This window comes from Pleurodeles waltl, chromosome 3_1 (assembly GCF_031143425.1).
Source record: "Pleurodeles waltl isolate 20211129_DDA chromosome 3_1, aPleWal1.hap1.20221129, whole genome shotgun sequence".
Taxonomy (NCBI): Eukaryota; Metazoa; Chordata; class Amphibia; order Caudata; family Salamandridae; genus Pleurodeles; species Pleurodeles waltl.
The window spans coordinates 931,420,164-931,996,879 of record NC_090440.1 but is presented as its reverse complement, the minus strand read 5'-3'; the positions used below and the strand labels follow the sequence as shown (position 1 = coordinate 931,996,879).

The 576,716-nt window shown below is 45.8% G+C and overlaps 1 protein-coding gene across 1 annotated transcript; it reads left to right on the top strand.

Moving 5' to 3' along the window:
- The first annotated feature begins 152,584 nt into the window (after positions 1-152,584).
- Positions 152,585-464,666, top strand: CLIC4 (chloride intracellular channel 4). Its single transcript, XM_069223930.1, has 6 exons — positions 152,585-152,902; positions 246,864-246,973; positions 294,647-294,772; positions 325,136-325,242; positions 428,937-429,118; positions 457,262-464,666. Exons 1-6 carry the CDS (start codon positions 152,825-152,827, stop codon positions 457,424-457,426), a joined length of 768 nt encoding a protein of 255 aa, XP_069080031.1. The 5' UTR covers positions 152,585-152,824; the 3' UTR covers positions 457,427-464,666.
- Positions 464,667-576,716: the final 112,050 nt, after the last annotated feature.

Here is a 576,716-nt window from a genome sequence, read left to right as displayed (position 1 = left end):
GTGCAGTGTTGCAGAGTAGAATGGTATAGAGTGCATTGGTTTAGACTGCAGTGGTGTAGAGTAGTGCAGAGTAAAATGACATAAAGTGAAATGGTGTAGAGTGGTGTAGAGTGCAATGGCATAGAGTAGAAAGTTGCAGACTAGAGTATAGTGACGTACAGGGCAGTGATACAGAATAGATCGGTGCAGAGTGCAGTGGCGTAGAGTGTACTGGTTTTGAGTAAAGTGATGTAGAGTGCATTGGCATTGAGTGCAGTGGTGTACAATAAGTGGTGTAGAGTGGAGTACTCAGGATAGGTTGCAGTGGCGGACAGTGGAGTGGAATGGCACAGAGTGGAAGAAAGTGGTGTATAGTACTTATTGTTTCAGAGTAGAGGGGAGTGGCATAGAGTGGAGTGGAGTGTTATGGAGTGGAATGTAGTGCGTAGAGTGGTGTAGAGTAGAATTGAGTAGCATGGAGGGGAGAGGAGTGAAGTGGAGTGTCATGGAGTGTCATGGAGTGGCGTGGAGTGTTGTGGAGGGAGCATAGTACCATAGAGTGGAAGTGCGTACAATGGAGTAGAATTGAGTGGTGTAGAGTGGTGTAGAGTGTCAGAGTGGAGTAGAGTGTCGTAGAGTTGAGTGACATAGGGTGTTGTGGAGTGGTGTAGAGTAGATTGGAGGGGTGTAGAGGGAGTTGCGTTGAGTGGAGCACAGTGGAGTAGATGATCGTAAAGTGGAGTGGCATAGAGTAGGCTAGGAGAGTGGAATGGCATAGTAGAGTAGAGTGTTGTAAAGTCGAGTGGTATAATAGTAAAGTGGAGTGGCATAGAGTGTTGTGGATTGAAGTAGTGGGGTAGAGTAGTGTGTCATAGAATAGAGTGGAGTTAAGTGCCATGGAGTGGCATAGTGGTGTACACTGTGGTGGCATAGAGTGCAGTGATGCAGAGTAGAGCAGCACAGAATTGAGTGGCATAGAATTCAGTGGTGGAGAGTGCAGTGTTGCAGACAAGAGTTCTTTAGAGTGCAGTGTTGTAGAATGGCATAGAGTGCATTGGTGAAGAGTTCAGTGGCATACAGTGGTGCAGAGTACAATGACGTAAAATGAAATGATGTAGAGCAGTTTGCAGGGGGATAGAGTAGAGTGTTGCAGAGTAGACTGTAGTGGCATACAGTGCAGTGGTGTAGAGTAGATTGGCATAGAGTGCAGTGGCATAGAGTGCATTTGTTGTGAGTAGAGTGGTGTAGAGTGCATTGGCATTAAGTTCAGTGGCATAGAGTGCTGGAGCATAGACTAGAGTGGCATGAAGTGGAGTGCGCAGGGTAGATTGCAGTGGCAAACACTTGAGTGGGATGGCATAGAATGGAATGGTGCAGAGTGGAAGAGAGTGGTGTATAGTGCATATTGTTTCAGAGTAAAGTGCAGTGGTGCAGAGTAGATTAGAGTGGCTTAGAGTGGATTGGCCTAGAGTGCAGTGGTGCAGAGTGGAGCAAGTGGCATACAGTGTATTTGCTTAAGTGCAGGAGAATGGCTTAGAGTAGAGTTGTGCAGAGTAGATTGCAGTGGCATAGAGTGCAGTGGAGCAGAGAAGAGAAGCGTAGAGTTCAGTGGCAGAGAGTGTAGTGTTGCAGAGTAGAGTGGCATAGAGTGTAGTGGTGCAGACTATAGTGGAGTGGTGCAGGGTAGAGTGAAGTGGCATAGAGTGAGTGATGCAGAGTGTAGTGGCATAGAGTGTAGTGGCATAGAGTGCATTGGTGTGGCGGATAGTAGAGATGAGCAGAGTAGAATGCAGCAGTGTAGAATGCAGTGACACATAGTTCAGGGTTGAAGTGTAGAGTATTGTAGAATCCAGTTGTGTATAGTAGAGTACTGTAGAGTGCACTGGCAGGGAGTGCAGTGAGTCAGAGTGGTGCAGAGCAGAGTGATGTAGAGTACAGTATAGTGGCATAGAGTGCAGTAATGTAGAGTACAATGACAGAGTGCAGTGGCGTAAGGTGTTGAAGATTAGAATATAGTGGCGTACAGTGATGCAGAGTACACTGGCGTAGAGTACAGCAGTGCCAAGTGCATTTGTTTTGAGTAAAGTGATTTAGAGTGAATTGGCATAGAGTGCAGTGACGCAGAGTAGAGAGGCATGGCACAGAGCAGAGTGAAGTGGCGCAGAGTAGCGTGGCACCAAGTGCAGTGGGGCTGAGTGCAGTGACATACTGTAGATTGTTTCAGAGTAGAGTGGAGTGGTGTACAGTAGAGTAGAGTGGCGTAGAGTAGAGTGGCGTAGAGTGCAGAGTAAATGTGAGTGGTGTAGAGTGGATTGGCATAAAGTGCACTGGCATCAACTGATGGCACAGAGTAGAATCCAATGGTGTAGAGTGCAGTGGCGTGAAGTGCAGTGTTGCAGAGTACAGAATGGCAAAGAGTGGAGTCACGCAGAGTGGAGTGGTATAGAGTGCAGTGGTGCAGAGTAGTGTGGGGTAGAGTGCATTGGCATAGAGAAGAGTAGTGTACAGTAGAGAGGCAAAGAATGAAGTGGTGTACAGTAGAGTGGTGCAGAGTACAGTGCAGTGATACAGTGTGGAGTGGTGCAGAGTAGTGTAGAGTGGGTTTAAGTGGAGTATGCATGGTGTTGAGGACACAGCCATTACAGACAACACATCTTCAATTGAAATGGCCCTTATGTTTGCTCAGACATACAGTTTTACTGATAGATGTATGCAGCTCACAAACAATAATATCATCACCTTGTACATTGATTTGTTTTGATCGCATTAAAATATTTGTTTCCACCATACTTCAGAATTACTAAAAAATGTGCTTCATTTGTGATTTTCTTATTCTGATATAATTTAAAATATCCGCAATGAAATATCTGCATGGTTCATTTACAGACATTTAAATTACGTTGTGTGCTAGAAAAAAAAACGTTGTATAGCCTTCCTCAAGCATAACCTCCATAGCCAGTACGATTGTCACATGAATCCTCTCACTTTGAAGTCGGAGTAAGAAAAGTAAACACCAAGCTCCATGAAAAATAGAGCCGGACATTTGACCTATGTCTTTGAATGCACAGCAAATGTGACAATGTAAGAACAAGATTTAAAGGTCTGTTTACAGAAATCCAGTACTGATTGGACAATACAGTAAATAGGGTTTAGGCAAGGGACGGGACAAACTCAAGATGGACAGCCTAAAACAAATAGAAACAGCAAATAGAAAGAAAGCAAATGTGAGTTACCAACCACAATGCCAATGGTTAGCAATCGGTGGAATGCATTCCCAGGGAAGCTTTCCGATTGTCCCCAAATGTCGCAAGCAAACCAGCTGAGCTGTCTGGCAGGCTTCGACCTTAAAACAGGGCTGCATTATTGCAAAAGAGGTTTAAGCCTGGTGTAGCGTCCTCCCCAGCCCAGGAGCATGTGAATGAATACTCCACACATGGAGCTCTGCAACAAAAGTTTTTATTCCTCAAAATACTATTGCGCTCTGCTCGCACTACGTCACTATTTTTATAACCACACCTCAACACCACCCATCTGATTACACAATTCCTGTCTAGAGTCTACCCAGGATCTCGAGGGCCCTAGCATGCATAATATCAAAAACACTACATCTCGAGCTTTGTTAAATAAAAAGTGCAAACAACATTAACGTCACATTTCCTCAATGAGCCGTCGAGGCGTTCGCACTGGTCTACCAGACCGGGTGGTATGAGAGAGTTGAGATACACCATAATCATGCAGGTATGACATAGGCTCAGATGTCCGATCTGGACATTCAGGCGGGGTTGTCTCACGTTTGAGATCTCAGGAGCTGAAGGACATTGAGGTAAGTGTTTAAAGTGTGACGAGTCCCATGTGATTGATTTTTTTGGGACGATTTGCTGCCACGCTGTGTCCTTTGAACATCACAACCCTCAAACGGTCGACAGTAAATGGAGTGTCTGTTTGTTGCTTCCGTTTCTGCTTGACCAGTACCAAGTCCCCTTTCTCAATGACTTTTTCCTGGGTACATCGGCACTGATCAGCATTTGTTTTCATTTTGTGCTTTTGAAAAATATCTGTGACATGAACCTTATTGGCATTCATCGATCGGTCCGATGTCCATTGGGGTAGCTTGGTTCCGATGGCTCTCCCAAATAGCAGGGTGGCAGGAATCTCACCAGTTTTGGAGTGAAGAGTTGATTGATCAGTATGAAGGGCTGGGCACATGGCTTCATTTAGATTGATTCCCTTCATTGACGCACGCTGAATTACCCTCTTGAGGGTGCCCATAAATTGTTCGACCACACCATTTGCTTGGGGCCAGAGAGGTGTTTTCTTTTGGTGCTTAACATTGGTTCAATCAAGAAACTCCTTGAATTCTTTGCTATTGAAAGGTGGGCCATTGTCAGATTTGAGAATAGCAGGGATGCCCCAAACCACAAAGATGCCATCAAGCCACTCAATTACTTTGTCATAGGTTGTTGATGATAAATCTTCCACCAAACAAAAATGTGAGCATTCCTCTGTGACTGATAAGATAATGTCCATTTTCTTGAGGCCCAAAGAAGTCAACTGCTCCCTCCCAGGCATGTGCAAGAATGTGAGACATGTTCAATGTATGCTGTGTCACCTTGGGAGATAAACAGTTACAAAGATGGCATGCTTTTAGTTCTCTCTCAACTTGTTCGTCTAGGTGAGGGAACCACGCTCAGTCTCTTAAGGCTATTTTGGTGGCTACAATGCCATGATGTCCTTCAAGGGCTAGCTCAATGACCTGCTATCTCAGGCTCTCAGGTATGACAATTCTCATGCCTCTCAATATGATACCCTCTTTGGTGACGCATAGCTCATCCTGTACATTTTTGAATTTTTGGAATTCAGCATCATCAGCAAAAGGTCAAGCACTTGTTTTCCAAGATTGCGTTGTAATGAGGACTTTGTGGATGAGAATTTCTGTATCTGTTTTGGTAGCAGCAATAATCTGTTCAATGGACTGAGTTGCTGGTGTGCTGGACCACACAATGAAATTGAGATACTCTTCCGCCACTCTACTCTTCAGCCACTTTGGATGTTGAACTGTGGCAATGCAGCAGCACTCATAAAAAGTAATCTGTAGAGTTTTTATCTTTCCCCAGGTTGTGTACAATCATGTAGTCATACTCTTGCAGTTGCAACCTCCACCTCTCGATATGAAGGGGCATCTTAGCTTTCGGTTTTTCAAAGATAGTGAGCAATGCCTAGTGATCTGTAATAATAGTGAAACATTTCCAAAATAAAAACATATGAAAATGTTTGCAGGCCCACTCTGCAGCCAGACTCTCCTTCAGCTGGGAGTAGGCAGGTTCTGTTTCAAACAGGCTTCCACTGGCATAGGCCCCAATACCACAATGCATTTCTGGGCATTCTGATGGCCATTGTGTTGAGCAAGTATTACCCCCAGCCCACCAGGCTCACATCTACAGTGATCTAAGTGTATAACTTGTGGTCAAAATAGGCCATTTCAGTTGCATTCTCAATCACATGTTTTATTTCTTTGAAACTGTGATCACATTCAGAAGACTTCTGAATTGGGACATTCTGTTTTGTTACGTCTCACAATGGGGTACTCACTGTAACAAAGTCATGAATGTACCTTCAGCAATAACTTGCCATACCTAAGAAGGATCGTAGCATAGTTATGTCTTGTGAGAGGCAGGTAGATGACAGTCCTTGCACCTTATCTGGGTCAGGAGTCATTCCCCCATCAGAGAATATGTGAAAAAGTAGTAATGTACCTACTGTTCTCCTTCAGCTCGAGTTGATGATATGCTTTGTACAGGTCAAGGCGGGAGAAGATTTTAGCTTCATTCAGCTGCATGATCATGTCTGCTATGTGAGGTCCAGAATGTCTATTTCTCACGATTGCTTTGTTGGCCTGGCACATATCAACACAAATACACACTGCCTCTCCACTGTCCTTTTTTGGCACCACAACTATGGGCGAAACCCATGGCATAATACTGGTGGAGTGTTCAATGATGTCATGTTTCAACAATGTTTCTAGTTCTTCCTCAAGGGCTGTTTGCAAGTGAAAAGTGACTATCTGGTGCAGTTGGGCAACAGGGCAAATGTCCTCATTAATATGAAGTTACACTTTCATCTTTTTGAGTCTTCCTAGGCCATGAAACAACGACAGGAAGAGACCCACAATTTCAGCCTGAGCATAGATGTAGTTGAGAGATATCAGTCCCATGTCAGCAGCAACAGTGAAGTTAAGTAAACAGGCACTAGATGTCAGGTTCTTCAGTGAACTGGCTATTTCTTGCGGTCTTGGTGCAAAAAGAAGATACATGGTTCAGGATCATGAAGGTTCTTGTCTGTCCTAAGTAGGAGTGACCCTTTCTGTAGCCACTGTGCTGCTGACAATGAAAAGCTTAAGCAGACGGTGTCTTCCAGAAGGAGTCCCAAAGAGGAAAAACTCCTAAGGGAAAAAAACTCTAAAAGTTGCTGGAGCTTCCAGGAGGCAGTAGATGGCTGGAACAGAAGAAAATTCCTTGGCAAGATCAGTACTTAAAAAATAGCAACACTGAAAACCCAAAAGGAACCAGGACAGGACACAGGACTCAGAACCACCAATGGAAAGCAACAACGAACGAAGAGTCAACGAAGAAACCAGTAAGGAGTGAAAACACCCCAGCAGAGAGTGTTGAAATGCGAGGAGAAAGGACAGCTCTGACCCTTATATAACCAAAAACAGGAAGTGATGACAGAGGAAATAAAGCCACCATTCTGGATAGGGAAAGGTAACAGAGAAAGCATGGTTGCACCTCCATGATGGATAGGTGTAACAAAAACCCTTCCTGAGAGAATCTGAGAGGAAGAACTACAAGGAAGAAGAATAGGTCCTTAAAGGAGAAGAATTCCCCCATGCTAATCGCCCGGCAAAACCCAAAAAAGTCTTCCATGGCCTTCCACATGGCCCCCCAGGTTGCAGGTGAGGTAAGGAAGCAGTCTGCGGCATAAAACGGGATGCTATGAAACATTAGTGAATCGCTGCGTGGCCCGCAGGACCGCACGGGAACTAGAGGGGTGAGCCGCAGCCCGGTTCATTGCACTCAGCATAACAGTAGCCCACCCTTCCCCCCAGTGGCTTGAATTTGTTAAGAGACAGGCGAACTGGCAGGTATTTTGAAGAGAGCCACACTTTATCATTCACTTGATAGGAACGACACTGTTGTCGAAGGGCATTAACAGACACTTTCATTTTCTGTTTGGCCTCATGTAAATTGGAGGCACTTTTTTGTCATACAACTCGTAGATGATCAGTAAAAGAGGTGAATGCTGGAACAGAAGTAGAACCTTGCAGGACAGAAGAATAGGCTCTGGGGTGGTAACCACAGAGACAAAAGAAAAGTGTAGTCTTTGCGGAACTATGGGCTGCATTTTTATAGGAAAACTCAGCCAGAGATAGATATGTGGTCCAATCACTTTGGGTAGAATTACAAATGCAACATAAATATTGCTCAAGACTCTGGTTTAATCATTCAGTCTTTCCCTTGGTTTGTGGATTGAATCCACAAGACAGGGCTATCTCAACATGCATGGACTTGCAGAAATATTTCCAGAGCTTAGACATATACTGAGGACCCATGTCTGAAATAATAGTTTGTGGCAATCCATGAAGACGAAATATTTCAGGCATGTAGATCTTTTCTAACTCTTTAGCAGTCAGTAATTTCACTAAGGGTGTAAAATGTACCATTTTGGAGAATTAGTCCACTGACACCATTATAACTTGGTTGGCTGCCTATGGAGGCAAAGCAGAAATTAAATCAGTAGATATTGTATGCCAAGGTGCAGAAGGAATAGGCAGAGGCTGTAAGGGTCCCACATGTCGAGTATGAGGCATCTTGGCTTGAGCATAGATGGGACAAGAAGTCACATATACTTCAATATCCTCACATACTGATGGCAACCAAAAGGAACAAAGGACTAATTCTAGTGTGGATTTAACAACTCAATGACTGGCAATTGTTGAGTCATGGCACATCTGAAGAGCTTAAAATTGTACCTCTTTGTTGGGAAGAAATAGAGCCTTTTCCTTAAAATACTGTTTGTCTTGTTTATAGATCGTTTTGTCCAAGATGTTTTAGTCTTCCCTTGTTAAGGATGCATATCCAGATTGAACTCTGTCCAGAAAAGACTGAGTGGTTCCTACTAGGCGTTGGGGTTCTAAAATGGTCTGCTGTAGAGGATTTAGATGTTCATAATATCGCTGGTAAAGAGTATCAGCTAGAATGTTCTGGGAACCTGATATGTAGGTTATGATGAAATCAAAATTGATTAAAAAAGTAGGCCCACCTAACCTGACGACTATTCCGGCACTGCATGTTTCTCTAGCTTTGTTTTGTAGATTCCGATGGTCAGTACGGATTTCAAATGGTTCCTTGGTTCCCATTAGAAACTGTCTCCATTCACTACAAGCTAATTTCATAGCCAACAGTTCTCATTCAAGAAGTATTTCCTTTCAGAATGGGATACGACGTGCGATAGATAAAAAAACAGGATGTTCCAATCCATCACCCTCTTGTTGTTGAAGCAAAACGTCTCCCACTGCCCTATCAGAGACATCAGTTTCAACTATGAATTTTCTTGAGGTGTCTGGTGTCGTAAAATGGGAGCCTGAGTAAAGGCTGTCTTTAGATCCTGGAAAGCCTTTTCAGCAGCTTCTGTCCATTGGAACCCATGTAGAAGATTCTCTTTCTTGAGAGTCTGGGAGATGAAACTAGCTTGGTAGGCAATGTTTTTAATAAACTGGTGATACAAATTTGCAAAGCCAATCAAACATTGGGTTTCCTTAATTGAAGAAGGGGAAGACCACTCAAGGATGCTTGATGCATTCTGTGGATCCATGGTGAATCCTGTCTTGTTTAGCTGGTATCCCAAAAATTCCACTTCATGCTGATCAAACTCACATTTTTGGGGCTTACAAAACAGACTATGTAGATGTAGTCTATTGAGAACTTGACTAAAGTGGATGTAAACAAAAGCAGGATCTGAAGAATAAACAAGTATGTTGTCCAAATATCCCATCACAGTTTGATTTAGTGGGTCTTAGGTCTGCAAATACATTATCCATGAACCTCTGAAGAATGGATGGAGCATCGCTCAAACCAAAGGATATAACATGATATTCAAAGTTCCTAAGGGGGGTTCTGAAGGCAGTCTTCCACTCATCTCCTTCTTTGATATGAAGGAGATGGTAGGCACCCCAAATATCTAGTTTGATAAACATTTGTGCCCCTCTGAGTGACTTTAAAATGCCCTTGATAAGAGGAAGGGGATATCGGTCTTTTATAGTCACCTGATTCAATCCTCTAAAGTATATACATGGCCGTAGACCCTTAGTCTTCTTAGGTACGAAAAGGAGAGAGTCCCTAGCAGGATATGAGGATTGTGTGATTAGACCATTCTGTAGAATCTCTTTGAGATACTGACGTAGGCCCTCATTACAACCCTGGCGGTCAAATTATGCCCATGGCGGTGAGAACTCAGATAGACAGCCACTTTACCACACCGACCGCCAGGGCAGAAACAACAGCCACCATGGCAATAGCGGCCATCAACCAGGCGGACATCAATGTTCCGCCCACCTTTTATGAGACAGGAAACCGCCGCCTTTTCTAGGGCGGTACCAACAACATCAAAAGCCTGGCAGAAACACTGCACAAAAGGGAAAGGGCTTACCTTTGGAAAAACAGGGAAGAACCACGCCACCATGGAGCCCGAACTGCAAATATTTCCAATGATTTTCTATGTCCTGCTCCACCACGAACACCAACGATGATGGTGAGTACAGCTGCCTAGCACACAGGGGAGGGGGAAGGAAAAAGAGAGTGACACACACAAGCAACACACACCCCCAACACCATACACACAATCAGCTGCAGTACTAAAATATATTTACCCCGTACCCCTGAGGAATAATGCAAGGACAACAGGAAATGTGCTAAAGTGAGTGTAATATTAACAACACAGTAGAAATACAAAATGCAATGTAATGGTATATACATATGTACAGTTCAAGGGACACTGCCCAGTCCTCATTGTGCATGGACAACAGGGCCACAGGGCCACAGGTCAAAGTCCAAGGCCCAACTTGTCACCTGCACCAACACAGAGAGAACACTGCAGGGGCATCAGTTGGAAAATAGGCCGGCACCTCAGGGGGATGGGGAACGGGGGCACCTCAGCCGGCAGATGGAACAAGTCTACTGGTTCTGGAGGGGGCAACATGCCCTGTGCTCTGTCCTGGGGAGTGCAAGGCCACAGTCTCTCAAGTGGGTGACTTGCCCACATCCTCTGGAGGGGGCAACATGCCCTGTGCTTGGTCCTGGGGAGTGCAAGGCCACAGACTCTCAGGTGGGTATCTTACCCACTAGTTCTGGAGGGGGCATCGTGCCCTGTGCTCTTGGTCTTGGGGAGGCTGGGGTTGGTGGATGTCTTACCCACTAGTTCTGGAGGGGGCATCATGCCCTGTGCTCTTGATCCTGGGGAGGCTGGGGTTGGTGGATGTCTTACCCACTGGATTTGTATGGGGCAGGTCGCACAGCAGCCCATGGAGGCAGGACAACATACCGTCCACCAGCGGTGACGGCTGCTCAGTGGTGGTAGTGGTGCTGCTGCAGCCGCTGGTGGGGGGAGGCTCCAGCCGATCCCCTGCAGCCTTGGACTGCTGCCCGCTGGTGGTGGTGCTGCTGCTGCTGCTCGTGGTGGTGGGGGGAAAGCTCCAGCCCATCCCCTGCAGCCTTGGACAACTGCCCACTGGTGGTGGTGGTGCTGCTGCTGCTGGTGTTGGGGGTTTCTGCTTTCCCTCTTATCTCATAACCGAGCTTACAGAACCTCTCTGGAATGCACTTCTGAGTTTAAAGAAGACATTTATTGTTATTAATTCCCCACCCACAAGTTCCTGAGAGACGAAATTAATAGATTGGAAGCACACGTTCAAAAGTATTTGCAGCAATGAAAGCAAAATATATCAAAGTACTTCTCAGTTGCAATGTACACAGCAAATAGATGTGATTATATTATAGCATAACTTCAAAGCAAAGCATAAAAGTAAAAAATCATCACCGTATGGGCAAGGCGGTAGGGCCTATATTCAGCTTCATCTTTCTGGGGTCTGCAAGTTGATGACTCCGGTCAACTGCGAGAAAGAGATTCTCTACCCAAACGGGAGACAGGCAACTGACGTCTAGTTCCTGTCTGAAGTCAAAGCAGATTCAATCTACCTCTCTGTAGCCCAGAGTCATCCTTAAAAGCAAACTCAGTGTGAGAGCCGAAGAACCTTGGAGAGAGGCCAATTCTCCTGAGCTCACTCGCTCTCAGACTGGATTGCGAGGTAAGCACAAAATCTACGTGCTCTTATCAGCTAAGGTCTGGTGTGAAGAATACAGCTTGGTCCATCTTGTGAAAAAACACAGCTTGGAAAAACACAGCTCATCTGCAATGTCTCAACTGCAATGTCTAACCCCACATTAAAGCCAATAGGCAGCTAACCTAAATATCAAATGTAATGTCTAATGTCATGTCAAAGCCAATAGGCAGCTAAACTGAACAAAACATGTAATGTGCTACTGGTGAACATTGAACAACTAATATGCGCAGTGGTGAAACACAAAGTCATTGGTCAAACACAATTAATAGCATCACATTCCACCCTATGACCAATGAATTTTTGTTTCATACAACTTATTTCAAACATAAACAAAAACATCAACACAAAAAACATTATAAGCAAATCAGATTTGAATGATCAAAGCAATCACTGTAAAGCAATGGAAGTGGATTAACATATTGATCTCATAACCTTTCACATCAGATACAACTACACAGAAAAGACTGAAACTTACATACTCTGGTTGGGATAATAGTGTCTCTAAAATAGCAATTTGATGTAGCATGAGTTCTACTCATGTAAATGTGCACGGTCCACCTGAAAGGTTTGCTGGTGAAAGTCAGAGTTCCACACGAAAAAACACAGACAGTTAACTGTTAAGGTTGCTTAGTTCCAGTGGAAGAACGTAATCAAACAAGTTGAACTTGAACTGAAGGCGCCATTTGCGCAAAATGGATCCATGGGGTTGGTACTTTACTCAATCAGGTTCAGGTTGGGGGTTCGGTCCCTCCCCCGACCCCACACGCACACACCCGAAGGGAGACCACACAGCACACTCATGGTCAGTGGCGAAACGTGGTAGGATCTGCAAAAGAAAAAAGTATGACTTTTCTTGCAAATAACATTTGTCATCTGAAACATGCCCTTCCTCTTCCTTTCCCTGTTTTATAATCAGCAGGACGTTTTGGGGCCCTTTGTTATGATTTCTGCAGGTTCTGGAGGGTCATTTGGGGCTTCAACCCAAACCTTAGCACTGAGGTTTTTATCTGCTGCACCACACCTTCCATTTCCTTGCACTGTCAGAAGGGCTGGGGCAGACTCCTTCTTTACCAAACCTCCATTCACTGCAGTTTTGACAAGTTGGGCCATTCTGTCTCCAAATTGTATGAATGAATCAGATTATTTTCTAGTTATCAGCATCATTTTGATTTCTCCTTGGTAATCTGCAGCAATCACTCCCCCTAAAACCTGATCAATTTGCCATATCTGTCCTGGTAACTTTCCTCTCTCCAACTGATCTGTGACTGTTTGTGGGACACAGCTATTTGGCTCACAGGTACAGCACACATCAATAGCCAGGAAGATGGAGTTATGGCGCAGAATAGTGGACAGGGTGAACGCTGTGGGAGAGCACCCAAGAAATAGGGAGGACATCAGGAAGAGGTGGAACGACCTACGGGGGAAGGTGCGTTCAACGGTCTCCAGGCACAACATCGCGGTACAGCGGACTGGCGGCGGACCCCCACCGCCTCCCCCACAACTAACAACATGGGAGGAGCAAGTCTTGACCATCTTGCATCCTGAGGGCCTCGCAGGAGTCGGTGGAGGATGGGACACTGGTAAGTCAATTCTTAACTATCATATCCCCCACCCTACCTGCATGCTGTCACACACACCCTCCCTCACCCCCTCCCCTATCACTACAACTCCTCACTAATGTACCCATGACACAAACCACCCATCCCAACACCAAGCCCTGCATGACACAACTAAGCATGGATACCCCTCACTAAAGCATGCCCACTGCACATACCCAGTACACCCCCCCAACCATCACCACACAAACTCACACACAGGAATGCATGCACTGGGGTACACCATCACCACACCACAGGGTCCAGACAACACCACTCCACCCCCAGAAGAGGCCCAAAGTGACGAGAGCAGCTCTGCCCTACTGGATCCTGATGACCATGGGAGCATACCACCAATCCCAGGAGACAATGGCGACGGTTCTGGACAAGTTGCAGGAGACCCTGCGCCTGCAGGACGAACTGTATTTGGGGTTCAGGGAGGAGCTCAGGACCATCAGCTCCGCCCTGGGCACCATCGTAGGGGTGCTGAAGGACATACAGCAGACCTTGAGGGACAGAGTGGCACTCCAAGAGGCCCCTGACACTAGCCAGGACAATGAAATGCCCACCACCTCCGCCAGCGCTAGTGGACAGGACGCCCTGCCACAGGACCACCACACCAGCACCCCACCCCCTGCAGACGGACAACCACCACGCAAGCGGTCCCTGAGATCCAGGAACAGAACAGAGCAAGATGGCAAGACACCCGCCAGGAAATGACACCACCCTGATTGTCCTCCCACTGTCCCACTTTGTTACCCTGTCCATACTTTAACTGCCCCAGCTCCTCTTCCTATGCCCAGATGGGCAGTGCACCTGTGAGACTAATAGACTGGACTCTGCCATGGACATTCCTCCACCATCATCCATCCTCATTTTACAACCCCCTCCCATTTCTGAGCACTTCAATAAACACCCTTGAAACACAAAACAATCTGGAGTCAGTCTGTGATTTAGTAAAAATGTATTATCAATGACAGTGTCATAATGGGTGTACCATTCTAAAGCTAACATACCTATGTCACACATCACAAGCCCTTGAAGGATGCAAGCAGTTGACACGTAGGTAACCACACCTGTGAACCCGTAATGGAAGGGTACAACTCAGTTACCAAATGTTGACTTAAATCGAAAAACAGGATAGAGGTAGACGTGTGAAAGTTAATGTAATGCTAAAAATGAAAATGTTCTCACCTGTGTCTCACTGGAAATATTGCTGTATGACTGACTCCCTGTTGTCGTTGTCTTCTTCATCAGCTTCATCCTCATCACTGTCCACAGGCTCCACAGGCTCCACAGCTGCTACAACACCGTCATCTGGATCATCCTCCTGCAGAAAAGGCACCTGGCGTCGCAAAGCCAAATTATGGAGCATGGAGCAGGTGATGATGATGTCGCACACCTTCTTCAGTGAGTAGAATAGGGATCCACCTGTCATATGGAGGCACCTGAACCTGGCCTTCAGGAGGCCGAAGGTGCGTTCGATCACCCTCCTAGTCCGCCCATGGGCCTCATTGTAGCGTTCCTCTGCCCTGGTCCTGGGATTCCTCACTGGGGTCAATAGCCACGAAAGGTTGGGGTAACCAGAGTCCCCCAAAAGCCGTATACGGTGCCTCTGGAGTTGACCCATCATATCAGGGATGCTGCTATTCCGCAGGATGTAGGCGTCATGCACTGAGCCAGGGAACATAGCATTTACCTGCGAGATGTACTGGTCTGCCAAACATACCATCTGTACATTTATGGAATGATAACTCTTCCTGTTCCTGTACACCTGTTCACTCCTGTGGGGGGGGACCAGAGCTACATGGGTACCATCAATAGCACCTATGACGTTGGGGATATGTCCAAGGGCATAGAAGTCACCTTTGACTGTAGGCAAATCCTCCACCTCAGGGAAAATGATGTATCTCCTTACGTGTTTCAGCAGGGCAGACAACACCCTGGACAACACGTTGGAAAACATAGGCTGGGACATCCCTGATGCCCTGGCCACTGTTGTCTGAAAAGACCCACTTGCAAGGAAATGGAGCACTGACAGCACCTGCACGTCAGGGGGGATTCCAGTCGGATGGCAGATTGGTGACATCAGGTCTGGCTCCAACTGGGTACATAGTTCCTGGATTGTGGCACGGTCAAACCGGTAGGTTACGATGACATGTCGCTCTTCCATTGTCAACAGGTTCACCAGCGGTCGGTACACCAGAGGATTCCGCCATCTTCTCATATGTCCCAGCAGACGGTGCCTACGAAGGACAACAGCGAAGAACCAGTCATTATTCCTCCAGGTATGTACCCACAGTCACACACAAGACTACACCACTCACATAACCCTTCCTGAATGTGTGTTGAGTGTAGGTCTAGCTATGTGTGACGCAGTATGAAATGAAGCCATGTGGGCCCCTGAAATGGCGGATGCCTGACCTCTAAACTGGGACAATGGGATTGTGGGGTAACAGCGCTGGCGTTACACACCGTCGCAGTAGGCGGTCATAGCCCGCGGCGCAATGCTGCATTGGTTAACATTGGACCCTATGGGTCCCAGGAGCCAATGAACAGGTGCGCTGGCGTTGATGATGCGCACCGCCGCGGACGTCACCGCCATTTTCTATCTGTTCAATCACTAGATACCTGACCTTCGACAGGAGAGGACCTACACTGCAAGTGCTGCTGTGACCTCGGTCTGGAAGCGACGATGGCTGCTGCGTCTGGGAAAAGGGCCCCTGCCTTCACTGCACAGGAGTTGGAGAAACTGGTAGACGGGGTCCTCCCCCAGTACACGCTACTCTACGGTCCTCCAGACCAACAGGTTAGTACACAGGGAGCACGTTGTATGGGCTAGGCCTGGGTGGAAAGGGCTGGTTGGAAGAGGGAAGGGGGCAGAGTCCATAGAACATTAATGCCTGGGAATGAATGAGCCACATGGCCAGAGTAGGGAGGGGGCCACTCACAACGACGGTGCAGTTGGTAATGACTGTTCCTCTTTCCTTGTGCATGTCATGTAGGTCAGCGCCCACCAGAAGAGGGACATTTGGCGTGCCATCGCCAAGGAGGTCCGGACCCTGGGGGCCCACCAGAGACGGGGCACCCACTGCAGTAAGAGATGGGAGGACATTCGCCGCTGCAGCAAGAAGACGGCGGAGGCTCAGCTGAGGATGGCCTCCCAAGGTGGGATGGGTGCCCGTCGCACCATGACCCCCCTGATGTTCCGGATCCTGGCGGTGGCCTACCTGGAGTTGGATGGGCGCTTGAGGGCATCACAGCAGACACAAGGGGGTGAGTACAACCTCATTCTGCTGACTTTGCGTGCAGTGGAGGTGACTGGGTGGTGGAGGTGGGCTGTGGGTGTCCCTAGGCCAGGGCGAGTTCGGTAGGCAAGGCCCCTCCGTAATGTTGCCCATGTGGCACTCTACCCCACCTCAGCAGAGTGCCAAGTCGAAGTATAGTTGCCCCTGTGGCATCCATGTGCGCCGATGTCCACCATTGCCATATGGCCCATATCCCAGAAATTACATGTGCAGAGGGCAGGAGCACGGCGTAATGCAGGGGGCATCTGCGTTTGTCTTGTCCGCCAACTGTAGCGGTATGCCATGCACTAAAACCCTCTTTCTTCTGTCTCCCCCCCTTTGTCTGCTCTCCCTGTCCTTTTGTACATCAGCATCAACAGGCGGAGGTACAGTGGCACCGGAGCACGAGGGAGCTGAATCCCACATGGCCATGGAGGGCCACACCACAGACTCTAAATGCACCAGTGGGACGGAGGGCGAGGGGAGCTTCACGTCGGCCACCGGATCACCAAGCAGCGACACGGACTCGTTCGACGAAGGGAGCTCCCTTGTGGTGGCGGCACCATCTGTGCCCCCCACCTCTACAGGTACAGTCGCCACCTCCCCTACCAGCACCGCCCTCCCAGCAGCCCCTCAGCGTTCGCCCCGTGCCCGCTCACCCAGGAGGGTGGGCATCACCTTCGCCCCAGGCACCTCAGGCCCTGCCCCAGTCACCCCTGCTGCCCTCAGTGAGGAGGCCATTGACCTCCTCAGGTCACTCACTGTTGGGCAGTCTACCATTGTGAATGCCGTCCAGGGTGTAGAACGAGAGTTGCAACACGGTAATGCATTCCTGGAGGGCATTCATTCTGGTCAGGCTGTCCTTCAGCGAACCCTGCAATCTTTGGCCTCAGCACTGATGGCAGCAATTGTCCCTGTGTCTAGCCTCCCCCCTCCAACTTCCTCCACCCAGACCCAATCTCCTGTGCCCCAGCCCATCCCAAGCACACCTACAGACCAGCATGCACACAAGTCAACACACCCAAGTAGCTCAAGCAAGCATAGGCACCACACACACCACAAGCACTCACGCAAGCCTCACCCACATACAGACACAACAACATCCATTGCCTCCACTGTGTCCCCCTCCTCCTCTTCTCCCTCCTCCCTCCCAGTGTCATCTACACTCTCACCTGCATGCACTACATCTACAGCCACTAGGACTCGCACCAGAACACCCAGCACCACACCCCGCTCACCTGCACTCACCACCTCCACTGCCATTTACACGTCCCCTGTGTCCTCTCCCAGTGTGTCTGTGACGCCCCCTCCCAAAGTACACAAACGCCGGCAATCACTTACCCAACATCCATCCACCTCACGACAGCCTCCAGTACCTGCACCTGCACCCAAAACACCTAAAGTGACACCTCCGACAACCACCTCCTCTTCCTCCACTCCCAGATCCCCTCCAGCTACCCATCCCAGTGTAGGTCAGAAACTGTCCCTCTGTAAAGTTGACCTTTTTGCCCCCGCCCCACCCCCTCCAATTCATCAGTCCCGTCGTAGCGCCTCAGCCAAAAAGCCTCCAATACCAGTGGTGCCTGTTCAAGGTTTTTGGAGTGCACCGGCCACCAGGGCAGGCAGTAGGACCCGGAGCCAAGGCACTGGCAGCCCACCCCCTGTAAAGGCAATAAAATTGGAGAGTGGACAACGGGACCGTGTTAAGACTCCAGGTGGGAAAACATCTGACATGGGTTCCAAGGGGATTGGAGAGTCAGCTGTGACTCCACCAAAGGTGGGGAAGGGACAGAAGAAGTCTGCCCAGCCTGCTGTGAGTGTCACGGCGGAGAAGTGCGCCATCATTTCCGGCGGTCGAGACACAACCGCCAGCACCGTCGTTAATGGTCCAGAGACCACCGCCATAGTCACAGCCCAGGAGGGCCCCACTATCATCACTGGTCCGGAGACCACCGCCAGAGTCACAGCCCAGGAGGGCCCCACTATTGACCCTGGTCAGAAGACCACCGCCAGAGTCACAGCCCAGGAGGGCCCCACTATCGTCACTGGTCAGGAGACCACCGCCAGAGTCACAGCCCAGGAGGGCCCAAGTATCGTCACTGGTCAGGAGACCACCGCCGGAGTCAGTGCCCAGGAGGGCCCCACTATCGTCACTGGTCCAGAGACCACCGCCAGAGTCACAGCCCAGGAGGGCCCCACTATCGTCACTGGTCAGGAGATCACCGCCAGAGTCACAGCCCAGGAGGGCCCCACTTTCGTCACTGGTCAGGAGACCACCGCCAGAGTCACAGCCCAGGAGGGCCCCACTATCGTCACTGGTCAGGAGACCACCGCCAGAGTCACAGCCCAGGAGGGCCCAAGTATCGTCACTGGTCAGGAGACCACTGCCACCGCCAGAGTCAGTGCCCAAGAGGGCCCCACTATCGTCAATGGTCCAGAGACCACCGCCACCGCCGGAGTCAGTGCCCAGGAGGGCCCCACTATCGTCACTGGTCCAGAGACCACCGCCAGAGTCACAGCCCAGGAGGGCCCCACTATCGTCACTGGTCCTGGTCCAGAGACCACCGCCAGAGTCACAGCCCAGGAGGGCCCCACTATCGTCACTGGTCCAGAGACCACCGCCACCGCCGGAGTCAGTGCCCAGGAGGGCCCCACTATCGTCACTGGTTCAGAGACCACCGCCAGAGTCACAGCCCAGGAGGGCTCCACTATCGTCACTGGTCAGGAGACCACCGCCACCGCCGGAGTCAGTGCCCTGGTGGGCCCCGGCTGCCACAGCCCCGCTGGGCAATGATGAAACGTCATGCCACACACCAATGTCCAGTGTATAGAACGTCATGCCACACACCAATGTCCTTATCAGAACCGCCATGGCAAAGCACCGCTGAACTGTCCTGAACCGCCATGTCAAAGCACCGCTGAACAGGGCAAAGACCGCCATGTCAATGCACCGCTGAACAGGGCACAGACCGCCATGACAAAGCACCGCTGAACTGTCCTGAACCGCCATGGCAAAGCACCGCTGAACTGTCCTGAACCGCCATGGCAAAGCACCGCTGAACAGTCCTGAACTGCCATGTCAAAGCACCGCTGAACAGGGCAAAGACCGCCATGTCAAAGCACAGCTGAACAGGGCAAAGACCGCCATGGCTAAGCACCGCTGAACAGGGCAAAGACCGCCATGTCAAAGCACCGCTGAACAGGGCAAAGACCGCCATGTCAATGCACCGCTGAACAGGGCAAAGACCTCCATGGCAAAGCACCGCTGAACAGGGCAATCGACCGGGTAGGAATGAATGGCCCGCCACATCAGGCATCCTTATCCCATGTGCAGCTGGGACAGTGACAGGACACGACCTTTCACGGGGAGACTCATCCAGTCTGGGCACCAGTCCCCCCCAGTACCAGTAGAGACCTGCATCAACTTGAGAGACTGTGGCTTTGCACTCCCCAGGATGGCACAGTGGGCAAACCACCCACTGTAGAGACTTGAGAGACTGTGGCTTTGCACTCCCCAGGATGGCACAGTGGGCAACCCACCCACTGTAGAGACTTGAGAGACTGTGGCTTTGCACTCCCCAGGATGGCACAGTGGGCAAACCACCCACTGTATAGACTTGAGAGACTGTGGCTTTGCACTCCCCAGGATGGCACAGTGGGCAAACCACCCACTGTAGAGACTTGAGAGACTGTTGGTTTGCACTCCCCAGGAGGGCATAAATGGGCATGGAGCCCCGTCATGGATCTGGCTTTGCAGTCATCCGGTTGAGGTGCCCCCCCTTCCCTTCCCCCTGAGGTGCCTGTAGTATTTCTATCTGAGGCCCCGGCAGTGTTCTCTCTGATTGTGGTCAGGTATCGTTTGTGGGCCTCGCCCATGTATTTTTGGACTGATGGTGCACGGACATTGTTATGTACATATCTGCACTACTTCTCGTATTGTATATAATTATGACTGATTTTCAAATATATATCTGTATATTTTTGTATGACATGTATATTGGCACATTACATTGTTTGACCGTTTTTCGCTTTGTGTATTCATTCTTCCGGGGGGATTGTGGGTTGTTACTGTGATTTTTGTGAATGCATTGGTGTGTATGTTGTAATATGCGAGGGTGGGGGTGGGGGTGTTTGGTGTGTGTCCCCCTAACTTTTGCCTCCCCCCCCCATGTCGTAGGTGCAGTACTCACCGTTGTCTGCGGCGCCTACGTAGCTGTTGGTCGTAGAAGAGCAGAAACACAAGGGCAGGGAGTATTTGGAGTTCCGGCTCCATGGATTCCTCGTTTCTCGTGGGATATGTTAAGGTGAGCGTTTTCCCATAGCAAAAGCTGGTTCCGCCGTGTTTTTATCACGGTGAATCCGCCCCGGAAAAGGTGGCGGATTGGCAGGTTGTAATACTACGGACGGTACATTGTCTTCCGCCTGTCTGTTGGCGGTGACCGCCGCGCTGCTTGTCTGTACCGCCGTGGCGGGCGAAGTGTTAAAGTGGCTGTCTTTGTTGGCGGTTTCCGCCAGGGTCATAATTCCCTTTTTTTGTCCGCCGGCCTGTTTGCGGTATTTCCGCTGCTTTAACACCGTCCGCCAGGGTTGTAATGACCACCATAATGTGTTACTGGTGAACATTGAGCAACTAATATGCGCAGTGGTGAAACACAAAGTCATTGGTCAAACACAATTAATAGCATCACATGGGGGAAGCTCCAGCCCATCCCCTGCAGCCTCGGACAGCTGCACAACTATGGTTGGTGGTGGGGGCTCCTTCTGTGTCCCTCCACCAGGCCCCTTGTCCTTCCTTCCTGGTGGTGCAGGCTCTGGGGCAGGTTCCTCGTCCTTCCTGACAGTAGCTGGTGCAGACTCCTTGCCCTTCCTGGCAGCAGCTGGGGCAGGCTACTTGCCTTTCCTGGCAGCAGCTGGGGCAGACTCATTGGTCTTCCGGCCTGCAGCTGGGGCAGGCTCCTTGGTCTTCCGGCCCGCAGCTGGGGCAGGCACCCTTTCCTTGAGGCTGCCTGGTGCGCTGGATCCTTTCCCACCACGAGTAGGTGTGGAGACTACTGGGCCCGTGGACTGGGTGGCTGAGGTGCTTGCCTGGGTTTTTGCCACCCTGGCCAGACGTGAAGGACAGGGGGGGAGGGAAGAGGCCAATGGTGGAGAGGAATAACTTCTTAGGGACATTGGGTCGGGGAGAGGGAGAAGATTTGTGAGTGGAGGAAGAGGGAGTGGTTGTTGGAGGTGTCTGTCTGCTGTGTTTGGGTGCAGTTGCATGGGCTGGATGCTGTTGTGAGGTGGATGACTGTTGGGTGTCTGAGTGCTTGCATTTGTGTACCTTGGGAGAGGGGTGACAGACACAGTGGAAGAGGACACAGGGGACGTGTGCATGGTTGTTTTGGAGGTGTCTGCCAGTGAGGTGTGTGTTCTGCTAGGTGTGGTGGTGATGCTGGTAGTAGATGAGGATGTAGTGCATGCAGGTGTGAGTGTAGACGCAACTGTGAGGGAGGTGCAGGAGGAGGGGGAGAGAGTGGAAACTTTGGATGTTGGTATGTCTGCATCTGGATGGTGTTTGTGTGAGTGCCGGTGGGATGATGTGTGGTGCTTGTGTTTGCCTGTGCCACTCTTGTGTGTTGTCTTGTGTGCATGCTCATCTGCCTGTGTGCTTGGGATAGGTTGGGATTGAGGAGAATGGGATCGGGAAGACAAAGTTGGAGGGGGGAGGGTGGAAAAAGGGATAATGGCTGCCATCAGAGAGGAGGCCAGAGCCTGGATTGATCTCTGTTGGGCTGCCAAGCCAGTGTGAATGCCCTCCAGGAATGCATTAGTCTGTTGCATCTGGGCTGCCAGCCCCTGGATGGCATTCAAAATGGTTGACTGCCCAACAGAGATGGATCTCAGGAGGTCAAAAGCCTCCTCACTCAGGGCAGCAGGGCTAACTAGGGCAGGGCCTGAGGTGCCTGGGGCGAAGGAGATGCCCACCCTCCTGGGAGAGTAGGCACGGGCAACTCGCTGAGGGGCTGCTGGGAGGGCGATGCTGGTACGGGGGTGGCGGCTTTACCTGTAGCTGGGGTGGGCCGAAAGGTGTCCGCCACCACCAGGGAGCTTCCATGGGAGGAGGTATCTGTGTCCGAACTGTCCCCTCCAGTCTCCGCCGTGGTGCTCCCCTTGCCCTCTGTCCCACTGGTGCCTTCACTGTCAGTGGACTGTGCCTCCTGGGTCCTGTTAGATTCAGCTCCCTCCGTCGCCAGTGCGTCTGCTCCTCCGCCAGATGATGCTAATGCACATAAGAACAGGGTGACAAAACAATAAGCGGGGGAGACAAAAAAAACACTGGGTCAATGGCTGCACCAACATCACTGTTGGCGTACACCACACTCACACACAGGGAACAGCCCTACGCACTATGCATTGTACTACCAATTATAATGCTAGCCACCAAGGCATGGGGAGGGGCACACACCGCCAAATGCAGCACACCTGGGACCCACACAGCCCTGACCAGTTGTGGATGCCTACGAGCTAGGTAGCAGGATTATCACTTCAGAACCCTGGCCAACAAGGGACCTACTCTGCAATGTCAGGCCTGGCCTAGGGGCACCCACTGACACACATCCCCCACTTGGATACCCCCCTACCATGCATAAGTTGTAATGATGGGCACTGTACTCACCCCCTTGTGGCTACTGTGATGCCCTCAAGCGCCCATCCAGCTCCAGATAGGTCACTGCCAGTATAGTGGCCATCAGGGGGGTCAGGGTTCAACGTGCACCCCTTCCTCGTTGGAAGGCCATCCCCAGCTGGGCCTCCGCCGTCTTCCGTGGCCAGCGTCTCAGGTCCTCCCATCGTTTCCGACAGTGGGTGCTCTGCATGCCGTAGACTCCCAGGGTCCGCACGTCCTTGGCGATGGCACGCCATATACCCTTCTTTTGATGGGCGCTGACCTGCAGAGAAATAAACACAGGAAATGGTATCAGTCAGACCGTCCTGCCTGTTACACTTATGGCCCACCATACCATACCCCTTCACACCACCATTTACACACACATGGCCCAGCACACAAGCCTTACGCTGCCCAGGGGACATCCACCCACCCCCCCTACACAAGGCCTTCACACACACCACCCCATGCATTCATTCCACATGCATCGTGCCTACAGTGTACTCACCTCTTGGTCTGTAGGCCTATACAGCAGTCCGTACTGGGGTAGGACCCCATCCACCAGTCTCTCCAACTCCGCTGATGTGAAGGGAGGGGCCTTTTCCACAGTCACACGGGCCATGGTAGGTTCCAGACACAGGTTACAGCAGCACATGCAGTGTAGGTCCTCTCCTACTGAAGGTCAGGTAGCAAGTGAGTTATCAGATTGAAAATGGTGGTCACGTCCGTGGCGGTGCATACCGTCACCGCCAGCGTACATCACCATTGGCCATTGTACCCCATAGGGCCCAATGTTAACCAATGAGGAGTTGCACAGCGCTTACTGACCACCTACTGCAACAGCACAGAACGTCAGCGGAATTACCTCACTTCCACCTGTCCCTCCACACAGCACAGGCGAACGCCATTTCAGGGGTGGAGGGGCAGGCCCTGGATAATAACTGCGTCACAGTTAAAAATAGGACCTACAGGACAAATCCCAACTTAACTATTACAAATCAACATCATGCATTGTACTGTTGTAGCTCCGATGTTCAGTTTGTGACCGGCTCCCCACTCTTTTGTCCCTTAGACTGCAACCGCTACGGATGAATAGGAGATCGAGACATACCCCCGTGTACAGACCCCTGGTGGACTTGGCAACAATGGAGGACAGGCACATTATCCTCACCTATAGACTTGACAGGGCCACAATCACAGAGCTGTGTGCCCAACTGGAGCCTGACCTGATATCTGCTATCCGTCACCCCACTGGGATTCACCCTCTTGTGCAGGTCCTATCTGTGCTCCATTTCTTGGCAACTGGTTCTTTCTGAGTGACAGTGGGCTTGGCAGCAGGAATGTCACAGCCAATGTTCTCAATAGTTGTCAAGGTCGCGCTTTCCTCGGAATCTGTGCGTCGCTGAACAAGGGGGCCCACCTCCTGGCAACACCAATTCAGAATGCTTTAATAGCGCTGAGTGTTGGAGGCGCCAGGCGAGGGGAAGGGGAATCAGGAAGGGGAACAGCAGGGGGGAGATCTGAAAGACAAAAGGTTAATGCAAACACAACTATAATGGCATAACGATTATCACTCATTTAAAATAATGACTTTATCATTTATCATTGATAAATCGTATAGCTCAGGAAATGTTAGAAAACTTAAAACACAATTAACTATAATCATGCGATATCGTTGGAAAGGTTATAGCGTTTTCCTCACAGAGAGTATAATAACAACCAAAGCCTATAATCAAATATGCCACAATATCCAATTTCGTAAAAACATCTGAGCTAGACCAAAGCGACCTCTGTTCTAATCAGTAGAATCTTGTAGCCAGGGAAAACGCCAAAAAACAGGCTCCCGATAACAACACTGAAACAAAGTTAAAGTCTTTCACACAAGAAGGGAAATAAACTTGGATACAATGATCAAGATCTGTCTCTTGGGAATCAGTAACAAAATGAGCCGTAACTGCAATGAAAGAGGCTTTGAAACTACAACCTCTCACCTTTGTCTCTTAGAGCAAGTGCAACAGTATCTTACGACACCGCCGAGGAATTCCGGATGTAGGAGACCAACGGATACAAAGCATCCAAGAGCGAGCGACAAGCTCCTAGAATGGACTCACCTGCATGAGTACGACCTACTCGTTAAACTCAGACAGGACAGCTGGTAACAAAGATACAAACCCGTTCTTGGTCCAAAGAAGACAGCAGAATAGTGAGAAAGCCCAGTAGGGTGTAGCTGGTATTTATAGAGCAGCCACACCCCAAGATGGCTGCCGCAATGAGATACTGGGAATTGTAGTTTTCTCATAAGCCCCCACCTTCTGCTAGGAACATGACAATGAAAGTTGCAACGCAACCACCATCGACCAACACCCACAGCCCAATGCGCTCTGCCACACGGGGTGTGGGGAGCGTGATTTAGCACAGGAAAGGATTACTGCTGGAGGCTCCATATGGGAACTGCGGATGGTCGCAGTGGAAACACTGGCGGGGGCGGGCCCTAGACCACGCGATTCCTGGCCCCTGACAATAGTGCTGACAAGAGTGTTGTCTGCCCTGATTAAACACATGTGCAGCTACATTGTTTTCCCCCAGGTGGAGGATTTGGCCACAGTGAAGGCTGACTTCTATGCAATGGGACATATCCCCAACATAATTGGGGCGATTGATGGAACTCATATTGCATTTGTCCCCCCCCCGACAAAATGAACAGGTGTTCAGAAATCGTAAGAGTTTCCACTCCATGAATGTACAGATGGTGTGCTTGGCGGACCAGTACAGCTCCCATATCAATGCTAAATATCCAGGGTCGGTGCATGATGCCTTTGTCCTGAGGAATAGCAGCATCCCAAATGTGATGGTCCAACTACAGAGGCATCAGGTGTGGCTAATAGGTGAGCCCTGGTTCCCACCCAGTAGATGTTGGTGTATGGGAATGGTGTGGGCCATATAGGATAGTGTGTGCCTAAATGTTGTCCCTCGATATTTACAGGTGACTCTGGTTACCCCAACCTATCATGGCTACTGACCCCTGAGAGGAATGCCAGGACAAGGGCAGAAGAACGTTACAATGAGGCACATGGGTGAACAAGAAGGATAATCGAACGGACCTTTGGCCTCCTGAAGGCCAGGTTCAGGTGCCTCCATCTAACTCGGGGATCCCTATGCTACTCACCCAAGAAGGGCTGCCTGATAATAGTGGCATGCTGCATGTTGCACAACCCTGCCTTGAGACGCCATGTGCCTTTTCTGCAGAAGGAGGAGGCTGGAGATGCCCGTGTGGCAGCAGTGGACCCTGTGGCCAGTGAGGATAAGGAGGCAGAGGATGAGGACAACAGAACAGCAGTGATACAACAATACTTCCAATGACACACAGGTAAGACAGTGTTACTTCACATTTCATTGTCATTATTTAGATTGTCTTTGGCACTGGCATGCTGTTATTTCCCACTTCTATGCCCACTCACTGTACCCTTTGGCAATTCCTTATGCAGATGTTGGTGCCCCACTATCGCTCCTGGTGTGATCACTGCAGCCAACTACAGGTCTTTCCTATGTGAACATCACTGTACAGTTGAATTGCAATGTTTGAACCTGGTTAAATTAATACATACTAAAAAAAAAATTGACATACTCCATACTTGTATTTTTTTTAAGGGTGTTTACTGAAGTGCTAAGAAGAAGAGGGGCAAGTGCATTGGGATGGTGTGATGATAGAGGAAAGATCAGGGTATTGTTCCAGTCTATTTGGTGCACAGGTGCATTGTCCAAGGGGACATAGTAAGGGGACCAATGGCAGTTCAAGGTGGACAGGGTGACAAAGTGGGACACAAGGATGGCAATCAGGAGAGTCCCATTTCTGGCGGGGTCTTGGCAATAGTCTCTGGCTTCTTCCTGGATCGCAGGGAACATTTGCAGGGTGGTTCACCTTCTGCAACGGGAGGGGTGCTGGTGGCCTGTTGGTCCTGTGGCGGGGACTCCTGTCCACTAGCGGCAGCAGAGGTGGAAGGCAGTTTAGATGTCTGGCTAGTGACAGGGGCCCGCTGTTGTGAGACTGCCTCCCTCATAATGTTGGCAATGTCTGCCAGCACCCCTGCTATGGAGACCAGTGTGGTGTTGATGGCCTGAAAGTCCTCCCTGATCCCCTGGTACTGTCCCTCCTGCAGCCGCCTGTTCTCCTGCACGTTGTCCAAGATCTGGCACAGCGTATTCTGGGAATGTTGGTAGGCTCCCAGGATCTCTGCTAGTGCCTCCTGGAGAGTCGGTTCCCTGGGCCTGTTCTCCCCCTGGGGCGCAGCAGTCGTCCTGCTTTCCCTGCTGTCCTGTGCCTCTGTCCCCTGAACCATGTGCCCACTGCCACTGACCCAGGTCCCTGATTGTCTTGGGTATGAGTTGTGCCTGGGGTACCTGAAGTGGAGGACACACTGCTGATTGACATGTCCTGGGGACAGAGGTATGGGTACCCTGGGTGGGTGCTGTGGTGGTGTTTTCAGATGGGGGAGGCTCTGTGGTGGTATGTGACTGGACCTGGGTAACCGACTGTCCAGAGGTCCCTGATGGGCCAGGTTGGTCATCCAGATCCAGGTGACTAGAGTTGCTGTCATCACTGTGGGCCTCTTCAGTTGGGGGACTGGATAGTGCTGGCACCTCTTCTCCGCTGACATTGGCTGGGATACCTGTGGGGATGTAAATGCTGTGTTATTGTTTCTGTGTGTGACATATTGTGCATTGGTGGGTTGCCCTCTTTGTTTGTATTTGCCCTGGCTTTCACTTTCACTTGTGTACGTTGGTGTATGGTGGGATGATTAGTTCTCTCTAGTGTGCATGCTTTATTGATAGATGTCCATGCAGGTCTGTGAGTGGTGTCCATGCATGGGTATGGCATGTAGGGCTTGGCATTGGGATGAGTGAGATGTGATGGTGGGGTGTGTGGGACATGGTGATGTGATGGGAGTGAGGGTGAGGGTGGGGTATGTGATGGCATGCAGGTAGGGGGGTGATAGTAGTAGAGAGTTTACTTACCAGAGTCCAGTCCTCCTGCTACTCTGGCCAGGCCCTCAGGATGCATGATTGCCAAGACTTGCTCCTCCCATGTTGTTAGTTGTGGGGGAGGAGGTGGGGGTCCACCGCCAGTCATCTGTACGGCGAGTTGGTGTCTTGCTGCAATGGAACGCATCTTCCCCCGTAGGTCGTTCCACCTCTTCCTGATGTCGTCCCTTGTTCTGGGGTGCTGTCCCACGGTGTTGACCCTGTCCACGATCCTCTGCCATGGCTCCATCTTCCTAGCAATGGATATCTGCTGTACCTGTGCTCCAAACAGCTGTGGCTCTACCCTGATGATTTCCTCCACCATGGCCCTTGGCTCCTCCTCTGAGAATCTGGGGAGTCTATGTGGTGCCATGGGTGTTGTGTGAGTTGTGTGTGTGACGGTGTGTAGGATGATGTGTTGGGGTGTGTGATGTGGGGTGTGTGGGTGGTGTATAGGTGTAGGTGGTGTGTGGCTCTGGTTTTGTCTGTAGTCATGGTGTCTCTGTGGTGGCAATGCTTTGTATTCGTAAAGGGTTGTGGGTAATGTGGGTGTGTGTTTTATAGTGGTGTGTGGGTGTGGCGTGTGTATGGGTGTCAGGTGTGTATTGTTTGAATTGACCAATGTAATGTTGTTTTGTCTGTGGGTGTCCATTGTGAGCGCAGCGGTATGTACCGCCAATGGTTTACTGCCCTTGAATGTCCGCTGTGGTGATTCGTGGGTCATAATGTGATGGGCATAGTTCTGTTAGCGTAACGGCGTGGGTTTTGATACTGCCAGTTTATCACTGACCTTTGGTGTGGCGGACTTGTGTGTGTGGCTGAATAGTGACGGATTGGTGTGTGTGTAATTATATGGTGAACGGATATCTGCCGCTGTATGTTGGCGGCAGTCTGCATGACGATAAGTGGGATTTACCGCCAATGTCATAATGAGGGCCTTAGTGTTTCCTTTTCGGTTTCAGAGAGATGATTTACTAGGCAAAAGGAGCTGTGGCACCAGGTTCAAAAGGTATAGAACAATCAAATTCACAGTGAGAAGATATGGTCACTTCTTTAGGCTTTTGGAATATGTCTGCATACCTCTGGTGGTGACCTGGAATCCCCTGTATAACATTTATTGTACCATACTCAGTGCCCTTGGCTATAGATATTTCCTTAGGTGTCCAAAATTCTTCTGTAGCATAACAAAATTGCTGAAAGAAGGGCGAGGACAAAGATATTGTTCTTGTCTCCCAATTGATGTACGGATTATGTCTAACCAGCCAAAGAATTCCTAGTATTAGAACATGATTTGGAGAGGCATTGGGATCAAATGAAAAGAAATCTTGATTTCGTCCACATGTTAACCGTAAGGAGGTGGTCTTCTCTTTCACGGTCTCGGTCCGGAAACCAGTGGGGTTCAGTCTACAGTGTGAACCAGTTCAGGGGAAGCCTTTTGTACTCTGAGTAATCCTTCATCCAGGTAAGTTCCGCTTGCTCCACAATCCAATGAGGCTAACACTTTCTCTTCTTTTCCAATGGACAACTCCAGATGCATTGGCAAAAAAAATAGTGAAGTCGACATTTCATTTGCTGAAAAAATAGAAGAACTTCCAGACCATCCCATCCTCTCCTTTCTCACAAAGGACGGGATATGGCATTTCCCTGAAGTTTCTGTGGTTGAGTATGACAATTACGAATCAGATGCCCAGAGGAACCACAGTATAGACAATGCTTTCTTCTGTGTTCTTGTTCGGCCTCTGACAGTGCTTCTTGGGCTAGCCTGATTTGCATAGGGTCTTCTCCTAAAGAAGAACTCTCAGGAAGTGATTTCTTAGACTTATGGGTATTAAGACAAGCCATTCCTGGGTGTTGTTGAGCTTGAGATTTACGTCTTTCAAATCTGCGTTCATTGAGATGGTGTTCAACAGACAGGACAAGATCCATTAATGCTGCCATGGTATCTACAAGGGATGAGTGTTCCAACTCATCCTTAATTTCCTCATGAAGGCCCCAGCGGAAGAGGGTGACTAATGTACGTTCCGCCCACGTAGTCTCAGCTACTAACTGGAGGAAGTGAGTTATATATTGCAGAATATCCTGATTACCCTGCTGAATGTCGCACAGTGCTTCTTCCGCAGAGGCTTCCAGACCTGGTCGTTCGAACATATGTTTGAAGACAGTAAGAAAGGTGGTATGGGTATTAAGACAGTGATTCTCCATGGCTACCAAAGACATTGCCCATGCTAGTGCTGGGCCAGACAGGGCACAGACCAGATACCCTACTTTAATTTTTTCCAAAGTAAACTGAGAAGGATGAAAGGTGAAGAACACCATCAAGACGTCCAAAAATTCTTTTAATTTATTTGGATCCCCAGAGAAATGAGGAGCTGTTTAAGTTATATACAGAACGTCAGACACTCTGGCTATAGGTTTTTGACAAAATACCACATTTTAATTCCCAATTGTTGTAGGTCTTGGGCTTATTGTTGCATTGTGCGGACTAAAGCTTGTGCTGGATTCAGCTGGCCTCCCTGTGATACTGCTTGAGGGACTTCCATGTCTCCATGACCTAGACCAGGATTTGGACGTTGTAATCTGTCACGTTCTTCAGTAAACTGACTTTCTTGTTGTCTTGGTGCAAAAAGAAGATTCACAGTTAAGGATCTTGAAGGTTCTTGTCTGTCCTAAGTAGGGTGACCTTTTCTGGTAGCCAAGGTGCTGCTGACAATCAAACGCCTAAGCAGGCGGTGCCTTCCAGAAGGAGGCCAGAAGAGGAAAAACCCACATGGAAAATACCTATAAAGATTGCTGGAAACTTCAAGAGGCAGTAGATGGCTGGAAGATAAGAAAATTCCTTGGAAAGATCAGGACTTAAAAAATAGCAACACTGAAAACCCCAAAGGAATCAGGATAGGACACAGGAATCAGAGCAACCAATGGACAGCAGCAAGGAACAAAGAGTCAGCGAAGAAACCAGCTAGGAGCGAAGACACACCAGCAGGAGCAGAGAGTGTTGAAACACAAGGAGAAGGACAGCTCTGATCCTTATATACCCAAGAACAGAGAACAATGACAGAGGAAGTAAAGCAACCATTTTGGATAGGAAACGGTAACAGAGAAGCATGGTTGCACCACCATGATGGATAGGTGTAACAAAAACCCTTCCTGAGGGATTCTGGGAGGAAGAACTACAAGGAAGAAGAATACGTCCCTCAAGGAGAAGAATGCCCCATGCTAATCACCCAGCAAAACCAAAAATAGTCTTCCTTGGCCTTCCACATGGTCCCCAGGGTGCAGGTGAGGAAAGGAAGCAGTACGCGGTATAACATTAGCGGATCGCCACGTGGCCTGCAGGACCATATAGGAACAAGAGGGGTGAGCCGTGGACCGATTCATGGGCCACAGCGTAACACTAGATGAAGTTCCCTGAAGGACACAAATTGGCACTTACACTGATGCCATTTTATGTCGCAAGGAAGCAGCCCATGTGTATACTTTTGTGTTTGACTCAGTGAGGCATGGCACACGAGACGGGCTGATGTTAATGGATGCACCACAGTCTACAATGAAAGTTATGGGGCAACTGTTTACCTTTAATGTGATTTTAGGTCAACGTCCAAATTAATTTTGTCACTTCGTTTGGTGATTCTCTTTAGACTTTAGACCTTCATTGCAGGCAGCTAACCCAACATGTGCATGTCACTCTTTAGTCGATACCATTAATGCACATCCATCTTCTTCACTACTGCTTGATAATGAAGTTGTATGATGAACTTGATGATGATTGATTGTGCTTAGTTTTTACTTGTAACTGATGCTCCCTTTTCAATCAATCAGTGACTTCTAAAGTGTGGCTAATCATCTGTATAGTCTCAAAGCGCTGTTTGTGGGCATGCTGCTCAATCGAAGAGCCAGGTCTTGAGGTCCTTCCTGAACTGCTTCAGTGATGTGGGCTGCCTGAGTTTGAGAGAGAGAGTGTTCCATGTCCGGGCTGCAAGGTAGAAGAAGGATCTTCCTCCTGCTGTGCTTTTTCAGATCTTGGGAACGGCTTCGAGGGCGAGCTTGAAAGAACTGAGATTTCTGTTGGGTACGTTGAAGGCGAGTTGTTGGTTGAGGTATGCTGGTCCTATGTTGTGTAGTGCCTTGTAGGTGTGGATCAGGAGTTTGTATGTGATGTGCTTGTTGACTGGGAGCCAGTGTAGGTCTCCGACGTGGAACAAGATATGGCTGTGTCAGGAGATGTCCAGGATGAGTCAGGCTGCTGCAATCTGGATTCTTTGTAGTCTTGATTGTAGTTTCTTGGTGATGCCGGCATAGAGTGTGTTGCCGTAGTCCAGTTTGCTAGTGACGAGTGCGTGGGTGACTTTTGGCATTGTGGGCATGGCAAGAATCCTTCTGGAACCTTCTGGCAGCCATTTCTTCTTGTTGTTGTGCAGAATTTGGTGTCTTTTCCGCTTTGCAGACCATTGTGAAGTGATTTTCTTTCATGCAGCCTTTGCACGTTTGCCTATATCTGGACACTTGCCTTCATTGGGAGATGAAAACCCACTTCGGAAGTATAGCTTTTTCTTCTTCTGGGACGTTGACTTGTGTACACCTATTTTGTGCATTTGTTTGCTTTTCATGATCAACGCTGATTCATTCCATGGTGTTCCTGCTTCCATAGCAGCAGCTTGTTGATCTGCTTGTTCTTCTGTCCTTTCAACCATTAGCATTTTCTCTAATCTGAGTGGCTCTCTCAACATGTGTCTTCTAAAAGAACCTGGAAGTCAGCCATCTAATGACTCTGAGGTGCATGGCTTCCTCATCATTAAAGTCACAGAACTTACAGTGTTAAGTGCATCAAATCTCTCAACAAGTTCATCCAGCGTTTTACCACCTTGTTGTCGTGCTTGGTTGAAGATGTACCTCTCATAGTCAACATTCGGCATCGGACTGAACTTGGAATCTAACACTTCTTTTATCTTTTGGTATGATGTTGCATCAGCTTCTGATACCTTCTTTAGCACTTATTTCAGTCCATCACCGGCAAGACTTTTCAAGTGTTGATTGATTTTCTTAACATCATCTTCTCCTAGTGCATCTATAAAGTCATTGAACGTTTTAATCCAGGCAGTCCATATGGCATCAATGTTCTGTTTCTTCGCTGTATCAAACAAAGATGGAGGCCTCAGGAATGTAGCTGCATCATACTTTGTGCTTCCTTATGTTGCCATTGAGAGCATGTGCTCTGCACGCAGCATTCATCTTGTCCAGTAGGACCGGCAAACTTTCCACGCAACACCCCATTGCTTGGGCCTAGTCGTCACTCCCGATTTTCAAGGTCATGTTGCACTTCACTTGCTTGTGTTGGTAAGTATTTTTCTGTTTTTGTACCTGGTTGTCACTTTCTTTAGCGTTAGCTTGAAGATGGCTCTGTGTTATTGCGCAGTCAGTATCTATTCATTCAGCCTTACCAATGGGTTTTGGCAGGTTTTTCTAATATGCTCCTCTGCAGGACCTTCATCTTCTTTGATGGCTGTGTACAGGCTGGAGTAGGGTTTTGACTTCACATACGCAAATCACAGACTACTTTGCATTGATTTGGGGTGCATGTGGCATGCACAAGAAGTTTGCTGCACTTTGCAAACTCTCAGGGAGAGCAACTTCGAGGCAGTATCCCACCCTCGTTGCTAGCTGTAGCATTCTTCCTAGCCCGGGAGCATGCAAATGGATACGCCATACAATAGTCTTTATTTATCAACATACTATCTCACTCCGCTCGCATTGTGTCACAATTTTTAGAACGACAACCCAACACCTCCTATCCGATTATGCATTTCTTGTCTAGAGTCCACCCAGGACTGTGAGGAACCTAGCACATATGATACCAAAGACACAACACCCTGTTTGAAGAGTGTGGAGAGAGGCGAGGCGCGCTGACGTCACAGTTTTTCCCCACCGGAGAAGGAGAGAAGCAGGTAAGCGTTCTCTCTTTCTCCGGTGGGGAAAAAAAGGCCAAAACGGCCTCCCCAGATGCCAGGGAGGCATCGATGGAAAGGGGAGCTCTCCCCTTTCCATCGATGCCTCCCTGGCACTGTTTCCTGGCCGTGGATCGCAGCGCGGCTGCGATCCACGGGCAGGAAACGCCCCTAGGCACCAGGGATCTTCTTTGGGGGGGTCGGCCCCCTCGTAAACACCCCCCCCCCCCGGGGGGAATATTTATTAATTTACACAGTTTTGGGGGGCGATCGCGCCCCCCACAATATAAAAAAAAAGAAAGCAAAAAAAAGAAAGAAAACAAAATGGCGGGGTCGGCCCTTGGAACACGGGCCGACCCAAGGGGGGAAAAAAAACCATGTAGTTTTGCCTGGGGGGGGGGCGATCGCCCCCCCAGGGTAAAAAAGAAAGGGCAAGCACACATGTATAAAAAAAAAAAGGTTTGTGACATGAGTGTCTTGTTTTCTTTCTCTCTCTCTCTCTCTCATATATATGTGTATATGTGTATATATGTATACACATATATATATATATATGTATATATATATATATATATATATATATATATATATATATATATTTTTTTTTTTTTTTTTTTTTCAGGACAAGCATTGCAAGCGTCCATGTGCTGCTTTTCTGACTTGTTGGTGTGTATCTGGGCTTTTAACAACGCCCACCTCACGCCCATCACTACCACTCGTTCGTGGGCTTGCCCTTCAAAAATCCTTTGATGACATTGGAAAATGATTTACCTTTGTCCCTCCTTGGGGAGGTTTTGTTACCGCCTTGGCCATCGCCCCTGGTACATGGCTAATTGCACTTTTGCTGTTACGTTTAACTGCGAGCGAACTTGTTTTCCTTTTGTGTAACTCTTCACATGATGCTCATGGTGGCCGTGGCGATGTGAATCGGCTCTCTTATGTGAAAGAGTTTAACTTTCAATTATCAATTTATGTGGCAAGAAAAGTTGGGTTAGGAGTTTATAACGCTAATAGCTCTAACTCGAGCAGATGCGAGACCCATTGCATTGTAAATGCTTGTTGTTCTTGTGTGTGTTGTTTTATAATGGTGAACAATTTCACCGCACTCCACGAAGACCGTGATCAAGACTCCTTGGTGAGTTGAAACACGTTGGTGGTTATTGACTGCAATAAAATACACTTGTATTTGTACTTTGTGGAGTGCGGTGAAATTTTTCGGCATTAGATAATTTCTAGATTGGTCTTCTCTGTCACTGGGCACCGGCAGTGGAGTGTGCCGCCCAGCAACCCTTCAACCACTTTGTTTCTAAACATATATATATATATATATATATATTATTATACAGTATATATATATATATATATGCAACACAAATTGGTTATAAAGATTGTTGGGCAGTGCACTCCACTGCCGGTGCTCAGTGTTGGAGGAGAGCAACCTCGAAAATATTTTGTGAACAAGAATCTCACCGCATTCCACGAGGTTCAAATTGACATGTTTTATTGCAAGTATAAACAATGAAAGAAAAGAGGGACTCATTTACTGTGATCAAGAATCCTTGAGAGTCGAAACGCGTACGTGGCTGTTGCTTGCAATAAAAGATGTCAATTTGAACCTCGTGGAGTGGGGTGAGAATCTTGTTCACACAATATATATATAAATATATATATATATATATATATATATATATATGCATGCATGCATGTCTTTTCTGTAGTGGCAGTTGCCATAAAGTAGCTGAGTGGATTAGTAAAGGCAAGCGTTACCTGCGCTTTAAAACAAATGTAATGCCAGGGGGACTATGGAGATATGAGTGGCACTTTTGCTGGGTAGTACTGAGGGAATTAGAAGAGGAGGTAATGGGAGGCAGAGCACCAAAAATTACTGTTGCACAGGGTGTGTGGTAAGGTGAAGTAATACATTCTTTTTTTGTTTTTTTCAGTGTTTTCAGAGAATCTGCAGAATTGGAGAAGAAGCGAAGGTAAGGTGACGACATTTCCTGTTGTACACAACAAACATACCCACAAGCAATTTTGTGACTATCTGCCTTCTACGTAGGCTAGTAATTTAGAGGGACAGTTTAGCCAGTTGCAGAGATGGCGTCTCGTTGGATGACTGCTGATCAAGCCCTAGCTCGGGTCATGGAGGACAGTTCTGATGTAGGCTCAGAGACTGAGACACTGAGACAGCATCTGAGGGAGAGGACAATGGGGCAGATTCTGGGAGTGATTTTTCAGTCGGCGGAGTCCCATCTGACGACACCTCTTCTAGTGAGTCTGAAGGAGACAATGACGACATCCGTGCTGTCCCTTCGCAAGCACATTCTGGGCAGCGGGACCACATTGGGTTAGCCGAACCCAGAGAGCACGTGCTTGCTGCCGCAAGCACAGAGAGAGTGCTCTCTTGGCAGCCCCCCTGTTTGGTTCAGCCCCAAATTCCACCTTTTACTGGTGATGCTGGATGTAAAGTCGATACAGCTAACTTTTTGCCAGTCGACTACATCTATCTGTTTTTGGATGTTGACTTTCTTCAGAAAGTTGTGCAGCAAACAAATTTGCGTGCAGACCAATTTCTGAGGGAGCGCGGAGGCACTCTAGGGCCCGGTTCTAGGGCACGCCAGTGGACTCCCACTTCGCTGGCGGAGTTGAAGATATTTTTGGGCCTTACGCTCAAAATGGGGTTAGTACAGAAACCCACCTTGCAGTCCTACTGGACGACTCGCACGGTTTGGGTAACTCCCATCTTCGCACCATACATGAGCAGAGATTGTTTTTTGCTACTGCAGCGCATGCTGCATTTCAATGACAATTCTGCTGCATTGCCCCGGGACCATCCAGATCATGACAGGTTGTTCAAAATTCGGCCTGTCGTGGAATATTTGTCTGCCAGGTTTCCAGAGATATATACTCCTGGAAAGAATATAGCAGTCGATGAGTCCTTGATCCTGTACAAAGGACGGCTGCTTTTCAGACAGTACATTGCGAGCAAAAGAGCTCGCTATGGCATAAAGCTGTACATGCTGTGTGAGAGCTCTACTGGCTATGTGTACAGCCTGAGAGTGTATACAGGGAAGGATTCTACCCTAAACCCTGTAGGTTGCCCTCCCGCGTTAGGGGTCACAGGTAAGATTGTATGGGAACTTGTCCAGCCACTTCTTCACAAAGGTTATAACCTTTATGTGGACAATTTCTATACAGGAGTAGAGCTGTTCAGTGAGCTCTACAAAGCTGGCACTGTGGCCTGCGGTACAGTTTGTTGTAACCGCAAAGGATTCCCGCGGGAGCTTGTTTGCAAGAAGCTCCAGAAATCACAGAGTACTGCATTGCGTTCTAACGAACTGCTCGCAGTCAAGTTCCTAGATAGACGTGATGTATACGTGCTCACTACAATTCATGATGAGAGCACTTCTCCCATCACGGTTTGGGGTCAGATGGCCAAAGTCCACAAGCCCATCTGTATACTCGTTTACAATAAGTACATGGGTGGAGTGGACAAGAACGACCAGGTTCTTCAACCATACAATGCGTGTCGTAAAACTCGCACTTGGTACAAGAAACTGTTTACCCACCTGATTCAGATGGCAACATATAATACGTATGTTGTTTACCGTCAGACAACAACAGGAAGACTCATGACTTTCCTTGACTTCCAGTTGTCTGTAATTGAAAGCCTCACTGCTGTTACAGAAGAAGCAGCAGCCTCCACCTCATATGTTCTGGAGGATGTGGCAAGGCTGCAGGAGCGACACTTTGCTGATCCCATACCTAAAACACCCAAAAAGGATCGTCCATGTCGTCGCTGTAAAGTGTGCTCAAAGCATGGAAAGCGGCAGGAGAGTCGGTATTACTGTCCCCAGTGTCCATCACAACCAGGCCTCTGTATCCCTACTTGCTTTACGTTGTATCATACTAAAGCAAAGTTCTGGGAAATCGACTGAGGTTGAGCTGCTGTTGGGTAATCCTTTCAGTGGCAGTGCATGGATACCGAACGTCCATGGGCCACTGCTTCGTTAGGCAAGGAGATACAGAATTTTACTTCATCATGGACTTCCTTTTGGCGTGGTCGGTGTTCTGTTCAATTAACATGCATTTTCTTCCCCCTACTGCATATACTAGTGGACAGAACATATGCCACGTTGCCACGGAGTACCCTTTCTTCACCTGCATGTCTACCTTACTTTCAACAGTAGATATGCTCTCTCAGTTCGAGGAATCACTTTGTAGGGCATACTTGGAAGCCCCCAACTTGCTTCCACAAACTAGTATAGGTTCACTTGGCTATTATACAGGATTAGCCAGGACTCTGATGAGAACAGAGACATGGATGGGTAAGGAAAGCTTATGGTAGGAGTACCTTCACAGGGTTATTGCACAGGTAGAAGGCAGATAGTAAAGGTAGTACAGATGTACATCATCTACACCTATGGATTCAAACCCATTGGTGCCATCCCAGCACTGAAGGAGAATGACTTGTATAGGTCAGTGTTTGACCTGCTTTTCATGTTCATCCTCCATCAGAACTTAGTAGATGTTCAGTTTGCTGTATAAGTGCATTATAGTCACATCACTGCACATAATGTTGGCTGGGACGTATGCTACGTTCTCATGGACTCCCCTATGTACCAAACACTACCCTTTTCCATAGGCTATGACCTTCTCTTTAGGGAACATCATGAGAAATCCCCAGCATGTCTCCCTTAGTTTCAAAGGTTGATATGCTCACTCAGTTCGAGGAATCGCTTTGTACGGCATACTCGGACACCCCCAACTTGCATCCACAAACTGGAAGGAGTTGGATTTAGCACAGAGAGTGCGTTAAAGGCGCATGAAAAACATGTCTTCCTGAGCCTCAGGTGGCTGTCACAGGAGTCATTAGTAAAGGTTTGTTACGCATGCATTTGGTAATGTTAAGGAAGAAGGAGGCAGGTAGCCTATGACCTTCTCTTTAGGTAACAGCATGAGAAATCCCCTGCATGTCTCCCTTAGTTTCAAAGGTAGATATGCTCACTCAGTTCGAGGAATCGCTTTGTACGGCATACTCGGACACCCCCAACTTGCATCCACAAACTGGAAGGAGTTGGATTTAGCACAGAGAGTGCGTTAAAGGCGCATGAAAAACATGTCTTCCTGAGCCTCAGGTGGCTGTCACAGGAGACATTAGTAAAGGTTTGTTACGCATGCATTTGGTAATGTTAAGGAAGAAGGAGGCAGTTACTTGACAGATGGTAAAATGTAGTCAAACTTATTCCGTTCTGTGGCGTGTGAATGTGATGGGCCCTTGTCTGGCAGCGGTAAGTTAATGTGAGTGGAGTGATTGATTGGATTGGGCCCGTGGCTGGCGATATGAAAGGGTTGTTTGTTGTGCGTGAATGGCATGTGAATGGACCATAAAGAGGTTGGTGCCTGGACGCGGCTTTATGGCCCACCTTCAGAAGGCTTGGTTTCAATATTCAGATACTTTAAAAAGTAATCATGCTTTGAAACCATAATTTCTGGAGGTGCTAAAACCAACCAGTGTGAGTGGTGGGTTAACTTTAACAAACTAGTACCAGGGGAGTCCAAGGGTGCAGGACTTGCATGGCTCTCACCAGTTTTCCTTCACCCAGAATCCCCTTGAAATTACATTATGTGCTTAAAAAACACATTTTCCTTGCATTTCAATGAGCAGAAGTCCTACCACCCAGTGTTTCCCCACTTCTCCTGATAAAAACACAACCCCGCTTGTGTGCCTGCGCCTAGTGCATGCTTCAGAAATGAATCACTCCAGGGTTAACAGTAGACCTCAAGCAATGACTACCATTGACCCTTGTGTGATCCATTCCTGTCGCGGGCGCTAGGCCTACCCACACAAGTGAGGTATCATTTTTATCGGGAGACTTGGGGGAACGCTGGGTGGAAAGAAATTTGTGGCTCCTCTCAGATTCCAGAACTTTCTGTCACCGAAATGTGAGGAAAACTTGGTTTTTTAGCCACTTTTTGAGGTTTGCGAAGGATTCTGGGTAACAGAACCTGGTCCGAGCCCCGCAAGTCACCCCTCCTTGGATTCCCCTAGGTCTCTAGTTTTCAGAAATGCACAGGTTTGGTAGGTTTCCCTATGTGCCGGCTGAGCTAGAGGCCAAAATCTACAGGTAGGCACTTCGAAAAAAACACCTCTGTTTTCTTCAAAAAATTTGGATGTGTCCACGTTGCGCTTTGGGGCGGTTCCTGTCGCGGGCGCTAGGCCTACCCACACAAGTGAGGTATCATTTTTATCGGGAGACTTGGGGGAACGCTGGGTGGAAGGAAATTTGTGGCTCCTCTCAGATTCCAGAACTTTCTGTCACCGAAATGTGAGGAAAACTTGTTTTTTTAGCCACTTTTTGAGGTTTGCAAAGAATTCTGGGTAACAGAACCTGGTCCGAGCCCCGCAAGTCACCCCTCCTTGGATTCCCCTAGGTCTCTAGTTTTCAGAAATGCACAGGTTTGGTAGGTTTCCCTAGGTGCCGGCTGAGATAGAGGCCAAAATCTACAGGTAGGCACTTCGCAAAAAACACCTCTGTTTTCTTCCAAAAATTTGTATGTGTCCACGTTGCGCTTTGGGGCGTTTCCTGTCGCAGTCGCTAGGCCTACCCACACAAGTGAGGTATCATTTTTATCGGGAGACTTGGGGGAACGCTGGGTGGAAGGAAATTTGTGGCTCCTCTCAGATTCCAGAACTTTCTGTCACCGAAATGTGAGGAAAACTTGTTTTTTTAGCCACTTTTTGAGGTTTGCAAAGGATTCTGGGTAACAGAACCTGGTCCGAGCCCCGCAAGTCACCCCTCCTTGGATTCCCCTAGGTCTCTAGTTTTCAGAAATGCACAGGTTTGGTAGGTTTCCCTAGGTGCCGGCTGAGCTAGAGGCCAAAATATACAGGTAGGCACTTCGCAAAAAACACCTATGTTTTCTTCCAAAAATGTGTATGTGTCCACGTTGCGGTTTGGGGCATTTCCTGTTGCGGGCACTAGGCCTACCCACACAAGTGAAGTATCATTTCTATCGGGAGACTTGGGGGAACGCTGGGTGGAAGGAAATTTGTGGCTCCTCTCAGATTCCAGAACTTTCTGTCACCGAAATGTGAGGAAAACTTGTTTTTTTAGCCACTTTTTGAGGTTTGCAAAGGATTCTGGGTAACAGAACCTGGTCCGAGCCCCGCAAGTCACCCCTCCTTGGATTCCCCTAGGTCTCTAGTTTTCAGAAATGCACAGGTTTGGTAGGTTTCCCTATGTGCCGGCTGAGCTAGAGGCCAAAATCTACAGGTAGGCACTTCGCAAAAAACACCTCTGTTTTCTTCCAAAAATTTGTATGTGTCCACGTTGCGCTTTGGGGTGTTTCCTGTCGCAGGCGCTAGGCCTACCCACACAAGTGAGGTATCATTTTTATCGGGAGACTTGTGGGAACGCTGGGTGGAAGGAAATTTGTGGCTCCTCTCAGATTCCAGAACTTTCTGTCACCGAAATGTGAGGAAAACTTGTTTTTTTTAGCCACTTTTTGAGGTTTGCAAAGGATTCTGGGTAACAGAACCTGGTCCGAGCCCCGCAAGTCACCCCTCCTTGGATTCCCCTAGGTCTCTAGTTTTCAGAAATGCACAGGTTTGGTAGGTTTCCCTAGTTGCTGGCTGAGCTAGAGGCCAAAATATACAGGTAGGCACTTCGCAAAAAACACCTCTGTTTTCTTCCAAAAATTTGTATGTGTCCACGTTGCGCTTTGGGGCGTTTCCTGTCGCAGTCGCTAGGCCTACCCACACAAGTGAGGTATCATTTTTATCGGGAGACTTGGGGGAACGCTGGGTGGAAGGAAATTTGTGGCTCCTCTCAGATTCCAGAACTTTCTGTCACCGAAATGTGAGGAAAACTTGTTTTTTTGAGCCACTTTTTGAGGTTTGCAAAGGATTCTGGGTAACAGAACCTGGTCCGAGCCCCGCAAGTCACCCCTCCTTGGATTCCCCTAGGTCTCTAGTTTTCAGAAATGCACAGGTTTGGTAGGTTTCCCTAGTTGCTGGCTGAGCTAGAGGCCAAAATATACAGGTAGGCACTTCGCAAAAAACACCTCTGTTTTCTTCCAAAAATTTGTATGTGTCCACGTTGCGCTTTGGGGCGTTTCCTGTCGCAGTCGCTAGGCCTACCCACACAAGTGAGGTATCATTTTTATCGGGAGACTTGGGGGAACGCTGGGTGGAAGGAAATTTGTGGCTCCTCTCAGATTCCAGAACTTTCTGTCACCGAAATGTGAGGAAAACTTGTTTTTTTGAGCCACTTTTTGAGGTTTGCAAAGGATTCTGGGTAGCAGAACCTGGTCCGAGCCCCGCAAGTCACCCCTCCTTGGATTCCCCTAGGTCTCTAGTTTTCAGAAATGCACAGGTTTGGTAGGTTTCCCTAGTTGCTGGCTGAGCTAGAGGCCAAAATATACAGGTAGGCACTTCGCAAAAAACACCTCTGTTTTCTTCCAAAAATTTGTATGTGTCCACGTTGCGCTTTGGGGCGTTTCCTGTCGCAGTCGCTAGGCCTACCCACACAAGTGAGGTATCATTTTTATCGGGAGACTTGGGGGAACGCTGGGTGGAAGGAAATTTGTGGCTCCTCTCAGATTCCAGTACTTTCTGTCACCGAAATGTGAGGAAAACTTGTTTTTTAAGCCACTTTTTGAGGTTTGCAAAAGATTCTGGGTAACAGAACCTGGTCCGAGCCCCGCAAGTCACCCCTCCTTGGATTCCCCTAGGTCTCTAGTTTTCAGAAATGCACAGGTTTGGTAGGTTTCCCTAGGTGCCGGCTGAGCTAGAGGCCAAAATATACAGGTAGGCACTTCGCAAAAAACACCTATGTTTTCTTCCAAAAATTTGTATGTGTCCACGTTGCGCTTTGGGGCATTTCCTGTTGCGGGCACTACGCCTACCCACACAAGTGAAGTATCATTTCTATCGGGAGACTTGGGGGAACGCTGGGTGGAAGGAAATTTGTGGCTCCTCTCAGATTCCAGAACTTTCTGTCACCGAAATGTGAGGAAAACTTGTTTTTTTAGCCACTTTTTGAGGTTTGCAAAGAATTCTGGGTAACAGAACCTGGTCCGAGCCCCGCAAGTCACCCCTCCTTGGATTCCCCTAGGTCTCTAGTTTTCAGAAATGCACAGGTTTGGTAGGTTTCCCTATGTGCCGGCTGAGCTAGAGACCAAAATCTACAGGTAGGCACTTCGCAAAAAACACCTCTGTTTTCTTCAAAAAATTTGGATGTGTCCACGTTGCGCTTTGGGGCGTTTCCTGTCGCGGGCGCTAGGCCTACCCACACAAGTGAGGTATCATTTTTATCGGGAGACTTGGGGGAACGCTGGGTGGAAGGAAATTTGTGGCTCTTCTCAGATTCCAGAACTTTCTGTCACCGAAATGTGAGGAAAACTTGTTTTTTTGAGCCACTTTTTGAGGTTTGCAAAGGATTCTGGGTAGCAGAACCTGGTCCGAGCCCCGCAAGTCACCCCTCCTTGGATTCCCCTAGGTCTCTAGTTTTCAGAAATGCACAGGTTTGGTAGGTTTCCCTAGTTGCTGGCTGAGCTAGAGGCCAAAATATACAGGTAGGCACTTTGCAAAAAACACCTCTGTTTTCTTCCAAAAATTTGTATGTGTCCACGTTGCGCTTTGGGGCGTTTCCTGTCGCAGTCGCTAGGCCTACCCACACAAGTGAGGTATCATTTTTATCGGGAGACTTGGGGGAACGCTGGGTGGAAGGAAATTTGCGGCTCCTCTCAGATTCCAGAACTTTCTGTCACCGAAATGTGAGGAAAACTTGTTTTTTTAGCCACTTTTTGAGGTTTGCAAAGGATTCTGGGTAACAGAACCTGGTCCGAGCCCCGCAAGTCACCCCTTCTTGGATTCCCCTAGGTCTCTAGTTTTCAGAAATGCACAGGTTTGGTAGGTTTCCCTAGGTGCCGGCTGAGCTAGAGGCCAAAATATACAGGTAGGCACTTCGCAAAAAACACCTATGTTTTCTTCCAAAAATGTGTATGTGTCCACGTTGCGCTTTGGGGCGTTTCCTGTCGCAGGCGCTAGGCCTACCCACACAAGTGAGGTATCATTTTTATCGGGAGATTTGGGGGAACGCTGGGTGGAAGGAAATTTGTGGCTCCTCTCAGATTCCAGAACTTTCTGTCACCGAATTGTGAGGAAAACTTGTTTTTTTAGCCACTTTTTGAGGTTTGCAAAGGATTCTGGGTAACAGAACGTGATCCGAGCCCCGTAAGTCACCCCTCTTTGGATTCCCCTAGGTCTCTAGTTTTCAGAAATGCACAGGTTTGGTAGGTTTCCCTAGGTGCCGGCTGAGCTAGAGGCCAAAATCTACAGGTAGGCACTTCGCAAAAAACACCTCTGTTTTCTTCCAAAAATGTGGATGTGTCCACGTTGCGCTTTGGGGCGTTTCCTGTCGCGGGCGCTAGGCCTACCCACACAAGTGAGGTATAATTTTTATCGGGAGACTTGGGGGAACGCTGGGTGGAAGGAAATTTGTGGCTCCTCTCAGATTCCAGAACTTTCTGTCACCGAAATGTGAGGAAAACTTTTTTTTTTTTGCCACTTTTTGAGGTTTGCAAAGGATTCTGGGTAACAGAACCTGGTCCGAGCCCCGCAAGTCACCCCTCCTTGGATTCCCCTAGGTCTCTAGTTTTCAGAAATGCACAGGTTTGGTAGGTTTCCCTAGTTGCCGGCTGAGCTAGAGGCCAAAATCTACAGGTAGGCCCTTCACAAAAAACACCTCTGTTTTCTTCCAAAAATGTGGAAGTGTCCACGTTGCGCTTTGGGGCGTTTCCTGTTGCGGGCGCTAGGCCTACCCACACAAGTGAGGTATCATTTTTATCAGGAGACTTGGGGGAACGCTGGGTGGAAGGAAATTTGAGGGTCCTCTCAGATTCCAGAACTTTCTGTCACCGAAATGTGAGGAAAACTTGTTTTTTTAGCCACTTTTTGAGGTTTGCAAAGGATTCTGGGTAACAGAACCTGGTCCGAGCCCCGCAACTCACCCCTCCTTGGATTCCCCTAGGTCTCTAGTTTTCAGAAATGCACAGGTTTGGTAGGTTTCCCTAGGTGCCGGCTGAGCTAGAGGCCAAAATCTACAGACAGGCACTCCGCAAAAAACACCTCTGTTTTCTTCCAAAAATTTGGATGTGTCCACGTTGCGCTTTGGGGCGTTTCGTGTCGCGGGCGCTAGGCCTACCCACACAAGTGAGGTATAATTTTTATCAGGAGACTTGGGGGAACGCTGGGTGGAAGGAAATTTGAGGCTCCTCTCAGATTCCAGAACTTTCTGTCACCGAAATGTGAGGAAAACTTGTTTTTTTAGCCACTTTTTGAGGTTTGCAAAGGATTCTGGGTAACAGAACCTGGTCCGAGCCCCGCAAGTCACCCCTCCTTGGATTCCCCTAGGTCTCTAGTTTTCAGCAATGCACAGGTTTGGTAGGTTTCCCTAGGTGCCGGCTGAGCTAGAGGCCAAAATCTACAGGTAGGCACTTCGCAAAAAACACCTCTGTTTTCTTCCAAAAATTTGTATGTGTCCACGTTGCGCTTTGGGGCGTTTCCTGTCGCGGGCGCTAGGCCTACCCACACAAGTGAGGTATCATTTTTATCGGGAGACTTGGGGGAACGCTGGGTGGAAGGAAATTTGTGGCTCCTGTCAGATTCCAGAACTTTCTGTCACCGAAATGTGAGGAAAACTTGTTTTTTTAGCCACTTTTTGAGGTTTGCAAAGGATTCTGGGTAACAGAACCTGGTCCGAGTCCCGCAAGTCACCCCTCCTTGGATTCCCCTAGGTCTCTAGTTTTCAGAAATGCACAGGTTTGGTAGGTTTCCCTAGGTGCCGGCTGAGCTAGAGGCCAAAATCTACAGGTAGGCACTTCGCAAAAAACACCTCTGTTTTCTTCCAAAAATTTGTATGTGTCCACGTTGCGCTTTGGGGCGTTTCCTGTCGCAGGCGCTAGGCCTACCCACACAAGTGAGGTATCATTTTTATCGGGAGACTTGGGGGAACGCTGGGTGGAAGGAAATTTGTGGCTCCTCTCAGATTCCAGAACTTTCTGTCACCGAAATGTGAGGAAAACTTGTTTTTTTGAGCCACTTTTTGAGGTTTGCAAAGGATTCTGGGTAGCAGAACCTGGTCCGAGCCCCGCAAGTCACCCCTCCTTGGATTCCCCTAGGTCTCTAGTTTTCAGAAATGCACAGGTTTGGTAGGTTTCCCTAGTTGCTGGCTGAGCTAGAGGCCAAAATATACAGGTAGGCACTTCGCAAAAAACACCTCTGTTTTCTTCCAAAAATTTGTATGTGTCCACGTTGCGCTTTGGGGCGTTTCCTGTCGCAGTCGCTAGGCCTACCCACACAAGTGAGGTATCATTTTTATCGGGAGACTTGGGGGAACGCTGGGTGGAAGGAAATTTGTGGCTCCTCTCAGATTCCAGAACTTTCTGTCACCGAAATGTGAGGAAAACTTGTTTTTTTAGCCACTTTTTGAGGTTTGCAAAGGATTCTGGGTAACAGAACCTGGTCCGAGCCCCGCAAGTCACCCCTCCTTGGATTCCCCTAGGTCTCTAGTTTTCAGAAATGCACAGGTTTGGTAGGTTTCCCTAGGTGCCGGCTGAGCTAGAGGCCAAAATATACAGGTAGGCACTTCGCCAAAAACACCTATGTTTTCTTCCAAAAATTTGTATGTGTCCACGTTGCGCTTTGGGGCATTTCCTGTTGCGGGCACTAGGCCTACCCACACAAGTGAAGTATCATTTCTATCGGGAGACTTGGGGGAACGCTGGGTGGAAGGAAATTTGTGGCTCCTCTCAGATTCCAGAACTTTCTGTCACCGAAATGTGAGGAAAACTTGTTTTTTTAGCCACTTTTTGAGGTTTGCAAAGGATTCTGGGTAACAGAACCTGGTCCGAGCCCCGCAAGTCACCCCTCCTTGGATTCCCCTAGGTCTCTAGTTTTCAGAAATGCACAGGTTTGGTAGGTTTCCCTATGTGCCGGCTGAGCTAGAGGCCAAAATCTACAGGTAGGCACTTCGCAAAAAACACCTCTGTTTTCTTCAAAAAATTTGGATGTGTCCACGTTGCGCTTTGGGGCGTTTCCTGTCGCGGGCGCTAGGCCTACCCACACAAGTGAGGTATCATTTTTATCGGGAGACTTGGGGGAACGCTGGGTGGAAGGAAATTCGTGGCTCCTCTCAGATTCCAGAACTTTCTGTCACCGAAATGTGAGGAAAACTTGTTTTTTTGAGCCACTTTTTGAGGTTTGCAAAGGATTCTGGGTAGCAGAACCTGGTCCGAGCCCCGCAAGTCACCCCTCCTTGGATTCCCCTAGGTCTCTAGTTTTCAGAAATGCACAGGTTTGGTAGGTTTCCCTAGTTGCTGGCTGAGCTAGAGGCCAAAATATACAGGTAGGCACTTCGCAAAAAACACCTCTGTTTTCTTCCAAAAATTTGTATGTGTCCACGTTGCGCTTTGGGGCGTTTCCTGTCGCAGTCGCTAGGCCTACCCACACAAGTGAGGTATCATTTTTATCGGGAGACTTGGGGGAACGCTGGGTGGAAGGAAATTTGTGGCTCCTCTCAGATTCCAGAACTTTCTGTCACCGAAATGTGAGGAAAACTTGTTTTTTTGAGCCACTTTTTGAGGTTTGCAAAGGATTCTGGGTAGCAGAACCTGGTCCGAGCCCCGCAAGTCACCCCTCCTTGGATTCCCCTAGGTCTCTAGTTTTCAGAAATGCACAGGTTTGGTAGGTTTCCCTAGTTGCTGGCTGAGCTAGAGGCCAAAATATACAGGTAGGCACTTCGCAAAAAACACCTCTGTTTTCTTCCAAAAATTTGTATGTGTCCACGTTGCGCTTTGGGGCGTTTCCTGTCGCAGTCGCTAGGCCTACCCACACAAGTGAGGTATCATTTTCATCGGGAGACTTGGGGGAACGCTGGGTGGAAGGAAATTTGTGGCTCCTCTCAGATTCCAGAACTTTCTGTCACCGAAATGTGAGGAAAACTTGTTTTTTTAGCCACTTTTTGAGGTTTGCAAAGGATTCTGGGTAACAGAACCTGGTCCGAGCCCCGCAAGTCACCCCTTCTTGGATTCCCCTAGGTCTCTAGTTTTCAGAAATGCACAGGTTTGGTAGGTTTCCCTAGGTGCCGGCTGAGCTAGAGGCCAAAATATACAGGTAGGCACTTCGCAAAAAACACCTATGTTTTCTTCCAAAAATGTGTATGTGTCCACGTTGCGCTTTGGGGCGTTTCCTGTCGCAGGCGCTAGGCCTACCCACACAAGTGAGGTATCATTTTTATCGGGAGATTTGGGGGAACGCTGGGTGGAAGGAAATTTGTGGCTCCTCTCAGATTCCAGAACTTTCTGTCACCAAATTGTGAGGAAAACTTGTTTTTTTAGCCACTTTTTGAGGTTTGCAAAGGATTCTGGGTAACAGAACGTGATCCGAGCCCCGTAAGTCACCCCTCTTTGGATTCCCCTAGGTCTCTAGTTTTCAGAAATGCACAGGTTTGGTAGGTTTCCCTAGGTGCCGGCTGAGCTAGAGGCCAAAATCTACAGGTAGGCACTTCGCAAAAAACACCTCTGTTTTCTTCCAAAAATGTGGATGTGTCCACGTTGCGCTTTGGGGCGTTTCCTGTCGCGGGCGCTAGGCCTACCCACACAAGTGAGGTATAATTTTTATCGGGAGACTTGGGGGAACGCTGGGTGGAAGGAAATTTGTGGCTCCTCTCAGATTCCAGAACTTTCTGTCACCGAAATGTGAGGAAAACTTGTTTTTTTTAGCCACTTTTTGAGGTTTGCAAAGGATTCTGGGTAACAGAACCTGGTCCGAGCCCCGCAAGTTACCCCTCCTTGGATTCCCCTAGGTCTCTAGTTTTCAGAAATGCACAGGTTTGGTAGGTTTCCCTAGTTGCCGGCTGAGCTAGAGGCCAAAATCTACAGGTAGGCCCTTCACAAAAAACACCTCTGTTTTCTTCCAAAAATGTGGAAGTGTCCACGTTGCGCTTTGGGGCGTTTCCTGTTGCGGGCGCTAGGCCTACCCACACAAGTGAGGTATCATTTTTATCGGGAGACTTGGGGGAACGCTGGGTGGAAGGAAATTTGAGGCTCCTCTCAGATTCCAGAACTTTCTGTCACCGAAATGTGAGGAAAACTTGTTTTTTTAGCCACTTTTTGAGGTTTGCAAAGGATTCTGGATAACAGAACCTGGTCCGAGCCCCGCAAGTCACCCCTCTTTGGATTCCCCTAGGTCTCTAGTTTTCAGAAATGCACAGGTTTGGTAGGTTTCCCTAGGTGCCGGCTGAGCTAGAGGCCAAAATCTACAGGCAGGCACTCCGCAAAAAACACCTCTGTTTTCTTCCAAAAATTTGGATGTGTCCACGTTGCGCTTTGGGGCGTTTCGTGTCGCGGGCGCTAGGCCTACCCACACAAGTGAGGTATCATTTTTATCAGGAGACTTGGGGGAACGCTGGGTGGAAGGAAATTTGAGGCTCCTCTCAGATTCCAGAACTTTCTGTCACCGAAATGTGAGGAAAACTTGTTTTTTTAGCCACTTTTTGAGGTTTGCAAAGGATTCTGGGTAACAGAACCTGGTCCGAGCCCCGCAAGTCACCCCTTCTTGGATTCCCCTAGGTCTCTAGTTTTCAGCAATGCACAGGTTTGGTAGGTTTCCCTAGGTGCCGGCTGAGCTAGAGGCCAAAATATACCGGTAGGCACTTCGCAAAAAACACCTATGTTTTCTTCCAAAAATGTGTATGTGTCCACGTTGCGCTTTGGGGCGTTTCCTGTCGCAGGCGCTAGGCCTACCCACACAAGTGAGGTATCATTTTTATCGGGAGATTTGGGGGAACGCTGGGTGGAAGGAAATTTGTGGCTCCTCTCAGATTCCAGAACTTTCTGTCACCGAATTGTGAGGAAAACTTGTTTTTTTAGCCACTTTTTGAGGTTTGCAAAGGATTCTGGGTAACAGAACGTGATCCGAGCCCCGTAAGTCACCCCTCTTTGGATTCCCCTAGGTCTCTAGTTTTCAGAAATGCACAGGTTTGGTAGGTTTCCCTAGGTGCCGGCTGAGCTAGAGGCCAAAATCTACAGGCAGGCACTCCGCAAAAAACACCTCTGTTTTCTTCCAAAAATTTGGATGTGTCCACGTTGCGCTTTGGGGCGTTTCGTGTTGCGGGCGCTAGGCCTACCCACACAAGTAAGGTATCATTTTTATCAGGAGACTTGGGGGAACGCTGGGTGGAAGGAAATTTGAGGCTCCTCTCAGATTCCAGAACTTTCTGTCACCGAAATGTGAGGAAAACTTGTTTTTTTAGCCACTTTTTGAGGTTTGCAAAGGATTCTGGGTAACAGAACCTGGTCCGAGCCCCGCAAGTCACCCCTCCTTGGATTCCCCTAGGTCTCTAGTTTTCAGCAATGCACAGGTTTGGTAGGATTCCCTAGGTGCCGGCTGAGCTAGAGGCCAAAATCTACAGGTAGGCACTTCGCAAAAAACACCTCTGTTTTCTTCCAAAAATTTGTATGTGTCCACGTTGCGCTTTGGGGCGTTTCCTGTCGCGGGCGCTAGGCCTACCCACACAAGTGAGGTATCATTTTTATCGGGAGACTTGGGGGAACGCTGGGTGGAAGGAAATTTGTGGCTCCTCTCAGATTCCAGAACTTTCTGTCACCGAAATGTGAGGAAAACTTGTTTTTTTAGCCACTTTTTGAGGTTTGCAAAGGATTCTGGGTAACAGAACCTGGTCCGAGCCCCGCAAGTCACCCCTCCTTGGATTCCCCTAGGTCTCTAGTTTTCAGAAATGCACAGGTTTGGTAGGTTTCCCTAGGTGCCGGCTGAGCTAGAGGCCAAAATCTACAGGTAGACACTTCGCAAAAAACACCTCTGTTTTCTTCCAAAAATTTGGATGTGTCCACGTTGCGCTTTGGGGCGTTTCCTGTCGCGGGCGCTAGGCCTACCCACACAAGTGAGGTATAATTTTTATCGGGAGACTTGGGGGAACGCTGGGTGGAAGGAAATTTGTGGCTCCTCTCAGATTCCAGAACTTTCTGTCACTGAAATGTGAGGAAAATTTTTTTTTTTAGCCACTTTTTGAGGTTTGCAAAGGATTCTGGGTAACAGAACCTGGTCCGAGTCCCGCAAGTCACCCCTCCTTGGATTCCCCTAGGTCTCTAGTTTTCAGAAATGCACAGGTTTGGTAGGTTTCCTTATGTGCCGGCTGAGCTAGAGGCCACAATCTACAGGTAGGCACTTTGGAAAAAACAGCTGTGTTTTCTATAAAAAAATAGGATGTGTCCATGTTGTGTTTTGGGGCATTTCCTGTCGCGGGCACTAGGCCTACCCACACAAGTGAGGTATCATTTTTATCGGGAGACTTGGGGGAACATAGAATAGCAAAACAAGTGTTATTGCCCCTTATCTTTCTCTACATGTTTTCCTTCCAAATATAAGAGAGTGTGTAAAAAAGACATCTATTTGAGAAATGCCATGCAATTCACATGCTAGTATGGGCACCTCGGAATTCAGCGATGTGCAAATAACCACTGCTCCTCAAAACCTTATCTTGATCCCATTTTGGAAATGTAAAGGTTTTCTTGATACCTCTTTTTCACTCTTCATATTTCAGCAAATGAATTGCTGTATACCCAGTATAGAATGAAAACCAACTGCAGGGTGCAGCTCATTTATTGGCTCTGGGTACCTAGGGTTCTTGATGAACCTACAAGCCCTTTATATCCCTGCAACCAGAAGAGTCCAGCAGACAAAACGGTATATTGCTTTCAGAAATCTGACATCGCAGGAAAAAGTTACAGAGTAAAACATAAAGAAAAATGGCTGTTGTTTTCAGCTCAATTTCAATATTTTTTTATTTCAGCTGTTATTTTCTGTAGGAAAACCTTGAAGGATCTACACAAATGACCCCTTGCTGAATTCAGAATTGTGTCTAGTTTTCAGAAATGTTTAGCATTCCGGGATCCAGCATTGGTTTCACACCCATTCCTGTCACTAACTGGAAGGAGGCTGAAAGCACCAAATATAGTAAAAATGGGGTATGTCCCAGTAAAATGCCAAATTTGTGTTGAAAAATGTGGTTTTCTGATTCAAGTCTGCCCGTTCCTGAAAGGTGGGAAGATAGTGATTTCAGCACCAGAAACCCTTTGTTGATGGCATTTTCAGGGAAACAACCACAAGCCTTCTTCGGCAGCCCTTTTTTCCCATTCTTTTGGAAAAAACAAAATGTTCACTGTATTTTGGCTATTTTCTTGGTCTCCTCCAGGGGAAACCACAAACTCTGGGTACCATTAGAATCCCTAGGATGTTGGAAAAAAAGGACGCAAATTTGGCGTGGTTAGCTTATGTGGACAAAAAGTTATGAAGCCCTAAGCGCGAACTACCCCAAATAGCCAAAAAAGGGCTCAGCACTGGTGGGGAAAAGGCCCAGCAGCTAAGGGGTTAAGGAAGGTTGTCGATGACTCTGGGAGAGATTGGGACCAGAAATTACCCTTAGTTCTCTATGCTATTAGAACCCACAAACAGGCCTCAACGGGACATAGCCCGTTCGAACTGGTTTTCGGAAGGCAACCCCGTTGTCTTTTGGATATGGCCGTAGAAACATGGGAGGAAGAAGAAGAGGAAGGAAGGCCATTATTAGAGTATGTCCAAAAACGTAAAACACACCTACGAGACCTATGGGAAGATGTACGGCAACATCTGGAAAGGGCCCAAGAGACCCAAAAACAATATTATGATAAGGGAAGTAAATTACATACATTTCTTCCGAATGATCAAGTCTTGATAATGCGACCCACGTCTGAACAAAAATTATTGGCTAGATGACAGGGACCCTATAGGGTTATTAGAGCAGTCTTCCCCGTCACCTATCTCATAGAACTAAGTGTCAGCCCCAAAAAAAAAACAAATTTACCATGTGAATCTCCTCAAGAAATGGGAAGCAGTAGAAGAGGTTGGCGGCCCAGTAGAGATGGGCCGTTTTGTATCTCCCAGTAAGGAGTTAGACATAGAACTGTTCCCCTTTGTAAATCAAAAAAAGGAAAATATACCCTCTGTCAACCCCTCTCTGACAATGTCCGAGAGGGGGCAGCTGTTCTCCTTGTTAAACCAGTACCCACATTTCTTTTCGGAAATACCCGGGAGAACTTCCCTGATCTGTCACAAAATAAAAACACCCCCAGGACAAACTATCCGGCTACGACCTTATCGCATTCCCGAGGCTAGGAAACATGTCATAGAAGAGGAAATAGAGAAAATGATAACCTTAGGAGTAATTGAACCCTCTAGTAGCCCTTGGAGCTCTCCAGTAGTCCTGGTTCCAAAACCGGACGCATCAGTCCGATTTTGTATTGATTTTCGCAAACTCAATGCAATATCCCTGTTCGACACATATCCTATTCCCCGAGTGGATGATGTCCTCGAGAAGCTAGGGAGAGCTAAATATTTGTCTACGTTGGACCTCACTAAAGGTTATTGGCAGATTCCCCTTTCCCCAGAAGATAAAGAAAAAACAGCCTTCTCTACACAATCCGGTCTTTATCAATTCACAGTGCTACCCTTTGGTCTCCATGGAGCCCCGGCTACCTTTCAGAGATTAATGGATAGATTACTAAAACCCTTTCACACATTCTCTGCAGCCTATCTAGATGATGTCGTCATTTTTAGCGACACCTGGGCGGACCATCTGCACCATCTCAACCAAATCTTTAACACACTGGCAGGAGCCGGATTGACGGCTAACCCCAAGAAGTGCATATTAGGGAATACTGACATATCGTATCTGGGCTATAGGATAGGCAATGGAACCCTACAACCACAAGTAACGAAAGTTGAAGCCATTAACCAAGCCCCAACCCCAAAAACACAAAAAGACCTGCGTTCTTTCCTAGGTTTAGTAGGTTATTACCGTAGATTTATTCCAGGATATTCCACTATTGCAGCTCCCCTTACTGATCTGTTATCCAAATATCACCCTAACAAGTTAGTACCCTTTACGGAAGGTCAAAAGGCTAGTTTTGAGCGTTTAAAATCCTCTCTTACATCGGATCCTGTCTTACAATGTCCTGATTTCTCTAGACCTTTTCATCTGTACACAGATGCTTCTAACGTGGGACTTGGGGCGGTACTCACTCAGCCTGATAAGGAGGGTAGGGATCACCCGATTGTGTTTATCAGCAGGAAACTTCTTACCCGAGAATGTCATTACCCTATCATTGAAAAGGAGTGCTTGGCCATTAAATGGGCGGTGGAGAACTTGCAATATTATCTTCTGGGCAGACCTTTTATACTGTATACCGATCACGCTCCTCTTACCTGGCTTGCCTCCCACAAGGATTCCAACTCTAGAATCCTACGATGGTTCCTTGAGCTACAGCCTTTTACCTTCCAGGTTTGCCATGTCCCTGGGTCGCAACAGGGTCCTGCGGATTACTTGTCCCGGTTCCCCTGCTCTTCTCCGGTCCTCAATCAGGACCGATCTTGGGATGGGGTGTGTGACCGGGCCGGCCCGAAAACGTCTTTAACAGCGTCATCCGACTCCGTGTCGGGCAAGACCGACACGTCAGTTCTGCGTTCCCATGTTGCCATGGGACCGCTCTCGGCGTCGATGACGCGTTTCCCTGTTTCCAGGGAAACGCTTGAGGACTTCCGGGCCATCGGGAGAGAAAAGGGGAAGGTACGCGAACAGCGAGGAGAGGGAGTTGAAGGAGCGAACGAGTCCGAGCCGAATTCAGGAGCAGAGGAGCTGAGCGACGAGACAGGCGAGGAAGCAGCCGAAGCAGGAGAAGAGGAAAAGCGGACCACACACGGAGAAAGACCGGAGCAAGAAAACCGAGGAGCCAGCCACGACCCCGGAGTGTCGTGGCTTGCAAAGGTACGGTCCCTCCTGGGGACAAGAGAATTTAAACCTAAAAAGACACTGGGGAAGGGAATTGGGGAGTTGGGAGAGGTAAAAAGGGAAGGGACACAGGTTGAGCAATAAAAGGGGAGACTGGCTATCTTGCGCAATCCGGGAGCACGGTGTGTTCACTAAACCCCGTCACCACTATCTTTTATCCCGTGCACTGGTACCTCGGTACACTATCCCTATTCCCCTACATCCCTTTCCCCTTTTTTATAGGAAGAGTAACCCCAGAAACACCCCGTCACTTACCTTGGCATTCTTCTGTTTTCTTGCCGGTAACCCACTGGAGCCACCCGAGTTCCCCAGAATTCACCGACCTAGGAAAGAAGAAAAACAGAGTTACAAGAAGAGAAGAACCACAGCCCAAAGACCCCTAGTGTAGACTGTAATCTTTTTGAACCAAAGAAAAGTAAAAGGAGAAAACAAATAAAAACCCTTTACTTACCGTACTTTCCGATCTCAGTCTGGTTTATACCGTTCAGCCTGCCACACACCCCTAAGATAGGCCCAAGATAGCCTTATGGTCGGGGTGTTGTGTATGTAAAGGGTAGGACATATACCTTTATGTTTTTGCATGTTCTAGTAGTGACCAACAGCCTGTTCCGTTTTTCACTACGAGTGTTGCTCCTCTTATAGGTTTGCATTAGGAATTCCCTCTTATATGTCTAAGTGGTAATTTCTGATCCATGAACAGTAGTGTGGGGATGTTTAGTATGTTTAGAATGGTAGTGAGAAATCCTGACTACTGGTGTAGGTGGATTTTACATTACTAGTATAGAAATGACACTGTTAGAAAGTGGGCATTTCTCTGTGCTGATAACTCTAGTGCTTTGCAGCCTGACTCCAATCTACGTCTAGGGTAGAGTGACAGCTACACTTGGTGCATACTTTCCAGACAGCCATCACACAGGAGGGGCTTGGCATGACAGAAGAGACATCTGTATACTGACAGTCACCCTGAGCTGGGAAGAGAGATGGTTGTTCACACCTTCCATGTCAATAGGCTGTGTCCTGCCCACACACAATGGACTGATTTCCCCCTACTGATGTCTGGAGACAGGGCAAGGTTGAAAGGGGCTTGTGCTTCCCTTGAAAGGGTTCCTTTGAAGTTACCCCCTGAACACAGGCATTTTAAGTATATGTACAGGGGCTCTGACCCATTTGGTACTGGGACTGAACTCTGTCAGAAGGACTGCTTGACTGCACAAAGGACTCATCTGGACTGATCTTCTGTTGTTGCCCTGTTGCATGCTGGGTGGCATAAAGGACTCACTGGGTTGTTTTTCTGCTTGTTGCCCTGCTGCTAGCTGCTCCCTGACTCTGTTCTGTAAGGTACTGTTGGACTGCCAGGAGGGATCACCATTGACACTTCCGATTTTGCTGTGCTGGTCTGCTTACCCACTGCTAGTTGCCTGCCACCCCCAAGTGCTTTGCTAAAAGTTCAGCACATGAGGAGCGCTGGTTTTGCTCCTGGCTTCTCTGACCCATGCATGAAGAGCGCTTCCTTGGTCAGCTCATAACATAACAGAACGGGGAGCACTACCTTCAACCCCTGGGGTGCTTCTGTAAACTGCGTGTGCTGAGCGCTTTACTGTTCTCCAATACGTATATGTTGAGGGTCTTGCCTGAATCTTAAGAGCGCAGGTCAAGAGCTGGCACTTGCCTACCCATGGGTAATCTAGAAGTGCCATAGCGGTGAGGTGCGGACCTCAAGGACTGTGCGCTCTCCCCAGGGCTGCACACAATTGTTAGCAAGGAGCTGCGGATTTGGAAGTCCACCGTAGTCTGCAGGGGCCAGCTGTGGCTAGCAGCACTGCCAAGGATCGCTGGGTGTGGTCTAGCACCAGCTGGGAGGTTCTGGGAGGTTCTGCACATGTCCACGCTGCTGCACCACACACAGCAACCCCTGTAAGAGCCTGCAGGTGGGCATCCTGTACTTCATCCAGTTGCACCACTTGGTCACCAGCAACCACCTTCACTTGTCGGCATGAGAGGAGGGGACCCAGTGAGGTCTCCCACCTAAATCCTGGAGTCCAGGCTCCCTGACCTGCAAGAATGAGACTGTGATACAGCAGCTGCACCCCACGACCATGGGCAGCTGTATTGCTAATTCTGCGCAAGAGGGACTCATTGAGGCCACCTGCTGACTCCCCCAGTTTATGCCTCCCCCTCCTCCACCTTGGGAGGGACATCTGTGGGGAGACTGAGGAGTGTTGGAGCGGCCCATGGAAGAGGCGTGGGCCCGCCTTCAGACACAGTCTGACCATTACTGCACCACACCAAATAAAATCGCAAGTGCTTCGGCATCCCATGGTTTTTCGTAGGAGACCATCGCCACCAGTGCTGCACAGCGCTTAGGACTACCTTGTGATCTGCTGCATCCACCCTAATTGCCTAAGTACACGGTTGCCAGCGAGTTGCTCCAAGGAATTGTGAGTGTGCAGAATTCTCTGTGCACCATGTTTAGAAGATACTTGCAATCCTCCCAGGGAAAAATCTGATTACTGTATATCCTCTAATATTATAGCAGATCGGCTGCACCATATGTGTCAACAAGGAATATTTCATGATTCATGCCTGGGTTGCCAACTGTGATAATTCATGAATGTTACTGCTGCATGTAATCAGGCATATTGTTCCTGCTGCTGTATTTTCAGGAGAAGCGAGTGACCCCTCAGTAGTTTCTGCACAGTTGTTATGTTTAGGTTATTTGCACCTCTTACATAATTAGAATAATAAGTACTATTCAGTGTTTTCGGGCATAAGTACCTACTGATCTAATGGCACCTATTGTATTTGTTCTTTCATAACCTGGACTCTGATTACGGTCCTATCAGTATACTATGCACAGTATATATGACCGATGTCAATGCTGGTGTAGTAATATATCTGTATAATATAGAAGCATATTTTTATACAATCCTGTATGGAGTCTCTTTTGTGGTTTATTTATTGTGTTACTGGTGTGAGTGTGTTGTGCAAATGCTTTACACATGACCTCTGGGGATAAGCCTGACTGCTCTGTGCTAAGCTACCAGGGGGTGAGCAAAGGTTATTTTTGGTGTGTAACTTACTTGCCCTGACTAGAGTGGTGTGTTCTGCCTGGTTTAGGTGCATGGCCTAGCCTACCATAAACCACATTTTTAACAAATAGGATTTATAATGTTCCTCGGGAGGACCTAGAAAAATTATATATTCTTGGTTCTGACTCCCTGAGCAGCCATCATCATGGTGCCTGTGCTACTCACAACTAATGACATTTAAAACTTCAGAACTAGCATGTTTGCCTTTGTAATGTGTACATCAATCAGAGCTCTGGTGATGACATTACCAACTACACCCCCATCCACATGCAAGACAGGTAGCTGGGGCATTTTATCCCCACCAGCACACACAAGCTGGCAAGCAGTGTGTCTGTGCTGAGTGACGGGTCTCCAGGGTGGCATAAGACATGCTGCAGCCCTTAGAGACCTTCCCTGGCATCAGGGCCCTTGGTACCAGGGGTACCAGTTACAAGGGACTTACCTGGATGCCAGGGTGTACCAATTGTGGAAACAAAGGTACAGGTTAGGGGAAAGAACACTGGTGCTGGGGCCTGGTTAGCAGGCCTCAGCACACTTTCAAATCATAACTTGGCATCAGCAAAGGCAAAATGTCAGGGGGTAACCATGCCAAGGAGGCATTTCCTTACACAACCCCCCCCCCAAACGAAAGATGATGAGACTAACCTTTCCCAAGAGAGTCTTCATTTTCTAAGTGGAAGAACCTGGAAAGGCCATCTGCATTGGCATGGGCAGTCCCAGGTCTGTGTTCCACTAGAAAGTCCATTCCCTGTAGGGAGATGGACCACCTCAATAGTTTTGGATTTTCACCTTTCATTTGCATTAGCCATCTGAGAGGTCTGTGGTCAGTCTGAAATACAAAGTGAGTACCAAAGAGGTATGGTCTCAGCTTCTTCAGGGACCAAACCACAGCAAAGGCCTACCTCTCAATGGCACTCCAACGCTGCTCCCTGGGGAGTAACCTCCTGCTAATGAAAGCAACAGGTTGGTCAAGGCCATCATCATTTGTTTGGGACACAACTGCCCCTATCCCATGTTCAGAGGCATCAGTCTGCACAATGAACTGCTTGGAGTAATCCGGAGCTTTGAGAACTGGTGCTGTGCACATTGCTTGTTTCAGGGTATCAAAGGCCTGTTGGCATTCTACAGTCCAGTTTACCTTCTTGGGCATTTTCTTGGAGGTAAGTTCTGTGAGGGGTGTCACTATGGATCCATATCCCTTCACAAACCTCCTGTAGTACCCAGTCAAGCCAAGGAATGCCCTGACTTGAGTCTGGGTTTTTGGAGCTGCCCAGTCCAGAATAGTCTGGATCTTGGGCTGGAGTGGCTAAACTTGGCCTCCACCTACAAGGTGTCCCAAGTAAACCACAGTTCCCTGCCCTATCTGGAATTTGGATGCCTTGATAGAGAGGCCTGCTGCTTGCAGGGCCTTCAAAACCTTCTTCAGGTGGACCAGGTGATCCTGCCAGCTGGAGCTAAAGACAGCAATATCATCAAGATAAGCTGCACTAAAGGACTCCAAGCCAGCAAGGACTTGATTCACCAACCTTTGGAAGGTGGCAGGGGCATTCTTTAAACCAAAGGGAATAACAGTGAACTGGTAATGCCCATCAGGTGTGGAGAATGCTGTCTTTTCTTTTGCTCCTGGTGCCATTTTGATTTGCCAGTACCCTGCTGTCAAGTCAAAGGTACTTAAGTATCTGGCAGCACCTAGCTTATCAATCAATTAATCTGCCCTTGGAATGGGATGGGCATCTGTCTTGGTGACAGAATTAAGTCCTCTGTAGTCCACACAGAACCTCATCTCTCTCTTTCCATCTTTGGTGCGAGGTTTGGGGACTAAGACCACTGGGCTAGCCCAGGGGCTGTCAGAGTGCTCAATGACTCCCAATTCCAGCATCTTGTGGACTTCCACCTTAATGCTTTCCTTAACTTGGTCAGACTGTCTGAACATTTTGTTTTTGACAGGCATGCTGTCTCCTGTGTCCACATCATGGATACACAGGTGTGTCTGACCAGGGGTTAGGGAAAAGAGCTCAGCAAACTGTTGCAGGACCTTCCTACAGTCAGATTGTTGTTGGCCAGAGAGGGTGTCTGAATAGATCACTCCATCAACTGAGCCATCTTTTGGGTCTGTGGAGAGGAGATCAGGGAGAGGTTCACTCTCAGCTTACTGGTCCTCATCTGTTACCATCAACAGATTCACATCTGCCCTGTCATGGAAGAGTTTGAGGCGGTTCACATGGATCAACCTTTTGGGGGTCCTGCTAGTGCCTAGGTCTACCAGGTAGGTGACCTGACTCTTCCTCTCTAGCACTGGGTAAGGGCCACTCCATCTGTCCTGAAGTGCCCTGGGAGCCACAGGCTCCAGAACCCAGACTTTCTGCCCTGGCTGAAACTCAACCATAGCAGCCTTTTGGTCATACCACATCTTCTGGAGTTGTTGGCTGGCCTCAAGGTTTTTACTTGCCTTTTCCATGTACTCTGCCATCCTTGAACATAGGCCTAGTACATAGTCCACTATATCTTGTTTAGGCTCATGAAGAGGTCTCTCCCAGCCTTCTTTTACAAGAGCTAGTGGTCCCCTTACAGGATGGCCAAACAGAAGTTCAAAGGGGGAAAACCCTACTCCCTTCTGAGGCACCTCTCTGTAGGCGAAAAGCAGACATGGCAAGAGGACATCCCATCTCCTTTTGAGTTTTTCAGGGAGCCCCATGATCATGCCTTTCAATGTCTTGTTAAGTCTTTCTACAAGACCATTGGTTTGTGGATGGTATGGTGTGGTGAATTTGTAAGTCACCCCACACTCATTCCACTTATGCTTCAGGTATGCTGACATGAATTTGGTACCTCTGTCAGACACCACCTCCTTAGGAAATCCCACTCTGGTAAAGATACCAATGAGTGCTTTGGCTACTGCAGGGGCAGTAGTCGACCTAAGGGGAATTGCTTCAGCGTATCTAGTGGCATGATCCACTACTACTAGTATGTATTGGTTCCCTGAGGCTGTGGGAGGTTCAAGTGGACCCACTATGTCCACACCCACTCTTTCAAAGGGGACCCCCACCACTGGAAGTGGAATGAGGGGGGCCTTTGGGTGCCCACCTGTCTTACCACTGGCTTGACAGGTGGCACTGGAGACACAAAACTCCTTGACCTTCTGGGACATGTTGGGCCAATAGAAATGGTTGACTAATCTCTCCCAAGTCTTGGTATGTCCCAAATGCCCAGCAAGAGGAATATCATGAGCTAAGGTCAGAATGAACTCCCTAAACTCATGAGGCACTACCACTCTCCTAGTGGCACCAGGTTTGGGATCTCTTGCCTCAGTGTAAAGGAGCCCATCTTCCCAATAGACTCTATGTGTTCCTGTTATTTTTCCTTTGGGCTCTTCAGCAGCTTGCTGCCTAAGGCCTTCAAGAGCGGGACATGTTTCTTGCCCCTTACACAACTGTTCCCTTGAGGGTCCCCCTGGGCCTAGGAGCTCAACCTGATAAGGTTCTAACTCCATGGGCTCAGTTCCCTCAGAGGGCAGAACTTCTTCCTGGGAAGAGAGGTTCTCTTTCTCTTGTTGTGTTGAAGCTGGTTCCCCAGTCTTCTTTCCTTTTCTCTTGGAGAGTTGGGCCCTTTTTCCAGGCTCCAACACCACATTTTCACCCTGAGCCTTGCACTGTGCCCTTGTCTTGACACACACCAGTTCAGGGATACCCAGCATGGCTGCATGGGTTTTCAGTTCTACCTCAGCCCATGCTGAGGACTCCAGTTCATTTCCAAGCAAACAGTCTACAGGGATATTTGAGGAGACCACCACCTGTTTCAGGCCATTGACCCCTCCCCACTCTAAAGTTACCATAGCCATGGGATGTACTTTAGTCTGATTGTCAGCGTTGGTGACTGGATAAGTTTGTCCAGCCAGGTATTGACCAGGGGAAACCAGTTTCTCTGTCACCATGGTGACACTGGCACCTGCATCCCTCAGGCCTTCTACACTTGTCCCATTAATTAAGAGTTGCTGTCTGTACTTTTGCATGTTAGGGGGCCAGGCAGCCAGTGTGGCTAAATCCACCCCACCCTCAGAGACTAATGTAGCTTCAATGTAAACCCTGATTTGGTCTGGGCACACTGTTGATCCCACTTGGAGACTGGCCATTCCAGTGTTAGCTGGAGTAGAGTTAGAAGTGGAACCTTTCTTGGGACAGGCCTTGTCTCCAGTTTGGTGTCCTTGCTGATTACAGCTACGACACCAGGCCTTTTTGGGATCAAAGTTTTTACCCTTGTACCCAAAATTGGATTGTGAAGAGGCTCTGGACCCTCCCTCCTGAGCAGGTTTTTGAGGCCCTATAGAAGTCTTTAATTTTTCCCTTGGATGTCTCAACATTCTTCCCCTGGGGAGTCTTTGTGACCCCTTTCTTTTGGTCACCCCCTGTGGAAGTCTTGGTCACCCTAGTCTTGACCCAATGGTCCGCCTTCTTTCCCAATTCTTGGGGAGAAATTGGTCCTAGGTCTACCAGATGCTGATGCAGTTTATCATTGAAACAATTACTTAACAGGTGTTCTTTTGTACAGCCCATCATAATCATTTACACCACTGCCATGAATCCAACCATCCAGTGTTTTTACTGAGTAGTCTACAAAATCAACCCAGGTCTGGCTCGAGGATTTTTGAGCCCCCCTGAACCTAATTCTATACTCCTCAGTGGAGAATCCAAAGCCCTCAATCAGGGTAGCCTTCATGAGGTCATAGGATTTTGCATCTTTTCCAGCGAGTGTGAGGAGTTTATCCCTACACTTTCCAGTGAACATTTCCCAAAGGAGAGCACCCCAGTGAGAACTGTTTACTTTTCTGGTTGCACAAGCCCTCTCAAAAGCTGTGAACCATTTGGTGATGTCATCACCCTCTTCATATTTAGTTACAATCCCTTTTGGGATTTTCAACATGTCAGGAGAATCTCTGACCCTATTTATGTTGCTGCCACCATTGATGGGACCAAAACCCATCTCTTGTCTTTCACTTTCTATGGCTAGGAGCTGTCTCTCCAAAGCCAATCTTTTGGCCATCCTGGTTAGCAGGAGGTCCTCTTCATTGAGGCTGCCCTCAATGCTTCCAGAGTTGCTGGACTCTCCTGTAAGAGAAGCAGCATCTCTGACTATCACTTGTGGAGACAGGGTTGGAGAAACCCTGCTCTCCCTAACTAGGACTGGCGGTGGGAATTCCTCCACATCACTAGCTTCCCCCTCTGGGAAGGTATCATCAGAGGGGTTGTTTTTAGCAAACTCTGCCAAAAATTCTTGAACCAGTTTTAATCTTTTTGATTTTGCAGAGAGACCTTAACTCGGTCATCCTAAGATGCAGGTAAGGGGTGAGGTTGAGTTTCATCACTATCTCTTCTGCATTAGACATTATGGTGGTCATTCCAACCTCGGCGGTAAAAGGCGCTTACCGCCGTTCAGAAGACCGCCATAACACCGCCGCGGCCGCGGTAAACCGCCACGGTCATTCTGACCCACAACAGTCAAACCGCCAAAATACAGACATCCACAAAAGTCCGCCACACCAAAGGGCAGCGAGAAACTGACGATGACCAAACCTCCACCGTCACGCCAACAGAAATACGCCCGCACTATCACGACACACGAATCCACGCGGCGGTCTTTCAACCGCGGTATTCCATTGGCGGTACACACCGCCGCGCTCAAAATACATACACACTTACAAAATACAACCACATTGGACAATTCAAAATACACACACCTGATACACATACACACACCACTCCCACACACCCATTACAATATAAAATACACACCCACATCACCCACAAACCTCCACTCCTAGAGATTCGTGAACACGCACCGAGAAAAGACATCCAAGCACCCAGACGCCGAATTCACTGTCACCCAGCAATATTTGCACGCACTTCACACAACACAACAATACACATCACCACACTTAGCACCACACAATCCACCCCACACATCACCCACACTACCCCATGGCACCGCAAAGACACCCCAGGTTCTCTGATGATGAACTCAGGGTCATGGTGGAGGAAATTGTACGAGCAGAGCCACAGTTGTTCGGGGCACAGGTGCAGCACACCACCATTGCCAGGAAGATGGAGCTATGGAGCAGAATAGTGGACAGGGTCAACGCTGTGGGACAGCACCCAAGAAATCGGGACGACATCAGGAAGAGGTGAAACGACCTACGGGGGAAGGTGCGTTCAATGGTATCCAGGCACAACATTGCGGTGCAGCGGACTGGCAGCGGACCCCCACCTCCTCCCCCAGAATTTACAACATGGGAGGAGCAGGTCTTGAACATCCTGCATCCTGAGGGCCTCGCTGGAGTAGCTGGAGGTATGGACTCTGGTAAGTCTCATCTTCACTACTTCTTCCCCCCCACCCCACCTGCATGCCAACTCATACCCCCACCCTCACCCCCACCCCCACCCCCATCACACCTACTCCTTGCAAATGTCTCACCATCATAACCCACCCATCCCAACACCTAGCCCTGCATGCGTCCACAAAGCATGGACACCCATCACCTAAGCATGCCCACTGCACATACACATACAACCCCCCCCAACCACCGTCACAACAGCCCCCACAAAGGAATGCCAGCACTGGGGTACACGGGCACCCACCCATTGCACGCTATGGCACACACAGAAGCAATAACCATACTTTTATACCCCTGCAGGACCCGAACGCCAGGTCACCGCGCAGGAGGGTCCACAAATGTCTACTCCACCCCCAGAAGGCCCACAGTGAGGACAGCAGCTCTGTCTCCCTGGATCTAGATGACCAGCCCGGTCCATCGGGGACCTCGGGACAGTCGGTTCCCCTCACACAGCCACAGGCCACAGCAGACCTTCCCCCCTCTGGAAACACCAGCACAGCACCCACCCAGCGGGCCCATACCTCTGTCCCCAGGACACGTCAATCAGTGGTGTGTCCACCACTACAGGGAACCCAGGCTAACCCAACACCCCAACAACAACAGGGACCTGGGGGCAGTGGTAGTGGGCACACGGTCCAGGGGACAGAGGCCCATGGAAACAGGAGAACTGGGAGGGCTGCTGTGCGACAGGGGGGGGACAGGCCCAGGGAACCCACTCCCCACGAGGCCCTCTCCTCCATCATGGGAGCATACCACCACTCCCAGGAGACGATGGCGACGGTCCTGGCCAGGTTTCAGGAGATCCAGCTTCTGCAGGAGCAACAGTATATGGGGTTCAGCGAGGAACTAAGAAACATAAGTTCTGCCATGGGTACCATCGTAGTGGCCCTGAATGAGGTAGTCACCACATTGCGGGACACTGTGGCACCTCAAAGGGCCCCTGACACTAGCATGCACCAAGAACTGCCTACCACCTCTGCCGGCACTAGTGGACAGGAGGCCCCGACACAAGACCAACAGGCCACCAGAACCCCACCCCCTGCAGAAGGAGAACCACCCCGCAAGCGGGCCCTGAGATCCAGGAAGAAGACAGAGTAAGATGTCAAGACCCCCGCCAGCAAAGGATACCGCCCTGATTGTCATCCCACTGTCCCACATTGTCACCCTGTCCAACCTTAAACTGCCCCTGCTCCACTTCCCACAGGCATTTGGACAATGCACCTGTGATACTGATAGTCTGGACTCTGCCATGGACAATCCTCCACCATCACCCCTCACCGATTTGCAACCACCCATCCAATTTAGAGCACTTGAATAAAAACACTTATTGCACAAAACAATCTGGAGTCTGGCTGTGATTTAGAACAAATGTATTATACATGACCGTGCCAAAATGTTCATTCACATTGTGATGCCAACAAACCGCTGTCACACAGCTGTAGTCCATGGGGAAACAAAGCAGATGTCACGCAGTGGGGCCCACATCTCTGAAAACGGAAGGGAAAGTCACAACACAGTTACCATACACTGGGGGGAAAAGTCAAACAGTAGAGAGGTAGGAGTCTTTAAGTAAATGTAATATGCCGGTGTGTACTCTTACCTGTGTGTCATTGAAAATACTGCTGTATTACTGTGTTCCTGTTCTCTATGTCGTCCTCTTCGGCTTCCTCTTCTTCACTCTCCACAGGCTCCACAGCTGCTACAACACCACCATCTGGACCATCCTCCTGCAGAAAAGGCACCTGGCGGCGCAAAGCCAGGTTGTGAAGCATACAGCAGGCCACGATGATCTGGCACACCTTCTTTGGTGAGTACATTAGGGATCCACCTGTCATATGGAGGCACCTGAACCTGGCCTTCAGGAGGCCAAAGGTTCGCTCGATCACCCTCCTAGTCCGCCCATGGGCCTCATTGTACCGTTCCTCTGCCCTTGTCCTGGGATTCCTCACTGGGGTCAGTAGCCATGACAGGTTGGGGTAACCAGAGTCCCCTAATAGCCACACCCGGTGCCTCTGGAGTTGCCCCATTACATACGGGATGCTGCTATTCCGCAGGATGTACGCGTCATGCACTGAGCCAGGGAACTTGGCATTAACATGGGAGATGTACTGGTCAGCCAAACACACCATCTGTACATTCATGGAATGATAACTCTTCCGGTTCCTGTACACCTGTTCACTCCTGCTGGGAGGGACCAAAGCAACATGTGTCCCATCAATGGCACCAATGATGTTGGGAATATGTCCAAGGGCATAGAAGTCTCCTTTCACTGTAACCAAATCCCCCACCTCAGGGAAAATGATGTAGCTCTGCATGTGTTTCAGCAGGGCAGACAACACTCTGGACAACACTTTGGAAAACATGGGCTGGGACATCCCTGATGATATGGCCACTGTTGTTTGAAATGACCCACTTGCTAAGAAATGGAGTACTGACAGCACCTGCACTAGAGGGGGATCCCTGTGGGTTGGTGGATGGGTGACATCAGGTCTGGCTCCAGCTGGGCACACAGATCCTGTATAGTGGCTCGGTCAAGCCTGTATGTCAGTATGACATGTCGTTCCTCCATTGTCGACAGGTCCACCAGCGGTCTGTACACGGGAAGATTCCTCCATCTCCTCGCATGTCCCAGCGGACGGTGCCTATGAAGGACAACAGCGAGCACAGAGTCAATCAACCCACAGGTACGTAACCACAGCTTGCACATAACACGATTCCCAATGCATTGAAAGGTTTGTACGAGTGTTGGTGCAAGGCCTAGGTATGTGTGACGCAGTAGAAATTAAGCCATGTGGGCCCTTGAAATGGCGGCTGCCTGACCCGTGAAGTGCGACAGTGGGATGTGAGGTCAATGCGCTGGCGTGGCACACCGCGGTGGTAGGCGGTTGAAGACCGCGGCGCAAAGCCGCATTGGTTAACATTGAACCCTATGGGTTTCAGGAGCCAATGACGATGTGCGCCGGCGGTCGCGGTACACACCGCCGCGGTACGCACCGAAGCGGGACGCACCGCTGTGGGCGTGACCGCCATTTTCTATCTGCTTAATCACTCGATACCTGATCTTCCACAGGAGAGGACCTACACTGCAAGTGCTGCTGTGACCTCGGTCTGGAAGAGACAATAGCTCGTGCGACTGGGGAAAGGGCCCCTGCCTTCACTGCGGAGGAGTTGGAGAAACTTGTGGATGGGGTCCTCCCCCAGTATGCGCTACTCTACGGACCTCCAGACCAACAGGTAAGTACACAGGGACCATGCTTAGTGGGCAATGCCTGGGTTGAGTGGGGTGGATGAAAGATGGTGGGGAGGGGAGCGATTGAGGCATGCATCAAACGACAGATGAAAGCATGTGCCAAATGCAAGGGTGGGGATGGGGGGCCACTCACATCAAGCATGCAGAAGGTGATGACAAATATTCTCTCCCTGTACATGTCACATAGGTCAGCGCCCACCAGAAAGTCGCGATTTGGCGTGCCATCGCCAAGGACGTCCGGACCCTGGGGGTCCACAACAGACGGGGCACCCACTGTCGGAAGAGGTGGGAGGACATCCGACGCTGGAGCAGGAAGACGGCGGAGGCTCAGCTGGGGATGGCCTTCCAACGTAGGAGGGGTGCCAGTCGTCATTTGACCCCCCTGATGTCCCGGATCCTGGCGGTGGCCTACCCCGATTTGGATGGGCTCGTGAGGACATCACAGCAGACACAAGGGGGTGAGTACAAATACATTCTGCTGACATTGCGCGCAGTGGAGTTGTCTGGGTGGGGGAGGAGGGCTGTGGGTATCCCTAGGCTAGGGCGATTTCTGTAGGCTAGGCCCCTCCGTAAGGCATGGCCCTGTGCCCCCGCCCCCCACCTCTGTAGGGTGCCAAGTACAGGTATCCATGGCCCTGTGTCATCTATGTGTGCAGTTGTCGTCCATAGGCTTGTAGGCCATGTCCCACGGATTGCGTAGTGGACCCCAAGTGCGCGGCGTAGTGCAGGGGGCTTCTGTGTCTGTCCTCTCCGCCAACGGTGTCGCCAATGCATGCACTCAACATGTCTTTATTTCTCCCCCCCCTTTTTTGTGGTCTTCCTGTTCATGTGTGCATTAGCATCATCAGGCGGAGGAGAAGTGGCATCGAAGCACGAGGGAGCTGCATCCCACATGGCCCTGGAGGGCCATGCAACGGAGTCTGAATACACCAGTGGGACGGAGGGCGAGGAGAGCTCCACTGTGGGGACTCGTGCTGATGTCAGTGACAGCGACTCGTCCTCTGAAGGGAGCTCCCTTGTGGTGGTGGCAACATCCATGCCCCCTGCAACAACAGGTACAGCCGCCACCCAGCGCACCAGCACCGCCCTCCCAGCAGCCCCTCAGCGTTTGCCCCGTGCCCGCTCACCCAGGAAGGTGGGCATCTCCTTCGCCCCAGGCACCTCAGGCCCTGTCCCTGTCGCACCTGCTGCCCTCAGTGAGGAGGTCATTGACCTCCTGAGGACCATCATTGTTGGGCAGTCTACTCTTTTGAATGCCATCCAGGGTGTAGAAAGGGAGGTGCACCAGAGTAATGCATACCTGGAGGGCATTCATTCGGGTCAGGCTGCCCATCAGCGATCGTTCAATGCTCTGGCCTCAGCACTGACAGCAGCAATTGTCCCAGTCTCTAGCCTCCCCCCTCCAACTTCCTCCACCCAGACCCAATCCCCTGTACCTCTGCCTATCCCAGACACACCATCAGACCAGCCTGCACACACATCAACACCCAAGGGAAGCTCATTCAGACATAAGCACCACACATCACACAAGCATTCACACAAGCAACATCCACATGCAGACATACCAACACCCACTGCCTCCACTGTGTCCCCCTCCTCCTCGTCTCCCTCCTCCCTCCCTGTGACGTCTCCACTCACACTTGCATGCACAACATCTTCAGCCACTACGTCTATCACAAGCACACCCACCAGAACACTCCGCACACGTGCAGTCACCACCCCCACTACCATTTACACGTCCCCTGTGTCCTCTCCCAGTGTGTCTGTCACCCCCTCTTTCAAACTACACAAACGCAGGCAGCCACCCACCCAACAGCCATCCACCTCACAACAGCCTCCAGCCCAAGCACCTGCACCCAAAGACACCAGACTTCACACTCCTACAACCACATCCTCTTCCTCCACTCCCATACCCACTACACCTACCCGTCCCTCTCTTTCCAAATTGCTTTTCTTTTCCAAACTTGACCTCTTTCCAACAACTCCCCCACCCCGTCCATCTCATAAGACTCCAATCAGCACCTCAGCCACCACAAAACCGGGACCTGTAAAGACTGTTTGCCATGGACTGTGGAGTCCCCCACCCTCAAGGGCATCCAGTTCAGCTAGGAGCCAAGGCACGGCCAGCCCACCCCCGGAAAAGCATCCGAAGATTGCCAGTGCCCGGCGCGAGAGACCAAAGACACCAGGGACCAAAATCCCTACATTGGCTCCGGCAGGAAGTCGGGTGCCACCTGGCACACCGCCAAAGGTGGGAAAGGGCCACAGGCGTACAGGGAAGGGTGGGAAGGGCAGCACGTCCGACAAGTCCGGCAGCAGGCCAGCTGGCCAAGAGGGCCCCACCAGCCCCATCCCAGGTGTGCAGGAGGACACCCACAGGCTCGGTACTGCAGCCCAGGAGGGCCCCGCAAGCCACGTCCCAGGTGGGCAGGAGGACACCCACAGGCCGGGTACTGCAGCCCAGGAGGGCCCCGCAAGCCACCAGACAGATGGGCAGAAAGGCCCCACCAGCCACATGTCAGGTGGCGAGTGACATCCATGCCTGGGCCGGATCCACTGACCAGGACACTCATCTCAAGCACCGCTCCGCTGGGCACCGCCGTCTCAAGCACCGCTGAACTGGGCTCTTCATCTCAAGCACCGCTGAACAGGGCACCGCCGTCTCAAGCACTGCTGAACAGGGCACCGCCGTCTCCAGCACCGCTGAACAGGGCACCGCCGTCTCAAGCACCGCTGAACAGGGCACCGCCGTCTCAAGAACCGCTGAACTGGGCACCGCCGTCTCAAGAACCGCTGAACTGGGCCCTTCATCTCAAGCACCGCTGAACAGGGCACCGCCGTATCAAGAACCACTGAACAGGGCACCGCCGTCTCAAGCACCACAGAACAGGGCACCGCCGTCTCAAGCAGCGCTGAACAGGGCACCGCCGTCTCAAGCACCGCTGAACAGGGCACCGCTGTTTCAAGAACCGCTGAACAGGGCACCGCCGTCTCAAGCACCGCTGAACAGAGCACCGCCGTCTCAAGCACCGCTGAACAGGGCACCGCCGTCTCAAGAACCGCTGAACTGGGCCCTTCATCTCAAGCACTGCTCCGCTGGGCCCTTCATCTCAAGCACTGCTGAACAGGGCACCGCCGTCTCAAGCACCGCTGAACAGGGCACCGCTGTCTCAAGAACCGCTGAACTGGGCACCGCCGTCTCAAGAACCGCTGAACTGGGCTCTTCATCTCAAGCACTGCTGAACAGGGCACCGCCGTCTCAAGAACCGCTGAACAGGGCACTGCCGTCTCAAGCACCGCTGAACAGGGCACCGCTGTCTCAAGAACCGCTGAACTGGGCCCTTCATCTCAAGCACTGCTCCGCTGGGCCCTTCATCTCAAGCACCGCTGAACTGGGCCCTTCATCTCAAGCACTGCTCCGCTGGGCCCTTCATCTCAAGCACTGCTGAATTGGGCCCTTCATCTCAAGCACTGCTGCGCTGGGCCCTTCATCTCAAGCACTGCTCCGCTGGGCCCTTCATCTCAAGCACTGCTCCGCTGGGCCCTTCATCTCAAGCACCGCTGAACTGGGCCCTTCATCTCAAGCACTGCTCCGCTGGGCCCTTCATCTCAAGCACTGCTCCGCTGGGCCCTTCATCTCAAGCACTGCTCCGCTGGGCCCTTCATCTCTCAAGCACTGCTCCGCTGGGCCCTTCATCTCAAGCACCGCTGAACTGGGCCCTTCATCTCAAGCACTGCTCCGCTGGGCCCTTCATCTCAAGCACTGCTCCGCTGGGCACCGCCGTCTCAAGCACCGCTCCGCTGGGCACCGCCGTCTCAAGCACCGCTGAACTGGGCCCTTCATCTCAAGCACTGCTCCGCTGGTCCCTTCATCTCAAGCACTGCTCCGCTGGGCCCTTCATCTCAAGCACCGCTGAACTGGGCCCTTCATCTCAAGCACTGCTCCGCTGGGCCCTTCATCTCAAGCACTGCTCCGCTGGGCACCGCCGTCTCAAGCACCGCTCCGCTGGGCACCGCCGTCTCAAGCACCGCTGAACTGGGCCCTTCATCTCAAACACTGCTCCGCTGGGCCCTTCATCTCAAGCCCCGCTGAACTGGGCCCTTCATCTCAAGCACTGCTCCGCTGGGCCCTTCATCTCAAGCACTGCTCCGCTGGGCCCTTCATCTCAAGCACTGCTCTGCTGGGCACTGCCGTCTCAAGCACCGCTCCGCTGGGCACCGCCGTCTCAAGCACCGCTGAAATGGGCCCTTCATCTCAAGCACTGCTCCGCTGGGCCCTTCATCTCAAGCACCGCTGAACTGGGCCCTTCATCTCAAGCACTGCTCCGCTGGACCCTTCATCTCAAGCACTGCTCCGCTGGTCCCTTCATCTCAAGCACTGCTCCGCTGGGCCCTTCATCTCAAGCACCGATGAACTGGGCCCTTCATCTCAAGCACTGCTCCGCTGGGCCCTTCATCTCAAGCACTGCTCCGCTGGGCACCGCCGTCTCAAGCACCGCTCCGCTGGGCACCGCCGTCTCAAGCACCGCTGAACTGGGCCCTTCATCTCAAACACTGCTCCGCTGGGCCCTTCATCTCAAGCCCCGCTGAACTGGGCCCTTCATCTCAAGCACTGCTCCGCTGGGCCCTTCATCTCAAGCACTGCTCCGCTGGGCCCTTCATCTCAAGCACTGCTCTGCTGGGCACTGCCGTCTCAAGCACCGCTCCGCTGGGCACCGCCGTCTCAAGCACCGCTGAAATGGGCCCTTCATCTCAAGCACTGCTCCGCTGGGCCCTTCATCTCAAGCACCGCTGAACTGGGCCCTTCATCTCAAGCACTGCTCCGCTGGACCCTTCATCTCAAGCACTGCTCCGCTGGGCACCGCCGTCTCAAGCACCGCTCCGCTGGGCACCGCCGTCTCAAGCACCGCTGAACTGGGCCCTTCATCTCAAGAACCGCTGGCCCATTGGCGGAAGGGGCAGGCCCGCATTTGTGTCGGGCAGGGCTGCACAAAGCACTCTGGGCACTAGTCCCCCTCCAGTACCAGTGGAGACTGTTATCCACTTGAGAGACTGTGGCTTTGCACTCCCCAGGATGGCACAGTGGGCAACCCACCCACTGTAGAGACTTGTGAGACTGTGGCTTTGCACTCCCCAGGATGGCACAGTGGGCAACCCACCCACTGTAGAGACTTGAGAGACTGTGGCTTTGCACTCCCCAGGATGGCACAGTGGGCAACCCACCCACTGTAGAGACTTGTGAGACTGTGGCTTTGCACTCCCCAGGATGGCACAGTGGGCAACCCACCCACTCTAGAAACTAGAGAGACTGTGGCTTTGCACTCCCCAGGATGGCACAGTGACCATGGAGGCCCCTCGTGGATCTGGCGTTGTGGACTCATCTGGCTGAGGTGCCCCCCCTTCCCTTCCCCCTGAGGTGCCTGTAGTTTTCCTATCTGATGCCCCTGCAGTGTTCTCTCCGTTGGAGGCAGGTATCCTGTGTGGGCTTTGCCCATGTGTTTTGGCCCAGTGGCCCATGAACAATGGCTGATAGACATATCGGACTGGACAATTTATGTATATAAAGTTATTGATGTGTGATATATTTTATACTCAGTCTTACAATATAATTCTAAATTTATAATCATTTCCTTTTGCCTTTGCATTCTTCCAGGGGGTTTGGGGGGGTAACTGTGATGTGTTGCTATGCATTGATGTGTGTGTTGTAGTGGGTGAGGGTGGGGGTGGGTGTGTCGCGTATGTGTGTCCCTGTAATATTTTCTCCTCCCCCCTCCCCTGTGTCGTAGGTGCAGTACTCACCGTTGTCTTCTGCGCCGGCGTTCGTGCTCCTGGTAGAGGAGCAGGAAGACAATGGCTGGTAGGATGTGGAGTTCGGGTTCCATGCTGTCCAGATTCCTCGTGGGGTGTATGGAGGTGAGCGTTTTCCGTTTGAAATGTCTCTTTCCGCCGTGTTTTTATCGGCGGGGCTACCGCCCCGGAAAAGGTGGCGGATTGGTGGGTTGTGATAGGGTGGGCGGTACATTGTCTCCCGCCTGTCTGTTGGCGGTGACCGCCACACTGTTTGTTTGTCCCGCCGCGGCGGGCGGTGTGTTAAAGTGGCGGTCTCTGGTGGCGGTTTCCGCCAGGGTCGGAATTGCATTTTTTTTTACCGCCAGCCTGTTGGCGGTTTTGCCGCCGCTTTAACACCGACCGCAAGGGTTGGAATGATCCCCTATGTTTCTAAAAGTTGGAATACTTTTTAAGAATCTAAAACTATCTCTAGAACTTAATTCAAACTTTTACAAAACTTTTAAACTCTAAAAGAAATGCTAACAGGGACTAACACAAGGCCCTAGCAGGATAATTAAAAATTTAGAAAAATAGCTCAAATTTCAAAAATCAGTTTCTAATGACAATTTTTAGAATTTAGTTGTGTGATCAGGTATTGGCTGAGTAGTCCAGCAAATGCAAAGTCTTGTACCCCACCGCTGATCCACCAATGTACGAAGTTGGCTCTGTATGTACTATTTCAAAGTAAGAAATAGCATGCACAGAGTCCAAGGGTTCCCCTTAGAGGTAAGATAGTGGCAAAAAGAGATAATTCTAATGCTCTATTTTGTGTTAGTGTGGTCGAGCAGTAGGCTTATCAGAGGGTAGTGTTAAGCATTTGTTGTACACACACAGGCAATAAATGGGGAAAACACACTCAAAGACAATTCCAGGCCAATAGGTTTTTATATAGAAAATATATATTTTCTTAGTTTATTTTAAGAACCACAGGTTCAAGATTTACAAACAATACTTTAAATGAAAGGTATCTCACTTAGGAACTTTAGGAACTTTGAATTAGTAAAATAGCATATACAGTTTTCACACAAATGGCAATAAGCTATTTTAAAACTGGACACTGCAATTTTCAACAGTTCCTGGGGGAGGTAAGTGTTTGTTAATTTTGCAGGTAAGTAAACCATCTACAGAGTTCAAAGTTGGGTCCAAGGTAGCCCACCCTTGGGGGTTCAGAGCAACCCCAAAGTTACCACACCAGCAGCTCAGGGCCGGTCAGGTGCAGAGGTCAAAGTGGTGCCCAAAACACATAGGCTTCAATAGAGAAGGGGGTGCCCCGGTTCCAGTCTGCCAGCAGGTAAGTACCCGCGTCTTCGGAGGGCAGACCAGGGGGGTTTTGTAGGACACCGGGGGGGACACAAGTCAGCACAAAAAGTACACCCTCAGCGGCACGGGGCGGCCGGGTGCAGAGTGCAAACAGGCGTCGGGTTTGCAATAGGATTCAATGGGAGACCCAGGGGTCTCTTCAGCGAAGCAGGCAGGCAAGTGGGGGGGCTTCTCAGGGAAGCCACCACCTGGGCAAGGGAGAGGGCCACCTGGGGGTCGCTTCTGCACTGAAGGTCGGAACCTTCAGGTCCTGGGGGCTGCGGGTGCAGTGTCTTTACCAGGCGTCGGGTTCTTTGAAGCAGGCAGTTGCGGTCAGGGGGAGCCTCTGGATTCCCTCTGCAGGCGTCGCTGTGGGGGCACAGGGGGGTAAACTCTGGCTACTCATGGGCTTGCAGTCGCCGGGGAGTCCTCCCTGAAGTGTTTGTTCTCCACAAGTCGAGCCGGGGGCATCGGGTGCAGAGTGCCAAGTCTCACGCTTCCGGCAGGAAACATGAGTTGTTTCAAAGTTGCTTCTTTGTTGCAAAGTTGCAGTCTTTGGTGAACAGAGCTGCTGTCCTCTGGAGTTCTTGGTCCTTCTAGATGCAGGGCAGTCCTCTGAGGATTCAGAGATCGCTGGTCCCTGTGGAAAGCGTCGCTGGAGCAGTGTCTTTAGAAGTGGGGAGAAAGCAGTTGGTGTCTCCGTCTTCTCTGCAGGGTTTTTCAGCTTAGCAGTCCTCTTCTTCTTAGGTTGCAGGAATCTGAGTTCCTAGGTTCTGGGGAGCCCCTAAATACTGAATTTAGGGGTGTGTTTAGGTCTGGGGGGTTAGTAGCCAATGGCTACTAGCCCTGAGGGTGGCTACACCCTCTTTGTGCCTCCTCCCTGAGGGGAGGGGGGCACATCCCTAATCCTATTGGGGGAATCCTCCATCTGCAAGATGGAGGATTTCTAAAAGTTAGAGTCACCTCAGCTCAGGACACCTTAGGGGCTCCTCCTTGTTTTTCTCATTATTTCCTCCGGCCTTGCTGCCAAGAGTGGGGCCGTGGCCGGAGGGTCGGGCAACTCCACTAGCTGGAGTGCCCTGGGGTGCTGTAACAAAGGGGGTGAGCCTTTGAGGCTCACCGACAGGTGTTACAGTTCCTGCAGGGGGAGGTGTGAAGCACCTCCACCCAGTACAGGCTTTGTTACTAGCCACAGAGTGACAAAGGCACTCTCCCCATGTGGCCAGCAACATGTCTGGGTAGTCAGTTAAGGTTTCAGGGGGCACCTCTAAGGTGCCCTCTGGGGTGTATGTTACAATAAAATGTACACTGGCATCAGTGTGCATTTATTGTGCTGAGAAGTTTGATACCAAACTTCAGAGTTTTCAGTGTAGCCATTATGGTGCTGTGGAGTTTGTGCATGACAGACTCCCAGCCCATATACTCTTATGGCTACCGTGCACTTACAATGTCTAAGGTTTTGCTTAGACACTGTAGGGGCATAGTGCTCATGCACCTATGCCCTCACCTATGGTATGGTACACCCTGCCTTAGGGCTGTAAGGCCTGCTAGAGGGGTGACTTATCTATGCCTATAGGCAGTGTGAGGTTAGCATGGCACCCTGAGGGGAGTGCCATGTCGACTTAGTCATTTTATCCCCACCAGCACACACAAGCTGGCAAGCAGTGTGTCTGTGCTGAGAGAGGGGTCTCCAGGGTGGCATAAGATATGCTGCAGCCCTTAGAGACCTTCCCTGGCATCAGGGCCCTTGGTACCAGGGGTACCAGTTACAAGGGACTTACCTGGATGCCAGGGTGTGCCAATTGTGGAAACAAAGGAACAGGTTAGGGAAAGAACACTGGTGCTGGGGCCTGGTTAGCAGGCCTCAGCACACTTTCAAATCATAACTTGGCATCAGCAAAGGCAAAAATTCAGGGGGTAACCCTGCCAAGGAGGCATTTCCTTACACCCACTATCCAGATGTTCATCACCTTGTTCTTTGGTCCTGGAATTGAGCCTATGAAAAATATCACTCATTTAGACATCAGAAAACATTATACAAACCCTCCCCTTTTTGTACATATCTCCAATTGCAATCTGAGGACCACCTTCCCAAGCCCATAATCCTGTCCCTGCCCCAGCCCCTTCTGTCTGCTTCTGTTGCTGCCCCAAACCTAAATGAGTCTGTCTGTAATCCCCCACTGGCAGTCCCAACCACAGTAGAGCCCTGCGCAACACCACCAAGGTTTGAAAAGCAGTCATCGGGACCCAGCCTGATGTTGAAAAACCAAACCCCTCTTCCTGTATACAAGATCGCCTGTACTAGTACACTTGGGAAGAAACGCCTCTCCAGATAGGCCTACACCTGCACTCTTGTCCTTTTTGTTCTCTGGTCCGTCTTTGACTTGTTCATGCCGATTTCCCCACTATCTTCCCTTTTTATCTTCACCTTGGACAAATGTAGCCTCTTCTCCCCTAGTGTCGTGCAGCAGTGCTCACAGCCTGAAAGCCCCAAAGAACATCCAACTCAACAAACATTAAAATAAATCTCTCTCACTGTCATTGTAACAAAGTTCTGCCAACCCCTACATTACCTTGCCTAAAACAGACCATTCTAAAAGCTTTAGTAAAGGTCCACCATTCCCCATTCTCCCTCGCTCAGCCTTCCAACACTTGAGCTACCAGCTCCCCGCCTAAATGTCCATATCCCTCCATCAACTTACCTATGAATGCAATCCCAAACTGCTTCCCCGCTATTGCTACCTTCAATAACCTTCTCTTAATCATGGCTATAATGACATGTATTACATCCACCTGCCTCTTCCAGGCCTCCTCCAAACCTCGTTTCTTTGTGCCTGGGTCCAGGAAGTCCTTCCACACCTGCTCATAAGCCTTCCTCATAAACTATGGCAAAGAACCCATTACCAACTGCAACATCCACTTTCGCCTATTTGCCACCTCAGCTTTTTGACCTTGTCTACTCCTGAAGCAAAACCACAGATTCTCTTCCACTGCAAGTGACAAAGCATCTGTAATGTAATTCTCAGGACCAGGAAAATGACCCGCTCTGAAAACTATATTTTTCTTCAAGCAAGCCAGCACAAAAACTCTCAGCAGCTTCAGCACCTGTGTGTCTCTTGAAGCCCATGTGAACTACTACCATGTTACCTGCATTAAACAGTACCTTCTTATTGGCAAACTCCTCACACCACAGAAACGATGCGGCCATCAAGGGAAACAACTCCAAAAAAACAATACTCCTCACTGCCAGCTTTCTGGCCATTGCCCTGCACACCAGTGCCCTTGCCAATACAAACCGAAACCCAGGCATCCTGCTGCACCAGAAAATATCTGAATCCTCCATTCTGCCTCCTCTCACCCATCTCAAAGACCCTCCAAGGAAATACCATTGATCTGCTCCAGCAAAGACCTCCACATTCTCAAGCCCTCTTTGAATCCCACTTTTAACCTCAACCTTTGGTGTAGCAGTGTCAGACCGGATAAAGCCAAACCTAATCTCCTACAAAATGTCCTGCCTGCCTGCACCACCCAGCATGCAAAGTTCAATTGTTCCAGAAGTACCTCTACCTCCCTCGCACTTCCCTCTTGCTGAGTAACATGTTGGTCAATTGTACCATAGCTCTCTCCTTGTCCTCTGGCAGTGTTGCCTCACACTTCAATGTGTCAATCCTAATTCCCAGGAAGTCAGGACTGTCCTCGGACCCACTGCCTTTTCCTCTTCCAATGACACCACCACAGCCTCTATTTGCTCCTTAAAATTTAACAACATCTGTTGGTAGTCCGTGGGGTCCCATAAAGAAAAAGTAACCCAAGTATTTTGTCACTGTCATGTACCTGGTCACAAACGTAAAGAGCCATTGCAGAAATGAACTGAACATCTTGAAAAATACACACAATATTGAGCAGCCCATTGGCAAAGCTTTATGTGCACTCCATTGACCATCAAACAGTATACCTAGGAGCTCCAAATCCTTTGCTTGCACTGGCAACAACCAAATTCCCGACTTAATGTCACCGTTTGTCATTAGTGCCTCATGACCCACCTTGTTGACCAGATCTATGGCTATGTCTACAGAAGAATATGAAACTGAGGACAGGTCGTCGGATGTAATCATTCACACATTGCCTTTCCATCTATGACAAGTGCCAAATTAGTCTGAACTGACCCTTACATTTATTCAGGACTAGGCCAATAAGTAACACAATCTGCCTTTCCAGAGGCTAGTCCTCAAATAGGCCCAACTGTTTGATTTCCCTTACTTCCTTCTCAATCTTGTCCCTGGCTACCTGAGGGTGCCCGTTCACTATTTCCAGGTTCTCCGCCCTTCTACTGTACTTTGGACCCATATATCATAGATGAAATATTTGTTGAAACCCCCACCAAAGTAACATACTGTCTTCCATCTCATAACAGTGTTGTAGCCAGTGAGCAAGTCTGTCTAACATAATTGGTATAAGAGCCTTTTCCCACATTGCCTTGTGTTCCTCTACCACCCCCTACCCCTGCCCAATGTCTGTCGTTGCCAGTTATCCAGCTGGCCACCCAGTGCTCCTCCCAAATGTCCCCCACAATTGATGAGAGGGTGCCTGCCTGCACTTTTTAAGCACCTGTGATGCACTTTGCGGTATTCCATAATGTGTGATCCTTTATTTAATGTCCAACAGGCCACGCCTTGTTCTACTTGTCCTCTGCCTGCTGTTTCTAGCATTCTCTTGGTGGGATGCTTCTGAAAAGGCTGGTACATGACCGCAGGGAATGGGCGTGCAGGCCCTATTGTGTGTTACCATAGGTTATCTAGCTCTTCCCACATGCCTTCTGTATGATCCACTAAACGTGCCCTAAATTCCTCATCATATTGCACCCAGAGAGAACAGCCAAGTGTTATGTGCACTTTTTATACAACATTCATATACGGAAATAATACTACACAGCATTGTAGAAACTTCTCACAATACACACTAGCCTATGCCAAAAATACCACTATCCAGTTCTCAATAGTGGCTGGTACTCTAGATCTATTTACTAACTCATATCCTTCTTCCTTTGACCCTTCTTGTGCTCTTTCTCCCTATACAGAAGCTTAAACACTTCCATGAACTCTCCCTTGCAGATGAGTTATTTTGTTGACACTATTAAGTGAGCACCCAGGTGCTTTGTTAAGCCCATAGATGGCACTTTTTTTAACTTGCATTGCTTGCACTCTTCCTTGTCCGCTTCTTTCTCCCCACTGTGTGTCACTACCATTGTCTGTCGATATCACTATGTCTTTGTGTCCTACAGTGGCTTGCCTTCCCCATTCCCTGTGCCCTCCACCGTTCCCTGTGCCGTCCTCTCCTTTCTGCCCCTCAGCATCACTCTCCGTTTTTGTTCCCGCCTCCCCATACCTTTATCCGTTACATACTTGGCCTTCTGCAACCTCAAACCCATTTTTTGCTGGATCTCCCAATTGTGAACTCCCACCCCTTTCAGAACCATCTGTGGCCTTGCCCGCTCCAACAATTGCTTACCTGGCTTAAGGATCGGTTCCCGCAACAAAGCCTTCCGGCCCACCTGCTGGCCCACCTGCCCCCTGCTGTGTACCATCTCAGGGTGGGTCACCATCGCTGCTGTCCCATTTTGTCCATTCTGCAATACAGTACGAAACACTTGGTTATACCGACCACCCATCCCTTCCCCAATCCTCATCAATCAGCGTGCCTCACTAAGGGCCTCATTCTGAGGCCGGCGGGTGGCGGTCGCCGCCCGCCTGGCGGGAACCGCCATATGGCCGCTCCACGGTCGAAAGACCGCGGAGGCCATTCTGGCTTTCCCGCTGGGCTGGCGGGCGACCGCCAGAAGGCCGCCCGCCAGCCCAGCGGGAAACCCCTTCCCACGAGGAAGCCGGCTCCGAATGGAGCCGGCGGAGTGGGAAGGGTGCGACGGGTGCAGTAGCACCCGTCGCAAATTTCAGTGTCTGCTAAGCAGACACTGAAATTCAAAGTGGGGCCCTCTTTCGGGGGCCCCACGACACCCCTCACCGCCATCCTGTTCCTGGCGGTCGGAACCGCCAGGAACAGGATGGCGGTGAGGGGGTCGGAATCCCCCATGGCGGCGCAGCAAGCTGCGCCGCCATGGGGGATTCCTCAGGGCAGCGGAAAACCGGCGGGACACCGCTGGTTTTCCTGTTCTGACCGCGACCATACCGCCGCGGTCAGAATGCCCTGCGGAGCACCGCCAGCCTGTTGGCGGTGCTCCCGCCGACCCCGGCGGTCGGAATGACCCCCTAAGTCACTCTCTTCCTCTACGTCCACCAGCTCTTCTTCCTCCGGCTCATCTTCATCTTAATCCAGCACTAACTCCTCCACCTCTGGCCACTTCCCCTGGGGCAAACCATTGGTCCTGGCCTTGTCTTCACCCAGAGTATCATACCACCAAACTTGTATTGTTTGCTGCTCCTGAAGCCTCCAGGAGGCCCCATCAGACCGTCCCGATTATGATCCTGCAGAGGCCCCACCAGACCATCCCTAGGTTGATGCTGAGCTGTCCAACATCGCAGTCTGAGACTATACCCTCTCTTTTTCTCTGGATGGATGAACCAAACAAAACTCTCCTGAGTCTTGATCTGTGTCCACGCCTAGAAGGGAAGCACTATTGAGAAACTCTGATGTTCCGGGCAAAACTCCATCTCAACTTCCAATGTCTCCCTCTCTCTATTTTCAGCCCATTTCACCCAAACCTCCACATACATCCACACCCCCACCTTACTCCTTGCCCCACCCCATTCCACACCCACAAAACTGCCCTTCTGCTGGACATCTGTCACGATTATGCTGCCTGCAAGCCTCCTCTCTGGCGCTCTTGTCATGTCCTTGGCCTTCGACTTTTTCCCATACACCTTAATAGGCTTCTTAGGATCCAAGCAGGATGCAAAAAAAAAAAAACATCCCCCTTGTGCCTTATTCCCTGTCAGCCGATGCCGCCACAGATCTCAAGAGGAGGGGCGAGTGGGGGGAGGGACAAGGACGGGGGGAAATAAAAAATTTTTTTTACAAAACGTACCTGTTCCCGTCGTCTGCCGCATTGCACCTCTGCTCTTCTTCTGGTGTCCCAGCATTTACTGGAATACCAGCACAGGCCCAGCAATTCTGGTATTGCTCCCATGCTAAAACTAGCATAAGAGCAGCATCAGGATTGGTCTGAGTGGCTTGGACTGCCGCTCAGACACTGCCCTGGGGGTCTGTGCAGTATCTCCGGCCCGGCTGTGTAGCACAGCCGGATTGGAGAAACCTAAGTGTGCATGTGTGTTTGGCCAGCCTGAGACAGCCAGCCAAACACACATGCGCACTTAGGGCACAGACTCCACTCCCCTCTCCCCCCTCCCGTGGCCCAGCCCCAACCGTTCCTGAACCTGCTGATGGCTTAGCCAGCAGCTGAAAAATAAAATGATAATGAAATATTATTTTATCTTTCAGCTCCTGGCTCAGCCGGGGGGACGATGCTTCTTCGCCATTGCAAAAAAGCCACCCCTGTTCCTCATCCTCTCCATCGCTTCATTCAAGCACAACTCTCACCACTGCTGACGCTGGGCCCTTCATCTGCTCTGTGAGACTACTCCACTGACTCCCTAGTGCAAAACTGCCCCTGCATGTTTTGTGCATCCCAGCTGGGCTCTCAGATTGAGCTCAACACATTCATCTCCTCCCCCACTCTACCTCCCTTTTCCCTGGCTTGCTCTATTCTACACTTCCTTGCCATAACTTACCCTCCCCATCATTTTCCTCCACCAAAGCCACTGTAGGGACCCGACATGTGCCCCCCCAAAATGCGCTATAGCATTCTCCCCTGCTGCCTCCCCAACCTGTGTCCCTACAGGAGGCAACAAACACGCTCAGCCCTGCTCCTTCCTCCCAGGCTGCATACCCGCCGCAGAGGCTTCTGCCAAAAAAACATTCCACACTTGATCCTGCAGACTCTCTTAGCCTCCTCACTCCCTGGCGGCCTTCCCGCTATCCTACTTAGCTGCTCCCCCTTGCTCACTTTGACCGTGCTGCATAATCTTTTCTTGCAGCGGCAAGCATGCTCAAACTATTGCTGGTCACACCTTCTGTTGCCCTCTGTGCTGGCCTCACCGAGCCCTCGCACACAGTGCCTTTCTCAGCTCTACTCAATAACAGGTCCTTCCAGCTTGCTGCACATAGCAAGAGGAGTGGCTTTACCACTCCTGGGTACTCTATCTTTTTCATATGCTCGCCCCTAGTAAAACTATTTCACTCTAAGATCAATCAAAAACTGACTGTGCCTAAGCTACAAGCTACTGTGTCCACTTCACAAACAAGCATTTTCAATGCAATGGGTTTCACGCTTGCTCGAGTCACAGCTATTGGCGTTGTAATTTCCTAACTGGACTTTTCTTGCCACATAAATTGAAAATTAAAAGTAAAACAGTTGACAGAAGCAAGCCGATTCAAAGCGCCACACCCGCCATGAGCGCAAGAGTTATTGGCTCCTTGCGTGAATGTCTAGAAAGGATCGCGGCTGGGACGAACGGCAAACCGAAACCAGAGGAGAGGCCATCACACGCTGTGACAGGAGGAAGCATGACGTAGTGTGATGGCCCCAAAAAAATTTTCACTTTGTGAAATTGCCTGGAAGGAACTCAGCACACAAAGGAGGAACATTTCACAAAAATGCATCAATAAAAATAAAGCATTTAAGACAAGCACAACAAAGAAAGTGCAAGCAAGAGTGGGCTTGGTTAAAAGCCCACAGAGTGATTACAACAGACCAAAGCATTTGCGCGCTCGACCCTAAAAAGGGCAAAAAATTAATTAATACTCTCACAAAATGGGCATCATAATTTTGACTACATTTTCCTTTTCTTGCCGCATAATTTACGTAACCTGGCCGCATAATTTGGCCCTTACCTGTCACATAATTCCAGTGGCCCTGACCGAGACTCACATGTTCCAGATGCACTTTCACCTCTTTAATGAAACAATGCATTTCAACTAGACCAATCTATTTAAGTGGGACAGTGCATGCCTTTATAGGATATTCCATAATACATTTAATGGGGCAGAGTATCCTTTTATTAGTTAAAGCGCTATAATTTAGTCGGACAGTTTGTGGCTTTTTTAACCGGACAGTATGTACCTTCCAATAAGGAGAGCCTGCCTTTAACTGCTTGCCTGAAAAACTTTAGTTTGACAATGCTTTCCTTTATAAAGCACCAATAATACTTTCAATGGGACAGAACCTTTCGTTCAGTGGGCAAAGCATGTCTTTACCAGTAGGCTGTTATGCTTTCAATCAATCAATCAGTCAGTGCTTGTATAGCTCAACTACTCACCCGTTAGGGTCTCAAGGCCCTGGGGGGTGGGGAGGAAAGTGTAGCGTTTACCAGTGAGGTGGTTCTTAAAAAATGCCATGTCTTCAGTTCCACCGTGAATCTGAGGAGGGAGATGGTTTGTCTGATGTGGAAAGGGAGGGTGTTCCAGGTGGTGGCTGCGAAGTAGGAAAAGGAGTGTCCTCCTGTTCTGGTTTTCCTGATGCAGGGTACTTCTGGTAGAAAGAGCTGGGCTGAGTGTAGGGTCCTGTGGGGTACGTGGAGGTTGAGTCGCTGGTTCAGGTAGGCTGGTCTGGTGTTGTGGAGGGCTTTATGTACGTGGGTAAGGATCTTGAAGGTGATTCTTTTCTCTATGGGAAGCCAGTGCAGTGTATGCAGGTGTTGCGAGATGTGGCAGTGTCGAGGTAGGTCGAGGACCAGTCTGGCGCAGCGTTCTGGATGTTTTGAAGTTTGCGGATGAGTTTCTTGTTGATTCCAGCGTACAGTGCGTTGCCATAGTCCAGTCTGCTGGTGATGAGGGCGTGTGTAACGGTCTTTCTATGTTCGAGGGGGATCCCCTTGAAGGACTTGCATAGGAGGCGGAGGGTGCAGAAGCAGGTGGAGGTGACTGAGTTGATTTGATAGTTCATGCTGAGGTCAGGGTCCAGGATGATTCCGAGGTTGTAGGCTTGGCTGGTGGGGGTGGGTGGGTTTCCGAGGGTGGGTGGCCATCAGGAGTCCTTCCACGCGTTGGGTTGAGGGCCCATGATGAGTACTTCTGTTTTCTTTGCGTTGAGTTGAAGGCAGCTGTTTCTCATCCAGTTGGCGACTGCTTCCATGCCTTTGTGGAAGTTGTGTCTGGCTTTGTTGGGTTTGTTGGAGAGGGAGAAGATGAGTTGGGTGTCGTCCGCCTAGAAGATGATGTTGATTCATTAGCTTCTGACAAAGGTGGCTAGCAGGGCCATGTAGACGTTAAACAACATTGGGCTGAGGAAGGATCCCTGGGGCACACCGCAGGAGGTGGGTGTGGGGTCAGTGAGGAAGGGGGCGAGTCTCACTCGTTGAGTTCTGCTGGAGAGGAAGGATTGGATCCAGTTGAGGACCTTGTCTCTGATGCCGGCTTTGTGGAGTCTTCTTATCAGGATGTGATGGGAGACTGTGTTGAAGGCCGCCTAGAAGTCTAGTAGGATGAGTGCCGTCGTCTCTCCCTTGTCCAGCAGGGAGTGGATGTCATCTGTTGCGGCCAGGAGGGCTGTTTCGGTGCTATGGTTTTTCCTGAATCTGGATTGGGAGATGTTGAGGATGTTGTGGTCTTCTATGAACGTTGCGAGTTGGCTGTTGACTGCTTTTTCGATGACTTTCACAGGAAATGAGAGTAGGGAGATGGGCCTGACATTGGTTAGGTCAGTGGAGTCTGCCGAGGGTTTCTTGAGGAGGGGGTTGATCTCGGCGTGTTTCCAGTCGTCAGGGAAGGTGGTGGCAGCTAGTGAGCGGTTGATGGTGAGGCGGAGCTTGGGGGCGATGGTGTCTGTGGCTCTGTTGAAAGTGTGGTGGGAGCATTGGTCCGTGGGGGCCCCATAGTGTATGGACCTCATTGTTCTCAGCGTATCTTCGGTTGTGAGGGGGGTCCAGGTGGTGATTGTTGGTTTGTTGGTGCCAGGTCTAGGTGGGGGGGTTCTGCACGGAGGTTGTCCTTGCTGAAACTGTTGTAGATGGTCTTGATTTTGTGGTGGAAGTAGGTGTTGAGTCTGTCTCAGAGGTCCTGTGAGGGTGGGATGTCCGTTGTTTCACTGTTGGGTTGGGCGAACTCCTTGATGATGCTGAAGAGTTCCTTGCTGTTGTGTGCATGTGAAGAGATTCTGTCTTGTATATCTTTCTTTCTGGTGTTTCTGATGAGTTGGTGGTGTGCAGTGGCGGCGGCTCTGAAGTTGCTATGGGCTTCTGTGGATTTGGTCTTTCGACAGATTTTCTCGAGGTGGCGACAAGTGCACCTAGATTCTCAGAGTTCTGGGGTGAACCAGCTGGCTTTCTTTGCGTGGGTGCTGTTGTTCTATTTGAGGGGGGTTATGGTGTAGGCACAGTCGGCGATCCATTTGTGGAAGGTGCGTTCTGGGGTGTTTGGGTCGTCATTCTGTGCTATGGCGGGGAGGGCAATGGCGAGGGCGGCGGTGAGCTGATCCTCGGTTATTCTTGTCCAGTTTCTATGTGATGGTTGGTGTTGGGGTCTGATGACGGTGGGTGTGTTAAAGGTGAAATGGATGCATCGGAGGTCTGTTCATGGGAGTTCTGTGGAGTGACTGAAGGTGGCGGAGGTTCCTGTTGTGAAGATGGGATTGAGGGTGTGTCCTGCTGAGTGTGTTGTCTCCGTCACGATCTGTTGGAGTCCTATGTTTTGGAGGTTGTCTAGGAGGGATGCGGTTTTGGGGTCTTGTAGGTTTTCGAGGTGGAAGTTGAGGTCTCCCAGCAGTGTGTAGTTGGTGGCTGCGATGGCTTGTGCAGAGATGCAGTCCGTGATGGAGTCGGCAAAGGGAGTACGTGGTCCAGGAGGGCGGTAGATGAGAGTTTCCCTGATGGTGGATGTTGGGCTGGTATGTAGCTTGAAGTGGAGGTGTTCCATCAGGCTTGTGGATTCTTAGGAGTCTTCGGAATGTGTGTTCAGGCGGAGGTTGGACCTGTGGACGATGGTGATTCCCCGCCCCCCCCAGGGCGGCTTGGGTGGTCTTTCCAGGTGATCTTGTATCCCTGGGGGATGGCGATGGCGATGTCCGGACCTGAGGTGGTGTTGGTCCAGGTCTATGTGAGGAACGCGACATCCGGAGTGGTGCTGTCAAGGAGGTCCCAGATTTCGGTAGCGTGTTTATGAAAGGAGCGGACATTGAGGAGAATGCACTTCAGAGTTTTCGGGGTCGGAGTGTTGTTGTGGGTGGGTTGTGCTGGTTCTAAGCTGAAGGGACCGTGGGTGTTAGCTGGTGATGCTTGCTTGCAGTTGTTGTTCCGTCCTGCATTGAATGCAACGAATGCTGCTGATGTGTAGAGGCGGCTGGTGGCAGGACCAGGGGTCCTGGCACTGGTCGCAGTTGGGTTGCGGAATGGTGCTGATGGGCTTGCCTTTGGCGTGCCTGTGGCGTGCCCGCTGCACGTGCCCACCATTAAGTAGGTGGGGGAGGAGAGGACAGCTGGGAGGCGGGAGTGGGAAACGGCAAAAAAAAGGAGGGCAGGCCGCAGGGGCAGCAGCGGCGGTGAGAGAGAATAAGAGAGAGGAGGGGGCGCAGGGGCAGCAGCGGCATGGAGAGTGAGGGGGGAGTGAGAGAGAGAGAGATGCGAGAAAGAGAGGAGTGAGGAGAAAACCAGAAAAAGATAGAGGAAAGCGCAGAAAGCGAAAGGCCCAAAAAAATAGCCCACAAAAAAAAAAACGAGGAGAAAAGAGGCAGAGGGCAGCCCAGCAGAACTTTCCCTCTAGGCACCAGGGATGAGGCGCAGGCAGAAGCCTGCGGGAGGAGGAGGGCCTCGAACTACTGACAGAGGTCAGAGTTCCAGGACGGAAGGGCTTCACTTGCCGGTGGATCTATGCGGTGGCAGAGCAGTTCACTGACCAGGTCAGTGAGGTTGATCCTTTAGTTGGACAGTGCATTCCTTTATAAATTGGCCCGCAGTGCATACTTCCTAATAGGCAGGGCACTACTTTACCGGCTAGACTGCTATACTTTAGTGTGACATAATGGGGCAGAACGTTCCTTCTTAAGTGCAGAACATGTCTTCGTCCGCCAAATTACTACATGTTAGTGACAGCAGTGGTGTAACGTAAAATGATGAGGTCCCCTAGCAGAATGTGTTGAGGGACCCCTGAGTCTCCCATATTTCACAGATATGCATTGGGCTTGGGATGAATGGGAGTCCCTGGTAGTTTTGGGGTCCTCTTAAAGAGTCAGGGTCCCCTCTGCACCACAGGATTACACGGGCCTGCGTTATGCCCCTGGTGAAGAGTGCACGCATTTATGAAGTGGCCCACAGTGCATAGATTCCTAAGGGTAGAAAGTGCTTTTATCAGTTAGACTGCTATACTTAGTGGAACAGGGCCTGCCTTGATAATGAATTCCACAATACATACATTTGAATGGACAGGACATGTCTTTATCGCCTGTACCACTATATTTTAGTGTGGTAAACAAAATAGTGCATGCATGTCTTTATAAGGCACCCATAGTACTTATATATCAATATCAAACAGACTTTATTCGACTTTCAACAAGCCATAAAAGTATCAAATAATAGCGCATTTAGTAATAAATATGTATAAGAAAAATTATAGATAAATAGGGAAGGTAATAAAACACATCCTTAATTCATTCAAGGACAGGTATATAAAACTTGGTAAATTTACATCAGTGCAAAATCGAGTTCCATTACAGTATTTTCTAGAGAGTGAGGAGTTTACCGGAGATTCCAGATATTCAAGTAAAATTAGTTCAGTACACCCATAGAGTACTGTACATAAAAAGTTTGCTAAAATTCCACACATTTCAATAGAGGATAAAATCTGTAAGCTGAAATACGCGTCACGGCACTGACGCAAATTAGTCGATCTTAAAAAAGGCAATAAGAAACGTTTTCTTGGTATATCATAAAATTTACAAAAGAGGACCACATGCATTGTAGATTGGGGAGCTTTCGCATCACATGGACATGCTCTTAAAACTGTACTCCAGTCACTCATAATCGGAAAGGTTACTAGCCGATGGAAGATATTTAAGCGGAATCTTGTAAGAACAAATCGATGTCGGGGATTTACCACGCTTACTAGGTAAGGCTGGACTGCATCCGTCGACAGAATTAGTTGGTTAGACATTACTGTAGATTTTTTTGATTCCACTTCCCATCTCTGTTCATCCAAGTGCTTCAATGTCAAAGCCTTCAATTCTCTCCTGGTTATTTTTTCCAGTGATTGTGGGTTTTGGTAATAGGCTTCGCAGCCCATATTTTAAAAAAAGGTCATAATATATCTCAGCCAGGGAACTCTAAACGAGTTTGTTAGGTTCATGCAGTCGGATAGTATGGCCTTGTTTAATCCGGTATGCTCAGAGGTCCTCACTTTATGCCATAATAATAGAGGCTGTATCTTAATTAAATCAATTACAAAGTGGACCCCTAGTTCCGAATGGCTAATATATGATGACGTGCTATTTGGTGCCATTAGCAGGTATCTGAGGAAGTCATTTTCCACCAACTGAATCACATGGCAGTTGGTATACCCCCAGATACATGCTCCATAAGTGGCCGCCGGGATACATTTGGCTTTGTAGATTTTTACCATGTTTGACGGGGAGATCCCCCCTAGTTTTTTGGAAAAGATCTTCAAGGCCGCCGTTGTTTTAATGATCTGATCTTTTTTTGTTTTCACGCAGTGTGCCCAAGTGGCCTGTTTATCGAACATTATGCCCAAATATGAGAAGGTAGGAGCTATCTTCACCTTGTCCTTGTGAATAGTGATTTTATAGGACTTGCTCAGTTTCCTGCCACAGTTCATTATGAACGTTTTCGAGCGGTTGACTGTGAGGCCCAGGACTGTCATGTAATTTATACAAGTGGTTAGGAGTTTCTGGAGGGCTAGCGGTGTCCTGGCCATGAGTACTGCATCGTCTGCGTAAAGGAGTGCAGGAACGGGGCGATTGCCTATTTGTGGAAGGTCTTTACATTTGCTTATCAATTCACTTTCTAGGTTGTTTATGTATAATGAAAATAGAAGTGGTGCGAGAACACAGCCTTGACGCACCCCTCTGTATATGCCAAAAGACTTAGTGCATTCCCCTCTCATCCCGTACCTTACTCTTGCTCTGCACCCAGTATACAAATCCCTTATAAAATGGACTATTGTTGGTTCGACCCCCATACTTATTAGAATATCCAATAACTTTTCATGCAAAACACAGTCAAATGCTGAGGATAAATCTATAAAGGCCAGGTGAAAATTACCCTCTCTGGTCTTCGTATACTTCCCCACTAGGATAGTTAAATTCAGAGCCTGTTCCACTGTACCTAGTCCTGTGCGGAAGCCATACTGCACTGGGGATAGGATGTTATTTTCTTCCGCCCATGTTTGGAGTCTATTTAGAATTATTCTCCCCGCTAATTTGGCTGATGTATCGAGGAGAGAAATTGGCCTATAACAGGCTGGGTTAAGGCGACCCCCCTTTTTGTATATGGGTATAATGATAGAATGACGCCATGTTGATGGTGGGCCTTGTGTGCAAATGGCCCTCAGTACCTGCGTCAATAAAGGGCCCCATAAGTCAGTGTTAGGTTTATATAGGTCGATTGGAACACCATCGGGCCCTGGCGCTTTCCCGGCTTTGCTTGTGTTTATAGCTTCTACTACCTCCTCTAAAGTAAACTGAGGTGATACTGCTAGGTGTCGATCTTCCTCAAGGTCTGGGACTTTTAAAAGGTCCAGAGGAACTCTGTCATTAGGTTGACAGTATATCTTAGAAAAGTACATGATCCAGTCCTCTTCCGAAATTGCAATTTCCATTCTAGGGGTATTATTGTCACCTAGAACTGGAGTATTTATTATTTTCCAGAAGAGGGAATTGTCTTTCATCAGACTAGCTCTGTGTAAGTTGTCCCATGACTTCCCTCTCAAAGCGAGTTTCCTCTTTTTTATGGCTGTCTTGTATGCCAGTCTACAGATACGTATTTCAGTCTGACATCTTATGGGGGCACTTAGGGCTTTTTTTAATCTTGTGTGCGCTTTCGTACAATTGTGGTCAAACCAGCCGGTTTCCCTTTTCTTACCCCCTGCCCCTCCTGTCCTAGTCATGAGGGCTTCTTTTACGGCATAGGTTATCTGTTGGAAAGCACTTAAACATTCTCATGGGGCCGTATCATCACTAAGGCAATCAAGGAACACTTGGGTATGTTCACGTAATATATCTTTTAATAATACCTGTGGGTCAGTCTGAGTCCATCTCAGTATATAACCATTACCCGGGGCTAGTGCAATATCGTTTGCCATCATTACCTCTCCGGCTTTAGCCTGTGTGGCAGGAGTTAGTGAAAGTTCCAGGCTTTGAGGGAAATGGTCGCTTATTGCGATGTCGTGGATTATGTAATTAGTAAAATAGTGTACAAAATGTGTTGACATTAAAATATAATCGATAACTGTATTTGCACCCCTTCCATTAAAGGTTGGTTTAAACTGTAGTTCTTTGGAAAATAATTCATTTACAAGAGACAGATTATGTTTTTGGGCCACTGAATTCATTGCCTCTCCTTGAATGGTATGTGAAAAGTGCGGTCCTATGCCGATGTCTTCGGTATCCCAACCACACACCTTTCCTGTGGGTTCCTTGCAAAGATGTACATTAAAGTCGCCCCCCCATATAATAAAAGTCTCGCGTCTATTGCTCGCACATATTTCCTCTAGGTCCTCACCCAATTTTGGCGACTTCTCTATGCGTTGCATTATTATAGAAGTTGATGAGTACTAGGTGCGTGTTCTGATCCAAATTGCACTCAATCATTTGATAATAGGTTTTTGTGATTTGCATTTTTGGGTTGTGTAGCCATGCCTTGTTTGAGATATATGTGCATAGGCCTCCGTTTGGCCTGCCGTGATTAGCCTGTACAGCTGGTGTATGAAATGTCTTGTACCCATTTATGTGGACTGGATTTAATGTCCAAGTCTCCTGAAGACAGATACAAGGAAAATCCCCAATGAAATTCACCCAAAGCTCGTTATTGATCTTATTAGTTAGGCCTGCCACATTCCAGTAAAGTATGGTTGTTTCCATATATTGATAGGGTTGGGGGTGCACCTCCTCTATAGATGGTAAGGGTGGTACATCATCTTGAGTATAAATTATTGGAGGGGGTTGGTTTCCCTGATTCAAATGGATGTCTATGATGTTCCTATCAGGTACCATCTCGCGGAATACATCTCCCCTGTTTTCGGTAGGCCTTTCTTTATTTACATCCAGGGCAAATTCATATGGAAAATCTATCTTGTTCCTGGTTAGTCAATCCAAATCTTCTAGCTTTGTAAGAGGTTGAAATCTATTACTAAGAGGATTGGAGTCCGGGGTATTTAGTACTTGTTCATTTACGGATTGTAGATTCCTAACGTTACGCCCCGAAGATCTTGGATAAAAGAAACCCAAGGGTAGCAGTGAAATTCCTTGACAAGTGGCATGTCTAGCACCTAATTTGTGGATGATACTATGCACCAAATCTGGGGTCTTGAATGAAAGAACCACACAGTCTCCTTCCACTACTTTTTCCCTGTTTCCTATCCACTTGACTCTTCTTGCCATTTTTATATCATTGAAGAGGACCCCCACCCCCCTCCCAGGACCCAAACGTGTTCCTATCCAATTCAGGGCCTTATTCCTCAATGCCGGCCACGTTTCCCGGTGTTGATCACCTATAGGGGGAACATTTGTCAGGACCACAACGTATGGAGTTGCCTCCGGAGGAAGATGTAAAAGGTCACTTGGTATGTATGTAGACTTCGGGGGTCTTGTTTCAATATATTGAGACCTTCCTTTGTCTGTTCGGGGAATATTTGTCCTAATTAGTGAGGGAGTGTTGGGCAATGTGGTAACTTGTTTATGATTAGTAGTTGGTACTGGTGGAAATGATTGTGTACTGGTTAGAGGCTTGTGAATAGAGTGCATATGGCTAGTACTTGCTGATATGAATGGTACCTGTGGTTTAATCAAGAGCTTTGGGAACGAGTGTGGGTCATTAACCTTATCTAGAGGTATGGATTGGAAATTTCGCTCGAAATTAGAATTTGGCAATATTAAGCTTGGGTTTTGTTTTAGGTCGTGTGAGGCCTCTGGGTGTAAAGACTTTATAAATCCCATGCCTGCCTCGACCTTGCACTCCACCACTTTTAAGCGTTCCAACAGGGAATCCAGTTTGGCCTTGAATGATGATTTCATGCTATTTATTAGGTCACAGAGGTTGGCTAGGAGAGATCGAGTCGTATCTACTGGTTTAATTGGAAGTTTCTTCCGAGATGACTTCTTTAAGGGCTTTCTATCGAGTGTAGGTACCGAATCATTCTTAAGAAATTTTTTAGGGGTGTTGTCTGCCTTCTCTGGCGCCGGCTTCCTTTGGCGTTTAGCTACAGGTGAAAGGTCATCTAATGAGAGAATTGAATCTGAGATATTTTGAATGCATCCATTTTTATCTGTTGCATCTCTGTTCAGTGCTTCATTATTACACTGTGTAGAATCATCAGTTATCACCACGTCCGTTGGAGATTGGGTGTTGTGTTCTTTGGATGTCAGGATTTTCCCCTCTACGTTGGCGATTTGTTTATCTATCATACCCATAGCCCCTGAGATGTATTTTAATATGGAAGTACTGTCTTTTAAGCTTGGGGGGTGACTCAATGTTGAGTGCTTCCTTTTCCCCATATTTTATGTGATGTCACTCTAAATCCGGTGTGGGAAAATTGGGATATTTATATATAAGGTAAGTTACGCTTAGTTAATTGTGTGCACCAAAATAGCACCACCCCAACTAAGATAATTAAACGAATTGGCAGAAAGTAAAATATAAGAAAAACACTTTGCCGACAGGTAGCAATCTGTTTGAATATAAAATTAGAATTTAAAAAAAGAAAATAAAAGAAGGAAAAGATAAAAAGGATAAATTGTCACTTGTTTGTCCCGCGTATGGTAGCTCCTAGGATGTTCCTGCACTTGGTGTCCCACCAGAGGCTGAAGGCGAATCCCAAGGTTTCCCAAACAAAGCCACTGTCCGGGTCAGGATGGACAATAGTTCCTTTGTCTTCTCGATTCCGATTAGTATTTCTCTTTCCTTTATAACCAGGGGCCCTCAGAAAGCAGTTGAAAGAGGGGGGGCCCAGCCCAGCCTCTTCCTGGCAATGACGGGCGAAGGATGGGCCCGCCCTTGGCCCGGGCTTTGCCCGGGCGCCGCCCGCGCGCGTCCTGCGCGGCGGGAGCGCAAAAAGGATTTAAAGGGCTCCTGCCCTTCAGACAAGTATCCCGGCTGCAACGCGCTTCCCGCAACGGCAGGAGCGCGAAAAGGATTTAAAGGGCTCCTGCCCTTCAGACAAGTGTCCCGGCTGCAACGCGATTCCCGCGATGGCGAGAGCGCGAAAAGGATTTAAAGGGCTCCTGCCCTTCAGACAAGTGTCCCGGCTGCAACGCGCTTCCCGCGACGGCGGGAGCGCGAAAAGGATTTAAAGGGCTCCTGCCCTTCAGACAAGTGTCCCGGCTGCAACGCGCTTCCCCATAGTACTTTGAATGGGGCAGTAGGTCGCCTCTAACGGGCAGATCATGTCTGGATCAGCTGTACTGCTACACTTTGATAGAACAGTCCATGCTTTTATGTGGAACCAAAGTATTTTTAACAGCTCACTGCATACACTTACAACTAGAACAGTCATTCTATCTGCGGTACTTTACGTACTTTTGATAAGCTAGGCACATACACTCTAAATGGCAAAGTGCAGTTTATTTGCTGGACTGTAAGACTTTCAACGTGGGACTCGGGAGTCGTAAAGAAAAAAAATAAATCCTCCCCACATCCACGCAGCCTTCTCTTCATTTACATTCCCTGGCAAGAGTCAGTCAAGCAGAAACGACATACCTAATGCAGCACCATTCTCCTCCACCAAGCCCTGGCTGCTAGTAACATCAATAGGACGCATGTGGCATGACAACCGGAATGACAGACTGAAAGTGGGTGTGATGTGCACCAAATTTAGAGGTTACATTCTCCTCACGAGGACCTCTGAATTTGTATTTTTTTTTTAAAAAGGTTCTTGTGGGAATGCATATCTGTGGTGGGACTGGAATGTTTCTTTTTCCACTAGACCTCCCCTTTCAATTAGACATCGCTCTTGACTTTAATAACTGTATCATGGCTCTTGGCTGTTTACTAGCAGCACTGCAGTAAATAACTGTTTGCTGTAGGCTGAACTAACATAAAACAAATGCATAGGTGCCAAGAGCACCAACTTTCATCACAACGCACGTCGCTTTAATTATGTGTTTTCAGTTATGGTTGAGGGGTGCACTTATTTACCCCATCTAAGGAGTGTCACTAATAGGCCAGTGGCAGAGCCTCCATGCATGCATTTTGAGGTGCTGAGTGTCTGGATTTTATTTTTCAGCACAGTGACATTTGACTGTATTTCTCATCAGCCGTAGTCAACTCACGTGTGGGACGAACATCTTTGCTTTGTTCCCTCCAAGGCATGGGACAAGAAGAGGCTACATCACTCGGGTGTATTGATAACCGTATTTAAATGATAAGTGCATGGATGCTTCAGTCACATCTGGAGATGCATATTTATGATCTGCAAAGTCGATCCTTTTCATCGAGGGCCTTAGCTCATTTTATTTTCCGTACTCTGATCAGTCAGCAGAGTAGATCTAACAAGGAGAGGAGGAAGAGACGGAGAGGACAGGCATGTGGAGAATGAGAGAAACAGGTGGATATCGAGTGAGGCAGAGAGCGGGACAGGCAGGTGTAGAGACAGGAGCAGAGAAACATTACAAATGGTGCTACTGTCATAACAATAAAATACACACACACTCTTTTTAAACCTGTCTGACTAAGTATTTTTTACCCATGATTCTAATTATGTATTGTATGTGCATATGTGTGTGTATTCATGTGTGTGTGTATAAATATATATGTATATATATGTGTATATGTTGTTTCTGTGCTTATCATGTTTGTGGATCATTGCATGTGTAAGGAAATGCCTCCTTGGCATGGTTGCCCCCTGACTTTTTGCCTTTGCTGATGCTATGTTTACAATTGAAAGTGTGCTGAGGCCTGCTAACCAGGCCCCAGCACCAGTGTTCTTTCCCTAACCTGTACTTTTGTATCCACAATTGGCAGACCCTGGCATCCAGATAAGTCCCTTGTAACTGGTACTTCTAGTACCAAGGGCCCTGATGCCAAGGAAGGTCTCTAAGGGCTGCAGCATGTCTTATGCCACCCTGGAGACCCCTCACTCAGCACAGACACCCTGCTTGCCAGCTTGTGTGTGCTAGTGAGGACAAAACGAGTAAGTCGACATGGCACTCCCCTCAGGGTGCCATGCCAGCCTCTCACTGCCTATGCAGTATAGGTAAGACACCCCTCTAGCAGGCCTTACAGCCCTAAGGCAGGGTGCACTATACCATAGGTGAGGGTACCAGTGCATGAGCATGGTACCCCTACAGTGTCTAAACAAAACCTTAGACATTGTAAGTGCAGGGTAGCCATAAGAGTATATGGTCTGGGAGTCTGTCAAACACGAACTCCACAGCACCATAATGGCTACACTGAAAACTGGGAAGTTTGGTATCAAACTTCTCAGCACAATAAATGCACACTGATGCCAGTGTACATTTTATTGTAAAATACACCACAGAGGGCACCTTAGAGGTGCCCCCTGAAACTTAACCGACTGTCTGTGTAGGCTGACTAGTTCCAGCAGCCTGCCACACCAGAGACATGTTGCTGGCCCCATGGGGAGAGTGCCTTTGTCACTCTGAGGCCAGTAACAAAGCCTGCACTGGGTGGAGATGCTAACACCTCCCCCAGGCAGGAGCTGTGACACCTGGCGGTGAGCCTCAAAGGCTCACCCCTTTGTCACAGCCCAGCAGGGCACTCTAGCTTAGTGGAGTTGCCCGCCCCCTCCGGCCACGGCCCCCACTTTTGGCGGCAAGGCTGGAGGGAACAAAGAAAGAAACAAGGAGGAGTCACTGGCCAGTCAGGACAGCCCCTAAGGTGTCCTGAGCTGAGGTGACTCTAACTTTTAGAAATCCTCCATCTTGCAGATGGAGAATTCCCCCAATAGGGTTAGGATTGTGACCCCCTCCCCTTGGGAGGAGGCACAAAGAGGGTGTACCCACCCTCAGGGCTAGTAGCCATTGGCTACTAACCCCCCAGACCTAAACACGCCCTTAAATTTAGTATTTAAGGGCTACCCTGAACCCTAGAAAATTAGATTCCTGCAACTACAAGAAGAAGGACTGCCTAGCTGAAAACCCCTGCAGAGGAAGACCAGAAGACGACAACTGCCTTGGCTCCAGAAACTCACCGGCCTGTCTCCTGCCTTCCAAAGATCCTGCTCCAGCGACGCCTTCCAAAGGGACCAGCGACCTCGACATCCTCTGAGGACTGCCCCTGCTTCGAAAAGACAAGAAACTCCCGAGGACAGCGGACCTGCTCCAAGAAAGGCTGCAACTTTGTTTCCAGCAGCCTTGAAAGAACCCTGCAAGCTCCCCGCAAGAAGCGTGAGACTTGCAACACTGCACCCGGCGACCCCGACTCGGCTGGGGGAGATCCAACACCTCAGGAGGGACCCCAGGACTACTCTGATACTGTGAGTACCAAAACCTGTCCCCCCTGAGCCCCCACAGCGCCGCCTGCAGAGGGAATCCCGAGGCTTCCCCTGACCGCGACTCTTTGAATCCAAAGTCCCGACGCCTGGGAGAGACCCTGCACCCGCAGCCCCCAGGATCTGAAGGACCAGACTTTCACTGGAGAAGTGACCCCCAGGAGTCCCTCTCCCTTACCCAAGTGGAGGTTTCCCCGAGGAATCCCCCCCTTGCCTGCCTGCAGCGCTGAAGAGATCCCGAGATCTCTCATAGACTAACATTGCGAACCCGACGCCTGTTCCTACACTGCACCCGGCCGCCCCCGCGCTGCTGAGGGTGAAATTTCTGTGTGGACTTGTGTCCCCCCCGGTGCCCTACAAAACCCCCCTGGTCTGCCCTCCGAAGACGCGGGTACCTACCTGCAAGCAGACCGGAACCGGGGCACCCCCTTCTCTCCATTCTAGCCTATGTGTTTTGGGCACCACTTTGAACTCTGCACCTGACCGGCCCTGAGCTGCTGGTGTGGTGACTTTGGGGTTGCTCTGAACCCCCAACGGTGGGCTACCTTGGACCAAGAACTGAACCCTGTAAGTGTCTTACTTACCTGGTAAAACTAACCAAAACTTACCTCCCCTAGGAACTGTGAAAATTGCACTGTGTCCACTTTTAAAACAGCTATTTGTCAATAACTTGAAAAGTATACATGCAATTTTTATGATTTAAAGTTCCTAAAGTACTTACCTGCAATACCTTTCGAATGAGATATTACATGTAGAATTTGAACCTGTGGTTCTTAAAATAAACTAAGAAAAGATATTTTTCTATACAAAAACCTATTGGCTGGATTTGTCTCTGAGTGTGTGTACCTCATTTATTGTCTATGTGTATGTACAACAAATGCTTAACACTACTCCTTGGATAAGCCTACTGCTCGACCACACTACCACAAAATAGAGCATTAGTATTATCTATTTTTACCACTATTTTACCTCTAAGGGGAACCCTTGGACTCTGTGCATGCTATTCCTTACTTTGAAATAGCACATACAGAGCCAACTTCCTACATTGGTGGATCAGCGGTGGGGTACAAGACTTTGCATTTGCTGGACTACTCAGCCAATACCTGATCACACGACAAATTCCAAAATTGTCATTAGAAATTGATTTTTGCAATTTGAAAAGTTTTCTAAATTCTTAAAAGACCTGCTAGGGCCTTGTGTTAGATCCTGTTTAGCATTTCTTTTAGAGTTTAAAAGTTTGTAAAAGTTTGAATTAGATTCTAGAACCAGTTGTAGATTCTTAAAAAGTATTCCAACTTTTAGAAGCAAAATGTCTAGCACAGATGTGACTGTGGTGGAACTCGACACCACACCTTACCTCCATCTTAAGATGAGGGAGCTAAGGTCACTCTGTAAACTAAAGAAAATAACAATGGGCCCCAAACCTACCAAAATACAGCTCCAGGAGCTTTTGGCAGAGTTTGAAAAGGCCAACCCCTCTGAGGGTGGCAACTCAGAGGAAGAGGATAGTGACTTGGAGGACAATTCCCCCCTACCAATCCTATCTAGGGAGAACAGGGTCCCTCAAACCCTGACTCCAAAAATAATAGTCAGAGATGCTGGTTCCCTCACAGGAGAGACCAACACCTCTGAAATCACTGAGGATAGCCCCAGTGAAGAGGACATCCAGTTAGCCAGGATGGCCAAAAGATTGGCTTTGGAAAGACAGATCCTAGCCATAGAGAGGGAAAGACAAGAGATGGGCCTAGGACCCATCAATGGTGGCAGCAACATAAATAGGGTCAGAGATTCTCCTGACATGTTGAAAATCCCTAAAGGGATTGTAACTAAATATGAAGATGGTGATGACATCACCAAATGGTTCACAGCTTTTGAGAGGGCTTGTGTAACCAGAAAAGTGAACAGATCTCACTGGGGTGCTCTCCTTTGGGAAATGTTCACAGGAAAGTGTAGGGATAGACTCCTCACACTCTCTGGACAAGATGCAGAATCTTATGACCTCATGAAGGGTACCCTGATTGAGGGCTTTGGATTCTCCACTGAGGAGTATAGGATTAGATTCAGGGGGGCTCAAAAATCCTCGAGCCAGACCTGGGTTGACTTTGTAGACTACTCAGTGAAAACACTAGATGGTTGGATTCAAGGCAGTGGTGTAAGTAATTATGATGGGCTGTACAATTTATTTGTGAAAGAACACCTGTTAAGTAATTGTTTCAATGATAAACTGCATCAGCATCTGGTAGACCTAGGACCAATTTCTCCCCAAGAATTGGGAAAGAAGGCGGACCATTGGGTCAAGACAAGGGTGTCCAAGACTTCAACAGGGGGTGACCAAAAGAAAGGGGTCACAAAGACTCCCCAGGGGAAGGGTGATGAGACAACCAAAACTAAAAATAGTAAAGAGTCTTCTACAGGCCCCCAAAAACCTGCACAGGAGGGTGGGCCCAGAGCCTCTTCACAAAACAATGGGTACAAGGGTAAAAACTTTGATCCCAAAAAGGCCTGGTGTCATAGCTGTAAACAGCATGGACACCAAACTGGAGACAATGCCTGTCCCAAGAAAGGTTCCACTCCAAACTCCCATCCAGGTAACACTGGTATGGCTAGTCTCCAAGTGGGATCAACAGTGTGCCCAGAGCAAATCAGGGTCCACACTGAAGCTACTCTAGTTTCTGAGGGTGGGGTGGATTTAGCCACACTAGCTGTCTGGCCGCCTAACATGCAAAAATACAGACAGCAACTCTTAATTAATGGGACTAGAATAGAGGGCCTGAGGGATACAGGTGCCAGTGTCACCATGGTGACAGAGAAACTGGTTTCCCCTGGCCAATACCTGACTGGAAAAACTTACACAGTCACCAACGCTGACAATCAGAGAAAAGTACATCCCATGGCAATGGTTACTTTAGAATGGGGAGGGGTCAATGGCCTGAAACAGGTGGTGGTCTCCTCAAATATCCCAGTGGACTGTCTGCTTGGAAATGACCTGGAGTCCTCAGCATGGGCTGAGGTAGAACTAAAAACCCATGCAGCAATGCTGGGTATCCCTGAACTGGTGTGTGTGAAAACAAGAGCACAATGCAAGGCACAGGGTGAAAAAGTAGAGCTGGAGTCTGGAAAAATGGCCCAGCCTACCAAGAGAACAGGAAAGTCAGTTGGGAAACCAACTGCAACACAGCAAAAGAAAGGGAACCTCTCTTCTCAGGAAGAAGTTCTGCCCTCTGAGGGAACTGAGCCTTTGGAGCTTGAACCTTATCAGGTTGAGCTCTTAGGCCCAGGGGGACCCTCAAGGGAGGAGCTGTGTAAGGGACAAGAAACCTGTCCCTCTCTTGAAGGCCTTAGGCAGCAAGCTGCTGACGAGTCCAAGGGCAAGAAAAATGGAACACATAGGGTCTATTGGGAAGATGGACTCCTGTACACTGAGGCCAGAGACCCCAAACCTGGTGCCACTAGGAGAGTGGTAGTGCCTCAGCTGTTCAGAGAGTTCATCCTAACATTGGCCCATGACATTCCCCTTGCTGGACATTTGGGACAAACCAAGACGTGGGAGAGGTTAGTCAACCACTTCTACTGGCCCAATATGTCCAACATGGTTAAGGAGTTTTGCCTCTCCTGCCCCACCTGTCAAGCCAGTGGTAAGACAGGTGGGCATCCAAAGGCCCCCCTCATTCCACTTCCAGTGGTGGGGGTTCCCTTTGAAAGAGTGGGTGTGGACATAGTTGGTCCACTAGAACCTCCCACAGCCTCAGGAAATATGTATATCCTGGTAGTAGTGGATCATGCTACCAGGTATCCTGAAGCTATTCCCCTTAGGTCGACTACTGCCCCTGCAGTAGCCAAGGCCCTCATTGGTATCTTTACCAGAGTGGGTTTCCCTAAGGAGGTGGTGTCTGACAGAGGTACCAACTTCATGTCAGCATACCTAAAACACATGTGGAATGAGTGTGGAGTGACTTATAAATTCACTACACCATACCATCCACAAACTAATGGCTTGGTTGAGAGATTCAACAAGACATTAAAAGGCATGATCATGGGGCTCCCAGAAAAACTCAAAAGGAGATGGGATGTCCTCTTGCCATGTCTGCTTTTCGCTTACAGAGAGGTGCCACAGAAGGGAGTAGGATTCTCACCCTTTGAACTTCTGTTTGGTCATCCTGTAAGGGGACCACTTGCCCTTGTTAAAGAAGGCTGGGAGAGACCTCTCCATGAGCCTAAACAGGACATAGTGGACTATGTACTTGGCCTTCGCTCTAGAATGGCAGAGTACATGGAAAAGGCAACCAAAAACCTTGAGGCCAGCCAACAGCTCCAGAAGTTTTGGTATGACCAAAAGGCTGCGCTGGTTGAGTTCCAACCAGGGCAGAAAGTCTGGGTTCTGGAGCCTGTGGCTCCCAGGGCACTCCAGGACAAATGGAGTGGCCCTTACCCAGTGCTAGAAAGGAAGAGTCAGGTCACCTACCTGGTGGACCTGGGCACACGCAGGAGCCCCAAGAGGGTGATCCATGTGAACCGCCTTAAGCTCTTCCATGACAGGGCTGATGTGAATCTGTTGATGGTAACAGATGAGGATCAGGAGGCAGAGAGTGAACCTCTCCCTGATCTTCTGTCATCAGACCCAAAAGATGGCACAGTAGATGGAGTGATCTACTCAGACACCCTCTCTGGCCAACAGCAAGCTGATTGTAGGAGAGTCCTACAACAGTTTCCTGAACTCTTCTCCTTAACCCCTGGTCAGACACACCTGTGTACCCATGATGTGGACACAGGAGACAGCATGCCTGTCAAAAACAAAATCTTTAGACAGTCTGACCATGTTAAGGAAAGCATCAAGGTGGAAGTCCACAAGATGCTGGAATTGGGAGTAATTGAGCGCTCTGACAGCCCCTGGGCTAGCCCAGTGGTCTTAGTCCCCAAACCTCACACCAAAGATGGAAAGAAAGAGATGAGGTTTTGTGTGGACTACAGAGGGCTCAACTCTGTCACCAAGACAGATGCTCATCCAATTCCAAGAGCTGATGAGCTCATAGATAAATTAGGTGCTGCCAAATTCTTAAGTACCTTTGACTTGACAGCAGGGTACTGGCAAATAAAAATGGCACCTGGAGCAAAAGAGAAAACAGCATTCTCCACACCTGATGGGCATTATCAGTTTACTGTTATGCCCTTTGGTTTAAAGAATGCCCCTGCCACCTTCCAAAGGTTGGTGAATCAAGTCCTTGCTGGCTTGGAGTCCTTTAGCACAGCTTATCTTGATGATATTGCTGTCTTTAGCTCCACCTGGCAGGATCACCTGGTCCACCTGAAGAAGGTTTTGAAGGCTCTGCAATCTGCAGGCCTCTCTATCAAGGCATCCAAATGCCAGATAGGGCAGGGAACTGTGGTTTACTTGGGACACCTTGTAGGTGGAGGCCAAGTTCAGCCACTCCAACCCAAGATCCAGACTATTCTGGACTGGGTAGCTCCAAAAACCCAGACTCAAGTCAGGGCATTCCTTGGCTTGACTGGGTATTACAGGAGGTTTGTGAAGGGATATGGATCCATTGTGACCGCCCTCACTGAACTCACCTCCAAGAAAATGCCCAAGAAAGTGAACTGGACTGTGGAATGCCAACAGGCCTTTGACACCCTGAAACAAGCAATGTGCTCAGCACCAGTTCTAAAAGCTCCAGATTATTCTAAGCAGTTCATTGTGCAGACTGATGCCTCTGAACATGGGATAGGGGCAGTTTTGTCCCAAACAAATGATGATGGCCTTGACCAGCCTGTTGCTTTCATTAGCAGGAGGTTACTCCCCAGGGAGCAGCGTTGGAGTGTCATTGAGAGGGAGGCCTTTGCTGTGGTTTGGTCCCTGAAGAAGCTGAGACCATACCTCTTTGGGACTCACTTCCTAGTTCAAACTGACCACAGACCTCTCAAATGGCTGATGCAAATGAAAGGTGAAAATCCTAAACTGTTGAGGTGGTCCATCTCCCTACAGGGAATGGACTTTATAGTGGAACACAGACCTGGGACTGCCCATGCCAATGCAGATGGCCTTTCCAGGTTCTTCCACTTAGAAAATGAAGACTCTCTTGGGAAAGGTTAGTCTCATCCTCTTTCGTTTGGGGGGGGGTTGTGTAAGGAAATGCCTCCTTGGCATGGTTGCCCCCTGACTTTTTGCCTTTGCTGATGCTATGTTTACAATTGAAAGTGTGCTGAGGCCTGCTAACCAGGCCCCAGCACCAGTGTTCTTTCCCTAACCTGTACTTTTGTATCCACAATTGGCAGACCCTGGCATCCAGATAAGTCCCTTGTAACTGGTACTTCTAGTACCAAGGGCCCTGATGCCAAGGAAGGTCTCTAAGGGCTGCAGCATGTCTTATGCCACCCTGGAGACCCCTCACTCAGCACAGACACCCTGGTTGCCAGCTTGTGTGTGCTAGTGAGGACAAAACGAGTAAGTCGACATGGCACTCCCCTCAGGGTGCCATGCCAGCCTCTCACTGCCTATGCAGTATAGGTAAGACACCCCTCTAGCAGGCCTTACAGCCCTAAGGCAGGGTGCACTATACCATAGGTGAGGGTACCAGTGCATGAGCATGGTACCCCTACAGTGTCTAAACAAAACCTTAGACATTGTAAGTGCAGGGTAGCCATAAGAGTATATGGTCTGGGAGTCTGTCAAACACGAACTCCACAGCACCATAATGGCTACACTGAAAACTGGGAAGTTTGGTATCAAACTTCTCAGCACAATAAATGCACACTGATGCCAGTGTACATTTTATTGTAAAATACACCACAGAGGGCACCTTAGAGGTGCCCCCTGAAACTTAACCGACTGTCTGTGTAGGCTGACTAGTTCCAGCAGCCTGCCACACCAGAGACATGTTGCTGGCCCCATGGGGAGAGTGCCTTTGTCACTCTGAGGCCAGTAACAAAGCCTGCACTGGGTGGAGATGCTAACACCTCCCCCAGGCAGGAGCTGTGACACCTGGCGGTGAGCCTCAAAGGCTCACCCCTTTGTCACAGCCCAGCAGGGCACTCCAGCTTAGTGGAGTTGCCCGCCCCCTCCGGCCACGGCCCCCACTTTTGGCGGCAAGGCTGGAGGGAACAAAGAAAGAAACAAGGAGGAGTCACTGGCCAGTCAGGACAGCCCCTAAGGTGTCCTGAGCTGAGGTGACTCTAACTTTTAGAAATCCTCCATCTTGCAGATGGAGAATTCCCCCAATAGGGTTAGGATTGTGACCCCCTCCCCTTGGGAGGAGGCACAAAGAGGGTGTACCCACCCTCAGGGCTAGTAGCCATTGGCTACTAACCCCCCAGACCTAAACACGCCCTTAAATTTAGTATTTAAGGGCTACCCTGAACCCTAGAAAATTAGATTCCTGCAACTACAAGAAGAAGGACTGCCTAGCTGAAAACCCCTGCAGAGGAAGACCAGAAGACGACAACTGCCTTGGCTCCAGAAACTCACCGGCCTGTCTCCTGCCTTCCAAAGATCCTGCTCCAGCGACGCCTTCCAAAGGGACCAGCGACCTCGACATCCTCTGAGGACTGCCCCTGCTTCGAAAAGACAAGAAACTCCAGAGGACAGCGGACCTGCTCCAAGAAAGGCTGTAACTTTGTTTCCAGCAGCCTTGAAAGAACCCTGCAAGCTCCCCGCAAGAAGCGTGAGACTTGCAACACTGCACCCGGCGACCCCGACTCGGCTGGGGGAGATCCAACACCTCAGGAGGGACCCCAGGACTACTCTGATACTGTGAGTACCAAAATCTGTCCCCCCTGAGCCCCCACAGCGCCGCCTGCAGAGGGAATCCCGAGGCTTCCCCTGACCGCGACTCTTTGAATCCAAAGTCCCGACGCCTGGGAGAGACCCTGCACCCGCAGCCCCCAGGATCTGAAGGACCGGACTTTCACTGGAGAAGTGACCCCCAGGAGTCCCTCTCCCTTACCCAAGTGGAGGTTTCCCCGAGGAATCCCCCCCTTGCCTGCCTGCAGCGCTGAAGAGATCCCGAGATCTCTCATAGACTAACATTGCGAACCCGACGCCTGTTCCTACACTGCACCCGGCCGCCCCGCGCTGCTGAGGGTGAAATTTCTGTGTGGACTTGTGTCCCCCCCGGTGCCCTACAAAACCCCCCTGGTCTGCCCTCCGAAGACGCGGGTACCTACCTGCAAGCAGACCGGAACCGGGGCACCCCCTTCTCTCCATTCTAGCCTATGTGTTTTGGGCACCACTTTGAACTCTGCACCTGACCGGCCCTGAGCTGCTGGTGTGGTGACTTTGGGGTTGCTCTGAACCCCCAACGGTGGGCTACCTTGGACCAAGAACTGAACCCTGTAAGTGTCTTACTTACCTGGTAAAACTAACCAAAACTTACCTCCCCTAGGAACTGTGAAAATTGCACTGTGTCCACTTTTAAAACAGCTATTTGTCAATAACTTGAAAAGTATACATGCAATTTTTATGATTTAAAGTTCCTAAAGTACTTACCTGCAATACCTTTCGAATGAGATATTACATGTAGAATTTGAACCTGTGGTTCTTAAAATAAACTAAGAAAATATATTTTTCTATACAAAAACCTATTGGCTGGATTTGTCTCTGAGTGTGTGTACCTCATTTATTGTCTATGTGTATGTACAACAAATGCTTAACACTACTCCTTGGATAAGCCTACTGCTCGACCACACTACCACAAAATAGAGCATTAGTATTATCTATTTTTACCACTATTTTACCTCTAAGGGGAACCCTTGGACTCTGTGCATGCTATTCCTTACTTTGAAATAGCACATACAGAGCCAACTTCCTACAGCATGGCTCCTGGTTTTTGGGTTGTTATACTAGATATCTATGAATTTCTGCTCTCATTTTTCATCACTCTTATGTCATGTCTCTATCAAACTATCCTCCATTCTCACTCTGACTCATCCCAAATCCCTTCGACCACTTTCATATCCTAAATATCTCTGCCTAAGCTCTTCCCTCCACCTCCACATCTAACTCACCAAACCTCACTCTACCTCTGTGACCTCCCACACAACCCTACTAAATTCTCCTGCATTCATCTCACCCTGCTACTATGCTCTCCCTAACCCTTCCACATACTCTTCCCGCCTCCGCCCCCCTTTATTTCATCCCAAGCCTTTGGATTGAGTAAATTAAGGATATACTCCCAATAAACACTTCTGGATTTCTTTCCTCCTCCACCCCTCCATTACTCCAGTCAATCTAACTAACAAACTCTCATATCCGCGGCTCAAATTAACTCATAATAATACTAAAACTGTACTCATTATTAAATGATACTAATCCATCACTAATTCTTGTTGGGTTCCGGAGTAGCGTGCTACTCATCGAAAAGCGCTTCGACGCCTCGTCAGGGGTAGTAAGCGCTATATAAATACGATTACAATACAATACAATACAATATGCAAGTCAAGGGCTCAGACGCAAAGAGCAAACATTGAACAGCGGACCGGTGCTGATGATCTGTTTACCGTATGATGTCCCGAATCTCCCCTCCCAGCCTTGAGCAATGGGTAGCAGCCAGAGGTAGGAGTAATGACCCCCCCATTTAGCAGAGTCAACCCTAAGAAGGGGGCTCCGAGCTTACGCCTTACAAGACAAACACTGCTTCTGGACCCGCTGTGAAGTGCCCAAACCTCTCTGCTGCTGGCCTCCAAAGAAAATATAAAAAATGCAGTGTAGATAAAAGGAAGGTGCAAGGCTAAAACATGAAGCGCGGCGGCCGTGAAGTGGGCACTGTGCTGAAAAAAAATGAAAGCCTCCAAAATCATAGATGCTACCTCAATGATTACAGCCGTTTAGCGAAAGTCGTGTGCCGAAGCTGATCAAGCATGCAGTAGCAGTTACGAGCAGGAAACGCAGGGATGGGCAGGAGGTAGTGGGACCACAGCACCGTGAGTTGATGCAAAAGAAACGAGCCGGCAGCCGCCATGAGCATTAGCGTGGAGGGGAGACACAAAAGGGAAGAGACGTTTGCTCTCAGTCAAGCTATCGGCAAAAGTGCCATAGCACTTGCCATGCCATGTTAGCCATGTAACAGGGATGATGCCCAAGGCGGTAACCAAACCGCCCTAAGGAGGGACAAATGTAAAGCATGTGCCAGTGATAACAAAGGATTTTTGAAGGGCAAGCCCACGAACGAGTGAACGTGATGGGCGTGTGGTGGGCGTGGGTAAAAGCCCAAATAGATAACTACGCGTTGGGAGAAGCAGCGTTTGTGCACTGCTATGCTCGACCTAAAAATGGTGGCTGTAGCCCAAATGCCCCCTAATATGTCACCCTGCCCCTCCAAGAAAGGGGCTCATTTTCCAACTAGAAGTCTTCTGGACTTCACCATTGCCCATAAAGCCCGTTCGACAGACGTCCGCTGTCTACTGCTACCTAAGCACCTATTGGGCAGGATTTTGATATCATTGGAATAAGAAATAAACCACCATTAGAATGTAGCACTACAAAACAAGCAGTAGGTGTCATTGCTGCCAAAGTGTAAGTAAAATCACTAAAAGATTAAAAGAGAAATTGCGAAGAAACAGAGTCGTTTCATCAGTGTCTTTTAAGGTTATGGATTGACACCACATCTAATGACACTTTTTCTTGGAAGTTGTTTACTCCACCGTCTCGTTTTGGAACCTGCTGTTAGTCAAAATGGTATCCTAAACTAGCCTCCACCAGCAGTGTGTCCATGCCTTTAAAAGGCTGAATGCTGATTACCACAGCAACCCCAGCATTTATATGAGTTTCTGGGAATGTGCTCACACTCTCCACCTTTAAGGCACTTTCTAGGTCTATCTTCAACCTATCACAAGTACTCACCGTAACTGTCCTGTCGAAGTTAACCAGATACCCGTTATTTTGTCTATTGGTTATAAACAGTGCATTTAGATTAGGGGTCTACAACCTTTTATACAATGAGCGCTACTTCTGCTCAAGGAATTTCCTACCGAGCTTATAGTAAACTATGCTACTGTAAAACAGTGACCACAGCTTTGAAGGTTATACTAGTTATGAACTTAAGCAGGATTATCACTAGTGAAGACCCAAGCCAGTGGTCTCCTACCTCTTATACAGTGAGAGCTACTATTGTTCAAGGAAAATCCTCTTGGGCTAAAAGCATATTTTATCACTGTGAAACAGTGACCACAACTGTTAACGCTATACCAGTTACCAATCTAACTATGATTATCAGTAGTGTCCATCCAAGCATTTCAGGTGACCAACAGCTTTAAATGTATTTTGGAAGTGCAACCTTTTGTCATCATAAACAATTAGTTTGTGAAAATACAATTTCTCTATCAAATACCACTTTCTAGATTTTTCTGAATAAATATAACTTTTTCTATAAAAATATCACTTTTAGTGTTTCAGACATACACAATACCCAAATATCGGCTTGTCGTCATCATCATCTTCAAGTACTGACATTTACAAATGCCTCACATGAACATATTCTGCTTCAAAAACCCAGGCATTACAATCATAGGCCATGGATGCTCACCACAACACAATGGATGCCTAGAGTATGCCAATAATGCACACAAACGGTGATGGGAAAATACTTGCAGTAAGTCGAACCACTAGCAATAGCTCATGACAGCATCCCAACCCATTGTTCTTTTGCCCAACCTGCCACCTCAGATTATAGCCAGTCACATGCAAATCAGTCTTGGTCCTGCTCCAATGGGAACAGTCCAACTTGAACTGCCAAGCCAGGTCCTTTCCGAACCGAAACACAAGCAACCCAAGACCAGTTTTACCCTGAGTATGGTTCTATATCAGATTAAGGTGATGCTTTTTGGGTTGAAGAATGATCCTGCTACTTTTCAGCACCTGGTGAACTATATTCTTGCAGGGCCAGAGGAGTTCTGTGTTGCTTAACTGGATGATATTGCAGTGTTAAACAGTTCATGGTAGGGACACCTGAGACCCCTAGTATGGGGATTGGCTAGGATACAAGAGGCAAAATTGACCATCAAGGCAACCAAGTATCACGTAGGCTAGTCCTCTGTAGTTTTCCTTTGACATGAGGTGGGTAACAGGAAGATCTGCCTGAAAGATGCCAAGATTGTGTCTGTGATGGGTGGGAAGTGCTTACTACCCAAACTGAAGTGAGGGTCTTACTAGGATTTACCAAGTATTAAAACAACCATGTGGTGGACTGTGGAAGTATTGTTGCCCCATTGGCTGCTTTGACATCCAAGAAACAGCCCAGATAGGGGCGCTGGACTGAGGAGTGTCAAAAGGCATTTATGGAACTGAAGAAGGCACTATGGAATGTACCTGTACTGAAAGTAGCCAACTACAGCCAGCCTTTCCTTATAAAGAGGGATGTCACTGAGATGGAAGTCGGAGCTGTGCCAGCTCAACTGAATGACAAGGGTGTAGAGCATGTTAGCCTTTATTAGAAGGAGGTTACCACCCATGGAACAGAACTAGGCAGCTAATGCAAAGGAGTGTTCTGCCAAGGTGTGGGCTTTGTGCAAGTACCACTTTTGCTTGTTTGGTGCAAGGTTTGTAGTGCAAATGGACCATAAGCCACTGAAGTATTTAATGGATAGGAATGGAGAGGACCCCAAGTTGTTGAGATGGCCCAAGATGGTCTATTTCTCTCAGGATTTTGTAGTGGATCATAGAGCTAGACGGAGCCATGGTAATGCAGATAGACTTTCCAGCTGGTTCTGCAGATCCGACGACCTAACCTCTCCATGTTAGGAGTTGGTTCATGGTAGTCTGATTTGGGAGATGCATCAGTTGGGACAAAATGGTGATAGATGCGCACCCCTGCCCTGTGTGCCCAGCTGCAGCAATATCTGGATCCTTGGTAGTGATTTTTCATTATCGGCCAACATGGAACTCTTGTGTATGCCCTGACCTAGGCCTGTCTCACCAACTGGAGTGATGTTAAACCCGAAAAGATGCAAAAAGTATTACGCTGGTAGTGGTAAAAGGCTACTGCGCTCACTAACAATACAAGTGCAGTGGTGGCAACATAGCGTTTTTCTAAGTAGAAGTGAACAGGCCTTTTTACCTGTATCACTGAAGTAAGGCCTACCAGTCCACTCATGTAAAGTTCTGCTGCTGTGTGCCTAAGTCACCCTTAGCCTACATCATGTTGAAATGGAGCACTGTGCAGCATGCTTGTGAATGCTGTAATGTATGTGTGCCTGTGTGTGGTACAGTACATGAAGGGCTATGAGTTCTATACTGGAAGACCAGGGCATTGGAAAGACATGTGGCGGAGCCATCTTAGGCACATTTGTGGATTGTCTGCATTTCTGAGAGCGGGTAGGATACACAATGGCAGAAGGGAGAGTAAGGCTCTCTTGTACGCTTCTTTGGTTCTTTAGGTTCTTTGATTCTGAAAAGGTCACTGGTCAGTGGGGCCTGGGCACATCTCAGAAAAGAGATGGGGTAGATGATAGAATCATAAAGAGTAGGGCTGGGGCCTATGTAACCTTTTGATAGGCATTTATCAGTGAGACTGACATCCATGTGTGATCCTCTAGTCACTCCCATGGCCTGTGTTGTGGGGCTATCAAGTATGGAGCCGCTCCTGTCTTCAAAGACTGCTTCCTGGAGAGAGGGCAGGACAGAGGAGTGGGAACTTTAAAGGGTACAAACACCACCTGGATGAACATGAATCTGTTTCCAGACATGGACGATTTAGGGCCTGATTTAAATGTTGGCAGTAAGCATACTCCATTATGATGGAGTGTACTTACCGTCAGCATGATGGTCCTCCCACTGAATTTAAAAGTGGGCTAACCATAGTTTGACCATGTTGGAGGCTACTCTGTTGTTGCCAAACTTCTCTGATGGGCTGACGGATTAAGGGCCGTCGGAGAACTGGCTACATGTCCGTCTGCCCATCTAGGATGGGCGAATATATAGCTGTTTTTTACTGCCCATCACCGTCAGGCAAATCATGGCAGTTAAGGGGCAAAAAATAAATTAAAAATGCCCTCTTCCCCATGGGAGATGGCTTCCATCACGAGGGAGGCATCATTCTTTTTTATTTACGAATACAAAGTCCAAATTTAGAGTTTTTGTATTTGAAAAAATAAAAAACTTTTGAAACCCATGTTTGATGGAGCCGTGGGACAGAGTTTTAATGCATTCACAGGAACCTTCATGACGGTGTTTCATGTGTATGCTAGAACTGTCCGTCAGCGAGACAGCTACTTCTAAATATGACAGTTGGGACCTCCACCAGGGCAACAGGAGTATTGCCTTGGTGGAAAACAGTCCGACCACCAAGAATTAATTCAGACCCTTAAAGTCTTTGTATAAGGGAATAAATCACATCTCTGTCTGAAAACAGATTATAAAAAGGGGAGCGTGAGCCTTCCAAAATTGTCAAACTGTTGCTGTACATCAGCATGGAGAACCTCAGCAAGACTTCTGTCTGTTGGGACCAGGACTGGGGTCCAAGGTCTGCTAGTCTCCTTGCTGGGAGAGGGACATCACCCTGGAGAATCAAGACCACTTGCCTTGGAGCACCAGCATCTGCCTGCGGAGACCAGAGAACCCTGTGAAGTGGAGGAGAGTGTCTGGATAGAGTGAGGTTCAGTGGGTATCCTGTTGAGTAGATTCCTGAAGCATAGTGTGAAATTTTGGTCCTCATTGGGGACCTCCGTAAAAATCGGGCCGTCTGTCTGTGTGCTGTTGTTCATGATTCCCTTATGCCAGATGTGTCCCACGGTGAAGAGTAAGGGCCGTTGCCCTGGTGCATCACTGTGGCTGAAGAAGGCCACTGCCCTAGGCTGTGTTGTGAACCTAAGGAGCCATTGATCTGTGTGCCATTGTTCCTGATCCCTGTATGCTAGGAAAGAGCAGTGTGGAGTAGTAAGGGCCATCACCTTGCTTTACTGCTGTGGCAGAAGAGGGTCTTCTTTCTGTGCAGCATTGTAACCCAGAGTGGCTTTTGCCCTTTGTGTTGCTGTTCATTACCCCCTCCGTATGCCATGTATAGGTGCAGTGAAGACAGAGGGCTGTCACCCTGGAGCAGTGTGCAACTGTGAGGTGTAGTGGATTGCAACCTGTGGAAGCAGAACATCTGAGACTGGCTGCTGAACATAGGAAGACTTAACACATGACAGAAGGAGCACAGTGGACTCCTCTTGCCTCATCTGCAGCATCCAGACTTGTGCTCACTAGCAAGCTGCTGATACATGCCCAGGCCTTCCATATCACAACTCCAGCGAGAGTGTGACCACTGAGTCACTAGGGAACTTGCTCTAACTGAAGCATTACAGTGCTAATAGACTTTTAGTTTTAAGAAGCTACTGTGGAATCTATAAAAACCAAACTCATTGGGATTAGCTGGGATGGTGCCCCTCATAAATGGGGAATAACCATTTTCCTCAGTCAGGGAAGTGGGGCTCAGGACCTTATCCAGACAAGCTATGGTGCCAGCTTTAGAAAGGCTGTGTATATTATTATATTATTAATACTACCTTTTCCATAAAAGCAATAATCTGGTGTGACATTCATTTATTGGCATGGCTGAGGGTGTTTTGATTCTTGTACCTGTGTAAACCTTGCACTTTTCTCCACTCCACCCCTCCCCAACCAAGAAGCCCAGGACTGCTCAGCCCGCGATATCACAGAGAGTCAAGTGCTGAAGGGGTAGTACTTGGCCCAGTTGCTCAGACCCCATAGTAGGTTGGGCTGGGACATCAAGAGTAAAAGGCCTCAACCTCCATGGTTGGTCTCAGTAGCTCCTGCTTGTCCCTTGACCCTCTGAAAGAGGTTCTGACATAAGGTATCTGTCTGTGCCTCAGAGAAACTGGCTGTAATAAGTCACTTTTTGCAAAGCCATTCTTCATTATTTCAGACACAGTTCACACATGATCAGAACTACAAGTCCCTTTAACCATCAAATTAGCACAGCCTCACATTAAATGCAGAATGAATAAGGTGCGGCCTTTTTGCAGTACAGCTGCTGCACAATATGCCTATGTGAAGACAGTCACAAATACTTTGACTAGTACATCATTATACTATGTTGAACTTTGGGATCCTGTGTGCCTTGGGGAAATGGCTTTGGGGGTTCCCTTTTCAGACTCAACCCTTCTTGTGTGTTTCTAGGTGGCTATCATCGTGACACTTAGGACCTGATTTAGATTTCGTTGGTAACGGTCCCACTGTTGATTTTCCCTCGGATTTCCCATCACCACCATGAGTCAGCACCCGCAATGACGGCGGCATAGGCAAAACCGGCAGATGGCGGAACTGCAGCCAGTTTTACCACTGAGCCAATCACGGTGCGCCTTTCCAGGCGATGCAATAGTCGCGGCTAAAGCTCCACAACTGAGTTGGCAGATTCGGAGGGATTAAAAGATGAAACTCGCTTTTTTCTGAGTTTTCTCATTTTCTGCCGCCATGAACCCAGTCATACAAAGGTAAGTCACTGTATTACCTGTCATCTTCGGAATTGTCAGTGTACATTAGCACAGTACTTGTCAGGAACTGCCTGAAATCGTACCTGCACTGGGATGTTCCACGGGAGCAGAAAAGTATTTCCAATTCCCAGCCAGCTCTGCCAGTGACCACTAAAAGTATGTCACTATGCACCAGAGGGGGGAAAGGGAATCACATAACAGTACATTCACGTAAATTCTCAATTACTAATTACAAACCACTTCTCTAATTCTCTATGTTAACTCACTAATACCTTGGTGTGCGAGTGGTCAAGCTACTCTCAATCTACTCTCTCATTGCATTAAAATGGAATGTGTATTATGTAGTATATAATCTATTTCTTCAATTTCTTTTTCTTTTGTATTCATGTAACTTTTAGAATCAAGTATTAAGCTTGTCTTCTTTCGTTAACTACTTTCTTTTCCTAAACAATGCTTATAAGTTAATTTTCAGTCTTGCGTGTTCCTTTTATTTGATGCAATGTTCAAGTAGCCTTTTTACATTTTAGGCAATATTCAGTTCTTTTGCATGCACTTCTTCTCTCTTCTGAAACTACTCCTCTAGAAATAGATAATACAGTGTTGTTTTAGTAGAATGAGATTATTCAGTTATTATTGGAAAATGAATCACTGTTTCTTAGAAGATTTTGACGTTCTGATGGATTACTGCACTACAAGGTGCCTTTCTAATTTTTAACAGATTATTCTCTAACCTTGGTAGTCTGTGAGAGATATTTCTCTATCTTGCTAATTAGGTTCAATCTTCAGTGCTCTCCATTTGAAGCCCTCCATGGATATAAAAAAATAATGAGACACTTCCCTGATGTTAGTTGTAAGGAAATGCCTCCTTGGCATGGTTGCCCCCTGACTTTTTGCCTTTGCTGATGCTATGTTTACAATTGAAAGTGTGCTGAGGCCTGCTAACCAGGCCCCAGCACCAGTGTTCTTTCCCTAACCTGTACTTTTGTATCCACAATTGGCAGACCCTGGCATCCAGATAAGTCCCTTGTAACTGGTACTTCTAGTACCAAGGGCCCTGATGCCAAGGAAGGTCTCTAAGGGCTGCAGCATGTCTTATGCCACCCTGGAGACCTCTCACTCAGCACAGACACACTGCTTGCCAGCTTGTGTGTGCTAGTGAGGACAAAACGAGTAAGTCGACATGGCACTCCCCTCAGGGTGCCATGCCAGCCTCTCACTGCCTATGCAGTATAGGTAAGACACCCCTCTAGCAGGCCTTACAGCCCTAAGGCAGGGTGCACTATACCATAGGTGAGGGTACCAGTGCATGAGCATGGTACCCCTACAGTGTCTAAACAAAACCTTAGACATTGTAAGTGCAGGGTAGCCATAAGAGTATATGGTCTGGGAGTCTGTCAAACACGAACTCCACAGCACCATAATGGCTACACTGAAAACTGGGAAGTTTGGTATCAAACTTCTCAGCACAATAAATGCACACTGATGCCAGTGTACATTTTATTGCAAAATACACCCCAGAGGGCACCTTAGAGGTGCCCCCTGAAACTTAACCGACTGTCTGTGTAGGCTGACTAGTTCCAGCAGCCTGCCACACCAGAGACATGTTGCTGGCCCCATGGGGAGAGTGCCTTTGTCACTCTGAGGCCAGTAACAAAGCCTGCACTGGGTGGAGATGCTAACACCTCCCCCAGGCAGGAGCTGTGACACCTGGCGGTGAGCCTCAAAGGCTCACCCCTTTGTCACAGCCCAGCAGGGCACTCCAGCTTAGTGGAGTTGCCCGCCCCCTCCGGCCACGGCCCCCACTTTTGGCGGCAAGGCTGGAGGGAACAAAGAAAGCAACAAGGAGGAGTCACTGGCCAGTCAGGACAGCCCCTAAGGTGTCCTGAGCTGAAGTGACTCTAACTTTTAGAAATCCTCCATCTTGCAGATGGAGGATTCCCCCAATAGGGTTAGGATTGTGACCCCCTCCCCTTGGGAGGAGGCACAAAGAGGGTGTACCCACCCTCAGGGCTAGTAGCCATTGGCTACTAACCCCCCAGACCTAAACACGCCCTTAAATTTAGTATTTAAGGGCTACCCTGAACCCTAGAAAATTAGATTCCTGCAACTACAAGAAGAAGGACTGCCTAGCTGAAAACCCCTGCAGAGGAAGACCAGAAGACGACAACTGCCTTGGCTCCAGAAACTCACCGGCCTGTCTCCTGCCTTCCAAAGATCCTGCTCCAGCGATGCCTTCCAAAGGGACCAGCGACCTCGACATCCTCTGAGGACTGCCCCTGCTTCGAAAAGACAAGAAACTCCCGAGGACAGCGGACCTGCTCCAAGAAAGGCTGCAACTTTGTTTCCAGCAGCTTTGAAAGAACCCTGCAAGCTCCCCGCAAGAAGCGTGAGACTTGCAACACTGCACCCGGCGACCCCGACTCGGCTGGTGGAGATCCAACACCACAGGAGGGACCCCAGGACTACTCTGATACTGTGAGTACAAAAACCTGTCCCCCCTGAGCACCCACAGCGCCGCCTGCAGAGGGAATCCCGAGGCTTCCCCTGACCGCGACTCTTTGAATCCTAAGTCCCGACGCCTAGGAGAGACCCTGCACCCGCAGCCCCCAGGACCTGAAGGACCGGACTTTCACTGGAGAAGTGACCCCCAGGAGTCCCTCTCCCTTGCCCAAGTGGAGGTTTCCCCGAGGAACCCCCCCCTTGCCTGCCTGCAGCGCTGAAGAGATCCCGAGATCTCCCATAGACTAACACTACAAACCCGACGCTTGTTTCTACACTGCACCCGGCCGCCCCCGCGCTGCTGAGGGTGAAATTTCTGTGTGGGCTTGTGTCCCCCCCGGTGCCCTACAAAACCCCCCTGGTCTGCCCTCCGAAGACGCGGGTACTTACCTGCTGGCAGACTGGAACCGGGGCACCCCCTTCTCCATTGAAGCCTATGTGTTTTGGGCACCACTTTGAACTCTGCACCTGACCGGCCCTGAGCTGCTGGTGTGGTAACTTTGGGGTTGCTCTGAACCCCCAACGGTGGGCTACTTTGGACCAAGAACTAAGCCCTGTAAGTGTCCTACTTACCTGGTTAACCTAACAAATACTTACCTCCCCTAGGAACTGTGAAAAATTGCACTAAGTGTCCACTTTTAAAACAGCTATTTGTCAATAACTTGAAAAGTATACATGCAATTTTTATGATTTAAAGTTCCTAAAGTACTTACCTGCAATACCTTTCGAATGAGATATTACATGTAGAATTTGAACCTGTGGTTCTTAAAATAAACTAAGAAAAGATATTTTTCTATACAAAAACCTATTGGCTGGATTTGTCTCTGAGTGTGTGTACCTCATTTATTGTCTATGTGTATGTACAACAAATGCTTAACACTACTCCTTGGATAAGCCTACTGCTCGACCACACTACCACAAAATAGAGCATTAGTATTATCTATTTTTACCACTATTTTACCTCTAAGGGGAACCCTTGGACTCTGTGCATGCTATTCCTTACTTTGAAATAGCACATACAGAGCCAACTTCCTACAGCATGGCTCCTGGTTTTTGGGTTGTTATACTAGATATCTATGAATTTCTGCTCTCATTTTTCATCACTCTTATGTCATGTCTCTATCAAACTATCCTCCATTCTCACTCTGACTCATCCCAAATCCCTTCGACCACTTTCATATCCTAAATATCTCTGCCTAAGCTCTTCCCTCCACCTCCACATCTAACTCACCAAACCTCACTCTACCTCTGTGACCTCCCACACAACCCTACTAAATTCTCCTGCATTCATCTCACCCTGCTACTATGCTCTCCCTAACCCTTCCACATACTCTTCCCGCCTCCGCCCCCCTTTATTTCATCCCAAGCCTTTGGATTGAGTAAATTAAGGATATACTCCCAATAAACACTTCTGGATTTCTTTCCTCCTCCACCCCTCCATTACTCCAGTCAATCTAACTAACAAACTCTCATATCCGCGGCTCAAATTAACTCATAATAATACTAAAACTGTACTCATTATTAAATGATACTAATCCATCACTAATTCTTGTTGGGTTCCGGAGTAGCGTGCTACTCATCGAAAAGCGCTTCGACGCCTCGTCAGGGGTAGTAAGCGCTATATAAATACGATTACAATACAATACAATACAATATGCAAGTCAAGGGCTCAGACGCAAAGAGCAAACATTGAACAGCGGACCGGTGCTGATGATCTGTTTACCGTATGATGTCCCGAATCTCCCCTCCCAGCCTTGAGCAATGGGTAGCAGCCAGAGGTAGGAGTAATGACCCCCCCATTTAGCAGAGTCAACCCTAAGAAGGGGGCTCCGAGCTTACGCCTTACAAGACAAACACTGCTTCTGGACCCGCTGTGAAGTGCCCAAACCTCTCTGCTGCTGGCCTCCAAAGAAAATATAAAAAATGCAGTGTAGATAAAAGGAAGGTGCAAGGCTAAAACATGAAGCGCGGCGGCCGTGAAGTGGGCACTGTGCTGAAAAAAAATGAAAGCCTCCAAAATCATAGATGCTACCTCAATGATTACAGCCGTTTAGCGAAAGTCGTGTGCCGAAGCTGATCAAGCATGCAGTAGCAGTTACGAGCAGGAAACGCAGGGATGGGCAGGAGGTAGTGGGACCACAGCACCGTGAGTTGATGCAAAAGAAACGAGCCGGCAGCCGCCATGAGCATTAGCGTGGAGGGGAGACACAAAAGGGAAGAGACGTTTGCTCTCAGTCAAGCTATCGGCAAAAGTGCCATAGCACTTGCCATGCCATGTTAGCCATGTAACAGGGATGATGCCCAAGGCGGTAACCAAACCGCCCTAAGGAGGGACAAATGTAAAGCATGTGTCAGTGATAACAAAGGATTTTTGAAGGGCAAGCCCACGAACGAGTGAACGTGATGGGCGTGTGGTGGGCGTGGGTAAAAGCCCAAATAGATAACTACGCGTTGGGAGAAGCAGCGTTTGTGCACTGCTATGCTCGACCTAAAAATGGTGGCTGTAGCCCAAATGCCCCCTAATATGTCACCCTGCCCCTCCAAGAAAGGGGCTCATTTTCCAACTAGAAGTCTTCTGGACTTCACCATTGCCCATAAAGCCCGTTCGACAGACGTCCGCTGTCTACTGCTACCTAAGCACCTATTGGGCAGGATTTTGATATCATTGGAATAAGAAATAAACCACCATTAGAATGTAGCACTACAAAACAAGCAGTAGGTGTCATTGCTGCCAAAGTGTAAGTAAAATCACTAAAAGATTAAAAGAGAAATTGCGAAGAAACAGAGTCGTTTCATCAGTGTCTTTTAAGGTTATGGATTGACACCACATCTAATGACACTTTTTCTTGGAAGTTGTTTACTCCACCGTCTCGTTTTGGAACCTGCTGTTAGTCAAAATGGTATCCTAAACTAGCCTCCACCAGCAGTGTGTCCATGCCTTTAAAAGGCTGAATGCTGATTACCACAGCAACCCCAGCATTTATATGAGTTTCTGGGAATGTGCTCACACTCTCCACCTTTAAGGCACTTTCTAGGTCTATCTTCAACCTATCACAAGTACTCACCGTAACTGTCCTGTCGAAGTTAACCAGATACCCGTTATTTTGTCTATTGGTTATAAACAGTGCATTTAGATTAGGGGTCTACAACCTTTTATACAATGAGCGCTACTTCTGCTCAAGGAATTTCCTACCGAGCTTATAGTAAACTATGCTACTGTAAAACAGTGACCACAGCTTTGAAGGTTATACTAGTTATGAACTTAAGCAGGATTATCACTAGTGAAGACCCAAGCCAGTGGTCTCCTACCTCTTATACAGTGAGAGCTACTATTGTTCAAGGAAAATCCTCTTGGGCTAAAAGCATATTTTATCACTGTGAAACAGTGACCACAACTGTTAACGCTATACCAGTTACCAATCTAACTATGATTATCAGTAGTGTCCATCCAAGCATTTCAGGTGACCAACAGCTTTAAATGTATTTTGGAAGTGCAACCTTTTGTCATCATAAACAATTAGTTTGTGAAAATACAATTTCTCTATCAAATACCACTTTCTAGATTTTTCTGAATAAATATAACTTTTTCTATAAAAATATCACTTTTAGTGTTTCAGACATACACAATACCCAAATATCGGCTTGTCGTCATCATCATCTTCAAGTACTGACATTTACAAATGCCTCACATGAACATATTCTGCTTCAAAAACCCAGGCATTACAATCATAGGCCATGGATGCTCACCACAACACAATGGATGCCTAGAGTATGCCAATAATGCACACAAACGGTGATGGGAAAATACTTGCAGTAAGTCGAACCACTAGCAATAGCTCATGACAGCATCCCAACCCATTGTTCTTTTGCCCAACCTGCCACCTCAGATTATAGCCAGTCACATGCAAATCAGTCTTGGTCCTGCTCCAATGGGAACAGTCCAACTTGAACTGCCAAGCCAGGTCCTTTCCGAACCGAAACACAAGCAACCCAAGACCAGTTTTACCCTGAGTATGGTTCTATATCAGATTAAGGTGATGCTTTTTGGGTTGAAGAATGATCCTGCTACTTTTCAGCACCTGGTGAACTATATTCTTGCAGGGCCAGAGGAGTTCTGTGTTGCTTAACTGGATGATATTGCAGTGTTAAACAGTTCATGGCAGGGACACCTGAGACCCCTAGTATGGGGATTGGCTAGGATACAAGAGGCAAAATTGACCATCAAGGCAACCAAGTATCACGTAGGCTAGTCCTCTGTAGTTTTCCTTTGACATGAGGTGGGTAACAGGAAGATCTGCCTGAAAGATGCCAAGATTGTGTCTGTGATGGGTGGGAAGTGCTTACTACCCAAACTGAAGTGAGGGTCTTACTAGGATTTACCAAGTATTAAAACAACCATGTGGTGGACTGTGGAAGTATTGTTGCCCCATTGGCTGCTTTGACATCCAAGAAACAGCCCAGATAGGGGCGCTGGACTGAGGAGTGTCAAAAGGCATTTATGGAACTGAAGAAGGCACTATGGAATGTACCTGTACTGAAAGTAGCCAACTACAGCCAGCCTTTCCTTATAAAGAGGGATGTCACTGAGATGGAAGTCGGAGCTGTGCCAGCTCAACTGAATGACAAGGGTGTAGAGCATGTTAGCCTTTATTAGAAGGAGGTTACCACCCATGGAACAGAACTAGGCAGCTAATGCAAAGGAGTGTTCTGCCAAGGTGTGGGCTTTGTGCAAGTACCACTTTTGCTTGTTTGGTGCAAGGTTTGTAGTGCAAATGGACCATAAGCCACTGAAGTATTTAATGGATAGGAATGGAGAGGACCCCAAGTTGTTGAGATGGCCCAAGATGGTCTATTTCTCTCAGGATTTTGTAGTGGATCATAGAGCTAGACGGAGCCATGGTAATGCAGATAGACTTTCCAGCTGGTTCTGCAGATCCGACGACCTAACCTCTCCATGTTAGGAGTTGGTTCATGGTAGTCTGATTTGGGAGATGCATCAGTTGGGACAAAATGGTGATAGATGCGCACCCCTGCCCTGTGTGCCCAGCTGCAGCAATATCTGGATCCTTGGTAGTGATTTTTCATTATCGGCCAACATGGAACTCTTGTGTATGCCCTGACCTAGGCCTGTCTCACCAACTGGAGTGATGTTAAACCCGAAAAGATGCAAAAAGTATTACGCTGGTAGTGGTAAAAGGCTACTGCGCTCACTAACAATACAAGTGCAGTGGTGGCAACATAGCGTTTTTCTAAGTAGAAGTGAACAGGCCTTTTTACCTGTATCACTGAAGTAAGGCCTACCAGTCCACTCATGTAAAGTTCTGCTGCTGTGTGCCTAAGTCACCCTTAGCCTACATCATGTTGAAATGGAGCACTGTGCAGCATGCTTGTGAATGCTGTAATGTATGTGTGCCTGTGTGTGGTACAGTACATGAAGGGCTATGAGTTCTATACTGGAAGACCAGGGCATTGGAAAGACATGTGGCGGAGCCATCTTAGGCACATTTGTGGATTGTCTGCATTTCTGAGAGCGGGTAGGATACACAATGGCAGAAGGGAGAGTAAGGCTCTCTTGTACGCTTCTTTGGTTCTTTAGGTTCTTTGATTCTGAAAAGGTCACTGGTCAGTGGGGCCTGGGCACATCTCAGAAAAGAGATGGGGTAGATGATAGAATCATAAAGAGTAGGGCTGGGGCCTATGTAACCTTTTGATAGGCATTTATCAGTGAGACTGACATCCATGTGTGATCCTCTAGTCACTCCCATGGCCTGTGTTGTGGGGCTATCAAGTATGTAGCCGCTCCTGTCTTCAAAGACTGCTTCCTGGAGAGAGGGCAGGACAGAGGAGTGGGAACTTTAAAGGGTACAAACACCACCTGGATGAACATGAATCTGTTTCCAGACATGGACGATTTAGGGCCTGATTTAAATGTTGGCAGTAAGCATACTCCATTATGATGGAGTGTACTTACCGTCAGCATGATGGTCCTCCCACTGAATTTAAAAGTGGGCTAACCATAGTTTGACCATGTTGGAGGCTACTCTGTTGTTGCCAAACTTCTCTGATGGGCTGACGGATTAAGGGCCGTCGGAGAACTGGCTACATGTCCGTCTGCCCATCTAGGATGGGCGAATATATAGCTGTTTTTTACTGCCCATCACCGTCAGGCAAATCATGGCAGTTAAGGGGCAAAAAATAAATTAAAAATGCCCTCTTCCCCATGGGAGATGGCTTTCATCACGAGGGAGGCATCATTCTTTTTTATTTACGAATACAAAGTCCAAATTTAGAGTTTTTGTATTTGAAAAAATAAAAAACTTTTGAAACCCATGTTTGATGGAGCCGTGGGACAGAGTTTTAATGCATTCACAGGAACCTTCATGACGGTGTTTCATGTGTATGCTAGAACTGTCCGTCAGCGAGACAGCTACTTCTAAATATGACAGTTGGGACCTCCACCAGGGCAACAGGAGTATTGCCTTGGTGGAAAACAGTCCGACCACCAAGAATTAATTCAGACCCTTAAAGTCTTTGTATAAGGGAATAAATCACATCTCTGTCTGAAAACAGATTATAAAAAGGGGAGCGTGAGCCTTCCAAAATTGTCAAACTGTTGCTGTACATCAGCATGGAGAACCTCAGCAAGACTTCTGTCTGTTGGGACCAGGACTGGGGTCCAAGGTCTGCTAGTCTCCTTGCTGGGAGAGGGACATCACCCTGGAGAATCAAGACCACTTGCCTTGGAGCACCAGCATCTGCCTGCGGAGACCAGAGAACCCTGTGAAGTGGAGGAGAGTGTCTGGATAGAGTGAGGTTCAGTGGGTATCCTGTTGAGTAGATTCCTGAAGCATAGTGTGAAATTTTGGTCCTCATTGGGGACCTCCGTAAAAATCGGGCCGTCTGTCTGTGTGCTGTTGTTCATGATTCCCTTATGCCAGATGTGTCCCACGGTGAAGAGTAAGGGCCGTTGCCCTGGTGCATCACTGTGGCTGAAGAAGGCCACTGCCCTAGGCTGTGTTGTGAACCTAAGGAGCCATTGATCTGTGTGCCATTGTTCCTGATCCCTGTATGCTAGGAAAGAGCAGTGTGGAGTAGTAAGGGCCATCACCTTGCTTTACTGCTGTGGCAGAAGAGGGTCTTCTTTCTGTGCAGCATTGTAACCCAGAGTGGCTTTTGCCCTTTGTGTTGCTGTTCATTACCCCCTCCGTATGCCATGTATAGGTGCAGTGAAGACAGAGGGCTGTCACCCTGGAGCAGTGTGCAACTGTGAGGTGTAGTGGATTGCAACCTGTGGAAGCAGAACATCTGAGACTGGCTGCTGAACATAGGAAGACTTAACACATGACAGAAGGAGCACAGTGGACTCCTCTTGCCTCATCTGCAGCATCCAGACTTGTGCTCACTAGCAAGCTGCTGATACATGCCCAGGCCTTCCATATCACAACTCCAGCGAGAGTGTGACCACTGAGTCACTAGGGAACTTGCTCTAACTGAAGCATTACAGTGCTAATAGACTTTTAGTTTTAAGAAGCTACTGTGGAATCTATAAAAACCAAACTCATTGGGATTAGCTGGGATGGTGCCCCTCATAAATGGGGAATAACCATTTTCCTCAGTCAGGGAAGTGGGGCTCAGGACCTTATCCAGACAAGCTATGGTGCCAGCTTTAGAAAGGCTGTGTATATTATTATATTATTAATACTACCTTTTCCATAAAAGCAATAATCTGGTGTGACATTCATTTATTGGCATGGCTGAGGGTGTTTTGATTCTTGTACCTGTGTAAACCTTGCACTTTTCTCCACTCCACCCCTCCCCAACCAAGAAGCCCAGGACTGCTCAGCCCGCGCTATCACAGAGAGTCAAGTGCTGAAGGGGTAGTACTTGGCCCAGTTGCTCAGACCCCATAGTAGGTTGGGCTGGGACATCAAGAGTAAAAGGCCTCAACCTCCATGGTTGGTCTCAGTAGCTCCTGCTTGTCCCTTGACCCTCTGAAAGAGGTTCTGACATAAGGTATCTGTCTGTGCCTCAGAGAAACTGGCTGTAATAAGTCACTTTTTGCAAAGCCATTCTTCATTATTTCAGACACAGTTCACACATGATCAGAACTACAAGTCCCTTTAACCATCAAATTAGCACAGCCTCACATTAAATGCAGAATGAATAAGGTGCAGCATTTTTGCAGTACAGCTGCTGCACAATATGCCTATGTGAAGACAGTCACAAATACTTTGACTAGTACATCATTATACTATGTTGAACTTTGGGATCCTGTGTGCCTTGGGGAAATGGCTTTGGGGGTTCCCTTTTCAGACTCAACCCTTCTTGTGTGTTTCTAGGTGGCTATCATCGTGACACTTAGGACCTGATTTAGATTTCGTTGGTAACGGTCCCACTGTTGATTTTCCCTCGGATTTCCCATCACCACCATGAGTCAGCACCCGCAATGACGGCGGCATAGGCAAAACCGGCAGATGGCGGAACTGCAGCCAGTTTTACCACTGAGCCAATCACGGTGCGCCTTTCCAGGCGATGCAATAGTCGCGGCTAAAGCTCCACAACTGAGTTGGCAGATTCGGAGGGATTAAAAGATGAAACTCGCTTTTTTCTGAGTTTTCTCATTTTCTGCCGCCATGAACCCAGTCATACAAAGGTAAGTCACTGTATTACCTGTCATCTTCGGAATTGTCAGTGTACATTAGCACAGTACTTGTCAGGAACTGCCTGAAATCGTACCTGCACTGGGATGTTCCACGGGAGCAGAAAAGTATTTCCAATTCCCAGCCAGCTCTGCCAGTGACCACTAAAAGTATGTCACTATGCACCAGAGGGGGGAAAGGGAATCACATAACAGTACATTCACGTAAATTCTCAATTACTAATTACAAACCACTTCTCTAATTCTCTATGTTAACTCACTAATACCTTGGTGTGCGAGTGGTCAAGCTACTCTCAATCTACTCTCTCATTGCATTAAAATGGAATGTGTATTATGTAGTATATAATCTATTTCTTCAATTTCTTTTTCTTTTGTATTCATGTAACTTTTAGAATCAAGTATTAAGCTTGTCTTCTTTCGTTAACTACTTTCTTTTCCTAAACAATGCTTATAAGTTAATTTTCAGTCTTGCGTGTTCCTTTTATTTGATGCAATGTTCAAGTAGCCTTTTTACATTTTAGGCAATATTCAGTTCTTTTGCATGCACTTCTTCTCTCTTCTGAAACTACTCCTCTAGAAATAGATAATACAGTGTTGTTTTAGTAGAATGAGATTATTCAGTTATTATTGGAAAATGAATCACTGTTTCTTAGAAGATTTTGACGTTCTGATGGATTACTGCACTACAAGGTGCCTTTCTAATTTTTAACAGATTATTCTCTAACCTTGGTAGTCTGTGAGAGATATTTCTCTATCTTGCTAATTAGGTTCAATCTTCAGTGCTCTCCATTTGAAGCCCTCCATGGATATAAAAAAATAATGAGACACTTCCCTGATGTTAGTTGTAAGGAAATGCCTCCTTGGCATGGTTGCCCCCTGACTTTTTGCCTTTGCTGATGCTATGTTTACAATTGAAAGTGTGCTGAGGCCTGCTAACCAGGCCCCAGCACCAGTGTTCTTTCCCTAACCTGTACTTTTGTATCCACAATTGGCAGACCCTGGCATCCAGATAAGTCCCTTGTAACTGGTACTTCTAGTACCAAGGGCCCTGATGCCAAGGAAGGTCTCTAAGGGCTGCAGCATGTCTTATGCCACCCTGGAGACCTCTCACTCAGCACAGACACACTGCTTGCCAGCTTGTGTGTGCTAGTGAGGACAAAACGAGTAAGTCGACATGGCACTCCCCTCAGGGTGCCATGCCAGCCTCTCACTGCCTATGCAGTATAGGTAAGACACCCCTCTAGCAGGCCTTACAGCCCTAAGGCAGGGTGCACTATACCATAGGTGAGGGTACCAGTGCATGAGCATGGTACCCCTACAGTGTCTAAACAAAACCTTAGACATTGTAAGTGCAGGGTAGCCATAAGAGTATATGGTCTGGGAGTCTGTCAAACACGAACTCCACAGCACCATAATGGCTACACTGAAAACTGGGAAGTTTGGTATCAAACTTCTCAGCACAATAAATGCACACTGATGCCAGTGTACATTTTATTGCAAAATACACCCCAGAGGGCACCTTAGAGGTGCCCCCTGAAACTTAACCGACTGTCTGTGTAGGCTGACTAGTTCCAGCAGCCTGCCACACCAGAGACATGTTGCTGGCCCCATGGGGAGAGTGCCTTTGTCACTCTGAGGCCAGTAACAAAGCCTGCACTGGGTGGAGATGCTAACACCTCCCCCAGGCAGGAGCTGTGACACCTGGCGGTGAGCCTCAAAGGCTCACCCCTTTGTCACAGCCCAGCAGGGCACTCCAGCTTAGTGGAGTTGCCCGCCCCCTCCGGCCACGGCCCCCACTTTTGGCGGCAAGGCTGGAGGGAACAAAGAAAGCAACAAGGAGGAGTCACTGGCCAGTCAGGACAGCCCCTAAGGTGTCCTGAGCTGAAGTGACTCTAACTTTTAGAAATCCTCCATCTTGCAGATGGAGGATTCCCCCAATAGGGTTAGGATTGTGACCCCCTCCCCTTGGGAGGAGGCACAAAGAGGGTGTACCCACCCTCAGGGCTAGTAGCCATTGGCTACTAACCCCCCAGACCTAAACACGCCCTTAAATTTAGTATTTAAGGGCTACCCTGAACCCTAGAAAATTAGATTCCTGCAACTACAAGAAGAAGGACTGCCTAGCTGAAAACCCCTGCAGAGGAAGACCAGAAGACGACAACTGCCTTGGCTCCAGAAACTCACCGGCCTGTCTCCTGCCTTCCAAAGATCCTGCTCCAGCGATGCCTTCCAAAGGGACCAGCGACCTCGACATCCTCTGAGGACTGCCCCTGCTTCGAAAAGACAAGAAACTCCCGAGGACAGCGGACCTGCTCCAAGAAAGGCTGCAACTTTGTTTCCAGCAGCTTTGAAAGAACCCTGCAAGCTCCCCGCAAGAAGCGTGAGACTTGCAACACTGCACCCGGCGACCCCGACTCGGCTGGTGGAGATCCAACACCACAGGAGGGACCCCAGGACTACTCTGATACTGTGAGTACAAAAACCTGTCCCCCCTGAGCACCCACAGCGCCGCCTGCAGAGGGAATCCCGAGGCTTCCCCTGACCGCGACTCTTTGAATCCTAAGTCCCGACGCCTGGGAGAGACCCTGCACCCGCAGCCCCCAGGACCTGAAGGACCGGACTTTCACTGGAGAAGTGACCCCCAGGAGTCCCTCTCCCTTGCCCAAGTGGAGGTTTCCCCGAGGAACCCCCCCCTTGCCTGCCTGCAGCGCTGAAGAGATCCCGAGATCTCCCATAGACTAACACTACAAACCCGACGCTTGTTTCTACACTGCACCCGGCCGCCCCCGCGCTGCTGAGGGTGAAATTTCTGTGTGGGCTTGTGTCCCCCCCGGTGCCCTACAAAACCCCCCTGGTCTGCCCTCCGAAGACGCGGGTACTTACCTGCTGGCAGACTGGAACCGGGGCACCCCCTTCTCCATTGAAGCCTATGTGTTTTGGGCACCACTTTGAACTCTGCACCTGACCGGCCCTGAGCTGCTGGTGTGGTAACTTTGGGGTTGCTCTGAACCCCCAACGGTGGGCTACTTTGGACCAAGAACTAAGCCCTGTAAGTGTCCTACTTACCTGGTTAACCTAACAAATACTTACCTCCCCTAGGAACTGTGAAAAATTGCACTAAGTGTCCACTTTTAAAACAGCTATTTGTCAATAACTTGAAAAGTATACATGCAATTTTTATGATTTAAAGTTCCTAAAGTACTTACCTGCAATACCTTTCGAATGAGATATTACATGTAGAATTTGAACCTGTGGTTCTTAAAATAAACTAAGAAAAGATATTTTTCTATACAAAAACCTATTGGCTGGATTTGTCTCTGAGTGTGTGTACCTCATTTATTGTCTATGTGTATGTACAACAAATGCTTAACACTACTCCTTGGATAAGCCTATTGCTCGACCACACTACCACAAAATAGAGCATTAGTATTATCTCTTTTTACCACTATTTTACCTCTAAGGGGAACCCTTGGACTCTGTGCATGCTATTCCTTACTTTGAAATAGCACATACAGAGCCAACTTCCTACATTAGTCCACTCTAATTCACCTTCCTCTGAGACACTATCTCTAGCTTCTTTCTCGTTTCTCTAACGCTTTGGGAGACACTTGTTTACTTCCGATATGACATGAGCAAGACACTATTTCCTAGTATTTTCTCAACGTGCAGGCAAACACTATTCTCTGCAGAAATTTGCAATGCGAGTGATGCTACCAAACGCCACAGAATTTCAGCTGAAGTGCGCGTCACTTCTCTGGTGGCCATGCCTGGAAGCGGTACACTGATCTTGTGCCTCCACATCTAGACCGGCAACTTGAATAGCCTGTTTCTCGGTCAGTCACAATCTTGAATGTTTTCTAGTTGATCTCTGCAGCATTCCAAATAGGGCACAGCCAAGTAATCTTAAATGACTGCGACAACTCCTCCAATGTGGGTATCTTAAATACTCTTCAAATTTGGCTTTTGGAATTCTTCTCCACCGAGGAGCTTACGTACAAGAGGACACAACTCTGACAGCACTCGTGCATGTATAACAAATACTTGCAAGCAAGAGTACAATGATGTGCAATGCATATATTTGTAATGTCATAGTTTGAAAAATGTTTAAAAATACACCTCGATATATCAGAAACACTCACCAATTTGTTACTAACTGCCTTCATGGCAATGGACATCTACACAAAATGTCATATTAATCCCAACTCGAAACGTGTCCATACAGATGTGTGCAATTATTTTCCCTAAACTATTGTATCATACGCATAAACAATATTACCAATAGCAATTACATAAATCCATGATAATGTGGCAATCGCACTACAAAATTATGCAAACGGGTGTACACAGAATGTATAACCAATGTTAACTTTAAACTGCAAAAATGTTGGAGATGTATGAAGGTCACATGTCCCCTTGGTTTGTGCCATTTATGACAAACATTAGGGGGGTCATTACAAAATTGGCGGGCGGCTAACGCCGCCCGCCAAGCTGTAACCGCCGTGTGGCCGCCAATGCGGCCGCACTCCCGCGGTCCCCATTACAACATCCCTGCTGGGCCGGCGGACGCAAACCTAGTTTACGCCCGCCGGCCCAGCGGGGATGCAGCCGCAACATAGGAGCCGGCTCCTAATGGAGCCGGCGGTGTTGCGGCCGTGCGACGGGTGCAGTTGCACCCGTCGCGCTTTTCACTGTCTGCTATGCAGACAGTGAAAAGTTGCACGGGGCCCTGTTAGGGGGCCCCTGCACTGCCCATGCCAGTGGCATGGGCAGTGCAGGGGCCCCCAGGGTCCCCAGGACTCCCCTTACCGCCAGCCTCTTCCTGGCGGTGCAAACCGCCAGAAACAGGCTGGCGGTAGGGAAGTCATAATCCCCAGGGTAGCGCTGCTTGCAGCGCTGCCCTGGCGGATTATCACCGCCGGGGCTAAAACGGCGGGAAACCGCCGGCCCCGGCGGTGCAACCGCGGCGCTACCGCCGCGGTCAAAATACGCCGGGAGGCACCGCCAGCCTGTTGGCAGTGCCCCCGTCATTTTGGCCCTGCGGTTGTAATACTGCCAGGGTCATAATGACCACCTAGATGTCATTTAACTTTAAAGTGTCAGGTTCCCTATGTAATGTATATGTGTTTATTATAAATACATCATGTTGAAATAAACACACGCACATTCTCCAGTTATAAAAACAGAAACACATATAATTTTGGTGTAAGTGTCCGGTAACATGATGAATGCTTGCACCAAAATTAACATGCCTATCACAAATGTAGAACACTAAAGTATGCATTCCAAATATATCTAAAAACTAAAACCTGTGCTTGTGACTGTTACAAATGGGAGTAAGTGCATGGCACACACATTAGCAGAAATAATATCACCAGCAAACAATTATAAATAATCCAAAAATAAGAACAAGACAAAGATATTGTTGAACAAAAATATTTATAATGAAAATGAGATAATTTTGTCAAAATTAAATTCTAAAATAAATTGCCCAAGAAAGGGTTAAAGTCCTAATGTCCAAAGCCTGGGTTGTATACCTAGTACTTGCCTCCTAATCACACTGCCAGAATCAACCTCCTCTGGAATGGGCACCTATTAGGCAGAGAGCAGGCACCTCAATAATCTTACTTTGGGGGGGCTTGGGTTTGGGAAGGGTGGGTTTGGGTTTAGGTGGGGTGGGTTTAGATTTGGGAGAGATGGGGTTTGAAGAGGTGGGTTGGGATGTGAAAGTGGTGGTTTGGGTTGTGGAAGGGGTAGAAAGACTTTTCAGAGGGCTGTCTTTACATTTGGGAGGGGAGGTTGGGATGAGGAAGAATGAAAAGACATTTGGAAGGGGAGGTTTGGGATGTGGAAGGGGTCAGGGCAAAAAGAAGGTCTTCCTTAGGAAAATGGGTAAGGTGGTTGGCAGGGAGTTTGGGTTGGGGGTTAGAGGGAGCAGTAGTGTCTGATGTGCTTGTGTCTGTTGATAGTGCCTGTGGGGCTGGTGTATGTGGTGTACATGTTGGTTTGTGTCTCTCACTGGGTGTCTGTTGTATGGGTTAGTGTGGGCATCTGTGTACAGCATGTGTAACATGCACTGTATGGGTGTGTGTGTGGATGGATGTGCTGTGGAGGAGCTGGGTGTGGTTGTGGTGCATGTGGATGTGAGGGTCCATGTGTGGTGGTGGTAGGTGTGGATGTTTGTATTGTGGTGGGTGTCGTGCTTACAGATATGGTGGTAGTGGTTGTGGATGTTTCTGTCAGCATGTGTGTTGGTGGTGGGTTTGGATAATTGTGTCGTGGTGGGTGTTGTGTCTGTGGGTATATTTGTGGTGGTGGTGGGTGGGTGATGTCTATATGTTTGTGTGTGTGTCTGTGTTTCTTGCTGTGTTTGTGTGTGGATGGGCAGCTTGTGTGAGTTTGAGTGGGTGCATGCAAATGTGTGAGTGTGCTTTGGATAGGGCTGGAAAGAGGGATTTGGGTTGGGGAAGGGATGGGAGCTGGGGCAGGAGGTTGGGATGGGTGAGAGGCTGCAGTCAATGATGAGGAGGCCAGAGCCTGGAATGACCTCTGTAGGCCAGACATGGCACTGTGAATACCATCCAGGTAAGCTAGCATCTGTGTCATCTGCCCACCAAGCCCCTGGATAGCATTCAGTAGTGCAGTCTGGCCTACAGAGATTGTCCGCAACAGGGCAATATCCTCCTCACTGAGTGCAGCCTGGAAGACAGTGGTGGTGGTGGGGTACCTGCAGCAAAGGTAACACCACCCCTTTTAGGGGGGTGGCTATGGCCAACTGGTGGGGAGTCAATAAGGGTGGTGGAGATGGAAGTGTCAATGGTGGACAACGATGCAGATGGAATTGTCATACTTGGGTTTGCCACCACTAGAGACTGATCTTCTCTGGAGGCCTCCAAAGATAATTTTGAGTTGCTGGTGGCCTCCTTGCCAGTTCGCTCACCCTCCAGGACACTGGATCCCTCAGTGTTGTGGTGACTGCACCGGTACCACAGCGCCCAACTTCTTCCCCATTGAAATGGCCGCTTTTACCTTCGCCTTGCCCAGACTATGCTGAAAACACAGACACAACAGTTTGAGTGTATCTGTGTAAATAGAATAGAACATGAACTTTGCTCACAAAACATTTGCCAAGTCTACTATTAAACCAGCTTGAAGGCTCTCAAACCTGGCTTCTTTTTTTATCAGTATCTCATGCATGTAGGGAAGAATTCCACAAACTATTTGCTCTCAGTCCAGAACTTCACCATGCTATCTGCCATATCATGTAAGCCTTTTGTCTCCCATCCACTTTTATTTCTCTGCATGACAAATGGCTTCAACAACATGAGTAAATGCATAGGTCTGGATGCATTCCTAAAACACTTGAGTACAGGGCAAAACATATTCACATATCCAAAAGAGTCATTTTTGGGGCCTGATATTGACTTATCAAGATGGGATACTTCAACATCTACGTGAGGTAACCTTCCATCTGCAAATGTCATTTTAAGTATCACTTTTCTCACCATCATTGATTCCTCATCTGAACATAACTTTGGACACTTAAATGTCATTTGTAGTATGTGTAACTCTGTCACCAACGTGGACACATTCCTGTCTGTTTCAATTAATACAGTTTGGCATGAGAAATCATGTTGGATGACACAGACTGGCTTATATTCACATTTGTGAAGGACTACGGCTTCATGACATTCAGCTACCCTCTACATGAACTGACTTGAAGTTTGCTGTTGAAACATATTTCTAACATATTTCAGATAAGGAATAATGACACTGTACACGTTTCCAGTACTTTTGGAGCAGATGCTAATGATCATATTAAACTTATCAATGTAAAGACTGAAACATCAATTGTATCATAAGTGAAAACTATGCCATGTCAGCAATAATAGGGCCAATTTTACCTACTCACATTTGTGATGGAGCATCACACCTGACCCAATCCTCAAATGGAGAATGTTTGGTACAAATGACCCTCATAACATGGAGAAAATGCAGGTACCCCTTTTATGCATGCAGATATGTGTCTGCTCAAAACAGTATTTGGCTTCTGATGAGGACACTAGTGCAAACTTTTAGCACAGAACGATAAACCAAACATGGCATCAGACACCTTTTGAAAAAAATTACACCTCCAGAAATCCTAGTTTGCGTTGGATGTGTGTCAACCGTCATGTTGATGCCAAACAACGTTGCTGTAATCTAAAAAGGTTAAACAACAAGGATAGCTACATACAATAATTCACCACCCTGATGCTGCTGTTGGGCCCTCAACTGCCCAACAGGCTCCTGGCAGGCCACTGGAAGGATGCAAGCTATTGGGGGGGGTCAGGGTGCAGCACATGCACTTGCCTCCTTGCGAGGCCTAGCTGAGCTGGACTTGGTCCTTCCACCTCTTCCTGAAATGCAGGCTACACTGTTTATGGATCCCCAGGGTCGGCACCTACTTTGCAATGGCCTTCCATATGTCCCACTTTTGATGGGTGTTGAACTGTATGGGTGAGTAAAAAACAACAAAAGAGGTTTTGAGTGATTGTGTTTGTCTGTAGTGGTGTGATGCAATTTTTTTGCGTCTCTCATGTGCATTCTCATAACAGTCAGTACAGATTTTTTTCAAACATTTAAAATTTCCTGGGAAATACTAATAGGCAGTAATCTGTTGAGTACCCTCAACACTTTTGATCTCCTCATGTTACCAATCCAGGCCACAAACATCATCTAGGCCAGGGCTGGAAAACTTTTCCTGAAGTGAGAGCCAATTTTGATTAGTCCAAATCGTTGTGACACACTAAAGGCCAAACAACCTGTACATTATTTGAACATAACCCTATGTACAGCTATATTGGCTTCATGCCTAATCTTCAAAGAGCCAGATACTATGGTTTGCACCACATACAGTGACTAAGGGCAGTATGGAAGGGCTACCATGTGTCAGTGAGAGCATGGTCTTGGGTGATGTATGAACAAGTGCATCTAGTGATAAGACATACTTGTATAGATGAATCAGAGCCTGTGCCATTTAGACTTGCAGCACAGGAAATACATTTCCTCATATGTGGTACCATGCCATGTTTGAAACATGCAGATACTCTTATTTCTAATTATGAGATGTAATTTCATTTGACAGAACAGCATCAGACAACTCCACAACATTCAAGATTCTTCTTGCACTTTACATTTCACTCATTTCGACATGAGCTGTATCTTTTCGCTTATACTAGTGGTACACTGTCTACTGTCCACTGGACGTAATTGACATGCAGTTTGTCTAATGAAATCTGGAAAGGTGAGTGACATGAACTGAAAATTGAGCTGATCCTAGCAGGTGACTTTTCATTTCACTGTACAGACATTTCTAACATTGTCAAACAACTTTTGGTGCCCAGCCAAATCATTCAGTACACTACAATACAATAATAACACTTCACTCATGAACAAAAGAGGACAAATTAGCCTGTGTACAAAAGAGGAACACGTTAATCTGTGAAACATTTCCCACTTAAACATGTGCCTGTTCCTCTGGGCTCCCATACAGCTGGCTATACAGGGACAGGACCTCCCTGGTGAGGAGTTCCAACTCCTCAGGAGAGAAGGCAGGGGCCCTGTCATCGGCTTTGCCCGGCACCCTGGCTCTCTGAGGTTGGTAACAGCAGCAAAAGTCAAGGAGGTGGTGTTGTCTGCACTGTTAGGAGGCAAGTGAGGTGTTTTCCAGATGCTGCATACATGGTGTACGAGCTCTGTGGCGGAGACGGACACAGTCATTGGCTTTCATGCATAGACGTTACACTCATTAGCTTATTTCAGTGTCTGTCATGGAGTGTTTCACCTACTATACGGTAAACTTCTGCAGACGGCCATCGGATAGGTAATGTCCTGGCGGCAGTTCAGGCAGCCACCATTTTAGGACGTGAAGCTGTGTATTTTTAAATGTTTGCGCATCAACTGCACTCAAAATGGTAAGTACTTTGTATAGAAATCTCTGATACGTACAATACTGTTTTTGCCAAATTATGACACATAAAAAAGTGAACCAAGCGAATAAAAAATAAATAATGTGCGAATAATACATTTAAAATGTATTATTCACACACTATTTGTAAAAATATAGATGTACAATTTAGATTTGAAGTAGCAAAAATCTTGAAATGGGAACCTACATGACACAATAAGATCATTAATCTAACCAAGACATAACATGTGTGCTGACTGTGAAAGTCTTGTGTGACAATGTTAATTGAAAGCTAGATTCCCTTACATCCAGACATATGAATCCAGGGATGGGTACAGACCGTTTCCAGACCTTGTCACCATAGAGGAAAGGGATATAATAAAAAAGTTCAAATTAAGTAAGCAAACTATACTGGGTTTGTGTCAGCAGCTGGAGTCTCATCTCCTGCTTCACAATAGGAATACAACAGCAATAACACCAATAGTGAAACTCGTGGCAGTACTTCATTTTGTGGCCAATGGCAGTATCTGAAGGCATGTCATAGCCAACTTTCAGTGGTGTGCTACAGGAGGTCCTTGCTTCAATGATGAAACACATCAACAGCTTCATCCAGTTTCCAAGAGCTCAGGATGTGGTCAATGTGAAGGGAGAATTTTATGATTTGGGTGGCTTACCACATGTGGTTGCAGCAATTGATGGCACACATATTTCCTTGGTGCCACCACACGTCAGGGAACAGGTCTACCGCAATCAGAAGTACTTCCATTCCATCAATGTGCAAGTTGTTTGCTTACCTGATTTATATATCTCAAGTGTGTGTGCCCACATTCCTGGGTAAACACATGATTTCTTTGTACTACGGAACAGCACCATATCCCTGCAAATGTCACAACCTGGACCTGATAGGGCCTGGCTTGTTGGTAAGTACAATATGACTTGAGAATCATTTGCTTTAATCCTAGTTTAAGAATGGATAATGGCTTTATACGATTTTAATCTATCAATTTTATGCTTCCATGTAGGAGACTCATTGTATCCTAACCGACCATGTTTGTTGGCACCACTGAGGAATCTAACATCACCAGGGGTAGTCTGCTTCAGTGAGGCCCATGGAAGAACACAGAGGCAAGTGGCGCTGGCTTTTGGGCTTCCAAAGGCCTGATTTTGGTGTCTAGACAAGACTGATGGAGCCCTCCTCTACTCATCCAAAAAGGTGTGCCAAATCACAATTGCCTGCTGCATGCTGCACAACATCGCCCTGCGACGTAACATCCCAATCATCCCAGAGGATGGAGACTGTGAGGATGTTGAAATGCACAATGAAGATGACAGTGGTGAAGAGGAAGGAATTGATCTACGTCAAGATGTCATTGACCACTTCTTCACCTGAGTGTAAGTGTACCCTTTACATATTGTGACATCCAATGTCAGAACAATTGTGACATAAGGAACTTATCAGTCTGTGTTGGGAATTAGGTAGGAATGGTCAGTTCAGGGAAGTCCACGGCAAAGATGTTTGTGAATCAAAGTTTCCCTACATTGACTACTGTTTTTCTTGACATACATTAACATTGCTTGTGCTAAGTATATGTGTCCTCTTAATTTATTATTTGAGTCAAATTAATTATGTGAAATTGTTAATGTTCCCTTGTTATTCCGTTTTAGCGTCTTTACCATGCCATCTTCATTTGGACATTTCAAAGGTGTGACATTTGCAGTGAAATATTGCTATTGGTAAGTACAAAAGGAACATTGGGTGATCCTGAGACAGACATCCACTTTGGATGGATAGATCTTGTACAGAGACAAATTACACTGTGATTGAATGGAAGTTCTTGAGATTGTATCAGACCTGTTTTCTGTTGGATGTTGCCACCAAGGCAACATGGACTGCTTAACTTGCTCTCACCATATGTATATGTCAAGCCATAGCATACTGCTCTCCCTTCACATTGGCTAAATCTTCAATTGGTGTTCAAGTGTAGGAAGCTGTTGATGTGTCTCCTCATAGTTGAAAGAACTTTTTAGCACACCACTGAATGGTGCTTGTGACATTGCACCGGATACTGCCACAGTGTCCTGAAATGGTCATGTGGCCTCGATTCTTAGGTCAAGCATGCAAGCGCTTTGGCCTGTTGTAATCTGTCAGTGGGCTTTTAACCATGCCCACCGCATGCCCATCACTATCACTCATTCATGGGCTTGTCTTTCAAAAATCCTTTATCATTGGTAAATGCTTTACATTGATCCCTCCTTGGGGCAGTTTTGTTACCGCCTTATCCATCGACCCTGTTACATGGATAATTGAACGTTTGCCAAGACGTTGGACTGCAAATGAACTTCTTTTTCCTTTTGTGTCTCTCCTCACTCATGCTCATGCCAGCCATGGCACCTTGAATCAGCTTGCTTATGTCAGCTGTTATGCTTTTCATTTCAATTTATGTGGCAAGAAAAGTCCAGTTAGGAATTTACAACGCTAATAGCTCTAACTCGAGCAAACGTGAGACCCATTGCGTTGCAACTGCTTGTTGTTACTGCCATTATGTAGATTATTGGTGTTATAGATACCTACTGTGAGGGCAGAATGTCTGGCTCTAGCTGAAATCATGAATCAATCATAGTTTACCTATTTAATTTAGTTTTAGGAAATATTCCCATTCTTCCATGGCGTCAAGGATCTGGAGTGTCACCTTCCAGGCCTGGAAAAATATACTTGGATGAGCTACCTTTAGGACCTACTCGCCCCTTCTGATGAGTTGACAAATAACAGGTGTTCTATTCAGTCAGAAAGTGAAGGAGCAATAAAAACACCTTTAAATTTTGTTCTTATCTTGTCACATTTGCTCTGTGTTTGGAGACAGACGTCAAATGTCAGGTTGTTTTCTTACAATTAATTTTCATTTCTGACTGCAGAGTTCCAGGATTTTGTAAGATGAACTGTCTGACCTGCTGAACAAAGAGTCTGAAATGAAAAGCTGTAGGGTGTTAGGTTTTTCCTAACACACACCATTCAACTATGTCAAATGTACAAACATTCCAAAATGTGTTTCAGTAATTGTAAAAGCCCATATTTTGTACTTATCATTAGATTTGGATTTGTTATGTTTCAATTAAATGGGTAACACATTACTTATTTGTCATATCTAATTCTTGTTTGGGACTAATTGTTTAATAGATTTAACTACGTCATGGTGGATCGAAGACAGGACAATGAAAATACCGCAATAAATACAACAGACTTTGATTACGTGTCATTAGCATGTATTTTCATGACACAAATGAACTAAAAAGTTCTCAAAATAAAACCAATGTCCAAGGTAAAAAATACAACTGTCTTCAAGCAGGTAAATGTGTCCCTGAAATAGTCCACAGACTCAATGTTAGACACACATTGGAAAAAATTAGGATCTGTGAGACTTGGACGTAGCGGTGGAGGTCTTGACAGCCTCTCCTGGTAGTCCAGATGACTGGCCCCTCCGGTGGGGGCGCACAGGTGCAGAGAATGGGGGCGTGAAGCAGTCTGCTGTTGCGGCAGGGCAACCCTGTCTGTGGCTGATGTAGGTGTATTTTGTCCAGAAGCAGAAGGTCCGCAGACAGCGGTTGATGCTACCGGAAAAGCTCTCCACATGTGATGGTAGATGTCAAAAAGCACCCTAGTCGGGGAACTCATTTTGTAGTTCTGATTACATATTTCTAATATGAGCACCCTCTGCACCTGCTCAGTGTCCTGGGTCTCTGTTACGACCTGTCCATCACCTCTTGGGACTGTTGTAGTACTCCCAAGGCTTTTTCAATGGGGGTCTGGGTAACAATGATGCCAGTGGCCTCACTTTGCTGGCCCACAGATTCCCTCCCATGACCCCTGTCCCCAATACCCTGTGCCCCATCCCACTGGGTTCGGGCACAACTGAAGGTGGTGTTGGTGTTGTCTCAAAAGCAGCCAGGACTGGGGAGCACAAGATTGCTGTAAAGGTCCTCTGTACACAGGAAGTGGAAGTATCCTGAGGCTGATGTGTGGTTGCTGCTGGGGTGGGAGGTGTAGGTGTGGCCAAGTGCGACTCACTGAAGCTGTCTGCCTAGACAGACCCAATGGACCAGGCAGCTCCCTATCATCTGGACTTGCTGGAGTGGAGTCTTCACTGAAGGCTTTATCCTGGAGTGGACGGTGGTCCACTGGCCCTGAGTGTTGGACCTGAAAAGAATACAGACAATATGAAATTTAAATTTGGATTGTACCTCAGCTACAAAAGAGGCAACCTAAAATTGTAAATTCAGAGCCATAGAATGATTAGACCTTTGTGTGATTTTCATTATTTTACACATGCAGGCTGATTTACACAGATGCAAACTCCAGTAATGATGTTGAAGAGATATCCTGAAATGCAAAATGTTATTTATGGAGTGTACATTATATGCACTAGACAGTTAACCCAACATAGTAGTGAAGAGATTTGAGTACTGAACCATTCCAAGGCCTAGCAGGCTTAAACAATTAGACAAATGGTAGTACAACTTAATGGGAATAATGATATTAGTCATCATACGGACACTGCAAAGTAAATTGTGTGTTGATACTACTTCTATTCAGCATGCCACATAACATGGTAGCACATCTTAGATTACATGTATTATGTAAGCAATTACATCAATTCAATATAATAAAAAGAAGGTGTCAACATGCTTGATCAACACACAACTGACATTTTCATAAATAGCATGACATGGTGACCGACAAATACACACTTTTTTGACATGCGTGCATATTTGGAAATACATGGGGATAGAGCAACATTACATTAAACTACTGTGTTGCAGAAACACAAAAAGACATCATGGTAGTTGTACATCTGTTAACACCATTGACAATACTTGTTAAAAATAGAGTTACACATATCTATTTCAATTACTATAATGGAGATGAACACACATTTACAACATGTACACACATATAGGTATAATGTGAATAGGTGAACATACCACATACAAGCACTGTACCTTCATATGCAAATTGATGGAGTTTTGACCTGTTTTTTGAGGCAGACATTGACGGAAAACAAGGTACTAGGCTAATGCAAGGGATGATCCATGGAGAGCAACACACAACCTGACAAAACACAATTGCTCATTGTCAATAAGAGAGATACAACCATGATGCTAGTAATTGGGATGAAACAAGATAATTTGTGGACTCACGTTTAGATATATATGTTTTGATAAGGGTGTTGAAACATTCTAAAGAGCTAACTTAAGGACAAGAAATCTGTAGTGATTTTCGAGACATTACTAAGTGCAATTTACCTGTCTCCACCAGGGATTCCAGTCAAGCCTTCAGCATGTAGGATCTGCAAGACCTTCTCCTCCCAGGGAAAGCATTGTAAGGGGAGCTGGGAGAACCACCACCAGTCCGCTGGGCATCCAGGAGACACTTAGAGGCCAGAGAACACACTCTCTCCGCAGGTCGTTCCACCTCTTCCTAATTTCCTTCTGTGTGAACAATTGTTATCTACAGCATTCACTCTGTTGACTATTCTGATCCACATTTATCTTTTCTGCGATATGGTTGTAATTTGTACTTGTGCTCCAAACAATTGTGGCTCTACTCTAATAATTTCATCCACCATGGCAGAAAACTCTCCCTCTGTGAAACGTGGATTCCTCCTCCCTGCCATAGTAAATATGTGAGAAAAAAATCTAGTGCCCCAAAAGTTAAAGAAATATCAAAGAAATTAATAGTAACAAAATGCACAGAGGAAGATAAACACAGAGTAAAAAAACTGGCTCCTGAGTGCTAATTTCTGCATCAAAATGCTCTGCTCTGGTGGAATGGCAAAGTATCATGGTCTACAAAGGGGTGTGTTTTATAGTGTGTTTTACAGGTGTTCACGATTGTCCAATATACATCAGGTGTGAGCTGCTAACCTCCAACCATTAACCACCGCCATAGTACAACACTGAACGGGTTTTGCAACGGTCTCCCGCTGTCATGAGACCGCCGCTGATACACCGTCAGCATGACTGTCTTATCTAAATATGGTTGGTGTGATCCCACCATCAGGACGGCGATGGAGTGATGATCGCCACCATTTGAGCCTGCAGCGTCGGCTGTGGGATACAGCTGGCGCGATGGAGTACACTCCATCAATGCTCACAGCGGCTGACCCGCCATAGATCTAAATATGGCGGGCAGCCCACCATCAGCTTGACAGAGTATTTGGGTCTGCCACTGCGGCAGTCTGGTGGTAATACCGTTAGATCTAAATCAGGTCCTAAGTTGCATAATGGCTACTGTGCCAAGTGCCATCTCCTTAGAGCAGCCTGTTTATTGGCCTGTTTTGTGGCCTTCCCAGATGGGTTATGCTATTCAGAAATGGTTGTATATTTTAAATTATTAAGTCTACTGGAGCTATATTTTTATAAATTATATTTAGGACAAGGACACATTTTTGTCATGGTATATTTGTGCCATTATATTCTGGTACCATACCTTCGAAAATATGCCAGTTTACTAAGGTACTTTCCAGTACAGTGCGACGGACCTGCAACCTTGGACTACTTCTTTCCCCAACCTCATCTGAAACTGATAATTATCTGTATGTCAAATAAAGAAACCGGGTGAATTAAATGAACTTTTTAAATCTCGAAGGAGGAGGAGAAGCGGAAGCAAGTAGAAAATGATCTCTAAAAGTTAAGTCTCTGACTGACCAGAAGGTGTGACAAATATTTAAGTATACAATGTTACAGCACCACTAAACCTTCCGTACTGTCAGTGTTGTGGCAGTCTATCACTCATGTCTGTTCTTGTTCATCATCACAGGTTGGGATGCAATAGTCTTGTCAGTTTACAGACTGTTGGTTTTATTAAACACAGGTTGTAAGAAGTTGGGTTGATTGTTGAGGGGGTGACTATCTACAATCTTTCTTAGGGTGAATCCTCAAAGTCACTATATTAAGCTGAGCAGAACCCCCTGGTAGCGTGGCACAGCGCAGACTAGCTTAACTTAGGACATTGTATCTTGAAGTTAAAAAAGTTTCTAAGTCCCTGGTTTCAGGAGTGGTAAGAGAAGTCCAGACAGATACAGCCAAGGGTTCCAGGACCTCAGGAACAGCACTTAGAATTCAGGACTCACTCTAGCAGAGGCCAACAGCAGGGCCAGGACAGGTCAAGTTGGAACTTGTTTGCTAGGGAGTTGCCCTACTTTTAAGCACCATGTACCCTGCCTTGTGGGCCACAAGGCCTATTTAGGGGTGACAATATTTAAATTGAAGACTTAGACTGGTCAAGGGTTTATTTTGATAGATTGAATTGTAGGTTTCATATTTCTACAGGTAAGCTACAATTGTAGACCTGGAACCATGTTTGCATGACACTGTAGTGGATTGCATAATATGTGTTGCAGTTTACTGGTGACATGTAACTTAAAGGTTCTAGGTACATCTTGTGTCATATACTAGGGACATATAAGTAAGTTAAATATATCAATTAGGAGTATACCAATTCCACTGTGTTAAAGGGGGGAGGCACATGCACTTTATTTCTGGTTAGCACGAGTAAAGAACTCAGAGGTCCACAGAAGCAAAAAAAAAGCAGCAAAAAATAGGGTTCAGCAAAAAGGCAAAAAAAAAACAGGTGACCATGCAGAAAATGCAGATTTCCTACAAACGTGTTTTTCTAAACATGTTATAAACTGTTATCTCCTATTATTTACAATACAGGCTAGAAAGTTTTTTGCCCGCAGTCCAGTCTTAGTAGCATGCTGACACAGTCTCTCCATGTTAAACATGGACTAGCCATCTGGTCCTGTAACAGACGTTCAGAGTCGTTGCTCTGTTATTAACAGGACATTGGTTAAGGTGGCACAGTGTGCTCCTCTAGCAGACTTGCGACGTCCGGCTCCGTAAATCACAGATTAGAATAACCCATTTATGTTAATTACAGATTTACACAGACAAGGTCTGTTTGTCACCGGCTAGATAATCTTGGCATGTTACTCAGGAGCGGGCACATATTGATCATATTAAAATGGGTGTAACACACCGTGAGCATTGTAAGTTACTGGCATTTGTTTAGCCCAAGATAATGTCCGTGTAGTACTCTCAGATGCGTGCCCTCTACCATTCAAAAGTTGCCAAGGTTCACAAGAGACTGGTATTTCTTGTGCCGATATGTTTATGTTTAGGGTGTTTTGGTCCACTTGAGAAGGCGTGTGTGTCATACTTGGTATGAAATCGGTCAACACAATGTACAAATAATCGTCTCTGGTCATATAAAATAATTTAGACTCGAGTTGAAATCATTAGTCTGTGGGTGCATATGGACATGTAAGCTACAGAATGGCATACTTTAGATCCATTGGGCACAGGCTTGGAAAGAATTGTCCTGTAAGAAGCTGGTACAGAATTCCCTGCTACTCATAGTCTCGTTCACTTCTGTTAGTTCAGACTTGCCGAAAAAGGTCCATATACACAACAGGTGGCACAGCCAGGCCCTGGTAGTCTAAGGCTGGTACAATCTGGTCTCTTTATTTACTTGTTGGATCTGTTACACACAAGGACTTGTGCTGTTGGTCACAAAATGGGACATTCTGTAAATTAGTGAGGGACTACAACATGATGTTATGTGCGTTTATTTACTGATAGTTAAATGAATTCAACCATTACATCCTTAAATATTCAAGGTCATGCAATAAAATCGTACATTACAAAATCCATTTCATTCTGTGGCATATAGTTGGTTCGTGCGTTTTGAAACCGCACTCACATATTTTACATATACCTTTTAAAATCCAGTCAGTGCTGCTGAACAGCTTCTTGAGACCAATTCCGGGATTTCGGAATATAAAAGTAGTTTTCTTTCCATTACGAAGTGCGGGCAAGCGCCCAGAATATATGAAAAAGACCTTTTGTAGGACCATAACTGATAGAATGTATATACTCGTATATTTTTACGTTTGTGCTATGTCTCCGACATCAAATAGCCCAAAGCACAGTGTTAAAGATATGAAGTTATGTAATTTAGAGACTGGTTTTGCCTGCTAGTTACAGGCAGAGATCGAAGTGGACGTGGGAAAGGGGAATGCCGATCATAAGCTTTATTGGGTTAATAAAAATAGTTCATATGTTTTTTTGATTTAAAAAAACAACTGTTCCTGTGTAGTTGACAGGTTGAAAGTGGAGAAGGGACTCCTTTGCAATGAAGCGAGAGACACCTAAAGAAGCAAGCCTTCTCTCCCTGGTGCCTGCTACCTCAAAGAAATTTAAATATATGCAACTGACTAATGGGTAAAACTGAAGACTGCTTGGAAGCTAGCATAGGCTTTGATGGAATTTTCTCTTTTAATGGAAACCAATAAAAAGGGTTTGCACTAGGTACAGTCAGCATATTACTAAGAACATAACTTCTGAAAGCACTGTAAACGTTTAAACAACACATTTTTGCAGTGCTGCCACAGCATATTTAGTGTGCAACCTATGGTATATTGTATATAATACATTTTTAATCTAATTACTTGCAGTGCTTTCTGTCACTAACTTGGACCACTAAGAATTATAAATACACGCCACTATTTCCCCAGTCCACCGACAAGGATTCAAATTATTGACCATCCTGCTGCACCCACTGGCATCTGAAGCGATTGCAATTACCAATGAGCTGTTCTACTAGAAAAAAAAAAGCATTTCTACAGATAAAATTAAGTTGCAATTTATTTTTAATTTAAGATGCATGCATTACATTTTATATGCATTTTTATATGTAGGTGAAAGGCCACCAAAAATGTTATTGAATATTGTTTGACATTTCGTACTCCCCTGCCTCCCCCCACACACACAAACACTCGCTGACAATGCCCCATTGTACCTAGAAGCACAGTTCCCATACTTTTGTGTACTTCAACCTCTGGTTACAGGCCAAGAAAATAGGGTCCCTATAGCCACATGTTGGCACAAATCTGTCAGTCAGTGAGGTGGTGGTGCAGTCAGGGGCGTAGGAGACACTACATTTCTGGGGGGGACAGGGACAACCTTGAGGTGGGCCCCCTGCAGAATGTTTGCACCCAGAAGGGTTGCCCGGGGGGGGGGAATAGGGGGCAGGGGTTGCTTTCAGTCGAGTCTTGTGTGGCCTGCGATTCCCTGTCTGCTGGGCCCTTTCCTGCCTGTTATACAGCGACAGCCTCTGTGCTGCTGTTCGCCTCTGTGAAGTCCTAAGAGGCCTGTGCTGCCTTCTTGGCGCAGTGCTTCCTATTGATTCCTGTGCTGCCTGCCATGCACGGTGCTGCCTGTTGGGAGCTTTCTTTCTTGTCAGTCAGTGTCAGTCTCTGGGCCCCCACCTGCCTATGAAGGCCAGTAAGGCCTATGATTGCTGCTAGGTCCTTGTCTGACTGTCAAGTGGCAGTCTCTGTGCTGCCACCTTCCTGTGAACTGCTGTGCTGTCTGACAGGGCCGGCCTTAGTGCTGGTGGCGCCCTGTGCGACATTGTTTGTTGGCACCCCCCAGTGACCACCTCCGCCATGGATTCCCTCACTACTATCCATCACCACTCTCTCTCAGATGCATTTCATTAGTTTTATATCAATCAATCAATCAAAAAATTTATTAAGCGCACTACTCACCCGTTAGGGTCTCAGGGTGCTGTGAGGGTAGTGGGGGGTGAAGGGTTGCTGAATACTGCTCAAAAGGCCATGTCTTGTGGTGCTTTCTGAAGGTTAGGAGGTCCTGGGTCTTGCGTAGGTTAGTGGGGAGGGAGTTCCAGGTCTTGGAGGCGAGGTGGGAGAAGGATCTGCCGCCGGAGGTGGTGCGTTGGATGCGGGGGACTGTGGCGAGGGCGAGGTGCGCGGAGCAGAGAGGTCGAGTAGGTGCGTGGAAGTTTACTCGTTCGTTGAGGTAGGCTGGTCCAGTGTTGTGGAGGGATTTGTGAGCATGGGTAAGGACTTTGAAGATGATCCTTTTGCTGATGGGCAGCCAGTGAAGGGATCTGAGGTGAGTGAAGATGTGCTCGTGGCGGGGGAGGTTGAGGATGAGACGTGCGGCTGCGTTCTGGATTCGCTGGAGTTTTTGCAGAAGTTTGGCTGTGGTACCGGCGTAGAGGGTGTTGCCGTAGTCCAGTCTGCTGCTGATGAGTGCATGGGTGACTGTTTTTCTGGTTTCTAAGCAAATCCATTTGAAGGTCTTCCATAACATGCGAAGGGTGTTGAAACAGGAGGAAGAGATGCTGTTGATTTGCTGGGCCAAGGTGAGAGATGAGTCTAAGATGATGCCGAGGTTGCATGCGTGGGTGGAGGGTGTTGGGGGAGGTCCTAGGGCGGTGGGCCACCAGGAGTCATCCCATACTGTCTTGTTGGGGCCGAAGATGATGATTTCTGTTTTGTTGGAGTTGAGTTTGAGGTGGCTTGCTGTCATCCATTTGGCGATGTCGAGGAGTCCGGCGTGGAGGTTTGTCTTGGCGGTGGAAGGGTTCCTGGTGAGGGAGATGATGAGCTGCGTGTCGTCAGCGTACGAGATGATGGTGATTCCATGGGGACGGAGGATGTTGGCGAGCGGGCCATGTATATGTTGAAGAAGGTAGGGCTGAGGGAGGATCCTTGGGTGACCCCACATATTATCATGGTTCCTGAGGACTAGAAGGGAGGGAGGCGAACTCTTTGGGTTCTTTCGGCGAGGAAGGAGGTGAGCCAGTCTAGGACCTTGTGTCGGATTCCTGCGTCAAAAAGGCGTGCGCAGAGGATTTGGTGGCATACAGTGTCGAAAGCTGCGGAGAGGTCCAGTAGGATGAGGGCGACGGTCTCGCCCTTGTCCACTCTGGTTCTGAGGTCGTCTGTGCAGGCGATGAGGGCGGTCTCAGTGCTGTGGTTCTTGCAGAATCCAGACTGGGAGGCGTTGAGGCCCATATTTATACTTTTTTAGCGCGCATTTGCGCCGTTTTTTGACGCAAAATCGGCACAAACTTACAAAATACAATTGTATTTTGTTAGTTTGTGCCGTTTTTGCATCAAAAAGCGGCACAAATGCGGCGCTAAAAAAGTATAATTATGGGCATGAATGCGTTGTTTTCCTCTAGGAAGTGAGACAGTTGGGGGTTCACAATCTTCTCAGCGACCTTGGCGCAATACAATTGTATTTAGTTAGTTTGCGGTACAAAAAGCGGCGCAAAAGTGGCGCTAAAAAAGTATAATTATGGGCCTGAGTGAGTTGTTTTCCTCTAGAAAGTGAGACAGTTGGGCGTTCACAATCTTCTCAGCGACCTTGGCGCAATACAATTGTATTTTGTTAGTTTGCGCGTCAAAAAGCGGCGCAAATGTGGGGCTAAAAAAGTATAATTATGGGCCTGAGTGCGTTGTTTTCCTCTAGGAAGTGAGACAGTTGGGCGTTCACAATCTTCTCAGCGACCTTGGCGGGGAAGGGGAGAAGAGAGATGGGGCGGGAGGTCTTCCGGGTCTGCTTTGGGTTTTTTTGAGGAGCGCGTTGACTTCGGCGTGCTTCCAAGTGTCTAGGAAGATTGCGGCGTCGAAGGAGCTGTTAATAACGGGGAGGAGCTGGGGGGGGCGATGATTTGGCTGCCCTTGTTGACTATGTGGTGGGGGCAGGGGTCTGTGGGGGAGCCTGAGTGGATGGAATTCATGTTTTTTTCGGTTTCTTTGTCGTTGGTAGGGGTCCAGGTGTGTAGTTGGTTGGTATGGGTGGGCGTTGTGCTGTTGGTCATGCCGGTGGTGTCAGTGGTGGTGGTGGCGGTGGGTGTGGATGTTCTGAAACTGTTGTGTATATCTGAGATTTTGAGGTGAAAGTAGTTGGAGAGGGAGTTGCAAAGGTTTTGGGTGTGAGGGGGGTCGATGGTGCTGGATTTGGGTTTGGTGAGCTCTTTGACGATGGTAAAATGTTCCTTGCTGTTGTGTGAGTTATTATCTATGCGTTCTTTGTAGAATGACCGTTTGGTGGTCCTGATGATTTGGTGGTGGTTGCGTATGGATGTTTTGAGTGCAGAGAAATTGTCCTTGAGGGCTCCTGGCGCCATGCCTTCTCAATTTTGCGGCATTCACGTTTGGAGGCTTGGAGTTCTGTGGTGAACCAGCGGGCAGTCTTGATGGTGCGGGTGTTTTTGCTTTTCAGTGGGGCGAGGGAGTCTGCTCAAGTTGTTAACCATTGTGTGAGGTTATGGGCATCAGTGTTGGGGTCGTTGGTGATGGGCGGTGGAGCTTGTGTGAGTTTGGCGTTCACTACAGCACCACTCGTACCGGAAAATATCCCTTACAATGCAATGCAATGCATTGACCACGCTGCCCTTACCACACATATGGGTCTAGCACGCATGCCTTTACCACACGTCTTTACCACGCATATGCGTGGTTACAGCATAGAGAGCGGTCTAGCTGTCCAGGTGGAACAGGAAGAAGCAGAGGAGAGAGAAGTAAGTAGGGCTGTGGCTGGGTTTAGGGTGGCAGGTTGGGGTCGTTTTTAGGACAGGGTAGGGTCAGGGTAGTTTTTAGGACAGGGTGGGGTAGGTTTTAGGGTTAAGGACGAAGGCATGGGGGACAAGTAGCTTTTAGGACAGTATGGGGTAGGTTTTAGGGTACAGGGTACAAGTGAAATGCGAAAGTCGGGTCCCCACCCAAGGAAGTGCAATCGGTAGAGGGGAGCTGGAGGAACTAGGAAACCCCAAAGATAAGCACCAGAGTGCCCCCCCAGCGACCAGGAGAAAAGAGGTAAGTTACTGTTTTTTCCCCAACCCACCTAAAGGACTTCAGAGAAGGATATTGCAAAACACAGACAAGACTGCAAGAAACCAGAGGTGGATCCTGGAAGAGGAAGACCTGGAAAGGAAGGGGGCCAAGTCCAGTTTACGTTGGAGTGTCTGGTTGTGGCAGGAGCCACTACCGACCTGTCTGTGGATGCAGGAGTTGGTCGACGGGGAGATGAAGACGGTCAGCAGTGCAGCACTAGAGCAGATGAAGCATTCCTAGGTGATGCAGTCGACGTCCCATACCGGATGAAGAATTGCAGTCAGTCTGTGGTGTGGAAAACCCACCAACAAGCCTTGCCAAAGGCAAATGTTGCAGTAGGAGAAAAGTGGAGTTGCCGGGGACCAGCAAGGTCCAAGGGGACTGAACCCAAGGAGGGTAGTCCCAGGTGACTCTCAGCAAGGCATACAGTCTGGAGAAGGAGAGGCAGCCCCCACAGAAGACCCACAAGCAAGGAGCCCAAGAGCTGCAGAGAGGCTCACGCAGCACACCTGATGAGAGGTCCCATGTCGCAGGCGAAGCACGTAGAGGGCTGTGCTTCACAGAGAAGAGTGCTGGGGGCTACACGGAGCCTGAAGATCCCTTGGAGGAGAGGCCAACAAGCCTTGGTAGCTGCAAGAGACGCGGTGCATGGGGGTACTGTCCTGCATGGGAAGGCAAGGACCTACCTACTCCAAAGTTGGACAGCTGGTAGAGCGGACCAAGGAGACCACTCCAGACTACTACCCCTGATACAGGATCCACGCAGCTCAGGAGGAGAGGAGATCCTAGCAGCTGGTCGCTGTTGCAGTTTGTGCCTGCGGATGCAGGTAAGTGACTCCTTCACTCCAAGGAATTTTCCTTCTTTCTTCTCATGCAGACTGAAGACTTGTTGCCCTCAGAGGAAGCACAGCCGGGTAAATGTTGCAGTTGCTGGAAGGAGCCAGAGAAACAATGTTGCAGGGCGAAGGCGTCGCTGGAGCTGCAGATTGTAGTTGTCTTCCTGTGAAGTCCAGTTGCTGTTCCAGTGGCCAGAAGTCAAAGTAAACGTTGCAGAGGAGTCCTGCTGGAATCTTGCACGCCGAATCTGAGGACCCACCCAAGAGGGAAACCCTAAATAGCCCAGAAAGGGGGATTGGTCACTGAGCAGAGTGACCACCTAGGAGGGGGCTGTGACGTCACCTGCCTGATCTGACCACTCAGATGCTCACAGAGGCCTCTGCCCACCTTGGTTTCAAGATGGCAGAATCAAGTGGCCACCTGAAGCAGCTCCGGGCACCAGCCCTGGGGTGGTGATGGACAGGGGAGTGGTTATGCCCATTTCCATTGTCCAGTTTCGTGCCAGAGTAGGGGCTGAGTTCCCTGAACTGGTACAGACTGGTTTATGCAAGGAGGGCACCAAATGTGCCCTTCGAAACATACCAGTAGCTTGGGGAGGCTACCCCTCCCAAGCCTTGTAACACCTATTTCGAAAGGGAGAGGGTGTTGCCTTCCCATTCCAAAGGAAATCCTTTGTTCTGCCTCCCTGGGCATGAGCTGCTCAAGCAGCAGAAGGAGGGCAGAAATCTGTCTGAGGGCTGGCAGCAGCGTGGGCTGCCTAGAAAACCCCAGAAAGCTGATAAGAGCAATGCTGGGGATCCTCTAAGGAGCCCCCAAAGTGCATGGAATCATACAATCAATACTGACAATAGTATTGGGGTATGATTCTGACATGTTTGATCGCAAACATGCCCAGGTTCGGAGTTACCATTATGTAGCTGGACATAGGTATTGACCTATGTCCAGTACACGTGTAAAATAGTGTCCCTGCACTCACCAGGTCCAGGAAAATGGAGCTGGAGTTCGTGGGGGCACCTCTACTCCTGCAGAGGTACCCTCACACACCAGGTACTTGCACACTGCCCTCTGGGATAGGAGGGCCTACCATTGGGGTGACTTACAGTGACCTGGTGCGAAAGGGTGTATACACCTTTTCCCGCAGGCTGCAATGGCAGGCCTGTAGACACATTTTACATGGGCTCCTATGGGTGGCATAATACATAATACATGCTGCAGCCCATGGGGAACCCCTGATCCCCCAATGCCCTGGGTACCTGGGTATCATATACTAGGGACTTATAAGGGGCACCAGTGTGCCAAATGTGGGGTGTGTGTGTGTGTGTGGTCCAAGCAACCAAATTTAATGGGAGAGAGCACTGGGATCCTGATTAGCAGGATCCCAGTGAACACAGTCAAAACTGACTGACAACAGGCAAAAAGTGGGGGGAACCATGCCAAAAAGAGGGTGCTTTCCTACATCTGACAAAAGCAGTAACCCACTGACATATTCACATTATATGCACTTTGTGATCTGCATGTAGACGTTCTTGCAGCAGGCATAGTAACGTAATATGTTATGATGAATCAAAACCTCTGCTGGACAAAACTTCAATCTCTCTCCAGGACCAGACCATTAATCGCTGGAATTATCTTGAGATTTTTATTGTTGCCTGAAAACTGTTGGTGGCAAGGAAAGCCCAGCAGGTGCTTTTAAAGCCACAATATACTTGCAAACACTGCGCCCCCCATCCTAAGTAAGCACCCGGTGCGGTGGTACTGGTTGCATGGACCTAGAACTGGCACTGCTGACTTACCTGGCCCTGTCCATCTCTCAGGCCATCTGGGTCTTTCTGGGACCCATGCTGTGTGCTGGTCTCTCCGCTGTCTATCCAGCAGTGTCAGGCTCTGTTCCACCACAGCATGTGAAGTCCTGTAAAGCCTGTGAGTTGCCACAGTGCTGGCTTCGCATCTACAGGCCATTGGCAGGAAATTAGATTTACAGACAGCCCTTGGCCTTCAGAGTGCGCTGTCACAAATGCCAGGATGGCAGAGGGAGAGACAGGAGACCGGAATGTTAGGGGTCAGGATGTCAACTTAGGGGACAATAATTAGCATTGGGGCAGGTAAACTGGAGACAGAGGAGAAAAGAGAGTGAGAGAGGCAACAGAAACGGGGGCCCTAACAAACATTGTCGCATCAGCGAGCTAAAGCCTGCCCTGCTCATATCTCACAGTAATTCAACAATAATGTATTTAAAAAGGGAGATACTCGACAACACAACACTGGAATTAAAAAGAGGGGGAGAGATACTTGGAAATACTTTATTTATTTACCCAAACCACCTAACCTTCTCAAATCTTGCTGCTGTCTTCAGGGTTCAATTTTCAAGGGACAGGAAGGGTCGGGCTCAGGAGGGGCGGGATGCAGACAGCAATCAACAAAGAGCCTCTATCATCTCCCTTTGTTTTCAGAAGTGCAGACTGCAGGCAGTTGATTGTGGCAAGGTGAGAAGGAATGCCTTGTGTGCTTCAGCACAACAAAAGGGCAGAGGGCGAGTGTCTTGGAGGCAGGTCACAGGTCATGTGCAGGGCCAGTATATGTTGCGCTTTCACGTGCTAATGGCCCTGCGAATTACAGAAGAGACAGGGAAAATTATTTTGCCCCCCCCCCCAACTCCAAAATCTGTGGGGGACATATCCCCTGCGTCCCCCACACTTCCTACGCCCATGGGTGCAGTCTAGTCGGTCGCCTGTTAGCATAGCCTGGGTCTGTTAGTAATAACTTGCCAAAGTCCAATTGTGTCTGTCCTGTCCACTGCAATCACAGGCTGGCCCAGTTGGGCTTTATAACAGACCACCAGTCTTTAATTATATCACAAGGCGGTTTAGAAGAACCCTGTTATTAGACGGACGGTAACGGTGTACTCCTCACAGACCCGCACGATCCACAGATCGGTGCATCCACGGACAGATGCGTTCACAATACAACACAGCCTTGTTGTTTCCACACAGACTGGCACAGCGCAGGAGCAAGACCAATAATAGTCACAAAATAGGCACAGTCTAGAATATTAGTCCCGGGCTGGCACCGACGGATTAGATTTGTCATAGGCTGGCACTCTGTTAACACGCGCAGCCGGTCTCGTTAGTCACTGGCTAGTGTGCAGCGTAGGCCCGTTATTCACCGCTGGTTTCTTCTGTGGGAGGAGAAAGAGGCGGGTCCCGCCTGAGAGCAGGCGGGGCTCGGGCTGCTGCTAACGGGAGCATCCAGGGCAGCTGAGGAGGGGGATAACGGGAGGGGTTCGAGGACGACAGAAGGACTGTGCGAGGCGGGGTCCGCAGTGACGCTTGAGGCCGAGAAGGGCAAGCACTGAAGGGGCAGTTAGAGGAGAGCGAGCCCTGAAGAGCTGTAGGAGCAGCACGAGCCCCGTGGGACGGTTGGAGCGGCGCGAGCCCTGAGCAGCGCGCGCAAAGAGATGGCTCTTTCGGTGCCTCAGAACCACAACGGGCTGCGCGAGGAGGACAAAGACGTACACATCGAGCTCTTCGTGAAGGTGGGTCTACTGGCCGCCTCCGGCCATATGCGCGGGCTGACTCCTGCAGCGCGCCCCCAAAAGACTCTGCTCCTCCCGCCAGGGCAGGCTATTATGCCGTGGAAAGGCCCCACCACTCCCACCCCCCAGAGCACAAGCGGACATTTCCTAGAGCAGGCAAGGCCAGTGCACCGCACTCTTGGCTCGTGCCTTCAGTATTGCAGGCAAGGCACTTAAAAAACACGCAATATGAAGCTGTGCCAGATGACACAAAGAGTGCTCCCGGACATCATACCCACTAAGGGACCTCTCCAGACACATCAATATCAGCATGCCGCCACCCTGCAGACCACACCCAGAATGGGGAACTTCCAAGAACTCCCTAATAGGGTCCCTTACCCCCAGACTGCAAACCTAGCGTGGTGTAATCGCAGACCACACCCTTAAATGGTAACCTCTGTGGGCCTGCACTTAGAGAGCCCCAGACTACACCCATTATATAGCACCACCGCAGACCACGCCAGGCAGTTACAGCTCTATTCAGTTCACACACCCTTCGACCCCTACACATCGCATATGACACCCGTTACCCTCTTCACGGAACATCCTTCTGTATGTGACACCACACACAACATCCACTTTTAGTGCACTTAGTATGACGCCCTCACAGATCACCATCAGTTTTGCAGGCGGGATGCCCCCAGTATTTGCCAACTCTACCCGACACTCATTGCGGAGCACAGTAGATGAACTATCTTGTCCTCGTAATGCGTCTGCCTTAAGAAAATGTCTTGTGCACACTAATAGGGACCCCACTCCTAGAATAGTCATGTAGGTTATTGCGACCCATGAAAGAATCAATATGGGACAGTTTTTCCCACAAAGAATAAGAACTTTAATTTCAATAAAGCCCACTTATAGAAAAGAAACCAACTCATAGCGGAACCACCCACTGTGGTGCATCCTCCCCTCCCCACCCAGTAGGCAGAACCATAATTCGTGCACATACACTCAGTTTTATTTAGAACTGCTCCCCATGCCACACATAATGATGATGATGATGGACGTTTCACTCCTCCCTTCCGACCAAGTACTTATCATCACTATTCCCAACAACTCGCACAGCATGTAAGTCACCCCATGTGCCAAAAATGTGCCACCATATCCTACAAGAGACAAGCGGTACTGGACGATATTGACCTTCAGATCACAGCAGAGTGCACCCCTCAATTCAAGCCACATCCATGATATGCAAAAACAGGAGCCAACATTTCTTAACCACTACAGATCCCTGTGGGTGGCATTCTGTTGTTTCATAATTTTAGATTATCTAAGTAATTGTGCTACCTATGTACCGTATGCTATAGGGACATTGGTCTTCGATGAGTTAGGCGCTTTTTGCCTCTGTGGGCATTAAGGGAAGTGGACACACGTCTGGACAGTATACCGCCAACTGAGGCCTAGCTGTTTAGGCCGGAGTGCTTTGTTTATGTTGTCCAAAGACTGCTGTGTGTAATTGGTCCCTGTCTTTCATGGCACAGGCAACCTAAAATGTATGCAAGTGAATATTGGCCAGAGAATTGCCAGTGCTAAAAAAGTGGTAACTTAAGCATTTCTACCCAGTGCTCTTGCTCTTACACTCATTACAAGTAACCAGTCCCAGACACGGGACCAAACCTAACCAGTCTTAGCATAGGACAACTCAACGTAGTGAAAGGTCTTCTTAGCTTCACAACAGCAGGGTGTTCTGCCATCTCAGAGGGCATCTGATTGGGACCCACCTAACCATATTCAGATATTAGACATCACCCAAAGAGTCCACAACCTCAAAATTACACCCCGCTTGTTGCCCAGGCTCATTGCACCTGAACGTAAGAAATCCCACAGATTAAACCCAGCCCTGGTCCATACCCAAATTACCCTCCAAAAATGCTTCTGCAGATTATACTTTTAGCATCAAATTCCTAATTACGATCATACGCTCTTCAGCATTGGACATCTGCTCCCTCATATCACACCTAGCATGAGGCAGCCCCAGCTTCCTCTGGACTACAACATATACTTTGGTTTGTGCATGAGTGTGTGAGTATCAACTTATTGATTAACGTTTCAAAGGACCCTTTCATGCAAAACAATTGTTGGTTACTCTGCCTTTTGGGACTGTTTCTTGTAGGAAGGAATAAGAGGCTCAGAAAACATCCATCGAACACTTTAAACTAGTAAAGGAGCATTTAAAAGGAAATGTGCTTTTTTTACAAACTGCAATAGCAGCGCAATGATTTTGTTTTGATGAAGTCTCTTTAATTTATTGCCCCACCTGAATATTTACTACTTATAGAGCCCACAGCTCCAACTAAAATCTCTATTGATTTTCGAATTCACCTTGCAGAGGAAAGGCTGTGAACCTGCCAGTGATGGTTAGGTTTGGATGGTGATTGGCCAGTCAACTAGTTTGCTTACTTTCTGCACAATGTGGTGGATGTGATGCTGCACAGCATCAATGTAATGGCTGATTTTGATGTGAGATGAACCAGCCTTTTATTCCTCGTCTGAAGTATATTCCGTAGTTATAATGATGATTCTTTTTTATTGTCATCTATATTCATGGGTTCATTAATTTTGTTTGGTGAAACTGGGTTGTATAATTAGGCTGTCCTGTTTTACTGTTTATTTGTAATGGATTTTAGTTGTTTCCTCAGTGTTTTATTAACCCTTTGGAATCCGTGCTTATCAGTGTTTATTCATGAGCCTAATCCCCAAAATAGACAAAACTGTGTTTTTCTAGTGTATACAAAACATTTTTTTTTTTTACAGTGATTGTTATAAAACACATATTTAATTTAAACAAGAAGTAGTGCAAGTATATAGTATCTTCCCATTGGCAGCACGTCCAGTAGACTTATGTTAAACTGCTTTAATATTGGAATGCAACCACTGTCAATCTCTCCGAGCCTCATCCCAGTCCATTGTTTTTCACCCACAGTGCCACCTCAATTTGGAGCCAGCCATTTGCAAATCAGTCTTGGCCCTGCTCCTGTTTGGGCTGCACTGTTCCCAAGAGGAGCAGGGGTCAAGGCTGATTTGCATATGGCTGGGTCCAATCTGTGGTGGCATGGTGAGTGAAAAACAGTGGATTGGGATGTGACCTGAGCGATTGCCGGTGGCTGAGATTAATTCAGCATTCCATCCACCACCTTGTTGTTGTTGCAGTTGACGCCCTTAGTGTGACTTTTGTCTTCAGACGTGCATCCTGTGCTCACTGTACCACTGCAATCAAGCTATACGTGGCTGATGAGCTGTTACCAGGGTGGAACGGGTCCTAGTTTGCATGTATTCCGGTTCAGGGAGGACCTGCCTTGGCAGTTCGAGCTGGACTGTTCCCATGAGGAGCAGGGTCAAGGCTGTATTTCATATGGCTAGGTCCAAACTAAGGTGGCACAAGCAAAAAACAATGGATTGGGATCTGGATCCCAGTGATTACCAGTGGCTGAGATTAATTCAAGCATTCCATCCATCACTTTATTTTTAAAAAAGGAAGCTGATGTATCTGAGGAGTTTAACTATTCTGTGGGAAAATGTGATAGTACAGATTGTCAGCCAAGAATCATATGAGCCAACCCTTTCTCCAGTCAGTGAAATAATTAAACACTACCAAAATGTGACATATGATTTAATTATTCCCAGAGTTTCTACAGAGTAAAAAACAATTACATTGGATACAAAACATGCTTCTAGACCTTAGAGCTTTAATTGAATCTCACAAAACTGGAAGAAATAAAAGGAAGATGATGCAAAATTTTAGTGGCATCCCAGAACAACAAAACTCAAGTAGAATAATCTTAGGCATGTCTTTCTTATTGCCTTACAATACAAAGTTACAATGTGTTAGCCTCTTCAGAAGAAAAGAAAAATGACCAAATTCTGTCTCTGTTTCCTTTCTTTGAATGGCATTTTAGTTTGTGGTTGTGAAGGTGTTTATTTGTGTTTATAGGCCTATGCTGATAAGGGTTCTTTCCTTTTAGGTAGGGTTTTTAACATTTATTATAGGCTTAAACCAAAAATAGGATAGCCTAGATATAATCTTACCCTCAATATGGACTTGCTGTGGAAAAGAGCTGAAGGAGGTCATGTGCACTTATACAGTGGTATGTAGGGTATAGTGGTTCGTTTAGTAGTCACCTAAAGCTTGTTTTTTAATATAATGTTTAATTTTGTTACCATTACTAAATAAAAAAACTGACACATGAATAATGCTGAAGAGCAATTGCAATCTTGCCATATTCTTCTGTTTGTCTTTGAGAAAATAACCATCTTTTTTGTGGTGCTGCGAATGCTGGGTATGTGTTGTAAGGTAAATCATTTCTTGTAAATTGTGTTTTTACGTACCTTACCATCTTGCCACACCCCTTTATCATTTTTCAACAGATGGCCATTATGTACACACCCAGTCACCTTAAACTAATGCCGGACTTTATCAGTTCAAGAACTTAATTACACCATCATAAAATATTGTACACATTTATAAACATAATGAGTCTGTCAAACAAATCTCGGTTTAAGCTTTCTTAAGCAATAATGTAATATTGGGTTTGGGATGAAGACTAATAAAGAACTGTATATTGGGAATTCATTTTTGTTACTAGTATAACAATACAGCGTGTTGGTTTATTGGAAAAAAAATCAGAAACCTCTCAGTGTGCGGAGTGGTGAAGGATGCTTAAAGATAATTTTGAGAAAGAAGGGCATGTATGTTCTATTCAAAAGCATTGGTTTTGATACAAACTCATTTGGACATGTTTTTGAAGAATATTTGTGCCATAATAATCTAAAACAATGACAGTAATGTTTTAAGCTAATTCATCCACTGTGCATCACATATCAGTATTTTATCATGGATGAAGGTATTACCTATAATATATTGTATCTTGTGTATTATGTATTTGCAGTAAATCGTTTCCAATTGAGAACAGAGTTTGCATTTCACATGAGCACATACCTTCGGAGTGAAACATTATCTCCTAAACAACCAGCAGGCAGTTAGATGTGTCTGACATGGAAATTACATTGTCCACCTACACCTGACACATTAAAAAGCATACTTAATTTAAAAACATTTTTTTCATATGAGCAATTATGCAGTATGATGAAAGAAATACTGACCTACATCTTTAGTCGGTATATTCAAATATGCCACAAATATCTGTTTAAGCAAATTATTTTTTCATATGATGTTCCTTTCTCTATGGTTTGGAAACCATTGTCACCTAGGTGCACAATTTTTAAATGTAAACAGTATATAAATTGTTTGTTTCTGCCTTGAGCGACTTCAACATACTACTCTCTATAACCCTCCTCCGTATAGGTGTGGGAAAGTGTAAAACAGGAAACAAAGACTGAACTACAACTTTTACCCCGTGTGTCAACCCCAACTGCTAGCTTGTGCCATGCTAAATGTGACATCACCCACTTCAAAACTCTTTCTGGACCTGTGGGAGATTAGAAGAGGACTGACCTGCTGTGTGTGACCTCAGAGGAATCCTGAAGGACTGGACCTGCTCTCTCTTGAACCTAGGACAAATAAGTTTACTCCAAGGGGCAGATGCCTGACCTGTGTGTCTATAGGTAGTAAACAAACTGCAAGGGGCCTTTTCCTGGAAGTACCTTGCCAATCAGTGGCAACTGGACCGGGACTGGACCCTGCTTTTGGCCTCTGCCTGACATCCTGTGAGTCTCTAAGCACTTCCCCTGATGTTATGGGGGGCTTTATGAGTATACTCCTTTTTGGATTGTGACTTAAAAGAGTAAGGGCCTCATTATGGGACTGACGGGCCGGCTCTCGGCCCGCCAGACCCTTGGGGAGGAGGCCAGTGCCGTCGCACAGAGGGTTCCCCCAGCTCCCTCGGAATGCGCACTCTCTGCTGTAGGAGACAACGTGCATTGCGAGGGTGCTGGGCAGGGAGGCCACTGCACTGCCCACCACATGACGGTGGCAGCGGTCCGACCGCCAGGGTTGTAATCTGGTCCTCGGACCACCAAACTCGTAATAGGGCCCCAAGTCAAAAGGTAAAATCTTTACCCAGGACGAACCTGATTGCTGTATCTGACATGTGCTCCATTGCGGTTACCCTTAAAGTGTGCTTAGGTCCTGGTCTCCTGAAACAGTTAACGATCATTGACGCTTTTTGGCACTATTTTTGCTTAAAACTTTAAAAAATCAGCTCTCTGGTTGTCCGCTTTATCATTTTGGTGTGATTTTGTTCATTACATTTTTCTCTATTTTTCTAATCCATTTTGGTATTTTTATTGTCTTCCATTCTGTCTTTATTAAGGGTTGGTACTTCATAAATACTTTACACACTGCCCTAAGCTAAGCCTGCCTGCTCTCTGCTATAGTTATCAGGGGTTCAGCTCAGGTTAGTTTAGTGACCTTAAAGGATCACCCAGACAAGAGTTGTGATTATTCCTTGAGATGAGTAGACACGTACTTCAATTAATAATCCAATTTCTTACAATGTTCGTATATTGGATTGACATTTCTTGGGTGACATTTGAGTAAGGGTTTGCACAGCACCCAACCCACAGGCTACGCTTGTGTTTTATTTAAATACAGACATTAGCTAATTCAGTACATATGTGCACTGACATGTTATTGAAATGCCTACTTCAGAAAACTAGACATTTGTTGTATGTTACTGGTTCCCATTTAACTGATTGCGGACCGCGGTCCCATCCCTTACTCATGCAGAAAGAAAGGGCAGAAGGACTTCCTACGGAAAAGGGGGCTTCATCTATTAAAAAAAGATAACCTGGGCCATAACAATTTTTCACAACACAGGCCAAGTATTTTTTTCTGATCCAGTCCTCAACATTACTAGAGAAAAAGCTGTTTGAGAGACAAGAAAAGTGGGATAATAGTTTTGAATGTGAGTGCATTTTAAGTCATGTCCTCAGCACGAGGAAGTGTGTCGGTATCTCCCACCCCCAATATTAAATATATTTTTTAATGCTTGCCTTGGAGGTGTAAATGGAGTGATCTTTGAAGTCGTGAATTGCTAAAGAAAAGGGTGTAAGAAGCACATCCTATGGGCTAACTTTTTTTTTTTTTTAACATGTGAATTATTTTTTTCATTAAATTACATTGATTTTAAATGTTATATAATTCATAATAAGCCAAGAGAGAAAAGTTGTAGATAAATACAACACATTTGATGGAACTGTCCTAAAATATTTAAGTATCCGAGAAATGTGTGCATCTCTCCTGTGTTTACTGAAGCAACGATAATAAAGGCGACAGCTTCCATGTCTGCATTGTTCCTCTTTTCCGTACATATGGTAGAAGTTATTGCAGCAGAAAAACATGTTTTTCACTCCAACAGGAATTCAACAAATTCTTTCACTTTCACTATCCTTGCCAAAATCAAATTATTATCATGGGAACACCAGCTGCTTCTGACTTTTTCTCTAAGTAAGAAAAGTGTTTATAGCTACTTTAATGTATTTGATATCTTTTGTTTTGCAATTTCACCAGCTATCACCAATTGTTTGACTGAAGCAAAGGTGGTGATGGGGATAAATTGTTAGTTTCAATACTTTATTACTTTTCTTTCTTATGATATATGTATGCCTAATTATATATAATGCTCTCCTTAAGTGAAAACCGTAAGACTTTTACGTTATTTTGGAAATTTATGTAACGCTGTTCGACTCAAATGTAGTGAGCCTTAATATGATCCGGTGATCTACACTGATCGTTTTACCTTTTTGAGAAATGAAACTTTCCCAACCGGATGCGTGGATTATGCTTTAAACGTTCTCCATTTATTAGCTCAGCAGCATACAGAGATTCAGAACCAGCATTAAAGCGAAGGAATTTAAATCCCAGGACTCAAAGCAAAAAAGTAAGAGTTCAACCAGTAGCTAGGTCAGGCTCCACATAAGAACATCCCCAAGGAACAGCACTTTTTTTTTTTTTTCACTGCTCAGCAGCCAGATTCATGCGTGAATTGAGTTTGTTTTTATGTGTTTATATTGCCTTTATGGGTGCCTGTTTCCTTTATTTGTACTACCGCAGTTTATTTTTAAGGTTTTTTTTTCTTCTCCCTAGCGCTCTTTACTCTCATTGTTTTTTGTTAGGTGCATTGGCGTTGCTTGTTCTGGAAAGGAGTGGTCGCCAAGTGGGTATTGGTCCCTTTTTCTTATTTTATGTATGCTTACTAAGCGCTGGCAAAGCCTTTACGGGAGCTTCACTCACAGAAAACACTTTTCCAGGTTTACACGTTGTGGAAACTGAGAGGTGTAGATATGGTTTGGCGGCACTAGATGTGCTGTAGGCCGGGGATGGCCGTGGCTCTCCTGTTTCTGTTACAGCGGTGATTGCACCAAGACCCTTTGTGTTCTTTTACGTTTTTTCAGGTTTTCAGCTAGTTTTCTACATCTGGACTGGGCTCTGTATCCCTTGATAAGCCTATGTGTATTTAGAAACATATATTAAAATCCCTTGGCAAAGATTACTGTGTAGGCTCAAGTATACCTCTACTCAGCTCATTAAATTTATCAGGGTGCATATAGAGACAGAGGCATCGAATGCATCTAGTATTATTCAACCCACCTTTGCCACTATAAATCGTTAATTTACTCCTGGCTGGAGCCATGAGTGAGGGGAATCTTGATGAGGGTATGGAGGGACCGTTCCCCATAACTCTAGATGAGGAATTTGTTGATGTGGTGGAAGCCACTCTTCAATGGGTTATGCCTCACACAAAAGGATGATAGACGGTGTGCTGAAACATTTCACTCACTCACCCCCAGTCACAGACCTGGATTAAATCCATCATTCTTTTGCTCACCGTGCCACCCCAGTTTGTACATAGCCATATGCAAATCAGTCTTGATCCTGCTTCCCTTGGGAGCAGTCCAGTCTGAACTACAAGGCAGGTCCTCCCTGGACTGGAAACAAACATCCTAGGACTGGTTTGGGGGTATCACCTCTCATCAGCCAGGCTATCTTAAATCCAGTGTCACAGTGAGCAAGGACCCACGTCTGGGCATACCCGGTCCATTTAGGGTGACTTTAGCAACACAAAATGATGATGCACGGAGTGCTGAAACTTTTCAACCTCCCTAATTACTGACTTTTCAAAGATTGTGATGCCTGGAAACTGGATTTGGTCCTTTTTCGCTTGATCATGAACACATGGGGTCCTTGCCAGGTGGATTTGCTTGTGTCTTGTCTTGACCACCAGCTTCCACAATACTTCAGTTGGAGACTAGATTCCTCCTGCAATAGCATCAGATGCATTCATGCAAGTCTGGGGTTAGTTTCTGGACTATGCATTCCCTCCTTTTTCACTGATCACCAGGTTGGCAAGTAGACGTCCTTAATCCTGGTAACTCCAGTCTCAAGCGTGCTTTCCAATTCTTTTGTAACTTTCTATGGATTCTGTGACCCTACTTCTCCAGAGGCCAAACATCCTGACAGATCCTGGGAGCAACTCACACAAGCTGATGATGGACTTGTTGCTGTGGCTTATAGCATGGAGTCCCTGAGGGGACCTGGGGAGTGCTGGGCCGTTTGAAGCAGATTTCAGACCTCATCAGAAGGGTGTGGGTGGACTGCACCTCTGAACAGTATTACTCTGCTTGATGCAGATGGTAGTGCTGGTGTATGGTGCGGAATTTGGATCCAGTGGGATCAGATATAGAGCACATTTTGGGCTTTTTAGCCTGGTTCTCTCAGAAGGATCTGGCATACCATACGAACAATACAGTCAGGTCAGCAATTTCGACTGGCCATGAAGCATGACCTGGGGTCCCAGTAGGGGAACATCCTTTGGTTTGCAGGTTCTGAAGAGACGACAGGCTTCCTAATTCCCTGAAATGCAAATACTTCCGACTATGGAATGTCAATTTGGTGTGGCGACTTTTTGATTATATATTTCTATCTACGAAAGAACTTACAGGTAATCTAGCAGTGGTTTTATGCTTGGTTTTGTGTAGAAAGGTTTCAGATGTGAGCGCACTTGATTTGCGCTCTAGAATCTTTACATCTGATGGTATTACATTTGCTGTGTCATGTAACACCAAGACAAGTACGGCCCATTACCTGGCTTTCCCAGACCACCCAAAGCTTTGTGTGGTCATGTGTGTCACGTTCGATGAGGCAATAATGGAGGATATCAGACCAGCAGCTGCCAAACAACTGCTGATCTCATTATAGAAGCCATTTAAGCCTGTCTCTTCCTTCACAATAGCTAGGTTGAGTCCGTTGGGTAATGAACGACGGTTGGAGGACATTCGGAAAGCAGATTCAACTTTTAAGGAGTTTTACTTTAAACCGGTTATGGGTATGGCATCCTTAGTGGTAAGTAAGCTTTAAAGCAGCTTAATCTGAGCCTCTGTACCTGACATAGAATTAAAATGTTCCTGACTATTGTGAAGGAAAGTTTCAATTCTATTAAGGACATGAAAGTGTGGATTAAACCACCTGAGGAAGCTCTAAACCTTCCTTCCTACCTTTATACTTGGAGACATTAGACTTTGGAAATACACATTTTTTGTATTATGGTTTCAGAGTTAAGGTTGTCTCTCATCAGGTTAACAAACACAGTGATTTGCATAACTGTGTCTTAATCTAAATTTATGCTGTCTTGGAATGTCTTGGACTTTTTGTGGAGTGAACTTTCACTGAGCTATTTTGGTAGGTGCCAACAGAAACACTACTAGCGGTGAAGCAAATACCACAATTGGACCTCATGCATGAACAAAGCGAATATGCGGTTCCTTTGGCTGTTCTAATTTGGTGCCTGACCTATCTGATTGATCGATCTCTGACATTTTGCTTAGACTCATGGGATTTCAAGTCCCTCATTTTAGTTTTGGTTTTGAATCTCTGTTGGTTACTGAGATCATAAATGGAGAAAGTTTAAAACAGGATACAAGTCTCTGTGTCCTTACTAGAGTTGAACCATTCTTTCACAATACCTAGGACATTTTTAATTGTAGAGAATTTTAATTGTTTATTTATGCATACAAGAACACATATAACTATATCCTACATATGTACTACATTATAGCATATTACTTTAGGGGAAAATATCAGTTCAGCCGCACAGTCAATGTCAGTAACAGTTTAGAGGCTCCAGGTCCGAGTCTATACATTTTGCTCTAACTTAGCATGCATGAAGAGATAAGACAATTAATGTATTAGGCTAGGTCTACCCAACCACTCCAACTTCCTCAAGCACACTGATAGAGCAGTGCCCACCCCTACAGAGTCAGTGTAGTACATTTCAATACATTAACCAACAAACAGAACACTGTAATTATTGTAAGCATCGACAGACCAGAAGATAGCGCTACGAATGACCGTCATTCATCCAGTGCATCAAGCATATGCAGCTGAGGGGACGCCCGGGGAGGTATTGCAGCAGCATCCCAGAAACAAAACAGGAACCGAAGGGAGGGGGGCTCACTCATGACGACTCCGTTCCCGAAGCAAAGATTGGAAGCACACCCTCCCATGAACACCAAAACTCACATCCATACCTCTGTAACCCCCAAACCCAGTCCTTCAAGGGCCTAACCATGACCAGGGCTCAACTAGCAGATGCATCAGTTAAAGGACCCTCTTTTTCACTCTCCTGCGCTCCAGCTAACTCATTAATCATGGTACGCCAGATCTCCAAATCATGGTCAGCATGCTCATCTAATCGAACCTTTTGTAAGCGGCATTCCCCATTCAGCTAAATCACTCAGCCAGATAACGTGCAGCGGGGGGTGCGGGCTGGCCCATCGGATCGCATTGCGCCCTTTTGCCAATATAAGCCCCAGCTGTGCGAATCTATATGCCATTTTACGACCCTTTTAGGGACTGGGATCAGGCCCAGCAGGCAGTGTTTCATCGTCTCCTGCACTCTCACAGCCATCACCTCCTTCAGCGCCATCACCACTCGATGCCAATAGGGTTGGACAGAGCCACAGACCCACGCCATGTGATCAAATGAAGCCGACATTACTCCACAACGGCCACAGCTATCTGGCTTGAGGGAAATTTTCTATTTAAGCTTTGAGGTGTCAGGTATGCTCTATCCAAGTAATAGAAGTGTGTCAACTTAAATCTAGCATTGCTAGTCGCATCTATGGTAGAGAATTAACTTAACACAATTCTTTTTAGAAGAAGTACTGCTGATAGGTTCCTCTCACCATCTAGCATCGCATATCCCTCTGCACTGAAATAGAAAATCTCTTGTAGCACTGCAGTGTTATTCCTTGTGATTGCTCAATATACCAATTTTGTCACAGAAGAAGATATGTTAATGTAAAGCTGATTCTACGGCTCTTTTTAGCTTTAAGGAGCACCTGACCATCTCAAAGGTGAGACTGCATTTTCTCCCTACTTGCCCAGGGTAATGGATACTGGTTTTTAAAGGCTAGTAAAGAGTCTTGATTTTCCTGGTTATCCAGTGGTAAATGTGGTTACTCAGTGAAGGCTTACTCATTTTGGGTGCTTTGAACATTGTCTCATATGATTTAAAGAAAAGTAAAGATCAATGACCAGTTGGGCATTTCTTTGAAAAGGATTAGCTTGATTTGTGTACCACACAACACAAGCATAATGGCTGCTAATGCTTATATTTTGGATGTGATTTTGTTAGGCTTTGAACAAATTTCATTCTAATTTGAAGTATTCATATTACAATCTCAATGAAGCAGTGGTGAACACTTTTAGTATATTCACAAATATACAGTCAGTAATTGGGCAAGATGTAAAATAAGGGAAACAAAGCATATTCATTTTTTTTAGACTTCAAGGTTACTTGAACGTCTACCCGTGGCTTCTATGGTATGTTCGGCTACTCCTGCAGAATTGCAGGTTCAAATAACAAAAATGGAGATTCTTTTAGTCTTTACATTTGCGTGCCCTTGAGGATTCTTGTTTCTGTTGTGGTGAATACAGTGTTCAAATAGGCTGGTATATCCCAGATTAACAGCCTTGTGTAGCTTCCACTAGTAGTTGGTATGTTATGGTACCACTGGGCCCCCTTGCTTGCCTATTAAACATTTATAGTCTTTGGTAAAAATTAAATGCTGATATCTCTGGATCTGCTTTTCATAGTTGTTTTTCTTTCACACAAATGGAATGTTTCTTACTGAAACAAGTCTCCGTCTGGATAGAGTTGGGTCACTCCAGGAACAATTGGGACGTTGAGCCTCCACCCCTAAAACCTCCCCTCCACCAGTGGGCAAAATAAAGTGGTGATTGGCGTACGTATAAATTGTCTAGTGATTGCCAGATTGCATAGCCACATCTTTTATAGAGTAACAGAAGTCTTTGTCTTTCAAGATAATATCTTGCTCCCTATGATTGGTGGTCACAGGCTCCATATCGTATGAGTAAAAAGTGAGTAGTACCTAGTAGGGGGAACGTTATGTATTATGGTGAGTATGTTTCATGATTTTCTGTTCAGATGTCATGTATTTTTCCTGGTGTTGGATTTCTTCTTCTTTGTTTTATTTTGTTGTTGATTGCTTGTCAAGTATGGGGGTGGCGGTGTTTTTCTGACTGAATGTTGTTGAAGAAAACGTCATTACTCTGCATTTGGAAATGGTCTGCAAATACCCATTTATTAAAAGCAGTGGTGATCACAGAAAAATGGAGTGAAAACACAGCACACATTTAGAACCGATTCAGGAATGTTCTTTAATAGGGTCAGGTGAACTTAAATTACGATTTTCTAACAGTCAAGTGCAAATATGACATTGTGTGAAACAGAAACTCGCATTAAGTGGCCTTCAAAAGTTTCTCCAGAGGAGAGAGCTTTTGCAAACAACAGTTTCCAAAATGTACGTTTTAGGTGTCAAACTCCAAACCCTGTTTAGTTGTGAAGCAAGAGCGTCCTGTTAAAGTTCTAATAAAGTGTACTCTGTCATGTTTACATTAGGTTAGCACAACTCTAGTCCTGCTGTTCCCTCATATGTGTGTCACAGAACCCCTTTTAGTGTTTTAAGTACTGAATAATATTAATCATATAAATTGTTCCTTGCTCTTCAGTCTTGTTTCTTTTCGTTCTCCTCATTCTGTTTAATGTATACATTTATGCCTTAATTCTTAGTAAAATGCGATCAGTTATAGAAGAAGCAGAAAAGTAACCCTTGATATAAAAATCAACGACAATGGAAATAGCAAGGATTGTGAGACCATGTTTCAATTACTTAGTTTCCCAGCTGCCAGTCAAACTTGTTAACCCTGATCACAATACCCCACCATTCATGATTGCCATCAATAGTTTATAGTTCCTTTACTTGGCTAAGCAGGTTTTTAACTTGCTGATGAATTACTTGTGAATTGTTTGGAGTAGCAGGCAGCATGCAGTTCTGAACAAATGACACATCACCTTTAGTGGCAAGTACAAAGTTTAGAGTCATGCTGTTCTTTAAAGTGACAATTCTGTGGGTGTTTACTCCTTGTTAATACTTACAAGAGCATCTGGTTTATATTTGCTCCCTCCTTTAAAATAATAGTAACCCGCTGGAACTCTTTTATTGCGAGGCCAATCTCATAGTTCAGAAATATATTTGTAAAAAACAAACTACCTCTGAAACTCCATTTTAATTTTGACTCTATTGGGATTTAATGGAAGGACGTGGAGACTGCTCAATGGAGGGAACCACATAAGAGGATAGCAACAGCCAAACCAATTTGGGCAGCCAAGTGTATGCCTTATTTCCATGTATGTAGTAAGTACCATTTCAGGCTTATATGCATTTTCGGATGAACAGGACTCCCAAAAGAACAAGCATTTTCAATGCAATGGGTCTTGCGTTTGTTAGAGTTAGAGCTATTAGCGTTGTAAAGCAAAAACAAACGCAGAACGATCGCGCTATGTAAAATGCAGCGCGATCGCGCTGCGTGTAAAATAAACAGGTAAAGTAGTCCGGACTCCAGGCTGAAAACATCGAGCCTTGAATGTTTTTGGTACTTTACCGGTGCTGTGTAGGTGGGCTAAACACCGGAAAAGGCATGACGTATGCATGCCTTTCACAAATGAAAGCAAGCGGATTTTATAAGGCAAGCCCACGAACCAGTGTAAGTGACTGACGTGGCATTGGCGTGGTTTGGAGCCCAAAGAGAGATTACCGAATGGACGGTGCTCTTCGTGTCCACCCATAAAAATGGATTCGTGCATATTTATTTTGGAATAAATTAGGAAGAGAATGTAGTAATTTTGTTTGCTAGTGTTGTGGTTGCTGTTGCTAGTTCCTAGATAGATACTAACATTTCTCTCTTTACAAACCAGTCCGTTGGCAGTAACTGCTGGATGAATATTATGACTTAATTGCAGCTTTCTGCTCACTCTGCTGGGTACGTACTGATGATTTTGAGGGATTACGTTCAAGAGAACTCCGGGCTATAGTGCCATCCCAAGTATTCTCCATGCAGAACTCTTTCCAGCAAGGTTCATCGAAATACATGGATGATTAAATAAAGTCTACTCTGAAATAAGACTAGATTAATAGACTTATTCAGAAGTGATGTATACAGTTCATAAAATAGATTTAGCATATTTACAGGCATTGATTCTCCCTACTAAGGATTTGTCCTGCAATACTGACAAGCAAAGAACAGGAAGTTCACACATAATTAGGGAAATCTATTTGGGGCTTTTCAGTTTCAGAATTGATAAATTAATAACAGCCTAATGTTAAATGATGAATCCAAGGAAAACAGTGCAAGTTGCAGGTCAATATCCAGATTTTTTTATTCATTCCACGCTTAATCTTTAGAGACTTTTGCTTGCGTGTTTATCATTGATTTGATTTAATCCCTTTTAATCTAAGGCCGGAAGTTGCATCACCTTCCTATCCAACCCAAATTATTTCTCGAATAATTTTCTAATTAAAAAAATATTCTTTGAGAGCAACTCGTTTATATTTGTTCATACACTCAAGCCAATAAAGGGCAATTGTGGGCCCTTTCTGTATTTACTTTGAGGTGCAGCCTCAATCAATACGGATTTATAAAGTGCAGCTTATCACCAGATAGGGTATCCAGGCACTTGCAGGTCCCGGGGGCTCATTCGAACTGCCGGGATTTGTGGGCCATTTGGAATTCCGGAAGTGAGGTGATGGTCCGGAGGTGCGTGGGGACGCTGTTCCAGGTTTTTTTGCAATGCGAGGGAAGGAGCATCCTCCACTTCTGCTTCGGTAGATGTGGGAAGTATGGGCAAGTGAAAGGGAGGTAGAACGTAGTCTTCTCAATGGTTGGTGAAAGTTCAGTTGGTGGCTAATGTACGCTGGTCCTTAGTTGTGAAGAGTCTTGTGTGAGCGGGTCAGCAGCTTGAATTGGCATCGCTTCTGTACGGGGCGCCAGTGGAGTTGCCTGAGGTGGGTTGTGATGTGGGTTCGTCGGGGAAGGCCAAGGATGAGTCTGGCTGCGGCACTCTGTATGGTCTGAATTCTCCATAGGAGGTGTGCAGCGATTCCTACGTAGAGGGCGTTGCCATAGTCCAGTCAGCTTGTGATGAGGACCTGTGGTACGTTGTGTCTTGTGTGCAGGTGTAGCCACGTGAAGATCTTATGTAGCATGCTGAAAGCGAGGAAGCAGGTGGAGGAGACGGCGTTGATCTGGGATTTAATGGTGAGCTTGTTGTCCATGATGATTCCAAGGTTTCTGCTGTGGTTGGAGGAAGTTGGTGCAGGTCCTAGGTCTGATGACCACCAGGAGTCATTCCATGTGTTGCTGCAATTGCCAAAGATCAGTACTTCCGTCTTGTCTGTGTTCAGCTGCAGGCAGATGCTCTTCATCCAATCATCGATGCTTGTCATGCATCTGTGGAGAAGTCATTGATGAGAGAGAGGATGAGTTTGGTGTTGTTTTTGTAGGAAATTATGTTGAGAACTTGTGATTTGACAATGTTAGCCAACGGGGTCATATATGTGTTGAAGAGCATGGGGCTGAGGGATGAGCCTTGGGGGACACCGCAGGTGATCTCCTTGGGCCCAGAGGTGAAAGGTGTGAGGTGGATACTCTGTGCTCTCTTCGGTGAGGAAGGTGGTGATCAGTCTGAAAGCGTCCCTTTGGATGCTGACGTGGTGGAGTCTTTCAATAAGCATGTGGTGGGATACGGTGTCAAAGGCTCCCGAGAGGTGGAAGAGGATCAAAGCTGCTGTTTCTCCTTGGTGGCTGCGATCAGGGCAGTTTTGGTGCTGTAATTGCTGCGGAAGCTGGATTGGGAGGCGTTGAGTAGCTGGTTCTGCTCCAGGTATGTCATGATCTTTTCGATTACCTTCGTTGGGAATGGAAGCAGGGAGATTGGCCCATAGTTTTTGGGTTTGTTGGGGTCGGCGGAGATTATTATTATTATTATTTTTTTTTGGAGCAGTGGTCTGACTTGAGTGTGTTTCCAGGTGTCAGGAAATGTAGCAGTGGTGATAGAGGTGTTGAGCAGGGTGGTGAGGTCCTGGATGATCCTTTTGTTTCTAAGGTTGAAGATGTGGTGTGGGCATGGGTCTGTGGGAGCTCCAGATTTGATGAATTTCATGGTTGTGGTGATGTCCTGCATGGAGAGGATGTTCCAAGTGGTCAGTGTGTGGTTCATGTCAGTTTCAGTGATGGCGTATTTGACAAGGAAGTTTCTGTATATGGTTGCGATCTTGTTGTGGAAGAAGTGGGTGAGGTTGTTGCGCTGCTCTTGTGAGGATGTGTAGTTGTTTTCGCTGGCAGCCAGTTTAGAGAATGTAGAAAAGTTTCTTGGTGGTGGTGACTCTAGTTTCGAAGCGTGCAGCAAGGGCTGTCTTTTTTGTTGCTCTTTGAGCCTACTTGCACATTTTCTTCCTGAATTTTGCTGCAGAAATTTTTCTTGTGTTCTTTTTATTCTGTTTACATAGGATTCCTTTTCCGAGTTCCTTGCACTATCCTTGCGTTTCCATGTAGGAACCAGAAACTTGTATCTTACTCTGATGATTATATCACAAAAATTGATAGTGGTGGCTCACTTCTTGGTACCAAGGAATCATCTAATATTGCAAAAAAGTGTCTAGTATAATATCACTAATCTAGTAACAAAAACCTGACAAGGCCAGAGCTGCACACTAAATTTCATACTGATTGTTTGAACACCAATGTTGTCCCTTTTGGCCTTCAGGTTAAAAATATTCCTATCTTTGTAGGTGACTTTGAATAAAAATATTTCTAGACAGGGGTGTGGAATTTATTAAAATATCTACTTGTCCAGGGGACAGGTTGCTTCTCAAATCCACTTGTCCTGTAAAAAGATCTACTTGTCCCTTTGGTGCCATGTAGTGTGGCGCCAAATTATGGCAGCAATCTCATTATGTAAGAGCTCTGATATTAGCCTTTCTGATTGTCAGGGCTACTCCCACAGTAGGGCTTGAATAATTGCAGTTTCAATCCCTACTGTAGCAATTTCCTTATTTTGCCACCTTTCTGCAGATCTGCATACTGGGGCTGGAGGAAGCAGTAAGCAATAGTTCCAGGGCTGGAATGGCTTTGAGTCTGCAAACCTACTAACCTGCATGTTTTAAAGATTTTCACCAACTTCTCTCTAATATTTTCCCATAATAAGAAAGGTTGGACATTTACTCCTGACAATGGCAGAATTAGAACTTCTTCCAGGGTTGGGAAGAAAGTGGCAGGAGGGAAAATAAACTTGCAACTGCTCAATAGATTTTCACATGAGCAAATCTACACATGTGTATTTACACATGCTAAAATACAGTTCACAAATATTTTATAGGGGTACGACATATACCATGGGTGCACTTTTGTGACTTTCTTTAAGAATTTGGGGCCACTTGTAGGTAGGTTCAGATTTGCGACTCGCAATTTGCGAGTCGCAAATCCGAGTGTAGGAAAGCAGGTTTTTTTTTTGTAATGCAGCCCGTTTTCCTTAAAGGAAAACGAGATGCATTACAAAAACGAAAAATTAAACGTTTTCATTTCATTTTTTCAGAGCAGGCAGTGGTCCGCAGTGGCATTCACAATGGGGGAGGGGTCCCATGGGGACCCCTTCCCTTTTGCGAAAGTGTTAGCACCCATTTGAAATGGGTGCAAACTGCGATTGGTTTGCGCCCGCGTTCGCAAAACAATCCTACATTGCACTGCGAGTCACAATTAGGAAGGGAACACCCCTTCCTAATTGCGAGTCGCAAACCCGTTTTGCGATTCGGTAACCAGGCCTTTGTTATGCCACTGGTGGCAACGTGTGCTTTTCGAGTTCAAAAACGTTTTTTTTTTTTTTTTGCCAGTGTTTGTTACAATGTTGAGGGCCTGGTAGCTCCCACAACAATAAAGTGTTACAAAAGCCATATATAAACAAGACACGCATTGATGAAACTAAAAGACTTATAAAAAATATGTCAGATCAGTTGGCTTTGTCAGTGTTTGTTTATTTTCATGCTTCCCATAATCGTGTTGAAAATGGTTACACTGATTTTCCACTACAAAATATTTTTGGGAAATACTAGCATGCATCAAAACATTTTACTAAATGACACTTCATTTGCATCTAATCAGAGAGCATTCTGGGAGCATTATACTTAGCCTCATAGCCTAAACTTTTCAAACCTGTGTATACACATTTTTTTTTTGTACTGGAACCAACGTCAGTAGTGAAGTGTGACCTTAAAACATTTATTTACAGCACTCACCCTAATAATGAAGGCTTTCAAATAATGAACCATAAATACAAGTTTGAACAGCATTATCTTTTGGAAACACATTACCTCAACTGCAGACAGTTCCACTTTCTGTAAACAGGCAGCCAAAAGGTTTGTGCTGCAGAGGGTTGGGCCTACTTGTCCCAAGGACAAAGTAAACATAAAAACTTGTTGCCCTTGACCCCAAACAAGATGTCCCGGGCGTCGGGCGATAGGAATTCCACATCCCTGCTAGATTTGTGCCAAGATTTTTCGATTCTATTAAGGACGCAGAGGTGAGAATTAATGCTTTCTCATTCTTTACTACTCAACAACAGCAGCCAATGAAAACATCAGTAAAGTATTAACAAACACTACATATCCCATGAATCATGAAAGCACTCACCACAGTCCACCCACCAATCATCTCCTCACAGAGCCCCTAAAACAGTGATACACCATCTTGACTTTCTTTTTCTTTGCTAATCCAAAGTCCAACTAAGCATAACACGAAAAACACTGTAACCATCATAAGTGGACAACACCGGAAATCTTCCAGAAGGACTTCGAAACTCTGACCGAAATGGTGGAAACGCCAAAAACTCTCAGGGTGAACTTGAGCAAACTTGACTCACTCCTGTTTCTGATCGGATCCTGAAATAACAAAAAAAAAATGCTTGTAACAATTCTACCATTCAAGGGGTGGGCAAAACATTAAAAAAAATAGCATAAGAAGCACCTCAGTGCCATGTCATAAATAAAATGGACAAGATGTCTTAAGAGAACATGCTTACATGACCCAAACGGGTGGGGTAATTCTCACCTGTGTCCTTAATAGAATCGAAAATTCTTGTTGCAAAGCTAGAATTTTGTTTGTTCTGTGGCAGAACTGGAGGCTCGGATTATGCAGGCCATGAGTGTTAGTTGGTTCTGAAGTAGAAGGGGTGAAGCATCCCTGCCGAATCTGACAGAAGCTCCGGAAACACTGGGAGAGGACATTGACATCTCCAGATGAACCAGAATCCAAGACTGTGTCTTCTATATGTGGGTCACTGGGACCAGCGTGGCTTGTTGTCTCCAGACATGGTCTGCCACTCTGGAGGTCATAGTGAAAGGAAATGCATAATTCACCTGTGTCTTCCAATCTTGCAGGAACGCATCCATTGCTGAAGCCACTAGATCCAGTCTCCAGCTGTAGACGTACTTCAATTGATGATTCAACCTGGAGGCAAACAGGTCTACTTGGCAGGGCCCTAGGATCTGTTGAATAAGTTGGAAAGCGTGAGAATGAAGTTTCGCTCTGATCCACTAAGAACCTGGAGTTCTAGTTACCAAGGCGGTTCTCCTTGCCCGGAGGATATTCTGCAACCACAATGATCCATTGTTGAAGGTAAAATGCCAAAAGTCCTTGGCTATCTCTGCTATAAGGCACAACTTGGTGCCCCCGCACAGTTTTTTATATAATACAAAAGGATGATGGACAGAGTGTTGAACAATGCAAACACTCACCCCCAGTCACAGATCTGGGTTTAATCCATTGTTCTTTTGCTCACTATGCCACCCCAGTTTGGACAGAGCCATATGCAAATCAGTCTTGACCCTGTTCCTCATGGGCATAGCCCAGCCTGAACTGCCAAGCCAGGTCCTCCCTGGACTGGAAACAAACATCCTGGGACCGGTTTCAGGGTATCATCCTTCATCAACCAGGCTAGCTTGAATCCAGTGGCACAGTGAGCAAGGGTCCCACGTTTGGACATACCCTTCCCACTTAGGGCATCTTTAGCAACATGAAAAGATGATGGACGGAGTGTTGAACAATGCAGACACTCACCCCCAGTCACAGATCTGGGTTTAATCCGTTGTTCTTTTGCTCACCATGCCACCCCAGTTTGGAGACAGCCATATGCAAATCAGTCTTGACCCTGATCCTCATGGGAACAGTCCAGCCCGAACTGCCAAGCCAGGTCCAGTCCTGTCCAGGGAGGACCTGGTCTAGCAGTTCGGGCTGGACTGCTCCCATGGGGAACAGGGTCAAGACTGATTTGTATATGGCTGGGTCCAAACTGGGGTGATGTGGCGAGCAAAATAACGCCTGCATGTCTCCTTTTAGGGTCACAGGCATACTTTTTTTTAGGAAAGCGTTCATAGCAGGGTCAATGTCGGGGGTATCCGCCGTTTTGTGAGGGAGATCAGGTCGGGACATTCTGCCCGAAGGCAATTACAAATCTTTGCCAAAACATTTGCTTGGGTGCACCTGCATGTATTCGGCCTCCGCCGGGGAGGAGGTCCAGTTAGAGGAACTAGGATGGTCAATATCATCTGGTTCGAAATCAAAGGTGGTGTGGAAAAGAGAGGAAAAGGGACTGCCAGGGAGAGGGCTAGAGGATATCTTTCATTTGACCCGGGAGGGTCTGCTGAGATCTGAAGTAGGAGAAGAAGCAGTGTCGGAGTCTGAGTCCGGTGAAACAGCATGAATACCTGATGAGGGAGGAGACACTGAGCTGTAGGTGTGCTCTCGTAGGACGCTCTGGGACGGTTTGGTAATCGGTTCAGAGTGGGGCCGATGGGAAGTCTGAGTCATAGCAGGATAGGGTGTGGAGGACCCTAAGGGCAGGGAAGAGGGAGTGGAATCGGAATGAGGGTCAGCAAATTTGTCCAGATATTTAGTAATGGGTTGAAGTGCCTTAGGAAATACTTTGCCCAGAGAGCTTTGCACACAATGGTAAGTAGCCTCTACAGGGCCATCATCAAGGCAATATCCATCTTTGTCATCCCCAGGCCCAGTAGGCCTTATACTCTGGGTCTAATTGCTCACAGTCTGAAGTACTGAATGCACCATTGGTAATAAAGTAAAAGTCTTACTGGCCAATCCCCAGAGAGAAGTAAAGAATGAATTCCAACTGAGGTGAAAATCACAGAAGTCAATTATTGCAGTCCTGCTGACTCCACTAACCCGTCAGGGAATGATGTGGGAGCCAAGGAAGAAGAAGATCAGATATATTATTTCAAATATTTAATTTCAAGTATTTAATTTCCAGGAACATGACAATTCAAATTATGCCCCAATTTTTACAGTCCGGGGAAGCGCCGAGTCCTTCTTCGCTCCGACAATTCAAGCGTATAGCCACTGAGCGGAGAGAGCGCTTATATGGAGAGAGGACTATGTGTGAATAGCTCATATGAGCTATTCTGTACGTTCCTCGCTCCCAAGCTGAGCCGCAGAGTGCGGTCCACTTTGAACAGGGGAAAATATTGGGCGCAATGCATGCTGAATTCCCAAACAGGATTGAAAGGAAAAATATATGAGGAAACATAAGGATATCACAAGAATCTTGTTGTGCAAAGAAAGCACAGGCAAACCAAGTGAGCAGTCAAACTATTTATTGGAAGTATCACAGATAATAAAATTACATGAGTACGAGAAAAAGTGCATCAAACAGTATATATTCCCAATAATAACAGTGAGTCACTTATCTTGACTGTGGAGTAGCAAAGTAAGAGGCAGTCAGGATGGTGTATCACTGTTTTAGGGGCTCTATAAGGAAATGTTGGTGGACGGGTGGGGGAGTGGGTTCATGATTCATGAGATATGTAGTTTGTATTACTTTTTTTCATGTTTTCATTGGCTGCTGTTGTTGAGTAGGAAAGAAGGAGAAAGCATAATCTGACCCTCCAGTCCTGATATAGAATTTAAAACTAGCTTCAGTTTTATTTCCAACAAATGCTAACGCAGTTGGATGGTCTTTATTTATTTAAACAGTCCTAAGACACATTGACAAACTAAAGAACGAAACTGATGAACTAGAAAAACTGATTCTTGGAGATAAATTAATGAACAATGCAAAAGCATCTCTAGAAAGACTACAAGCAACCATTAAAGAATTTGAAAAATATCAATATAAAAAACTGAGAAAGTACAAAAAGACATTACAAGACACATCAAAGAAAGAACACAGCCTTATTCGCATAAAGATGTTTATTAATGTTCTCATGACGGGGTAACTTTCCAACCACTGAAGGTGTCTCTTGCAGACACCAGCTCTGATTCTGAGAGTGACAATAGCTATAGAATTAAAACTGCTTGTGGTTCAGTGGCCAACCTTCCTCATCTCATCAATCTTTTTTACACAAATATTTGAGAGGTATTCAGTAACAGAGACAGGGCAGGAGATGAGGATGGTGCCTCAAGCCCTACACATCTTGACAGAGACAAAACCGAAACCATTACTACAAATGTTAAATACACTTACTATACCCATTCAACTTATCATCTCACCAGCTTGGTGATGTTGAAGTAACTGTATTAAGCGAGGGTCTTTCATTTGTTCTCACACATAGAAACAATCCGTTTTTACTAAACTAGAATTTGGTTGCCTTAGAACAATTTGCTTGAAATACTACTTTAGCACACATGCCATTCCTGATAGTACTGACACTGATGGACTTCACTGCCCCTCTACTTTATGCGCACCTCATACTGACAGCAGGACATTTTTTACTTTTAGATTGTGGTTCTATCTGAAGTTGACCATCATTTTAACCAAAAAAGATTAATTAAATTGACCATGTCCCAAGAACAGCAGAAGGCATTGAAAACATTCGACATTCCCCATTTTAGTTATCAAATTGTCTGGTAATGGCTGTGGAACTGTTCTGCAGAGCAAAGATGACTATAACCGTGAAATATGTTAGCAACTCAATAACACAGAACATTACACAGAGTTATGCTGTAATCCTACAGCCTCAATCAGAGCATCCATATTAGATACTATTAAAGTTGGCTTTGATGAGACTTGGCTTAGTGAAAAAGATTTTGCCTATTTGAACAGACACACGCAACTACACCTTACCTAAAATCCATAAAAATGTCATTTAATCACCATGTCGTCCCATTTTAGTTGATTGTGAATCTGTTTTTTTTTTTATTTTATTTTTTACTTATGCCCCTTACTAAATCATTTGCTTGAAAACGATGCATATAGAAAGTTCCTGATCTAACATTCTGTAATACGAAGCCCAGACAGTTTTTGAAGGCATATTTGATAACCTCTTTTAGGCCCAAACAAAAGATGTAGCCATAGGAACAATGTTTGCCCCAATATAGGAATCCTGTATATGGCAGATTTTGAAGAGGAACATATCTATTGTGGTAGTAACCCATTTAGTTCTAACATCCACAAATTGATAAGATGTATAGACAAATATTCTTAATCTGGAGATATAGTGACGCAGAAGTCCATGCATTGCATAACTGGATGGATTAATCCCAGAAATATTAATTTATTAATTTACACTTGAGAATACGAATAAACGTGTACATTTGTTTTTAGATCTGATCATTTGAGGTAGTTTTCACTTAGAGCCCACATAAGGTATCCATGCAAAATATGCACACTTTTTCCCAACATCCTGGGGAGTCTAAAGGTACCCCAGCTTTGTGGATTCCCCTTGAGGGGACCTAGAAAATAGGCAAAACATGGCAAAAGTTTTTTTTTTTTTTTAGAACAATAGGGAAAAAGTGCTCCAGATAAGTCCCCGCCCCCTTAAAAGTGGCATCCACAAAGAGTTTGCTGTACTAAAGTCACAATCCTCCCAGCTTTCGGGAACATGCAGAGCTGAATCAAAAAACAAACCTAATTTTGTACCACAGTTTTGGCATTGACCCATGGGTAATCCAGAAAAGCTATAGATTTCTGGAAAGTTGACAAAATTCATAATTTAGCAAGTGGTCATATGTTCAGATCCCTTAAGGTTTTCCCTAGGAAAAGAACTGTTGAAGTAAAGAAATAATGAGAATGAATAGGAAGAAACGGGCATTTGTGACACCATTTTCATCTGTAAAGTTTTGTCATGATGGCCAATTTACAAAAGCAATATACCATTAAGTCTTCCAGACCCTTCTGGTTGCAGGGATATATAGGGTTTGTAGGTTCTCCAAGAACCCAAGGTACCTAGCGTCAACAACTGAGCTGCACCGTACAATGGTTTTTCATTGAGTACCGAGTATAGAGCAATTCATATATAGCAAAACAGGCAGAGTGAAAAATGGAGAGCAGGGAAACCTATATATTTCTGAAATGGGCATAAGATAAGATCTGGAGTATAGGACCAGTGGTTATTTGTACATCTCTTCATTTGTGGGTATTCATACAAGTATATGATTTAGAGTGCATTTTTCAAAATGTCATCTTTCTTATGCACTGGCTCACATTTGAAAGGCACAAGTGCAGCAAAATCCGATTGCTAATAACAAATGTTCTACTATTCTGTGCTCCCACAAGTCTTCCATTAAAACTGGTATGTCACTGGTACTTTAGAATCGTGTGTTAGAATCATGCTCACCCTAGTTTTTAAGGTAAATGAAGTAATTGAGGGTGAACCTGAGACATGAGATGCAAGACGTGCACGCTAGAGGCGACCGCTGCACAGCTATAGCCGTGAGGCTGCAAACTGCAAGGTCCGAACTCTGACAGGGGAGCTTGAACTAGAGTGGCCGCTTCCTGTGGGGGCTGTGTAAGCAGCAGATTTGGCATCCAACGTGACCCACTACTGCGAGGCGTGTGAGCGACAAATCTGGCATCCGTCACAGGGCGCGCCGCATCCTGCGTGTCGTAGTGCAGCCCGCGCCTGGAGGAGTTACCACTGCAACAGGGTGTGTACTGGGAAGCCAGAGGAGTGCTGGAAGTGCTGGGTGGCACCTGGAGCATTACCCGGAGCAACTCTTAGGAGGCAGAGAGAGCTGGGAGTGCCGTGAGGCACTTGGAGCATCACCCAGAGCTACTCACGCAGCAGGCGTGAGCAGGAGACACAGAGAAAGAGGAGCCGCCTGCCTGCTCACCCGGATGTCTCGGAGAGGCCTTTGAAGGAGGAGGAGGAGTGTTAAGTATAGAGTGAGAACTCCTGAGAGTCGCCGCTCCCCCCCCCCCCCCACTCCCCATAAAATATGTCTCGTCTGCTCCAGATGAGTGCCGACTCTCCTTGAACCTAGCCGTTGCCCGTACCCAGCTACAGTCTGTTGACTATAACAACGTAGAAGGTCTCCTGAGAAGATGCACTACTGAATTATCGAGCCGTGGTTGACTCTTGCAGTGTGCCATCGAGGAGCATATCCTTGGTTAATCAACGAAAAAGAGAGTGGAGGCAGGGACTGTCTGGTTGGAGTGAGAGATCTGTTTAGGTAGGAGAGCTGTATTTTTGGCAATGGAGGCGGCCATGGGTAGTTTGTGGTGCGGCTTGTTGCCTTTACCTCTTCCTTATCTTACCCACCCTACCTCCCTCGCTCAGAAGTTTGGACATTAAGACACCTTTCTCTTCTTCCTAAAGAAGGAATTGTTGTCTTTGATGTAAAGCTATTTTTCTTAAGAGGCTTCGAAGTGGGGAGCTTCTTATCCTTTAGTTTGGACTGACATTCACGCCCGCACTTTGTCTGGCATAGAAGCTTACAAGTAGAAGGATTTGACCATTGGAATAATATAGTGGCACCTTTGGGAAGTGGGAAGTATTACTAGCGTTTTGATTATTAAAGGCATCTTAAGGGTGCAAGGACCGCCAAGAAATTGAGATCGGGTCATTTGGTTCCAAGGAGATCTTGTTTGGAAACTAAGGGGGTCATTACAACCCTGGCGGTTAAAGACCGCCAGGGTTGTTGTGGCGGTTTTCACCACCAGCAAGCTGGTGGTGAAATCCCTGGTATTACGACCGTGGCGCTTCGCACCGCCGGGACCGGCGATTTCCCGCCACTTTAGTCCCGGGGGGAGTAATCCTCCAGGGCAGCACTGCTTGCAGCGCTGCCTAGGGGATTACGAGTCCCCCTCCCGCCAGCCTTTTTTATGGCGGTTTGCACCGCCTTGAAAAGGCTGGCAGAAAGGGGAGTCGCGGGGCCCCTGGGGGCCCCTGCACTGCCCATGCCACTGACATCGGCAGTGCAGGGGCCCCCTCCAGCAGCCCGTGCAGCTTTTCACTGTCTGCTATGCAGACAGTGAAAAGCGCGATGGGTGCAACTGCAACCGTTGCACGCCCGCAACACCGCCGGCTCCCTTTGGAGCCGGCTCCTGTGTTGCGGCCGAGATCCCCGCTGGGCTGGCAGGCGGAAACCAGGTTTCTGCCCGCCGGCCCAGCGGGGATCTCTTTGTGGCCGCGGCGGGAGTGCGGCCGCATTGGCAGTCAGACCTTGGCGGGCAGCTTCAGCCGCCCGCCAAGGTCGTAATGACCCCTAAGTCTAGTTGCTCTGCAACAGGGATGTTGTAGTCCTGGGGCTGAAGTGCAGAAATCACATTTTTACCTTTTGGGAAAAGGAGAAGGCTCCATCCAAAGCACCTGAAATTAGTTTATTTGGCAGCAGGGACAGGCACAAAGTAACACAGCTTGGAGATCCACAGCATTCAAGCCTCAAGGGGTCAGCTCTTCTTGATACCCCCGATGAAGCATTTCAGGAATCTCCTACATACCAGATAGCCCTTTTCCACATGGAGGATCATGACTTAAGAAAATCATCTTCCCCATCCCATTGTATTATTCTATCCTCAGCTTGTAACTCTGAGGGCCTAGCCTTAGAAAGGGTGGACAGAAGCTCTCCCACAAAGATTGGATTTGGGGCGCCGGACGGAAGACTTTACACTTCCGGACCTAGACATAGATTTATCTAAAAAAATATGGGCCGCAACAGTGGGTGGATACAGTTCAGTCTTCTCCCCAGCCATGGTCTACGGGTCTGCAGCTCTTTAGTAGTACTACTTCAAACCATCCATCCTTGTATTCACATCTTTCTGCAACTCCTGATTTGAGCATAAATGATAACCTTCCAAGTAATCCCCTGGATCAAAATATGCAGGTCTCTGCCTCTCTTCTCAGTTTAGAGAGACTTCTCTCTTCTATTTTAAATTTATTGAAAACATTTGTTGGGGGAGTCTGATTGTATTTTAGACAGTCACAGCTATTCTGAAAGAACTGACCAGTAAAGGAGACAACCATTATTTTCATCCCGTCACACCCAGAAGGAGTTTTTAGCACTGTCTTGTGTAGCAGAGAACAAGGTTGCCCAGTCTAGGATTGACTTCTGCTTCTGTTGTGAACCCTAAAGTCTGGAACAGGAAGTGTTTCCGATCTTTAAGGCTCGCCCAAGGGTGGATATAGTGATCGGATAATCCTGTTCATTGGTGCAAAAGCCTACGAACAAAAAGAAAAATCGTATGGGGGTAAGGAAACAGAATTGCAGAATTACTAAAAAAGGTTGGAGAAAAGTGTGATTTACAGTGGTGTCCCCTTTGCCACAAGAATTTCAAACATTGGAGGATCCTGTCAGAAACCACCATCCTGCAAGTTTAGAGTCTAGAGTTCCTTTATGTACCTCATGTGGTTCAGGCTAAAATGGTCTAATTATGAATCGTAACATGTCACCACCACATTCAAGTATGCTGCTCTTGAATCCCCTGGTGCAACCATTTGTGGATCCAACATTGCTCAAGCCACGGTTGAATCAGTTGCCCTCCAAGGGAAGGAAGCTGAAGTATGTGAACACTTTAACTTTAGATTTTATTCTTCTTTTTGATACATCTTTAATTGTGAATAGACCTCTTCTTATAAAAATGTTTTTGTGAGGTAGAGGCACTTGGGTTAATTGAAAGTAATGATATACACTTGGTATCCGTGGAGGACTCAGGGTATGGTCCCAAAACAAGGGTGTCCTTTTATTTGAAACTTATAGTTAACAAAAGTAAATGTATCGATGTTGTTCCAAACCCAGGAAAGGTAGGGAGTAAGTTTGCTGGTAGGGATGTGCAGCAACACCAGGAAGCAGTTGGTGGGCAGGTTTCTACTTCCCAACCCCTTCAAGTCACCGGTGCATAAAAGTCTGTCTAGGGAATCACGGTAGGCAGGTGTCGCTTAAGGAACCCCCGAAGTGTCTACCCCAAGAATCAAGTACCATGGAATCTGGAATCGGAACCTGGAATCGGCTACCAGGTGCTTTAAGCAATTCTTCTTTAAAGTCTCACCCATCAGTATTATTAAATTAGCAATGAGCTTACCGTCGTTTCCAGGAATGTTGCTTGCATTCGTAATAATGGGGAAAAACTGGAGTTTCTGAATTCAGTAAATGCAGATCTTATCTACCTGCAAGAGACATGGTGTGATGGGGAGTTCTTGTGCGATAACTTTTATTCGTTTTATTTTAATGCCACCCCTTCTAAGAGAGGTCATGCAAAGGGTGGGGTAGCTTTCCTGCTGACAAATAGGCTTAAATGGCAGTATGAATGCTTTAGAGACTCCAGCAATCTGTTTATGGCTATAATCTTGTATAGTGTAGGAGAGGGGTCTGCTGGAGTTCCCCTGGCGTTGGTAAATTCGTTATATTTATTAATGAATTCTGTGATAGGGAGCCTGCATCTCTACTCATTCTGGTTGGGGACCTAAACTGTAACATTTTGAATCTTGACCTGCTCCAATTCTGAGATGAGGAAGCTTATGGAATCCCCACATGTCTTTTTCCCCCCTTAAAAGAAGAACAGATAACCTAGGGAAGTTCCTCCTTGAGCACTTGAAGTTGAGTGACTGCATCATCGTGAATGGTAGACTTCCCTCTGATTCACCAGCACAATATTCACACAGATCACTAGGGGGAGCGGCAATCTTATATTATGTGGTGACCGGTTATTAGGTGTACTGTTTGTTACATGATATAAAAGTGATAGGGATCATTATACTCTAGTTGTGTCTTTAAACCTGAAAGTGCTTCCCACTGATACTTGGGGTTTTGATGGGTCAAAATCTAAATTTGACATTAAAACTGGAAGAACACATTGGACCCATGTTTGGATTAAGGGGCTGGAAAGTAAATTAGAGACCATCTCAGGCAATCTTGAAAGCTGGGCAGGAAATGTTCTGGAGAAGTTCTCAAAGTTTATGCAGCAGCTGCCTGAGACATCCCACCAGAAGGACACAGGCAAGCTTATGGCAAACCCCCGCCCCTTACTTTTATTGAATAGAGAGATCAATGCCTTTATCCTTAAACAACATAGGGAATACTCTCTGGAAATAAATATTCAGTTGTCTTTATTAAAAAGAAGAAGGACGCGTTTAAGAGCGTGCATAAAAAGAGATGCAAATGACAGATTTTGGACATATATAAGGGAAGCAGCAGTTAATGGCCAGCCTAGACATTTTTGGTCTGAAGGATGTGGCTCAAGAACTAGATCACTTCCAATGGTCATCAAGAAAGCAAGCTGGTCCACTTTTATTTCAGGGCTTTACGCAATGAGTGGGACTATAGAGGAGCAACCTTTAGCTGGTGACGATTCTTCTTCATATTCTTCCCCCTCTTTGAAAGAAATTGAGGAGGACATTAGAGGCATGCGTAATTCGGCAGCAATGGGACCAGATTAAATTCCTATACTGGTTATAAAACACAATGTCCTTAATTGGAGTAAAATCTTTATTCAGGTCTTTCAGTGCTGTCATGAAACTAGGAAAATTCCCCTGTCTTGGAAAAGCAGTATTATTGTCCCATTATTTAAGAAAGGGGATTGTAGTTGCCCTGGGAACTATCGCCAGATCGCTCTGCTCAATGCAGTTGGCAGAGTATTTGCTAAATGTTTGCTGTCTCAGATTAGTTACTGGGCAGAAAGAAACAAAATTATCCCTCTGGAGAAATCTGGGTTCAGAAAGAAGCATGGAACAATTGATAACTTCACAGCCCTCTAGGTAATAAATGAGAAATACGTCTCCATGAGAAAGGGGGGGCTGAATTGTGCAGCTTTTATTGATTTCTCCACTGCATTTGACAAAGTAGGCTACACTAAGGAGAAAGCTTGCAAGATTGGGTGATCGCCCCCCATTTCTCCACCTGGTGTAGGGTGCTGTTAGGTGGTGATAGAGGCTCGCCTCACTATATTCCAAACCTGAATGGTTTAAAACAAGGGTGTATGTTGGCCCCGCTGCTGTTTTCCCTGTACATTTCAGATTTACCCAGCTATTTGTCCTGAAGTGAGGGCTTTGCCCACAAGCTAGGGAGGAGGCAGATAATCTGTTTACTTTATGCTGATGATATAATCATCTTGGATCTCACCCCAAAAGGGTTAAGAAATCGCCTGCAGGCCTTACAGCAGTTTACAGAGGCCCACTTTCTATAGATTAACTGCTCCAAAAGTAAAATGTTGTGCTTCCATGGTAAGACGAAATTTAAGTATGATAAGTTCTGGTGGTCATTGGGAACACAGAAGTTAGAAAGAGTAAACTTGTTCCTTTTTTATGAAAAATAGTTTGTGGAAACCTCAGTGATAGAGTGCACACAGAATATTATTTAAGCAAAGCACAATCTCAAGCTAATGGTCTGGACGCCCTCTATAGGGTGACAGGCAGGAGACATTTTAGACACTTCTTAGAGGTATTCTGGACTTTCGTGTCTCTCGCCACTTTTTTTTATTTTATTTTTTTAACAGAATCACTTTCAAACCTTAAACTTTGTCTGAAAAAAAAACAACCACATTTTACTCACATTTTTGTGATAGAAAGTTCTGGAGGCTGCGGGGATCCACAAACTTATGCCCACCCAGCATTCCCCCAAATCTTCTGATAAAAATAGTATTGCACTTGTCTGGGTAGGCCTAGTGCTTGTGACAGAAACAGATCAAACCAAGTTCAGTGGAAGTTCCTTGGTGAGGGCTCCCATTGACCTTGGTTTGAGACGTTCCTGTAGCGGGCACTAGGTTCCGGCCACACAGGCAGCATTTTTGTCAGCACAAGTGGGGTAATGCAGAGGGAATTTTGTAGATTCCTGTGGATTCTGGAACTTTCCATCACAGAAATTAAAGGTAAATGTGTGTTTTCAGTGAGAGTTTGAGGTTTGTAGAGCATTATGGGAAGAAAATCTCATGGGATCCACACAAAGCATACCACCCCAGACTCCCTTCATTGTCTAGTTTTCAAAAATGTCTGTGGTTCATAGGTTTAATAGGTGGCACAACAGCATAGCCCCAAACACCACACCTACCCCTGTTGCTTATCTCTCAACATAATGATTTAGGACCTTTTCTCTTGGACCATCCACACAAGTGGGGTACAGTTATTTTCCAGATATGTGCGAGAACTAAGGGCGGTAATAAACTTGTGACTTCTTGCAGATTCCATATTGTAAGGAAATGCCTCCTTGGCATGGTTGCCCCCTGACTTTTTGCCTTTGCTGATGCTATGTTTACAATTGAAAGTGTGCTGAGGCCTGCTAACCAGGCCCCAGCACCAGTGTTCTTTCCCTAACCTGTACTTTTGTATCCACAATTGGCAGACCCTGGCATCCAGATAAGTCCCTTGTAACTGGTACTTATAGTACCAAGGGCCCTGATGCCAAGGAAGGTCTCTAAGGGCTGCAGCATGTCTTATGCCACCCTGGAGACCTCTCACTCAGCACAGACACACTGCTTGCCAGCTTGTGTGTGCTAGTGAGGACAAAACGAGTAAGTCGACATGGCACTCCCCTCAGGGTGCCATGCCAGCCTCTCACTGCCTATGCAGTATAGGTAAGACACCCCTCTAGCAGGCCTTACAGCCCTAAGGCAGGGTGCACTATACCATAGGTGAGGGTACCAGTGCATGAGCATGGTACCCCTACAGTGTCTAAACAAAACCTTAGACATTGTAAGTGCAGGGTAGCCATAAGAGTATATGGTCTGGGAGTCTGTCAAACACGAACTCCACAGCACCATAATGGCTACACTGAAAACTGGGAAGTTTGGTATCAAACTTCTCAGCACAATAAATGCACACTGATGCCAGTGTACATTTTATTGCAAAATACACCCCAGAGGGCACCTTAGAGGTGCCCCCTGAAACTTAACCGACTGTCTGTGTAGGCTGACTAGTTCCAGCAGCCTGCCACACCAGAGACATGTTGCTGGCCCCATGGGGAGAGTGCCTTTGTCACTCTGAGGCCAGTAACAAAGCCTGCACTGGGTGGAGATGCTAACACCTCCCCCAGGCAGGAGCTGTGACACCTGGCGGTGAGCCTCAAAGACTCACCCCTTTGTCACAGCCCAGCAGGGCACTCCAGCTTAGTGGAGTTGCCCGCCCCCTCCGGCCACGGCCCCCACTTTTGGCGGCAAAGCTGGAGGGAACAAAGAAAGCAACAAGGAGGAGTCACTGGCCAGTCAGGACAGCCCCTAAGGTGTCCTGAGCTGAAGTGACTCTAACTTTTAGAAATCCTCCATCTTGCAGATGGAGGATTCCCCCAATAGGGTTAGGATTGTGACCCCCTCCCCTTGGGAGGAGGCACAAAGAGGGTGTACCCACCCTCAGGGCTAGTAGCCATTGGCTACTAACCCCCCAGACCTAAACACGCCCTTAAATTTAGTATTTAAGGGCTACCCTGAACCCTAGAAAATTAGATTCCTGCAACTACAAGAAGAAGGACTGCCTAGCTGAAAAACCCCTGCAGAGGAAGACCAGAAGACGACAACTGCCTTGGCTCCAGAAACTCACCGGCCTGTCTCCTGCCTTCCAAAGATCCTGCTCCAGCGACGCCTTCCAAAGGGACCAGCGACCTCGACATCCTCTGAGGACTGCCCCTGCTTCGAAAAGACAAGAAACTCCCGAGGACAGCGGACCTGCTCCAAGAAAGGCTGCAACTTTGTTTCCAGCAGCCTTGAAAGAACCCTGCAAGCTCCCCGCAAGAAGCGTGAGACTTGCAACACTGCACCCGGCGACCCCGACTCGGCTGGTGGAGATCCAACACCTCAGGAGGGACCCCAGGACTACTCTGATACTGTGAGTACAAAAACCTGTCCCCCCTGAGCACCCACAGCGCCGCCTGCAGAGGGAATCCCGAGGCTTCCCCTGACCGCGACTCCTTGAATCCAAAACCCGACGCCTGGGAGAGACCCTGCACCCGCAGCCCCCAGGACCTGAAGGACCAGACTTTCACTGGAGAAGTGACCCCCAGGAGTCCCTCTCCCTTGCCCAAGTGGAGGTTTCCCCGAGGAACCCCCCCCTTGCCTGCCTGCAGCGCTGAAGAGATCCGTTGATCTCTCATAGACTAACATTGCGAACCCGACGCTTGTTTCTACACTGCACCCGGCCGCCCCCGCGCTGCTGAGGGTGAAATTTCTGTGTGGGCTTGTGTCCCCCCCGGTGCCCTACAAAACCCCCCCTGGTCTGCCCTCCCAAGACGCGGGTACTTACCTGCTGGCAGACTGGAACCGGGGCACCCCCTTCTCCATTGAAGCCTATGTGTTTTGGGCACCACTTTGAACTCTGCACCTGACCGGCCCTGAGCTGCTGGTGTGGTGACTTTGGGGTTGCTCTGAACCCCCAACGGTGGGCTACTTTGGACCAAGAACTAAGCCCTGTAAGTGTCCTACTTACCTGGTTAACCTAACAAATACTTACCTCCCCTAGGAACTGTGAAAATTGCACTAAGTGTCCACTTTTAAAACAGCTATTTGTCAATAACTTGAAAAGTATACATGCTATTTTTATGATTTAAAGTTCCTAAAGTACTTACCTGCAATACCTTTCGAATGAGATATTACATGTAGAATTTGAACCTGTGGTTCTTAAAATAAACTAAGAAAATATATTTTTCTATACAAAAACCTATTGGCTGGATTTGTCTCTGAGTGTGTGTACCTCATTTATTGTCTATGTGTATGTACAACAAATGCTTAACACTACTCCTTGGATAAGCCTACTGCTCGACCACACTACCACAAAATAGAGCATTAGTATTATCTATTTTTACCACTATTTTACCTCTAAGGGGAACCCTTGGACTCTGTGCATGCTATTCCTTACTTTGAAATAGCACATACAGAGCCAACTTCCTACACATATCTTTCCATCACAGAAGTTGATGAATATATATATATATGTAATATTGCTTGGTGATAACCGTCGCTCTGCTACCAGAACTGTTAACGCGTCCCTTTATGATAATTTGTTACACATCAGGACTCGTTTTAGGCCAATGAATCATTTGACCTAGTTGAGAGACACCTTAGGACGAGATAGCTAATCAATATGTCAATCAGTACGTCTATGATGTCATCAATATTTATCACAACAATACATTTCACTTTAGTCAAAGTCATTAATAAATTCAAAACACTACCATGGCTTTTCAGTCATGAATAACCACACAAGTTTAGTAGAATTTTATGAGTTTTATTCCCTATTGGTTACAAATCTAATAGCAGGTGCATCAATCTCAAAACCAAGAAACATAAAAGCATAGTCATGATATGGCAACTTTGGTAAGATTTCTTTAAAGCGAGAATCATAAACATCAGAACATAGATCAATTTAGCAGAGTGTCAATAATGTGTCAGTTCAACAAAGCATAGATTCGGTCGTTTGTCTATTTGCATCAGTTTGGTGAACACCTGTCCTAACCACTGATTAGCATCCGCATGTTGGGCTTCATGCAAAACAATTTAGAACACCAGTTTGGAAAACATCTAGCTAAGGTCTCTGTCAAAAGTAAGCAGTTGGTACCTAGAAAGGAAAAGCAAACAGACAAATTACAAATGCATTGTCATAATTACCCTCCAAGGATTAGGTCAGCACACTGGTTCAGTCTTCGTCTTCAGGACATCAGTCAATCGCCATCTGTCCGAACTCAGCTCTGGGGCAAAAAGGGCACTTCCCTCATAAGGAGGTAAAGTGTAAATGGGCAATCTAAGGACAAGGATGGTTTAAGTAAAACCAAGTAAGTCACCAAACAGAGTGACAATGTTTCTGGATAAAATCAATAGCATTCCCTACCTAATTCCAAATGACTCCCCTTGACATGGGTTTTTATCCCTTATTCGTTGTACATTCCCCCAAAATTCTATTGGACATTTGTTATAACCCCACTATCTTTAACCTATCAGAAAACACATTATGTCACCTAACTCGTCACCCCATATTATATTACAAGTCTTTGATTGGTCTCCATAATTGACGTCTTCAGAGGTGGCACGTCCGGTATGATTTCATCGCTCTGTAATTCTTTGCACATCTTTTGGTCAGTAACTTCATTGTCTTCACCGGTTTGAATGAGCTTGTACATTACATTAGTCTACACTGTTTCATTTTAATTTTAACATTTATTCTGCAAGCAAGGAAAAGCTATGGGAACAGATCTAGCATGGTTACATTAGCCTTCTAGTTTGAAGAGAAAAAAACAACATATGGGGTCGTGTCCTTTTGTGAGTCCGCACACTGCAGGATCGAAAAATACATTTAATATGAGAGCCATGCATCTAAGCTCTGGCTCATGCTAACTTCAGGCCTATAAGGATTTTAGCACGAATTCAATAACGCAATCATTAGTACAAACTTATTTGAACATAATATAAACATTTTAGTCATCCTTATTAGTCTACGTATACTTTGGCGGCCACGCCCCGTAATCACATTTCAGGTACATGTTTAAGCAAAATTACTAATACAAATTCTATGCAGCAGTATCACACCTTAATTCATAAACATTTTATGTTAATATGGATTATATAAGCTACGCTCTCTCATGATCATGCCCACAGCTGTCAAAAACACAACAGAGCTGTCTCTGGAGGGTTTCCCCCGCTGCATATTATTGAGGGGAGGTTAAGCGAGTGGCAGTCATGAAGGATGGAGCCTGTTTGTCCAACTAAGCCCAGGTGGCACAAGACCAGGTAGGCCCACAGCCAGTTGCACAAGTTGTCCTGTGGTAGCTAGGAGGGCCTAGAGGCAGAACAATGCAAATTCTGCTTCCATTGTCGGGGTCGGGTGCTGGGGCGAACTGGCAGCCCATGGGGGAGATAAGTCAGAAGACATCACCAACAAAGTCCAGCAGTGTCACCTCCACTTGGTAATTAGGTGTGAAAATCAGGACAATAAGCGGAATATGAGGTAATCCAGTATTGGATCTTTCATAAATTCACATGCTTGAATCATCCCCGTCGTCGAAGTGGGAGTCCCACAGTACATAAAATAGCAATAATTAACAAATAAAAGTTTTTTGCTAAAGGCTACAATGGAAACCGTAATTGCTCATATAGCCTATCCATGTCTTTTTGTGAAAAGGACCCAAACCTGCCTGCTGACCAATCAGGCACCAGCACCCTCTAGAACACTCTCCAGAGAAGCTCCTTCCCTCAGATTTTCTACCGCACGTCGTGTGAAGGGAGTCTCCCTGAGCTCTGCTCAGTTTTCTACTACTTCAGAACCTTTGTTTCTCTCAAAAGAATTGAAAATATGTCGGATTCCTCTAGAAAAGGCCTTTTCCGCCCTTGCAAGACCTGTGGAAAGAAAAGGCTCCATGTGGATGATCCACACAAAGACTGCTTGTATTGTCTCTACCCACAACATCAAGTGAAAGACTGCAAGATATGTTGCACTTTCTCCACAAAAACCCTCCGGGACCGTGAGGGTAGACTCCTGACATGGTTACAGGCTAAATCCTGTACTTCAGGTGAGGAGAGTGGGTCAGAGAGGCCACACAAAAAGTCAAAATCTGAGGACCTGGGCCAGGCAGAAAAATCTAGAAAGAGGCAGAAATTACATCATGGAAAGGGCTTACAGACTTCAATCTCCTCTGAGCCTTCCTCTCCTCTTCAAAAGAAGTAGTCCTACCGTCTTTCTCCTTCTTCAGAGCCTTCTACCTCTAGAAAGCTGACTCTAAAAATAAAATCGACGACACCACCGTCGACGACCGTGACGACGGTACTGACAACTACCGTCTCCACTACATCGTCGACGAGACCGTCGTCAGCGTTGACTACTCTGACATCAACGGTAAGGGCTCCTATCCCCTCAATCAAACCTCCGTCGACGAGAACTCCAGAACGGAGTGAGTCGTTGACATCATCGACGACCACAACATCGTCGCTTATAACACCGTTGACGACAGCCCCGTCGACTATATTATCAACGACGACAATGTCATCGGCTGTTTCACCGTCGACGAGGACATCGTCAAAGAGGCCGTCGTCGACTAAATCACCGTTGACGACACCACCGTCGACGAGACCATCGTTGATGGAAAAATCAGTACCGTCCACGGCATCTTCAACTTTGACACCATCGACGACCACACTGGTGCCTGTCAGGCAGCTAGAAGCTACTCCTACTTCTTCCAGGTCTCCGGATCTCCGAGCCATGGTCAGGATCACATCTCTGCCCACACCAGACATTTATCTCTTAGACACGTCTCCAAGCAAAGTGTCAACTTTAGTACCCAGTCATCTTCTTGACTGGGAGGAATCTGATGAAGGTCCATTCGGAGATGCACACAGCCCATCACAGCTCCACGTCAAGAATCAAGAAGAGGACGATGATGAGTATGACCAATAACAACCACACTACTCACATCAGGAACACTATTACCAACCAAGAGAGCCTCAGCCTAGAGACTCTATACAGATGCCTTCCTCCTTAATCCAGGATTTACAATCTATGCTACAGGATTATAGGAGAAGGTTCCCAGTGGCAGCAGAAGATCAGCCACCACCGCCAGTCTCTCCGGTTACAACAATCAATGTCCCTCCTCCTCCAGCTACTCCAAGAATGACACCCCACTCGGTGTTAGCTGCACCCCCTAGAGATGAAGGTTCCACTTCAGGGGAAGAAGAAGAAGAGGAAGGAGAAATTTCTACCCCGCAACATCCTACTGAGGAATGGGATGACTACTTGGCCCCCACTCCTTCTCCACCACCTCCTCGCCCCTCTCCACCCGAGGACATAGGTGGTTTCCACAATCTTATGGACAGAGCTGCTGCACGCTTCCACCTTCCAACATCTGTCTCCCAGTCGGAATGTTTCCTGCATGATTTTAAGGAGCAGTCAAGGAAGTCTGTACGGTCCATTCCCATTATCGATTTTATATGGAGCGAGGGTACAAAGATTATGCGCAACCCGGCAACAGTCCCACCAGTCCCGCAAAAACTGGACAAGAAATACAAGGCAACCCAAGACTCTCCGGCATGTCTTACTTGCCACCCAAAGCCTGACTCAGTTATTTCACAAGCTGCTCAAAGGCGTTCTAAAAACCCATTGATGCCTATCTCTACTCCTCCAGACAAAGAAGGACGTAGATTGGATAATATAGGCAAAAGATTCTCATCCATTTCGGCAATCACTGTCAGAGCAGCAAATTCATTGGCAATCCTGGATCGTTATGACCGGCAAATGTGGTCGGACATGCAACCTTTCTTAGACCTCATCCCTGAAAGCAAGCAAGCAGAGGCACGGAAGATCCTCCAAGAGGGTGAGCGTACGTCGGAAGAAATAATCGACTGCACTCTTGATATAGCCTCTACTGGTTTTCGTCAGCTAGCAGGTGCCGCTGTCTTACGCCGCCAAGGTTGGCTTAAAGCCACATCTTTCAGGCCGGAAGTGCAGTCCTGTATCCTCGACATGCCCTACGATGGCGAATCTCTCTTTGGCAAGCACATAGATGACGCGCTCCAAGCCATCAAGACCGACACGGACACTGCCAAGTCCCCAGGTACCCTGCAGTACCGGAAACAGCCCTTTCGGGGTGCTAGAGGAAGAGGTTTCACCTAATTTTGAGGTTTCTTCCACAGGCAGTACCAGCAATCCCAGTATAGGCCTTCCTACCACCAACAGTACAGGCAACCTTCTACGGCTTCCTACACCAGACAGGGAGAAAAGAGAAGACAGGGTTCACAAACTAGAGATCAACCCAGAAAGCAATGATCTTCTCCAGGCACCGGGTATGCTTCACCAATGGTCACACCATCAGCAAATTGGAGCAAATATTTCCAACTACATCCAGGAGTGGAAGAAAATAACATCAGACAAATGGGTGCTGGATATAGTGACAAGAGGTCATACTCTGGAATTCATACAAAAACCACTGCATCATCCACCAAGATCAGGCAGACCTCTCCATCTTCATCTGCTTCTACGGGAGGTACTCATTATGCTTCCCAAGGGAGCTATAGAGGCAGTTCCAGTTCAACAACGAGGTCTCGGATTCTACTCCTGTTTCTTCCTAATAAGGAAGAAGTCAGGGGAATGGCGTCCTATCCTAGATCTCCGGAAACTCAACAAGTTCCTTCGGAAGCAATCCTTCCGGATGATCACACTGTCAGATATCCTGCACCTCCTCAATCCTGGAGATTTTATGACAACTCTGGATCTCCAGGACGCCTATTTCCACATACCAATACACCAGAAACTTCGCAAATATCTCCGCTTTACGGTAGCCGGTGCCCATTATCAGTTCAAAGTCCTACCATTCGGGCTGAGATCAGCTCCGAGAATCTTGACGAAATGCCTTGCCCCAGTCGCAGGTTTCCTCCGAAGCAAGGGTTTCCAGGTGTTTCCATACCTGGACGACTGGCTCATAAAAGCTCCGTCAACGCTACTAGCCTCCAAAGCGACAAACGCTTGCTTAAGATTATTCCACAGTTTGGGTCTAACAGTGAATCTACAGAAGTCAGTCATACTTCCCTCATGCAGAAGAGTTTTGCTGGGAGCAGAATTAGACACTATCCAGAACAAGGCATATCTCACTCCAGCAAGGCAGCAGAAGCTAACCCACTTGGCTGTCAGAATCTCCACAAAAGAGTTCATTTCAGTACGACTGTTCAAGTCGCTTCTGGGCATGATTTCCTCGGCCATCGTCCTAGTTCGACTAGCAAGACTCAGAATGAGACCGCTGCAAGAAGAATTGCAACTCCAATGGACCCAGTCGCAAGAGTCCTTCGACGACTTAATAACGATCACACCAAAAATTCAGTAGGCCTTGAAGTGGTGGTCTCACACCAACCACCTCTCCCAAGGTCTTACTTTTCCACCACCAATAACAGACTTTGTCATCACCACAGACGCCTCCTTGGAAGGCAGGGGAGGCCATTTGCAAGACATGCCCATTCAGGGCAGATGGTCCGATCTCCAGAAAAAAATGCACATAAACCTGCTAGAACTGAAGGCGATCCATCTCACGCTCAAAGCTTTTCTTCCACGCATCGCAGGGTCCTCAGTGTTAGTCAGAACGGACAACACAACAAGTATGTTTTACATCAACAAGCAGGGAGGAACAAGATCCCTCTCCCTCTCAAGGGAAGCTCAGTCTCTTTGGAACTGGCTCACACTGCACAATATTCGCCTCAGGGTGGAGCACCTGCCAGGGGTCAACAACGCCCTAGCAGACTCTCTCAGCAGGACGGACAAATGCCACGAGTGGGAACTCAACCAGAACATACTCGACGGCATCTTCCAACTATGGGGTCAGCCGATCCTAGACTTGTTTGCCACCAACCTGAACGCCAAATGCCAGTTCTACGCCAGTCGATACCCACTCCCGGGGTCGTGGGGAAATGCTCTTTTGATGAGATGGTCCGGGATCTTTGCCTACGCTTTTCCCCCCATCCCTCTGATTCCCAGGCTCCTCAGGAAAATGAAGTCCGAATGCTGCAGGATCATTCTTATAGCTCCGAGATGGCCCAGACAGTACTGGTACATGGAGCTCCTACTCCGGTCCGTGGCCAATCCAGTCCGCCTTCCTTGCAACCACAATCTTCTAACGAAGAATCAGGGTCTCATCCTTCATCCCGACCCAGCTTCCCTACAATTGCATGCTTGGCTCCTGAGTACAGAGAGTTTCACGATATGAACATCGATCAGGAATGTAGACTAATATTATCTAGGGCACCACCAGAGAGCACAAATATGACGTACAAACTCAAGTGGAAGAGATTTTGTGTTTGGTGCTCTCAGAACAACTTTCACCCGTTTCAAATTAACCCGGACCAAATTCTTTCTTACTTGCTCTCACTCTCCAAGGCTGGTCTTTGCCATGCATCAGTCAAGATTCACCTAGCAGCTATAGCCTCATATAGGCGATCGGCTGAGATACCCTCTATCGGCTCATCCAGAATCATTAAGCAGTTTATGAAAGGACTTTTCCGCACTTTCCCCCCGGTGAGGTTACCTTCGCCAGAGTGGCACCTCAATATAGTCCTGTCTCAGCTCATGAAAGCTCCTTTCGAGCCCATTCACAGGGCGGAACTCAAGTACATCACATGGAAAGTGGCAACCCTGCTCGCCCTCACTTCTACCAGGAGAGTCTGTGATATACAGGCGTTCACTACTAAAGAACCCTTCTGAGGACTTAGTTATGCTCAGAACCAACCCCAAATACATTCCCAAGGTGCCATCTTCATTCCATCTCAATGAGCCCGTGATACTACGAACCTTTTTTCCAAACCCCACTACAATCACAGAGAAAACTCTACACTCTTTGGACATCAAACGATGCCTCAAATTTTATCTTCCACGTACCAAACAAATCAGAAAATCAGATCAACTCCTGGTATCTTATTCTCTTGGACGACAGGGAGCAGGAGTCACCAAGGCCACTATAGCCCGGTGGATTTCCTCGACAATCCAATTCTGTCACACCAAGGCAGGAAGACCGCTGACTAGGTGCCCGAGAGCCCACTCCACGAGAGCAGTCTCAACATCGGCTGCTTTGTTTCAGGGTATTCCCCTTGATAAGATATGTCAAGCTGCGACATGGAAGACTACGCACTCCTTTACGCAGCACTATTGTTTGGAGTCATCACAGAGAACCGACTCTCTAGTAGGACAAGCTGTTCTACGCCATCTCTTTAATTAAGGTGAGACCTTTCATTAGTTATATAGAAATGGTTTGATATGCAAATAGCCGTGATTTCCATTATATGCATTTTAATATGCTTCTATATAAGTATATGTATGTATGTATATCTTTATATGTATATAGATATCTGCATTTATAACACGAATGTTCAGTATATGGGTACATGTACTCAAAAGTATCTATATTCCTCTGAAGCTCATAATGGAAGATTTATGAGTTAACTATAGTTAACTATTTTATATTGGAAATAAAGGATTTTCTGATGGATACAACTACCTGTGGATTCCTCACCTCATGAATACTCCCATGGCGCCAGCATTCGACGGAAATCTTCTTACTAGTCTCTGCACGTCGACGAGGACGTCACTGTCTCGCACGCGACGCCGTCTGACGTCATACAGGCAATAAGAGGTCCTCGACGACGTGCAGACGTCAGTTCCCTTTTTTCCGTGCATTCGAAACGGTTATCTTCGAGGGAGCAACTGTTACTCTTGCGGTTACAGTGTATATCTTGCTGCGTACTCTTTCTCTGTGGAAATAATGTCGCAGAGAAAGTCTGGATTTAAGCCTTGTCGTGAGTGTGGAGGCAAGATGTCGGTGACGGATCCTCATTCCGATTGCCTTTGGTGTTTGAGCTCCGACCACGACGTCTCGACTTGTGATTCGTGTCAGCACATGAATCCGAAGGCCCTTAAAGAACGCGAGGCGAAGCTGTTTATGGCCAAGTCAAAGGAGAAGCATCACAAGAAAAAGTCTTCTCCAAGACATCGGCGTCATCGAGACTCCCGGCGCCGTAGAGAATCTCGGCGTCATTCAAGGGAGGCTCGTTCCAGGTCTCCGGATCGGCGCCGGAGGACATGGGAGGTCAGCCCCACGGTGACGCCGCATCCTTCGACGCCGTTGCTCTCTCCGGCGTCTCCAACTTCGCCTGGACAGGCGTCGGTGATTGAGGTATTGGAGCCTCAAGTGTTTTCTCCGGCGCAGACGCCGAGGCCGGCGTCGGGGTCGCCTCCGAGTCAGGCACCCCAGTATCCGGCTTTTCCCACCCCTGGAGCCGATAGTTCCGCATTCTTGAATGCGATGTATGCCATCTTCCAACAGATGGCTCCAGGGGGTGCTCCGGCTGGGCCTTTGGCCTTTTCTTTGGGTGATCCTGCGCCTCTTCGGCCGGCACCCTTTATGCCCTTTCTCCCGTTTGGGAACGTGGGCTCGGCGCCAGTGTCGGCGCCGGTGGCCGCTCCGATGGCTTCGGAGGGATTGGCCCCAGGGATTTCCATCCCGTCGACGTCGAGATTTCGGCCTGTGACTCCGGTGGGTCCATCCGTTTCATCTGCTCTTCAGTCGGCGCCGAAGTTACCTGTGGCGCCGGATGCGGCGTCGGTGGCTTCGGAAGATCGGCGCCGATCTCCGACTTCGGCGGAGGTATTGTCGACTCCGCGGATTGAGCAACGACTGCATTCAAGGAGGCGTGCTCTCCGGGTGCTAGAGGAGCAGGAGTACCAACGAGCCCTAGAGGAAGGAGAGCTAGAGGACTCGGGTGATGGGCTGCGTGGACTGGAGTCGGCCAGTGGGCTGGACACTTCCCCTGAGTGGGACCTTTCGTCCCCGGGGGAATATACCGAGGAAGCTGCTTCCTTTCATACAGTGGTACGGAAGGCAGCTAGTTTTTTGGACCTGCCTTTGCCGGTGGTGGAGGCGAAACAAAACCTTTTGACAGAGGTGTTGCATCCGGCCTCAGCCGCGGCGGAGCCTCTATTACCTTTTAATGACGCTCTGCTGGATCCGGTTTTAGAGGTGTGGAAGAAGCCGGCATCTTCCCCAGCAGTTCACAGAGCCGTGGCCAGGAGGTATCGGACGGCTCCAACTGATCCTGGTTTCCTATCTAGGCACCCTACGCCGGAGAGCTTGGTTGTGCAGGCCTCCTGTTCGTCCAAGTCAGCGCCTGGTTCTTTTCCGACGGTGCCGGTGGACAGAGATTCAAAAAAGCTGGAGGCGCAGTCGAAGAAGATTTTTTCGTCCTGCAGTCTGGCTTTAAAAGCCACCAATGCAACCTGTATCCTGGGGAGGTATATTCATGCTCTGATGGATGACATCTCCTCTTCGTTTACAGAGCTTCCCCAGGGTCTTTTGGATCTTGTCTCTGATGCTCAGGCTGCTGCGACCCAAATTATCCAGACGGGACTGGATACCACCGTCTCGGTAGCCAGAGCAATGGGCACAACTGTGGTGGAAAGGAGACAGGCCTGGCTCCGTAACTCTGGCTTTTCGGCAGATGTACAGTCCACATTGTTGGATCTCCCGTTTGATGGGGACAAACTGTTTGGGGCTAAGGCTGATTCGGCCTTGGAACGGTTTAAGGAGAGCAGGGCCACGGCTAAGTCGCTGGGACTCCAAGCTCCTTCTTCCACGGCCTCTTCCAGATTCTTCAGGAGGTTTCGTGGATTTGGGCGTGGCTCTTCCTCCTCTTCCTTTCGGGGAAGATATCAGCAACCTGCCTCTTCCCATCCCTATAGATCTTTTAGGGGGAGGGGTAGGGTCCGCACCAGGGGAGCTTCTCAGCAGCACTCTGCCTCTTCCTCATCCTCTGGCGGGGTGCAGCAGGGGAAGCAGCCTTAGGCTTCCACCATTTCCCACTCACTCCTCTCCTGTAGGGGGAAGATTACAGCATTTTCTCACCAAATGGGAGACTGTTACGTCGGACACTTGGGTTCTCAGTGTTGTGGGAAAAGGCTACACCCTTCCCTTTCGGGAGTTTCAGCCCCTCATCCCGCCCCGCCCTTCGTATTGTTCACAAGAACACCTCCTGTTGCTAGAACAGGAGGTAGAAGTCCTCCTTTTAAAGGGCGCGGTGGAGTTGGTCCCGGAGCAGGAAAGGGGTCAAGGAGTTTACTCAAGGTATTTCCTGATTCCCAAGAAGGATGGTCGTTTGAGACCAATTCTGGACCTGAGGATCTTGAATTGGTTCCTCAAGCAGGAAAAGTTCAAGATGCTGACCCTAGCACAGGTGCTTTTGGCGTTGAACATGGAAGACTGGATGGTGTCTGTCGACTTGCAGGATGCTTACTTTCATATCCCGATACTCAAGTCACACAGGAAGTATCTCCGGTTTGTGGTGGGATCGCAACACTACCAGTTTGCGGTCCTTCCGTTTGGTCTTACTTCAGCACCTCGAGTCTTCACGAAGGTGATGTCGGTGGTTGCGGCAGAGCTCAGAAGGAAGGGGATAGCAGTATTCCCTTACTTGGACGATTGGTTAATCAAAGCCAAGTCCCCGGAGCTTGTGTTGCGTCATCTGCAGTCAACAACCCAGTTGTTGTTCGACCTGGGCTTTTCGGTGAACGAGCCCAAATCTCACCTAGAGCCCTCTCAGCGCCTCCTGTTCATAGGGGCAGTACTGGATACAACATTGGGTCGGGCCTTTCCTCCGCCTCAGCGGATTCAAGATATTCAGGATTTGGTTCCAATGTTTCGAAATGGAGCGGTAGTTCCAGTCCTCAAGGTCCTTCGTCTGCTCGGTCTTTTTGCCTCCTGCATTCTGTTGGTCACGCATGCTCGCTGGCACATGAGGGCTCTTCAGTGGTGCCTCCGAAGGCAGTGGTCTCAACACAGAGGGGATCTAGAGGGTACTGTCAAGATCTCCAGAGATGCTGCTGTGGATTTGAAGTGGTGGATTGCAAGCAACAATCTTTCACAAGGAAAGCCGTTCCAGCAGTCGCCACCAGTGACAACAGTCATAACGGATGCTTCCACTCTAGGGTGGGGAGCTCATCTGGGGGATCTGGAGATCAAAGGTCTTTGGTCTCCAGAGGAACAGATTTTTCACATCAATCTGTTAGAGTTACGGGCTGTACGTCTGGCTCTCAAGGCCTTCCTCCCTTCCCTTCGTGGTCAGTCGGTACAGGTCCTAACGGACAATACTACCACGATGTGGTACATAAACAAGCAGGGAGGAGTGGGGTCGTACCTTCTCTGCAGAGAAGCTCTTCGACTATGGTCCTGGGCAAAGGACCATCGGATTTGCTTGATAGCAAACCATCTGGCCGGAGTTTTGAACGTGCGTGCGGACAGTCTCAGTCGCCACTTCTCGGCAGACCACGAGTGGCGTCTCCATCCAGATCAAGTCCGTTTAATCTTCCAGAAGTGGGGGTTTCCTCGGGTAGATCTGTTCGCCACTCGAGAGAACGCGCATTGTCCGTTGTTCTGCAGCCTTCAGTATCCGATGCAGGAAGCGTTGGGGGACGCGTTTCAAATGACCTGGTGCGGCCAGTTGCTTTACGCGTTTCCTCCCATACCCTTGATTCCTCGAGTATTGAGGAAGATTCGCCAAGACCGGGCTCTAGTAATCTTAATAGCTCCGGATTGGCCAAGGAGGGTGTGGTACTCCGACCTTCTCCAACTCTCAACGTGCCCGCCGCTCCGTCTCCCTTTCAGGGCAGACCTCCTCTCACAGTCGCAGGGGCAGGTTCTACACCCCAACCTCCAGAGTCTGCACCTACATGCCTGGAGATTGAACGGGGCAACCTGAGTTCCTTCTCTCTCCCGCCTGAGGTAGTGGATGTTATATTAGCGGCCAGGCGACACTCCACTAAATCTATCTACGCTAATAGGTGGTCTAAATTTGTTGCGTGGTGTGGAGAGAGGCAGATTGATCCATTACATGCTCATCTATCGGACATTTTGTCTTTTGCTCTATCTCTGGCGCAAAAAGGTTGTGCAGTGGCTACCATTAAAGGTTATTTATCGGCCTTGTCAGCCTTCATATGTCTTCCAGACCAACCATATTTATTTAAATCCCCTATTGTTATCAGATTCTTGAAAGGTCTTCTAAATCAATATCCTCCAAAGCCATTCGTTATGCCGCAATGGGATTTGTCCTTAGTCCTGACTTTCCTTATGGGGTCCCCTTTTGAACCTATGCATTCTTGCCCCTTGAGGTATTTGGTTTTAAAAACAGTCTTCCTGATAGCTATAACATCAGCAAGGAGAGTGAGTGAGTTGCAGGCCTTATCAGTAAAACCCCCTTATACAACTTTTTATGGGGATAAGGTGGTGTTGAGGACCAAGGCTGCTTTCCTCCCGAAGGTTGTTTCACCCTTCCATTTGGCTCAGGCAATTACTTTGTCCACGTTCTATCCTCCGCCTCATCCTTCCAAAGAGGAAGAAAGACTGCACCGTCTGGACCCAAAGAGAGCGTTGAGCTTCTTTATCGATAGAACAAGGGATTTCAGGCTGGAGGATCAGCTGTTTATTGGATACGTGGGCAAGAGGAGAGGAAAGGCAGTCCACAAGAGAACACTATCCAGGTGGGTTGTTCTTTGCATTAAAATATGTTACTCTTTGGCAAAGAAGGATCCTCCTGAGGGCATTAGAGCTCATTCCACCAGAGCTAAGTCGGCCACTTCGGCCTTAGCCAGAGGTGTTCCTGTGGTCGACATCTGCAAGGCCGCAACTTGGTCGTCCCTTCACACTTTTGCAAAACATTACTGTTTAGATTCTGAGGTTAGAAGGGACGGCCATTTTGCACGGTCAGTGCTGCAGGATTTCTTGGTTTGACCATTTAGGCACCCACCGCCGGGCGTGGTACTGCTTTGGGACTCTATTCATGAGGTGAGGAATCCACAGGTAGTTGTATCCATCAGAAGAACGAGTTACTTACCTTCGGTAACGACTTTTCTGGTGGATACATTAGCTACCTGTGGATTCCTCACGGTCCCACCCGCCTCCCCGTTGCCTTTATGGTCTTGCCAAGTAATCCTTGAGTGCGCTCCTCTTGGTCCTTGAGGGTGCAATAGATGTATATATATAATATATTTATATATATATATGTGTATATGTGTATATATCTTTATGTATATACTTGGTGTGTGTATATATTTTAAAAGAGAGAGTTTTTTATATATATATATATATATATATGTACATAAAAAGATTTACAGTTATTCATACAATGTGGTGTATTTTACAATATAATGGATGTTGCCTTGTTCTTTCATTGCATTGCCTGGTTGTTCTCATGCACGTAAAAAATGATTGGTACTGACGTCTGCACGTCGTCGAGGACCTCTTATTGCCTGTATGACGTCAGACGGCGTCGCGTGCGAGACAGTGACGTCCTCGTCGACGTGCAGAGACTAGTAAGAAGATTTCCGTCGAATGCTGGCGCCATGGGAGTATTCATGAGGTGAGGAATCCACAGGTAGCTAATGTATCCACCAGAAAAGTCGTTACCGAAGGTAAGTAACTCGTTCTTCAGGCTCGCACCCTCCATCCACGGTGTATATAATGTTTATCAACAGTACTGCTGACTATTCAGATTCAAGCATGTGAATTTATGAAAGATCCAATACTGGATAAGAAAACAAGTTACTTACCTGTAACTACAGTTATCCCGTATTGGTATTTTTTATAAATTCACATGCGACCCACCCTCCTCCCCTTTGACGCTCGCATTTCCTCTCAGGTTATAATCTTTCACTCTCGTGCTGGAAAATCTTAGGGAAGGAGCTTCTCTTATAGGGTGCTGGTGCCTGATTGGTCAGCAGGCAGGTTTGGGTCCTTTTCACAAAAAGACATGAATAGGCTATATGAGCAATTACTGTTTCCATTGTAGCCTATAGCAAAAAACTTTTATTTGTTAATTATTGCTATTTTATGTACCGTGGGACTCCCACTTCGAAGACGGGGGTGATTCAAGCATGTGACTTTATGAAAGATACCAATACTGGATAACTGTAGTTACAGGTAAGTAGCTTGTTTTCTTCTGTATAGTGCCCAGTTGCTTCCAGCGGGGCCTCCGCCACTGTTGGTTTTTGTAGTCTCCTCCCCAGACGGTTACACATAAAAGAAGAGCGCCCTGAGTCTTGCTGGAGTCCAGGGAAAGTACTATCCCCAGAGCTGTCAGGGACTTCGGAGGATGTTTCAGTCCCCTTGTGCCTTAGCGTACCTTGTGCATCGTTCAGCAGCTCTCGCTGGGCATAGGCTTCCTCACAGTTTATGCAGCGTCAGGAGCGCCGCACGTTGCACGGCTGCTTCATTGGACCTCCAACCCTGCTTGGACCAGGAACACCAGTAGAAGGGGCCTCAGCAAGGGGCTCCTCAGTTCTGTAGAAAGTGGCAGGGTAGCATGCGCTAGCACGCCCAGGCGTCTCTCATGGTGAAGATCCCAGCCGCACGGAGCGGACCAGTCAGAAAACGGCGGCCCGTGGCGCTCTGAGTCCACAAAAGGGAGACGCAGCCGGAGATCTGCAGTTTCTTGCCACCTTCGGCCGCAGAAGCTGAGGTCCGCCAAGGCACTCTTCCCTCAGCTCCGCACCGGATTCAGTGTGCTAGCAGCCAGTGCGGCGATGTACCGCCTCCTCCTCCCTTGCAGCCAGCTGAGAAGGGCAGTCGGTGTCAGACCCCTAGAGCAAATTAGGCCGTTTTGCCCACAGAAAATGGGGTCTCCTGGTGCTGAAACAGAATCCCTCAGACGCCAGGCACCTCAGTGCAGTCGTTGCTTGTAAAGGGAGCCAAGTTGGGAAAAGCGGGACAAGCGGAAAGTGGCTTCTAACCCCGCCCTCGCTCGGAGCGAGGACAAGCTGCGTCCTGCTCCATACCCATCCAGGCCACCCCAGGGCCCCCACACGCTCAAGGTAATTTTGCATTGGGCACAATACACATGACCTGAATTCACACGTGACATAAGTTCTAGCTAAGCTGTCTTGTTATGATGCTGTGTTACCCTTTTAGGTTTCGGCTAGTGTTGTATATATACTTTGTGTGCTTACAGTCCACCTATTGCTTTTTATTTGTTTCTTCGAGTGTCCTTTAAACAGCCTGGTTTGCAAGTGGTTATTCTTCCCTTTATGTCACTCCTTTTCGTGGGTTGTTCCCCCCCACAGAGCAGAGTCCAATTACTTGTAACCTTACACTTTTGTGCTTGTATGTTGGTTTTTTGAGACGTTTTTGTATTCTTTTTGTTGAGCCACTCTACAGAGAGCATGTTTTGTAGCTGGCTCTGTGGTTTGCTTCCTCAGACCCTCTGTTTGCTTCTTTCCTCTATGTTGCCCCGCCCTCTTTTGGCCTCTTACCCGGCATAAATAATCTAGAGGCCAGATGCCTTTTTTCCAAGACCTTGTGCATGCCTTTGTGAACTGGTTAACGAGCCTTTGTTTGTTTTCTTCACTGGTTTATTTTTCTTCAGTCCTGCGAGTGCACATTTTTCTTTAACCGTCGGTGCTTAAACTGATATGGAATCGGAACACTTGAGATCTCTACTAAAAAGGCCTAGTCTGGACTCTGAGCATTCAATTGAGCAATCTCTGATCACTGCTGCTGTTTTTATTGCAGCTGTTTCTCTCGCTCTCTTCGCTCCTCTCCCCTGCTCGTTGCGGCTTGGAGAAAGGAGAAAACAAAATCTTCCAGCCCGACTAGAAAATCTGCCTCATTTCCGCGTTGTAACTGTGTTAGTATCATGTCCTCACTGTGGTTTTGCTTGTTTTTGTGGTCGCTGTAATATGTCCCCCTATTTACATTTTCTGTTTCTTTCAAATTTGTCCTTGATACCCAGGATGTTGCTGTCCACAGGTGTGTTGGTATGCAGCTGTGCTGTCGATGTGCAGGGCTTCTGTATTATCCTTGTTCTTCTGTATCTCTCACGTATTTACGTCACGTTGACTGCAAAACGATCATATGATTTTCGCAAGGTTATTACATTGTAAAAGTTAATACAGACATTTGAAAACAAAAAACAAGAACATTTAATGAGCAATAAAGTAATTTATGCAACACCTGATTTTGTGTGTTTCTAATTTTCATATGCGCATGAGAGCCACAAAATGTTTGATCTGCATTTTTTTCGTTCACGTGTATTAAATAGTATATTTTCTAATATGCTGATCCTAGGAAACAAAACGCCAGCGCATCATGTTCCTGTTTTTTAATTAACTTTCGCTTAACTGAATTTTTGTGCAGGTCATCGCATTTAACAAACAAAAATGTTTCCTTGACTTTTAAATGCTTTCTATTTACTTTTACACACGTTCAGACCCCGATAAATTGTATTCTGCCATTTCTCTGTATCTGTCTTAATTGCGTTCTGATGTGACGCTGTAGACACAAACCAGATGTACATTAGGCTCTTATCTGTTCCAGAATGATAAAACTCATTGTTAGCCAATATTTACACATACCCTGCGTTCCTCGTCTGTGAAACACAGCGCGCAAAGAGTCGTGCCCCCTGGAGGTGGCTGCATCAGGTCACTCTGGCATCATCAGTACATTATTAGAAAGTTTTTGGGCTGGAGATGAATGTCTCAAGGTCAGCCAAACCTTGTCCGAAGCCGAAGTTCACTTCTACCCTATTGAGTATCATTAAACTGGTTAATGGTAACATCTGGCATTTAAAGTGCTTAAAATGACATATATGCAGTGTGAGTCACTGAATAAAATATGCTGTTACTATTGGTAATAATAATGCCAATAATAATCATAATCACAGTATATTGTGGTCATTATTATTTCAAACGCATGCAAGATGGTAAATGGCCTTTCTGTGGCCATATCACGAACAAGTTCTGTCCTTGCAGTAGATATATGCGCCTGTTTTTAACGAAATCCTGCTGTTTTGATGGCAGGTTCTAAATCGGTAACCTGACCTGTAGGCAGCATAGTTCACATACACCGATGTATTCAGTGCTCTAGTTGCTGAGCTGTGCTTGTTCATAGTACAGCTCTTGATTTTAAAGCACAAATTTTACCAAATTGCATGCGTTTTCAAAATAATGCTTATTCTCTTACTGCCCACACAAATATTCACAAAAACACACAAAAATACAGATCCACTTTTACATCTCTGCGTGAACAAACTTTATTTTATTTTTTTTAATTCACAAACATCCCTAGAAGTTTGCCTGGAAGGCTGCGCAGACCGATGTATTCAGGCATAGTTCTGGGAATGTCACAAGACTCAAACAACGTACTCCTATTCTCACCGTGGATTATTCTACATAGTATTGAATTATTCAGAGTGGAAATTGAGTCATCTGTACATATACACACTTTTCTCCCCAGCAGTGCAAACATTTCTCCCCTGGAGAAAGCCAGTGTTTAATTTGAGCCAGTAGTTGCTGGTGGGGTCACCGGTACTCATTTTTGGGGACTGTCAATTATTTTTTCTCATCGGACTTGGACCGAGAGCAAGAGAGCGAAAAACAAACAAAGGGGGAATAAAAAGGAAAAGAAAGACTGAAAAATCGTCATAAAAAGAGAATGCATTGACTGGCAAAAGTGAGATAATGGGGCAGGCAGTGTCTGGTAGTGGATTAAAGAGGACCGAGATGGATTCACTGCTATGCAGCATTGGCATTCGGTGTACCGACATATAAGAGCACCTGCCATAGGCTTCAGATTTAAGCTTTGGGCACCAGCTCTCATTTTACAAATTAAGCACTGGATAAAGTCCTTTCCCAACAACTCTGGCAAATCTGGCATCTACCTCTTTCACTTCCTGTCTGGGAAGGAGCTTGATTCCAGACTTTCATTGAAGTAATCTTCAAACTTTTCTAGCAGAAGAAGTGGTCAGATCGGAGTTTGAGAATTCCTACAGATAAACGTGTGTGGGTATTCCCAAACCTACAAGGTTAACTGCGCTTTCCAAGATTGTATGTGATCTTAATGAAAATCTAACATGTAGACAATGGTACTGACAAATCTATTTCAACAAACCATTGTTGACAGAATTTTCTTTTGGTTGACAAATCCGACACGCAGAAAGCCATTCTTGAAGAAAGTTTTATTTTCTTCACGTTTGATTTTCACTTTGTGGCATTTGAGGGGCTGGGTTCTTCCAGTAACTCCCTGACTCGCTTTTTTTTTTTTATTTGTTTTTTTTAAAAAGTCCCCCTTCCCTGCTTTCCATGCCCCTTGCAATATTCCCAATCCCTCTTTACTCTAGTATTTCAAAAACTCTTCAATTCCTCTCACTTTACTCCATTTTTTTTTGTTGTTTTACAAACCCCTTACTACTTCTTCCACTATATCTACTTTTTAGATCTTGCCTCAGACAATGCAGGTGCTGTTTTATTGAGAGACATGTTGTTAGTTTACAATGGACTTAGACCCTGCCCATTGCCGACCATTTGTTGGCTTCAGTGTGTCTCTCCTTTGCTTACTTCTCATTTGTTAACTGCCATAGGCTCTCCTTCTTCATGTGTTTGTTCCTCCTCTGGAGAATGGATGCATTACTTGCTCATTTTTCAGGTGCTACTTTTTTTTTTCTTTTTGTTTCTGCACTTTACAAGATTGTGTGTGTTTTCCAGCTGTCTCTTTTGTGTACTTTCCCCACCGGTGTTCTTCCTTCTCGCCCTCCGTCAGTTGCCGTTCTTACTTTTTCCATGCCCACCTTCCCTTGCTGTTCTTACTTTCCCACCACCCTTTGCTTTCCAACCCCCTCCTGTCTACCCTCTATGCCCATGAGGTTTCTCCATCGTCCCTCCCACCGTCTGTTGTATGTGTGCTTTCTCATCCCTGCCCACTTCCTCTGTTTTTCGTGTGCTGCCCCAGCATAAATTGTTGGCTTGCTTCCCAATCCCTTCCCACCCACCTTCCATTGTCTGCTTGCTTCCCCGTTCCCTCCTCCCAACCCTCCATAGGCAGCTTGATTTCACACCCCCAATGGGTGCCATATCACCTCCCTAGCCTTGGCCTCAGTTCCAAACTTAGTGATTATAGATACATTTCTTAATATCCCCTTTTCTAAACACAACAGTCTTTGGCAAAGTCAGTAGGTTTCACCTGTGCGTGCAAAATCCATTGTTAGGTCTTGGCTAGACAACGCATGTGCTGTCTTGAAGAGACATATTTTGTTCTATCTGTGGGTTTACAGGCCTCCACCTCCTACCATTGGTATACGTTTCTTTGATGCCATTTGTCATGGCATGCAGGTGTCCTGCTCTCTTCTTGTGTTTGACCCTCCCATAGCGCATTAACCAAGTACATGTCTCCTTACATGCTCCTGGTTTGCCGAGCTATTTTTTTCTCTGTTCTTAAGCATTCCAGAGAAGTACTTGTGTTTTCAAGCCGTCTCCCTTGTACACATAGACCACATACTCACATACCACTAAAGGACACGCATAAATGCACATCTTTAAAAAGTTGTTAAAACATGAACATCACTTGTTAGTTTGTTTTTTTTCCATGATCAGATGGTATTGGAGCGCTCGCTTCATCCTCCATCTTGCCAAAGCGCAAACACAAGCCAATGCTATTGAAGCGCTTTAAGTGCTCACCACTGGCATTCCACAGAGACACATTAATTTTTGTTGCGATTCTGCTTCAGTTAAGGCATCCCCCTCCCCCCCCCCCCTTCATTGTTGCTTCCCCCATCCTCTCTGGTCGTTGCTTGTTCATCTCCCAGTCCCCTTCTGTTTCCCTGCTTGACCCATGTCACCACTACCTCCCTCGTCACTGCTGTCTTTTTTTTTTTTTGTACAATCCGATGGTATTAGCATTCTCATTCCGTCCTCTGTTTTGCCATAGTCTCCCTTGTACACACATACACACATACCACTAAAATGCATGCAAGTGTACATAAATCAATGCATTTCTTAAATAGTTGTTAAATTATGAACAGCACTTTTTTTTGTGTGCATGCTCCGATTGTATTGGAGCGATTGTTCCGTCCTCCTTCTTGCCATAGTACTAGTACCATCCGATAGTATTGGAGTGCTTAAGTGCTCACCAGTTGCATTACACAATGACACACTGATTGACGCACACAGGAGGACGCGTAAGTGATTTACCCAGTATCACAAACTGTTCAGTTGACCACGAGATTCAAACATGGTTCCCCAGTTTCCACATCCGCAGTTCTAGCCATAATGCCACATCCTCGCTTCACTTCAAAGCTCTCAACTGTTTCTCACTATCACTTCCAAATTTGTTCAGCAAGACCGTCAACACCGAACAAGAATTGGCAAAGCCAAAAGATTGCGTCAATGCCCGAGCTGTTGCCCTTCTTGCTGTGAATGTCCTTTAGCCATGATGTCTAGCAGTACTTCGGCTGTTCAGAATAGCGGATGGTTACTGAAAAAAGTGCTATGATACAACCAGCACAGGCCACGTCATAGCGCTTTTTGCTAGGAGGGCAGGACAATAAACTCAACATTGGTGGGGGGAGGAGGGGCTGAAGAGACTCGACGTCTGCTCAACATCCTGTGATTCTGGGCTTTCAGTGACTATTGGCTTTGATAGTGCTTGTTGATACTATGGTGCAGAGCAGGTGAGAGTTCCTTAGAGACTGATGGTAGCCTTGCAAAGTGCAAGCTTGAGCCATGTGCATCAGTTTAGCCAGCCATTTCAGTACGCAAATAAATGCAAGTGAGTAATGCAGGTCAGGTTAGCAGTGCTTAATGAGACACTTCTGGGTGTCTGTGTCCTCGGTTATACATCCATAGTCCAGGGCATGATTGAGAAGATTCATGAGAGCTATGTGAATGACTTGCTTCTGGTATATTAGAGCTTTATACAAGTGAAGATAAAGGTATATGATAAAAGTGGGAGTTCCTCAGTGTTGCAATATCAAAGCTATTTCGGTGTATTAGTATTATATCATTAGTGAATGGTGAAGGTAAGGACAATAGTGCATTGCAAGCATGGGAACCATGTTGACAAAATTATTGGTGAGATCCCGGTAATACGTGTAGCTTCATCAATTTCTGATACCCCCGCACAGCCCACAAGGATACCGGGCTCATGCACTTAGTGCTTCTGTTTCAACCTGCTGCTTTTATTTCATTGAAAATGATTCAGAGGTTTTCTCATCCTTCTTTTTGTCTTAGAACAGCATTTCTTAATCTGTGGTCCATTGACTCCTGGGGATACACGATGCCTACTCAATGGGTCCATGACTACTTAGGAAATCAAAAAAATAGACAATTGGGAATTTTGAAATGTTCCATAAATGTGAAGGAGGTTGGAATTAAAAACATTTTGGTGTCTCACATTGATTTGTAGGAGCAGTGCAAATGCATCAAACAGATATACAGTTTGGACAACAGGTGGCTCCAGTTGAATTTAGAAAAGCCCCAACCTTCCCATTAAAATTACATTTTTGATTGTTTTGTATTTGTTTGTGAATTCATGAAAATCTTAATTTATTCATGTATTTATTTAATGAAAGCTTGTTTCTGTATTTTTTATGTATTGTTTTGGGGTTCAAATCATCAGTCATCGAAAGTGGTTATGCCTGGTTCTGATAATGACTCAGTGATGGTCCTTGGATTACAGTAATGATTAGTTGGGGGTCCAGAGAAGTCAAAGGGTTAAAAACCACTTTCCTAGACCTTTCTTCAGTCCATCTCCAGATCACACCATCTGGTGCAGTAGATTTTCCTCTTCCACCCTCTCGATATACGTTCCTAATTTCCACTTTTCACCTTCTATTCCTTACTCTCTTCTCCATTTTAACTTCAATGCATAGAGCTGACCCTTCTGCCCAGGTCCTCTTAGACTGCCCCCTCTTCTATAACCAACATTAATTACCCTTGCTCTCTCTGCTCCCCTCACTATGCTCGCTTAGTCCGCTGCCTCTTTTCCTAAAAATGATTATCTTTCCCCCTTTCTCATACTTTTACTTTATCAATCATTTACCTCGTTTTATCTTCCTCTCTTTCTAACTCTTGTTACCTTCTTTCACCTACTGTTTTTCCCCATCCTTTCTTACTGGTCGCTCTGTGCTTTTCTTGATCCCTCCTACTGTTCCATTCCACTCGCACCTGTTGAACTTAGTTATCGAAATAAAGAAACATTGGTTTTGTTTTAAACCATGTGCAGATGTTAAGTGGTTTGTCCATAGGCACACGTCTTAACGAGATGGGATTCAGACCCATATCTTTAAGGTACGAGGTCTGCAACTTAATCACTGTATCACATTTATTGCTCAGTATTCACCTTTGCCGCATAACGTTTTACTAATGCTAGCTAAGAGCCTTTGCATTCAGTCCGCAAGCAGGGAACCCTTTGGTAATTGTTAGAATGATGGCTACAAATTATGAATCTTTTTTTCTGAGAGCCAAGTTCTGTAAAGCTCTGTAATTTTACAACTAGGAATACAATAGTTCAATCAGGGCCGCATTGCCAATTCAAGGGCTATTTATTTACCATTATTTGATAGCAAATACCCACATACACTGTGAACAAATTATATGTCCATGTCTACTACATGATGGGACTTTTTATAAGAGGTTTTCAAGCTAAAAATATCTTTAACAATTAACCTGGCCCTAGGTTAACTATTAGCTGTTACAAACAAATTATTAAGGACCATCACAGCTTGGATGAAATCAGTCTGTATTTAATACAGACAAAACCTTAGGATACATTAATTAAAATGGTTCAGTATAGAATGAAAACCTGGATTTACATAGAGGGTTATGTTCTATCACTACATAATTTTATTTTTGCCTTCACCGTCTTTTTGGCCCAAGTAAAATAAGTCTTATTTTGTTTTTCGTAGAATAGCTATTATAGAACTAGACTTTCCTTATTTAATAGAGGAACAATCTATTTTTGGCCACTAGATGGCATCAGAGGCTAACCTCATGCACCTTACGGAAAGCTGGCAACCTCATCTATAAATAGAACGAGGTAGGCAGCAGGCTCTAATGGATTCACTGTGCTGCTTTACTACCAGCCAAGTAAGTAGATCCAATCAACAGGTTTGCTGCAATTTTTAGCTGTCAGAGACTCAATTATCTGACTTCACTATATTTTGTTTACTTTCTTCCCAAACGAAAGCGTTTATCCTGATTAAATCAGGACTGCAGATCCTTAACTTTAACATAGGACCACGCCAACATGTTTTAAAAAGGACTTTAAACAATTGGCTCGTTTTCATGGAACAATCTAAGACCTGTGAAGCCATTAGGTAATTAGAGAGCAATTGTCAGGTTTATTTTCAACCCCTATACAGTAGCCCTGACCTTGGAAATAACCATAAGACAATTATATATATATATATATATATATATATATATATATATATATATATCTATATAATTTTTCTCTAGATGGTAAAGTAAAAAAGTGGTATTATTAACAACACACCAGGGCTACATGAAATGAAAGACAAATTGGCAAAGTTTTATTGTTAACACAACTAGGATGTGTCTGAGTGCTATCAAATAGGGGTGAGTAAGTCTTCAAACTGGTTTATTTTCTAAATTAATCAGGTAAATTTTGTTTCTGTCTCTTAGGAGGTTGACTAACTATCACATAAAGAAGTAGGACCTCATTTTAAATATGGATTTGATAATAGAACCACATAGTATGTTGTACTCTTGAATTAATAGATGCTGACCAGATGGAGGGCAAAATACCGATACATGCTTTCTGTATTGTATTCTAGGTGCTTCCTGTTTCAATATTCTGCCCTGATGATGACCCGCCTGAATTAATTTATTTTTTTGGGGTCGAAATGTTGACATTGTATTTGAAAATGTTGATTGGCTTTTGAAAAATTGAGCAGGCTCACAGTACCTATTGTTATAGGTGCTTATCTGAGCGAGACCTCATGCTTTTAAGCACAGTTTGGTTTTAGTTTTGATGTAAATAGCACTGCAACACTTATACTAACACATAATTCACTCACACTGCGCCGTTATACAGGAGCATCTTGTTTACTTTACTTTAAATTGTGGAATTTAAGTTTCTAATAAATGTGATAGATTTCTTACAAACTTCATCACTACAGAAAGTTCTTTATGGTACAACCACTGTCGTGGAGGTTAATTCATATCCTTCCCCCGTAGGGACCAAAACATTTTTTCTGTTACTGTAATTTTACAACGGCAATGAAAATTATTTCACTGGAGAAACCTGTAAGTCTTTTATTACAACCTTTTAAATGTGTAGTTTTAAGGTGTATTATGTCTAAATAATGTCAGCGAGATAAGAGGAAACATGACTGGACATATGTGAAGTCTGCACTCACACACATCCACAGTTGTTCAGCAAATTAAGCGCAAAGCAATATTGCTTTACCAAGCAGCAGTATGCCTCCCCATAGCAACGAGCATTTAATGCTGACCAAGCCCTTCTTTGCGTGACATTTATAGGTTTTTGTCATACATTGCTCAAGAAAAGAGTATTTGTGACAGAAACCGAAATTTAAATTAACAGTAATTTACACATGTTTTCTCATGAAAAGAATAAACAAACAGTGGCAGTTTAATCACAGCGCGCATATGCTTGCAATAACAAAACAACATATCAGTGGGTGTCTGTCTTGCACAGGTATTGTAAGTAGCTTTTTGTTAATTTAAAGTTCCAACATGGCTGCCACATTTGAGAAACAATGTGGTGGCCGTCTTGGAACTGTAAAACAATGATACACAACTGTAACAGCATTTCATAGTGGTCTCCTGGTTTAAAGGAAGTGGCCACTTGGGTTGCGGTGCACTGCAGATGAAATGAGTGGCAAGCTTGTGACCCACTAGCATTACCTGGAGAGCTGTAGTATCCTCTTAAGAAACATTAAAACAAAAAGAGGAGAAACAAAGGAATTAAAAAGCAACTATAAAAGGTGGAGAGCAGCTCCAGTATACAGCTCTACCCAGAGTTCCCTCTCTTTTTATATGTATCTATCCATATCCTACTGACCAGTAGGTAGTTATAGTTAGGACTTAGTTTCCATAGGAAAAGCTTTTTTTGTTTTGCCAAAAACTTTGTGTCACTTGACGAATCTTCATGAAACTTTCAGAACTAGTACAATGGTCAGTTCAGCTGCAGTGTTGAAAGTTTGGGGGTGCTTCGGCAAGTAGCGGCCGAAAAAAAGGAGAGATTCCAAAAAGCTTTTTCCACATGCAATTTCCATAGGGATTTTTAGGGGATCTTTAGACTTGACTACAGCCCGAACTGCTGGACGGAATTTCACCAAATTTGTCAGAAAAGTAGCTTTTGGGTCAAGAAGCATACGTTTTGTAAATCCGTTCAGTCTTTTTGAGATATTAAAGGAAAAATAAATAGAGATATCTGGGTGGTGCCTAAGCACAGTTCTCATGGTGAGATCTGTTTGATTACCAGCACTTCAACCAGGAAGAGTTGGAAGCCATGTTGGGATCAATGTACATGAAAGCACCTTCTAATTGATCAAAAGAGCTGAAAACGCTGAAAACGAGAACTAAAGCTTAAGTGTGTGTGTGTGTGTGCGTGTGTGTGTGTGCGTGTGTGTGTGTGTATATATATATATATATATATATATATATATATATATATATGTTCGATGGCATGTGTAGCTGCAGATACACATGCTGTGCACATCCCGCCATCTGGTGTTGGGCTCGGAGTGTTACAAGTTGTTTTTCTTCGAAGAAGTCTTTTCGAGTCACGAGACCGAGGGACTCCTCCCATTTCGACTCCATTGCGCATGGGCGTTGACTCCATGTTAGATTGTTTTTTTGCCGCCATCGGGAAAGTTAGTTAGAATCTCGGAAAAATTGTCGGTATTGTTTGCGTTCGGTATCGGGTTAGTTACAACAGATCGACACTGAATTAAGAAGAGCTCCGGTGGCCCTTCGGGGTTTTTTCGATCCCCGTCGGTGCCTGGTCGGCCCGGCCACGTGTCTCTTCAAGGCTGATGGAACGGACCCCATTCCGCTTCTGTCCAAAATGCCATAACAAGTATCCATATACAGATCAACACCTGGTCTGTAACTTGTGTTTGTCACCAGAACACAAGGAGGATACTTGTGAGGCCTGTCGAGCGTTTCGGTCCAGGAAGACACTCTGGGACGAAGAGCAAGAAGACTGCAAATGGCGTCGGCGCCGACAGGACAAGGGCGTTTCGAGGAGGAGGAAGAAACATTCTCCATCCAGGATTCGGACTCGGAGGAGATCGATCCTGAAGAAACGCCGAAAACCGCGAGTAAGACGTCGAAACAAAGAACTCACGAAAAGACCGCTTAAGCCCAGGGGACGCCACCGCCAACAGGCCATGGCTTAACCTGAAAAATAGGTGACCGTCCATCGGCACCGAAAAAGGGCGAGCTGGTGTCGAAGTCATCCGACTCCGGTCGAGATACCGGCACACAGCAATCTCGGGCCCGAGAGAGTAGCTCCGAGAAGATTCGGCATCGAAACAGCGGCACCGAAATGGGTCGGCACCGCGAGAGGGCACGACGCCGAAAGTAAAAAAGATTTTGTCGGAGCCGAAAAAAGCAGCCGAAAAGGTTTCGGTACCGAAACATCCGGCCTCGGAACCGAAAATAAGTTCCTATTCAGAGGAACAAGGACTGTCCTCACAAATGAAGACACACAGATTTGAACAAGAATTAGAGACAATAGAGCCAGATCACACGCAAAGGCGGCTCTTTATTCAAAAAGATACAGGGAAGATCAGCACTCTTCCTCCAATCAAAATGAAACGTAAACTTGCCTTCCAAGACAAGGACAAACAACCACACGCAAAGGAGGCTAAACAAGTAACACCACCACCATCCCCACATCACTCTCCACAACCATCACCAGTAGCCACTCCACCAATGATGCAATCCCCAACTCATACGGGGATGAGTCAAGATGACCCTGACGCATGGGACCTTTACGACGCACCAGTGTCAGATAATAGTCCTCAATGCTATCCAGCGAGACCGTCGCCACCAGAGGATAGTACAGGCTACGCTCAAGTGGTATCAAGAGCAGCAGCATTTCACAATGTCAGCCTTCACTCAGAACCCATTGAAGACGACTTTCTTTTTAATACACTGTTGTCTACGCACAGTCAATATCTAAGTCTTCCGATGTTGCCCGGAATGCTGAAACACTCCAAACAAGTGTTTGAGGAGCCTGTCAAAGGGAGAGCCATTACTCTAAGAGTAGATAAAAAATATAAACCGCCACCAACAGACCCAGTGTACATCACACAACAGCTATCACCAGACTCTGTTGTAGTTGGAGCAGCGCGCAAAAGAGCCAACTGTTTGTTGTTATTTCCTCCCAATGACTCTCATACTTCAGGAGATGCACCACCTCCAGATAAAGACAGTAGAAAATTCGACGCTGCAGGCAAAAGTGTAGCGGCACAGGCAGCAAACCAGTGGCGTATTGCAAATTCGCAAGCTTTGTTAGCCAGATATGATAGGGCCCATTGGGATGAGATGCAACACCTTATTGAACATTTACCAAAAGAGTTCCAAAAAAGAGCACAGCAAGTGGTAGAAGAGGGACAGAGTATCTCCAATAATCAAATTCGATCAGCAATGGATGCTGCAGACACAGCTGCTAGAACTGTCAACACAGCAGTAACAATAAGGAGACATGCACGGCTGCGTACATCAGGATTTAAACCAGAGATACAGCAAGCTGTGCTGAATATGCCATCCAACGGACAGCAGTTGTTTGGGCCGGAGGTGGACACTGCAATAGAAAAACTTAAAGACACTGACACGGCCAAAGCCATGGGCGCACTCTACTCCCCGCAGAGCAGAGGCACATTTCGAAAGACACAATTTCGAGGGGGGTTTCGAGGGCAGACCACAGAAGCCACAACCTCACAAACAAAGCCCACTTACCAGAGCCAGTATCAGCGGGGAGGTTTTCGGGGACAATATAGAGGAGGACAGTTTCAAAGAAACAGAGGAAAGTTCCAAAGTCCCAAAACTCCTCCAAACAAACAGTGACTTCAAGGTCACAAATCCCCAACACATAACACCTGTGGGGGGGAGACTAACCAAGTTTTACACACATTGGGAGGAAATAACAACAGATACTTGGGTCTTAGCAATTATCCAGCATGGTTATTGCATAGAATTTCTCAAATTCCCTCCAAACGTCCCACCGAAAACACACAGTATGTCAAAACAACATATAGATCTTCTAGGACTAGAAGTTCAGGCATTGCTACAGAAAGAAGCAATAGAATTAGTACCAACAGAACAATTAAACACAGGAGTTTACTCACTGTACTTTCTGATACCCAAAAAAGACAAGAGTCTGAGACCTATACTAGATCTCAGAACATTAAATACCTACATCAAATCAGACCACTTTCACATGGTTACTCTACAAGACGTAATCCCACTGCTCAAACAACAAAACTACATGACAACACTAGACCTAAAGGATGCATATTTCCATATACCAATACATCCTTCACACAGAAAGTACCTAAGGTTTGTATTCCAAGGGATACATTACCAGTTCAAAGTGTTGCCATTCGGAATAAGAACTGCGCCAAGAGTTTTTACAAAATGCCTAGCAGTAGTAGCTGCACATATCAGAAGGCAGCAAATACATGTGTTCCCATACCTAGACGATTGGTTAATCAAAACCAACACGCTAGAACGGTGTTCACAACACACAAAATATGTCATAGAAATCCTACACAAACTAGGTTTCTCAATCAACTACGCAAAGTCACACCTTCTGCCGTGTCAAACACAGCAATACTTAGGAGCAACAATCAACACAGCAAAAGGGATTGCCACTCCAAGTCCACAAAGAGTTCAAACATTTCACAATGTAATACAGGCCATGTATCCAAAACAAAGGATACAAGTCAAAATGATAATGAAACTACTAGGCATGATGTCCTCATGCATAGCCATTGTCCCAAATGCAAGGTTACACATGCGGCCCTTACAACAGTGCCTAGCATCACAATGGTCACAAGCACAGGGTCAGCTTCTAGATCTGGTGTTGATAGACCGCCAAACATACATCTCGCTTCAATGGTGGAACAGTATAAATTTAAACCAAGGGCGGCCTTTCCAAGACCCAGTGCCACAATATGTGATAACGACAGATGCTTCCATGACAGGGTGGGGAGGACACCTCAATCAACACAGCATCCAAGGACAATGGGACATACAGCAAAGACAGTTTCACATAAATCACCTAGAACTGTTAGCGGTATTTCTAGCGCTGAAAGCATTTCAACCCATGATAACCCACAAATACATTCTTGTCAAAACAGACAACATGACAACAATGTATTACCTAAACAAACAAGGAGGGACACACTCAACACAGTTGTGTCTCCTAACACAGAAAATATGGCATTGGGCGATTCACAACCACATTAGCCTAATAGCACAATTTATTCCAGGAATTCAGAATCAGTTAGCAGACAATCTCTCTCGGGATCACCAACAGATCCACGAATGGGAGATTCACCCCCAAATACTGAACACTTACTTCCAAATTTGGGGAACACCACAAATAGATCTATTTGCAACAAAGGAAAACTCATAATGCCAAAACTTCGCATCCAGGTACCCACAACATCAGTCTCAGGGCAATGCGCTATGGATGAACTGGTCAGGGATATTTGCGTACGCTTTTCCCCCTCTCCCACTCCTTCCATATCTAGTAAACAAGTTGAGTCAAAACAAACTCAAACTCATACTAATAGCACCAACATGGGCAAGGCAACCTTGGTACACAACACTACTAGACCTTTCAGTAGTACCTCATGTCAAACTACCAAACAGACCAGACCTGTTAACACAACACAAACAACAGATCAGACATCCAAATCCAGCATCGCTGAATCTAGCAATTTGGCTCCTGAAATCCTAGAATTCGGACACTTCGACCTCACACAAGAATGTATGGAGGTCATAAGACAAGCTAGGAAGCCTACCACTAGACACTGCTATGCAAATAAGTGGAAATGATTTGTTTATTACTGCCATAATAATCAAATTCAACCCTTACATGCATCTGCAAAAGATATAGTAGGATACTTACTACATTTGCAAAAATCAAAACTAGCTTTCTCTTCCATAAAGATACATCTTACTGCAATTTCAGCTTACCTGCAAATTACGCACTCAACTTCATTATTTAGGATACCAGTCATAAAAGCATTTATAGAAGGCCTAAAGAGAATTATACCACCAAGAACACCACCAGTTCCTTCATGGAACCTCAACATTGTCTTAACACGACTCATGGGTCCGCCTTTTGAGCCCATGCACTCTTGTGAAATGCAATACTTAACGTGGAAAGTTGCATTTTTAATTGCCATCACATCTCTGAGAAGGGTGAGTGAAATTCAAGCATTTACCATACAAGAACCATTTATTCAAATACACAAGAATAAAGTAGTTCTACGTACAAATCCAAAATCTTTACCAAAAGTTATCTCAACGTTCCACTTGAATCAAACAGTAGAATTACCAGTGTTCTTCCCACAGCCAGATTCAGTAGCTGAAAGAGCACTACATACATTAGACATCAAAAGAGCGCTAATGTACTACATTGACAGAACAAAACTAATTTGAAAAACAAAACAACTATTTATTGCCTTTCAAAAACCTCATACAGGAAATCCAATTTCAAAACAAGGCATTGCTAGATGGATAGTTAAGTGTATTCAAACCTGCTATCTTAAAGCAAAGAGCTGCCTATTACACCAAAGGCGCACTCAACCAGAAAGAAAGGTGCTACCATGGCCTTTCTAGGAAATATTCCAATGAACGAAATATGTAAGGCAGCAACATGGTCTACGCCTCATACATTTACCAAACACTACTGTGTAGATGTGTTAACTTCACAACAAGCCACAGTAGGTCAAGCTGTACTACGAACATTGTTTCAAACAACTTCAACTCTTACAGGCTAAACCACTGCTTTTGGGGAGATAACTGCTTACTAGTCTATGCACAGCATGTGTATCTGCAGCTACACATGCCATTGAACGGAAAATGTCACTTACCCAGTGTACATGTGTTCGTGGCATGAGTCGCTGCAGATTCACATGCGCCCACCCGCCTCCCCGGGAGCCTGTAGCCATTTAGAAGTTGATCTTGAACATTTGTAAATTTGTAAATATATTACTTTAAACTTCATTATGTACATATGTATTCACTCCATTGCATGGGCACTATTACTAGCATACACAACTCCTACCTCACCCTCTGCGGGGAAAACAATCTAACATGGAGTCAACGCCCATGCACAATGGAGTCGAAATGGGAGGAGTCCCTCGGTCTCGTGACTCGAAAAGACTTCTTCGAAGAAAAACAACTTGTAACACTCCGAGCCCAACACCAGATGGCGGGATGTGCACAGCATGTGAATCTGCAGCGACTCATGCCACGAACAAATATATATATATATATATATACATGTGTGTGTGTCAGCCGTTACAGGACTCTGGGACATGAACCCCATACTGAAATACATTGTAGTGAATGGCAGGTTTTGACGATCACAAAAAGGAGGATGTATAAAGGGTGATAACAGATTTTAGCTACAATATGAATCATTTGTTGATGGTACCACACTAACTTTAGGAATTGTGGAGTGTTTTAAGGGGATTTTGCCCCTGTGAAAAAGCCTTCTGCTGATATTTCATGATTCATGTTTGAAAGAAAACTGTTTTCTCATGATTTTACCATAGAGGTTATGGAAGGTGCTCCAGAAACTAAAATGAGACCATAATTTCTGTAAATTCATACTATCTTTCTCAGCCATATGAGAATGAAGTCTGACATTCGCAGTAAAACATAGATATCTAGCAGTGCAGGGCTCCCACAGTACTGGCCGGTCAAAAGGGAAATGGTTGACTGCCGTGAACATCTACAGATGTTCTGCCGCCATTTTAGAATTTGGAAACTCAACCCGCCACCTAACCACTGGTGCGTCAGGACACCGCCGGCCCTATTACGACTTGACCACTGGGCCGACAGGCGGAAACAGTGTTTCCGCCTGCGGGCCCTGCGGTGAAGAGGGCCTTAACATTGACACCAGCTCGGAATCGAGCCAGCGCCAATGTGGCGGTGCAGTGGGTGCAGCAGCACTTGTCGCGCATTTCACTCCCCGTAATTTGGGCAGTTAAATGCGCAACAGTGCTGTGCATGGAGGCCCCTGCACTGCCCATGCCAAGTGCATGGGCAGTGCAGAGGCCCCAAGAGGGCCCCAGGCACCCTCATTTCTGCCAGCTTTTCCATGTTGGAGTAAACCGCCATGGAACGGCTGGGGGAATGGGAGTCGTAATCCGGAGGGCAGCGCTGCTTGCAGCACTGCCATGGCGGATTACAACTGCTGGGACCGCCAGGCTGGAGGCTGACTGCACCCTGGCGGTGTCGGCTGTTTGACCTAAGTGGTTCAACTGAGGTTGGAATGTGGCAGATCGGAGCGCCACTACCATGGCAGTCCGATGGCCACCCTGAGTCTGGCAGTCTCATGACTGCCAGACTCTGAATGACCCCCAAAGTCTCTGTGTCGCTGGGAAAAAAAAAACTATGAAGAAACTAATTGGACATCAAGTTGATGCTTCGCTGATAGAGTGGCAAGTGCTGTCCTTTTGGCCCTGCATAGGGTAATGGCTTCTGGGAGCACTGGAAATGCAGTCATGCAGCATACGCTTCAAGGTCAGAAGAGACTGATTGGAGAGTCTTTTCTTTGGGTGGGGGGGGGGGAGGAGAGAGAGAGAGAGAGAGATATATATATATATATATATCTCTCGATCGGGCCCAACCTGATATTGTCATGCTACGGGACGTTGTAAGAGAAAACCAGAGTTTGAAAAAGAGAATTATCAGTTTTAAAGGTTTAGGCAACAGACATGAACAATATCAATTTAGAAAGGAACAAAATGAGAGCATTCATTTTGTCATAGAAATTATGGTTACTGCTGTAGAAAGAAAACTCAGGACATGTTTCAACTGAGTTCTCAGATATCTCCCTCTTCTATTTCACTAAAACATTCTGACATGCAGACTGAAACATGCTCCTTCAACACCAGCAGCAGACTGCCTGTTAACTCCCTGGTGATCAGCTGCTTTACTGCATGTTCTAATGAGCAACTGGAGTGCTAACCTTCTGAATTTGACAGAAGCATGGCACATCCGAATGCCATCTTTATGGAATAGAAGTGGAAATCTGAAAGCATTTTCTACTGAGGATACTGCAGTAAATGAGGAAATTAGGGAGCTTCATAACAAATAAGTCTCCCAAGATAGCCACTAGAGAATAAAGAGCCTGAATGTAGCACAAAATATCACTCAAAAGTATAATAAGTATAGCTCGGTGACAGAAGTGTGCAAAACACTTAATTGTTTTGTTTTTTTGTAGTTTTATATAGCGCAGACTTGACCTGAATGTATTGGAGTGCTCTACATAAGCGTCTGTTACATTACACAAGGACATATTCATATTGCTTTAAGGCACGAGGAGGTTAAGTGATTTGCCCAGAATCGCAGGCTGTCGAGCTGACACCAAAACTCAAACGTGGTCCCTCAGTTCCAAAGTCTGCAGCTCTGGTCGTAACGCCACATCCTCTCCCCTAAATGTAACAAATAATCAAGTGATCAACTGGATGAAAAAACATAAAGATTGCAAATAACGTAAAAGTGCTTTATCGCTATTTGAGAACTCAGAAAATATGTCCTCATTTTAGTTTTTTCGAGAATAAACCATAATATGTATGGGAATAAGACCCCCTTGTTTTTGTAATTTCTAAAGGAAATGTGTTACATCTTGATGTAGGTATAATGTTTACTCTCTCCCAAGTTTCCATGATATCTGCTTCTCAGTCATTGTGTGTGTGATGTCATATAACGTTTGTGTATACCTGGAGAGATCAGTTGTAGAGACTGGGCTGAGCAGCAGGATGCTGTGCTGCTCCTGGCAGGGCATTACTATGGCACTGATATGGCTTTGAGATGATACCTGTAACTAATACTTTATTTTTCAAATAAACTTCATCATAAAACCTATGTTACTTGCCTACAGAGGATCTGTCCTTTATTGTACCAAAATGCGTTAGGTATTGCAGTTTTCATCGCATCAAGATGACGTCAGGCTTGCCATACTATTGTAATAAATACAGAATGTTAGCAATCTAGTTGTTCATTAGAATAGTGTGGGGAGGCAGAGGTCAGGGGCATGCACTCTTGAGGGCAGGGAGCTGTGTGAAGAGGCAACAAGTTGACCACGCTTGGGTTGGGGAGGTGGGGGGGTACAGTGACAGCACTTCAGACTGTGGAGGGCAGGAGGGAGGAGGGCAGGGTAACAAACCAACCATGGAGGACAGACAAGAGAGGCTGTGGCAATGAAACAGACCATTGAGGGCAGAAGGAAGTGGCAGTGGCAGTACAACCATACATGTCAACAGACACGATTCGGGCATGAGATGCCCAATGTTTTTTTCAAACTCTTCTTCTTAACAAGTTTTAAATTATGGCAAGTATAGTACATTGGATCACAGAGGGCTGAAGGAATGGGATAGGGATGTGGGATCGGATATCAGATGGCAGGAGGGAGTTGGGCAGGGGCCTCAAACTGACCTTACAGGGCAGGCATCAGGGGTTGCCGCAGCACAATACACCACACTGGGCAAACAAGACTGCAGTGAAGCACAACGGACCATGGAAAGCAGTAGTGAGGGGACATGGCCGTGCACATGGACAGCAGAGAGAATAGGGGAGGAGGCAAGGGTAGCAGGTGGACCATACCAGACCTATAACATCATATATATTTTTTTTTTACAGTGAACCAATCAGGCTTTTAACTGTTCTCCTTGGCTTGTCGCTATAACCAACTGAGGCCTCCTGTACTGAGCATAAGCTTTTCCTCAAGGGAATCATCAGCCATACAGTCATAAAATCGCTTAGTATACAAACTTAGAGTTGACAAAGGAAAATATTGCCTGTCCTATCAGGGCTTAACAAGGATTCTCACGGATCAAACCTTGTATTTCCACAGTTTGGCACATGGGAACCAAGAGCAAGGTCATTGCCTACTTCGGTAATCTGTGAGATCCCATGTAGCAAAATACCGATCAGTATGCTTTAATAGTGAGCAATAAAAATCCAGGCTTACATACCTAGTTACTTAAACATATGTGATTAACATCAGATACATCAAGTCTGGTGCCTTCATAACAGACAGATCAGGCCTGTAGTCATGATCACTGGCTTACCAGTACACCCAACTCAGTATTGCTGTATTGAGAATAAGCTTTTCTCCAAGAAAACAAGTGAAATACCATCAGTTCTCTAGTGGAATAACACAAATCTGGCCCAATCAAATCCTGTATCCAGTGATTCCAATGTGTGAGTGGAGTCTAAGTCCCTTTCTCAGTAGTATTCTGAAAGCTCTGTTTTGTTGATTACGAAAGGTTAGCAATAATTGCATGGGCAAGCTAGACTTAATGATCAATGCAGATTATAGTAGCCTTGGACATCCTGTACTGCTCTAACTGTACTTGAAGCCTAAAGTGAATAATGGAAGGGGAGGGTACCGAGACTGCAATTCATTCCTCAATCTGTGCTCCTGCACTGCCAGTTAAACCAAGCATTGGAAATTATCTAGGTGCGGGAAAATGTGGCCAAATGGCTTCAACTGCTGTCTTTTAACTGGTTAACCAATTTAGTGTCCTCGCGTCGGCTCAACAGTCTGTGATTTTAGGCAGACCATTTAATCTCATCAAGCCTAAAAAAAATTGCTTTTGTGTAATGTAATCTGGTGCTTCCGCTGATCACTGTGATCCAACACTCATAAAGCACAGCTATTTTTATGACAATACAATGTAAAAGGGTTAGCATAGTAGTCTTATGGCAAGATCAGAAGCAAACAGCTGATTCATCTGCACAAACACTTGCTCTGCCTCTTTGGTCCATCAAAATGGTTTGAGGGTGCCATTCCTGTTTTAATCCTGGAGGGTCCTAACCAGAGTTTCAAAATCAAAAATCAATTGTCTTACAATATTCTGCCATCTCCAAAAAGGTGCATACCTGTGAGATGGTGACCAGCCATGGTGAGTTATGTATGTCTTTGATCCGATCTGCAGAAAGGCGACTCCCTCCTACGGTGATGGTTTGACCTAAGTGGCAAAGACAGGGTAGATAAAAATGTAATTTTCCTTTGAAGTCTTATGTCCTTTCTCAGCCAATTCAGTGAGCAGATAAAGCAATCCATTGTGTTGGTCATGTGAGTCAGAAGTGAGTAATAAATAACATACTTGAACATGTGTTGAGGACCTTTTTGAGGGTTTGGGAAAAGATGGTAGGTGATTCTGTCAACACCTGTGGCAGCCTCTGCCACAGCAGCTATCGTCCACCAAATTGGAAAGAGAAGACGCACTAGAGTTCTTCATGAATTGGAATTGGAAAGAAAGCAATGCTTTAGTCTATGACCATGAACCATTTTGAGGAGGTGGGAATGCATGAAAGAAAGTTACTTGGATTTGGCACCAAAAGGACACTAGGTATTACAATATTGTTGTGCGCAAATTTTAGACAAACCTGTACCAAGTTTTCTTACCTGTACCTGATCGCAAACCTGCAACTTTGCTGGAAAGCACACATTTTTGTGATGGAACCTTTCGGAATCTGCAGTAATCCACAAAATTCCTACCACCCAGCATTGTCTCATCAATACCGATAAAATTTCTGCTGCACTTGTCAGCCTAAAAATGTTTTTTTACAAACTGCCTTTTGGACCCACTTTGGTTCCCCCTCAATTTCGACCTGTTTTTGGCTCTTCTCTGTGTCAAACACTTGGCCCACCTACACAAGTGAGATATTTTTACCGGAAGACAGGGGAACGTTGGGTGGTAGGAAATGTGTCCCGTGCAGTAATCCCACACAGAAATGTGGGAAAAATGTGATTTTTGTTTTTAGCGAGATTTGCGGTTTGCTGAGGATTCTGGGTAAGAAAATATTGGGGGATCCACGCAAGTCACACCTTCCTTGACTCTCTCGGGTGTCTAGTTTTCAGAAATGTCTGGGTTTGGTAGGTTTCCCTAGATGGCTGCTGAGCCCAGGACCAAAAACGCAGGTGCCCCCCACCCCGCAAAAACAGGTAGTTTTCTATTTGCTAATTTCAATGTGTCCACGTTGTGTTTTGGGGCATTTCCTGTTGCGGGCACTAGGACTACCCACACAAGTGAGGTACCATTTATTTCGGGAGACTTGGGGGAACGCTGGGTGGAAGGAAATTTGTGGCTCCTCTCAGATTCCAGAACTCTGTCACCGAGATGTGAGGAAAAGGTGTTTTTTTAGCCAAATTTTGAGGTTTGCACAGGATTCTGGGTAACAGAACCTGGTGAGAGCCCCACAAGTCACCCCGTCTTGGATTCCCCTAGGTCTCTAGTTTTCAAAAATGCGCAGGTCTGGTAGGTTTCCCTAGGTGCCGGCTGAGCTAGAGGCCAAAATCCACAGGTAGGCACTTAGCAAAAAACACCTATGTTTTCTTTGAGAAAATGTGATGTGTCCACTTTGTATTTGGGGACATTTCCTGTTGTGGGCACTAGGCCTACCCACACAAGTGAGGTACCATTTTTATCGGGAGACTTGGGGGAACGCTGGGTGGAAGGACATTTGTGGCTCCTCTCAGATTCCAGAACTTTCTGTCAACGAAATGTGAGGGAAAAAGTGTTTTTTTTAGCCACATTTTGAGGTCTGCAAAGGATTCTGAGTAACAGAACCTGGTGAGAGCCCGAAAAGTCACCCTGTCTTGGATTCCTCTAGGTCTCTGGTTTTCAAAAATGCACAGGTTTGGTAGGTTTCCCCAGGTGGCGGCTGAGCTAGAGGCCAAAATCCACAGGTAGGCACTTTGCAAAAAACACCTCAGTTTTCTGTAGAAAAATGGGATGTGTCCACATTGTGTTTTGGAGCATTTCCTGTTATGGGCACTATGCCTACCCACACAAGTGAGGCACCATTTTTATCGGGAGACTTGGGGGAACATAGAATAGCAAAACAAGTGTTATTGCCCCTTGTCTTTCTCTACATTTTTTCCTTCCAAATATAAGACAGTGTGTAAAAAAAAAGATGTCTATTTGAGAAATGCCCTGTAATTCACATGCTAGTATGGGCACCCCAGAATTCAGAGATGTGCAAATAACCACTGCTCCTCAACACCTTATCTTGTGCCCATTTTGGAAATACAAAGGTTTTCTTGATACCTATTTTTGACTCTTTATATTTCAGCAAATGAATTGCTGTATACCCGGTATAGAATGAAAACCCACTGCAAGGTGCAGCTCATTTATTGGCTCTGGGTGCCTAGGGTTCTTGATGAACCTACAAGCCCTATATATCCCCGCAAAGGACGTAACAGTATATTGCTTTCAAAAATATGACATTGCAGGAAAAAGTTAGAGTAAAACGTAGAGAAAAAAAGGCTGTTTTTTCACCTCAATTTCAATATTTGTTTATTTCAGTTGTTATTTTCTGCAGGAAACCCTTGTAGGATCTACACAAATTACCCATTGCTGAATTCAGAATTTTGTCTACTTATCAGAAACGTTTAGGTTTCTGGGATCCAGCATTGGTTTCACACCCATTTCTGTCACTGACTGAAAGGAGGCTGAAAGCACAAAAAATCGTAAAAATGGGGTATGTCCCAGTAAAATGCCAAAATTGTGTTGAAAAATTGGGTGTTCTGATTCAAGTCTGCCTGTTCCTGAAAGCTGGGAAGCCGGTGATTTTAGCACTGCAAATCCTTTGTTGATGCAATTTTCAGGGAAAAAAACACAAGCCTTTTTCTGCAGCCCTTTTTTCCAAATGTTTTTGTTTAAAAACAACATTTTCACTATATTTTGGCTAATTTCTTGGTCTCCTTCAGGGGAACCCACAAAGTCTGGGTACCTCTAGAATCCCTAGGAATTTGGAAAAAAAGGACGCAAATTTGGCGTGGGTAGCTTATGTGGACAAAAAGTTATGAGGGCCTAAACGAGAACTATTCCAAATAGGCAAAAAAAGGTCTGGCACAGGAGGGGGAAAAGGCCTAGCAGCGAAGGGGTTAAAGCTGCGATGACAGATCAAATTCTAGGTTTGAAATTCTGATGCCAAGGATACTGTGTAATGCAGAGTCATTTCTTCCTAGGGTCAGCAGAGAGTAAATGCCCAATATCATTTTCAAGTTCGAACCATAAAGGTAAAGGTACTAGTTTGAAACTGTACATTGCACATTTCCGTTTTCTCCTCTAACTCCCCTCCCGTACCTCACACCCCCCCTCCCTCCAACCCCCCCCCCCACAAATTCACACAACACCACCAACACTTAATTTTTATTTGTCTTGGGTATGTTGAAACACTCCATCAGAGTTACAGTAGACTGTGCAATTCAGTTTAGATAGCATAACAAGTCTTGATCTAATAAAGTTGCAGGGAGAGGAATGGGAGGGCCAGGATAGAGAAGTATTGTAATGATAGAGGGGCATGACAACACAAAAGTGATGACAAGGAAAGGTGATTACGTGAGGATAATGGCAGAGGAGGGTACTATCACATGAGGAGATTGGCTGGTGGGATACGCAGAGAGGACAATGATAGCAGGGAGGGTGACGGGGTTGGCAGAGAGGATTATGGCAGGATAGGATTAAGACCGTATTGGTTAACTGGAGGAGACAGAGAAAGTTTGGGGCTTTATTTTACTGACATTCAATGGTTTATCAGAAGTTAAAGTGCAACACAAATGCAACTGTGCACTGCAAAATTTCAGTTTTAGTGCTGTAAAATTTGATAATTCATACCACAATATCTTGAAAGGCTGTATTTGAACCTGCCCACAAACATTCTAATACATTCTTTCGGGTAGTTTTCACTCCAGTGATCACAAAGCATCTGTTCACAAGTGTTTAAAATCACAGGGCACTACCAACGCCCTTCCTTTAGAAACATATTGACCAACTGCTTCACCTTTTTTGATTCTTTGAATAAAACTTGTAGCTGGGTTAACTTTCTTGAAACAGCAGCGATTTTTGAGACAATAGACTGCCAGAATTATGTTGCTTTTGCAGAAATGTGCTTTCAGTTTAAACAGTTATCTGCAAAAGAGCAATGTACACCCAAGCAGTCTGCCAGAAGTATCAAGGCTCCGTGTCTCCTCCCAACATCTTAAGAGGTACTATGCAAACTTACTAGATGGTGCACACTTAGGTGAATATGTACAGAATAACAGAACCCCTCGTTCTGTGCCTTCCTGTACCTGAGAGACTGATTTTGTTCCGCATCTCCCAGCACTCATGCATGAGGTGCGGCTCACTTGCACAGCACACGTTGAGATGTAATGGGACACCTGAGGCACACCTACTTGTCTTGCACCCCTCTCCCACCCCCACAGCAATACCATCTATACTGCAGACAGAAAAACGCAGCACAAGCACTTCAGGCCACTTGTGTCCTCTGCAGGCAGGCTCAATGGGGGGGGCATAACAACCGTACTGCGCTTACTAGCTGTCTACTGACACATAGGTGCGTACAAAAGGCCTTCGTGAGATAGGTGCACGCAAAAGGCCATGCTGATCGTCGCACTGCTGTGAAACCAACCCTATTTCTAACCTTAACTACAGGGGAAAACCTGCCAGCAGCTGCTCATCAGCGATGAACATTAACCCATCCTTGCATAATTCCACTGAACCAAAACGCACCTGTTCCCTCGGAGATGCCCCTCCCCACTCATCATTTTTGTCCCAGAAAGACCCACCTCTAACTCTCAATAAAGGGGTTGGGCTGCACTCACCACTCGGCACTCTACCTGCTTCATCTGGCCAGATAATACTTACCAGAAAAGGAAACCTCCCTTAGCTGCCTGCCTCAGCTTTTTAAGCCCTTAGGCCCTGTCCTCTTTGCCTTTCGACCAACCCCTGCCCTGCATGCCCTTTGGCCAGCGCCCCTCGGCATAATACCCCAGACATGGGGGAGGTGGGTCAAGGCTCCCAGCCTCTCCCCACCACCCGTATATCACCAATGGGTGCGACGGTACATACCATCTGACTGCAGACACATAACTGCATGTAAGAGGCCGCTATAATGCGATAGGTGCGCATCACATATAGCACTTTAACAATAACCATACACAGTATACTTAGCCTCGCTAAAGCATTGCATTCCTGCTGAACCCCCGCCCTTCTATTCCCTTCTTCCTTACCCTAACAGTCCCCCACAGTAGAACCTTTTTATGACAAATGTGACCTCTTTCCTTGTAAATTACTGTAAACTCGATGACCCCTCCTTTGCCCCAAGCTACTCTGTCCAGACCGCAGCGAAACCAACCCCGTTTTGAACTTTATCCACGGTGTAAAACCTGCCACTCAGAAAAATAATAGTTTAGGAATCTTTTTGCCCTACCCAACCTAATCCCCCCAATCCCGCACCAGTGCACCTCAAACTTCAGCCCGTACTCATGAGAGATCCCAGTATCTAAAATGTAACCCTCAGTAACCCTGCCAAACTTTCCCTTAATTATAACTAGCATAATGCCATTTCCATCTCCGACAAATGCATCCATCATCCAAAAAATGCTGTTGTATTTGAAACTTAATGTCATTATGAGCGATTCGCTCTGTTCTTTCTCCCCGGGCAAAAATTGTGCAATTCTCTGTTTATTTTCCTACGTGCCTTGCCAGTGACACTCTGTTTCTGTTTAAGTGCCTCATGCCAGTTCCGTCTAAACTTCAACTCTGTCATCATACCTGTTGCATCTAATTCTAAACCGTCCAACCTACCCCCTAAGAATCCTGAAATGCTAAAAGCCCCAAAACCAACCTAAGCATGATACTCTTGAATACCTTTGCTTCGTCAGCTGTCCTACACACTGTTCTCAGCAATATGATCATCTTCTATCACAACTCAAGCGTAATTGGTCTCCTAGGCCTTTGGCTTACCCAACGCTCCCTGGTCCATCTTTCTAACGCCCTTCTACCCAACTCACCAGCTGAAGGTTCATAACCCCAGAACATTTTCCCATAAAAAAGCCACTTCGGGCTGTTTCACACCTCTAGGCACCACAGCTGTCAATGAGCCCTAGAATGAAGTTAACTACATAATCTATGAATTCCACGTACTCTGACACTCTTACCATCCTGTCTCTATGCTCCTGACTTAATACATTTCCTCCAAGCCTTGCCAATAAGTGGTCTTTCTAGACGTGGACAGTGACCCTTCCACCAGTCTCATCAATCTGCTCCTCCTATTTTCCAGAGTTCTGCTGGCATGTGCATTTTCTCACTGTCTGCTTCCGGTGCAAGTCCACAGAATCTCCTCCACTGTGAACAAGATAATGCATCTGCAATGTCCTTGTCAACTCGATTCCGGGAACATTCCTTACCTATAATGAAACATTATGCATCAAGCATAGCATCACAACACAAAAGCTTGCAATAGTTGGAAGACCTTAACATCCCTGACAGACTGCCTTCTCATCATGCTAACCACTGCTTTGTTGTCCACAATAAGAGACACCTTGTTACAAAAATGTCCACCGCACAGTGTAACTGCTACCGCCAGCATAAAAAATTCCTGAAAAGTAATGTATCTCCACCCATGCTTACAGCAGTCCAGCCACTCCTCTGCACACTATCACACTTGCCAGTGAAGACCAAAACCTCTGCTTCCAGCTGCGTCAGAAAATATATGAATGGACCACTCCTTTTCTTTCCATGCTCCCCACAGACACACGATGTAAGCTCTTTAGGAATACTTTCAATACCCTAGGGTCCGCTTTCACTCCAGCCAAGAGACTTATTCTGTGGTGCTGTAACTGTTTGCCCACTAAGGTCAGTCATAGTCTCATTTGGTCTACCCTGCCTTTGCTTCTTTCCAAGCAAAATTTAAGTGCCTATTAACACATGAATCCCTCTCATTGGTGCCGTTTTCGGGACAACATGTTATGTATAAGCTGTACCAATGTCCCTTTCTTTCCAACTGGTAGGCTGGTCTCCATCCTCTCGTGTCAGTTTTAATACCTTGGGTTGACAAAACCTTTTGTGGGCCTACCACCTATTCTGGAGTCAATGGAACACCTATATCATACCTAACTGGCAGAAAGTCCGCCAACATCGTAGCACAGATTGACTTAGTGTTGCTGTACTTGCTGCCACACCATCGTGGGTGACCATGTGCTTTCCATTGTAGCGTGAACAGTCATGTCTGAAACAGCAGTATCCCCTAATTCAGGACTCTTTGTTAAAGTTCCAACACACTGCCTTGGGGACCTAGAGTGCCTTGCGTCCTATTTGTGTAACCCACCGCTGCCTGGGTAGGATGTCCTTGAAAAGGATAGTAGATTGGTTGTAAACCACTTGCTGTGTAGGTTCTTGATGCAGGTCTTCTGGGCGCCAAAGTGTAGAGCTACAAATAGTTATCAAACTCTCCCCATTTTCATTTTGCATCTGCTGACATTTGGGCCAAAATGCCTACCAAGATCTTCACCTGAGCTGTATGTGCTCTTCTTGCCCGAGTCATTCTTGTCTCTTGTGTGCCTAGCCCGTACCCGCCAAGTCCTGCTTGGTAAATAAGGGCTTTGTGCCCAGCTCAGGTGTCTCCCTGCTCCATCAAGTGCCCCCTACCCTAACCACCATCTTCTTGCCTTCTTCACCCCGTGAAGCCCAATCAGTGCTAGATGCCGATTGAGCCCTCCCTTCTTGATTATAATGGTAGCCATGCAACAGTCTGCTTTCTCAGTTGATTGAGCGGGAGTGTCAGACGCCTCGACCCCCATGCGCCACCGTAACAACTTATACTGCTCTGCTGAGGTCACCGCGGCCCAGGACCATCGTTCTGGACGATTGGCCAGCCTTGCACAACTCTTGGTTGCTTTCACAACTACTGGGAAGGCAACAGATTCCTTTTTGCGATACTGCTGCAGCCCTGGAGGTCCTTTCAGCCAGCGTCAGTTGGCCTGACTTAAAAGAACCTGGCACTGCCTGCTTCACATGAACCAGGCCCTGACTCTTAAGAGACATAACTTTTTGGGTTTTAGATTTTGGAGGGGAGCATGCCAACACTGCAACTGCTGCCCCTCCTGCTGCACATTTTGCCTGTCATATGATTCTGGGCACCCCTGCTTGCTCAAGGACATGTGTCTTTAACAGGTCCGTCCGCCACTCCTCGTGCAAAGCCGTTTACCGTCCCATACAGGTCACATCAGAGTTGTTCACAATGATACACAATGAATGCAACTGCATTCAAGGTGGTCTCATTTGTCTAGTTCTTCAAGGTGCCATACTCCCTCTAATCGTCAGTATTGTAGAAGGATAGTTGGAATGATCACAACACCAATGTCTAATGAGTAACATTTGTATTTTAGTACTAATAAGTAGATACATTCATACAGCAAGCTACCTTCCTGGTATGTGCAGTACTGCAGTCACACCTGGCGGGGCTTAGGCCTGCCAATCCCTTATGGTGTTGGGCCCGCACGCTGGACTTGAATTTCTTGTCGTATTGTAAGTCAGTGTAACTTATGTCCCTATGATTTAGAGCACGTGCATGGCACTTCAGTCCCTTATAGTATTCAGCACGTATTGGGCATTTCCAGGGGCTCAATGTTCATTGGGCTAAAAGGGCTTTTGCCTCCCCTCCTGCTGTGTGTTCAGCCAGAAGTGCTGCAGCTTCTAGGCCTGGCACAATTCTTCAGCTGATGCATGCTTGGCAGCACTGGAGATGAGGTCTCAATGACAGCCTTGTATAAAGTATTTCACAGCTCATTCAGGGGCTAACATGCTTAAAACAAGTATGGTAACAGTGATCCTGAGTGCAAAGAGGATGGGTAAGAGCTGTGACTATAAGAGAAAAAAATATTCTATAACTTTTATATTGGCCTTTCACCTTCATGTTAATAAATGTAATGCACACACACCTTAAATCAAAACTAAATGCAAGCTAAAGTAACTAGTGCAAAATGCATTGTTTTATGTTATGACAGCTCAGTTGGTTAATGTGACCACTTTGTGTGTGTGTGTGTGTAACTAGGTACTCGCACATCTGAATCCTGATTGATGCACCTGGGAATAGTGACATATATTTATAGTACTACGAGGTCCCAGTCTGCAACTGAAAGCACTGTAAATGTGCAAATCATTATTTTAAAATTGTACTACTTACAGTAAAAGATAGGCTGCAGCAAAATGTGTATTGAACTGTTGGGCCCGATGTAGAAAGCCATTTAGCGATAATAAAGCCTGCTATTTGCAAAATCACAAGCTGTGCGACCACTTAAAGCCTTTTTAAAAAATGTACTATACCTGTTTTGCGAATCAGTAACAGGTTAACAAATCACAGGAGAAAGGCATAATTAATAACTATTTGCAAGATATTTGTTTCAGGCGTGCCTTCTAAATAGAGATTTGTTATGGTGTGTATCAGTGTTTTGTTACCGAAATCCGGTCGTAAAACATGTAAAGGTTACTGATTACTGAGTGTTGGTGATAACAGTTTTGTAAATGTAAATAACAGTTTGTTGGGCAGTAGGTAGTGGTCCTAGGAACCACTGTAGGTATTGGTTCCAGGGCCCACTGCTAACTCTTAAACAAAGTTAATTTGTTCCTCCGTTTTTTTAATTCAGCCAGTTTTCTCTAGGAAAAACAGACCACATAAAAAAGGAAGTTTACTATATTTTAATGATATTACAGACATGGTGATCTGCTGACCCTAGCAGTCCACCATCCATTCCTGTGATGGCATCCGATCATGGTGACTTGCAATTTGTGCCCTACCTCATGAATACTGATAAGTAAGGTCTAATTGTGACCATTATAGTTTGCAAGTTTGTGAATAGACCTTTCTCTTCCAGGGGATCCTCATCAATAGTCATAAACATTGAATATTCCCACCCTTGTGCGGGGACCCCGGAGCATATATATAAAATACATACATATTATCATGTGTAAAACAGCAATGCAGGCTATAATCATAAATAGGCTAAAATGCTTTATTTCTATGCAAGTTTTTTTTTTTTTTTTTTTTTTTTTTTTATATTATAAAATCACAATAGATCATAAATATCTACCTAAGCCCCCAAAAACTGGACTTAGGGAAGTAAACAGCAGTAAATAGCAGAGAAAAATAGAAAAAACTACATTGAAAAACAATGAAGCATTCTTAGCCAATAGGCTGCATGCAGGTTAACACAGGAGAATCATAAAAACTTTGGCACCGTGCCTTTAAGACCCTGAGCACCTCCAGTATCCCACCATGCCTCAGGGGTGAAGGGAAGGTGACAGTTGGTTCACAGTTAGGTCAGTTCTTTTTTCCGGCTTCTTCTGAGAGGATCCTGGAGCATTGAGCTCTCAGTTTTTCTGAGTTTTTCTTCAGAAAAATCCTTAAAAATAGTGTTTTTCCTGTTTACTCGACAGATAACATCTTTTGTCTGAGTTTGGAAGTCTTTTTTGACAGAAAATGCCATCTCTTTTTGTAAAATGTCCTTCTTGTGGGAAGAAGAAAGCCCAGTCAGACCCACACTCTCTGTGTATTGTCTGCCTGCCACAGAGTCACTGTCATGACATCTGCAATTATTGTAAGAACATGTCAAGGAGGACTCTCAAAGACAGAGAGAAGATCAGGCTACATGGGCTTCAGGAGAGGAAAAAGTCAACATCCTCTTCACTTCCCAGACCTACAACAGAAGGAATGGCCCGATCGACGTCGACAGGTAGGATTGTGCCTGTTTGTTCTCCATCGACGTCATCGGCACCACCGTCTCACCGGCATAGATCGCCGTCGACGGCGACCAGACCGACGTCGAGGGACAAAACGTCGAAGCATGGACACAGGGGTACATCTCCGTCGACGGCAGGCCGCCGTTCGGCGTCGAGCCATCTCCGGCGCTCCCGTTCGCCGTCGAGAACGTCTCACCCCTTGGCGTCGAAGGACACGACACCAAAAACACCTCGACGGCATGAACATCCGCCGTCGACCACTCGCCACTCAACGTCGAGACACACGACGGCGAGTAGGTCCAGGTCCCGCGATCGGCGTCAAGACACTCGACGGCAAGACCTCCGACGTCAAGACCTTCGACGTCGAGAACAGATCAGCCATCGCAACCTTCGACGTTGAGGATGCAATCGACGTCGACACAACCTTCAGCTGTGTCACAGGCAGTAGAGCCAGCGGACAAAGCTCCCTCACCGGTGGTCTCTATAAGGAGTGCATCATCCCATTCCAGAGCATCGGGGCATGTTTCTCCCATCACTCTATCACCCAGATGGTTAGAGAGCCTGAATAGACCGGCAGCATCCCCGGATTCACAATACTCTAGGATGTATTCTCCTACTGCCTCATTACCGAGAACGCCATCGCCTACAGCTAGAGCAGGACGGGCTCGTTCTGCTTCTCGTCAGCCGACCACAAGACCTGCACACTCTGCTACAGCCTCTCGGAGCAGGTCCCGTTCCCGAAGGAGAACCAGGTCACGAACACCACGCAGAAGATCACCTTCTTGGTCTTCTTCAGGATCGTCTGTTGGGCGCTACTCCCCCACACTCACAGATTCTCCACCTGCTAGGATTTCCCCGGTGGATGATATCACCACTTTTAATGAGGTTCTTCTAAGGGGAGCGCAGAAGCTAAATATTGAGGTACCGGAGCCGGCCACCTCATCCTCAGTTATCTTTGAGACCCTACAACACAGATCAGTCTCGAGAAAACTGCTGCCACTAGTACCGGGTTTGCTGCAACCGACTATGGACACTTTTCTGTCTCCAGCCACTCTCAAGTCTGCCCCGGCTAGGATTCAAAAGAAATACAAAGCTCCGGAACAAGATCCTTTATTCCTGCGGAAGGATCCGCCACAGGACTCTGTGATCTTAGCCGCAGCCAGAAAAACACACTCTGTGGCATCATCTTCCACAGTCCCCCCAGATAAGGAGAGCAGACACCTAGACTCTCTGGGGAGAAAGATGTGCGGTACGGCGGCATCTACTATGAAGGTCTCCAGCGCCTCAGCACTTCTGGGCAGATATGACCGCTCTCTGTGGGACTCACTCCACAGATTTACAGAAAAGTTGCCCAGGGAAGATAGACAGGACTTCCAGGAAATCTTGCAGGAAGGGGGCCTAGTATCTAACCAGGTCATCAGCGCGGCGGCGGACGGGGCGGATTTGGCTGCGCATGGGTATGCGCACGGAATCTGCGCTAGGAGGTTTTCCTGGCTACGGCTCACGGGTCTGAAACAGGAAGCACAGCAGCGCATTTTGAACCTCCCATTCAGCGGGAGTTCGTTGTTCGGTACCCACGCGGATGAAGAGATGGCCCGAATGAAAACGGAAGTCGACACGATGAGGGCAGTGGGCCTGGAACGTAAAAAAGACTTCAGGCGGAGGTACAGGCCGTATGACAGACGACCATTCCAGCAGAGGGTTCAAACCCCTCACTGGTCTCAGAGGCCACAACAACGACAGGGACGTCCCCTGTTTCAGGCACGTAGACCCACAAGAGACCGAGGGGCAAGTAGACCTCAACAGTCTACAGCAAAGACACCATCAAAGCAATGAGGCATTGCTTCCCTCAGCACTGTGCACCACTCCGGTGGGGGGAAGTGTTACGCATCATCTTCGCGAGTGGCACTCCATCACAAAAGACAAATGGGTGCTCAATATTGTCGAACATGGCTATTCTCTCCTTTTCAAAAAACCTCCTCCACACTTGCCGCCAGCAAGGTGTTTTCCTTCTCATCTCAGCCTGCTACGCAAGGAAGTTCTCGCACTCCTACAAAAGAAAGCTGTAGAAAAGGTTCCTCCGGCACAAAAAGGAAAAGGGGTGTACTCCCGTTACTTTCTGGTGGCGAAAAAAGGTCAACAGGGCCTCTTCAGGCCAATTCTGGACTTACGGCTCCTGAACAAGTACATAAGAAAACAAAAGTTCAGGATGCTAGCCCTTCACCAGATTGTCCCGCAACTGCATCAGGGAGACTGGATGTGCTCCATCGACCTACAGGATGCATATTTTCACATCCCAATAGCAAGCAAACATCGGAAATTTTTACGTTTCCAGATAGCGTCACAGCACTACCAATTCAGAGTCCTTCCATTCGGCCTGAAGTCTGCACCCCGAGTCTTTTCAAAATGTGTAGCAGTGGTAGCGGCACACCTTCGAAGACAAAAAATATTCGTCTACCCCTACCTGGACGACTGGCTAGTGAAGGCCTCATCTCCGGATCAGGCGAGAAAACATCGAGATATCGTTCTAAGAACTTTCGAGTCTCTAGGTCTTCAAATCAACCACGACAAGTCAACCTTGATTCCAACACAAAACCTCCACTACCTGGGAGCGATACTAAACACAGAGCTCCAAAGAGTGTATCCTTCGGAGGAACGACTTTTATCAATCCACAGGAAGTGTCAACAACTATTAACAGCCGATGCACCTACAGCTCGTCAGGTGACATCGCTTCTGGGCTCCATGGCTTCATGCATCTTCATTGTCCCGAATGCCAGGCTACGCATGAGGCCCCTTCAGGAGGCATTAGAGAACAATTGGAGCCAAAAGACTGGTCACTGGAAGGACAGAGTTCGACTACCAGCAGTGGCTTTTCAATCACTACAATGGTGGATGCACAGACCTCACCTGTCGATAGGTTCTCCGTTTCACCAGACAATTCCAGTCGACACTCTGGTAACGGATGCGTCTCTTCAGGGTTGGGGTGCTCATCTGGGTTCCTTCCAAGCTCAGGGTCTGTGGTCCGACAAGGAAAAGAACTATCACATAAATCTACTGGAACTCAGAGCAGTCCATCTGGCTCTCAAATCTTTCTCTCCATTGGTTCAGGGGAAATCTATCCTAATTCAGACAGACAATACAACCACAATGTATTACCTGAACAAACAGGGGGGAACAAGATCACTACCTCTGTCTCGAGAATCCCAAACGATATGGCATTGGCTCCTGGCCAGGGGACTGTCTATCACAGCGGTACACCTGCCAGGTCAGCAAAACGTAGAGGCAGATTTCCTGAGCAGACATCTGGAAGACGCGCACGACTGGGTCCTACACGACGAAGTCGTCGAGGACATCTTCGGTCAATGGGGTCGACCCCAGTTGGATCTCTTTGCAGACGAAACAAACAAGAAATGCCCAGACTTCGCATCCAGGTTCTGCCGTCCGGGATCTCAAGGGAATGCCCTGTTGATCAACTGGTCAGGGACATTTCTCTACGCCTTTCCACCGATTCCCCTCATACCGGCAGTAATCAACAAATTTTACAACTCCAGAACCAGAATGATTCTGATAGCGCCACAATGGCCCCGCCAATTCTGGTACACGGACCTACTCAACTTATCGGAAAGACCTCACAGGAGGTTGCCGTGCATACCGGATCTCCTGAGCAGAATGGAAGGCAGAATCCTACATCCCAACCTTCCCTCTCTGAGCTTGACAGCATGGCTCCTGAATTCCTACAGTATGGGCACCTAGGGCTCTCACAGGAGTGCATGAGCATCTTGAAAGAGTCAAAACGACCTTCCACGCGGCGTTCTTACGCTTTTAAGTGGAAGAGATTTTACATCTGGTGCTCTCAACAAGGTATAAATCCCATACGAGCTCAGGAGGACGTCATACTGTCCTATTTACTTCATCTGGCGAAGTCTGGTCTGCAGGTATCTTCTATTAAGGTTCATTTGTCTGCAATTACAGCGTATCGTAAGTCGCCTTCTCAGGAATCCTTCTTTACGATACCTGTAGTCAAGGATTTTTTAGAAGGCTTAAAAAAGGTTTTTCCTCCCATTCGGAGACCTTCTCCTCCATGGGAACTGAATGTAGTCCTGTCAAAACTTATGGGCCCTCCTTTTGAACCTATCCACAAGGCCTCTTTACAGCACCTTACGTGGAAGACGGCTTTTTTGGTGGCCATTTCTTCAGCGAGGAGGGTCAGCGAAATTCAGGCTCTGTCTTGCAGAGAACCGTACACGGTTTTTCACGATAATAGAGTGGTTCTGCGAACTCACCCATCTTTCCTTCCGAAGGTGGTGTCAGAATTCCATATCAATCAGACTATATCTTTACCGACTTTCTTTCCCAAGCCGGAGACTCCGGCTGAGAAAGCATTGCACTCTTTAGACTTGAAAAGAGTGCTGAAATTCTATTTGGACAAAACAAAACCGATTAGACATTCTAACCATTTGTTTCTAAATTATGGTCATTTAAGAACAGGAGAGGCAGCGTCTAAACGAACGATATCAAGATGGATTGTGTCTTGTATTGTTAACTGTTACCAACTGGCTAATAAGAGATTACTGGCTAGGCCAAAAGCGCATTCCACAAGGGGAAAAGCGGCTACTGCTGCCCTCCTTAACAATGTACCAATTTCCGAGATTTGTAAGGCTGCTACATGGAAGTCTGTGCATACCTTTACTAAGCATTACTGTTTAGACTCGGATGCAAGAGCGGATGCCCAGGTGGGGCAGGCCTCTCTTAGAAATCTATTTGCATGAATATATATCTTTTCCTGCACTTCTTTCAGACAGTCCGCAGGGTTTAGGGATGGGCTTGCTAATCTATTCAATGTTTATGACTATTGATGAGGATCCCCTGGAAGAGAAGGATAAGTTACTTACCTGTAAATCCTAGTTCTCTTCCAGGGGTATCCTCATCAAAGTCATAAACAACCCACCCTCCTCCCCGGACTCAAGTCTCCTGGAAGTGCAGGACAGATTATCTTTCTGATCAGTTACACAGATTATCACCGTAAAAAAGTACTGACCTAACTGTGAACCAACTGTCACCTTCCCTTCACCCCTGAGGCATGGTGGGATACTGGAGGTGCTCAGGGTCTTAAAGGCACGGTGCCAAAGTTTTTATGATTCTCCTGTGTTAACCTGCATGCAGCCTATTGGCTAAGAATGCTTCATTGTTTTTCAATGTAGTTTTTTCTATTTTTCTCTGCTATTTACTGCTGTTTACTTCCCTAAGTCCAGTTTTTGGGGGCTTAGGTAGATATTTATGATCTATTGTGATTTTATAATATATAAAAAAAAAAAAATAAAAAAAAACTTGCATAGAAATAAAGCATTTTAGCCTATTTATGATTATAGCCTGCATTGCTGTTTTACACATGATAATATGTATGTATTTTATATATATGCTCCGGGGTCCCCGCACAAGGGCGGGAATATTCAATGTTTATGACTTTGATGAGGATACCCCTGGAAGAGAACTAGGATTTACAGGTAAGTAACTTATCCGTCTGTACATAGGTTGCTTTACAAAATTCTTTTTCATTTGCAAAAAGTCTATGCACAATTTACAACCACTTTTTGCCAGCGGATATTTGAGACATCAGTGTAAGATGAGCGCTTTAAAATGTATAGTTGTAGACTATACATAGTGCAAACCTTTTTAGCATGCTTCCATTAGAAGGATGCATTCCAGAACAAAGTTGAAGCCCTTAAATCACCTCTCAAAAAGAATAATCCTTCGTCACCATAAAGCCGAACATGATTCAATAATTAAAGCTATATACTGGCTCCCTAGCAGCTTTTAGGTTTGCTGATTAACCAGTTGCTCAGATTTTGTAACAGCCAAATTGTATTGATTTCCAATGGAAAGAACACACAATTAATTCCACATGTCTATTTAATAGGCACAGAGTTAGGTGATGCTCCTCCAGATGCCATATCCAGCTTATAGTATTACCACCATTTGCCCCTGTTTTCTGCCCGTGTTGCTGAGGACATCCGCATGCTCTGTAAATGGGTCGTTCTTGGTGGATGCACCTGTCCACACTACTTCTCCACTCCACCATCGAAGGGGCACCAGAGATTTCCACTCGCAGGCAATGTCCGAGTTCACCACCAGTGTCGTCACCCTAACAAAGGATGCCCAATCTCCACCCCCCACCCCCAACATCCTCCATTAGGCGTAGCAGTGCAATTCGGGGGTTAAGGTCAGTCGGACGATCCAAAACGAAATAAAGCTCCTTTCCTATCCCCTCCCAAAAAGGAGCTTGGACCGGGCAAGTCCATACAATATGAAAGAAATCAGCTTGTATCAGTGAGCATCTCACACACCAAGCCTGAGGAACTCTGCCAGTTCGATGTAGTTGTCAAGGGTAGGGGGGCTCAGATAAGTGAGGTGTGCAGAAGCAAGCGGGGATAGCCAATTCTTTAGGAGCTGTTCCTGCCTCACACCAGTCATTGTCTTCAAGGCCTCCCACCCATACTCCCAAACTCCGGTGCCAGTTTGACAAGCAGTCTGGATCATTAAGGACTAGGGAGCATACCGCCTTTGCCCAGCCTTCCCATCAAGAGTTTGGCCGCAAGAGGATTAAGCTCTGGGATGTGAGTACCTCCGGGAAAAGTGTTCTGACAGGGCATGCATGGTACAGCTGCAGATAGCGATAACATTGTGTGTGGGAAAGTCAATATTGTTCCTGCATTTCCTGGAATGACATCAGGGCATCATCTCACCAGATGTCTTCCAGGTGGGTAATTCCTATTTTGTCCCATTGTGCGAAGCCTTTTAGACTTGCTGTGTGATTCAGCCATGTTCCCTGCCACAGTGGGGTAATTCCAGTGAGTCTGCAGTCCCATTTAATAAAACAAAACACTGCCCTCCATCAGAATAGGGTCACTTGGGTGCAGTCAGGAAGTGCTTGGGGCAACAGACAGCAGGCCCAGGGGACCACCAAAGCCTAGTAGGTTCATTTCTGCTTGATAAGTAGAGTCGTCCCATCCTCCATTTAACCAGTCATCTATTGACACAACTTGAGCAGCTAAGTAATAGCCGTACAAGTCCTCCATTCCCAGCCCCTCATCACAGGGAGAGTGTCTGCCATTAACAAAGGGCAATCGGTGGGGACCTCCTGCTCTGAGAAAGGTGGCTATTTTCAAAGCCATTGTCTGAAACCAGCACCTCAGAATCATATGAGGCAGATTTGTGAGAACATATAGGAAACAATGCTATGCGCCCCAAGGGATTGAATTGTAGTCTGCTCCACTGCTGCACGTTCGTATTGATCCCGGTCACAAGGGGCTGCAAGTTAAGACTCTAAGCCAGCATTGCGAGACGGGAGTCATAAATGCCTAGGTTTTTAAAGGAGAGGTGGCATAATGGGATCCTGGGACACCAAGAATGTCCGCCTGCATCACCTTCGACTGGCACAAGCAGGGATTTAGCTTCATTGACCCGAAGCCCAGAGTCCCCTTTATAGAGACGGTGAATCTCTAAACATCAAGGGCCCCAGTATAATGGGTCCTCGAGGAAAGCAGATCGCGCACAGGACTGCATGCTCCTCCTGGCCCTCTTCCCAGGACCATTTCCACACTCAGGCATTGCATCAGAGGAGACGTGCCAGAGATTCAGTCACCAAGGTGGATAGGAGAGGGGAGAAGGGGACAGCCCTGGAAGAGCCAAATCAGACTTTTATTTAACCCCTTCGCTGCCAGGCCTTTTCCCCCTCCTGTGCCAGGCCTTTCTTTTGGCTATTTGGGGCAGTTTGCGCTTAGGCCCTCATAACTTTTTGTCCAGATAAGCTAGCCAAGCCAAATTTGCGTCCTTTTCTTCCAACATCCTAGGGATTCTAGAGGTACCCAGACTTTGTGGGTTCCCCTGAAGGAGGCCAAGAAATTAGCCAAAATACAGTGAAAATGTCATTGTTTTTTTTTTTTAAAATGGGAAAAAGTGGCTGCAGAAGAAGGCTTGTGTTTTTTTCCCTGAAAATGGCATCAACAAAGGGTTTGCGGTGCTAAAATCACCAGCTTCCCAGCTTTCAGGAACAGGCAGACTTGAATCAGAAAACCCAATTTTTCAACACAAATTTGGCATTTTACTGGGACATATCCCATTTGTAAAAAATGTTGTGCTTTCAGCCTCCTTCCAGTCAGTGACAGAAATAGGCGTGAAACAATGCTGGATCCCAGAAACCTAAACATTTTTGAAAAGTAGACAAAATTCTGAATTCAGCAATGGGTCATTTGTGTAGATCCTACAAGGGTTTCCTACAGAAAATAACAACTGAAAAAGAAAAATATTGAAATTGAGGTAAAAAAAACAGCAATTTTTCTCTACGTTTTACTCTGTAACTTTTTCCTGCAATGTCAGATTTTCGAAAGCAATATACCGTTACGTCTGCTGGACTCCTGTGGTTGCGCGGATATATAGGGCTTGTAGGTTCATCAAGAACCCAAGATACCCAGAGCCAATAAATGACCTGCACCCTGCAGTGCGTTTTCATTCTATACCGGGTATACAGCAATTCATTTGCTGAGATATAGTCAAAAATAGCTATCAAGAAAACCTTTGTATTTCCAAAATGGGCACAAGATAAGGTGTTGAGGAGCAGTGGTTATTTGCACATCTCTGAATTCCGGGGTGACCATACTAGCATGTGAATTACAGGGCATTTCTCAAATAGATGTCTTTTTTACACACTCTCTTATGATTGGAAGGAAAAAATGTAGAGAAAGACAAGAGGCAATAACACTTGTTTTGCTAATCTATGTTCCCCCAAGTCTCCCGATAAAAATGATACCTCACTTGTGTGGGTAGGCCCAGCGCCCGCGACAGGAAACGCCCCAAAACGCAACGTGGACACATCACATTTTTTTAAAGAAAACAGAGGTGTTTTTTGCAAAGTGCCTTCCTGTAGATTTTGGCCTCTAGCTCAGCCGGCACCTAGGGAAACCTACCAAACCTGTGCATTTTTGAAAACTAGAGACCTAGGGGAATCCAAGATGGGGTGACTTGTGGGGCTCTGACCAGGTTTTGTTACCCAGAATCCTTTGCAAACCTCAAAAATGGCTAAAAAAAACACATTTTCCTCACATTTTGGTGACAGAAAGTTCTGGAATCAGAGAGGAGCCACAAATTCCCTTCCACCCAGCGTTCCCCCAAGTCTCCCGATACAAATGATAACTCACTTGTGTGGGTAGGCCTAGCGCCCGCGACAGGAAATGCCCCAAAACGCAACGTGGACACATCACATTTTTTCATAGAAAACAGTGCCTACCTGTGGATTTTGGCCTGTAGCTCAGCCGGCACCTGGGGAAACCTAGCAAACCAGCGCATTTTTGAAAACAAGAAACCCAGGGGAATCCAAGATGGGGTGACTTGCGGGGCTCTGAACAGGTTCTGTTACCCAGAATCCTTTGCAAACATCAAAATTTGGCCCAAAAAACACTTTTTCCTCTCATTTCGGTGACAGAAAGTTCTTGAATCTGAGAGGAGCCACAAATTTCCTTCTACCCAGCGTTCCCCTAAGTCTCTCGATAAAAATGGTACCGCACTTCTGTGGGTAGGCCTAGCGCCCACGAAAGGAAATGGCCCAAAACACATTGTGGACACAACATATTTTTTCACAGAAAACAGAGGTGTTTTTTGCAAAGTGCCTAGCTGTGGATTTTGGCCTCTAGCTCAGCCGGGGGGGGGGGGGGGGGGGGGCTCTGGAGAAATGTCTTAAATAAATTTGACCCCCCCCCCCACAAACCCCCCTGCCCGGGAGCAACCCTTGCCTACGGGGTCGCTCCCCCTGCGTGACATTGGCGCCAAAAAAAAAAAATCCCCGGTGTCTAGTGGTTTCTGCCTCCCTTGAGGGCAGAAATGGCTTAAAATAAATTCCCCCCACCCCCGGGAGTGACCCTTGCCTACGGGGTCACTCCCCTTGCGTGACATTGGTGCAAAAAAACAAATCCCTGGTGCCTAGTGGTTTCTGCACCCTTGTGGGCAGATTGACCTAAAAGGGTGGGCAGAAATGGTCTAAATACAATTTGCCCCCCAGGGGAGCGACCCTTGCCTAATGGGTCGCTCCCCATCTCTAAAAAAAACAAACAGAAAAAAAACACAATTTTTTTTTTGCCCTGGCGCCTAGAGGTTTCTGCCCCTAGGGGGTGCAGAAATGACCTAAAATAAATTTGCCCTCCTAACCCCCACCCCCTCCCCCAGGAGCGACCCTTGCCTACAGGGTCGCTCCCCCTGCGTGACATTGGTGCCAAAAAAAAAATCCCCGGTGCCTAGTGGTTTCTGTCCCCTTGGGGGCCGATTGGCCTCATCAAAATAGGCCAATCTGCCCCCAAGGGGGGCAGAAATGGCCTAAATATAATTTGCCCCCCAGGGGAGCGACCCTTGCCTAAGGGGTCGCTCCCCTTGCGTGAAATTCACGAAAACAAAAAAAACTCCCTGGTGTCTAGTGGTTTCTGCCCCCTTTGGGGGCAGATTGGCCTCATCAAAATAGGCCAATCTGCCCCCAACGGGGGCAGAAATGGCCTAAATATAATTTGCCCCCTAGGGGAGCGACCCTTGCCTAAGGGGTCGCTCCCCACCTAAAAAAAACAAATAGGAAAAAAAAATAATGATCCCTGGTGCCCTAGAGGTTTCTGCCCCCCCCGGGGGCAGAAAAGGCCTTCCCAAAAAATGCCCCCCCCCTTGGGAGCGACCCTTGCTCAAGGGGACGCTCACTTATGTCCATAACTAACACAAAAAAAAATCCCTGGTGTCTAGTGGGGTTTTAGAAGCCGGATTGCTTGCCCTGGGAGAGACTTCAAAGGGAAGGAAATACATTTCCTTCCCTTTGAAGCCTCTCCGGGCCTCCCCCACGTGATTGAAATGCTGCGCAATGGGGGAGACCCTGTGACTAATCAGCGCGCGCTCGTGCGCTGACGTCACGGGGTGGGGGGTGGAAGGGGAAGGGCTTCCCCTTCCATCCCCGCCTTAGGGGGGGTGGGTGGGGTGCACGGGGGAGGGGGGCGCTAGAACTAGGTCACCTCGTCCAAGGCACAGAACAGGTTAATAATTCAAATTTTACTAAATTCTGTAATAGTATTACCTGTTTAGTATGCTAAATGGCAAACCAGTGAAGCAGGAAACACATTATAAAGGATCAATTTATTATTTTTCAGTTGAATTCATAGCTTAAAGTAAAATATTTTGCAGTAAGCGCACACTTTTGCTTTATTGAAAAGTGCCTTATGCACACCAAAACACTTTTCTATCTCTATGCTATATATATATATATATATATATATATATATATATATATATATAATGCCCCTAATAAAGAGTAATGTTTTATAATTTTTTACAGGCTGGAAGTGATGGAGAAAGCATTGGAAATTGTCCCTTTTCTCAAAGACTGTTCATGATCCTCTGGCTTAAAGGAGTTGTTTTTAATGTTACTACAGTGGATCTTAAGAGGTAAGAAAAACTTTTAATACAAGATTTTTTCCCTGCTCACTCGTTTGGAACTTTTGTAGACCTATATATTTGTTCTTTTCATCCTACCAATTTTTTTCATTGTCATCTTTGGAAGCACAATTGTACATTTGAGAATATACAGCATGTGAGCGTAGACAAATTAAGACAAGCTGTCAGGCAAAATTAATTATTAAATAAACTGAAGTTTTTCTGTGTGAAATGTCTTATTTTTTTTAAGGGTCTTAGTGTACCAATGAGATAATTTTAATACCCCGCTCCTTCGCTTGCGGTCTCTCTCATATATATATATATATATATATATATATATATATATATATATATATATATATAATATAGGTATAGATATCAATACCACAAAAATTATGTAAAATGTTTACAATATTATGTCATTGATGCAGTTAAAAAACATTTAAGAGATGGGAAGCAAGATATATTATCAACCTAAATTCCAAGTCACCAGATGATTCTAATCTTGAGGAAGAACTCTATACATGTTTTGCAATTTAACCTGCATTGTTTCCTTAACTTGGTTAGTAGATATTACCTGTTATAGTTGAGAAGTGAGAAGACAAGGGTTTTGATTTTGTAACTTTGTAAGTTTTAATCTTTGACTTTATCTATTGAAATAATTGTCCTTTATTTTGGGTTGACGTACTTCTGAATGACCAGATAACTGATGTTTTACAGGGCGTGTCCAGGGTGACAATGACACCAATGAATAATGTCCTTACACTAAGATTTCTAAATTTAAAAAGTGTTTGCTCACTTGAGCTCAGTTGTGTCCGATGAAGAGGTGAATAATACTTCTCCAGTATTGGATCTTTCATAGATTCACATGCTTGAATCATCCCCGTCGTCGAGGTGGGAGCCTCACGGTAAACCCAAATACATAAAGCAGTAAGTCAGTAAAAGTAAAACCAGTAGGCCCTAGTAGGCCTCATAGGGTATTTTACAGTCTATCCACTTTGTTTTGTGAAAAAGACCCAAACTTCAGTATCAAGCAATCAGGATTCAGCCCCTCCCAAACACTCCCAACAGAGGCTGAATTCCCTCAGATTTTCTAGTAGGAGAGTGAAGTTTAATATCTGTATAATAGGGGAGCCTCTGAGGGGAGGAGGGTGGGTCGCATGTGAATCTATGAAAGATACCAATACTGGAGAACTGCAGTTACAGGTAAGTAACTAATTTTCTTCTCCAGTATTGAATCTTTCATAGATTCACATGCTTGAATCAGAATAACGAGCAGTAATGTCTTCTTAATTAGTGAATTTCATTGACTGTAATTTTGTCGGAATTTTATAAGTGATGTGAATCACTTTAGTTCAGCTTTAAAATCCACGTAAAGATCTATATATCAAAACATACATATATATACATATATATCCATAGACATCCGAATAGAAGAGCAATAAAAGCTGTGTGGCAGAAATTTTTGACACAATTTGTTTTGTTATTATTGTGAAGTCTACTACAAGTTAACGCAGTATAACAAAGTGAACAATCCAAAGCACAAAATTAGAGTAAAACACACCGTAGCTAGTAATGAGAATAAGAACCAATAACGAACATACCTCGAGTTCCTGGGGCCTTGGAAGGTGAAGCTGGCAGACCAAGACTGAAAATCCACACACAGACCGCCGTGCGGGGAAAATATTGACGCACCTTCGGAGACATGGCTGAAAAACAACACAGTGCCGGCTTTGCGTCAGAAATCGCCGCTCCACCTGCATTGCAGCTGGAAAATCAATGCACGTAGCTGGAACAACGACGCACAACACCCACTGACAGATGCTGATAACGTTGCAACCCACATTGCGCATTTTTGCTAATACTGTTCAGCAAGATTTTTACCACAAACCTTGCTGGGTGCGGAAAAACCACGCACCTCCTGCCCAGACCCGAGTGCTGCCCGGATCGATGAATCGCTTCCCTGCGGGGAGGAAAAACAACGCACATCGACCTGACCGGAAAAGGAGAAACAACGCACGGTTTCGCTTGCGGGTGAGAAATCGACGCACAGCGTACCTTGTTGGACGTCCACTCACCCGTGCATGTTATTTTGACCCTACCCATGTACTTTTCACTGCTAACAGTGTTTTACCTGTTTTCTCACGGATTTAAGACTCTTTTTGATTTTTAATTAATAACTTGACTTGTTTATGTTGGATTTTTGTCGTTTTGGCCTTGTTTTGTTTAGATAAATATTTTCTATTTTTCTAAACCTGTGTTGTCATTTTGTAGTGTTTTCATTGAGTTACTGTGTGTGTTGGTACAAATACTTTCACCTAGCACTCTGGAGTTAAGCCTGCCTGCTCGTGGCAAGCTACCAAGGGGGTTAGCGAGGGTTAGCTGAGGGTGATTCTCCTTTACCCTGACTAGAGTGAGCGTCCTTGCTTGGACAGGGGGTTAACCTGACTGCCAACCAAAGACCCCATTTCTAGCACTCCCTCTTTGCATAATGAATGGGTGAGTGCCTTTTGTTACCTGGCTTCATGATCTAACGTTGTCAGATAAGGTATAGAAATTGATAGATTAGTGTCATTCAAGAGCTTGTAGTTTGCTTTATGGCAGAAAAAGGCACATGCGAGACAAGATGCTAATACAAAGCTGCTAATAGCATGTGCTGTTGTGCATGAACCTAAGCTGAGAATTTGAGAGGTGAGTCCCTAGTTTCACTGTCTGTACTTTTTCTCATTGGAAGACGCAACTTGTGCTCTAGAGAGACTGAATCCATGTGTTTATTGTTTACATATTTGATTGGGTCCTTTAACCCCTACTCTGCCAGGCCTTTTTTCCCCTCGGTGCAAGGCCTTTTTTTGGCTATTTGGGGCAGTTCGCGCTTAGGCCCTCATAACTTTTGTCCACATAAGCTACCCACGCCAAATTTCCAACATCCTAAGGATTCTAGAGATACCCAGAGTTTGTGGGTTCCCCTGAAGGAGACCAAGAAATTAGCCAAAATACAGCAAAAAAAGTTGCCTTTTTAAAAACAAAGAGGGAAAAAAGGGCTGCAGAAGAAGACTTATTCCCCCCCCCCCCCGAAAATTGCATCAACAAAGCATTTGGGGTGCTAAAATCACCATCTTCTCAGCTTTCAGGAACAGGCAGACTTGAATCCGAAAACAACATTTTTCAACACAATTTTGGCATTTTACTGGGACTTACCCCATGTTGCTATATTTTGTGCTTTTAGCCTCCTTCCAGTTAGTAACAGGAATGGGTGTGAAACCAATGCTGGATCCCGGAAAGCAAAAGATTTCTGAAAAGTAGTCAACATTCTGAATTCAGCAAGGGGTCATTTGTGCAGATCCTACAAGGTTTTCCTACAAAAAATAACAGCTGAAATAAAAATATATTGAAATTGAGGTAAAAAAACAGCAGTTTTTCTCTGCGTTTTACTCTGTAACTTTTTCTTGCGATGTCAGATTTTTTAAAGCAATATACCGTTATGTCTGCTGGACACTTCTGGTTGGTGGGATCAATAGGGCTTGTAGGTTCATCAAGAACCCTAGGTCCCTAGAGCCAATAAATGAGCTGCACCTTGCAATGGGTTTTCATTGTATACCGGGTATACAACAATTCATTTTTTGAAATATAAAGAGTGAAAAATAGGTATCAAGGAAACCTTTGTATTTCCAAAATGGGCACAAGATAAGGTCTTGAGAAGCAGTGGTTATTTGTACATCTCTGAATTCCGGGGTGCCCATACTAGCATGTGAATTATAGGGAACTTCCCAAATAGATGTCTTTTTTACACAGTGTCCTACATTTGGAAGGAAAAAATATAGAGCAAGACAAGGGGCTGTAACACTTGTTTTTCCATTCTGTGTTCCCCCACGCCTCCCGATTAAAATGGTACCTCACTTGCGTGGGTAGGCCTAATGCCCGCAACATGGACACATCACATTTTTACATTGAAAACTGACGTGTTTTTGGGAAAGTGACTAGCTGTGCATTTTGATCTCAGGCTCAGCCGGCACCTAGGAAAACCTACCAAACTATTTTTGAAAACTAGACACTTAGGGGAATCCTGGATGGGGTGACTTGTGGGGCTCTCACCAGGTTCTGTTACCCAGAATCCTTGGCAAACCTCAAAACTTGGCCAAGACAAACACTTTTTCCTCACATTTTGGTGACAGAAAGTTCTGGAATCTGAGAGGAGGCACAAATTTCCTTCCACTGAGCGTTCCCCCAAGTCTCCAGAGAAAAATGGTACCTCACTTGTGTGGATAGGCCTAGTGCCCGAGAAAGAAAATGCCCCAAAACACTATCTGGACACATCAAAATGATCAAATACAAAACTACCTGTTTTTGGTTTTGTGTGTTTGGGGGGGAGGAAGGGCACCTGCGTTTTTGGTGCTGGGCTCAGCAGCCATATAGGGAAACCTACCAAACCCAAACATTTCTGAAACTAGACACCCAATGGAGTCCAGGGAGGTGTGACTTGCGTCGATCCCCCAGTGTTTTTTCACCCAGGATCCTCAGCAAAGCTCAAATTTAGCAAAACAATACATTTTTCCTACATTTCTGTGTGGGATAACCGCACAGAGACAATTTTCCTACCACCCACTGTTCCCCTTTGTCTCCCGATAAAAATGATACCTCACTTGTGTAGGTGGGCCAAGTGCCTGTGACAGGGAAGAGCCAAAAACATGTCGACATTGAGGGGGAACCAGAGCGGATCTAAAAGGCCAGTTTGAAAAAAAGTATTTTTAGGCTGACAAGTGGGGCAGAATTTTTATCGGTATAGCTGCAACAATGCTGGGTGGTAGGAATTTTGTGGATTCCTGCAGATTCCGGAAGGTTCCATCACAAAAATGTGGGAAAAATGTGTGATTTTCAGCAAAATTGCAGGTTTACAGGGCATTGTGGGTAAGAAAATGGTGGAGGGTGCATGTGAAGCACACCACCCTGGACTCACCCAGGTATTTAGTTTTCAGATGTGTCTAGGTCTTGTGGATTTTACTACATGGCAGTGTCCCAAAGTCCAAAAAGTGCAGTACTCGCCATTCCAAGTGTGAAGATTTTGAGAGTTAGCCAAGCTCTCATGGCCCAAATGTAAAACCAAAACCCAAAATAATCAAATGTCCTCTTGCTTGCCGTGGGATAACATGTTTTAGTGTGCAGGGGAGAACTGAAAGACTGTTGCCCCCTTCAGTTGGGGTGGGGGCATAACCATGCCCATACTGGTTGGCCCACTATTTTTTTTTTTTTTTAATTCCCTGGCATCTAGTAGGTTTCCTGCCCCCACAGGGAGTAGATCGGGGGTAATTGCCCCATCTGCCCACTGTTGGGCTGAACAGCTTTGTCCCCATTTATTTGGGGTGGGGGTATGGCCATATCCCCATCCCCTTTTTTTAAATAATTCTTCTATGGTGTCTAGTTGGGTTTCTGCCCCCCAATGAGCCTGGGGCAGAAATGGCCTAAAAACAATTTGCCCCCCTTAGGATCGACCTTTTCCAAAGGGGTCGCTCCCCTTATGCCAGTTTCAGTAAAAAAAACAAAAAAAAAATCCCTGGTGTCTAGTGGCGTCTGACATCATCAGATGTCACTGGGGGGAGGGGGTCGCGGGTGGAAGGGAAAGCGAGACCCCTTCCTTCCCTGACGAGGGTGTGGGTGGGAGGCCCGTGGGGTGAGCACTAATGCTCCCTCCCTGGGCCCAGTGCAGGATGAGCTGGTCTCGTCCCTGGCACATGGGAACCGTGGCTGAGGGCGAGACCAGCTCATCCAAGGCACCGTAGGGGTTAATATGGATTTTTGGCATGCTTTTATCTCCCTGAATGTTCTGTGATTCTTTCCCTAACAAAATAACAAAATATTTCTTTGCACCTTTTATGTTTACACAGACACCCTTGGGATAGTATGCACTATTTATTGTGGGCAGTAGTAGCATTAAAGTTAGCAGTACTAAATATTGTTCTATTTTACGGGATTGTCTTCAATAGTCGTATGCACTGAGATAGTGTGTGTATATATATATATATATATATATATATATATATATATGTGTGTGTGTGTGTGTGTGTGTGTGTGTGTGTGTACGTACATACATGTTACTAATAAAAAATACAAATAAACTATACCCTGAGGACTTGGCCCACCTGGGGCTTAAAAAAAAGACGATCCGCAGATCAACTGCGACTCCCGCTGTATTTTTTATTTAAAAAAATGCTTTTTTAGCCCTGTGGGGGAGGGGAGTCTCTCTGGGACCCCACCACCAGAGCTAAGGGGTCAGGGTGTCTCTACCCTGGCCCCTTTTCTTTTTTAGTTTTTTACATTTTTGTCTGGGTCTTGGCTCATACCGAGTCCCAGCATGGCTGCCAACACTTCCTTATTGAAGTGTTGACAGCCAGTCAGATCTCAACACTTCCTTTTTGTATTTATAGGGAGACAAATCCTTTGTGTCCCTATAAATACAAATTTGGCTTTTCTTTAATTTCTCAAAAACTACTGAACAGATTGACACCAAATAACAACAAGCATTTGCAATGCAATAGTTCTCGGGTTAGGTCGAGTTAGAGCTATTAGCATTGTAAATTCTTAACTGGACATTTCTTGCCACATAAATTGAGAATGAAAAGTAAAACAGTTTACATAAGCAAGCTGATTCCAAGCGCACGGGCGCCATAAGCATGAGCACAAAGGAGAAACACAAAAGGTAAAAGAAGTTTGCTTGCAGTCAAATGTATCGTCAGATGTGCAATTATCCTTGGAACATGGTCGAGGGCCAAGGTGATAACAAAACTGCTCCAAGGAGGGATAAACGTAAAGCATTTACTTATGATAAAGGATTTTTGAAAGGCAAGCCCATGAACAAGTGATACTGATGGGCATGCGGTGGGCGTCGTTAAAAGCACACAGAGATTATAACAGGCCAGAGCGCTTGCGCGCTTGTTCTAAAAAGTGCTCTTTCTGGTCCAAGAGCTAACTTTCTGCCATATTTGGTGTAATTCTGTTCAGTGGATTTGGCGCCAACAATTTTTCCTATGGGAATTAACATTGTAAACCCTCAAAATGTTACTTATCCTTTATCTCAGCCCCTGCTTGATGGATCACCCCGAAACTTTCCAGACAGCAGCACACGTGACTGTCTAATTTTTTGGGAAATTTTCATGAAGATTCGTCAAGCTGCACAAAGATATAGACAAGTGAAAAACAGCCTTTTGTATAGAAACTAGGTCCTGACTATAACTTCCTCAAAGTGACCGCTACTAGGTAATATGTGTGTGTGTGTGTATGTGCATTCTTATATATATATAAAGTCTCCTAGTGGCGTTTGGCACTAGGTAGTTAAAATTAGGATTCCTTTTCCATTAGAAAATAGTTTTTTTGTGTTGCTAATAACTTTGGTGCTACATTTTGACTAGTTTATGCAAGGAAAGTTTCAGGGTGATCAGTCAGGCGTGGGAAAAAGGTGGGGTTCCAAATATGCAAAATCCCCATGCATTTTCTGTAGATTTCTTTTTAAAGATAGACCACTGCAAAAACTGCTTACACCAAATTCAGCAGAAAGTTAGATCTTGGACCATAGATTGTGCTTTTTGTGATTTAGTGTAAATCTGTTCAGTAGTTTTTGAGAAATTAAGGTTAAAAAATTGTATTTTTGGGCAATTTGGTTCGTGAGAGTCTCTGAAACTCTTGTGGGAGCGCCAGTTTAAAACCAGAGTGTTCTGATGGCCCAGGGAGCTTTATTTCCCTTGAGCCATCTCTCTATTGTGGCAGTCAGATTCCCACGAGAGCGAGCACTCTGGTTGGCTGCCAGCAACTTGAGAAAAATGTTTCTGGCAGCCTTAACAGGGTGGGCAGAGGCCATGGAGGCCCAGGAGCTCGCCCCAAGGCCCCCAATTACAGTATGGTGAATGCCCTGGCTGGACACCAGGCGTCCACATTTTGTTGCGCTGGGCCATGGGACAGAGTCCGCGCAGCCCCTTTTCCCCTCAAAATAACAGTCCCTGGTGAATGGGGTCCTTTGGGCCAAAATAGACCCGGGGGAGAGGAGGCCACAGGCGCCGCTCTCCCCTCCAAAACGTTAATGTTGCCATTGATGAATTCACCCAAGTATAATGTTGCTTTAGCTTATATTGTCGTCTGTGAATTCCTGAGATTTTTTTAAACGAAAACAGATATTTTAATCATACCTAACTATAACGTTACTTTAACCTTTGTTTTTTTCCAGAGAAAATATATATGTATATGTTTGATGGCATGTGTAGCTTCCGCCATCTAGTGTTGGGCTCGGAGTGTTACAAGTTGTTTTTCTTCGAAGAAGTCTTTTCGGAGTCACGGGATCGAGTGGGCACCGACTCCTTTGTTAGATTGTTTTCTTTCTGCTGGCGGGTTCAGACGTGTTTCCTTTCGCTCCAAGATTTTCGATTCTGAAACTTTAGATAACTTTCTTTGACCGTCGGTATTGTTTCCATCTATAGTCGATCCGCTAGTACCATTGAAAACCAGATTTAACCCTCTTGGGCGCGAGATCTCAAACCACTAAATCTATATATCCTGTCAGAACACTTTCACAAGGTTACTCTGCAGGACGTCATTCCACTACTACAAAAACTGCATGACTTCATTGGATCTCAAAGATGCGTATTTTCATATTCCCATCCATCCAGCTCACAGAAAGTACCTAAGGTTTGTGACAGTGGGAAAACACTACCAATTCAAAGTTCTGCCATTAGGCATAACAACAGCTCCAAGAGTATTCACAAAATGTCTGGCGGTAGTAGCAGCTTACCTAAGAAGACAACACATACATGTCTTTCCTTATCAAGACGATTAAAATCAAGCAATATTATACAATATCAACAACACACTCAATGCTCAGTAGAAACACTACCTACATTAGGGTTTACTCTCAATTACCAAAAATCACATCTTCAGCCAGCACAGGTTCAACCTTACCTAGGTGGTTTTCTCAATACACAAAAAGCCTATCCAAATACACAAAGAATACAAGCTTTCTAAAATCTCGTACCACAAATGCAGCCAAATGAACAATATACAGTAAGATTTATCATGAAACTATTGGGAATTATGGCATCCTTCAAGCAATAGTACCACAAGCAATAATGGTCTCAAGCACAATGTCAGTTGCAAGATCTAGTGTTAGACTGCTAAACGCACAAGTCCCTTCAATGGTGGAATTTCAGCAATTTAATGAAGGGGTGGTAATTTCGGGACCCTGTGACTCAGACCACAATAACAACAGATGCATCAGTGAAAGGTTGGGGAGCTCATCTCAACAACCTTACCATACAAAGGGAATGGGATTCAAAACAGTTAAATTATTACATAAACCATTTAGAATTAGTAGCTGTGTTCCTTGCCCTAAAAGCGTTTCAACCACTTCTCAAACACAAGACTGTCTTGATAAAAACAGACAACATGACAACCATGTATTATCAAAAGAAACAAGGCGGGACACATTCAACTCAACTGTCCCTTCTAGCCCAAACAATATGGAAATGGGCAATTCACAAACCCATTCACTTACTAGCAGAATACATTCCAGGAATACACAATCAGCCAGCGCATCCCTTAAGCAGAACACACCAACATATACACAAATGGGAGATTCACTCTCAGGTACTTCAAAAGTACTTTCAAAAGTGGGGGACACCAGAGACAGATCTATGCGCAACAAGCGAAAACGCAAAATGCCAATACTTTGCATCCAGACACCCACACCCTCTGTCCAAGGGCAATGCTCTATGGCTCAACTAGTCAGAGATATTTGCTTACGCTTTTCCCCCTCTCCCTCTACTTCCATTTCTGGTAAACAAACTGTGTCAAACCTCTCTCACCATGTTACTCATAGCCCCCACATGGGCACGACAACATTGGTACACCACACTCCTAGACCTGTCAGTAGTACCTCACTGCAAACTTCCAAACAGACCGGATTTGTTAACACAAAAGAAAGGACAAATCAGACATCCCTGTCCCAGTGCTCTCAACTTAGTGATTTGGCTCCTGAAGTCATAGAATTTAGATACTTGCAACTTCCATAAGAATGTATGGAAGTTCTCAAACAAGCACGCAAGCCTACAACTAGACAATGCTATGCTAACAAGTGGAAACAATTTGTTTATTTCTGTCAATCCAAAACTACTGGCCCACTTACAGCATCAGTACAAGATATTTTATGCTACCTACTTCATTTACAACAGTCAAATTTAGCTTTCTCATCTATTACAATTCATCTTACTGCCATATCACCATACTTGCAAACTATACAACATACCTCTCTCTTTAGGGTTCCAGTTATTAAAGCCTTCATGGTAGGACTAAAACGTATTTTTCCACTGAGAACACCATTAGTTCCTGCTTGGAATCTGAATATCGTGCTCACAAGACTAATGGGCCCACCTTTTGAACCCATGCATTCGTGTGAGATTCAATTTCTAACTTGGAAAGTTGCTTTCTTAGTAGCGATTACTTCATTAAGAAGAGTTAGTGAAATACAGGCACTCACTCTCGGGGAACCTTTTTTCCAAGTACACAAGCATAAAGTTGTACTTAGAACTAATCCAAATTTTTTGCCAACAGTTGTATCACTTTTTCACATAAACCAAACAGTGGAATTGCCAGTCTTCTTCCCACAGCCAGATTCAACTGCAGAAAGAGCCATTCACACTCTCGACCTTGAAAGAGCTCTAATGTATAATGGGGATAGAACAAAAGAGTTTAGAAAAACTAAACAGCTTTTCGTTGCCTTTCAACAACCACATAAAAGTAATCCTATCTCTAAACAAGGATTAGCTAGATGGATTGTTAAATGTATTCAAATATGTTACGTTGAGGCAAATCCACAACTTTTAACAACACCTAAAGCTCATTCCACTAAGAAAAAAGGTACTTCTATGGCATTTTAAAAAAAACATGCCAATGGCAGACATATGCAAAGCTGCCACATGGTCTACGCCACATACATTTTCAAAGCATTATTGTGTGGATGTATTTTCAAAGCAACCAGGCCAATGTTGGTCAAGCTGTCCTAAAAACATTCTACAGGCTAGCCACTGCATTATTTTGGGGAGAGCAACTGCTTTTTAGTCTATGCATAGCATGTGTATCTGCAGCTACACATGCCATTGAACGGAAAATGTCACTTACCTAGTGTACATCTGTTCGTGGCATGTAGTGCTGCAGATTCACATGCACCCTCCCTCCTCCCCGGAAGCCTGTAGTAGTTGCAGTTTCTTATTTGTACATATGTATATACATTTACATTTGCATGGGCATCTATTTTACTTATTACTTTTATAGCACATTTACATTCTTTCACTCTATCACTCCTTCCTACACCCTTTTGTGGGAAAACAGTCTAACAGAGGAGTCGATGCCCATGTGCAGTGTGACCGAGAGGAGGAGTCACTCGATCCCGTGACTCCGAAAAAGACTTCTTCGAAGAAAAACAACTTGTAACACTCCGAGCCCAACAGTAGATGGTGGAAACAATGCATAGCATGTGAATCTGCAGCACTACATGCCATGAACAGATGTACACTAGGTAAGCGACATTTTCCATATTTATTTGTGTGTGTGTGTGTGTGTGTGTGTGTGTGTGTGTGTGTGTGTGTATATATATATATATATATATATACACACACACACACGCATATTCACACACACACACACACAACTTTGAGAGTCGACGGTTGCCACATGTGATGTCAAAGCGCATGTGAATGGAAAGAGCTTCATGGAAAAGTCTACGCATTATTGGTAAAGAAACTACAACCAAGGTCATACAAAAAGGTACTGAGCTGCTCCGCAAAATAAAGTTATACAATATACAGAGCGTTAATGCTAAAGACGGATTCAGCCAGGTTTACAAAGCACAGTTAAAGACAATTATCAAACATCAAATATCTCTAAAGGCAGATCAGCCGGGTGTAAAACAATACAAACTGAAGTATACAAAGAATAAAGTAAAGGACTTACCAAGCCCGCTAAAGAAAGTCACTTCATTACGGCCGATGCTGTGCCCAAGAAGAAGCACAGGGTTGTGCTAAAAGAGCAGTCTGTTTTTCCAGCAGCCAGAAACTCGGCAGAAGGCTGTTCTGCCAATTAACCCATCAAGGACCGACCCTGAGGCCGGCACATCGCTGGGCCATGGCTGGGGCTTGAATGGAAGAGAGTCTGATTTCCACTCAGGGAGGCCAGGGAAAGCGCTGCTCTTGACATCAGTAAGTTCCATACTAGTTTACAATGCTGCCGCCTTCCTCAAACCACCACCACCATTCGACATTGCCAAAAAGCAAACATTGGCGATAGATGGACTGCATGGATGGACATTTGAAGATGTCATCGATGCACTTGAAGAGACTGTTAACAGGAAGATTATCAAATATCTAAAAAATCTTGCTGGTGATGGTGTGAAAGACAATACATCCTGCAACCTGTTGTGAATGTATTTAACTATAGCAATTATATATTGGGTTTTGGAGCTACACAGAAGGAGCGTGATAGATCCCTCCCACAAGTATGTCAGTTACTCAGTGATGCTGGTTTGGCTTTAAATGCTGACAAGTGTGAGTTCAATAAAACACAATTTAAATTCTTTATCCACATATTTTCTGATAAGGGCATGCCGCCTGATCCTACAAAAGTACAAGCTTTAACAAATGCTGGACCTGGAGAAAGAGCTAAAAAATTAGACTTCGTGGGAAGAAAAGTGTGTGGCATTTCAGCAGTGACCATGAAGACAGCAATTGCCTCAGTCCTCTTTGGCAGGTCTGACCAATATGAGGACATAGGGTGTAATATGTGGTGTGGTTGTGCAACCTCACAGTTTAGATCTGGTAGGTTTTGTTTGTCAAACCTTCAGCTCGACCTGGGTAGCTGTGGCTCTGAGCAGCAAGTCTTATGCAAAGGAACAAGTGTAAAGCATTTAAACAACACCAAAACAATTAAAGAAGAAAATTACCAGACACAAAAGAAACCTGACACCTATTTATAAAAGTTGACTGTATTTTTAGACACAACTACAAAAAAGATCCAGCTGAGGGTTTTGGAGGTATAGAAGTTACAAGATAAAGTAAATCAAAACATTTCATTGAACCCCAAATAAGCATGGGCAAATTCAACAAATTTGACACTTAAAAACATTTTCACCAAAAAGTTGGGCTATTTGTATTGTGGTCACTTAGTCGCTGTAGGTGACCAACTCCAGCAGGGAGCCATTCGGGGGGGGTGAGCAAGGTCCTCAGAAACAGTTACCTCAGCAGGTGAAGCAGTCCTCAGTCAGTTCCAGGCACATCATAGTGGATTCCTATGGAAGTGGCTCTGAAGCAAGAAGTGAGGATGCTGAAGAAGCCCAAGGATGCTGTGGATGTGATCAACAGGGGTGTGTCTTCTTGCAGCTACTCCTTGGTCCATGAAGGATGTGAGGCCTTTCTGGTCATGGGCCCAACAACTGTTGAAGTCCTCCTGGTGTCGGTGGATGTCCAGTCACCACTGAACTACCAGTCACCCGGTAACACGGTCACAGCCAGATCCTTCCCTGGGCAATTACTCGGCTTCTGGGTCACCAAGCTGCACTCGGACGATCCTCCTAGACTCAGTGAACTCAGGTGCAACCTTTGGTGTCGAGTCCTGGTCCCTGGTGCTGCAAGGGGGTGGTTGGCAGCAGTCTGAAGATTCTGGGCTCCCAACTTGCCTCAGAAGATTCTAGGCTACCAGCGTGCCCAAGCAGGCTTCTTAGCAGTTGTAGCCCTGTGCTGTGAACAGGAAGTCAGCCAATTGACACTTCCAGTCTCTTTGCTTTGTCTGTGCTTGGGAGATGAGTTTTGTGCAAGCAGGACATAGCAGGCACCGTCCCCATTCCTAGCTAGCTGTGAGGTTCAGCAGGTGTAGTCCTCACCGGTGCAGCCTCCCTTTTTGGTTCCATGGTGCAGCAGGGCAGTCCTTTGTTTCTTTATTGAATCAAGGTGTGAATTCTGGGGTGCCCTATTTATGCTCAGAAAGTGCTGTCTAGGTAGACACAGTCGGTAGGTAATGAGCTACTAGGTTCCCTCCCTCCTAATGACCACTTCCTGGAAAGTGGGCATCTGGCTAGCTCAAAATGCTCCTTCTTTTCCACTCCCACCATGGCAGAGCCCCTCTGTGGATGTCCAACCCAGAGATGTGGCTACCAAGTGGGCTACACGGCCCAGGAGAACCAGTTTGGCAACTGGTTTCCCTGTTCCTTCACAGGTACCAGCTAGTTTGCCTAAACAATGGGGCTGCCCCTCTCCAGTATTCTCCACTTGCTGTTCAGAGGTAAAATATATGTTATGCCCGTGAAATATGGTGTACTCTGTCTTAGAGCTTGGTAGGCCTGCCAAAGGGGTGACTTACATGTACTGCAGCGGGAGGATTGACTTTGCCATTGGTTTAAAGGGTGAAATCAGGCTAGCAATTTAAAGTTGCTCTTCCAGTCTGCAGTGGCGGACTGGGAGACTCGTTTTAACTGGGTTACCCCCAGGATGGCACAACCAGTGCTACAGTCCCTGGGGTGACTCCCTAACTTACATGCCATATACTAAGTACCATATACTAGGAACTTACAAGCAAGTTAGGCTATGTCAATTGGGTATAGCCAATACAACATACATGTTTTGGGGTCATGGCACTAGCACTGAGATCTGATTAGCAGACCTCAGTACACTTTCAAAGTTGATAAACCAGCAGCATCAGCACAACACCTGAGGGTGTCCATACAAAAAGTGGCATTTCCTTACAATTGGTCACTTTGGGATTCAGGCAAGCTATTTCCCTATTACGTACCAAGAGAATGGCATGAGGATTTTATGGAAATTCTCCACAAATGCAAGATGGTATTGAATCAAAGTATCCATGTGTATGCACACAAATCAAATATTGCTGCTTATGAGTATTTTCATGGTCTGGCTGTGAGGTGATCTTCCTGGTTGTGAGAGTCACAAGTCTCAAACCTGAGATAAAATAAATGACTCTCAGCCTTCTCTTTTCAGGCTTTTAATAAAAGGATACCAAAAATTTAGAAAAATCCATTAAGAGGAACCGGAGATATGAAAAAACACCAAACTGACAACAATTCAATGATGGGAATCAGAGACATGAACATTTAAAGTTTTAAGTAGAAATAGCAGAGGGAATCACAACTTAGAGGCTTTGTGTAAAGTATTTATGCAGTGCTAAAACAGTAATAAAGTCAAAATGCAAACATTAAGAAACAAATTTAGAAAAATATAATAAAATGTAATAAACAGTAATAAGAAAAAGGACACAAAAATTACAAAAATCCAACATGGGGAACCAGACATGAATTTTTAACATTTTGAGCAGAAATCACTTAGAGAACTACAACTTGGCAATGATAGGCTTCTCCTTTTACTGCCCACATGCAGATGATGAAAAGACCCGAATAGAGGCAGAAATATAAATTGAAACAGCAGTAGGCCTAGACAGGAAGAAAATCACACTTAAAGGCCTTGTGACTAGTGCTGTTACCATCAGAAGGTTCAAAATCCTCAGTGGCCTTAAGGTCAGTACCACCAACAGCAAAGGCATCATTATCCACAACAAAGATACCCATCCATAGTTAAAGGGATTCTTCAAACAGCAGGAGCGGCAGGGAAGCCACCAGTAGGAGCCAAACAATGACTTCCCTCTTTCTTCCTATTGTGTTCCCCACTCCAGTAGAGGAAGCATTTTAGTGTCCTGGAAAAAGTCACAACCTACAGTCTCAGATTTAAGTAACCTCTAATTGTGAAACCACCAAAGAAGGCATTCCAGCAATATCTGGTTAAGCGGAGGTGGACATCTTTTTACATCAGAGTTCCCCCTACCCAAAAAGGTTAGTGATTTTTTTCCAGCTACTTTCTGGTGAGGAAGATAGGTGCTAAGAATTTGTACGTACCCATTCTGGATCTAAAGCTAGCAAAAAAAATGGATACAGAGGGAGATTCAGGATGGTAGTGTTCTATCAATTCTACCTGTAGCTTTATCAGGGGGGCTTGACTACACTCCATAGATTTTCAGGACACTTACGTCTATGCATCCATTGCAAATAAATATTGAAACTGAACATTCCCTAGATTTGTGGTGAAGAGATATCATTACCATTATTAGGTCTTCACACAGGACTTTATCAAACTGCATGATTGTAGTCCCAGCTCATTGCATGAGACAGAAGATCTATTCTGCCTAGCACTAAGTATAAGGCTGACACCAGCCCCACTGCACGTGACATGAGAGAGACTGCCTTGTTCTTTCTGGGGGACTACCAGTCCCATAATCACCTGGAGGCTACAGGAAGGGGAGGAAGAGATGGGCTCTGCAATTTCCACCTAGTGTATAAAGCGCCAACACCAGCCCCACAATGTGGGACATGCGAACACTGCTCCTGGGCAAAGCTTCAGGCCAAGGGCACCTGTCAAAGCCAAGCAGAAGCAAGGTACAACCCGGTTTTGACCTTTTATCCACATTTGAGATGCCTGTTTCTACAGTTTGGCAACTGCCTCCGGTGTACTGAGTCTTGTTGGATATTGCTGGTTGTTTTATGGTGACTGTTGATTCAAATAGGGATAGCTGAGAAAATATTTTGTGCTGCCTCAAGGCTCCCATTTCATACCATGAGTTTATTTGGGCCAGTTAATGTGCGGATATGGTTTGAATTTGATTATCATTGATTGTTGATTGTTTTTTTTATTTTATTTTTTATTATTCACTCGGGTCAAATCTGCAATTTTTAAACCCATATTTACATAAATTACATTCTATAGATTTTTAAATTCTGAGGTGCCAACATTCGTTGCTAACAATCAGTACCATAGGTAAAAGGAAGGCTGCCAGTAGCCCTATGGGCTCACAAAATTACAAGAGGGCAAGTAAATATACTGTGGAAAACTGTTCTATTGAAGAAATAGACTCCTTGATAGAAGAGGTTGCATAATTATAGAACACCAACGCCCCTTCAAAAGGTCCTGCTCAAGCTTGCAAAAAAGTTAGTAATATTTTTACCAGAAATAGGGGTGACTGGTTAATGGCCGTCCATCCTTTAACCCTGGCCAATCGAGTAATGTAATCTCTGACTTAAATCTAAAACTGATGACTAATCTTTCAGGCACATTTTGTGGGAACATGCCTTTCGGACCATCCCTTTGTTTCAAAAGGTATGAATCCCTTCAACACTTTGCTAATAACAATTTAGTTGATATTACACAGACTCAGAAAAGTGATACCAACAAAGGAACAACCAGATTTCTCACTTAACTCAATTCCTAATCAGGGTTTTACTCTAGAAGATTACTGATTTAAGGCAAGCTGTGAATAACCTTGTTGATCTCTACCGGAGACAGTCTTTATTTTACCACCTGAAACAATGGTGGAAGGGTCGAAATTAAAAGAGGACTCTTGAAATAAATGTTTTATCCCATCTCGAAGAACACCCATGTAAGAGGATAAAAGGGATTGATGTTGCCAGGAAGCAAACCCAGTGAGATGAGCAAAACTAGAGGGGGCTTGGAAACAAGGGAGTAGGACAAAAGTGTGATATACCTAGTATTGTTCCAGAGTGCAGTAACTGCGAAATCATTGGTAACCCTCAGCCTAGTAGTGCTAAGCGGCGGGCCAGACTAGATGGGAGTTTCTAGATGAGGCTTCAGATCATTATCAGCAAACGGTGTGGCATGTACAAAAATCAGGATCTAGGAAAGAATAAAGCCACTCACTGGATTAGGGGTGCCCTTGGATGTTGCTGCGTTGCCCTGTCTGCCATTATTTATGCAAATCATGTTTCAATTCCGAGAGAACAGCGGGATTACATTGTGATCACTCTGACTGATCGGAGTGTACTTCAAGGGCAGGTATGGCTGGAGCTCGGAATCCCTTTAGTTTTGGGGCTGTAGTCCATCATAAATTATGACCATCATACAACACACATACTGTAGGTGTGGGCAGTGATTGATCTTTTCTAACACCACTTGTGGTCGTACGTAAGTAAACTTTGAGAGTTATATTTTTGAAACTATTCATTGACACTGTGAGAACTCTAGCCAAATATTTCAATATTTACATTAATGGCTTTAGAACCTACTTTAATTTAAATATTAAAATGTTAATTGATCCGAGCGACTGTGATCGTCTTTGTCCTGCTAATGCCACAAATTGACATACCCCTTGATCAGTATATTTGGAACCAGCTGAGATTCCATTTAACTCTCAATGTCCTCAGAGCCCTAGCTGTTCTAAAGATAATGATTTGAATATTTATTTTTTTCATCCAATTTGTTTTGAACAAGCTGACATAGAAGGAACAGGTTTCATTGAGCCTCCTGATATTTTGTGAATTAGCTGGAATATAAAAGGGTACAAACTTGTGGACTTTAGGTAGGCCATGTTTATTGACAAATTAGATTTTCGTTTACTACAGGAAACATGGGCCACCACTCCAGTTCATAGGATGGGGTACAGAATGTTTAGCATCGAGGTCCATATTCCTAAAGTTGGAAGACCGTCAGGAGGCATGATTATCTGGGTAAATTAAGACAGATCATTATAGGTTTGGAGGACATGTTGGGCCTGATCCCAAGCTCCACAAATGGTAAACCCATTGTTTTGATAAATATAACAGAGGTAAATATCATAACAAGGAATCAAATACCCTTTCAAAACTTTGTAGCATCTTTGAAACCCTTGATAAAGATTGTTATGTAATTATCGCAGGAGATTTTAATGCCTTTTTCAAACCTCTTGAATTGGCTTTCAAGCTTTCAAAAGACGAGGATGGTTATTGGGGAGTAAATATTTCTCAAAAACCACTAGACATATTTGGTCAGTGGTGGCTTTTCAGTTACATTGGCTGTCACATTGTTTAAATGCATGTAATGGTTGCTTGAAATCCAATTACTTTTAGGTGTGGCAAATATATTAATCATATTGACTGTCTATTGCTTGATCTGCTTACTTGTTATAATATGGTGTACACAGTAGTATGTCCTAGACTTGACAGTGTCTACGAGCCCTGGTTATTATATTTAAAGTGATTTGATCACTCATTTGGGGGCTGCAGTTAGCTGAGAAACCGATCCAGTAGTATTTGCTGACAATAGAAAATATGTCAAATGGGGGGGGCATCATTTCCTTGTAAGTAATTGGGTTGTTGCTTGAGGGGGGTAAGTATGCACCTCAAGTAATAATCACAGTCCTTTTCAGGGTGAACCATTAAAGTCCCTAAATTAACCCACTGGTATTTATAGAACAGAGCAGATGTCAGGCTTAACTTGGAGGCAATGGGTAAAGTATTTATGCTGTGCTAAAACAGTTATAAAGTTGAAGAGCAAAACAATAAAAAGTCCAAACCTAATTAAGAGAAATAGCGTAAAAATTAATAAACAAAGAGACACCCAAGTGACAAAAATTCAATAAGGGGGACCGGAGATGTACATTTTTACTTTTTGAAGTAGAAATAGCACAGAGAATCACAAAGTAGCAAGGGTAGTAAATCGTCATGGTATCACAAGACCTAGATGCAATTTTAAGCTGACCATGATGGAGTGCTGATCAGATACACTAACCAGGTTTGTGGCGGTCAAACATTTTACCTTCTGACTTTAGTCCTTTAAGTCCCATTCTACCGCAGGTGTTACCATCTAAAGCCCTCCAGGACCTCAGAAGAGGCACTTAGAGACTCAGGGGGCGGGAGGCAGAGGGCAGTAGGAGAGTCCAGTCCAGGTCCAGTTGTCACTGCCAGCTGGGCAGTTCCAGGAAAAGGCCTCTTCCTTCCAGTAACGGAATCTTTCATAGATTCACATGCTTGAATCATTCCCTGTCGAGGTGGGAGCCCCTGGTACATTACAATAGCTATGCAATGATAACTATTTCTTCTTTTTTTTTTTTTTTTGATCCTCGTATATCTTCCAAATTTCCCTCACATGACCAATAGGGGGGGGGAGGGTCGGAGGGGCAGCAAAGGTTCTCACCCAACTGCTCTCCTCCCAACCCTAACCTCGTCACTCCTGTCCGGGACAGACATTCCATCCAAAACTCTAGTGAGGAAAGTAGAGGGAAAGATATAATCATAGGATCACATCCTATCTATTTATACCACCTCACTTCCCAACCATTGCTTCAGCGGATTCCAAAATCTGATCCTCTTACAAACTTTATAACAGTCAAACTTATAATAGTGAATTAAATAATTTTTCCATTCAATAAAAGTAGGGGGGACAGGGCTGATCCATTTCCTACAAATCTCCCTTCTCGCCACAAGCATCATATAAAACAACAGTTTAGCTCCATCTCTTCCCATCTTCCGTGTCTCATAAGAGCAGCCAAACATCACAATCGAAGGTCTTACCTTTGAGCTTGAGGGAAGAATGTCATTAATTGCATCCCCCACCTCTTGCCAAAACGTACGAAGTAAAGGGCAGTCAATAAACATATGTAGCTCATCAGCTGATGCAAAACCGCACATCTTACACCTCACCACGTTATCTTGTCTCAGCCTGGACAATTTTTTGGAGTCCAGAAGGCTCTAATAGAGAATAGATGATTTCTCCTTAACGCAGCAGGTTTAACAGTGTTATACAAAAGTGTAGTAGATACTTGCCAAAGGTCTTTAAGCTGTGGCTCCGGCAAGCACTCCCTCCAGATTTCTTCCGGGAGGTTAAATTCCCCATCCACAATATCCAACATCAGCCTATACCATTTCACCACTTCCTCCTTCATCCAGATGTCCAGCTGCATCTGGTCCACCATTCCATTAGTACTTCCCACTTCCTCTGTTACATTCCCAACCCAGGACTTCATCTGAAGGTATTTAAACTTAGACAGCCCTCCTCCTACCTCGATATTAAGGCTATCAAAGTCTCTAAGTTCACCATTATAACAAAGATGTTTCCGTTGCAAAAAACCTGCCTCTTTCAGGGGAATAGCCAGGGCATCTTTAGTCCACTCCGCGGAGCCGGGAGAGTCCCAAATCTGTGCATATTCATTATAATATGACAACTTCGTGATCTTCCTCACCTCATACCACAACACTGCCCAATCATATAATATCTTAAATCAAATTTTTTTTGAAGAACTTCAGATCCCAAAATTTATACAAGAAACTTCTCAGGACCTCCTGGCCTTCCATCATAGCAGTTAACACCTGCCCCAGCTCAGAACGGTGAAATGCATAAAAAATCTGTCTTACATTTTTTAACAGATATGCCCATGCATAGTACTGTATATCAGGAGCTGCCAGACCACCTTTTTCTTTCTTTTGCCTGAACTTTTTCCATGATTTACGAACACATTTTGATGCCCAAATGAAACTACAAATTTTCCCCTGCAATTTCTTTAAAGCAACCGTGTTAAACATTAATGGCAATGCATTAAAAATAAAAGTTAATTTAGGGACTATCACCATTTTTACCACATTAATCCGACCTATTCTAGTTAGTGGAAGATTTAGCCATTTCCTCAGTAAAAGGTCCACCTCCCTCATAACCCGAGTAAGATTTATTTCCGCCATTTTACATATATCCTGTGTCACTGTAATCCCCAAATATTTGACTTCTTTTTTTACATTCGCTATCTCATCATTTAGTTCCATATTCCATGCCATAATTTCGGTCTTTTGATTGTTAACCGCATAACCAGAAATCCCCCCCAAATCCTCTGTTAACTCTTGTAGAACTGGTTTAGCCTGGCTTAGGCTCGCTGTATAAATCATTAGATCATCCGCATATAAAGAGACCTTCTTAACCAGGTCTCCACACCGGAAAGTCGGTATTCTCTTATCTCTCCTAATTCTGCAGGCTAATGTTTCAATATAAAGATCAAATAATAGAGGGGATAATGGGCACCCCTCTGTCATCCCTCTTTCTATCTTTACTGAAGGAGTGAGCATACCATTAACCAAAATTCTTGCGCTTGGGTCCTGATAGATTTTCTTCAATATTCTAATAAATTGGCCTCCGATTTTATATGATTCACAAACCGTCATCAAATAACTCCAATTAACCCTGTTGAATCCTTTTGTTGCATCCACCATTACCACCGCCAAAGGCATATGCAATGACGTAGCTAAATCAATCGACTCTACCAATCCCTGTGTCAATTCATGCATATGCCTACCTTTCAGAAACCCTCTCTGGTCTGTATGCATGAGTTTCCCCATCACCATTGCTAACCTATCAGCCAGGAGTTTAGCAAAGATTTTATAGTCACAGTTTAACAGTGATATTGGGTGGTTTGAATCACACTTCCTAGGGTCCGTACCGGGCTATAGAATTAACATAATAATCGCCTCTTTCCAAGAAGGAGGAAGATTCTCATCTCCCCCCATAATCTTGTCACATAATTGCTTCAGGATTTTTAAAATGCTGCTACCCAGAGCTCGATAAACCTCCATCTGTAACCCATCGGGTCCTGATGCCTTCCCCAATTTACCTGCTGAGATGACTCTTTCTACCTCACTGAGTTGTACCAGTTCATTAACCATCCTTCTCTCCTCTTCATCCAGAGTCGGTAACTCTAATTCCCCAAGCCACTCCTTCAGTTTCTCCTCTGACGGCTTCAAATCTTCCGTATATAAGTCCTTAAAGAAATTTTAAAACCCTCTTCCTCCTGCTCAGCGCCTTTACTAATCTCACCCAAGTCCTCATCTCGGATTTCTGTCACCCGATTCCTGACCCTATCTGATTTTATCTTCCAAGCCAACAATTTACTGCTGTTCTCACTATAATCGAAATGCATCACCCTATTAGCTTCACATCTCAATCTAACCCTGCGATCCAAAAGAGCTGCCAACTCCAGACTAGCTGTCTGACGTTGCTTAAAAAAGTTGTCCAACTCGTCACCCTGCTCCATACTTAACATTCCCTGCTCACACTGTCGTATTTGAGTCTCCAACCTACTTATTTCATCATTATATAATTTCCTCCTATATACAGCAATCCTAATCAGACATCCCCTAAAAAAGGCCTTAACTGTATCCCAAACTATCGCTAAGGGAGCTGAACCCAAGTTCATCCTAAAAAGTTCCTCTGAATCCGCCCGCAATTCCGTAACCACCTCATCTTCCAGAAGCAAGGTTCTGTCTAGAGTCCACCTTTCTTCCTCCTTTTTGTTGGCAACCTAAGAACTAAACTAACCGCCGAGTGATCTGATAAATGGGCCCCAATATGTACAACTGACTCAACAAAGTCCCTCAAACCCATATCCAACAGGAAATAGTAATTATAATAAGAGTAACCTCTCTCTGACCCCCTTTTATCCCTCCAAACATCATATAACCCCCATTGGGACATCATTACCCGAATCTGACCCTGCATTTTCTCGTTTACTTTGGACCTACTACCAGCTGATCTATCTAATTCGTAATTCAAAAGAACATTGAAATCACCTGACCATATTACAGGATCTAAATATTGTAAAAGAGAATCTGAGAGTTCCCTTAATGGGCCTACATCATCCCTGTTAGGACCATAATATCCTACCAAGGTAAAGAGATATTCAAAAGCAGACAGCTTCCCCACCACCCACCTCCCCGAGTTATCTATGGGTCTTCCAGAAAAGTAATACTGGCCTGTTTCTTAATTAGAACAGCCACTCCTTTACTACCACTCAAACAATTTGAGCTGGCTATCTGCTGGCCCCACACATGTCTTAAAAACTTCAAAACATTCCTCAGTGGAAAGATGAGTCTCTTGTAAAATCAAGACATCGAATGGGACATCTCTCAAATATTGCACCAACCTTTTCTGCCTACTCTTTACCCTGAGACCATTTACATTCCAGGACAGGAGTTTCAAGTTCTTTATTGCCATTTTCCGAGATCCAAACCGCCTACCTTCTTCCACCCCACCCAATCATCTCTCCCCCACCCCCCCCAGGTCCACCTACCACATTGAGGATCTTTTTTCCCCATAATATACTCCCCCCCCCCCCCCCCAGTGCTCACCATCACCACCCCTCCCTCCCTTTCCCCCAAACTACTTACACCAAAAATAATCTTTTTTACCACTATTATATACCCTACCCAGTGCCCCCTCCACCCTCCTCCTGCACCCCACCCAATCTCCCTCCTCCCCTGGGAACCCACCCAAACATTGGCCTGACCTAGGTCAGAGGAGGATCACCGCTCCTAAGTTGGAACATTACCCACAAAACCTCCCTACCGGGGGAACACTCCAATCTTAGGTTAGACCTGCCTCATTCCTTTCCTCTTTCTCAATTTTCATAATCAACTCGTCCACCTCCTTCCAGTCCGTAAAATTATACATCTTATTATTTACCATAACTTTTAGAGACGCAGGAAATCTCAACTGAGCTGTAGCCCCCAGTTTTTTTCAGAATATCTATTCTTTTACCCAGCTCCCACTGTTTATTCAAAGTCACAGCCGCAAGGTCTGACCTGATTTCAAAAGGGGATCCGTTTACCATCAACGATTTCTTTTTTAGCGCCTGGGCGAGAATATGTTCCTTCAAGAAGTATGTCTGAAAATAAACTAAGATTTTCCTTGGTCTGACCCTGTTGGGAGGCATTTTAGCCGGAACCAGGTGCACCCTTTGAATATCTTTAACAATGTCTTCCTCTGATATTTCCACATTCACCTCTTGCTTTATCACACGTGCCATAAACCCTTTTAAGTCACCTTTTTCCAGCCCTTCCGGGACTCTGAGAAACCTCAAATTATTACTCCTCAGATTATTTTTCAGGGATTCCATTTTAGCCATCACCCCTGTTTCTCCTTCTTTTAAATATCTTATCTGCTCCTTATTTTCTTCCACCGCCACTCTTAACTCCCCCACTTCCTCCTCCAAAGCGGCGGTACGGCCTGCCAGATCAATTTTCTTCCCCAAATCTTCACAGAGACCCCTTATCTCCACCTGATTGGCATTAGAAGTCTCAAAGCCACTCTTCAGTTCCATAGATAATGCTTTTAACATATTCGCAATTGATTGCCCATGATCCTCTCCGACAGGTTGGGAAACCTGAACTACATTTGCTTCTGCTTGCCTCTCTATGGAAATCACAGGAAGAGGGTGCTGTAACACACTTCCCCCATCGACCCGTAGGTCTGAGCCTCTACCCTCTGGGCTAGCGACAAACTCTAATCTGTCCATTTTGTTCAACTCTTGCGTATTCGTCCCTTCGGCTAACACCCTGGCAACGCCTGGCAATAATTGAAAATAAGACCTAACTGAAGGGGTGACACAAGCTCTCCTGTAACTCAGCCCACCAACACTCTTCGCATCCAGTTGCCTTATAACAAAACTATTATCTTGCTCTGCTTTACTTCTCACAAAAGAAGTTTTCTGAGTAGGGGGGACCAGACTCTCAATTTCAACTTTCTTCTTACTTTTCTTAGTGCTACAGAGGGAATACGCTACTTGACCAACACTATTTTTTAAATGCCACCTTCCCCCCTTTCTTTCCCGAACCCCACCTGCCCCTTTGCCCTGTCCACCATAAGTTTAAAAAAAGTTTCTACAGCATATATAACATAAGCCTGAAAAAAGCCTTCCAGTCTTGGTGCTTTTCTACCAGACTCAAAAGTCCCCAAGTCCTCAGCCTGCTGAACAATCCTAAAGCACCTGTTCTTCCTTCCACCGGTATCCACACTTGTGCTGGCTCTGCCTTAATTTCCCCGGAGGGAAACACAAGCTGCTGCCTCTCTGACCCGGTTGAGTTTCGGGGAGGCGCTCGGCAACGGAGCAGCTCCGTGCTCCCAGAAGTGCTGTCTCCTTGCCAGCTCCTTCGTCCGTCACATCACCGCTGGATCAGAAAACGGGGAAAAACGAACCCCTTCAGTCAAACTTGCCAAGCCCTGCGAGCCCCCGGTAAGGCTTGCATTATTTTCGCATTATCTTTTTAGGAGCGGCCCCCTCCGCGACCGGCTTCTCAGACGGCCGTCATGTTCCCAGCCACCATGTTATCGCAATGATAACTATTGTGAATGAAGGCCTAAGGCCTCCCACTTTAGTAATCTGTCCTTGTCAATTTGAAAAAAGAGACCAAACTTAGGTTTCAGCCAATCAGGCTGCCCTTCCCTCTATAACACTCCTGTGAGAAGCTCCAGTCTGTCAGATTTTCCAAAGCATGAGTGCTGAAGTACCTGTTGGACAACCTGAAACAGTGAGCTTCCCAGGGAAGGAGTGAGTCAAGCCTGTGACTCTATGAAAGATTCCAATACTGGAGAACCAAGGTTACAGGTAAGTAACTCATTTTCTTACTCCAGTATTGGAACTCATATAGATTCACATGCCTGAATCAGAGGAGCAAGCAGTAGTTAAGCACATTTTATAATACACATTACCATGTTAGCTGTTAGATGCGATAGCATAAATGGAAGAAGAAAACTTGAAATGTTTAATTGTTATGCGAACAAAAGATTACTACACAGTAGCAACTAAGAAACAGTGCATAAACAAGTGGAGAAACAGTATTATACAATGTGCACCAAGTATACTGGGTTGGAGGGAAAAAGGAAAGTACAGCAGCTCACCGTTACTGGAATAAATGTCGCAGCACCGCTTGTCCCACTGCTACATCACCCTGTGAAGTTTTGTCCAAGCAATAGTGCCTTGCAAAAGTATGTGTGCGCTTCAACGTGGCAGCTCTGCAAATGTCCTGGATGGGCACCCCAGCGAAGAGTGCCATGGATGCTGCAACTGCTCTTGTAGAATGTGCATGTATTGGTCTGCACAGGGGTTTTCCTGCAGCTTTATGACAATAATCAATACCACAGGATATCCATGAAAGTGACTACTCTTTCCTAGGAGCCCTGAATGCTACAAACAGTTGATTTGATTTTCTAAAGTCTTTAGTTCTTTTCAGGTAAAATTTGAGGCATCTTTCGACATGCATGCAACGCAGGTGTTGAAGGATTTGGGAAATAAGACTTTAATATTACAGGTTGATTAATGTGAAAATCCGAAGGAACTTTGGGAATGAACCTTGGATTTGTTCGGAGAACTACTCTGTCCTGTTTAAACTGTAAGAAAGGATCTTGAACCGTGAAGGCTTGGATTTAGTTGACCCTTCTAGCAGAGGTCAGGGCAAGAAGAAGAGCGACTTTCCATTTCAGGAATTTCAAGTCCACCCTGTGTATAGGCTCAAATGGATGTTTCATTAATTGTGACAAAACTATGGTAAGCTGCCAAGACGGCGGTGGTAGTCTGACTGGCGGGAAGGAACGAAAATGTCCTTTAAGAAACTGTTTGATAAGTCTTGTCGACAACAAAGATCGTGAGTTCTCCTTCCGCCTATAATGGGAAATTGCAGCCAAGTGGACTCTAATCCAAGCATTTGCCAAACCTGAAATAGCTAAGTGAAGAAGATATCGCAATATCTGCTCTGGAGACTAAGAAAACGGATGCACCTGAGCTTGTTTGCACCATACGAAAAACCTTTTCCACTTAAGGCGGTAAGATCTGTTGCAGCTTTGGCAAGAATGATTCTACAATCCAAAGGAATGTTTAAATGTGTAGATTCATGGTGGACAGGAGCCAGGCGGTCAAAAGAAGTGACGCTGGATCGGGTGGAGAATTTGACCTTCGCTCATTGTTAGCAGGCTCGAGGTTGCTGATAGAGGGATGCTGTGGCTCTCTGAAAGGAGAAGCAGCTCTATATACCAATGCTGCCGAGGCAATGCTGGGGCAATCACAAGAATCCTGCAGTGTTCATTCTTGATCTTTACTAGAACTCTTGGTGTGAAAGGAATGGGAGGAAAAGCGTAAGCATAAATTCCTGACCATGCCATTGAAAACACATTCCCCCAAGAGCCGCGAAGGGGATCCCGACTTGAAAAGAATTGGCATTTTGCATTTTAGGAAGGATAGCAAAAAGGTCCAGGTTTAGCATTGCACCACTGATAGAAAATGTGATCTGGGACCTTCTGATCCAGTTCCTATTTTTGGCTGGACGTTGTCAATCTTCTAAGAGTCCACTATGACATTCTGAGAGCCCGGTACGTGCTTCACCCGAAGATGCACTCCTTGAAGGATGAACCAGTTCCAAATACAATTGAGATTCTCTTGATAATATTAGGGATCTGGTCCCTCCCTGCTTGTTGGTATAGTGCATCGTTGTAGTGTTGTCCGTCCGAATGAGCACTGACAAGCCCCTTATTTTTGGAAGGAAAGCTCGAAGTGCTAGGCGAACTGCTTTCAACTCGAGATAATTGATATGGAAAAATCTCTGATGCGGCTTCCATTTGCCTCTGACTTGAAGGTCTTGGAGGAAGGCTCCCCAACCTTCAAGAGATGCGTTGGTTGTGATCACCTACGGGGCTTGTAGAAAAGAAAGACCCACTGATAGGTGAGAATCCTGAGTCCACCAAGACACAGATGTTGTCATGACTTTTGTTACTTTGATGCTATCGTTGAAAGAACCTTTGGACTGTGTTTACTGAGTGTCCAGTTTTTGTTGAAGGGTTCGCATTCTAAGATGACAGAATGGCACCAGTGGGATGCAGGAGGACATGGTTCCTAGTAGGGACTTGAACTGGTCTGGCTAGGGAAATTCGTTTTTTCTGTCTCTCCTTTGTAGGAGCTGCTTTGTTGTTGGATGTGCCCAGAACTGCACCCAGAAATACTATCCTGTTGAGGGGCTGAAAAACTGATTTGCCGTAGTTGATGGTTAGACCTAATCTTCCAAACAGCTCCACGCAGGCTTGTCACTTTCTGCACCTGCGATCTATACTTGGTTTTGATGAGCCAGTCGTCCAGGTACGGAAACACTTGGGGGTCATTACAACCCTGGCGGATGGCGGTGAACCGGCGGTAAGACCGCCAACAGGCTGGTGGTCTTACATTGGTGAATTATGACCATGGCGGTTACCGCCATGGTCATCCGCCGGTTCGCCGTCCCGCCCGCCAGGGCGGAGACGACCGCCGGGCTGGACACCTGGGTCTCCAGCCCGGCAGCCGGCAGTATACCGCCGGCGGTATTTGGACCCGGCTTACCGCCGTGGATTTCCAGCGGTTTGAACCACCATGAAATCCATGGGGGTAAGCACTATCAGTGCCAGGGAATTCCTTCCCTGGCACTGATAGGGGTCTCCCCCACCCTCCACCCCCACCCCAACTCCCTCCCCTACACCCCCCACCACCCCTGCCACCCCCCAAAGGTGGCAGGGTACCCCTCCCCACCCTGACCCCCAACATCACGTTACTCACACACACCCGACACGCATGCAGGCACCACCAACACGCAAACACCGACATACATGCCTACATCCACACACACAGTCAGACACGCACACCCACATTCACACATACACGCACACATCCATACAGACATACCCACAGCCATACACGCACTCATTCCCATACACACAACACCCCCGCAAGCATACACGCACCCACACACCCCCTCTACATACACACACGCACACCCCCATGCACGCACACAACACCCAACACCCCCTCCCCTAACGGACGATCGACTTACCTGTTCCGTCGATCCTCCGGGAGGGGACGGGAGCCATGGGGGCAGCTCCGCCGACACCACACCGCCAACAGAACACCGCCACGGCGAATCACAGGACGTGATTCGCTGGGCGGTGTTCTGTTGGCGTGGAGGTGGAGCAACCTCCACTTCCCCGCCGCCCGCAAGTGTGGCTGTTGGTGGCTTTCTGTCGGAATAACGACGGAGAGCAGCCAACAGTCATAATACGCCGAGCGGCAAACCGCCTGCACAGGCGGTCTTCCGCACGGCGGTCCCTCGGCGGTCTTGCAAAATGACCTCCGAGGTCGTAATGACCCCCTTGATGTTTTTGTCTCCTGAGAAAAGCTGCCACTGGAGCTAGGCATTTGATAAAGATTCTGGGGGCTGATTTGAGGCCGAAAGAAAAACCTTGAACTGGAAATGTTCTCCGGCTACCATGAATCTTAGATATGTTCTGTGGGATGGATGTATAGGAATGTGGAAGTATGCACATTGAGAGTGGACATATAATCTCCAGGATTTTTAAGGGAAAGAATAACGTTTAAGGTAATCATACAGAATCATTGTTTTTTTAGGTATGTATTTAGGTCTCTGAGATCCAAGATTGGACACCATTCCTCCTTTTTCTTCTGGACCAGGAAGAAACGTGAATATACCCCTTCCTTTTGTCTTGATCTGGAGCTCTCTCTATTGCCCCCTTCTGGAGCATCATCTTGATTTCTTTTCTGAGAAGGCTTAAGTGTTTATAATTTTGTGGAGGAGGGGGTCTTGCTTGAGGAATTTGCATGAATTCCAGATTATTGCCAAATTGGATAAGATTGATCTAAGTTACTTTTTTGCCAATTGTGGAAATATTGGAAAATCTTTCCTCCTATCTTTGAATTCGAGGAAAGATATGTAGCCGGAGTTAGTGGGAAGTCATTTCCTGCGTCATGATTCCTTTGCTTGCCTTCCTGCTCTTGCTCTTTGCGCAGTTCTAGTATATGCTCCCTGTGAAGGTTGCCTTTGTTGGTACTGAGGATGAAATAATTGGTAAGCCGAGGAGAAAGAGGGATATTTATACTGCTGGAATCCCCTCTGTAGGATGGATATCCTCACCTTCTGGCGCCCTGAAAGGTCTGCCTTCTAAATTTTAAAGTCCCAATGGAATTGGCTGTGTCCGTGTCTGTTTTTAAGCCTGCAGGGCCTCATCAACATGTTTTCTAAAAATGGCCTCTCCATCAAAAGGTAGAGAATTTTGGTTTGTACTTCAGGTCTAAAAGTAGTTGCACGGAGCCAAACTTGCCTTGTTAAAACAGCTACACCTGCCAACTGCCGAAATGCGGTGGTAGCGATGTCCATTGCACAGTTGATGATTTCAGCAGAAGCCCTTTCCCCCTCTTGTAATATTTTAATAGCTTCTGCCTTTGATTCCTCAGGGAGTTGGTCCAGGTAGGGAGCAATGTCTGCCCATAGCTGTCTGTCATATCTGCCTATTACCGCCAGTAAATTGGATGTTCGTACCATGAGAGAAGACATTAGACAGAAGTGTTTCCCTATGTTATCATGGCTCCTTCCTTCCTTGTCAGGTGGAGCAGAAATTGGTGCCGAAAGATTTCTAGATCTACCTGTGCCACCTGAGTAATAACTAAGTCCAGTTTTGGATGTCTGGTTAGGCAGGCTGGAGAATCGTCAGGAGCTTCATACTTTTCATCCAAACAAGACAAGACCGCAGTAACAGTAGAAGGATTTTTCATTACTTTGAGTCCCTCATCCCAAATGTTGTCCACAGTGGGCATTGATTTCGCACTCTTCTGGAAGGGTTCCTTAAAATCGCTTTAAGTCACCTTTTTCCAGCCCTTCCGGGACCCTGAGAAACCTCAAATTATTACTCCTCAGATTATTTTTCAGGGATTCCATTTTAGCCATCACCCCTGTTTCTCCTTCTTTTAAATATCTTATCTGCTCCTTATTTTCTTCCACCGCCACTCTTAACTCCAAGATCAATTTTCTTCCCCAAATCTTCACAGAGACCCCTTATCTCCACCTGATTGGCATTAGAAGTCTCAAAGCCACTCTTCAGTTCCATAGATAATGCTTTTAACATATTCGCAATTGATTGCCCATGATCCTCTCCGACAGGTTGGGAAACCTGAACTACATTTGCTTCTGCTTGCCTCTCTATGGAAATCACAGGAAGAGGGTGCTGTAACACACTTCCCCCATCGACCCGTAGATCTGAGCCTCTACCCTCTGGGCTAGCGACAAACTCTAATCTGTCCATTTTGTTCAACTCTTGCGTATTCGTCCCTTCGGCTAACACCCTGGCAACGCCTGGCAATAATTGAAAATAAGACCTAACTGAAGGGGTGACACAAGCTCTCCTGTAACTCAGCCCACCAACACTCTTCGCATCCAGTTGCCTTATAACAAAACTATTATCTTGCTCTGCTTTACTTCTCACAAAAGAAGTTTTCTGAGGAGGGGGGACCAGACTCTCAATTTCAACTTTCTTCTTACTTTTCTTAGTGCTACGGAGGGAATACGCTACTTGACCAACACTATTTTTTAAATGCCACCTTCCCCCCTTTCTTTCCCGAACCCCACCTGCCCCTTTGCCCTGTCCACCATAAATTTAAAAAAAGTTTCTACAGCATGTATAACATAAGCCTGAAAAAAGCCTTCCAGTCTTGGTGCTTTTCTACCAGACTCAAAAGTCCCCAAGTCCTCAGCCTGCTGAACAATCCTAAAGCACCTGTTCTTCCTTCCACCGGTATCCACACTTGTGCTGGCTCTGCCTTAATTTCCCTGGAGGGAAACACAAGCTGCTGCCTCTCTGACCCGGTTGAGTTTCGGGGAGGCACTCAGCAACGGAGCAGCTCCGTGCTCCCAGAAGTGCTGTCTCCTTGCCAGCTCCTTCGTCCGTCACAGCACCGCTGGATCAGAAAACGGGGAAAAATGAACCCCTTCAGTCAAACTTGCCACGCCCTGCGAGCCCCCGGTAAGGCTTGCATTATTTTCGCATTCTTTTTAGGAGCGGCCCCCTCCGCGACCGGCTTCTCAGACGGCCGTCATGTTCCCAGCCACCATGTTATCGCAATGATAACTATTGTGAATGAAGGCCTAAGGCCTCCCACTTTAGTAATCTGTCCTTGTCAATTTGAAAAAAGAGACCAAACTTAGGTTTCAGCCAATCAGGCTGCCCTTCCCTCTAGAACACTCCTGTGAGAAGCTCCAGTCTGTCAGATTTTCCAAAGCATGAGTGCTGAAGTACCTGTTGGACAACCTGAAACAGTGAGCTTCCCAGGGAAGGAGTGAGTCAAGCCTGTGACTCTATGAAAGATTCCAATACTGGAGAACCAAGGTTACAGGTAAGTAACTAATTTTCTTACTCCAGTATTGGAACTCATATAGATTCACATGCCTGAATCAGAGGAGCAAGCAGTAGTTAAGCACATTTTATAATACACATTACCATGTTAGCTGTTAGATGCGATAGCATAAATGGAAGAAGAAAACTTGAAATGTTTAATTGTTATGCGAACAAAAGATTACTACACAGTAGCAACTAAGAAACAGTGCATAAACAAGTGGAGAAACAGTATTATACAATGTGCACCAAGTAAACTGGGTTGGAGGGAAAAAGGAAAGTACAGCAGCTCACCGTTACTGGAATAAATGTCGCAGCACCGCTTGTCCCACTGCTACATCACCCTGTGAAGTTTCGTCCAAGCAGTAGTGCCTTGCAAAAGTATGTGTGCGCTTCAACGTGGCAGCTCTGCAAATGTCCTGGATGGGCACCCCAGCGAAGAGTGCCATTGATGCTGCAACTGCTCTTGTAGAATGTGCATGTATTGGTCTGCACAGGGGTTTTCCTGCAGCTTTATGACAATAATCAATACCACAGGATATCCATGAAAGTGACTACTCTTTCCTAGGAGCCCTGAATGCTACAAACAGTTGATTTGATTTTCTAAAGTCTTTAGTTCTTTTCAGGTAAAATTTGAGGCATCTTTCGACATGCATGCAACGCAGGTGTTGAAGGATTTGGGAAATAAGACTTTAATATTACAGGTTGATTAATGTGAAAATCCGAAGGAACTTTGGGAATGAACCTTGGATTTGTTCGGAGAACTACTCTGTCCTGTTTAAACTGTAAGAAAGGATCTTGAACCGTGAAGGCTTGGATTTAGTTGACCCTTCTAGCAGAGGTCAGGGCAAGAAGAAGAGCGACTTTCCATTTCAGGAATTTCAAGTCCGCCCTGTATATAGGCTCAAATGGATGTTTCATTAATTGTGACAAAACTATGGTAAGCTGCCAAGACGGCGGTGGTAGTCTGACTGGCGGGAAGGAACGAAAATGTCCTTTAAGAAACTGTTTGATAAGTCTTGTCGACAACAAAGATCGCGAGTTCTCCTTCCGCCTATAATGGGAAATTGCAGCCAAGTGGACTCTAATCCAAGCATTTGCCAAACCTGATCTAGCTAAGTGAAGAAGATATCGCAATATCTGCTCTGGAGACTAAGAAAACGGATGCACCTGAGCTTGTTTGCACCATACGAAAAACCTTTTCCACTTAAGGCGGTAAGATCTGTTGCAGCTTTGGCAAGAATGATTCTACAATCCAAAGGAATGTTTAAATGTGTAGATTCATGGTGGACAGGAGCCAGGCGGTCAAAAGAAGTGACGCTGGATCGGGTGGAGAATTTGACCTTCGCTCATTGTTAGTAGGCTCGAGGTTGCTGATAGAGGGATGCTGTGGCTCTCTGAAAGGAGAAGCAGCTCTATATACCAATGCTGCCGAGGCAATGCTGGGGCAATCACAAGAATCCTGCAGTGTTCATTCTTGATCTTTGCTAGAACTCTTGGTGTGAAAGGAATGGGAGGAAAAGCGTAAGCATAAATTCCTGACCATGCCATTGAAAACACATTCCCCCAAGAGCCGCGAAGGGGATCCCGACTTGAAAAGAATTGGCATTTTGCATTTTAGGAAGGATAGCAAAAAGGTCCAGGTTTAGCATTGCACCACTGATAGAAAATGTGATCTGGGACCTTCTGATCCAGTTCCTATTTTTGGCTGGACGTTGTCAATCTTCTAAGAGTCCACTATGACATTCTGAGAGCCCGGTACGTGCTTCACCCGAAGATGCACTCCTTGAAGGATGAACCAGTTCCAAATACAAGGAAGAAACGTGAATATACCCCTTCCTTTTGTCTTGATCTGGAGCTCTCTCTATTGCCCCCTTCTGGAGCATCATCTTGATTTCTTTTCTGAGAAGGCTTAAGTGTTTATAATTTTGTGGAGGAGGGGGTCTTGCTTGAGGAATTTGCATGAATTCCAGATTATGGCCAAATTGGATAAGATTGATCTAAGTTACTTTTTTGCCAATTGTGGAAATATTGGAAAATCTTTCCTCCTATCTTTGAATTCGAGGAAAGATATGTAGCCGGAGTTAGTGGGAAGTCATTTCCTGCGTCATGATTCCTTTGCTTGCCTTCCTGCTCTTGCTCTTTGCGCAGTTCTAGTATATGCTCCCTGTGAAGGTTGCCTTTGTTGGTACTGAGGATGAAATAATTGGTAAGCCGAGGAGAAAGAGGGATATTTATACTGCTGGAATCCCCTCTGTAGGATGGATATCCTCACCTTCTGGCGCCCTGAAAGGGCTGCCTTCTAAATTTTAAAGTCCCAATGGAATTGGCTGTGTCCGTGTCTGTTTTTAAGCCTGCAGGGCCTCATCAACATGTTTTCTAAAAATGGCCTCTCCATCAAAAGGTAGAGAATTTTGGTTTGTACTTCAGGTCTAAAAGTAGTTGCACGGAGCCAAACTTGCCTTCTTAAAACAGCTACACCTGCCAACTGCCGAAATGCGGTGGTAGCGATGTCCATTGCACAGTTGATGATTTCAGCAGAAGCCCTTTCCCCTTCTTGTAATATTTTAATAGCTTCTGCCTTTGATTCCTCAGGGAGTTGGTCCAGGTAGGGAGCAATGTCTGCCCATAGCTGTCTGTCATATCTGCCTATTACCGCCAGTAAATTGGATGTTCGTACCATGAGAGAAGACATTAGACAGAAGTGTTTCCCTATGTTATCATGGCTCCTTCCTTCCTTGTCAGGTGGAGCAGAAATTGGTGCCGAAAGATTTCTAGATCTACCTGTGCCACCTGAGTAATAACTAAGTCCAGTTTTGGATGTCTGGTTAGGCAGGCTGGAGAATCGTCAGGAGCTTCATACTTTTCATCCAAACAAGACAAGACCGCAGTAACAGTAGAAGGATTTTTCATTACTTTGAGTCCCTCATCCCAAATGTTGTCCACAGTGGGCATTGATTTCGCACTCTTCTGGAAGGGTTCCTTAAAATCGCTTTAAGTCACCTTTTTCCAGCCCTTCCGGGACCCTGAGAAACCTCAAATTATTACTCCTCAGATTATTTTTCAGGGATTCCATTTTAGCCATCACACGCTCGTACGAATACTGGAGTGCTCACCGCTTCGTTTCTTACTGGTTACTTTTCAGGCTTATCAGGGCCTCCCCAATCTTCATTACCAAACAAGCTTCTTACCTACGTACCTGTAGCTGCTTGGCGCAGCCATTCTAATTACATTTCTGTACCATCCAACTCAGCCTTGATAAAGTCACCTGTGTGACGAAACACGTGTTGGCTGTATCTACACGATGATTTAATGCTTTCTAAGCATCTACAAATAAAGACAACATCTACAAACCGGATTTGAGACTCATTTCAACACAATTCCTCTCCGAACCTACAGTACCACACCAACAATATCTTTGCTGGTTTAATTGTTGGACATTACTTTCTGTGTGCTGTGGCCGTTTTTTCCCAGGTAGGGAGCAATGTCTGCCCATAGCGGTCTGTCATATCTGCCTATTACCGCCAGTAAATTGGATGTTCGTACCATGAGAGAAGACATTAGACAGAAGTGTTTCCCTATGTTATCATGGCTCCTTCCTTCCTTGTCAGGTGGAGCAGAAATTGGTGCCAAAAGATTTCTAGATCTACCTGTGCCACCTGAGTAATAACTGAGTGCAGTTTTGGATGTCTGGTTTGGCAGGCTGGAGAATCGTCGGGAGCTTCATACTTTTCATCCAAACAAGACAAGACCGCAGTAACAGTAGAAGGATTTTTCATTACTTTGAGTCCCTCATCCCAAATGTTGTCCACAGTGGGCATTGATTTTGCACTCTTCTGGAAGGGTTCCTTAAAATCGCTAAGAAAGCAGTCCATCTGCTTTGTTGGCATAGGTAGTGCAAATCTCGTCGCGGCCCATTCTAATAAACTGTGAAAACCCCCAATGTCACGTGGAGAGGAGTCCACTGGTACAGGAGAAGGTGAAGATGGAGTAGGTATTTGATGATCATCCCACTCTGCCGCTGTGCCTGGCAACTCCCCCTTGTCTCTGTCGTCATCAGCTGTTGACAGATCTTGTGCTGGAACTGATATAGGTGTACACGGAGGTACGTCTAGCAGCAATACTCGTGACCTAACAGGTGTGGAAGAAGGTTCTGCTGATGAGGGCATAGATGGCTGCTGTGTCTCAGTACCTGGTGGAAATCTTTTTCTGTAGCCTCTAGCATAGACTGCAAATCTGAGATAAGGGATCCAGGCATAGCAAACATTTGCTCCTGGTAGGAATAGTGCTCCCTAGGAGAATAGTAGGACTGAGGATCATACTGATTATCATCGTCCAAGTCTTGGCACTTTACATGCAACTCTGAAGGGCTATCAGCAACCCCAAACGGCCCTTCTTCCTCCGAGTCATCCTCTTCCAATAAGTGTGTAGGGATTAGGTGTGGTCAGTGGAAGGCCACCGGAAGAAGTACTTGGTCCAAGCGCCACGGCATGGACGAAGACTCCAAGGCCTGTAGGAGTGCTGACCAATCAGGATCAAGGAAAGGAAACCCACGTGGGAACTGGCTAATTGTAAGTATAGTGACGTGGGAGCCAGCCAGTGGTGAGCAGAGGTAAGTAATGGGTGGGCTCTGAGCCCCTTTTAACGTTTAAAAAATAATACAATAGATTTCACCACAGTGCAGTCGTTGTGCAGGTGAAACCTAAAAAGCTCCTCAGAGGCCACAAGAGCAGAGCCTAACACTCCTTCGAACCTGGCTTTAAATCCTGAAAAATCACCCTTAAACCAATCAAATGGAAAATTCAGGCTGGCTGCAAAGATATCAATGACGACAGCATCGTTGTCAGAAATGCCAGCGACGATGGCAGTAACAACAACAAAAACCACGCCAACATCCACCACCATGACCTCGTCAACAACTACCCTATCAACCCGTAGATGACGATTGTGGTGATGAAGAAGACTTTGTCAACAAGACCATCAACAACGACACAGTCGTTGGAAAAGACACCATCGTCCACGGTTAGACCACCAACAAGGAGGTCTCCAGCGTTACAATTAACATCTGACCTGACAACGACATTGACAATGATGCAGTCGACAAAAGAAAAACTGTTTTTGCAATTTTGCACCCAGAGCACACTTCTCCCAGCAAGGTGTCTCCTCTGTTGCCAAGTCATCTGTTGGATGTGGAGGACTCCGATGATGGTGATCCGTTTGGTGGGGCCCATAGTCCCTTTGAATTTAATGTTAAATATCGAAAGGAGGATGAGGAGGGCAACTATGAATATTTCTATGAACCAAGACAGCAATATATAGAAAAACCTAAGCAGTATGTGGAGCATTTTCAACATTTTGCTCAACCTCCATTTCAAGAGGGCATGGTTCAAGAACACCTGATCCTATGCCACCACCTGCAACTCCTAGAATGACTCTGGTGTCTAACATTGCTTTGCCTCCTGTGGACAATCCATCTTCCTCAGATGATGAAAGGTAGGAAAGGGAAATCTCAGCTAATCAGTGTATTCCCAGCAAATGGGATGATTATCTCACTCCAACACTTTCTCTACCTGCGCCGCAACCAATGGACTCCCCACCTGATGAAAGTGGAGGCTTCCATAGTCTCATGGAGAGAGCTGTCAAATTATTTGAATTGCCTCTAACGATCAAGCAAATGGATTGCTTCGTATATGACTTCAAAGGACCCACAAAAAAATATATTCGAGCAATCCCAGTAGTGGATTTATTTTGTGACGAGGGAAAAAAGATCATATCACAGTATTAGCTGTCCTGCCAAGGACTGATTAAAAAAAAAAAAAAAAAAAAAAAAACTACAAGGCTCCTAAGGACTTCCCTGCATGTCTAGTTGGACACCCCAAGCCAAATTCTGTGGTGACACAGGCTTCCTCTGCAAGTAGACACCTGGATAATATAGGAAAAAAGGTTCTGAACTATGTCAGCAATGAGAGTTTGAGTGGCCAATTTGCTGGTACTACAGGCAGATGTGATCAGATATCTCCGCATATATAGGTCTTCTGCCTGAGAATTAAAAAGGAAAGACAAAGAACATCTTGCAGGAGGGAGAGAGATCATTGTCCAAGATTATAGATTGAGCTATGGATATAGCCTCAACAGGACATAGACAGCTGGCAGGGTCTGCAGTCCTTGGGCATCAAGGATGGCTGAAGTCCACATCATTCAGGCCTGAAGTGCAGAGCAAGATATTGGATATGCCGTATGATGGATATTCTTCGTTTCAAAGCACGTGGACAACGTCTTGCAAGCAATAAAGGTGGACACAAATACAACAAGGGCCTTGAACACCTTACAGATTAGAAAAGTGCCTTTTTGAGGAGCACCCGGATAAGGCTTGTATTCATACAGAGGGGGCTACTAGAAGTATCCGCATTATCAGCCTTTTCAGCAGCCATATAGACCGCCCTACCAACAGCAAGCTTATAAAACGCCACCACCACCAGCAGCCGCTTACTCCAATCAACCACCAAGGAGCAAGCAAGCATCTCAGACAAGACATTGGCAGAAAGCAGCGATACCTCAGCAGTGCTGGTTGTATCCTCTACAGATCGCCAACCTGTGGGAGCAAAAATGTCCAACTTGTCCCATCAGTGGCGGAAAATAACTTGGGACATATGGGTATTAGATTTCATCACATACGGGCATACTTTAGAATTCATCCAGATTCTGCCGACCACTCCACCAAGGAGCATATCCCACCTCATCTCCATTTGCTTCAGAAAGAGGTTTTGGCCATGCTACGCAAAGGAGCAGTACAGACAGCCTCTCATTCACAAAAAGGAATAGGTTTCTATTCAATTTGTTTTCCTAATAAAGAAGAAATCAGGGGAATTGTGGTCCATTTTAGATCTTAGTAGGTTGGACAAATACCTGAAAAAGCAATCTTTTCGTATGATAACCCTTCGAGACATCCTGCGTCTTCTCAGTCAAGGAGCTTGCATGACAGCCTTAGATTTACAGGATGCTTATTTTCATATCCCTGTTCATCTGAAACATCACAAATTTCTCAGATTCAGGGTAGCTGGCACTTGCCATCAATTCAGAGCCCTCCCTTTTGGTCTCAAAACAGCCCCTCACATCTTACGAAATGTCTAGCCACAGTGGCGGCCCACCTAATGCAAAAGGGTTTCCAGGTATTTTGTTACCTTGACGATTAGCTCATAAAAGCACCAACTGCCCACCAAGGGTCAAGAGCAACAATGTTCTGTCTACAGTTGTTTCAAACCTTGTGTTTGACCTTCAACTCAGAAGTCACTCTTCCTTATATCAACCAGGATAATATTCCTAAGAGCAATTCTGGATATACTCCATGACAAGACATTCTTATCAGAAGAAATGCAGAAAAGACTCATGATGTTAGCACACAAACGATCAAAAAGAAAGTATGTGTCAGTACACCTTTTCAAATCACTTCTAGGAATGATGTCTTTGGCCATCTCACTATGTTGTTTGCCCGTCTGAGAATGAGGCCTCTACAGGAAGAATTAGACAAACAATGGATTCAAATAGAAGGCTCATTCGACTGTGTTATCAAGCTCACAACTTTGAGGAAGGCGCTACCCTGTTGGACAGAGGCTGAAAATCTGTCATCAGGGCTAACATTCTTATCCCACATACACAAATATGTCATTACTACAGATGCTTTTCTGGAAGGTTGGGGAGCTCATTTGCATGACCTCCAAATAAGTGAAAAATAGCCCATGAGTCAAAGGAAAATGCATATAAATTTCCTAGAGCTCACAGCAGTTTCATTTGGCCGCCAAGCTTTCATGCCGAGAATAACAGGATCATCAGTGCCTATCCGCACGGACAGCACAGCTAGTATGCACTACATACACAAGCAGGGGGACACAAGATCTCAGCTTCTGTCCAAGGAGGTTGAAAGAATATGGAATTGGGCTTTGACCCATCAGATAACATTACGAGCAGAACATCCACCAGGTATGAACAACAGTTTGGTTGATACGTTGAGCAGAATAAAAAACAGCTACCACGAATGGGAACTAAACCAGTCTATTCTGAGCAAGATCTTCCTACAATGGAGCAAACCTACACTAGATCTCTTTGTGTCTCAGGAAAACTGGCAATGTCGCAAGCTGGCACCCTCAAAAAGGGTCTTGGGGGGAATGTGCTTTTTTCCCCTGATTCCTCTAATACTCAGACTTCTCATGAAAGTGGAGAGGGAGCCATGTTGCATAATTTTGATTCCTCCATGATGGCCCAGACAGCACTTGTTCACAGAACTACTACTACTGTCGGAGACAAATCACATTCAGCTGAAACCTCGTAGGGGCTTATTATCGATAAACCACACGAGTATTTCATCCAAACCCGACTTGCCTACACTTATCTGCCTGGCTCTTGAATATCATGAATTTACAGCTAAAGATATCCCTCAAGACTGCAGAGATATTCTGACGATAGCCAGATCTGATAACACTAACAAGACATAGAGATTAAAATGGAAGTGTTTTCCTAAAGATGCTAAAAGTAAACAATTAATCCAATCTTAACACCTCCAGAGCAAATCATAACCCATCTCACCCCCCTCCCAGGGGAAGAAGGGACTGTGCCCATTTATTTTGGGTGGGGTGGAGGCATTGGCATGCGCATTTTAGGCAGCCCCTATGCAATTAAAGAAAGTAATCCCAGATGCTTACTAGGCTTTCTGCCCCCCTGAGGGAGCAGATTCATAGCTATTTCCCCCATCTGCTCCCGGGGGGGCAGGGGGGGGACTTTAGTCCCCATTTTGTGGGGGCGGGGGCATGGCCATGCTCATTGTGGGCAACCCCCACCTCTCCTTAAAACAAAAAAAAAACAATACATCTCTGGTGACTAGTGGGATTTCTGCCCCCTCCCTGACCCCCCAAGTGGGCAGATCAGAGATATTAACTCCCATCTGCCTCCCCCAGGGGCGGGTGGGGGGGACAGAAAGACTCTGCCTTTTTGTGTTTTGGGCGGTGTGGGCATTTGCATGTCTATTTTGGGCACCCCTCCTGCCCCCCAAATCGCTACACTACCATAAAATAAATTCCATGGTGCCTAGTTTGCTTTTGGCCCCCCTGAGGGGGGTGGCAGATTAGAGGCTATTGCCCTCATCTGCCTGCCAGAGTGGCAAAAAAGCAGAATTAAAAAAAATGCCTAGGGGAAGCAGAAGCCCTTGCTAAAGCTACCGTTCCCTCCCTGGTGTCAGGTGGTGGATTCTTGCTTGGGAATCACCCTCCCCAGTTATCCATAAGCAGGGATCCACTAGGGAAGGTTACCATTGGAATGAGGAGATTCTCTCCTTTCCAGTGGTACCTCTCCCGTCTGCATCTTTGCTCCGTCAGTAATAATGCAGTGAAAATAAAATCAGCTGATAGGCTTATTTCTCTTTTGTTTTCATTGATATGATTTCAAAGCACCATGCGCACTGATAGTCATTTCACTGAAAACCAAAAAAATAGCCTCAGGACCTGGGGAAGCTCTTCCCCTGCTCCTGAGCCTGTTTTTAGCAAAAGGAAATCTCTCTGGTGCACGCACCAGAGGGATTTCCTTCCTTGAGTGCCGCAATGGCTTTGAGGCTTCATGCACACACAAGTGGTTAAACAATTCCTAAAAGATTTATTCAGGGTCTTCCCTCCGATAAAGTCTCCTCCAACCTGGCAACTTAACACAGAACTAGCACAGCGGATAAATAACCCTTTTGAACCTATTCATAAGGCAAAGATCAGATTTCTGACATGAAAAGTGGCGTTGCTTCTAGCTTTGACATCAGCCCAGAAGAGTGAGTGAAATACAATCATTCACCATCAAGGAACTTTTCTTGACGTTTAAGGATGATGCTGTGGTTCTAGAGACTAATACCAGGTTCATTCCTATGGATTTTCATCTGAGTGAACCTACTGTGCTCAAAACATTCTTCCCGAATCCGAAGACGGCAGCAGAAAATTCCCTGCACACACTGGATATAAAAAGATGGCTACGGTTTTATTTGCATCGCACTAAGCAGTTAAGAAACACAGATCAACTAATAGTATTATATCTAAACCATAACAAAGGTGGTTTGGTTTCCAGGGCAAGCTTATAGTTCGATGGATAACTGTGGCTATTCAATTCTGCCATTTTAAGGCTGATAGGCCTTTGACAGAACAGATCAAAGCACACTCTACTGGGGTGGTCTTGACATCAACAGCCTTATGCTGGAGTGCCTGTTGAAAGCATATGCTGAGCAGGGACATAGGAAAACAGGCATACGTTCATGCAACATTATTGCCTGGAATTGTCGCAACGTAGTAATGCCACTGTGGGACAAGCAGTCATTTATTCCAATAAGGTGAGCCTGGTTTGATTATATTTATACCCACCATCCGGTATCGTGTTTTACTTACTATGATCTTGTAAATAATTGTATGATTGTATGCTGATTCAAGCATGTGAATTTATGAAAGATCCCATACTGGTGACGAAAACGAGTTCCGCTACTTAAAGTAACTTCTGTTATCTGGTATCTTTCATAGGTTCACGTGCAACCCACTCTGCTACCCATGGGCTCTTTTTTTTCCGTAGGTGAAGACAATTCATACTAGTGATTGAAAATCTGAGGGAAGATGCCTCTGGGGAATGTTCTTGAGGGTGCTGTTGCCTGATTGCCTGTAGTTTGATTCTTTAAAAATGATATATAAGCTAATCGAAGTAATGTCTTATAGAGCCATTATAAGCTATATATAGTGTCTCTACTGCTTTAGACGGTACAGTGGGACTCCCACCTTGACGACAGGGAATGATTCAAGCATGTGAATGTGTAAAAGATTACAATACTGATAATGGGAAGTTACTGATAAGTAACTCATTTTTTGTCTGTTGTTATGACAGGGAATGATTCAAGCATGTGAATGTGTAAAAGATTACAATACTGGAAATGGGAAGTTACTGGTAAGTAACTAATTTTTTGTCTGTTGGTATGAATGGGATGGGGGAGGGGTTGAAATATTGGACTGGGTAGAGTATAAAAAGTCTCAAATCTAACTAAACAATACTGGACTTTCAACTAATGAGAGAATTTGCTAGAAGTATCCCAACAAAGGGATGCAAAGGTTTTTTTGGCAGGTTATGCCCCATGGTGAACAGAGGTATCAAGTGAAACCAGAAGTTTATATACAGCTCCATGAGTGGGTTTCACACTTTACCGATCCATGTGGGCTACGTATTCGGCAACATCAAATTTATCTCATCCTGTGTCATATGGGATATTCGCTAAAACTACCTATTCACCAACAAAGTACTCTTTGCATGATGCATTGAATTCTATTGATGCTCCGAAAATAGGAAAGGCACCAGGCCTAGACAAAATTTTCAGCTACCTGTTTTGCTCTGAGCCTATTAAAAAGGGTATATACATAAACAAACTGTCCAACACCATAGCAGCAGGGGCCCTGATGCATTGCAGGTGCAGAGTTAATTCCTCTACATGAAAAAGGTTCTCACACCAACTCTGGGGATTATTCCCTATTAGTTTAATAGATGATCTGCCCAAGATATTTTGTAAACAGGTGCTAGTTAAGTTAAATATGTGGATGGAACAGATTCAAGTACTTTCCCATTTGTATAAAGATTTTAGGTTAAAGGTTAGCACTGTAGACCAGGTCTTTCACCTCCTTCTGGTCAAATGGAAAACAGTTGTTGCCTTTTTGACTCATGGTGAACTAACAGAGAAAATTAGTATTAATACAGGAGTTTGAGAAGTGTTTGTACCTGCCAACACTAGTATATAAATAATTATGTTAACTTTTTACTTGTTTGTAAAAAATTATTTGCCATGCTTTGCGGGCCATAAGTTGTCACCTCTTTTATTTGCAGATGATACTCTTTTGCTGTCTAAACTTCCAGTGGTCTCAGAGTTTTACCAGAAAGATGTTAGTATGTTCTGTGGTGAATATGGATTAGAAATGAGTGCTTTCAAAGCTAAAGTTACAGCCTTTAACCTTCCTAGTCATGTTAAAGGCCAGATTTCCACTAATGTCTTTATCTTAGTGGGAGTTCATGAATTCGATTATTTGGGCATCTGTTTTAGTTTCCAATAACTGGACTCCACAACTCCAAATAAGTCAGTTTACATTGAATTAGAGAATGACAGACCTGCTCATACATGCAAGAAATTTCTCTAATTATCCTACATCCTCATTATTGGAGATGTATCAGTCTGAAGACATTAGTGCACCACTGTATGAAGATGATATGTTGGGCAATTGCAAAGCTGGTCAGTTACGCAGAGTGAAAATACACATATTAAGTCATTATTGAAAGTCCCAAACCGTGCCCTACTGTCCTGATATGTTTAGATATTGCATTAAAACCAATGTCCTATTTTATGAACTTGAAGCCATGAATCTATTGTACACGTATTTGGACAATAAAAGAGGTTGATCTTTATGGGTCGCGCTGTGCGATATAGTATAAAGCCCAGCTGCCCCCCAGCTGTTTTTTTTTTTTTTTTTTTTTTTACGTAAAAACTTGGTATGAGAAGGTACGCTTAGGTGCTTATTGTGAGAACAATACCACGATTCCCTAAAATGAATCAAAAGTTAGATGCTGGGAAGTTATTTCTGTTACTTTTTTGTCTCATGGTGAGGTAACAGAGAAAATTAGTACTAATACAGGAGTTCAACACGTGTCTGTACTTGCCCCAACACTTTTCCTGTAGTATATAAATAATGATGTGGACTTATTTTTTGGTTGTAAATATTATTCACCATGCTTTGCAGGCCATAAGGTGACAGGTGGGACCATCTGGAAGTGGTTTCTTGTCAGGGACCTGAGATTACTGCAGTTTACCTTCCAGAGATCTAGAATGCTCAAGCAGACTCATTGAGCCGGACATCTCAGGAGAACCATGACTGGGTTCGAAATGATTCTTTCCTACACAACAATTTCTGTGACCGGGGTTTCCCTCAGTTAGATCTCTTTGCAACCATAGACAACAGAAGATTCACATACTTAGCCTCCAGTTTTTACCAACCAAGGATGAAGGAGATTAACTATTCCTGGAAGTTTTTATATGCTTTTCCACTTATTCTAATGATACAAGCAGCGACCATTAAATAAACCTACTCAAGGGCCAGAATGATTCTGATAGTGGCAGAGCAATCCTGGCAATGGTGGTTTACTTCCACCTGTTGGAAAGTATGGTGCAGGCCGGATTAGCTTCACAGATTTGGGGCCAGAATTTCCATTCTAAACTACCATCTTTGAATTTGGCAGCCTGGCTCCTGAACTTTTACAGAATGGACACTTAAATGTCCCTTCGGGGTGCATCAACAATCTAAAAAAAGATAAAGACCATCCACGATGGCTTCATACTTTTTCAAGTGTAAGAGTTTCTATATCCGGTGTACATAGTACAACTTTAACCCTGCCACCTGCGAAGAAGAGCACTGTTACCATATCTTCTTCATTTGGCAAGGTGAGACTTGAAGTTTTCTTAAGTTAATGTCCATTTGATAAGCATTACTGCCTTCAGAAAATCCAGTTTACAAACCTCCTTTTTTCAATATCATAGACGTTACGGACTTCCATGAGAGTTTACCCCAGTTAGAAATCTCTCTCCTCCATGGAAATTGAATATTGTCCTCTGTTGTCTCATTTGTTCCTCGTTCAAGCCAATCCACAAGATATCCCTACAGCATATTGCATGGAGATCTGCTTTCCTTGTACCTCTAACAGCTGCATGCACGATTAGCAAAATCCAGCCATTGCGCTCCCATAAGAACAAGGTGGTCATTTTTATGTTTTTAAGTTTCTCCCTAAGGTGATTAGAATTTCTGTGTACATCAAATCATATGCATCAAACTATTGCTAATAGATATAAGGAAATCTAAATAATTATTTGTGAACTATTGTTGCTGACACACAGAACTGACCACCTCCAAGCAGTCACTATCCATCTGGATAATGCCTTCTATACTAATATTCTATGAAAAAGCAAATAAACGCTATCTGGAAAACCAAAGGCTCACTCTGCCAGAGGTAAATCTGCAACAGCTGACTTACTGAGAAACATTCTGGAGATTTGTAAAGCAGTCTCCTTCAATATGTGTGCATATGAAGTACTATTTATTGTCAGATTGAGTAGGACAGGTCTTCCCGAGAAACCTCTTTACCTAGTTTCATTTTTTTTTTTCCTTTTTAGTTCCGCCAGTTTTAGTAGGGATGTGCTTGCTGACAAGTTCAGTGCTTATGATTATCAATGGACATCCCCTGAAGAAGAAGAATTGGTTGGTTGCCTGTACTCATAGTTCTCCGTCAGGGTAATCCTCATAAAAATCTGTCTAATAATATCCTTTAACTGTCATAAAAAAGAAATTGCACAGCTGCCACTGATAGAGCATGTTGGGATAGTGGAGGGCTGAGTCCTTGCAGCCAGTGTCTGCTTTGGCGTTTGTGGATAAAAACTACATGGCTACCTTATCTTTGTTTTCGTCTCTTTATTTCCTTTAGAAATGTTTGCGAAAGAGCTTTTTTGTCATTCATATCCCTGGTGACAACTGTATGCTTTTTATTATTAAGAGTTTAGTATTTAAATTAAATAAGTTGAATTGGCCAATATAGGCAGTTTTGTAGGCTGCTACACTTTTTCTTTTTCACATGAGAAGATGTTGCCTTTTTGAAAGAAATGCAAATGCGAAATATATATTTTTTCATTTAGAAAGTGCTCAGGGATCCCGCTTATTGGCGGGGCTATTCAGGGGTTTCGATTTCACTGGAGATTCCCTTGATGAAGATTACTGATAAACACCCATTCCATATTTAAATCCGGTTTACGGGTTGTATTGCCATTTTTAGCTAATGTGAACTGTTACATTTTGTTTGCCAGGAAACCTGCAGACCTGCAAAACTTGGCACCAGGAACACACCCGCCATTTATTACTTTCAATCATGAAGTAAAAACTGACGTAAACAAGATTGAAGAATTTCTCGAAGATGTCTTGTGTCCACCAAAGTAAGTGTTAGTAAAGGTGGAGAAATACCCCTGAACGTTTTAATCTACTTGTTGATGTAATTTATCATGAACTGCAATTTCATATAGTTTATTGTTAAGGCATGTTGTCTCTTAAACATCCTACTTGTATTTGCTTGTTTTTGAAAGAGTACTTTGTTTCGATGTTTCTGGGTAAATGATGCTACACTTTCTAGAATAATTTAAAATATTATGGCTTCACACTCTCATATGGTTTCAGAGGATGCATATCCTTCCCAACTGCCATTTTCAGGCTGTCTTTCTGTTACTTTTACCAATATTGCAGCACAACTCTTTTTGTGGACTTTCCTGATATTATTTGACACTCTCCAGTTCAGTAACAATTTTTTCTCATTACTAGATGCACATTGCAAAACTGCGGCTCTTATTGTTTGTCATGTTTTTTCTTAGATCTCTCCTTTTTTCAAAGCCATAGGAAAAAAGAAGGGAATGAGCCCACTCCTACTTATTTACTCCCAAACCTTGGTGTAGAATATCTGAAGGCCTTTGGGGATATATTTGATGTGTGGTGTGGTAACAGTTGTATGACGGAGCCACGCATGCGTTTAGCATGTTTACCTTTCTAACGTAAGCAATACAATAAACACTTGATTACCACTTGTTCTTTACAACGCATTTTGCTACAGTGACTTACCTTAGGGGAGCCCTGGATTTTGGAATAGTATAATTTACTATTCCAAATCCAGTCTGCGCTATGGTAGGGAAGATGTTGGACTTAAAATCCAACACCATTCCAACAACTTGTTCCCTAAAGTAAATCATTGTAAAGACTTGTGTGGTAAAGGAATACGTGGTAAGGACGCGTTGGTTGTATTGCCTGTGTTGGAAAAGCTCTGCGTGATTCCGACTGAGTGGTAAAGGTTGTTTCCCGTGGTAACTGATGACAAAATCACTAGGAATTCTAGAATGCACAATGCATGTTTGGTCTTTGAATTTGTAGGAACAGGTAGAAGATTCCTTAAAGATCCACAAAGTCTCTTGAAAAATGTTAGGTTGCTCGTTTCATCTTCAAATCTGCTTGTATTTTAAAAACTAATGATGCACAGGAGCGTGACAATCCCATTCTATTTCTAATTTACATGCAAGCTGAGACAGAAAATCTGCATACCTCTATCAGGCATCGAGGTAGGAGCAAGACGTCACTGTCCTACATTGCTGTCAGTCCAAACTAGATTTTGAAAGCACATGAGAACTTGATACCAGGAAATACTTCTCTACTGAAAGAGGTGAGCCAATGGATTGCACCTGTGACTCAATCTAATGGGAAGTTTGGGCCACTGACTCAAGTGCCATCCTGTTTGGCACTGGTAAGGACGGTTTGACCTGACCCAGTACTAGCTTACAGGTGAGGCCGGTTGGCACTAAATTTGTCCAGCAATTGATCTTTCATAGACTAACATGCTTTGAAATATTACCCTATTTTGGAAATCCTCAGTATATTTAACTTAACAGAATTGAAGGCATACATTTTTGGGACCTCTGAGATCCCACCAACATGGATAAACAAACTGGAAACCCTTAAACATTCTGCCCAACACCCCTGCTCCCTGCCAGGTGCTCTTCTTAAGATTTCTATTGCACCTATTTTGTAGTAGCTTGGTTTGACAGAGAGCTATTGTTTCTGATATTTTTCACACTTTCAAGAGAGAATTATTCCAGAAAGGCTATCCACAACACCTTTTTATTAGATTAAGTAATAAGTGTGGTAACCAACCTTTTTTTTTTCCTTTCTGGGATTACCTCTCCACCAGACTATAGCCCTTGGAGTGAGTGGTAAGGGTTTACCTTTCCATTTGGATTGGAAAGCCAAAGAAAATTCTTCTGAATAGGAAAATAAATAAAAAAAATTACCTTTTGGATTTTTTTCACGATAGGGTTTGTGAAGTTGGATTCTTGTTAACTGTAAAGCTTTTCGGAAGCGGTGCATCTTCACCCACACTGCACACTTAGAGGTGGCAACGTCTGTAAGACCTTCTCCTTTCTTTTAAAACACTACATAACGGAAAAAGAAGGCTGTTTTTTTAATTAAAGGTGCATCTCTTTGCTCCAGAGTTGAATATATGGGAAGTGTTCCTTGCCCCCTCTTGGACTGAATTATCTCAGGGTGAAACAGGGCAAAGTTATTAAAGTACTTTTCGGATCCAGGGGGTCTACCAGCTTCAGCAGGGCCAGGAAGTAAGAATCATTTTCTGCTCTGGGATTGGCCATAATTGATCCAGATGCCTTGGGCCCACAGCCCCTCCCTCACATCTCTGTTGTTCCTATTTTCTATCAGTATTGAGGCATTTGACATTGAGATGAGTAGAAGCTACTCACTCGATGAAGAAGTATTCTTCACCATTGAGGGCTTTCTTGATGACCCACAGACATTTGTCATTGAAATCCCCAATGTTAAGAGTTCATACCAGAGGAGCAAGTATCGAATTATAGAAGAGGATCTTATGCCCATCCCCTATTTGAAGATAATTTGACGCCTCCTCATGAGCCTGGAATGCCTTCCATTGCAGAGACAGAGGGAAAAAAAGGGGCTTCTGGGGAAGTCAGCCCAGTGCTGATCAACCAAGGGACCCACATCAACAGGCATGAGAAACCAGCAACATATCTGTCTCCTTCCCAGAAGGATTATGCAAGCTGCTCATCCATACCAGACTACTGATGACAATAACATGTCAAATTTTAATACTTACTCCTAAAATGCTCAGCATACCACTACACTAGATTTCCCTGATGCTTGATATGAGGACGCTAACACAGCAATGAAGAACATAATGGTCAATGTTATCTCCATGTAAATAGAACCTCTCTCACTTTCAAGACATTGACAGTGATACTTCAGACAAGACCAGTTGTTCCCCTTTTTCCTGGCCTAATGGAATTCACCAGGCAACATTTCTCTGTAAACGTAGTGGAAAAGGAATCAGAAAAGAATGCAAGCCACCAGAAATCAATCCCTTCTTTCTTTAGGGGATTCTTCCACCAGATTCACTAGTGGCTTCTCCTCCCAAAAATCACTGTAACTACCTACAGGTTTCTCATATTTTGAATAAATATCTTCCCAGCGTGCAAAAAAAGATATGGATTTATTTTTCACAGCTTTAACTCCCCAGCCTTGCCTGGTGGTGCTATGCAATTTAGCCGCTACTTGGCCTAGTGGATGTGATGATCAGGGTATTTAAGATGCCGACTGTTATTTCCAAGCCTTATTGACATAGGTCTGGATCTCTTTCAATACTTCGCTAACAAAATTCCTCAGCTTTTCGACTGTGACTGGATTAGACATCTCTTCATAACATTTTGGTGTATAAACCTAACCTCTTATGCTATATTATGTCTTTGTTAGTCAAGAATAATATCTACATATAGCAACTTGAATCCAATCAAGATCCCTGGGGCTGCGGCTCCTGCTCTTTTAAAAACATCAGGGAGTGGAAGGGGAAGATATTTTTGTCCAAGACTTGCAGGGACATGCCAAAGTGCTCCCCTTCTTTTTTAGGTAAGTCCACAGACTTATCAGAAAAGATCGTCCAACAAAAAACACAAAACACACCATAGAAAAGAGAAATCTTCTTCCTTGAGGATAATGGTCGTACTTCTGAAGTTCCAATGCAGTTACCTGGCACTGGGCTCTTCCTCATAGTTGCAGCCCATACCAATGTTGGAAAGGATGAGGCTAAAGGGCTTCACCTGCTGACTCTGTGCATGTCGAGGCTTTGTCAGGGCAGGCTAAAATGGCTGAGGTTGGCTCTGATACCATCTGGTCCACTCCTCAAGGTTAAGCCCTATCCTGCGGGTTTGATGATAGGTTGCTCTAACCCGAATGCTTCCTGACTTTGTGCCTGGTCCATAAGAAGGTGCTGTCTCCCATTTGACTAGCACCACCTACGACACAAACCCAGACACTGCCCTCTGAGCCATTCTCGGCTCCACCCCTGAAGCCTTTGAAGTCACCGTTTCATCTGAGTGCCAAAGAAAAGGATAAGACATGGTTTGAGGAAGATACCTTCGCTCAGCAGTTTCCTAGGGCCCAGAGATTAGCTAAGATGAAATACTTATTTCGGCCGGCTTGCTATACCTCATAAGGCTCAGAGGCCGATAACCTCCTCCCTTCTTACAATAATGATGCTGGCTTCTATCTTGGTTTAAATGCAGGTGGTCTGGAGAGATCTCCAGAAGGGAATATCCCTTACTGCTCTGACCTTCCTTCCGAAGAAGTCTCTTTTTCAATGTGGTGGTACGAAAAGCAGCAGAAGATTTGGAATTTACTCTGCCTTTTGTAGAGGTAATTTTGACAATGCTGGAGCCTGTTTGGGAGAATTTTCTTTGGGCCTGACAGTCCAAAGACTGCTAGTCAGGTTGCAGGACTGTAGTGCGTGACCTGAAGTTCATGTCACACCCGTCGTCTAAATGTCTGGTAGTCCAAGCTTCCTCTTAAAATTAGGCCCAAGTGCCTTTCTCACTGCCCCCCAGACAGAGTAAAAAAGATCAGACTCTGTGGGATGAAACGTCTGTGTCTCTGGTGGTCACCCCTCCGCACAGAAAACGCCTTTTAGGCCCCTACAAGTTGTGTGAGAGCTGGCAAAACTGACTGTTATGTATCTTCAAAGACAACCCGAAAAAGCTCTCTCCTGGTCAATGATAGTTCTGTGCTTCCAAACAAATCCTGAACTGTTGCCTAGGTTCTGCAAACACCATGACTCGATCTATTGGCAGAGCTGTCACCCGTTGGTGGATGGATTTCACTGGCTTCTTGAGATTGGTGCATGCCACTGTCATGGATCTGGCCTCCAATGCGGAGTTGCTATTTGATGAGAAGATTGACTCTTTCCTATAATGCTCAAAAACAGCAGGGCAACAGCTCGCTTGTTAGGACTAGACTCCAATGCGGGGCAGTTCCACTGGAACAGGATATTTTGAGACCATTCCAGTCTTAACATAGATTTTGAGCCTATTCCAGTCTTTGACAAAGATAACTTTCTCTTCCTATCCAGAGACCCAAACCAATGTACTACTTCTTTCTGATGGATACAACTACCTGTGGATTCCTCACCTCATGAATACTCCCATGGCGCCAGCATTCGACGGAAATCTTCTTACTAGTCTCTGCACGTCGACGAGGACGTCACTGTCTCGCACGCGACGCCGTCTGACGTCATACAGGCAATAAGAGGTCCTCGACGACGTGCGGACGTCAGTTCCCTTTTTTCCGTGCATTCGAAACGGTTATCTTCGAGGGAGCAACTGTTACTCTTGCGGTTACAGTGTATATCTTGCTGCGTACTCTTTCTCTGTGGAAATAATGTCGCAGAGAAAGTCTGGATTTAAGCCTTGTCGTGAGTGTGGAGGCAAGATGTCGGTGACGGATCCTCATTCCGATTGCCTTTGGTGTTTGAGCTCCGACCACGACGTCTCGACTTGTGATTCGTGTCAGCACATGAATCCGAAGGCCATTAAAGAACGCGAGGCGAAGCTGTTTATGGCCAAGTCAAAGGAGAAGCATCACAAGAAAAAGTCTTCTCCAAGACATCGGCGTCATCGAGACTCCCGGCGCCGTAGAGAATCTCGGCGTCATTCAAGGGAGGCTCGTTCCAGGTCTCCGGATCGGCGCCGGAGGACATGGGAGGTCAGCCCCACGGTGACGCCGCATCCTTCGACGCCGTTGCTCTCTCCGACGTCTCCAACTTCGCCTGGACAGGCGTCGGTGATTGAGGTATTGGAGCCTCAGGTGTTTTCTCCGGCGCAGACGCCGAGGCCGGCGTCGGGGTCGCCTCCGAGTCAGGCACCCCAGTATCCGGCTTTTCCCACCCCTGGAGCCGATAGTTCCGCATTCTTGAATGCGATGTATGCCATCTTCCAGCAGATGGCTCCAGGGGGTGCTCCGGCTGGGCCTTTGGCCTTTTCTTTGGGTGATCCTGCGCCTCTTCGGCCGGCACCCTTTATGCCCTTTCTCCCGTTTGGGAACGTGGGCTCGGCGCCAGTGTCGGCGCCGGTGGCCGCTCCGATGGCTTCGGAGGGATTGGCCCCAGGGATTTCCATCCCGTCGACGTCGAGATTTCGGCCTGTGACTCCGGTGGGTCCATCCGTTTCATCTGCTCTTCAGTCGGCGCCGAAGTTACCTGTGGCGCCGGATGCGGCGTCGGTGGCTTCGGAAGATCGGCGCCGATCTCCGACTTCGGCGGAGGTGTTGTCGACTCCGCGGATTGAGCAACGACTGCATTCAAGGAGGCGTGCTCTCCGGGTACTAGAGGAGCAGGAGTACCAACGAGCCCTAGAGGAAGGAGAGCTAGAGGACTCGGGTGATGGGCTGCGTGGACTGGAGTCGGCCAGTGGGCTGGACACTTCCCCTGAGTGGGACCTTTCGTCCCCGGGGGAATATACCGAGGAAGCTGCTTCCTTTCATACAGTGGTACGGAAGGCAGCTAGTTTTTTGGACCTGCCTTTGCCGGTGGTGGAGGCGAAACAAAACCTTTTGACAGAGGTGTTGCATCCGGCCTCAGCCGCGGCGGAGCCTCTATTACCTTTTAATGACGCTCTGCTGGATCCGGTTTTAGAGGTGTGGAAGAAGCCGGCATCTTCCCCAGCAGTTCACAGAGCCGTGGCCAGGAGGTATCGGACGGCTCCAACTGATCCTGGTTTCCTATCTAGGCACCCTACGCCGGAGAGCTTGGTTGTGCAGGCCTCCTGTTCGTCCAAGTCAGCGCCTGGTTCTTTCCCGACGGTGCCTGGGGACAGAGACTCAAAAAAGCTAGAGGCGCAGTCGAAGAAGATTTTTTCGTCCTGCAGTCTGGCGTTAAAAGCCACTAATGCGACCTGTATCCTGGGGAGGTATATTCATGCTCTGATGGATGACATCTCCTCTTCGTTTACAGAGCTTCCCCAGGGTCTTTTGGATCTTGTCTCTGATGCCCAGGCTGCTGCGACCCAAATTATCCAGACGGGACTGGATACCACCGACTCGGTAGCCAGAGCAATGGGCACAACTGTGGTGGAAAGGAGACAGGCCTGGCTACGTAACTCGGGCTTTTCGGCAGATGTACAGTCCACATTGTTGGATCTCCCGTTTGATGGGGACAAACTGTTTGGGGCTAAGGCTGATTCGGCCTTGGAACGTTTTAAGGAGAGCAGGGCCACGGCTAAGTCGTTGGGACTCCAAGCTCCTTCTTCCACGGCCTCTTCCAGATTCTTCAGGAGGTTTCGTGGATTTGGGCGTGGCTCTTCCTCCTCTTCCTTTCGGGGAAGATATCAGCAACCTGCCTCTTCCCATCCCTATAGATCTTTTAGGGGGAGGGGTAGGGTCCGCACCAGGGGAGCCTCTCAGCAGCACTCTGCCTCTTCCTCATCCTCTGGCGGGGTGCAGCAGGGGAAGCAGCCTTAGGCTTCCACCATTTCCCACTCACTCCTCTCCTGTAGGGGGAAGATTACAGCATTTTCTCACCAAATGGGAGACTGTTACGTCGGACACTTGGGTTCTCAGTGTTGTGGGAAAAGGCTACACCCTTCCCTTTCGGGAGTTTCCGCCCCTCATCCCGCCCCGCCCTTCGTATTGTTCACAAGAACACCTCCTGTTGCTAGAACAGGAGGTAGAAGTCCTCCTTTTAAAGGGCGCGGTGGAGTTGGTCCCGGAGCAGGAAAGGGGTCAAGGAGTTTACTCAAGGTATTTCCTGATTCCCAAGAAGGATGGTCGTTTGAGACCAATTCTGGACCTGAGGATCTTGAATTGGTTCCTCAAGCAGGAAAAGTTCAAGATGCTGACCCTAGCACAGGTGCTTTTGGCGTTGAACATGGAAGACTGGATGGTGTCTGTCGACTTGCAGGATGCTTACTTTCATATCCCGATACTCAAGTCACACAGGAAGTATCTCCGGTTTGTGGTGGGATCGCAACACTACTAGTTTGCGGTCCTTCCGTTTGGTCTTACTTCAGCACCTCGAGTCTTCACGAAGGTGATGTCGGTGGTTGCGGCAGAGCTCAGAAGGAAGGGGATAGCAGTATTCCCTTACTTGGACGATTGGTTGATCAAAGCCAAGTCCCCGGAGCTTGTGTTGCGTCATCTGCAGTCAACAACCCAGTTGTTGTTCGACCTGGGCTTTTCGGTGAACGAGCCCAAATCTCACCTGGAGCCCTCTCAGCGCCTCCTGTTCATAGGGGCAGTACTGGATACGACATTGGGTCGGGCCTTTCCTCCGCCTCAGCGGATTCAAGATATTCAGGATTTGGTTCCAATGTTTCGAAATGGAGCGGTAGTTCCAGTCCTCAAGGTCCTTCGTCTGCTCGGTCTTTTTGCCTCCTGCATTCTGTTGGTCACGCATGCTCGCTGGCACATGAGGGCTCTTCAGTGGTGCCTCCGAAGGCAGTGGTCTCAACACAGAGGGGATCTAGAGGGTACTGTCAAGATCTCCAGAGATGCTGCTGTGGATTTGAAGTGGTGGATTGCAAGCAACAATCTTTCACAAGGAAAACCGTTCCAGCAGTCGCCACCAGTGGCCACAGTCATAACGGATGCTTCCACTCTAGGGTGGGGAGCTCATCTGGGGGATCTGGAGATCAAAGGTCTTTGGTCTCCAGAGGAACAGATTTTTCACATCAATCTGTTAGAGTTACGGGCTGTACGTCTGGCTCTCAAGGCCTTCCTCCCTTCCCTTCGTGGTCAGTCGGTACAGGTCCTAACGGACAATACTACCACGATGTGGTACATAAACAAACAGGGAGGAGTGGGGTCGTACCTTCTCTGCAGAGAAGCTCTTCGACTATGGTCCTGGGCAAAGGACCATCGGATTTGCTTGATAGCAAACCATCTGGTCGGAGTCTTGAACGTGCGTGCGGACAGTCTCAGTCGCCACTTCTCGGCAGACCACGAGTGGCGTCTCCATCCAGATCAAGTCCGTTTAATCTTCCAGAAGTGGGGGTTTCCTCGGGTAGATCTGTTCGCCACTCGAGAGAACGCGCATTGTCCGTTGTTCTGCAGCCTTCAGTATCCGATGCAGGAAGCGTTGGGGGACGCGTTTCAAATGACCTGGTGCGGCCAGTTGCTTTACGCGTTTCCTCCCATACCCTTGATTCCTCGAGTATTGAGGAAGATTCGCCAAGACCGGGCTCTAGTAATCGTAATAGCTCCGGATTGGCCAAGGAGGGTGTGGTACTCCGACCTTCTCCAACTCTCAACGTGCCCGCCGCTCCGTCTCCCTTTCAGGGCAGACCTCCTCTCGCAGTCGCAGGGGCAAGTTCTACACCCCAACCTCCAGAGTCTGCACCTACATGCCTGGAGATTGAACGGGGCAACCTGAGTTCCTTCTCTCTCCCGCCTGAGGTAGTGGATGTTATATTAGCGGCCAGGCGACACTCCACTAAATCTATCTACGCTAATAGGTGGTCTAAATTTGTTGCGTGGTGTGGAGAGAGGCAGATTGATCCTTTACAAGCTCATCTATCGGACGTTTTGTCTTTTGCTCTATCTCTGGCGCAGAAAGGTTGTGCAGTGGCTACCATTAAAGGTTATTTATCGGCCTTGTCAGCCTTCATATGTCTTCCAGACCAACCATCTTTATTTAAATCCCCTATTGTTATCAGATTCTTGAAAGGTCTTCTAAATCAATATCCTCCAAAGCCATTTGTTATGCCGCAATGGGATTTGTCCTTAGTCCTGACTTTCCTTATGGGGTCCCCTTTTGAACCTATGCATTCTTGCCCCTTGAGGTATTTGTTTTTAAAAACAGTCTTCCTGATAGCTATAACATCAGCAAGGAGAGTGAGTGAGTTGCAGGCCTTATCAGTAAAACCCCCTTATACAACTTTTTATGGGGATAAGGTGGTGTTGAGGACCAAGGCTGCTTTCCTCCCGAAGGTTGTTTCACCCTTCCATTTGGCTCAGGCAATTACTTTGTCCACGTTCTATCCTCCGCCTCATCCTTCCAAAGAGGAAGAAAGACTGCACCGTTTGGACCCAAAGAGAGCGTTGAGCTTCTTTATCGATAGAACAAAGGATTTCCGGCTGGAGGATCAGCTGTTTATTGGATACGTGGGCAAGAGGAGAGGAAAGGCAGTCCACAAGAGAACACTATCCAGGTGGGTTGTTCTTTGCATTAAAATATGTTACTCTTTGGCAAAGAAGGATCCTCCTGAGGGCATTAGAGCTCATTCCACCAGAGCTAAGTCGGCCACTTCGGCCTTAGCCAGAGGTGTTCCTGTGGTCGACATCTGCAAGGCCGCAACTTGGTCGTCCCTTCACACTTTTGCAAAACATTACTGTTTAGATTCTGAGGTTAGAAGGGACGGCCATTTTGCACGGTCAGTGCTGCAGGATTTCTTGGTTTGACCATTTAGGCACCCACCGCCGGGCGTGGTACTGCTTTGGGACTCTATTCATGAGGTGAGGAATCCACAGGTAGTTGTATCCATCAGAAGAACGAGTTACTTACCTTCGGTAACGACTTTTCTGGTGGATACATTAGCTACCTGTGGATTCCTCACGGTCCCACCCGCCTCCCCGTTGCCTTTATGGTCTTGCCAAGTAATCCTTGAGTGCGCTCCTCTTGATCTTTGAGGGTGCAATAGATGTATATATATAATATATTTATATATATATATAGGTATATGTGTATATATCTTTATGTATATACTTGGTGTGTGTATATATTTTAAAAGAAAGAGTTTTATATATATATATATATATATATATATGTACATAAAAAAGATTTACAATTATTCATACAATGTGGTGTATTTTTACAATATGATGGATGTTGCTTTGTTCTTTCATTGCATTGCCTGGTTGTTCTCATGCACGTAAAAAATGATTGGTACTGACGTCCGCACGTCGTCGAGGACCTCTTATTGCCTGTATGACGTCAGACGGCGTCGCGTGCGAGACAGTGACGTCCTCGTCGACGTGCAGAGACTAGTAAGAAGATTTCCGTCGAATGCTGGCGCCATGGGAGTATTCATGAGGTGAGGAATCCACAGGTAGCTAATGTATCAACCAGAAAAGTCGTTACCGAAGGTAAGTAACTCGTTCTTCAGGGTAAAAGTAGGGAATGCTGCACCAATAGCAGTAGCAGATACAGTTGCTGCGTTCTTGCACCGACTCTGCTTCCTCAAAAGCTCTCTGACTACACCTGTCATCTCCTAAGCAACCATCTTCTGGTTGAGGGGTCGTTGACCCTTCCTGCCCTTCTCTTCAAACTGCACTTCTCTGACAAGGATGTGTGCTCCAGCAGAAGCCTCGATTTAGGAGATGGAAGGTGTTTTCTTGCTGAACAAGAGAGTTTTAGTGGCGCCACCTCTAGCAGAAAGAGGCACCAGATTCTACTCCCTTTAATCCTTGGTTCACAAGAAGTATGAGGTCTGAGAACCCGTTTCAAAATCCACCTCTTGAACCTGATCATCCAGCAGGACAAGTTCAAGATGTTATCATTGAGCCAAGTCCTGCTACCCCTAAATGCAAGGGGTCATCTTTCAGTCCTTCCCACCTAAAGCAGTTACACATTGTTTACACTGGAATCTCAGCACTATCAATTCACAGTGCTATGGTTTGGCCTGATAACCATGCCATGTGTGTTCTCAAATGCTGTGGCCTCACCACAAGCTCACCATGTACCGTGCATGTCCTGTATCTTTGCTAGAACATACATTTACACGAAAGGTATTCTAAACTCATCCTTAGTTTTATGCATGACAGAAGACAATGTGCCTCATGTCCCCTCAGTGAAACCCAACGATGCACCAGGACAAAGCTTCCACCTCTATTTCTTTTTTTTTTTTCCTCCCATCTGGTCTGGACGATCATCTCGAACTCTGGAATCTTCAAGCTACTACAGAAATCCGTTCAACACCAGGTTTCAGAAAGTCAACCAAGGGCTTCAAAGAACTCATCCACACTATTGTTGCTTCAAATCCACTCTGGACTGAAGACAGTTTTTTTCAAGGCCTAGGTTGTGCGACATTAAGACGTGAGACCCAACAAAAGAGGTCTTGACACTCTGCTTCATGGCCACCGAGTCTGCTTGATGCTGAGGAGCTTTTTTGAGTCAGACTCTACGAGTCAAGGGCTATGAGCCTTGACACAAATAAAGGCACAGGCCAAGCCATGAGGCACCAAACTGGCACCTAAACCTACTCTGAAATTGGCCCTGAAAAAAGCCCTCAACTCCAACTTTTGTGTTGTGTGTCTATTCACCAGTTAAGCTCCCAGATGTTCTTGATTTTAGACTGAGGAAGCTCTACATACATACAATTAAGGTACTCACCTGAGGTGTTAGCATTAGCCCAAATGATCTGGTTTCAGGCCATTAGCAAACAGATGCATTTCTTAGCGGAGCTTCAGCTTAGCGGACATTCTAAGCAGGACGTTTCAACAAGTACACAAGTGGTATATCGATTCTCAAGTACTTCGACATTACTTCCAAAAATGGGAAATGCCAACAATAAATCTTTTTGCCACCTCAGAAAATGCAAAATTCCCAAGCTTCGCCTTCAGCTCCCACACCCATCATCCCTGGACAATACGCCATGGATGAGTTGATCAGGGAAATTTGTTCACGCTTTTATTCCTCTACCTCTGCTTCCATATCTAGGGAGGAAACTAAAATGACAATGATGCTCATTCTAAGTTGCACCCATCTTGCAGGGATATAGTTAAACCGCCTTGGTTCTCAGTGCTAGTGGAAATGTCAACAGTGAACAGGAAACGCTCCCCATCAGCCAGATGCTTTAACACCACTTCAGGTACATTTGGGACATCCAGATCTCAAGGAAATTTAGTAATATATTAGCTGAGGTCATAGAGTTTGGGTACCTCAACTGCTGGAGGAGTGTACTGTAATCTGTAGTCATGTTAAGCTTAGTACCTGTGCATGTTATGCAGCAAAGTGGAAGCACACTATTGCATAAGCAATCAAAGTTATAAAAAACACTGATACAAGGTGTCATCTGGTATTTGGTGCATCATCAAAAAAGAGGGATGACCTTACATGTTCATCTGATTACATTTAGCAGCAGTGGCTGCCTCCATGCAAAACAGTCAGTATGCAAAACAGTCAGAACTAAAGAGAGTAATTCCTCAAGGTATACCACTTGTCCTCACACAGAACCTTAATGTTGTACTGACAAAGGCCTGACAAAGTCCTCCTTTGGAGCAACTTATTCTTGTTCTATGCAAAAACTTTCATGGTAGGTGTTTTTCTTTGTGGCAATCACTTCCTTTTCACTCAAGAGTCAGAGAGCTACAGGCACTAAAAGTGGAAGAACTCTTTATTCAAGTACACAGGTATAGACATGTCTTGAACACAAATCCTTATTTCAGCAGATTTCCCCCCAGCATGTAAACTAAACCATTGAGTTACCAATTCTCTTCCCACAGTAAGATGCAGAAAAAGCACTGCATGCAAATATTAATAAAGCAATGTTTTACATTAAGAGAACATGTTCTGTCTGTAAGAAACAACACCTATTTGTCACTTTTGCTGAACCTCGCTTTGGGATATTCGATTTCAGAATCAGATTTGGCATGATTGGTTGTTAAATAATGCACGCAAGTCTTTTGTGCAAACCCTACACCCACTTGGGCAGGAGTGGTACACAATGTGAGATAGTCTTTGTCTTAATGCATTGCAAGGTTCAGAAAGGAGTCATAAGATATCTCGAGATCAAGATCTTCAAACAAAAACAACATACACACGGCTGCACTAAACACTACATGGTAGGAATCTGTAGGGTATATGATCTATACAGCACGTCAAGCTACAAACCTATAGCTACCAAATAAGTAATATTGAGATGTCTGCTGGATGAAGGGCATCATGCAAGAATTCCCTTTTCAAAATGGTTTCTACATGTTTTCTTATGTCCAGTACTTGTGGGGTAATGTCTAGCCAGTCATATCTCTATACACAATTTGGCCCTCATATTCTGTGTATAGTTAATGCTCTGTTAGACATTTGGGCATGTGTTAAATTGTTTCTCTAGACGAATATCTCAAAATTTAGATTAGTCCATCAGTTACTTCAGAGCAATCACATTTCATGTGGAAATTCATCACATTTCCCACATTCCAATGTTGTTGCCCAGTACTTAATATGTATACACAAGTATTGTGTAATTGCAGCAACTCAGTAGAGGGATACGTTTTCAGGATTTCATAAGTGGTTCTTTGATTTGTTTTTAAACAGATTGTTCGATGGCATGTGTGGCTGTAGATTTACATACTCTGCATACTCCTGCCATCTAGTGTTGGGTCCCGAATGGTGCAAGTTGTTTTTCTTCGAAGAAGTGTTCCGAGTCACGAGATTGAGTGACTTCTTCTCTCTCTGATATTGCGCATGGGCATTGACTCCTTTGTTAGATTGTTTTCTCTCCGCTGTCGGGTTTGGACGTGTGTCTTCGCTCCATCTATCAACTCGCTTTGGTTCAATTTTCTTCCTACCTTACTTTATTTCGACAATCACACTTTCTTATCTCAGTGCTCTCCCAGTTTCGTTGGTTCGGACACCAACCGACCGGCCTGGAGTGCCTGGACTGGGCACTGACAGAAATGCTTCCCTGATGGGACGGACTTCATTCCACTTCTTTCCTTGGTGCCACTCCAAATTCCCTCACACTGATCAGCATCTGGTGTACAACTTCTGCCTCTCCCTGGATCATCGTGAGGCCGGCTGCGATGCCTGTAAGTCCTTCCGCTTCAAGAGAACTCTTCGGGACTGAAGAGCTCGTCGGCTGGAGATGGCCCAGAAAAAGCCAGACAACAGCCTTAGGAGGAACCTGCTCAGGAGGAGGAGGCCCTCTCTATTCAGGACAGCTTGGACTTGGATGTCCATTCTGACATCGAAAGCCACAAAGTCACTTCTGCCCAGTGTGTGAGTACCGTGGCCACTCCTACCCACCATAAGACTTTAAAAAAGACTTTCTAGCCCCTATTTGAGGTCGCCGGTCCGGCGCTACCACCAGGCCATGGTCGGTATCGAAAGACTGCTTCGGATGCCCTGTCCTCTGGCTCGGCACCGAAACCATCCATTAAAGCCAAGTCCAAGTCCTTGGTCTTGACCTCCATTTCCTTGGACCGAGAGATCATTTGGGGTTTGATCCGAGCTGCGGGCCTGAGTTGGCAGCCTTCAGCCTCCACTTGTGTGCCCACCTGACTGAAATCTTCAGCGCTGAGATCTTTAAAGCGGAAATCCTCAGAAACTGGAGATTCAAGCCAGTCTCTACTACCCCTTCTCTGGTAGAGCCAATGTTGGAAACTATGGTCGCTCGTCAGCACCAACTCCAAGTACTGCAGGGGATTATTGCCACTCCTTCCTCTCCTGCGCTGACCAAGAGAAAACTCTTTTTCTAGGAGGCTTTGGACATTCCTGCTCCAGCTAAAAGGAGGGCCAAGGACAAAGGTCAAAGCTACCAGCCCTTCATGTGGGCATTCTCCACCACCTCCTCCTACACCACCTCCTCCACGTCCATCCTCACCTCCGTCCCTTCCACTTCCTGTTCCCCCACTTCATCCTTACTGGGGGATTAGACACCTCAGGGTTTTCCTTTATTTTCCTCTAAGGGTTTAGGGGGGCCTCAGGTTGACAAAGATCCTTGAGACACATATGACCCTGATCCTAGTCCCTCCAATGACCCTGAACTCTACCCTGCACGCCCCTCACCACCTGAGAACACTACCTCTTGCCAACAGGTAGTAGCTAGGGCAGCTGCATTCCACAACATGGAGCTGCATAAGGACCCCATTGAACAGGACTTCCTGTTCGACACACTATCTTCCACTCACAGGGACATACAGTAGCTCCCCATGTGCCCCAGCATGTTTCGCCATGCAGAGGATATGTTTAGAGAGCCTGTCCACTCTAGGGTAATCACACCAAGGGTGGATATAAAGTACATGGCAGCACCCTCTGACACACTCTACATCAGGTCACAGATTCCACTCGACTCTGTTGTGGCAGTAACAGCTTGTAAGCGGGCATACAGTCAGGCCACTGGATACTCTCCTCCCCCTCAGGAGAGCAAGAAAATAGATGCTGCTGGCAAGAGAGTGGTGGCACAGGATGCAAATAACTGGCGGATAGCCAACTCCCGAGCCTTACTAGCCCTGTGCGACCGGGCTGATTGGAACGAAATAAAGGAGCTTCTCATTCTTACCTGATAAGCATCGTAAAAATGGGCAACAGTCGCTGAGGGACAGGTCATTTCTAATAATTCCATCAGGTGCTCACTAGATGCCGCAGACATGGCAGCTCGCAGCATTAACACCAGGGCTATTTTCCAGGAGACGTGCTTGGCTGCGTTGTTCCGGTTTTGAACCTGAGGTCCGGCAGGCAGTCCTCAATATGCCCTTTGATATGTAGAATCTATTTGGGCCAGAGGTAGATACCATCTTAGAACAACTAAAAAAAGACACAGACACAGCTAAGGCCATGGTTACACTTCATTCCCATGTACAAAGAGGCAGTTTTTGTCGCCCTGGGTTTAGAGGCTCATACAAATCCTCCACCTCTGAGGTGTCTACCTCCCACCCTAGGCAGTCCCAATTCACCTGTACTAGAGGATTTCACAGAGGCTCTTTCAGAGGCACCAGTAACATGGGGAGGAAAAAGAGCACTGCCACATGCAGATCCTCCTCCACTGCCAAGCTTTGACTACCTCGACTCACCCACCCCGCGCTCATCCAAAACCTGTTGGGAGAAGACTCGAACAATTCTGTTCAGCATGGCACACTGTTAGCATATCATTATCCAACATGGTTATTGTCTGAAGCTTACCCCCATTCTTCCCAGTATTCTCCTTGCACTCACAGGCTATCTCAGGAACACTTAACCCTTCTCAAACAAGAGGTCTAGTCCCTTCTTCTCGGGGGGGGCATAGATCCTATTCCGCTACAACATCAAGGGACAGGAGTATACTCCCTATACTTTCTGATTTCCAAAACGAACGTCTCTCTCAGGCCAATACTCGACCTCAGGCTTCTAAACAAATACATCCTGTCAGAACACTTCCACATGGTCACCCTTCAGGATGTTATTCCACTCCTACAGCAAGGAGACTTTATGACAGCTCTAGATCTAAAAGATGCCTGCTTTCACATTCCAATTCACCCTGCACATCGGAAATACTTAAGATTCGTTATTACAGGCAAACACTACCAGTTCAAGGTCCTTCCATTTGGATTCACTACCGCTCCCAGAAGTTTCACAAAGTGCTTAGCAGTAGTCGATGCACACCTGAGAAGGCAAAACATTAATGTGTTTCCCTACCTCGACGACTGGCTCATCAAAGCCAACACATTAAGCCAGTTGACACACTCCAGTTGACAACACGCTCAGTTGACAGTGAACCTCCTTCACAACTTGGGTTTCACTCAACATTCCCAAACGTCACCTCCAGCCCCTACAGGTGCAACCTTACTTAGTCAGTTTTTAATGCGGAGCTACGATTGGCATATCCCAACCTTTGTCCAGAATTTTCAAACCCTACTCCCTCAATTTCAGGAGAACCATATACACAGTCAGGCCCATAATGCTTCTATTGGGCATGATGGCCTTATGCATTGCCATTGTTCCTCATGGCAGACTACACAAGAGTGCCATCAACAGCGTTTGTCTCATCAGTGGTCTTAGTCACAGGGTCACCTGGAAGACCTAGTGTTGTTAGACCGCCGTACCTGCAGTTCCCTGCAGTGGTAGAACATGAAGGTCCTCTTGAAGGGGCAGCCCTTTCTAGACCCTGTGCCTCAAGTCACATTGCCCACAGAAGCATCACTCACAGGGTGGGGTGCTCACCTTCAAGATCTAACAGAATGAGGCTTCTTGAATGCCAGTCTCCAGTCCATACATATTTGTTACCTAGAACTTTAGACAGTATTCCTAGCCTTCAAAGCATTCCTTCCTCACCTGTCTCACAAGGTTGTATTAGTCCACACTGACAACATGACAGCCATGTATTACTTACAGAAACAGTTGGGGACATGGTCTTCTCAGCTCTCACAACTCTCTCAGACCATATAGAAGTTGGCCCTTCACTGCCACATTCACTTGGTGACAGAGTACCTGCCGGAGACAGACAACGATTTTGCAGACTTCCTCAGTAGGATGCAGCAACAAGTGCACAATTGTGAACTCCACCCGCAAGTCCATCAGTCATTCTTCGAAACATGGGGGACTCCTCATATAGACCCTTTCCCAACAGCAGAAAACGCAAAATGCCTAAGCTTCACCTCCTGGTATCCAAATCCTCGATCCAAGGGCAACGCTCTGTGGATGAATTAGTCAGGAATATTTGCCTATTCTTTTCCATCTCTCCGTCTCATTCCATTTCTGGTTCAGACGATGAGGTGAACATATCTTACCATGATCCTTGTGGCTCCCTCATGGGCCCGCCAGCCTTGTTTCGCCACACTTCTGGATCTCTCAGTAGTCCCCCCACGAGAAGCTCCCCAGCAGACTGGACCTCCTCACACGATGTGGATCCTGAGGTCATAGAATTTGGCTACCTAGGCTTGCCTACGGAATGTATGGGCATTCTGAAGGATGCCCGTAGACCTACTACTAGAGTCTGTTATGCTGCAAAAATGGAAACGTTTTATATTCTACTGCCAACCCAAAGGTATCGACTCCATGAAGTCTAAAGTACAAGAGATCATCTGTTATTTGCTCTACTACATCTCTGAGCTATAGCTGCTTAGCTACAGAACAGATAACATATTTCCTTGTTCTGAATTCCAGTCATTAAGGCTTTCATGGGAGGACTTAAACTGTAATTCCACCTAGGGTTGCTCCTGCACCAGCGTGGAACTTTTAACATTGTGCTCACCAGGATCATAGGTCCCCCATTTGAACGACTCCATTCATGTCCACTTCAATTCATCTCATGGAAAGTATTATTTTTTTTAGTCACTATCACATCACCCGGCGTTTTGGCAAGCTCTTAGAAGAAATAATAAAATTAATTAAACAGAGCAAGTTAAACGTTACTAGGTGTTGGGGGCACAGGCCTGCAAGCCTAAGCTAAACTCCTTCCTTACACTCCTTTCTCACCGGCCTGCGGGAAAACAATCTTAAAGTAGTAAATGCCCATGTGCAATTTCACCTAGAGGAGAAGTCACTCGATCCTGTGACTCGGAACACTTCTTCAAAGAAAAACACTCAAACCAACACTAGACGGCACAAGTATGAAGAGCATGTGAATCTACAGCACTACATGCCACGGACAGATGCTTACAGGGTAAGTAACATAATCCTTATTGAGTATTAAAGCAGCATGATATACGGGGGCTAAATAGAGGCATCATGTAGTACACCACCAATGCATATTTATCTGTCATAACCCACAATTCTACAACTATAGCCCACCACTCCAAGTTTCGTCCATGTATCGGCCCAACTAATACATTCACATGTCCCAGTATGGGTTGGCGCACCCAGCTGATTAAGAATACAAGTCCACTGTAGTCCATTTCCGGAAGCTAACACACTAGTGTACACATAGCAGTGGATGGAATTGTAATCCCAGTAGGCATAACAATCAGGGGTTAGAGCTTGCTGGGTTGCCAGAGGACACAGCCTGTGAAGGGGGTACGGACCCTTCAGTTGTCAGCTGATGCCTCCCAGATCCTGGCCATTTCCATGGAGCCCCGTCCCTGCCTGGCCTCCCGAAGCAGCACTTTCCTCTTATATCCTGCCCATCTCTCTAACTCCTTGTGCCAGGTTGCAGCTCAATGGCCCCTAGTAGCTTTCCAATTTCTTGTGATTTCCCTTTTCGCTAAAATAAAAGCTAGGTCCTGAAATCTACTGGTCACTTTGGTTTTCGCAGTGTGGGGTAACCAGCTCAAAAGACAGTATACTGGGGTGCAGAGGACCACCCTTAGCGTTATGTCTGCAAGTGTGTGAGTTATTTCCTCCCAGTTGTGTGCTAGCGATATTCAATTCCACAGCATGTTGAAGAACTCTGCCCTACCACACTGCGGACACGCCGCGCGGATTGCATTGAAATACCTGTTTATTTTCTCTGGGGTGAGGTATGCCTTGTGTAGGATATAGAAATAGATTTTTTTAAATCCGGCATTGTGTGGGAGCACCTGCAATATTTCTAGGGGCATGTCCGGTAAGTATGGGACCCACGTCTGAGTGTTTTGTAAACTTCTTACCCAACAACACTCTGAATTCTGCTGCATCTTCTGCAGGAACACTCCAAACAGTTGGTGTAGGTCAGGTACAGACTGTCCTATCTCACGCCCTTGGGTCATTCTCCCCACCAGCCAATGAGCGATCCACTGGAGCTGCGCCTCGAGGTAGTACCTTTCACTCTCAGGGACAGCCATACGTTACCTTCCCACAGGTTGATGTAATGTCGTGAGGGCAACTTTCCTACAGCTTGTTCTCCAGATAAAGACAATAATGAGGGAATCCAGTTCCCGAACAGCACCTGAGGGATCCAGAGAAGTAGAGTCATGAAGTACAACAGTCGGGGGAGGGCAACGATTTTAAGAAGAGCAGTCCATCCTGCCACAGACTGGGGAAGCTTCTTCCAGAAGTCAGTGCATGCACGAAGCATGCAAACTACTTTCCTAACATTCCTGTCTAGCAAGTCAGTCAGGTCATGGAACACTTTTACCACCAGATATTGCGGGAATAAAGGCTCCTATTGCAGCACCCCCTAGTCCCTAAGCGGGTCGGCGATATGCAGGCATTGGGAACATGTGCGATTTCTGCCAATCAACCTTCAGTCCTGCTATCACACCAAAGTCTTCAAGTAAGCACTTGGCCCCTCTAAGAAAGCCATTGTGTCTCAGAGAAATAGTAAGAGGTGACCAGCATGCTAAGCATGGTAATACTGCTGATCACCAACCAATATTACTCGATATCTGTCCCCTGATCTAGCAAAGCTAGCTAGTAGTTTCATTACTAGTGCAAAAAGTAAACATGACAGGGGGGAGCCTTGTCTGGTTCCACGGCCTACGTTATATCCCTCTGAGATAATGCTACCTGTGCTCACTCGGGCCTGGGGGCCCAGTCTAGGCCGGGAACCCTCACCTTAACCGCAAGAGCTCCTTCACAGTATAGAGTAAGTCCCACTGTAGCCTTTCGAAGGCTTTCTCTATATCGACTGCGGACACTGCAGGTTCCCCTTTGTCATGAGTGTCGCCTCCAGCAAGCTAAAGAGTCTCTTGATTTTAATCTCTGTGTTGAGGCCAGAAATAAACCCTGCTTGATCCGGGTGGATTAGTTTGGCCATGAAGGGGAGGAGCCTAGTGGCCAGGACCCAGCTAAGGACGTTATAGTTGCTGTTAAGCATCAACAGTGGTATATGCTGTAGAGTCATGTGCAGGTCTCCCCGTTTTAAGCATGGAACCACTAGAGCTTCCCCAGTGGAAGGCGGAAGATGGCCCAAGACGTTGACAGTCTTGTAAAGCTCTACCAATTTGGGGGCAAGTATGTCAGCATACGTGGTGTAAAATTCAGCTGGGAGCCCATCTGTTCCAGGTGTTTTCCTCCTTGCCATATTCTTCATCGCTCCTGCAGTGGGATATCCCCCCAACTCCTCCGCTTCCTCAGGTGTGAGGGCCGACAACAGTATTGGGGTCAGGAATTCCCAAATGGTGTTTTCTGCGTGTCCGGTTGCGCTCGTGTAGAGGCAAGCATAATAGTGTTGGAAATGCTGGTTAAGATATGCTTGTGTATAGAGCCGAGCCCCTTCATCTGTCTCAGGTTTCACAATGACTGAGCCCCATTTAGCAGGATTAGTAAGCCAGGCTAATAGCCATCCGGTTCAGTTCCGTTCTGTGTGCGAACGTAGTTATATTCCCTGTAGCAAAAGCATCCTAGTTTTTCAACTTGCTCCTATAGCCGCTCTTTGATATCTAATAGAACCTAGTGCATCTCTGGGTGACCTGGTCTGCGCTTCTTAATGTCTCTCAGTTGTACCTCTGATGTCATGACTTCACAAAGTGAAGAGTGCCTTACCCTCACTGTTTTTTGCTATACTGTACACTTCCCACTGATTACTATCTTAAAAGAGCCCCACTCCACCATTGGGGAGGACGCTGTGCCAGTATTGTCCTCAACATATTTTCCAATGCAGCCCCCGATGGTGTCTCAAAAAAACACATTCTCTAAGGATTTCGGTTTCAGTCGCCATGTAGGGATGCAGGGTCGCCTTCATTCCCATCCCAGACGTAGGAGAACTTGATTATGATCAAAGATGGTTCTAGACAGATATTCCAACTCTTGTACTGAACCATGTATGTCTGGGTCCAAAGGAGCACATCTAAGCACACGTGGTGTTCATCAAGCCCAGAGAAGGAGGTGTACTCTCTCAACAGTGGGTGGATGTGGTGCCAGGTATCAATCAGCCACTATTTAGTCTGCCAGTCTGTAAATGAGTGAGTTGTCCTGTGACTGGGGAGTCCCTAAGTGGGGGTGGGCGCGATCTAGGGAGGGGTCTACCACGCAGTTGTAGTCTCCTTCCATAATGACAGACTGCACCAGGACGGAGGGGCAACATCCTGGACAAGTTCCCATGAAGGTGCTCTGGTCCGCATTCGGGGCATATACATTAATAATCATGATATCCCGGCTGGCAGGCCTACCCATCACTACCACTAAAAAGACCACAGGGTCTATTGAGTTCCCAGTGTGTAGGAAGAGGACTCCCAGCCACACCCAGATATGCACCCCTCTTGCATAAGCTGAGTAAGTAGTGTAGTAGGCCTGACCTCTCCATCTTCTCTGTAATGCCAACGCCTCCTTAGTTGTTAGGTGTGTTTCTTGCAGTAGTGCAGTGTGGACCCCCCATCTCTTGAGGTATGAAAAGACTTTGTATTGTTTGGTCATACTATTCATCCCCCAAATGTTCTAGGATATGAAGTTAATATTCAGGGTGGTCGCCATCGCACTGAGTTACAGTCTACCTTGACCACCGTCTGACCTTGATGGCACCATAAGGCATGCTCGCCCAGGACTGGGACATAACTGGAAAACACAATGGATTGAGTCAAACATAGTCCCAAACTACCAACAGACAGCACTCCTCCCGACTCTCACGCCCCAGGACAAGTAGGCAACTAAACACCCCCCCCCCCCCCCCCCCCCAATCCAAACTCACATTCAAAACTCAAACATTCGCAAGAGAATCCACGCATACTAAAACCTGAGGGATGTGTGATACTAGATGCCCCGCACCTGCCTCCGTGCCTGAAAGTTCCAGTACTCATGTGGGCATCTGAGTGTGAGCAGCTGCGGTTTCTTTCAGTAGCACAGCCTCACATGGGAATGGTCACTTCGCATTAGCCGAATCCGAGGCCAGTAAGTATTAGCAGGATTTATCTTGATGGGGGTCCTCAGGTGGGAGCTCTGGTGGTTTGCATCTTAGTCCATTGACGCTTGGCCACGCCCTCATAAGTGATTCCATGATATACAAGATCTTGATAAACGGAAAATTAGTTTCAGACACAAATATAACAAAATGTATGTCTACATCGGTATTTAATTGGCATGTGCAGTGTGTACAATTCACAAATTGTTTAATGGGTTCACATTTCAGGAGATATCTAGTTCCCACGCACCACAAGTGCTTGAAATTAAACAACAATTTTATTTTCTAGTGGCTGGAACATTTTTTTTTTTTTTTTTTTTAACTCTAGTATGTTCTGCATTACATTATAGGAAATGTATAGCTTGAACTGCTTTGTTAAAGATCTACCGTACACGCGACGTCATTCACAAGATTATCAGTTATGTATGGGTAGCTTCAGAAAATCTCAGCTGTTACTTGCACACATAGGGGTGCAAGCTTATATCTGGTTCTCAAGGCATTAAACCAGAATCAATGATTTTACATATTCCTAGTCCTCCTTCAGGGAATCTTTGTTGATAATTATAACCACTGAATAGTCTCTGAGATCCAGGAATGCTTTTTCAAAGTCACAGTTTTGTAGTATTTTCGCCTTACTTCGGAAAGGCCAGGAAGTACATGTGACGCAAAATTATACTTTAGCTACCTAGGAACAGACTATGGCCCTCATTATGACCCTGGTGGACGACGGTATTTTGGCAAAAAGTACTACCAACAGGCTGGCGGTACTCTTCCCCAAAATATGACATTGGCGGTTTGGCTCAAGCAAAACTGCCAATGTACCATTCTGTCCGCCAGGGCGGTAACAGCCGCCGGGCTGGAGACTTCAGTGTCTAACCAGGCAGCTGTCACTGTCCCACCCGCGGGATTATGACCCCGCCTACTGCCATGGTTTTCGTGGCTTCATGACCTCCACGAAAACCATGGCGGTAGGCACTATCTGAGCCAGAGAATTCCTTCCCTGTCACTGATAGGGGTCTCCCCCGACCCCCTTCACCTCCCCAGAGCCCTGCCCCTCCCACTCCAGAACCCCCCACGACATACACGCACATTCACACACCAACATACACACACCTCATACCCACATTCACCCACTCATGCATACATCCATTCACACACATCCACACCCACTGACATACATACAAGCACACACGCATTCCACACGCCACACACCCACATGCACACACACAGAAACATACACCCACATCCCCCACACACAAACACCCCCGCCCCCTCCCCTGTCGGAGCACCCGACTTACCTGCTTGCAGGGGGTCCTTTGACAGGAGACGGGACGTGGCGCTGCTGCCAGCAGCAGTGCCTACCAGCAGAACACAGCCAGACAGTATCATGTGTCGTGTCATGATACGGTCTGCGGCGGTCTACTGGCGTGGCGCTGCTGGCAGCAGCGCCTCCTTACTGCTGTCCACCGCCATCATAATATGGCGGACGGTAGGTAGCCGCAGCGACGGTGTTTTGGCAGCCGTCGCCCCAGTGGTAAGCGGTCATTACCGCCATTGACATAATGAGGGCCTATGTTGCCAATTTCTTTAATTTACTGTAAAAGATGAAGGAAAATACATAAGCCTTAAAAAGTCACCAAATGAAAGAAAAGTTATTTTTTTTAAAACAAACCTTCACAAAGCCTTTTTGTTTTCTTTTAAAGTGAATGATAGGGTAAGATATAGCAAAAAGCTGCAGCAATGTAGGAAAGACAAAGACTGCGCCTTTGAGGACACATTGGCCTCCAGTGTACCAGCATAGCCTGTAGGTGACAGTTGAGACTAAATCCGTTTGTTATAGCTCTGGCAGGCAGGATTTTTTAACACAGATCTTGGCATTTTTTAAGTATTGTTTTCTGCTAAAGTCACTTCAGAACGTTTTTAAAAGAGATTCACTCTCTGCCCTTTAGGACAGAGTATTTTTCTGTAACTTCCTGGCAGAAATTTTTCTTTTTGTGCAAATCAGTATTTTTCTAGACTGCCCAGATTGTGGAAGAAAAATGGGCAAAACAGACCTTCACCAGATCTGTATCCTATGTTTGTTGGACTTGGAGAGCATGAGAAGATTTGCCTACATGGCCAAGAAGAAAGGCAAAAAAGGTAAGATTCCTTGGCTGGAGAAACATCTAAGGGCCAAAGAGAGGCTGCACCATCTACCAGTGGCCCTATCTCACCCTCCGAGGACTCCCCCAGAGTGAGACCTGAAAAGAAAAGGTGAGAAACAGCATCCCCTTTCAACGTCGAGGACATCGATGTTGAAAAGTGGTACAGAACCTACTTGCTCACTGTCCAAAACTGGTTTGACGTCAAGGACACAAACGATGTTGAGAAGGAGACCATCAGCATGTTCATAACATTCAGACGTGGTTTGCCAACGAGCCACTCTTACACTGTAGAAAGAAGACAGTGGAGCGGCTTTCGAGCATTCACCCTCTGCAAAACTGCCTCCTCCTCCACCTCCTCAGCCACCTGTGAAATCTCCTCCTCCGGCTCCACTGGTAATTCCTGTGAAGTGCCTCTAGCTATGACTGCTGGGCCTCCACAAGTACCTGCTCTGGTGTCATCTCCACCAAGACATTCCAGATGTTGCTATAGATCGAGTTCAAAGTCAAGCTTCACCATTACAATCTCCCTGGCAGTCTCATTCAAGATTCCACACCATGATGGAGGTACAATAGATTACGAGAGACAGATGAACAAAACTTCAAAGCGAAGACTTTAAAGAGATCTTAAATGAAGAGATGGTAGTTTCCAACCTAGTCTTCAGTGCTGCAGCAGACACATCCTTTACAGTAGCCAATGGATACTGTCATGGTTTGGCTTTACGTTACTCCTCCTGGCTCAGACTCCCAGGATTTATATTTGAGGCACAAAAACAGGATTTTTAATCTCCCGTTTTCAGGGAAAACATTGTTTGGATTTCATGCTGATGACGAGAAGTCTTGTATGAATACTGATCTAGATACTGTGTGGGCTGTTGGATTGGAGAAGAGAAATTAACACAGGAAACATTCCTTTAAACCCTATCACTGCTAAGATTATCCACAGAGGGTTCAAACTCTTTACTGGCCTCAGCGTCTGCACCAACAGAGGCATCAACACCAAAGACGTCTATCCAGAGAAAGAGGAGGTCACCACCAGTCTGCCCCAGCCACTAAAACTGCCACTGTTGGCAAACAATGAGTTTCCACTTCTCTCTTTTTCGTTAGCCACTTGTGGGGATGGGGGAGAGCATTACAAATGAGATTGACTATTTTACTAAATGGATACTCTCTCGGTTTAAGTATCTGCCTCCATCAATTCCACCAAAGAAATCGTCCCCTTTACATTGGGAACAATTTCAGCAAGTAGTCTACATCCTCTAGCAAAAATAGGATCCCTATTCAGCAAGTAGTCTACATCCTCTAGCAAAAATAGGATCCCTACTCCGTACAAAAGAAATGTAATTTATTAATTATTTCTAGTGAAGAAAAAAGGACCAAAGAATGAGTTCATTCCCATGCTAGATCTGAAAGAAGCAAAAAGTAGATTTGCAAAGGTTCAGGATGTTGGCGCTGCATTAGATCTATCCCCAATTCCATGAGGGAGATTGGCTATGCTCTACAGATCTGCAAGATGCCAATTTACACATTCCGACAGCTGCAAAACCCAGCAAATTCCTGAAGTTTCCAGTGGGAAGCATCTGTTACCAATACAAAGCTCTTCCTTACGTCTGCACCAAGAACCTTTACCCTTTCAAAATGCATGGTGGTCATTGCAGCACATCTCAGGAGGCTGAAGATACAAATTTACCCTTTTTTAGGAGATGTCTAATCAAATCATCAACGTATCAGCAAATGTGCCAGCATTACAAATAGCTGTTGTCACACTTAATTGATTGGGACTGCGTGTAAGATAAGAAAAATCCATTTCCATCCCAGTAGAATCCCTGCATTACGTGGGAGAATTTTTACAAAAGTGTTTCCTTCGGAAGAGAGCTGTTCATCTATCCTTCAGAAATTTTGCATACTGAAAAAAACAGTCCATCCAACAGTGAGGTAAATATCACCTCTCATAGGCTCAATAGCATACTGCATCTTCCTAGTACAAATGCTCACCTGAATATGAGACCTCTGCAGCAATCTCTGGAGGATAAGTGGGACAAGCTGTCAGGCAAATGGGAAGACACACTGTCCTTAACAATGCCATGCAAAGCAGTCACTCAACTGGTGGCATATTCCAGAGAATCTACACAAGGGATTGAGTTCATCAAAAGATCCTAACACAAACACTAGTAGAATGCCTTTCTATCATTTTGGGGGGCCCTTCCGATTCAAGACTTAGGGGGTCATTCTAACCCTGGCGGTCGGCGACCGCCAGGGCTAAAATGACGGAAGCACCGCCAACAGGCTGGCGGTGCTTCCCTGCCCATTCCGACCGTGGCTGTAAAGCCGCGGTCGGAAAACCGGGTCCGGCAGTTTCCCGCCGGATTAACCCCGGTTGGGCGAATCCTCCATGGGGATTCCGACCCCCTTCCCGCCAGCCTGTTTCTGGCGGTTTTTACCACCAGGAACAGGATGGCGGGAACGGGTGTCGTGGGGCCCCTGGGGGCCCCTGCACTGCCCATGCCAATGGCATGGGCAGTGCAGGGGCCCCCTAACAGCAGACAGTGAAAATCGCGACGGGTGCAACTGCACCCGTCGCACACCTGCAACACCGCCGGCTCCATTCGGAGCCGGCTTCAGTGTTGCAGGCCCTCTCCCGCTGGGCCGGCGGGCGCTCCCTTGGTGGGCGCCCGCCGGCCCAGCGGGAAAGTCTGAATGGCCTCCACGGTCTTTTGACCGCGGAGCGGCCAATTGGCGGTTCCCGCTTGGCGGGTGGCGCCCGCCGCCCGCCAATGTAGGAATGACCCCCTTAGTCTCCAAAGGAACAGATATATGATTCTTCCCTGGTGTACAGAGCGATACAGCTAGCTCTGAAGACCTTCCTTCAGTTCTTCAAGTTAAAATTCTCACCGTGTCCATACAGACAGTGCAATGACCATGCATTAAATGAACAAGCAGGGAAGGATGAGATTTAGAGTGATGAGCCTGGAAGCTCACACAATCTGGAAATTGCTATCATCCAGGAATTTCAGGATTACAGCATCCACAATTTGCAAGTGGACTCCCTAGGCAGAACCATTTAAGAGGGCCACAAATATTAATAATGCAGTTTTGAAAGACCTCTTTTGCGACTGGGGTTTCCCTCAAGTAGACTGCTTTACAAACAGAGAAAACCAGAAATACCCAGACTTCGCCTCAAGGTTTTACCAACCAGGCACATTGAGGAATGCCCTATAGAACAACCGGTCAGGCAAATTTCTTTACGCCATTCCTCCCATTCTCCTACTCCCATCAGTGACCATCAAACTAACTCACTAGAAGGCCAGAATTATTCTTATTACTGCAGAGTAGCCCAGCCAGTGGTGGTTCACAAATCTTCTCCCCCCTCTCAGGACAACCACACAGGAGGCTGCCATGCACACTGGACCTTCTGCACACATTTTGAGGCCAGATACTGCATCCTTGAATTTAGCAGCTTGGCTAGTGATCTTATACAATACGGTTTCAGATAAGCCAAAAGGCCATCTATGCAAGCGTTCTACTCCCTTAAATGAAAGAGATTCTGCATCTAATGTGCTCAGAATAATTTTGATCTTATCACCTGCCAAGAAACAGCAGTGCTTCCATATCATCTTTATTGGCCACAGCGAAGCTGCAGTTTTCCAGCTGTCACAGTCTACAGAAAAATGTCCTTCAAAGATTTCCTTTTTTTTAAATTCCAGTAGTTAAAAATTTCCTTTAAGGCAGTAAGAATGTTTATCCTCACATCTCGAGTCCTTCAGCTCTGTGTGAGTTGAATATTGTTCTTTCCTGTTTCATGGGCTCTACGTTTGAGTCCATACGTTACGCTTCCCTGAAACTCTTATCATGAAAAGCTTCTTTCCCAGTTGCTGTAACCTCTGCATACAGGGGCTGAAAAGCGAAATTCAGGCTTTTTTTTTACGAACCTTACACAGTTTTCCACAGTCATAGGACAGTGATGAGAACTCACCCCAAATTCCTCTCTAAAGTGGTGTCAGACTTTCATGTCAATCAAGTTATTATTTAACTTACCTTTTTTCTGAATTCCTGTTTTCCAGCAGAGAAGTTCTGCCACACTCTTGATGTGAGAAAGGTGTTAAAGTTTTATCTGGACAAAACCAGGAACTTTAGAAAGTCTAAACTATTGTTTGTAAACTAAGGCTGATTACAGGCAGGGTTTGCCAAATCAAAACAATCCTTATCTAGATGGATGGCGTATTGCATACTCCTCTGCTACCAGGAAGCTAACAAATCCTGGAAAGCCAAAAGCCCATTCAATAGGAGGTAAAGGTGCTACTGCTGCATTACTAAAAAAAAAAAATTCCAGTCTCTTTGATCTGCAAGGCAGCAACCCGGAGATCTTGTTCACACCTTTACAAGACACTGTTGTCCTGTTTCGAACTCTGGGGCAGATGCAGAAGTAGGAAAAGACTCTTTGAGAAATCTCTTTGCTTATTTATTTTTTTATACCTTTCCTCTCTTCTCTGGCAGATGAGCTAGCCTTTCTGTGCCCTGAAGAAGGATGGTTTCTTACCTGTAATCCTAGACTTTTTTAGGTTGCTAAATTATACATTTTTGTCACATGGTCATTTTGGCCTTTTAAGTAAAACAAAAAAGTAGCCAAATAGTGACTTTGGAAAAATTGGTCCTTGATCCCCCACATGTCGGCTAGTCTGTGCAGTGCTTATGATTCAAATGAAGAGTCCCCTGAAGACTAGGGTTGCAGGTAAGAAACTATTCAATCACAAAATTAACTTGCTTGCAATCTACATAACTGTGATATGCTGCTTTATATTCACCTGAAAAAAACATAGACATGCAGATATTTAATAATTTGTTTATACGTGTCCTAGTCCTGTGTGAGCAAGATCCATGTTTTTCACTCTAGGTACTTGAAGCTTTCTGCCAAGCATCCAGAGTCAAACACTGCAGGATTGGATATTTTTGCCAAATTTTCTGCTTACATTAAGAATTCTAAGCCAGAAGCTAATGAAGGTAACCATGCCTGCCTCAGCATTTCTTCTGCTTTGCATTAATTCATGCCAATCATTTATTTTCAGTGTTATGTACAAGAATGTAATATAAAGAATATACTAAGAACAACCATTCCTCTCAATCTTCCGTAGCAGCTTGGCACGGGTTAGACTCTTAGTTTTAGCAGTAGACATCTGTTTTTTTTTTTTTTTTTAAACCAAGGATGGCATTATTTTACCTCTCAGGCATATATTGGAATCTGTAGATATAAAACACACTGAATAAAAACTGATTCAAGTGTGTGTGTGTGTGTGTGTGTATGTATGTGGTATTTATTTAGTGTTAAGCTGAAGAGCAGCATTATATACCTCATTTAACAAAGTTGTTTTATACATTCATTATTCATTCAGTTGTTGCTCTGTTGTGCTTCATACTTCTACTAGCTGTAAAACTATGATCAGCATGCCAAAGAAATAGTTCAATGAGTTGAATGTTCCTGGCTTTAAGTATTGATCGGTAAGTCCCAAGTTCAATGTGTGACAAAGTTTACTCAGCCTTTTATCCCCCTGAAGCTTGGTAAATGTAGCCCCATAAATTAAACCTTCTTGCATCCTGGATAAAGGCGGTGAAAAAATGAGGCAGACGAATGCGTGGATGTAAAATAACCCAGGATGGACGTCTCCTTCCAAACACAGGTTAGTTGAAAGGTGTGAAACAGCTATGCTTCAATGTAATGTAATATTTATGTGCAGCAATCTCTACCATAGTGGTTGTCCTGGTGGTGGAGACACTAATCAGCATGAAATAAGAAACCACTTTCAAATAACTGGAGTCAAATGAACAAGAGGATACACAAGAGTAGACTAATACCCTAATTACTCATGGTCATTTTCATGACTATTAGTCCTGCACTTCCTCATCAAAATCCTTATTTATGAGGTGCTTCCCACACCTGAGACAGGAAAACTCCAGTTTAAAATGTTGACAACGTATGCCACAGCGACCCCTCCAACTAGGTGCTATTAAAGGAGCCAGCATTTCCAGCATCATACTGACATATCCAAGCTGCCCCTGAAGCTTGGACAGCAGGGGATGGGCACAGCAATCGTAAAGATTTTTGTGAACAACAGCAAGGACATTATTTCTGCATCACTCTTCTTTGTCCCAGTCCTTACTTATGAGGTATACCAGAGCATCAATATGGTGGTTGGAGAAATCAGTACCACATCAGAGCCTTATATGTGAAAAGCAGAAGTGACCCTTGGCAGAACTGAGGATGAATGAAGGAGAGCAAATACCAGACACCCAGACAGCTAACATATGGCCTCAAAGACATCTCTGCAACTCCCAGCCAGAAAACATAAAAGAACTAACAAAGTGCCGAAAAGGTTCATAAGGACTGAGTGATAAACACAAAGTGATCCAAAGCCAGCTTCAGTGTGCAAGGGAATGGATATAGCTGATCCTCGGAACCAAACACAATCAAGACATTTGCAGAATCTAACTTGACCCACAGTGGAGAATGTCAGAAGCTGGAAGAGAGACAAGAAGTGGAATCATCATAGATTGAACCAAAGAAGGTTGTACAAACCCACTACCAGCAGAGCCACCAGAAGGAATATAGGTGACCCAAGAGGACAAAGGAATACAGCACTCAAGAGGAGAAAGAAATGCAAAGGAAGGGCTGCCTCAAGATGCCAAACTACAATCAGACATAGCTGATCCAAACCCAAATACAACCAGGATATGAAGCACGACTACTAAGGCAAATCACCTTATGAAGGATAGATGTAAGCAGCCCTGCACTGTAAGCTGGAGACACTAAGACCTAGTGCATGTACACAACCTCTAGCTACACCTAAGGAAGGGCCTAAAGGGGGAAGGGAGATATGATGTAGAAGCCAATAAAACTTTTATATAAAAAGAGAAGTTGTGGGAAACAAACATAATCATCAAAGAGCAATACACCAGACCCATAGGATCTGAGGATTCGACATAACACAGAAACTAACCTTTGTCAATCCATGTGAAGCTGAAAGTTGGATCTAACTTAACTACAACCAAAGTGGAAAAGAACCAATTTCAAGTCTGATTCATAACCCATAATCGACATCCAAGGAACTAAGACAGATCAACGGGAAGAAGCTGTTCCTGGTTTGAGTGCAGACAGTTCGATAGGTCGAAGACCGTCTGGCAATATTCAAATAACTCCCTTTATAGAAGGCCAACAAGGGACAAACCATTTAGAAAGAATACCTCTTAGCAACCCAAGTACCACTATGTTGATGGCAGAATGCACCAAAATCCATATACTGGAAGCGAAGCAAAAGGAGCCTTGAACCAGAAATCTTGTTCAAGCCAACCCAGCGTAGGTAGCATCCAGGCAAGGGCACCAAAATAATTAGGCTCATAGACACATGGCTTTGGCAAGGAGAGAAACCCACCAAAGCAGATCTTATTACCAAGCGTGCAATCAAGAATGGAAGTAATTTGATCTCTGAACATTCCATGACAACAGTGGGCTTTACGCATACTACTTTTCTTTGTATGCCTCTGAAAACATGCCTGTAAGGGGCCTTCATCTAGATCAATGATTCTAAACATTCGAGACTGCGGTTCTCCCAAATTCTTTCCTGTAGCCTTCTTTCTTCAGCTACTATATATTAACATTTATTTTCTGTTCATCTAGAATACCTCCAAAGTGTCTCCTTCCTTGAGTGGAATAAATGAAGTTTTTTGTCTCTTTCAAAATACTGATTTTAGTATGAATGTCCCTCAAAAGATGTAAAGTATCATGAATCTGGAGATTGTTACTGATAAGAGTAGTATTATAAAAATCACAAGAACCTTTTAGGGCACACATTTTTTTGAGTTCTGGAACATAAATTTTCTTTTAGCCGTTTTGGTATTTGGGAGATGAAAGCTTGATCGAAGGTAGAGGTGTAGTTATCATTAGTACATCAAGACAAGTGGTGCTGGGCCCAGTGATTTCAGGGGTCCACTGCACTACCTATTATGACCAATCCAAGGGAAAGGAGTATTTTCCTTGCCTACATTAGAGCACACAGCACTCCTGACACACCTCTGGTTGAAAGGGCTAGTGAAGGTATGGCTACCATGTTTCCTTGCAGATTGTTTTGTGTTGGTATCATGGTCATACTGAGCCTAGATACCGAAAAGTACCTGACAGTGTAGGCAGACCGTCAGTGGTCAAGGTATTGTTATGTCTTAGTCTTTTCAAATACAGTGACTGGATGTTACTGGAGCAGGCATATTAAAGTTTGGCTTGCATGCTTGAGAGCTGATTGCCTTGTCCACAGGCTCTATTTGTTCATCCGAGATAGATCTCTTGCTTGAGAGGAGAAGGTTAATTTATTGTTTTTTCGTTGGAATCCAGTTGGTGTTAAACTTTTCCTCTAATCGTTTGGTATTAGATATCTTTTTTTTAAAGTAATTAAAATTAATTGTATTTTAGTGTCACAATTTTGTGTTATTCCTTCCATCATGTCATTATGTTCTGCCTCATTCAGGATGGTCAAATATCCTTTTTATTCTTAGTATCAAGGATAAAATGAGGAAGACTTAAAAAAAATAAAAAAAAGTTCTTGTTTGTATTTTTTGCTCATTTATGTATTCTTTATCTTTTTATTTATTTATAACTTATCTTTTTATTATCTATTTTATTTGTTTGTTTCTTTGTTTTTCTTTATTTCTGTTTTGCTTTTTAGTTTATTTTATTTTTTCTTTATCTCATTAATCTTTATTAGTTTGGCACTAGACTCTGCAGAATTGTTAGCTTCCAATTGCTGCCATAGAGACACTTTGAGACATTCTTCTTGGTTGCACACCACTGAGCTGAAGTCTGATACACAACTGAAAATTCTGAATATACCATTTACAGACTTTGTTTGAACTGTAAACCAAAGAGATAATCTGAATGAAGAATGAGGCAGAGACACTTAAGGTGGCGAGCGTCAAACAGAACAGAAGTTCAAGTCGTAGTACAAGCATAGAGACTACCATTACTACGTTTGGATGATTCAATCCTCTCACTGTCTATCAGCAACATCAACAGCAGAAACAGGGTCATAGATATCTGTTAGTAGAGAGGCTGTAAAAACAAGGTGGCTCAATCATAACCTTCTTTGAAGAGCAAGCCCTCAAACAAGTGCCAGTGACAACTCAGTACTCCTCTTTCTGTTTGCCACTCCAATGTGGGAAGTGTTATCTTTACACCTGGAAGAGTGACGACAAAATTGCAAAATACGAATGAGAGCTGACTGTTGTAAAGCCTTGCTATTCCCTGTTTTTCAAAGCAATACCACAGCTGATTCATCCAAAGTCACTCTTAAGGTTTTAACTGGTCACCTTGAAAAAATAAATCTTCGTACTATTAAAGTGTGCAATCAAACCAGCTCAAAGAGGGAGTTTACATCTATATTGGACTTATGCAAGACCAACAAGAGGCTAAAAAGAGAAACATTTTGCCGGTTAGTCCTCCATCAAATTTCAGGCATAGCAATTGGATGAGCACTGCAGGCCTAATAAACAACATTTCAATATGAAGAAAACAAAGGAGGTACCTGAGGTGATTAGTAGGAATGTCACACTCTTTAAATCCACTTCTCAAACTTTTTCAAAAGTCATGGCAGTAGCACCTTTGATGGCAAGGAACATCCATTTTTATGATCAATACATCTAACTGCAGAGTCCTTACCTTGTGAATATCCCCAGGTGTCAGACTAAATCTGGAAGATTATCCAGCATAGACCCCGTGCACCAGTAGGGGGCATCATGTGGGTCTGCGTCTACCCACTTTGCACTGAAGGTGATAATCAGAGCCACATATAGACGCTACCAGTGCATGCAGACATCTGTTCCTTTCTTTCTATACCTTCATATGCGGATCTGAAGCTAGGTACTCTTTTTTTTTTTTTTTTTCTCATCAGTTGACAAGCTTTTTCTCAGCATTTTTCATTGTGTAAGGGAATTTCGCCTCCTAAGACCACAGACTTTGCACCTTGTAGGGACTGATCCATACAAATGTTTGTGAAACATCTCCTCTGGTGTCTTGGGCCAGATCACGGCTCCAAGTTGTGCGGGGAGTGTGCCCTAATTAACCCAAAGGCAATCTGGGACCACAGGGCAAAGGTGTATGTCACGGAACATTAGTGGAAATCGCTTAAAGTCCACTCCTGCTCAAAGTCCAGGACTTGGACCCATGGACGGTCCTATATCAGATCTTCATCACGCTCCAAGTGTGTAGGTAAGTCCAAGTCAAAGAAAAAGCACAAGAAGATCCGGAGGGTTTGTCCTATGCTTTCCCCTTTCCCTCCGAGAAGTTCCGAGGATGTCAAGGTGCTCTGCAGGCTTGTTTCTGCTCGCCTAAAGAGGAAACGGTTCTGCAACTGATTCTGATGCAGCCCGAGGTTCTAGGTCCATCAGTGATGCCACAAAAGATCATGGTGTTTACAGAAGCCATGGTTTACATCTTCAGCACCTTGCTGGTTCCCTCTGGTGCACCGTCAGAATCCCCTGATCTGTCTCGGTCGTTGGGACCACCCTCGGTGCTACTTATGCCTTCTGAACCTGCTTCAAGTTCAGCTCCAAATCCAGACCCTATGCCACACTCGGCACCACGATCCATGCAAGTTTGTGCCACATTGACGGCAACCCCGACGCAATAGACACCGGTGTAGAAGGTCCACCCCATACTGCTGCCTGACTCAGAACCAAATGCGCCCTGACATTGTAAGAAGCTGCATGCAAGTTAACCGCCTCTGAGCCCATCGCCAATCCTTTCGGACTTCTATAAGACAATGCCTCTTGCTAGTAGTCCCCCACTTCAGCAGCTTTGTTTGTCAGACTCTGACCAGAGCCAACTTGCATTTGGCAGTGATAAGGGTGATGGTGGGGAGGATTTTCCCCACAATATGATGACACATTTTAAATGGCCTTACAAAAGGCCAGTGGGCTAGACATGTCCCCTGACAAGGAGGTTGACCCCCTCAACTATCTGTAGCCCCCCCAGTCCTACTGAAGAGTTGGTGTCCTTTGCCATGGTTATTAGAGGAGCAGCTGAGGTGGTAGACCTGCAATTTCCTTCAGTTGAAGTAAAAACGAATGTGCTTATAGAGGTATTGCAACCATGGCATTCTTCAACAGACCCTGCTTCTTTTTAATGAGACACTTGGGGCAATCCTTGCTCTTGCCTTTCAGTCAGTGAACAAGTAGTGCGTTGTCACTAGTTGGCTCCTTTTTGACCCAGCAACGTACTCCAGAAAGCTGAGTGGTACAAGCCTCCACTAGCTGGGTCAACCCAATTCCGGGCATATTTAGCACAGACCATTCAGGATGGCCAGGATGCAACTAAATACATAATTTGCTCTAGACTAGACAAAACTGACTGCTAAGGCAGGGCAGTGGACACTACCATGGTGCTGCAGCACCATGCAGGGATGAGATCTACAAGTGATGTCCAAGCATCACTTATGGACATGCCGTTCAATAGGTCTTATCTCTTTGGCAAGCAGGCGGACTCTGGCCTGGAGTGTTTTAGAGTACAGCAACAGTGTGCTCTCTTGGCATTTCTATTCCCACAAGGCAATACCCCCAGGAGTGTCATCCCTTTCAAGGCATCGCTAGGGTTTTTACATTCAGACCACCATAGTACCCCGCGGCAGCAGCAGGTACCTCAGTCCATTTGAGGCCACAACGGGGGGTCCAGCAGACAAAGTCCAGACCAGCAAGGTCAACAAACGGCTCAGTCCGTAGCCCCCTCCTTCCCTGGTAACAGCCTTAAAGCCATGTTAATTTTTCCTTAGTGGCACACAACCACCCTATGGGAGGCAGGATAACTCATTTTCTCCACAGGCTGCAAACAGTACCATCTCACAACTGAGTCCTGCATATAGTACACCAAGGCTACTCCTTGCCTTTCCTTTTCATCACACCGCCAATTTACCTTCATCATAGCGGTTCTAGGAAGGTTGTTTGTCCATTATGCTGTGAGAAGTTTAGGCTTGTTTGACCTGTGGAGTAATAGAGAGGCTTCCGGCCTCTGAAATCAGAACTGGGTGTTTTTCCCGCTATTTCCCAGAAGAGACACTTTTGCCCCATTTTAGATCTTCGCTCTCTCAACTTCTTCCTGTAGGAGAGCAAATTGAAGATGCTTATCTTAGCCCAGATTCTCTCTGCCCTGGACCCAGGAGACTGGGAGGTGGTATTGTACCTGCGCGACGCTTATATCCATGTTCCCGTCCTGCAGGCCCACAGAAGATAGCTGCAGTTCAGGGTAGGCTATGAGCAGTTTCAGTTTGCTGTGCCTCCCTTTGGCCTCATCAGTGCCCCTCGGAGGTTCATGAACGTGATAATGGTAGTAGCAGCATACCTTCGGAGGTCGGGAATGCCATTCTTCACCTCCCTTGATGGACTAGCTGCTGAACAAAGGCGCACCCAAATGTGTTGTAAACCATCTCTAAATTGTGATAAACCTCCTTACATCTTTGAGGGTTCACAGTTGAAGTCACACTTGACTCCTTTGCGAAGGGACTATCATGGACACATTGCATTTTCATTTTTTCCTCTGGATCAACAATTCCAGGATGCTTGGGCTCTTGATTCCCGATGTTTCAACCTCAAGCCTGGATCTCGGTAAGGACAGCTCTGAAACTTCTTGCCCTGTTGACTTCCTGCATCTTGCTTGTTGACCATGCCAGATAGCATGTGCGGGCTCGGAAGTCAACCTCCACGTAGATAATACCAAAGACCACAGAGTGGACAATCTGTTCTTTGTGGGGGTCTCTGGAGCAAAGAGAGGTAAAGTGCAGAAGTGGACCTTGTCCAGATGGAGAGTTCTCTGTATTTGCTATGCAGTGGCAAGGAAGCAGCCTCTGGAGAGATTGAGTTCTCATTCCACCAGAGCCAAGGTTGCTGCCACTGCACTGACACACAGTGCACTTGTCCTTGTCATCGGACAGGCTGCAACGTGGGCATCAGTGCACACATTCAATAAGCACTACTGCATCGACATCCAGGTCCTGAGGGAAGGGCACTTTGGCAGTTTGGCCCTGCAAAAGAGTTTGGTCTGAACCATTTCACAGGCCTACCAGCTTGGGAGGTACTGCTTTGGTATCTATTTACAGGATGAGGAATCTGTGTTTAGAAACACCTGTCAGAAGAACAAGTAATCTACCTTCGGTAACAATTGTTTTGGTGGATTCTCTATCTAATCGCAGATTCCGCACCACCCTCTCTTCCCGTTTCTGCGTAATGGACTTTATCCGATCCTAAAAGGTCCCAGTACTAGAGGTTTACATACTAGTGTAATTGATTGAACTCCAAGGGTGCAGAATCTGATATCAGTGCGCATGGGCGGTGCTTATGTATGTCTCTGGCCGTCATTTCTGGGGTGGAGTGAAGTCGACGTGCAACCGCATGACCCCACCTACCAGCTTACATGGGCTATTCTGAAAAATCTTCCAGATCCAGTCTTGCGTCTAGGAATATTCCCAAGGTGAGGAACCCTCAGTTAGATAGACTATCCACCAGAAGGTGTGCTACCAAAAGTAAGTAACCTGTTTACCTATACACATCCCACTGGCTGATAAAGCGTACCATTCACAAAAAGTGGAATGGGACTTAACTAACATCAACCTCCAGCAAACAACAAACATTTGAAGAGAAATTTGACAGAACTGGAAAGAAAATCAATGACAGTGCCAGCAGAATAGTATGTCTTTAATGCTTTCCTTCTAGTCCAAGAGTGTGAAGTTTGTAAGATACACAAGACATGGAGAATAGGGGCAAAAGGAACAATGAAAGATTGTGTGGCATTCCTGAAGATAAAGAAAAGAACACCATTTCTTTCCTAACAAGTCTTCTTCATATGCTGCTACATATACCTATTGGTGAGCCCCTTAACATCCCACGCTCCTTTCAATTAGGCCCTCCACCCCAGTTCTCAAACTAAAATAAAAACGGATTACCATTTTTCTTGAGTTCTCCCATGCCTCCATGATTCGGGAAGCAGCAAACAAAAAGATTTCATGGTGTGGCAAACAAGTCAACAAGATCTCTCAAAAGCCAATGCAGCAATAAAGAAGATATTGCTGTATATGATACCATCAATAAAAAAACACACGTCATCTTATACAGACTTCTAGCCACAGATTCCTTACCTTTAGAATATTCCCCAGGCACCATTTTTGAGCAGTTCCTTTGCGTGTTGGTGGGTAACTCGTTCCATTACGTGTGGCATTGTCGGCCACACTGGAAGTGATGTGCGCCATGCCTTCTTAGATGCCACCCCAGCGTGCTGATCTCAGTTTCTACCTTTCCATGCCATCAATGCATATCTTGACGAGCTCCCCTCAGTCATTGTTTGACTTAATTTTTTAACCGTTTGTCAAACTTGATTAGTGTACCTTTTTACATCACGTTTATTGCTGTGTTCAACCGGGAGCATTAGAAGATAGTGCAAAGTAATTCCTTTGATATTCTGTGCAGCTAAACCAGGAGTGGCTGTTACAGCTCTCTTTTTGGATTAGGACTCCAAAGAAACCAATTGGTTTTAAGCCTTGTGGTGGCTGTCACATGCAAATGCATGTGATAGATCCCCTCTTAGTGTGTTTGTGGTCCCTGGAGAGGGCCACAACTCCAAGTCCTCCCAGATTGCGGTACTATGAATCCAAAAGCCATCTGCAAGCGGGCTGTGAAAATTCTGGCCGCTCTCCACGTGACTTCGCACTGCTGCTGGTCCTATGCACGAGGGAGGTCCCAAGAATGCTCTAGGAGTCGCTCACGCCAGTCATGGTCACAGTCTTGGACTTTTTCAGGAAGTCCCACAAGAAGTCATCCAAGAAGTCGAAGCATTCTTTGACTTCTCCATGTCGGTCCCATTCACAGGACGACACAAGAATGATGCAGTAAGTTCAGGCCCCTCTCATAGATTGTTCCTGTGGAGTCCATGTCTGACCCTGGGTCTGCTCCGCACTTCACCAAGTTTCCTGCAGGAGGAGCCTGCCCCACCCAACTTGGAGAGTTTTACAAGGCCATGAGCTTTGTTTTTGGGCGTCTGTCCAGTCTGGAGAACCTTTGGACCCCATGGGTTTGGGAGAGACTTCAACTGGAATCCCGTGGGTGGGTCTGCTCTCAGTGCCATTCAGGTCCTCAGGACCTCTTTGTGAATCCAGATTGTTCTGGCCGCCACTTCTTGACCTCCTGTAAGTCACCATACCAATCATACCACACAATAAAACAACAAGACAAACAAACATATAAACACAACTGGGCAGGTTCACAGAGATGTACAGGTAACAACACATAAGCCACATGCCACACTATACTGCACACATTGCATGTCAAAAACACATACACCCAAAGCTACATAACACAGCAACACCCTGACTGGCAAACCACATGTGGCCAGGTGGAGCCAAGTCTCCTTTGCACACAGAAGCTGCTCACAAACCACTACAAGTGTCCACAGGTTGACAACTAAATATACATGGCACACACAAATCACACCAAACAAAGAAACGCACAGGCGTGTCAATGGCATGGGCTATAGTCATGTTGAGGAAGTCGCACATAGGCACAGTCCCAAGTAAACTATGGTGTGCAAGCCTCGGGCAGAACCTAAATCCAATGCCACTCAAGTGGTGCCATAACCAAGTATACATCAGCTACACATACCTGTAGTGTTCTCATGCACCTGCATTGTGTCCCACACATATGTATATAAAAATATTTGCCATTGAAGACCATGGGGTTGAATCATGAGAAATGGGGCAGCACCTACTCCAGTGCCACCTCACATGCTTCCCTAGTGGTCACTGAGAACACCATGTCTGTCCCAACTGCGTGAAATGGTCCACCATGGTGTTGTGTCTGTGAAAAAACACTAACATTCATGGATGACATAGTCGGATGCAGTAGATGTATAGTGGAGATACCTGACCTTATATGCACCGTACTAAGGGACCCATGTGAAAAATAGTTGTGGCCCCTCCCAAAGGCTGCACTGTGTATGTGTTGAAAGTATCTGTCAGAAATCATGTAATAGAAGCTAGGAGATATTTCTGCTACAAATTACATCATCCTAACAATGTGGGACACTCACTCCCGTACACTTCATGGCGGGCACAACTATCATCTGCCGTAAAGGGTCACTAGGGCCCATAATTAAAGGAAAATAACGGAGTGCGATGTTACGCCAAAATAGGCAGCGCCCGTCCTTCATTTACACAATGCAGTGCTGCTACAAATTTAATTGAATACAGCACACCCCTGTGTTGTCCACTGTGCTTGCACAAAAAATAGCTACCAGCACCAACGTAGGCATCCTTGCACCATTGTGCAAGGATGTGTGCGTTGAGGGATTGTTTGTGTGGGAAGGGACACCTTTCTGCACATACACTACCATGTCTGGCATTTTGCTCCTTCTATGTGTGCAGCAGTATGCAGCACACATCAAAATAGCAAAAAACGAGGAGGAATAAAAGTATTCCTCCTTATTGTGCTTTGCTAACCCAACCCATTGGTCACACTGCATGCATAGTGCAGCATGGTAATATGGATGGCACAATCTGGCTTTGTAGGGCAACTATGCAACATCTGACGCCATTGTGCTGCTAAGAAGTGGTATGTGCCATGTAAGAATAGAACACTGCACCAAATATGGACTACACAACACGTGCCCAAATCATGACCATCACTTCTGGGAACAACATAAAAAAAAACCTAGGCCCTTGAGCCACTACCCAAGTTAATCATGGTTATCAGAAAACCATTTCACAAGAACGGTAACATACACTACACCACAAGCAAAGTCTGTGTCGCAACTCCAACTAAAAAGTACAACTGCCATGGGATGTTCCAAACCACTATCAACACTTACCAACACATCTCCTCTCTATCGTTTGCAGCTGACCAGGGGTATGGTATTCAGCCGTGGGCGATGACCCCTTTTGCCAATCCCACAACAGCAGGCCTACAACGAGGGACACAGGATGACCTGCAATGTGGTGGAGAGGACATTTAGCCTCCTGAAATCCAGGTTCAGGTGTCTGGCCCCGACAGGAGGAATCCTCTTGTATGCTTCACCACTTGTTTGCAAGATCATCTTGGCATGTGCAGTCCTACACATTTGTGTCTGGATAAATATCCCCTGGGATGAACAGGATGATGTTCCCACCAAGGACAAGGTTGACGATGGAGTAGATAATGTGGGGAGGGAACAAATTAACACTCCTGCCAGAGTTCGGAGGAGACTCCACATTGTGGAGAACTTTTACATATAACCACAATACTTTAAACATCACCTTGTAAATAGCACTAATAAATCACTTTGCACCTGAAACTCCTTGGTCTCCTCATTCTCCACTACATACACCATTGGAATGTGACTCTAGCCTCAGTGAGCAGGTAAGTAACACAAAGATGACCAGTATGGTAGCAACAACGTTTGTGACATGAGCGGGCCTACTGTCACCATCTCAAATATTAGTGACACGCAATTTGTGGCATGTGAATCCTGAAGGTCTAGAACCATGTGCCACCACATATATTGTCCTGTCAAATGGGAAAGGTGCTAATACGTAGCCCATCCACCACAACAACACCATGCACTTTGAGAACCACCCGGGACGAAGTGATAGAACCACTGGCCAGCTGTCATAAAAAAGCTAAACTCAAAACGTCTTTGATTGACATTTTTCCTCTCCTGTGGGATTTACAAAATGTGGTTGTCACTTCCAGGCAGGCCCCACACCAAACCTTATAGCAGCAAGAATTGTTTCAATATGGTTGTGGAAAGGGCTGCTGAATATACTATTTTTTTTTTACCATATTACATTTGGAAAAGTCAAAAAGAAATCCAGAGTTGCAAACCACCTGAATCTGCAACGTTACATGCCCTTAGTGAAAATGTCACGATAACATAACACCCCAGATGTGCTGCTTAATTTGCAGTCTTAGCTTTCAAAAGTTGTATTTCACCAGTAATGGATATTTAATAGGCACATGCTTGAGTCTTCCCTGTCGTCGAAATGGAAGTCCCACAGTATCACTAAAAAAGTTGTAAATTATATTTAACTATATTAAAATGCAGTGGATAGGCATTGCAATATCCTATCCATATCCCCTTGTGAAAAATAACCAAACTTAAGCTATAACCAGTCAGATGACAGCACCCCGAAGAACACTTCCAAGAGAGGCTGAGTTCCTCAGATTTTCTACTGCATGTTGTGTGACAGGGAGTCTCCCTGAGCTCTGCTCAGTTTTCTTCACATTTCTGGACCATTGTTGTCTCATCATGTCAAATACTTCTTCTTAAATTTTTTTTTTTTTTAAAAAGGATTCTTCAGATTGTGTGGATCTTGCAGTAAGAAGCAACTTCACCAGGAGGATCCCCATAATGACTGTATATATTGTTTGTAACCACAGCACAAGGTCAAGGACTGCAAAATCTGTAGAGCCTTTTCAACCAAAACCCTAAATGAAAGAGCGGGTAAGTTGTTAATTTAGTTACAGAGACTTAAAACTAAATCTGATGTCTCTGAGAGTAAGGATACTGTGAGCACTCACACCTCTCTTGATAAACAGAAAAAGAGGGAAAGATCACAAGTCTCCTCAGGGTCATAAAAAGGCTTCCAAAAAGACGTGCCTGACTCTTCACAAGTCTCCTCACAAAAAGGAAAACCTTTACTTCCTTTTGAGACTGAGCCTGACACTCCAAAAAGCCTAAAACAAAAATCTTCTTCTGTTTTGGCATCACCGGCGGTAGTGCATCAAATTCACCATCAAGAAAAAAGTCATGATTAGAAAAAACTGCACCGTTGACAGTGGCTAAGAAAAGAGTGTCTACACTGTCGATGGAGATCACTGAAGCATCAGCTAAAGCCTTGTTAACGAAACCTCCACCGTCGACGAAGCCTCCACCAATTGCTTTATCATTCATATGGGGGGTTATTACAACTTTGGAGGAGGTGTTAATCCGTCCCAAAAGTGACGGATATACCACCAGACGTATTACGAGTCCATTATATCCTATGGAACTCGTACTACGGCTGGTGGTATATCCGTCACTTAACCGTCACTTTTGGGACGGATTAACACCTCCTCCAAAGTTGTAATAACCCCCATAATGTTTTGAGCATTTTAAATAAGATATTTGTTTTTACCAATCATTATAAATGAAACTTTGAAAATAAAAACAATAAATATATGAACCAGTGACTTAATTTACACACAGTTTGTTGAAGGACATGACATACTTACCTGCACACAAAAGAAAACTAATTTAAAACTTAATGTATTCATTGTACAGGAAGCAGCAACCAATTATAAATGCATCCAGCAGTTAACTTTTTTCCAACAAAAATGAAACCAAAATGATGGACACGCTCCTGATGTAATCAGCTAATCATTCTCAAATCGTCATGAGCAACTCAACTCATAAAGTCATTGGTTACTCATTTTCAATTATCCTGAAATCATCAGTAACAACTGCACCTTGAAAAGTCAACAGATACTCATTTTTTATGTCATCCTCTAATCATTGCGTACAAGTTCCTAAGCTTTGCTGATGATTTCAGGAGCGTGACGATGTCTGATGACGTGAAAATGACTTCTAATGTAGTTGGATGATCATCCAGTGAGGCTAGTCATCCTGTTTAACATGGGTGTATCTAAATTCCCTGGTTTTGTTCCCAGCGAGAGTCTACACTCTGTCAGCACAATCTCATTAGAAATGACCCCTACAGCTCGCTCAGAATTTTGTCAACACTGTCAACATTTTCACCCGAAGTGTGTAGCCCAGACACTGCCTCCCCTAAGCCCTTTCCTTTTCCACATAAAAGGGCAGGAATCGCAAAGAGAGGGTAACATGCCAGGAAGGTCAGAGAGCGGAGGTTAGAGAGTGGGCTCAGCCTAGCTTCCTCCGGGTTCAGATGGGCCTTTTATTGATTTGGACTTTGCCCTGGCCTGTTCTGTGCACATCCAATGCTGCAGGAAAAGTCAGAGCGCTGTAAGTGCTGGGGCTTTGATGCCCCTCGCCCTGCACGCACCATTTGCTGTGGGGAATTATAGGCCTAAAGGTTCCGCTCTCACATCAAACCAAATGCTTTTAAGTTCTGCCATGAAATTATATAGGTTTACTCAAGACATATCTGAAGGTAGTGGATGGGGTATCCTTATATTTATGGCCTCATTTTTTAGGGCTTCAGAAAAGGAGAGCTGTCTCACTGCCTTCTGCTTGGACATGGGACGATGAAAAGCAGGGACGACTTTTGTCATGGCGATCCCTGGGACCAGGCCCAGGGTTCCAGTTTTTAGCAGGGCTTGATTTGTTGTCTGCACTAGGGCCATGCAAACAAGAGAGTCCCTTTCACCTCGCTGTGGAACTGCAGGACCTTTTTTAACACACTAACAGTTACTTCCTTGCCCTCCCATCTCTTTCTGAACATCTCCTGCCACCCACTATTAAACCCACAAACAAGCAGCTTGTTACCCACGTGAGAAGTTAATCTGAGTGTCTCGGGGAGGTCCGGTGATGTTTGTGATCAGAGTCCAGACACAACTCTGGTGTAATTTGCCAGCTACTGACCTCTGAACACAAAAGGGCCTACCTGCTGCCTTATTTTATTCCCCAGCAGCAGTGAGGGTGCCAGGTGTCTTTCAGCCCAGGCAGGGGCGTAGGAGACACTAAGGGCCAGATGTATCAAAGCTTTTTGCATTTTCAAACGGTGCTAATGCCCATTTGCAAATGCAAAAAGCTATTTCAGAATGTATCAAGGGCATTCTGAATGCAATTTTAAGGAATCGCTAAAATAGCGATTCCTTAAAATTGCGACCCTGTTTAGAGAGTCGCAAATTGCAACTCTCTAAATAAGAAATCGCAAATAAAGAATCCTTATTTGCGATTTCTAAAGCACATGTAAGAAGCAATTCCTTAATGCAAATTGGGCATTAAGGAATCGCTGTTGGTGGTAACCATGTGCAAATTTTAAAAGTGCATTTTTTAAATTTACATGTAAAGCACACATGCCTTTTTGGCATGTGTGCACCTTACATGTTGTAAAAACAAATGTTTTGGGGTGCAGCAGAGGGGGCTTTAGGCCCCCAGCACCTTGGACTTTGCATTTCCCCAAATTGCGAATTCCAGTTAGGAATTCGCAATTTGAGACATGCAAAATATTCGCAAATATGGGCCGACAGGCCCATAGATGCGAATGGGGGCTGTATCGCAATTTGCGATTCTGTAATAGCATTTGCGATTTTTAAGAAATCGCTATTACTGAATCGCAAATGTGAAACATTGTATTTTGCGAATCAGAAATAGCGATTTTCTTAAAAATCGCTATTTCCGATTTGCAAAATGCATTCTTGATACAGCTGGCCCTAAATTTCTGAGGGGGACAGGGACAACCTTGAGGTGGGCCCCTGCACAAATTTTGCACCCAGAAGTATTGCCATGGGGGGTGGGGGGGGAGAGAGATGGGGGGAGGCAGTTGCTTTCAGTCAAGTCCTGTGCGGCCTGAAATTCCCTGTCTGCTGGGCTCTTTGCTACCTGTTAGGCAGCAACAGGCTCTCTGCTGCTGTTCGCCTGCGTGAAGTCCTAAGAGGCCTGTACTGCCTGCTGGGCGCAGTGCTTCCTGTCGATTCCTGTGCTGCCTGCCATGCACTGTGCTGCCTGTTGGGAGCTTTCTTTCTAGTCAGGCTGTGTCAGTCTATGGCCCCCTCCTGCCTATGAAGGCCAGTAAGGCCTATGATTGCTGCTAGGTCTATGTCTGACTGTCAAGTGGCAGTCTCTGTGCTTCCGCCTTCCTGTGAACTGCTGTGCTGTCTGACAGAGATTGCCTTAGTGCTGGTGGCGCCCTGTGTGACATTGTTTGTTGGCGCCCCCCAGTGACCACCTCCGCCCCGGATTCCCTCACTATCATCCATCACCACTCTCTCTCAGATGCATTTCATTAGTTTTATAGCACCCCTCATACCGGGAAATATCCCTTACAACGCAATCAATGCAATGCAGTGACCACGCTGCCATTACCACAAATATGGGCCTAGCACTCATGCCTTTACCACACGTCTTTACTACCCATATGCTTATATAGTTGTCCGGGTGGAACAGGAAGAAGCAAAGGGGAGAGAGGTAAGTAGGGTTGTGGCTGGGTTTAGGTTGGGAGGTTGGGGTCATTTTTAGGACAGGGTAGGGTCAGGGTAGTTTTTAGGACAGGGTGGGGTAGGTTTTAGGGTACAGGGTGTGGGGGTCATGTAGTATTTAGGACAGAGCGGGGTAGGTTTTAGGGTTCAGGTGTGGGGGTCAAGAAGCTTTTAGGACAGTGTGGGGTAGGTTTTAGGGTACAGGGTGCCGGTCATGTATTTAGGACAGAGCGGGGTAGGTTTTAGGGTTGAGGATGGGGGCAGGGGTGTAAAGGTAGTTTTTAGGGCAGTTCAGGGTAGCCTTTAGGGGTCAAAGTGGGGGTCGGAATAGTTTTTAGGACAGGGCAGGGTTACTTCTGATGGATACAACTACCTGTGGATTCCTCACCTAATGAATACTCCCATGGCGCCAGCATTAGACGGAAATCTTCTTCCTAGTCTCTGCACGTCGACAAGGACGTCACTCTAGTCCACGCGACGCCGTCTGATGTCATACAGGCAATAAGAGGTCCTCGACGACGTGCCAATGTCAGTTCCCTTTTTTCCGTGCATTCGAAACGGTTATCTTCGAGGGAGCTACTGTTACTTTAATGGTTACAGTGTGTTTTCTGCTGCATAGTTCTTCTCTGCGGTAACAATGTCTCAGAGAAAGTCGGGTTTCAAGCCCTGTCGAGAGTGTGGGGGCAAGATGTCCGTTACAGATCCTCACTCCGACTGTCTCTGGTGCTTGAGCTCCGATCACGACGTTGCGACTTGCGATTCATGTCAGCACATGAATCCGAAGGCCCTCAAGGAACGTGAGGCTAAATTATTCCTGGCGAAGTCGAAGAGAAAGGAAAAACATCACAAGAAGTCTTCCTCGCCAAGGTCTCATCGGCGTCATCGAGACTCCCGGCGCCGTAGAGATTCACGGCGTCATTCAAGCAAGGAGACTCGTTCGAGGTCGCCTTCGGCTCGACGTCGGAGGACTTGGGAGGTCAGTCCCACGGTCACGCCGCATCCATCGACGCCGTTGCCCTCTCCGGCGTCACCGACTTCGCCTGGACAAGCGTCTGTGGTTGAGGTGATGCAGCCTCTTGTGATGTCTCCGGCGTCGAGGCCGGCGTCTGGGTCGCCTTCGATCCAGGCACCCCAGTATTGGCTTTTCCGGCCCCTGGAGCCGATAGTACCGCATTTCTGAATGCGATGTATACCATCTTTCAGCAGATGGCTCCAGGAGGTGCTCCGGCTGGTCCTTCGGGGCCTTTGGCCTTTTCATTGGGTGATCCTGCGCCTCTTCGGCCGGCACCCTTTATGCCCTTTCTCCCTTTTGGGAATGTGGGCTCGGCGCCTGTGGCCGCTCCGGTGGCTTCAGAGGGATTGGCTCCGGATGTTTCCATCCCGTCGACGTCGGGATTTTGTCCTGTGACTCCGGTGGGTCCATCGGCTCCAAGATCCCTTTGTCCTGTTCCTTCATCGGTGCCGAAGCTGTCTGCGGCGCCGGATGCGGCGTCGGATGCTTCTGGAGATCGGCGCCGATCTTCGGCAGAGGCCATGTCGACTCCGCGCATTGAGCAGAGACTACATTCAAGGAGGCGTGCTCTCCGTCTGTTGGAAGAGCAGGAGTACCAGCGAGTCTTGGAGGAAGGAGAGGATGAGGACTCGGGTGATGGACTGCATGGTCTGGATACGGCCAGTGGGCTGGATACTTCCCCTGAGTGGGACCTTTCATCTCCAGGGGAGTATACGGAGGAGGCTGCTACCTTTCACGCGGTGGTGAGGAAGGCAGCTAATTTTCTGGACCTGTCTTTGCCGGTGGCAGAGGCGAAGCAGAATTTATTGACGGAGGTGCTGCATCCGGCCTCTGCTGCAGCGGAGCCTCTCTTGCCGTTTAATGAGGCTTTGCTTGATCCGGTGTTGGAGGTATGGAAGAAGCCTGTATCTTCCTCGGCAGTTCATAGGGCTGTGGCCAGGAGATATCGGACTGCACCATCTGACCCTGGCTTTCTTTCAAGACACCCTACACCGGAGAGCTTGGTGGTACAAGCCTCCTGTTCATCAAAATCAGCGCCTGGATCCCTCCCGACGGTGCCAGGAGACAGGGACTCCAAAAAACTGGATGCGCAATCCAAGAAAATATTTTCTTTTTGCAGTTTGGCGTTGAAGGCCACCAATGCAACTTGCATTCTGGGGAGATATGTCCATGCTCTTATGGATGATATTTCATCTTCTTTTACGGAGCTTCCCCAGGGACTTTTGGATGTTGTCTCAGACGCCCAGGCTGCCGCAACCCAGATTATCCAGTCTGGACTGGACACGACCGACTCGGTGGCTAGGGCGATGGGCACGGCTCTGGTGGCAAGGAGACAGGCCTGGCTCCGTAATTCAGGGTTTTCTGCGGATGTACAGTCGACCCTATTAGACCTCCCGTTTGATGGGGACAAACTGTTTGGAGCAAAGGCAGATTCGGCCTTGGAGCGATTTAAAGAGAGCAGGGCCACAGCCAAATCGTTAGGGCTGCAAGCTCCTTCTTCCTCTGCCTCTTCCAGGTTTTTCAGGAGGTTTCGTGGATTTGGGCGTGGCTCTTCCTCCTCTTCCTTTCGGGGGAGGTTCCAGCAAGCCACCTCTTCTCACCCCTATAGATCATTTAGAGGGAGAGGTAGGGCCCGCACCAGAGGAGCCTCTCAACAGCACTCTGCCTCTTCCTCGTCCTCTGGAGGGGTGCAGCAGGGAAAGCAGCCTTAGGCTTCCACCATTTCCCACTCACTCCTCTCCTGTAGTTGGAAGATTACGGCATTTTCTCCACAAGTGGGAGACTATTACAACGGACACTTGGGTTATCAGTATTGTGGAGAAAGGCTACACCCTTCCCTTTCGGGAGTTTCCGCCCCCCCTCCCGCCCCGCCCATCTTATTGTTCAGAAGAACACCTCCTGTTGCTAGAACAGGAGGTTCAAGTCCTCCTTTCAAAGGGCGCGGTGGAGTTGGTTCCAGAGCAGGAAAGGGGTCAAGGTTGTTACTCAAGGTACTTCCTGATTCCCAAGAAAGATGGTCGGTTGAGACCGATCCTGGATCTGAGGATCTTGAATTGGTTCCTCAATCAGGAAAAGTTCAAGATGCTGACCCTAGCACAGGTGCTTTTGGCGTTGAACAAAGAAGATTGGATGGTGTCTGTCGACTTGCAGGATGCTTATTTTCATATCCCGAAACTCAAGTCGCACAGGAAGTATCTCCGGTTTGTGGTAGGGTCGCAGCACTATCAGTTTGCGGTCCTCCCGTTTGGTCTTACTTCAGCACCTCGAGTCTTCACGAAGGTGATGTCAGTGGTTGCGGCAGAGCTCAGAAGGAAGGGGATAGCAGTATTTCCTTACTTGGACGACTGGTTGATCAAAGCCAAGTCCCCGGAGCTTGTGTCGTATCATCTGCAGTCAACAACCCAGTTGTTGTTCGACCTGGGCTTTTCGGTGAACGTGCCCAAATCTCACCTGGAGCCCTCTCAGCGCCTCCTGTTCATAGGGGCAGTACTGGATACAACATTGAATCGAGCCTTTCCTCCGCCTCAGCGGGTTCAATATATTCAGGAATTGGTTCCAATGTTTCGAAATGGAGCGGTAGTTCCAGTCCTCAAGGTCCTTCGTCTGCTCGGTCTGTTTGCCTCCTGCATACTGTTGGTCACGCATGCTCGCTGGCACATGAGAGCTCTTCAGTGGTGCCTCCGAAGGCAGTGGTCTCAACACAAGGGAGATCTAGAAGGTGCGGTCAAGATCTCCAGAGATGCTGCTGTGGACTTGAAGTGGTGGATTGCGTGCAACAATCTTTCGCAAGGAAAGCCGTTCGCGCAGTCGCCACCAGTGGCCACGGTCATAACGGATGCTTCCACTCTAGGGTGGGGAGCTCATCTGGGGGATCTGGAGATCAAAGGACTTTGGTCTCCAGAGGAACAGAGGTTTCATATCAATCTGTTAGAGTTACGGGCTGTACGTCTGGCTCTCAAGGCCTTCCTCCCTTCCCTTCGTGGTCAGTCGGTACAGGTCCTGACGGACAATACTACCACGATGTGGTACATAAACAAACAGGGAGGAGTAGGGTCGTACTTTCTCTTCAGAGAAGCTCTTCGACTATGGTCCTGGGCAAAGGACCATCAGATTTGCTTGGTAGCAAATCATCTGGCCGGGGTCTTGAATGTACGTGCGGACAGTCTCAGTCGCCAATTCTCGGCCGACCACGAGTGGCGTCTCCATCCAGATCAAGTCCGTTTAATCTTCCAGATGTGGGGGTTTCCTCGGATAGATCTGTTTGCCACTCGGGAGAACGCGCATTGTCCGTTATTCTGCAGCCTCCAGTATCCGGTGCAGGGAGCATTGGGGGACGCGTTTCTGATAACCTGGTGCGACCAGTTGCTTTACGCGTTTCCCCCCATACCCTTGATTCCTCGAGTGTTGAGGAAGATTCGCCAAGACCGGGCCCAAGTCATCTTAATAGCTCCGGATTGGCCAAGGAGGGTGTGGTACTCCGAACATCTCCAACTCTCGCTGTGCCCTCCGCTCAGTCTCCCTCTCAGGGCAGACCTCCTCTCGCAGTCACAGGGGCAGGTTTTACACCCCAACCTCCAGAGTCTACACCTACATGCCTGGAGATTGAACGGGGCAACCTGAGTTCCTTCTCTCTCCCGCCTGATGTAGTGGATGTTATATTAGCGGCCAGGCGACACTCCACTAAATCTATCTATGCTAATAGGTGGTCTAAATTTGTTATCTGGTGTGGAGAGAGACAGATTGATCCCTTACATGCTCATCTGTCAGATGTTTTGTCTTTTGCTCTGTCTCTAGCGCAGAAAGGTTGTGCAGTGGCTACCATTAAAGGTTATTTGTCTGCCCTGTCAGCCTTCATTTGTCTTCCAGATCAACCATCGTTATTTAAATCCCCTATTGTTCTCAGATTCTTGAAAGGTCTTCTAAATAAATATCCTCCAAAACCATTCGTTATGCCTCAATGGGATTTGTCCTTGGTCCTCACTTTCCTTATGGGGTCCCCTTTTGAGCCTATGCATTCTTGCCCCTTAAGGTATTTGGTTATTAAAACAGTCTTCCTGGTGGCTATAACATCTGCAAGGAGAGTGAGTGAGTTGCAAGCCTTATCGGTAAAACCCCCTTATACAACTTTTTATGGGGATAAGGTGGTGTTGAGGACCAAGGCTGCTTTCCTCCTGAAGGTTGTTTCACCCTTCCATTTGGCCCAGACAATTACTTTGTCCACGTTCTATCCTCCGCCTCATCCTTCAAAGGAGGAAGAGAGACTACATCGATTGGACCCAAAGAGGGCGTTAAGCTTCTACATTGATAGAACGAAGGACTTCAGGCTGGAGGATCAGCTGTTCATCGGATACGTGGGCAAGAGGAGAGGAAAGGCAGTCCACAAGAGAACACTCTCCAGGTGGGTTGTTCTTTGCATTAAAATCTGTTACTCTTTGGCAAAGAAGGATCCTCCTGATGGCATTAGAGCTCATTCCACCAGAGCTAAGTCGGCCACTACGGCCTTGGCCAGAGGTGTTCCTGTGGTCGACATCTGCAAGGCCGCAACTTGGTCGTCCCTTCACACTTTTGCGAAACATTACTGTTTGGACTCTGAGGTCAGAAGGGACGGCCATTTTGCACAGTCAGTGCTGCAGGATTTCTTGGTTTGACCATTTCGGCACCCTCCACCGGGAGTGGTACTGCTTTGGGACTCTATTCAAAAGGTGAGGAATCCACAGGTAGTTGTATCCATCAGAAGAACGAGTTACTTACCTTCGGTAACGACTTTTCTGGTGGATACATTAGCTACCTGTGGATTCCTCACGGTCCCACCCGCCTCCCCGTTGCCTTTCTGGTCTTACCAAGTAATCCTTGAGTGCGCTCCTCTTGGTCTTCAAGGTTGCAATAGATGTTGTATATATGGATACTTGTATATATGTATATATATATGTATATATCTTTGTGTATATACATGATTTGCATATATTTGTTGGTTTAAAAAAAAAAACAAAAAAAGAAGAGTTATATTAAATTTACAGCCATTTTATTGCAATGTTGTGTATTTTACAATGTTATGGGATGTTGCCTTGCTCTTTCATTGCATTGGGTTGTTGTTCTCATGCACATAAAAAATGTTGGTACTGACGTCGGCACGTCGTCGAGGACCTCTTATTGCCTGTATGATGTCAGACGGCGTCGCGTGGGCTAGAGTGACGTCCTCGTCGACGTGCAGAGACTAGGAAGAAGATTTCCGTTGAATGCTGGCGCCATGGGAGTATTCATTAGGTGAGGAATCCACAGGTAGCTAATGTATCCACCAGAAAAGTCATTACCGAAGGTAAGTAACTCGTTCTTTTAGGGCTTAGGGCGGGGGGTTTAGGGCTCAGGGCAGGGGCAGTTTTAAGTGCTTGGGCGGGGTGGAGTATGGTGTCAGGTGTAAGGGGGCAGGGCGGGAAGAATTTACCACGCATGTTCCTTTACCAAACAAGCTTTTACAACAAAATTCATTGTAAAGGCATGCGTAGTAAAGACACGGTCGCTGTTGAGACCGCGATGTTAAGGTATGCATGATATACGCATGTGTTGTTCCATCATTCATCCCTCATACCAGTCTAGGGTGTCGAAGCACTTTACATCACACAGACAGTACGCAGAGACAATCATCGTATATGTGTAAATCAGTGTATATGAAATGTTACATAAGACAGAGGATTACAAGGTGTAGGTGTCACAGGTCATCCATACTGGTAGCAGGTGTAGTTTAAGAGTGCTTTATTTGGAGAAGCGCAAACTCAGAATTTAAAACATAACACCATGGTTGGGGGCTCTCTTTAATAATAAGAATTGATTTGCGCTCAAATTAACTTGTTTTGCAACATTGTTATTGAAAAAGTGGGAGGAAATAATAACGCTCTAATCTATACCTGGATGTTTGCATGCAGCTCTTTGAGTTTATTGCTCACTGTTCTATATTCAGTTTTAATTTATAAATTGCACTGGACAAAAAAGGAGCTCTCTGATGTAGGAAGCTGGCCTGGTGTGTGGTGAGTACCTACGGTATTATCACCTTATACCAGGTCCTGGCATCCCTTTATTAGTGAGGTGTAGGCAGTTTCTAGAAGCCAGGCTCTCTAGAGGTAGCTGGGGATGAGCAGCCAGGACTTATCTAGCACACATGCAAAGATCATGCAATACCACTGTAGTCACACAGCACTAAGACACAAGAAAGAAACACGTCTTACGAAAATAAAGGTTCCTTATTACAGTAACACAAACACTAGATACTCCAATAGGATGTAAGTAACATACTATTATATGTACAGCAGCAATCAGAAATTGGCATAAAAATCAATAGAAAACAGTGAAAAGCAATTGGCAATACTGAAGGCCTAGAGGGGACCAGACCATATACTAAAAAAGTGGAATGCGAAAGCCGGGTCCCCACCCAAGGAAGTGGAATTGGTAGAGTCGAGCTGGAGGAACTAGGAAACCCCAAAGGTAAGTACCAGAGTGCCCCCCAGCGACCAGGAGAAAATATGTAAGTTACTGGTTTTTCCCCAACCCACCAAAAGGACTTCAGAAAAGGATATTGCAAAGCGCAGACAAGACTGCAAGAAACTAGAGGTGGATCCTGGAAGAGGAAGACCTAGAGAAAAGAAGGGTTCCAAGTCCAGGAGCCACTACCCACACATCTGTGGATGCAGGAGTTGGTCGTCTGGGAGACGAAGACAGTCAGCAATGCAGCACTGGAGCAGATGAAGAGCTCTAGGTGATGCAGTCGACGTCCCACGCCGGATGAAGAATTGCAGTCAGTCTGTGGTGTGGAAAACCCACCAACAAGCCTTGGCAAAGGCAAAAGTCGCAGTAGGAGAAAAGTGGAGCTGTCGGGGACCAGCAAGGTCCAGGGGTACTCTACCCGTGGAGGGGAGTCCCAGGTGATACTCAGCAAGGCATAGAGTCTGGAGAAGGAGAGGCAGCCCCCACAAAAGACCTACAGGCAAGGAGCCGAGGAGCTGCAGAGAGGCCCACGCAGCACACCTGAAGAGAGGTCCCACGTCGCAGGCGAAGCACGTTGAGGGCTGTGCTTCACAGAGAAGAGTGCTGGGGGTTTGGGCTACACGGAGCCTGAAGATCCCTTGGAGGAGATAACAACTGGCCTTGATAGCTGCAAGAGACGCTGTGCATGGGGGTACTGTCCTGCATGGGAAGGCAAGGACCTACCTCTTCCAAAGTTGGACAGCTGGTAGAGAGGACCAAGGTGACCACTCCATACTACCACCCCTGATGCAGGATCCACGCAGCTCAGGAGGAGAGGAGATCCACACAGCCGGTCGTTGGTGCCTGCAGATGCAGGTAAGTGACTCCTTCACTCCAAGGAATTTTCCTTATTTCTTCTCATGCAGACTGAAGACTTGCTGCCTTCAGAGGAAGCACAGCTGGGCAAATGTTGGAGTTGCTGGAAGGAGCCGGAGAAACAATGTTGCAGGGCGAAGTTGTCGCTGGAGCTGCAGATTGTAGGTTCCCGTCAAAGTAAACATTGCAGAGGAGTCCTGCTGGAATCTTGCACGTCGAATCGGAGGACCCACCCAGGAGGGAAACCCTAAATAGCCCAGAAAGGGGGATTGATCACCTAGCAGGGTGACCACCAAGGAGGGGGCTGTGATTCATGCTCACAGAGATCTCTGCCCACCTTGGATTCAAGAAGGCAGAATCAAGTGGCCACCTGGAGGAGCTCCGGGCACCACCCCTGAGGTGGTGAGGGACAGGGGAGTGGTTACGTCCATTTCCATTGGCCAGTTTCGTGCCAGAGTAGGGGCTGAGGTCCGTGAACTGGTACAGACTGGTTTATGCAAGGAGGGCACCAAATGTGCCCTTCAGAGCATACCAGTAGCTTGGCAAGGCTACCCTGCCCAAGCCTTGTAACACCTATTTCCAAAGGGAGAGGGTGTTGCCTCCTCTTCCAAAGGAAATCCTTTGTTCATCCTTCCTGGGCATGAGCTGCTCAAGCAGCAGAAAGAGGGCAGAACTCTGTCTGAGGGGTGGCAGCAGCGTGGGCTGCCCGGGAAACCCCTGAAAGCTAGTAGGAGCATTGCTGGAGATCCTCTAAGGAGCCCCCAAAGTGCATGGAATCATACAATCAATACTGACAATAATATTGGGGTATGAGTCTGACATGTTTGTTACCAAACATTCCCAGGTTCGGAGTTACCATTATGTAGCTGGACATAGGTAGTGACCTATGTGCAGTACACGCGTAAAATGGCGTCCCCGCACTCACGAGGTCCAGGAAAATGGAGCTGGAGTTCGTGGGGGGCACCTCTGCTCCTGCAGAGGTGCCCTCACACACAGGTACTTGCATTCTGCCCTCTGGGCAGCGGCACCGGTTGCATCGCCGCAGAGCCGGCCCTGCTGCCTTACCTAGCCCTGTCCATCTCTCAGGCTATCTGGTTCTTCCTGGGACCCATGCTGTGTGCTAGTCTCTCCGCTGTCTATCCAGCAGTGTCAAGCTCTGTTCCACCACAGCCTGTAAAGTCCTGTAAAGCCTGTGAGCTGCCACTGTGCTGGCTTCGCATCCACAGGCCATTGGCAGGAAGTGAGATTTACAGACAGCCCCTGGCCTTCAGAGCGGGCTTTCACAAATACCAGGAAGGCTGAGGGAGAGACAGGGGACTGAAATGTTTGGGGGGGGGGGGGCAGGATGTCAACTTAAGGGACAATAATTAGCACTGGGGCAGGCAAGCTGGAGAGATGAGAGTGAGAGAGAGGCGACAGAAACGGGAGGCCTAACAAACATGGTAGCACAGGGTGCCACTAGCGCGCTAAAGCCTGCCCTGCTCATATCTCACAGTAACTCAACAATACTGTTATTTAGAAAGGGAGATACTCTGCAACACAGCACTGTATTTAAAAAGAAATGGAGTTACTTTGCAATACTTTATTTAATTACCCAAACCTCCTTACCTTCTCAAATCTTGCTGCTGTCTTCAGGGTTCGATTTTCAAGGGAATATAACATGTAACATTACATATACAACAAGCCAGGACTTTTGGCTTGGTCAGTAGTTGTTAGTTGCACAAGATAAATATGCAACAACAATGCTTCATTGTATATAATATTGAAAATGCAACGAGTCTCTTTGAAGTTACATCAAAGGCAGGGAAGGATGGTATTGCTGCAGGGTTTAGATTTTCTTTTCACCCTGAGGATGAGGGCAAAAATGGAAAGCCTGATAGGGACCTGTCTCAACACCTCCTTTTTAGAACTGCTGGTGCTCAGCACCGGCAGGACCCAGACCACTTAAAGCACTGGGCCCAGAAATCCCAAGTTCTGAAACTGTCTTGTCTCAGAGATGTTGATTGGTAGTAAAATAACCTTCCCTTCTGTAGGGTGTCGCAAAAGGCCACATGTGTAGGTTGTCCTCCCGGTATAATGCTACTGTGAATTAAATGGCAGGACATGGATCGTACAAGCATCCAAGAGTGTCTGGAATGAGTCTTTCTCTTCAGCATAGGCAGTCCTCAGTATCTGTACTCAGTTCCAACTGTATTTTACAGACACCACAGGTCCTGGAGCCCCCTCCCCCTTGTGGTCACATTTTCAAGGCCTTGACACCTAAAACACTCCCATCTTATGTTTTATTGTAGCTTGCATATCCCTATGTTATCAAATGGCTAGCAAAGGCCCATTATACTAGAGGGATAGTAGCCACTACAGTCTGGCTGAGAAACATTTCTCTTTCAGACAAATTTAAAGCATCTACTGGGAAATCAGATCACACATTCACAGGAGAATATTACCTCGATTTTGATACAAATGCTGACTCTATTGTGGGTCAAGATGCTGTGGAAAAACCTCTTTGGTTTACCTTGAACTAGAGGTTCCTCAGGTCGCTTTTATCGGATACAGTTGTTATTCCTTATGCCAGGAATACTTTTTTTTTAGCTTGCTACTCTGTTCCAACATTTATGACTATAATTGAAGGTCGTACAATGCAGAATAAATGTTTACTTGTAATCCTGGTCCTGCACCATGGAAGTCTTCATTGAAGTGTCTTAAATGACCCTCACTCCTGGGCATCAGGAGTCAAAATGTCTGAAATTCTTTCCTAGTCTCCGTTATTCATTTAAAAAAGAACTGACTGTGAATCATGGGTAGTGGAAGCTCCTGAAGCATTAAAGGGTTGTAGGCTTTTTAAGCTGTTGTTATGTATGCCTGCCAGGCAGGACTTTTTCTACAGCACTTAGACATGTAGGTAGCAGATAGTCATAGATGCTGCAGTTTAATTTCGAGGAGGGATATTTTGGTGTTACTGGAAGTCTAAAATTTGGAAAACCTTGGCCGTGATGGGGTTTTTGAATTTTTGTCGCAACATATGGACATATTCAACTCTTCGACCTTTGTCCTGCTATTTGGACATAGACAGATACATTGATTTGAAGTGTTTTGGGGTCCGTCCTGTAGTGTGACTTAGTTTAACGTTTAGGACTTTAGTGAACATTTCAACAAACCGGAGCCAGGGCTACAAATAAATAACCATTTTGTTCCTTTCTTACAAACGCACGAGCCATTCTCTTCAAAGCACTCTTTTAAACAGAGCAGTGTGGGTTTCACTCGTGCCAGATGATGTGCAAAGTCCTACACGGCTCTAAACTCTGTTGGACCTTCTGATGCTTACCATAGTGACTATTCCACTTACCTTTGGAGGAATATTCTATCCTTACCTGTTCTTTCTCAAACAGTCATGACAACAAGCATTTATTTCTACCATAAGCCATAAAAAAAACCTTAGGTGACCACACGCAGAGGGTTTTTGCCGTCATTTTATGTGTGTATAAGATATGATCCTGGCGATGTAAATGAATGACAGTAAAACTCCTGTGCAATAACAATATTACACGTTTGAGGAATATTTAATGCCATTCAGTAAATACAATTGTACTACATTTGTGTTGTAAAACCTCTTTCACCTTTTGTTTGCTTATCTAAGTTTGAGAAGAGAAGGCTAGCCCAGTATAGTTGAATAGAGGACATCCAAATAATGTTACTTTAATTTCTACTGGGTAACAGTGGGGGTCATTCCTTACACCACAGTCTTTTTGTACACTTATGTTCAATAAAGAAGGTTTTTCTGGCAGTGAAGGCCAGGGCAGACAAACATACATCACACTTTTTTGCAGGGCTGGTTTTCATAGCCAGAGTCATGACAATAGCTCACGCCACCCAGGCAAACCATTTTGAGCTTAGACAAGTTAGTAGGTTGAAGCTGAAGAGACTACCACCAATATAAATGACTCGTTCTACCACAAAACGCTGAACACCAGTAGGTGCACAGAAAGGGTTACTGTTTACATTGGAGGCCCAAAATAATGGGAGAAGTGGTTGTTACATCCATTAAAGCGAGGAACGACCTTCCACCTTACCCCCGAGCCTTCACCTCCCTTCCTGAATTCTGAAAGAAACTGGGGACCTAGCTGTGTGAGTAATCATCATACTAGACCCTAAACTGTCGGACCCCATGCATCCCATGATCCGGAGTGGAGCCGCTGGCGAGACTAAGACCTTTCTTGGTGCCTGCTACAGTGAAAGGCCATCCGTGGCCAAGCCATTCCCTTCATCATTCCTGAGTTAGACACAACCAGACTGGCATCTTCCTACACTAGTTCCAGTGTGGATAAGACCATGCTGTCCGGATTGGAGCCAGTGCCATTTCCCATTGACAGGCCTGTAGAGGAAGGCAAATGGGAGGGGTCTCCAGCATGCCCTAGATTAGAAGGACGACAACTGGTATGAGGAACTGGTGGAGGCTGGTGGATTGGACACCTCATTTAACACTGGCTTACTCCTCTTATGGCTCCGAAGGAGGGAGCCTCTTATGCTGTAGTGGTGCGTAGGGTGGCTGAGGTCTTGGACCTTCAACTACCCCTCGGTGACAGTCAAGATGAGCATCTTGACAGAGGTGCTTCAGTTGCCCCTTCCAAACCTTTACTCCCCTTTAATGAAGTCCTTGCCAATGTTACTATGGGCCTGGTCCAAGTCCTGCACAGGGGCTTCTATGCTTAGAATTGCCAGCTGCTGTCACCCGCTCCTGGGGACTCCAGTTTCCTTGCCCAGGACCCCACCCCAGAGAATTTGGTGGTCCAAGCCTCCACCTCTAGAGTCAACCCTGGTGTGTTCCCTACCATTCTGGAATCCAAGAGGCTGTATACCTTAGGCAGGAAAGTGTTCTCTTCCGCCAGCCTTGCACCGCTGTCATTGAAAACCATGTGCCTCTTGGGCTGATATTCCTATGTGATTTGGGTTTCGGTTGTGTATGTGATGTCTATGGTCTCTGAGGAGGCCCGCGCGATACTCTCCCAAGCTGTTGCTAAAGGGAGAGAAGAAGCAAAGTTCATCATATGATGTAGACCGGACACAACCGACTCGCTGGAAAGGGCGATTTCATCGTTGGTGAACTTGCGTCACCAAACCTGGCTGACAACCACTTGCTTTTCAGGGGACGTCCAAGCCTTGCTTATGGACATGCCCTTTGATGGCTCTCATAATTTTGGAGAGAACCAGGAATCAGTGCTGGAGCGCTTTAAGGACAGCAGAAATAAGACCAGGTCCTTTGGGACCTCCGTTGACCTCAGTCTGCCTTCTGCCCCTTTCATGGCCATGGAAGGGGGCTCCAGCTGCGTCCATACACCCACAGCCACCAAGGCCAACAGTCTTCCCAGGATGTGGGTCTCATAGACTACATGGTACAGGTAGCCAGATGTCAGGCCAGTCCACCACCCCCTCCGGCAGACTCCAGACCCCATTAGTTTGCCCTCTGACCATCATGGGGATCCAGCAGCAGGCAGGGTACACCATCAACTGCACCACCAGCAGCCAGTAACATTGAAACGTTGGGTTTTGCAAATTTTCCAAGGGAGTCATTCCACCCCTTTTGTGACCACTCCTCTACCCATACCTCCCATTTATGACCAGCTGACGAAGGACCATCTCTCCTTGGTCTGTCAGGAAGTGTTGGCTCTCTTGGCCAAGGGAGCCATTGAGAGGGTGCCGAAATGAGAAATAGGTAGTGGTTGACATCCACATTACTTTCTGGAGCCCAATAAGGATGCAAGCCTTCGTCCAATCCTCAGTATGCGTTTTCTCAATCTCTTCCTGAAAAAGGAAAAGTTTGAAAAGCTTACAAAGGTCTGTCTGCCCTGGATCGGGGAGACTGGATGGTAGTGTTGGACTTGCAGGGTGTATTTTTTCACATCCCCGTCCTGCCTGCCAACAGACGTTAACTGCAGCTCATGGTGAGCCAAGAGCGCTTTCAGTTTGCTTTGCTTCCCTTTGGCCTTACCAGTGCCCCTCAGGTGTTCACAAAAGTGATAGCGATAGTTGCATCTCATCTGTGGAGGTCGGGGGTTGCAGTCTTACCCTACCTCGACAGCTGACTTTTGATGGTAGGCTCGCCCATGGCAGTTGTGTCCCACCTCCAGACTATGGTGAACCTTCTGCACTCTCTGGGGTTTGCTATCAACATGCCAAAGTCACAATTGACTTCTCTCTCACAGACACTTCTTTTCATTGAAGCTGTTTCAGACACATTGCAGATTCAGGCATATCCTCCTAAGCGGCGAGTTCAGGATATTGAGGGTAGGATACTGATGTTTCAGCCTCTGCCCTGATTTTGGTAAGAATGACCTTGAAGTTATTGGGCCTCATGGCATTCTGCTTGTAACCAGTGCCCATTGGCATGTATGGGCTATACAGTGGTACCTGAAGTCCCAGTGGGTGCAGCATCAGGGGAATCTCTTGGACATGGTCCAGATCTCAGAGGGAACTGTGAAAGATATTCAGTGGTGTCTGGCAAACTGCTGTTGGGTCAGTGGCTGACCCCTCTCCCTTCCCCAACTAGAGCAAACTGTATTGACAGATGTGTCACTCTGATCTCCACCTTTCCCAGATGGAGTTTGGGCTCAACATCAACTTTTTGGAGGTTATGGTGATTCAGTTAGCATTAAAAGCCTTTCTCCCTTCAAAAAAGGGAAGGCTGGTGCAGGTGTTTACAACTGTGACTGCTAGGTCATTGTGGCAAAACTGATTGGTCATTGGGTCTCTCTGTAGCCTCCTGACAGCCACATTCTGCCCCTTTTGTGGTTATGGTAAGGGCTTTCACCATTGTCCTTTATCACCTAGGGGGTCATTTTAACCTCAGCGGTCTTTTTCCAAGACCGCCGAGGGACCGCCGTGCGGAAGACCGCCAGTGGTGGCGGTTTGCCGCTCGGCCTATTATGACCGTTGGCAGCTCTCCGTGCTTTTACGGACGGAGAGCCGCCAACAGCCATACTGGCGGGCGGCAGGGAAGTGGAGGTTGCTCCACCTCCACCGCCATGCCAACAGAACACCGCCCAGCGAATCACGTCCTGTGATTAGCCATGACGGTGTTCTGTTGACAGTGTGGTGTCGGCGGAGCAGCCCCCATGGCTCCAGTCCCCTCCCGGAGGATCATCGAACCAGGTAAGTCGATCGTCTGTGAGGGGAGGGGGGTGTGAGGGGTGTTGTGTGTTGTGTGCGTGCAGGGGGTGTGCGTGTGTGTATGTAGAGGGGGTGTGTGAGTGCGTGTATGCTTGTGGGGGTGTTGTGTGTTTGGGAATGAGTGCGTGTATGTCTGTAGGTATGTCTGTATGGATGTGTGCGTGTATGTTTGAATGTGGGTGTGCGTGTCTGACTGTGTGTGGATGTCTGACTGTGTGTGGATGTCTGACTGTGTGTGGATGTTGGCATGTATGTCGGTGTGCGTGTATGTGTGTTGGTGGTGCGTGTCGTGTGTGTATGAGTGATGTTATGTTGGGGGTGGGGAGGGTGGTCCTGCCACCTTTGGGGGGTGGCAGGGGTGGTTTGAGGGAGTTGGGGTGGCAATGGAAGGTGGGGGAGACCCCTATCAATGTCAGGGAAGGAATTCCCTGGCACTGATAGTGCTCACCGCCATGGATTTCATGGCGGTTTCAAACCGCATGAAATCCATGGTGGTCAGCCGGGTCCAAATACCGCCGGCGGTATAGTGACGGGCGCCTGGCTGGAGACCCAGGTCTCCAGCCCAGCGGTCGTCTCCGCCCTGGCGGGCGGAACGGAGAAGCGGCGGATGACCATGGCGGTAACCGCCATGGACATAATGCAAAAAAAAAAAAGACCACCAGCCTGTTGGCGGTCTTACCGCCGCTTCTCCGCCTTCCGCCAGGGTCATAATGACCCCCCTAGTCACCACAACCAGCAGGCTTGGCACTTTTTGTGGCTACGGATGCAGCTACCACAAGCTTTGTGGGTCCCAAAGCCACAGACCTGCCAATTCCACCCCCCCCCCTTTACTCTGACCCCAGGGGCCGAACTGTCCTCATGGGCATCCGGTTTGCAACAGAACCTGGTACCATCTGTGCCAATGGAGCGACATTATATCGGACACATGGGTGCTCCAGATTGTCCAACGGGGTTACACCTGCTTTTCCAACACACTGCCCCACCCCTCACCCTTTGTCCCAGACCAGCTAACAGAGTACCATCTTGTGCTCTTGTGGCAGGACGTACGAGCCCTTCTTGCCAAAGGGGGAATCAGGGGGTGCCAGCATCAGAAGTAGGTTATGATTGCTATTCACACTACTTTCTGGTGCTAAAGAAAGATGGAGTCCTATGTCCTATCCTAAATCGGTGCCCTCTCAACTACTTCCAGAGGAAGGAAAAATTCAAAATGCTCACCCTGGCTCAGGTCTGATCTGCCCTCGACCCTGGAGACTGGATGGTAGCATGGGTCTTGTAGGACGTTTACTTCCACATTCCATCCTGCCTGCCTACAGGTACTACCTACAGTTCATGGTGGGCCTGGAGCATTAGCAGGTTGCTGTGCTCCCTTTCATTGCCATCTGGGTGTTCACAAAGGTGTTGGCGGTGGTTGCAGAGCATCTGTGGAGGTCAGGCGTTCCCGTCTTACCCTACCTTGACGACTGGCTGTTGAAGGCTGACTCTCACCAGGCAGTCGTCTCCCACTTCCAAACTATCACGGACATCCATGCTGAAGTCTCACCTGACTTCTCGTAGACGCTCCCTTTCATCAGAGCTGTTCTGGAGACAGTGCACTTCGGGTTTATCCCCTGGAACAACGTGTCTGGGATATTTGGAATGCGATTCCAATGTTTCAACTTCTATTCTGGATTTCAGTGAGACTGACTGAGGTTGCTGGGTCTCATAGCCTCCTTCAACCTGTTGGTAACATGCCCATTGGCATATACAGGGTCTGCATTGGGACTTGAAGACCTAATGGACACAGCATCACAGTAATCTCTCCGACCTGGTCCAGATATCAAAGGAAACTGCTAAAGAAGTGCAGTGGTGGCTCATGGGCTGCAGTTGGATCAACAGCAGGTCTGTTTCTGTTCCCCACTCAGAGCTTACAGTGGTAAGAGATGCATCACTCATGGGTTGGGGTGGCTACATGGGAGAGGTGGAGATAAGAGGATTGTGGTCTTCGGCGGAATCTCAGCTCCACATCAGTCTGTTGCAACTGAGAGCACCCCAACTGGCATTGAAATCCTTTCTTCCTTCGATCTAGGGAAGGCTAGTTCAAGTGACACAACTACCATTTGGTGCTGCAACAAACATACCTAAAGGATCACAAATGGCACCTTTATCCAGAGGTGGAGCAAGGTCTCTTCTGAGATTGGGAGACCCTTGGTCGGCTCTTGCTCGGAGATGCATTTCATCTCAAGTGGGACACAGGATTCCTGTGTGGCTTTCGGCTGATACCATTCCTGTCCAGAGTTTTCAAGAAGATCAAGAACGACTAGGCCCAAGTCATCTTAGGTGCTCCGGACTTGGCATGGACAGTGTAGTATCCCAAACTCCTGAGTTTGATTTTCTATCCTCCAGTCAGGCTGCCCATTCAGGAGAATCTTCTGTATCAGCAACAGGGCATTGTGTGCTGCACCTGAACCTGTCCACTCTCTACATTCATGCTTGGAGATTGAGCGGCGATAACCAAGGGTGTTTCACATTCCTCCCAAAGTGTGAAATGTCACTTTAGCAGTCAGGTGTTCTTCTACCAAAACCATCTACGCCTGCAAGTGGGACAAGTTCATGGCATTGGTGTACATCTGAGTCAGTTGATTATCTCTCTGCACCTTTGAGGTTTTCCTATAATTTTATCTCTGACCCAGCAGGACTTTGCCCTGGCACAGTGAAAGAATATCCGTTTGCCATTTCTGGTTTTTCTTTTCAGCACATTTGCCGGATCAGTCTTTCCTATTTAAGTTACCTAGTTGCCAAAGGAGTCTCAAGACCAGTTCCACACTTTACGCTTTAAATACTGTAGACTTCAGTGGATTGGTCCTGAAAGATGCTCTGGGTGCTGTGTGGTCGACGGGGGTCTTCCTGGGGTTGAGGTGGGGTGACTTTGGCCATGGGTGACACATGTATTATTAATGGAGGTTTGTACTTTGCATAAGTTTAAACGACAAAGTTAAAATATCAGTTTCAAAACTGCTCTTCGAGGCTGCAGAGGCAGGCTGGAGCCAGGTTGTGCTTTGTCATATTCATGGTTCCACAATAAGTATTGCAGCCCTGGGTGGACACTTTAACTTAAATGTCATGGGTACCAACTTAGTACCATATACTAATTTGGGAGTAGCCAATTTAACATACTTTTTATCAAGGGTGGGAACACTGTAGCTGTGGACATTGTAGCAGTCTTCAGGGCATTCTTGAGGATAGAAAACCAGCATCAGTCCAAAACTTTGGAGCTGATCATGAAAAGGAGACATTTCCTTAAGTCAGGCAGTGCCCTTTTAATAGACTGGTTTGAGAAATGTGATATGTTTTTCTGCTGATTCCACTAATTCCTTGAGCTCTTTTGAGGTTTGAGTATGCCACCTCGAAGATAGTTGTCATCGGTCAGAATTGTCAAAACCCTGGTGGTTTCCGTTTACCATAGTTCATCTCGTTTCTTTGAGGTCACACAGGTTGCCTTGCAAACTGAATTTGCTTATTAGAATGTACAGTTGACTGCACCATCCCTACATGAAGCCCTTAGATGAGACAATAGGACCTTCAGAAACCGTGCAATAGGCACACATAAGCCTACCCCAAGAGTGTGTGTGCATATCTTGGAAGAGGCAAAGATTACACCAACTAGGGCTTTCTGTGCCTTTAAAAGAAAGATATCATCTGTGGCGCCAGAGACACAACCATCATCCAGTGTATTGTTATGAGGATGTGCTTGTTCTTTATCTTCCTCATCTTGCACAGTTAACCTTTCAGTTCCCCTCCATCCAGACGTCATTAGACAGCTATTACCACTTAAAATAAAGACCCTGCTGAGGGATCTTTCGTCACAGTCTTTCATAAAAGATATTTGCAGTGGTTAGAGAGAACTTACCGTCCTTGACAGCAGTCTTCTCCTTCATGGGAGCTCAATCTAGTTCAATCAAAATTGTTTGTGCCTCCTTTTGAGCCTATACATAAGACATCTTGCAACATATAACATCGAAGGTTTTTTTTTCTAGTAGCTATTATTCATGCAAACGGGGCGAGGGAGCTCTCAAGAATCCAATAGGCCTCTTCTGGAAACCAAAAGCTCATTCTACCTTAGGAATAGCACCTATGGCTTCCTGGTTCATAAACGCCCCATTTCTAAAGCAGCTATATGGCAGCCTGTTCATATTTTCACCAAGCATTATAGTCTGAATGCAGGACGGATATTATTGTCGGCCAAGCAGCTCTAATCTCTTTGAATGACCTTCCTCTGACTTGTGATTTTTCTGAATTGTTTTGCCATTCCTGGTATTTTGAGCGTGCTTTTCTGTTCTGTATTTATGAAGCTCCTACAGTGCAGAGTGATATGTTGCTTACTGGTAATCCTATTTCTGCATCGTAGGAATTTTCATACAACTCCTAAAAAACGCTTCCACCTACCTGGTCCTACCAATTTTGATAAGCAAACTCCTATTCAAATAATTAATTTCAGCACAATGTCCTTAAAAAGAACTGAGCCTGTGAGGATAGTAAAAGACATGCTGAGGGATGAAGGTTGCTGGCCCTGTAAAGGACAGTGGATATTTGTCACTGCCATGTACATTAACCTATTAGGCTGTTCTTTCTCCATGGCCTTTCTTTCACCTATATTTTAAGGTTTCCTTTTGTTAACAGCATCTTCAGGGTTCGTGCTGCAGAGTTGCCCTACGTAAAAAAAGAAAAAAAGATTTTGGAAAAAAGCTAGCCTGCTAGGGGTAATGAAATGTGTACCTACATTTGGGAAGTGGTGGTTTTTCTCACCGCCTTTGATTACTTTGCCTAAGTTTGGAGTTGAAGAGTGTTGCAGTCTCCACATGCAGGTGGAAATAGTTGGCGTCTCTGATTTTGGTGAAGATTTCTGTGATGCAGAACTGCGATTCCAAGTACGTAACACTGATCTATTGTGGATTAGGCAGTGTTAAAACATTTGTTTGGCATTACTCTTCCTTTAGTACTTCCTCAATTTAAGATTAATACTGTTATTTAATCCATTCACACCATGTTAATTTAGAACAGCCTTAAGCTACAAAAGACTTAAGAGCAACAATAGGTTACTTCTATACTCACAAGTGGCCCTCTGCTTGGCAAGAGTAGAGTCAGTGCTACCTCAGAAAGGAAAGAAAAAGAGAGAGAGAGATCCAAAATAGAGAAGTCCAGTTTTGGGACATTATAGGTTTGCAGTAAACCTCACAGCTGTTCATACTGACACCGACTTCGGTTGATGCCCAAATTAAAAACTTTGTATTTACACGATGAACGTCTTGCCTCAACCATTAAAAGGCAGAATACACAACTTGAGTAGCTATAAACATTTCAAGCTGGAAAGTATTGTTACAGGGAAGTAGCAAGTTATTTTCAGAAAGTGGCTGCACGGTTTGCACTAGCACTCATTTTGACATTATAGGCACAGCAGACTCAGAAATCTTGAAGTTAATGTTTTGTTTCATGCTGTGTAAGGCCGGTTTTTACTGCATAGTGGTTTTCTTAATAGTATTACAGCAACGTAAGTGTTTTTTACTTTTTATATTACCTAGCGTGCTCAGAGCAACAGGATCATTTAGCTTTTTTCAGAAAGTGAAAAAATATCTTCTGCCTGTTAAATCCGATTCTGCATATAATTCAGCTATGTTTGCAGTTTTAAATGCTGCCACTGATAGTTATTAGCGACTCTCCAACATAGATTCTTCATCATAACCATTAGGGCATGCAGACCGGCTCACCTCAAGCCTAGAACACATAAACAATTTTGTGCATTTATATTTAAAGAATAATAATGTTAGTGGTCTTGACGAATTCATTTTAAATTACGCAAAAAGTGCCCTTTATGACATGCACCAAACCATTCGCCTCAACCTGTTTTCTACTTGCCTGGAGAGGATACCAGAAAACTGAAGGCGTAAACTAGGCCCTTAATTTTGAACCTAATCACTTTCGCCCCATAGTGGGGTTTTTCTGTGGTTACTAAATGTTTCTCTAAACTGTGAAAGAGGAACGCAAATTAAGTCTTAAGTCGATATGGCAAGAATTTGGGAAAATGGTGAATATTCGAAAATGCTTATTCTTTCATTCTGATCATTGCAGTGTTGATGTTTACATGCAAAGAAGTGTCATGACGCAGAGATGTTTAGGGTGGAGAGAAGGGAGACTTGTATAAATTAAATTTGTCTGCTTGAAATGGTCAGTTCGTCCTGAGATCATCTACTGAGGCAGAAAAGTAAAGCAGATAATGAAAATATGCACCCACTTGCTTATAAACATCAAGGTGCCACACCCCTACCTCTAGTTTTTGATGAGTTTGTCTCTGAAAGCCATTATGATCCTTTGAGTTTGACTTACCTTGTGGGCCACCCCACGTCCATTTGACGTTGATTAATCTATTGATGATGCCACTTGTTATCAGAGTATTTCAGTTGCGAAGATGTTGGTTATCTAGTAGATTTGTTATTGGACCGACTCGAGATTGTTATAAAACACTCGCATGCAGCATGATAATCTTGGTTTGGACTATGCTCTGAAGTGAGTGTCTAGCAGTAAGCACATTTGGTTGTTGGATATCTTCTTGTAGAATAGGATCCCTTTATAGAGAACACTGTAAGTAGCATGAGCCTCTCTCCTACGCATCACTTAATGGCTTCCAAGTCAAGACGGTATTTTTGACAAACAGATTGAGTATGGGTTCAATGGCTTAAACATTTAAACTCTGTGTGTGTATCTATCTATCTATATATCTATATATATATATATATATGTGTGTGTGTGTATATATATATATATATATATATGTGTGTGTGTGTGTGTGTATGCATAGATGTGTACATATATGTAGATGTGCGTGTGTGTATATATATATATATATATATATATATATATATATATATATATATATATATATATATATATATATATATATAATTTACCTTTTTTCCTTCAAAAAGCCAGAGGATACAGGGGTGTTATAGTTAGACTCACATTTTAAATGTAAAAAAACCATAGAAACCCAGCAGTTATAGAGTTTTAGCAAATAACTATAGCTCATGCCCTAAGGTAACTATAACTCGTGCCCTCGCTGTGCACTGCTAATTACCCCAGATATTACAGTGCTCATGACATCTTTTATAAGACCATTGATAATGTCACTGTAAGATTTGCAGTAACATAATTGATAAGAAAACTGTGCAAAACTGTGCGCTGCAGGGGTTGGCCGCAGAGCCTGCAGTCAACCCCCTTTAAGCTCCAAACCTCGCGCCACCCATGGCAGAAGTTTGGAGCTTATAGGGAGCACCATCATATATATTTAGCCCCAAAGGGCACACCCACCTCCCCGGGGCTATATAAGAAACCCCTAACCTCCACCCCCCAGACACATCATTACATATGAGGACCACCACCTACCTGGGGCTACATTTTAAAACTATGCAGGAGGCCGCACAGCTCCCAGTATTCCTAACCTGGCACATTTCTTTCTTCTTCTTTTTTTTTGTTGTTGTTTTTTTTTTTTTTTTTGTCATGTCTTTTGGGACTCGGCTGAAGCAGAGTCTCAAAATGGCTGCCAACACTTCCTTGTTGAAGTATTGTCAGCCAATCAGATCACAGCGTGGGATCTCCAGGATCTATGGATCCTCTGCTTTCCTAGATATCTATATTTTTCAAACTTTAATACCTCTGAAACTACTGAATGGATTTACATCCAATCACAAAAAGCACAATCTGTGCACCAAGGATCTAGCTTCCTGCCAAATTTGGTTTAGTTCTGTTAAGCCGTTCGGGCTGTAGTCATATCTAAAGACCCCCCCCCCCCCCGCTCCGCCCCTTTTCTCAGCTTCACTTGACGGATTGTCCTGAAACTTTCCATGCACAACAAGACGTTGTAGGGCACTTTTTTTTTGGGATACGAAAATCTTGCGGATAATCTTAAAACAGTGCCAAAGATAGAGGCAAGTTAAAAAACGCTTTATCTATTCAATGGAAATTGGGTCCTAACTCTAACTACCTACTGGTGACTGCCAGTAGGGTTATATATACTTTTGTGTGTGTGCTGAAAAAAACAAAAGTTGAAGGGATGCTATAGTTAGAAAATACAATTTAAAAAAACGTAGCAATTCACTCAAAAAAACAAAGGTTACAAGGATGTTATAGTTAGGCTCTGAGTTTACATGCACCAAACCATAGAAATTCAGCAGTTATAGTTATGGCTATGTCTGGTAAGTACGGCCAACCTCTAAAAGCACCCAACCACGCACGGCCTTCAGGCGTGTGTGGTGGGCGTTGGCGAAGGGCCTGGGGCCAAAACCCCATTAAGCATTCACCCCTGCTTCATGCACGGCCTTGAGAGGCAAAAGAAAAGGGGCAGGGTAGGAATACCCTCACCCCCTAGCCTTGGTGCCTGCGGTCCACAGGGACCCCATTAGGGCAAAAAAGCATTGGTTTAAAAAAAAAAAAATTTTCCCACAAATCTGTGACGGATTTGCAAATCCACACCAAAAATAGAATTTTCAAAATCCAAGGATGGTCTGCGCTTGTATACAGAAAAGCCCCTGTGTGGAGCAGCTCCTGGGGGCATGAGGATAATAATAGAAAATGGAGGAGGGGCCACACAGGGCCCCCCTCTCCTGGGGCTCTTTTTAGGCCTGGGTACCACCACCTGTGTGGGGACAAATACATATTTTAGACTGAGTGGGGGGCCGTGCAGTCCCTCTCTCTGTGCCGATTTTGGTAAGATCCACCTGGATGCCCTGGCCCCACGCATTGTGCCCAGTATGCTTTGATTGGGACTGCGAGGAGAGCCTGGGGACCACAGCGGTCCCAGCTGGCTTCCTGCCACCTGTGGGAGCCAGCATTGCTCCCGCTCACAGGGAGCTGCTAGAAATGCAGCTCCCTGCGTGCAGGAGCAGTTCTTTCAATTGTTTCCCAGCCCACGTGGCAGCAGGTAGGGGAACAGATGAAACCTCCGCTTCCAGCAAGTCGGAGTATTTTGACAGCTACTGCTTGCTGGAAGCGGAGTTAGTGTTTGCTCTCTCTTGGGGCTCCTGCCAAGCAGACGCAAACAGCTATCCTCCCTAGGATGGGCACCTCGATGATAGCAGGGGACAGCCCATCCAGGAGCTGGCCCTGGGCATGTGCCGCCCCCAAGGCCTTTAGTGACTCTAGGAGGGGGGCTGCACAGACCCTTTCTTTGTTTTGCACAGGCCTGCCTGGGGATGTCGTGGTCCCCGGGGCCGTATATGGCCCTCCTTTTGTTTTAATAATGGTATTTGGCCACAGAGATGTGGTGGGCCATAGGATCTGCGCAGACTCCCTGCTTGATGTATAATTTAGCCCTGGGGAGGTGGTGGTCCCCAATGCATATTAAAGCCCCAGGAAGTGGGTCCGCATGGCCCCACTCTTTAAAAAAAAAAAAAAAAAAAAAAAAAGCCTTTTGGAGGTGTTGACCTCCGGGGGTGAGAGGTGGGTTGTCTGCGCAGCTCCATGTATTCTTTTTTTTTTCTTATTTAGCCCCGAGGTGGTTGTGTTCCCCGGGGCATTTCAAAACCCTGGGATGGGGTCCCTGTGCACCCCCTTCCTGTTTTCATAAATTGGTCATGCCTCCAGGACCTGGCCCACCCGTGGGCTAAGTTGAGAACAAGTGAGGGAGACTGTGCTTTTAAAAAAAAAAAATCTGTGGCTTTACAGTTCCTCTGTGAATTTCGCTGCACATTTTTTGAAAAAAAAAGCATAAAGTTCTTCTTTGCTCTGACAGACAAGAAAAGGAAGCAGGTTAGGAATACGCTGACCCCATGTCAGCGTATTCCTACCCTGCTTCCTTTACTTTTCTTTTTTTTTACATTTTGTTTTGGGACTCAGCTGAAGCAGTGTTCCAAAGTGGCTGCCAACACTTCCTGGTTAAAATGTTGGCAGCCAGTCAGATCTCAACATGAGGTTTCTGGGATCCACAGAGCCTCCGCGTTCCTATATACCTACATTTCTTTTTCCATTAATATCTCTAAATCTATTGAACTGATTTACACCAAATCACAAAAAGCATGATCTGTGTACCAAGATCTAGCGTTCCTACTGAATTTAGTGTAGTTCAGTTCAGCGGTTCGGGCTGTAGTGTGTCTAAAGACCCTGTGGGAAATGAATGGGGATAACTGGTTTTGGGACCACCCCTTTTTCTCGGCTTCCACTTGACGAATCACTCTTTAAAAACTTTCAAGACAGCAGCTCAACCGACTGTTGTGTTAGTTTTGAAAATTTTATGAAGATTCGTCAAACTGCACCAAAGTTATTGGCAAAACAAAAAAATGCCTTTCCTATGACAACTAGGCCATAGTTTCCATAGGAAAAGCGTTTTTTGTTTTGCCAATAACTTTGGCGCCGTTTGATGATTCATCACAGATTTTTTCAAACTAGTTTGCCACTCACATTAGCTGCTGTCTTGAAATTCTGGGGTGATTCCTCAAGCGTGGGCTGAGAAAAAGGGGTAGTGGGTACTAAAATGTTTTTTCCCCCATGCAATTGCCATAGGAATTTTTAGACACAACTACAGCCCGAAGTGCGGAATGGAATTACAACATATTTGTCAGAAAGGTAGCTCTTGGTCCAGAAAGCACCCTTTTTGTGTAAGGTGTAAATCCATTCAGTACTTTCAGAGAAATTTAAAGGTAAAACTCAGGGACTCAGATCCAACAGTCCCCGTGCTGATATCTTATTGGCTGCCGGAATTTCAACCAGGAAGTGTTGGCAGCCATTTTGGGACTCTGACTCGGCCAAGTCCCAAAAGCAAACTTAAAATTGAAGAAAATGGGGCAGGGTAGGAATACTCTGACCCTCTAGGTCTGGTGCTGGGGTCCCTTGGGGAATGACAGGGCCAAAAAGCATTTTTTTAAAAATGTTTGCGCAGAAATCCTAAATTCTCTGTGAACTCCCGAGAAAATAAAAGTCCCATGCACTGCCTTCTCTTTCTCATTTGTTTGCTGCTTCTAAGCAGATAAGTATTGTTTTTTTTACAGTTATAAGATTATTAATGATATATGGATGTTTGAGAGTGAGTAACACGTTGGATTTTAATAGTTATTTACCCAATTGTGAGTTACATAGGAAGTATAGGTATCTTTTCAGTATCTTCAAGAATGTTGTTAAAAAAAAAAAACCTATATGTTCAAAATGCATGTATAAACAAAATGAGTGTAATTGGTATAGTTTGGATGACTATTTTATTAATCTCTTTTTAGCCTTTGATATTTGTGGAAATACAGTTAGCAATATTTAAAGATTACTGTGGAGGTTTAAAATATGTGATGTCTCCCCTTGCGCTGCAATGCGCTTTCCTCCTCGCAGATGATCACTAAAGTGCGCATAGTTACTTGCGCTTGATGCACATGAGCCTTTGTTGTCATTTGGCATCAGTGAGTCCTTTTCCAAAGAATATTTGGGCATGTTTAAAAGACGTGCATGGTTTACGCATGTTCTTTACCGAAATTTGAGACCAAATACAATGCGTAGAAAACGTATTGAAGTGTAGCACGCATTATAAAACAAAATCAGACAGCAGACGATCAGCTATGAAGAGATAGTTACGTACGGCAAAAGGTTTTTAGAATTAGTTTTGAATTTAAAATAAGAGCCAACTGTATTTGAAATATAGATAAATAATAACATAACTATAAGGCAATGTAATAAGTTGGTTAATATTGTTTGTAGAGGATTGAATTCGTTTTGTTTTTGGAATATAGAGTAAGAGTATTTAGAGAAAATGAAGATGAAAATATGATCTAATCTCAGGAGGGTACAGGAAGAGGTTATTAGGAGACTGATAAATAAAGAAACGGGATACAGTTCAAGAACTCGTAAAGAAAATACTAAAGGAAGGGAAGAGGAAAGGTAGTTGATGAAAAGGAGTATTGATTGTGGTCAGATGAGGAGGAGACAATGAATACAGGACCAGAAGGAAAATGTTTAAAGAGAGAAAACATAGAAATGAAAATGAAGTGACAGATGAGAAGGGAGGAGTCTGTCACAACTTACAAAAAGTTGTTCTAAGCGACATGCATGAAAGTCAGGTACACCCTGCAAAGGAGATGGTCTATCAGTCTATTTGGACAGAGCAGGATTTTGATGCTGAGTTAGATGAATATGTCCTAGATGTAGGATATGATGCTGGCTTGGATAAATTCTTGAACATTGAGAGTTCAAGTAAGAACATAAAGGAAGAGGTTAAGGACCCTTTAGGCCCCAGTGTGTTTAATCCGCCTGAAATTAGGCACCCACGTAGTTCTGAATGATGACCAATAAATGATGTGGCAAAATATATAAAACATTGGATAAGGAGGCCATTGGAAATGGGTAAAAAAAAATGTATGAGGGCGGAGTGTTCATGCCCACTAATTGAGGTAGATGTGACTATAACTCCTAATTTGGACCCAGATCTGATCACATATTTATTTAAATTGGGTCCTGACTCAGGAAAAGGATTTGAAAGGTCCTTAGAACAATGTGAAGACAAACTGGTTGATGCCTTGGTTCCAATTGCAAGAATTTGTGATATGGTAGAAAAGTCTTAATTCAGTGGCACAGATTTAGAAATAAATTTACCGAAGAGCTGGAGCCAGAGAGCAGTATGCTTTTTCTGTAATGCCAATGCAAACCTTATTGCAGAAAGACGTAAATCAGTGCTGTTAAGAATCAGTCCTAAGTTAGGAGACTTTGCAAAAAAAAAAAAAAGAGACAAAAGTAGTCAAAAGGACTTCTAATGCGAGAAGGACTAGTTAAATAATTGGGAAAGCATGTCCACACATTTACCTCCATGGATACGGCACATCTATGTGAAAGGTTTTTGGGGAAGGAAATTTATTTGGAAGGGCTGAAAGAAGAGGGCCAGTCTTTCGACCGTACATATTACAGAGGCCGATATGGACAGGGAAACGGTTCTGGACAAGGAACAGAAGGATAGAGAGGAAATTCTTACTCAAATTACTTATATCCTCGAAGAGGGAGAGCTGGTAGGAGCAGATCAACTTGAAGAAGATCCGAGGTGTCTCATGCCAGATCACATTCAGGACAAGGTGAGAATGAAGAGTGGTATTGGTTTTATCTAGTAAAATAAAGGAGGGAGGCTAAAATGTTTCATTCAAGAATGCGAGTCAGGAACAAAAGATGCATGGGATTTAGAAGCAATAAGAGGTTATGTAATAGAATTCCAGTCAGAACGTATTCAGATGAAAGAACCAAGAGTGATATGTTTTTAAGAGAATATAAAAAGAATTGTGACAAGAAATTTGTGGAATGTTGGCAAAAGAAGCCATTGTAGATATAGAAGAAGTTCAGAAAGGGTTAATTAGTACTCTGTTTCTGTAGTGGAAAAAAGGACACCGGTTGGAGGCCAGTGATAAATTTGAGAGATTTCAATTTTTTAGAAGTGTACAGACACTTCAAGATTGAGGGATATTCTGTGAGACCAGGATTGGCTGGCAAAGATAGATTTGAAGGATGCTTATATTTCAATACCAATTGCAGAAAAGTAACAACGGTATCTGCAATTCAGATGGAATGGGATTTTATTCATGTTCAAGTGTCTCCCTTTTGATCTCTCTTCAGCACCTTGGTGTTTTTTCGAAAGTATTAAGACCAAGAATGGTAATATATTTAGACAGATGAATCAGGATGTACAAGTTCTGAAGGATCATATTTACATGATCCAAAACACCTTGGTGAGGTTGGGATTTGTAATAAATCAGGGGAAATTGATAGTTGTGCCATCTCAAAGGAGGGAATTTTGGGGATTTGTGGTAGACATGGTAAATACACAATTAGAGTTACCAGAGAGGAAGATAGTTTTGATAAGAAGAGAAGTAAAAGGATTACTGAAAAAAGAAAGAAGTGACATTGAGAGAAAGAGTGAGAGTGATTGGGCTTCTAGCATCATCAATACATGCAATATTTCCAGGTCCATTCAATTACAGAGCGTTGCAACGCCTTTAAAGATCAGGTTTGAGCAGAGGTTTATTGTATGGAGACAAGGTGAGATAAATGCAAGATGCACAGGAAGAACTGAAATGGTGGTTAGGACATTTACATGCATGGAATGGCTGAGCAATGTTTGGATCAACCCAAGATTATGTGTTGTAAACAGATGTGAGAAATTTAGGTTGGGGGGGCGACAATAAATGTGCAGGTAACAGGAGGAAAGTGGGGCATACAAGAGAGAAAACAATCATATAAATTGTTTGGAAATGAAAACAGGAGAGTTAGCGATTTGCAGTTATGAAGCAGATTCAGGGTCACACAATCTTGCAAAAGCTGGACAATATACTGGCTATTACTTACATAAACAAGCTGGGAGGCAGCAGGTCGAAAAGGCTTTCGGAATTAGCACAGGATTTTTGGAAGTTTTTTTGGAGCACAGAATAGAAATGAGAGCACAATATCTGCCAGGAAAGGAGAACTTAGTGGTGGATTGGAATTCACATCACTTGTAGGATGACAGTGGTTGGAAACTGATTCAGATCGCGTTTCAGAATATACAGATGGGATGGGGCCCATTGGCAGTGGATTTGTTTGCTTCACGGTTGACAAATCAACTGGTGAAATATGTGAGCAGGAGACCGGATCCCGGTGTAATAGCAGTGGATGCATTCAGCTTGAATTGGAAAGAGATGAAAGCGTATGTGTTACCTCCATTCTCAATAATTAAGAGCGGTTTGATGGAGATGAGGAAACAGAAGTGCCTGATAGTATTAGTAACACCTTTTTGGGTAAGTCAAGCTTGGTTTCCATCAGTGAAATGGTTGGTAATAGATGACCCATTAATGATTCAGTCTTGCAGAGGTCTTTTGACAGATGAAGACGGAAAGAACATCCTTTAGTAGAATCGGGAATGCGCAACCTACTAGTTTTGAGGATTTCAAGAGGTCAAAACGATTCACAAATTTGTCAGGAGAGGCTACAGAATTACTATGAGTCATGGGCACCAGGCACACAGAAAAGATATAGCAGTGCATGGAATATCTGGATACATTGGTCCCTGGAGAGGGATTTAGATCCAGTGAAAGCAGATTAGATTATGATTGCAAATATTTTGGCAGAACGATACGGGGAAAGGCATGAGTTATAGAACAGTGAATTGCTATAGATCTGTAGTAGCATCAGGGCATTCTCTTGTGGATGGATTGTCTGTGGGAAGAAGTCCTTTAAGATGTAGAGTGATAAAGGGAATAAGAATTAAGAACTCTTCAAAGACCAGGTATAAGAACCTTTGGGATGTTGGACTTATTTTCACATTATTTGAGAACTGGCCAGGTAATAAATATTTGACTAACAAGCAATTGTCGTGGATGTTGGCAACATTACTATGTATGATATCATTTAAGAGGCTATCGGATGTAAGAGCGTTAGAACTGACAAATAGGTTTCATAAACCACATGGTGTGTTATTTGAAATAAGGAAAACAATGAAAACTATGACAGATTCAATTTTTTTCCACAAGTTGTGATTAACATCCACAAATGTGTGTAATGAGATGTATTAAGGAGTATGAAGGAAGAATGGGTGAGCGCAGGAGTAGATCAAATATTGATCTCGTATGTGAGACCATATAGTAGAGTTTCTACAGCTACTATTGCAAGATGGGTGAAGAGTACAATGAAGGAAGCAGGAGTAGATTTAGATTTGTTTAAAGCACACTTGATAAATCGGTGCAATGACATTTAAAGTAGTTAATGCAGGAGGAAAGTTGAGAGAACTTATGAAAGCGGCAGATTGGGTAAATGATGGTGTTTAGGAGATTTTATTTCAAACCCATTGAGCATGTTGCAGGCCCAGTGATGAAGGGCTATAAACATGCATAATGCTTGCCTCCTGTCTTGACATAAAATATTGATTCGCAGAGGTTTACTGTATAGGGAATCATGATTGTATTAATGACCAGGAGGCTAGCATTATCCCTCCTCCCACTCTTGGAAGAAAGAAGAAGGGAAGACATTTTTTAATGAGATTGAATACATTGCAGTGTACTTATTTTTAGTTGTCAAGTTATCTAAAAAGGGCATTTTACATTTATATGTTTGAGTTTTTCAGAGTCACAGTGAGATAGAGAAGGAGAATACAAAGAGCATTTTCAGAATAAGCCATGTTGGAGAAATATTGAGATGAGAAATCAAAATAAAAGAGGAAGAAAAGGCAGTGGGAATTTTATGTGTTGTGGTTCTATTACATGTGGTTGATGAAACCTGTTTGTCAGTTCTAATGCTGTCTGATTCCCTTCATTACTCTACATATTAATGGACTTCTTCCCATGGAAAATCAATCCACAAGAGAATACCTTGCTGCTATTGCAGATCTATAGCAATTCACTGTTCTTTAACTCATACTTTTCCTATATTGTTCTGCCAGAAAATTTGCAGTCATAATCTCATCCGCTTCCACGGGAACCAAATCCCTTTCCTGGTACCAACGCATTCAGATATTCTATGCACTCCTATATGTTTTCCGTGTGCCCGGTGCCCATGACTCCTATATTAATTCTGTAGCCTCTCCTGATACATTTTTGAATAATTTTGATCTCCTCAAATCATCGAAACTAGTAGATTGAGCATATTTGATTCTACTAGTGGATGTTCCTTCTGTCTACATCTTTCAAAATTAACTTGCAATTGACTGTAACATACAAAGTTAGCTATTGCATGATTTCTTTTCTTCCACTAATGAGAGACAGAAGAGGGAAAGTAGAACAGGTTACATCATCATAAATATAGTTGTTCTTAGGCTAAGAAATTGAGTGAATTTTAAAAGAAAAATATTAGGAATGGCATGCTATCGGCCAATTTTGCAACAAAATGTTTTTCTTTTGATTTTTGGCGCATAACCTCCCCTCACCCGCCCTGTTGCTGACTCCCTGCCCAAGTGACCCAGCACCTCTATCAGCTCCACATTCTCTTATCCCTTTAATTCTCAAAATGATCTCTGACCCACTGACTCCAGAGTACATCAAGAAACACTGGGAAAACTCATCACGTTTAGACGCCAGATCTCCCTACCAAATCCGACCGGCATCACAACTGACACTAAACCACACAGATGATCCCTTCCAGGCCTAGTAAGCGTAATGCTTTAATCCCAAAGGTACATCCCATCCAAACGCCATGTAAATAAATTGGCACAATTCCACTTGCTCATCTGATGTTAATCTAATTCAGATGGCCAGGATTACCTTACACACGCTAGCCCCAAAGAGAAAACATTTCTGACACAGTAGCTTAATACATCTGTAAACACGGGCAGGCATATGAGCTCAAGTAATAAAGTAATTATGCATTTTTTATATATAAATATATATATATATATATATATATATATATATATATATATATATATATATATATATATGTTCGATGGCATGTGTAGCTGCAGATACACATGCTGTGCACAGTCCGCCATCTGGTGTTGGGCTCGGAGTGTTACAAGTTGTTTTTCTTAGAAGAAGTCTTTTCGAGTCACGAGACCGAGGGACTCCTCCCATTTCGACTCCATTGCGCATGGGCGTCGACTCCATCTTAGATTGTTTTTTTTTCCGCCATCGGGTTCGGACGTGTTCCTTTTCGCTCCGTGTTTTGGGTCGGAAAGTTAGTTAGAATCTCGGAAAAAATCGTCGGTATTGTTTGCGTTCGGTATCGGGTTAGTTAGAACAAATCGACACCGAATTTTGAAGAGCTCCGGTGGCCCTTCGGGGTTTTTTCGATCCCTCGTCGGGGCCTGGTCGGCCCGGCCACGTGCGACTTCAAGGCTGATGGAACGGACCCCATTCCGCTTCTGCCCAAAATGCCATAACAAGTATCCGTATACGGATCAGCATCTGGTCTGTAACTTGTGCTTGTCCCCCGAGCACAAGGAGGATACTTGTGAAGCCTGTCGAGCGTTTCGGTTGAGGAAGACGCTGAGAGACCGAAGAGCCAGGAGACTACAAATGGCGTCCACGCCGACAGGTCAAGAACGTTTCGAGGAGGAAGAAGAAGCTTTCTCCATCCGCGAGTCGGATTCTGAAGAACTCAACGCCGAAGAAACACCCCAAACCGTGAGTAAGACGTCGAAAATCAAGACTCACAAGAAGTACACAAAAGCCCAGGGGACGCCACCGCCAACAGGCCATGGCTTAACCCGAAAACTAGGTGACCGATCCAAGGCACCGAAAAAGGGCATGCTGGTGTCGAAGTCATCCGACTCCGGTCGAGATAGCGCCACACAGCAACCTCGGAGCCGAGACAGCGGCTCTGAGAAACTTCGGCACAGAGACAGCGGCACCGAAGAATTTCGGCACCGAGACACCACGCCGAAAACAAAGAAGGTCTCTTCGGAGCCTAAAAAGACTTCCGAAAAGGTTTCGGTTCCGAAACATCCAGCCTCGGAGCCGAAAACTAGTTCCTATACAGAGGAACAAGGATTAACCTCCCAATTACATAGATTTGGAGAGGAGCTTCAAGCTGTAGAGCCTGACTACACTCAAAGAAGGCTTCATATTCATGAGGACACAGGGAAGATAACCACTCTTCCCCCAATCAAAATAAAAAGGAAATTTGCCTTTCAATAAAAGAACAAGCAACCACAGGCAAAGGTGGTAAGGAAAACAACCCCACCACCGTCTCCACCACCGTCAATACATGCATCACCAGCAACAACTCAACCACTGATGCACTCACCAGCTCATACTACAATGAGTTAGGATGATCCCGATGCATGGGACCTTTATGATGCTCCAGTGTCTGACAACAGCCCAGACTCCTATCCCACAAAACCGTCACCACCTGAGGACACTACATCCTACACACAGGTGGTCGCAAGGGCAGCCGAATTTCACAACGTCACCTTACATTCTGAACCAATTGAGGATGACTTTCTGTTTAACACCCTATCCTCCACCCATAGCCAGTACCAAAGCCTTCCCATGCTCCCAGGAATGCTAAAACATTCAAAGCAAATATTTCAGGATCCAGTTAAAGGCAGAGCCATAACTCCAAGGGTGGAGAAAAAGTACAAGCCACCGCCAACAGATCCAATCTATATTACAACACAACTAACACCAGACTCAGTAGTTGTCGGGGCAGCTCGAAAGAGAGCCAACTCTCATACCTCAGGAGACGCACCACCTCCAGACAAAGAGAGCCACAAATTTGATGCTGCGGGAAAAAGGGTTGCAGCACAAGCAGCAAATCAATGGCGTATTGCCAATTCACAAGCACTTTTGGCAAGATACGACAGAGCTCATTGGGATGAAATGCAACATTTCATCGAACACTTACCCAAGGAGTTCCAAAAAAGAGCGCAACAGGTGGTAGAAGAGGGACAAAGTATCTCAAATAATCAGATACGGTCTTCCATGGATGCAGCAGATACAGCTGCAAGGACAATAAACACTGCAATCACGATACGAAGGCACGCATGGCTGCGCACTTCAGGGTTCAAGACGGAAATCCAACAAGCTGTGCTCAATATGCCATTTAATGAACAGCAATTGTTTGGGCCGGAGGTTGACACTGCCATTGAGAAACTCAAAAAAGACACCGATACAGCCAAAGCCATGGGCGCACTCTACTCCCCGCAGAGCAGAGGCACATTTCGGAAAACACCTTTTAGGGGAGGGTTTCGAGGTCAACCCACAGAAACCACAACCTCACAAACAAGGCCTACTTACCAGGGTCAATATCAAAGGGGAGGTTTTCAGGGGCAATATAGAGGGGGCCAATTCCCGAGAAATCGAGGAAAATTCCAAGGCCCCAAAACTCCTCAAAATAAACAGTGACTCACAAGTCACACAACCCCATCACATAACACCTGTGGGGGGAAGACTAAGCCAATTTTACAAACTTTGGGAGGAAATAACAACAGACACTTGGGTCTTAGCAATTATCCAGCATGGTTATTGCATAGAATTTCGCCAATTCCCTCCAAACGTCCCACCGAAAACACACAATATGTCAAAACAACATATAGATCTTCTAGGTCTAGAAGTTCAAGCATTGCTACAAAAGGACGCAATAGAATTAGTACCAAATCTACAAAAAAAAAAACAGGAGTTTACTCACTGTACTTTCTAATACCCAAAAAGGACCAAACTCTGAGACCAATACTAGATCTCAGAACACTAAATACCTACATCAAATCAGACCACTTTCACATGGTCACGTTACAAGACGTAATCCCACTGCTCAAACAGCAAGATTACATGACAACATTAGACCTAAAAGATGCGTATTTCCATATACCAATACATCCTTCACACAGGAAATACCTAAGGTTCGTATTCCAAGGAATACATTACCAATTCAAAGTGTTGCCATTCGGAATAACAACTGCGCCAAGAGTTTTTACAAAATGTCTGGCAGTAGTAGCTGCACATATCAGAAGGCAGCAAATACATGTGTTCCCGTACTTAGACGACTGGTTAATCAAAACCAACACTCTAAGACAGTGTTCACAGCACACAAAATATGTCATACAGACCCTTCACAGGCTAGGTTTCTCCATCAACTATGCGAAGTCACACCTTTTGCCGTGTCAAACACAGCAATACTTAGGAGCGACAATCAACACAGCAAAAGGGATTGCCACTCCAAGACCACAAAGGGTTCAAACATTTCACAAGGTAATACAGGCCATGTATCCAACACAAAAGATACAAGTCAAAATGGTAATGAAACTCCTAGGCATGATGTCTTCATGCATAGCCATTGTCCCAAACGCAAGATTGCACATGCGGCCCTTACAACAGTGCCTAGCATCACAATGGTCACAAGCACAGGGTCAACTTCTAGATCTGGTGTTGATAGACCGCCAAACATACATCTCGCTTCTATGGTGGAACAGTACAAATTTAAACCGAGGGCGGCCTTTCCAAGACCCAGTGCCACAATACGTCATAACGACGGATGCTTCCATGACAGGGTGGGGAGCACACCTCAATCAACACAGCATCCAAGGACAATGGGACATACATCAGAGGCAGTTCCACATAAATCACTTAGAACTGTTAGCAGTATTTCTAGCGCTGAAAGCATTTCAACCCATAATAACCCACAAATACATTCTTGTCAAAACAAACAACATGACAACAATGTATTATCTAAACAAACAAGGAGGGACACACTCGACACAGTTGTGCCTCCTAACACAAAAAATATGGCATTGGGCGATTCACAACCACATTCGCCTAATAGCACAATTTATTCCAGGGATTCAGAACCAGTTGGCAGACAATCTCTCTCTCGAGATCACCAACAAACCCACGAATGGGAAATTCCCCCCCAAATACTAAACAATTACTTTCAAATTTGGGGAACACCTCAAATAGATCTATTTGCAACAAAGGAAAACTCAAAATGCCAAAACTTCGCATCCAGGTACCCACAAGATCAATCCCAAGGCAATGCTCTATGGATGAACTGGTCAGGGATATTTGCGTACGCTTTTCCCCCTCTCCCTCTCCTTCCATATCTAGTAAACAGGTTGAGTCAAAACAAACTCAAACTCATACTAATAGCACCAACATGGGCAAGGCAACCTTGATACACAACACTACTAGACCTTTCAGTAGTACCTCATGTCAAACTACCCAACAGACCAGATCTGTTAACACAACACAAACAACAGATCAGACATCCAAATCCAGCATCGTTGAATCTAGCAATTTGGCTCCTGAAATCCTAGAATTCGGGCACTTAGACCTCACACAGGAATGCATGGAGGTCATAAAACAAGCTAGAAAACCTACCACTAGACACTGCTATGCAAATAAGTGGAAAAGATTTGTTTATTACTGCCATAATAATCAAATTCAACCTTTACACGCATCTGCAAAAGAAATAGTAGGATACTTACTGCATTTGCAAAAATCGAACCTAGCTTTCTCTTCCATTAAAATACATCTTACGGCAATTTCGGCTTACCTACAAATTACGCACTCAATTTCATTGTGTAGGATACCAGTCATAAAGGCGTTTATGGAAGGCCTAAAGAGAATTATACCACCAAGAACACCACCAGTTCCTTCATGGAACCTCAACATTGTCCTAACACGACTCATGGGTCCACCTTTTGAGCCCATGCACTCTTGTGAAATGCAATACTTAACGTGGAAAGTTGCATTTTTAATTGCCATCACATCTCTAAGAAGAGTGAGTGAAATTCAAGCATTTACCATTCAAGAACCATTTATTCAAATACACAAAAATAAAGTTGTTCTACGGACCAATCCTACATTTTTACCAAAAGTAATCTCACCGTTCCACTTAAATCAGATGGTAGAATTACCAGTGTTCTTCCCACAGCCAGATTCGGTAGCCGAAAGAGCACTACATACATTAGACATCAAAAGAGCACTAATGTACTACATTGACAGAACAAAACTAATTCGAAAGACAAAACAACTATTTATCGCCTTTCAAAAACCTCATACAGGAAATCCAATTTCAAAACAAGGCATTGCTAGATGGATAGTTAAGTGCATTCAAACCTGCTATCTTAAAGCTAAAAGAGAACTGCCTATTACACCAAAGGCACACTCAACCAGAAAGAAAGGTGCTACCATGGCCTTTCTAGGAAATATTCCAATGAACGAAATATGTAAGGCAGCAACATGGTCTACGCCTCATACATTTACCAAGCACTACTGTGTAGATGTGCTAACTGCACAACAAGCAACAGTAGGTCAAGCTGTATTAAGAACATTATTTCAAACTACTTCAACTCCTACAGGCTGAACCACCGCTTTTGGGGAGATAACTGCTTACTAGTCTATGCACAGCATGTGTATCTGCAGCTACACATGCCATCGAACGGAAAATGTCACTTACCCAGTGTACATCTGTTCGTGGCATGAGTCGCTGCAGATTCACATGCGCCCACCCGCCTCCCCGGGAGCCTGTAGCCGTTTAGAAGTAGATCTTAAACATTTGTACATTTGTAAATATATTACTTAAAACTTTATTATGTACATACGCATTCACTCCATTGCATGGGCACTATTACTAGCATACACAACTCCTACCTCACCCTCTGCGGGCAAAACAATCTAAGATGGAGTCGACGCCCATGCGCAATGGAGTCGAAATGGGAGGAGTCCCTCGGTCTCGTGACTCGAAAAGACTTCTTCGAAGAAAAACAACTTGTAACACTCTGAGCCCAACACCAGATGGCGGACTGTGCACAGCATGTGAATCTGCAGCGACTCATGCCACGAACAGATGTACACTGGGTAAGTGACATTTTCCATATATATAATATAATATAATGTATTATAGATATATCGTGCAATATTAAAAAATAGAATTTCATTAAAAAAACAGTTACAGGGATGTTATTTTTTTTAAACCTTAGCAATTTATTGGAAGAAAAACCAAAGGTTATAGGACATTATAGCTAGATTCTGAATTTACACTCATAAAACCATAGAAATTCAGCTCTTATAGTTAGGTATTTCCAGTAACTAAAACTCATGCCCTGAGGTAACTATAACTCGTGTCCCTGCCATGCACAGCTAGTTGCCCCACATAATACATCATTGATGACATCTTCTATGGCATCATTGATATTATCACTGCAACATTTGCAATACAATTATTCATGAGAAAACTGTGCATGGTGGGGGCATGAGTTATAGTTACCTTAGGGTATGAGTTACAGTTACTTGAAATAACTCTAACTATAATAGCTGAATATCTAAGGTTTTGTGCATGTAAATTCAGAACCTAAATATAATGCCCATGTAACCTTTCATTTTTTCAGTGAATAGATATATATTTATAACAACCCTGTACATAGAACATTATTACATATATATCTGCAGCTTATACGGATGGTTAAAAATTGTGATATTGCATTTACTTTTCTTTTTAAAGTTACATAAACAATAACATTCATTTCATTAATTAAAAAACTGATCATAGGAACCCTTCGACAGGTAAGAAAAGGAAAGGCACATGCAACATTGTTAACCAATAGGCTGCCATTAACCCCTTAGCTGCTGGGCCTTTTCCCCCCCAGTGCTGAGCCCTTTTTTGGCTATTTGGGGTAGTTCGCGCTTAAGGCTTCATAACTTTTTGTCCACATAAGCTAACCACGCCAAATTTGCGTCCTTTTTTTCCAACATCCTAGGGATTCTAATGGTACCCAGAGTTTGTGGTTTACCCTGGAGGAGACCAAGAAAATAGCCAAAATACAGTGAAAATTTAGTTTTTTCCAAAAAAATGGGAAAAAAGGGCCGCTGAAGAAGGCTTGTGGTTTTTTCACCGAAAATGCCATCAACAAAGGGTTTCTGGTGCTGAAATCACTATCTTCCCACCTTTCAGGAACGGGCAGACTTGAATCAGAAAACCACATTTTCCAACACAAATTTGGCATTTTACTGGGACATACCCCATTTTTACTATTTTTGGTGCTTTCAACCTCCTTCCAGTTAGTGACAGGAATGGGTGTGAAACCAATGCTGGATCCCGGAAAGCTAAACATTTCTGAAAACTAGACAAAATTTTGAATTCAGCAAGGGGTCATTTGTGTAGATCCTACAAGGTTTTCCTACAGAAAATAACAGCTGAAATAAAAAAATATTGAAATTGAGCTGAAAACAACAGCCATTTTTCTTTGTTTTACTCTGTAACTTTTTCCTGCGATGTCAGATTTCTGAAAGCAATATACCGTTTTGTCTGCTGGACTCTTCTGGTTGCGGGATATAAAGGGCTTATAGGTTCATCAAGAACCCTAGGTACCCAGAGCCAATAAATGAGGTGCACCCTGCAGTTGGTTTTCATTCTATACTGGGTATACAGCAATTCATTTGCTGAAATATGAGGAGTGAAAAAGAGGTATCAAGAAAACCTTTGCATTTCCAAAATGGGATCAAGATAAGGTTTTGAGGAGCAGTGGTTATTTGCACATCTTTGAATTCCGAGGTGCCCATACTAGCATGTGAATTGCAGGGCATTTCTCAAATAGACGTCTTTTTTACACACTCTCTTATATTTGGAAGGAAAAAATGTAGAGAAAGATAAGGGGCAATAACACTTGTTTTGCTATTCTATGTTCCCCCAAGTCTCCCGATAAAAATGATACCTCACTTGTGTGGGTAGGCCTAGCGCCCGCGACAGGAAATGCCCCAAAACACAACGTGGACACATCCCATTTTTTCACAAAATACAGAGCTGTTTTTTTGCAAAGGTCCTACCTGTAGATTATGGCCTCTAGCTCAGCCGGCACATAGGGAAACCTACCAAACCTGTACATTTTTGAAAACTAGAGACCTAGGGGAATCCAAGATGGGGTGACTCGCGGGGCTCTGACCAGGTTCTGTTACCCAGAATCCTTTGCAAACCTCAAAAAGTGGCTAAAAAAACAAGTTTTCCTCACATTTCGGTGACAGAAAGTTCTGGAATCGGAGAGGAGCCTCAAATTTCCTTCCACCCAGCGTCCCCCCAAGTCTCCCGATAAAAATGATACCTCACTTGTGTGGGTAGGCCTAGCGGCCGCGACAGGAAATGCCCCAAAACACAACGTGGACACATCACAGAAAACAGAGCTGTTTTTTGCAAAGTGCCTACCTGTAGATTTTGGCCTCTAGCTCAGCCGGCACCTAGGGAAACCTACCAAACCTGTACATTTTTGAAAACTAGAGACCTAGGGGAATCCAAGATGGGGTGACTCGCGGGGCTCTGACCAGGTTCTGTTACCCAGAATCCTTTGCAAACCTCAAAAAGTGGCTAAAAAAACAAGTTTTCCTCACATTTCGGTGACAGAAAGTTCTGGAATCTGAGAGGAGCCTCAAATTTCCTTCCACCCAGCGTCCCCCCAAGTCTCCCGATAAAAATGATACCTCACTTGTGTGGGTAGGCCTAGCGCCCGCGACAGGAAATGCCCCAAAACACAACGTGGACACATCACAGAAAACAGAGCTGTTTTTTGCAAAGTGCCTACCTGTAGATTTTGGCCTCTAGCTCAGCCGGCACCTAGGGAAACCTACCAAACCTGTGCATTTCTGAAAACTAGAGACCTAGGGGAATCCAAGGAGGGGTGACTTGCGGGGCTCGGACCAGGTTCTGTTACCCAGAATCCTTTGCAAACCTCAAAAAGTGGCTAAAAAAACAAGTTTTCCTCACATTTCGGTGTCAGAAAGTTCTGGAATCTGAGAGGAGCCACAAATTTCCTTCCACCCAGCGTTCCCCCAAGCCTCCCGATAAAAATGATACCTCACTTGTGTGGTTAGGCCTGGTGCCTGCGACAGGAATAGATTACACAACGGTCAATGTTGGTCCTTACGTGAGGCAGCTGTTGACCCTGGGGTGATCCATTCCTGACACAGACACTAGGTGTAGGCACTCAAGTGGGGTAGTGTTTTTATCAGGACAGGTGAGGAGTCACTGGGTGGTAGGAATATTGTGGATCCCAGCATATTCCTGTAGTTTGTGTGACAGAAATGCGAAAAAAATTGAGTTTTTTTTCAACATTTCAGCTTTGCAGGGTATTCTGGGTAAGAAAACTTTGGGGAAGCCACACAAGTCACACCTCTGTGGACTCCCCCGAATGTCTAGTTTCCAGAAATGTTTGGGTTTAGTGTGTTTCTCTATATGGCCGCCGAATCCAGGACCAAAAACACAGGTGCCTGCCTTACAAAACCAGTTTGTTTTGCCATGGATAATTTTGATGTCTCCACAATATGATTTGGGTGGTGGAATTTGGGGCTGAACTAAATTGGGGAGCTCCCAAGAGAGCACTCTCTCTCTGCTTGCCGCCGCATTCACCTGCTCTCTGGGTTGGCCTAACCCACTATTACCCAGTTGCACAAACAGCTTGCGAAGGGACAGCAGGACTGTCCTCATCACCTCCCTCATAATGTACTGGAAGAGGAGTTATCGAATGGGACTCCTCTGACTGAAAAATCACTCCCAGAGTCTGCGCCATTGTCCTATCCCTCAGATGCTGTCTCAGTACCTGATGTCTCAGTCTCTGATCCTATGTCAGAGCGGTCCTCTAAAACCCGAGTGCAGGCAGCAGTCATCCATCAAGATGCCATCTCTGCTATTGGCTAAACTGTTGCTCTAAAACACTAGCCTACGTAGACAGTCACAAAATCGATGGTGTGTGAGATACGTGCAACAGTAGAGGCCACCTTACCTGCGCTTCTTCCCTCAATCAGCACGTACTTTCAAGACACTCAAAAAACACCTTGTCACATACCATTCGTCACAGTCTTTAGCACCTCCTGCGCCCAGTCCAACAATCATTATTGGTGCTCCCACTCCCTCCTCCTCGGATTCCCTCATTACCACCCAGCAAAAGTGCCCTTCATCTCTCCATAGACTTTGCTAATGTACTCAGCTATTTACATAAAATACAGATTTGCTCTTTGCAGTAGGCATATAAACCTTCTGCGCTTCTTTATGGCACTAAAACTGCCACTAGACAAGTCGGACCCTTTTCCCCCCAGGGAAACCACACACATATTGACAAAAGTGATATATATATGACAGCCAATCACCTGAAACTCAACTCAAGCAAAACCGAAATAATCCTCTTTGGCCCACACAAAAACACCTGGGACCCCTCATGGTGGCCCACCACGCTAGGCCCTGCACCCACCCCCGCCAACCACGCACGCAACCTCAGCATCATCCTAGACTCCTCCCTCTCGATGACCCAACAAATCAACGCTCTCACCTCCTCATGCTTCAACACACTCCGTATACTGAAAAACATTCAAATGGATCCCCACAGAGACCAGAAAAACTGTCACTCACGCACACATCAGCAGCAGGCTTGATTACGGAAACGCCCTCTACGCCGGCACCACTCTAAAACTCAAGCGCAAACTACACGCATCTAGAACTCAGCAGCACGACTCATCCTCGACCTCCGCCGACACGAACACATCTCTCCACACCTCAAATCCCTCCACTGGCTCCCCATTGACAAAAGGATCACCTTCAAGATCCTCATCCTCGCACACAAATCACTCCACAACACAGGCCCTGCCTACCTCAACGAGAGTCACCTTCCACACCCCCACACGAAACGTCCGCTCAGCTGACCTCTCTCTCGCCTCTGTCCCCCGCATCAAACACACCACCACCGGGGGCAGATCCTTCTCCTACCTTGCACCCAAAACCTGGAACGCCCTCACAACCGCCTTGAGACCCTCACAGGTGAGTAGCACACTTTATAAATCTCTTTGGTATATATAGATCTACCTCTATATATATATATATATATATATATATATATATATCTATGTACATAGATATATCTATAGATATATCCATGTACATAGATATATCTATCTACATAGATATATAAATATAGATCTATATATAGATCTATTTTTTTTAGTTGTTGTATGGTTTCCTTGGGGGCCAAAATGTCCCCCAGGGAAACCCTACAACATCTAAAAAAAAAGAATTGCCCCCACAGGGGGTCACCCTGCCCACGGGCGACCCCCTGTCATTTTTTTTTTTTTTATGGAAAAAAAACAATCCCCTTGGGGGGGGGGGCGATCGGGGGGCCAGGAAACACTTTGAGAAGGCCTCGTAAGAAAGGGGAGACTCTCCCCTTTCTTACGAGGCCTTCCCGAACGTGGGAAAGGCCGTTTTCCCCATCAAAGCAGGAAGCGGCCGCAAGGCTGCTTCCTGCTTTTATGGGGAAAACACCTTTGCAACGTCGCGGCGCGCTGACGTCACAAAGGGGCGGGTGGGGGGGTGGGGGGGAGACACGGAAGCTTCCGTGTCTCCCGGGGGGGGGGTTTAAAAAAATAAATAAATCCGCACCCGAGGATTTATTGATACCCTTCCTGGTGTCGGCCACTGGTCGTGACCCGCACCAGGGAGGGTGTGTGGGCGTCGGCCAGTGGCCGACGCCCGCAACGAAGAGGTTAAAAGATTGACATGTAAAAACTGGTACTGTGCCTTTAAGAGATTCCTGGTACACCCGTTTCCCACCACAGGTGACAGGTAACTTCATTTTTCCGACCCGTACCGTTAGGATCCTGGAGCACAGAGCTCTCTTTGACAAGGATTGTCAGAAAAATCTTTCTAAAACATTTTCAAAATAGTTTCACTTGCTACTAACCAGTATCCGCAGTACTGACAACCTTTTTTTCTGCCTGGTAAATATTTTATTTCTGTCAAAATGTGCCTTCATTCTTTGTGAAGGGTTCTTCCGGTGGGAGGAAGGCGGCTCAGACTGATCCTCACACAGTCTGTATTGTCTGCCTGCCTGAATCTCACAGCCCTACAGAGGTAGATCATATGAGAAATGCCACAAACGCTGTCCTGGTTGACGTTGAGAGGTATGACATTGAAGAAAATACTGGTATGGTCACTTTCGGCTTCACAGACACCGTCAAAGGTGGGATTGATTCAGCGGAACATATCAGACGCTCAAGAGTCATACCGCCAGCAAGTAGACACCATGAGTCGATATTGAGATACTCCTCTGCACCAAGACAACAATTGACATCAAGGTCGGCATCGACGGCCAGATGACCATCTTCGTTGTCAAAACCTCATGCCATTACATCGAGGCAAACATCACTGAGTCCTCTGTTGTCGTCTATGAGACATCCACTGGCATAGAAACAGCAGTTAAAGTCGACATTGAGAACTGTGGAGAAAGTCCACATGACTTCGAAAGAGAAGCATTCATCGACGGCGAGAGACAGACATTTTCCCATGCTGTGGAAAGGCCTCAGTTGAAATCAACAAAGATCAATTGTGTCTCAGTGGACTTGGTGGAATCTAGAGCTCCATCTCCTGCTAGATTAAAGTCACAGTCACCTGTAAATGTATCTCCAAGGTGGTTGGAAAGTCTGGAAAAAATCTGTGACTCCTACTTCTGACTCAGAGTATTCACAAACATACTCTTCTTCAAGAGTCACAACACGTACGCCATCTCCAAAATGAACACCTTCTCCAAGGTTTTCTTCTGGCACACCATCGGTACGTCCAACGGTTCCTTGAAAAGTCACAACACGTAGGACTCCGCAGTAATGACCTTGTAGGTTAAGAAGTCCCATTCAACTGTTCTAGATATAGAACAACATCTAGAAACATGTCAAGATCCATAAGATCTCAAACTGCATCATCTAGGCATAGAAGGAGATCACCTTCTTGGCCTTCAACTTCTCATTCCTCAGTGCAAGATTATTCTCCTATGCTCCCAGATATACCTCCAGCAAGAGTGTCATCAGTGGAAAATCTCTTGACTTTCCATGAGGCGCAGCAAAATTGAATTAAGACATTCCGCCTACTACAACAACCTCAGCTGTGATCTTTGATAGATTGTATCACTGGACAGCCTAAAGACCACTTTTGCCACTGGTGCCTGGACTCCTTGAGCCTGCGATGCAGTTATTTTTAATGCCAGCATCGTTGAGATCCGCCCATCTCGGAGACTTAAAAAAATTCAAAGCTCCTGATCAGGACCCTCTGTTCCTAAGAGCGGAACCTCCTCCTCTTTCCATGATAACAGCTGCACGGAAATCACACTCTGCAGCTTCTTCCCCTTCTTTGGTTCCCCCTGACTACGAGAGTAAGCAGGTCAGTGCCCTGGGTAAAAGGATGTGTGGAACATTGGCATCTTATACTAAGGTTGCAAGTTCCTCAGCTTTGCTTGGGAGAGATGATAGATCTTTGTGGCACCCGCTAACCAGGTTCACTGAGAAACGTCCGAAGGAGGATAGGCAGGATTTTCAGGAAATACTCAATGAGGAAATTATTAGTGCTGCTGCGGATGCTTCGGACCTAGCGGTGCATAGGTATGTACACAACATCTGTGCAAGACTATCATCTTGGCTGCATCTTACTGTATTGAAGCCGAAGGCACAACACAGAATCATGAACCTGCCATTCTAGGGTAACACCCTTTTTGGTACTCTCTCTCTCTCTCTCTCTCTCTCTCTCTCTCTCTCTCTCTGAAGAGAGATCCAGAATGAAGACAGAAGTGGACACTCTCAAGGCTGTTAGCCTAGAAAAGAAAAACTAGTTCTGCAGAAGGTACAGACCTTATAACAGACAGTATTTCAAACAGAGGGTTCATACCCCTCACTGACATCATCAACAGCAGGCAAGGTCACACATGCATCCTTACAGACCATCTAAAGGAAGAGGCTCCCAAAAGTGACAGCAGCCTGCAGCTGAAGGAAAGCCTCTTGCAAAACAATGAATTGTCACCTCCCCCTTCTCTGTTACCTGCTCTGGTGGGGGGGGGGTAGTGAGGGGGGTTATTCAATCATTTTGAAGGGTGGCACTCAATCACAAAAGACAGATGGATCTTGAATATTGTTCAGAATTACTAGTCTCTCAGTTTCAGATCCCCACCTCCTACTGTTCCTCTAGCAAAAGCATCCTGTTACCAGCTAGACCCAGACCGCTTGCAGTCGGAAGTCAACACTCTAATGCAAAAAGAGACCATAGAGTAGGTTCCATGTCAAAAAGAATTGTGAATCTATTCCTGTCACTTTCTCATCAAAAAGGACCAACACAAGAGTTGAGACCCATGTTAGACCTGAGAGTGCTTAACAAATAGATTTGGCGCACAAAGTTCAGAATGCTGGCCCTTCACCAAATCTATCCATAACTGCATAACTGTCGTAAGCCTGGGAATCACCTTGAACACTTATCTAGAGTCCCTTGCTGACTCCCGTTTGTTTCTCTTTTCGCCATGGTATGTTTTGTAGTATTACATTTGCTTCCTGGGACTGCAAATCCCATAATGCACAGCCGGTAGTCAGGAAAGCCTGGATTCTGTTTTGCATTTTTTTTTTATGGGAGAAGTCCAATTGCTTCTTTTTACCGGATCCTCTACTCCAGGACTTGCGAATGTCTGAAACTACACACACCTGAGACCTCTCCTGTGCAGCTAAGTCATGTGATTCCACCTGGGGTTTGCTACAGCTAGGAATTGCTTATAAGAAGCTATTTTCTAAAGATCCCCTTTGTGGTACAGACCCCTTATCAGATGGTGTTACTGTCTTGTTCCTGTTCTATTCCAGCTTGAACCTGTTTCCTGTTTTCTCTGCCCTGCTCCTGATTGTTCCATCCAGAATCTGCTCCCTATCTCTTAGCCTTGTACCTGTTTGTTTCTTTCAGAGCCTGCTCCCTGTTTCTCTGTCCTGTTCCTGCCTTGTTTCAGCCTGAACCTGCTCTCTGTTTCCCAGTCCTGTTTACTGCTTATTCCTAAACCCTGTATACCAGCCCTGTCCTTGCTTGTTCCAGGCAGAGCCTACTCTGTTTCCCATTTCTGTTTCTGTTTGTTCCAGCCAGAGCTTGTGCTCTGTTTTCCAGTCCCTTTCCTGCCTTTGCTTCAGCCTGAGCCTGTTCGCAGTTCCTGCCCCCCCCTCCTAGTTTGTTCCTTCTGTTTCCGTTTCCTTTTGGGTATTTGTGTCTGGTAAGTGTTCTGTCAGTCTTCACCAGTGTATAAGTGTTTTCGTTTGTTCTGGAATTGGCTCCTGGGTTCCAGGAGGCAATTCCAGCCCCCATCCTTTGTCTAGTGTTATATGTTGTCTTTAGTGCCTAAACAGTGACAGTGTGCTATTGCTGTTTTTCCAGCAATTGCCACTGTTTCCAGCTGGAACCACAAGAGCTTGCCTTGTGTATGTAAGTGCTGTCCTTGTTTGTGCTTTAAGGGTCCAGAGACAGAATCACTTCTGCTGCCTCCTTTCTATGGGGCTGGCAGGGTGACTATCTGTAAGAGCAAACTGCACAGAGGTATTGACATTTCCCTCTTGCTGTGGGACAACCCCAGTGTGTTTGTCCATTAGTAATCCGTTTCCTGTTTGTTCACACAAGGGTTGCTCTGCTTTTACTTTCCTGTTTCCTGTGCCTGTCCATAGCTGTCCTTTCCCGTGTATGCCTCTAGCTGCTCTCCTGCCCCAGTACACAACTTCTTTGGGATATTCTGTGACCTCAAGGTGTGTCCCAACCAGAGTCCAGATCAGACCCGCCCGAAACCGTGACAACCGTATCATCAGTCACTCTGAAATGTCGCAATTTTCTACAGGCTCATCATCCATCTGCGAGGCAGATTGTGCCTCTAATGGGCGGTGGCTTCTAGCATCTTCATAGTACTGCATGCAAGGTTGCACATGAGACCTCTTCAGCAATGCCTGGAGGACTAGTGGAATCAACTCTCCAGGCGCTGGGAAAACAAGCTGGCATTATCGCTGGCTGCACGCCAGTCTCTTCCATGATGGTCGCAGTAGCGCAATCTGATGGTGGGGGTACAATTCCATTAGGACCTACCAGTTCAGATACCAATCACAGATGCCTCCCTCCAGGGTTGGGGAGCTCACATGGGTCCCCTTCATACTCAGGGTGTTTGGTAAGGAAAAGACTTACCACACCAGTATGCTGGAATTGAGAGCAGTCTACCTTGCTCAAAATGATTCTTTCCAGCACTCACACCAAGGACATCCTTGTTCGTATCTACAATACGACAACTATGCATTACTGAACAAAGAGGGAGGAATCCACAGTCGCACTCCATTTCTCAAGGCTATACCATTTGGAAATGACTACTAGCCAGAAGCTTGACAATAACAGCCATTCATCTGCTAGGCATTCAGACTTCTTGGAAGTCGACACTTCCAAGAAAAGTACGACTGGATTCTCAGCGACGAGGTGTTGCAAGACATTTTTCACTAATGGGGTTATCCTCAAACAGACCTGTTCTTGGATGCAAGCAACAGAAAATACTAAGGCTGCACGTCCGGATTCCCCCAAGCAGGGTTGAAGGGGAATGCCCTTTTGATAAGTTGGTCAGGGAAATTTATCTGCACACTTCCACCAACTCCTGTAATTCCAACAGTGATTCTCAAACTGTATCAATCTAAGACCAGAATTATACTAATAGCACAAGACTTGCCTGGCCAGTAGTGGTTAACAGAGGTTGCCATGCAGACAGGGTCTCCTGTTCAAGTAAGGAGGAAAGATACTAAATCCCAACCTCCCCTCCTTGAACTTGTCAGCATTGCTCCTGAACTCCTCTAGTATGTACATTTAGGCCCTTCTAAAGAATATATGGACATTCTCAAAGAGGCTTAGAGACCTTCCACCAGAAGGTTATATGCTATCAAATGTAAAAGGTTTTATTTATGGTGTACGTAAAATAATCACACTCCTATTTTGTGCCAAGATGATGTAGTTATCCCATATTGTCTACACTTGGCTAAATCAGGGCTGCAATTTTCATCAGTTAGCCTACACCTTGCTGCCATTTCGGCCTATAGAAAATCTCCTTCACAAACATCTTTCTTCAAAATTCCAGTGGTGAAAGATTTTGTAGAAGGACTTAGAAATGTGTTCCTCCAGTTATGACTCCCTCTTCTCCATGGGAACTTAATATTGTCCTTTTGAAATTGATATGCCCTCCATTTGAACCAACACATAAAGCCTCTTTGCAACATCTCACAGGGAAAGCGGCTTTTCTGGTTGCCATCCCTTCAGTCCATAGAGTAAGTGAAACTCAGGCACTGTGCTCTGAGGTACCTTACACAGTGTATCTGATGGAGACTTCTAGTTGCAGATTCCTTATCTTAGAATTTCATTGAGGCGTCAGTCTGGATCCAGAAATCTTTCTTCGAGCAGTACCGCCGCGTGCCGTCAGGTGGCATTGGTCTACTCAGCGTTCCTCGTTGGTGCCATGGTCGCCAGATATGACATTGTGGGTCATATCTAGGTGTCACCCCGGCACGCTGGCATCAGTTCTTTTCTTTACGCACCAGCCTAAGTGCAGATCCAAGAGAGCTACCCCTACATTAATTTTTTGACTGGCCTTTTAAAAATTTTGTTGACGTTTTTTTTACTTATTGGTGCGTCGAAGATGTTGTCTCGTAAGACCGGCTTCAAGCCCTGTGACTCCTGTCACTGCATGATGTTGTTGACGAATCCGCACCTCATGTGCCTGTAGTTTTGGGAGCGCAAGCACGACCCAAAGTCGTGCTCCAACTGCTGGGCCATGAACCCAAAGGCTTTGAGGGAGTGGTCCCTAAAGCTACTCACAGACTGGGGTCTGGCTCCGCATCACTCTTGGTCGATAGGGTGGTCCCGAGTCCACTCACGGAGCCATCACCACTGTTCCTCGTCCATTCAAAATAGTCGGGACATTCGAGTAAGCACAAAAAAGTCAAAGAAGCACAAGCACTCTTCAACTTCACCCCGCCAGTCGGACGACGTGACACAGGAGGAGGAGGGTCCTCACTGTAGGCCCCCATCTTCGGAGCCTACTTCTAGGTTGGCTCCACACCTCCCCAGTTTCCGGGAGCCAGAGCCACCTCTGCCCAATTGAAGGAATTTTACTAGGCCATGTGCTTCATCTTTGGGCAGACCATCCCTGTCAGAAAGCCTTTGGGCCCTCAGGGATGGCAGGGGTCCCTTCGAGTTCTGTGCCAGTGGCTTCAGCCTCAGCTTTCAGGGGGACCCAGGGATCTGCTTCCGGATCCTACTACAAACTTCCACGACGATGGTTCTGGTGTCGATGCTTCTGACGCTGTCCGGACCCACGGCCAGCGTCGATCCTATACTCATTGCCGGAGCAGCGTCACTCATCGCCGATTCTGACTTCGGTGGGGGCCTTGGTTCCTAGGTCAGATCCTGACCCTTTCTCTTATGGATAAGAGTTCGGTGAGAGTATGGAGGGGTCGCTGGACCCTTTAGAATACCAGCCTGAAGACCCTGTGGACTGAGATCAGGAACAGGGTAAAGCCAGAGCAGATTAACTCAGCCTTCAATGCCTGGTCGATCATGAATGGCGTCTCCATCCAGAGGTGGCACAAGGTCTCTCTAAGCAGGGGGAAGAGCCTTGGTTAGATCGGTTTGCCTTCGCAAAGAATGCGCAATGACAGCTGTTTTGCGTGTTAGAGTTTCCCAGGCGGCACTCGCTCTGCAATGCTTTTCGTCTCGAGTGGAACTCAGGCCTCCTTTCCACAAATACCACTTCTGCCCATAGTTCTCAAGAAGATCAAGAATGACTGTGCCCAAGCCATTCTTGTGGGTCTGGACAGGGCACCAAGAATATGGTATCCCAAGCTATTGAACATGGCCATCGATCCTCCGATCAGACTGCGGGAGGATCTTCTGTCACAGCAGCAGTGGACAGTTCTCCACCCGAACCTATGCAGTCTTCACCTCCTTGCATGGAAGTTGAGCGGCAGCAGTTGACAGCTTTTGAATTTTGCCTGAAGTGTGTAGTGTTACCTTAGCAGCCAGGCATCCCTCCACCAAAACGGTATATGCCTGTCGATGGTACTAATTTGTGGCATGGTGCACAGACAAGTCTGTCTCCTCTCTTTTTGAAGTTCTTTTGTTTTTTTGGCCCAGCAGGGCTCTGCTCTAGGCACCCTCCAGGGATATTTGTCTGCCATCTCGGCTTTCCTCAGATTGCCTGACCAGCCATCCTTGTTTAAATCTCCCATTCTTGGAAGATTTCTTAAGAGTCTCACCCATCTGTTTCCTCCTTCTCCATTCAAAATGCCCCAATGGGATTTGAACTTAGTTCTTACTTTTCTGATGTGTGCTCCTTTTGAACCACTTCACAACTGCCCACTTCAGCTTCTTACTCTGAAGACAGCCTTCCTTGTAGCCATCACCTCTGCCTGCAGAGTGAGTGAGCTGCAGGCTCTTTCCTCGAAGCCATCTTTCTTCTCCATCCATTCTGACAAGGTGGTGCTGCGTACTACGGCTTCCTCTCACTTTAAAGTGGTCACGCCTTTTCATGTAGGCCAGTCCATCAGTTTGCCTACTTTTGACGTGCCCTCCACAGCCTTCTAAAGAAAAGGAGATGTTCCACCACCTGGACCCAAAAAGAGCATTGGCGTTCTTTCTTGACCGTACCAAAGACTTCTGGGTGGATGAGCAACTCTTTGTGGGTTAGGTGGATGTGATGAAAGGTTGTGCAGTGAGAAGAGAACCATCTCTAGATGGGTTATTCTCTGCATTAAAATGTGCTACACATTGGCTAAAAAGCAACCCCTAGAAGGTTTGGGCACTCACAGTACCAGAGCAACAGCTGCAACCACTGAGTTAGCATGCGGAGTTCCAGTCCTGGGCATCTGCCAGGCAGCAACATGGGCATTCTTGCACATGTTTACCAAACACTACTGCCAGACAGTCAGTTCTGAAGGAAGGGGTACTTTGCCTTTTCAATCCTCCTGGACTTCCGACTATAATTTTGGTTCGCAGACCCTCCTCTAGTGAATGGTATTGCTTGGGTATCTGTTCTAAGGTAAAGAATCTGCAACTAGAAGTTTCTATCAGATTAACAAGTTACTTACCTTTGGTAACAAATTATCTGGTAAAGACATATGACAGTTGCAGATTGCTTACCGACCCACCCATCCCCCCCACTCTGCAAACTGATTTCTAGGGACAGGGGCTTTCCTTTAAGGGCCCTAGTTCTGGCGCTCCAGGGTCAGTGTTCTTCATGTCTCTGCACTTCTGGCGCGGAAAGTCGGCGCCTGTACGCGACCCGCTACATCATATAAGGCGACCATGATGCCAATGACAGACGCAGAGTCTATCGACGCCACCTGATGACAGGCAGGGGTACAGCTTGAAGAAAAATCTCCAGATCCAGCCTGACGCTTGGGGGAAATTCTAAGGTAAGGAGTCTGCAACTAGAATGTCTCTACTAGATAATTTGTTACCAAAGGTAAAGTTTTCTCCCAAAGTTAGTCTCAGATTTTCACATTAACCAGAATACCTCTCTACCTGCTTTCTTTCCTAACCCCTGTAATCAGCTGAAAGATAGCTACATTCTCTGGATAGTAAGAGAGTGCTAAAATTCTAATTGGACAAAACCAAAGGTATCAGAAAATCGGATCACCTCTTTAACTATGGTCCATTGAGAACAGGTTTGGCATCCTCTATAAACAAACTATTTCTAGATGGATAGTTTCTCTTATTCTCCTTTCCTACCAGCTAGCTATAATATTGTTACCTGTTAGATCGAGGGCACACTGTACAAGGGGAAAAGCTTCTACTGTAGCTCTGTTAAGGAATGTACATAGTTCTGAAATTTGTAAATCTTCTACATGGAAATCTGTTCTTACATTTACTAGGCATTATTGTCTGGATTCAGATGCTAATGCAGGTACTCAAGTAGGACAGGCTTCTTTGAGGAATGTTTTGGTTAACTGTTGGAGCCAGTTTTGCTTCCAGGTCCACGCTTTGTGGGTTGGACTTGCTATTCTATTCAATGCTTATGAATATTGATGAGGATCTCCCAGAAAAGAAGGATAAATTGCTTACCTGGAATCATCATGAAAGTCATAATCGACCCACCCACCTCCCTGGACGGAAGCCGTTGCATCTCTCAACAACTTCTGTATGCAGGATTCCTTTGTTTTCCGTAAAAATGACCTTACCTGTCACCTGTGGTGCAAGATGGGTTACAGGGGGCACTGTCAGGTTCTTAAAGGCACAGTGCCAGTTTTTATGTGTTATTCTTTTAATGGCAGTCTATTGGTTAAAAATGTCTCATATTCCCATTTCTTTTAAATAAAGGTTTGTGGAAGGCTTCCTATGGTCAGTTCTTTATTAATAAGATGGATTTTATAGTTTATGTAACTTTAAAAAAAATTGTACATTCAATATGGCCATATTTACCCTCTGTATAGGCTGCTTTTATTTATATATATATATATGTTCGATGGCATGTGTAGCTGCAGATACACATGCTGTGCACAGTCCGCCATCTGGTGTTGGGCTCGGAGTGTTACAAGTTGTTTTTCTTCGAAGAAGTCTTTTCGAGTCACGAGACCGAGGGACTCCTCCCATTTCGACTCCATTGCGCATGGGCGTCGACTCCATCTTAGATTGTTTTTTTTCCGCCATCGGGTTCGGACGTGTTCCTTTTCGCTCCGTGTTTCGGGTCGGAAAGTTAGTTAGATTCTCGGAAAAAATCTTCGGTATTGTTTGCGTTCGGTATCGGGTTAGTTAGAACAAATCAACACCGAATTTTGAAGAGCTCCGGTGGCCCTTTGGGGTTTTTTCGATTCCCAAGTCGGGGCCTGGTCGGCCCGGCCACGTGCGACTTTAAGGCTGATGGAACAGACCCCATTCCGCTTCTGCCCAAAATGCCATAACAAGTATCTGTATACGGATCCGCATCTGGTCTGTAACTTGTGCTTGTCCCCTGAGCACAAGGAGGATACTTGTGAAGCCTGTCGAGCGTTTCGGTCGAGGAAGACGCTGAGAGACCGAAGAGCCAGGAGACTACAAATGGCGTCCACGCCGACAGGTCAAGAACGTTTCGAGGAGGAAGAAGAAGCTTTCTCCATCCGCGAGTCGGATTCTGAAGAACTCGACGCTGAAGAAACACCCCAAACCGTGAGTAAGACGTCGAAAATCAAGACTCACGAGAAGTACACAAAAGCCCAGGGGGCGCCACCGCCAACAGGCCATGGCTTAACCCGAAAACTAGGTGACCGATCCAAGGCACCGAAAAAGGGCATGCTGGTGTCGAAGTCATCCGACTCCGGTCGAGATACCGCCACACAGCAACCTCGGAGCCGAGACAGCGGCACCGAAGAATTTCGGCACCGAGACACCACGCCGAAAACAAAGAAGGTCTCTTCGGAGCCTAAAAAGACTTCCGAAAAGGTTTCGGTTCCGAAACATCCAGCCTCGGAGCCGAAAACTAGTTCCTATACAGAGGAACAAGGATTAACCTCCCAATTACATAGATTTGGAGAGGAGCTTCAAGCTGTAGAGCCTGACTACATGCAAAGAAGGCTTCATATTCATGAGGACACAGGGAAGATAACCACTCTTCCCCCAATCAAAATAAAAAGGAAACTTGCCTTTCAACAAAAGGACAAGCAACCACAGGCAAAGGTGGCAAGGAAAACAACCCCACCACCGTCTCCACCACCGTCAATACATGCATCACCAGCAATAACTCCACCACTGATGGACTCACCAGCTCATACTACAATGAGTCAGGATGATCCCGATGCATGGGACCTTTATGATGCTCCAGTGTCTGACAACAGCCCAGACTCCTATCCCACAAAACCGTCACCACCTGAGGACAGTACATCCTAAACACAGGTGGTCGCAAGGGCAGCCGAATTTCACAACGTCACCTTACATTCTGAACCAATTGAGGATGACTTTCTGTTTAACACCCTATCCTCCACCCATAGCCAGTACCAAAGCCTTCCCATGCTCCCAGGAATGCTAAAACATTCAAAGCAAATATTTCAGGATCCAGTTAAAGGCAGAGCCATAACTCCAAGGGTGGAGAAAAAGTACAAGCCACCGCCAACAGATCCAATCTATATTACAACACAACTAACACCAGACTCAGTAGTTGTCGGGGCAGCTCGTAAGAGAGCCAACTCTCATACCTCAGGAGACGCACCACCTCCAGACAAAGAGAGCCGCAAATTTGATGCTGCGGGAAAAAGGGTTGCAGCACAAGCAGCAAATCAATGGCGTATTGCCAATTCACAAGCACTTTTGGCAAGATACGACGGAGCTCATTGGGATGAAATGCAACATTTCATCGAACACTTAACCAGGAGTTCCAAAAAAGAGCGCAACAGGTGGTAGAAGAGAGACAAAGTATCTCAAATAATCAGATACGGTCTTCCATGGATGCAGCAGATACAGCTGCAAGGACAATAAACACTGCAATCACGATACGAAGGCACGCATGGCTGCGCACTTCAGGGTTCAAGCCGGAAATCCAACAAGCTGTGCTCAATATGCCATTTAATGAACAGCAATTGTTTGGGCCGGAGGTTGACACTGCCATTGAGAAACTCAAAAAAGACACCGATACAGCCAAAGCCATGGGCGCACTCTACTCCCCGCAGAGCAGAGGCACATTTCGGAAAACACCTTTTAGGGGAGGGTTTCGAGGTCAACCCACAGAAACCACAACCTCACAAACAAGGCCTACTTACCAGGGTCAATATCAAAGGGGAGGTTTTCGGGGGCAATATAGAGGGGGCCAATTCCCAAGAAATCGAGGAAAATTCCAAGGCCCCAAAACTCCTCAAAATAAACAGTGACTCACAAGTCACACAACCCCATCACATAACACCTGTGGGGGGAAGACTAAGCCAATTTTACAAACTTTGGGAGGAAATAACAACAGACACTTGGGTCTTAGCAATTATCCAGCATGGTTATTGCATAGAATTTCGCCAATTCCCTCCAAACGTCCCACCGAAAACACATAATATGTCAAAACAACATATAGATCTTCTAGGTTTAGAAGTTCAAGCATTGCTACAAAAGGACGCAATCTACAAAAAACCCAGGAGTTTACTCACTGTACTTTCTAATACCCAAAAAGGACAAAACTCTGAGACCAATACTAGATCTCAGAACACTAAATACCTACATTAAATCAGACCACTTTCACATGGTCACGTTACAAGATGTAATCCCACTGCTCAAACAGCAAGATTACATAACAACATTAGACCTAAAAGATGCGTATTTCCATACACCAATACATCCTTCACACAGGAAATACCTAAGGTTCGTATTCCAAGGAATACATTACCAATTCAAAGTGTTGCCATTCGGAATAACAACTGCGCCAAGAGTTTTTACAAAATGCCTGGCAGTAGTAGCTGCACATATCAGAAGGCAGCAAATACATGTGTTCCCGTACTTAGACGACTGGTTAATCAAAACCAACACTCTTAAGACAGTGTTCACAGCACACAAAATATGTCATACAGACCCTTCACAGGCTAGGTTTCTCCATCAACTATGCGAAGTCACACCTTTTGCCGTGTCGAACACAGCAATACTTAGGAGCGACAATCAACACAGCAAAAGGGATTGCCACTCCAAGACCACAAAGGGTTCAAACATTTCACAAGGTAATACAGGCCATGTATCCAACACAAAAGATACAAGTCAAAATGGTAATGAAACTCCTAGGCATGATGTCTTCATGCATAGCCATTGTCCCAAACGCAAGATTGCACATGCGGCCCTTACAACAGTGCCTAGCATCACAATGGTCACAAGCACAGGGTCAACTTCTAGATCTGGTGTTGATAGACCGCCAAACATACATCTCGCTTCTATGGTGGAACAGTACAAATTTAAACCGAGGGCGGCCTTTCCAAGACCCAGTGCCACAATACGTCATAACGACGGATGCTTCCATGACAGGGTGGGGAGCACACCTCAATCAACACAGCATCCAAGGACAATGGGACATACATCAGAGGCAGTTCCACATAAATCACTTAGAACTGTTAGCAGTATTTCTAGCGCTGAAAGCATTTCAACCCATAATAACCCACAAATACATTCTTGTCAAAACAGACAACATGACAACAATGTATTATCTAAACAAACAAGGAGGGACACACTCGACACAGTTGTGCCTCCTAACACAAAAAATATGGCATTGGGCGATTCACAACCACATTCGCCTAATAGCACAATTTATTCCAGGGATTCAGAACAAGTTGGCAGACAATCTCTCTCGAGATCACCAACAAACCCACAAATGGGAAATTCACCCCCAAATACTAAACAATTACTTTCAAATTTGGGGAACACCTCAAATAGATCTATTTGCAACAAAGGAAAACTCAAAATGCCAAAACTTCGCATCCAGGTACCCACAAGATCAATCCCAAGGCAATGCTCTATGGATGAACTGGTCAGGGATATTTGCGTACGCTTTTCCCCCTCTCCTTCCATATCTAGTAAACAGGTTGAGTCAAAACAAACTCAAACTCATACTAATACCACCAACATGGGCAAGGCAACCTTGGTACACAACACTACTAGACCTTTCAGTAGTACCTCATGTCAAACTACCCAACAGACCAGATCTGTTAACACAACACAAACAACAGATCAGACATCCAAATCCAGCATCGTTGAATCTAGCAATTTGGCTCCTGAAATCCTAGAATTCGGGCACTTAGACCTCACACAGGAATGCATGGAGGTCATAAAACAAGCTAGAAAACCTACCACTAGACACTGCTATGCAAATAAGTGGAAAAGATTTGTTTATTACTGCCATAATAATCAAATTCAACCTTTACACGCATCTGCAAAAGAAATAGTAGGATACTTACTGCATTTGCAAAAATCGAACCTAGCTTTCTCTTCCATTAAAATACATCTTACGGCAATTTCGGCTTACCTACAAATTACGCACTCAATTTCATTGTGTAGGATACCAGTCATAAAGGCGTTTATGGAAGGCCTAAAGAGAATTATACCACCAAGAACACCACCAGTTCCTTCATGGAACCTCAACATTGTCCTAACACGACTCATGGGTCCACCTTTTGATCCCATGCACTCTTGTGAAATGCAATACTTAACGTGGAAAGTTGCATTTTTAATTGCCATCACATCTCTAAGAAGAGTGAGTGAAATTCAAGCATTTACCATTCAAGAACCATTTATTCAAATACACAAAAATAAAGTTGTTCTACGGACCAATCCTACATTTTTACCAAAAGTAATCTCACCGTTCCACTTAAATCAGATGGTAGAATTACCAGTGTTCTTCCCACAGCCAGATTCGGTAGCCGAAAGAGCACTACATACATTAGACATCAAAAGAGCACTAATGTACTACATTGACAGAACAAAACTAATTCGAAAGACAAAACAACTATTTATCGCCTTTCAAAAACCTCATACAGGAAATCCAATTTCAAAACAAGGCATTGCTAGATGGATAGTTAAGTGCATTCAAACCTGCTATCTTAAAGCTAAAAGAGAACTGCCTATTACACCAAAGGCACACTCAACCAGAAAGAAAGGTGCTACCATGGCCTTTCTAGGAAATATTCCAATGAACGAAATATGTAAGGCAGCAACATGGTCTACGCCTCATACATTTACCAAGCACTACTGTGTAGATGTGCTAACTGCACAACAAGCAACAGTAGGTCAAGCTGTATTAAGAACATTATTTCAAACTACTTCAACTCCTACAGGCTGAACCACCGCTTTTGGGGAGATAACTGCTTACTAGTCTATGCACAGCATGTGTATCTGCAGCTATACATGCCATTGAACGGAAAATGTCACTTACCCAGTGTACATCTGTTCGTGGCATGAGTCGCTACAGATTCACATGCGCCCACCTGCCTCCCCGGGAGCCTGTAGCCGTTTAGAAGTAGATCTTAAACATTTGTACATTTGTAAATATATTACTTAAAACTTTATTATGTACATACGCATTCACTCCATTGCCTGGGCACTATTACTAGCATACACAACTCCTACCTCACCCTCTGCGGGCAAAACAATCTAAGATGGAGTCGACGCCCATGCGCAATGGAGTCGAAATGGGAGGAGTCCCTCGGTCTCGTGACTCGAAAAGACTTCTTCGAAGAAAAACAACTTGTAACACTCCGAACCCAACACCAGATGGCGGACTGTGCACAGCATGTGAATCTGCAGCGACTCATGCCACGAACAGATGTACACTGGGTAAGTGACATTTTCCATATGTATATAACCTAGTGGCGGTCGCCTCTAGGTAGTTATAGTTGGAACCTAGTTTTTATAGAATATGCTGTTTTTGTGCTTGCCTATATATTTGGCACCACTTGACAGCGGCCCACTAAATTTTCCCAAAAAATGTATAGTCACGTGAGCTGCTGAAGTTTCGGGGTGATCCATGAAGCAGGGGCTGAGATAAAGGGGGGGTGGGGGTGGGGGGTAGGGGGGAGCATGGCGTTTCCAATGCTAATTCGCATAGGAAATATTGAACAGCGATAGTGCCAAAACCACTGGACGGAATTACAACAGATTTGACAGAAATGTAGCTCTTGGTCCAGAAAGAGCCCTTTTTATTATTTGGTGTAATTCTGTTCAGTAGTTTTGAGAAACTGAAGAAAAATCTAATTTGTATATCTAGTGATGTGAAGGATTTGTGACCCTTTCTGATCTCTGGCTGAGATCTGACTGGCTGGCAACACTTCAAACCAGAAAGTGTTGGCAGCCATCTGGGACTCGAGTCTCAGACAAAAATGTTGAGTCTCAAACAAAAATGCCCCCCCCAAAGAGCAAAAGAGCATTTAAAAAAAAAAAAAAAATTGCCACGATTTGTAGCGGATCCGGCAGGGAACAATGATGAAAGCTTTGCTCCAGCACTTAAAGAACCTCCTTGGTTTCTGGAACAATGGGAGGCTCCCTCCAAGGTCCCAGATAGCCCATGAAGGGCACATTATGAAATACATTTTAAAACGTCAGCAGGGACTGCAGTGGAGTCCTTGAGGGCTCTCCTGCGGTCCCAGATAGCCAATAAAGGTCTAATAAATGTATTTAAAAAATCAATAGCTCAAGCATGACAGTCACAGCCCTTCAAAAGGAGTGTTAAAGGTTTGAGTCCAGGTATATCCCTGGTAATTTCCCTCCCGTATTTATTTATTTGTTTAATTCAAATGTTTAAGGCTTATACTGAGAGGTGATCTTATTGTTTTTAATTGACAAATACATTTTTCTTTTCAATTTGTGCAGAAATATCTCATTCTAAGTACATCATTCATCAAAGCCTAAAAAACTCTCTATCTCGCTCCCTCTCACTCTTTCTCTCTCTCTTTCAGTCTCTTTCTCCCAATCACACACCCACTCAGACCCTTACGCACTCACTCACAGACCCACTCAGACACTCACGCATCCACTCACACACCCACTCACAGACCCACTGAAACCCTGATGCACCCACTGAGAGACCTGTGCAGACACTGACGCACCCACTAAGACACTGATGCATGCAATCCCACCCAGACACACTCATAGTTTCTCCCATCCCGATATACACCCTCTTACACCTATTCTCACACCCAGAGAGATAGGCTGCGGTCAACTCCTGCCGTTCACAGCCAAAAGGAAATTCACAGTGTGGGCTTGGGTCATTAGGGGGGGTTGGCTGCAGGCCAGGCCTTGAGGGCAACCCCTGCCACACACGGGCAAAGGCCATGCATGGTGCAAGGATGGGTGCTTATAGGGAGTTGGCCTTGGGGCCAACCGCCAACGTGTTTGGCGGTGGTTGGCTTAACGTGTGATAATGAAAATTACTATACGTTAAAAAAAGAAATAAATTAATTGAAAAAACATAGGTTACAGAGACGTTATAGCAGGAAATAGAATTTTTTTTAAAACATAGAAATTCACTCAAAAAACAGGGGTTACAGGGACATTATAGTTAGACTCACATTTTAAACGTACAAAACCATAGATATTCACTATTTATAATTAGAGTAATCTCAAGTAACTATAACTCGAGGCCTAAGGTAATTATAAATCATACCGTCGCCATGCAGTTCTAATTACCCCACAAATTACGGCACTCATGACATCTTTGCTAATAATCACTGTAACATCTGCAGTAAACATTTTGACGCAAAAACTGTGCATGGCGAAGGCTTGTGTTATAATTACCTTAGGGCACGAGTCACAGTTATTTGAGTTTACTCTAACTGGTGACTTTTTATGGTTTTGCATGTTTAAAATGTGACCCTAGCTATAACGTCCATGTAACCTTTGTTTTTTAAGTGAATATATATATATATATATATATATATATATATATATATATATATATATATATATATATATATATATATAAATTTAAGAAGTTCTCTGTGGTCGTCGCACATGGGTCGGACTATTCACTGCTTATCACCTAGATGTGCATTCCACTGGAAGAGTACTAGGATTACAGTTACTAGGTAAGTGATTTATCCTCCTCTTACATTGGATCTTTCATAGATTCATGTACTTGAATTATTCCTAGTCGTCATCCCAGGTTCCGCTGCACTTAATAATAGCAGTGTTTTTTTAATAATTGCATTCATGCTGACTAAAACATTGTGTACCACGATTAGTTTTTGGTTTCATTAGGTTTGCCCAAATTTCAACCTGAGAGGAGGATGAGCTGTGAAGTCCACCCCTAATCCACCCTAATTTTTTGCTGCATGTTGAGTGTGGCTTGGTACTTCATTCATTGATTTTGAAAGATTATGGAGTTTTTTCAAAGAAGGCATGATTTTCCTGTGTCCTCAATCAGTGGAGTATAAGATTCCACCAGGGTTTGGATGCATATTTATTTATTAAATCTCTAGTAGTCGTTATTTTGCGCAGTGACAGATATGGCTATTTTACCTTTCTAAATTCGTTTTATGGCAGAACCAGGTAAGAAATAAAAGTCCTTATCTTGGACTTAGTATGGGGCTCAAGACATTCTATCTTGATATTCGTCAAGAGGTCTGCTGTCTTCTTTCTCACAAGACTAAACCATGTGAGATATGCAAAACATTTATTTTTCTGTAAAAAAGTTAGGAGACCAAGAGAGTTGCTTTCAAAGTAGTCACAGGCAAATTCTGAATAAAAGAAATGGGGGAAAAGGGCTACCCAGTGTACTCATAAGACACCTGTTCTTAAAAGTGGTTTTATAACTAGCTTTATCTTCATTGTTAACAACAGTGAATTCATCCACCAAAACTCTGAATTCACGTTTGTCGACGCCTGATGTGCTTTAGCTCCATCTAATCAAACTTTATCAGTAATGTCTGCCAGCAAATAGCCAATGACTCAGACGCCAAAAAGCAAGGTTTTACAAATGTCATTGTAGATGGCTTAATCATTGATGAGTAAGATCTTGCTTGGTTCTTCATCATAGAGCAAAACATAGTAAAGAAAAATCAACCTTCTCTAGAGGTTTCATGATAAATCTCCTCTCTGATCCTTTTGTATCAAATATTAATTCATTAACTACGCCTTTCAGTGATTAAAGAATTGCCAATAAAAATGTTGTAAGAATCTGATCCAGAAATACATTCAGGTTCTTTCACATCTGAAACTGGTGAAAGGCCTGAAGCACAGTTTGCTTCAGAAGAGGATGCTTTCCAACGGCAAGAATATTAACAGAACTTGTGCTACTCTCACTATGAGTAGCACAAGGCCCATTTTTCAAAATTGCTTCCGTCCCTTTTGTCTACAGTGAAGACGAGCAGAATTTCTAAATTGCCTTAAAATACAGTAACCACCTAAATGCCAAATTCCGACATTGCACGTGTGTGTCCATTATTAACTTCTAAAAGCACAGCTACATTAGCCTGTATTCCTTGGGAAGGTCAGCCAGAAAGGGATGGGGTGAAGAGGAAGAGGGGAAGGAAGAACAGAAGAAGAGGTAGCGGGTCAGTTAGCAGATAAAACCTTCAGTGTCTGGAAGGATGTCCGGAATACTATTGAAAAAAAGAATCCTCAGAGGCACAACGTGTCAATGTGTACCTGATGGTGAAACTGGAATAAGCATTACATAATAGAAAGACCAGCATCACATTTAAATTGTGTGTACTCTTACAAGAAAAATGTTTTTTTATAACTTTAAATATCTAGGTCTTTACAATTGTTGTTACTTGATCACATTTTTGTGGAAGGCACCCTGTTGCTGGAGATTTGTCTTCATTTGCATCATCGGCATAGTAGCTCAAAAAATGACAAATTCATCATCATAATGCTTGAGTAGTCAACTCAAATCAGATGGATTGCCACCACAGCATAGCTAAGAAAGTATAACTATCAAGCCCATCTGTTAAGTACCTGGGGCTAGAGAGAAGCACTGGCTGGCCTCTCTTCACATGAAATTTTGTATCATTGTTGTTTCCACAGCTCTTACTGGGTGATAAATAGGCAAATGTGTGACTGCATGGCCCCCTTTCTATTCTCTACCAGAAGACAAAACTGAAACAAAAAGTCTAATGAAAGACAGACAGCTAACTTCAGGGAAAGTTAGTGATTTCACAGTTAACAGTCCCCCACTGGAATGACTATTAATGACTGATATGATGCGCAAGGAGAGTTGATTCAGAAACACGTCTTTCTTCTCAGAAGTCCAGATAATATTTCTAAAAATGACTTATGATGGCCACACATTTTGAAAAGCATGTGGTCGAAACCCTGCAGAATGTAAAAACAGACAGTAAATTGGTAATTCTATGGCCATACTTAAGTACAAATGAGCATAATCCATTGCCTGTTTTCAAGAGGCAGATTACACTCTTCCCCTTCAGGAAGATACCCGTTTTAGCAAAAACATCTGCAGTAGGTTAACAGTCATTGTTATATCATGGATATGGTAATCAACAATACAACCGATCCTACACCAGAGAATCACAAAGAAGCATAAAGAAACTATAAAAATCATTCACTCAGGTCTCTGTCTAGTCCCCCTTTTTTCCACTTTCTAGTAGAACATTCATTTGAAATTGCTATGAAAAGTAGAGACCTATCATTTCAGGCCTATAGGGTGTATGTACTTCAAATTTGTATAGATGACCCAGCGGTCCACATTTAAAAATGTTGACTACTGCCTGAACAAATTAAAAAATAGATTTTGTTGATATTACTCAGAAAAGCAATAGAATACCCCCAGAAGGACACAAGAGGGAAAGCTTTTTTTCTGGTAAATAAAGTAACAAAGTAGAAGAGATGACTTATGGATCTTTGAAAGCTTAACAAGTATCTAAGAAACACATTCCACTATAAAAAAAACTGAAAAACGTGTTACTTTTGCTGATGTTTAGAGCATCCTGGCTTCCATACATCCTCGACACCAAACAGCATGCCTTTAAATGTTGAAAACGGCCCTGCTTTGCAAATGCGGGCCACTTTTTTATTTGGTTATAGGTGCCTGCTTTGCTAATGAGGGCCACTTCTGTTTTGGTGCCTGTGCCTAGCTTCTGTCTCAGTCCGACCCTGGCCTAAAATCTGCACTTAGTCCATTCACTAAGTATATAACAGGGTAGGAGGCTCCTGCAATTTGGGTAGTTCCGAAGACTTAGCCAGCCACATTAGCTTTAGTTCATGATTTGGGACTATCTGTAAAGCTAGAAGAGTAATTTCTAGAGCAAACTAAAAAATTTAATCTTGCATGATTAGCCAAAAATGAAGGTAAGGCTTACTCCTCACTACAACGTGTATCTGAAGTAAGTGAAATTTTCTTAAAATTAATTCACAACCAGTCCTTTTCATTCAGTCGCCACAAATATCTCTTTAAAATGGTTTTGTCTCGTATACCTCTTGTCCCCTCCTGCCTTTTAAAAATTAGACCGATATTGGATAGGAAGACAAAATTCACATTTTACCACCCATAGCACGATTTCTTTGTTGGTGGAAATTTATAGACAAGCGAACACATTTTCTAAGATTTAGTGCAAGTATTTTTTCAGCTCCAAGCATAATAACATTTTCATTTTTTGGAGCTTTTCTTACACTAGCAGGAAGACCATTTTTTTTTTTTTTACAGTGTAGCCCCACTTATGATGACAACGTAAGATGTAAGACCTAGATAGCTGCCCGCAGTTAACTTAATGTATAGCCATTCCATTTTGAAGATGGGATTTTAGAGTGGGCTTATGAATCCAACATTCTGATGAAGACCTTTTTCTTCTTGACGTTGCTGCTAGCGCGCCTGGTCCTTAATAAGTAAACTTATAAGGGGACGCGTTTAGGTTGATAAACCTTTTGATTCGCATGGAGAATCCGAGCTACGGTGTAACTAATGTCTCTCAATAATCAATACACAATCAATAACCCGTAGGCAGATCATTAATCAGCAATTAATAGCATCACACCATGACATTTCAGTCATAAATAACCACAACTCAATATACTCTTTAGCAATTTTATTTCCCTATTAGTTACAATACTAAGTCATGAGATTATTTCAAACTTTATTCAGATCAGATCAAGATTAATTTATTCGTAACCTCCAAAAACATAGTCTAGTCAAAAACTTGAGACAGAATAAATTTAAAAGCATTGGCGTAAGTCAATATATGAATCAAAGGTGAATATGTCAACTTGAGTAGCAGAGTTTGGCAAATCAGTCCGTCAATCATTTGTCACTGTATATGTCAGTGTCTTAGAATAGGAACCTTTCATCTAACCCAGATTAGCATTAGCATGTGGGACTTTATGCAAAACAGTTTGGAACATGATTTTGGAAAAACATCTAGCTAAGAGAAAAACTATTTAGACAGCTCAGTTGGTACCTAGAAAGAAAAGGCACAAAAGTAATTCAGTCACATTGTCATAGCTACCTATCCACGGTATGGATCAGCAACAAAGTCGGTCTTCGTCTTCAGGTCATCAATCGATCAGCATCACATCAGGCTCTCCTCTTAGGGAGTATGAGCCCAATAACAGATTCTCAAATCTCTTCGATCTCATAGTCTCTCTCCGGACATCTGCACCTAACATCTCCCTCCATCCATCAGAAGTTTTCTCCCTTTGTCACTACATTATATCAAAGTCACCCAGACTATCCCCCAGTTCATAATTGGTCAATTAATCACACGATTTCCCTTTATCCAATAAATTCCTTAATCAAAATCTCTGAATTCTAATATTACACAGTTCTCAGATTGTTGATTGGTTCGCTGTACGATGTTCTCATCATCCGGTTCGTCTGGTATCGAAAATATTGCATATTTTTCTCCAGTCACTGTCTCCATTGTTAAAGTCCTGGGAAAGTACACTCTGAATGTTTACACAGTCCTTGATAAAAATTTTGATTCCCTCATCCCCTGTCCGTTGGTTCACGCATAGGATTCTAGCTGAGCAGATTTTATTAATCAACAAGCAGTTCATAGTCAGTTCAGCACATCAACATTTCTACATTGAATGTTAATATTCAGCCTCTGCAGGAGGCCTTGCAAAACTAGGCCACAACTTTGGCTAAGTTAAGCTCTACAATATAATGCAAAACATACGTTATATATATCTCAATATATGATATATTACTACATTGTTATTATACATTTTCAATATTCCACATGTTTTAGTCACTTTTTAATATAATTTGTGCATTTTGGTAGCCACTCTTCGAGGGCACATTTTCAAGCGTGCACATTATTTTTCTACATTAACCATTTTCTACATTTTTCATTATTCAAAATACATAAACATTCATTATTAATTTCTAATTAATATATTTGCTCTAGCAATCCCTCCTCTGATGACTAAATATGTCATCACACTACTTTACCATCAATAATTTTCACAACTCTGATTATTTTTAGACCTTTTCAATTTAATCTTTTGACAAAATTTACATGACCCCCATAATCCTAATATGCAAGCAATCACAATTAATATTCCCTGTATGTCTTATAGTAATACCCCATTCCAAATGTTACTAAGCCAATTTCCCACTGAAACAAATCCCTTTCCAACCTTTTCCCAAACACCTGGTTCCTTCAATGCTTTCAAATCCTTACTTGAGTAAGTCAGGTTAGTAAGTAAGTCTCTTATCTCTTTACTGCTATTCGGTATGTATGAGCAGCAATGCCTAGAGTTAATCATTTTACAGAGTCCGCCGTCCTTTGCTAGAAGGATGTCTAAAGCAAGGCGACTTTGAAGAGTCATAGCTCTATCCACAGCCAACTCTGTATCTGTCAAGAGTATTGCCCTTGTAAAATTTGTCAGCATGTTATCCACAATAGTAGACAACTTTCGTATCTTGATCGAGTTCAGGATGACTCCCTGTGAAGGAATCACCGCACCAAATATATCTCCTACAACTGCAGAAGAGGATTCCCTCCTCTGTCGCTTATGATGTAATTCTGTCAATTTCGGAAACTTCTTTAAGTCATCTATCTGCTAAATCTTTGGGAAAACTATCCCCAAATAACATGTCCCTTACCATCCTCTTGGAAGACGGTAATAAGCATTAAGTCCACAAATATAATAGATACCCGGAATCGCAGGGTCATTGACCATTCAACATAAAGGTCCATTTACTCTGAAACAAAAACACATGCCTACATTCACTCGTTCCCTCAAAGTGTCAGTGCGTGATTTTGGCCTTCATATACAAAGCTTCCATTTGTGTAATGCTTCTAGCGCTAATTTCCCTTGCATTTTAATTGCAGTGTAAGCATAGTAATTTTTATAAGTCCTTTTCTCTAAGCCTTTTTCAAATTTTTCTTTTAACGCTTTTCTCCTGTGAGTATGCTCTACGAAGCTTTTCTCTAAAGGTGTAAGTAAGCATGTAGGTTATTTCTGTGCGCATATGCAGTTCCAAATGTTAGTGTAGGTTCAAAGAATCCTCTAACCAATACTATATCATGATCCTTAGCTACCCTACACAAATACCTAACAATAGGAACAACGAAAACACCATATCATAATTAGAGTAAAAATACTGTATATACGCTTGATCATAGAACCTTGTTAGTAGCAAACTACAGCTTATTCCGTAGGTTAGTGGAAGACTGTGGTACATAACTCCTTCCTCTACTGATGAAGGAACCTGCGTACACCCAAGACAATCCCTTGCATCCATTGTCTCTACATATTCACTCAGCAAGCGATAGAAGACATTAGAAGGAAGCACTACACTAATGCTCCTTGAGCATTAGTATAGTCATGCAAATATCTCTCATCTAACTTAAACTTCTCTAAAGCCGTTAGTGTAGTAGTCTTAGAAGCAGAAGTACGATTGGCTCCTTTCACATCAAGAACAGACATTCCCACAATTACTACTATAAACAAAATTCCACACATAATTGCCAATCCAATTCTCATATATTTACATCGCCTAGCATTCCTAACTTGGTTATTTAACTCATCCATGATCTGTAAAGAATCAGAAAGCAGAAGTAACTCTAATTATTCTCTCACAATTCAGTCTCACATCCAGGAGCCCTTTTCCTTTGTCAAAATCGATTAGCAGCTTGTCACATCCGGTTTTCAATGTCAAATCAGGTTATCAATGTCTCTTCAAGTTTATTTTCAACAGTCTCTTTAAGATTTTTCAGATTGGTTCAACAATTCAGCTCCTTCTTCACCTTAAGGTTACATCAAAATACTGGCTCGTAACCTCTCTATCAAAGCAAAAAGACAAACTCGTGTTGCCATTCATTAGTAGTTGCATACGCCCATTCAGGACCTGCGTATCATCGACTTGCTATTCTTTCTTTTCAACTTTCGATCAACACTTAGTTCTCCTTCACTCAATTCTTCTTTTTTCGTAGTATCTACTTCTTCCTCTATTGTTTCTTTTATGGCCACTTCCTTTCTTTTCTCTATTTGCGATTCAGGCCAATTATCTCCTTTTCTCAATCCTTCTGTCAATATTCTTTCCAGAATTGGACTCTTCTCCTTCTCTTACTCTATGGTGTTTTCTCTTGATGGACCTGCAACAGGCTCAGGAGGAGTTGGATCACTTTGACTTTGATCTGTCTCAACTCTTTCCCCTTCTTGGTCTGGCACATGCTCTGCCTGCTTCTCAGCACCGTCTGCTTCTAAGAGAACCCCTACTGAGCTAGGCTCTGCTGTATCTGTTGAGATGACTCTTCCGCACCCTCCTGTAATTCTTCACTTTCGTCTCTTACAGGGGTAATAGAACCATCTTCCACAAGCTCTTGTTCAATTTCAGGCTCTCTCTGCTCTTTTTCTGGTTCAAGTGCGGCAACCTGTTTCACCATTGTTGGTGCTCTCAACAACACTTCTTCATGATCCAATGGACATGCCACTTTCTTTGTATGACTCGCGTGAATCCAGTTCGGAAGTCCTGCGCACTTCACAGCTGTCGTAGTTGTTAGAATCACCTGGTAAGGCCCCCTCCAACGTGGCTCCAAACATGTCTTACGAACATGTTTTTGGACAACAACCCAGTCGCGGGCTCTCAGGTTGTGTCCTGGATCGTGTATTGGTGGCAGGGTAGTGGCCTCCACCTGCTGAGAGAAAGAGCGAACCACATCAGCCAGACCTTTGCAGTAGTCCAACACCATATCATCTGTAATATTTACAAGTGCATTGGCTGAAACTGCTGGTAGTCTCATTGCTCTGCCCATAAGGATTTCGTGGTGCCACAGCCCTGTCTTTCTGTCAGGTGTATTTCTCATCGACATCAACACCAAAGGCAATGCATCTGGCCATTTCAGATTCGTAGCTGCACACATCTTAGCAATTCTTGATTTCAAGGTACCATTCATCTGTTCCACTAGTCCTGATGCTTCAGGGCGATAGCTACAATGCAACTTCTGCTCAGTGTTTAGTGCTGCACACAAGAGCTTCATCACCTCGTTATTGAAGTGAGTTCCCCTACCTGATTCTAAAGAGATCGGAAATCCGAAACGTGGTATCATCCCTCTAAGCAGCAACTTTGCTACTGTGAGACTAGCATTCCTTCTTGTGGGGGTATGATTCAATCCAATGACTAAAAATGCACACAATCACCAACATGTACTTCAAACCTCCACATGCAGGCATCTCAATGAAATCCAATTGCATTCTGCTGAATGGACATCCTGCTCTTCCAATGTGGCTCAAATTTACCACTGTCCCTTTTCCCACATTTATTTGTTGACAAATTATACAGCGATGACATACTGCTTCTGCTGCCTGCCTAAACTTGGAATTAAACAAATCAATTTGGAACAAGCATGTCTCCCAATGTGTGCCTGACCATGGTAATACCTGGCCATTTGTGGCAGCAAACTATTTGGCAGGACCATCTGACCTTCTTTGGAAACCCAAATCTCATCAGGCCTTTGAACACACTTTAATTTGGACCAAAGTTGTTTCTCTTCTTTGTCAACATGACTCTGTAAGGTTTTCAACTTTACTAAAGTATTGATCACTCTCAATGCAAAACTTGTAAATGTATTATCTTCTTCTTACATCAGTTCCCACTTGTCTTTGAACGATATACAGTTCAAAGCGCAAAACCTTGCAACTTGATCCGCACATCCATTTCCCAGTGATACGTAATCCTATGACTTTAGATGTGCACTGCATTTCACCACGGCAATTTCTTCAGGCAAGTGTATTGCATACAGCAGTTCCTTTTTTTCTGTCGCCATTTCTTACTGGTGTACCAGTAGAGGTTAGGAAACCCCTTTGCGACCACAACTGATCAAAATCATGAACAATTTCAAATCCATTTTGGCTATCTGTGTAGATAGTGACTCTCAACCTAGCAGATACATGGCACGCTCTACCAATTCTGCTACTTGTGCAGAATATACACCTCGAAGCCAAGAAGCTTCTAGAGTACCTGTAATTGTCCACACAGCATATCCTGCTCTTCATGTTCCTGTACTATCCCTGAGACATGAACCATCAACAAAGATAATTTGATCAATTTCTTCCAATCGTGTATCTCTGATATCAGGTCTTGGTTTTGTGCTCAACTCTGTTACCTCAAGACAATCATGCTCAATGTCTTCTTCCTTTTCGATGTCAACAGTATCACTTGGAAGTAATGTCGCCGGGTTCAGCACTGTACATCTTTTCAGTGTTACATTTGGAGCACCGAGAATGATCGTGTCATACCTTGTCAGTCTGGCACCAGTCAAATACTGTGTTTTCGTCCTTGTCAGTAAAATCTCAACCGAGTGAGGTACCATTACCGTCAGAGGGTATCCCATCACTACTCCCTCGCATTGTGAAAGGCTTTGACCAACTGTGGCAACTGCACGCAAACAACACGGTTAGGTTGCTGGAACTGGGTCCAAGGTAGCTGAAAATAAGCTACTGGGCGATAAGCACCTCATGGACCTGTGTCAAGACAGACGAAGAACAGGCATCACGTTCATGACAAAACAATGTGAATGGCTTTATGTAATAAGGCATTCCCAACGCTGGAGCTTTGCACACACTCTCTCTCAACTCAGTAAACGCTTTCATCTGATACTGGTCTAGTGTATTGGGATCTGTAACATCCTTACGTATCAACTACTGTAATGGTTTGGCAATCTCGGCAAAATTTGGAATCCACGGACGACAATAACCTACCATTCCCAGGAACATTCGGACATCTCTCTGTGAAGTCTGGGGACTTATCGGCAATATCATTGAAATCCTTTCTCTGAAAATTCTCCTTGACCCCTTCTCAATTTGGTGTCCCAAATATTTCACTGATTTCTGACAATACTGTAATTTCAAAGGTGACACTTTATGTCCAAATTATCCCAAATGATTCAACAGGGCAATCGAGTCGTATTTACACTCGTCGTTCTTTTTGGATGCAATCAGTAAGTCATCAATGTACTGCAGCAGAGTCGATTGATACAGTAGTTCCAATGACTCTAAATTCTTTTTCAAAATCTGATTGAACAAGGACAGTGACTCCGTGTACCCTTGAGGAAGCCTGCACCAGCTGTAGACTCTGTCTAGGAATTCAAAACTAAAGAGAAACTGACTTTCCTCATGAAGAGGCACAGAAAAGAAAGCTTGTGACAAATCTACCACTGTGAATCATTCCGCATCGCATGGAATTTGAAACATTATTACTGCTGGGTTTGGCACTACGGGACAACACTTGACCACCATGTCATTCACTTTTCGCAAGTCTTTCACAATTCGCAATTTCCCACAAGGTTTCTTCAAGCCCATTATCGGTGAATTACATGGACTGCTCGACACTTCTTTCAAAACCCCTTGTCTCAGAAAAGCTCCAATTATTTGTGCCACTTTCATCAGAACATCTAGTGCCATGTTATACTGTGGAAGCTGCGGAAACACTACATTCGGCTTCAAAGTGATCTTAATCTGCTCCACTCCTTTAATCAAACCCACTTCTTTACCTGTCAGGTCCCACACATTTTCCTGCACTGTTCCCTGCAAGTCTGCATGCAATTCTTTCTCAGTAAACATCAGTAAAAACTCAATCAACAGGTATTCTTCATTAGTTATTTCATTCTCAATTTCAGGAGTTTGTTCCTCTTCGTCACAGTTTGTCTGGACCTCTATTCCAGCAGTTGAACAATTAATCGAACATCTGGTTTTGCACAATAAGTCCCTTCGCAGTAGGGATACTGGACTTGAATCACAGACTACAAACTAATGCAGTCCCTGGAAGTTGCCGATCTCAACCTGTACTAGATCTGTGATTGGATTTATCAACTGTCTATTCGCTACCCCTACAACCTGAACTGTTCTTCCTGAAAGAGGTAAGTTCAGAATTTCTGCACTTCTCACTGTAGAGCGCGTAGCTCCTGTGACCACCAGAAATGAGACCCTATGACCTATCACCGTTCCTCTCACAAAGGGTCCTCGTTGATCTACTTCTAATGAGGCTGCAAGCATACATGGCTCCTCATCCAAACTATAACACATCCATTCACCATTTATTTCATCCTCTCTATGTAATGGGAATTGGTGCACTGTGTCACTATTTCTGTCTTGTCTCTGACCTGTGACCTGCTGAGTAAGCATCATCTGTTGCTGTTCCATCGGGGCTTGAGGTATCTGCATTTGCTGTCTAGATACCATAGGAACCTGCTGCTGCATTGCTTGTAACTGTGTCATTTGTGCACAAGGCTACCTCAACTTTGAATTCGTCCTTGCGCCAGCATCCGACGGAAAGTCTTCTTCCTAGCTGTCCACGTCGACGAGGACATCATAATGACACAGCTCCACGTGACTCCGTCTGACGTCAACGTGCCAATAAGAGGTCCTCGTCGGCGTACTGACGTCCGTTTTTCCTTTTTTCCGTGCCTTCAACGCCAACGGTTTTTCTTCCTGCCTCGTTGATTACTGTTGCGTTTTTTGGTGGTTACAATGTCGCCTCCAAAGAAGTCCGGTTTCAAGCCATGTCGAGAATATGGGGGTCGGATGTCAGTGACCGACCCTCATTCGGATTGTATTCGGATTGTATTTGGTGCCTTAATTCTGAGCATGATGTTAAAGGATGCTCATCGTGCCAGAGTATGAATCCTAAGGCTCTAAAAGAGCGTGAGGCGAAGCTTTTTCTGGCAAAAGCGAAGAAGAAAGGCCATAAGAGGGATTCCAACCATGCTTCACCCAAAAAGCATAAGAAGCGGCGTCATCATGATTCACAGCGCCGTCATGACTCTCGGCGCTGGTCGGAGCGGAACCGATCGAGGTTGAGGTCTTGTTCTTCTCGACGCCAGAAGACATGGGAGATGAGCCCTACTGTGACGCCTCAGCCCAGGAGTCCGGAGTTGTCGCCGGCGCCATCTGTCTTTGAGGTTGCTCATCATAGCCCTTAATTTTCGCTGGCGTCGAGGGAGCCTGTTGTACAGCAGACCTCTACTCAGCAATACCCTGCTTTCCCGGCTCCAGGGGCGGATCCGGCTGTGTTTTTTAGTGCACTGTATGCCGTTTTTCAATCTATGGCCCCTGCTGGTGCACCGGCGGGTCCCACGGGGCCATTGGCATTTGATTTGGGCTCTCCGGCGCCGTATAAGGCGGCTCCATTCATGCCCTTTTGTCCTGCGGAGAGTGTTGGATCGGCGCCGAGGGTATCCCCTTGTGGGAGTTCACCACCTGTGACGGTGGCTTCACCATTGTGTCAGCCGACGCCATCGCCGCGCCATTCGACGTCGATGATGTCTCCATCCAGACCGGCTCCATCGCCTTCCTGCCAACCGACTCCGCGGAGGTCATCGTTGGACTCCGTGTCGGCGCCGGGTGAGGCTAGGAGTCACCCATCTCTTCCTGGGCCTTTCCGAGGTTCGAAGTCGTCGGCATCGATGGAGTCTTAGTCTTCGGTTTCGTAGGAAGGCTTTAAGACTTTTGGAGGAGGAAGAATATAGACAGCTGGAGGAAGGTGAGATTGAGCCTTCGGATGAATTCCAAGGTCTGGCCAGTGCAAGTGGGCTGGATACTTCCCCGGAGTGAGACATTGTGTCTCCGGGGGAGTTTACAGAAGAGGCCACATCCTTCCATACGGTGGTAAGGAAGGCAGCAGAGTTTCTGGACTTGCCTTTATCTGTGGCAGAGGTGAAAAATAATCTGCTCACAGAGGTGTTGCATCCTTCTGCGTCCAGTGCTGATCCTTTGCTGCCTTTCAATGAGGCTTTAACGGAGCCTATATTGGACTTGTGGAGGAAGCCAGTTACGACTCCTGCAGTGAACAGGGCAGAGGCGAGGAGACATAGGGGCGCACCAGGAGATCCGGTTTTCCTGTCACGACATCCGACTCTGGATAGCTTAATAGTCCAGGCGTCTTGCTCTGCGAAGTATGCTCCTGGAACATTCCCTGGAGTCCCAACTGATAGGGAGTCCAAGAGGATGGAGCAGTCTTGAAGAAGATCTTTTCATCCTGTAGTATGGCGCTCAAGGCTACTAATTCTTCCTGTGTGCTGGGCAGGTATGTCCACGCCTTTATGGACTCCGCAAAAGAGATGGCCAAGGATCTGCCACAGGAGGTGCAAAGGCAATTTGGTTCTCTTTTTATGAATGCGCAGGCGGCTGCACAACAAATTATACAGTCTGGCCTGGACACGTCTGATTCGGTAGCCAGTGCCATGGGAACATCTGTGGCTACTAGGAGGCATGCCTGGTTAAGGTCCTCTGGATTTTCATCGGACGTTCTTAATGGATCTTCCATTCGATTGGGGAAAAGCTGTTTGGAGACAAGGCGGAGACAAGGCGGATTCTGCCCTTGAACGGTTTAAGGACTGTCGGGCAACAGCTAAGTCTTTAGGCTGACAGACCTCTGTTGCAGCATCTTATAGACCTTTTCGCAGGTTTAGGGGGTTTACACGTGGCTCTGCCTTTCGGAGGTCACAATACTTGGCCCAGCAACCTGCCAATCCGCCCTATCGTGCCTTTAGAGGGCGGGGTAGGGGTAGAGCTAGAGGGCCAGCCCAGCAGCCTTCATCTTCATCCTCCTCCTCCGGAGGACAACAGCAGAAGCAGCCCTAGTTTTCCCCACTTTATCGTCCATACTTCTCCTGTAGGGGGAAGATTGAGTCTTTTTCTCCAAAATGGGAGTCGATTACAACGGACTCGTGGGTGTTAAGAATTGTGGAAAAAGGTTATGCTCTCCCCTTTCAGGAGTCCCCTCCTCCCTTCCCCCCCCCCCCCCACCCCACCCCCATCCCCCATTTTGTTCAGAAGACCATCTTCTGTTGTTGCAACAGGAGGTTATGACCATGTTGTCAAAGGGCGCAATAGAGTTGGTGCCATTGCAGGAAAGGGGTCAGGGGTGTTATTCAAGATAATTCCTGATTCCCAAAGTGGACAGTCGTCTAAGACCGATTCTAGACTTGAGGATTTTGAATTTGTTCCTCAAACAGGAAAAATTCACAATGCTGACCCTAGCGCAGGTACTATTGGCATTGAACGAAGGAGACTGGATGGTGTCTGTCGACTTGCAGGATGCGTACTTTCATATTCCAATAATCAAGTCGCACAGGAAGTATCTCCGGTTTGTGGTCAGGACGCAACACTACCAGTTTGCGGTCCTTCCATTTTGACTTATTTCAGCACCTCGGGTTTTTACGAAGGTGATGGCGGTTGTTGCAGCACATCTCAGAAGGAGGGAAGTAGCGTTTTTTCCCTACCTGGACGATTGGTTGATCAAAGCCAAGACTCCAGAGCTTGTGTTGTCTCATCTGCGAATGACAACCCAGTTGTTGTTCGATCTGGGTTTTTCAGTAAATGTACCTAAATCTCACCTGGAGCCCTCTCAACGCCTCCTGTTCATAGGGGCAGTACTGGACACAACATTGTTTCGGGCCTACCCCCCGCCTCAGCGGGTTCGGGACATTCAGGCACTGATTCCAATGTTTCAAATTAGAGCGGCAGTTCCAGTCCTCAAGGTCTTACACCTGCTAGGTCTGTTTGCTTCTTGCATTCTGTTGGTCACTCACGCTTGCTGGCATATGAGGGCTCTTCAGTGGTGACTCCGCAGGCAGTGGTTCCAGCACAAAGGAGATCTCAGGGATTCAATAAAGATCGCCAAGGATGCTGTAGCGGATCTTCATTGGTGGACAGTGGACGGCAACCTTTCCCAAGGAAAACCGTTTTCACTACCACCTCCTGTGGCCACAGTAATATCGGATGCTTCCACTCTAGGGTGGGGAGCTCATCTGGGGGACCTGGAGATCAAGGGTCATTGGTCTCCAGCGGAACAGATGTTGCATATCAATCTGTTGGAGTTGCGGGCGGTACGTTTGGCGCTCAAGGCCTTCCTCCCTCCCCTTTGCGGTCAGTCAGTTCAGGTCTTGACAGACAACACTACCGCAATGTGGTATATAAACAAGCAGGGAGGAGTAGGGTCGTACCTTCTCTGCAGAGAAGCTCTGCGGCTCTGGTCCTGGGCTCAGGACCATCAGATTTGCTTAATAGCAAATCATTTGGCTGGAGTTCTGAATTTACGTGCGGACGGTCTCAGTCCTCACTTCTCAGTAGATCACGAGTGGCATCTCCATCCAGACCTGGTCCTCTACATCTTCGGGATGTGGGGTACGCCTCAGGTGGATTTATTCGCCACTCAAGAGAACGCGCATTGCCCGTTGTTCTGCAGCCTCCAGTATCCGTTGCATGGAGCGTTGGGGGATGCGTTTCAGATGTCCTGGAGCGGCCAGTTGCTTTACGCGTTTCCCCCCATACCCTTGATTCCTCGGGTTCTGAGGAAGGTTCGTCAAGACCAGGCCCAAGTCATCTTGGTGGCGCTGGACTGGCCGAGAAGGGTATGGTATACAGACCTGCTTCAACTCTCTCAGTGCAGACCTCTTCTCACAGTTGCAGGGGCAGGTTCTACACCCCCACCTCCAGAGCCTGCACCTTCATGCCTTGAGATTGAACGGGGCAACCTGAGTTCCTTTTCCCTCCCACCGGATGTAGTGGATGTTATTCTATCGTCCAGGCGAAACTCCACTAAATCCATTTATGCCGGTAGGTGAGCAAAATTTGTGGTTTGGTGTGGAGAGAATCAAAAAGATCCCTTGAAGGCCCACCTTTCAGTTATTCTTTTGTTTCCTCTTGATTTAGCAAGGAAAGGCTGTACGGTAGCTACGGTTAAAGGTTATTTGGCGGCTTTGGCGGCTTTTCTTTGCCTTCCGGACCAGCCTTCTTTATTTAAATCTCAGATTGTAAATAGGTTCTTTAAGGGTTTAGTTAATAAGGGCCAGATGTAAGTAGAAAGCAAATTGCAAGTTGCAATTTGCGAGTCCTTCTGAGTCGCAAATTGCAACTCGCAATTTGCTATGCAGAAAGGTGTCTCAGACAATTTCTGCGACTCGCTATGGGGTCGCAAAGACCCACCTCATTAATATTAATGAGGTGGGTCGCAGTTTACGACCCCATAACGAGTCTGGGCACTCACGGGTATGGTGGCCTGCTGGAGACAGCAGACCACCATGTCCGTGACTGCTTTTCAGTAAAGCAGTTTTTTTTGTTTCTATCTGCAGCCCGTTTTCCTTACAGGAAAAAAAGCTGCACTTAGAAAAAAATACCAAAACCTTTTGTTTTGGTTTTTTTCAGAGTAGGCCCTCTGAAAAAATACTTTTGTGATCATTCAGAAAGGGGAAGGGGTCCCATGGGGACCCCTTCCCGTTTGTGAATGAGTTACCATCCACTTGAAGTGGATGGTAACTGCGAGTTGATTTGCGACCGCTTTCGCGGTCGCAAATCAACGTACATCGCGGTGAGAGTCGCAATTAGGAAGGGAACACCCCTTCCTATTTGCGAGTCTGAAACACATTTTGCGAGTCGGTTCCGACTCGCAAAATGTGTTTCTGCATCGTGCGCAGGCATAAGCGCCTCGCAAACGGCGTTTTTTGCCGTTTGCGAGGCGCTAATGCCTTGCTACATCTGGCCCTAAGTTTCCTCCCACGCCCTTTCACATGCCTCAGTGGGACTTGAATCTAGTATTGACGTTTCTGATGGGTTCGCCGTTCGAGCCTATGCATTCATGTCCGTTGAGATACTTGGTCTTAAAGACTGTTTTCTTGATTGCGATTGCTTCTGCTAGGAGGGTTGGGGAGCTTCAAGCCCTTTCTGTTAAACCTCCTTTTACCATGTTTTTCCCTGATAAAGTGGGCTATTACCCTTCCCTCGTTCTAACCTCCTCCCCACCCCTCTAAGGATGAAGAGAGGCTTCATCGGTTGGACCCTAAGAGGGTGCTGAGTTTCTACCTGGAGAGGACAAAAGACTTTCGTCTGGATGATCAGCTGTTCGTAGGGTATGTTGGACAGCGGAGGGCAGAGCGGTCCAGAAACAATCTCCAGGTGGGTCATCCTGTGTATAAATGTTTGTTACTCTCTGGCGAAGAAAGCTCCTCCTGAAGGTATCAGGGCCCATTCTACTAGGGCTAAGTCCGCTTCTTCGGCCCTAGCGAAATGAGTTCCATTAGTAGACATATGTAAAGCGGCAACTTGGGCGTCCCTCCATACCTTCGTAAAACATTATTGTTTGGACTCTGAAGTGAGGAAGGATGGTCATTTTGCTTGCTCGGTATTGCAAGATTTCTTGGTGTAATCAGGCGGGCACCCACCACCGAGTGCAGTACAGCTTTGGGACTCTATTCATAAGGTGAGGAATCCACAGGTAGTTGTATCCATCCGAAGAACAAGTTACTTACCTTCGGTAACGCTTTTTCTGGTGGATACACTAGCTACCTGTGGATTCCTCACAGTCCCTCCCGCCTCCCCGTTGCCTGCCTGATTTCACAGTTATCTTGTGATGGTTGATTTTTGCTTATCTGTAGATATGTATATATATATATATATGTTTTTATGTATTTATGTAAATATATGCGTTTAATGGGAAATGTTATTGTGTATATATATATTTTTCTTTACGGAATTTGATGGGTCGGTTCTCACCTGTTCGCCTCAAAGGCACGTAAAAAATTAGGTGAAACTGACGTCAGTACGCTGACGAGGACCTTTTATTGGCACGTTGACGTCAGACGGAGCCACGTGGAGCCGTGCCATTATGACATCCTCGTCGACAGCTAGGAAGAAGGCTTTCCGTCGGATGCTGGCGCAAGGACGAATTAATAAGGTGAGGAGTCCACAGGTAGCTAGTGTATCCACCAGAAAAAGCGTTACCGAAGGTAAGTAACTTGTTCATTTGCACCTGCTGCATGGGTTGAAAATTCTGTACTTGATTCATGTTATTCTGAAAATTCGGATTTAGTCCTCTCATTCTAGGGACTTTTACAGTTTGAAATGTACCGACATCACCACTTTGCTGAACCACACCATCATCGAACACTCCCGCTTCCAGTATCCCACGTTTCCGCAAAGATGACACGGTCACATCTTCTTCATCCCTTGCACATCATTCTGAATCACTACAGTACTCAAATCCGCTCCAGGATTCAGATTGATTCCACGTCCTCTACCTCTCCCCTGGGGTTGGAACATTACAGTTCCCTGTTGCTGTGGTATTTGCTGCACAAAAGCTCCCCTGCACTCCTGTTTGACCTGCCTTAATCTGCATCACCATCGCTTTCTCCTCCAACTTGAATTCAGTCTCATCACTACAGTAATTTGCATACGGCAACACCTCATCAATCGGCTTCGCTTGCCAACAAATCAGATGACTCTTAAGGTCTCAATCCTTCCACAAATCTGAACACAAAATGCAACACGTCTTTCGGCTCAATTGCTTCCTTACCACTGTACTCCTTGAACGCTTTCAACAACCTCTCATTATATGTATGTATCGATTCCTTTACTTCTTGTACTGTCCTGTCAATTCTCTGCCAATCAATATTTTTAGGCGCGATTCTCGTCTTCAGGAACTCAATCACCTTAAATTAATTTTTCATCACTTCGGGTGACGGTGCACCTGTAACTCTATCCTGTTCTGGTTCACTCGTCGGTCAATCCACTGCTCTTGCATTCAACCCACAAATCAGCTGGCACCACTTTCTCCAACAGAGTTTTCAGGTCTTCCCACAAATCTTAGCACTCGGCAATAGTTCTTTAAGATGCCCTTTCATCCCAGCTGATCTCATGTATTCAAAATCCTTTGATTCAAAATCTAACCTGTAACTCCTTTTCAAGTGCTTTGTCTTCTCAATTTCTATGTCATGCTTTTCTGCCAAATCTGTCAATTTCTGATGTATCTTACCCACTTCTCTTGTAATTCTCAAACACAAGTATCTCAGCTCTTCTTCAGTATAGGATTCTAACCTATTCACTCCCATTGATCCTTCGACTAGTTCAGTTATTTCTATAGCCAGCCTCACACGATCAATCTGCTCTTCACCCTTGGATGTGTTCCGTGGGGTATTCAGACTGTCTAACCACTCATTTAACTGCTGTGCTGTCAATCCCTGTAATGACACATTACTTGCATCCGGCAATGGCACCTGTTGTACCACTGCACCTGGAGCTTGTGGTGTCAAAACCTTCAAGTTTTGACTTACACTCGGGCCATTTACGGCATCTGGAAGCACAACAAGTGAACTAAGGTCCGTTAGTGGCCTAGATCCATCAAAGGTCTGACCCATAGACGAAACCTCCTGCACATGCTCTCTCACCCCCTCCTCACGAGGCTCCGTGACATTTCGCCCTGCTCTCCTGTAATCGGCTTCTTCTGCGCAAACAATGGTACCGCTGGACCAACAGTAATTGGCAACGATATTGCATCTGGTGCCACTCTGACACCAGCATTTTGTGGAAGGGCTACTCCCATGCTTTGATTCATCACTGCTGTCACATCTGACTGTATCCCTGTCATTGGTGTGAACTTCGGCAAACCCTGTGGCTATGCCTGAGGCATCATCGGCCTCGGTACCACTTGCTCTGTAGGCACCTCTAAGTTCAAAGTTGTCTCAAGAATTGGTATCTCTGGATAAGTTCTCTGTATCGGTGGTGGATGCATCTGCGCTTGGTCTACCGAAGTAGTCACTGCATTAGGAGTACTTTGCACTACCCCTTGTACCTGTCCATTATCTGTTTACCTGGTCCCGCTGTCCCCGACGCTTGGGCAGTTGGAGCAGAACTAGTACTTTGAGCCCCCTCATGCACCGCATATGGTGGAGGTCAGTCCCTCAGCATCTGAGTAATAAGATCCTTGACATCTGAATCTTCCACTATGAAAGACTTTTTCTTCTTTTTACTCCCTGACGAACTCTTGTAACCTTTGCTAGTCTCCTCTTTCCCTTATGCCTCATCTTCCTCCATGATAGCAGGAAACAACCTAACATCCTGCAATTTCGCTGTTCTACACCTCTTCTGTTCCCAATCCCATCTTGCCTCTGCTAGGGACTTCTCTACCTTCCTTATTCTCCTCTGGAATTTGATTTCTTGCTGCTGTCTTGTTATGAGCTCCCAAACTGCTAATGCCTCGAACTGTGCTGTCTCGGAAGAGGCTTTCTCATACAGTGTCACCCGTAACTGATCCAAGATTCTCATTTTAAACATTCCTTGCTCTGGAAACGCTAAAGCTCCCTGTTTCTCTATCAATTTGCATCACTGCTTTAACCAAAGACATGGCGCAACACCTCGCTCCTCCATCACAATATAAGCCAGAGAATTTTCTGGTGGGGTAGGCTCCCCCACGGTCACCTTGATGTATGTATCACCCTTCATGGCACTCTTAAACACCTTGAAAAACGACATCTTTCTTCTGTTGCATTTATTCTATTCAAATAAGGAAATGACTTTTACTCCCAAGATTCCCTCCACCTGCTTTCTGAACCAATTGTCTCTCATGGACGGCTGCCAATCCACTCGAAACTCTTCTTACTAACCAACCTATCCCAGCGCGGCTCACTCTGACGTCACACTCACATACTGTGGCTGACAAAGTCCTCCTAGTTTTTGACTCACACAAACCTAATGCAAATTATTGCGAGTACTACCCAAAAACCAATAACCAAAAACAAACCTAATGGTTTACTACAGGAAGGTACACAATGGCTTCAGAGACCTTACTGATTTTCACTGATGGCCCTTTTGCTCATGCAGCTATTCCTCTTTCTCAGTCTCCCACATTTGCAAGCAAAATTCGACCCGCAAATTTGACTCTCAACTGATCAATGGGTCTGTCCTGGTGCACATGGGACTCGCCAAATCTCATCTAAAAATTTCTCTTACTCACTTAACTTGCACACCGATTTGTTGACCATGCCCAATCAACCTACTAAACCAGACAGATTACTACATATAACCAAGTCTCTCCTACACTTGTCAATATACTCGGGAGTCTTAGACCACGCAGGCGCTCCATACATCATCAACAACCACACGGACAGTTTTTATGCCCAAAGCGCCACACATGTGAAGTTCGATGACTTCCCTACTCTCATACTGCGGAGTATGCACACTCCTACTAAACTTTTACCTGGAGTACACAGACTCCCTACGTTCCCTCACGTACGTCACAATTCACCTGCGATTTGCATAAGCCTTTGCAAGCGCAATCTACCACTTTCACACCATCACTAGAACGCCGAGAACATACCCAACTACTACTAGCAGGATCTAGGAAAGTCATTTCTGGGCTTAAGGGGACATCATTCTTGCTACAGTTGCCATGACGAAAAATAAAATCCAAATCACAATATTAATAATGAACAACTAACTTAACTCAAACTACCACCATAACCATCCGTCACCACATAACTAGTTCTCCAAGGAAACTAACCATCAAGCTGCTACCAAAAACTGCTAGCGTGCCTGGTCCTTAATAAGTAAACTTATAAGGGGAGGCGTTTAGGTCGATGAACCTTTTGATTCGCATGGAGTATCCTAGCTACGGTGTAACCAATGTCTCTCAATAATCAATACACAATCAATAACTCTATCATTAATCAGCAGTTAATAGTATCACAGCATGACATTTCAGTCATGAATAACCACAACTCAATATACTTTTTTGCAATTTTATTTCCCTATTAGTTACAGTAACATGTAATGAGATTATTTAAAACTTTATCCAAATCAGATCAAGATTGATTTATTTGTAACCTCCAATAACATAATCTAATCAAAAACTTGAGACAGAATACATTCTAAAGCATTGGCGTAAGTCAACATATGAATCAAAGGTGAATACGTCCACATGAGTAGCAAAGTTCAGCAAATCATTTGCCACTGTATGTGTCAGTGTCTTAGAAAAGGAACCTTTCATCTAACCCAGATTAGCATTAGCATGTGGGACTTCATGCAAAACAGTTTAGAACATGAATTTGGAAAAAACATTTAGCTAAGTGAAAAACTATTTAGAGAGCGCAGTTGGTACCTAGAAAGAAAAAGGCAAAAAAGTAATTCAGTCACATTGTCATAGCTACCTATCCACGGTATGGATCAGCAACAAAGTTAGTCTTCGTCTTCAGGTCATCAATCGATCAGCATCACATCAGGCTCTCCTCTTAGAGAGTATGAGCCCAATAACATAATCTCAAATCTCTTCGATCTCATAGTTTCTCTCCGGACATCTGCACCTAACATCTCCCGCCATCCATCTGAAGTTTTCTCCTTTTGTCACGACATTATATCAAAGTCACCCAGACTATCCCCCAATTCATAATTGGTCATTTAATCACATGATTTCCCTTTATCCAATAAATTCCTTAATTCAAATCTCTGAATTCTAGTATTAAACAGTTCTCAGATTGTTGATTGGTTTGCTGTACGATGTTCTCATCATCCGGCTCGTCTGGTATCGAAAATGTTGCGACTTCTTCTCCAGTCACTGTCTCCATTGTTCAAGTCCTGGGAAAGTACACTATGAATGCTTTACACACTCCTTGATACAAATTTTGATTCCCTCATCTCCTGTCCGTCGGTTCTCACATAGGATTCTAGCTAAGCAGATTTTATTAAACAACGAGCAGTTTATGGTCAGTTCAACACATCAGCATTTCTACATTGACGGTTAATATTCAGCTTCTGCACAAGGCCTGGCAAAACTAGGCCACAACTTCGGCCAAGTTAAGCTCTACAATGTAATGCAAAACATACGTTGTATATATCTCGATATGATATATTACTACATTGTTATTATACATTTTCAGTATTCCACATGTTTTAGTCACTTTTTAATATAATTCGTGCATTTTGGTAGTCACTCTTCGAGGGCACATTTTCAAATGTGCACATTATTTTTCTACGTTAATTATTTTCTACATTTTTCATTATTCAAAATACATAAACATTAATTAATCATTTCTAATTAATATATTTGCTCTAGCATTTTCATTCACTACATTACTGCAAATACTTTGTGTGAAGCTGGGTCTGCTAAGAAAAGGAGCTGAAAGCCTTTCTCGTACAAATACATTTTGGTGGGCTGTCACCTTAACCACCCCCCCAAGATAATGTACCCAAGAGCGAATCAAACTGCACTACTTGTGTCTCACCTCAGCTTGCTGCGACTTACTTCATCACTGACCTCCCCTTTTAATCTCTGTGTAGTATATGCTCTTGTAACGACCGAAACAAGCAAATATCCATTTGTTACGACCCTCTTCTTTGTGCCTTTGTAATTGTCTTAACTATTTGTAACTTTGTATCTCTTTTAAGAAAACCTGTTGAGTAACAAAGCACTTTAACACCTTTGGGTAATGTCCGCTGCATATAAAAATGAATAAATAAATGTGAGAGTAGCATTTCTGAAGCAAAATGCTGTTTACACCGGAGTTGGTCTTACTGGGCCATCATCGTAAGTGCCTGAATGTGTATATCCCTTTCTGAACCACCCATTTATGTGTACCATGTTCACTCTGTACTACTCCACCTTAGGGAAGTGATCAGTGCTATGAGCTTTGAAGGTTCCATGACAGTTAATGTTAGGACGAGCCAGCTATTTTTTTTAGGTCTGGCTTGATATACAGCAGTATGTATTACTAGTTTTATACATTATCAGTAGAGTAGGTCTTGGCTCTGCCAGGGCCATATTAGTCTACCACGTCATGTAATTGTCTGTTTGCTGTATAATTCCACCTTCATTTGAGTGCTTACAATGTAGTGTATGAGGGACTATTTCCTAATTTAACAGTACTCTGAATCCTCACACGTTAAACTATTTATCTGATAGATGCATTTTAAACAGAACACGATCATGTTGTTTTATTTTATTTTTAACTGGGGTAGTTTTTGTAAATGTTTTAATCCAGAATCGGAGTACAAGCCAGACTGCATAGCTTTACCAGTGTATTAGAGTGAGTGAGAAACTAGGAATGCGATGGCAGTTCTTTCACATCTGAACTTTTATAGTAATCCATGGAGGAGCATGTTTTTCATTCAAAATGGCTGTTGACTAAGAAACTTTGTTTCATATCTCACTTCTCCTCATTTTTTAATGCTCTCTTTAATCATCTATTTTTTTCAGCTCTGGAACGCGGTCTTTTAAAAACATTGCAAAAACTAGATGATTATCTCAATGCACCACTACCCGAAGAGATTGATGAAAATAGCATGGATGATATAATTGTTTCCAACCGCAAGTTCTTGGATGGAGATGAAATGACCTTAGCAGACTGCAACCTTCTGCCAAAACTGCACATCGTAAAGGTATGTTTTGGGCAAACCTTTTAATTGCACATAGCAATGAGGCAAAGTGGTATTCAGTAGTGGAAAAGTGAGATTAAGCTCACCCTGGAAACTTGGTGTCATACTTAGTCTAGTGTTATGTGGCATCATTGCAGTACAGATAATGTGAACAGCCGTGTCCAAACTGTTTTTTAAAACTATTTTGCATAATCAATGAAAGCCTTTCTAACACCCAAAATACCAGAGTCCTACGAGGAGAGGATGCTCCACATGACTTGTTATTAGTAATTTAAAAAGGAAATATAGTTTTATCCCATTTTTGCCATTTTTTAAATTTGGAATAGAGGACCTAAATTACTTGTGTGTAACTCCAGTTTTTTTGGTGTTGGTATCTTTCATAGATCCCAAGCTTAAATCATTTCCCATTATCATGCTTGGAATCCCCGGTACTCTCTACTGCTCACCTGCTTCAGGGCAGAGTTGAGGCTGCACTCCATGGGAACCATATTTGCATCTGCTACGTTTTATGTAGGAGTACCACTCCCGGACATATGCTCCACAGCCGTGTGGAAAATCAGACACACTTTCAACTAGTACTTCTGCCTGAATTGCAATGACTCTTCAGTGAGGCAGTAAATTCTGTGCGACCTGTTTCTTTAAAGAAGAGCCTGTTATTTGCAGTTTGTTGTACTGCTTGGTATTCGCACTTTGACGTACAGCTTAGTATTGTGATTCAAACATTTGCATGTATAGAAGAATCAGTGCTTGGGAAGAAAAACGTTACTTACATGTAGTTCCAATTCTCCAGCACTTTCTTTAACAATTTCTTGTAAGTTTTTACAGTTATATTATAAGTAATTTGTTTACAGCAGTTAGAAACAGCTTTTGACATTATCGATGAGACATAAAATCAGTTAATAAACATCACTATTTCAGTGTAATAGGATTAATGAAATGCAGTGCAGTTTTTCATTTTTGAAATAGAACTTTAAAACCCTCAACCACTTTCTTACATGACATCGACAACATTTCAGCCAAATTTGAGCAACTTGGCACATCAGCTGTTCCTGTCCAATCCTTTGTCTCCTTTTTCATGTAAGTCTTGAAGAAAAGTCATAGAGATTCAAATTGCTGCACTCTTACTTTTAATATAGCTGACAGTTATTCTATTGCATATGTGTTCAATATATTTCTCCACCACACCTTTATAGAAGTCAAACTAAAGAGGTTTTCTCCCTGCCTGCTAGGTCTTGGCTTGTGTTTGTACAGTGTTCTACAGTGTTGTAGTTGGAGGGGGCTATATTATGAAGTCATTGCTTGTTGACATTGTTATATTGAAATTTCCCTGTCTAATGGCTCACCATTCCCATACATATCTCCTAAACTGTGGGGATGGGGGAAGACAGGTTCCCCATTCCTCATTGAGAATCCATTGCCTGTTTTTCCTTGTGAAAATTCTGGGGTATGTCCTACTGGGCAAAGGGGTGAAAGGAATAATATTGTGTTTTCTTTTTTACTTACAATATTCCAGTAGTCTAGTAATAATATTATCACTATGCGGGTGTTCCCTTTACTCTGTTTATGTTTCTGTGGTAGCCAAAGTACATTACATAACGACACTGTATAGTAGGAAACTCTACCCATAGTGTTTTCCATGGAATCAGTGACGTAAAAGGCCTGGTCTTAGTTGTGCTGCATATATATAAGTTTCTATGTTAGGAGGTCCTAATCCACCAGCGCTCTGGCCTGTTGTAATGTATCTGTGGACTTTTAACCACACTCACTGCACGCCCATCACTATCACACGTTCATGGACTTGCCTTTCAAAAATCTTTTGTTCTCAATGGTAAATGCTTTACATTTGTCCCTCCTTGAGGCAGTTTTGTTACTGCCTTGGCCATCAATCCTCTTACATGGATAATTGCATGTTTGCCGATACGTTTAACTGTGAACAAATTTCTTTTTCCTTTTGTGTCTCTCCTTTGCGCTCATGGCGGCCGTGGCACTTGAGTCAGCTTGCTTAATTTCAGCTGTATTACTTTTAATTTTCAATTTATGTTGCAAGAAAAGTCCAGTTAGAAATTTGCAACGCTAATAACTCTAACTCGAGCAAACGTGAGACCCATTGCATTGCAAATGCTTCGTCCAGTATCTTGTATTCCTGGCTAATCTGTATTTTGCCCTGATATACAAATGCCACTAGTTTCTGTTGTATTTACAATGTTTGTTTTAGAAAATTTTAGAGCAGTTTACTAAACTACAAAAAGAGGTCCAGTTAAAAAGTTAATTTTTTTTCCATCTCTGAAGTTACAGGTTTTACTTCACCTGCTGCTTCCCAGGTATTTGATGGGCTCGTCTGTCCACGCTTGTTTCTTGAGCTATGCCTTTGCTTCTGTTTTGTGGATCGGAAACTCCCATTGCCTAAGATTTAGTTTAATTTATACTAAATATGGAGAGTCTAGCAGACTTTTCTAATTCACATAATAGGGCTGGTAGTAATGTTTCTGGCTGTAGAGGGAAACGCAGTCTATCACCCTAGAATAATGCTGTGTTGTATTCCTTCTACTTTAATGTCACTCCTTTGAGTTCCAGATTATTTGTCATTTTTTGAACCTGTGATCCCATAGTTAATGGAAAAAATAGCTGCCATCCCTGTCTTGTCTCTCTTGTTAGCATTATTTTTAGGGAGTATTTTGCGTTATGCCAATGGGTTTACATAGTTAGCCATGATAATTTGAGTTAATTTTAAGACTCATCCTTCTTTTGCTAGTACATTTCTTACATAGGCTTAGTTTACCCTGTTAAAGGCTATCCAGTAAGAGAAGTGCCATTTGCATGTTTGTGTTTTTTTGGCTATCACATTTAAATCATATGCCAGTCTTGGTGTTGTGGCTAGTCGGTCTGTTTTTAATAAATCCTGTTTCTGTTCTGGTGAGAGTGCAGCCTACAATCCTTGTAAGCAGGATACTAAAATTGACGTGAATATTTTCACATCAAAATTTAATAAGGCTGTTGACCTGTCGGATGTGCATGTAGCTGGATCCTTATTTAGCGTTCGTATGAAGGAAATAAAGTAGTCCGTATGAATTTCGTTACAGTTCTAGATTCTAGAAAGTAGTTGAATGTTGTAGTCAATCATTTTGCTTAAAGATGTGAATAGCCCCTAAACAAATTTACTGATAAGCCCTCTGGATTCAGGGCTTTGTTACACTTTATTTTTGCAATAGCTGCTCGTAACTCCTCAGTTATTAAATCTTCCAAAGGCAGTTGGTCTTATGCTTATCGTCGGCGAATTTGTCGTCATTTAACTCTAGTTCTTGTTGGATTTCATCAAGTCCTTAGGCCCTATGCAATGATGCATACTACTGATGGAATGTACAGATAATATTCTCAAGGTCAGCATGTTCGTTCCCACCACATTGCCTACAGCTATTATATAACTCTATTTTGGGGCTTTTTTTTCACCTTGTACGCTGACAAGCTTTCAGCTGCATTGCATTTTTCGTGATATGTTTGGTTTGTATATAGTACTTTTGAGTCCCACTGACCCCTCTGTTGTTTTCAGTAAAATAACGTTCTAGCTTTTCTCTTATTGTCAACCTTAAATTTTCATCTTTGAATGGTACCTCATTAATCACCCATGGCCTTTGATGTGCCTTAACTGAGGGGGTAACATATAATGTCAAAAATACCTGATATGGCATGATTTGAAATACTTGTGGCTAATTCTGTAGGTAGAGCAACAACACCCCTAGTTCGGTCTATTACATAATCTATGCTAGCGTGTCTTCTCTGCTCTCTGGAGTAAAACCTGGTATGTCATAGCCATTTATAGAGCGTACAAAACCAGACGGTATCAAGGTGCTGGCAGAAACCTGCTCAGGGAGAAAGGCATTTATTCGTTCAAAGCCATTCTGGGTAAAAAGCCAAGTTTTCGATTGTTTTTTAAAAGTAGAGAAGATTTCCCCATCTGACATGTTGGGCGGGAGGGTATTTCATAATTTGGCAGCTCCAGCCAAAAAGACCCTTCCTTCCCATCTGGCTCTGCAAAATCTAGGGACAGTTGCCAGTCTGCGAGAAGATCTGAGAGCTCTTGTAGGCACATAATAGTAAAACATGGCATTAAGCTGTTCAGTGTTTTGAGATAACTGTACACAAGGCTTTGAAAACAGTTCTCTTGTTGATGGGAAGCCAGTGAAGAGCCTTCAGACTTTCCCTAACCAAAGCTGCCTGGGAATGTTCAGTATAAGCCGAGCAGCAGCGTTTTGGGTCACCTGCAGATTATCAATACCATTCTTGTCCATATTATGATAGAGGGAATTACAGTAATCTAGACGGGAGGTGATAAGGGCAATGACAACCGTCTGTCGTAGTTCATTAGGGATGAAAGGGAAAATCTTCCTCAGTACTCTGATAATATAAAAACAGGTATTGGACGTGAGACCAGCTTGGGTGTTAAAGTTAAAAAAAATTATCTACTAAGATACCCAGATTCTAGCAGAATCTAGAGATGGGAAGAGGACCACACTCCTCGGGCCACCCGATATCAGACCACTTTGAATTCTGGGGACCAGCACCTCTGTCTTTCCAGCATTGAGTTTGAGTCTTTCAGTGTTATGTTGTGCTCTCCGTATGCCCATAAGTGCATTGTCGGCTAATCCTAGTAGCAATAGGGGTGGAGCTTGTTAGGATCCAGGACGTGCTGTTGATTTATCTTTTGTATCATTGTATTGAAGTTTTCCCAGTAATAGATTGCTTTTGTGTGCTATTTTTGGGAATAATTCTGAATTGAATTGTTTTCCCATTATTCGTTCCATCTATGAAATTGATAGCTATAGTCATATGGTTTAGTGTCCCACTGACTCCTATTATTCTGCTTTCCTTGTCAGTGTATTTGTTTGTTAAAGTAAATTTAGGAACTCTTCTCATTAATATTGCCCCCCCACCCTCTTCTATTTTATTGGAACTGGAAGAGAGCAGTTGTGAAAGACACCACCAGGAACGTAAGTTTAATGTGTTTGTTGTTATTGGGTGCATCTTCTGCAGTAAAACTATATCTACTTCTTTGAGGTGGTGCCACAGAAGTAAGTCCTTTCTTTTAACTTGTGAATCAGGCCCTGTGTATTTGGGGTAACTAGTGTCAGCAGGTTTCTGCTAGCCATTTTATAATTGTACTCGTTTTTTAATTGATCATTTTGTGTTGTGTTATATTTTTGTCTGCCCATCTCTGGTTGGGGCTGCTGGTGCTTCCATATGTCAAACAATATATCATGTCTATTATTCCTTTGACTACTCCAGGCTGCAACAATACACTTTGGGCCTCATTACAACTTGCCGCCCGCCAAGTTGTAACCGCTGTGCGGCCGCCAATGCAGCCACACTCCCGCGGTGCCCATTTTGACATACCCGCTGGGGTTTCCGCCCGCCGGCCCAGCGGGTATGTGGGCCACAACATGAGAACCGGCTCCAAATGGAGCCGGCGGTGTTGCGGCCGTGCGACGGGTGCAGTTGCACCCGTCACGCTTTTCACTGTCTGCATAGCAGACAGTGAAAAGCTGCATGGGGCCCTGTCAGGGGGCCCCTGCACTGCCCATGTCAGTGGCATGGGCAGTGCAGGGGCCCCCAGGGGCCTGCGACTCCCCGTACTGCCAGGAAAAGGCTGGCGGTAAGGGGACTCGTAATCCCCTGGGCAGCGCTGCCCAGGCGGATTATCACCGCCGGGGCAAATGTGGCGGGAAACCTCAGAAGACCTCAGAAGCACCGCCAGCCTGTTGGCGGTGCTTCTGTCACAACAGCCCTGGCAGTCTTGGACCACCAGGGTTGTAATGAGGGCCTTTGTCTCTGATTTGAATTAACAGATTAATAAATAATATAACCATCAAAAACATGAATACACTTTTCTGTACAACTCATTTTCAATACCTTAGTTATATTTATATGTCTTGTCTGATGTATTCCACTGAGATAACTCCTAGCTACAATCTAGGGCACCCGGAGTCCCACCCTACCGAAGCAAACTTTAATTTTAACCTGGTGTTGTTCAGTTGTAACCATATTCTTTGGATGAAGCGAGTCTTATGGGTGGCTTCCTTACATTTTAATGTGTTTTGAAGAATACCCTTAATAGGAAGAGCCTTTTACAAAATGTGCATTATAGCTTGTTCTGCTTATCCTTCATCTGAGATTTCAACCTGAAAGTTTTTTCCATTGCTTCACCTGTCTTACTGTGCTGCTCTCCTTTCTCTGCTTAAAATTCGAGTAGTCCAGTCACACTGTTGTTTAAATGATGTTGATTCTTAAGCTGTGTCTTGTGGTGTTGCAGGTTCTTGTAGGTTTAGAATTTCTTTTGCTTCCTTGGGGGTTTTGACAGTGGATTGTTTGTCGTTGTTTGTAAAAATCAGTCAAAATGGGTAGCCTCATCTGTAAGGTATTTTCTTTTGAAGGTGTGCCCTCAAATCTCTGCATACTCTAGGTTTACTTAATTTGCAGACAATATATGCCCTGAAAATGTGATATAGCACCTCCCTGTTGAATTGTATTGGTCTCCTTGTGCTGCCAGTGACCAGAAAGCCCTCCTTAAACTTTAGAAAATGGATACCTGTGGCAAAAACTATGGCCAACGTACTTTACGGCATTCATGTAGGAGAAGCTGTATGTTACCTTTCATCAGTAACGCTTGCATCTCTTGGTTGCCCAGCCATAGTTCCTTTTCTTCTTGTTTTGCAGTTTGTGCTCTTGGTTTCCTGATATGCCCCCTTTGTCTGATTCAGGGGTTCTCTTATTGAAGAAGTTTTGTTCTAGAAAATGCCCTTTTGTGCAGTATAACCATCTGCATTAAGCCATTTCTTCCTATTGTTTTTGCATTTTGCAACAAAATGTTGTACAAGTAGATGTTTTGGTCCTTATTGAAGTTGATTTAAATTGAGATTTTCCAGCCTTGGTGTCAGTAAGGCTAGATTTTATTAAAGACAAGGAGGCGAGTATTATGCTTACTTTTCTTACTTTATTAAACAGCAGCCAAGAACTACAAATCCCAGAATCCCTGGGAAAAGAACTACAAAATACATCACAATGGGGCTACCAATAACGCAACGAGCCCCATAATAACAATCTTGACTGAGAGCACCAAGCCCTCTTTTCTTGTGAACGTCAGTCAACAGAGTAATCCGAAAAGAACCATAATAATCCATAGTGAGTAAAAAACCCAGAGAGGAAGTACTTGCAGAAGTCCTTAACAAAATGATAGAAAACTGTTGAGCAGGATGATTCATGTGAAGATCCCAATCCAATTGCCGATGAAAGATGGTCAGCCAGAAGCTGTGTTGTTGGCTGCAGTTGAGGCAACTGGAAAAAAAGAACAGGGAGGGTTAGATGAGGAGGGATAATACTCGTATTATGCTTGTTCAAAGCAATGAGATAACAGTTTGTAAAGGATGATCGACAGGTTTACAATAGAAGGTTCTAAACGTACTAACGTTTGAACACACTGCAGACCTGAGGATATCATGTAAACTAGCACAGACCAAAAGGCACGAGAAGCCGTAGCTCCTTTAACATAATGAGCGCCATAAGAGGCGGTAGGCACCCCAGCCAAAGACATCAGCCACTTTACTCACGAGCCAAAGTGGGAGTTGAAACAGGTTTGTGGGGCTTCTGAAAGGAAATAAGTAATTGAGAAGAGGAAGGAACCCTGAGATCTGCAGTTGATGAAACGTACGTTTTTAAGCAATTACCGACACACAATTTAGGCTGATAGGGAAAAAAGGGATAAAGGACAGAAGACAAATTGTTCTTGGTACGTCTAAATACATTAAAATACACACCTAAAGCGGAAAAGTGAAAGGAGGAAAAATCCAGAGCCTTAACATCGGAAACACATTTGATAGATACTAGACAGAGTAGCATAGTCAGTTTAGCAGACAAATGTTTCAATGAAAGATAATTATTATCGGGCATGAAATAAAAAGACGAAGGACAGAATTCACATCCCACATGGAATTGTATTTGGAAGCTGGAGGTTTGGAAATACGTACTCCATTTAAAAGATGACAAACCAAGGGGTGTTTTCCCATTGTTCTACCATCTACCCTGACGTGCTCTGAAGAGATTGCAGACCTATAGGTATTGACAGTACGGTAAGCCTTACCTTGGGAAGCCAGTGAAGCTAGGAAGTTTACCACTAAGGTAACGTCTGCTGAAACGGGATTGGAATTCCTGTCCACACACCAGCTACACCATACTGACCAGGCGGAGCGGTAGACACTTGAAGTACCCGGAGCCAAGGATTGTTGGATGAATTGGACAGCCTCTTCTGAAATTCCTGGGGTTTTCCAGGAAGCCCCGAAATCCTCCAAGCTATGAGATACAGGGAACCTTGTAATACGAGATTGTGGGGAAGACCCTGAGGGTTCAAGAGAAGATCGGGAAAGGGAAGAATCAGGACCGGAAGGTCTGACGAGAGTTCTAATAGGGTCGGATACCAAGGCTGAGACTGCCAGAATGGTGTGACGAGAACTAGAGAAGAACGCTGTCTGCGAGAGTGAGCCAGGACCCGAGCAATAAATAGGAAGGGGGGGAAAGCGTACAGGAGAGAAGGAGGCCAAAGTTGAAGGAAAGCGTTGGTAGCCAAGACCAAAGGATCTGGTCTCCAACTGAAGAAGGTTGGAAGTTGGTAATTGAGCCTTGAGGCAAAAAGGCCTATGTACATAGTTCCGAAGATGGAAGAAAGGAGTTTGAATATGGAAGGGTGAAGATGGCAATCGCTTAAATCCTGGGAGTGTCTTGAGAACACATCGGCCACTACATTCAGATTGCCCGGGAGATGTTCTGCCCTGACCGAGATGTTTTTGTGGAGACAAAACTTCTAGTGACTCTTGGCCAAAAGAGCCAAAGGTTTGGATCTTGTTCCGCCCAGGCGATTTATGTATGTTACGGCCGATAGGTTGTCCATTCTGAGAAGAATGGAGCACTTTACCCTGTCTTTTGTAAAGGACTGGATGGCAAAGGAACCTGCAAGCATCTCTAAACAGTTTATGTGCAGTGACGACTCAGGAACGGACCATGGACCCCCAGTCGAGTGTGGACCACATCTTGCACCCCAACCTGTCAGACTTGCATCTGACTCTAAGACAAGATCTGGGGCGGCAGAGAAAATTGTTCTCCCGTTCCAGGCGTCTAAGCTCTTCCCTGGACTCTGCATCTAGGATAACTTGATCTGAATATGAGACCTTTCTGAAGGTGACAGATTTTTAACCTCTGGAGGGCTCTGTAATGAAGGGGTCCCGGAGCAATGGCCTGAATGGAGGAAGAAAGGAGGCCTACAAGACGAGCTAGAGCTCTGAGGGAAGAAAAAGGGAGAGACAAAGCATGCTGAATCTCCTTCTTTATCAGGGAAACTTTGTGTTGTGGAAGCTGGAGAAGCGACTCAGTAGTGTTGACTAGGAACCCCAGGAACTCAAGAGATTGGGAAGGAATTTAAGCGGACTTTTGGAGATTTATGAGGAAGCCCAGTCGAGAAAAAAGATCTCGACAAAGGTTTAGGTGAGTCACAATGGAAGATTTGTCCTGAGCCATAATAAGGAAGTCGTTGAGATAGACAATAAGCCTTATCCCTTGAGCCCTGAGGAAGGCTACCACAGGTTTGAGGATCTTGGTGAAACACCAAGGGGCGGAGGAAAGACCGAAGGGAAGAGTTTTGAATTGAAAGAAGGTATTTTCCCACTGGAATTGAAGAAATTTTCTGAAAAAGGGATGGAGAGGTACTGAAAGATAGGCGTCCTGAAGATCTATTCGGACCAACCAGTCGTTGTGGAGGAGGAGATCCCTGAGATGGAGAATAGTTTCCATCTTGAAATGATGATAAACTACGAAATTGTTGAACTCTTTTAGATTTATGACGGGACAATGTTTTTTGTTCTTCTTTTGAACCAAAAAGATGTTGCTGAGAAATCCAGAATTGTTGAAAACGACTTCCTCGATAGCCTGCTTTGATAGTAAGGATTGTACCTCGTCGTGAACGAGTCGAAACTGATTGCGAGAAAAAAGGAGAGGACGAGGAAGAAGGGGCTGATGAGGTGTTTGGTAAAAATCCATGCAATAACCTTGAACAGTCTGAATTATCCAAGGATCGGAAGTTATAGAAAGCCGAGCGTTTAAACACAAAGCTAGTCTGCCTCCTACTGGAGGAAGGCCAGAACTGAAAGTTCTTACCTCCAAGTTGTTCTCCTTTAGATCTGTAACCCCTGTTGCAGCTTCCGCGGAACCGGCAGGGATAGAACTGGGGTTTGTACCCCTGGTAGACATCGAGCTGATTGCCATAAGAATGGGAGCCTCTGTTGAGGGATTGTCCTCTTGCTGAGAAGCGGCCAGCAAAACGACTACTTCCTTTGCCGGCCCTTCCAAAAACCCGATTGGGGAAAATTATTTTCATGGAGGAATGGGCTTTGTCTATGGAGTTGAAGGTAGAGACGTATTTACTCATCTCTTTTATGAAAGAGTCTCCAAAAAGAAGGCCATCGGCATTAAGACCTTCTTTCTTGGAAGCTAAAGAGCTGAGCTTGGGGTCGATCCTAAGAAGGCTCTTCCGCCGCTCTTGTGAAATGTAGGCATTGGCATTGCGTAGCATACAAATCGCCCATTGAGCCCAGTTGGAAAGCATGTCCGGATCCACCTGTGACCCTTCCATTTTCGCTTCCTCAGCCAGATTAAAGATCCTAGTGAGGGTCCCACAAGGTCCAAAAGTCTGTCCTGGCAGTTTGTCCAGGCACAGTCCACTCCTTTTTTTTAGGGTCCTTCCCAAACTTGGTAAAAAAGAGTAGCATATTAGGGTCAATGGCGGGGGGTATCAGCGACTTTAAAAGGAAGGGAGGGTCTGGGACTTTAACTTGCTCCTGGGTGACTTGTCAAGAGGATACCTAAGGTAAAAAGAAACATAGTCCGAAACATGGTCAGAAGGAAACCATTCTGAGGAATTGGGATGGTGAATGGATGTGGGGTCAAACATGGGGTCACCATCAGGATCAGCCAGATCCTCGGGCACTAAGTGAGGGGAATTATCATGAGGAGAAATTTTACGCCTTTTCTCCGGAGGCCCGTCAAATAAGTCATCATTAAATGTGTCTTCTAAGACATCGTTCCCATCACTGTCTGTGTCCCGTAAATGAAAAATATTAAGAGGGGAGGAAGGGAGCCCCGAAGAATTCACCTCTCAGGTTGGAGGCCCAAACTTGAAAGAAACGCCTTTGGAAAGCTCATGGGAATGAGATACACGTTTCCTACCTCTCAAAGGAGGATTAACCTTAGGTGGTTGAAGCATCTTGTAAATGGAGGCTTCTAAGTTTTTGGATATATCCAACATAGACACTGAAACAGCGTGTTGGACTGAATCCTTAATAAAGGATTTCAAATGATCCTTTATGGATTGAGTTTGGTCATCCTGCGACATACTGGGGGCAAAAAGTTTAGAATTTAAAAGGAAAAAGAATGCCAAATGTGAAAGAACAGGCTGAAAGCCTGTCAAACTCGAAGAAACCAGTGAAAAAAGGGTTAAAACTCAGGCTGGGAGAGAGGGGGGGTGACCGTCTTTTGTAGGGGCTGGCCAGGGGTGTGTTGTGGGCGTGGGAGGCCAAACCAGGAAGTCAACGTAAGGAAAGCCCTCACTGGCCGACAGAAGGATGGCAGACACGTTGTCTGAGGTGGCAGCAACTGAGGGTAAACACGCGTCAATGGAGGCAGGAGCCGGAGCGTGTAGCCAGAAAGAAGCAGGAGCGTTAGGTAAAAAAAATACCTCAGGCGGCACGGAACGAACGTTATGAACATTCTAAATGGGCCGCACGCGAGGAAAACGCAGAGGAGGATGCGCGAGCATGGAGAATAAACAATTTGCAGGGCGCGGAAATAAGCGGCCGAAAATACACATACACATATGAAAAGACGTGTAAATACTCATACCAACATGTAATAAGCAAATAAATATAAATGGCGAGCAGGGTACTTATCTTGACTGCGAGCAGCAAGAAAAGAGGGCTTGGTGCTCTCAGTCAAGATTGTTATTATTGGGCTCGTTGCGTGATTGGTTAGCCCCATTGTGGTGTATTTTGTAGTTCTTTTCCCAGGGATTCTGGGATTTGTAGTTCTTGGCTGCTGTTTAATAAAGTAAGAAAAGTAAGCATAATACGAGCCTCCTGTCTTGTAATAAAATCTTGACTTGTTATTGTTGACTTGGTCTCCCAAAACTGTTATACTTGTGAGACCAATTAATGTAGCACAACCTTGTTCTATGTCGCTTCTTCTGTGGCTACCTTGTACGTATTTGTTTTTTTGCATATGGGCCCCTCCCTCCTCCAGTGTCTCTCTCGTTTTACTACACTCAAGATTTTGTTTAAACCCACTTTCAGGATGTGATTCATTGTCATTGGGCAGCACCGGGCACAGGGTACCTCTACAGTGTTAAAATATACCTCTCTCTCATCTCTCAGTGTAGATTTGCCTTACAATACTGGAGGTTGTAAAGTGAGCACTTCAATGTGGAATGATTTTGGCTTTATGATCTCTGCCTCCTCATTTTTTGATTCATATAAGGTCCTCTACCATTGATACACTGTCCGCTGGTATCTTCCTTCAACTAGTACCAGACTCCTTGCTCTCTATGGCATTATCCAGCCGGCCATAAAGATTAAATTTGGCTTCTGTTTCCTGAGGCTCATCCACCATTTCACGTTGCACATCATTTATTTATATTTCATCAGTTTCTCGTTTGGTAGTTTTCTCCTGGGACACTTGCAGCTGGGTTTTCAACACACCAGTCTTCTCCCTTCCAATCACCTAAGTGCCCAAATAACGTTTTGCCTGTGATGAACAATTATACTGAGGTTGGGTGTGGGGGTTTCTGTTCAATCGTGCTAGCATATTTTATCACCACAAATCTTGACGCTTCATTTATTGCTAGCTCCTGTGAGGTGCGGTCTAGGATTTTCAGGCTGTTACTGTATCATAATGTGGACACTGTCATTTGTGGCATTTTAAAGGGCTCTCGGCCGTCTGGCCCAGCTGACACACTCTTGAACTCATCCTGGTTGATATGTCACCTGTGCGTGCCCATGCTGTCCCTCAGTACTTCACCTGGTCAGGTCATCAGTTTTGAGTAAATACAGTGACAGTGTGGGGATATTGCAGATGCCTGCTGTGCAGGGCTCATCAAGGTTGCGTGGTTTTGCATCCTCAATGTGGCCATGTCCGTTTCTCCAGCATTTTCTATTAATTTCACATAGATCTCCTTTTCTTCCCCTGTCAGACTCACTAAATAGTATCCTTTCACACTTGTGCTATGAAATCTGTTCTGCGATGGCCTCTGGGGTTGTAGAGAGCTGAACAATTCCCCCTCACTGGCTGATGTTTGGGTTATTTCAAATGAGGTGGTTGGGCCACTGAACAAAGTATTGTTGGGCCTGTGGCCATTCTATCACTATTGCTATTTTAAAAGTACCAGTTTTTCCCACTCTGACAACCAGGAAGGATTTAAGAATGTGAATTTAGGAAAGATTAAGAAATATTCATTGACGCGTAATCCATATATGAGAAGTTGGGAGACATTTTTGTCCTCTAGGTGATAAAGCATTGTTATTTGCAAAAACTATTTTTCCACCAGACTCCTGCGCTTCAAATTCGCAGAATCTCATGGAAGAAAATCATGTTTGAATGTTTGTTTTTCAGTAGAAAACATAAGGAATATAAGACTCGAAAATGGGCCACATCATTTTAAACTTGAGTGCTAGTGAGATGCCAGTAGTAAGTGCTATACCTTGTACGAAGCTTCCAGATTAATTGCAGGCTGATGCAGAGAGTATGTCCACAAAACAGGTATGGGTTATGCCAAAGTTTTTTTGCTGAGGAAACTGGAGCTGCATCTTACAGGTGAGGGCCAACTCATGGCAGAGGTTGCCGATGTACGCAAAAGGAAGGGATGTTTGTTAGCTTTTTGGACTGGACTGTTCCTTTTGTGGCAGGCCCAAAACCAATTCGCCTCTGATTGATCCTTGTCTGTACTGGCAAGGCAAACCCAGAATTAAGTGAAATTATATCCAGAGTGACTATCAGTTTGTAACACTGAAATATTTGCAGGCATCACTGGGTGGAATGGTATTTTCATGAATGGCACAGGTAGCTTGCTGTGCCCGAAAAGGGCCAGTAAGGGAGAAACGTACCTGAGTTTGCTTGTGTTTCCATGCTGAGCAGACTTGCCTTGGCATCTTTTAAGTGCCTGTCCCAGAGAGGGAATTCTCATTAGCTTATCACCCATGTAAAGGAAATTAAGGGATAGCATTGCATGATGTATAAACAAAATGTGCACAGAGAGAAACCGCTGATCTTAATGTCTTTCAAAACTGATATGCTTGCTTTTGAAGTTTTCTTATGTTCCAAAGGATTTTTGCAGTGCTTCCTTCAAAATGCCCTCCAACAACTTTTCAAACGTGATCTCACTGAGCTGTACATGGTGCCACGTAGTGCTGTGACATTAGTTCCCTTTTTCATGCCCATTTATGCAAAACTGATATGCTTGCTTTTGAAGTTTTCTTTTGTTCCAAAGGATTTTGCAGTGCTTCCTTTCTATCGCTCACTAGTGTCTTCATACTCTGCGAGTGTGAGACCCTGTTCGGATCAGGCTGTCATCTGTACATGTTGCGGTGGACAGAAGGTACTCTGATGGCCCAGAGAGACCAGTGAGGGCAATGATGGTCCAGATCTCTTTTTGACTCCTTCTCCCAAGTTAATTATGAGGGTTACTCCCTTTTTTTCGGGTGGCCCTCCATCAGTCCTTTTATATTGGAATGGTTGTGGAGTATGCCGTCCTTTTATATTGATATAGTTGAGAGGTTTTCCTCAAACATGGCTGCTGTTGACCTGGAACCAGGTCACCTGTTTGGGGTCGGTCCTGGACTCCAACAGCTACTTCTTGCCACTTGGCTCCTGCCTGGTTGTGCAGAGGTCCGGCACTGGTGCCCTGCTTTGTTCTGCTGTCAAGCCTGGTGCTGCCAGATCCACTCCTGGCTATTATGTCATCTGGCAGTGGACACGCTCAAATAGTGGCATTTAACCAGGCTTTGTTGACTAGTCTCTGGCCCCATTTGTATACGATTGTATGAATCAGATATGCCATTTGATGGTGAATCTCTTTTTGGAAAGCATATAGACGAGGCACTGCATGGTATAAAAACATACACTGGAACTCAAGATTACTGGGAGTCCTTCAACCTTGCAGGCAGCAGCCCTTTCGGACTTAAAGGGGATAAGACAATTTGCCTATAGAGGTGGATAACAGCAGTACAGGTATTACCCATATAATGTACAGTACCAATCATATGCACAACAGAATCAGCTTCAGAACAGGCCATTGTCAACGGCATACTCCACAACCACTCCAAGGAGAAAAAAGACTACACAATTCTTATCACAAGACACTGGAAGGAGGTGCTGATGAACTAAAGGTACTGGTCACCCCACTCCATAACTTACCACCTCTTTGCAAAGTCGGTGGGAAAATTTCAACCTGCACAGAATGTTGGAATATCACAGTGGACAGATGGTTACTTGATCTTGATAAAGATTCAGGATTCTATTCTTGTTCTCTTCAAATCTGAAATAAGTCTGAGGAATGGAAAACAATCTTAGATACGCAACTGCTCAATGTTTTCCTCAAAAGACAAATGTTCAGCATGGTAGTCCTGCTTGATATTCTTCATCTGCTGAGAGGATCAGAATTCATGACCAATCTGCACATACAGGATGCATACTTGCACAGCACTGTTCACTTCAAGCAGTGAAAATATCTTTGTTTCGAGGTGGCTGGGTGCCACTGTCACTTCATGGTGCTGCCATTTGTACTGAAGTCAGCTCCATGGATATTTACAAAATGCATGTCCCCAGTAGCAACCTTTCTAATGAAACAGACCCATCAAGTTTTTCCTGGCTGATAAAAGGCCCAACATGCAGTTCAGTCAAGATTTCAACACAATCGTGTCTGAATCTATTTGAAAGTTTAGAACTCAGTCAATACATAAAGATCATCTGCCAGTCCACAGACCAGGATCCAGTGCCTGTGTGCAATATGAGATACAAGAAAAGGTAGTAAAAATCATTATCGTCCTCTAGTTGGTTGACTGAGACTGTGTCTAAAAATATCTAGTTAGAGTAATAAAAACGTTTTTTCTCAATTTGAATGAGAGTATTTTCCCATAATGGTGTCCTGTAGGATAAATCTAGACTTTATGGTTTTCCTTCAATATGGTGGTGAAATACCGATCAAGCCAAGAGCATAGAATCTATTTTGGTGTGTTATTTGAGTTCTGCAATTAGAAAAAATTTGAGACATTTGTCTCCGACCCCTTCTTTCTCAATGAGCACTCCTCTCAGAGTACGTGGTGAATTATTCAGTAACCTGCTGGGTCTATAATAGTATGAATGCTTGGTGGTATTTTTTCCATTTCTAGGAACCCAACACCTTTTGAAAATCAGATTTTTAATGTATCTATCTTGGTTCTGGCTTTTTTCTTAGGTGACCATACGACTTTTTTAGTTATGTTCTTGTGCATTTATTGACGTTGTTACTGGACTCAGAGCATCCTGCTGGCAACACATCACCATTGGTATATGTGGGCTTTGCAGTGGAAATTAAAGTTCCAATGGGCATAGCCTCAGGAGAATGTCTTATGCATTGTCTAGATCTCAGAGGTAACTGCAAAAGACTTGCAGTGGGGGCCAACATACCACTGTTTGGTCAGTGCCAGACCCCTCTCCCTTCCTCAGCCAAAGCTGACTGAAGTGACAGATGTGTCCCTCCTGGGCTAGGGCGGCTATCTGGGAGAATGACGTCAGAGGACTCTGGTCTCTGGTGGAGTACGGGCTCCCCATAAACTTGTTGATGCTTCATATTCCATCAAGGGAAGGCTTGTGCATGTGTTCACAAACAATACCACCAGCATTTGGTACTGCAACATACTGAGTAGGGTGGGGTTGTGGACCCTTTGTCAAGAGATGAGCTGTATCTCTGGACATGGCTGGAACACCTGGACATTTCCCTAGCTCTTGGAATGCCAGGTCAGACAATCTCAGCTGTCAATGCTTAGTGGATCACTAATGGCGTCTCCATCCAGAGGTGGTGCAAGGCCTCCTCCAAGAATGAAGAGAGCCTTGGTTAGATCTGTGCACCACAGCTGAAAAACGTGCAATGTCAGGAGTTCTGCGTGTTGGAGTTTCCATGGCAGCTCTTGCACATGCTTACTGTCTGGAGTGGAGCTCCGACCTCTTGCATGCCTTTCTGCCAATACCTATCCTGACCGGAGTACTCCAGAAGATGATGAACGATGGGCCTAAGTCATTTTTGTTGCTCTGGATTGGGCACAGAGAGTCTGGTATCCCTAGCTGGTGAGCATGAGCATCGGTCCTCCGGTCAAGCTGCCTTTTTGGGAGGATCTTTTGTCACAGCAACAGGGGAGGGATGTGCACACGAACTGCACACACTCTGCCTTCATGCGTGAAGATTCAGCAGCGACATTTGACAGGCTTCGACCTCCCTCCCGAAGTCTGTGATGTTTTTCTGGCAGCCGAGTGACCCTCCACCAAATTGGTATGTGCCCGCTCACGGCAAGAATTGTGCCATGATGTGTATCAAAAATCATTGGCCCCCCCTATGTGCTCCTCTTTTCTCAGGTCATATTGCTGGTCCTTTCTTTGACCCAGCAGGGCTCTGCTCACAGTTAAGGGCTATCTTTAAGCCATTTCTGCATTTTTTACATTGCCGGACCATATCTTTCTTATTTTAGTCATCCATTGTGATGAGATTCCTCAGAGGTTTGCAGCACGTTTCCCCCTAGGCGATTCAACCTGCCCCAGTGGGACTAGAACCTGGTCCTCATTTATCTGATGGCGCGCCCTTTGAGGCGTCACACACAACTACGCTCTTCGGTAAATAACCATTACAACTGCTGGGTGGATTAGCATGTTGCAAGCTGTCTTGGTGCTCCCACTGTATGCTACATTTTATCCTGAAAAGCTGGTTCTCTGAACTCGTGATAGTCCCCCTTTTCTATGTAGGCCAGACAATCACCCTGCTTACCTTTTTTACCCTGCCTCATCCTTGTAAGGAATAGGAGAGACTCCACCGTCTGGATCTAAAAAGAGCATTGTCATTTTATCTTGACTGCAGAAAAGAATCCTGGGTGGATGACCAAGCCTTTATATGATACATTGGGGCCACAAAAGGGAAGGCTGTGCAGAAACAAACCATCTCCTAATGCATAGTGCTCTGCATACAAATCTGCTGCGCATTGGCCAAAAGCCAAGTTGTGACCACTGCGTTAGCTCGCAGAGTTCCAGTCCTGGACATCTGTTCGGTTCTGTAGGACTTTCTGGTCTTAGTTGGGTTTGCAGATCCACCTTCCGGGAGGCATTGCTTGGGCATCTATTCTAAGGTGAGGAATCAGCTGCTAGAAATCTCTATCAGATGAACAAAGTACTTACCTTTGGTAATGCTTTATCTGGTAAACCCTATCTAGACAAAGATTCCTTACCAACCCTCCCAGCATCTCTGCTCTGTGACCTGATTCACGGATGAGGGCTTGCTCTTACGAAGGGCCCTACACTTTACACCAATGGTAAGTCTTCATCGTGGGCCCACGATCTTGGCGTGGAAAGTCGGAAAAATGTACTCACATCAGCAAGCAGAGGTGGCGTCTGTATAGGTACAGCGTAAATCACTTCTGGCCTGAGGAGCCGAACAACGCCACATACCGGTGCGCAGGAGTACTGCTAAAATATTTCTGGATGCAGTCTGACACCTGGGGATAAATCTCAGGTGAGAAATTGCAGCTAGATAGTCTATAAAACATAACACATTACTGAAGTGAAATAACTTGCTCATTTGGCTGCCACGGGTACTTATTGTAAGTATCCTTCCCATTGTATTTTACAATAAGTGATTAAAATGTTCCTGGTGGGAAAGGTGTTTCTTACAGTAAGAAACCCTGCTGTCCCCCGATGCACCCGTTAATTAGTTGCAGTACATTTCTAAATTGATGGGTTACCCCCTTAGAGTATGTGTCTTGTAAAGTGGCTTTGTTAGAGGCTATTATGTTAGCCAGATAGGTGAGTTTTAAGTTCTATGTACAGGCTTTAATAAGGTATTATAATGGATTAACCTTTCTTTTTCTACATAAAGATGTTTGTAATTAGTCAAACTGTAGTCAGACCGTTTTGTTACTGTCTTTCTTTCCAAACCGCCATCATCTGGTAAAAGAGCTCTACACACCGTTGATTTTAAAAGAGCTGCTATCTTGATATGACCAAAGAGAATCTGATGGATAAAAAGGTCATTGTGTATAAATTGTGGAGTTTTGTGTACAGACGCAGCCTCTTCTGAATAGACTATAGTAAGATGTATAGTCCATTGTATTGTTACTTGTTATCAGAAAGCTAGTACGACCTTAACTGGTATACACAGGGCCCAGTTTATAAGGGGAATTTAGCTAATTATTCTTTGATGGGGAGTGCTCCTATTACTGACATTTGTAAATGTGCAACTTGGAGGTCAGTCCATACGTTTGCTAAATATTATAATGTTATAATATTATAATTTGGACCCTGACTCAGTCATAAATGTTGGTGGTTCAGGTTTCACTTTATAATTTATTTGCAAACATGCATACTGTGTTCTGGTCACTTTTAGTTTAGATTAGAATTCTGCTCTGTTCTAACTTTTTTGAATATATGAGAGAATCGCCTGAAAAAAGAAGTAGCAGCTCTATAATTGTAATCACTTTTCTGCACTGTGGGGGTTCTCTCTGAATTCTTAGATCTCACCGCCCCATATTTTGGTTCCACATTTAGTGTACTGGATTGATGTCTCTGGATTAACGTCTCTTTATCTTCACTGTGTTCCAAAAAGGGAACGGCCTAGCTGAGTTCCTTTCATGCATAATAGGGATGGTACAGTCTTCTAAAGTTCAGGCGTTAGTTTGTACTATTTTGCAGTACCGCACAATTTCTCGATTTGTTTAAAATGCTGTTTTTATACTTAGTTTAGTGGTGTATTTTAACCTAATGTAATGATGTTTAAGTCATAAATGTTCCCCTGGTGACATATTTTCCTGTTGGCTTTGGTGAACTGGAAAATCTGAAATATGTAAAAATGTTTGCGTATCGGGATCTCACCTGTGTAGAGATATCCTGCCTTTAAGGAATTCAGAGACCATACCCATTGTGAAAAACCAGGATTACAAGTAACCAGCTTTTATCCCTCCAACACTGGGCTATTTATAGATTTAGATTCTAGATGTGTTCAATGTTATCAGGCTTGGAATGCCTGGTAATCTGTTTTTACATAGCAGTTTTACATATACACGTAATTGTATACAAGGAATGACTACATGCAGTCTGTGCATCTCGTTGTGTGACCAAACTCTGGTCAGTGAGGTGGGGAAACCGAGACCTCAACTCCCTTCAGGCACTCCATGGTCCAGAGTTTTTACCACACATCTAGTGCAAGTGAATCTTCTAAAGCACTGCTCCTTCATTAAACTTTTTGGACATTTTTGACAATTTGAAGTCCTCCTTGTGCTTTTTCAGCCTTAGGTTCAGAGAGGAGAAAGGAGTTCTGTATTGATTTTCCTTTATGCTTCTGAGTTTCTGCACAGGAGGTTTGTTTTTGTTTCATCTAAGAATAGCTCAGAGTTCCACCAAAAAATAATTATTTAAATATTGTGCTGCTTTTGCATGAAAACGATTTACATGAAGGCCCCACAAACAACTTGCATCATACTCCTTGCACCAATGACCATGTTGCAAGAAACCTCCCATGCTCGTCAAAGACATTGACAGATTGAGACTGAAAGCTTTCCTTAGCATTATTTAAGACAAGTCTTAATCCTCTTCAGGATCAGTTTTAAAAATAGAAAACAAGAAGAAACTATTTTTTTTGACTTAGCGCTATTTACTTTGTAAATTCATAACTGGATTTTTCTTGCCGCATAAATTGGTCAATCATGCCTTATAATTTCATCTTTTCCTGCCATGTTTTGGTGGTCACTGGCAGCTACTGACATCATAAATCGCACGCCCATGAGGAGAGACGAGAAGATGACTGCACTACCTTGAGTTGTGGAAACATCTAAACAGAAATTGGAAAATAAGGCTGGAAAAGTATTTTCTTTTTATGTTAACAGAATGAAAAGTTTTGCAAGCGTTGTTGCCTCACATTTCAAACAAAGCTCTAATGAAGTTAACAATAGCAGAGCAGCCTGAGAAGATTTATGGCCCCAATAAAGGAGATAAGCAATGCCCTGTGTGCAAATGTCGTGAGGGCTAGCAGGGAGGGGCCCTAGAGAGAGAGACTCCAGATGCGAGGCTCTGCAAGTTTCACATCATTGCTTCTAGGTTTGGCTACATTCTGTGAGAAAGGGCAAATTGTGGCTTTCGTTAAACGTTGAGGCACCAGGTGTTTCTTTTGTAAAATAAGCTTATTTTAATGTTACATAAACATGAGCAAAACACCAACAAAGGAATTAACGTGCTTACGCTCAGTAGAATTTCTCTTGAAAAAAACAAGCTTACTTCATGATTAAATGATTGTGCGCCCTGGGCTTCACTGAAAGAATATTAATGAACAGACACTAGGCGGTGGTAAAATAACATTTAAAAAAAAAAAAGCCAAGAGCTAACTTTTTTAAAGATTTAATGGTGGAGTCAAAACAAATTTCAGCAACATGGGAGGAGGTGAGAGGAACGGAATGCTGCAATAAAAGATACGCAGCTACTAGCCTAAAACACCCACAGTGAAAAAGGGAGCATCAAAGAAATAACAAAAGTATTCCGTCACAGCAACAGATAAAGAAACAAAAGTGGAATAATACAGTAGTTGGTCACTGCTCAGAAACAGAAAAAGGCAGAACTCACCACTAGCGAGCAAGTATTTTTAAAGGACACTGCAACCAACAAATGAAATTGCTTTAAGCCATAAGAAGTATACTAAAAGTGTACAAGAGGTTGTATGCTTGTGCTCAACCTACAAATGACTGAAAGAAGCCTGGTCCAAAAATTCAACTTGTGCCTTCTGGGGTCACAGCCATCTTCCGATAATAAATGGCGTTTTTATGCCACATTCAAACAAATGCAAACTTCCTGTCAGTTCCCTCACCCAATTCCCATTTGACTACAGATTTCTTGAAAAAGCAATACAAACTCTTTGGGCTATTTTATTACTCCTCTGAGCTATTTTATTTCTGATGGATACAACTACCTGTGGATTCCTCACCTAATGAATTCTCCCCATGCGCAGCATTCAACGGAAACTTCTCTCTCTCTAGCTCTGCTGACGTCAGTTCCCTTTTTTCTGTGCCTTCGATAACGATTACTTTTCTGTTACCTGTATCGTTCGTATCTTCGGAAGGGATACTTTGTGTATTTCCAGGATGTCGGCTCCGAAAAAGTCGGGTTTCAAGCCCTGCAGGGAATGTGGAGGTCGCCCATCGATTGTCTTTGGTGCCTCAGTTCCGATCACGACGTCCAAGAATGTGGATCCTGCCAAAAGATTAATCCGAAGGCATTGAAGGAACACGAGGCAAAGCTTTTCTTGGCAAGGTCCAAGAAGGAGAGGAAGCGCCACCATCGTGACTCCTGACGTCGGTCCAGAAGTCGCTCGGCGTCGAGGTCTCCATCGTCCCGGCGCTGCAAGTCTTGGGAAGTGAGTCTGACGGTGTCCCCTCAACCTGCAACGCCGTAGACATCCCCGGCGCCGTCAGTCTTTGAAGTCGTGGAGCCTCAAAGTCATCTGGCTTCGCCGGTGCATCCTGAACCTGAAGAGTCCAGCCCGGCGCTGGCACCAGCTCCACAGGCTTATCCTTCGTTCCCGGCTCCTGGTACGGATCCTGCGGAATTCCTTAATGCCATGTTTCAGATTTTTCAAAATATGGCTCCGGGAGGTGGTGCGCCGGCTGGCACCACTGGTCCCTGGCTTTCAATCTCGGCGTTCTGGCTCCATATAAACCGACACCGTTTATGCCATTTTGTTCGGCTGGAGATTCAAGTCAGGTCCCTGTGCTGACAGTGCAGCCCTCGACGTCGAGGGAGATACCTTCTACGCCGGTGTCGGAGGTGATGGAGCTGAGAGGTCGGATGTCGGCATCGGATGCGGGTGCCTTCTCCATGGCACCGATGGATCCATCTGCGGCGTCGGGTGGATCCGGAGAACCTGTCATGACGCCTTCCCGGCGCCATTCACTGATGTCGCTCCGCTCCATGTTGACTCCGGGGCTCGAGGCCAAGTTGAGGTCACATCGAAAGGCCCTTAGACTTTTAGAGGAGAGGGAATATCAGCAGCAATTCCTCGAAGAAGGGGAGATCACTGATTCCCAGGGTGACTTCCCTGGGTTGGACACAGCAAGTGGTCTTGATACCTCTCCAGCGTATGACCTGGCCTCTCCTGGTAAATATACAGAGGAGGCAGCCTCTTACCACTCTGTTATTAGGAAGGCCGCAGCATTTCTGGATCTTCCTTTACCGACGGCACAGGTGAAGACCAACCTTTTGACTGAGGTTTTGCATCCTGCTACAGCCATGGCGGATCCTCTTCTACCATTTAATGAAGCTCTGATGGATCCGATCGAAGAGGTTTGGAAGAAGCCTGTTTCCTTTTCAGCTGTTAGTAGGTCGGTGGCCAGGCGTTATAGATCTGCGCCTGGGGACCTGGAGTTTTTATCCAAACACCCTTCACCAGAGAGCTTGGTGGTGCAAGCATCCTGCTCTTCAAGGTCGGCCCCTGGTTCGTTTCCGGGAGTACCATCGGACCGGGAATCCAAGTGGATGGACCAATCGGCCAGGAAGGTGTTTTCTTCTTGCAGCATGGCTCTAAAATCTGCCCATGCAACATGTATTCTGGGCAGGTATATCCATGCCATAATGGATGCGACGAAGGCTGTACTTCCGGACATGCCCTAGGACTTGCATAGTCTTCTTTCGGATGCTCAGGCGGCGGCTACGCAGGTTATTCAGACAGGGCTGGATACCACGGACTCTGTTGCAAGAGCCATGGGGACTTCCGTTGCCTCCAGACGGCCTGCGTGGTTACGCACTTCCGGATTTTCGACAGACATCCAATCTACGTTGCTGGATCTGCCCTTTGATGGGGCAAAACTGTTTGGTTCAAAGGCGGACTCTGCGCTAGAGCGCTTTAAAGAATGTAGGGCCACAGCTAGATCTTGGGGTCTGCAGGCTGCATCTACCCAATTCCGATCTTTTAGACGGCTGCATGTTTTTGGAAGAGGTGCTTCCTTTCGTGGGAGATCACAGCAGCCGGGGCAGCAGTCCTCCAGCCTCCCTTATCGCTCATACAGGGGGCAGAGTAGAGTCTGCACAAGAGGTGCCACCCAGCAGCAGCACCCTTCCTCTTCCTCTGGGGGGTTACCTCAAGGAAAGAAGCCCTAGTCCTCTTGCCATTGTTTCTCATACCTCTCCGGTAGGGGGGAGGCTTTCACTTTTTCTCCCCATATGGGAGTCCATAACAACAGACTCTTGGGTCATCAGTTTGGTGAGAAGAGGTTACGCCCTTCACTTTCGGGAGATTCCTCCTCCCTTCCCTCCCCGTCCTTCCTTTTGTTCAGAAGATCATTTCCTGCTGTTACAATAGGAGGTTCTCTCCCTATTATTGAAGGGTGCAGTGGAGTTGGTTCCAGAGCAAGAAAGGGGTCAGGGGTGTTATTCCAGGTACTTCCTGATCCCCAAGAAGGATGGTCGTCTGAGGCCTATTTTGGACCTGAGGATTTTGAATTGGTTCCTCAAACAGGAGAAATTCAAAATGCTGACTCTATCACAGGTACTTTTGGCGCTGGACAAGGAGGATTGGATGGTGTCCGTCAACTTGCAGGATGCTTATTTTCACATTCCCATTCTCAAGTCCCACAGGAAGTATCTTCGGTTTGTGGTAGGATCGCAGCACTACCAGTTTGTGGTCCTTCCTTTTGGTCTTACTTCCGCACCACGGGTCTTCACGAAGGTGATGGCAGTTGTTGCAGCACACCTCAGGAGGAAGGGAGTAGCAGTATTCCCTTACCTGGACGATCGGTTGATCAATGCTGAGTCTCCGGGGCTTGTGTTGCGTCATCTGCAGCTGACAACCCAGTTGTTGTTCAGTCTGGGTTTTTCAATAAATGTGCCCAAGTCTCACCTAGAGCCCTCTCAACGTCTTCTGTTCATAGGGGCAGTACTGGACACAACATTGAATCTAGCCTTTCCTCCACCACAGCAGATACAGGACATTCAGGCGTTGGTTCCAATGTTTCAAGAAGGAGCAGTTGTTCCGGTCTCAAGGTCCTTCTTTTGCTCGGTCTGTTTGCTTCTTGCATTCTGGTGGTCACGCATGCACACTGGCATAGGAGGGCTCTTCAGTGGTGATTACGCAAGCAGTGGTTTCAACACAGAGGAGATTTGGGGGAATCGATAAGGATCTCCAGAGACACTGCAACGGATCTCCGATGGTGGGTTGTGGAAGGCAACCTTTCTCAAGGGAAGCCGTTCTTGCAGCCAATTCTGGTGGCCACGGTGATAACGGATGCCTCCACCTTAGGGTGGGGAGATCATCTGGAGGATCTGGAGATCAAGGGTCGTTGGTCAGTAGAGCAGAGGTTTCATCTCAATCTGCTGGAGCTGCAGGCGATTCGTTTGGCCCTCAAGGCCTTCCTTCCTTCCCTTCGCGGTCAGTCAGTTCAGATTCTGATGGACAACATGACCGCAATGTGGTATATCAACAAACAGGGGGGTGTAGGGTTGTACCTTCTTTGCAGAGAGGCTCTGCGACTCTGGTCCTGGGCTCGGGACCATCGGCTTTGTGTAGTGGCAAACCATTTGGCCGGGGTCCTAAACGTACGTGGGGACAAACTCAGTCACTTCTTCTCGGATGACCACGAGTGTCGTCTGCATCCGGATCTAGTTCTTTACATCTTTCGGATGTTTCCCCCGAATAGACCTCTTTGCCACTCAAGAGAACGCGCGTTGTCCGTCGTTCTGCAGCCTTCAGTATCCGATGCAAGGAGCGTTGGGGGATGCGTTTCAGATGTCCTGGTGCGACCAGTTGCTTTGCGCGTTTCCTCCCATACCCTTGATTCCTCTGGTTTTGAGGAAGATTCGCCAAGATCGGGCCCAAGTCATTCTGATAGCTCCGGATTGGCCACGAAGGGTGTGGTATGCAGACCTTCTCTGACTCTCTCTGTACCCGCCTCTCCGTCTCCCTCTCAGGGCAGACCTCCTCTCACAGTCGCAGGGGCAGGTTCTACACCCCCACCTCCAGAGCCTGCACCTTCATGCCTGGAGATTGAACTGGGCAACCTGAGTTCTTTTTCTCTCCCACCAGATGTAGTGGATGTTATTCTGTCGGCCAGGCGACATTCCACTAAGACCGTTTATGCCGGTAGGTGGGCAAAATTCATGGCTTGGTGTGGAGAGAAGCAAATTGATTCTTTGAGGGCCCACCTCTCCGATATTCTGTTATTTGCTTTAGATTTAGCACAGAAGGGTTGTACAGTTGCTACTGTAAAGGGCTATTTGGCGGCACTGTCAGCCTTTCTTTGCCTCCCGGATCAGCCCTCCTTGTTTAAATAGTCTATTGTTATTAGTTTCTTAAAAGGTGTAGTTAATAGGTTTCCTCCCACTCCTTTTCATATGCCTCAGTGGGATCTGAATCTCGTTTTAACTTTTTTAATGGGGTCACCGTTCGAACCCATGCATTCTTGCCCGCTAAGGTTTCTAGTTCTTAAGACAGTTTTTCTCATTGCTATAACCTCGGCTAGGTGGGTTGGTGAGCTTCAGGTTCCTTCTGTAAACCCCACTTTACCTTATTCTTTCCGGATAAAGTGGTGCTGAAAACCAGGGCGGCTTTCCTACCAAAAGTTGTCACTCCTTTTAATATGGGGCAAACCATTACCCTTCCATCTTTCTACCCTCTGCCACACCCCTCAAAGGAGGAAGAGCGGCTTCACCGTTTGGAACCCAAAAGGGCTCTCGGTTTTTATTTTGAGAGGACGAAAGACTTTCGCCTGGAGGACCAGCTGTTCGTGGGGTATATGGGATAGAGGAAGGGCAGAGAAGTCCATAAAAGAACGATCTCCAGGTGGGTCATTCTCTGTATCAAGGTTTGCTACTCGTTGGCAAATAAGGTTCCCCAAGAGGTTATTAGAGCCCATTCCACCAGGGCTAAGTCCACCACTTCGGCCCTGGCGAGAGGGGTTCCAGTGGTGGATATTTGCAAGGCAGCAACTTGGGTGTCCCTCCACACCTTCGCAAAGCATTACTGCTTGGACTTGAAGGTTAGGAGGGACGGCCATTTTGCACGATCTGTATTGCAGGATTTCTTGGTGTAACCAGTCAGGCACCCACCTCCGAGTGCGGTACTGCTTTAGGACTCTATTCATAAGGTGAGGAATCCACAGGTAGTTGTATCCATCAGAAGAACAAGTTACTTACCTTCTGTAATGCTTTTTCTGGTGGATATAATAGCTACCTGTGGATTCCTTACAGTCCCACCCGCCTCCCCGTTGCCTTTCTGGTTACACTAAGATGTTTGTTTTACAGGTGTATATACATTTTGGTGTTTATATGTATATATAAATGATGGTTTTGATTCTATTGCATCATTGTGGTTTTATGTATATATGTATTCATTGAGCTTTTGTGAGGTCTGTTTTCACCTGTTTGCCTCAAAGGCACTTAAAAAATGGGTGAAACTGACGTCAGCACGCAGGCGAGCACCTCTGATTGGCACGGTGACGTCAGACAGAGTCACCAGGCAGCCGTGCAATTGTGACGTCCTCGTCGACGTGGAGAGCTGGGAAGATTTTTCAACGGATGCTGGCGCATGGGAGAATTCATAAGGTGAGGAATCCACAGGTAGCTATTGTATCCACCAGAAAAAGCGTTACCGAAGGTAAGTAACTTGTTCTTTTGAACCATGAGCCGTCTGACATTTTGCAGGGCCCGAAATATTACGTTGACTAATTGTATTCAAAGCAAAACGTGTGCTGTAAATTTGCATTATCAGGTCATATATCACAATTCAGTTCTGTTGCTGGTGAAATCAACTACACAGACAATAAATATAAATAATGTTGCTCTCAATTTCCCTGATTTCAGGTGGTGGCGAAGAAGTACCGCGACTTTGACATCCCAGAGCAAATGACAGGAATTTGGAGATACTTGACCAATGCCTATACCAGGGATGAATTCACAAACACTTGTCCTGGAGACAAAGAGATAGAATCTGCATATGAAGATGTAGCCAAGAAACTCACCAAATAATTATCCGCATTAAACAGGATATTTTATACTTAGACTACTTTTGTTTTGAACGTAGACTGCTTACCTGAAACGACTGCTTTTCATATTTAAGATAACATATTTTTGCATGATTTTGAAGTTCCATTTTGGGAAGGTGGATTGGCCATGTATAGAGGAAAGTGTACCAAACTCAAACAAGGTTATGATTTGCTCTGTAATTACAATGTATTAGCGAAGAACATTGTATGGTTACGACTGCACTATTTTGTTCGAGTTGTAAGTGTATCACATCAGGAAATCTACACTCCGTTCTAATGGGTTAAAAAAGTGATTGATGTTCACTGTCTGCTTCTTTATTCCAGTTTTAAATTATATGCAGATAGTCTAGGTACATTTAACTAGCTTTTTGTTCATTCTTGTAAAAAATGCTAAAGACACTGGAAGTGATTGTGTTTTAGGTTTTGCTCTGTAATGGTGATTGCGAGTTTTTAATGATTTTAGAGTGCCAAAGGCCTGGTCAGGGGTAGTTTGTGTTCCGTTTCAGGGAGGATCTGGCCTGTCGGTTCGGGATGGACAGTTTCAGCTGGAGTAAAGACTGATTTACATTTAGAGCCAGATGTACGAAACGTTTTTGCATGGTGCAAACTGCGAAATTCGCAGTTTGCACCATGCAAAACGCGCATTGCGATGCACATTCCCAGTTTGCGAGTCCGTAACTTGGTTACCGACTCGCAAAATGGGAATGCGACTCGCAAATAGGAAGGGGTTTTCCCCTTCCTATTTGCGATTCGCATCGAAATGCAGAATTGCTTTGTGACCGCGGTCGCAAAGCAATTCGCAGTTAGCACCCATGTGAAGTGGGTGCTAACCCATTCGCAAAAGGGAAGGGGTCCCCAGGGGACCCCTTCCCCTTTGTGAATGGCTCTGAAAATATTTTTTCAGAGTAGGACCACCCTACTCTGAAAAAATGAAACCAAATGGTTTCATTTTCTCGAGTATATTGCAAGTCGTTTTCCTTTAAGGAAAACGGGCTGCAATACAAAAAAAAACTGCTTTATTAAAAAGCAGTCACAGACATGGTGGGCTGCTGTCTCCAGCAGGCCACCATCCCTGTAAGTGCATCGAATCACAAGGGGGTCGCAAATTGCGACCCACCTCATTAATATTAATGAGGTGGGTCTTTGCGACCCCCTTGCAATTCGCAGATGGTGTCTGGGACACCATTCTGCATATAGGTTTGTGACTCGCAATTTGCGAGTCGCAAACCTGTACTTACCTTCATCTGGCCCTTAGTTGAGTCCAAACTGAGGTGGCATGGTCTGCAAAGTAACAATGATTGGGATGTGACCTCGAGTAATTACCAGTGGCTGGGATTAATTCAGGCATTCCATCCATCACTTTTTTGTACATTTAAAAGCCTTTTGGTAGCATGCTTTTGGGAGAATATAATATGTGCACACCAAAAACAAGACTATAAGTAAACCATAGAATAAATTATTAAGAATGAAAATGGAAATAGACCTTTGCTAAAAGATTGCATATAGTATAAATAGGTCCATGCGTTCTGTTCATGTCATCATTCTATGCTACATTACATCTGAGTTAATAACTTTCCAACCTGTTGAATTTCAGGAGTCTTCAAAGGAGGCACCCAGATAACACTTTTCTATAACTTTAACACCTTGCATGCAATAGCGCCCCCCCATCCCCCTGGAGCTTTTGCCCACATGTGTCCATGCTTTGCATTCCCTACCTTAGCTGCGAAGTACTACTCACTAAATAGGATTCCACTCTGTGCAATGGTACAACTGTTACTGCTTTCGCATTGTCAGACAGTGCACTAAGCGGCTTATTATGACTTCGACGAATGGAAAAGCCCGTCCGCCGAAGTCCTGATGGGTAGTTTACCGCCAGTGTGGAATCCTCTCAGCCGGGCCCACTATGAGTTTCCCACTGGGTCAACGGGCGAAAACACAGTTTCCGACCACTGGCCCAGCGGGAAACGGCCTACAGCATTGTCTCTGGCTGGAAGAAATGCTGTAGTGGTTAGGGTGCATCAGCACCCGTCACAATCTTCAAAGCAGACAGCGAACATTGAGATGGGGCTGGCCAGGGAGGCCCCTACACTGCCCATGGCAAATGCATGGGCAGTGCAGGGGGCCCCCCTGGGGCACCCCGTCTCTGCCAGCCTTTTCATTGTGGGGTTGCTGCCATGAAACTGCTGGCGGAGAAGGGGTTCGTAATCTATAGGGCAGTGCCTCCAGCACTGCCAGACTGTCATGTAGACAAAAACTGGCCGTGCCGGTGGTCTGACTGCTGCGCTAAAGCTGCAGTCCTAATATGGCACTCGGACTGCCGCATTGGCGGCGGTCCGATAACCACTACAACACTGGCGGTCATCGGAACGCCAGGGTCATAATGAGGCCCTACGTGTTTTCGAAGTTTTTTGTGGTGATTAAGCCCCTGCTGCCTTCTCATGGCTTTACTAAGTGTGTGATCTGTGCAACATTATTCACTTTGTGTAGGAATAGCTGGATGTTATCCACACTCTTTGTTGGTGCTGGACCAAAATCTTGTGAAAATCCTAGTCAAATGCCGTGTATAACCAATGAGTCAATAATGACCCAGTCCTCATTTGGTAAATTTGAATGGTACTGGTGAAAAGGATACCACTGCCTCTTCTTCTAGGCCCAACCTCCCACCTTTGAATCAACGGCCTCTCTCAGCCAGTTGCTTTAAAAGTAGTCCTGTAGTGTAGAATCACTACACAAGTTTTTAACAATATTGAGAGCCACTTTACTAAATCTGTCAATGCATTGGCTCCCAGTCAGAGTTGGTTAACCACATTGGTGTTTGACCTGGGCCAAATCCTGTTAAAAGGGATTTTCACAAAGTTGAAATAACTTCACACAAACTCTGTAAAGGCCCTTAGACTTGCCACTGCCTCGTTTCCATTGTTTTAGTAGCATGCTTCTCGAAAGGTATGATTACAAATGAATTCTTGGAAGTCAGAAAAAAAATCAGAAAACAGAGCACTGCCTAAGATTCTCACCCTTCCCTTACTGCTGATTGCCTTATATATGCATAACATTGAAAATGACTGTGCTTGGACCTGTAGCATCCATTATCATTGATTATCCTTTACAGATGGCTTTGTCCGCACCTGCCTTTGTTTACCTGATCAGATTATCATTTATCTAAGCCCATTATATTATCTAGTATGTATGCCTGGGTGACATGAAAGGCAATTAATTCACTGAAGATGACGCTTGCCTTACAGGAGTCCCTTTATAGAACAGATGATAGGTAAGTGGATGCTCCTCTTCTAAGGGTATGCGAAAATCACCCCAGGTTTTTGTGTCCCTTTCCCTGTTGATTTTCAGTTCACATGCTAACACGGACTACCAATTGGCCTGGCTCAGATAGGAACGATGATTAAGGGAAGTAGAGCGCCCAAGCATTTGAGATAATTCACGTGAAGGATGGAGAGCCACTCTCTAAGGAGATCTGTTTTGTTAGTTCTTCATTAAGGAGCATCTCGTTCAATTCAAAACTTGCAAAATAGGCCTTTTAACTTGTTTGACATTTACAGTGAATACCGATTTCAACCAGGCCTTCTCTCCTCCAGGAAGATTCAGGCTACCAAGAACATAAACCTAAGCATTTAGGCTCATCAAGCACTGTCTGTTTTGAGGGCCCATCCAAAGAGCCATTGGAGTGGTGACTTGCAACATCCTTTCATCCCTGCAAGATGGACTGAAAATGAAGGAGATATAGCTCTGCTGACTATGATAAGTTTAAAATGCTGTTCAGTCCAAATAGACACAGATACAGTCAGCTCTTCGTCCAGTTTGGTCTTTTTTTACCCTGATCTGTGGCCTTTACAGGTTCTCTTGAAGAGATTGTGTTTTAATTTTAGTATGACTAAGGTCTGTCTGGCCCCTCTGTCGTAAAAAAAGGAGTTGTTAAATATACAGGAATTCTTTTTTCTAAACTTCCTAAACAAAGGGGACCATAATGTACTTCAGTTGCACCAAATCTGCTCTGAATTATAGATATATAAACAAAATGTCATACCTTCTCATTCTTTGAATTACCTTTAAATGGAAATTCAGAGCTTGATTTTTAGGAGTAAAAGGAGTAGTAAATCCTTGAACTTGTGGCATGCAGGAAAGTTAGAGATATTTTTCTTTATGCCTAACAGCACTTTTATGGTCTAGTTTGCCTTTATTTTTAGTAAATATTACACAAGGATCTAAAAGATGTTCTAGTCAAGTGCCTCAAATCTTGCTTGTTTAAGTCTAGGCCTCAGTGTGGGTTGATGATATTAATATAAAACGTGCTTTAACACTTAGTAGTCATTATTTATCCCAACATCTAGAGACTGCTTTTCCCATTGCCATCCTCTTTGCATTCCTCAAGATTTCCTTTGACCTTTGAATGAACAAATTGCGTTCAGTTCCTTTCCCTGTGCTCCATTTCATGCCATGAAAACAACCCCTTCATAAGGAGACTGCTTCCAGGCAAGTGGGCATGGATGGTGCAAGCTGTTTGGCACCTAGAATGGGAATAGATCACTAACTAGGCAGTTTTTATATTACACTGTTAGAATATTAAAGTTCTCTCAGGCCATGTCTCAAGAGCAAAACCTCACTTGATATACTGGATTGTTATTCCAAGCTTGAGGATTGGTTTGGGCTGGACGATATTTGCAACCTGGCTTTTTTTCAACAAGCCTCACATTTCTTTACACTGTTTACTTCTCCCAGTCTCTTCACCTCGTCTTGATTATTACCATAAGTGGAATGTCAAGAAGCTTCATATAAGAGTAGGGAAGAACAATTATCTGCCTTAGTAAACATGTTACTTTAAATCTGTACACTCATTAATACCTTACATTATTCCCAGATCAAAATAAATTAAAAGAGGACTACTGTGATAAGAACTGAAAGAGATGTGATGAGATCTGAAGAGTGAACTGAAAGAGATAAGCAGTGTAGTTAGGGAAACAAATGTAACTAACCAACAGAGCAAGCTGTGTGCAAAGAGCTTCTGGCTGCAAATTCGTAATGCCATATAAAACACAATTTCAATAATCTGGTAAGGTCAATAAAACAAGTTGGTAATGAGAAGGAACTAATTGGATCATGTTAGATTTACTATGCTGAGAGGGCTTTCCTTTTAACCTCATGGATGTTGTGTTTGGTGTCTAGAAAAAACATACATTTTGAAATGTCTTGTAATTTATATTCTATCTTAACGTCAGAACAATATCAATCTGTGGCTACATTATTATCCACTTTTAATTCCTAAAGATGGTATTACCAGAAGGGGCCGTTTTGTTAATTCTGTGACAGAACTGGTTGTCCAATTTACCAAAATCAATTGTTACTTGCCAATTGCTTATAGTCTAACTGGCATGATGTGTTCACTTCTTTAATTGTTTAATATTGTGATTATGAAAAAGTTATGCTAGCTCAGTCCTCTAAGATGTCAGTTAAATTTGGAAAACGATCAAGATTGTTGTCACAGTTAAAACATCCTGATATATATGCAAGCATTCAAAAACCAAAAGAAAAATAATTTCTTATGCACTGTTCGATAAAATATGTACTGTTAGCACAGATTTATTTTAAGGCTACTTTCTACTTAGAAGTTAGTTTAGTTTCTTACACTACTGTATGAAATCATATAAACAATATCATAGTACCTTGTGTGGAAAAAACATTCTTATTGTCGATTATAATAAGATGTTTTTGATGCTATTTCAGAACATTTGCATAAGGTGTACAGAGCAAGGAATAGCAGTAGATAAAATATATTTCAGCAGTGATAAGAGCCATTTGATTGATTATTTTTCATACAGTAGCTGTTGTTGCTAAGTTTACATTAATGTAAGTGACCTTTTAAAAACGAGTCTGCCTTACTAATATCTTGTAATGCACTTTCTGTGAGGGATTATGGTGCAACATGCAGCATTTTATCCTTTTTCTGTGTGTTTATTCCTCAACTTGCTATTTTATTTTTTACTTACTGTGACTTTGAAGAATTTTAATACGTGTGCTAGTACAGTACGCTTTTCTCTAGAGTGGCATTGATTAAAACATTTTTGAAAGTTTTTGTATTTCTAAACCTCTAAAAGGGACGATATTTTGGGGGAAATAGGTGCATTTCAAACATTAACTGACATACTTTTACAGTAATTACTATTCCAAAGAGCATTACAAGAGGCTTTAAAGATAAACATATATTTAAAGTAGATTATTCTGTATAGGACATGTAAAAGCATGTTTTCTTCTTTCACAGAAAGTGCTGACATACACATTTTATATCATATGTTTTGATAAACACTGACTTTTTTTAACTCACTTTGATATTTAACTTTTTTTATATTTTTGTACCCAAAAAGTTAACTTGAATGAAATGATGCAGTTGTACACTGTGAACTCCGTATTGAGTAAACAGCCTTGGTGTCTTTCCCCTCTGACTATTGTTAGAATTACACTACTTTAGCAACCTCTTCCCCTCCCTTTTTTAGATTATTTTAATGTGACAGAATCACCCTGATATGTGAGCAAACAATGTATAGTTTTAAATCAAATTCTTGTAATGAACCTTGTCCATGTTTTCAAAATGTTTGTGTTACTATTACCAGACACCTACACAGTTTGCGAAAACAACCCAACTAGAAACGTTTGCAAAATGTTTAATGTACCAGAGTATATATTTTAAGTTCTAATGAGCTGTATCCGAATGGGTCACTTTTTTATTTGTATTCTTATCCCTTTCTACTAAACAGAAGATGAAAGTGTGTATTGTTGTCTAACGGCCTACTCTCATTGTAATTCCGGTTATTTCAGATATAATTTACAAAGCATGTGAAATACATTATTTTACAAGTAACTTTATATTTCATTTACAGGTTTGTAGGTGTCATTTTATTTTATTAAATAAAATATGTAAAATGTTTGCAGGAGAAGTTAATAAACATTTTTCTGTGATACAAACTGACTAGAGTGAAATTCTGAATAGACAGTGTACCATTCATTGCATTAGCCTAGTAATTTAAAGTGCCACAGTCTGTGCTTTGAGTATGTAGTTGTTGAAATCCTGTTTAATTGTGATGCATTGGTGTTTGTCAATTTACCACAGGTCTTGTTTTTCTATGCCTGAACCTAATCAGTTAGTAATTCCAAACCCAGTTGTTAGTAAAGATCTGATCCATCACATTAAAACTTTCCAAACCTGTCTGTCAAGAGAATTTGTTTTCAACTACAATTCTGTCATAATATATATTGGCTTTCAAACTTATTTATAGAGATGTGCATGATGGTTTATCTTGCACCTAAATGTTTGTTAAAATGTTCTGTTTTTTTCTCCAAATTATATATAGCTAGAAACAAATGTGCTGATATTTTTTATTAATCCCCTTTCTTATATCCCACCTTTCTAAAAACTCTTGAAGCCCTACCTTACATGCCTCCCTGTATAACATAACCCATGATTTTTTTCTCCACTGGCTTCTATATGTTTCGTACTGTGACCAAAACTGCTCACATGAGGGGAGTTAGTGCTGGCAAATTTCCATCTTAAAGTCTCTTTCTGTCAAGCATACAAAAATGCTTAGTCAATTCTTTCTTTATTAAATCACATAAGACTGGATCATGAAAGAGCACATCATTTTATACAATGAAAATCATAAAAATAAATAAAAGGACAAAAATAAGGGCAATAAATACAAAACATCAATTATTCAGTATAACAAATGCCAGCAGCCCTATAAAAAAAGGAAAACAGTGAATTCATGCGAAAGTGCATCCAATGTATAAATGCCAATAACATATTTTTTTTAAATGCAGCTAAAGATTTATGCCCGATGGCCAGCATTATTAAATTATGCAGACATACAGCATTTAAAACAAAATAACCAACCACTTTGCATACCAGGTGACCCTCGGCTGTTGGGGAAAAATCAGCGCAACTTTACTTCTCCTAAACTTTTGATTTCGTAACAGGCAGATCAAATACTGTTTAGTCAAGGGGGGGTCATAAAGCGTACAAAAAAATACAAAGTGCAACAGTGACTGGAGAGACATTTCATCACAGGGGCATAATAAAATATCAGCGGGTGCAAATTGACCCTGAGGAAAATACAGCAACCATCTAATCGAACCAGTTTGGAATCGTGTTAGTAGCACCTGTTCCCAGGAGTTCTGAACAAACACCAGGTAGGGGACTGCAGTGTCCACTGTTTGAGCAAGGCAAAAATCTCTAATAGACGGTTTCATTAGCACCTCTCTGTCTCAACTGTCCCTTCTGTAAGCAAGGGAGTGATCTTTCAGCCACCCTTTGTCCTTCTTGGTGCTAATACTAGGGTTTTCAAAAATATGAGAGCAGCCTGGGGTCACACTAATGTACCTAATCTAAGGGATTCTAGATCCCTGGTAACACAACAGGCATTCAGAAATAATAAGGCGATAATCAGCCTCTTCGTTTAGCCAGACGAGCACCATATTAATAAATAAGCAAGGCTGATTTGGTCCTCAGCATATTCAATGCCAATCTCCCGATGAGCTATGAAATGGGAGGTAGGCATAGGAAGACCCAGCAGCCGTTGACAGACTGTTTCCTTCCACTTGTACTCTTGCGGTGTCCCTGTATCCCCAGACCCCTGAGCCATACACCAGGGAGGGGAGACACTTTCCCCTATAGATTTCTAGAATAAGGGTAATGGGCTTCCCCACAGAAAACGATGCCTACAGCATGAGAATGCCAACTGACCCTACTCGCGACACACAGAGACCAGGAACAGGCCTCACCAAACATTACCCCCAAATAAGGGCATTGGCTGACTCTAGCAATGGATTTACCACTTATACAAATGGGGCGTGTTTTAGTATTCTTGGGACACGTGTCTTTGAGAGTTTAGTCCACAGGTCCAGTTCCTCCATAATGTTGACAAAGGGCGTAATTAACAGCTTTAAGCCATTTTCGGTCCCGGCCAATAGCACGGCATTGTCCACATAAAGGAGCGCCGGCATTGGCTTATTGCTCACCACTGGTATATTGACCCCCAAATTGCCTAAAACCAACTCAAGCTTATTAAGAATTAAATTGAGGCAAGCACACACCCCTCTTGTACCTTACGTTTGACAGAGAAGGTCAGGGTGCACTCATTATTATGGCTAAATCTGACAGCGGATTTAAAGTCCCAGTGGATATGTCATAAGAAGGCAGCAAGATCATCCTCTACACCCAAAGCTGTTGAAGTACCCCACAGTTTTGACCAGTTTACACAGTGAAAGGTGCTGGACAAATCCAAAAACGCCAACTGGAGGGAGGAGCCCTTGGCCACCTTGTATTTAGCTACTAGCACAGGGAGGTTTAAACACTGCTCAATGGTTCCTAGGCCTGTTTTTAACCCATACTGTCCTGGAGAAATGATATTGTTACATGAAATCCAGTCCAACAGCTGATCCAGAACAACATACCCGAATATTTTTGAGTCTGAGTCTAGGAGGGGAAATAGGATAATAACATGCAGTCTCGTGCAGGCTACCCTTCTTGAAAACAGGAACAATAACATATTCCTGCCAAGATTCAAGAATACCACCTTCACATTGAGAGTTGTGAACATTGGTAAGTAAAAAAAATAAAAGTCCAAAATTCTGGGTTAGCCTTAAATGGGTCCATAAGGACCAAACAGAGCCACAGGACTTTTTAGTAGGGCTATTTTGGGTAACGGTGAGAATTTCTTCCTCTGTGAAGGTAACGCCCAACGACAGGTGTGCATCAAACAGCACTTCAACATGCATGCAACCTCGGCATCATCCTCAGCTCATCACTTTCCATGAGCCACCAAGTCAGCACCATCTCATCCGCATGCTTCCACTCTCCGCCTACTCCAGAAGTTCTTCAAGTGGATACTCATTGACGCAAGAAGAGCAGTCACCCACGCACTTGTCAGCAGTAAACTCAACTACGTCAACGCTTTCTAAGCTGGAATCAACAAGAAACTTCAAACTAGTCTTCAGAAAATAGAGAATGCCTCAGCCAATCTGATTCTTGACATCTTCTGCCACAGCCACATCTCCTCCCACCTGAGAGACCTGCACTGGCTCCCCATTAACAAACACATCACTTTTCATCTCCTGACACACAAATATAAGGCCCTTCACAACATCAGACCTGCCTACCTCAACTACTGCCTCCCCTTCTACCCACCCTCCGGGCTACTCCGCTCTGCTCAACTGGCCCTCGCCACCATCCCCAGGACCAGCAAGAACACGGCAGGAGGAAGATCCTTCTACCTCACCGCGCAGGCCTGGAACACAATGCTGCTCCACCTCAGGCAGTCTCCTCCCTGGCTCAGTTCAGTAAGGACCTCAAGACCTGACTCTTTGACTGAGCTGCATCCCCCAGCTAGCGTCTTGAGATGCTGTGCTTTATAAATATTGATTGATTGATTGACCATGGTTAGTATCAGATAAATAAATGTTGCTGAAATGCTTAACCCATAAATCAGGACTGATGTGGGTAGTTACTGTGTCAAAGGACCCCCCCAGGACAAGGGCTGCCCTGACCAGCTTCCCGAATGCTTGGGTATCCTTCACTGGACAAGCTAGCACTAAGCTACCCAACTTTTCAACCCACACCTCAGCCTTTCTTATTTTTAGGGCATGTTTGTATTCCTTCCTACAGACACTAGTAAACCCGTGGTCCCTCAGGTTAGACTTCAATGCAAATTGCATCTTGTCCCTTGCAGCTCTACTTGCCCTATCGAACCAGGACTTCTCCTTCCAAAAGGGGTACAGAGGCTTACACAAAATACTTTTAATATAGGCAGTAAGGGTATTAAAGTTAGCAAGAATAATAGAGTGCTCCAGAGCCTCTGATGAGTAACCTGACATAAGCACAGCACGCTCTGTCCAAATGGGTCATAATTTTGCACATGTCGGCAGAGCGCCAAGCTGACTGCAAACCGCCACCTTTAATGGGCAGTGGCTGATTATTCCATTTTGTTATTGCCAATATCAATAGAAAGTGCTAGGGGATTATGGTTACTATATAATGTTGTAATCACCCTCTCCTCAGCTAACAAGTGGAGGGAATTCACTCTAGCAGATGGCAAAAAGCTGGGCAAGAAACACCCCCCTGGAGTCCATAACGTTAACATTCCCGTAGTCATCTACATCCTGATCAGGCCGTAAAGTAAATGGGGTCCAAGACTGCAGCGTACCTATCTTTGCATTAAAATCACCTGCTAGAAATTAATTGAAGGGGCAGAGTGAGTCAGTATATTTGACTAACAGATCATCAATTTGTGAAAACAGCCTTCTCAGTATTCTTTTGTCCTTGACAGAGAAGTAATATCATTGTTATAGATATTGATCATATATATATATGTTCGATGGCATGTGTAGCTGCAGATACACATGCTGTGCACAGTCCGCCATCTGGTGTTGGGCTCGGAGTGTTACAAGTTGTTTTTCTTCGAAGAAGTCTTTTCGAGTCACGAGACCGAGGGACTCCTCCCATTTCGAGTCCATTGCGCATGGGCGTCGACTCCATCTTAGATTATTTTTTTTCCGCCATCGGGTTCGGACGTGTTCCTTTTCGCTCCGTGTTTCGGGTCAGAAAGTTAGTTAGAATCTCGGAAAAAAACATCGGTATTGTTTGCGTTCGGTATCGGGTTAGTTAGAACAAATCGACACCGAATTCTGAAGAGCTCCGGTGGCCCTTCGGGGTTTTTTCGATCCCCCGTCGGGGCCTGGTCGGCCCGGCCACGTGCGACTTCAAGGCTCATGGAACGGACCCCATTCCGCTTCTGCCCAAAATGCCATCACAAGTATCCGTATACGGATCACCATCTGGTCTGTAACTTGTGCTTGTCCCCCGAGCACAAGGAGGATACTTGTGAAGCCTGTCGAGCGTTTCGGTCGAGGCAGACGCTGAGAGACTGAAGAGCCAGGAGACTACAAATGGCGTCCACGCAGACAGGTCCAGATCGTTTCGAGGAGGAAGAAGAAGCTTTCTCCATCCGCGAGTCGGATTCTGAAGAACTCGACGCCGAAGAAACACACCAAACCGTGAGTAAGACGTCGAAAATCAAGACTCACGAGAAGTCCACAAAAGCCCAGGGGACGCCACCGCCAACAGGCCATGGCTTAACCCGAAAACTAGGTGACCGATCCAAGGCACCGAAAAAGGGCATGCTGGTGTCGAAGTCATCCGACTCCTGTTGAGATACCGCCACACAGCAACCTCGGAGCCGAGACAGCGGCTCCGAGAAAGTTCGGCACAGAGACAGCGGCACCGAAGAATTTCGGCACCGAGACACCACGCCGAAAACAAAGAAGGTTTCTTCGGAGCCTAAAAAGACTTCTGAAAAGGTTTCGGTTCCGAAACAGCCAGCCTCGGAGCCGAAAACTAGTTCCTATACAGAGGAACAAGGATTAACCTCCCAATTACACAGATTTGGAGAGGAGCTTCAAGCTGTAGAGCCTGACTACACGCAAAGAAGGCTTCATATTCATGAGGACACAGGGAAGATAACCACTCTTCCCCCAATCAAAATAAAAAGGAAACTTGCCTTTCAACAAAAGGACAAGCAACCACAAGCAAAGGTGGCAAGGAAAACAACCCCACCACCGTCTCCACCACCATCAATACATGCATCACCAGCAACAACTCCACCACTGATGCACTCACCAGCTCATACCACAATGAGTCAGGATGATCCCGATGCATGGGACCTCTACGATGCTCCAGTGTCTGACAATAGCCCAGACTCTTATCCTACAAAACCGTCACCACCTGAGGACAGTACATCCTATACACAGGTGGTTGCAAGGGAAGCCGAGTTTCACAATGTCTCCTTACATTCGGAACCAATTGAGGATGACTTTCTCTTTAACACCCTATCCTCCACCCATAGCCAGTATCAATGCCTTCCCATGCTCCCAGGAATGCTAAGACATTCAAAACAAATTTTTCAGGATCCAGTTAAAGGCAGAGCCATAACTCCAAGGGTGGAGAAAAAATATAAGCCACCGCCCACAGATCCAATATATATTACAACACAACTAACACCAGACTCAGTAGTTGTGGGGGCAGCTCGTAAGAGAGCCAACTCTCATACCTCAGGCGACGCACCACCTCCAGACAAGAAGAGCCGCAAATTTGATGCTGCGGGAAAAAGGGTTGCAGCACAAGCAGCAAATCAGTGGCGTATTGCCAATTCACAAGCACTTTTGGCAAGATACGACAGGGCTCACTGGGATGAAATGCAACATTTCATCGAACACTTACCCAAGGAGTTCCAAAAAAGAGCGCAACAGGTGGTGGAAGAGGGACAAAGTATCTCAAATAATCAGATACGGTCTTCCATGGATGCAGCAGATACAGCTGCAAGGACAATAAACACTGCAGTCACAATACGAAGGCACGCATGGCTGCGCACTTCTGGGTTCAAACCGGAAATCCAGCAGGCTGTGCTCAATATGCCGTTTAATGAACAGCAATTGTTTGGGCCGGAGGTAGACACTGCCATCGAAAAACTCAAAAAGGACACTGATACAGCCAAAGCCATGGGCGCACTCTACTCCCCGCAGAGCAGAGGCACATTTCGGAAAACACCTTTTAGGGGAGGGTTTCGAGGTCAACCCACAGAAACCACAACCTCACAAACAAGGCCTACCTACCAGGGTCAATATCAAAGGGGAGGTTTTCGGGGGCAATTTAGAGGGGGCCAATTCCCCAAAAATATAGGAAAATTCCAAGGCCCCAAAACCCCTCAAAATAAGCAGTGGCTCACAAGTCACACACCCCCATCACATAACACCTGTGGGGGGAAGACTAAGCCAATTTTACAAACTTTGGGAGGAAATAACAACAGACACTTGGGTCTTAGCAATTATCCAGCATGGTTATTGCATAGAATTTCGCCAATTCCCTCCAAACGTCCCACCGAAAACACACAATATGTCAAAACAACATATAGATCTTCTAGGACTAGAAGTTCAAGCATTGCTACAAAAGGACGCAATAGAATTAGTTCCAATTCAACAGAAAAACACAGGAGTTTACTCACTGTACTTTCTAATACCCAAAAAGGACAAAACTCTGAGACCAATACTAGATCTCAGAACACTAAATACCTACATCAAATCAGACCACTTTCACATGGTCACGTTACAAGACGTAATCCCACTGCTCAAACAGCAAGACTACATGACAACATTAGATCTAAAAGATGCGTATTTCCATATACCAATACATCCTTCATACAGGAAATACCTAAGGTTCGTATTCCAAGGAATACATTACCAATTCAAAGTGTTGCCATTCGGAATAACAACTGCGCCAAGAGTTTTTACAAAATGCCTGGCAGTAGTAGCTTCACATATCAGAAGGCAGCAAATACATGTGTCCCGTACTTAGACGACTGGTTAATCAAAACCAACACGCTAAGACAATGTTCACAGCACACAAACTACGTCATACAGACCCTTCACAGGCTAGGTTTCTCGATCAACTACGCAAAGTCACACCTTTTGCTGTGTCAAACACAGCAATACTTAGGAGCGACAATCAACACAGCAAAAGGGATTGCCACTCCAAGTCCACAAAGGGTTCAAACATTTCACAAAGTAATACAGGCCATGTATCCAACACAAAAGATACAAGTCAAAATGGTAATGAAACTCCTAGGCATGATGTCTTCATGCATAGCCATTGTCCCAAACGCAAGATTGCACATGCGGCCCTTACAACAGTGCCTAGCATCACAATGGTCACAAGCACAGGGTCAACTTCTAGATCTGGTGTTGATAGACCGCCAAACATACATCTCGCTTCTATGGTGGAACAGTACAAATTTAAACAGAGGGCGGCCTTTCCAAGACCCAGTGCCACAATACGTCATAACGACGGATGCTTCCATGACAGGGTGGGGAGCACACCTCAATCAACACAGCATCCAAGGACAATGGGACATACATCAGAGGCAGTTTCACATAAATCACTTAGAACTGTTGGCAGTATTTCTAGCGCTGAAAGCATTTCAACCCATAATAACCCAAAAATACATTCCTGTCAAAACAGACAACATAACAACAATGTATTATCTAAACAAACAAGGAGGGACACACTCGACACAGTTGTGCCTCCTAACACAAAAAATATGGCATTGGGCGATTCACAACCACATTCGCCTAATAGCACAATTTATTCCAGGGATTCAGAACCAGTTGGCAGACCATCTCTCTTGAGATCACCAACAAACCCACGAATGGGAAATTCACCCCCAAATACTAAACAATTACTTTGAAATTTGGGGAACACCTCAAATAGATCTATTTGCAACAAAAGAAAACTCAAAATGCCAAAACTTCGCATCCAGGTACCCACAAGATCAATCCCAAGGCAATGCTCTATGGATGAACTGGTCAGGGATATTTGCGTACGCTTTTCCCCCTCTCCCTCTCCTTGCATATCTAGTAAACAGGTTGAGTCAAAACAAACTCAAACTCATACTAATAGCACCAACATGGGCAGGGCAACCTTGGTACACAACACTACTAGACCTTTCAGTAGTACCTCATGTCAAACTACCCAACAGACCAGATCTGTTAACACAACACAAACAACAGATCCGACATCCAAATCCAGCATCGTTGAATCTAGCAATTTGGCTCCTGAAATCCTAGAATTCGGGCACTTAGACCTCACACAGGAATGTATGGAGGTCATAAGTCAAGCTAGAAAACCTACCACTAGACACTGCTATGCAAATAAGTGGAAAAGATGTATTACTGCCATAATAATCAAATTCAACCTTTACACGCATCTGCAAAAGAAATAGTAGGATACTTACTCCATTTGCAAAAATCTAACCTAGCTTTCTCTTCCATTAAAATACATCTTACGGCAATTTCTGCTTACCTACAAATTACGCACTCAATTTCATTGTTTAGGATACCAGTCATAAAGGCGTTTATGGAAGGCCTAAAGAGAAGTATACCACCAAGAACACCACCAGTTCCTTCATGGAACCTCAACATTGTCCTAACACGACTCATGGGTCCACCTTTTGAGCCCATGCACTCTTGTGAAATGCAATACTTAACGTGGAAAGTTGCATTTTTAATTGCCATCACATCTCTAAGAAGAGTGAGTGAGATTCAAGCATTTACCATTCAAGAACCATTTATTCAAATGCACAAAAATAAAGTTGTTCTACGGACCAATCCTAAATTTTTACCAAAAGTAATCTCACCGTTCCACCTAAATCAAATGGTAGAATTACCAGTCTTCTTCCCACAACCAGATTCGGTAGCCAAAAGAGCACTACATACATTAGACATCAAAAGAGCACTAATGTACTACATTGACAGAACAAAACTAATTCGAAAGACAAAACAATTATTTATCGCCTTTCAAAAACCTCATACAGGAAATCCAATTTCAAAACAAGGCATTGCTAGATGGATAGTTAAGTGCATTCAAACCTGCTATCTTAAAGCTAAAAGAGAACTGCCTATTACACCAAAGGCACACTCAACCAGAAAGAAAGGTGCTACCATGGCCTTTCTAGGAAATATTCCAATGAACAAAATATGTAAGGCAGCAACATGGTCTACGCCTCATACATTTACCAAGCACTACTGTGTAGATGTGCTAACTGCACAACAAGCAACAGTAGGTCAAGCTGTATTAAGAACATTATTTCAAACAACTTCAACTCCTACAGGCTGAACCACCGCTTTTGGGGAGATAACTGCTTACTAGTCTATGCACAGCATGTGTATCTGCAGCTACACATGCCATCGAACGGAAAATGTCACTTACCCAGTGTACATCTGTTCGTGGCATTAGTCGCTGCAGATTCACATGCGCCCACCCGCCTCCCCGGGAGCCTGTAGCCGTTTAGAAGTAGATCTTAAACATTTGTACATTTGTAAATATATTACTTAAAACTTTATTATGTACATACGCACTCACTCCATTGCATGGGCACTATTACTAGCATACACAACTCCTACCTCACCCTCTGCGGGCAAAACAATCTAAGATGGAGTCGACGCCCATGCGCAATGGACTCGAAATGGGAGGAGTCCCTCGGTCTCGTGACTCGAAAAGACTTCTTCGAAGAAAAACAACTTGTAACACTCCGAGCCCAACACCAGATGGCGGACTGTGCACAGCATGTGAATCTGCAGCGACTAATGCCACAAACAGAGGTACACTGGGTAAGTGACATTTTCCATATATATATATATATATATATTTCTGATGGATACAACTACCTGTGGATTCCTCACCTAATTAATTCTCCCCATGCGCAGCATTCAACTGAAACTTCTTTCCAGCTCTGCACATTGGTGAGGACGTCACAATTGCCCGACTCCACGCGGCTCCGTCTGACATCATTGTAGCAATAAGAGGCCCTTGCCGGCGTGCTGACGTCAGTTCCCTTTTTTCCGTGCCTTCGATAACAGTTATTTCTCCAGCTCTTGTATCGTTTGCTGTTGAAAGGGATACTTTGTGTTGTTTCGAGATGTCGGCCCGAAGAAGTCAGGGTTCAAGCCTTGCAGGGAATGCGGAGGTTGAGTGTCAGTCACTGACCCGCATAACGACTGTCTATGGTGTCTGAGCTCGGACCACGACGTCCAGGAGTGTGGTTCTTGCCAAAAAACGAACCCCAAAGCTCTGAAGGAGCGTGAAGCCAAACTGTTTTTGGCGAAAGCCAAAAAAGAGAAGAGGAGGCACCATAGGTCTTCGTTGGGGAAGTCGGCAAAGAGTCATAAGAAGCGGCACCATCACGACACCCGGTGTCGTTCCAGAGGAAGCCGGTCAAGGTCGAGGTCTCCATCTGCACGGCGCCATAAGTCCTGGGAGGTCAGCCTGAGGGTGACTCCTCACCCTTTGACTCCGCAATCTTCGCCGGCGCCATCGGTCTTTGAGGTGGTGGAGCCTCAGAGTCATCACTCATCTCCAGCGCATCCGGATGTTCAGGGTTCGAGTCCGGCTCTGGCTCCTCAGGAGTATCCTGCCTTCCCTGCTCCGGGGACGGATCCAGCGGCATTCCTTAATGCCATGTTTGGCATGTTTCAGAGCATGGCGCCGCGAGGTGGTGCCCCGGCTGGCCCCACTGGTCCCTTGGCATTTAGTTTAGGCGTTGCGGCTCTGTACAGACCAACGCCGTTCATGCCATTCTGTCCGGCAGGAGACACTAGCCCGGCATCGGTGCCAGCGGCACAGCCGTCGACATCAGTAGAAAGACCTTCGACACTGGTGTCTATTCAGATGGAGGCGTCCCGAAGTCAGATGGCGTCGATGGGTGGAGATCGAGTGTCCACGGCGCCGATGGATCCATCTCCGGCGTCGAAGGGCTCTGGAGATCGTGTGGTGATGCCCTCTCGACGCTGCTCTTCGACGTCGGTCAACTCTTTGTCGACGCCGGGGCTGGAGGCGAAATTGCGGTCCCGAAGAAAGGCCCTCAGATTGTTGGAGGAGAGAGGATACCAGAGACAGCTCCTTGAGGAAGGGGAGATTGTGGAGCCCCTAAGTGACTTTCAGGGGTTGGACACTCCCAGTGGGCTAGATACTTCCCCGGAGTGTGAGTTGGCCTCACCAGGGGAATATACTGAAGAGGCAGCCTAGTTTCATTCGGTCATCAGGAAGGCTGCTGATTTCATAGAACTCATGCTTCCAATGGCAAAGGTCAAAACTAATATCCTGACGGAGGTGCTTCATCCTGCCACGGCTATTGCGGATCCGTTATTACCTTTTAATGAAGCTGTTATGGATCCCATAGTGGAGGTTTGGAAAAAGCCTGTTTCTTCGTCGGCAGTGAACAGGTCGGTGGCCAGGTGGTATAGGTCAGCGCCTGTGGACCCCGAATTCCTTTCCAAACATCTGTCACCTGAGAGCCTGGTGGTGCAGGCGCCTTGTTTGTCGCGGTCTTCTCCTGGCTCCTTCCCTGGTGTGCCATCTGACAGGGAGTCCAAACGCATGTAGCAGTCTGCCAAGAAGGATTTCTCCTCATGCAGCATAGCACTTAAATCGGCTAATGCTACGTGTATCCTGGGCAGATACATTCATGCAATAATGAATGCAGCTAAAGCAGCCTTGCCAGATATGCCCCAAGCCTTGCTAGGACTCATCACGGATGCCCAGTCGGCGGCGATGCAGGTCATACAATCGGGACTGGACACCACGGACTCTGTTGCTACTGCCATGGGAACTTCCATCGCCACCAGACATCATGCTTGGTTGCGCACGTCTGGGTTTTCGTCGGACGTCCAAGCCACTCTCTCAGACTTGCCCTTTGATGGCGCTAAATTATTTGGCACTAAAGCTGACTCTGCGTTGGAGCACTTTAAGGAGTGTAGGGCAACAGCAAAATCCTTGGGCCTGCAGGCTGTTTCGATCCCTTTTAGGTCTAGGTCCTTTAGACGGCTTAGAGTGTTTGGTCGAGGGGCGTCCTTTCATGGGAGATCACAGCCGGCAGGCCAGCAGCCCTCGAGTCTCCCTTACAGACCTTTTAGAGGGCGTTGTAGAGTCCGCACTAGAGGGGCCACCCAACAGCAGCACCCTACCTCTTCCTCTTCCTCAGGGGGGATACAACAGGGAAAGCAACCCAAGTCCTCTAACCATTGAGTCCCATGTGTCTCCGGTAGGGGGAAGGTTGTCTCTTTTTCTTCCCATATGGGAGTCGATAACATCCGATTCCTGGGTCATCAGTGTGGTAAGGAAAGGCTATGCCCTTCCCTTTTGGGAGATTCCTCCTCCCTTCCCTCCCCGTCCCTCCTTTTGTTCAGAAGATCATCTTCTGTTGTTAGAACAGGAGGTTCTATCCCTATTGTCAAAGGGCACAGTGGAGTTGGTTCCCGAGCAGAAGAGGGGTCAGGGATGTTATTCAAGGTATTTTCTGATTCCCAAAAAGGATGGTCGTTTGAGGCCTATCCTGGACCTGAGGATTTTGAATTGGTTCATCAAACACGAGAAATTCAAGATGTTGACTCTAGCACAGGTACTTATGGCGTTGAACAAGGAAGATTGGATGGTGCCTGTCGACTTGCAGGATGCTTATTTCCACATTCCCATTCTCAAGTCACACAGGAAGTATCTCCGTTTTGTGGTAGGGTCACAACACTACCAGTTTGCGGTCCTTCCTTTTGGTCTTACTTCCGCGCCTCGAGTCTTCACGAAGGTGATGGCGGTGGTTGCAGCGGATCTCAGGAGGAAGGGAATAGCAGTATTCCCTTACCTGGACGATTGGTTGATCAAAGCCAAGTCTCCGTAGCTTGTGGTGCATCATCTGCAGATGACAACCCAGTTGTTGTTCAGTCTGGGCTTTTTGATAAACGTGCCCAAGTCTCACCTGGAGCCCTCTCAACGCCTCCTGTTCATAGGGGCAGTACTGGACACTACATTGAATCGAGCCTTTCCTCCGCCACAGCGGATTCAGGACATTCAGGTGTTGATTCCAATGTTTCAAGAAGGAGCAGTTGTTTTAGTCCTCAAGGTCCTTCGTTTGCTCGATCTGTTCGCTTCTTGCATTCTGTTGGTCACTCATACATGCTGGCATATGAGCTCCTCAGTGGTATCTCCGCAGGCAGTGGTTTCAGAACAAAGGGGATCTCGAGGAGTCAATAAGGATCTCCAGAGACACTGCAGTGGATCTTCAATGGTGGCCTAAGGTCGGCAAACTGTGTTGAGGAAAGCCGCTTGCGTTGCCGCATCCAGTGACCACAGTGATAACGGATGCCTCCACTTTGGGGTGGGGAGCTCACCTGGGGGACCTGCAGATCAAGGGTCGTTGGTCTCCAGTGGAGCAGGTGTTTCATATCAACCTGCTGGAATTGCGGGCGATACGTTTGGTTCTCAAGGCCTTCCTCCCTTCCATTCGCGGTCAGTCGGTTCAAATCTTGACGGACAATATGACCGCGAGGTGGTACATAAACAAGCATGGAGGAGTAGGGTTGTATCTTCTCTGCAGAGAGGCTCTGTTCCTGGGCATAGGACCATCGGATTTGCTTAATAGCAAACCATCTGGCCAGGGTTCAAAACGTGCATGCAGACAGTCTCAGTCGGCTACTATCGGCTGATCACGAGTGGCGTCTTCATCCAGAGCTGGTCCTTTCCATCTTTCGGAGGTCGGGGTTTCCCCAGGTAGACCTGTTTGCCACTCAGGAGAACACGCACTGCCCGTTATTCTGCAGCCTTCAGTATCCAGTGGAAGAAGCGTTGGGGGACGCGTTTCAGATGTCTTGGAACGGCCAGTTGCTTTACCCGTTTCCCCCCATACCCTTGTTTCCTCGGGATCTGAGGAAGTTTTGGCAAGACTGGGCCCAAGTCATATTAATAGCTCCGGATTGGCCAAGAAGGGTGTGGTACACGGACCTTCTCCAACTCTCACTGTACCCTCCGCTCCGTCTCCCTTTCAGGGCAGACCTCCTCTTGCAGTCGCAGGGGCGGGTTCTACATCCCCACCTCCAGAGCCTGCACCTTCATGCCTGGAGATTGAACAGGGCAACCTGAGTTCTTTTTCTCTCCCACCAGATGTGGTGGACGTTAATTTATCAGCCCGGTGACACTCCACCAAATCTGTCTATGAGAGCAGATGGGCTAGATTCGTTGGTTGGTGTGGAGAGAGACAAATTAATCCCTTAAGTGCCCATTTGTTGGACATATTGATGTTTGCATTGTCCTTGGCGCAGCAAGGCTGCGCTGTTGCTACTATCAAGGGCTATCTTTCGGCCCTCTCAGCCTTCTTATGTCTTCCTGATCAACCCTCTTTGTTCAAATCCCCTTTAGTGTTGAGGTTTTTGAAGGGGCTTATCAATAAGTTTCCTCCCACTCCGTTTCACATGCCCCAGTGGGATTTAAGTCTGGTCTTGACCTTTTTGTTGGGCTCTCCTTTTGAGCCGCTTCATTCTTGCCCTTTAAGATTTTTAGTTCTAAAGACTGTGGGGGTCATTACAACCCTGGCGGTCGGTGTGAAAGCGGTGGTAAAACCGCCAACAGGCCGGCGGTAAAAAAAAATGGAATTCCGACCGTGGCGGTAACCGCCAACATAGACAGCCACTTTAACACTCCGACCGCCACGGCGGTACAAACAAACACCGCAGCGGTACCCGCCAACAGACAGACGAAGGACAATGTACCGCCCACACTATTACAACCCACCAATCCGCCACCTTTTCCAGGGCGGATTCACCGCGAACAAAAACACGGCAGAAACAGGACTTCGAAGGGAAAACACTCACCTCTACATACCCCACGAGGAATCAGGACGCCATGGAACCGGAGCTCCAGATTCTGCCAGCCTTTATCTTCCTGCTCCTCTACCAGGAGCACGAATGCCGGCGGCGAGGACAATGGTGAGTACTGCACCTACGACACAAGGGTGGGGGAGGGAAAAAACTGTGACACGCAACACCCCCACCCGACCCTCACCCACTACAACACACACGCTAATACATATTGACACATAACAGTTACACTCCACAACCCCCCTGGAAAAATGCAAGAACAAAAGGAAGTGAGTCGAATAATTGTGATATATTCAATTACCTACATCAAAAATATTTACAAATATATACATTTATACTATATACAATTATATACACCAAGAACACTAGTCCAAGGGATTCCACCATCATAGTCCGTGGATCACTGGGCCCAAAAGGCATGGGCGAGGCCCACACTTAATACCTGAACAAGACGGGGAGAACACTGCAGGGGCATGAGTTGGAAGTAAAACAGGCACCTCAGGGGGAAGGGAAGGAGGGGGCACCTCAGCCGGTTGAGTGCACAACGCCAGATCCACGAGGGGGCTCCATGCCCACTGCTGCATCCTGGGGAGTGCAAAGCCACAGTCTCACAAGTCTCTACAGTGGGTGGGTTGCCCACTGTTCAATCCTGGGGAGTGCAAAGCCACAGTCTCACAAGTCTCTACAGTGGGTGGGTTGCCCACTGTTCAATCCTGGGGAGTGTAAAGCCACAGTCTCACAAGTCTCTACAGTGGTTGGGTTGCCCACTGTTCAATCCTGGGGAGTGCAAAGCCACTGTTTCTCAAGTGGATAACATTCTCCACTGGTTCTGGAGGGGGATTTGTGCCCAGAGTGCTTCATCCTGCCAAGTACTGAGGTAGTGGATGCTCTTCTCCACTGGTTCTGGAGGGGGCTTTGTGCCCAGAGTGCTTCATCCTGCCAAAGACAGAGGTAGTGGATGTAAATCTCCACTGGTTCTGGAGGGGGTTTTGTGCCCAGAGTGCTTCATCCTGCCAAGGACAGAGGTAGTGGATGCTCTTCTCCACTGGTTCTGGAGGGGGCTTTGTGCCCAGAGTGCTTCATCCTGCTTGTGGCGGTCTCAGTAGCGTCAGAGCTTTTGGCGCTCACTCGCCTGCGGTGCTGGTGGCAGCGGTGTCCTGTTCAGCGGTGCTTGTGGCGGTCTTGTCCTGTTCAGCGGTGCTGGTGGCGGCGGTGTCCTTGGCAGTGGTGCTTGTGGCGGTCTTGTCCTGTTCAGCGGTGCTGGTGGCGCCGGTGTCCTTGGCAGCGGTGCTTGTGGCGGTCTTGTCCTGTTCAGCGGTGCTGGTGGCGGCGGTGTCCTTGGCAGGTGCTTGTGGCGGTCTTGTCCTGTTCAGCGGTGCTGGTGGCGGCGGTGTCCTTGGTAGCGGTGCTTGTGGCGGCGGTGTCCTTGGCAGCGGTGCTTGTGGCGCCGATGTCCTTGGCAGCGGTTCAGCTGGTGGCGGTCTTGTCCTGGCCTGCGGGGCTGCTGGCGGTCGTCTCCTGGGCAGCGGGGATGTTGCTGGCGGTCCTGTCTGTGGCAGCGGGGCTGCTGGCGGTCTGCTCCTGGGCACCGGGGCTGCTGCTGGCGGTCTTCTCCTGGGCAGTGTGGCTGCTGGCGGTCCTGTCTGTGGCATCGGGGCTGCTGCTGGCGGTCCTGTCTGTGGCATCGGGGCTGCTGCTGGCGGTCTTGTCTGTGGCAGCGGGGCTTCTGCTGGCGGTCTTCTCCTGGGCAGTGTGGCTGCTGCTGGCGGTCCTGTCTGTGGCAGAGGGGCCGCTGGCGGTCGCCTCCTGGGTACCGGGGCTGCTGCTGGCGGTCTTCTCTTGGGCAGTGTGGCTGCTGGCGGTCGCCTCCTGGGCAGCGGGACTGCTGCTAGCGGTCCTGTCTGTGGCAGCTGGGCTGCTGCTGGCGGTCCTGTCTGTGGCAGTGGGGCTGCTGGCGGTCGCCTCCTGGGCAGTGGGGCTGCTGCTGGCGGTCTTCTCCTGGGCAGTGTGGCTGCTGCTGGTGGTCCTGTCTGTGGCAGCGGGGCTGCTGCTGGCGGTCGCCTCCTGGGCAGCGGGGCTGCTGCTGGCGGTCGCCTCCTGGGCAGTGTGGCTGCTGGCGGTCACCTCCTGGGCAGTGTGGCTGCTGCTGGTGGTCCTGTCTGTGGCAGCGGGGCTGCTGGCGGTCTTGTCCGCCGTGCTGATCTTCCCAGACTTGCTGGTTTTACCGTGCCCCTTCCCCACCTTGGATGTTGTCGCAGCTGTCTCCACACTCCCAACTGGACCCCTGGGAGCGGCTTTGGTGGCTGATTTCTTTCCCCTCTCCCGCCGGGCACTGGCCAACTTTTGATGCTTGACAGGTGGGGGACTGTCCGTGCTGTGGCTCGTTGCCACACTGGCTGCCCTGCTGCCTGGTGCACTCCATAATCCGGTGACTACTGGCACCACTGGTCCCGCCGATGTTGTGGCTGAGGTGCAATGTTGGGACCTGGAGAGTCGGGCCCTAGGAGGCTGAAGGGGTGGGGGAGGTGAGGGAAAGAGGTCAAGGCTGGCCAGGAAAAGTTTCTTAGGAACACTGGGATGGGTAGATGGAGGGGGGTTTGGGAGTGGAGGAAGAGGTAGTGGTTGTAGGAGGATGCTGTCGGGAGGTGGATGGCTGTTGGGTGGGTGTGTGGCTGCGTTTGTGTACCTTGGGAGGTGGCCTCACAGACACACTGGGAGAGGACACAGGATGTGTGAATGGTAGTGGGGGTGGTGACTGCACGTGAGCAGGGTGTGGTGGTGTATGTGCTGGTGATGGACGTAGTGGCTGAGGATGTAGTGCATGCAGGTGTGAGTGGAGACGAGACAGGTAGGGAGACGAGGAGGAGGGGGACACAGTGGAGGCAGTGGATGTTAGTGTGTCTGCATGTGTGTGATGCTTGCGTGAGTGCCTGTGGGATGTGTGGTGCTTATGTTTGCCAGAGCTTCCCTTGTGTGTTGAGGTGTGTGCATGCTGGTCTGATGGTGTGCTTGGGGTAGACTGAGGTTCAGGGGTATGGGTCTGGGTGGAGGAAGTTGGAGGGGGAGGCTATAGACGGGGACAATGGCTGCCATCAGTGCTGAGGCCAGAGTCTGAAAAGCTTGCTGAAGGGCTGCCTGACCAGAGTGAATGCCCTCCAGGAATCCATTGGTTTGTTGCAACTGCCTCTCTACACCCTGGATGGCATTCAAAATGGTAGACTGCCCAACAGTGAGGGACCTGAGGAGGTCAATGGCCTCCTCACTGAGGGCAGCAGGGGTGACTCGGGCAGGGCCTGAGGTGCCTGGGGCGAAGGTGATGCCCACCCTCCTGGGTGAGCAGGCACAGTGCAAAAGCTGAGGGGCTGCTGGTAGGGCGGTGCTGGTGGGGGGGTGGCGGCTGTACCTGTAGATGCGGGGGGCACAGATGGTGCCGTCACCGCAAGGGAGCTCCCATCAGAGGAGGAGTCTGTCTCGCTGGTGTCAGCTCCTGTCCCCGCCGTGGAGCTCCCCTCACCCTCCGTCCCACTGGTGAGTTTGGAGTCCGTAGTCTCGCCCTCGCCATGTGGGATGCAGCTCCCTCCTGCTCTGGTGCCACTGCTCCTCTGCCTGATGATGCTAATGCACACAAGAACAGGGAGACCACAAAAAGGGGGGGGGGAAGACAGATGAAGGACATGCTGAGTGCATGCAATACCGCTACCGTTGGCGGACACGACAGACACAGAAGCCCCCTGCACTACGCCCCGCACTTGGGGTCCGCTATTCAATCCCTGGGACATGGCTTACAAGGCTATGGCCGATTTCTGCACACATGGATGTCACAGGAGCCTGACTAGGTGTAGTTGGCACTGTACACAGTTGGGATGGGGTGCCACAGGGCCTGCCTGAAGAAGGGAACTTAACTACCAAACTCGCCCTGGCCTAAGGGAACCCACAGCCCACCTCCCCCACCCAGACACCTACAATGCGTGCTGAATCAGCAGAATGAGAGTGTACTCACCCCCTTGTGGCTGCTGTGAAGCCCTCAAGCACCCATCCAACTCCGGGTACGCCACCGCCAGGATCCTGTGCATCAGGGGGGTCATGGTGCGACAGGCACCCCTCCCACGTTGGGAGGCCATCCCCAGCTGGGCCTCTGCCGTCTTCTTGCTCCAGCGGCGGATGTCCTCCCATCTTTTCCGGCAGTGGGTGCTCTGTCTGTGGTACACCCCCAGGGTCTGGACTTCCTTGGAGATGGCACACCAGATGTTTTTCTTCTGGTGGGCGCTGACCTACAGGAATTGTCCAGGGGAAAAAGAGTAGTAGTAATTACCAACTGCACCGTCACAGTCATTGGACCGCATCCCTACCCTTGCCATGAAGCACATGCACTCACCGTCGTTTCATGCACGCCTCATTCTCACCCCCCCCCCCTATCTTTCATCCACCCCACTCCACTCTGGCATTGCCCATACAGCATGCTCACAGTGTACTTAACTGTTTGTCTGGAGGACCGTAGAGTAGCCTGTACTGGGGGAGGACCCCATCCACGAGTTTCTCCAACTCCTCCGTGCTGAAGGCAGGGGCCCTTTCCCCAGACACCTAACATTGTCTGTTCCAGACTGAGGTCACAGCAGCACTTGCAGTGTAGGTCCTATCCTGTCAAAGATCAGGTATCGAGTGATTGAACAGAGAGAAAATGGTGGTCACGTCCGCGGCGGTGTTTACCGTCACCGCTGGCGTACATAGTCATTGGCTCCTGGGACCCATAGGGTCCAATGTTAACCAATGCAGAATTGCGCCGCGGTCTTCGACCGCCTACCGCGACGGTGTACAACACCAGCGCAGTTACCTCATATCCCCTTGTCCCACCTTACAGGTCAGGCAGCCGCCATTTCAGGGGCCCACATGGCTTTATTTTTGACTGCGTCACACATACCTAGGCCTTGCCCCAACACTATTATAGGCAAAATTCGATTTCTGAATATTTTCAGAGTAAGCTTACGTACCTCAGAGTTGGTTGACTCTCTGCTCGCTGTTCTCCTCCATAGGCACCGTCCGCTGGGGCATGTGAGGAGATGGCGGCATCCTCCGGTGTACAGACCGCTGGTGGACCTGTCGACAATTGAGGAAGGACATGTGATCATCACCTACAGGCTTGATCGTGCCACAATCCAGGAACTGTGTGCCCAGTTGGAGCCAGACCTGATGTCAGCTATCCGCCATCCCACAGGAATCCCCCCTCAAGTGCAGGTGCTGTCAGTACTCCATTTCCTAGCAAGTGGGACTTTTCAAACAACAGTGGCCATAGCATCAGGGATGTCCCAGCCTATGTTTTCCAACGTGTTGTCCAGAGTGTTGTCTGCCCTGCTGAAACACATGCAGAGCTACATCGTTTTCCCTCAGGTGGATTATTTGCCTACAGTGAAAGGTGATTTCTATGCCCTGGGACATATCCCCAACATCATAGGTGCCATTGATGGGACACATGTGGCCTTGGCCCCCCGCAGGAGTGAACAGGTGTACAGAAACCGGAAGAGTTACCTTTCCATGAATGTGCAGATGGTGTGTTTGGCAGACCTGTACATCTCCCATGTTAATGCAAAATTCCCTGGCTCAGTGCATGACACTTACATCCTGCGGAATAGCAGCATTCCTTATGTGATGGGGCAACTCAAGAGGCACCGGGTGTGGCTATTAGGTGAGCACATGGACCCAAATCAGTGGGAATAGTTGTCTGGGTCTGTGGATGTCCCTATGAGTTAGTGTGTGTCTAACAGTTGTCCCTCGCCATTTGCAGGTGACTCTGGTTACCCCATTATAGAGCGGACCTTCGGCCTCCTGTAGGCCAGGTTCCGGTGCCTCCATATGACAGGTGGTTCCCTATACTACTCACCAAAGAAGGTATGCCAGATCATTGTGGCCTGCTGTATGCTTCACAACTTGGCTTTGCAACAACAGGTGCCTTTTCTGCTGGAGGATGGTCCAGATGGAGGTGTTGTGGCAGCTGTGGAGCCTGTGGACAGTTAAGACGAGGAAGCAGAAGAAGAGGACATCGACAACAGGAACACAGTGATCCTGCAGAAGACAAACCTGCCTGGTACATCTAATTTAAATCTACTACCTCTCTACTGTCTGTCATTTTCACCCAGTGTATGGTCACTGAGTTGTCACTTTCCCTTACGATTTCACAGATGTGGGTCCCACTGTGTGACATCTGCTTTATTTCCTCATGGACTAGAGCTGTGTGACAGAGGTATGTTGACATTACATTTGAAAGAGCATTTTGGCACTGTAATTGTTAATACACTATTTCGAAATCACAGACCGACTGCAGATTGTTTTGTGCTGTAAGGGTGTTTATTTGAGTGCTCAATATCGGAGGGGGTTGTAAAATGGTGAGGGGTGATGGTGTAGGAATGTCCATGGCAGAGTCTAGTCTATTAGTCTCACAGGTGCATTGTCCAAAGGGGCATAGGAAGTGGAGCTGGGGCAGTTTAAGTATGGACAGGGTGACAAGGTGTGACAAATGGATGACAATCAGGGTGGTCTCATTTCTTGGTGGGGGTCTTGGCATCGTTCTCTGTCTTTGTCCTGGATCTCAGGGACTGTTTGCGGGGTGGTTCTCCCTCTGCAGGGGGTGGGGTGCGGTGGTCCTGTGGCGGTGCCTCCTGTCCACTAGCACCGGCAGAGGTGGTGGGCAGTTCAACGTCCAGGCTAGTGTCAGTGTCCCTCCTGGTGGAGAGTGGGTTCCCTGTGCCTGTCCTCCCCCTGTCGCACAGCAGCCCTCCCAGTTCCCCTGTGTTCCTGTGCCTCTGTCCCCTGAACTGTGTGCCCACTGCCACTGCCCCCAGGTCCCTGTTGTTGGGGTGGTGGATTATCCTTGGTTCCCTGTAGTGGTGGACACACTGCTGATTGACTTGTCCTGGGGTCAGAGGTATAGGCCCGCTGGGTGGGTGCTGTGCTGGTGTTTCCAGAGGAGGGAAGCCCTGTAGTGGCTTGTGCCAGTGTGAGGGGAACAGACTGTCCCGAGGTCCCAGATGGGCCGGGCTGGTCGTCTAGATCCAGTTGGACAGAGCTGCTGTCATCACTGTGGGCCTCTTCTGTGGGTGGAGTGGACATGTCTGGACCCTCCTGTCCGGTGACGTTGGGTAGGGGTCCTGCAGGAGGTTAAAGGCATGATTATTACATCTGTGTGTGACATGGTGTGCAATGGGTGGGTGACCGTGTACCCTAGTGCTTGCATTCTTGTGTGGGACCTTGTGTGATGATGGTTTAGGGGGGTGTATGGGTATGTGCAGTGGCCATGCTTTGGTGATGGGTGTCCATGCTTTGGTGTTGCATGCAGGGCTTGGGTTTGGGATGGGTGGGTTGTGATATTGGGACATGTGTGAGGAGTAGGAGTGAAGAGGGCGAGGGTGGGGGTATGTGATGGCATGCAGGTAGGGTGGGGAATATAGTGGTAAAGATTTGACTTACCCGAGTCCATTACTCCAGCTACTCCTGTGAGGCCCTCAGGATGCAGAATAGCCAAGACCTGCTCCTCCCATGTTGTTAGTTGTGGGGGGGAGGCGGGGGTCCGCTGCCAGTCCTCTGTACCGCGATGTGGTGTCTTGAGACCGCAGAATGCACCTTCCCCCGTAGGTCATTCCACCTCTTCCTGATGTCATCCCTAGTTCTTGGGTGCTGTCCCACTGCGTTGACCCTGTCCACGATTCTTTGCCATAGCCCCATCTTCCTAGCTATGGAGGTGTGCCGCACCTGTGATCCGAATAGCTGTGGCTCTACCCGGATGATTTCCTCCACCATGACCCTGAGCTCCTCCTCAGAGAATCTGGGGTGTCTTTGCGGTGCCATGGGGTGGTGTGGGTGATGTGTGAGGTGGTGTGTTTTGTGATGTGTGGGGTGATATTTAGTGGTGTGTTGTGTGAGGTGCGTGGATGTTATGTGGGTGATGGTGTTGAGTGCCTATGGATGCTCGTTTGTAGATGGTGGTGTCTCTCTCTGGCCTTCTGTCGCAATTGTTGTCGTAGGGGTTTGTGGGTAATGTGGGTGTCTGTTTTATATTGTATTGGGTGTGTGGGAGTGGTGTGTGTATGTGTATCAGGTGTGTGTATTTCAAATTGTCCAATGTGGATGTGTTTGGTAAATGTGTGTGTATTTTGAGCGTGGCGGTGTGTACTGCCAATGGAATACTGCAGTTGAAAGACCGGCGCGTGGATTCGTGGGTCGTGATAGTGTGGGCATATTTCTGTTGGCGTGACAGTGGAAGATTTCTTATCGCCAGTTTATCATTGACCTTTGGTGTGGCGGACTTGTGTGGGTGTCTAGATTTTGGCGGATTCGGGCCTTTGGGTCTTCTGCACGGCAGTAAGCGGCTTTTACCGCCAATGTTGTAATGACCACCTGTGTTTCTTACAACCATCACGTCTGCTAGGCGTGTAAGTGAGCTGCAAGCTCTTTCTGTTCACCCACCTTTTACAACCTTTCATAAGGACAAAGTGGTACTGAGGACCAGGGCGGCTTTTCTCCCCAAGGTAGTGACTCAGTTTCATTTGGGACAGTCTATCACTCTCTCGACATTCTATCCTCCACATCCATCTAAGGAGGAGGAGAGGCTCCATCGACTGGACCGAAGGAGAGCTCTCAGTTTTTACATAGACAGGACGAGAGAGTTCAGCTTGGACGACCAACTCTTTGTCGGATACGTGGGGAAGAGGAAGGGGAAGGCCGTCCACAAACGAATGCTCTCCAGGTGGGTCGTTCTTTGTATTAAGATATGTTATTCATTGGCGAAGAAAGATCCTCCTGATGGACTAAGAACCCATTCCACCAGGGCTAAGTCAGCCACCACAGCCCTGGCTAGAGGTGTTCCAGTGGTAGACATTTGTAAAGCCGCGACTTGGGCGTCCCTGCACACCTTCGTAAAGCACTATTGCTTGGACTCGGAGATGAGGGGGGGTGGTCTTTTTGCTTGGTCTGTGCTGCGGGATTTCTTGGTATGATCAGTCAGACTCCCACCTCTGAGGCGGTACTGCTTTGGGACTCTATTCATTAGGTGAGGAATCCACAGGTAGTTGTATCCATCAGAAGAGCAAGTTACTTACCCTTCGGTAACGCTTTTTCTGGTGGATACACTAGCTACCTGTGGATTCCTCACGGTCCCTCCCGCCTCCCCGTAGTCTGTCTGGTCATACTGAGATTTCCTTGGGTGTGTACATGTATAGTTGATTGTTTCTGCAATCATGAGGGTATACTTTTATTTATATATTTGAATATATAGTTCTATTTGTATGTATTGGTATACATTCACGATTGTGTAAATTTTTACGAACAAGTGTTGATACTGTTGCCATTATTGGTTTTTCCCTTTTCTCTAAAAATGTTCTTGAATATGGATATGAGGTGTTTGGCATGCCAATATTCACCTATTCATCTCAAAGGCACGTCAAAAATGGTGTAAACTGACGTCAGCACACCAGCAAGGTCCTCTTATTGCCACGATGACGTCAGACGGAGCCGTGTGGAGTTGGGCAGTTGTGACGTCCTCGCCAACGTGCAGAGCTGGAAAGAAGTTTCAGTCGAATGCTGCGCATCGGGAGAATTCATTAAGTGAGGAATCCACAGGTAACTAATGTATCCACCAGAAAAAGCGTTAACAAAGGTAAGTAACTTGCTCAACATGTCTAGGGGCCCACCTTAACTCAAATGCTTGCATGAATGCCTCGCCTAATGCTAGTGGGGTGATTTTATAACTAGGACCCAGTTTAAGCTGTGCCACCAAGCCACTCTTGGTTTGTCCTGCATCAAAAGGAGAAGCAGGAAGATTATAGGAGGCAGACCCATTGAGGGCAACATCCTCTTGTGACCATGTCTCATGTAGAAAAAACAATATCAAACCCCTTAATCAAGGTAACACATTCATTATTGCATAATTTAGAGTGGTCACCTGCAACGTTCCAATTAAGAAATTTAAGTAGGAGACCATCATTCATTTTGGAGGCTTGTGAAGATAGCACATGGTCACTCAAAGCGGGGTTTGGGTCATATAGTCCAGAAGCTGGAACAAAGTTATCCCCAACACATAAAACCGCTGGCTGGACGGGACAACTACGACCAACAGAAGAGTCAACAGGCATACTAGGGGCACTTTGGGGGGAGTTAATTGAATGTAAGGGGGTTTGGGAGTATAGTATTATGGCTGCAACCATACACCCCCCATATTGACATTGCAAGGCTTTCAAGTGATCTTATCAGTATTTGCAAGTCAATATACTCTAGGCTTGAAAGGGTGGCATACCTATTTCCTCAAGAGAGGTGGTCCAGGTAGGAAAGGTTTATAAACAGGCTGCCAAGCACCCCCGCACTGGAAGGGAGGCGCTGTATGGCTATAGAAAAACCCCAAGGGGAGGATTTTTTATTGGACCGGTATATGACAAACCTAACCTTGCCTGGGAGAGAATTTCCTCGGCCACAATTGGTCTGCAAAAGTTTATAATGATGCAGTCCCCTTGCAGGCAACAAGGCAGTGGCCCAATCCTCCCCCCCTCCCCCCACTCTATGCGCAAAAATGACTTCCTCGTAGAGATTACATGAAGAACCAACATATCTGTGAATCCAGTGTATTGTCTTATTTTTAAAGTCCAAAGTGTCCTTGTGCACCCCATCTGAAAGGGTAAGGACATTTGCAAGAATAACATATGGGCGAGAGGCAGGGGGTAAGTTGATCACTGGGAGAGAAGACTGACGAGGTTTCATCCCTGCATCTTTCAATGAGCGCCCATCCCTTCTTTCTGGACCTTTTGTCGCAAAAGTTGATTCCAAGAAAGGAAAGTGGAGCCAGACCAACCAGAGAAGCAGCTTCATCATTATTACCTTGACCACAAGCACTGGACTTATCTACAGGCCCTGTTGTGGTAAAGTGTGGTTATTCAACTTGAGAAACGCTGGTTTGCTCCTTTGGAGGACCAATTGTCCATCTATCTAACTTGTTGCATACAGAAGATATCGGGCCCTCAACAACGGAAAGACGTGCAAATAATGGGCTCGCTTGACATCCAATACATCAACCGTCCGCCCACAAATACTATCCCAAAGGTCCCCGCTGGGTGCACCAAAATCGGAGGCGCTGGCAACCAAGCCAGACTGTTTTTTATGTTTTTTACTTAAAATAGCAGTTTTCGAGCGCGTCCTCCTAGAGTTGCCCAGGCCTTTGTGTCTTTTGGCCGCAGAAGACCGGGAGGGTGAAAGCACATCCGAATTCGGCCCCATCAAAGAGGCCTCCTCAAGTATATCAGGGTATTTGGCTGTTCTACCCCTTTGCAAGCAACATACGAGTAGGCTTCTATTTTTAAACATTTTTGCTGTGATTACGATTGTTTTATGAATTTGTTTGTAACATTTTAAAAATAACTTTTTAAACTATAGGCATTCCACTCTGGGGGGTTTTAATTCTATTTCTGATTATTGCTCACTGTTTCCTTTTATTTCTTGCCTCGTTGGAGCACCAGAGCCCGTGTTTAGTGGCTACCGGTTGCTCGGATTTCCCCCTCCTTCCTGCTGGGGACATTTCCGACCGCCATTTTGATAGGTTGGCGGTCTAGTTCTTTTTTCAAAGCCGGCTTAGGCTGCCTCACGTCAGTATTTAATGACGGAGGGGCGCCGGCCGCGCAGCAAGCAACATACGAGTAGGCTTCTATTTTTAAATTTTTTTGCTGTGATTACGATTGTTTTATAAATTTGTTTGTAACATTTTAAAAATAACTTTTTAAACTATAGGCATTCTACTCTGGGGGGTTTTAATTCCATTTCCGATTATTGCTCACTGTTTCCTTTTATTTCTTGCCTCGTTCGAGCACCGGAGCCCGTGTTTAGTGGCTACCGGTTGCTGGGATTTCCCCCTCCTTCCTGCTGGGGACATTTCCGACCGCCATTTTGATAGGTTGGCGGTCTAGTTCTTTTTTCAAAGCCGGCTTAGGCTGCCTCACGTCAGTATTTAATGACGAAGGGGCGCCGGCTGCGCAGCGGACGCGCCGCTGACGCGCCAAAGGCAAGCCCGTCTGCGCCCTGGAGCGCCCTGAGCCCAGAGATGCTGTCCTTTTTTTCCCTAATAGGTTAGTCTACTCTTCTTCTCAACTTCTGGCGTGTAGAACCACTGATCCCTGTTTTTCCCCTTCTAGCGACTTATGCCTCCCTCCCCTCCTTTCCTGCCCACGCTGTGGGTGGACTGCTTTGCCCTCTACGTCCTCTGAAGTTCCCTCTCCCCACCTCGGCAGAATGATGCTGCTTAACTGCCGATCCCTCCCAGCCCACTCCCTAGACATCTATAATCTCCTCGAAGAACTCCTGCCTGATGTACTGTTTCTCACTGAAACCTGGCTCGATGATGACTCTACAGTGCACATCTGTAATTCTCTGCCTTCCACTTATTCTATGATACATCTAGATAGACCCGCCACCAGAGGTGGTGGAATAGCCATTATTCATAAAATCACTATTAAATGCACCACTTCACCTCTGGATATTCCTGACTGTGAGAGCTTAATGTTTTCACTATATCTGTCCCCCACTTTCACTTTTTCAGGAATTTTGCTCTACCGACCCCCCGGACCTGTCTCACGTTTCTTGGATACTCTTCCGGAGATTGCAGCCAGTCATATCTGCAATCTCTCTAATTTAACCATTTTAGGAGATTTTAATATTCACCTCGACAATCCGAACTGCCCTTCGGCTAAATTATTGGCAACCTCTCTCTCAGCACTCCAACTAACTCAGCATGCATCTGGCCCTACGCATCAGAAGGGTCATATGCTAGATCTTATCTTTAGCAACATTGCTAATTTGCTGGCTGCCCCCCCCCCTGCCACTACTATGGACTGATCACTCCCTTCTCTCCTTTACCTTCCCTTATGACGCCATTCAAGGGCAGCTCCCAGCACCACAACATCTGGACGTATTTGGTCAAAACTGGACCCTGAGGAATGGCGCAAGGCCCTCCGGGCCCCTGATAAAACTTACCACCCTTCTGTCCCAGAAACTGTAGATTCTTTTGATAAATGGATTTCATCCTCTCTGGATGTCATTCTACCCATCAGAACCAGAGTAATTCCTACATCCCAAAAATCTAAACCCTGGTTATCTCCTCACCTGCTTGAACTCAAAAAGAACTGTAAAAAATTAGAGAGGCTGTGGCGTAAAAACTACAGTCTCCCCAACAGAGAGTTTTACAAACAATTGATCAGAATATATCACCATAATATAAAAATTGCCCAGTCCACCTATTATGGTGAGAAAATAGAATGTTCTTCATGTCCTCAGAAAGACATTTTTCAAATTTTTAAAGAACTGACTTCACCTCTCATATCTACCCCCATGACGGAGGCCTCCGCTTCCCACAGTGATCTACTGGCATCATTTTTTCAAGAAAAAGTCATCAGTATATACTCTGGGTTCCCCGCTTATGCGAATCTGCTTCCTATTTGTAAGGATATAGATTCCCGTTCTGTAGGAGTCTCTTTAACCACCTTCTCCCCTCTCACCGATGAGGTGACTAATAACCTTCTGTCCAAAATCAAATCTGGCTCTCCTCTAGACCCCGCCCCTCCTTCTGCTCTCTTGCAGGTAGCAGACACCATTGTTCCTCCACTCACTAAAATTCTTAACAACTCTTTATCCTCGGGCTCTTTTCCCCAGTCATTTAAGCCCCTTCTGAAGAAACCTAAACTTGACCCCACTCTATTGGAAAACTTCAGACCTATTGCCCTCCTCCCTATCTCCGCTAAGATCCTTGAGAAACACGTCAACGCTGAACTAACTAGCTATCTTGAAAGCAATGAGCTCCTCCATCCCACCCAAATGGGCTTCAGAGCCCTGCACAGCACTGAGTCAGCTCTTCTCACTGTAACCGAGTCGGCTCGCCAACTCTTAGATCTAGGGACTCACATAGCCATTATCCTGCTTGATCTAAGTGCAGCTTTCGACACTGTCGATCACGATCTCCTCTGCTGGAGACTATCAGATATAGGGGTAGGAGGCTCCGCCCTTTCCTGGTTTTCCTCCTTCCTTAAAGATAGATCCTTCCAAGTTTTGGACTGTACCTTCTTCTCTGGCCTCTTCCCTTTGGCATGTGGAGTCCCACAGGGCTCGTCCCTTAGCCCCACTCTCTTTAATGTTTACCTGTCACCATTAGCTAAAGTGATCGCCCCTCATAATTTGTCACTGGTCACCTATGCAGATGACACTCAGTTGGTGGTGTCCCTCTCCAGCTCTGGAGACTCGTCGGTGGCTAACCTTTCCCGCTGTATGAGTGACATCGCCAAATGGATGAATGAGTCCAAACTCAAATTTAACGATGGAAAATCGGAAGTTCTGGTCCTGGGCAATAGTTCCCCCGCTCTTCCTCCCCCATCGCTTTCAGACATCTTCAGTTCTCTTCCTCCCCCCAAACCTCAAGTTAAGACTCTAGGTGTGATGCTTGACCCCCGGCTTACTATGGATTCCCAAGCCAACAAAGTCTCCTCTACCTGTTTTGGTCTCATGCGCATGTTCAGAAAGATTCTCACCCTTCTCCCTCCTACGGCCAGAAGAATCCTCATTCAAGCCTTAATCCTTTCCCGGCTGGACTATGGAAACTCCCTGTTCCTCAGCTCGCCGCTTTATGTTATAAAGAAGCTGCAGAGAGTGCAAAATGCAGCTGCTAGGCTTCTTACTCACTCCTCAAAATATTTGTCTGCCAAATCGGCTATCTCTACTCTTCACTGGCTCCCCATCAAAGAACGGATCCATTTTAAATCTCTCTTCATTGTCCACTGTGCCCTACATGGTAAGGGTCCCATCTCTTTGAGAAAACGTATTTTCCTGCATGTTCCTTCTAGGCATTTACGTTCCTCCTCTCTTAGGTATGCACACATCTCTCGGTCTAAGAGAGCTTGGGGCAACAACTCCTTCTCCAGCAAGGCTGCCCACCTTTGGAACGCCCTTCCCAAGGAGCTCCTTATGAATCCTCTGAGCGCCTCTTCAGGAAAAAGCTTAAAACTATTTTATGCCGCTATGCGCTCTATAAATTTTAAAAACTAAACTAAACTAAACTTAATGGAGAAGCCAGGGCTTCCACATGATTGATTACCAGCAGGGCGTTAATCCAGGCAGGTAGCCAAGGCTGGGGGAGGTCAGAGAGAGCCTACGTTCAGCCAGGTCGATCGCCTTAGATATCATGTCCACAGCCCTCACTAGGAAACTGGCTATGATAGTACACCAGGGCCTGCTTTCCGCATCCCCATTGCACAGGTAGGGATTATTACAACAGGTTGGAGCAGCAGCAAAAAGAGAAAGAAATAGGGCAGCACAGAAGAGAGTAATCAACCACTACAGTACCTTAAGACGAGGAGAGAGTCCCAGGTGATGCTGCTAAATAAGGTGGATGACAAACCCCCGCCTTTTACAGGCGATGACGGGCCCAGTCTTGGCTGGTGTTCGCACTGGCTCACACCCTGGCATGTCCTGCATGTGTCCTTCATTGCGAGACTTGCAGTGGCTTTTATAGCGCGTCACGCGCCAGCGCCCAGGGCCTGCCTCCACAGGGAAAGGTATCAGGGGGACGTTCCTACCCCAGAACCGGCAGCAAAAGTCATGGTGGTGAATACAGGGCAGGCAGAGCATAGCTTTTAAATGACCCGCGTTGCAGGTCTTTCAGTATGCTTTTGCAGTGCGTCATGCGCCAGCATCCTGGGCCCGCCTTCATAGAAAAAGGTATCGGGGACATTTAGTCATGTTGATCCCACAGAAAACATAGATACAAAATATAAATTTAAGCACCAGTACTGATATACGCACAGCATTGCAAAATCAAGATCTCTTATTATAACTTTCTGTTCATCACAGCCGTATTGGGATTGTTGGATTGCATTGCTTGTTTATCTGGAATTTGCCCTGCTGATCAGGTTTGCTATTGTGGTGCAAAATCCCGGCGTATACCTGCATTTTGGGCAAATGCGTGGGGTTTAATTCAACTTTAAAACTAAAAGCATACCTTGGTCATACCCATTAGCGGAACAAACCGTATTAAATCTGATGTTTATAATTTGAAATGAGTGGGACGGGCAACAGTTGTTCATGGTAATTGTCCACCAGAACTAAAAAAAAAAAAAAAAATTAACATCATGTGAGTAAAGCTATATGCTTTACTATTTCAGCCAAGCTGGCATCGGGCTAAAGACAGCTGCACTGTTCCAAGACACATATTTTACATTGAGGAATACAGGTACTATCCCTCACATTAAATTAAAGAGGTGCAGGTTCTCGGCACCTTAGTGTTCCGCTAGGTAAGGCGGAAGTGAGGCTGGAGCATATGAAAGAATGACCCAGACACGAACTTTGGTTTCGGTACTGGACCAGCCGGCAGGTGCACATTCCGGCTTAAGCCTCTAACTAAACCACGCCTGTTGGCTCCTGCTTATTGTATAACTTCGCCCGACGTGACCTCAGGGCATGTCTCAATATACATCTACTTACAGGGAGAGACTGACTGGCCTCCCCTGATTGTAACATTCTTTAATGGTAGTGCAAGCGACCAGTTACGTCAGTGATGCAACACTACATTCCTCCACAAACTGAAAGAATTGAAAAAAAGGATGAAACAGAGATAACAGAGAAAATGGCACATGTAAGACAATGTATTCGTCTTACATCAGATGATCTCGTAGCTCCTTAGAAGGAGCTGGGTTGCCTCGCAATACATACTTGGAGCGAGTGGACCTCTCAGTAATGTTGTCTGCCGGTCGGTCACTAAAAAGTACCGGTGGCCCAGGCTCTCTGCTGTGGGGCTGGACACTGGCACAGGATAGGAGGGTGAGGCTGGCGGGATACCGCTGGAGTAGGGTAATGAGTCTTGATCATGGTCAGAGAACTGAACACTGGGCTCCACCCTCACCGGGTGAAAGCCAGGATAGAAACTTTTGAACATGGAAATGTACCTGGTGATGGTAGACGTCCCTCTTTGGGGAATAACCATGGTTCCACAGGGGCGCCCAATGGTCCAGGGATTCCGGTCAAATGTTAGGCAGAGCTTGCTCCATGGGGACTGGTCTTTGAGTAGCACAGCGTCTCCAACGTGTAGGTCTGAGGCTTTGGCACGCAGATGGCGACTGGCTTTTCAATTCACTTCAAGTCATCTCTGGTGCACCTGGAGATCACCTATAAGCTTGGGCCTCCATTGACGATGATGAGGTATGGAGTCTGCCACCACACGCCCCATGGAGACATGACCGGGAGCTTGACCGGTAGTGGAATTGAGGGGTCTGTTGGTAGCTTTGCAGGGTTGCCCACAGGCAGAGGCGATCCGGATGACCTTATTAAATGTTCACATAAATCGTTCCACCTTCCCGTTTACTTGGGGCCACCGTGGTGTTATCTTTTTGTGTCGGATGCCTGTCGATTCAAAATAAGATGCTAGGTCATGGTTCTGGAAAGAAGGGCTATTATCAGTTTTCACCTCCAAAACCAGGCCATAGGTGGCCAGGATTTTCTTGATTTTGAGTATCGCAGTGTCAGCTGTCAAAGCAGAGGTTAGCTCTACTTCAGGATTTTTAGAATAATCATCGATCACTACCATTGTATGTCTCCCGTCGGGGAGGCTCCCAAAACCTAGTCTGGCTGAAACCCAAAGTTGGCGTGGTCTGGTTTCTGTTTCTTCTGGAACAGATCTGCTGGGCTCCCCTGAAGCTTGCCACCACTCACAGGAATGCACTAGTTCTTCAACCTTTTCATTCATCAAGGGGAACCAAACGTTCGTCCTTAACCGACTCTTCGTCTTCACCATCCCTTGATGTCCGTTGTGGGCTAACTGGACCACACAGGCAATGAGAGGGGCGGAAATGTCCAACCAGTGACCTCTCAGCAAACACCCGTCAGGGTCAACTGTCAGCTCCTGCCTGACATGGTACAGGCTTTTCATTACCTGTTTGGATTCAGGCATAAGTACTGACAGTTGCTTCTTCACGGCATGCCGCTGATTTGATTGAGTGAATTGCAAGGCTTTCTGGAGGCAATCGTCTTGTCTAGTGGCATGAATTATGGCTTCCGGTGAGGGAGGCAGTGGTCAGGATCTGTCGGATATGTTTCACATACTCTTCCACTTCATAAGTGTTGTTTATTTCTCTCACTGTGGCGGCTCGAGGGTGACGAGACAAGTAGTCAGCTGGGTTGTCAGAACCCGGTCCGTACTCAAGGCGCCACCTGTATTCTTGTAATTGGAGCAACCATTTTTCTATCCTTGGGGGTGGTTTTGGACATCAGTATGAAGGGTTTGTGGTCAGTGGTCACTGTAAAGGGTTGTCCATATATGTAAAGATGGAAATGCCTGCAACCCCAGTGTACCGCAAATGCCTCCTTTTCAATTTGCGAGTACCTTTGTTCAATATCAGTTAGGGACCTGCTCGCAAACACTACCGGCGACCATTCGTGGTTGTCTTGTTTCTGGAGCAACACCGGCTCCAAACCTCTTGGACCTGCGTCAACAGCAATGGTTGTTTCCTTTCCGGGGTCAGAATATTGGAGGATGGTGTCTTTGGTGGCTTTGAAAGCTGCTTGTTGGGTAGACCCCCAAGCCCAGGGATCTGAGGCTTTTGTGAGGGGTTGGGTCAACGGCAAAAGATCTTGATAAAACGCCTACAGTAATCCACCATTCCCAGAAAACTCTGGACCTCTGATACGGTCATGGGGGAAGGTGCTTCTTTGATGTCCTGCACTTTTTCTGGATCGGGCGCTACCCCATCCAGTGAGAACACATATCTAAAAAGCTGGATCTTCTGTGTGGGGAATTCACACTTGCTGTTGTAGTGGATTGTCAAACCAGAGTCCTTGATCCGCTGGAGTACGCTTCTCAGCCTGGTGTGATGCTCAGGTATGGTTGCAGCACTAATGTTGACGACTCTTGGGAGGTCTGCTAGGAGCTCATGGATCACATTTTGGAATACTTCCGCAGCGCTGGATGTGCCAAAGTTTAGTCACTTGTATCATCGCAGTCCCACATGTCTAGAATGTTGTTATGTAGTGTGACTCTTCTGCGAGGATGAGTTGATGATACCCTGACCGCAGATCAAGTTTGGAGAACCAACACGCCCCACTCAACTCAAGTCATCAATCGTGGGAGTCAGATGGCTCTCTTTTTTGATCGCAACATTGTGAAGGTGCACGTCCTCACTTCCCCTCGTTACTTGGGCTTCCTTGCGACAACAATTGGAGATACCCACATAATGCCTGCTGCCTCAAGTTTGTCCAAATCTTTCTACTTGTGGTCTGAGGTGGAATGCAATGCGTCGGTGTCGGAGTGCTACTGGCTGCAGGACTCATCTATGTATAGTCGTATTTCTTTGTGTTGCAAACAGCCGATGCCGTTAAATATTTCCTGGAACTGGTGGAGGATGTCAGCCACTGATTCTTGGTGCACTCCAAATGTGAACATGACGATACCAAGAGCTTTGGCTGTTTGGCACTCCAACAGCATCCCATGGCCACCTTCCGCTACCTATACTTGGGTGTCGACGGAGCGTGGTCCGTAGGTAATGGGCAACATGAAATGGCCTTTTAGTGTGAGCGGTGTGCTTTGTCTATAGGCATAGACTTTTACTCTTGCTGCTTTAAGATTCGGGGCATGGGTCACCTGGAGATACACATCAGATGCCAATATATTAATTGAGGCTCCTTTGTCTACGACAGTAAGAGCTGGGTGCTCACTTACTTGTATTTGGGTTTGCGGTAGCTGCTTTGAAGATTGGATGGCTGCCTCAAATGTGAACAAAGAGTGAATGATGTGTTCTTTAGCATCATCGTCATTCATGTCTGCCTTTTTTTTGGCACGCTTAGGGCAGCATTGACCCCGTCACTTTCTACCCCCGACTTGCTGGACCTGCACACTTTCAGAAAGTGATTGACCTTACCGCAGCCTTCACACCGCTTTCCACGTGCTGGGCAGTTGGTGGGTCGGTGGTGGGGCCCCACAGTATCTGCACAGTTTGGGTGGTAGGTAGATGTTTCTGGGTTTTGTCTTGGTGGGTGACTGCATCATGGCATTGACTGGTTCCTCCTTCATTGGTCTTTGTAGCGCAGCATCCACATGCGACGCTCGGGGTTTAGATAGGTCTTTTGTGTGCTCCATCACGAGGATGTTGGGTAGGGACATCCCAGATTCCTCTAGGATGCTTTCACGTAGCTTCACTGAGGCACACCCCTGTATTATTTGTCTCCTAATATCGTTGGTTTTGTTCACAAACCCACAAGTGCTAGCCAGTTCTTTAAGTCTCATGTGAAATGAGTCAATCGAATCTTCAGCCTGTTGTCTGTCTTGGCGGAATACAAAACATTCATAATCTGTTTTAGCCATGGGTTCAAAATGCATGTTGAGGTCTGCAATGAGGGGTAGGTGCATCTTGTGGGTGGCTTAGGCAAGCGTTTTGGAAATTATGTAAATGTCCTTTCCTCCTAGGTGCAGGATCATGGCCCTCTTCTGGGCTTTCCCAACTTTAGTGGCTTCAAAGAACAGTAGGACTCTTTTGACCAAGTCTTTCCACCTGGGTGCTTGTGCGGACGGGGCCCCTTCCACGACAAAAGGCTTGACCGGAGGGATAGTGGACATTTCAGATTAATGTGAGCTATCTTTCTTGTACGTATTGTCATAGAGGGCGTTCTGTATCAGACAGTGCCTCACCTTCACAGTAGGTTTAGCTGCTGAGGTTAAGGAATGTTTTCTGCTATCCCTCTTTCTCTCTTTTTTTTTTTTTGAGAGAGTGCTTCCACACTCTATTGTCTGCTGCAGGTTGAGATAATTTGCAATATCACTTTATTGTCCTTTATTCTGATGTGTTTAATATTTATTTTCAAGCAACTCTTTTATTTCTGGACTACTGTGGCAGTCTGTTGAATCTGGTGCACTGTTCTGGATTGTCAACACGGTCGCGCTGGCACGAGCCTGCAGCGATGCACCTTGCCCTGGAGGCAGGTAGGGCATTGGCCAAGTGCACCACACAGTAAGCTTGTGTGCGAATGCAAACGATAGAGTGGGGCCTTGCAGATCCGATGCGAGGTTGTCCGTGGCTCAGGAGGCAGGCTGCTGCAGTTATGGGCGATGAGGCAGGGTGAGTGCGTGGTGGGAGCAAGAGCACACCAAGAGCACGTGGCACGAGCACCACCGAAGGACATGCAGCCGCGGCGGCGTGTCATCCACAGTGAATGTCGTAAGGCCCCTCGTTGCCAGTGTAGTGTTTTGCCAGGTAAGGTGTAAGTGCGGCCGGGACACTTGAAAGAATGACCCAGAAATGATCTTTGGTTTCGGTACTGGGCCAGCCATCAGGTGCACATTCCGGCTTATGCCTCTAACTAACCACGCCTGCTGGCCCCGTTTAATTGTATAACCTCGCCCCTCGTGAACTCAGGGCATGTCTAAAATATACATCTACCTAAAGGGGAAATGGACTGGCCTCCCCTGATCGTAACATTCTTTTATGGTAGTTCCCGCGACCCCTTATGTCACTGGCACAACACTACACAAGGCACTAACTGGTAGTCTAAGTTTGCCCAAGAGGTTGATGGGACCTATTCGGAAAGACAGAAGCTACGAGGCAGGCTGAGGTAGTCAAGGAGAAAGCATCTGTACTGCATTTTACCCCTAGGAGCAATTGTGTTATGTCGCCTCGTGCGATTTGCATATGCGCTGTTGCCGGTGCTGATTGCCTTCTGTTACATTATGTGAGGGGGTAGGGCGACCAGGCACCCCGGATTTGCCACGGCAGCCCTGGTTTTTCACCAACTGTCTCAACAGATTTCAGGAAATTTAGTTTATGTCCTGGTGTTTAGAGAGGCTCGACTGAAAACAGTGAGGGGTGTCTTGTTAAGTTTTCCAAAGGAAGGATAGCTGGCAGCAGTTCTAGGAAAGCAAATGCATTAACAGGCATAATACTGGCAATTTATTTATGTTCTTAGTCCCTCTTCTGTAATTCTGCGGTGATGAGAGCCGTCATTCTGTGCACTCAGTTGAAGTAAATTTGTAGTCCTCCTTCTATTTTTGTGAACTGTCCCGGTATTTGGCTTTAAAAATCTGGTCACTCTATGTGGGAGGTGTTAATGATTGTCTGTTTGGAAATCTCAGACACAAGTAACAGAATCCCTCTTGGACTGCTCTGCTCTCCTGTTCGCCAACAGCAGCTTGCGACGTTTTCACAGGACGTTTCTCGACGCTTGATGACAACATATCATTATTAGTCAACATACTCCCAAGGATAATGTGCTGCATGGCTAAGCACTTACGAGTCTCAAAGGGGAGACCTTTTGGCTATGTCGAATCTTGTTTAGCATGCCAGAGATGCAATTAAACCAACCTTCAGCTTGTTTCGTTTTAATGTTTTTTTTGTATTTGATCACTTTTCTCTCGCTTCTAGACTCTTCTTCTAAGGACTAAAAGCAACATGTCTGTGACAGAACCTCACCAATGGCGTATGGCAGTGGTTCCCAACCTTTTACTCCTGAGGACCCCTCGCTGAATAATTACTGGAAGCCAGGAACCCCCAAGCGATGTTCCCTCTAATTTGTTTCCACTGTGTGCGGCAGTGTGAGGTCTTTGTGTGCTGCAGCCAAGGATACATGCGCCAAGAAATTGACCATTCACACAAGCATTTGTATAAACATTACTCCATGCAATAGGGCATTAAGGCAGTTGTATGGCCTCGTTGCACACCCCAAGCACATGACCTGTTAAGTGCCACCCACACCCCAGTTAGAGAAAACAGAAATCAGGAGGTTGAACCATTTTGAAACTTTAATGAATACTCTGAGTGCTGCAGAGGGAGCTGCACATCAAATACAGCCAGATGTACAATTAGTTAACATTTACAATTTGATGAACACACTGCTGATAAATGCCATGATGCCCCTGCCAAGAAACAGGCTGAGAAATGTTCCTACCCCACCCACACATAGACTGTAGGAGGAGCTGCATCAGAGTTTAGACAAGTCGGGTGCCAACATTAGATGTGTGACATGTATGTTTTGCTCACCGGTCCTTGCCATTCTTCCAGTGCTGATAAACTCGGTCTGAGTCAACTTTCCCATTTGAGAGGTAAGCCTTTGTCCTCATCTGCATAGCTAGGTGACTCTCTAGTCTGTTTCTTAATTTGGACTTGATTGAGTTCATGAGGCTGAATCCTCATTCGCAGTCTGCACTTAAAGTCTGAAAAGTTGCACAGACATCAACAAGCTGAGATACAACACTATACTGTGCAGCATTCCGCAGAGGGAAATTCACCATGTCTTGAAAGGTTCTAAACAGTCCGTTTTTTATATGCGCTGCCACCACATATTTATAATCTCTGTACTGCCGAACAACATCATCAGGGGTGTCACAATCACCCAGGACCAAGACCTTCTTATACTTTTCAACAAGTTTTTGTACATTCTCAGTCCCAAAATCAAAGTGTGATAGTGTTGTTACTGTATGGAAATCAAAGCTTGTCCATTCCTTCAATTCATCTTCTGGAAACCTTCTTTCCATGTGCTCACAAAGAAGTTTAAGGAAAGATAACATCAGCTCACTATTATACTCTCGTTCCTCTCTGCACAAAGCCATCAGATCTCTCACTATGTTGCTCCAAAAGACTGTGTCGCCCAAGTGCTATCCCTTTATTTGGGTACTGTTTGCTCTTGCATACTGTACAGCTTCAACAGTGGTCAAAGAGCTTTTCTGAAACAACTTGCACAAAGATGCAAGTTCACCCAGAATGTCATTTAGTGCTGCAAAGGAAATATGGTAGTTTGAGTCAGATAGTTTTTTGTAGCAATATTTAGCAATTAGGTCATTCTCCTCAACTCTTTCATGATCAAAGTATTTGAGAGCAACCTCATAATTACACGAGTGCACCAACAGCAAAATGCCTTGAAAGCCACCACACCTCATTGAGTGGCCGAAAGGAGACCGCTTCACATTCAGTGATCAAAGCAATTTCATCCAGCTTGGACTTCCTTAAAGGTGAGCGGGAGAACACAGTGTAGACAGCCCTCAGTAATGTTTCCATTTCCCTGAGCATCTGCACTTTTTTCAAGGCATCATCAACTCCTAAATCTTCTCTGTGCGCAACACAGTGCTGCTCAACTAGATGGGGAATGGATTGTTTAAGGCCCACCATCACTGATGCACCATCTGATGTGAACATGACCATTTTCATAAGATCCAGTTTATTAGCAGTGTAGAAGTCTTTTACAGCTATAATGATAGCCTCCGCATTTCATGCACTGAGTTACAATTCCCACAAACACTGTTTTTTGCTCCGTTGATGTTACAGATCGGAACTTGAAGTAGAGGATGAGCATTTTTGTAACTGAAATATCTATGCTGTCATCAATTATCAATGTGTGATACCGAGCACTGCGAAGTTCTGCCATGAAGTCAGAGCTGTTGAAGGCCTCCAAAAACTCAAAGGCATAGTTCTTGCTCCTCCACCTATCTGGTATCTTCACATACAATGCGACGTGGTCATGGATGTCTTGAACAGATAACATTGACAAGTTCATTTTGACTGCTAGCAACACATTGTTGATGAGAATCTTTATCTCCTCAGGCAGGCATCTTTGCCGTTCAACCACTTTTAGTCTGTTTGCTCTATCACTGGCAGTTTCTGTTAGCATGGTGCGCACTCCAAAACCCAGCCTGGCAGCACCACTTTTTTCTCAGTGTCACCTAAGCAGATTCATGAACTTTGCTACATAGATGGTGTTTCAAGTAGTCCAGCTTCCAGCCATCACTCCATTCCTTCCCAGTAGAAAAGTCCCCTGCGATCTTTGCTTCTGCACATACTTTGCAAATCAGGCCTATTTCTGGATTGTATAGAAATAGCTCTCCCAGTTGTATGTGAACCTTTCTCCGGGACTTCTGTGTCTCAGTCTCCACAATTTCTTTCAGCCATTCTTCTTTGAACACAAGACAACATTTCTTCCTTTGTGGTAAAGCACTGCTCTCTGCAGAAGTCACAGCTTTGCTTTTGAACATTTTGGTGGCAATCAGTCTGAGCCTACTGTGCCGCAAAGCCTGCAAAAAAAGAGGGACATAATTTAAAGTGAGGAACATTATTTAAAGTTGTTTGTTATGCTATTGAATGCAATCTACCTGACAGGCCTGAGCTATCTCCTGGAAAATGTAGAAAGTAATTACTTGGGCCTTTCTGTTTGATCTCACACCTGCCTGTAGAAGTAACACGGTCTAAGATGTCCGCAATAAAAGAAATAAATGGTTACAGCACATGCTTGTGTTCCAGATGTACTACAAGGAAAAACTACTAAATAATTACCTGGTCTTTCTGCTTGTAGTCACGTCTGCCTTTTCTAACCAATGTTAGCACTGTCTAAGAAGCCTGCAAAAGAACAAAAAAAGGGTTGAAGAATGTTGTCATTTTATAATGTACTAGGTGCATCACAAGTGAAATCTACCAACTAATTACCTTGTCTTTCTGCTTCTACTCACCTGCGCCTTTTTGTAATATATGAGTAGTGCTGTCGGAGATGCCTGCAACAAAAGAAAAGGTGGGTAAGGTGGTTAAAGTAGGTTGTCATATTCCACTGTACTAGGTGCACCACAATGAAAATCTGCTACATTATTACCTTGTCTTTCTCCTTCTACTCGCGTGTGCCTGTTCAAATTTGTGTAACAGGGTCTAAGATGTCTGTACAAGAGGAAAAAAATTATTAAAGCACCTGAACATTTCAATGTCTCAGTTGCACCATAAGGAAAAACTAGCAAATAATAAACTGTTCTTTCTGCTGCTACTCCGGTCTGCCCGTCCTCATCTATGACCAGTTCTGTCTGAAAATATGGTTAACAGTTGGTTACAGCATGTTATCATATTATACTGTGCCAAGTGACCCAGATGGGGTACCTACCAAATAATTACCTGGTCCTTATGCTTCTACACATCGGTCCATTCAAATCTATAACTTGCTCGGTCCGACAAACCTGTAATAGAAGCAAAGGTGTGGATCATGAACGTGTTTTTTGTAGAGACCCTTAATCCCACCTGGCACGTCTACAGAATTACCTGGTCTTCCTTGGTACTCACGCCTGGCCGTTCAAATCCAAATGTTGACCGGCTGTATTTGGAAAGAAGATATTTAGCATAGGTTATCGGAGTTACAAAAATATTATGCATGACAGTTCCAGAGCAATTGAGTAGTTACTTGGGCTTTCAGTTTAGATGAACTCTGGTTCCATATTATCATCCATTTGAAAACCTCCATCACACGTTAGACCTTAGATGATGCAGCCTTTACAGGCTTCAAGTTGTCTGCTCAGCCACTCGCTATGACTAATCGGATTTATAAGGGTGAGCCATTTTTAGACCTACTGGCTCGTTCTGGCAAGCTGACAAAAAAAGGTGTTCTGTTCATTTAGACAGTGAATGAGCAATGAAGGTGCCTTTAAGTCTTGTTGTCTTGTCACATTTGCTGTGGGTTCAACGACAGAAGTCTAGTGCCAGCTTCTCTCTTCTTAAAATTTGCTGCTTATTTTATCCTGGAGATTAATGGTTACTTTTCTGCTCTGCCTACAAAGTTAGAGGATTTAATAAAGTGTGCTGTGGAGTTAAGTTTGCGACAAATTAGCATAGAAAGAATCACGTTAATTCGGCGCAACCAGAGTCCTGCCTTTTACGTTTTTATTTTACAGGCCCTGGGCACATGTAGTGCACTTCACCAAGGACTTTTAGGTAAATAAAATATGCCAATTGGGAATGAACCAAAGATACCATGATTAAGGGAGAGAGCATATGAACTTTAGCACTGGTAAGCAGTGGTACTGTGAGCAGAGTCCTAAAACCAGCAAACACAGTGTCAAACAAGTGGAGGTAGGCAGGCAAAAAGTTGTGGGATGACCACCCTAAGGGTGTCAGGTCTAACATGTGTTCCCCCCCCTCGCTGAAAGTTGGGAGAGCTACCCAGCCCCCTGAGAGCTCTCATCACTAAGGCGGAAGAATCTGGTGGAACCATGAGCATTCACATTCTACATCTGTAAAGCTCTGATGTGAGTGACACTGCCTTCAGTTACATACCTGCAATAACACACCACCTTCTATTTTTTGCATTGATGAGACACACAACAATGTGATATAAAACACTTCAGTATTAATGCAATTTCGCTATACATTGCTTCCAGATTCAATGTGCGTGGATGGTTGAAGGTTCAAAACACAAATCTGGATTTATTCTGAACAAATTGTCCCCCATGAAACCAGTGTAAAAAAAGGTTAAATTCACATTACTCTACATCTGCAGTCCATCCTCCACAGAACAATTACATGAAGCGGTGGTACTAATTCAATTGAGCAAGGGGGAGTGGCTACTGGGTGGAGTTAGAGACATGATGATACAAAAACATTTCTATAGAGTATTCATTTTGCCCTTGCATTGCCCTTGACCTGTGGGTGTAGTTTTTGCTATATCTTAAAGCTTAGTTTGCTAAAATGTGACAGGCGTCATAGTATGAGGGCATGTTTATCACTTAAATATATATGGCAATATACTATTTTATGACTCCATTTATTCTCAAAACACAAAATAAATATGGATAAATACCAATAAGATGGCCAAAAACAAATATGTGAGTGTACCTATCTGAGTGTTATATGCCTTCAGAGTTAGAAAGCAGTGCTTAATTTGTGCTTGTTGTTTCTGGTGCTGAGCACCAGCACTTATTTTTTAGGCCCGGGGCTTATTCTTCTGTGTCAAGCATTTGCTGCGAGCAAGAGACACATATGGGACAGACGGAGGAAGGGAAAAAACAATAAAGTGTCACAAAGGGAGAAAGTAGAAAGCTGCTAGAGTGAGCTGAAGGGACATGGAGGGGCTTTATATGGATTGAAGAGTCCCGAGATGGCTTCAGGATTACGCCGTGTCAGTATTCCATGTTCACACATTTAATTGCAGTAGCCGCGCGTTTAAGAGGAGAGCTTTGGGCACCAGCACTTTTTTTTTAAAACAATTTAAGCACTGTTAGAAAGCAGTTTCTGCACAAGATGAGAACCCCTTCTGATGTCCACTCCCAGTTCACAGCGGGCTTCTGGTCCTTTTTAACTGTTGTTTTTCATCCTGCTCGGCCGTGAAGAGTGACCCTGTTTTCGCGCTGTTTCTATTTTTTAAACCCAGCACTGACGTCCTCTATCCCGCATGATGCAGGCAGCGACGTGACGTTGCAAAAACGTGCGTGCTTGACGAAGGGGCCTGTGAGCACCTTACAGGGAACATTGGTCTCCACCCTTCCACCTCCTATTCCTGGTGATCAGAGCATAGTAGCAAAGACTTCTTGGCTTGATTTGGGTTGTGGGTGTTTCATTGAGGTCCCTCTGTGGTAACTGAGACATGGTGATTCTAGTTTGGTGTACAGTTTGACGTTCTCCAAAAACTGTATTCCATGTTTTCATAATTCTATGAATAGGTAGACTGCGGTGTGTTTTTCTTTCTGACACATGACCCTTAAACATAAATATAAACATAAACTAGCACATCACTACTAACGTTGGGCTTTGTCAGTAGACCAGTTCTTTACAGTAGAGGCAGGCATGATTGACATTAACATTGAGGAGTTTGAGTCACGTCTTCTATTATTGAGTAAAATGTGTATGTTTTTCAGAGAAACTGTGGTATCACTATGTTTGTTCGCACTTCATAATGTGTATTATCTCTCTGTGGTCTCTGTGTGTTGTGTAAATGACTCCAAAGTTGTAGAGATGTATTTGATAATTTTGTTGACTTGAGGTGTGTGTTTCACGTTTTGAGAATCAGCAGGCCTGCTTTTTACTGCATTTGTGGCAGAGTTTCTGCATGTATGGTTCTGGATTTCATTTTGCATGTGCATATGTCCTTTTCTGTATGGCCTTGCGGTTTATGACTATGTGTCCTGATGATGTGAAAATATCATGTGTGATTTCTAGACTGTTCAATAGGGTTCGACAGGGGGTTTGTTTGGAGTCACGACATAGCACTGCAACCATCCTGCAGTCATTGCGCCTGGTGGGGTTTATTGTACCTTACTATTCAAGCTGACAGCAACAGGAAAAAACTTATTATCCTGTGTCTTCTATAATGGTTTGAAAATATTTGCAGAATGTTTGGTAAATACATGTATTAGCTATACAAGCCCTAGCTGGCTGCCGGTGAGGTGTGACTTTGTACAGTGTTGCCTTCACCGTCAACTATTTGTTACGAGAGTTGTAGCAATATATTTTTTGCCCAGCTATAGAACACCGTCATGCACATGCATAAGTTCCAGCCCTTAAAGGTGTTGACCTTTCATCCGAAATTTGTGATTTTGTGAGAGAAGTCATGCATGAAGTGTAATGCTGTTTAAAAATTGTGACCTCACAAGTGGGAGGATTTGCTTAGCTCAAGACGCCACAGTGAGCAGTCAGCATGATTGAAATTGAACTAGGTGAGAAAGAGAAAATAGAACTCTAAGCTGAAAATGATGACCAAAAAAATAGTGGTGGGGTCAAAAGGCTTGAGCCAGACTCGAGCCAGCTGCCTGGCTCTTGCTTAGCCCGCAGCCCTCTTGGACTCTTGAGCACAAAGCAAGCTGAGCTCTAACCTAATGTGCCATAAATGAAAATAACACTGAATTCTGCAGAAAGGTGACATTTAATTAGACTTTACAATTGACAAACACATTTATTTAAAATAAAACAAGGAAAACCTTAATTTGAAATGGAGTTCATGCGACTAATATGTTAACAGTGGCTTTTTTTTTTCAATTCACACACAATGAACATTGCCACTTCTCAACCCCCAATTAACCATTCGTACTATGTGAAGCAAATGAAATGCTGCTGTGCCTTGCGTGTTCTCAGCACGTTTTTCTTTCACAGATTGAGCAGATGCCTGCTGTGCCCCCGAGACCCTCTAAATACACGTACCTGTTTTAATCAGGTGCTCCCTTTGTGCATTGATCTGTCCTCGGGTGGCTGCACTGTCGTTTTACATCCTGCTCAACAGAAGTCTTTGAAGATGTCCTTCCTGCTCGGCCGCGAAGAGTGACCCTGTTTTCACACTGTTTCTATTCTGTAAACGCAGCACTGACGTCCTCTCTCCCGCATGATGCAGGCAGCGACGTGACGTTGCAAAAATGTGCGCTTGACAAAGGGGCCTGCGCAGTGGGGGAAGGAAGGGTGCGCCCGCGCGTGCACCTTACAGGGAACATTGCCCCCAAGCAATTTGTACGACTTATATTTCAGACATTAAGGCAGTAATTTGCAAAAAATACACAAACAAGTACACACCAAACAAATACTCAAATTACTAAAGAAATTGTTATTTTATATTAAAAATGCAAAAATTGAAACGTCTTAATGGGAAAGTTGGTGCTGCATCTTGGCGACTAACTTTTCAATGTTTAGTTTTATTTAAGAAAGCGGAATCATCAGGTCAGATACAACATTACCCAAGCGATTTCTGTTTTTATATTTTAGGTACATAAGAAGCCTTTTTCACATGGATATGTGATGGGGAAAGGAAGTAAAACGATAAGGGCCTCTCATCTCTCCATTGCCTCTCTGTCACATGTAATTCATTTGTTTTATAGTACTGCTCATACCAGTGTAGGGTGTCGGAGAACTGTACTGTGCACATAAAATACTGTTGTTTGCATGATACACGTTTTTTGCAGCAGGCATATTAACCATCTGTGCTACCTTTGAGTCAAAACTTCCACTAAACAAAACTCCCATCTCTCTCCAGTAGGTACATTAGTCACTAGAATTATTTTGATGTTTTTATTTTTGCTTGAAATCTGCCAGATGTGCAAGGAACTTTGCAGTGATTTTAAAACTGCTGCACAAAGGAAATTATAAATATAAAAACAGGCATTGGTTTGTCAGAGGCCCCAGCTGGAGAAGTGCCTTCCTCCTGCCCAGGCCTGCGAACCCCCTGGGTATGTGTCAACGGACCACTGGTTGTGAACCACTGGTGTAAGGCATGTTTGTGTGCTTACCATGACTTTCAGTCTCTGATTCTAAGTTGGGTGGTACTTCGATCCTGGTGCAAATAAGTGCTTGGGCAGTGGAATTCTGATAGTTGGGTGAAACGCACCTTACAGTTTTCACCTATCCAATTTTGCCAGGTCAATCTTGGTTACATTTACAAGGGGACATGTGGAAAGACTCTCATACCTGTGAAGCCTGTGAAGTTTGGTGTAGAAAACACAGATTTTGCATGTAATTGCTTAGTTTTGCAGTGGAAACTCAAAATATCAGTTATTTACTGTACCTGTTAAATGCTGCACCCTCTTTACCAGGCATTTACCAGATGCAATAAATGACCCACTCAGATTAAGGGCATTTTCTATTGTTGTTCTGTTAGTACATTTTAAAAATTGGGTCTCTAGTTGGCAGAGGTATGCACTGTGTCCAAGAAGGGACCACAAGGTAAGTCAGATACACAACCTCAATTAACCTGTGCTCACCGTCTGGTAGCTTGGCACAGAGCAGGCAGGCTTAACTTAGAAGGCAATGTGTAAAGGATTTGAGCAACATTTAATTACAGTAACACAGTGCAAGACACCACATAAAGATTCAACACTAGTTTAGAAAAATAGAGACTATATATCTGATTCAAACAAAACAAGACCAAAACAACAAAAATCCAATAAGTAGATATGCAATTGTAAAGATTTAGGTGAAAATAGTGCACAGAAGTGCAAAGCGCCAATGGTGGTTATCTGGTCATGCTGGACCGGGACAAAGTCACAAGTTCAGGCCGACTGCGATGGAGCGCTGGTTAGCTACAGGGACCCACTTGGGCCTACTGAACACAGTCCCTTAAATCCTGGTGCGCAGTCTGCGCAGGATGTTGCTTTGCGAGGCTTCACATCATCCAGCGTCGGTTCCGAGAAGCTGACTGGCGAGGCTTTGCCCGGCTTGGCGTTGCTTTGAGTCAAGCCTGTGGCATTGTGCGATGAAGTTTGGAGAGCTTGGCGTCGCTGTGCGTCGTTTCCTATGGACTACGCAGCAAGGCTTTGCGGGACTTAACGTTGCTTCGTGGCAGTTATGATGAAAACCACAGAAGGCAGAGCACCTTAGGCCCACTCCCAAGGGTCCAGGACTGGGGTGGCACCACTTGGCAGGGTAGACTCACAGATGGCAGAGTCCAGCTGTTGTAGGTGAGTTGCAGCAGTCTTTGATGTCCCTGAAGCTGCAGAAGAACAGGGAGCAAGCCAATAAGCCCATGGAGATTCTTGGGTTCAAGGATGTAGAGAGCAGGTCTAGTCCCTCTCACTGCATGACAGAAGTAGCAGGCCAGCAGTGCAAAGTGGCAGTCCCTACTACAGCAGCGGTGGTAAGCCAGCACAGCAATGCAGTTGCAGAGTGGCAGTCTGTAGGAAGTTGGCTCTGTTTTTACTATCTCAAAGTAAGAGATAGTGTGGATAGAGTCCAAGGGTTCCCCTTGGAGGTAAGATAGTATCAAAATTAGATAATTCTAATGCTCTATCTTGTGGTAGTGTGGTTGAGCAGTAGGCTTATAAGAGGGTAGTGTTAAGCATTTGTTGTACACACACAGGCAATAAATGAGGAACACACACTCAAAGACTTAACTCCAGGCCAATAGTTTTTATATAGAAAAAAATATTTTCTTAATTTATTTTTAGAACAACAAGTTCAAGATTTGAAGTAAATACATAAAATGCAAGGTACTCCACAGAGGTAAGTTAGGAACTTTGAATTAGAGCAATAACATATACAGTTTTTGTTAAAATGGCAATAAGCTATTATAAAAGTAGACAGTGCAAAAATCAACAGTTCCTGGGGAAGGTACGTGTTGGTTAGATTGTGAGGTAAGTAAGACACTTACAAGTCTCAGTTCCTGGGCATAGGCTGCCCACCGTTGGGGGTCCAGGGCAACCCCAAAGTTACTACACCAGCAGCTCAGGGCCGGTCAGGTGCAGAGGTCACAGTGGTGCCCAAAACACATAGGTGCCTATGAGAACAGGGGTGCTCCGGTTCCGGTCTGCCAGCAGGTAAGAACCCGCGTCCTCGGGGGCAGACCAGGGGGGGTTTTGTAGAGCACTGGGGGGGACATAAGTAGGCACACAAAACACACCCTCAGCAGCACAGGGGCGGCCGGGTGCAGTGTGCAAAGCAGGCGTCGGGTTTTGTATTGGTTTCAATGAAGGGACCCGGGGGTCACTCTAGCGGTGCAGGCAGGGCACAGGGGGGCTTCTTGGGCCAGCCACCACCTGGGTTAGGAAGAGGGTCGCCTGGGGGTTACTCCTGCACTGAAGTTCGGTTCCGTCTTGTCCAGGGGGCTGCAGGTGCAGTGCTTGGTCCAGACATCGGGTCCCTTGTTACAGGCAGTCGTGGTCAGGGGGAGCCTCTGGATTCTCTCTGCAGGCGGGTGCAGAGGGTGAAGTCTCACGCTTCCGGCGGGAAGAGTGAAGTCTTTAAAGTTGTAGAAAATTTGCAAGTTTGTTGCAGGTTGTTGAGCAGAGCTGCTGCTCACGTGAGTTTCTTGGTCCCGGGATTCAGAGCAGTCCTCTGAGGCTTCAGAGGTCGCGGGTCCCTGTCGGATACGTCGCTGGTTGCAGGTTTTTGAGTCAGGAGACAGGCCCGTAGGGCTGGGGCCAAAGCAGTTGTTGTCTTCCGTTGTCTCTGCAGGCTTGTAGGTCAGCAGTCCTTCTTTTTAGTTCAGGTTGCAGGAATCTGATTTCCTGGGTTCTGTGGTGCCCCTAAATACTAGTTGTGTTTAGGTCTGGGAGGGCAGTAGCCAATGGCTACTGTCCTGGAGGGTGGCTACACCCTCCTTCTGCCTCCTCCCTTAGGGGAGGGGGCACATCCCTAATCCTATTGGGGGAATCCTCCAAAACTAGATGGGCGAGTGGATTCCAGGCTTTTAGTTCCCATGCCCCATTTACATCCTTTTACCTTGACAAGTCTGTGTTGAGAACCAGGCTTGCTTTCTGGCCTAAGGTGGTAACCCCTTTCCACCTGAGCTAGTCCATCATCTTTCTGGCCTTCTATACCCCATCCCATGAAGGAGGAAGAAGGTTTACATAGATTGGAACCTCAGTGGGTGGTCAACTACTACCTGGACAAGATTAAGGACATTCTTCCGGATGACCAACTCCTCATAGGCTACTGTGATGCCAAGAAGGGTGAAACTGTACAGGAAAGGACTCTTTCAGGGTGGATCATTCTCTGTATTAAGAGCTGCTATGCGTTTGCCAAGAAAGAACCACCTGAAGTAATCCGGGACCACTTTACCAGGGCCAAGGCAACCATTTGTGTCTTTGCAAGATGTATTTCAATTGCAGAGATCTGCAAGGGAGCCAAGTGGGGGTCTCTGCACACATTCACCAAGCATTACTGCCTGAACTCCTAGGCATGGACATTTTGCCAGATTTCTTTTATAACCATCCATCAGCCCTGTGTGTGTATATGGCTATAGAATTTTGTACTACAGGTGAGGAATCTGCAAATAGAAGTAAATCCATCTGAAGAAAACTTATTTACCTGTGGTAACGATATTCTGTGGATCCTCTATCTACCTGCAGATTCCTTACTGAGTCAAACGACTCCCCATTTGATGATTAGTTATAAGAAAAGTTAATAAAATCCCACATACGCATATTTTTGGCGCTGCACTACTCTACTGATGTCAATCTGTTGTTTCCCATCAAAAGCTGGGAAGTAATGGATGGAAAATGATGTTGTTGCGCTGGAGTAGATGCTATATGGACTCGGTGATGTCTTCTTATGTCACTTGTGTCGTGGATTTGAAGACAGTGCTCCCTGCGGGAGACACGAGAGATGTTTTGTTTCTGAATTCAGCATGACGCTTCGGATTAGGAATTTGCAGGTAGACAGAATATTTACCAGATAAGTAACTTTTTTCTTATGGATGCTTCTACATTCAGATTCCTCACCATTGAATATCCCAGGCGCAGACTGGATCCATAGTTCTCTGGTACTGGTAGGTGGCGCTGGCTCCATCTTGACGGTGAAAGTGCAGTCACGAAGATATCACTAGAGCGGCTACCTCTGTGCTCCACTTCAGTTCAGTTTTTTCCATGCCTCCCAACATTGGTCTGGAGCTTCTCTCTTCACCTCACATGAGAAAATAAATTTGCTGCATTGCAGATGATGATGTCACCCCCTAGAAAGTGCAGGTTGCAGCCCTGTTGAAAATGTGATGGACACAAGTCCGTTATAGATCCACATGACAATTATTTATGGTTCCTCGGCTCAAGACACAATTCACTGAAGTGTGTTCTTTGTCTGAAGATGAATCGTAGAGCAATAAAAGATTGAGAGACCAAACTTTTTGTAGCTCGGACAAAGGATGACGACAGAAGTTGTCACTGCTGCAGTAGATTCTTTTCTAGGGCCAGGACAAGTTAAAGATCTCCTTCCCCGCTCCTCTCCCTCATCAAATTAGTCAAGGGAAAAAGGGCATTACCACAGATGAAGAACTGCTCATTTCCCGAGATCTAAATCAAAATGTAGGACGTCTAGGGCTTCACCTTGGGCCCAGTCTCAAAGGAGCCACAGTCAGTAGACCTATCCCCTCAACCATCGTCACCGACTCCAACGCTGATATCGATACCTCCGCTGCCTTCACCATTCTCAGTACCAACAACGGCTTAGCCTGAGTTTTACCTGATACCCGGAACTAATCCAGCATTATTCCTCTAAGCGAATCTTGAAATATTTCTAAAGGCAGTTGCCCCCTCTGGTACACCACCTGTCCGTACATGTCTGTATCGGGCTCGATTCAGCTGCCTTCTGCTCTGAATGTTGATTGGTGCGGAATCCTTCAGCAGGTGTTATGTCAGTGCTGCTTCCCCACCTGGCTACTATTTCAGCACTGTCACTGATGCCATGACCGACACAGAATTCAACATCGGCTCCGTTGACGCCTTAAGTGATTCTACCATCACTCAAGCCCCCCTGCCTAAAGTCAGAAAAGTAAGTTTGAAAAGGGAGATGAAAAGACAGCTGAAGAGTAACAGTACTCACACTCTGATCAAGATCAGGCATGGACACAGGTTGACGAGCCTTTAACTCCTTTCCCATCTCTTGGCTCCACGGGCACAGTTTTTCAGGAAGCCAGTGGTCCAACTCCACCAGAAATAGCCTCTTGTTATTAGGCAATGAATACAGTAGCAAACACTAGAACTTTCTTTTCCCTCAGTTATTATCATGATGACAGTTCAACATATGTTCTACAAACATCAGGGACATTGAATCCCTGCTTTCATTAATGGAAACCTCTGCTTTCCTTTAATGAACCGTTGCTAGAGGTAGTGCCCTACCACTTCTTCAGCAGTGAACAGAACTATTGCATGGAGATATAGGCCAGCTCCTCTGAGTGATCCATTCTCTCCTTAGAGCTTGCTAATTCAGGCCTCATCCACCATTAGGCTAACCCAGTGCCTTCCCCACTCATCCCTGAAAGAGAATCCTAAAACGTAGAGTGATTAGGCAAAAAAGTGTTGTTCTCATGGATTTTCAGGCAAGATTCCTGAATGCAGCATTCCTTTTTGGTCACTACACGCACACCGTATGGGATATGAAAGGTATGTTAGTTCCCAGCATAACGGACCATCTCAGAGCACACTTTGCTGAGGTAGCTTGCAATGGAGTGATGGACAGGATGCAGCCTGTCACATAATAAAAGTTGTATTAGGCATGGAGGACTTCATAGCTCAGTCCGTGAGTTCTTCAATCTCCCAGAGGAGATATGCTTGCTGCCATTCCTAACACTTTTCCTGGAACGTGCAAAATACTTCAATGAACTTTCCTTTTAATGAGGAGACACTTTTTAGCCAAAAAGCGGATGCCACATTAGAAAGGTTCAAGGAGGAATGATAAAGGTAATTAGGTCTCCAAGTATAAGCGAGAGGAGCTTTTCACAAACTAATAATTGTTTTTAAGGGCTATTTCCACAAACGGCATCAAATTTCACCAGCTGCCCATAAACAACAGCCCAATCCCATTATGCACCACTGCAGAGGAAAAGGCTGTGCAAAACAACTTCAGTCTTCCTCTTCCCTAGCTCCTCAAGGAAAGCCACATTAGTTTGGCAGTGAAGAAACATATCCAGCCAGTGGGAGGGCAGGTATCCTCTAATTAATTTACAGTCCCAGAAAGCCACTACTTCAGACCAATGTGTGCATTACAAATGGTAGAAGAGGGGTATGCCCTGCTCTTCCATCATCCTCCCTGTCGTTCTCTTCAATCTGAAACAACATCTGGACATCCTGCAGCAGGAGGTGCTGTGCCTGCTGCAGAAGAAAGCAGTGCAGTTGATGCCAAAGCAGGAAAAAGGACAGGTGTTCTACTCTTTCTACTTCCTGATCTCTGAAAAAGACTGCAGTCTTTGTCCGATCCTAGACTTCAGATGCTTGAATCTCTTCTTATGCAAGGAGAAATTTAAGATGCTGTTTGTAGTGCAGGTCCTTTCATATCTCAATCCTGCAATCGCACAAGTGTCTGTGATTCACGGTGGGATATACTTGCTACTAGTTTGCATCCCTTCCATTTGGTCTGACATCGGCTCCATGAGTCTTCAACAAAGTGATGATTTTGGTGACAACTAACTTGTTGAAAATGTCTGTGTTTCCATATCTCGATTACTGGCTGCTGCTGTTGCTCCACTTGGGATTTTCATCACATGTACCAAGTCTAACCTGGAACCGTTTCAGCACCTCCTGTTCTTAGGGACAGTACGGGATACCTTTGTACTCCAATAATTCCCTCTTGCACAGAGGATTCGCAACATTTAAAACATGATTCAGATGTTTCAACCGGGCACTCATATTCCAGGCCTAACAGTTCTGTGATGCTCAGTCACCTGCATTCTCTTGGTCTCTCATGCAACCTGGCACATGAGGGCCCTCCAGTGGTACCTTTAAAGGCAGTGGTTCCAAAACCAGGTATATCAAACAGACTCCATTGTAATCTCCAAGGATGCTACAGTGTATTTAGCCTGGTGGGAAACAGAAGAACCTCAGGCAATTCAGCTAGTGCTGACATCCTTCCTCCAATCCCTTCACAGTAAGCAGGTCTACAATACAACGGCTATATGATACACCAACAGACGGGGAGGTATGGGGTCTTACCTATCTCGAAGAGCTGAGACTCAGAGGCACAACAAGGGCTGTGAATCATCAACCACTTAGCTGGCGCGCAGAGCATCCTGAACTACCTCAGCCTATAGCATCTCCATAAGGAGGTGGTTCATTGACTCCTCGCCGGGTGAGACATCTTTCAGGTTGACCTCTTTGCTACTAGCGAGAACACTCACTTCCCAATGTTCTGTGCCATACACCATCCAGTACTGGAGGGTGTAGCAGATGCATTTCAGTTAAAGTGTAGGTTTCCGCTTCCTTACTCCTTTCCTCCCATGTCGTTGATGCCTCAAGTTCTGAGAAAGATTTGCCAGCACCAGGCCCAAGCAATTTTATTTCCTTGGATTGGCCAAGAGGAATGTGGTACACAGACCTTCTGCGCCTCTTCATGTGTGCTCCGTTCCAACTTCCACTCAGAGTGCATCTTTTTTCTCTAATAGAGAGGACAGATTCCACACCCCAGTCTTTAAACTCTCCACTTTCATGCCTGGAGATTGAGCAGACTCATCTGAGTATCTTTTGCCTTCCCTCCTCCCCTAAGGGTTATTTTATTAGTTTGGCGACCATCGACTGAATGTGTCTATTCTGGCAGACGGCACAAATGTGTTTTCTGCGGTTCCAAGAACATTAATCCTCTGAAGGCAAGCTTACCCTTTATCTTGCAGTTCGCATGTCTTTAGCCTGGCAATTGTGTGCCCATTGTACAGTAACAAGAAATACAGCAGCCTTGGTGGCATTTTTGTGTCTGCCTGATTAATTGTACTTATTCAAGTCGCCTGTGGTGGTTTGCCTTTTGAAGGGACTCACAAATGTATTTCTGCCAACACCTTTTATTGTTCCTCATTCGGATTTGAACTAAATTCTAATTTTTGATGGGGATGGCTCCCTATGAATCGCTGCACAGTTGCCAATTGTGGTTCTGAACCTTTAAAGCTGTATTTATGGATGCAGTTACCTTGGCCCATCACGTTTGCCAGCTACAGGCCTTGAGTATTCATCCACCGTTTGCATGTTTCTTTGCAGACAGATTAGTACTCAGAACTAAGGTGGTTTCCTTTCAAAGACATAGGGGGTTATTACAACTTTGGAGGTGGTGTTAATCCGTCCCAAAAGTGACGGTAAAGTGACGGATATACCACCAGCCGTATTACGAGTCCATTATATCCTATGGAACTCGTAATACGGCTGGTGGTATATCCGTCACTTTACCGTCACTTTTGGGATGGATTAACACCTCCTCCAAAGTTGTAATAACCCCCTAAGTCTCCGTTCCATCTTAGTTAATATATCACCCTACCTACCTTTTATTCCCCACCACACCTAGTAAAGGAGGAGGATTGAATGCACAGGCAGGATCCTAGACATTGGTTCGACTTCTTTATTGACCACACTAAAGAGAACAGAAGATCACCTCTTTATAGATCACCTAGGCAAAATTGAGGAAAATGTAGTTCAGAAGAGAATCCAAATTTGTTGGATTCTCTTTAGCATAAGCATTTCTATGCTGTAGCAAAAAAGGAGCTGCCCAGGAGATTTCCGGCCACTCTACCAGAGCAAAATCTGCCACAGCAGTCCTAGCAAGAGGAGTGCAAGTGGTGGACATATGTAAAGCTGCAGTGTGGGTGTCTCGCCCCACCTTCGACAAATACTACTGTTTGGGCTCTGTGGTGAGGAGGGATGGGCATTTTGCCAATTCAGTACTGCAGGATTTCCTTGTAAAGCCTTTCTTTCAAACCCACTGCTTCTCTAGTATTGCTTGGGAATCTATTCAAAGGTTAGGAATCTGCAGGCAGAAGCTTGATCTTTCTGGTGAATACTCGACCCTCCTGCAGGTTCCTCACTGACCATACCTCCTCTGCATCTAAAGGAAGGTTATTTCCCATACTTGTAACTATTTGTCTGTTTAGTTTCATTTACATATCTTTCTATACATTTGACTGTTAAAAGTATCCAATGTAATCTTGAACTGCACCAAACAATAGGGATGATATCCAGTCCCTGCTGCAAAAAAGCAGATGAGCTGATGTTGAGGTGGCTATTTTATTACTCAAGTCTAGTTGGTGACACCACAACTTCACTTCCAGTGTCGAGAGAGAGCCAGTGCCAGCTGCCTGACATCAGAGAGCTGTAGCAAACATTTACGAACCCAGTCCGTGCATGGGATATTCAAAGGTGATGAATCTGCAGTGTGAGCGAATGTCGAACAGACAGTAATGCACTTAGTGATTGAGGCTTCCCTAAAGTCCCCTCCCAAGAACAAGAACTTGGTGGTATAAGCTCCCTTGGCCAAAGGTCAGCCTAATACTTTCCTACACCGAATCTGATTAGGTAATAAAATGCCTGTAGACTCTGGAGCTCAGGACTTTGCTTCTAGTAGCCTTGACATGCGTTCTAACTTTGCCACTTACTTACTATTGTGCTTTGAACACACTGTGTGAGGTAGTCCGAGAAACAGCAAAATGCTTGCCTGATGCAAAAAGCTTTAGTTCCTTGACCTAACATGAACGAGAGCCCATAAAGCATTTGCTTTATAAAGTATTTTATGCTGTGGAACAATCCATGGGACCTCAAGTGTGCTCTTGCATACCTGGATTCAAGAAACAAGCTTTTGCAATGCAATAGGTCTCGCATTTGCTTGAGTTAGAGGTATTTGAATTGTAAATTCATAACTGGACTTTTCTTGATACATAAATAGGTCAATCCTGCCTCATAATTTCATCTTTTCCTTCCTTACAATTCCTGTGGCCCTGCATATAACTAAAGCACTTCTATTTACCTTCTTCCTCTATCTATAGCAAAAAATGAAAATGTTGCCTTTTAGCATCCTAATTGAAATCTGTCATGCTAATTTCTGGTGGGCTAACAATTTCCCAAAAAAAGACACAAGACAGCCACAGAAGAGAAATAAACTATGAAGGTCACCCAAACATATCAAGAGTGTTTAAACAGTCATAGTGTAAAAAGAATGCTAAGTTGGCCTGAATCATGGTCATAATTGTAATAAGGAGAGAATATTAAAACATATACAGTTATCATATAAACCTTTATCAGAAATAAACTTTTGTCATTAGACTTTAATGCTTTAAACAGCCCTTAGTGGACACCATAACAAAAATAGCATTTGTAAGAAACATGGTCATGTAACCATATTATTAGCCACCATAGAGCATATCCCCATGAAAAAAAACAGGAGAAGATAATACAGTGTAGCGATATACTTAGCTCTAGAGGGAGTTTTTAGGGCTAGCAGGCCTACTGCAATATTAAAATGAGGCCTTTAAAACAAAACTTCTCCCAGCTGTAAAACAATGTTCTAGTTATGAGAAAGCGTAAAAGGTGCTGAATGGTGGGAGGGTTATTATTTTGGGGTCCTCGCTAACCTAGTTTGGGGACCCAGAGATGATGTAGGCAGAACGTTTTGAAGGTGTTCCCGTTGTCCTAGGACCACCACAAGCTGAATTATGAGCAAACATGTTTTGTAAAAGTAATGCCCTCCAAAGCATTATGGGGCAAGATTCTGTGCCGCAAATATTATAGTATGTTGACTGCAATGCCCAGAACAGCCCATAGAAAACACCACAATAAAATAGCATTTGGAAAAAACATGGCCATCTAGCCATACAGTCTGCTCTCAGAGAGAATAACCCCATGAAAAAGGACTAAGAAAAAGTAATACAGTGAACCATATTTTTAGCCCCTAGAGGGCATATTGCATTGCATGTTTTCAAGGCTAGCATGCCTATTGCAATGATATTACAAACAAGGCCCATAAAACATAACTTCTCTTGGCTATAAAACAAAAGTTCCACCCTTGAAAGAGCTTAAAAAGATAGAGTGAAAGAATGGTGATAGGGGTTATTGTTTTTGAGTCCCCTCTAACATAATGTGGGGGACCCAGAAATGATGTAGACAGAAACAGCACATTGTGGTCAATGTTTTGAAGGTGGTCCCATTGTCCTAGGACTGTAATGGTTAGAACAGGCCCTACATGACACCACAGTGAAAATGCATTTGCAAGAAACATGGTCATGAAATTATATAGTTAGCCCTTAAAGGGCATAACCACACAAAAAGAAAATGGCAATAATTAATGCAGTGTAATCATATATTTAGCGCTTAGAAGGCATAATGCATTACAGATTTTCAGAGACAGACAACCTATATCAATAATTTTACAAGCAAAGCTCTTAAAACATAAGCTATTCTTAGCTGTTAAACAAAAGTTCCAACCCTAAAAGCACTTTTACACTGATTGTTGGTGTTTTTATTTTGGGGTCCCCACTAACCTAGCTTGGGGACTCAAAGATGATGTAGACAGAGCACATTGTTGTGAACATTTTGGTGGTGGTCCCATTGTCCTAGGACCAGCACAGACAAGTTTCTGTGCCTCGGATATTTTACTATGTTCATATGACTGTAATGCTTAGACCATCCCCTGAAGGACACCACAATGAAAATAGCATTTGTAAGAAACATGGCCATATAACTCTATATTTATCCCCTAGAGGCCATTACCACACAAAAAGAAAATGGCAAATAATAATGCAATGTAACCACATATTTAGCCCCCAGAGAACATAGTGCATTACATATTTTCAGGGATAACAGACCTTTAACAATGATATTATGAACAAGGTTCTTAATACACAGGCTATTTCCAGCTATAAAACAAAAGTTCCAGCTATAGGAACACTTAAGAAAGACACTGAATGGTGTGAGGGGTTATTATTTTGGGCCCCCCCTCTAATATAGTGTGGGGATTCAGAGATAATGTAGACAGAAAGAGCACGTTGTGAACGTTTTCATGGTGGCCCTATTGTCCTAGGACCACAACAGGCTGAGTTATGAGCAAAAATGTTTTGTAAAAGTAATGCCCTGCAAAGCATTATGGGGTGAATGTCCGGAGTACAGTGAATATTGTAGTATAGGCTCTCCTGAGGATTTGTGTTTTAAGTAAAGCATTTACCAATTTCAAGTGTTTTAAGGGGAGAGCCACAAGAAATGACTGATTAGGTAACTGTGAACAGTGTGACCAGCGCTCCAGTACCGCAGATCTAGTTCAAGTGTTGTGCCTGTTTGCGCTGTGAGCCCCATGGCTGCCATGCAGCACCAAGGGGAAAGACAAAAGAAAAAAAATAGTTTGTCCACACTGAAATATATCAGCAATCGTGCAATAATTCATGTAACAGGGGGCACTCTGAAAGGTGTCACTAAAACAGCCTCAAGGAGGGACAAACGTAAAGTATTTACCAATGACATCGTGATTTTTGAAAGGCAAGCCCAGGAAAGAATTGAAGTGATGGGCGTGAGATGGGCGTGGTTAAAAGCCCACATTACTTATAACAAACAGGTCAAAGCGCTTGCCTCTTGACCAAAAAAGGGCTCAGCCCACTTATGCTGTTACCTTCACCCTACTCCCATAAAACCTCATAATGTTTTCCTTTTTTTCATACTTTCTCACCAGTTGCAGGCAAACTGAATATATTACTGCAGCAGCCAGATAAATTATCATATAATTATGTTTTATATTTTTGATATGGAAGCAACATAGTGAATTTCATTGCCGCATTTCGGCAATATTACACACATTGCCTGCGGCAGGCAGAATTATATGTGCCTCTCTACCCCTCAGAGACCACCCAGAGAGAAAGTCTTTTTAAAATGTCAAGAGTTGCTCAATTTACAAAAGTGGGCTACTTTTGTTTTTACCTCTCATTTCATAAATATGTGCCACTTTTATTTTGGTTCCGGGACCTTTTTTCTGCTCAAGTTCGACCTGGGATGGTGGAACAGTGCAGCTTTTGGAAATCTTAAAGGCGCAGTATCAGTTTTGACTTTGTTTACTACCCGAGACAAGGGCTACATTCCATTTAATGTTTTTCAGTTAAACGTCCCTCATAGCTTATCTAGTTTTTAATTTTGAGGAAAACTATATCTCTGGCTAGGAACAGCCGCACTCTTAATAACATACAATATTATTTGATGTTATATCAGCTTTTGTTTGTTATGGTCAACTGACTTCCTCATGTGGTATTGGACCTCATTTTGGATAGGGGCATATTGAGACTATAGCTTTTGTTTTTACTGAAGGATGAATCCGAGTTTGATCTTCGAAAATACATCCGCTTATCTCCCCCATCGGTGCACGTGTATATGTGGGTCCAAAATGAGTACTTATTGCAGAATCCAAGTCAGACAAACAGATGCTCGTTATTCTCTGTTGGTATGAAGGTAACGAAAGGCGGTTTTAAAACACCATTTACTTAGGGTTCATTCTCTGCATCAAATTGTGTTATAAGCTGAGTGGTTAGAAGTTGTTTGAGGTATAAGACCACATTCCACTTTTGAGAACACATCTGCAGCTGCTCTCCTGACGAGTTCGTTTTGGAACTTTGTCATGCTGTAATTTGGAGACCGGCCATGCCATTATGCTTTCCTATTCCTTGAATAAGTGGTGTTTGACCAAACAACAATTCCTTTGTTAAATCGTGGACAGCACTGGCTCACAGCCGCCTGTGGTTGACTGGTGAGTTGGTTCGAGTCTTTCTGTAGAAGTGGCTGTTGGTAAAGGGAAGTTTGGATTTTATGTCAAGACCGGAGGCTCCTATTATGCGTTTCTTCTCTTGCTTTATTTATACAGCAGCAGTCAAGAAGAACTACAAATCCCATGAGGCTAAAACAGACAGCCAATGGGATTGAAAAAGTAGTATGAGAATATGACAACCAATAGGAACGACCCCATACCATTGTGATGTCACTTGACTGCAAGCAGCCCTCTTTTCTTGCTGCTGCAGTCAAGATAAGTTCAAATAATTTTTCCTCTCATGACGTTACTTTATTTTAACATGTGTAACTATAATTATTCATACAATTGTGTTCCGCTATTATATTTGTTTGCCGGCATGTTGCCGCATTGATTTCAGCGCGTTTCAATTGCGCTCGCGTACCCTTCCCGGTTCCTGGGTAGCAACGTCGGTTGCTCCCGGGCCGAGAAACACAACGGTTCTCTGCGCGCCTCGCGCGCGACATTCTAAATGCGCTTCCCTCGCGTCTGGGAAACAACCGTTACTCGGGTTTTTCCCTGACGCGAGGAATATCCTCCTCATTTGCCGCTCTTACCTGGACTGCTTCCTCCGACGCCTTCAGCTATTCCCCAGCTTCTGGCAGCCCGTGCAACTTGTTCCTCGGCCCCGCCCAAGAGTAGGAGGAGTTTTCTGCTCCAAGTCGGTTTACTCTTCCATTAACCCCCGGTTGCCTGGGTTTTTTAACCCTATTGACTATTTCCACATATTCCTTTCTATTTTGATTGAGATTTTTTGCCTTACAGTTAAATAATATTTTTTGCCTTTATAATGGAACCTAATTCCTCACCAATGGAACACAGTGTTTCCAGTGTAGAGGAAATAAGAAATGAACTGCGTAATTTTATCAAAACTTCTGTTAAACAGGCAATGGCGTCATCCATTCAAAAACTATCAAAAAACTTGGAATCAAATTTTTCTAATTTATTGTCTAAATCTTCGGCCCAGACTGTGGGGGAATGCAGTCAACGCCTGCCTGTCAACCCCTCGGGTTTGACTCAAAAGGAGAGTGAGTTTAACTCACACATGACAGAGGACGCGGTTCCTCCCACGGCTCCTGCCAAGGAGTATAATAATATGGCTTCCAGACCCTCTTTAAATAGAAAATCCAAACAACATAATATACCCCCTTCTATTCCCACGGCCTCTGCTCCAGATACTGATGAGGACATGCCAGACGCGGATTCAGACTACCACGTTTCTGATAAAGACGATGATGATTCTTTTAAGCCTTCCCCTCCAAAGAAACCCAAAGATTCCTCGGTCCCCCCCCTCTTGGATGCAGAAGGCTTCCCTATGTTCGATCCCTCCCACATTCTACATCCCAATTCCACAGAATGGTTCCCAGCTGAACATGTTGGCTGTTATGTGGCTCAAAAATTATTCTCTCCCCTTGATAAACAAACCAGAGCCAAACTGAAATCGGAATGTCCACATCCTGTGCTTCCGCACAAGGCAACTACTACTCCTGCCATTGACCAGCAGATGTTAACCTTCTTTACCAAGTAAGGCAAGGACCCTCGCAAAGGGGTAGACAAAGCATGGTCGTCCTGCCAGGACAAACTCCTCGATGTAATTGGCACATTAACAAGAATTTTTGACATGGTGGAGGCGGCCAGACTCGAGGGTACCTTTTTAGACCCAGAAGAGCTTTCCTTGTGGGTTCAACGTTGTTTTTGCCTTTTAGGGAATGCTAATTCTGCTTTTATTCACGAGAGACGTAAAGGCCTCCTGATCAAATTGGACCCTAAATTAATTAATTTAGCGACTGTACATCCTCAGATCCATACTGAGGGACAACTGTTCGGGGATTCCTTCATAAAGGACCTCGGCAAGTATGTAGCCACTTTTACCTCCCTAGATAAAGCCCAACAATCCATGAGGAAGATGATCAACCAACGGGTTTTTGCCAGGGCCGGTAGAGGCAGGGGCCGCTTTACCGGCCGTGGTTTTTCCAATCAAGGCTCCACAGCATACTGTAATTCCTACCAACAGGACTTCAGACCTCAGTTCTACCCCCAACGTGGCAGAGGTTATCGTGCCAGGTCCTTCAGACGTACTAGAGCCTCCAACCCTACAGGTAAGCCCTCAAGTTGGTCTCCTTCCAACAGGGGGTCGTATTTTCCATTTTCTTTCAAATTGGTTAACAATTACAGCAGATGTGTGGGTTCTAAACACGGTACAGGGTTACAACATAGAGCTTTACTCTACTCCGGTGCAAACATATTTTCCCCCTCTTCCCCATTTCTCTGCAGAAATTAACGAGTTGATATCTGCCGAGGTAAGCTCTCTCTTACAAAAACAAGCGATTTCAATCACTCGCCCTCATCCCTTGGGATTTACCAGCCCAATTTTCCTAGTTCAAAAGAAAAACAAAAAGATGCGTCCGGTCATCAACCTAAAACATTGCAATCGGTTTGTAGTATACCGACATTTGAAAATGGAGACAATTCTTCATCTCAGAGATATACTTCTCCAATACGACTGGATGGTCAGACTGGACCTTCAGGACGCTTACCTAGTGGTTCCTGTACATCCAGATTCCAGAAAATTCCTGCAGTTCCTATGGTTAGATCAAACGTATCACTTTACCTCTCTACCCTTCGGTCTATCGTCTGCCCCTTGGTGTTTCACCAAGCTTCTCAAGCCCATTGTGGCTCATCTAAGGGCTCAGGGCATAAGGCTCCTAATCTACTTAGACGATATCCTCATCTTGAATCAGTCTCCCCAAACTCTGCTACTCCATTTGCAGATCACTTGCTCTCTCTTAGAGGACCTCGGTTTCATAATAAACAGAGAGAAATCTCACCTAACCCCCTCCCAAGTCCTAGAATTCTTGGGTTTCCAGATCAATTCCATTTCGGCTACTCATCTTCTTCCTACAACAAAAATAAAATCCATAAAGTCGGAAATTCTTCAGATTCTTCGCTCTTCTCTCATCTCTCTCAGAACCTTAGCTCGAATAGTAGGTCTGCTTTCCTCTTCCATCCAAGCGATATTTCCAGGTCCCCTCCATTACCGCTCACTCCAAAGGCTAAAGATCCAACACTTGAGGAAAGGGCTGTCTTATTCCGACCTCGTGCCCTTAGATCTCGAATCTCGCACAGAGCTTCAGTGGTGGATAGACCATTTAGATGCTTGGAACGGGAAAAGTATCTTTCCGTCAGCCCCAGATCTTGTGTTAGAATCCGATGCAAGCCATCTAGGCTGGGGGGCCCGGTGTGGTCCCATCTCGACTGGGGGTACATGGTCTATTGAGGAGTCCAAATTGCACATCAATTGTTTAGAGATGCTTGCCGGCTCCTTTGCAATCAAAAGCCTAGCAAAACACAAGGTACATTGTGCAATCCTTCTCAGAATGGACAATATTTCTGCAGTCAGGTACATAAATCATCTCGGAGGTACAAGGTCCAAACCTCTGGCGGATTTGGCCAAGAGTTTTTGGGAATTTTGCCTTTCAAACCATCTTTCGGTTCATGCAGAACACCTTCCAGGAGTCCTCAATTCAGTGGCAGACTGGCATTCTCGTCATCTTCGAGATTCCAGCGATTGGAAACTTCATCCTTCAGTTTTCCACAGGATAGAGTCCTTATGGGGTTCGCTCTCCATAGACCTTTTTGCATACCATCACAACACACAGCTTCCTCGATTTTACAGTTGGCGCCCAGATCCATTAGCCTTAGCATCAGATGCTTTCTTGCAAGATTGGTCTCATGCGCTCAATTACGCCTTCCCCCCTTTTATCATGATCAACAGAGTCCTAGCACAAGCCAGACGTCAACAGGCCTCTCTTATTCTCATAGTTCCGTTTTGGCAATCCAAGGTGTGGTTCCCTATCTTACTGGAACTCTCAGTGGATTTTCCCCTGCTAATCCAGCCCTTCCCAGACTTACTTCTAGATCCTCTCCATCGTCCTCACCCCCTCATTACGGACAATCTCCTTATTCTATCCGCCTGGAAGATTTCGGGAATTCCCAACCTTTCCCTCTCATTTCGTCAGAAGCTTCTCAATACATCGCAAATTCCTGGGCCCCTGGCACCAAGAAAGCATACAAGGCAGCCTGGTCTTTATGGGACGGCTGGTGTTTGGGAAGGCACATTAATCCCTTTTCAACAGATATAATATTTATAGTCAATTTCTTGGCCGCAGAAGCCAGCAAAGGCAAGGCTTTCCGTACTATCAACCTTTACAGATCAGCTATTTCCTCTAACCATACACATAAGGGAGTAAAATTTTCCAAACCTCCTCTACCGAAGTACAATAATTTGTGGGATGTTAATGTTGTTCTAAAATATTTGAACTCTTTACCAGACAACTCAATCTTATCACTAAAAATGTTATCTGCCAAACTTACAATGTTATTATGTTTAATCTCTATTAAACGTCTTTCGGATGTCAAAGCATTGGACGTCTCCAACCGCCAATTCACTCCTTCGGGGGTGTTGTTCTCGGTTGTTCGACGTACCAAGACGAATTTATCGTCAGTTTTCTATCCTTATTTCCCTCACATCCGAAGTTATGTGTAGGCCAATGTCTCAAAGTTTATGAGCAAAGAACTGCAGAGTTGAGAACATCCTCTTCCCAACTTCTTATTTCTTTTAGGAAACCTCATAACCCGGTTTCATCAGACACTCTGGCGCGTTGGATTAGATTGATCATGTCTTTAGCGGGCATAGATACTTCCAGATTTGGAGCTCATTCTGCCAGAGGGGCTATGGCTTCCAAGGCCTTCTGGGCAGGTTCCCGTTTGGAGGATATTCTCAAGTCTGCAGACTGGTCCAATGATAATACCTTTCGAGTTTTTTATTGCAAACCTGTTGATAATGTTTCGTTAAATGTAATTAATATGCTTTAAACTCGCATAATAGGAGCCTCCGGTCTTGACATAAAATGTAGATTTTCCTAGTTTATGACGGAAAGTCTTAATTTTATTAAAGACACAGAGGCGAGTATTATCCCACCTCTGGATTAACTTTGGTTTTGTCTCCCTCCCTTTTTTCCAGCGCCAGTTTCAGCTACGCAACCAGCATCCTAATTGGACCTCCTCGCATCACGTGGAGCTCCCACTCACTTCAAGCCTGGAATCGTATCCCTCGGATTTAATGAATCATCCCTTCCTTCACAGGATACTTGACTTTTGTTCTGACGTTTTTGCTTTCCTCATGGCATTGTTTATCCTTTGTTCTCTATTCCCATTATTTATCAATGATTGACTATTCGCAAGAAAAGAGGGCTGGGTCGTTCCTATTGGTTGTCATATTCTCATACTACTTTTTCAATCCCATTGGCTGTCTGTTTTAGCCTCATGGGATTTGTAGTTCTTCTTGACTGCTGCTGTAAAAATAAAGCAAGAGAAGAAACGCATAATACTCGCCTCCGTGTCTTTAATAAAATTAAGACTTTCCGTCATAAACTAGGAAAATCTACATTTTGCTACAAAGACAGAGATGTGTATTATACTTTCCATTTGTTCTGATGTTTCACCAGCAATTAGTTACGTACTTAAGCCAGCAAGAAACTACATTACCCAGAAACAGATGGGATTGAAAAACAGTAAACGGTACAAGAAACATTCTAGCCATTTGATGTACAGTATACTCTCTTATTGATTTGGCGGCCCCAGCACCTTCTCTTTTTCTTGTGAGTCGTTTATGAAGCCTCCTGTAGGCGAGGGAATATGACATTAAGAGAGCCATTAATATGAACAGGACTGGCTACCTCCAAACGATCATCTCCGGGATATTCCAGATCGTTCTATGAATGCATAAAACTTCCAAGGAAACTACACTTATCTTTTAGAAAGAAAATCTGGAAAATAGCCAGTCAGGATAGTGCCTGCCTTCATAACTTTGGTGAAATCAAGACTTTCCTCTAATTGCAAATAAAAAAGGCCAAGTTTTATTTCAGGACTTGATGTGCTTATTGTGGTTGTTTGATGCATATTGATGACAGCCATGTGTGTGCACCACTGACTTGCAGTGCTTAATTTGTGCTTCTTGTTTCCGGTACGGTTTCTGCTTCAAGCTCATAGTGCGAGCAAAAGACATACGGGAAAGACGGAGGAAGAGAAAAAAGAAAACGCGTCACAAGAAAAGCTGCAAGAGTGAGCTGAAGGGGCAGGGAGTGGCTTTAATTGATTGAAGAGGCCCGAGATGGCTTCAGGATTAGCTGCCTTAGTATCCCGTGCTCGCACATTTAATTGCAGCAGCTGGGTGTTCTAAGAGGAGGGTTTTGGGCACTGGTACCTTGTTATTTACAAATTAAGCACTGCTGTTACTTGTAATAAAGATCTGATGCTGGGATCTCGAATGATTAGAGGATCTGTGATGTGCTCCAGACTTTTTCAACACAGAAAGCTTTAGAAACCACAGCCCCTGTACAACAAACAATTTGGTGTCGTCACACCAGTTGCATTGTCCACTTGACCCAGCAAGCTTATTTGGTTGAGCATTATAACCAATAGGTTAATGAATAGAAATTAATAATTTAAAGAGTATGCTCTCCAATTATTACTTTTTCATATTTCAGTAAACAAGGTTCCACATAGAGTTAGGAGTGTTTGTTTTGAAAAAGAATGGAATCCTGCACTGATAGAATTAGTTCAGAAAGTCTTATGCAATGCAGGAGGCACAGAAGAGTGTGTCCTCTTCCCAGCTTACCATTGACATTGACATGGGCTAGGAAAAAGGCAGTAGGATAGCTATTGACTGTTGTATAAAATGTAAAAAAAAAGCAATGTGACTGGTATCTACTGAAATGGGGTTAAGAGCCTGCCAACCACACTAGGCAGCACAGGCAGATATATGCATTGTTGTGGTACATGATTCTCAGAGGTTTCTCTGGTGTAAACCAGGATATCCATAAATCTTTTGTGGCAGTAACTCCAGAGACCCAGTTGTGGGTAAGACCTTAGGGATTGTCAAGGAGCTGTGGGGTTCTTTCACCGGTAGCTCTTAAAACAATGCAAGACTCAGCAACTCCAGAATGCAGTTTTGAGGTGTATTTAAGCTGCATATTGGACCTACGAATTTATAAATCATAACAAAAAAGGAAAAGCATCATGAGTGCCTACGGACCACTCCTGTGAGACTGTTTCAGCGGCTGCTGCCTCTGACACCTAGCTTCAAATAGATCAAAAAAGTTTCTAGTGTTGTTCACACATTTGAGGATGTGCTCCTAAGGTGCCAATTTTGTTAGTATCCCTGGAATGCCCTTTGCTGATATCTTGTTTTGGAAACACAACTTAGCTCAATCAAAGGAGTGACTGTTAAGTCCTCAGTGATTTATTTAGTGAACCACGGTTAGATCTCCTGTGGTGATGACTGCTGAGCAATGAGCTTTTTGTTTTGTAAAAGCTTAGATCACAATAGAGCATGGAAGACTTTCTCAACACTTGCTGTGCCCATTTGTCCAAGGTCAATATGTCGAGAATAAAAAAAATTCTAGCAGTCGCGCTAAGAATTTTTCAATTCTATTAAGGACACGGAGGTGAGGATTGTGCTTCTCTTTCCATGCTTTGTTTTTAACAGCAGCCAATGAAAACCATGGAAAGTAAAAAACTACATGACCCAACACTAGTCATATCACGTGATGAACCATAGAGGAGGAAGCCTATAAAGTGTTGCATCACACCCAGCCACTCCTCTTTCTTTGTCCAAAATTCACAACAGAAAAGTCAAAGTCTTAACATGAACTTGAGAACGAAAATCCTGAAAACAGAAGAACTGGCATCCAACTTGACTGGAAGAAGAACGATATCGGGATAGTCCAAACTACTTCTCATCATTTCCTAGGAAAAAGGAAAAAATTCAGGCCATAAAAACTGAATATCATAAGAGATACTTATATCAACTACTCAATAGGGTGGGATAGCACTGAAGTACAGTAACTTGCACATGAACTCAATAAAATAATATGAAACACAATAACCATATATATACAGTGCAGTGGGATAATCCTTGTCTCCGTGTCCTTAATAGAATTGAAAAATTCTTAGCGCGACTGCTAGAATTTCTTTTATTCTATGTCAGGACCGGAGGCTCAGATTATGCTTGTTCAAAGCTGATTCACAACCACAGATGCAATATCAACAATAGGTTTATAATAAAAGGTTTTAAATGTCAAAGGGGAAGACCAATCTACTGCTTTTAAAATGTCCTCTAAACGAGAACCCAAAGCCAAAGACTTCGAAGCCATAGCTCCTCTGGCAGAATGCGCCCCAAACTTAGAAATATCAATGCCTGCTTCACTCAGTAACCAACACATCCATCTAGCGAGTGTGGCTGAGGAAACAGGATGATATGGCTTAACTAAAGAAATGAGTAACTGACCCCCCATATCAGAACGAAACTCTTCTGTACTCACCTCGTAAGCTCTAAGGCACTGCACCACACAAAGTTTGGGGTTGTCCACAAAACAGGGATAAGAAACGGTCTTCAGATTGCATTTAGTTCTACGCAAAATGGAAAAAAAGACTCCCTCAGGAGAAAAAACTCTCCCAGCCAAATCCAGAGCTCTAACATCTGACACTCTTTTACAAGAGATTAAACACAACAGCATGGTGAGTTTAGCTGACAACTGTTTCCTAGACAGAAATCTATTAGAAGGCCAGGATTCTAAAAAACGAAGGACAATATTCACATCCCAAAGGGACGAATAACGGGGATGAGGAGGAATAGCCAATCTGATACCCCTCATTAACTTACACACAATTGGAGACTCTCCGATGGGTTTACCCTCCACTGGTAAGTGTCCTGCTGAAATAGCAGACCTATAATTATTGATAGAGCGATATGCTAAACCTGACGCTGCTAGGAAGGAAAGGAGATTTAGGACCAGACAGCAACCTGCTGAAGAAGGATCTGCACTCCTAGAACTACACCAAGTACTCCAAGCCGAAGCGTATCTTTTGTGAGTACTGGAGGACCAGGAACCCGCAATGAACTCAGAAGACTCTTGCGAAAGACCTGGGATGCTCCATCTTTCACTGAAAGACGCAAAGCCATCAAGGATAGTTGACCCAACAGGATTAATGGATGTAACAAACCCCGAGGGTCCTGGAGGAAATTCTCCCGAAAGGGAAGAAGGATCGGATGATCGCAACTCAACTCCATTGCCACTGGGAACCATGCCTGAGATCTCCAAAGGGGAGTCACTAGAACTAACTCCGCTTGCTGACGTCTGATCTGGGCATAAACCCTGGGTATCATTAAGAAGGGAGGAAAAGCATAACTCTGTTCTTGAGACCAGTCCTGAAGAAACGCATCCGTCTTTGATGCCTCCGGATCTGGTCCCCAACTGAAAAAACTTTTCATCTGCCGGTTGAGGCGAGATGCAAACAGGTCGATTGAAAAGGGACCCCACTTCGCAGAAAGAGTTCTGAAAACTCTGGGATGTAACCTCCAATGGCTGAAGTCTCTCAGATGACGAGAGTTCCAGTCGGCCACCAAGTTGTTGGCCCCAGGAAAGTACTCCGCCACCACTGAAATCCTGTGTTGAAGGCAAAAGTGCCAGAACTCCTTGGCTATCTCCGCTAGGATGCGGGAGCGAGTTCCCCCCAGCTTGTTGACATATCTCACTGCCGAGATATTGTCCATGCGAAGGAGAATACAACAATTCGCTCTGATGGGAGAGAGACTCTTGATTGCAAAGGAGCCAGCTAGGAGTTCCAAGCAATTGATGTGGAGACTCAACTCCGTGTTGGACCATCTGCCTCCCGTGGACACTGAGCCGCACCAGGCTCCCCAGTCCCAACGACTGGCGTCGGACTCTATCACTACGTCTGGGTAAGAGCTGAATATGGCCCTGCCGTTCCAGGCTTCCATATGATCCAGCCACCAATGCATCTCTGCACGGGACTCCTCTGACAGGGGAACCTGATCTGCATAGCGGAGGCCTTTCTGAAGATGAGAAATCTTCAAGCGTTGAAGGGCTCGGTAATGCAAAGGACCCGGAAAAATCGCCTGAATCAAAGAAGAAAGCAGGCCCACCATGCGAGCAATCGCCCTCAATGATACAGTCTGTTTGGATAATAGAGATCTCAATTCTCTCTTGATCGAATGAATCTTCCCGGGGGGCAGAATAAGTAGAGACTGCATTGAGTCTATCTGGAACCCCAGAAAGTCTATCCGATGAGAGGGAACCAGAATGGATTTTTGGGCATTGATTATAAAGCCCAGACTCTGAAGTAGAGACACTGAACATTCCAGATGAGACAACAGTAGGTCTCGATCCTGAGCCATGATCAGGATGTCGTCTAGATAAACTATTAATCTGACCCCTTGGGAGCGAAGGAATTCCACGACTGGGCGCATTACCTTTTGTGAAACACCAAGGGGCAGAGGACAGACCAAAGGGGAGAACTTTGTACTTGTAATATTCAGTCTCCCAGCAGAACTGAAGGAACCTCCGATGCGGAGGAAAAATAGGAATGGTCAGGTAGGCGTCCTTTAGAACTAAACGGACTAACCAGTCTCCCTCCTGGAGAACGTCTCTCAGCAAATGGATACCGTCCATTTTGAAATGGCGATATAGCAAAAAACCGTTGAAGTCTTTTAAGTTTAGAACTAGGTGGGAGCCGCCACCCTTCTTGTCTACTAGAAACACTGGGCTGACAAAGCCTGAAGGGTGATGGGAAACCCTGATAACGGCGCCCTTCTTGACTAGAGCTGAAATTTCTGCGGAAATGAGACTGTGTTCTTGAAGGGAAAAATATACCTGCCTGGGAAGGCATTGTTGATACGGGGACTCGTAAAATTCTAGCTTGAACCCTTGTACGGTCTCTAAGACCCAAGCATCCGAAGAAATCAGACGCCAAGTCTCCAAAAAGTTCTGAGTCCTGCCCCCCAACATTACTTCTGAACTTAAAATCAAGCTCACCTGTGGCTCCTGACTCCTGGGAGAAAGATTGTTGTCCTTTGGATCTCCCCCTGCGGAATCTGCCCTGACCATACCTTGGTCTCGACGGGTAGAAGGTAGAGGAGGAGGAGTCGTAATCCTGAAAACCCCCTCTTCCTTGCTGGTAGGATCCACGATGGGGGCCTTGTTGATTGAAGCAGCCGAAGGCACGCCCTCTGTAGCGTCCGGCCCCTCGAAAAAGTGGACGTAGCACTCTCCGGATGGATCCTTGTGCCTTGTCCAGACTGGCGTCAGTGGAAACGAACTTGGAAAGTTCTTTCATAAATGGAGACCCAAAAAGTAAACCCTGGGCCACGGGGCCTGATTCAGATGCAGCGAGGTCCGTCAGCTTGGGGTCTAGCTTCATCAAAACAGATCTGCGTCGTTCAGAGGAAATGGCGCAATTGGCATTGCCCAAGAAACAAAGAGCTCTCTAAGCCCAGCCTACCAGAATGTCCGGGTTAATAGGCTCACCCGACTCTTTGGCTTGAAAAGTCATTTCTAGAATCTTAGTTAGAGGCCCGGAAATGTCTAATAGTTTATCCTGGCATCCGCGCCAGGCACGATTTCTTGAGGAAAGTTACTAGGGTAGGATCCAACTCTGGGGTCTCTGTAACTTTGGAGGGGAAATCAGGTCTGGGACAGTCAGATCTCAGTCTAGAATGAATATCCTTATTGAAGCCGTGTCTAATATGGGCTTCTACATAATCTGCCACCTCAGGGGGTGGTAACCACAGTGAGGATCTGGGGTGCACGATGTCCTCTGGCTCGAAAGTCAGCACCTTAGGGATAGGAACTTCCTGGTGATGAGCTTTCTTCTTGCATTTACGAGGGGGGACATCACCCTGCTCGGAGGAGTGCTCAGAGGAAGAAGAAGAAGCTGGGTCACTAATAGCCTTCTTTTGTGATCCCGCATTGTAGTCATGCTCCCTTGCCATGTTTCTTATAAGGGATTCAAAGTCTGCAGCATGCGGGTTAGAAGTTTGTTTAGGAGCCTGAGTGCTCGCTGCAAAGGAAGATTCCCCAATGGGTTGAGCACCCACCGGGTCTACCCAGCCCTGTTGATCCACCAAGCCCAAGAGATGGTGCTTGATGGGCTGAATGGCCTGAGCTAAGGCCTGATTGACTGAATGATGCACTCCTGCGTCAAGCGCATATACTAAATCCTGGTTAAAAGAGCCAGCAGCATCATCCAGATAGTATAATTTTTTGGCTTGGTCATCACAGCCAGCCATACTGAGGAACAGCAGAAAAGAGCTCCAAAGGAGCAGTATAATCAATTAAAAGCTGCCCAGAAGGGGTTAAAAAACCCTTGAAACCAGGCCCAGCCTGAGTAGAAATTATTTCAACCCCAGTGGCCAGGCACTGGGGCGTAGACGGGAGCTGAGCCGGTGAATTTCAAACCAATTAGCTTAATAGCGCAGCTGCGCTTGTCTCTGTAAGAGGTAGAGCCTCTGATCAATGCTCTCGACGAGCATTAAGTAAATAAATCCAATTTAGCGCTCCGGCACAAGCGCTGGAACAAGGCACCCCTGGGGGAAGAACAAACAGAACACTCGGCCCGGCAAGCTAGCGACCGGGCTCGAGATAATTGCAGGTTCCCCAGGGAAGAAGGAATACACACGCGGCAGCGCTGGGGCCCAGGGGCAGGAAACAGGATCCGAGGAGGCGCGCAGAGACAGCGCTGCCTCGAATAACGCGCTCACGCAGAGCGCGAGTAATAAAACAATAAATTAAAGACATTTTGACATATTATACCTGCATAAAGATAGGACTGCGCTGGAAGCGCGAGTCCTCGCTCCCCTGCTCCCACTCCACACTATGAAAAGCGATCCAAAAGGACGCTTTACAAGGAGGGGAAAAACCCGCTCCAAACACGTTACCTTTACAATAGTTAAGAAAAGAAAATATCACTTATCTGGCTGCGAAGCAGCAAAGAAAGAGGAGTGGCTGGGTGTGATGCAACACTTTATAGGCTTCTTCCTCTATGGTTCATCACGTGATATGACTAGTGTTGGGTCATGTAGTTTTTTACTTTCCATGGTTTTCATTGGCTGCTGTTAAAAATAAAGCATGGAAAGAGAAGCATAATCTGAGCCTGCGGTCCTGACATAGAATCGAGCACAACACGCATACATGTGCTTCCAACTGGTTCCAGCAGTATAACTGGGCATGTGCCAACAACAGTTTAGGCATCGGGGTGGTTTAGCCACTATGCGGTTTCAGCCTCTGCATCCAGAGTGACCATGAGAAAGTAAGTCATTTTCTAAGGTGGAGCTGTTGTAATGTTCCCACCCCATGAAAAATATCTCGAATTGCTAATGCCAGCAGTGCTCAAGTGATGTGAAGGAGTGTGTGTTAGGGAAATAGGTTATTTTTCTTTGTTAATAAGATTGTTGAGCCCAGGGCGTTTTAAAATCGTTGTTGTTGTTTTTGCACTCCATTTCCCCTTCAATACCCTAGACCAGTTTAGGTCGCAGTGGCAGGACTTTGAACAATGTCCACCTTTTTTTACCATCCACTTACTCTGTGTAAGTACAGTGTCTCAGCTGGTGGGTGCAGTCCTGAGTGCTCTACCTGTCGGGGAGGTACAGATACCCCCACCCAGGCATCAACACCTCTCCTACAAGGTGGTAAACTTAATTAGCTGTGTGCAGGTTCCACGAAACAAAGGTGAAATGACCAAACCACAAGAGTGTCTCACTCCTGGTACTTCACAACCTCATTCAGTCAGATCCAGCTTTCAAAGTACATAAAAAGCAATGTCAAGTGCCACGAAACTGGTTGTCTTCCGTGAACCAAATGCTCCCTTATTCCGAAGGCACGCTTCCAGTTTAGCATCAAGCCTATATTTTGGTTTGGGCGCAGAGATCCCAAACTGCTATTACACTATAGGATTAAGCCAGTCTCTCCTTCTGGGCATGGTGCGGTAAGTCCTTTGCACCAGGCGGTAGGGCTAGGCTCCACCCCTGGATGTGAGCTTGGGGGGCAGCATAAGCTGTGTGTAATATAGCTGTCCAGTGGGTTGTCGAGACCCTTGAGTGGTCACTGTAGCAGTCTTGACCTTTCCAGGCATATTGAGCCAGTTCATGCGCTCTGCAGGTGGTACCCGAGAGGAAGAAAACCATCTGGTCATCAAATGGAGAATCTTGCTGCCGAGAGATGCACAGGAGATATGGTTTCCCAGTGTTAAGCTGTACCACATGTCTTTATTGAAGAAGAACACATGTCACCAGAAATGGAGGAACTGTGAGGCACCAGCATCTGCTGGCTCACTCCTCAGAAACACAACTCTAGCATTCTTTTTGACAAGTCACTCCTATACGTGGGGCACTGAGTTCCCAGGAATGTTACCTCATCACCCACCTTGCTCATCTGGGAAGAATACAAGCGGGCGCCATTCTTCCTGGTGCTTCCGCTGGCAGTCCATTTCCTCAGGGAATTCTCCCCTAAGTACACTTCTCTCAGCGAAACAGTGTTCTCTGAAGGATAGGCCAGACTTGCCCAATCTTTTAGACCGGGAACAGGCGAAGGAGGAGGGGAGCGAGCACACCAATTTCAGCTCCTCTGAAACACAATTGCACGCTTTGCCTTAATGTTGCCTTCAGTCCTCCACTCTGACTCCTTCCGGTTTGCTCTGAATATGAAGCTGAAGCCTGTGGGGGTGTGCTCTGATTCCTCAACCTCAGTGCCTGCGGTTTTTCTCATTGACTCCAATGCAGCTCCCGCTCGTCACAGTGAAGTTCCAGCTAAACCTGATACAGCTCCCGAGTCTAGTGGCCCAACCCTATATTCCTACCTGTATTTAAGCCAGTAACCAGGCACTATTGTACAGGCAGTGGTTTTGGATGCATTATTCCACTGCAGAATGAGGACATTTATGCTCCGTATTTGGCAACAGTTCCTTCAATACAGCCTGTCCTCCATGCAGGCTTAGTACATCCGGAAGAAAATGTTTTCCAAGCCCCAGTCTCAAAGTCACTGGGGAGTAAATACTGGGCTCTCAAAGACATTCAAGTCAATGTCACCAGAAACCCCCACACTGTTTGTAGCAGTGGTGGCCACTTGCCTGAAACTGAGGGGCCAGGCAGTTACATCGCCTTGGTATATCCAACAGGAATATGAGGACATGCTCAACATCAGCAAGGAGGCTGCAGAACTACTGATAACCTGAGGCCTCTATCGCCAGGAGGACCATGTACTTCAGCCTGTCCGTGTGCCAGCACTCATGGGCTAAGCGGGTTATTTAGGATTTGGCAGAGTGGGAGTCCCACTGTAAATCTACTCGGCTACTGCCACACATTTCCTGTGCCCCCCTGCCCATGTTAGGGTGGTGAAATCACTGTGCCAATACACAGTCTATGGGAGCAGCACGTCCACCACAGGGCTGCTTCCTTTACAGTGTTGGGTATCCCACATTATTTACTACCCGGGGACAGAAAAACATATTTGGACTCATACACAGGTAGAAGACACTCTCCACATCAGGGTCATTGGTTTTATTTTGTAATTCAGAAAAAAAGCCCTTTCAGTTTCGACAGAATAAAAAATAAGGGCTGGTGAGCTTTCATTTCAGTTTTGCCAAATATGCATGTGCCACTGAGAGCACTGTTGCCAAAATTATCCCAGCACCAATGCAAGGGCTGTTAAATATGATTAGGGAAAGGCTGAGAAAGGGGTTTCAGCCAAGCTGGCAGGCTTTCAAGCCACCCTCCATACTTAGAATAGCCCTCTACGTTTTTGAATTCCAAGCCCCATAAACTGGTAAAAGCAATAGACCACCACTTTGACGGGAAGAACAAGTTCGAACTTTCAGCTGACAAGGTCCCGCTGCAGAATAGAATGGGTCTAGCATGACCAAAGTACTCTGTGCCATCCAACTTGTACGGCAGAGACCACCTATTTTCTTTCAGTCGGCTAATGTTTTCCAGTCAGAAGTCATAGACAAGACATTCCAGGGGAAGGAACACGCCCATTCCTGCAGCCTCAACAGAGGAAAAAAATCTTATTTACTTCCCTGGGAATCTTCTGCCCTCCTGCCATCACGAAGGTCCACTCTTATCCATTGTGGGGTAAAACGTTCTCGCCATTACAGCCACTGGAGATGTTTAGCCACTGATGTTGGATCCTTTCGGTGGTGAGGAACGGCGGTGGTCTACAACTTTCCCAGCCATCCCCAACTAGGCTGTCTTTGCCTCAGTCAGCATCTCAAGATCTTCGCTCTTCTGCTGGAGATGGAAAGGTTCCTACTTTTAGTAGGAAAAAACTGGTCCTCCTCAGGAAGGGTCTAAGGATACTACTCCCACTAAATCCTTGTCAGGAAAAAGGGAGGAACAGTTTCAAAGCTTTATTTCGGGACTATCAGCATAGGCCATAAAAACACATGATAAAACAGTACAAACCATATTTTTTAAATACTCAGAAATAAAATAAACATGCACAATCCATTACATATAATGTGTCTAATTCGATAATCTTACAGTAATGTCTTCAAACACATGCTGTCCCCGCCTTCTTCAAACATTCTGGTGGAGTAGTTAATCCTCACATTGGAGCTCTTTAATGTGAGTCAGTTCTGATAAAACTAACTTTAGCCCGATCCTGGAAGCTGCCCAAAATAATGACTGCTCAGTTTCTAAGCAGGGTGTTTACTGTAATGTGCCTGTCCTTAAGGAAACCTGCTTAACGCTGGGTAACCAACTCTACCAGTACAGGGCATGGCCATTGGATTTTAGTGGTGCCCCACTCTGCCACCTGCTCTCTACCAAGACCTGGCAGCCACCTTTTGTCAGGAGCAGAAGACCCACTTCTGTCCCTATTTGGACACTTGTCCTATCACAGCAGTGCCTAGGGAGGAGGTAGAGTCTCATAACCTCATAGGACTATTCGTTCATGGGTTCTCATGAACTACCACAAACCCTCGTTAGTGCTTTCCAAGAAGATTCAGTTAATTGGAATTAGTGCAACTCTGGACTCTAGTCTGTTATAAACTGGCCCTCCTCCAGACAGTGTATTGTCATTGCCCAGATAGTGAACCACTTTCTCAACAATTAATCCATGTTGAACTGTTGAATGTTGAACCATGTTGATTGTTCAGTAGGGGTTTTGGTTAATAGAAATCTTGAATAGGGCTAGTTACCTAATGTCAATATTCACATTTGTTTCCTGCGTCTCTATGTAGTGAGAGACCGCCATTCACAGCAGATTTCCGGGTGCTGATTGGGAGCCATTTGAAAATCTTCCTCCGCATTTTCAGGATATGGAAGCATGATGCAGTGACAACGTTGATTGGGGCGGTCATGTTGAGTTTGCTGTTGATGACAAGAGATTCTTGACATGGATGGTGGGCATTGGTTCTAGGTCTTCCCCAGCTGTAAATCATGTTCACTACTGGCTTATAAAAGTGCAGGTAAAGAACGCTCCATCAGTGCCTTCAAAGGCAAATTAGATTTTCCTTCCATATACACATGGTGCAGCTAAAATTAGTAGACTAAGAATAAGAACTTTTTAGCGACATTGATGTCACCTTAACGATTACTGACTTTCAAATTGAGGAAATTCTTGGCCTGTCGTCTCAAGCTTTGGAACAAATTACCAAAGGAAGTAAGAAAAATTCCCTCACGTTCTGTGTTTGGGAAAAGGCTACATTACTTGCTTTCCTGCTAATTGTTGGTTCCAGTGGTTCCCCCTATGAGCCTTGAGTTGCACCTAGACATAGTTAAGTCTGTCTGTGAAGTGGTCCTTACCAATAAATATATAAATGTTGCAGGCGCCATAATATTTACTTTTACAGTGCTATAGGTATAAGCTAGGTTTATTACCAACCTGGGGTGTACCCTATTGTGGATAGTAGGGGAAGGGATCTAAATCAAATATCAATATAGACATGACTCCTACCAGCCCTCAATTTCATTAACATTCTGCAACACGCAGACTTTATTCAACATGTTGATCTTTTTAATTATTTCATGTTTTAGTTTAATTTTCTGTAAATGCCAGCATGTAGGTGAACCAATAAAATGCTTACTCGTATTCAGATCAATTATTATTCTTCATAAGTGAGTAAATACTGACCCTACATACTCACCGACATTACCACAATCAAACACATAAACATTTTAGACATAAAACTTTCACAGAATCAAACAGAAATTATTTGAAACGACCTCAACTAAAAAGTTCCAGTAACTTTGGTCTTCTTGTCCTGTGCGTTTTCTAGACACTACAGTCTCTTACTAATTGCGTCATTCACGGAAGTCCCAAATAATGGTGAAATGCATGCCTGAGTATACCATGGAGGTTACTTAATACTCTTTTACTGACTTTTCCTTGAAAGTTCATATGGCCCCCAATCGCTCCCCAGTAATGCCTATACATTTCAGTCTTAGTATTGGTGGATCAACTGCTCTTGGAGACCTTTCTGGGGCTCAAATCTTGCACTGAAGTAGGGTATTTTTATTATAAAAAGATCATTCCTTATATTGATCTGTGAAAGATGACATCTTGGTGTTTACGGCTAGCTTTCGTCATTCTATAAGGGAAATATAGTTCTTCATTTTTAATCAAGCTCCTTGCACGTTTGGGAATATTTCTGTATACTGTGCAGTTTGAAGGCGAGCCAAGGATTCTAAAAGTCTAGGAGCACTTGTAGTGCATTATGTATTGGTGTTCCTGAATATGTGTAATTAATATCAAAAAGGTGTAACTACATACGTTCCTATATTTTCATACTGCCATCAGAGTTGTAGATGGGTGCTTCTGAATACTCGTGACTAACATCGGTCAATTCAGTGTTTTTTAATGCGCTTCTAATCCTTACTTCAAGATAATATTATTGATAACTCGTTTAAACCGTTGTTACTGTCCTCAGTTTTAAAATCATCCTGGCCTCAAATTGAAATAACACAGGTTCTTAGGGCCATATTTATACTTTTCGACGCACAACTGCGCCAACGCAGTTGTGCGTCAAAAAAGTTAACGCCGGCTAACGCCATTCTGAAGCGGGCGCCGTATTTATTCAATGACGTTAGCCGACGTTAGCCGGCGGAGCTGCCTGGTGTGCGTCAAAAAAAATGACAGCGCCGGCGTTGGGGAAAATGGAGCTTGGGCGTCAAAAAATGGGGCAAGTCAGGCTGAGGCAAATTTTTCGCCTCAACCCGATTTGCGCCATTTTTTTAAACTCCCAACCCCCATTGAAATGACTCCTGTCTTAGCAAAGACAGGAGTCATGCCCCCTTGCCCAATGGCCATGCCCAGGGGACTTATGTCCCCTGGGCATGGTCATTGGGCATAGTGGCATGTAGGGGGGCACAAATCAGGCCCCCCTATGCCACAAAAAAAAAAAAAATACTTACCAGCACTTACCTTAATGTCCCAGGGGTGGGTCCCTCCAGCCTTGGGCGTCCTCCTGGGGTGGGCAAGGGTGGCAGGGGGTGTCCCTGGGGGCATGGGAGGGCACCTCTGGGCTCCTTCCGAGCCCACAGGTCCCTTAACGCCTGCCCTGACCAGGCACTAAAAAATGACGCTAAAGCGGCTGGACGTCATTTTTTTTGACCCGCCCACTCCCGGGCGTCATTTTTGCCCGAGAGTATAAATACGGCGCACATGCCTCGGAGTCATTTTTTAGACGGGAACGCCTACCTTGCATATCATTAACGCAAGGAAGGTGTCCACGCAAAAAAATGACGCAAACTCCATGAACTTTGGCGCTAGATGCGTCTAACGCCAAAGTATAGATATGGAGTTCGTTTTGCGTCGAATTTGCGTAAAAAAAAACGACGCAAATCCGGCGCAAACAGAGTATAAATATGGCCCACAATTTCCACTGTGGGAAGGCACGTGTTTAAAAATACTCCATGTCATTTGATTTTCAAAAACATTTGTAAAGTAAATATGATTGTAAATTAATTGTTTACATTTCTTTTAAATGCAGAATCAAATTTAAAAATGCTGCAGTACTATTAACTTAATTTTGAATTAAATGTTTAATTAATGGAAAAATGTTAAATTAAATTAAACATATTTTCTGAGGTTTGAATAAAAAATTTAATTCCCACCTAAAACACAAATATTTTTATTATAAATAAATAATGATTAAGTGATGTATAAAATTAAATAAAAGTAATTTAATTATATTTTAATTAAAAGTAATGCTACTTTAATTTATAAATTAAAAAAATATATATATAATTAAATATTAAATGTTTTATTTTTAGAGTTTTTTTCATGTTGAATGATATTTATGTATATGTTTAACTATTTTAAACAATTTAACATTATTTGCTATGGTGTTTTACTTTAAGGTCCCTACCTCTATTATTATCAATGGAGGGTGTAACAGTACCACTGACTGGCCATGTGTGGTGCTGGACTTAATACTGTTTGTTTGGAAGTATTAACTTGAACTCATAAATTTTGCTCCACCTCCTTTTTCAGGGGGTGGGGACGTGCAAGCCTACACTTTTTTAACCTCTTTTTTATTAGCTTTATTGCAGTTTAAACACTGAGAACATCAGCTTAGCGATAGCACCAAGATCATCACACCCAAAAGCACAACAATACGACCATAGTCATGGGTCAGTGAGAATAGAGGTTCTTAACCCCTTCAATGCATCAGATGTCTGGGCGCCATCCGACAACAAGGTGGGCGTGTACGTAGGACAGCTTCCTACCATGCTGGCGCTCCCCCCTTGAGCCACCCTTCTGACCCCCCCAAGGATGGCAGCGGAAGTGCTTCCACTGCCACCCCTGACCGTCCCGCGCAGACATCATAAGAAGTTGCCGGGATGCGCTGGAAGCCATTTGCCTCCTGTGTGTCGTTGGAGAAACAGGTAAGTTTCTCCTCTTGGAGTGGGTTAGGGGAGAACAAAGAGGCATTGGGGGAAAGGAAAGGATTGTCCTTTCCCCCGATGTCTCTTTGGTGTGCATTCCTGCTGCACGATCGCGCATGGGGCTGTGATCTTGCAGCAGGAATACCCACTAGACACCAGAGATTTGTTTTTTTATTGTATGTTTTGGTTTTTGGGGAGTGGCCCACTGGGGACAAATGTTGTGGCTGTTTCTGGCCCCCTTGGGGGCAGAGCTCAGGCCCATCTGCCCCTCAGGGGGGCAGAAGCACTAGACACCAGGGATTTAGTTTTTTAATGTTATGGAGAGTGGCTCATTGGGCAAGGATCGCTCCCCTTTTGGGGGTGATTGTTGTGGCCGTTTAAGCCCCCCTTGGGGGCAGATCGGCATATATTATTAGGCCCATCTGCCCCCAAGTGGGGAGCAGCTACTAGACACCAGGGATTTTATTTTTTGTAAAGTTGTTGCTTAGGCCCTTCTGCCCCCAGGGAATGTTTCTGTGTTTTATTTATTGGCAAAAAGTATTCACTCTGCAACCTGCAACACCACTAAAGGCAGGCAACGCCAGCTGCACAATGCTTGGGGCAACCCAGAGTTCAACTCTTCCAATGGAAGCCTTTCAAACCCAGGCTTCAATCCATATGCCTCTTCCGCCACTATTGGCACATCAGTGTCCTCTAAAAGAAGCACTTTATCCACACTGAGAGTGGCTTCATCATCAGATGATTCCTCTAGGACCGAAAATTCACTGCCAGAATCTTGCACTTCCTCCTCTGCCTCAAATGCGGAGTAGGTCTCATAATCAGGGTCAAAGGTCGATTTGAAAAGCATACCAACAACCTGCTGAGCAGCATTGCTGTAGCTAGCCATAATCCTTACAAATAAAAGTAACTTGAAAGTACATTGACAAATAAGTCAACAATACCCAACATGATGTAAAAGAAGTAATAAAGCGTGGCTTTGTTAAACAGAAATTAAAACTACTGGCATATATTAACCTGGAAAGAAATGTCACTCTTTACAAATCACAGAAAAACCTATATACTCAAATACAATACCACTCACTGGCCAGAGACAACTGGACTCAGGATCACCTGCACCTATTCTGCACAGGCATAGCAAGCCCCAATGATATCCCACTAGAAAGAAAAACAGAAGAAAATTACACACAAGACGGCACAATACACATCAGGCACAAATCCAAGGAGAATTTCACACACAATACAACAGAAGCTGTGTGTGCTGTTATTATTACATCATATACAAAAAACTCATTCATGCATGGCAATGATACTCATTTAGAGTAAACAGTACAACAAAGTGTTCCTTACCAAACACATGCAACTTCACAAACTGCAGATCTACCAGTGTCTAAACCACAGCAGGAGTGACAGCAAACGAATCGAAAGCTTTGCACTAGAATAAAAAGGAGAAATAAATTCAAATAATGCGCTATTCCACACACACCACCAGTCAAATGCAAGTCCACACACACGTCGGCTAAATGCCAGTACACACATAGCCAGCCAAATGCCAGTACATGCCACCCATCAGCTGATCATTTTTACTTGGAGACCGAGGGGAACAGTGGGTGGGTGGAAATTTGTGCTGGCGCAGTAATTTCACACAGAAATGTGAGGAAAATTAGATTTTTTAAATGTAGATTTGAGGTTTGCAGGGGATTCTGGGTAAGAAAATGTTGGGGGATCCATGCAAGCCACAGCTCCCTGAAGTCCCCCTGGTGACTAGTTTTCAGAAATATCTGGGTTTGGTGGGTTTCCCTAGATGACTGCCGAGCCCAGGACCAAAAAAGCAAGTGCCCCCCCTTGCAACAACAGGTCGTTTTGTAATAGATAATTTTAATGTGACCACAATACTTTTTGGGCCCTTTCCTGTCGTGGGCACTTGGCCCACCCACACAAGTGAGGTACCATTTTTATCAGGAGACTTGAGGGAACACTGGGTGTAAAGGAGTTTGTGGCTTTCCCCAGATTCCAGAACTTTCCATCACAGAAATGAGCGTAAAGTGTGTTTTTTCAGACAAATGTTGAGGTTTGCAAGGCATTCTGGGTAACAGAACATGGTGGGAGCCACACAAGTCACCCCATCCTGGATTCCTCTAGGTGTCTAGTTTTCAAAAATATGCAGGATTGCTAGGTTTCCCTAGGTGCCAGCTGAGCTACGGCCCAAAATCTATAGCTAGACACATTGCAAAAAGAAAGGTAATTTTCAGTGGAAAAATGTACTGTGTTCATGTTGAGTTTTGGTCTGTTTCCAGTCGTGGGCACTAAGCCTACCCACACAAGTGAGGCACCATTTTTATCAAGAGACTTGGGGGAATACTGGGTGGAAGAGAGTTTGTGGCTCCCCTCCAGTTCCAGAACTTTCCATCATAGAAATGTGAGGAAAATGTTTTTTTTGACAAATGTTGAGGTTTGCAAGGGATTATGGGTAAAAGAACCTAGTGAGAGCCACTTACCCCATCCTGGATTCCCCTAGGTGTCTAGTTTTCAAAAATGCATAGGTTTTCTAGCTTTCCCTAGGTTCCTGATGAGCTAGGGCCTAAAATCCACAGCTCGGCACAGTCTAAAAAAGGGTCAGTTTACATTAGAAAAATGTGGTGTCCACCTTGCATTTTGGGCCGTTTCCTATCAAATGCACTAGGCCTACCCACACAAGTGGAGTACCATTTTCATCGGGAGACTTAGGGAGATACAGAATAGTAGAACAAATGTTATTACCAATTGTTTTTATTAGCATTTGAGCTTTCCAAATGTAAGAAAGTTTAAGAAAGAAGTCATTTTGAGAAATGCCCTCTAATTCACATGCTAGTTTAGCTACCCAGAAATTCAGAGATGTGCAAATATCAACTACTTCTAAACTCCATGTCTTGTGCCCATTTTGGAAATACATAGGTTTCCTTGATACCTATTTTTCACTCTTTATATTTTACCAAATTTTCTGTATACCTGGTACACAATGAAAAACCAATGCAAGGTGCAGCTCAGTTATTGGCTCTGGGTAGCTCGGGCTCTTGGTGAATGTACAAGCCCTGTATATCCCCACAACTAGAAGAGTCCATCGGATGTACCGTTATATTTCTTTTGTAAATCTGCCATAGTTAGAAGAAATTACAGATAAAAACACACAAATGGCAGTTTTTTCCAACTCAATTTCCATATATTTTTATTTCAACTGTTACTTTCCATAGGAAAACCTTGAAGGATCCACACAAATGACCCTGCGCTGAATTCAGAATGTTGTCTACTTTTCAGAAATGTATAGATTTCCGGGATCCACCATTGGTTTTACACCCATTTCTACCACTAACTGAAAGGAGGTTAAAAGTACAAAAAATAGCAAAAATGGGCTACGTCCCAGTAAAATGTCAAAACTGTGTTGAAAAAAATGGTTTTCTTATTCAAGTCTGCCTGTACCTGAAAGCTGGGAAGATTGTGATTATAGCACCACAAACCTTTAATTTATGCCATTTGCAGGGGAAAAAACAGACGCTTTCATCTGCAGTATTAGTTCCTAATTTTTCATAAACGCCCCAAAATGTAGCTGTATTATGGCTAATTTCTCAGTCCCCCCCAGGACAATCCACAAACCCTGGGTACCTTTAGAATCCACAGGATGTTGGGAAAAAGGCCATAAGTTTGGCTTGGATAGCTTGTGTGGACACAAAGTTATGGAGTCCTAAGCGCAAACGACCTCAAAATACCAAAAACGGGCTCAACACTGGGGGGAGGGAGAGCAGTTGCCTTGCAGCAAAGGGGTTAACAGCTTAAAAAAATTAACAATCAGAGCAATTCCATAGGATTCTGGAAATTACATACTGGGCTATCTATGCCAAACAGATTAGTAAAACCTAAATAAAACACTAACTGAAGAACAGGCAGAATACCTGAAAGGCAACCCCCCAAATCCCCTGGTGACAAGGGCATTTAGTGTATCTCAAGGATGTATCTTAGCAACCAGCTTCTCATACTATGACCTACTGGGAGAAGTATACTTCAGAAAGGTCTGGATAGATTGACTCACAGATAGAGCAGCAATATGTGTCTATCACATGCTTTCTCCCTTCTAGGGGCCTCTGTCTCCATCTTCACCCACTGTTTCACATAGGTTTGCCACCTCACATATATACAGACTCCTATTTCTGGGTTATCAAAGTCATGGTCAATGCAAATGCCAGGACCAGTAATCTATTACCAATTTTTGAGGGGTTAGGCCTTGGGAAGCACAAAGGAGGCAAACCTCTGGCTAACATAGGATCTCCCTGCTTAGAATTTCATTCAAGTGTCGCAGGAGCTGCTCCCGGTATTCCTCGATTCAGGGCCTCCCTCTCCACACCATGTGAAAAATGGTAGCCAGTAGAGATGTGCAGTAATTGCAATATCTCATCTATTCTTCAAGGGGATACATCTGTCTGGTGGAGGTAATTAAGCTGTGGGAACTTAATTCTAATGTTTCTAGAGATCTTTTGAGCATATGGTAATATTGGCTCCCGGACTTTGTTGTCAGGGTTCATCCCTTGCTCAGTTCCCATTACTTTCGAGCTTAATCAAGAGTTTTCTTATCAGTTTATTAAGTGCTCTGTAGACCCAGGTTATCAACTTACCACCCACACCTATTGTCAGAAGTGGTTGGAGTAGATCATGTTGTGGAGGCTCAGGATTATCCCTGTTGCACAGGTGGTGAAATGACTGCTACAGCAAGTTTAGGTCAAAAACTGCCCAAGAAGTAATCCACAATAATCCATAAATGTCACAAGAGAAACAAACTCTCCTGCCCTCTGATGGCACCTGTCCCATATCGATTCCCTAATTAGCTAGTAAGCTGCTTAAACAAGATGGATGGTATCTACACCAGCAAGTTTGTGAAGAAATAAAGTCTGGGTGTGGTAATCATTTTGGTGAGAGATAGCCTAGCCATTGTAGGCAGCTACAAAGATTTCAGGAAGGTCACACTGCTCTTTAATCCTCTCAATGTAGCAACCAAGTTGCCTTCATGAAGGTTTGTCACATTATGATGTATACTCACACCCAGGTATTTGTACATCTGAGGAGCCTATGTGAATCCGGGATCACCCAGGGCGGACTCCACACCGCCAGGTGTGAGAGGGAAACATGAGTTTTAAACTGATTGGAATTAACCCCCAGAATTCCACCTCAAGCTGAAAAGTCTGATTCAGCCACCTCGGAAAGTATAATAGCAGGTCATCCGCATATATGGAAACAACATGGGCCTCATCCCTTAGTGGTATGCTTTCGTCTGCCCTTCGGTACTGGAAAAAGCAGAATGAGGCTCCATCACAATAGTGAAGAGGAGCTAGGACACTTCTGTTTAGTCCTCTCAAATATGTGATGTTGTTGCAAGATTAGACTGCTCGTTTTTACTCTGGCGTAGGGGTTCATATATCGCAGCCTCTCCCCATTGGGGACATAACAATGTTGAGGTAGCCCCACTGCAAGGTGTTGAACGCCTTCCCAAGATCAACTAATACCACTAGCACTTATGGAAATGTAACATCTTCAGTCTCATTCAACACCCTTTAGAGCCTCCATTTTGCATGTCAGGATAAAACCATTTAGACCCTCATGGTTTAGTGAGATTAAATGGGGGGTATAACCTATTGGATACGCTTTTACAGAGTATTTTGAATCTAGATTGAGCACTGAGGGAGGCCTATAAGAAGCCACATCCTCTTTGGTCTTGCCTTGTTTAGGTAGAGGAACAATCAGGGGTCCCATGGCTGATGCCGGGAACTACTCTTCCTCTAATGCCACTGCATACTTTTTGACTAGGTGTGGAACAAGGAGGGGGGTGTAAATCTGGTAGGCCTCAGTTGGCAATCCATCCACACCCGCAGCCAACTTCTTGATTACCCCTCTAATTTAACTTACAAAGATAGGGCCTCCAAAGCTCTTGCATTCCTCCGGGCCCAAAGACTGACAGCTCTATTCAAGAAGGCCACAACAGTCTGTTATCGGCACTCCAGATCTTCCGCAGAGAGGGCTGTAACGATTCAGGAATGTCTCATTAATGTCTTGTGAGGAGTGATGGGGCAAGTATTGCCAATAGTCACCCTGGCCTACCCTCCCTCTCATTGACTCTGGCGAAGCATTCCTTATAACTGTGGTATTGTAGTTTCCCTAAGATTTAGACATGACATTCCCTACTCTCTGCAAGTTTATCTTTCATGGAGGGATTTAGGGCTGCCCCAGTCACCCACCAGCTTGTGGATAGATTTGTCCAGAGTTGTCACCTCTGACTCCAGTGCTTTCTTGATACCCATCGTTTTACCAATGCAGTATCCCTGAACCACCACCTTAAAAACCTCCCAATTCTTGGAGAACACTGGAAGAGGTGTCCTGATTTGTAGCAAAATATTCAGCAATTTTCTTCCTCTATTTGTAGCAAAGTATTCAGCAATTATCTCCCCCAGGGAAGCCCTGAAGGGAGTGTCCATCAGAGAGATCAGTTCTAGGGACCGGCGTGATTGCATCCGGTCCAAGAGAGTTCTCCCCAGATACTCCAAACGTATTGTTCGAAATTGGGTCTCTAGTTGGCAGAGGTATGCACCCTGCCCAAATAGGGACCACACACCTAGTCAGGGTAAGTCAGAACACACCCTAAATGATCCTGTGCTCCCCCTCTGGTAGCTTGGCAAAGAGCAGGCAGGCTTAACTCAGAAGGAAATGTGCAAAGTATTTGTGCAACAACTCATACAGTAACACAGTGAAAACACCACAAAAAGGGTCCATATCAGGTTAGAAAAACAGTAAATGCTTATTCGAGTAAAAAAAGACCAAAACGACAAAAAAACATCCAGTGGAAGTTGAAAACAGTGCTTAGAAGTCACTAGCGGTCAAAAGGTATTTGAAGTTGCGAGGGACCGGTGCAAATCCAAAATCCAGGCTGACCACAAGGGAGGGCTTCAGAACCCATGCATTGGCCGTGGAAGCAGTACCTCTGGTGGAATGATGCAGCGATGCTGAGGGCATAATGCATGAGTATTTTCCACGGAGGTGGGTCACTGCATTGCCATCGGGCTCCGTTGAAGGGAATGCGATGCCCCGATTTAGGGCCATGCAGAGTGTCAGCGGTGAGATGCACAGGCTTTGAATCTGCTGTCGTTGGGCAGCCTCTGCGTTGTCATCGAAGAGTGATGCGCCAATTTTTTTCCCACACTGGAGGCGATGCGTCATTTTGAAAGCAGCTGCAGAACCCACTTCTGAGGCCCAGAACCCAGGGTTAGGCTCACAGAGAGCAGAGTCCAGCAGCACCTTGAGAGTTGGAGGCACTCTTTGATGTCCTTGAGACTTCAGGAGAACAGGGGGCAAGGCAGCAAGCCCTTGGCGATCACTCTGGTGGGAAGGCAGAGTCCTTCCAGCAAGGTCTGAGAGCAGCAGGCAGCAGACAGCAGGCAGCAGGCAGCAGGGCAACAAGCAGAAAAACAGTCCTTCCCAGAAAAGCAGTCCAGTTGAGTCCTTAGAGCAGCACAGCAGTTCTTCTGACAGAGGTTCCTTTCCAGATCCAGAAGTGTCTGATTTTAGGGGGGACAGAGACCCAGTACTTATACCCAAAAGTGCCTTTGAAGTGGGGGAGACTTCAAAGACTGGCTTTGAAGTGACCAGTTCGCTTTTTGCCCAGTCCTTTCTGGCAGGCTATCTGTGGGGGGTTATCAGTCCTTTGTGTGGGGTCAGGCAACTACCCTTTGAAATGTTAGTGTGAGCCCCTCCACCGTTCCTGCCCCGGAAGACCCATCAGTATGCAGATGAATGCAAATGCTGTTGAGTGTGCAGTGTTTGTGGCTGCCTGGATGGAATGCACAAAAAGAGCTGTCACCCCACAGGGAAGTCGGCGAAAGCTCCCGGGCCAGATGGATTATCTTTTGAGGTTTATAGAGTTCCAGGAAGTAGTATAGCAAAATTCCTAACTGAGTTGTGTAATAACATCTTGTTGGAGGGGGGTATATGTCCCGCTACCTGGAAGGAGGCCATTATTACCCTGATTTTAAAACCTGGGAAGGACCCAAAAAGTTGTGATTCGTACAGGCCGATCTCCTTATTAAATTGTGATTATAAAATATTTACAAAAGTTCTGGCAAGGAGATTGGGGGGAGTCTTAGGTAAATTGATTTGTGAAGATCAAAAAGGTTTCATTAAGGGGAGATACATGCAAGAGCTGACTCAGTCCCTGATAGACTCCATAGACTTGGCTAAAGTATATAAGGAGCCTTTGGCCTTAGTAATGATTGATGCCACAAAAGCGTTTGATAGAGTTAACTGGGTCTATTTGGGCGTCCTCTGTGAGTTTCTTAATTTGGGAGAGAAATTTACTAGGGCATTGCGGATAATATATCAGAATGCGGAGGCAAAAATCCTGGTCAACTGTATTTTAACGCGTCCCTTCAAAATTGGGAGAGGGACTAGACAAGGTTGTCCATTATCTCCACTGTTATTTAACATATATATTGAACCCTTAGCTTGCAAGATTAGAAGAGAACAGAGGATAATCCCGTTTTGGGGTGGGGGTTGGAGTAGAAAAATTGCTTTGTATGCGGACGACCTGATGGTATATACAGCGAACCTGCAGCAAACCCTACCGGTTTTGGAAGATCTGACAAGGGAATTTGAAGAAATTGCCGGATATGCGGTTAATAAGGAAAAGACTGAAATTATGACCTGGAATATACGAGAGGAGAGTGTTTTGATTAAGAAGCAATTGAAATATTTGGGCATCGTGATCACACAAGATATAGACAAAATAGCAGAGGTTAATTTTTTAAGAGTTATGTCAGATGTCACCAAATTAATGAAGAGCTGGGGTAGTCTACCTCTTACTATTTATGGGAGGGTTAATTTAGTAAAGATGACGATATTACCAAAATTTGTATTTATTTTTAATGCGGTCCTGTTGAAATATAAGAAAGAATGGTTGAGTAAATTACAAGGTAGAATTAGTACTTTTATTTGGGATTCCAAAGGTGCGCAAATTGCATGGAAGAAATTGAGACGGAGGAAGGAGAAGGGTGGGTTAGCTCTGCCGGACCTTCAGTATTATGCCTGGGCGGTCTTTATTAAGAACATGAGGGGGGCATTGAATGTGTCGAAGATTTCAGATCTGGGGCAGGTTCTTAAAGTTATGATGGAATCCGATTATGATATACAGTCAGGGTTCCTTTATAAATTTGGAGATCCAAAATATTTTTAAAAGGTGAGGTTTAAAATATTGCAAGACTCTGCTAATATCTTGTATGATCTAAGGAGGGCTCCCAAGCTACCGTTTTATAGTAAATATGCACCTCTCTGGGACGCTCCGGGCTCACCAGAATGGACAAGAGACACTTTGGCTAAACCTCTGAAGGAGGCTGGAGTGGTGCAATGGGGACAGTTTTGTATTGATGGGGTGTTACTCTCCTACGAGGATCTGAATATAAAGGTAGATGGACTCCTTTCTAAATTTAAATACTTGCAAATATGGAGTTGGTTGAAGAGTGTCAGGGAAAAGGTGGGCGGCTCCAATGAATTGGAAGAACTACTATTTCAAGACCCGGTGGGAAAGAGAGAAGTAGCAAAATGGTATTGGACATTGATGGAAACTGTGGATGGAGAATTCCACTTGCCAGAGGATATCTGGGGCGGATGCTTGCCTGGAGTACAGATAAGAGATTTATGGCAAGTATCTATTACTTTATTGTATGCTACAGTCAAATCTGCCTGTCTAAGACGAAACCATTTGTTCTCCATTCACAGGGCCATTTGGTCCCCCGAGAAACTGTCTAAATTGACGGAAGGCACCCCGGTTAGCTGCAAAAAGTGCGTCAAGGATCGAGCAAGCGACATCCATATGTTTTGGGAGTGTCCCCACCTCAATTTGTTCTGGAAAGAGGTTGGTGAGATAGTGAATAGAATTATATCTCTAGAGTATCAGGTAAGTCCCTCCTTAGTTATCTTTGGTTGTCAATTGGACTCCAGGAATGAAACAAAAAATTATGCTAAATTACTCTTCTATATTATGCTGTTAGCAAGGCGGGAAATATGTAAGAAATGGATAAGTGCTTCTCCCCCGACGGTGATAGAGTGGAAGGATTCGCTAATATATAATTTAATTTTGGATGTAAGGGATAAAGAATCAAATAAGAAGTACAAATTTTGGGACCCACTGAAAAATTGGTTGGAATCGTAAGAATGAGGTATTGTCCTGTGATTATGTCAAGGCAGGTGCCCGGCAGCTCTGAAGGCGGGCTGGTGAGGTTCAGCTAATCAGAGACGTGGGTTGTCCTGGACAAGAGTCTCTAGGGGGAGATTACTGGTTATTCGAATTGATCTCCCTCATCGAGAGGCTGGACAAGTGAATGAGGACAAAAAAAAAAGTAGCTGTCACCCTGCACAGACCAGATGTGTATTGGAGACAGGCGGTAAGGCACACAGAGCAGTAACAGCAGAGAAATTCCTATTTTCTAAAAGTGGCAGTTCTAAAATACTAATATTAAATCTGTCTTTACCAGTAAAGAGGATTTATCATTACCATTCCAAAGATATGATACATGATGTGCCTACTCCTTTCTGGTCAGGAATTACAACTTGAAAGTATATTAAGGATTTCCCAATGCTAGCCTATGAGAGAGTATGCCTCATATTAGTGAAAAATGACTTTGGGAATTCAAATTCAAAATTATTTATTACATGATCACTTAAAATCATTACAATCTAAAAAACCTTGCACATTAGTAAAAGCCACTGATGTGAAGATAAATCCCCACACATAAATAAATCATTAAGTAAAAGCAATAATAAAACAATTTATACATTAAAATCTAATGTTTCAAAAGGGGGCCGTTATTAGGTGGACAAGTTCCCCTCCGATCACTAGAATTCCCCATTTCATGCTGCCAGAAACTGTTCTGGTCCGAGTGAGGGAAAGGGGGTTGACAAGTAAAATTTCTCTTCGATTGGTGGTTAGTCGTTTATGAAAGTTCTGCCCACAATCTCTTGTAGTTACCAAGGAGACAGCAGTGCTACTGCAGCTTTCATATATTTCACGAAGCGGGCTTCCACTTGTGCCGATTCCCCTCTCAGGTAAACCTCCAAGGCTCCTTGGCAAGTCCAGCCTTTTAAGATGCGCCAGAGCAGTCAAAGCCAGAACTTCCTTAATGGTACCACCTCCGCGCAGAAACAGAACAAATGGGTCAGTGATTCTTCTTCCTTAGCACAGAGGCAGCATTGTCTGTCCACCTCCTCCAAATTCCTCTGCCCATACCAATAAGCCTTCAGTGGGACTAAACCGAAGTGCAAGCACATTAGCTGTCATTTTATAGTTGGATTGAAGGGCAAGGAGAGGTGGGATGGAAGGGACCCTGACTCATAAACCATTGAAGTCATTCTAACATGCCCCAGCTTTTTCACTGCTTGTGCATCATGGTCTAATGATATTAGCCTAGCTTGTTTGATCAACAATTTGGCCACCACGGGTACCAGAAGACTGCTTGTCCAGATTGTGTGTGCTTCTAAATCCTCCGAAGCATGGGTGAAAACCTTGTGCTGGTTTGTTGCTGGGCTGCTTATTAATTTCCAGATGGAGTGTTTGAGCGTGCACTCCTGCACCTGCTTAGCCTTCAGGCTATAAGCTAGAAACTCTGCTTTTAATATTCATTGGTGTGAAGTTAGCCCAAACTCTAGCCGGATTTGAGCATGTGAACTGCATTTTGGAAGCAAAAATATCTTTGGTAGCAAGGTGGCTGTGCTCTATCCAGCCAGTTGGTCATTTTGTTTCTCAGAAGCTGTGATAAATCTGGAGTGTTCATTGTTTTTTTTTTTAACTTTGCAGAAGGCCCCTTCTAAAGAGTTGGCTGCCCCTGTTTGGCAATAATGTGTGCTGCTAAGCAACCACTATGGTCCACCCAGACTCCAAGCATTTATAAGTGGTCACCACCTCAATGGCTTTTCCCTCGATAAACCATGATCCCTTTTTGCCAGATTTCGGGTGATTATTATCACCTTTGTTTTCATTGTATTCACTTTCACTGGTCTTACAATAGACATTTAGCGCCTCGAAGAGTCTCTGGAGGCCAAAGGCTGTTTGATCCAGCAGGGCCGTGTCATCCGCACAGTGGAGTGATTGGATTTCGAGGCTGGCTATTTTAGGTGGAAATACCCTCACTGACATCAAGTGGTCTGGAAGGTCAGCCAGATACAGATTAAATAGAATTGGTGCCAGTATAGAACCTTGCTTCAAGCCTTTGTTTGTCCGGATTCTACCCATGGTGACCCATCCAGTGCTAACCCATATCTTTACCCAGGTGACTGAATAGAGAGCGATGATCGCTTTTAGTAAGTTCTGGGGATGCCCCAGTTGCTAAGTTTTGCCCAGAGTTCTGGCCACAACACGCTGTCAAATGCAGTCTGGAAGTCTATAAACCCAACATAGGGGGCCCTTACCTTGGTTGTTATTGCATCTTCAATCAAATGGGAGATGCAAATTAGATTGTCTCCAGTGTGGCAGCCCTTTTGGAAGCCAGTCTGAGATAGGGGGATCCACTTCCTTTCTTCCACCCATGCCTGAAGTTCTTGGTTTAATATGCTGGCATAGCACTTCCCTTCGACTTCCAGTAGTGTGATCAATCGGTAATTCCCTGGGCACGATCGCAAATATTGTTTATGGATTGGGACAAGGAGTGCACCCCTCCATGTCTCCAGAATGCTTCCCCCAAATCAATACTGCTGGAAAAAAGACACCATCACTGTGACCCATCGAGATGGGGTCCACTTGTATACTGCGGTAGGGATGCCCTCTGGGCCCGGTGCTCAGCCTGCTCGCATTGACGTGATGGCAAGCTCTACTTGAGACGGAGTTATTAGTGGTATGTCCTTACAGGCTGATGCAAGTAGAATGTCTTCACAGTCTGGATCAGGTTGCATCATGAGGAGGGCGGGGTTCTCTTCTGGCAGTCTGGGTGGGCAATTAACCACTGTGAGGTCGACATAAAGAGCCTTGATATGGGTATTCCATTCCCTTTGGGCGATGTTGGTGATGGTTGCCTGGTGGTCTAGTTTAAAGCATTTGTTTTCCCATAGCGAAAATCTTCTTTGGTCCCTGTATTTTATCACCTTCAATGAGCTAACCCACCTCTTGGCTTCCTCCTCTCTCCTTTTGGCATGGAGGGGTTATCTATATTCTAGGCGGATGTTGGCGACCCAGGTCCACAGCCATTTATTAGCCCTCATGTCCTTGCTAACCTTCTGCAGGGCTTGCTTTAGGCTGCGTTTTAAGTTCTTTATTTGATATTTCATGTCGGCTGCTGAGCTGGAATTTACTGATGACTTGCCATTTTTTTCCTCACATGAGCAGTTTAGATTTTTTTCTCAGGTGATCGGGCACGGACTCCCAGAGATTTGAGGTGATATTTTCACTGCTTGCCTGCTGGGTCATGTCCAAGAAAAGATCCACAATTTCCCCTTGCTTCTGTTGGTTCACTGTGGACCACTTTATTTTCTTGACAGACTCAAACTGTTCCTGAGTGCCAAGGAGACTTATTTTGGGGCCCAGACTTCATAGATAAGGATGGTGTGGTCACGGGTCAAGGAAGGGATCACAACAAACTTGGTGATGTTATGGAAGTGAGCCAACGACACCCAGATGTAGTCCAGGGTGGCCATTCTGAAGCAGGAGATGTGTGTGTAAGCTGCAGGTGAGTCTATGCTGAATCTCCCATTTAACAAGCACAGACCTAGTTTGTTTAGAAGGAGGCCAAATTGACTCCCTGTTTATCAATTCTTTGGAACTGCCTATTAATCATGGTATGGCCCATATTTGATCATCCAGGGCCACAAATGAGGTGTTCAACACTGTAGGCATCAGGTTCGCATTGAAATCGCCCATCACGACCCACGTCGTCTGGCTATGTGTCCGGTAGTTCTTTCAGAATGGGGAATAGTGTGGCAAGGGTTGCCCCTCTTCTTGTTTTGGCTGGATGTAGATAGATACACCCTAAGATGATGGTTGTGAGCCCAGTTATTACATTGTCGGTCTTAGCCAGCAAACATTTAAGATACAGTCACTGTTTCCTTTATAAAGCGTCATGGCAGTTGCCGCCAAATCATTCTTTATGTACATTGACACCCCTCTGGAGGCATGACCCCCCTATCCGTGAGGCTACTGCTGATGATTCCTAGACTGTGAAAACAGGCTATGGGGACAAATGGAGAGCCCAAGTTTCCTGCAAGGTGATAAGATTGCATTTCTTTATTTAGCTTATGGCTGTCACTTTGGCTTCACAGTCAATTAGGCCTTGCATATTCCATTAGCTGATTTTCAAGCTACAACTTGTTGCTTGGTTGGAATTTGGCAGTGGCTGTTTCGTAGGTTAGGGAACGGAGGTTGTTTGAGAGCCACACCCAGTACGGGGATCTCTGGTTTGCATAATGTAATGATAGGCACAGCCTTCTTTGCTGTTTTAATTAATAGAGTACCATCTGTGCTGGGCAGAGGTCTGATTCCCTCTTTGGGAACCTTGGCTTGTTATTCTTCAATCAATCAATCAATCAATAATATTTATAAAACGCGCTACTCACCCGTGAGGGTCTCAAGGCGCTAGGGGGAGGGCGTTACTGCTGCTCGAAGAGCCAGGTCTTGAGCTGCCTCTGGAATGCGAGGTGGTCCTGGGTGGTCCTGAGGTTGGCGGGGAGAGAGTTCCATGTCTTGGCCGCCAGGTAGGAGAAGGATTTCCCACCTGCAGTGGTGGTGCGGCGAGTGCGAGGCTGGAGGAGCGAAGTTGACGAGTGGGCGTGTAGAAACGGAGGCGACGGTTGAGGTATTCGGGTCCCTTGTTGTGGAGGGCTTTGTGTGCGTGGGTGAGGAGCCTGAAGGTGATCCTTTTGTTGACAGGTAGCCAGTGTAGGTGTCTCAGGTGGGTGGAGATGTGGCTGTGGCGGGGTATGTCGAGGATGAGGCGTGCGGAGGCGTTTTGTATTCGCTGAAGACGTTTCTGGAGTTTTACTGTGGTTCCTGCGTATGGGGTGTTTCCGTAGTCCAGGCGGCTTGTGACGAGGGCGTGGGTCACAGTTTTTCTGGTGTCGGCGGGGATCCAGCGGAAGATCTTTCGGAGCATGCGGAGAGTGAGGAAGCAGGAAGACGAGACGGCGTTGACTTGTTTGGTCATGGTGAGAAGCGGGTCCAGGATGAATCCGAGGTTGCGTGCGTGGTCCGAGGGGGTTGGTGCGGTGCCCAGGGCCGTGGGCCACCAAGAATTGTCCCAGGCGGACGGGGTGTTTCCGAGGATGAGGACTTCCGTTTTGTCTGAGTTCAGCTTCAGGCGGCTGAGTTTCATCCATTCTGCAACGTCTTTCATTCCATCCTGCAGGTTGGTCTTGGCGATGGTAGGGTCCTTGGTGAGGTAAAGTGTCAGCTGGGTGTCGTCGGCGTAGAAGATGATGTTGATGTTGTGTTTGCGTGCGATGTTGTCGAGGGGGCTCATGTAGACATTGAAGAGAGTCGGGCTGAGCGAGGAGCCCTGTGGGACGCCGCAGATGATCTCGGTGGGGTCCGAGCGGAATGGCGGGAGGTAGACTCTTTGGGAGCGGTTAGAGAGGAAAGAGGTGATCCAGTCCAGGGCCTGTCCTTGGATACCGGTGGAGCGGAGGCGGGATATTAGGGTGTGGTGGCAGACAGTGTCGAAGGCAGCCGAGAGGTCGAGGAGGATGAGGGCGGCTGTTTCTCCGTTGTCCAGCAGAGTTCTGATGTCATCGGTGGCTGCGATGAGGGCGGTTTCCGTGCTGTGGTTGGCTCGGAATCCGGACTGGGAGGGTCGAGTAGGTTGTTGTCTTCAAGGAATTTGGTCAATTGCTTGTTGACAGTCTTCTCGATGACTTTGGCAGGGAAGGGGAGGAGCGAGATGGGGCGGAAGTTCTTCAGGTCGCTGGGGTCCGCTGTAGGTTTCTTCAGGAGAGCGTTGACTTCTGCGTGTTTCCAGCTCTCGGGGAAGGTGGCAGATGCAAACGAGCTGTTGATGATGGTCTGGAGATGGGGGGCGATGATGTCGTCGGCTTTGTTGAAGATGAAGTGGGGGCAGGGGCCCGAGGGGGCATGATTTGGTCTCTTCCGCGCTGATGTGTGTCCAGGCGTTGAGGGTGATGGCTGGGGCTGTGGGTTCTGTGGTGTTTGGCTGGGTCTGAGGACCGAAGCTGTCGTGTAGGTTGGTGATCTTTCGATGGAAGAAGGTAGCGAGGGAGTTGCAGAGTTCTTGTGAGGGTGTGATGGAGTTGGCGTTAGGATTGGAGAGCTCTTTGACGATGTTGAAGAGTTCTTTGCTGTTGTGAGTGTTCTTGTCCAGTCTGTCTTTGAAGGATGTTCTTTTGGTGGCGCAAATCAGCTGATGGTTTTCGTGGGTGGCATTTTTGAGGGCAGACATGTTTTCTACGGTGTGGTCTTTGCGTCAGGTTTTCTCAAGGGTACAGCAGTTTTTTTTGGATTCCTTGAGGGCGTTTGTGAACCATTGAGGTTTTCTGGCATTGGTCTGTCTTAGGAGGCGTCTGAGGGGTGCGAGGTTGTCAGCGCAGTTGGTGATCCATTGTGTGAGGCTGAGGGCTGCGTTGTTGGCATTGGTGGTGATGGTAGGTTGGTTGTGGCTGAGAGTGGAGAGTAGCAGTTCCATGGAGATTTTGTTCCAATGCCTGCATGGGATGGGTTGTGTGCAGAGGTGGAGAGTCTTGCGTCTGAAGGTGAAGTGGGCACATCTGTGGTCGGTCCAGTGTATTACGGAGGAGTGGCTGAAGGATACGTGGTTGCTGGCGGAGAAGATGGGGTCGAGCGTGTGTCCGGCGATGTGGGTGGGGGTGTTCACCAGTTGCTTGAGAACGAGGTTGGCGAGGTTGTCGAGCAGGGTGGTGGTGTTGGTGTCGTTGTTCTGCTCCAGGTGGAAGTTGAGGTCTCCGAGGAGGATGTAGTCCGGCCAGGCAAGGGCGTGCGGGGAGATGAAGTCTGTGATGGATTCGCTGAAGAGGGCGCGTGGTCCAGGGGGTCTGTAGATGAGAGTTCCTTTGAGGGTGGTCCTGGGGTCGGTGTGGATCTGGAAGTGCATGTGTTCGGCGGCGAGGGGGGTGTCTTCGGTGGAGGTGGTGACGTTGATGGAGTCCTTGAATATGATGGCGATCCCTCCTCCGACTTGGTTGGTGCGGTCTCTCCTGGTGATCTTGTAGGTGTCGGGGATGACTATGGTGATGTCGGGGCCGAGGAGGCATTCATCCAGGTCTCAGTGATGAAGGCGACGTCCGGTGCGGTGGAGTCCAGGAGGTCCCATAGTTCAATGGCGTGCTTGTGGACAGAGCGTGCGTTGATGAGGATGCATTTGAGGTGGTTATTGGCGCGTGGGCTGGCGGGCGGGGTGCAGTCGCGGTGGAAGGTATGCTTGCAGGTGAGACATGCGAAGGGTCCATGAGTGCGTTTTGGGTTGGCTTGGAAGCAGGTTGTAGAGCGTCCCGGGTTGAGTGCGTGGAGGGAGGTGGGGTTGTAGCGGCGCTGCGGGGTTTGGGAGTGCTGGAGTCCAGGGGTCGTGGCGCTGGGTGCTGTGCGCGGTCCAGGCGCGGACGGGCGCAGACGGCCTTCGGCGCGCCAGCGGCGTGGCCGCGCAGCGGCCGCCATAAGAGGGAGGAGGGGGGAGGGGGAGGAGGGGTCAGCTGGGGGCGGGAGGGGGGCGACGAATGGGAGAGGGGGGGCGGGCCCGCACGGGTGGTGGTGGCGGGAAAGCAGAGGGCGGGGGCGGGGGGTCAGATAGAAGGGAAAGGGAAAGAAGAGAAGGAAGGGAAAGTGTGAAAAAAAAGAGGCCGAAGAGGAAAATCCACGGGAGAAGGAGGCGAAAAACGAGGAGCAAGGCCAGGAGGAGAGCAGAGGAAACGCAAAGAAGAATGGACGAGGGAGAGAACAGAGAAGGAAGAGGAAAAATGGACTACAGAAGAAGAGAAGAACACAGAAGAAGAGAATAACACGAAGGAAATGGAGTGAGGAAGAAGGGCAGAACACGAAGAAAATGGGGTGAGGAAGAAGAGCAGAACACGAAGAAAATGGGGTGAGGAAGAAGAGCAGAACATGAAGAAAATGGGTTGAGGAAGAAGAGCAGCACACGAAGAAAATGGGGTGCAGAAGAAGAGCAGAACAGGGAAGGGACTACAGAAGAGCAGAACACGAAGGAAATGGGGTGAGGAGGAAGAGCAGAACACTTAGAAAATGGGGTGAGGAAGAAGAGCAGAACACGAAGAAAATGGGGTGAGGAAGAAGAGCAGAACACAAAGAAAATGGGGTGAGGAAGAAGAGCAGAACACGAAGAAAATGGGGTGAGGAAGAAGAGCAGAACATGTAGAAAATGGGGTGAGGAAGAAGAGCTGAACACAAAGAAAATGGGGTGAGGAAGAAGAGCAGAACACGAAGAAGAGCAGAACACGAAGAAAATGGGGTGAGGAAGAAGAGCAGAACAGGGAAGGGACTACAGACGAAGAGCAGAACACGAAGGAAAGGGACTACAGCAGAAGAGTGGAACACGAAGGAAAATGGGGTGCAGAGGACGAGCAAAAAAAATAAAAAAAAGAAGGAGAATGGGCTACAGAAGAAGAGCAGAAAACGGAGGAAAATGGATACCAGAGGAAGGGCAGAAAATGAAGGAAAATGGACAGAGAGAGGACAGCAGAGGTACGAAGAAAAGTTGGAAGAGAGAGAGTTCAGAAGACAGAGGTGAGTAACGAGGGACTGGACGGGGGGAGCGCAGGGAGTAATTACGGTTTCTGGGAGGTGGCAGGAGCCTGGGCAGGCGACCTTTCCATAGTGACGGGCTTCATTTAGGCAATCATGCTTCTCTGTGAAGAAGGCATGGTATTTTAATGGGGCCACTCCTCTGACTTGTATTCCCCAGTTTTCTAGATGCTTTTTCTTCCTTCTTAGGGCGCTTAAGGAAGCAGTGTTGGTGAAGATTATTTCAGTGCGCTCGTTTTTCACTCTGATATCTGGTGGGAGAAAGGCCACTCTGTCGATATCGGTAGAGGTGATATTTTCCAATTCTGGTATGTGGGCACAAAGCTTTGTTAACGCGTCCTTTTATGTTAATTTATTACACATTAGGACTCGTTTTAGGCCAATGAATCTTGTGACCCAGTTGAGAGACACCGTAGGACGAGATAACTGATCAATATGTCAAGCAATATATCAATAATGTCATCAATATTTAACACCACAATGCACTCTACTTTGGTTAAAGACATTAATCAAATTGTCGACGCAACCATGACTTTTCAGCCATGAATAACCACACCTTTAATAGAATTTTATGTATTTTGTTCCCTATTGGTTACAATCTACGAGCAAAAGAGTTAATCTCAATACCAAGAAGCATAACAGTATAGTCACGATATGGCAACTGTGATAAGATTTCATTAATGCAAGAATCACAAACATCAATACATAACACGGCGTAAACATATATCAGAATACAACAAATGTCATATACGTGTTAGTTCAGCATAGCATAACGTCAGTCATTTGTCTATTTGCGTCAGTCGAAGTGAACTCATGTCCTAACCACTAATTAGCATCAGCATGTTGGGCTTCATGCAAAAGAATTTAGAACACCAATTTGGAAAACATCTAGCTATGGTCTCTATCATAATGAGCAGTTGGTACCTAGAAAGGAAAAGCAAACAGACAAATGACAAATTGCATTGTCATAATTACCCTCCAAAGATTAGGTCAGCACACAGGATCAGTCTTCGTCTTCAGGACATCAGTCAAAACGCCATCAGTCTAAACTCGACTAAAGACAGGGGCCACTTTCCTCATAAGGAGGAGAAGCGTAAAAGGGCAGTCTATGGGTGAAGATGGTTTTAATATGTCTCAAAGTCACCAAACAAAGTGACAAAGTTTCTGGATAAAATCAGTAGCATTCCCTACGTAGTTCCCCGACCCTTCTGTGACATGGGTTTTTATCCCTTTTTCGTAATACCTTCCTCCAAAATTCTATTGACATTTACTATACCCTACTATCTTTAACCTATCAAATTATGCATTAGGTAATTCTAATTGTCACCCCCATTAATTCATCACATTTTGATTGGTCTTCATAATTGACGTCTTCGGAGGTGGCACATCCGGGGGTTACTTCATACCTTGGCACGTCTTCTCGGGTCAGCAGTTCCATTGTCCATGGTTTAAACGTCGTTGTACATTATATTAATCTACATTTGTTTCAACTTTGTATTCAAAACTTTAACTAAGGCACCAAGTAGGCGGTTGAGAACAGATTTATAAAGATACATTCATCTTCCAAATTGAAGAAAAGTACATTTTGCAGGGTCATGGCCCTTTGCGAGTCAGCACACTGTAAAACAGAAAAATGGTTATAATATGAGAGCTAGGCAGCTAAAACCCACAGCTCAAGCTAATTTAAGGCCTATAAGTTGAGCATTGATATAAGCATTTCATTTTAATATATGTATTATTTAAACTACGCTCTCTCAGCTTCATAATATTCCCTCTATTAAGAATGTCCAACTTCCCTTGCAAGGCATACTCTGGGTATAAGATGATCTTAAGGTCATGGGAATTCACTGTTGCTTGGTTATTGCACTGCACAGTGTCCTGGCATGCGGTTGATTTTGGGGTTGGGCTGATATCTCCCTCACTGTAATCCCGATCCAGGGGGCTATGCCTGCTGTTATTCTGCAGTAATGACTCATTGGGGCAACCTTGTGGGGCCTGTATCATAGGGTTGCTCAATGGCAGTGATGATGCCGGGATATTCCCCTAACCTCCTGTGCTCCATGTGGTGTTGGTCAGTTGATTTTGCGTCACTCGTGTCTGCTTGGGTAGCTGCTGTTTGCATCCATGTTGAGAGCTTTTTGGGTGCAGTTGCTGTATTGCAACTTACTGGTGTAGTTTTTGCAGCGGTATATGTGATTTGGGACGTGCTTCCTATTTTTTTAAATGCTCCTAGCATTTCTTTTTGTTTCAAATTGGGGGCATCTGTTATGGGGGTATCTGTGTTTTTGTGGCCAGAATTCAGCAAAACTGTTTAAAATTGTTGCATGACTGTCTGTTTTTCCCTTTGGGTCCTGCTATCAGTATGGAGCCGGTACAGAATATTTGCATCTCTAGTTTTACTTCTTTTGTTAAGCTTTTTCAATTTTTTCTTGTTTTTCTTTGATAAGGGCACACTTCCCCTTTTCTGGGCATTGGTGCCACTGCTTAAGGCTTTAGAATCTGAGGAAGAGTGCTCCCGTCCTTGTTTATGCTCCTGGAGCTGCTCCCGCTGGAGCACACTGGCAGCTGCCGGTTTTGACAGTTGATTCGTTTGGCCGGGAGTTGCTTGCCCTTTGACTGACCCTGTAGATTTCAGCCTTTCGGCCTCCCAAGTTAGTCTTAATGAGGCCAGCTTGTTTTTCGTGTTGGAGATATTGATGCTTTGTTGTGTGGAGGAGTCATTCCTGACTGCTGGGCCCCTCATTTCCTTCTTCAAGTCCTTGATCAAAGAACTCATCATTTCAGGTAAGGATTCTAATTTCCTTATAATTGGGCTGCATTGGTGTAGGAAGTTGGCTCTGTATGTGCTATTTCAAAGTAAGGAATAGCATGCACAGAGTCCAAGGGTTCCCCTTAGAGGTAAAATAGTGGTAAAAATAGATAATACTAATGCTCTATTTCGTGGTAGTGTGGTCGAGCAGTAGGCTTATCCAAGGAGTAGTGTTAAGCATTTGTTGTACATACACATAGACAATAAATGAGGTACACACACTCAGAGACAAATCCAGCCAATAGGTTTTGTTATAGAAAAATATCTTTTCTTAGTTTATTTTAAGAACCACAGGTTCAAATTTAACATGTAATATCTTGTTTGAAAGGTATTGCAGGTAAGTACATTAGGAACTTTGAATCATTTCAATTGCATGTATACTTTTCAAGTTATTGACAAATAGCTACTTTAAAAGTGGACACAGTGCAATTTTCACAGTTCCTGGGGGAGGTAAGTTTTTGTTAGTTTTACCAGGTAAGTAAGACACTTACAGGGCTTAGTTCTTGGTCCAAAGTAGCCCACCGTTGGGGGTTCAGAGCAACCCCAAAGTTACCACACCAGCAGCTCAGGGCCGGTCAGGTGCAGAGTTCAACGTGGTGCCCAAAACACATAGGCTTCAATGGAGAAGGGGGTGCCCCGGTTCCAGTCTGCCAGCAGGTAAGTACCCGCGTCTTCGGAGGGCAGACCAGGGGGGTTTTGTAGGGCACCGGGGGGGACACAAGCCCACACAGGAATTTCACCCTCAGCAGCGCGGGGGCGGCCGGGTGCAGTGTAGAAACAAGCGTCTGGTTTGTAGTGTTAGTCTATGGGAGATCTCGGGATCTCTTCAGCGCTGCAGGCAGGCAAGGGGGGGGTTCCTCGGGGAAACCTCCACTTGGGCAAGGGAGAGGGACTCCTGGGGGTCACTTCTCCAGTGAAAGTCCGGTCCTTCAGGTCCTGGGGGCTGCGGGTGCAGGGTCTCTCCCAGGCGTCGGGACTTAGGATTCAAAGAGTCGCGGTCAGGGGAAGCCTCGGGATTCCCTCTGCAGGCGGCGCTGTGGGGGCTCAGGGGGGACAGGTTTTGGTACTCACAGTCTTAGAGTAGTCCTGGGGTCCCTCCTGAGGTGTTGGATCTCCACCAACCGAGTCGGGGTCGCCGGGTGCAGTGTTGCAAGTCTCACGCTTCTTGCGGGGAGCTTGCAGGGTTCTTTCAAGGCTGCTGGAAACAAAGTTGCAGCCTTTCTTGGAGCAGGTCCGCTGTCCTCGGGAGTTTCTTGTCTTTTCGAAGCAGGGGCAGTCCTCAGAGGATGTCGAGGTCGCTGGTCCCTTTGGAAGGCGTCGCTGGAGCAGGATCTTTGGAAGGCAGTAGACAGGCCGGTGAGTTTCTGGAGCCAAGGCAGTTGTCGTCTTCTGGTCTTCCTCTGCAGGGGTTTTCAGCTAGGCAGTCCTTCTTCTTGTAGTTTGCAGGAATCTAATTTTCTAGGGTTCAGGGTAGCCCTTAAATACTAACTTTAAGGGCGTGTTTAGGTATGGGGGGTTAGTAGCCAATGGCTACTAGCCCTGAGGGTGGGTACACCCTCTTTGTGCCTCCTCCCAAGGGGAGGGGGTCACAATCCTAACCCTATTGGGGGAATCCTCCATCTGCAAGATGGAGGATTTCTAAAAGTTAGAGTCACCTCAGCTCAGGACACCTTAGGGGCTGTCCTGACTGGCCAGTGACTCCTCCTTGTTGCTTTCTTTGTTCCCTCCAGCCTTGCCGCCAAAAGTGGGGGCCGTGGCCGGAGGGGGCGGGCAACTCCACTAAGCTGGAGTGCCCTGCTGGGCTGTGACAAAGGGGTGAGCCTTTGAGGCTCACCGCCAGGTGTTACAGCTCCTGCCTGGGGGAGGTGTTAGCATCTCCACCCAGTGCAGGCTTTGTTACTGGCCTCAGAGTGACAAAGGCACTCTCCCCATGGGGCCAGCAACATGTCTCTAGTGTGGCAGGCTGCTGGAACTAGTCAGCCTACACAGACAGTCGGTTAAGTTTCAGGGGGCACCTCTAAGGTGCCCTCTGGGGTGTATTTTGCAATAAAATGTACACTGGCATCAGTGTGCATTTATTGTGCTGAGAAGTTTGATACCAAACTTCCCAGTTTTCAGTGTAGCCATTATGGTGCTGTGGAGTTCGTGTTTGACAAACTCCCAGACCATATACTCTTATGGCTACCCTGCACTTACAATGTCTAAGGTTTTGCTTAGACACTGTAGGGGCATAGTGCTCATGCACTGGTACCCTCACCTATGGTATAGTGCACCCTGCCTTAGGGCTGTAAGGCCTGCTAGAGGGGTGTCTTACCTATACTGCATAGGCAGTGAGAGGCTGGCATGGCACCCTGAGGGGAGTGCCATGTCGACTTACTCATTTTGTTCTCACTAGCACACACAGGCTTGTAAGCAGTGTGTCTGTGCTGAGTGAGGGGTCTCTAGGGTGGCATAATACATGCTGCAGCCCTTAGAGACCTTCCCTGGCATCAGGGCCCTTGGTACCAGAGGTACCAGTTACAAGGGACTTATCTGGATGCCAGGGTGTGCCAATTGTGGAAACAATGGTACATTTTAGGTGAAAGAACACTGGTGCTGGGGCCTGGTTAGCAGGGTCCCAGCACACTTCTCAGTCAAGTCAGCATCAGTATCAGGCAAAAAGTGGGGGGTAACTGCAACAGGGAGCCATTTCTTTACAATTGGCATGAGTCCTGCCTTTGAGTCAGTTATGCTGATTCTTGCGCTCTAGTATTAAACTATTGGAGTGGTACAACTTACTATTGATTCTTGTGATTAGAGATGCCACAGACTGTAATATATTTATTTGGGCACCAAGTTTATGAGTGTGAAAAAGTGCCGCCTTTGGCCATCAAGTTCAGTGCCTTGTTGATGTTTAATGAAGTGTCAGAAAATAAGGATGAGGGGAGACTTTTTTCTTCCCCATCGTATTCAATTTTGGAAGCCTAATTTTGTTGATGGATGAAGCATGAACTGAAGAAGCTTGAGCACCAACTGACTAGAGAGCATCTTTCACACTGCTCCTTATTTCAGATTGTATCAGTAACAGTGTTTTCCACTGTGATGTCTGCTGGAAAAGATAGGCCCTGGGAGGTATCTGGGCCTGCTTCTAGACCAGCCTGTTCCCGACCCTAAGTTGAAAGCTCCTCTGTGTCACTGGCACTTGGTGTGCAGGTGATCATATCTGAGTTATGAGGTGATTGTGTGTCAAGACATTCTTGGGACCCTGGTACCCTGGTGTGCCTTTTGTTTTAGACTTTGTTATACTTTTCACAGGCCATGCTGGATGTGTTTGTAAGGGTGGTATTCGGATATTCTATGGCTCTAGAGTCTCCAGTGCCTCTAAGGTGTTTTTTGTGTTTTTTGTTGTTGTTGAAAACTCAGTGGGCCGAGCTGAGGGTGACGTCGCTGTAACTTCCCTTTCAGAATTCTCCCCCCCCACCCTTATTGGGGGTGGCCAGTGTCACCCATGTGCTCTTCTGGGGGTCAATTGTACTTGCTGGCTCATTCCCTATAATTATTCTCTCTGAGCTAAATGGAATCCTTTTAGATACTCTATTGCTATGAAGAACATTGTGAAGCTCTGGATTGCTTCCTTGGCAGGAGGATTGTTCTAAGCTTATAGGTTCCTAGGGTGGGGCAGGTTGCCTCTCCTTAGCAGCCAGTGCCAGATAGTCTCTAATGTCAATCTTGCATTTTACTGGTGTATTGGCATGTGTCGGAGGAGGAGTGTCTGCTGTTAAAATTAACTCGTCATCTAGTTCAGTTTTGGGTGATACTCAGGGTTTTCCCTGTCGCCCTTTGCTGGGATAAACCATCATGTCCTTTTGACTTTTGGCTGTCTTATGAGGGACTTGGTGCACTTGCAACTTCGTTAATTTGGCATTTCGTGCTCTTATTTTCTTGGGTTACTGTAGGATTATCACTTTGTGCTGATTGCCTGAAAAAAGCCTTTTTAACCTCTGGTTCTTCCTTGTACTTTAGGTTGTGACAACTTGAAGGCTCTGGGACTGCGCCGCCACTCCCCTTTCTAAATGTTTAGTTCCAAAAGGATGACCAAGAGGGGGGCACGAGACGCAGAGACCCCACAGTGGCACACTGTAAGGGTGGTTACCAGGCACAGGCGCTGGCTCAAGTGTGGATGTCTAGGGGCTTAGTTTGTCATTGCAAAGTCCTTGCGATTGGGGTGCCCTGAGGGTGTACTCCGGAGTGCACAAGATTATTTGGAAATCGGAGTTGCTTTCCTGATTGCTTTTCTGGTTGCGGCTCACCGCCACACCTCCTCTTTGGTATGAGGCCCGATTTGGTCCGTGTGGGGCAGGGGCACAAGCAAGCACCAGTATTTGGATAGCTCTTCTGCCTTTCACCCTATGTTCTTGTGCCTGGAGGCCTTGGGTGGAGACTTAGGGGACAGAGAGCTTATTTGTTTTAATCTGTCTGAGTGGTGAAGAGACTTTCAATAGTTAAAAGTCTCCCACGCACAATGAGTTCTCCCAAGTTCACAGTTGAAGCACTGAGGACAGGGCAGGGTAGGAGCGCACAGGATGCAAGCCATACCCATACCTAGTAGGGCCACTTCTGCGAACCTACGTCTCAACTATATACAGGGCCCAAGCCTTTATCCCTAGGCCGCTGTGATTTCAGATGCCCACCTTGCTCCCCGGCTCTTTGCAATGCTCCTTGATCAGCTTAGGAGGTCCCCTGTAGGCCCTCCTGGAGCACCCGTTAGTTGACTACGCTGCTGCTTGGCCCCTTTTATAGTTTGTCCTGTTCTGCCTTGTTTGGGCCCCCTTTATGTTTGTCCTGTTTGTCAAGTTTTCCAGTTGGTGCTTGAGCCATTGGGAGAGCAGAAGGGCAGGTGAGCATAAGAGCAGGCACAGCGGTGAAGAGACCTACGCTGCGACAGGCAGCGGCGGGCTTGGTTGTTGCAGAAGATTGCCACAGAGGGTTCAAGGTGCAAAGGGCAGATCGGAGGAGCAATGACAAGCTGCCGGCCCCCTGGCTGGGAAGACAACCTGTGCTGTGTGGGAAAATGGGGCTACAGGTCTCTGTAGTGGATTGTAATAAGCCGGGGGGGGGGCGGAAAGCATTGGTTTAGATGAGGTAAGAGCGAGATTGATTGCACACCCGCAGTGCACCTGCCCTCATCATAGTCCGCCGAAAGCTCCTCCTGTGGCTCTTCCTGGGGCTGAGAGAATCCCACTCACGAGGGTTTCGGGCAACTACCGCTATTCCTGCATTCCCATCCTGGCCCCAGTCCACACCTCCCACCTCCGCCTCTCGTGCGGCGCACTTGGCTTCTCTTGGCGACCCTTGCGGCCCTGTCACATGGCTCTGCTTCGCAGCAGCAACGTCTCAGCAATATCTCAGCTTCTCTTTGGGTGTTTTTCACTACCAGGACATGTAAAACTTAAAAGTACATGCTTGCCTTTTAAATACACTGCAACCTGCCCTATGGGTTACCTAGGGCCGACCTTAGGGGTGAAATATGTGTAGAAAAAGGGAAATTTAAGACTTGGCAAGAGATTTTAAGTGCCAAGTGGAAGTGGCAGTGAACTACACATACAGGTCTTGCAGTGGCAGGCCCGAGACATGGTTAAGAGGCTACTTTTATGGGTAGCACAATCAGTGCTGCAGGCCCACTAGTACCATTTAATTTACAGGCCCTGGGCACTTTTAGTGCACTATACTAGGAACTTATAAGTAAATTAAATATGCCAATTGGGTAGGAACAGATATTACCATGTTTAAGGGAGAGAGCACAAGCACTTTAGCACTGGTCAGCAGTGGTAAAGTGCACAGAGTCCTAAAACCAGCAAAAACAAGATCAGAAAAATGGAGGGAAGCAGGCAAAAAGTTGAGGGAAGACCACGCTAAGGCTGACAGGTCTAGCATATCATAAATCAACTCAGATCTCCCATGCACAGCATCTTATCAAGTCACACATAGATATCATGTGCAACAACATAGAACAAGTAATCTTGACACCCCTCACCGCAATCCCCACCAGAGTGGAAACGGAAGCTGTGGCGTGTGAGGGGAGAGAGGGTTGAGCAGTTGTGTATTTGAGACACATATAGTGGCCCACTCGACCCATACCTAAGCCCCGATCCGCATGACGCACTAAGTTGGTGGTCCGATGAGGGCATCCACTGCCTCTTGTATCTTGAGCACCTATATATCCCATGCAGTGGCTCCACAATCTCTACACCTGGTGTGTGTCATTGCGTCTGTTTCAGCTACCATCCACTTAAGGATTGTTCGCAGCCAACTGTCAATCTAGGGTGGCTGTGCAGCCTTCCATGCCATGGCAATAAGTCGCTTAAAGAGGGCTGCAGCAAAGTCTGCCAATTTCAGGTAAAATTTAGTGTACTTCGTACACTTAGTAATGCCAAGGAGACAATACAGGGGATCGGGGGAGTTGTACATCTATCACCGTCGATATGCTGTCCATGACCCGTGCCCACACCTCTGCCAGCACAGGGCAGTCCCATACCATATGATCAAAGGTTGCATCATGAAATCTGCAATGGGGACACACTGCTGCCACCCCTGGGAACATCTTATGTAATCTATGTGGAGTAAGGTAGGTTTGATGTAGATAATTGAATTGGGTGAATTTAACTGAGCATTACGGGATACCCTCTTCACCTGCTTGAGCGCCATCTCCCATTGCTTGGGCAATAATATTGTCCCAATGGGGTTTACTGGAATGCGCAAGGCCTGCACCAGCGGCCTGTAGTGCCATATATAACATCGTGAATGCCCTACGGTCTAGACTGTGCACCAGCAAACATTGCAATCCATGGTGTAGGGCAGGAGCCTCCTGTCCTACCGCCCAAGTGTCCCTGATTGCCCGAACCAGATCATTATAAGCCAGAAATTGTCCTACTCCCAGGCCTTGAGCATCTTGCAGATCTGGAGCTCCACATCTATGTACAGGTCTCCTACACAGGTCACCCCTACCTGTTGCCAGGGCATTTGGTTGTACATCAGCAGCAGTCCTCGCAGCCTGGGCATACTCCATAATGGTAACTGTGAGGCATAGGGTGGTGTCCACCACCTTGGGTGGACATATCTGTTCCAGCAGAGTTTGGAGGTTTTTGCCAACCTGCCCATGCCCCTGGATGGGCCGCTCGACATCAGCAGCCACTCCAGCAATCCCATGCCTCCCAGCTCTCCCTCAATCATTCTGCCCTCCACTAGCTCATCACCCACCAACCACCGCATAGGCTACTGCAGCTGAGTGGCTGCGAAATACAACTCAAGGTCTGGCCCGCTAAGCCCCTTCCATCAGGGGGAGCTCGAATGTCTATATGGCTACTCGTTTTCGCGGTCTGCCTCAAAGTGATTCAGAATGTAATTTACTTAATTAAAAGAAGATTTCCCTTGTGTGAATCACAGGTATTGTGGCAAAGCGATAAAGTAGCCATGGGAATATTAGCATTTTCGCGATTGAGGCGTAGCCCAAGGGCGACAGAGACAGTCACATCCAAAAGCCAAGGGAGTTTCACAGGGGTGTCAGCGTCCTGCCATGATTACTATCAAGAATATCTCTGTCCGAGTGATATACATTCACTCCTAGATACCAGAACATCTTAAGCTGCTAAGGCAACTGGGTGGGCTCCAACACCCCCCCCACCCCAGGTCGGACTGTCTTCCGTAGAGGGAAGATACATGTCTTACCCCACTTCACTCAGAGACCTGTCTTAGTCCCAAAGAGTTCTAGGAGGACATGGAGATCCAACATACTATGCCTGTGGTCCCTCAGGTATACCAGGACATCATCAGCCTATAATGACAGTATTTGCCATGTGGGGCCTACCGCCATGCCCCAGGCAGGGCCTCTCGCCCATAAGAGGGCAGCCTGTTGCTCAATAGCCAGGGCAAAAATAACTGAGGAGAGGGAGAAGCCTGTCGGGTGTCACTGCCAATGGCAAATTGACGTGATATCTGATGACCTGAGCGCGCCCATGGTACCACGTATAACAACCACACCCATCATAAGAATTCGGTCCCCATTCCTTCCAGGACTAGCAGCAAGTGTGACCACCCGAGGTTATCAGAGGCTTTCTCGAAGTCTAGTGAAACCACCATTGGCAGCTTCTCGGAACCCTCAACCACATCCATAATGTGACACACCCTGCTGGTGTCAGATGAGGTGGCTGTATGAGGAATGAATCCGCATTGATCAAGATGTACCAGCTTCTGTGAAGCTGGAAGCAGGCAATTCGCCAAGACTTTACTTAGGATTTTATAGTCGATGTTTAGCATTGACAAAGGTCGATTCAAGCTAACTTCATCGGGGTCTGTGCCTGGCTTGGGCAGTACTACTATAAGAGCTTTGGATAATGAGGCTGGTATTCGAACTTGCTGGTGTGCTTCCATATACATAGCTAGCAATTTAGGTGCCAGCCTGACCCTTAAGAACGCGTAGTATTGCACGGGAAATCCATCAGTACCCGGGCCTTTGTTACGGGGAATGTGACGAATAGCCATTAGTATCTCTGCAGCTTGCAGGGGCATTTCTAATTCCTGCACCTGCAGAGGGTCTAACCGGGAGAGTGCCACACTGGCAATGTATTGCAGCAGGAGGTCCGTAGATGGGTCAGGCGGGGGAGAGTAAAGGGCTTCATAGTACTGGGCAAAGACCTCACAAATTAATGCCTGAGAGTTCACCACCTTGCCCGTGGGGTTATGGATTGCCCCTGTGACAGTTCTTAGGACCTCGGATTGCAAAAGCCACGCCAACGTGTAACCCAGCTTATCCCCGTCCATGTTCTGTCACGCCAGAAACGCTGCATAATCAAAATGCTGCAAGCGGTGTATCTCAGCCCTGTATTGACCTCTCAGGTATCTCAGGTGCCACTTTGCGTCGATGGAAATCACCGCCTCCAGCTCACTAGTATGGAGTTGTGTCTCTAACTGAGTGCTCTCTGAGTAAGGGAAACCCTCATGCCCCATGTGGTTTTGATGCAATGACACTGCATGAACACTTTAATGGCATCCTGTTCAGTGCATTTTGATCCTATGGAGCCCTCATTCTCCTCAAAATAATGGAGCAAGTGGGCTCCAATGATCACCGTATAGGCTGCATCTAGGAGAGCCTGTCCCTGCCAGTACAAGGCAGGTATCGGAACCCTGTCCTTCCCCCAGCCCAGGGACACCATAAGGGGTCTGTGATCTGACAGTGTCCTCCACATGTACTCCGAACTCCTGACTGTGGGCCACAGCTCTACATTGCAAAAGATTTAATCAAGTCTGGTATGCACCAGTGCATAGTATGAGTATTCTGCAGCATCTGGATGGCCCAAGCACCAAATATCATGTAGTCATGTCTTGTCTTTCCAGTGTCTGAAATGCTTGGTTGCCTGTGGGCGCTGTGTTCCCAGCAAGGAGGGAATCAAGCAATCAAGGTCAGTGTCATGTACACAATTAAAATCCCTCCTCCCCAAAGAGTATGTGCATGGGCATCACCGGTAGGTCAGGAGACAAGGATCGCAGGAAATCTCTCTGATGTGTTTTGGGTGTATATACTGAAATCACGACTAATGGATGCCGATCCAGAGTGCCTGTCAATATAGGAAACTGGCCCTCAGGGTCCACTACTGTGCTTGTCTGCACAATTCGTACTCCCGGTGCATCCAAATCAGGATCCCCCTAGCGTATGCAGAGTACTTGATGTTGAAAACCTGCCATCTCCAACGCCTGGCAATTTCGTCAAATTCAACAGCCGTAAGGTGCGTCTCCTGCAAGCAGGGGACCTGTTTGCGTCATTGTCTAAGAGATGCTTAGATTTAGTGTCTGTGGATAGGTGTGGCCATAACCTGCACATTCCACGTCAAGGCATTATATGTGGTAGCCATATCACAGTTACATTTTCCCTCCTCCCAAACCTGTCAACAGTCCTATGCAATAGTTGCAACTTGTCATGTAATACCTGCAATGTAACAGGGCACTGAGTAGTCACTATGGAAGTTCTTGAAGGGTCTGGCCTAGCAATAACAGGTG

Bases quoted from the DNA above. Each gene is read 5' to 3' on its own strand.
- CLIC4 (XM_069223930.1), top strand. From the start codon at position 152,825: ATGGCTCTTTCGGTGCCTCAGAACCACAACGGGCTGCGCGAGGAGGAC. The intron at 152,903-246,863 runs GTGGGTCTACTG...AATTTTTTACAG, and splicing joins ACATCGAGCTCTTCGTGAAG to GCTGGAAGTGATGGAGAAAG. The intron at 325,243-428,936 runs GTAACCATGCCT...TATTTTTTTCAG, and splicing joins TAAGCCAGAAGCTAATGAAG to CTCTGGAACGCGGTCTTTTA.